Genomic DNA, 558,419 nt, shown 5'->3' on the forward strand with positions numbered 1-558,419 from the left:
TGTTTGGTCAAGCGGTCAGGCAGATATAGGGGTGGACGGTAGACAATATAACTGCAGGCACAGCAACTGATGTTGACTCCAGTCCTTTAATTCTCTCTACAGGAATCTCACTAGCACAAGGTAAAGTGAGTCTTCACCAAGTTGCTCTTATACATGCATGCAATAACATTTAATGATAAAACTACTTAAAATGCATTGCTATTTTAAAGAGAATTTAAATGCATTCTCTCTCTCTTTTTCTTTCTCTCTCTCTCTCTTTTTCCAAATGCAAAACACCATATTAAAAATGCACTAAATATGTTTCATGACTGTTTTGCAGTCAAATCCTTGGTTTGTGCATATTTAAAATGACTTTAAATATTGAGAATCTGTGATGTTTACATTCACTGACATGTTTGGCAAACATATCATGTCTAAATTTCTGTGTCCTCTCCTAGATGAAGCTGGCATTTGCTCTCATTCTTGCACTCCAAGGTAAAAACTAGTTCTTGAAATGTTGTCTCTCTTTGTTAACTGGTGCACAACTGCAAAATGAATAAGACATATTAGCATATTAGAACAGCAGGCCCGAGGCCTGTTCATCTCTTTTTACTCAGGTTATGAACTTACTGGACATTTGAGGCAGATTTTGTTGTTTTTAAGTGATTAAATGAGCAATAAAATAACAGAAGCCACCAGGCTATCTACATTTAGTTTTATAGGATGAACTGGGACACTTTTGTCAAAAAAAGACTCTTCCATTTATCCTGATTGAATTCTATAAAGCAATGACTGACATGTAAGTGGCATCTCAGCATGTATTGATGTTAAGGGCAACAGTGATTTACAAGAAACACACATAGTCATGCAGACCTTTATCTGGTCCAAACTATCTGGTCCAAACTATGTCTCCATGATAAAGCCAGACTACATACACACAGTAACCAAGAACTCTTCAATAAATGTGGGTAAACATGTGGTTTAAGATGACTCGTTCATATCATTCTCAATGTCTTTTCTTCCTCTTGTAGTGTCAGAGTGTGTCTGGGCACAGCAATGGCTCCAGCCTGACAAGGAGTTAGTTGATAAATATGAAGGGTTGAAGGCAGTTTTCTTTAAGAGGATCATCAATGCTTGGGAGAAGACCAAAGCTGCCATTGAACCAACACTAGAGGGCTCACCAACAGGAGATCAAGCCAAAGAAATATTTGAAGAACTGAGGAAAAGGCCAAGAGTGGAAAGTGCCGTCAAAATTATCGGGTAAGGGCTGCCTCAAGCTAGTCATGCCGGCCCTTACTGCATGTCATTCTAATGCAGTAAAGACCAGTTATTCTGTGTGAGTAAATCTATTATGTTTTGTGTGTTTCTTCCAGTGGTCTGGCAAGTGATCTTGAGCCTATGGTCAACCATGCTCGCATGGTTCTTCTTGGTGCTTATGGCCACTTTCTGAGGCCCTACGTTGGAGAATACCTGGACAGAGCAATCACCAACATCAAGCCAGTGCTGGATACTGTCCTGCCTCATGAGGGTTAGAGTCTGCAGCTCATCAACCCCTGATTCCTTCAACCCAGCAAACATGTATTTTCATTGCTTCAATAATGGATCCAAATCTGAAACTATCTGTGTGTCCAGCACATTGGTGCAGATTTTGCATGTATATACTGTATCTGTGTATTTGATACCATTCTGTTCAGTGCAGGAAAAATAAATAACACCCAGACCAGCATTAATAGAGAATGAATTATGTAATTTTGTTTGCCTCATAAAGAAACAACAAGACCCATTCTAAATAAAAACATCTGGAAAATGCAAACCCGAGTTTTGATTGTGATGAACTAAAATGTGTATTATAGCATTGCAAAAACATGGGTACATTTATGTCAACAATGTAAGGTATTCACTTAAACTGTTTATTCCAGACCTGAAAGGTCACTGTTTGCAAGTGCATTTCACTGTTGTTTAATGACCAATGAGCTCTACAGTTCCTCTCTTGTCTGACTTAAACACAGAGTTATGTTCCTTAATGTACATATTCACATAATCTGAACAGAAATGCAAATAGGTTTAAGAAATGGGCAATTCAACAAAACAGAAATTAAAGAATATGCTAGAAAGCCACAATGGCTACTCATTCTCTGCTTTTCAATTATAACTAGTTTCATACAGTTTTCACATTTAGTTATTTGGATCATAATACATGTAAATGTAGCTTCTGTCATATCTAATGCAATTGTATAATAGTTTTATAAAAGTAGTTTAGGAGCAATAATAATTGTGCTTTGTTTGGGAATGTGAATAAAAAGAACACTACTTATAATAATGTAAGGCAGATATTATTATTATATTTGCTCATACTTTGCAAACATCCCAAATTATGATCATTAAAACTGGGAGCATAATCTTTCCTGCGTTTATAATGCACACATAAATGATGTTTCAAATCCAGCAGCGCATTTAGGAGATGTAGAGTATATAATATTACCAATGGGATGTGATTTTCACCCTATGTTAAAAGAATAAAGAAAATTCCACAACATTTAAAATGTCAAAGAGACCTGCAAATATGCAACCACCCAGAACACCCATGAAACCATCTAGCAACATTAGCACGTCAAGTCATTAGATTGTCAAGACATTAATAAGCAGATTCACAGTAATAAAGAAGAAAATAACGTCAAGGATGCAAGCTTCATTAATTTAATGGCAAATTATTATTAGTGTTTTTATTCAGCGTGAGTTCAGTGTTGATTCAGATTAGTTCAATAACTGTAAAGTTCATCAATTATAAAATGTAAATTATAAAGTACAACTACTGAATATTAAGGATAGTTTTACCTTGTAAGCAAGCCAAAGGCAACCGTAAAGAGCACCATAACAGTCTAGAGTGTCAATGCTAAGGTGGAGAACGATCAATGTTAAGGTGGAGAACGATCTAATGACTGAAGCTCTGCCAGCGATCTTAAAAGAAATAATAACCTCAAGTGTGCAACAAGAGTGCTTTACCTACATTGATAATGTGGGAGTTAAAACCGGAAATCCTACTTAATCTTGTAGCAGTTGTTTTTAGTATGGAAACTGGTTATTAGCTGGTTGACCAAACACAGTGTTCTAAATTGACTGTGTCCCCTGGAGTGACCAACTGGTGGCTTGTTTCTTGCTGGCCCATGATATTACACAACTCTACACTCCTAAAAAATAAGAGTTTCAAAAGAAGGTTTCAAAGAAATCAGATTTTGTGTTCTCCAAAAAACATTTCAGTAAACAAACAAAAAACATATTTGAACATTTTAATAATTAAAGGATAGCTCACCATAAAGTACATTCTGACATTAATTACTCACCCTCATGTTGTTCCAAACCCGTAAAACCTTTGTTCATATTTGGAACACAACTTAAGTTATTTTGGATGAAATCTGAGAGCTTTCTGATCCTCTATATAAAGCAAGGAAACTACCACAGTCAAGGCACAGAAAACGTAGTAAGTCCATGTGACATCAGTGGCGCTCAATCTTAATTTTACGAAGCTATGAGAATATTTTTGTGTGCAAAGAAAACAAAAACAATGACTTAATAAAAAAAATTCTTCTCCTGTGCTTCAACCTCTGCCTCCATTATAAAGAGTACAAAGTAATTATTTTTGTTTTATTTTGCATTTTTCTCTTGAAGAGCCTAACAGTTGTTTGTCACTGACTTCAGTAGTAGGGAAAGAATTACAATGGAAGTCAATAGGGACCATGAACTGTCTGATTACCAGCATTCATCAAAATATCTACTTTTATGCTCAACATAAGAAAGAAACTTATAAAGGTTTGGAAGGACATGAGCATGAGTAAAATATGTTTTTTTTTTTGCATGAATCCCTTTAAACTATACCTTGTTTAAGGAACTCATCTTCGTGGTGCCATAGGTGCCTTTAAAGAAAGTGTTAGTGAAGAAATTGATTTCACAATCTCAAAAACCTCCCATCTTGTACAGACACAGAGAAAGATCTAGATACACACATTCACACTTTTGCAAAAATAACCTGAAGTAGCCTCAACAGGCTGACGTGTATTTGGTGAAACAGACTTAGGACTTTATTTGGAAACGTGTTGAAGTTCAGTTACGCAAGACAAGAGCTTCTGAGCATTTATCTGTCTGCTGGTGGATGGAGAACAGAATATAAAAGATGCTACAACAAGTGTTTTGCCATATTAAGAGCTCAGATATGAGTTTTACTTCATCTTAAATGTCAGCCTGTTGATCAAAGTCAGTGTGTTTGTTTAATGTGATCAATCAGTATGTCTATTTATGTGAAGAGCCATATCTTTTTAACACGTAATCTCATTTTAGTCCCTTATCTTACAACAATCACACACACACACACACTCACATATCATTTATCTGAGAAGCGTGCACTTTGGCACTTGAGATCATGTCAATAAAACTGTACCCATATATAAAATAGGCCAAGGAGTTTTTCCCGCTAACCTGTCTGACACACTTTCTGCAGAGGAGAAACTGTGAGTACAACCATATTTTCCCTTCTTGTATTAAAGGCATTATAAAAATGTTTGAATATTATGACAGATTCTATGATTCTTGTCTGTTTAGCACTTTTACATATACCTGATTAATTCCTAAAATGCACATGATGTTAGTCTGTAGAGATGACCGTACTCATAATATTGATGCATTTATTATGTTCTGTAAAAAGCTTCAATGTTATTGCAAAAATAATAGGTAAAATACATGCACATTTCTTAAACATTGTGGTTTTTTTCAACAAAGAAAACTAATAATCGATTAAATAAACATTATATTAAATAGTTTTTATGCCACTAAAAAGGATCTATAAAAGGATAATCTGGTGTAACAGCATATACAGTATGCTTTTAATAGCCAATCAATGACTTACTAAGTGATTGCATGCACTAAATAATAATAATAATAATAATAATAATAACAATAATGCCCTCTTTATATTCTCACACATGTGCTGCTGTCATCTGACCAGTGCTTTGCTAAACCCCTCAGCAATACTGTCATTATGAACAAGCTACTGGTTATCACAGCTGTCATTGCTTTCCTTGCTCTGGGTATGTACAGACACATTCATAAACATACTCAATATGGATTATTATTATATCTGCTTTGCTGCTAATTAAGTAACCTTAAATGACAATAAAACATGAAAATAAAGAATGATTTTTTAAAACTCATCTCACTCCCTCAAAATCTGGTTCGCCCCCTGCAGGAGCGGAGGGCTTCCGTGTGCCCAGGGAAGCTGAGGAGGAGAAAGGAACCATTGCCACTGTGGTGGACACACTTAAGTCCTACTATGACCAGAGTGTTGACACTGCCAGCGGTTATGTTGAGACCATCAAGGGCTACAAGCTGAACGAGAAAGCCAAGTAAATCTAATTTTATACATTACCCGTACTGAAAAACATTTTCTTTCTGGGCTTTTACACACTGGAACAGGCGTAGCTTTCAATTTCAATACATGTGTAATGATGAGATTTAACGGGAAATTTACTGACAATGTACTCACCCTCAGGCCATCCAAGATGAATGTAGAGTTAATTTATTCATCTAAAGAATTGAGCATCACATAACTTGCTCACCAATGGATCCTCTGCAGTGAATGGGTGCCGTCAGAGTACAAACAGCTGATAAAAACATCACAATAATCCACAAGTAACTGTCATGACTCCGGTCAGTCAATGAATGTGTGTTAGCAAGAAGTAAACATCCAGGCATTTTAAACTTCAACCCATTGCTTTGGGTTAAAATATGAATCAACCATTCATAATATCGCTTTCTTCAGTGAAAAAGCAATTTCATCTGAATCAGAAGAAAAATATTGACAGATCAAGCACTGTTTGAAGAGGAACAGGTAATGGACTTTTTCACTGGAAGAAGCGTTATTATGGATTATGGACTTTTCTGGCCAAAACAGCTTTTCCCCAGACAAGATGTTATTGATGGAATGGAGTACTTTTGATTATTTGTGTATTGTTTTGAGGTTTTTATCAGCTGTTTGGACTCTCATTCTGATGGCACCCATTCACTGCTGAGGAATCAATTGGTGAGCAAGTGATGTAATGCTAAATTTCTCCACATCTGTTCCAATGAAGAAACAAACTCATTTACATCTTTGATAGCCTGAGGGTGATCAAGTTCATGATACACTGAAAATGAAGACTCCCGATCCATTTTGTTTTGACATCTTGTCTTTCCTCCCTCATCAAGGAACCTGTATGAAGACACAGTTCGTGCTGTCAGCACCTATGCCGGCATCTCCTACGACCAGCTTTACCACATGTTTTACTCTCAGGAAAGCTCTTAAATCACATAGTTTCACACATTGACAGAACTCCATCTCTTTCTGGTCTTGAGTCTATCACCACCCTGGAACTACAACCACATGAACCCCAGAAGAAGACGGCACTGAGGTGAAAGCATGACTGTTGGCTCCAATGGCCTGTTACCAAAAATACTGCACAAGCACACAACATCCTGACAAACATCAGTGGATAAATATCATATGAAGTTTTGGGGTAAAATCAAATATTATGCTCAACCACAATCTGTTTTGGATGAAGATCAGAGACCCTTTGCTGCTGACTGTTACCCGGCACCCTCTATTGTACGTCAAGGTTAAAACAGACTCATCTACTTTTTCATTGTAGTTTATCTGTACAGATTAAATAAATCTTTGTATTATATCAACTTTTAGTGGTTCAATGTCCATGAGCATTAGCAAATTGCAATAAAACACCACATTTATATAAAATGAAGTTTTTTTTTGAGCAATTACATTAGCAATACCAAACATATCTAACATATGGAAACTAAATACCAATAATCTGGAAGCTTAAGTGCTACAAAATATGCAAGTTTGAACACTTCCATGAAGAATTACTTGTAATTGGATTCATTTCCATGGTATCTGCAAATATAAGCGGGATCAAAACCATTATTAGCAACTGTTTACGCTTGGTCTTTTGACTGAATACAAACAATCTCTCTCTCTCTGAGGAGGAGGAGACTGTTTAATCAGTTAATAAGTACAATTTGTCATTGACTTTAATTGAGGAATTTCAGTTTAATGAGCTTTTTGAATGAAATTACCTTTAATTATCATGATCTGATGTTCTTGGTTTAATAAATAGTAGATGTAAAAATCACACAAAATAAATCTATACATCAGTCACCTGGCATCAGACAATGTTGAAACCGATAAGCTATAACAAATAAATATTATGCAACATCAGATTAGATTTTCAACCATTAACTATGCCGGGAATGAAACAGCAAAATGTTCCTTATGTAATCTGTATCTGTGTACAAAAATGGATATTCAAGACTGAGGATTATTTTTATTTATATAGTTATGGGTACATTACATTACATCAAGTGACAATTTATATAAGATAATCTGTGTGTACTTTATATACAGTATTGTTCAAAAATTTCAAAATAAGAATTGGTTTTAAAGTTTAAAGTGTTATTCACGAGGGTGAATAAATTGTTTCAGTACTATTTACTTTGCTTTGCTCCATATGTGATGCTGGAGTTATGCTCTCCATACACAGATTTTTTAGGTTTAAATATTTATAATCATCAGGTTTGCACAAACAAAGAGAAAGGGGTCTGCTTTGGCACACAGTGTACTCTGCTCCAGAACAACAGCTGAATTCAGATAAAAAGAGTTTTGACTGGGTTTAAACCAACAGCCTTCCACCTCGAAACACAAACTTCCATGCCAACTGGGATTTGATTTAGTTCAGACCTCCTGTCATTGCCATTATCACAATTACCATATCAAAAATACAACTGTGTTATTAACACAATTCTTTTGATTATATTCATGATTGAAATTATATTTAAAGCAATTTAATTTACCCATACAGCTATATTTTACAAATATCACAAAAACAATTAGTTCAAGAGTTCTATAAAAATCTTTAATTTGTTTAATAATAGATTCCAAAAAGTGTTTGGACACAAGTGATTTTTAAACTTGTTGATTAAACCTGATAAGAAAAAACAAACATGAATGCACTCTTATAAAATTGTGCAACAGTGACATTTAATTATTAACTAATGTTAGTGACCCATTTGTTAGCAAAACACCACCTGCCTTTCATATAGAATAAAATGTAAAAAAATACCAGTGATGCCTAGTTTTTCTTCATTATACAAATTGCCAGTAAAAATAATTTACTATAAAAAATTAAAATATCTTATAAAAAAAGAAATAATATTCTGATATGATATTCATATTCACATTTAATTTTAAAACAGATGTCTGTGTCTCAGCATTCACAAAATTTTTTTGAGTGCAATTAGCCAATGCCTAAATCCTTTTTTTTTTTTTTTTTTTTTACAAATGAGGACATCTCCAAAATGCCCACACACTATATATACAACTATTTTTTATTTTATTGTTTATTATTTTGTATCTTTTTTGCTTGCTTCATTTTTACACCATTTTTACGAATGAGGACATTCCTAAAAGGAGGTTTTCAGATTTAGCTTAAAATTCTGGGTACAACATGGACACACACACCCTTGAAATTTGAATACAACCCATGTAACATTTATTACTCACTTAACTTCACATTCTGTCCGGATGGTTAAAACCCTTTAATGGCTGCTCTGTGTCTGATTCCAGAGCTCGGGTCACAGTGATGCATCTAGGAAAGACTGGCTTGAGTGCAGAGGACAACACACAGCCGTAACAGTGGATTATGACCCTTAGGGTTCCCCCAGTGTTCAAACAGGTGCCCTAGCACAATAAGACACAGACTAATGTTTGCCATCCACAGAATGTCCAACTATTACCTCTTAATTTTCAGCCTATACAGTAAAACAGTGTGACAGATACAGACATAAAAACAAACAAACAAACAAACAAAAAAAACACACACAAAAAACACTACATCTGTTTTAATTCAGGGAGTGTTTGCACTATATTCCTTTTAAATAAATTTGATTGTGTTGACATTTTATATTTAATGCAATAACATTCATGCATAATTAAGTGTGGCTTAAGCATCTAAATACTTCTTGGGGCCAGTAGACCTGTGGCCTACTATGGACCTATGGAACATTCTGTGCTTGGCTAACAGAAATAAAGTCTTTTATTTAGATTTACTCACAATGCTTTATATTTCCAAATTCAAGAAGACTTCAGATCGATGTTGCCTTCTGAGAATCTCACAGATCTGTTCTTACGCACATCTTTCTCCCTTTTTTCTGTCTTCATCGATCTTGCTCTTTTTCTCTGAGACATACTGCGATATATGTGAACGTATACATAAAAACGTTCTCTTCGCACCTGAAAAATCTATAAATAATAACCAGAAAAATTATGCTAATGTAGCTATCATTTCTTTAATGGGTTTTTTATCTGGAGGAGTGTCTCCAGGCTAATTTTCTGCTCTCAGGTGTTGAGCGAGTGTTTTCCATTTCTCCGTTTTTCCATTGATGCGCGGTCCACTGGGATAGCTCAGCTTTTCTATCCTTCATGCCTAATTCACTTTGATAAAAGCCATAAATACTGCATGAGGCACACACACAAGTACATGAGAACACACACGCACAGACACACACACACACGCAGCTGTTTCTCTGGTCTTGATGATCTGGACTGCATGAATCTTGGGTTTTAATAATCTCACTAAAACATTTGGCCAGTATTGAATACATGACCTAAGCATGTTTTAACAAATCTTTGCTGTTTTCTTTTTCAGCACTAGATGGCAGTGTATGTATATTCTATTATAATGTTATTATAATAGCCTAAACATAATCATTATTTTAAGATAGAGTGTTATAGTAATCATTCAAATTTTTTACCAATATATTTTTTTATCTATAACAATAAAACACTACATTCATTCATTATAAAAGTCTCAAGAATTCATATATTTACATTACTTTTCCAAGCCTCGAACTGTAATGTCAAAGGCAGCAGACAGGCAAAATATATAAATCCATTTCACATGTACATGCAAATGCAAACAAACAAACAAATACAGTTGCTGATTCTACATCTAATTTAATACAATGAAATATTTACACATATTTATATTTTGTGGCTAATTGTAAATGGCAGTCAATGAAGAAAGATGCTTTTTGCACCCAGATGGTGTAGTAGCAGCTGTGTCCATTAATACTTCTACCAAAACTGGACTCACTCCACCATCTGTCTTTCTTCCACTGTCATCTATCTCTCTTGTTTTCTTTCTCTCACTACCTCATTCTTCTCCACCCATCACCCATCCAAACAGATCCCTCTTGGCCTTCTACATCATTTCCCCTCATCTGTCTTTCAATAGGTGCATCTGTTTCAACAGTCAAATATTCAGCAAATTACTGTCTTATTTTTATTTCTTGTTTTTCTAGTGAATAAAAAGAAAGAAAGAAAAAAAAAAATATATATTACTTTTACATTTATTCTTAAAACAATAAAAAAAATCGCTATAAATAAATAAAAAAACATTCTGTAGTTTTAGTTTTTATTATCGTTGAACAAAAATGTAAAATTGAAACAAAATCATATTTAGTTCGTGTTTCAAACCAGCCAGAAACTGGCAGTGGGTTTGTTTCTGTTTTTTGTACATTCTTAGACAATTTTCTTTTTGCTTTTTTTTTCTATCACTCTGTTTGCTTTAATCTATCTACACAATGTCTGTAATTTATTGTCATTTACACAGATCAGTGCACTTGCTTTTTACCCACTCCAGTTATTGAACAATCTCTCTCACACATTTACTGAAATTCCTCTCTGTTTTTCTGAATTTTAAGCTAAAATAGAGATGGAAAGCAGACACTGTACCAGGACGCACATTCCCCTGCTAGTGATGGACATCATTTAACAGAACACACACATTGCAGTTACTTCTCTTTTTCCATTAATCTTTCTCTGTCCAACTATAACCCCCTGCTATCTGGTCTTTAACAATAAACTGAAGCACATTAACAACAGATTTCTCACAGCCAGAAAGTGATTTTCATGAACAGTAAATGCTTCTGCAAGTATAAATGGTCTTTTCTTTATATTTGTCTTTGCCATCTCAGACTAAAAGAGTGCGTAAATACTCTCCATAAAACATTCTGCTGTATCAGAGTGCTTTTTCATCTCACTTTACCTTCTCTCTCCATCTGCTCACCTTCTCTCATTTCCTCTAAATCAGCTACAAGTACAGTATTTGTATTCTCCCTCTGTCTGATTACATATATGCTTCACTTTAGATATATTACAGTATGTTAAACGTTTGCAACAGTGACTAGAGTATAATAGTGCTGTAGCACTGTTTTGCTTTGCATCTAGACTGCCCACCTCATTGTTCATCGTGTGGTTGTGTAAACTCTCTGTGGTCATTTGCTTCATGCCACCCCTTCCTCCTCCATTGTTTCCCCAGGCAGGCCGCTAAGTGAGTGCTGATTCTCTCTTCTAATGGTTTCATTGAAGGGCTTTTAATACTGACTGAGTGATCCAGAGTCTTCAACAGCCGCCATATTGATCTCAAGTGTGTTGAGATAAAAGTACACCTGTGTTTCATAATAACAGCATTCATTCAAGCTTTACCAAAATAATTTGGTGATAAGTTGATAATGCATAAAAATGACAAGAGCACAAAACTAATTGACTAAAGCTTAGCAGAATTAAAATGCAAACTGTAAATATAATGAATAAATGCTCATTACAAATAAATACATAGCTAATATAGTAATTAGTAATCAAAACAGAATTGTTTTGGATAATTTTATATTTTCCTAGGGCCTCATTATTATTATTATTATTAGTAGTAGTATTTACAGGTTTTTTCAGACTTTATCATCATCCAAAAAAATTCAGTATCACAAAAATGCTTGAGCAATCTAATGGAAATGAAGGCTCACCTCTGGATTGAGTGGAATTTTAAGCTACTCAGTCGTGTTGTTTTACATTCAGTTGGATTTTTGCTGGTAGAGGGTTGACAGGCCCTGAGAGACAGAACAGTTTTACTACAAATGTAGCTGAAGCGGACCTTTAATGAAAACAGCATCCTCTCATCTCAAATCGACCACTGTGATAACAGCACAGCTGCAACAGACACATATTTATCCATCACCAATTTAACCAACACCATTTAACAGCATACCAAAAGCAGTAGACAATGTTGGTGTCACAGTGTCTGGGTTGTGTTCCCTGGGTTTCCACTAGGTGTCCTCAGTTCCCACAGTGTTTATCATTTATCACTTCCTGTCTCCTTATTTGGTCACCTTCCTCCTTGTTTAGTTAATTGATTGTTCCCCACCTGTCTCCTGTTTCCCCATCATCCTTTTGTGTATTTATACCTGGTCTGTCTGAGTCTTAGTCACAGAGTCCTTGTTTAATGTTAAACGTTAATTCATGTCCGTCAATGCCTTGCCTTGCCTCGCCTTGCCTTGCCTCGCCTCGCCTTGCCTTGCCTCGCCTTGCCTTGCCTCGCCTCGCCTCGCCTCGCCTCGCCTCGTTTATGTTATGTTTGGATTTACCAGTTTTGACCCTGCCTGGACTGTTTAACCCTTTGGATTTGCCCTGTAATAAAGTCACATACCTGCACTTGGTTCTCTCTCCTGTGTTCTCTGTAACACCGATCGGGACAGAAGGACTCCGTCACTGCAAGAGCCAGCGGTATGTCGGCTTATGTCTCCTCCCCAGCCACAGTGCGGGAGAGGAGTGGATTTGAAGGAACTCGCCTGGTGGTTTTCCGGGGAACCAGAGGAGGTCGCCGAGGAGGGAGTGGTCGAGAGGATACTCAGCACCGCTCTCAACCAGGGCCGCCCTTCGACCCGGGGCTCGTGTGGGATGGATTAGAGCCACCGTCTCACCATGGCGGACGGAGAGGAGAGAGGAAGCGCACGTCCGCCACAGTGGCGTCACTGCCCATGATGGCCGCTAGTCCAGCGCCACGAGGCAGGATGGACGCCAACACAGCACCACAACCCAAGGCGATCACGAGTCCAGCGCCACCGTGCAAGATGGCCGCCAGCTCAGCGCCAACGCCCAAGAGGGCCGCTGACTCATTCTTGGACTATTTCGCTACGCTGTCCAAGATCCTAGAGATTCCCAAGACGGTTGACGTCATGGCTGCTGAGCCAGCGCCACAGCACAAGATGGCCGCCAGCCCAGAGCCACAGCACAAGATGGCCGCCAGCCCAGCGCCACAGCACAAGATGGCCGCCAGCCCAGCGCCACAGCACAAGATGGCCGCCAGCCCAGCGCCACAGCACAAGATGGCCGCCAGCCCAGCGCCACAGCACAAGATGGCCGCCAGCCCAGCGCCACAGCACAAGATGGCCGCCAGCCCAGCGCCACAGCACAAGATGGCCGCCAGCCCAGCGCCACAGCACAAGATGGCCGCCAGCCCAGCGCCACAGCACAAGATGGCCGACTCAACGCCTGAGTCTCCAGACAAGGTGTCACCGACTCGCCAAAATAGAGGGCGGAGGAGGAGGAGACAGGCGTCTACCGTTCCTCAAAGCCCAGAGGACGTTCCCGAGGCGGTGCCCGATGCTGTTCCGGAGGCCGAGGCGGTGCCCGATGCCGAGGCGATGCCCGATGCTGTTCCGGAGGCCGAGGCGGTGCCCGATGCCGAGGCGGGACCCGATGCTGTTCCGGAGGCCGAGGCGGTGCCCGATGCCGAGGCGGTGCCCGATGCCGAGGCGGTGCCCGATGCTGTTCCGGAGGCCGAGGCGGTGCCCGATGCTGTTCCGGAGGCCGAGGCGGTGCCCGATGCTGTTCCGGAGGCCGAGGCGGTGCCCGATGCCGAGGCGGTGCCCGATGCTGTTCCGGAGGCCGAGGCGGTGCCCGATGCCGAGGTGGAGGCCGAGGCGGTGCCCGATGCCGAGGTGGAGGCCGAGGCGGTGCCCGATGCCGAGGTGGAGGCCATTCCCGATGCGGTGCCCGAGGCCGCTCCCGATGCGGTGCCCGAGGCCGCTCCCGATGCGGTGCCCGAAGCCGAGGCGTCTCAAGTCTCCACAGGCAGTCCAGAGTCGAGTCAGGTTCCAGTTGACCCTCCAGAGGCGAGGCAGGTGCCAGTGACCTCTCCAGAGTCAGGGCCAGTCACCGTTGAACTTTCAGAGTTAAGTCAAGTCACTGGGTGGTCTGCTGCTCCGCCCTGTTGGACTCCGGCATCGACCACAGGGGCGTGGTGGTCATCTGCTCCACCCTGGAGGACTCTGGCCTTGACCACAAGGGTGTGGTGGTCTTCCGCTCCGCCCTGGGGGGCTTCCGCTCTGACCACACGGACGTGGTGGTCTTCCGTTCCGCCCTGGGGGGCGTTTGCCCTGACTACACGGTTGTGGTGGTCTTCCGCTCCGCCCTGGAGGACTCTGGCCTTGACCACAAGGGTGTGGTGGTCTTCTGCTCCGCCCTGGGGGGCTTCATGTTTTTTTTTTTTTTTTCTCCTTTTGTTTTTGTGTTAATGTCGGTCCCTGTTCCTTTCTGTTAGTCTGGCCCTCCGTCCCTCCCCCTGAGCCTCCACCTGTCCGCCTCCCTCCTGGTCTCTGTTTTGTGTCTGTCTTGGAGCGTCTGGGAGCCGCTCCTTAGAAAGGGGGTACTGTCACAGTGTCTGGGTTGTGTTCCCTGGGTTTCCACTAGGTGTCCTCAGTTCCCACAGTGTTTATCATTTATCACTTCCTGTCTCCTTATTTGGTCACCTTCCTCCTTGTTTAGTTAATTGATTGTTCCCCACCTGTCTCCTGTTTCCCCATCATCCTTTTGTGTATTTATACCTGGTCTGTCTGAGTCTTAGTCACGGAGTCCTTGTTTAATGTTAAACGTTAATTCATGTCCGTCAATGCCTTGTCTTGCCTTGCCTTGCCTCGTTTATGTTATGTTTGGATTTACCGGTTTTGACCCTGCCTGGACTGTTTAACCCTTTGGATTTGCCCTGTAATAAAGTCACATACCTGCACTTGGTTCTCTCTCCTGTGTTCTCTGTAACACCGATCGGGACAGTTGGCAGCTCTTCAAATTTCGAGTACAAATAAAACTCTCCTTCTTTCTAGTTTAAAACTAATTTCTTTTTCAATTTATTTGAGCCATTGCCAGTAAATATGGGGAACCACAACACATCGATAAGTCAGTTTTGGCACTGCATTTTAAATGACATGTTTGCTTACACTTAAGCAACCTTTGAGACAAAATTACACAGTATTGTGTAGAACAAGCTGCATCTTGTGTGTGCCAATATGAAAACACATTGCTAAAAGGCACGATTGCATGAGTGCTAGTTATAGAAACATGTGCACACACATTCAGTGTGTTCAAAAGAACCAGAGTTTCCTATACAACAACTGCGTTTGTTTATCTGGTGTACACCGTGAAAGCATGCCAAAGGGAACTTGTAGCCCGAGGAAACAAACCTGTCACATGCTTTTTACAACAACTTAAAATATCCAGAATATTTTTTAGAGATCTAACATAACAAAACAAGCATTCAAGAAAAAGTCAGGAATAATAAGATTCAGGTCATTTACACGTGTGTACAGTACTTGAAAATGTGCAAAGAACAGACAAAACCTGTCATCAGCTGTTTATAACACCACTTACAGGAATCCAGATCTTAAAAACACTTTTTAAGGCATTACTATTACAGACCCCTGGGGTGGAACACAGCCCGAGAGTCAAGGAGCACACTTTACGTGACGTGAACAAAGTTATTCAAATATCTTTAACATAAGAGCATCATAAATAAATAAATAGACTGACAGACATTATCTGTCTTACTCTTACAATTCACTTACAGGAATTTAGATCTTAAGGCACTTTCCATGCACAGACAGATAGAAAAAATAATGCATGGAGGGACAGGTAGATTGATAACACTATGTTACATATTGCAGTAAAGGTTCTTGCAAAACTTAAAACTTTTCTTACTTGGGTCAGATAGCTGCAGCCTGTCTAAACATCATCTAATGCAAATATGAAATCTGATTTGCATGTTTGTTTGTTTGTTTTGCTTGGATTTTAAACATATATGAGCAAAATGTAAAAAAAAAAAAAAAAAGTAAATTTATCAGCCTGAGAGAGATGCTTTTTATAAACAGAGTGTTTTTGCAGCATTTACCAGCAGGGGATAACCATCCATACATACCTTAACCTTTGACCCTAACATACATAACCCCAGCTGATGTTGTGAGTTATGTATATGGTCCCTGGAAATGCATTTGAGAAGCATGTTAATACCAGGTGTAAACAGCGAGATTGATGTTAATAATACCAGTGCTTAGTTGACTGAGCCTGAAGAGACATCATTATCAGACTCTAAAGAAAACCACTTAACCACAGGTTATTCCAGAGGGATTGTTTTTGCAATGCACGCTGTAAACCCACGGGAAGAATGAATGTTGACTAATAGCTACTTACATCCTGTCCCTTGTTTTAGGAAAAATATTCAGAGCCACTGTTCCGAGGTTTACCATTACTCTCAGGAAACAGAAGCTAACCAGGCACTACCAGGGTCTGCAAACTAAACAAGCGGATATAGAAAATCACTCACTGATTCATTCATTCACACGCCTATTGCATAAAAATAATCACATATCCTATAAATAATCTTTAATGGAAGTAGAGATATCCTCAAACAAATCTTCTTGTAATGCACTTGTTCTTCAAGAAGAAATATGAAAGGAACGCACAAACACACACACATACATCCTCGAGAGCCAGACGGCATCGAGTGTTCGGCGGTGAACTAAAGCACAAGTAGTGCTGATAAACAGAGGGCTCAGCTATGTGAGTAATGTCAAGGCTTTTCTGCTATCTCTTCTTTAATGCATGAGAAAGTCCCTCCCAAAGGCTGACAACCATAACACAGCCACATTACGCCTGCTGGTTGTGGTGTCACTGAAATCTCTTCTCATCAGTCACAGAATCTAATTAAAACAAAATAAACTCATCAAAAAAGCGGCTAATTAAAAAAAAGTCTCACTTGAAGTAGCAAAGCGAGATAATTTAGCTAATCTTCAAGGTTGGTTTGATAACATTCTGCTCTGAACCCGAACACAGCAGGGGCTGTAATGGAGGGCCGAGGATAACGACAAACTGAGGAGGTCTCCTTCACTGCATCATTAAAGAGCAATTTGAGTGAACATGTAACATATAATATGCACGCACACACACAGACGTGCAATTAGCAGTTTCTAGGAGAAATCCCCATGAAATCAAGCCACAAAACTCCCTCTGATGACAGAAAGGGATTGTGGGTATGAGAATATGAGTCCGTGGAAAGAGCATGAAAGCTTGTGAGAACAGAAGAGTGTGGGATGCACTTTTAATCATCATCTTGCTGTTTTCATCTTGATATTTTTTGTCTAGAAGGACTGTTTTTTTTTTTTTTTACAAGAATTTGACCTTGAAAATCCAAATGTTTAGGCAATAATAAACTTTTCTCTCACTCTCTTTCATACCTGGCACGGTGTTTTGTTACACCTGTGCTGATATAACAGCAGGACTGTTGGCATGTCCAGGCAGATCTTACACCTGCCCTCAGTTTCATAGTAACTCCTGCATATTTTTAGCACTTAAAATGCCTTGCAGCTTCTTGTCTGTCCACAGAGGCCCCAGTGGCACAGAAATGACACACCTCAACTTTAAATGTGCCCTTTTAAACTGACATTTCAGTTACAGCAACATACAGTTTCAACATTCACGCTTATGAGTTCCCAATAACAGGGCTGGTAATGAGATTAAGTCAGTATTCAGTTAGTCTTGCGATTTTAACATGGCAGCAGTTCCACGTAAAATAAGACGGCTTATTTATTTGTTAAAAAATATATATTGTAAGTACTAGAGAAGTACTCTTTTAATTATGTAAAAAATAACTGAGAGTACCTTTTTAAGTGTTATAATTCAGTTTCAGGCAGTGTTGATATTGTTAACTACAATTAAAACTTTTAAAATGTTTACAGTAATTAATGCTTAAATAAAATTATTAAATTACTTAAACCTATTTTTTGGACCACTAAAGCAAAGGCTCTATCTTAATCACTCACTCACATACTAACAATAAGTACTTGGTGGATCAGTATTGGGGAAAGATTGAGAGCCACTTGCTTTGATGAGAGAAAATCCTCATTAATCAGTGGAATAGATCCAGACATCAGTGTCTCCATTCACTAAATACAAATGCATAATAATGTGCTTGAGAGCATCTGATGGCTCACTTTCATCCCCTCTTTCTCTCTCTTATTATTCACATCATTCTCCAAGCATCCTTCCTAATTTTCTCCATCTACAGATCTTGTCCAGCTGCAGCCTTTTGTGACACATCTTTTCTCTTCCTACAGTAAATGTCTTTTTTTTATCTTTAACAATTAGGATTTCAATTCTTTTTCAATTTCCCATCCTTATTGTCATCTCAATATCCAAGTGCATTAACATGTATTTGTTCCTGTGCTGCTGGTCTGGCAGGTGAATGAGCTCCTTTAGTGATTGAACTGTCAGAAACAATTATTTAAAAGGGATCCACAGATGCTTATTTCTCATTCCTCGAATTCACATGGACAGTGCAAGCAAATAATGTTGATCACACCTGAGGATTTGGCTTAGTATGTATTTTTCAAATGATCGCCTTACATGCAAATTTCAGCACAGGAGGAATTTCACCACCTTGACTGACACCTGGCAGGCCGGGGCAAGGATGAACCAGCCTGTGGGTGTTTTGATGACATTCTGGCTGTGTCATCTTTCCAAACATAATGTGTAGGTAGGCAGCTTCCTACATTTTAAGACACAATCTTGAGAATGTGTAGGAAGTGTCCAGCGTTCACAATTCATCAAATACTGTACATCATCAAGCTACGGTGCACCGCCTGTGTTTGTCCGTGAGATTTGACCTCGCTGAGATTTGAGACTTTCACGTTTTGTTCTAGCACATAAATTACACATGTTCACAAACCACACAGTTCGAAGAAAATAAAACAAATCCTGGTTTAAAGATTAAACCAGTTAAGAACGGGCATTCCAGGTCGCATTGTGTTGTTCCACGCTCACCGACTACAGTGTGAACACAATCATCAGGCAATTGGTTCCTATAGCAAAATATCACTAAATACGATGGTTCATTCTCACAAATATAAAATAACCAAAACTCACACCTATCGAATTACATAATGTAATGAGCGTACTTAAATGTCATTCAATTTGGAAGCTTGTATCTGTCCTTAAAGATAATAGCCTACTGTCTTTGCATGTTGAAATCCCTTACAGGGGTTTCACATTATCATTTAACGATTAACAAGATCATACATGATATAGTCACTTACCTGACGCTTCCAACAGATTAATGTCTATTAAATCTGAACTGTCATTAGAAGTAGAGAACAAAGACTGAAACCCCAAACGGGAACTCAAGATGAATGTTAAGAAGGTAAGTAAAAATGTTTAACATACACAACTGGTTTATCTATTTAAATTATAAAGTTACCTGAGGGTTACAGTAATTTTAGACACACACACACACACACACACACACACACACACACACACACACACACACACACACACACACACACACACACACACACACACACACACACACACACAAAAGAGACAGCTTGGGATTTGTTGTAGTTGTTGTTGTTGCTTGACAGTATAAACTTTACACAGTTCCAATCAGAAGACAAGCTACAAAGTTCACAAATGCGTACCACAAATATACAGAATACCTGGAGGGCACAAACAATTGCAGACATCCATAAAGTATGACATCTTATTCAAAACAGCACTCTTATTTCTTGCAAAACTAGCAAAACTGCAAAATCATTCAGTAGTTAAGATGCGTATCCTTAAGAAAACTTTTTTTTTTGTTACTCATTGTCTTAGAAAATGGGCGTTCAAATAACTTGTATGCAAATATTGACCATAACTATAAATCACACATTACATTGACAGAACATATGACTACATTTTGCAAAATGAAATCAGTAAATGTAAAAAAGAGCATCAAGATAAAAGTAAAAAATATTCTATGAGGAGTCTAAGACAAGAGGCCTTCATAAACGGGCCACCATACATTTTCCAGTGTTTGAGATTTTCAGCGATATTTTAGCTCATGCTCCATGTGTCTACTGGACAATTAATACATACTGATTCATTAAGATACTCTCAACTACACACAAAGACTCAGTAGATAAAAAAAATTATAATGTTATATTCAAACCAAGCCCTCTCCCACTCTCTATGCATCTCTTTTCTCCTCTTCTTACCCTCATCCAACCAAACCTGCTGCATAGAGACTCTAGAATCACTGTTTTGTTGGTACAGAGAAGCACTTTACTGTATAAGTGTGTGTGACCATATTCAGAAATTGTGTAAAAACTGTCCATGGGTGTTGCTCTGACATGCAGAGGACCCGACTCAAAGAACAGCAGATTGTGAATCTGTTATTTGAAGCAAATAACAAGGCTCAGAGCTTTGTTTAACAGTAGGGCTTGGGCTGGAAATGACAGGGTTTTCCAACAACATACTGATTCTAGAATGTTCCAGCTGTGCTACCTGAACAACAGTGTGCTTTTACTGAGAAAGATACAAACTACATAGATATGCAAAACACAGAAACCTGTAACGTCATATACAAGTTTAAAGAAATCATTTTTACACCCCATGTTCACTCATATTTTTGGTTTAAAAAACAAAGTGAAATTGGCAACAGTATTGATAAATAACAAAAAAGATGACCACCGTGTGACAACAGTGTCATAGTTCTGCCCCTCGACTTTTACCAAGTTTTTCATCTCCTTGCTCTCAGAATGTAAAGTGATAGTTCTCCCAAAAAGGAAAATTACCGGTATGTCACAATTTACTCACCCTTCTCACTGTCATTCTCAGTGTTTTTATTTTAGAATGAAAATCAATGGGATCTCGTTTTGTTTTGTACTCCATTGACTTTCATTGTGTACAAAAGCAGTTCAAAATATCTTAATTTGTGTTCAACAGGAGAAAGTAAGCTATCTAGGTTTGGAACGATGATGAGGATGAGTAAATGATGATAGAATTCGTTGGTGTATGAATTATGAATGTATAAAGCCTTGGGGTTTCACATAACTAAACAGAGCAAAAACTTTTAAGCTTTAAGAAAAGGCTGAAAGTGTTTAACTTGATACGTTTCTCTAAATATAAATAATGAAAAACTTAGGGATATCAATAGTGTTGGAAAAACTTCAAACAGAATAGCATATTGGGACAGAATGTTCATTATGTTTTCTGCTCAGTGAGTAGATAATTTCCAATAATGCTCAGTATTTTAATAATCCAAAAAGAATAGTGAAGTTTAGACTATATATATAAAAAAGTGAATGATTAATCCCATTAGGATGCATTTTAAAATACTATAGACCTGTTCTCTTACTAACCTATGTGTGATAATTACAGAGTTAGGTTAAAGTCTTTGAACATGTTTGGGCTGTCGAATGGAATTCAGTGCAGTACAGAGGAATGAGATGATCGAGTTAGTTCTGTAACTCCCCCACAACTCTCAGACTTGAGCTGAATGGGTCCATGCAGTCAGATATATGGTTTGAATGGGATTCTCACACACGCTATTTCTTTCCCATCACCTCTGGCTTTTGGTTATAGCTCAAAACATACAGGTCTGGGACATGCAGGCATGGTCTAAAATATCTAAGGCGTTGAAAGGAACAGCTGGACAGTGTGTTTAATGGCACATCCATATGCTCCATGCAGATCATGGCCAAAGCATAAAGTGGTCAGTAGGGTTCACTAATCAGGGTAATGGCACGTGTGCAGTTCACAATCAAAAATGTACACAGTGCAGTTTGTAATGCAAAAAGAGGCTGTACTGCACTATTTCAACAACATGAACTAATCAACATAACCAGGGTGCAGCACAGCATGAAGAGCAACATCCAGTGTCCACAGTGAATTTTCTGCTTTGTTTTGGGTAGAAAAACTCTGCATTAAGCTGTGCTCTATTTAATAGAGTTGTACTACAAAGATTGGCTTGATTACACAATCAGGACACAGTATGTAACCTTATCAAAATAATGCCAAATTTACATTTATTGCCCCTCCCACTTCTAAACTGAAACCCACCCTCTGTTCAACAGCATAGCTCCTCCCACAATCTTTCAAAAAAGAAAACTGTACAGCTAAAATGAATTCATCTTCTCTTTCCTCCATCTCCTCTCTTCTCCTCCATCAGAGCACTCTTAATTCACTAACATCCCCTACGTCTCTGGAGATCTTGTTCTTACTTGTATCTCTTCTTCTTCGTTTTTTTTTATCACTGTAAAAGTGGAAAGATTGTTAATGAACACATACTGTTTTTACTGGCTATCATTTAGTTGCATAAAGTAATAAAATGTTCAAGATTAAAGACTATATGTCCATTTAAAGGCATAATTTACCCAAAAATGAAAATTACCCCATTATTTATTCACCATCAAGCCATCATAGGTGTATATGAATTTTATCATTCAGATGAATACAATTCTGAGTTATATAAAAAAAATGTGTTGGCTCTTCCCAGCTTTATAATGGCAGTGAATGGGGTCGAGATATTGAAGCCCAAACAAGTGCGTCCATCCATCAGAAAAAGTGCTCCAGTTGGCTCCGGGGGATTAATAAAGGCCTTCTGAAGTGAAGCAATGTTTTGTGTAATAAAAATATCATGGGGTAATTTTAATTTTTGGGCAAACTATCCCTTTAGGGATCACAGTGGAGGCCCACGTCTCAAGAACTAATTAAATGTGATTTTAAATCTTTACAATTTCTTTCCCATTTTGTCCATTTGTCAGCAAAATGTTTTCTATCATTTAGAGAATTTTTATCTTTTAAAATACAATAAAATGTTGTATGATCACATATTCCTTTATGTATTTGAATAAGTACAGGTCAGATTAAGTCTATTTTTACATGCATGTATCTGTTATGTTGAATGATGATAGAAAATTATCCCACCGTTTTTACATTTTTGTTGTACAATAAACATTTTACAAAAACAAAATTGGTACTGTGGTACAGCTGAGAACCACCTTTGGCCCCTCACCTGTTCTGCATTTGGTTTCTTAAGCAGACCAGCCTCTTCATTGCCTTTCTCATTGGACTTCATCTCCACCACAATACCACCTTTCACCTCCCCAGATGCCCTGGAAGGAGACAAAGTGACAAAAGGTATGAAGTGAATAAATGGAAATGTGAACACATGACCTGTAAATGTTTGTTATCATGGTTCAGGCTACTCACACATCCTTCTTTTCCTTTTTCCCACAGCTCAGCTTGCCCTTCTTACTAAGGAAGAAGAGCAGAGCCACCAGGAGGAGAAGCAGTAGAACGCACACTACCACGGCAATCACGACCGCGCTTGGACCTCCCTGCTGTTTGTCCGCTGAGAAGATCGAATGAGAAGAGAGTTGGTAAGAAGTTGAAGGTTAATGGCGAGTGTAAAGAAGTGATGAGTTTGGGTGGGAGAGAAAGACAAAGGGGAATACAGAGGTGGAATGGGCGTGTTGAGGAGGCTGGGGAGGAAGTAAACCAGAACAATAAGCAATTGTTATTTCGTCTAAATTAAAATGAGACCCAAGTAATCAGTGATAAATAATGTCACAGTTTGACAAATGATAACACAAACACACAATCTCACAGCTGTGTGCAAACAGACAATTGCATACATGCATATGCACTATTTTATTCTCATGCAAAGACGGAAAAGCAACAGGGGTTATACAGACCTGTTTTAAATACTGGGTTTCCTTTTAGCAGCATTATGGGAAAGAGAAAGTTGAGTCCAATTGAACAGTGCAGAGGGAAAAAAACACTGTACCATTAACCCACACACACACAACGAGGCCCATCCCCAAGATGAAGACAAACACATACACACGCTGAAGTGACCGCACGAGCTAAACACTTGACAGCACACTCGAGGATGAACGGACGGCAGTATTAAGAGACAAACACCCAGACACAGAGAAGAAGGAAAGAGAGGAAAGTAAAATAGAACAGAATCCTTTATTGTCTCAAATGAGGGAAAAGTTAAAGGTGTAGCATCAACAAAATAGAGGACGGACATCATACAAAGATCACACACGTAATACAATATACAATATACACAGTGATTGGTACCAGTACATAATATACAGTGTAAAGGGCTGGAAAGCTAGATCACGGAGTATGTACAAGAAAGAGTCCTGAGAGGGAGAGGAGGAGCAGAGAGAGCTGGGACAAGTGTCTACCTCGGTTAGCAGTATTGGGATTTGATGATTTGTCTGGATCTGTACAGAGGAAATAAAAGAACAAGATTTAGAGAATAAGTAACATTTGAGAGTAAATGAGAGTCTGTGATGATATGTTGAGTAAATCTGAGGAAATACACTATGTTCAAAAGTTTGGGTCAGTTTTTTTTAAGACATTGATATTTTTATTAGGCAGATTCATTAAATTGGCTGCAGAAAATTGATTTTTCAAATAAATGCTGGTCTTTTTAACTTGTTATTTATAAAAAATCCTGAAAAAAGGGTCTCCACAAAAAATCTTAATAACCATTTTCAACACTGTAGACTGGAGAAATGGCTGCCGAAAATCCAGCTTTACCATCATAGGAATAAATTACATTTTAAAGAACATTTAAATAGAATTAACTTATTTTAAATTGAAATATTTTACAGTTTTACTGTTTATGCTGTATTTTTGCTCAAATATATGTAGCCTTGGTGAAAATAAAACTTCTTTCAAAAACATAAATGGCTATGCAACTCAAGCACTAATAGTTTTATAAATATTATCAATGTGAATAGTTTGGCTCATGAATATCAATTAGGTAACATTACTACAGATTTGAATGAGCACAGTTCATACACATGAGCACAGTGTTTCTAGATGTCACAACCCTTAGCCCATAATCCCACCCTCCAAAAAATTGTGTATCAGATCAGGATGACCAATTAGATTTTCTAAAATGTGCAGCATACAGCCATAGCACACTGCATAAGATATGGTATCCCACAATCCACTGTGCACTTAACCTTCAGTTTTCAGTTTATTAAATGAACTGGAAGCACTATCCTTGATTTTTGAAATCTTCTCAACTTACTTTTTAACCAGACTTCCAAAATTCAGACACTTTTATACAAAATGGACTAAAAATTTTCATAATAACAGCATTCCTATATAATTGAGATATCTGGTTGCTACTGCCTGAATAAACCATGCAACATAATGAGGTCTTGTGACAATGTACAAAAGCATCTGACATCTATATCCCTGCATTCTGCATACTAATTTCTGAAAACCCAGAAAGCAGTATAAAGCATCTATGCTGGGCTGCTTTTGTGCAAACCCTGTTGCTAGTTTACATGTATAAACTAGACAAAACTGCAAGTTAACCCAGTGTTTTCTGTCTGATATTTACCCAGCACTGGGTTGCCAGTGGGGTTATTTTAACCCAGTCATTTTTAGAGTGTAGTATTCCAGTCCCAACATAGTCTGTAAGAGTAGGATGCACTAACCTGATTTGATGGACACCTTGAAGCTCTTGCTGTCTCTTCCATGCTTGTTGTATGCTTCACAAATCACACCATCCTTCAGAACTGCCGCCGAGGCCTCAAGAGTGACTGTGCTAATAACCTTATTCCCCACTACGTTCACTGACTACACACAAACACACAGATGAAAAATACAACGAATACAGTTTTCTGATTTAAGATCAAACATAATCTACTTGAAGCACATTCACGCACCTCTTTGCCAGAAGGTTTCCAGGTGAACTGTGGAGGAGGATAACCAAGAGCAGAGCAGTTGAGAGTGACCAGCCCTCCTTCCTTCTCAACAAGACCATTCAGTGGAGCAGCAATCTCAGGTGCACCTTCAAAACAAAAACACATGAATAGTATCAGTGGCCAGTATTTGGGTTGAGTCTCTGAGGTGTAAATTCCTCTGTCAAATGATGACAAGGATTCTAAATTAAACCTAAGGCTAGAGTTAACAAGTTTAACAAGCTTAACAAGTTTGACATCTGCCTTTTGACATCTTACTGAGGATTCAGTAAAACATCATGTTCATGTGATATCATATTCATGTGTTCAGAACAAAGGGAGAATTTATGGACCATGTTATGAATGCCTCGCCATCCTTTCTTGGAAACCAGGAAAAGGTGTGAACTACACCCATGAATACATTGAATGCCATGATGGCTTGTAGAACAAAACCAGGAAATCAAGAATGAACGTTTTTCCGATGGTACACATAAGATACATGAGACCTGCCCTGGTGTTACAGTATACAGTCTCATACTGCAAGGTGAAAAAGTGTTTAAAAGCTTGTTTTTTATTATAGGAATTAGTTCAACATTGTTAGTGGCCTCTGAGATGAATCGCAACGTTTGATTTGAAGCAAAATGTCGAAGATAATAAAAAAAAGATGTGCTTTTGATGTCGTTTCTTATTATAAAACATCTCTTTCATCCTTTAATGCGACAACATCCCATATTAGTTAGCTAATCTACTGTAGTCTAAGTTTACTACCACTCTTTACAAATTTAGAAATTCTTATCAGAATTAATGTATTTACAAGTTGAACGTACATGAGCAGCTTAGTTAAAGTCCGGGACCTTATTTGTTATTTTGTTTACACCCTGAGTTGGGGGTGTATAAATTACATTTGTATGGTAAAAGCAAATTGTTATGGATCATAATAAGCTGTAAATGTGAATGTTGACAGTGCCATTTAGTTTGTAAGCATTTTGTTACTGCCAGACAACCCAACTAATTTAGTTGGTTTATGAGAAGACTAACATTTCCCATAATCCACTACGGCAGCAAGAGAATGATAAAACACCAGATCAGCATCAATTACAGACCTAATGTGCATTCCTTACTCTTCATTACGGCGCATTAGTGCTAAAACGATTCCTGACTTTGTTGGGAATTAAAAAAAAGTGTGATGAATATGAAACTGACAAAAATTACTCGAAACAACATCTGTTCTCATTTTCGTAGTAATAGATGACTTATGTCCTGACTTATCGAACAGTAATGTACCATTGTTTAACAACCTAAGAGATATGTCTTTAAAAGTTTATAATCTTGTTTCACTTCATGTTACTCTATATGTAGATTTGGAATTGTGTTTTTACTTACATTTGACCTTGACTGGTTACTCTGAGCAGAAAACACACACATTACTGTTTTCTTATGGCACTGAACTCCTACATGTATCCAAACATAATATCCGCACTATGGAGAGCAGCTGGTATAACAACAAGAGTCGACAATTTGTTGACAGCCCATAGTTTAGTTCTATCTCTTGAAAGCAAGCTGCTTTGATACTGATGACAGCTTGTATTGACACTTTGCACTGATAAACCACTATAAAGCTGTGTGTGTCTGTGTTTGCACTTAGTACCTGTGACGGTAAGGGTGACATTAGCTTGTTTTCGGAGACCTGGCACTGAAGGTACAGCTCCGACACATAAATACACGCCAGCGTCAGCCAGAGTCACTGACTGGAGAGTCAACACACCCGTCTGCGACAGCTCCTTTGAGTCCTATGACGTACAGTGAGATCAAAAGAGATGTCGAGTCAAATGAGATCACTATTTCCACTGTTTTACTCACACTTGTGTCATTCCAAACCCATTAGGCTTCAGAATACAAATTAAGATATTTTATTTAAAATCTCAGAATTCACTCATTGAATTCACATCTCATCACAAGCTTTGTATTAAACCACTTGATAAATTTGGATTCATTACAAAGACTTTATGGCCTTATTGGCTGTTGGTTTCCTGGATTTTCACCGTAGGAAGATTAAAGTCCTATGGGTTTGGATTGACAAGAGAGTGAGACAATGATGGCAGACCTTTTAGTTTTTGGAGAACTATCTGCCAAAATGACAATAAATAAATAAAAACAAAGAAAACTGAAACCTCCAATGGTGGATACAGCGTAGAACCATAAGAGCTAATAGAACATTATTCAGAGAAAAACAAATACATGAGTGAAAGAAAGATAACAGTAAAGAAAAATAAGTGAGGAAAAATTGGCACACGGATGGAGGCTTGTTGAAATTCGATACATGCCTTTTTCCACTGCAGGGTGTATTCATCAGAGGACTTGGTCTTACACTGAAGCTCCACAGCATCTCCTTTAGCAGCAAGCAATGGGCCTTCTGGAGTCACTGCCACAGGGTCAAGATCTGACAGAGTGACAAAAGAATGAATGTAGCTCAGAGGTCTTTTAAGTTGACGATGAGAAGCAGTGGTGTTATTGTTTACTAAAACTGATGCTATAAAAAAAACAATTATATATAAATTTTAAATAAAACTAAAAACTAAAATAAAATAAAATAAAATAAAAATCTTAGATTTAAAATGACAAATGTGACCTTTGCAACTGAGAAAAGTTTATGCTAAAATTACCCAAATGTAAACTGAAACAAAAAATAAATTAAAGCTAAATAGAAAAAAAGTCTAAAGCACATCAAATTAAATAAACAAAAATTTAAATTAGATCTAAAACTTTCAAAATAAAATCTAATTTAAAATATTAACAAATATAATAGTATCTTAACAATACATAAAGAAGATGAAAGAGGTATACATTTGTTATATATAATATATTTTAAATATTTGCCTTCGCCACAGTATTTAATCACATAATTCATTGAAGTCTATTTTTAATTCCAGTGAGATGGTCTGTAAAGCCTGTCTAAATTAGCACTGGTGATGAAGGAGGGCAGAGGTTAAGAAAGGATGATTTCTGTTTTATTTAGCAACTCGTCCAGTTTATTGTATTTATTATAGTGACTAGAACTGATACTTACAGTGAACATTTAAGCTAAGAGTTTTGGTAAGCTCAACACTATCTTCGGCATCAAAATCCAGAGCTTCACACTTATAGATTCCAGCATCCATTCGAGTGACATTCTTCACTGTTAGCGTTCCTTTCAATCCTCCCAGTTGTTTGTCCTTATGAGTGAGTATGTACATACATGAGTGAGAATAATAGCGTCAGCTAGATCATTTGGTTGTGATTTGGCATGAATGGTCTCTCACCCCTTTATAAAAATCAAACTCTGGCTGAGGGTTTCCGTCAGTCTCACACTCCATCAGCACATCATCCCCTTCTTTGACTGGCCCCTGATTCTTCAGTTTGAAGAACACAGTTTCTGTTGAATCTGATTGGAGGAGAGCACAGGATGAGGGGTTTGAGGTAAATGAGTGTACAGTTGACACATTGTGAGTGTGTGCACGTCGGACTCACAGAGCAGCGAGAGGCTGAACTTATCGGAGCTCTCCTGTTTGATCTGGTTGTTTGGCATGCTGTACTCCACCGTGCAGTGGAAGACAGATTTAGCATCAGCTTTAACCGGCTGCATGAACAGCGTGCTGGTCATGGTGTACAGGTTTGAGGCTTCCTTCACCACACTAGGTATCATAAATGTTTCTGAGAAAGAGAGAGGGACAAGATTAACTTCCCTGTAAGATGTCTGCAGGTATGTGAAGAGTAATGAAATGCTACCGTGCTAATTAATACTAAATGCTAAACATAAATAAAAAATGCATATATATGTATATATTCTTAAATGTACTGAATACATTTCAGTATTTTAGGGGACTTTTGGGTATTGTATTGGGAAGTATTAAATATCTTTTAGATTATTTAAACACACAAAAAATAATATTGTGAAATATTACAAAGATTTTTCTATTTTAATATATTTTAAAATATAATTTGTTCCTGTGATTGCAAAAATAAATTACTCCATTTGTCGGTGTCACATGATCCTTCAGAGGTCGTTATAATACGCTGATTTTGTGCTTAGGAAATATTTCTTATTATTCTCAGTTAGGAAAACAATTGTGCTGTTTAATATTTTTGTGGAATCTGTAATGCATTTTTTCAGGATTCCTTGATTAACATAAAGATTCATATAAATAACAGTGTTTATTTGAAGCATATTTTTTGTTACCGGTATATGTAAATATTTGTCCATTTTAAACAAATTTAATGCAATTAAATTCAGTCAAATTCAGCAAAGTTGATTGGACAGAGCTTTATAGTACAAATGGTCAATGACCCAAAACAAACAGCAAAAGCAACCCAGGAGTTTTTGAAAGTAAAAAATATGATTAATCTGCAATGGCCAAGTCAACCTCCTGATCTCAACTCAATTGAGCATGCATTTCACTTGCTGAAAACAAAACTAAAGGCAGAAAGACAAACAAACAAACCCTGTCTTAATTGATGTCCGTAAGGTCCAAACGAATATTAAAAATGAACATTTTATTAATGATTATATTTATTTGTCCAATTTCATTTGAGCCCCTGAAAATGGGGGGACTGTGTGTTAAAATGTTTGTAATTCCTAAGCTTTTTATGTTATATTTTTGCTTTGTTTTTGTTTTAGGAATCGCAGTAAACATGCAGTGCTGTAAAAGTAAGTTGGTGAATAAACAAAAGGATAATGCAATAAAAAAGAATAAATAATTAAGACATTAAGTTAAATGTATTTATATGTTATTTATATGTTATTATTGATAATAAATGTTTAAATTAATTTAATAATTGATACCTTTCACTTGAGTTAATTTTATTTAAAAAACATTTTTGTGAAAACCTGTATCTTAACAGTAAATCACGCTTTTTACAGTCAGTTTTATAGTTTAATATGTTACCATTGCCCTATCCTGCTCAAATGGGATTCATTTTATTTGTTCAGGTCTTAAAAATCTTAAATTTGAGATAAAAAATCCTGCAGATACCCTGATATATATATACACTAAATCCCAAATTGTTGGTCTTCTCAATGGGCAGAAAAGAGTGCACTTTTCTGATTCTGCACTTACTTTCCTTCAGGTCCTTTACTTCAGGCAGAGGAGTGGCATCTTTAAACCAGATAATACGAGGCTGAGGGTAAGCATTCCTACTGATGCACTTGCCCACCTAAACAAACATACCACACATCCTGGATATTGTTACACAATTTCAGATTCTTTTACTAAATTAAGTCACTGTAACTTTGCACGAAATGAATTTACATTTAAAGGCTTACAGCTATCATGTACAGCTATGAATATATGCGAGACTCACCTCCGAGGAGGTGCCAGTTTCAGTAGTGACAGTAATAGCCTGATTATTTCCTGTGATCGTTGGCTTTTCTGGAGCAACTGTGATAGGAAAATAAAAGTGCATTAATAACTAAGAAATATGGCTTCCTAAACAATTGGCCATATAAATACAAACACACTTAAAGTCACTCAAGGAATCATGACAGCCAATAACATGATCTTTTAAATAATTTGCCTAAACTACACTGAATGTAAGCCCAGGATGCCTAGGTAAATAACTGTAAATAACTGCTGCCATGATCAAGAGAAAGACTAAGAAAGTTATTTGAAATCAAATCCAGTTTACCACCTGCTGTCTGTGGGCGGTAATAGCATAACATTAAATGTGCCAGGCAAATTGTGCTGAATTTCGTGAATAAGGCACAATATAATGAGCCTAATTTGCATGCAAAGGTGTGTTTGTGCTGAAAAGCTGTTCTCCAGCTAAAACCGGATTGCAGCTAGTTAGTGAATAAACATCAGGTTTTTGCACTGAAATTGTCAGGGATTTGGATTTTTGGCCAGCAGTGTTTTTCCTTTTTGCGTGTCTGTGCTTGCGTGTCTGGGAGTTGGTGTATCTGGGGGCGTGGCTATCCATTCCTCTCTGTGCGTGACTACTGAATGTGAATCACTTGCTGTCAATCAACTTAAAACCTGGGTCTTCCGTCATTCGGCCAGATCATTCAATCTGTCTGTGTGGTATACTGTGCTAAGGCCTCCCAGTGTTTAGACTAGTTTTTGTGTCATGTGTTTTGTTAGAGTTTTAATTCTGTTTCTCCTGTGTTTTAGACCTCACTCCACTTGTGTTCATCCTGAATTCTGCCTGCCACGTCTGATCAACGGGCTACTCTCTCTGCTCTACCAACATATATTTGACCTGTTTGGTTTCCAGCTCACCTTAGCCAACAATCTTTAACAGCAAATGAGAGATGGATCGTGTTGCTTGACTTTTATTTGCATCGTTTTTTAATCTGTGTTCTGCTTTTGGGTCCAAAGCTATGTTTGGTTACAACAGAAATAGTCTGTGCAAAAATTTGTTTAGGGAATTTGCCCCAAAATTTTCCAAATGGATGCATGAAAAAATTGTTAAATAAATAAAAAAGCCATGCATTAACCTTATGGCACTTCTAATTCCTTTTTCAAATTGAGCCGCAAGGTCTCCCCCACCCAACAAATCACACACAAGGTCACCATATCACTGCTCCCAGCTGTCATCTGGTATAAAAATAAACTGAATCATTTTTAATAAAATTAGCAGTCATGCCATTCTTACAAGAGCGCTTAGTTTCTCAGTCTCTCTTCTTGCCGCATGATCTTTCTGAACCAAAGCATTTCTCTCATGTCTTAATCTTTCTCAAAATGTGTTTGAAAGACACTTTAAAAGAAGGAGAGAACATGTGTGAGTTTGCACAACGATGGATGTCTCTTTCTCTCTCTACATAAGGACATGTCCCTCTGGTGCAGCCATTAGCCATGAAGCAGGCAGCGGCATTCATCTCCTGGGAGGAGATGTCATTGTTTTCCAGTCCCCCTGCTCTCATTCACAATTATTACAGCCATTACTGCCTCTCTCGCTCCGTGCAGTCTGGGGTGGGAAATGAACAAAGAGTCTGTTCTGCTGTTTTCTCTGGTCTGTGCGCACACATACACACACTATCCCACGCAGCCTACGCCCTCCTACACACAAACAGTTGTCTAGTTTTTCATAAAGTGTCCCCATCAGTGACCCCATCACACACAGCTGGGGGAGGGTCTCTAAAGAAATAATGAATTGCAGAGCAGGGGGCTGAAAGTTCAATACAACATAATGCAGGCCAATTAGAGACACGCAGAGTAATTTAAAATAAATCTATAAACTGTGATAAATTAAATATTCTACAAATCATGATATAAATACACCAAGTACCCTGACTAAGGTCTATAATATATAATATGCATAGTATTGCACCACCTTTCTATCTCACCTTCTATTAAATAAATTTTATTTCTAGAAAGGTGATTTCTCATTATTATCTTTCATTATTTTCAGAACAGTCATGATGCTAATTTTTTTTGTGGAAACCTTCATAATATGATTCTTTGTTCATAGAAATAAAATAGAAAGCTCAAATAAAGAGCAATTTTTTTGAAACAGAACAAATCGTTTGAAACATTATACGTCTTTGTCACTTTTAAGCATCCTTGCTGAATAAAAGTATTAATGTCTTTAAAAAACACGTGCTGACAAATGTTTTAATATTTTACTGGAAAACAAAATACTGGTTGGGAAATAGTTTTTACGGTGAATTTTACAGTTTTCTTGCAAATGTCCAGTTATAGTTCTGAAGAAAGAAAAAAAAATTCAGTTTACATCAGACATCTATTTTAGGAACATGTTTAGAATATCCAGCTTGACGGTTTACATCTTACTTCTGTGCTGGTACTTAATTTCAGTGCAAGTACCTCTTTAGAAAACACACCTCACCCCATCACTGATTAAATGTTCCTCCCTTAAATGTCTTCTCAGTGTAAGATCAGACTCCCAAGGCTTTGCCTCTGATTTGGGGTCAGTTAGGCAAGGACAGGGAGCTCTGCTCTCAGGTCATTGGTCATTAGTGTAATGCTTAATGCACATGGAGCTCTATGGCTCTCATAACCTTATAAAATGACATCCATCAAACATGACAAGTGCAATCACTCTATTAATCAATAATGTCAAATGCAATCTGTACAGCCATAATTGACCCAGGGCAAACTCATAAACAACACCCAAGACTAATGAATAGGGGTAAAAGTGGCTGGCCACATGTCTCATTTAGTTTATGGAAATCGTAGAGGAGTGGTCAAAAGCTTTGCTAATATAGAGGGAATAAATATCTTATGCAATCATTTTCAGTCAGACTTACAGAAAACCTTGACCTGGGTCTTATCTTCAGAGAACCCTACAGCTCCAGCAGACACTTGGCAGATGTAGATTCTCTCATCTTCCACCATGACTGGAGAGATGGTGATGGACAGGTCGTTTTCCATGGTTAGACGATCTGTCATTGTTGTGCCTGGATCAACACCAATACCTTGTGGAGACTTGAAAGCAATTTGTTTTCTTGCACCTGCAACCTCCTGGGGATGATGGAAACACATATTACATCAGTGTAGTACAGCATTTTACGTGAAGAAATGCTAAACAAAAATAGATAAAAAGTGGTATATTCTTATAATATAAAGTCACCTGTGTACTTACAATCAACCATTGGACCACAACAGCAGAGGCCGGTGCAGAGGTGGTGTAGCTGCAAGGCAGTGTGGCAGTCTCTCCTTTGATCACTTCCACCTCTGGAGTCACCTTGACCGTGACTGAAGCCAGACATGCTGTAAAGAAAAGGGAAAAGAGACAAAAAAATTACATCTGTAATAGCAATGATGGTTATTTTACTTGACAATTGGACTTGGATTTGGCGGGAAGGATCGAGGGCTGGAAGGTGGCAGTGAACAACACTCATAATAATTTGCCAGACGGCTTTTTACTGCAGCAGCCTCGGAGTCACACGCAGTGAGAAATGATCCACATGCTGTGAGTCTGAAACAGCCATTGTGTTCCCGCTGCCTCCAAACATGAAGCCCAGCTGCACAGAACCAGGTGCAAGAGAAAAAGAAAAAAGACTGTTGATAACCCTTTGCTCTCGTGAAACTGAGTAGTAGGAGCATGTTAGGGAGTCCACGTGGGGCTGGGTGATATATCTTATATTTCAATATATTTTCAATGATTTTGAAAGCAACACATTTAGAGACATCATGAATATTTAACAGAATTGAATGCATCTTTTATATCTTCATTAAGATTGTGTGTGTGTGTGTGTGTGTGTGTGTGTAAAATGCAATATATGTCACGTAAAGATATTCAAAAGAAGTTCAAAAGAAGAAAAATCTGCTGTTAAAACACTTTTGAAACATAAATGTTTTTACTGCCAATAAATAATAAAATATTAAAGCTACCCACCAAACTAAGTTATACTGGTAGTTATTTATGTTTTTCAAAAAACTTTCAATCTCAGACTACTTTTTGTTGTGTAATGAAACCCAGAGTCCCTTTGTGCATATGTGTAATATGAGCATTGAGCTGACTTGTTTAGAAAGATCACAGGAGTAGACAGACAATAATCTCTTCTAGGATCCTCCTTTATCTCTAGATACCTCTGGCTGATAGACAACACACATAAACACACCCGCTAAAAGATTCTTATGACTCCCACAGAAACCAAAAAAAATCCTGCTTTAGAAACCTGTGTTAAAACAATCTTTATTTTAGTTTTCTTTGGTGCCTCTAAATATACAGAATTTACATATTGAGATGTCGGTTATTTTCTGGCGAGGCACTATGAATGTCCACATGACAGGGAAAACAGCCAGATGACATCACCTCAGAGCAAGTCTCAGAATATTTTAAATTAGTTTTTTTTTTTTATGTTTTAATTTGACAGTTTTAGTACTTTTTTATTAGTTTTCTTTTAAATGCCAATATAGATTTATTCATTTTTATTTAAATTTTACTTATTTTAGCACATCAATGAAAGAGAATGCTGCCTTGGCACCTAGCTATATAAAATAAGTTTAGTTTTTTATTATTATTATTTTAAGCATTTTAACATTTATTTATTTTATTATAAATAGCAAAAATATTTGTTATGGCTTTAGTATAATAACCCTGAATATCACACGACTGTGACTGTTATCCAAACAAAACTGAAACCCACTGAATGTTTTTGATGTCTTTTGTTTTTTAATATCTTTTTTGTTTTATGAAGGCAAGCGATTGATGGGAAAAAATAATAATATCTGTTTAAAACTCCCACCTGTCTTTTTTATTCTCACTACTTAGATCTGAACAATACTACTTGTCCACTCGTCTTTTCTGCTAGGGGAGCAGCTGGACAGACAGAGGGGCAATTAAAGGGCAATTAGTGCCTCCTCTGTTCAATCTCCACCTCAGCAGGGGCTGGATGGGTGCGGTCAAGGGCACGTGCGGGTGGGTGCGAGTGATAGCGAGTGGTTAAGATAATCGGATTTAAAGAAAGAAAGAGAGCACGCGTGATGAAACAGATGGACAGGAGACGTTCTCACTGTGAGCAGCAGACACATCGACAGACACTCACACTGAGAGGAGACCATACACATACACACACACACACACACACACACACACACACGCATTCAGTATTTATGAAGCGCATCAGGTCGCCACACTGCATTCTGAAAACTCAAGGCAGTTTTCAAACGGATGAATCATTTTAGTACCACCAATTTCTGGCAAGAGAGTTACAGACAGAACTGGGCCAGTCAACTTCAGAAAGACGGAGAGCTACCACAGTCAAAGGCTGCAGATGTATCATCCGCCTGAAGTTCTGCCCCAAACTGAATATTGTCCCTCACACACATGGACACACAGTTGGAGAACAGACGCCGCTGTAAAAAAGAGCCAGCAGCCGCTCCACTTCAACTTTTAATGCCTTTTCTATTTTTTTTATCTTCTTACTTTTATGTTTTTGCCATATATCATAAAAAAAAGAATAGAAAAAAATCACCATGTCTCTTGTGATACTATACTATTATAAGTAATAGTGAGTGAGTCAGTGCAATTTTTAATCTAACAATGTACGCTCCCCTCAACTTAATGACCTGCTTTCATTAATGTTTTGGCTGGTGCCACACAAGCACATACAGATGAATGGTGTGTTTACAGTAGCTTTCCACTGAGCGGACATACTGTACACTGACATACAAACACACACACACACACAGATCTGACAGGCGGAAAGGTGATCGCTCCCTCATGGCCAACAGCTTCAAATGTAAACTCAATTTTCCATTAACACCCTGTCATCATCATTCATTTGAGTGCTCAAACAACAGAAGCAGTGGTTATCGCATGCGCTCCGAATGCTGCTCAAATGGGCAAAGCATGTTTGAGTCCGGCTCGTAACAGCTGCTTTGCAAAATCCTAGTCCCTCATCATTTCAAAATAGCCAATAGAAGAAGAAAACTCTCACACTCCTTAAAGCTATGCTGTGAAAAAAAAAACTAACTATGAATTAACAATGGATGAGTTTATAGTACTGGGTGTTTGGATGCTCCACACAGAGGTTATGAACTATAAGACAGAAAAGTGTGTCTCTAGAGAGCACATTTGACATGCAGTGTTTGTGTGCAAGTGTGGTTGGAAACGAAACCAAAGTCTGTCAACTGAGCCTTGTGGCTGATCTTAATGATAGTAGAAAAAAGTCACATAAACAGAAACACTCCTGCTCACAACAGTATAAATAAAATATAAGCTAATAATCTGTCCTCCTATCACTGCTCTCAAAGCATCTTCACCCTGCTACAGTTTTTCTATGTCTGCTTGGATACTTTCAGTTTGCTTCCATTTTTTTTAACAAATCTGGACCTTTTACGCATTTCATTTTTTATTGACAACCTTTATTATTGTCAGTCCTCAAAATAACCTCCCTGTTCAGAGGAGACTGAATGGATGAACTTGTCTGTCTAACTGCTTGTGACAGTAGGTCAGCACAGCTGAGCAGTTTCATTAAATCCAAAGTTTCTGTATAAAAACTGCCTCTATTTGTCATTTACACAACCGGAGAACATGCACAGACAACACCAGGCTGAAATCAACCCTTGAGAGAAGTTCTGATTTTATGCACAGCCAAACTGAAATAAAAACTCTAATCAAAATACAACTTTCTAAATCAGTACATTTACTTTTTCTGGTGAACACATGTTAAAAAAAGGAAAAAAAAATCACTTGAGAAGCAAAACTGCATAAGATACTACCTTTAACTTTTCAGAGAAAAAATTCGGAGAATTAAACTTTCATTTTTTTCATACCCCACTGGTATGCTTTTTTTCTTAAGAATAAATCTATCTAAATGTACTCAGAATTCTGCATTTAAATTCTCTAATAAGCTCTGGTTTAATGTTAAACTTCATTAATAATTGCTTATTAAAGCAGATATACTTTTACCCACAGAATTTTAATGACTGTTAGTAATAACTTTATGTAAAAAATAAATAAATAAAAAATACCTTGAGTATGGCTTCTGGTTACTAACTCAAGCATACAAATGCTTATATTTAAATTAAATACAGAAGTACATTCAGACACAAACCGTGCATGAATATTCATGAGAAAACACACATCCACCCACACACATGTACACAAACAGGAAAAGTGTTAACCTTGCTGATTTTTATGGAGGGCTGTAATTTGTGGTGATGATGTTGTGCTGAACATTATTGCTATGGCAACAGGGAAGCAGGACCTCCAGGGGAATACAAGTGAGTGGGAAGGAATTGGGAATATCAGTGGTAACAGCTGGATGACATTCACTACTGCAGATGCTGATAGCAGACTTCAAGACTTCCACTGCAGTCCTTTTGGGTTATTGTATGTATGAGACTTAGAAAAACTTAAGATTTAGACTACCTTTCTGCAATATTGTTACTTTTGTTAACTAAAATAAAAACAAAACCGATTTATATAATCAAATTCAGCATGCAGACTCACAGGACTTCAAGAAAAATATACAGTGTAAAGTAACTTCAGGACAGGAACAGGAGGCAAATTTAGTACTTCCTTCCTGACATCTTCAAATAAGCTCAGAAAAAATACAAAACGAGCAAACAGTAGATAAAGAAGGCCGGCTGTGAGCATGTGTGTGTGTTTAATGGATGTGGAGGGTGGAGAGGAGGATGATGGGCCCATGTACGGCCTGACATCAATCATCAGTGCCGTGATGAGACAAGAACAGGTGCAAGAGCACCAACAGCATCTGCTGGCTCTCTCACACCCTCAGCCACAGAAACAGACAGACAGACAGACACATAAAGAATAAGAAGTGAAAATGGAGTTGAGTAATAATATGACCTAAAGGTTGCAGGAAATTGCTAAAAGCAAAAAGACTCAAAGGAAAATTGAAAAGGTCAGCTTTGTTTAGCCTATACCAATTGGTTGATCCATCATTGCTTAGCAATACGTAGAAAAACAATAAAGTGTTTCCATTTCCCCTATAGTCATTTATGTGAAGCTGTGAAACTGTGAAAATGTGTGAACTTCAGTTACCCTAGTCAGGCCTTCAGAGCATTGTTTGCTACATACACTTCTTGAAGGGAATGAACCAGTGACGAACCACAAACGCAGACATTATACTACATAGAAATAGAGGTGTTCTAATTTTCAAGCTTCCGTTCTAAGATCAATATATTTTACTCAGCTTATGATAATTCTTGTTTGAGTCAAGTGCATGTCTTCAATCAAGCAGAAAATGGTTACACCACACTTTTCACTGGCATAAAACTGAGGTTTGAATATTTAACTTAAGTATTTAGGTTTAACTGACTGAGGTTTACATTCTCTGTGTGTGTGGTCAGAGTCTTCTGCTAAAACAGGACATCAAAAGAGCGTGGGAATTTATCTTTTGGCTACCACCAAGTGCCACATTCCTCAGCCTCGTGCATCTCTCCCTGCCGTTCTGTTTTCATTTTGGGACCGCGGACCTGTGACAAATGACACTAGAGTATATAATAACAGTCATGCTGTTATGATTTAGGAATGTTATTGGTTGTTAAACATTCAGCAATGCTTCATATCATTCACTAGCCTTACACACTTCTCTGCACTTCACTCTGGTAAACAAATATCCTCCCATTCCTCTTTCTCACCTTTGCTTGGTTAAAACGGCTGTGAATTGCGGTTTAGCAACACATTTACCTCTGTTAACCAATGTGTTTCTGAATCTAGGGTGCATTCAGTATTTTGGTGCTAATTTAAAAATAAGTTTAGTTTTTGTGAAGTCATCTGGATGCTGTACACCCACGAATATTCATAACAGTAACAGTTAAGGGGGGCAAAACTAAAATTTTAAAACAGCATGACCCGCAGTGCTACTGGCTGCCGTTTCTGTAGAAATGCTGATAAAACTGATAGAAGAACAAAAATTAGACAACAGAACACATTATTGTGCTTTACCAGAAGAGACAATGGGAGAATTAGGAACTCAACTGCTGAAGAAGCAGAAAAGTCCTAAAGCCAGAAGACAGAAAGTCACACAAAAACAAAAACCGAGCATAACATCAGTATGGCATACACAAGGTGGAGAGATTTGATGACCGGAAAATTCAGAGTAGTTATGCCTAAGTTGCTCAACCATGGTATCCTTGCATAAAGTACACACAGAACACTGATGCTAATGCTAGATAAAGAACTACTTATTTTACCTTTAAACAGAATATTCATTGATGAAATAAATATGTCTTCCATGACTTCCATCTTGTCCCATATCCACCTGGAACTTAATGATGGAATAAAATGGATCCAGATCAAATGAGAGTTTGCTAAAACAACATCTGAGTAATTATTTTGCTATTTGTTTACATAATTTCTAGTTTCAGACTATGATTCCAACCAATGATAATTAAAAGAGAAACTTCTGGAATACCTGATAAATTGTACATAAAAATAGCAAGAATGCAATCTAATAAGGTACAAACATGATTTAATATTGATTTGAGTCAATATTTTGCATGCCCTTTCACGCTCTCTAGATGACATGTTTTATGATAAACACTAGTTTTCCTATAAATAGGTAAAGAGTCTCTGTGTCTTGATCTCTGAGGATAAACAGTGTGAAGTAGGCTACAAGGTCAGTTCATGCTCACTCTTTTGTTCTACTGGCAATCCACCCCGCTGCTGCAGTCGTCCTGACAACAGCGTCACGAGTCAAACAAATTCAATCTGAGGGCCGGCGCCAACAACTACACGACATGAAAGAAACTACGTTTACACAAATAACACGGTGCAGTGTGCAGATCGCATTAGGATGATCTGTACAATGAATAAATAAAAGATGAGAGTTTATTAAGCATGCACTTCATCATCCTACATAAAATCTATGTACAAGATATATTAAAAGCTATCTGATACTGTTCTGCATCTATAATTTATAGTCTAGTTAGTTAGGCTGGTGCATTTAGCCTCTGCAGCCAACACAGCTGATGTTTTATTCTTTTTTTACTTAGTTTATAAGTAGGTTCAAATGCCTAAGAGATTAAAATATCCCACTCTATCTTAGAAATGTGAGCTTGCACTACAAAACTAAATATAGAAGCGTATCTGTTTGCCGAAATGACAAATTCGATCAATATATATGACGTGTGTCATATAAATCCGATTGTAGTTTGTTATGTGGTCAACAAGAAAGGATGGAGCGCAATCTTAAGGCCCGTCTCAAAAGTTTCAAATTACTCGTTTCGGGAAACTCGATTTGAAATCGCCTCTAAGGGACCGGAATGAAACTCACATGACATTGACAAAAATGAAGAGATGGGATTCTTATTAGGGCATGTCAGCAAAGAGGCAGGGATGAAAAAAAGAGTTAATATTTAATGCTGAGGGACAACTCTCGCTCTCCTGATCACCTCACCGGCCCCCAGGCGGTGCAATTACAGCCCCGTATTCATAACTCCAGTTCCCAGAGTGAAGCTGAATGTGAGAATGAAATTTGGGGATGGAAATGGGGTACACGTTGGGGGATGGGCGGTTACATTAAAGTGCAAAAACCCAATGAAAAATGGATGCAAATGGGGGAATACAGAAAGAAACAGAGATGTCTAAGTGGAAAGAGTCTAAACGCTCCAACTGAGTGCTTGTCTGCACTCCCCCCATTTATTTTAGCAAAAATTGAGCGTCTAAAGCAGGAGCCAGATATATGCATTGTTTGGCAGCGCAATCAGTCGGGATAGATGGCAGTTAATGGTGGAACAGCCAGTAATGGACATCTAAAATGAAGTGAATTAAATAGGAGAGCTCTGAGAGAGAAAGAAATGGAATAAAAACTGAAAATGGGAGCAGGCTGCAATAAAACAAATAAGTTGATTGACAGCATCGGGGTGGGAGTGGATGAAGGGGTTGTATTAGCACTGACAGTTACTGTACGAGAGCCGCCACACTGCTGCTGTGTTTTAATGCTACAGCTGCTGCATCCACAATGCAGGCTCTTCCGTACCACCCAACCTCATTATTGAGATAGAAGGATAAGGGAAAAACGGAGAGAGAGAGAGCTGAGTCAGAAGATAAATAGTAGGGCCATGTGAGAGAGACATTACGGCTCGAGTTAATCTCGCTAAAAGGGTTAGGACAGCCAGCGCTGCCCCCTCGCTCTCTTTCTCTCCATCCAGAGCCACTTCTCCACTCCATCTCTCTCTCTCTCTGTCCCAGCCTTCCCTCTGTGAAGCTTACATTTCTCTGAGGGATGACAGTAAGTTGCATTTATAAATATTGAGCAGACATAGTGGTGTGTTTAGGGTGAAGATAACCAGAAGGAAAAGGGGTTATCCTGGCTTAAATGAGACCATATCAACAGAGCTTTGTTCTAGCAGGAAATACATTTCTGAAGAATGAAAATAACGATGATATCATAACACCTGAACGTCCCTTTGAAGTTCCAGACATTATTGTCAATTATCTATTATTGAAGAACCAACTATGTCTTTGTCTCTTGCTGTCTCTCCAGAAATACATTTATAAAGAAAATATAATTAAAGAAGAATTATTTTTTCTTTATTATCAACAATCCTTGACCTTCTTTTAATCCCAATGCTTTAGTGAAACATTAGAGATATTAAAAGATGTCCTTTTCTACTAGTTCTTTAGTACTTTTCTCAGTTTTCTTACAGCTTGTTATGAACTTATCAAGTTCAATCGAAGGTCTTTCAAGCAGGCCACACACAAAAACTTTCTTCTTTTTAAATTTTTTTTTTTTTTTTTTTTTTGCCTATGTCAGCCTTAATTCTAGTCTCCTGACTTCAGTTAACACTTCTCCTTTTGTCTGCTCTTTTGCGCTTTCTTTCACCCTCCTTCCCTCCGTAAGCTCCACATTTCTCACACTCAGGTGCTTTATTAACTGGACAATGGAGCGGGTGACTTCTGGAGGGGCTATTGGGGGGACTAGTGGGGTGGCTGGCTCACAAACCCCATTTATACACACCAGTCCAAGTCAATTTTACTAGCTTTACTGTAAATTGAGGAGGATTCTTCAAACAAAGAGAACTGCATCCCTTCAGCCCATGAAACTCATTTCATTTAACAGAGAACAGAGAACTGAAAATCTAAATTAGACCGGGAAATGTTTTTCAGTAAAACTAAAGATATGGAGATAATTATTACCACATTTTGTTTTAGTAGCATTTTACACAATACATATAACCTTGTGTTAAAGGCCAGTTTTAACACTGGGTTCAGAAATTTTTCACATTTGTCTTTTTGAAAGGGGGTTGGCAGCATTTCTTACCCTGGGGTATGAAGCTCTGCTGAATTGCGCTGCCAAAACTGTACAGTGTGAAAGAATGCGGCACAAGAGTGTTAGACAGCCAATCATAAATGATACAATGCCTCATTAAAAATTCATGAGGTCTGTACAGCCACAGAAACTTCCGTGCGCTGTGTTTAGTTTCAATGTCTGAGGAAACCTGTACAAAATGTCAAACATATTAACTGGGAGGATGACATTTCACAAATGGAGAATACAGGTTATATGCTTGTTGCATGCAGTATTTGTCCAATCAATGTTATTAAAACATTGTTATTAAAATGTATATAAATAACATGAATACATTAACCATGGATTACAGTATTTTCAGTATATATATATATATATATATTATTATGATTATTATTTTATTTTTTGGGATAACCCTGCCCCTAACCTCCCACCACAAAAAAATATCCTAATTTAATAAAAGTGCCGATCATTTTAATTAACAATTTTGTCCTCAACCCAACACACTTTTACTCTCTCTTTTTCTCTCCCTCATCTTTCACCCAGTCTGGCAGGAGCCCTTTTCTATTTAGCCAGGAATCCCTTTTCCTCTAATGAGCTTCGGTTTGGCAGCAGAGAAGAGCAGAGGGAGGGAGATGCGAGTGCGAGTGACTCCAATCCCTGAGGCTGCTGATGTTTGACTGTACATCCCCAGGCCTGCTTCCCTGTCAACCAGCATATAGTTAAGATGGTGTAGTTTTCCTTTCCCGTTTCCAGGTTGGTTAGAATGGGAAGAGAAGGAAATGAGGGAAGCATATAAAAAATGAGCATCTGTTGTGGCCCGAAAGATAAACGTCGAATGACTATGCATAATTACATCTGCAATGCGTATATTAACAGCTTCAGCCATGAGCGAAAATTTAATCAAATGATATGGTGTTAATCCAATAGGATTAAGGGAGAGTGTTATCGTAACATTGCACGTCTCCATGGTAAAGCAGAATAAGAGTTGTCTTGTCGAACCAGGCCCGTGAAAACACCAGGGTGATCTCATGAGGTCCACTTACCGGAGGCCCGCTGCTGCAGTGACCGGAGTCTTTGTGTGTGTGTGTGAAGAACAGATAGCAAAACGCACTGAGCTGTGTAAATCTCAGCTCTGATGAAGTAAAGCAGAATCGGAGGGCGAGTTTAAAGTTTAGGAGTGGAAGAAGGGAGGATGAAGGGCTGATAAGGGGGACAGAGGGTGAAGGACAGAGCGAGAGGAGTAGGAGAGCAGGTCAGGGAATGCTTGTGTCCTGCTGGTTCCAGCACAATGCTATTACAGTTAGTCCTGCACCTGCCTTGCTTGCTCTCCCCCTTCCCTTCAATCTCTCTCTCTTCACTTTTCCTCTGCCTCACATCTCTCCCTCCAGATTTTCTTTTCTTCCTGCTGCTTCTGCCTCTCCTTCTTATTTGATTTTTTTCCCCTCTAAGCCTGTCTCCGGTATAAAGTGAGTTTGTTTACAATGTCGACAGTGCTAACAGCAGACAGAGGGCTAAAGGTCAGAATCACACACATTACACACACACTTTCTACCTTCCCTTTCATGTTTCCTCTCCACTGTTTTCTCTCACTCTTCTGCAAAAAGAAAAGCATACTGTGGTGGTATCGTGGTACAAAGATACTATTAGATGGTGAGACTAAGAGACTTCAGTAGGAACGCATAATATATTGGGGACCACATCAGAATCATAATAGTTTTTTTTGTATTATTTTTATCGCCACTTTTCTGATATGGACAATATTTGAAGGTGAAAATGTAGGATTTTTGGAATATAGATTACAAATAGTATCAAACATTTTTGTTTTACATTACAATGTATTGATGCCTGGTTTTAGATCTGAAAACAGGTAGCAAGAAACAAATATATGCAAAGAATACACAATAAACCATTTAATAATGCATTAAGGAGAGTTAAATGAATACTGACTTTAAAAATGTAACATGTCTATACATGTAAATTACATAAAATATGAGAAACAGGTTTGGTACTGCATTGGGTCACTTAAAACTCCAACATAAACATAAAAGATTTTTTTTTTATTGTAAACACCATATGTAAAAAAATAAATAAAAATAAATATGCTAGAGTAAATATTTATAATTCACTTAACTTTTCAGTAACATAACATGATTGTCGTATCAGCCGATATAATAGGCTTATACTAAAAAGAATATAATGTATAACGTACTTAAAGAGTACTATGGAATTAGTATTGGTATGGTGCCACTAATTAAAATAAAACAAAAAAACATGGTAATACAGTACCATTGCACTTTATTACTAGTGTCCTTGCCATTCTCCTTTCCCGAGTGATTTTTTTTATCAGTGTATTTCAGTGTTTGGAGGGGATTTATGTATGATTATGGCTGGGTTTAGACTGGCGGGACAAAACATGACATGCCATCATCACTCGGGACTGTCTGTACAGGTTATCAGTGTCTTAAAGCAAAAACACAGCACTAAGCCTCTAGTTTGAAACCACTCTTCCATTTTATCCCTCTATTTTGCTTGCTCTCCTTCACTACTACACCCTCTGTTTCACTCTCTCTCTCTCTCTCTCTCTCTTTTCCCTATTAGGGTGGATTAGCTTTATAATGCTTGAATGACCATGAGTAAGTGGAGGGTAACAAGTCACAGTCTTACAGGCACGTCTCTAGCTCTGTAACTCAAGGTATCGAGTGTGTAAACAAGTCAGAGAGTATGACAGAAGGATCGATGCAGCTCATGGACGGCTAATCCATCTTATCCCCCTTATCGCAGCGCATTTTAACTTTAATGATTCCACTTCTTCTCTCCTGTGCAATTACTGCATAGATTCACATCTTTCCTCATCTTTCTACTGTACTTTCTGTCTTCCTGTCTGCGCCGAGCTTTGATTGGTTAAAACAAAGGGTCACCTAGTGCAGAGGACGCTAAAACAGAAGGGTCCTTACAGGTAAAAAAAAAAACATTCATTTTGGCAGGAAATAAAATTTGTTGTGAACTGAACTTAATTATGCTAAATATTAACAAGAGGGCATGTGAACGGTGTGGAGTGGAAACAGAATTCTGAGATTTTGCCTGGAGTGTTTCTTTTGAAGATCAGAGAATTAATGACTGTCTGACAGTTCATAATGTTGTAAATTAGATAACACCTTACTAAATTAATATATAAACTGACACAAAATATGAGTATGAGTTAACATTTTAATTTGAATACAAGAAAAATAGACCACAGCGTGCTGCAAGAAACACACTGTAGAAATACAACAGGTATTTAGTGTATACTTAGAAATATAAGTATAAATATAAATATATCATGCCCTTTCTTTCGAAACATGCTGCACAACTCCTTGTTCAAGCTCTTGTTCTGTCCAGGCTGGACTATTGCAATGCTCTCTTTGCAGGTCTTCCAGTCAGTTCTATCAAACCTTTACAATGAATCCAGAACGCGGCAGCAAGATTAACTTTTAATGAGCTGAAAAGAATACACGTCACACCTCTGTTTATCAATTTGCACTGGCTTCCAATAGCTGCTCGCATAAAGTTCAAGACATTGATGTTTGCTACAAAACCACCACTGGCTCGGCACCCATTTACCTAAATTCATAACTTCAGAATTATGTGCCCTCTAGAAGCTTGCATTCTGCAAGTGAACGTCGCTTAATTGTGCCATCCCAATGCTGCAATTGACTAATCAGAATAAAAAATTCCAGACTGCCATGTAATAAATGGAAATATCTGTCTCTCACTCTAAAATTGTTTCGAAACCTCTCCATCACATGCTTACCACTTTAACAGCCTATAATGGAATTGCACATAAGCAAAAACTCACTTCAGGTTAAACAGTGTTAATGGAGCAGTTTCATCACTATAATAATGCATCTCTCTCGCAAATGCACGGAAATTGCACAAACATGATTTTAGATAATATGTCTGGTGCCCATGATATTTGATAAAACCAAAAAAAAATGGACTGAAAAAATTGCAGAGGAACAAATGCAAAGCAAGAGGTAAAGAGGAAATGGGAAACCTGGAGCAGTGTTAAAGTGAACTGACTACAGAATGCTTTTAGTGTGATTGAGTGAAATTGACGAATTATTCTACTCGTGTACTCTTATAAATTACATAACACAAAAATGACTTTGTGTTTATGTCAGTGTTGAGCACCAGAAAGGCCTTTCGTTTTAACATCTTGCCAAATCTGCAACACACACACACAAGATAACGAACTCACATGTTAACTAGAAACATGTGATAATGTTACTGTACATGTTACTAGGACATGTGTTTGTATCATGCTTTCATTACCTGTGTCAGTTCTGTGTTCTGCTTCATGTGAGCAGAAGCATTCCACAAACAACATACATAAATGTATAGATTGATGTTAACGGATAGGACTGTAGCACTGAGACACAGATAAACCAATAGGACAGACGGGTGCAGACACATGAGTAGCCTCCCAAACCATTTCCCCAGTGTATCTGTGTGGAACATTCAAAGCTAATCTGTCTAATTATGAGACACCTGGCATCTATCAGTCTGTTAACACGCACACACATTTAACCAACACATTCACTTGCCCTTTCCATCCCTGTCACGAACAGAGTTCAGCTATATCTATACATAAGAAATCTAAACAAATAAATGCTTCCCGTATTTAATCCGGTGGGAAAACCCCTAAAATTTGAAGGGCGGAGAGGACAACAATGGAATGTCAACAAGGTTACAAGCAGGGGGTAATTGTCTTCGTAACGATGGTCACTAAGGGGACAGAGATAGATGGGGGGGGGGGGGGTCCCCTTAGAGGCGGGATGGAGGACTAAGGGTCTAGGGTGGGGTCAGGTCACAGGCAGGTCTGTCCTCATTGATTGCTTTAGATTCAATCTGACACTGCTGGAGGTTATAAATCTGAGATCAGAGTTAAGTTATCACAGGAAGGACAAATAATGTGACACCCCACAAGACTGGTCTATACGATATTACAAAAAATGAAAAATGTTTGATTTCGTCTCATGAAACTAGTTAAAATTAGTATCATATAAACCATAAAGAGGAGCAATATACGATGGGACATAGTAATAAGTGATCAAAAAAATCTGTGAGTAATAAAACCGTTAATAAATAGTTAAACACTGTTATGAGTAGATCCACATGGAAGCTTTTGCTGCAGGATTCCACACGAAGCCACACATTACCACAGCCTTTGCACACCCATCATGAGCTCGAAGCATAACACTTGTGTATTTATTTCTTATTTATTTTGGCTAAATATGATTTCCGCTAGTAGTCCTCTCAGCTTCAGGGTTTAAAGCCAATCCATGAAATTCCAAAGATTGTCCTTCCAAAATCATCAGTAAAACACCTACGTCTTAGTGAATAGTAAAAGCATTGTAAAGTTTAACAACAAAGCACAGCCCAACCTGGGCGAGCAGCATACAGATTGGGATCTGCAGTGTGAACTGTAGAATCACCCTTATCTGCATTTCAGACATAACACGTCTCAACCTGCAGGAGCCAGGAACTAGAGAAATGAGAGATAGAATGGGGAGTGGAGAGTGGAACGAGTCAGGGATAAAGCGCTATAATTAATGAGCAGAGCCAGAAAAGTCTGTAAACACAAAAAATGGAGATGAAAATGGAGTGTCAGTAAACACACACACACACTCACACACAAAAGTAAGGGGAGGTGGAATAAAATATCCTGCTGAGGACCACACATGGAATCTATGACACCATCCCAGACTGAGACAATCACACACACACACACACACGCACACACACACACACACACACACACACACACACACACACACACACACACACACTCATAGCGGTTTAAAATCCGTCACTCAATGTCGGATGTCGGATGTGGAGACAGGGCTTCCTTAAGGCTGTGGATTCAATATGAGGATCGGATGTACATATTATTGCATCTTTCTCTCTTTTTATGGTCATATAAAGAGGTTTATTGTTTCTGTGATGTTCTTGTAGCTCACGCCACCTTCTAGTGCTACTGACTTCAGTAAACACAACTTTTTTCTTCGTTTTTGACTTTCAGATCTGACTCAGACATTCCACTACCTGCTGAAAACATAGTGAACTCCTGGATTTTTACCTTCTTTCCCTTTGACTTAATATTGAGATTACATATAAAAGCACAGCCTGGCAAATTGGTTGTCATGTACAATTTTCAAATGTACAAATGTTTAACACCAAAATATATAAATATTTGATGTTAGCATGCTGCGATTGATCAATAAGTTTAGACTCATACTGAATTTTACATGGATGAAAACAAGGCTTACGGTCTTTACAAAGTCATGCACTATAAAGGTCCTAGCTCATGTAACTTCACAACTTTCAAAACTGTTATATATTGAGTTTTGTCTTTTGAAGTTTATTTTCAGAAAGACATTTCAAACTGTATGTTGTGAAACGCACTAAAAATTTAATATGGCACTAGCCTAAGGTCTATTCCATGTAATAAGTGTGGCATGTAATAATGAAATGTGCATGTCTTGTCTGCTCATACCAAAGACAAAGACAGACAAGGGCAGAACAATAATTAGATGTCTGACTTTCAAGGTTAGCTAGAATACTAATCCATCACTGCCTCAAAGACACCAACATGAAAACAGATACAATACAGCACTGATAGAACTGCCGATAAGGCATACGCCCACAAAATAGACTTATAAACATGGACATGAATAGGACTGGGGCGGAGGGAGAGAGACAGGCCGGGAGTTCATGGTCTGCTGAGAAGCAGATAAGTATAAAGACAAAAAGTGCAGAGAGAACAAAGACATGAAGGAAGAACCAGCATTGCATGATTAAAAAAAATATGATGTTTATCATTAGGGCAGCAGGTGACAAATTATCACTTTAATCAGAATTACAGCTGGACAGGGAGGGAGGAAGTAAAAGAGAGCACGAGACAGAGAGGGAGGATTTTCACATTGTGGTGGTCTGACTTCAGTTAAGCTTAAATCTCCTCAGAGGCTATCAAAAATCAAAAGTTGGGGTGGTCTTAAAATAATGCAGCATAAAAATCCTGTCTGGACTAAAATTAGTTCTTGTAAGCTAAATTGAATTGCATGTCATGAATACATTTACCATATAACTGACTCATGAAGTCCACCTTGAAAGTTATTGAATTGAATTTTTAAGAAAAATTTAAGATCACAAACCACACTTTAAGTGAATATAAATATGCAAACCATTAAGAAGTAAAAGCTTAAACAGACAAAACAAGTCGTTTTTATGTTTGGGGGCAGCCATCCAAAACATCAGCCCTCCAACCCCCATCACAAAAACCCTTAAAAGTCATTGTGTAATGAGCTCATTTTAAAACTATGGCTTCTAGCGACTTTGGGAGAGAGATCTAATTGTAAAAGGAAAACAATGAGGAGAAAAGCTATGAAAAATGGATGAAACTAAACACAGACTGCTGTGCTTCAATTGTTCTGGCAGGATGGACAGAACCTCGGGCATGTGGAGATAAGAGGAGGGATAGTTGGAGAGAGCCGTAGTGAAGAGCAGTGAGCTGGAACCTTGAGTGAAAGAAAGTGATAAGAACAGAGGTTACTGCTGCCTCCTCTGTGTCCTATTATATCTTTTGTAATTCAAACACACAAAATCAGATTGGTGAAGTCGCTAAACAGTTGCGCCACATTCGCTTGCAGTATTTCAATTCTTGTGCCATGTTACCTGATTTGCATAATTCCGAACAGTGGTACTATAAAGCAGGCAGAGCATGCAAATAAACAACACTATCAGTGGGCACAAATCCTTCTTAGCGAAATTAATTTCTAAGAATGGAGAACCTTCCACAAACGCAAACACAATAACATTTCAGAAGCAAAATATGAGAAGTATTTAAAAAACATGATAAAAACAAATATTAAAGGAGCTTGATGTAATATCTTTCTTTCTTCGGCGCTGTGACTCATTGTCTGACTGGTGAGGTAGGCGATACGCACACATCTGACGTGAAAAGACATTTCAGAGTTTATCTGCTAAACATCACAAAAACACACTGGCTGTCAAGGTGACTGAAACTGGATCAGTGTGTGGCAGAAGGAGAGGGAAGTTTCAGATATGGAAACTAGTCCTTCTTTGCTCTATTAGACCTGTACATAAATCCCTAAAGAGCTACTGTATCATGAAGAATCTGCCGAGGACCCCCGGGGGTAGCTGTTTGTAATACCCAAAAAGTAACACAAAAAAATATGTAAAACTTTTTAAAATGTGTGAAAGATAGAACTAAACATTTGTGTATGGTACAAGTTAGGCTATCAGACTAATAGGCTAAAGGTATGCGGCAATGAATGATTTAGCTTCCAAAAAGCACAATATATACTTCGATCTTATACTATTATGTGCAACAACAACAAAAACTTGAACACTATATATGATTCTAAAGGTCACTTTCATATGCGTTTTTTTGTATTCGTCATCCTAAAAATTTGTCACGCACAGAAACTTTGCACCTTGGGTCTGATGCGTATTAATTACAAATTCTCAAAACAATACAAGATGGATTCTTCAAGCAGTGAGGATGATTTTGTTGTCCTCTCTCTTCTTACAAAGATAAAAAGAAAGAGGAACTATTGGGTCCATCTAATGCATGGATATTGCATGGAGAAGAAGGAGAGTTCCACCTCAAGGAGCTTAAAGTTTACTAAGATTTTGAAGCTTTAGTAGCAATACTAGAGCCACATATTTAAAAGAAGACCACCCATTTCTGTGAACCAATTTTTCCTGAACAGAGACTGGCAGTATGTCTAAGGTATGGACACACATGCACCAAACCGTTGCATTGAAAATGCTTGCTATGGTAATGAAAAATTAACCTTATCTGTTTGTTTTATTTGTGTTCAAACGTGACTGACAACATGATGTCATGACCTTAAAGGTCTTTGAACACAAAGTCGACATTTTTGCACATAAAAAAAGAAAATACGACTTCATGTTGTGTCAGTCATGTTTACACACTGCCTGCGAAACTTTTGCTTGTCATAAAAAACAATTCAGATCAGGTTTGATTTTCTACATTTTCACATCCGTGGCAAACATTATGATAGGAAAGGATAACAAATACATTTTCTTTTTTTAAAGTATACAGAAAATTCAGACTTCAGCTGCATCTGAAATCGCATAATGTTTAGTCGGTACTTAGTTTGGTTTGAAACTTACTTTGCAACCATTAAAAAGTTTACATAGTTCTATATTGTATGAATATGGGTGGTATGAATGAAATTTGGTCATAACTACATCCAACATGTTTCCATGTGACCTACCAGCATCAGTTCTACACAACTACACAACTTAGCTTACATTTTAGTAATTTTGTCATCTGCTTTTATATTATTATTTTTAAATATCTTTAAACATATGTTTTTGTTTGTTTGTTTGTTTGTTTTTACATTGTAGTAATTTTTGTACTTTAATTTTTTAATAATGACAACACTGCTAAGCATTACTAGCTGGTGTAAGCTGGTATACCATCTCGGGCACACAACAAACTTTCTTCTGGCTGGCCAACATCTTAAGCTGGTCAACAAATAACTAGCTTAAATCAGCTTGGACCTAAGAGCTAGAAGAGCTAGAAATCAGCTACTGTATACTATGTTCCAAAACAAAGTTGAAGAAGTTCCCTTCTTAGAGAACACACCTGAAGAAGATTGCACGGCCCCAGGCTGTGTCCGAACTCTTGGGTAAAGCATGGATTTTAGTAAGTTTGCTGAAGGTGGGGGTTTTTACGAGGCTGGAGAGGGGTGAAGACAGGGTCCATGTCCAGGCAGGTATGAAGAAAATAGACCGGAGTAACAGAAGAAAAGAAAGAGAGTAAAAAACACAGCCATCTGTCACCTCAAAAACGGGGTGCAAAAGGAGAGAAGGGGGCAGGGTGTGTTGGGGCAGTTTCTGCCTGCCTGTCACTCAGTCTGCACCCTCTAGATTTTTCCATGTGCAAATCACTCCATTCTTTATCAATGAATGACACGGCAAGGGCTTGAGGAGTCATGTCTTTAAAATGTGTTTCCATTTGAATGTGTGTGTGCTTGTAGACGGGCTCATGGTTACTGCCCCAGAGCAGTTTCATCCTGTTTTCATGACTTCATTGTTTAGTTGTGTGTTTGATTTTAGGCTTGAGCTCCACTCCAGATAAACCAACACAAGATGACAACTCTACCGTAACACATAGTACCATGTGTGTGCAGGGAGTTTGTTTGACAGAAACAGAGCTAGCAAATAAGAGAAGTGGAACGAAAGAGACGAGGGACAGAAAGAGAGGGAGACTGCAACCAGACATGCCAGTGAGTTTGTGTAAGCTGATCTTTGGAGCCATGAGTGTCCAGCTGTCTCTCTCCCTCTCTGTCACTCCATCCAGAGCTCAACACAACACTTTAAACTATGATTCATAAAGATGGAAAGATCAAGAGAGAGTCAGAGGAATGCAATAAAAAAAGAGTAAGAGTAAACAATCTTGCTTGTTCATTAACTAGTTCTTCCAATCAAAGAACTTTTCTGATGCCACATGTAATCTGAAGAAGCGTCAGTATTTTCCAGAATTGTAATGATATTCAGTATATACAGATATTTATGCATTTGCTCTGAAATGACTTAAAACGTAGTGATTTTTGATCAGCGGAATCACCATTTCAACCGAACAGCCACTGATTGTTAACTTAAATTACAGCAAATATCTATTCCAAATAATCAAAGAAGATTTCACCAAATAAATAAGTATGAACTATATTTTTTATTAAAAAATAAAATAAAATGAATTATCTGTTTGTCAACCAATGGCAGGTGAGACAAAACAAATGCAAAGTAAAAAATTGCAAAGAAAGTACATATTTCAGCTTTACATTAACCATTAACATTTAGTTTTGATGTTAAATGTGTCATATATTTTTATTAAGAGCTATGGTAAGGAAAAATTTCTGAACAGCAAGCTTCTGGAATTGGTACATTTTTTATATGGGACACCCTCAAATGTTAGATGGAACCTCAACCCATTTGCCCAGCACATACAGGAAGCAGATGGAGAGATGGGTGGGGATTCGAGGAGGGGTGAGGGCAGATCATGGGTAGAGGAGGTTGACTTTGACATTGATTACACCACCTTGTGTGTTGGAAGGGGTGTGTAGTAGCTAATGCCAGGACATGTTGCTGGTTGAAGCCACCTGGCCATATAGCAGAGATGGCACGGCTGACATTGGTTGGCAATGCAGCCCTCACCATGGAAGCACCAACAGGCAACCCCCGCCTTCCCCGCCTGCTCTCATCCTCCCTTTCTCACACACAGATCCATGGCAGATCCGATCACCAGCTGGTACTGCTATCATTACGCTGGGACCTCCCAGTCATTCCACTTCCTATTTTTAAATGCAGTTATATCCAAATTCCTCTCTGGAATGAAAAGGGCATTTTCTCAAGCTCCTGTTTGATAGAAATGCACCCCCCACACACATTTCCACCTCCAATGTCAATATCAGTTCTGTCAGTAAAAAAAAAAACACATTCCTGACAATCAACACATGAACTTAAAAGGATAGTTCCATCTAAAATGAATCGTCTGTTATCATGTATTCACCCACGTATCATTCCAAACCTGTGACTTTTTTCTTTTGAGGACATAAAATAAGACTTTAAGACTTTCCATACAATTACAGTCTATGGGGAATGCAGCTTTCAAAAAGGATTGTGAACCCATCATAAGAGTTGTCCATGCAATTTATGCACTACATTACAAACCTTCTGAAGTCATATTTTGGCTTTATATGATAAACAGACCAAAACTGATGTTAACTCAACTGGATCACTGTGTCTGTGATTTGAACCATTCAGATTCATGAACAAATCATTGAGGCAGGTTTTGTGCTTATCATGCACTCTCACACAAAGCTACTGTATGGCTTCAGAAGATTTGAACTATCAGTAACATGGGCCACTTGTATGAAACTTTATATTGTGTGTGTTTCCTTTTTTAAGCTTGAAAACTTTAGTTTTCATTACAGTAAGTGCAGCAAAAGTACAGCCTCATCCTTCACAGTTAGTCATACAGTTTTGGAACAATATGACAGTCATTAAATGATGACAAAATGTTCTTTTTTTATGTGAACTATCCCTTTAAGTATAGAAAATCAATGTGGCCATTGAATCCTCTCCTCAGTTCTGCTTCAAAACAATTTCTCCTTCTGCAGTATGTTCCCTTTCTGTACCTCAATCTGTCCCACTCCATCACTCCATTCTTCCCTATTTTTTCTCCAATCCAGCCCCTCTGTCTTTCTTTTTTTCATTTCTGTTACTCTCCTTCCTCTCTGCGCTTGTTCTCTCGCTGTGTCTAATCACTTCGCATTAATACCTGCATTCCAGCAGCCCCAGGAATGTCTTAACAATGTAGCCTTGTCCTTTAACTGCTGCACAGGTACAAGAGCATGTGTGTGTGCTTGTGTGACCACATGCAGATAGAAAGTGAGAAGATATGGATTTAGATGCCCTGGACCCAACATAACCAAACTAAAATGTATAAATAACAATTCACTGGCATCCAAAATGTAGATTCAGTACAATTGTTTGTGTTTTTGAAAGAAGTCTATTGTGCTCATAAAGGCTACATTTATTTGATCAAAAAAAAAAAAACCTATACTACAACTTAAAATAACCTGTAAAATTTCCTGTGATGGCAAAGCTGAATTTTTAGCAGTCATTACTTCAGTCTTCAGTGTCACACGATTCTAATATGCTGATTTGGTGCTCAAGTATAACTTCTGATTAATACTGATGTTGAGAACAGCTGTACTGCTTAATAAAACTGTGGAAACTCAGTAATTTTAAATCTCATTTATTTAAATGAGAAATCTTGAAGAAATGTAACATTATAAACATATTAACTGTCACTTTTGATCGATTTATAGGTCCTTGCTGAATAAAAATATTATTTCTTTAAATTAAAAAAAACAATACTGACCCCAAACTTGAACTAAAAAGTAATTAATTATAATTTTTTTATCAGAGCACAATACATTTTGCTCTGTATTTGACAACCACTTCTATTGAATTTTATTCTCTGTATTATAATAAAATTGGATTGTATGTATGACTTCCACTTATTTTACAGTATGACGTCACTGTCTAAAGAGTAGAGTGACTGAGCAGCTAAAGAAAACAGAGACAAGGGGCTTCCCCAAAAGAAAAAGAGAGACGCTAACAAAGCGAGTGAGAATGAATGAAGGACAAAGGAAAGGGCAGAGCAGTGTGAGAAAGTTGCCTTCAGCCCACTGAGGTACAGTATCACACTCCCAAACCAGCAACACAAGCATTTCAAAGAGACTGGGAGAGAGAAAGGGAGGGAGGGAGGGAAAAATCTCCAGATCCACCATCTGATCCAGGATGGATGATTTTAATGAACATGTGTCCTCTGTTCTCGCTGTGTCAGCCCTCCCCACCGCACCAGTCAATATGCGTCCACACACCCACTCCTACTCCCACTCCCACTGTTAATTGACTAGGGAATTCCACGTTCCTGTTGTCATGGTAACTCGGTGAGGAACACAGGGGTTAGCCTGACCGTTGTCCCAAAAAATTTCAGCCGAGGTGGGGAGTGACAGCCGCCGATGTTAGCGGGCGTCCCACACCCCATACGGGTCACCAGGAGGACCAAACACACCAACACCACAAACAAAGTCCCTCAAACATATGCCCAACAGATTCTATCTTCCACAACGTGACGACCTCATCCCAAAATAACAGACTAATTAAGTCTGTCTTAAAGAGTTAAAGCCCTGTGTGTCTTAGCGCAGAACCATTTCATTAGCTTCTGTGTTTTTAACGAACTAAACTAATCCATCATAAGCCAAATGCCACCGTTGTCTGCATATTAGTCTTTTAAGAGATTCTGGACTCTGTGAGGAATAGAGAGCAAACAAAAAATGACTGGCCCACATGAAAGCTTAATTTGATCGCACAAAGCCCATTTCCTTTGATAATACATAACAAGATTTTCATTTTTGCTACATATTAGTTCTTCAAACTCGATAAACCAGTATATTATAATCTTCTGAGATCCTAGAGCTGGTAAAAATATCCTTCCCATCGGAGATAAAGCATAATGTGAATGTAACAAACTTCATCTGTGTTCTCTGCAAAATGAAAATTACATCCAAGACTGATTACTGGCCATTAATAAGATTTAATTTCAGAACAAACGGATGGCTACAACCTTTAACAAATGACAAGGTACGAAACCTGAAACTCAGTAGAAAGTGTAGCCATGCTAGTTGTCAGTCAGGCTCGTGCTGTACAGGGAAATCACTGATTGGTTGAGATTATGCAGGGGGAACCAATGCCGGGGCCCCGCAGGCCTGAATATGATTATCAAGCTGAGTGTCAATCAGCAAGGCAGCAGAATTAGAGTTGGCGCTGCCCTCCTTGGGGTCCATCAGACCACCTTGCTGATTAGCTATCAGCCAGGGACACTCATTAACCACGAACGAAAGCAGAGCGCTCGCTAATCTACAGGGATGAAGGGTTTCGATACAAAGGAAGGAGAGAGAAAAAGAGCAAACCCAAAATAATTTTTTTGTCATGTTTTCCAGTGAAGATATATAAACATTTTTAAAATCTGATAAATTAAACAAGCAAAGTTGCATTAGATTGCATAAGACTTGTCAAATTCCCTATTTGCAAATTCTCCATGACAATTTTTTCTTCTTGTTTTAAATACATATATTACAAGCAACGACATTAATCATGTTTAATGTTTTTTTTTTTTTTTTTTAATAAATTATGTTTTTTGAACACTGGTATTAATAATAAGAAATGTTATTTGGCCACCAAATCAGCAAATTAAAATGATATCTGAAGGCTCATGTAACACTGAAGACTGGAGTAGTGGCTGATAAAAATTCATCTTTACCATCAAAGGAATAAATTACATTTTTATATATATAAATATACATATATATATACAGTACAGACCAAAAGTTTGGACACACCTTCTCATTCAAAGAGTATTCTTTATTTTCATGACTATGAAAATTGTAGATTCACACTGAAGGCATCAAAACTATGAATTAACACAGGTGGAATTATATACATAACAAAAAAGTGTGTACACATCTGAAAATATGTCATATTCTAGGTTCTTCAAAGTAGCCACCTTTTGCTTTGATTACTGCTTTGCACACTCTTGGCATTCTCTTGATGAGCTTCAAGAGGTAGTCACCTGAAATGGTCTTCCAACAGTCTTGAAGGAGTTCCCCAAGAGATGCTTAGCACTTGTTGGCCCTTTTGCCTTCTGTCTGTGGTCCAGCTCACCCCTAAACCATCTGGATTGGGTTCAGGTCCGGTGACTGTGGAGGCCAGGTCATCTGGCGCAGCACCCCATCACTCTCCTTCTTGGTCAAATAGCCTTTGATGCCTTCAGTGTGACTCTACAATTTTCATAGTCATGAAAATAAAGAAAACTCTTTGAATGAGAAGGTGTGTCCAAACTTTTGGTCTGTGCTGTATATATATATATATATATATATATATATATAAATCATTTTAATAATATTTCACAGTATTACTGTTTTCACTGTATTTTTTTTATCACACATAAAATTATAAACGCAACACTTTTTTTTTTTGCCCCCATAAACTGAACTGAGCTGAACTCAAAGATCTAAGACTTTTTCTATGTACACAAAAAAACAATTTCTCTCAAATATTGTTCACAAATCTGTCTAAATCTGTGTTAGTGAGCACTTCTCCTTTGCCGAGATAATCCATCCACCTCACAGGTGTGGCATATCAAGATGCTGATTAGATAACATGATTATTGCAAAGGTGATTTGTGTGATTACTGCAGGTGTGCCTTAGGCTGGCCACAATAAAAGGCCACTCTAAAATGTGCAGTTTTATCACACAGCACAATGCCACAGATGTCACAAGTTTTGAGGGAGCATGCAATTGGCATGCTGACTGCAGGAATGTCCACCAGAGCTGTTGCCCTTGATTTGAATGTTCATTTCTCTACCATAAGCCATCTCCAAACGTGTTTCAGAGAATTTGGCAGTACATCCAACCGGCCTCACAACCACAGACCATGTGTAACCACACCAGCCCAGGACCTCCACATCCAGCATCTTCACCTCCAAGATCATCTGAGACCAGCCACCCGGACAGCTGCTGCAACAATCGGTTTGCATAACCAAAGAATTTCTGCACAAACTGTCAGAAAACGTCTCAGTGAAGCTCATCTGCATGCTCGTTGTCCTCATTGGGGTCTCAACCTGACTGCAGTTCATCGTTGTAACTGACTTGAGTGGGCAAATGCTCACATTCGATGGCATCTGGCTCTTTGAAGAGGTGTTCTCTTCAAAGATAAATCCCGGTTTTCACTGTACAGGGCAGGTGGCAGACAGCATGTGTGGGTGAGTGGTTTCCTGATGTCAGCGTTGATCGAGTGGCCCATGGTGGTGGTGGGGTTATGGTATGGGCAGGAGCATGTTAAGGACAATGAACACAGGTGCATTTTACTGATGGCATTTTGAATGCACAGAGATACCGTGAAGAGATCCTGAGTCCCATTGTTGTGCCATTAATCCATGACCATCTCCTCATGTTGCAGCATGATAATGCACGGCCCCATGTTGCAAGGATCTGTACACAATTCCTGGAAGCTGGAAACAACCAGTACTTGCATGGCCAGCATACTCACCGGACATGTCACCCATTGAACATGTTTGGGGATGCTCTGGATCGGCGTATACGACAGCGTGTTCCAGTTCCTGGCAATATATAGCAACTTCGCACAGCCATTGAAGAGGAGTGGACCAACTTTCTACAGGCCACAATCAACAACCTGATCAACTCTATGCAATGGAGATGTGCTGCAATGCATGAGGCAAATGGTGGTCACACCAGATACTGACTGGTTTCCGGGCCCCCTCGGACACCCCAATACAGTAAAACACATTTTAGAGTGGCCTTTTACTATGGCCAGCCTAAAGCACACCCGTAGCTATAATCATGTTATCTAATCAGCATCTTGATATGCCACACCTGTGAGGTGGATGGATTATCTCGGCAAAGGAGAAGTGCTCACTAAGACAGATTTAGACAGATTTGTGAACAATATTTGAGAGAAATAGGCCTTTTGTGCACATAGAAAAAGTCTTAGATCTTTGAGTTCAGCTCATGAAAAAATGGGGGCAAAAACATATGTGTTGTGTTTATAATTTTGTTCAGTGTGTGTATGTGTGTGTGTGTGTGTGTATATATATATATATATATATAGATATAGATATAGATATAGATATAGATATAGATATAGATATAGATAGAAATACATACACTGTGGAAATTAAAAAGAAAAATCTTACGTAATCGTATATCTTGTTTTAATTATGATGGTCACTAGAAAATAAGAAATATACTGCTTAAGTAAGGGATTTTTTTGAAGAACGAGAGCAAAAAGTTAGTAATTGGAATCTTCCGCTCTATAACAACTTCCAGTGCTGGTCATATTCAAAGTCATGTTCACACAGGTTTTACAACATACGTGGCCAGAGGGATTGTGTGTTTATGAGAGTCAGACAGACATTTAAGGAAGGTTTGAGTATTTGAGATTGGGGCTTCCCTGTTCACACGCTGAGATTGGGTGTCAGATCACATTTCATTTAGGAGACACATGTTCAGGTGATTACCTGCGGGAGAAGAGTGTCTCTCGCTTTACTCAACCTCAGCCCCCACAACCTGCTCTGTCTCTGTAACACACTCTGCTGTCCCGTATGTTGTAAAAACCTGTGTGAATAAGACTTTGAATATGAACAGCACTAGGAGATAGACACCACCTTGTTCCTCTACAGCATCTTTCATTCAAGCAATTCAATGCACCTAAAACACAGACATAGTCCAGATGCATTCATTTCATCCATCTATGTGAGGACATTTTAAATTCAGCAGAGGGTCTTGCGGTGCTTCACAGGTCAAGCATCGTTAAAGCAACAATGCAGCTCGTCAAACAATGACCATTTTCGTCGAAGAGGTTAACAATGCTCGGCTAACCATTAACCAGATTAAAAAACTACAAATTACCATCTCAAGGGAAAAAAGGGTCCTTCATGTTCAAGGCACACGCTGTGCAAATGGATAGTAAAGGAGATTGCTGATTTGATCGGAAACAAACACACACACACACACACACACATACACACACAACCTAGGCAGACATTTAGTTTCACCCACTGATCTATGATTCACCCCAACAATATTTAAACAGTGATACAAAAGTGACCATCAAAAAAGAACCAAACTTGTTTAATAAAAGCACTTTTTCATATTTCTCGCACTAAACTATTTGTGTGTATATTTTTCAGGTAGATTGAGTACAAACAAAGGGTCAGGATTATATATAGTGTGTGTGTGTGTGTGTGTGTGTGTGTGTGTGTGTGTGTGTGTGTGTGTGTGTCTTTAATCTCCAGTGAGACCACATCTTGAAGGGTCTCTCGAGTGCGGGACAGTGAATAGCTCAGCCCAGGGGTGCGCTCGACTAACCAAACAGCCGTAAGCTGAAGGCTATAAAGGCTTTTCTCTCCCTTGCGTCAGTAGACTGTTCTCCAGGGAATGTTTGCCAGCTGATAGTAAGAGGACAATGGGCATAGTCTGTGTGGAGAAAAGGATGTTTGAAGAGCTCTTAAACAAGCACTGTTTCAACATGACTGTGTTTTCAGGCACATCAGGTAAAGCTGGCACAGTTTAAACCAGCTGCAGTGGAGGTCCAACTGAGATATGACGCAAATGACTGAGACTAAAAGCAAGAAAGCCGCCTGTGATGAATGTTCATTAAATATCTGTGATGATTTTACCAGTGTTAAAAATCATCAAAAATTTTTGCTTTACTTGGCTACTGTTTCCTAAAGTTTTTAAGTTTTTCCTTGTCTCACAACTCAAGACGCTTATTCAAACTTCAGAAGACATCAGAATTAAGTGTGAACTAATATCTGTGAATCAGCTCTGATTCAACAATTTGTTTGTTTCCTATAGTAGGCCCGTTTAATAAAATAATATGTGCAAAGCTTGAGTTGATTATTTATGATTTGTCCATTTAAATAAATAAATACATTTGAAAACATTTTAAAACATTTAAAATCTACCGAAGGGTGGTTTAGTTTATTTAGTTTAGTTTATTTAAATTAACAAATTTTTTTAAAATGAATTATTTTACATTTTGTATTACATTTGGATATTTTTTATATATACATATTTTAAGGCAAATATGTGACAATATAGGAAAATATATTGTAAAAAAAATGCATTTACATGTGGATTTTTTAGTTATTTTTTATTGCCCAGCCCTAATAACACCACAAAACAGATTACCTATGACAAAAAAACAAGCTGTAGAAGTGCGTCAAGATGAAGCATTTCTTGTAAGCCAAATCCCCAAACACTGCTAGGATAAACAAATCAATTCAGAACAACTAATGTCCAAATCGATACGTGTATAATAGAGCTAAGGGAGATGCGGCAATGTACTACAAGATGGACGATAGTGTAGCATGACCTCGTAGTTCCTCGCTAAAAAGCAAAAATTTTCCCCAAAAGGAAACCCATCAGCCCTGAATCCATTAGGAATGCCTGAGAGAGGCATCAGGATTTGCGTCAGCCGATCACCCTGCCGATCTCCACAGCTAAATGGATCAGCCGCTCTTAACCTCGTCTCCCCAAAGAGCCTCCGAAGGGCCTATTCTTCAAAGTACTATAGCCCAACACACAGAAGCAGCTTTTCACTGTGCCTCATATCCTTCTGCTCCCACTTTAGTATCAGACCACTTCAACATCCTTTTTCAGAAAACAGTCATAACGCACACACAAAATATCTTCCACATACTCTGTTTCCTGTATGCCACTAATAAAAGCCTTGAAGCTGCAGCCTTGGTGAAATCAAAGGGCAGCAGGCTACTGGGCTTCCTCTATCTCTGTTTCTGCCTTGCATGGATACTTTGTAGTGTGGGAAGAGTGTTTGAATGCTGAAGGATTTCATGAAATTCGTGAGGACTGGTGGGGGTCTTGAGTGCAGAGGGAAGGGACGAGTGATGGAGGGATACTGCATTCTTTTTTGAAGAAATGACTTTATCAGTAGTGCAGGTTATAAATTCTGAGTGAAAGAACTCAGTGGGTCTGCATGAATAAATTATTTCCTGCCAGCACAGAATCTATAGACACACTGTCTGTCTTCCCAGTCAACTTCTCAGTTTTCTATGCTGGAGCACGTACAATACCAACCGTAAATCACCCAAAACATCAATGGTCACCCACTGATCACAAACAGCACTGCCATTACTAAAAACAAAGAGAGAGACTAACAAACACAGAAGCAATCCAGACAAAGCTAATCCACAGCATTAAACGCTGTGTGTGTGTTTTGTCTGAGTGTGCAACATCTGCAGCAGCATCTGAACTGCTGTGGCTCAGATCAGTCGATACGTTTAAGTCTACTTCAAAAGTTCAATTTCAGTTGTACCAAAACAATCATTTGTTTTTCGGAAAACTTAAGCCTGCACGAAATCTTTGAAACCACATAGTTCACTCAAAATTGACAAATGTACATTTTAATGTAAGCCAGTGGGGTCCAAAACAACTTTAAACCTCACTGACTATCATTGCATGGGGGAAAAAACTAAAAACAAATATGTTATGAAGAAAGTGAGGTGAGGGAATGCTGACATTATTTAATTTAATTTAATTTTTTATTTTAATACTTACAACAGCAGATAGACCTCTATTTATTCTAAAAAAAGAAAAAAAACTTTATGTAAAAATCTATAGAATTGATATATAAAGCTTCTCCATGACTGCCATCAGAACTTTTAAAACTTGTCAAACACAACAGAGCTCAGGTGTCTCCTTAAAGAGGAAGCTACCTGATTGTTTACAGTTTAAAAGTGACTTTCTGAAATCTTTCGTGACCTTATTTTATCGTCATAACATTTAACATTTTTAAATGATACTCAACTTACACATTATAAAAGTTACACATTTATGATTTGGTGTCAATGAGAGGGTGCTTGTGCCTAGATTGGGTTGTGGAGATACATAACACACACACACAAAAAAAAAAACTAAGATCAGGAGAAACAGGCTTAGATGATATTAAAATGAAAAGACAGACTGCTAAGTATCTTTCTTTCTGAGTAAGCATGTGGTTGCTGCTGCTTTGTGCCAGAGCAGTGATCAGTGAGCTTTCCTCAAACCAGCTGCCAAAAGAACTGCTGCCAATCCAAAAACAAGCTTTCATGATGGGTCTCCAAACAATTAAAACAAGCCCAAATGCTCTTGATTATTATTTAAGACGTTTAACGAATCATTCAACTGTAATTCTATCAGTGTCTTATATATAATATGTTTTATACAGTATATTAATAGTAGAATGTACAAATTAAAAGTATACCTAAAACAGTAGGGAAAATGTATCCAAATGACCTATTACTTTCAGCGAGATTGTAAAGTGCACATCCAGTGGACACGTTAGCATCCCATGAGGCCATGCGAGAGGACTTGTGAAGAGCAATGAATTGACGCAACTGAACAATCTAATTGCGTTTTCTCCCATAAAAAGTGCAAATGCAATTTAAAAAGAACTGCCACATGCTACAGTATCAGGGGTCTGTGAAACCAATGTGATGTGAAATGTGATCGCTGTGTAGAAACTGCTTTATGGTCTAGCAGCAAAGTGCCATATTGTGATCTTGGATTAAAACCAGTGTGTTGTGGTTGCATGACTTGCTTTCACTGGCAGCCTGCATGTCCATCTGTGCCGAACGAAAGAGAGACGGGATTGAAGGAGAGAGAATCTGGGGGGTTGAAGAGTCAGGGGGCGAGATGTAACCTGTCCCCTGCTGAATGCTTCTCATTCCAAGTAGTGACTCCCCCCTCCTCACGGGCATGAATCACAAAGCTGATACAAGAGACTGGGGCCCACAGCAAGTGAGCCTACTCATACACTTTACGGGCTCTTTCCACCACTACCATCATCGCCGGCCAAATTAGCACCTTGGGTTTACACAGTTACACATTGGGCTTACGCTGCACACACACAGGTGTGCATGACTAGATGGATATCTATAGGAGCTTTGAGCTTGCAGAAGCCATCTCAGATTGGCTTTTATCTGCTGGCCCAGCACAAAGACCGGGTTTTAATTTGAAGCCTCCTAATTCCATAATAATTACTGCCGGCTGCAGGGGGTGACGTGTGTGTGCGCGCTTGTGTTTGATTCCGCTGCGGTTGGGGAGGTTCTGCTGAAGAGAAAATTTAAGCAAGGAAATGAACAGGGGAAATAGACAAAGAAGGGAAGAGCGTTGTTTCTGCAAGGCTTCTTAAACTCAGCTGACAAGCTGTCTCGATGATTCTTTCCGCCACCTTCTGACATCCCACCACGATCAAACACGCACAGTCGCAGAGGTGCTCCACTGATACCTCCTATGAATATGCCACTGTGGCTTGAAAATGCAAATAATATTTTGTAAATGTCATCTGGGAGGGTACAGCTTTTGCTATCAGTTCTTGTGGTTACAGTAACAAGGTCAGATGGCTCCAATATGAGGCTGAACGGGAACCATTTTAAATGCTAATCACTGAGACTTCCATTATAAGGCAAATTATATGAAAGCTCTAACAGAGGCTGGCGTACCTCTGGGAGAGGTAGGCAACAAATGGAAATGAACGGGCAGAGTTCCAGCAGCTGTCATTTGGCAGTTAAACGCTAGGGATCAATTGAAATGTATGCCCAGAAAGAGGATAAAGTCATTAAAAGAGGTTTTCCTGTTGACACGCTCAAAGAAAAGAAGCTGGGGGGCTTGTGGAAGTGTAGCTGTTTTCAACCTTGCAACCAGTTTAAGAAGTCACAGATCATGTGGTTTGATACCAGAAACTGCCAGAGCAGTCTGGCCATTAGACAGTTTGGCATCAAAGTGAGGATCCCCTGATCGGCCCAATTAAAACACATGCAAAAATGAGTAAATTCTTAATGACGTTCGAGTTAAAGAGAGAGGGGAAAAACAGCTACAGAAGAGAAGATCTCAGGGGACCTGCTTTCAGAGCAACAGCAGCATCACAGATCAGTGTATTAAACCCAAACGCAGCACCCTGGAGCCCTGAGTGAGCTCATCAGAAAAAACGCTTCATCTGTCTGTTGCACCACATGAATTTTCACACTGGACATGAGAAGAGCCTCAAACAACGGAAGAAAGGCAGGGCACTGAGGGATAAGATAGGTATAGGTAAAAAAAGACTGCAGATAGCCGCAGCATTGAAAGAAGGTGAGAATGCTGGAAGAGCCAGATACAGGGGAGGGGAGCAAGAGAGCCTTAAGAGCAGATCGAAAGATAAAACGCAAGTACCTCTGGGATGGTGAAGAATGTCTGCCTGGGAGGGTTATTTTTTGGGAGAGAGCTTCTTTATTTGAGTGTTCTCACTCAAAGTCAGTCATGTTTAAGTGGAAAACATGCAGACTTTTAATGTTGGCTTATAAGTCAAAATGCCAGACATAAAATGTAAATGTGGTGTTAAAATTAAATAAACTTATCTGCAATTCAAACGTGGTAATTTGCGTTTAGGCTTCATTTTTAAAGAGATAATAAGTGAGAAAGGTGGTAAAGACAGTCAATCGGAGAATGGGCGGGGCCACAGTTCCTCCGTGCAGAAAAATCATTGGTCATAGGAAGCCAAACACTTCAAAGCAGAACAAAACTGCAACCAACTGAATCGCAGACTGTTACTGCGCAATGGACTTGATAGCTCAGATATTATTTTCCATCCATGAATAAAACAGGATACAGAAAAAACAACAACAACAACGAAAAAAAAAACATTTTGAACATTTAACAAATTGATGTAGGCCTATATTACGGAGGTACAACTTGATTCGAATATGTTTGTTTTAAAGTCTAGCATATAGGCTACTCATATTTTAACAGTGCTATTTGTATTGTAGGCTATAGATAATTGTACCCAAACTGTAGGCTATTCTACAGGGTAGTTTTATATCTACACAAAAAATTATGTTTTTTAATGAATTGTAATAAGTTGGAGGATGGAATTATATTGTGAACCCAATTGTAAACCTCAGATAAGTAACTAGAATTTTGACATTTATTTTACGCTAAAATAAAATAAAACTATTTTTAATACGTAAATTTAGCCTGCGTTTCAATAATACAGAATTATACTGACGTCACATGAATTTAGATTCTCCACAGCCTCAAGCCTGAACTCAGATGAAAGTGCGCGCGTCTGTCCGGAGCAGGAGCGTCCCTCCCCTCCTCAAAGACCAAGACCAGCCCGGCTTGTTAACCCTTGAACCATTCCCTGACTTAAACATGAGAGCCTCAAAGTGTCCAACAGCCACACACACACACACACGAATTTTTATTTTAGCTAATTGTTTTAAAATGTCTTCTGCGCAATGTCTCGTAAGTCCCCAAAGTTGTTTTCGACACTTGCGCTCTTTTATCCTCCGAATAGGTTTCAAGGTAACAGGTTGTTCCAAGTACCAACAGAAAAGTAACCTATTCTTTAATTCAGGCTACTCCACGTTCAAACATGCAATGTACATTTATATTTTCAAAATAGGAAGAAAACCTTGTGATTAACAGAAAGAAAAAAAACGTAGGCTTTTAGTAAAATCTGTACTTTTTTAAAGCATTATAATTCCTACTTACCTTGCAGCGCTACAACAAGCAAGGTGCCGCAAATCCCGAACCGTCCCAACATCGCTCTCTCCATAGTTGCGTCTCAACTTGGCGGCTTTGTTTCGCGTCGCGTCGTTGTGTTTCTTTGCAGCTTGTCGTCTCGGTACAGCTCCTTCACTCTGTGCTCTGCTGTCGCGCTCACTCGCAGTAGTGTAGTCTGCAGTGCGCTCCCCCGTCCTTCTTGGCGCAAGAAATCTGATGCGGATGGCAGTGGCTTGGCTGATATATTTGCACAAAAGGTGACCGTGCGCCCCTCCCCTCTCCTCCCCTCTCCTCTCCTCTCCTCTCCTCTCCCTTCCCAAACGAGTAAAGTGCTGCTGGAGTGAACGCGCACGACCAAGAGACGAGACTAATTATTAAAAAGGGTGATACACTAAATAACAGTGTTTCGATTTCATTTTGAAGGCACTAAATTAATCCATTAAGGCTTTTTGGTATGACCTCTAAATCTGAATCAACTTACTCTTGTACAAAATATATTGGTAAACAAATAAAACATACTATTAATGTTGAAAATACAGTTGTTTTATGATTGACAAGGATGTAGTGCAGTTTCCACTCTTCCACTGATTTAGATCATTCATTTGTGTCCCTTTGGTAATAATAGTCTCTCAGTTCACACTGGGTTTCAAACAGGCGTTCCTGGGATAGCCTGAGCAGAACAGCTGCTTCACATTTCTCAGGGCAAGAGTGGGGGGCACGAGAGAGAGAGAGAGAGAGAGAGAGAGAGAGAGAGTGTGTTATCGAACCCGATAAGAGGAGAGAGGCTTTGGAAATGGAATAGGGCAAAGTGATGAAAGAAGAGGAGAGAGAAGGGTGGAGCTTTTGTGTGGATAGAGAGCATGGTGTGATATATTCAGCTGTCATTACTGTAACTTTGTGCTATTCTTGGGTCATGACAGCACAGCAATGTATTAAACTGCTCATCTCATAACACCATAAGTGATTCTTTACACTTCAAAGTCTACACAGACATTGCTTATGCACAAGCGTTGCTTTATTCTAATGCTCAAAATCCAGCACAAAGCAGGGAAAGTTAGGGAATAGTCATAGTAGAAAGGGGTCAGATACCGTCAGTTAAAGCCTGTTTTCAAGAAACGACTGAACTGATAAGGGCTTGCTCTGGGAAACTGCATGAAAATGAATAAAAAAATAAACATTTTCCAGTAACATCTACATCAGAGATAAGGCAGGTTGATATAAACAGACTGGCTGCTAAAGGGATAGTTCAACCAGAAATGAAAATTGTATTATCATTTACTTACCCACAAGTTTTCATGTTGTTTCTGTTTCGGTGGAATACAGAAGAAAAAATATGAATTTTCACATAGCTCTATACAAAGTAGTTTGAAAGTAGAGATAAAAAAAAAATTAAGCTCCAAAAAGACAAAATCAGTAGAATGTGGATGTTTTCTGACATTAGGCAAAATCCTCACTGGTTGTCCTTCTACTTTCCAGATCCCATTCCCAAATATAAAATAAAAATCATCATATAAAATATTTAAAATAAATATAATAATATAATAAATTACATTTAATGTATAGAAAATAAATATATATTTTTAAGTTTAGTTTTTAAACTATTTTACTTCAGAAAAGTAAATTCTACATGTTGTCTTGATGATTACAGAGAGATTGTGCAACTTAATTTTTTTATTTCCTGATTACCCCCAAACTCGCAGCACTCCAAATGAATCAGGGAGGTAAGTGAGACTGCTGTTATTTTTAGACTATTTAGTTTTTATTCTTAGGTGGTTTTCTCATACTTTTTTTCTACCTCCTTCGCCTCTGAGAAAACTCCACTGCACAAAATTCACAATAAAAAAGCACCAAAAAGTAGTGTACACAAGCCTATACAATAACAAACAGACTGAAATGACCAATCACAACTTGCCAACTATATATGTGTATATATAAAATAAGATTGAAAGAAATAGATCACTCAGTAATATTCTTTTAAAGATTCTTCAAAATGGCTCCTTTTGTGTTCCACTGGAAAGAAAAACAAATTGTACAGGTTTGTAAAAACCAGGTAAATCTATATTTCTTTATAGTAATTTTAATAGCCGTTATTGCTGTCAAAGCTGCTGTATGGCACAGGGTTGTGAGGTGTCCTCGACAGGGGAACAAACTAGTAACTGAAACACACTCTGTGACCTTTCCACGGCCCAGTCTTTGCTCTTTGAAAACATCAGAGCCTTATGTTGACCCAGAATGCTTTGGTGATTTAAAGTGTGTGTGATTTTCACCAAAAGTGTCATTTTCCTCGGGAACAATGCTATCAGAAGTACACGGAGATGTCGGGTTGATGGAGGGATGTAATGATAAAATGATGAAAAGGGAGAGAAGAGGTTAGAAGAACTCTTTGATACTTGTGTCATGGTGTGACTAGCATGGGGCCTGGGGGAACAACGGAGATACAGAACAGAGGAGCGGAGAAGAGAGAAACAGAATGATAAATTGGGGCTTAAGGGAGAGGAAAGAGGACTGCACACCAGGCAAGTAAATCAGCAGAGAATGAGCAAAGACAGACCAAAGGGAGCACGGACAGAGTAGATGTACTGAATTTAATGTGCTTTTTAATATTATTCTCGCAATTATAGGTTGTTACTTAAACTGCTGTCACACGCTTTCTCTAGTTTGTATTTGTCTACATCTTTTCAGGCAACTTTCTGTTTACCCTCCAAATCAATTTGATCTTAAATAGAATTCCTGCAATTTTGTTGTCTGGTAGAACCGCTGAATACAGAGAACATGCTGGGATGAAAAAATCTTGTTATCAGAGATGGCTTTTTAAAACGTTTTATTTTTTATTTTTTATACACAAACTTGGTATGGAAGCAGGGAAAATAAACCTATTCATAATCTAAATGAACCAGTCCTAAAACGCTTTGGGGAAAAAAAACCCTCTTGGTCACTGTAAGGTGCACAACATTGTTAACATCAGAAATACACACTGAGGTCCCGATCACACTGTTGGAGTTTGTTTTCAAATAAGGTCCATTTAAATAATGAAAAAATGTCCCTTAAAATATAAAAAACAATCAGACTCACAACAGGATGAACACAGCAACAATATTGCAGAGATATTACCGGTGAAGTCCACTGAGGTCATTTTAAATTCAATCAAAATCATAAGATGATGTCAGGTGTGTTTGTATGAAATATGTGAGCAGTTATGAGGTGTGAGATACAGTAAGAGAGGAAGTTTAAGTTAGCTGGATGAGCAACCTGACAGAAATATTAGGAATTATGGCAATTAGACCATGCAACAATGTAAAAAAAAAAAAAAAAAACACTGGTTACTGGAACCACATGTATTCAATACAAGTGTCATAAGCATGAATGAGTAACCCACACATAACACTGAAATAATATATTGAAACATTTACATTTCCTGATTTACTGTTTGTATTGTGTAGGGTGATACTGTACAAGGTTCCTCCAGCTGAGGGTTTAGTCAAGGACAGATCCTCACTCTGCACTACTTTCCAGGAATGACTGCCACCATACTAAACCCACAGGCTATATCCAGCCCTTTAGATCTATAACACTCTGTCATCATGGCGGCACAGTGTCCAACCCAATCCAACCCAAAAATTGAGCATATTTGTGCTAGTCATCACGGTTTGGCACGTGGGTGGACGTCCTGACATTTCGGCTGCAGGGTTCATCCTCATGCGGGCTTTCAGTAGAACAATACAGCCTATCATTCCTTCTGCCCACAGCCTGACTGAACATCTTTCTCTGCACATCTGATCTGATTATCATAAACTACAGACCACACAGATCAGAGCTGCATGTGTGTGAACTGACCTCAACTCATGCTGGAGGTCAAAGAGCAACTGGGGAAGACATGGAAGGCGTTGATGCTCTCAATAAACACAGCAGTTCATGATGGAAACTCAAGAACAGCCTCATTAAACAAAGTCAGTGTACAACCGGATTCTTACGGCTCTGTGCTCAAAGACATTTACGTTTACTGTAAACTGAGATGACTCACTCAAAAGAACTGTGGGTTGCCTGTTCAGATTGCCTGTGAAACAATGCACCTAATAAAGTCTTTGTAATATAAATATAAATATATATATATATTGGATATATATTTTTTAATATATGATGTGTGTATTTATATAGAGTATATAAATATACACAGTACACACACGTATATTATGCAAAAATAAACTTTTATTATAGATTCGATTAATTCCGATTAATCAATTTGACAATAATATAAATGCTTTTTTCTTTTTTTGCAGAAGAAAATCATAAAATATATAACATTAAACATAGCAGCCAACTTAACCTCTTAAAAATTCTACTGCAAACTTTAAAAACTTACCACACATTAAATTCCATAAATGAAATCATTTCTTTCTGAGAAAAATATTGAAATATTCATATGCTGAAACAACATGCCTGGAGAATTTAAACCTTTATCCATTTTTAGCACTGTCTGTTTCCCCACACATACGCCTGCAACACGCCTGAGGTCCGTTTCAACACAGAGTCAGGAAAAAGTGTGTGTGCTTTGGAGTACAGATGGGGGTGTTGGAGCTTAAGGCAAATTCTGTGAAAAATTCCTCAACTTACTTTATAGAGAAATAATAAAAGTTCCATGGAATGAATTAAGAGGTAATTATGGATGAACCAAAGCATGACTGTTTACTTATGAAGCATATTAATGAGGCAGCCAGCGCAGGCATCAATAAGTCACAAAGACTGAACTGCGGGTACATCAAAACATATTTACACCTACAGTACAGCTCAAGTTCCCACAATTGCACACAACGAACAAACCACTGCACAGCAGAAACAAGAGAGCGTTTTTACGACTCTGAGCTCAGATTTCTTGTCTCTAGAGTCAGATCATGGCAGTGTTTGTCCACCTGTGCATCCATTAGCCTGTGCTTCTGTCTCTGTGTGTTAGCTGGTTCATATTGGGGCCCCATCTGTGTGCAGTGAGGCCTGTTTCAGTGCCAAACCCCACTGATGTCACCTCCCCTGAGTGGCCTCCTCCTTTGAGGAGACCCCCAAACCAGCACACACACAAACTTCTGCTCTTTATCGACCCAACCAGCGTGCTAATCCTTGCCCATCGTTCTCTTTAGCCTAGTTTTCTTCTCACAATCTTATTTGCGTCCCCATTTCCTTAACTTAATCTCCTTCTATGTTCCGCCTCATCGTTCTGTTTATCCTCATTTCTGCTTTCTCCGTCACCCAAAAGCCCTTTCTTTCTCATTCCAGGCTCTCACCCTCTACTACTCGAGATGATGGCCGTTATCTTATAAGCCACTGATGACGGTGCATTCAGGGAAGAGGACCTATGACACACGCTGGTGTAAATGAAAGTTTGAGACTGAGAACGAAGAGAGAGTGCTGGAAATCCCAGCCTGCAGCAGTCAGAGCAACCGACCCCCCCCCCCCCTCACCGCCATGATTTAGCACTGGGATCTCTGCTGCCAAGCTCCCAGCATGCCCGCTCATCAGGACCAGTGTGGCAGTGCAGCGGAATGCCCACGTGCTCCTTTAATCACCTTACCAGCTGATTCACTCGTGTCCGCTGGCAGAAATAGATTGACTGGATTGCCGAAATCTGCAAAAACATGACATTATTCAGGTTAAAAGGAAACTCTGTTCTGTTTTCGAGAGCCAAGGACAGTGTAATGTACGCTCACTGCAGTAATTTTTTTAAAAAGGGTTGAGACTTCATTTAGTGCTTAGGCACGGGAGCATAAATCAATAGGAATCATAATCAATATTCAGCATATGGTGAGGCGCAGCGTCCCAGGAGAGTGTGTGTGTGTGTGATTGTGAGTGTGTTCATCAGGCTCAGTTGGCTTGAGCTGCTTCTGTCCCTTTGATCAAGCAAGCGGGTCTGTCAGCCCCCCTACAAGAGCTCAGTCTCTGTCTCTCTCTCTCTCTCTCTCACACACACTCACACACGCACACGCATTTCAAATGCTTTAGTTGGATTTACAGTTAAGTAAGCATTAAAGGATGATGTTAGATGACAAATTATTAAAAGTTCATGCACACTGTGATAATACAGCCACAATGTGAAGCTAAGTCACAGCTTGGCTGTGCATTAATGATCAATAATTCAACAGTCTGTTTTTCTGCAGTAAGCACATAAACACATCTTTCTTACACCATTGTGTATTTAGAATAAAAACACAAACTGAGAGAACTAGAGAGAGAAAGAGGGGTGTCTTCCATTTAAATTGTAATTTATATACTAATTTCCGTATCTATTATATTTATTAGTGTGAAAATAACTGAAATTGATATGAAACTGCAAAATGGTCAGGATGGGGAACTGGTACTTTGTTCTTCTCCAGAACACAAATTAAGATATTTTTGACTAAATCTTTGAGCTTTCTGACCCTGCATAGAAAGCAACGTAACTACCACGTTCAATGCCCAGAAAGCTAGTAAGGACATCATTAAAATAGTCCATGTGACATCAGTGGTATTTTTTGTGCACAAAGAAAACAAAAATAACGACTTTATTCAACAATTCTTCTCTTCTGTGACAATCTCTGCTGTGCATTCATGAGAGCATCACGCCACGGTGCTGCTGACGCAGGATACGGCATACTGACATACTCTGTACCTTATCTGCAAAGAGAGAAAGGTACACGCATGTGTTGTGGTACTGTCATGAACCGCATGAGGTCTGACACAGAAGAGACGAAATTGTTGAATAAATATTCTCGTAGCTTCATAAAACTGCAGTTGAACAACTGAAGTCACATGGACTATTTTAACGATGTCCGTTGCAGGGTCAGAAAGCTCCCAGATTTCATCAAAAATATGGAACGACATGAGGGTGAACTATCCCTTTTAGCATTCAACAGGAACATGTGGCAGTAGATAATCTTAACAGGTTTGATATGATATTTTAATTAAAAATGTGATAAAACTATATAAATGGTTAAACACAAACAAGATAAATAACATACATTTAATAAGGTAAATGTGATGATGTGCAAGCATTTGTGCACTATTTGGAGCACATACACATTTCAACACATTTCAACACGTCATTTCTTTACAACTACCAAACAATATGACTCACATACTTTCTCACATCCTCACCATCTCTGTGATGTCATCAACAATAGATCAACTATTCTGTCACAGTGAACACTGCTCACCACTTCCTGCTAGAATAATGCTGTTTGATGCTCTAATGTTATGAGGAATCTGACTCAGCATCTCTCACAGTTCCCGATAGAGATGACTTCACACTGCAGTCCACAAAAGGAGCACTACCACTGGCAAGAATAAAAGAGAAAGGGGAAAATACAAGAACAATCGATCTGGTTATAAGTGGAAATAATAGATTTTCTCAGAGTGCTTTTTAAAAGCATACAAACAAATACAATCTTTCTTTCCTCCGTTCTGTTACCTTTTCTTCTCTTTTACTCCTACCATAATCCCTCGTTCCCTCCTCCTGTCTGTTTGTGCTTTTTTCCCCACATCGGGCTGATCCATTCTTTATCAGCATGCAAAGCAGTTGAGTTCCAGCTGTGAACAAGGGATTGAAATGGAAATAAAGGAGAGCAAAAAAGCAGATTACTGTCCTCCAGGACACGTTTTGCCTCTTGGTTGGAGAAATTGGGGAGAAGGGTCAGAAGAAAAGGGGAAAGTAAAGACAGGGTACTGGACTACTAAGGCTGGTACAATGAAGGGTACAATGCAAATAGAATTAAGGGTGCTAATGAGGGCACTATTTGTATACTTAAGCTGATAAGAGCACCTTGGAAGAGGTTAAAGAATAGGAGGCATTAAAGAATGTTCAGAATGGTCATTTAAAGGTAATTGGTTTTGAAGCGGTATTAAAGCTAATAAAAGTAAGGAACTAGTGTACATATTTTGTGGCTATAGGAAACTGAATTATCTGTAACTCATTTATCACAGAACTGAGAGCAATTGCTATATGTGAAATAAGTTACTTTATATGAAATAAAGACTTCATACAAGCATACATGAACTAAGGACAAGATGGCTGAACAATGCACCAAAATAATAAGCTTACCTAAATTATATTAATTGAATTTTATTTTTTATAAAAACATTAAATGACTATGAGATTACTATATTTCTTGCAATAATGATAAAATAATGTCAAATTAATAAATAATACAATTAATTAATTGTTATTAAACATTCTTTTTTTACATTTATTATGAAACTAAATAAATTTACACATTTAATCAGTTCAGGGTTATCAGACTTAACTTAAACATAAAAAAAAATTGTTACTTAAACACAAATAAATGTTCACTGTATTAAAAATAAAACATATATAAATAAATATATTGTTTAACTTGATGTAGTTGAGTAACTAAAATATTTATAGTTACAGATAAAATACAGTACAGACCAAAAGTTTGGACACACCTTCTCATTCAAAGAGTTTTCTTTATTTTCATGACTATGAAATGAGACTTTGAATGAGAAGGTGTGTCCAAACTTTTGGTCTGTACTGTAATATATAAACAAAAACTACTAAAAACAAAAATAACTAACAAAAAATTTAACTTAAAATAAAAACGAAAATATAAATATAAATATAAAAATACAAAACTAAATTAAAGTGAAAAAATGGCTTTAGAGTGCAGTCAGTCAATGCACACTAAACTTATGTTTTAAGTTAATCTGATTTTAGCTTGATGCTTTGTTTTATATGGCACTCATGATGAAAAATACATGTAAAAAATATTATCACAATAGCAAAAATGACTGCTACAGAAATGCATAGACTACTCGACTGATTTACTGCAACAATAATGAAATCTTCACTTAGGGCTTTCCTCAAAATAAATTATTAATAAATGATTAATTAGACTAATAGTCAATTATATAACATTTTAAATTGAGTGACAGCCCTAACAAACTAATTCATTAGACTGTTTAAACCTAATAATGATATTTAGTAAGTACAGATCAATAAGTGCAGATTATACCTATACCAAACTCTCAAAGAAACTCATCCTGTTCCAAAAGCGAGGCTGGAAATGACGCAACGGGTCAACAAACAGAATAAAACATGCTACTGCATTAAAAAAGGGAACATTCAGACAGCGAGAGCTGAGTGGCAGTTATGCTTGCAGGTTGCAGGACACTTTAATGGGCAGAGTCTTTGTACCCACCCAACCATTACTCCCATAGGGCAAGGAATAGTAGCAGTGCATTGTTATTCATGAAATGCTGTGTGTGCTGTGCTACAGATTTAAAACACGGCCAGACACGAGACACAGCTGTATCAGAAGCACCGCGGTTGTGATGAAAAATGAAAAAGAGGGTCATTCATATATCAAAAGACAGAGAAGCATGACTCCCCATTACTGTAGAAGAGAAGAGCCACAGGCAAATGCATAATGTAACACTAAATGTCTGTCTGTTACATTTGCGCAGCCCTAAAGCAGGTTCAGTTCTTTCATCTGCCTAGTATGCAGATGACAATCTGAATGGGACAAAGTGAGAAACACACTTCACATCTCTAACCCAGTTTGCACTGGAGAGCACAAAAATGATTCAGGCACTTTAAACCCACATATTACAATTCCTGTTCTGTAAGTCATGTTTCCTGATTAACTTGTGAAATGAAAGGGAGGTGTCTGCTATATTACAAGTTTAAAAAGTCTCCTCTGTCCCTTTGAAAAGACAACAATATGCGACACAGCCAGGCATGCTAATGGATCTCAGAGCAATGACACAATGTCTCCTTTCTGGATCACCGTCCCAAAATTTCACTGTCCTGACTTTGACTGTAACATTAGCATTCCATGTGAGCTCTCTCCTGCGCTTTCTTCTTCAAAAGCAAGGGGACAGTCGGTGTTCTGTATCCAGACAGTGGTCTCAGTGTCCCTCTGTGGCTATGCACTACCTGATAGACAAGCTCTAAGACTAAAAGATAAAAGATTTCAGACCCGGTCCCTCTCTCTCTCTTTCTCTCTGGATCCACTCTTCTAGTACTGATGCAGCTCAACTGCAGGAACATGCTAACCACAGATTGTAAGAAATAACAGGAAATAGATTGAGAAAAGGAATCAAGAAGATCATTTATTTGAAAAGACAATCAATGATGGCCACCGGCTTTTGAGGATGCTGGTGTTCCTTCCAGGCCTCTTTTGGTTTCTACGTTTTGTAATTTATTCTTTTAATGGCAAAGATGAATTTTCAGCAGCCATTACTCCAGTCAGTGTCACATGATCCTTCAGAAATCATAATAATATGCTGATTTGGATTTTAATTATCAATTTTGAAAACAGTTGTGCTATTTTTTTCACAAACATTTCACACATAGAAAGTTCAACAGAACACTGGTGTGAAATCAAGTCTGTTATTTCTGATTATTTTAATGCATCACTGATGAATAAAAGTATTAATTTCTATGTACATTTAAATATGTATTTAAATCTTACTGACTACAAACTATCCAATGTTAGTGTAACTACCCTAATTAAACTGAATTTCCAAAGCACATGATGGTAGACTAATGAGTAAATGAATGATGTAAAAAAGACAAGTACACATTTTATTAAATGTGAAATTTTGAGGTAAAAGATTGCAATAGTATTGTTTTATTTTACTTACAACTTTGAAACCATCCCCACCACCTGCCCCCCTCATACACACCCTCTTTTTTTTTTCTTTTTTTTTTTTACAGTGGATAAGGAAGATTATTCATATTCATGATGAAAACTATACCTGATTAATCAGTGAGACAGCAAGCATATCGGCGGGTCTATTATGATTAAAATGGGAGGTATCACACTAAACAAAAATGCACTAAAAGTAGTTCATTGCCTTGTAATCATTGGGGAACAAAATGGTGCTATGTTGAACCATAAGAGGAACCCCATTGTCCTCCTTAGATTTAAGATATGTTACTCCACTCTCATACTTTAGTTATGGGGAATTTACTGGGGGAGCCTTGTGGGCATAGTGTTGAGATTCACATTATCTTCAGGAAATACACTTTATTTTAATTCCATTTTTAACCCTTTCCCCAACTAAGAGACTAAGAGAGAGTTAGGGAACCTTTAAAGAACAGTGAGGGGGTTAAACAGGTTCTTTGTATGGCAGTGGTGCTATATAGCACCTCAGCCACCCAAAATAACTGCTGAAGAACCAAAATGTTATTGTGTGTAGATGTAGGAATGAGTTTTAGCTAAGGGACCCCCTTCCATCATTTTGGAAATTCATGACCAAGGGCTTTACCAAGATGGCCACCAAATTCACCAACTGAATTGCATTAAAGGAGTTGTAGTCCCAATTTTCAAATATTTTGTGTTTTAAATTTATTCAAAACATTTGTATTTGTAAGCTGATAAACTGCCCCTTTAAGGGCCAAATAAGGGCCATTTAAAAACCTGCATGACTCAACCATTACAGTAAAACTGTTTTCTCAAGTTTGAAAGAGAAAATGGCAATTTTACAGTGAAATCCACCCTGTCCAACACACATATCTAAAGTTCAAGTCCTCAGCACTGCATCCACCCAATTATCAGGCACTCCTACTTCACAAACAGCATGCCTGAGCTCCGAGGGGACACGAGGGGAGAGACAAATGCGAGAACTTTGCCCCAAGTCAAAAAAATGAACTATTCAATTCAACGCATTGCTAAAGCCGGAGAAGAACTATCACACTATCACACCATCAGCACTGACCATTACAGCAGCCATTAATAATCCATTCATGTCTTTCTAGAGAGTTCACCCACTCTAATAATCCTAACTCATGCGTGTCTGCTCTGACTCCTCTTACCAACTGCAGGGATCTGGACTGTCATACGAGACTTAATAAATAACCGCAGGTATGCGCATGGCTTATGTTCACATTCCTCCGGACACTGTTCAAGTAAATATTTAATACCAGGATGTTGCAAAATTCATATTCCTGCACGGAGGAGTGGGATGGTGGATGTGCATTGCCTGCATAAGTGAATGGGAGAGGACTGGGCTGATATGAGTAAACGAGAGCGGGGCTGTGGGTCAGACGCTGTTAAGATAAGACCACACATACTCGGGAGAGATCAGAGTAGCTGAGAGCTTACAGTGAACAGTGGTTTGAGTTGAAAGGGAGGTGAAGTGATGGTAGACACTGAGGAGGGCGGCACAGGTGAGACAAATACGACGGAAATAGGAGAACTGTTTGGTTATCGGTTTGTGTGATTAGATCAGGAGGACCTGTTTAAGAGCAAAGACAGAGACGGATACTTACTAACCCTAAACAAGCTTGTGTGTGACCGATGGGTATTTGGATGGGTGGGAACGGATTATCCCTCAGAATGTAGATGTTTCTGATAACATGTTGCAAGAACACATACTGGGTGTCATTTCACACCTTACTATAAATAATTCACTTTGCATAGGACTTATCTAGTTGTTTATATAGTTATCTCAGTCAGCCTCCCCTTTAGAGATATGTTTTCTATCTCAGGAGTTTTCAAACTTGATGCCAAGGATCTGCTAATACAACAATCTCTGGCAAGGGATCCACATGCTGAAACAAAGAAAGTTCTATATTTATATGTATTGTGACCCACAAACAGTGTGATATCATAATGGCAACACTTACGCAATATTCATTACATTTGTTTTTTATTGTCTGCATCTTCGATTTGCCAAAGCAAAATAATAAAGAAAAAAAATTAAATATTACAGGCATAATCCTTTATTTTAAATTCAATTCAGATTTATTTGTTTAGCGCTGTTCAAAATAAAAAATAAAATAAAACAGGGTACGGTAGTACCTTATAACACTAAGTAAGCATAAAGGACGAAGAAGAAACTACAAAGATACAAAACAAATGCAACCTATTCTTGAAAACAGGAAAAAGGTAGGATAGATAAACTTAATAAATTACAAAATTTTACTGTTATAAAACTAGGGCGGTCAATAGAACAATCAATAATTATTTCTGGTTACCAGTATTTATAAAGCCTGCAAAATTACATAATACTTTTTTTATTATTTAATAAAAAATTAAATAAAATTGTAATTTAATATCTACTTATTTTTAATATTGCTAAATTATTCCAAATAAATTTTTATTTTGGTTTACTTTTCTTTTTTATTATATCCATTTTTTTACTTCTAAATTCTTCCTAATCATACCAAAGTGCAATCCCTACTTTGGTTCCTCATAATAGTTCTTCTTTAAACTTGACTCTGGTCTATTCTTTGACAGGTGTTTGAATATGTCCGGCAAACGTATGAACCCAGATCAAGTGCCAAACAGACAGTCAAACACAGTGTTTCTGGCCTGCATATGTTCACTGCTCGCCTTTTGCCCTCAAAACAGGTGTTCTGTCCAAGGGAGAAGGCCATGCCATGCGCCTGTTGAGTAAAGACAACACAGGCTTGTCTGCCCTGAGGCTGTGCCACACACACTGGGAGAAATCAGAGCCCCATTTGTGTGCGTGCACACACACAGAGTAGATTAATACACAAAAGCACCAGGACTTACAACACCACCTGCCCCAAACACAAACAGAGCATGATGGGTAGATTAACAAAGACGCCAAGCAGAAGCTGCATGTGTCAGTGACAGTCCGACAGAGAGAGAAAGACACACAGAACACACTCTTGCATTTAAAAAAGCAAGCTGAGGATTGGTAAAGTCACTTCTTTTATTGGTGCAGCATATTTGCGGCAAATTTTTGTGAGTGGAAACCAGTCATTTTAATAGGAATCTACATGATCGGGTGAAAATTTTCCAATGCAGATTTTGCAATGGGTTCAGATTGGTCACACAGATATTCTTCGTTACACAGCAGAAAGCTGATTGGTTTGAAAGTCACTTCTATGAGAACTGTACTTCATATATCACAACAGTTTTGACTGTATTCAACAGAATTTTTTTTTATTTTTTTTGTCTGTGAAACTACGTTATAAGGTAACCACACCTTTTCATATATTAAATACAATTATACACCTAATTCATTACAGACAATTCTAACCACATACAGATAGAACGACTAAATTAGACACGATTAAATAAGACTCAATATAAAAATCTTAGTCAGTGTGAGTCACTTACAGGGTATATATTACTTTGCTTTCCTAGCACTTTTCCTTTTAGTTGTCAACTTTTGAGGATATCTTTATTTTAATTTTTGCTATGTAAACTCTTCATAACAATCTTTTAAAACAGGGAAGTGAATTGCACCGACTCTTACTAGAAGTGAACTGCAGTTTTACTATATTTCATGCACGTGATCTATGTGATGTCACACTATCATGTGCATGCACTTCACAGTCATTCATAAACTCCAGATTTAGGACTCAGCTGACAGATGAAGTTGATGATCAGCGTCAAGATACCAACAAAGCCTGTATGGATTGGTTTGGTTGTCAACTTGAAGCCAACCCTTTCAACCCCAAGTTTGTTCAGCTAACCTCACGGTTCAGGCCCCAGAGGAAATGCTACCCACTGAAAGTGTTTACACAATGAGTTTTGTGAGTGTTTCTACTCAATTCGTTTGCTTTCTTTCTACAATAAGTCATTCAACACCACCAAAAACGGCTGTTGACTGCAGCTAACGGATGGCAAGATTAGATTAGGAAAGAGGAAAAAAAATATTTACCCACACTTCAGCGGTAGAAGAGCTCTGTGTGAGTGAATGGATTTAGGACAGCTCATACATACAACCAAACAAAAGCTTTATTTGACATGAATATTCAATTATATCTTTATCTTATTACGCATTATTCTGTCCTTGCATTTACCCACCTGTCAGCCTGCCCTGCTCTCACAGATCTCTCTATCCAGTACTAAAATATTAATAATAATAATAATAGAAAAAAGGTGTTGAGTGGCACTATCACTTTACTGATAATACGGATCTTTCTGAAGAAGCAGCGCACGGTCCAGAAATCCTTAGAACCACACATCTGCGGTGGAAAATGCAGCCAGCTACCATTTAAACATCTCCCCACTGTTAAACAAGCTTGACATATTACCTAAGAGCACAATAACTTAATTATCTAACGTCATAATTGCAGTCATTATAGTTTTTAATATGCACACACAGGCTCCATTATGGAAACAATGGCCTGCACAAGTTAATAAACGTAACGTAAGGGCCGCAGGGGCTCAGTGTCGAAGTCTGCGGCGTCGTTGCAGGCCTAGTCGCGTTCAGACAGTAGCAAGTGAACAAACAGCAACACCTTCTCAGCCAGCATTCTTGACATTCCCCTCTATCACTCAAAGACATGTTTATCTTTCTCTCTTGCTTCCAAATTACAGGGAAGATGGAGAGAGGGAGGGCTTCAGGTGCTCCAGAACAGCTGGCGAGTTGAAGGAAAGGGAAAGAGGTGGATAGGAAAATGTTACAAATGAGAATCTCTTGAGAGATGAAGGGTAAACGCAGAACCGCTGGTTACGTGATGACTGATTCTGTAGGAGATTCTGTGTACACACGGTCATAGATGACCTTGCGTGGAGCTGGCACTGTGGACTCAGAGAATAGCACGGCTTTGTTTCCCAGAGAACATCTGAACACACAGTGTGTCAAGCAAACACAGTACAGTAAACAACACAAACCAGCACTCAAACACAAATCAACTGTGGGACATCCCCAGTGCAGTCACACCGGAGCGCGAACAAACGTTTGATATCATTTTCAGGTTTGAAGGCGTGTCATTTATAATGTAACAAAAATACTGTTTTACTTGCACCACAGTTTAAAAAACAAAACAAAAACATTAGGAGTACGTTCAGCTCAACCGCGCAATCAATGTGCCTACAAATCTTGATCTTTGCTGCCCTCTGGTGTTTATTAACCGCAGTAGCTACAACTAGGACAAAAACCAACTTTTGGCCAAAGTACTGGGGCCTCATTTATAAAGCGTGCGTACGCACAAAACGGGGCTGGAAACGTACGTACGCCAGTTCCCACGCAAAGGTTGTGATCTATAAAAAACAAACTTGACGGGAGAATGTGCGCACCTTTAAGCAAACTTTGAGCCGTGCGTACGCACATTCTGGAGACAAAGGGAATTGGCGACACCGATGGTGAGGTCGTGAACTGAAGTTAGATTGTAGAAAATAAATGTGAGAAGAACGATTATAAGAATGAATGACATTTAATTTTCACTCCATTTCATACGTTATATCCACATTATCATGAAGATTAAATCCAACAGTGTTATTTGTGCCGATTGTTTTAGGCTATATACATCTAGTAAAATCCAAACGTAATTCAAAATGTATTAAAAGTAAAATAAAATAATAATCAGCGCTGCCTTACAGTCACATTGTCCACAACGGGAGCACAGGAGGACATGGCGCGATACATGTGATAGCCTACAGAATAGCATGAAATACCCTTTTATTAGAGAACTGCAGAACACAGTGTAAAAAGGAAATATTTTCCTTAATGTACATAGCCTATATCATAAAATGTCAAAGTCTGCAAATACAGTCATGAAGCACAATCGCTACTCATCATCGGTCCTAACTATTACGGTGTTCATTACAAAACCGTCAAGAAGCATGTGTTCACTATAACATTTTCGTCTTAAATTTTCGCCCACAAATTAATTAAGTGATTTTGTCAAGGTGTTAACGATCAGTCTATTTGCTAGAAACATATAAATTCTCCGGTGACCCGGGTATGTAATGCTTCATGATGGCACTCCTGGCACTGTTGGAGGATTACGCTAATGGCAGAATAAGGAGAGAACGAGTTTTCAGGGACCATGATGATTTCCTGGCCCATGATGATGACTGGCTAATAAGCCGATTTAGATTCCCTAGAGCTGTGCTCTTGGATCTATGTGCTGAATTGGGTCCAGTATTAGAGAGGGCAACACGCCGGAACCATGCCATCCCAGTCCAAATACAAGTCCTCACCACTCTGGGGTTCTTGGCAACCGGCTGTTTCCAGCGGGAATTGGCAGACAGGTAAATTAATAATATAAAAAAACTATAAGTAATCCTCAAATTTGTCTCTAAGACCTTTTTGTATATGAAATAATTCTATTGGAATCTATCATCTCACCCTATAGGTCTGGTATATCACAGCCGTCCCTGAGTGCCATAATATCTGTCGTTTTAAATGGTATACTTAATATGGTTAGTCGATACATCAGGTTCCCCTACACTGTGCGAGAACAGGCCGAAATTAAAACGCAATTTGCAGCAATGTCTGGTTTCCCAAATGTAATCGGCGCAATTGACTGCACTCATGTTGCTATAAGGGCACCATCTGAAAATGAATTTGCTTATGTTAATAGAAAGCATGTGCATTCTATTAATGTGCAAATCATATGTGACTCCAACATGACCCTCACAAACATTGTGGCACGCTGGCCTGGTTCAACACATGATTCCTTTATCTTGACACATAGCAGTGTAGGGAACAGACTAAATGCAGGCGCAGTACGTGATGGCTGGCTTCTTGGTGAGTTTAACAATATTAAAAAGTAGAAACCGTAACAATTTTGTTTTTAATATAATTATAACCTGCAGGCGACAGTGGCTACCCCCTGAGACGCTGGCTCCTCACCCCATTTTTAAACCCGCAGAGCGCAGAGGAAACTCATTATAACGAGGTCCACTCTCGTGCCCGCGCAGTTGTGGAGCGTGCCATCGGCATCCTGAAATGCAGATGGCGTGCTCTGGATGCCTCGGGTGGCAGACTTTTATACCATCCAGCAAAAGTGTGCAAGATTGTCAGGGCGTGTGGTGTTTTGCACAATATAGCACTGAGAAACGGTATTCCTCTCCCTCCTGATCTCCCTCTACCCCAGCATTACGACCCCGAGCCACAGCCCCCTGGCCGACAAGAGGGATATCAACGAGGTGCAAGAATCCGTGAGGATGTCATGCGGCGTTTGTAAAGAGAGACAAAACTCAAGGTTCATGTTTTAACTGCATCTTTTAATGATTGTGCAATTTCTTGCATCACTTCTCTCATCTGCCGTAGCTCATCTGCAACCCTGTTGACAGCGTTTATTGTCTCTCGCTGTAACTGCAGGACTGCGTCAGTGAGTACCCGACCACTTTTGGACGTGCCAGACGCAGAAGGGGCACTGCTTTGAGCCGGACGCTGTGCATCTGCATCTGAGAACCCCTCACCCTGAACCTCCTGTTCATTTACAGCTTCAGACTCCGGAAGGACTGGAGGACAAACAATTGGCAACATTTATCCATTTATCACCCCACACACTCAAATGTACAGCGTTAATGATTAAAAATCGGTTTAACCTTGCTCCTCTGTGGTTTCAGTCACGTCAGTGTCTCCCTCCTTTTCCGACACAATACCACACACGCTGACCTCCCCAATTATAGCCGCGATTTTGCTGTCCACTGATGTGAGATCAGCTGTACATGGGCCCCCACCAGTTGCAGCCACGCTCTGGCGGTGGGAGGACAGTTTTCTCTTTGCCTCCACCTTGAATGAATGAGAATCTTTATTTCACATATTTTGCATACTGTAAGCACATGTAAATAAAACTTTTTGAAAATCAATATTGCTATTTATATAGGTATATAGCCTAATAAAACACAAATGTAATATGTTGGTAAAAAAAAAATTTGTATACCTTCAGGTCGGACCATTTTTTCTTTAATTCTGCAACTGTCCGTTCTGTCCCACTGACACAACTGACGGCAGAAGCAATACTTTGCCACTCGCACTGCTTCTTTTTATTAGTGACCCCACTGCTGTGGCCACCAAATAACACAGTTTTCCGAGCCTCCACCTCCCCTACAAGTGTTTCAATCTCAGTATCTGAGAAATTACGTTTTTTTCCTCTTTTCTCACCTGTCGCCATTATTAAAATTAGGCTAACAGAAATGCACGTTTTCACTTTCTTGGATTAATTAATTGGCGGGTCGCATGCCAGTTTTCCAGGTATATATGGGATTCCACTCTCATTTACATGCTGATCAGCAATCATGAGGTGATTTGCATTGACTATTTATGGTTAAAAATGGGCGTGTACAGGGCGGGATATGAGGCTGGTTCACGTACGCACATCTGCGGGTGATCTGTGATTTATAAAGGGAACATTGCTTACAGGTGTGCGTACGCACGGTTTTATAAATCGGAATATTTTTTGGCGTACGCCATTTTTGGCTTTTGGGCGCACGTAAACTTTTAGTAAAGATCCTACGCATAGTTTTATAAATGAGACCCCTGGTGAATTAACAGAATTTACCAGGCATATAAACATTTCCAACCTTCAGCTGTATTAAAATGTATTAACATGTTATTTCTCCGATGCAGGTCATTTCAAAATAGCATTATTACTTCATATTTACGGAATAAGGGAGAAAAGAAAAAGCGAACTCTTCTTATCAAGCGACTGAGTTCTATATAAAGAATCCAGAACGCGAAATTAAAACTAATATATAAAGATAGCTACATACTCGGAGATGAAATGTCTAGAGGAAATTTTCAAGTCAGATCGAATAAATCAAGAGACACAATTGCTATACAGCAATAACACACATTTTGTTAAAGAATCGGACCAAAGTTATTTTGGCAAATGTAATCAGGACATGGTTTAATACAAAGTTGGTAAGGTTATTTCATACAGTGACTTGTGTACAAGGTAAAACCTTTCTGCCTTACCGTAGAAAGAGCCAAAATTTTACTCCTTGGGTGTGTCACTGTAATACTTAAAATATATTTTGTCAAAAAAATACTAGACCATGTTTAGTTTTTCCAAGATCAATATCACCAAAAAGAGCATTTTTCCATCAAAATGTTAGGTGAGATTTACATATAAATGTAATATTTCTATTACTTTTGAGAAACTTGAGAGCAAAGTGAAGGACATGATTCTCTTTCTGAATTCAAAACAAATCAGTAATCTGCCACAGAAAAACACTTCAAAAGCTGTAATTGAATTATTTTATCATGAAGTTATATCGCAAAGATGCTATAGCACAAAGTCAGAGAGACTGAGAGAAGCAACATCTTTTATTTCCCTGCAACTTTGAGATTTAAATATATTAGCTTGACATTTTCTGGATGGGAAATTTTTTAAAGTTTAAAATAACTTCTGTATAACTTCTCACAACCGGTTCCAACATCAGAAAATTTTAAACCAACTTAACACACCAACAGCCAAAACCAGATCAAAAACATTATTCTGCAGGGAGCACGCACACATACCTGTAATGTGATTATGGGATGATTTTGGAGCAAGAAGTGCAGTCTGGATATCATGCTGTCCTAATCAAACCATATCTTAAAAGCCCACATGATGGCACTGTTACTGTGCTGCTATAGCAGTTCAGCTCAAAACAGCATGCATTTGTCCATTAACTGCTCCAAATTCCTCTGCCAAAACTAGCAGCAGGGAAATAAAGACACTTGTCTTAATGAGTAAATCAATCAGCATTCTTGCCAAGAACTGATACAAATCCAGCCTTACAGTTCATCAGACTCTTTGATGATGATGCAAGCGATTTGCCATGAAATATGACTCAAAGACCCAGAACTGAAAAAATAAAAGCACATTAAGATAAAATATGGAAAGGGGGAAAAAATACAGAACATTAAGCCAATGGCTTTAGGAACATTAAAGCATTACATTTTTAGCTTTAGTCCCGTGAAGGAAAGTCATACAACAACACAAAAACATTAAGACAAATACAGGTTTGTTTCTCACAAAAGTTTATTTTACACTTCAAGATTTCTTGCTTGCAGCTGCAACCTGCAACAGAGCATAAAGAAAAAGATCAGGATTAACAGGAGCCAAATCAATCACATCAGTCTGGTTATTCCCTGCACTGCCGGCCCAAAATCCTTGAGAAATTAATTAACTGTGGAGGAACATTCAGGAGCCTTTCAGGTTCTGGACGTGATCTTAGCCAGGAGATTAGGAGCAACATTCGCTTCTACACTGACACTGTTTTTCCTCCTGCCACCAATGAGAAGCCAAGCACATCAACAGTGCTCTGGAAAGAGTCAGAGTGCAGACGACACAGCCAAGGCTAGCACAACACAAGAAAATCACGTTAACTCATCTGAATTCAGCTCATTAAGGGGATCAGGCAGAATAAAACGCCACCATACGGCAGCCCAGCGAGCATGAAATTCAATCGGCTTGTTTACTTCCTCCAACATCGGATTGGTGCACAGCAGTGTCTCACAGGGAAAGCGGAGGACCAACAGAGGAGGAAAGCAAGCGAAGACTTTGGAGGAGATGTGCATGCATTTCCTTTTTGAAGACAGTACTGTGTCCACACTAAATCAAAGCTACTGCAGTGAAAAATAACCATGAGGCCTTTAAAATGAAAATAGGTTCTTTACATTCAGTACCTAGATCTGCTCGTTCTCATGAGGAATTGTGCAGCAATATCATTTTAATTCCTTTGAAATTAGAGTACACAACAGAGGTGGACAGAATTTGGTGAACTCTGAGAACCACCATCTGTTGTACGGTATCTGACTAACTTCAGAAGCCTGAATTAGACTAAATCAATAGCGACTTAAATTTGATTTTACAAAAATCGATGTTACAAATGCTCAAGTTCACAAATACAGTAACCTGATAACACTTCTTACCTGCCCAGCAATTCTGTCCAGGTCTCTGGTGCCCTGAGGGGTCAGCTTACGCCCACTGGAAAACAGCAACAATTGAGAGTTAGTCGAACTCAACACCAACCTGCAATAATACAGATCACACATAGTCAAAGCAGCCTACAGGCTACTCACCCATTGGGGTCTTTCTCCACCATCTTGAGTCCCTCGAGGGCCTGGAGCACTTTACGGGCTACGTTCTTGGAGCCCACACTGAAGTGAGAGGGGCACACGCCGTTCCTCTTACGACCACCATAGATCTTGGTCATGGAGCCTACGCCAACACCTCCACGCAGGTACAGGTGACGCACTGTAGAGGCTGAGAGAGGACAGAAAGGGTCAGGAGAAGAGATTTCTTCGGTGCAGTGGAGGACAACATGCGGCAAAATGCCAAGAAACACTTCACTTTTACTTCTAAAAGAAAGAACCAATGCAGGTCTGTTCAATCTCACAGCACACATGGCATAAAATCTGTAATAAACTTAATTTTACACAGTGCATCAAGTGGGAACTTCAGAGGAAGAAAGTTTTATCAGTTTCTCAGCACACAGCAGAAAATGCTGTTACAGGACAAGGTCATCAACAACAGAGCCCAATCCTGACAGTCGCTTACACTAACCATCCATTGTTTTCCACCAGATTCTCAGAGTAAACATTAAAGGTGCTCTAAGCAATGCCGGGAGTCGTAACTTCTTGTTGACGTTCGAATTGTTGTCAAACAAAACGGAGACTAGCTAGACCCTCGCTCCTCCTCATCCGTGCACTAACCCCCCAAACCCCACCCCCAAATCTTTCTTGTCGGTTATTGGCTGGAACAGTTTGTTATGTTTTGTGGTGCGGGTGAGCCCAGTTTGTTTTTCTTGTTGTTTGTGGAGCCTGTGGTGTCTAGAGAGACCCCGTTTTTTTACAGTGTGTTCAGGGGACAAGCAGCTAGCGGATAGTGAGGAGATGTTTGCTGGATGTGACAAAAAATGTTTTGGCCTAAAAAATGTGTGACATCACTTAGAGCACCTTTAAGAGCCACTAAACTGTTATCATTTGGATAACACTACATTTATGCTTAAAGCACTAAAGCATTCAAATAGATATGAACTAGAAAACAAGCTAGATGTTTTTACTCCATTTTACTACATACAAAAAAAAAATCATGCATTTGAGTGGTTAAATGCATTTAATGGCCAAAATGCACACTATAGCAATATATGAATGCAAACTTTGTTAGTCAACCACCATACATGAACGGAAACCGGGGGACTGAAGCGGTTTTGTAATCAACATTCTTCCTGATAAAATAAATAAGTGTAATGCAGGTTTGGAACTACATGATAAAAAAATTATTTTCATTTTGGGGTTAAGTATCGCTTTCATTTTAAATACAAGGCCTATTTCAATGCATATTTCACCAATAAATTGTTTTCTTGAATACTTGATACTGCTGTTACATACTCAAACTTACAGCATTGTTTACAAAAGTCTGTTGCTATACTTAATTTTTTTTTATATACACCATTGCTTTCCATTTCTGACCTGTTTACATCACTACTTACTGAAAACAACAATGTAAAACTTGAGAAACACTTCGAAATGTTCAAGAGCATATTAGTGTTTACAATGATTTTAAAATAATCAAGAACCACAAAACCATGTCTTGGAATCAAGACAACATACATATTACAAGTTCATTGTGGACAAAACTGACATGTTAACCTCAAATATTTACAAGATATTTAAATTTTAATTTAACAAAACTGGGACCAAAATGGGGATCTTTTTCCATAAAGACCTGGCACAGAAATACTGACTTTAAGACCCAATTACTGGCTTCTGACAGATGCAGATAATAACATGATTTCCCGATATAAATATATTGCACATGCCCAGCAGAAAGCATAGTGTGGTGTATGGAGATGCAAGCTAAGAGATGCATAGCCATTATGAGCCATGAGATGCATGAGAGGTTCTGCACATAGTGCAATGCATTAGTCTAACATGCATGTCCATGAGCTTTTATAAAACACACATCACACTCACCGGCTCTGATGTAGAACCAGTTCTCGTCGCAGGGAGCCAGCTCTTTATGTTTGGCCAGCTTTACAATGTCAACCCAGTCTGGCACCTTCAGCTTCCCCGACCTGTCAAAACACCAGGGTTCAAAATTAGCTTCAGTACTCGCAGCCAAAACTGTTTTATCATGGTGTCACAAGCTTATAAAAATAAGAACATAATCACTGAAGACAATGACAGTTAAACTGACTTCTTGAGGAAGGCTGCCAGCGCGCGGACAAACTCCTGCTGGTTGACGTCTTTCACCGTTACACCACCGCCTGGCATCTGAAAACCAACTTCGAATTAAAATCACATAACTTACAGAATTTAACAGCTCTTTAAAACGAGCAAGTCACATGCAAAACGTTTAGCTAACTAACATGAGCTATATTTGAGGAAGACCAGAGATCGCATATATTGCAGAAAACAATACTATTAACTTGTTAAACTTACTACTAATTGTTAAAAGTATAACTATAACAAAGCAAGCGTAACAACTCAGTTTTGAGTGTTATTTGATGTTCAGATACATCGTGCTAGGGAAGCAGCCAACGACCACGTTTATTCTGATGTTGAAAATTCAGCATAACGTTACCTCTTAACTCTAGTGACTAACAAGCAACAAGTTATAAGACTAGCGCTTTAGATAATGTAACGATTAACTGTAATTACTAGTAATAACGCCTCTTAAGTCTTAATGCAGCATCTAGGTTAAGTGATACAGGTTTGAGTAGACTGGGCCTCAATGCGCTTCATGGGCGCAGCCATTAAACACCGGGAATTCATAGCATGCGATCCAATTATAATTTCTGTTAAACTACGCATTTAAGGATCATTTTATTGATAGTCCATTGTTACAATGAGTACTACTACATAATAAGTTGGATGTAGGACAAAAAATAGTGGCAAACAATGCTTATAAATCACTTTATAACCTAGAAAGATACAGAGCACGATTTACCTCGCTTGTGGACAGCAAAAGGAAAAGGGACGTGCAGGGTTTCCTATGCGTGTTAACAGGGGCGAGTCGCGTTTGCTATCGCGAGATTTGAATAAGATGCAGACTGTGATGACTGAATTCTGCTCAGCTTAAGTATGCCAAATGAAGTATGCCAGATGTTGCCAGAATGTTTTGTAATCAATCATTAACAACCAAAATAATAACTATTATGTATATATAAGGTATTGAAGTTTAGTATAATATGTGTTCATTTAAGCACACATTAAAACTTTGGTTTTCATTTAAGGAAGTTCAGACAAATTACGTTTTCAAATTTGAGACAAATGACTCTAAATGGTCTATAACAGAGAGAGTAAATGGCAAGTATGCTATCAGCCAGCAAAAAAAGTATTAGCAGCAACTGTTTAAAGCAGGAGGACCCAAAGAAGAATTCTTTTTCTGGGCACATAATTTCAGATTTGTATAATTACATCCTTTTGCAAAATATTTAATGATATAAAACCGCATGCAATCAGGCAATTCAGCTCAACTTTGCCTGGTGAGGAAAAAAAACACCCTGGCAACACGCACAATGCTTTGGAAGTGGCTATAGCAACAATAAACATATGGGGGGAAAATTACCTAATTATATATACTTTTCTGCCATTTTGAACAAGCTAAAATCAGTAGAATTAGAGTGGTTTGCAATACCAAAATGCAAGTGAGTGCATCAATGCCAATAAAGAACCTTTATTAGGAAATTAACCACTTGGGTTCCATAAAGAACCTTCCAGTGAATGTTTAATGTATATTCTAATTGTGAAAACCATTTGAATAATCTTAAGAACCTTCTGTGCACTGAAGAATTTCCATAGATGTTAAAAATTCTTCATGGCACGAATGCCACAAATAACCATTTGAACCATACCATTATTTTAACAAAAATAACCACACATGCCTGTATGACTTCCACAGGTATTTTGCCATGTGCATCAGCTGCAGGCTGCACGCAGATGGGACTTTGATCAATTCACATGCCCATCACTGCATCCATCACTTTAGACCAAGGGGGTCTAATCCTGCTCCTGCAGGTTGATGTCCTGCAGAGTTCAACTTCAACACACCTGCCTGGTGTCACGATTCACTCAGAGGAAGGAAAGAGGAGAATGATACAAAACTTGACTTTAATCCAAAAACCACAGATACAAAACACCAGAACTTCAGGGTAACATTTAACAGCAGACAAGAAACACTGGGAAACCCAGGGTTTAAATGCAGATAAACTAATGGGACAAACTTGGGAACAATAGAACTGAATGGGGAACACCTGGACTTAAATTAGAAACAATTAGGACAGGAACAGGAAGGACCAAATAAGGGCATGGAAACACATGGGGAACAAAACACACACAAAACAAGTCTGACACCTGGAGGTTTCTAGTCTGAAGGCCTTTATTAGTTGGTTCTGGTGTGCTTGGTTTGAGCTAAATTTTGCAGGACAGCAGCCCCCCAGAAACAGGGTTGGACACCCCTGATTTAGCCCTCCTTTTTGGACACTTTTTTGTTTCATGGTTCCACAGGAACAGAAGTCGTCATAGTAGGGTAAACTTTTTAACATAATTTTTGAGTTTCCAATTGCTTTAATGGCAAAAGACCAAATCCACAATAACTTTTCTATGACTTTATAGAGAGTATGGGGGGTGGGGGGATTGGGATATAGAGATTGATGAGATTGATGAGATCGTCAGAAAAGAGAAAGATGTCAAATTTATCACTTGTCACTTCCTCAGCATTATTTTAAAAATACACAGCAGCATTAACCGGTTTTCTTCAATTTAATGTCAAGGAAAACACAAGAATAGTGCTATAAAATATAAAAGTAATAAAAAAATTTTTTTAAAGGATAATATAAAAAGCTAGATACTATGTTAATAACCATGAAACGTCTATAAAGAAGGTCTAGAAGAAGGTCTATTGTGCTGTGGTCAATATGACACACAAATACTGGTGAAATCAGATGTCTTCAGCCCAGCTTTTGTCATGTTTATTTTCAACCCGCCTCAGCTCACCAGCCTGTGTATTTTGAAGAAGAGCTTGATTAGTTTCTTTAGGTTTGTTTGATTAGAGCTGAAACTAAACTCTGCAGGACAGTGGGTTTCCAGGAGCAGGACTGAAGACTTCTGGGTTAAACTACCGTATTTATTTCTTCTTTATCTAATTTTTCTAATTTAGGGTCATGAATGTACATGTAAAGTTTTGACACATACATGTGTTTTAGAAAGGCTGAACAAATTTTGGTGACTATGACCTGCATTTAGTTTCTATGCAATTCATAAAAATCAGCTGAAAAACAGCAAAGATGCAGGTTAAAAAAATAATAATAAATAAATAAAAAATGATAAACCTTTATTGTGGCTTGTCAAAGACTAACATATAAAACACATTAGAACTTAAGAAATGTAAGACTAGAAGTTTACACAATTAAAGAAATTTCAATCGCTTCAATCTTCCTTATTCACTTCAATCAGACTCTTCATTCAATCCCCTGAAACTTCTGAAGGATAATTGGCTATTTGTTCATCTATTGACAGTCAAATCTACAGTCAAAAATCAGTAAAGTTATGTTTTTGTTAGTTTTCTGGCTCCCTACTAGTCTGTTGCAACAATGAAAGTAAATGTGAGAAACCTATTTTCTCTCACAAAAGCTTGTGAACCAGACAAAAAAAAAGAGGCAGAAAGAAATACTATTTACACTAGTACAGACTTAATTGTAGTTATTTGCACACTACGATGCAAAGTTGGTCTAAGTTTATGAGTCAGATTGTCCTCTAACACAAGGGTCTATTTTTTAATATAAGGAGTTCATATTTTCTCACATTTTATAGGCTATTCTCTGACAAGCTGCAATAGAGGTTACATGTTGTAACATTGTGTGTGTTTTGACAATTTGCATGGAAACCAAAGGGGGGTCATTTTGACCACCATCACAAATGGTATGCCCTTACTTTCAAAACAACAGGAGGTCTAGAATACTTTCCTAACCTTAAGACTTTCTTGTGATGTTCAACAGACGTTTTGTGTATTAATACAACTTGTGTTTTTTCTTAAAGAAAAGCAATGAAGCAGCTTTATTGAACCGTGGTAGAAATCTATCATTTCATACCCTGCTGAGAACTGAATTAGTTCATGTGCATCGACACTGCAACTCCCAAACAGATAAGCTCTTCCTCTCCCTTTCATTCTTCTTTCACCCCAATCAATTTTGCAATATTTGTTTACTTTAAAGATAGAGTCCTGGCGTGCGCAAATCGCTGCTGGTGTGTCTGTCTCAGACTGTGCATATCTAAAAGTGTGTATGTGAGCTGGGGCCTTTATGAGTTCCTGAATGAAATTGATGTAGGCTATATTTGTGATGACGAAGCTGCCCTTTGTACAGGCCAAATGGAATGGGCAGTTTTGCTCATACACTTGAATGGATTGATAAGCACACACTGTACTGAAAGGAGGAGTTGTGGTAAAAATGGTTTATGATGATGTGTTCGCTCTGTCCATACATTTGAGACCGACGGAATTAGCTTTGGGTGACAGAGAAAACTCTGAGCTGACAGATTCATATTTATCTTCGTGTAAAATTACGGTAGGCTGTTTGAACAACTTGATTCTCTCATTTTTATTCAGTCGTAAACATGCTGGTTTTTTAATGAACACATTTCCTGTTCTTTTTGTCAGTGGAGGGCCATGAATCTGCAAGTGTTTGTTGTATCATATAGGACTCATAGTTGATTAGCCGGAGAAAATAATTGTGCTGAGAGTGAAGCGCAGAAGCATTACAATGGGAGCGGCACAATGAGACGACTTCTAACTTTTACACCATTAATTATTTCAGCTAATCAATTTGTATGAGTGGGGAAAACAATGAAAAAAGAGCAGCCCCAGCAACCCAGCCTGTGTGTGTGAGGAGCAGTGGATTAAGAGATTGCGCAATCATTGTTCATTATTATAAGCACTTACGGGCTTTCTCCGACTGATTACTGTCAGTGGCTGTCGAAAAGGTCAAACTCATTATGATAAAGAGACAGGTGGCATATTGAAGCGTTTCGGGGTATATTTTAACAGCTTTTATATTTTATTTTATTTTTTTAATTATTTTTTTTTATCGCAAATAGGGCTTTGCATTTTTCTTTGTCTGGCCACAAAATGAAATAACCTGTCTGTCAGAGCAGCGAAGCAAGTACGTGATCTGGATGTCGTAGCGGTTGTTGCTGCGTGCGTGACTTTGCAGGCATTTCCACGCTGTAGTTTATAATCACAACAGTCTCCGCCAACCTTTTCAATGGAGTGTAAACCACAAATGTCATCAGGAATCTGGTCTTTTATTGTCTTCCTGTATAACGTTAGGCCTACAACTCTCATTGTACGCATACGTGTATCAAACTTTGCCCCCAAGGAAAACGAATTAGGCTATAATTTGAATCATACATATTAAATTATTAGTAATCCATCGTCATGAGCTATATTAGGATATCTGATATTATCATTATTAAAATTTACAATATTAATAATATATGGATGATCATTTATAACAACCTGTAGGCAGAGCCGGATTATCCATAAGGGCACTTGGGCCAGGGGCCCCAACCATTCACAACAACTAGGGGGGGCACCACATGACACAAGCTTTAAAAATATTTTTCGTAAATTGTTTTATTATTAACTTGAAATTCTTGAAAGACCATACATAACTCGTTTATGAACACTAACTTAACAACAATAATAATAATAATAATAATAAATTATAAATAAATAAAGATTACATGACCACTATCAGCCCCCGCCCCTTCCGTCCCCAATCAGAGTTGAGTTGGTCCACAACAACTACGCGCAAATGTGTAATTTTTTTAACGGCTACAGAAAATGAATCAAAATGGACAGACGTCAATTGAGTGGTTTTGCAAAAAGAAAGTTAAAGAAAGACAAGGACGCTAGACGTTTAGCTACAATTCAAAATGTTCCAGGGATCGAAAGTTTTTTTTTAAAACGAGTGAAGAATGAGCTCAGGACGACAATGACACAGAAGCGATTGACTGCACTCTCCGTGTTTACCATTGACGTTAAAGTTACATTACCGTCTACAGCCGCGAGAGGGCGCTCAATGCTGCTCAGTGCTCCTGTAGTCTACACTGAAAACATAGAGCGCCCCCTCGCGGCTGTAGACGGTAATGTTTTCTCTTGGTTCTTGGTTCTAAATAAATGCGACTTGTAGTCCACTGATGCGACTTATACTTAGGGGCACAAGAGGGGGGGGGGGTTGAGGTATAGTGCCCAGGAGCACCACACTGTCTTAATACGGCCCTGCCTGTAGGCCTAAACAAATAATATATTTATATATAAAACCACATTGGACAAATTTGGGTTATGCAGAACCCATAAAAATAAACTTGACAGTAGTGAAGCAAATTCTACAATATTCTCTCTTTATATTAAAGGGTTACTCCACCCAAAAAAGAAAATTGAGTCATTATTTACTTACCCCCATGTAGTTCCAAACCCGTAAAAGCTTTGTTCGTCTTCGGAACACAATTTAAGATATTTTGGATGAAAACCGGTAGGCTTGTGACTGTCCCATAAACTGCCAAATAACAGTGTCAAGGTCCAGGAAAGTATGAAAGAATAGTCCATCTGCCATCAGTGATTCAGCCATAACATTATGAAGTGATGAACATACTTTTTGTACTTGAAGAAAACAAAAATAACGACTTTATTCAACAATTCCTCTCCTCGGTATCCCTCCAAATTAGCGTATTGCCATTTTGGCAAATCTGAGCTGTACACAGATGGGGTAGTGTACGCCATCTGCATACAGCTCAGATTTGCCAAAATGGCGCTATACTAAATCTTCATTTTGGGATGGAGTACCCCTTTAATATTATTTAGTAAAAACATTATTTATAATTCAATCAACTATATAATTATTATTATACTACTAAAAATATATTGTTAATTTTTAATAATAATAACAATAATAAATGCCATTAATTTAAATATTTATAAGAAGAAGAATTATTACTATATAAATGTAAAAATCTTGAATATTTATATAATATTTATATGATCAAAGCATCCTAAGTGAAGATTGCCTGGACTGTAAAATGACATGACAAATAATGTGTCAATATTATATACATTTCTGATCCACAGTTTCAATTGGATCAATTGCTGTTGAGATCACCAAAATGACAGCAATTTAGCATACGCTGTATCCAAAGGAAATAATGAATTCATATTTAATTCTTATATTCATATTTCATCTCCCTCTCATTCTTCCTAGGGGTCATGTATTCCATGTGGCTATATTCCCTGATTCAGTGTGTAATAGCGGTGCTGGTAATCGGAGTGAGTGTGAGGTTGTGCTTCGCTGCTGGCTGTGCTGCAGCTGGTCCAGGAACTAGAAGCTGGAGCACATCTGCATGCCTGAAGCTCTGCCTCTGCTTGGTCGGGTCAGTGGGCAGTATTGTGGACGCTCCTGTGTCTGTGCTGTTGAACCTGAGGAGCTCCCAGTGCCTTTACACCTGTATCGCCATGATCTCCTGCCCCCTCCTGCTCAGGCAGTTCACCGTGTGCCTTCTGCTTCTACTCACCCTTAACACACACCTGCAGAGCCGCCTGGGGAACAGGTGAGTGTGAACATCCTGACCTTGCTTACAGTGCTTATGTTTGAGAAGTTCAGCCAGTTCTCAGCTATTGGGATTTTTGCATATGTGAAATAACATTAAAGACTAGATTTGTGCTGACTAGAAAATCAGAGTATTAAATTGTGCTGAATATGCTAAACAGTAAAAATTCAGGACAGAGCTTATGTTTCTTTCAGATATGCAGGATTAGTGACTCGTAGGCGGGTTTTGTGCTCAGTGCTGCTCTGCTGGGTCATTTCAGTGATCATCGCCTTCGGCCAGTTCTTAGTTTCCAACTCTTTGGATACCTCGGGAGCGTCTGAGGATGACGATACGGCTGGACTGGGGATGGATGAATGGCCTGAAGCCAATTATACCACCCCTGCCCTCCCTCCCAAACGCCCCTACCCACAGGATCGCTCTGTAATCGGACAGTTCTTGCCTTACGGAGGATTTCTTTCCAAGTTCCTGGTAGAGGACAATGAGAACTTCACATATGCTGAAATCCATGGCAGCCATTGGGGCATCTGTGCCCCTGACACCACACTCAGTCCAGTCTTCATGGTGTATGTTTATGCCGTCACCGTGTTTGTTATCCCTTTGTTGGTTCTGTCAGGTGTGTATCTGGACTTGATGTGTTTCATGCCACAGCAGGTTCCAGCGAACTCCACATTTCCTCAGAAACGAAGCTCAGTGCAGTCTCGCTCATTGGCTCTCTCTATTTCTCTACTAGTAATGCTTTGCCTGCCCCTGCACATCACCCACGCTTTGTTACTCTTCGCCCCAAGTGCCGCTAGACCCAGCTGGACCTCTCTGATGGCCTCGGTTCTCTTCCAGATGTATAGCCTAGTGCCCCCTCTTCTCTTCACCAACACCTCTCAGCAGGTAGGCTTTGAGTGCTCCTTGTTATCCGCGCCCAACCTGACCTCGAGGGTTATCTCCTCTCAAGTCAAATCTGTGGGGAGTGCTTTCCGTTCAGTGGAAGATTTCAGTCAGCCTGGACCAACACTGAAAGCCAAAGCTTCTCCAGAAATGTGATGGGATTTCATGTGAAGAGGGCACTGGCACCAAAAGTTATCTGTAGAGAAACTATTTGAGTAAAACTAATCCAATACTAGCTCATGGCAGATGCTAGGCTTTCTGCAATGTGTTTGCTTTAGAGTCGATCCATGTCATTCCAGAATGAAATTAAAGAATCGTGTTGCTGCACAATGATTTTCTTCATACTTTTTATGTTGTATGAAACTTAAAACTAAAGTAAGAATAAAAGTAATTTTTTGAGCTCCCTGTAATTATTTACACCTACATATCACATTTCTCCAAGATGTACCCATTTAAATATACTATAGCTAATGACTGCAGTCATTAGTTCTATTCATATGGGTACATTTTTATATTCACAATGAAGTCTTTCCATTTGATGATTTAAAACTCTATTGTTATTCATATCTGCTATTTGAAAGCTTTGTATCTGCTATTTGATGCTGTGATTCACATATTCTGTCTTACATACTATGACGAATGGATTTAAAGCAATGTAAACTGCACTTTGCTGCTTGGTTTTCTTCAAATGTCTCTCCTGTGATTTTCTGCGCATGTGCTGAGATCTTGTGCTGCTGCATTTAAGTATGCGATAGGTTGAGCACATTTTCATATAAGGCTGACATTTAATTGCGAATCACATAAATGACTTTTTAAAACCTGAATTATGAATCTGCAGTAAGGTGACAAGTAAATACTTCACTTATAAAATAATGGAGTGTGATAATCAAAGGTAAAAATAGATTGGTGCATCTTTTAGAAGTTGCATTCAAAATCCACTTGCCTTAAAGTCTGAACATGCGCAGAAAGTCCAACCTGCAGAAAACAATCTAATGGAATGTTTACATGTCTGGGCTGATATTATCAAAGGTTTAAACCACCCATTTCAATGTGAATGAAATTATCTTTTTTTGTCTAATTAACAAAGTTACATGAAACATTTTCATTCGCTAAACGAGTGCCTAAAAATGAGCAAAATATTGTACCGCACCAGACTAAAATTTTAACATCTCACATTCAGTTAATGGACTTGCAGATTGGATCAAATGAATCAAGATTTTGGCTTTAAGATCAAAACACATTTATTTGTATCCTTGGTGTTTTTGATTAAGGCCACAATACCACCCACGTCTAAAAAGTTTTAACTTTTTTCCAACTTTAGGGGCCAATTATGAAAATACTTGAACTCAGCAGGGACACTGAGCCATTTGGATATGAAGGAAACAAGTTTGTGTATGAATCTTCCGATTCCTGTGAGGCTAGCAATCGTAATTCTTGAGTTATCATACCCTGAACATGGCTTACTAGATAAGACCTTTTTTGGCTTGGAAATAATGAATTCTTCAGGGGGCTGAAAAATGATCCAATTGTTACAATATGCAAGAAATATTCTTCAGACCTTAGTTTTGTTACCAGCAACAAATAAGCAATCTATGGTGCAGAAATAAACCCTTCCAATTGAATATGTAATGAATCATTAGAAAGCACTTTGTAAATTCCTGTTATGCGGCACACATGGTCCAATAAATATTCCATCGCTGTTTAATCCCAGTGATGGTCTAGGATTAAATGTTTTACCAAACATCTCAGAAGACTGTTATATGACTACATCAATATATTTGCATAATTGTACATACTTAAATATAGTACATTAAAATGTGTTCCATCAATGTTGAAACCCGGCGCTAGCTTTTGGTTTGATCTGAATGTTTAATTATAACAACTATAATAGCATATCAAGTGGGAGAGACTGTCTGAATGCATCAAGATAATTAACCACTCAATAACTCCCAGGGAAAACAGGATTCCATAGCTGTTTTGATTAAATGCATACTTCTTATGTGCAGCTCGAATAAAAGCCCTGTTTCACACTAATTAGATTATTCTTTTTGCTCACTTGTGTCAGTGCTGGTGTAAGAAATGACTCCTTTTGTATCTGAATATTTGTGTTGTGATCAATGTGTCTTCCTCTCCTTCCTCGGCGTCTCACTCCCCCAATCCGCCCATTATCCATCCAAGTTTCAAGCATGAAATCCTTCATCTAATGTTACTTTCACTCACTTTGTCTTTGTAAAGCCCTGACTTTGATTTGCCTGACGCTTTTTCCTTTCTTGATCATTGTCTTCCACTCATTTTTCTTGCAAATGCCTTTCTCTCTCATTGAAGTCCGCATTAACCTCCAAAGCCGAGGTGAATTATTGAGCGAAGCTGGACTTGTCAAAAAGGAAAAACAAGTAAAAGCTCTTTCTAACCGAGAGCCCATTCGATTGTTTTCTCCGCTTGAGAGCCTTTAGCTTCCTGCCGATATGACAATCTTTCATCACTAAAGCGGCTTCAGTCAATTCATCGCACCTGCTCTAGTCCACATCCTCTTGAATGGGGTCATTACAAGGAGCTGGGAAGCTTCAAATCTATCACGCACAGAATGTAAACGTTTATAGTCCTTGGATAAACCTGAAGGAAAGTTTGACCAGCATATGCTTTATGACCCACAGATCTGGCTTTGAGATGCCAGCCGGGGTCCTGTAAACAAAAGTACAAGAGATTGATGAAGTTCTGATGAAGTCTACGGCTGTCATTTTTCATTTTAACTCGGCGTTTGGAGTTGGCCGGCTTGCTGAAAACCTTTGCAGGAACCCCAAAATTAGCAACCGATCATGCTTTGTGAAGTATTTCTACTCGTACTTAAAAGGAAATTGCTAGCATATGTCCTTTATCTAGGGAGCTGCTCAAAGCGAGCAAAACAGCAGATAAAGCAGTGTGCGCTTTGATTGCCATGTGACAGTTACTGTTTATGACAGGCTTCTGCAGAGCCTCTCTATCAATAGATGACAAACACATCGATCAGTCATCCTCCCCTCTGCTTTTAAACGTAGAGCCACCCCTCCCAGAGCGCTCAGCAAGTGACTTCTGACACAATCGTATATTGATTACAGTGGAATAATGGAGGAGTCCTGTTTTAATGCACCTGCTTTCTCTCTCTGGTGTCTCTGCTCTTTTGTCATAGGAGTCTTATGATTCATCATCTCAGTCACACAGCTTTCATCTCTGCCGGCTGCTTCTTCGAATTAAAATATCCTCCCCTTTTCCCTGCTGCTTTCCTTTATTGCCACCGTTGAAACTTGATTGTGTCAGCTTCTCGAAGTCAGAAAATCAGTCTTTGACATGAAAGTCTTTAAGTATTTTTTATTTTGTCGTGCTTGGTATCTTTCCCCTATAAAGATGTACAGTTAGCTATATCAACAGCGACGCAAAGACTACAAAATAAACAGGAAGTGAAAGATGAAGAGGAGACGGACGACTAGAAGGAAAGACACAAAGAGGATCAAGAAGGACAGAAGAGAATGAAAGAGGAGAGAGAAAAGTGGGTACACGGCTGTTTCTACTGGTAGAACTAAAGCTTGGGAAGTATACAATTTATAACATTTACAATTATAATAACAGTAAGAATAATAATAATAACAACGATCATAATAGTCCAAATAATAATTATTAAAAACACTTAAGACCTCTGATATCTTTTAAAGACAAACGAAATATCAATTTTTTAAAATTTTGACTTGTTTTTTTGTTTTTTAAAGATGACGTAACAGTAGTTTGTTCAGTTTTGCACCTCTAAGCTAATATTCTGTGTTAGTACGATAGCATCGCTGGGTAATGCGCGCAAAAGTAAATGTGTTTTTTTTTCTTTTTCTTAAAAGATTCATTTAACTTTGTAGAATTTTTCATACAAATAACGACTTTAGAGATATGTTTCATTGTGTAAGCGTTTCTGTGTAGAGTAAACGAAAAAGAAAATATATATATATATTGAAATTTCTGACATGTTCTCTACAAACAATCTCCTTCCTGTTTTTTCTCACCCAAGTTGAGATCCTCACGGTTTCACGTTTCCAATGACTCTTTGCAATAATTAAGCCTCTTTTTACAGCGTCAGAGTGAGCGGTCCGCTCCAATTCATTCTTCTCATGAAAGAGAACATGTCTAATCCCTTAATTATTAACAAACAATAGTGGAGAGATAGTGGAGGGAGAGGAAGGAGCATCGGAGAGCGGGAAACGGAGAGTCATTGAGAGAGGATCAAAACGAGAGGAACTTTTCAACAGGTTTTGGCCAACGTGAGCAGATAATGGAGTTGCCGGATGAAAAGCGCAGATGAATACTTTATGAGGATGGCTCTGAGCTCTCAGAGCTGTCATTGGTGGATTTATTGTCTACCAGCTCAGTCTCTGAGGCCTGAACGCTTTGGCAAACGCAGGGAATTTCAATTTGCTCACATTGGGACATTCAATAGCTCATAAGCCCTTTGCGGCTTCCCACAGCGACGCCGTTTCACCTGGGTTATGGATCGGCCTGTTTTGAATGGACACTTTTCTCTCCTGGTCCTACAATTATGGCTAGTTGTCTATCGTACTCACAAGTAAAAACAGAAAGAGTGTGTGTGATGGTCTCTTTCAATCATAATAATTATCCTCTCCTCTCGTCTCTCTCCACCCCGCTCCATTGTTGTCTCCGTTCTCTCCTTCCCACTCCATCTTCATATGGCACGATTGTGATTCCCTCTGGTTGTCGTAGTGGTGGTGTGTGGGTCTGTTTTGGAACAGTGTGTGTTGCGGTGTGCACTCTGCAGCGGTCCAGTGTTTCTGAAGAGCTCCACTAGGGCGGCGCTACAGTAGGTACTCCTTCTTGCCCTGGCTGGCATCGTTACCGTTGAGGAACGCCTCTTGAACCTCACCGTGTTCATCCAACCCACTGGCCTCGTGAGTCAAATATGAACCTAGAGAGAAAGAAAGACAATTTCATCAGAATTAGGTTCATACTTTGTTGCAGGAATTAAAACAACAACATATTAAACCACTCGCTGAGAGCAATTCAATATATTTTCTATTAAAACAGGACTCAATTAATGTTAATGTTTTAATTATTGTCTCTTTCTGTTTTGATTTGCATCCAGTAGGAGACTGGGGCAAGTTTATATTTAATTATTAACTTTTATAACACATGTGACAACCCTGATAAAAATGTGGTCTTGGTTTAGTCTTTTAGTTCACCCATCATTATATAATTGAGTGAATACATATTAATGGGATCTGTGTTCACTTATACAACAATATTTATTAACAGCAAAAATAAATATATTTAAATACGAATAAAATTCACTTTGAAACCACCATATAAAAGCACAATTGGATTTTTACTCCAAACCAATTAACAAAACAATGAACTATAACAACACTGCACCACATAGACATCTAGACCTGGTGCCTCCCTGTCTCTCTCTCTCTCTCTCTCTCTCTCTCTCTCTCTCTCTCTCTCTCTATATATATATATATATATATATATATATATATATATATATATATATATATATATATATATATTATCTTCTAAAGTATTCTCAGTGCATTGTAATTTGTATGCATAACAGTCAATATAACTTTTGCATGCTCCCTCTTGTGTCTTCACCTACACCCGAGCGTCCTCAATCAGTATATGAAACTGTCCCCTGGGGATTCATGCTCGCACACATCTTAACATTCATCATCACGTTTCTTTTTGCAGGGCCAGCAAAAGTCATCTTACTGTAATTGGGGGGAACTTATGCAGATCAACTTTTAATTATTCACTAAATTCATTAGGAATAATCACCTCTGACATTTTGCTGCACAGTCAGCGATTTGGTAAAGTGCGACCTTTTTATTCACATCATTATATGACACAATGGGTTTGCCTCTGTGGCTGGGAGACGAATAACTGAAATAACTCGGGCAGAAGTGACTCTGTGGCACCGGCACGACACCATTTAATTAAAAAAATCGATCTTCTGTACATGCCATTTTGCTTTGCTAAAATGCAAGTGTACAGCAGAGGCTGATGGGGCCATTAAAAACAGTGATGTGGTGGACCGCGCAGGACCAGCACAATGCATCAGAGCTGTATTGTACCTCTTCCTCTGCCCTAAGATTAATCACTTCCATTCTGCCTTTCCAGCCGCCCCAAGGTTAGACAGGATCAACCCTAATGCTCTCTGTCTCTGCACCGATGGGTGAACTAACTGCATGTGACTTAGATTGGCAGGTGAGCTTGGGTTTCTCCGCGCCCTCTGCCTCCACCCCAATTTGTGGGTGCCGTGAACTTTATTGGAAATAGTGACACACAGAGATGGCCAGAAGTTCTTAAAGAGTTCAGGGCCGAGGTAATTAAGTTTTCTTTATAGATGCGCCATGATACGGTTGATGAAAAAAGGCAATTAAACATGAGGGCCGTGCCCACATTTCCCTGGGCTACATCTCTATATAGATAAAACGTTCTTTCTTTCTTTTTCTCTCATCTGAACACATTTACACAAATATATATGCCCCTCAGGAATCAAAAAAAGAAAAGAAGAAAACACCTACACCAACTATTCTCTCCAGATTTTTTTAACTCATCCGTTATATCACCTTAGTTCGGGGGGGCGGCATGATCAAAATCTCCAACAGGATCACTAGTACGATACTGGTTTAATACAACAGTTCCATAACCAAAAAGATAATACAAGTAACCTACATTTCATACTACATTCGGCCAGTTTTGACCTCTTTATCCCCAACAAAGAGACAATTTCCAAAAGAATAAATTCTACTCAGAAACAAAGTAACAGTAAAAACAGTAAAAGTAATATTATAACTGTTCTTTTTTTCAATGCATTAAAAAACATTTATTCCTGTGAAATTCTAAACACCTGTTGAAACACAACAAAACTCTGCTTTGCATTTCTTGCTTATATACACCCTTTTTTTCATCCTCACATCTCGCTGTGATTTTCACATGGCTCAAAGCACATTACACACCCTGTTTGCTCACTGATAAGAACCCACTGCAGTATTAACAGTAAAAATCTCTACAGAGTAATATTTCTACCATCATATAGTATTTTGTAGAGCCCAACCTTATAACACCAGCTACTACTGTCCTTTATTTAATTCATTAATACTGGTTCTCACTGCACCAAACACCAACAAACTGGATGCGTGATAGAACCTGGTTGATGTTGGTGCAGTGTGAACCAGCCTTTATCTTCCCCAGACACTCTCTCTACCGCTTCCCTCTCCTCAGAAGGTGAGGTGCCACATGTCAGTATGTCACCACAGGTTAAGTGTTTGTGGAGAGAGGAGGTCACCTTTCTGTCGGACGGAGCACCAGATGGTGACGATGAGCACACAGATGACAGTGAAGACCAGCACAGCCAGGATGCCCCCGATCACTGCATACGGAACGGCACTGTGGGTTTCCACCACTGCCCCGGGGTCTGAGACACACACAAGCACACAAAAAAGTTTTAGCTTTAGCATTTTAACTACAAACAAGTCAAAGGGACTTGTGAAAACAAAGAAATCCCATCAATGCACCCTGTTATTTTACTACTTGCATTTTATTAGTAAAAAGAGACAATGACTGCAGAGGAAAGATGCCACCGGAGTCTGTGTGTGAAGTTTACAGTAAAGTTTTACCTACACTGACAGACAGGAAACAGTGAGAGGCAGATAGACACTCAGAATCATCAACACATGAGGCTGGACAGCATCCTTAAATATTTAACAACCTGTTTACACCACACAGCGGTGGGTAGGAGAGCGAAATAGGACAGATGGAGACAGAGTGAATGAAAGAAAGAAATAGAGAGACAGATAAATAGAGAGAGCAGAAGAGAGAAAGTGACATACAAAATGAGAACAATGCCAAGAAGGAGTGAGGAAGGAAAGTGCTGTATGTTTGAGTGCGGGGCAAAAGTCAACATCAATAAGAAAAGTTTTCAAGAGTGCCTGAAAAACTTAGACAACAAACTTAGTAAAAAAGTAATATATTTAAAATACATTTATTTCATACCAAGTAGTTCAAATCTTTTAACATATTTACTGCTAGAGACTTACTGATATAAAAATTATAATGAAACTGTATTTGGAGTACTACTTATGCATAATGCATTTCTTAAAATTAAGCCTAAAATGTGTTTGTGTAATGTCACTAGGGATGGGAACTGTATGATCTTTGAATATTATTGGCCTTTAAATGCAAGATATTTAAAGTGAACCTGTATATTTGCAATAATTCCACTCTAACACTATCAAATATACTTCAGTATATCTTTAGTTAAACTTCGCACAATTAAAGTGCATTAAGAACAAAATTTGTTGTTCCAATTTAGCAGACTTTTTATACCAGTTTAGTATATTAAAACTACAATTGCAGGGTATTTTTTATTAAGCACATAAATATTTAAATGACTTTGTAGTATACTTAGCATGAAATAAATGTATTTCAAATACATTTTAGTATATTTATTTTTCACTAGGTAATGACCAATTCTTATAGGGATAGTTCAGCCAAAAATGAGAAATTCTGTCACCATTCTCTCACACTCACTTGGATCCAAACCTGTATGATTTCATTTCTGTGGAACAAAACTGCAATAGCTCATGACTAAGGCAGTTAAACTCAAAAATCTACAAAAGGTACAACTTTATAATTTTTTAACCAAACATTTTCTTTTACTATTGACTTACACTGATTCCACAAAATATATTATTTAAGCTTCAAAGAAAAAAGAAGTTCATACATGTTTGGAATGACATGAGAGGGAGTAAATGAAAACAGAATTGTTGTTTTTGGGCAAATTATTTCTTTAACAGACATGTTCACTATGAATCCTCCTTGGGAAGAAAATTCTAACACAAAAAAGAGCTGTTTGAGAATTCTTCAGACTTCTGTGTTTTGCAGAACAGCATATGGATCTGGAACCACCAGAGTTAGTAAACAATGTCTTTTTAAAAATATATATAAAATTAAAGGGGTCATATTAAGTGATTTAAATTAGTACTTTCTTTTTGGAGTGTTACAAGCTCTTGTTGAATAAAGAAGATCTGTAAAGTTGCAAAGACTAGGATCCTATCATACACCCGGCGCAATGCGCAGTTCTCATTTTCCAATCCTGTGCCGCGTTGTTAAAGTAGCAAATGCATTTGCGCCCATTTGTGCGCCCATGGGCGTGCTGGTCTAAAAAAGAGGTGTGTTCAGGTGCATTGTTGGCATGTTGCTAATTTGAGGAACTGAAAATAGACTGCGCCATAGACCAACTCAAACCTGGTCTAAAGTCTGGTGCGATATTTTTTCTTTGTTATTTAAAGAGCACATTAGTAATATGTGCCAATAACCTGGTGCACAACACGGATACACTTTGCTTGTTACACACACAGGGACAAGCAGCACACAAACATTTTTAAACATGAAAAATTACATTCCGCCATTTTAATAGCGAACCCGTCATGTATGTTAACATATCTAAAGAATTTGCCACTGATGAGTCAAATGCGATTTTTGAGCAGTGTAAAGTAGTAAAGTAGTGCACTGGATAGCTGGCCAATCAGCATACACCTCGCTTTTCAGAACGATGAGCTTTGTAAAACTTTTGAACATTTCAGAAAGGCGAGGAATAGAGGAGAAACAATAATGTACAGTATTTGGAAAATAATGTTTGTGTTTTTTTATCCTTAAACCGCATAATCACATTACATTATATCAAATACACAAAATCAGGTTCTTTTTAGCAACATCATATGACCCCTTAAATTAAAGGTAAAGTGTGTAAAAATGTTTTCTTTTAAAAACAATTCCTGTCTTCTGTTGGTAAGCCAAACTGATAACCCCGCCCCCAAGCTCACACCATTGATTGAGGTAATGTTGCTGTGTGGTCGAGATTTTCAAACAAACAAATCAATGGTTTCACACCAGAGCCCCAGTGTTTACATTTTCCGAGGGAAATAAACCTACAAATGGCTATACTTACAGTTGTCTCTGCATATTAAGCTGGGATAAGAGAAAGTATTTAAACATCAAAAAAATTACACACTTCCCCTTCACCGCAAATGCTTCAGAAACAGCGGGAGAGCTGGAGAGAGGGAGGTCTCCTTTGAACAGGCTGTCGAGTAACATTTCATTAGAAATCTGTTTCAGAGACGATGAAAAATTAACACTGCTCCATGCACACTTTTCAGGAAACCAGCCACCCAGTGCTGAGGAAGTGACATTAAAGAGCATCTCTCACTTCTACTTGCAATTGTCTTTCTCTTCTAGTCTGTTCTGGAAAACACAGTCTTTATCCCTTCAATTCTTGCTGGATACTGAAGACAGCAAACATTGCCACTCAGAGAGAGGAAGGCAAGAAATGAGAAAAAGGTGTATCTGAGAAAATATGATAGAGTAATCAAAAAAAGCATCATAGATTCCATGACTGTGCACTTTGAGGTGCATGAATGGAAATGGAAGAAAATACATCTGATATCTTCTGCATTGCAGGTCAGTATGTTGGAGCTACTGTGTGAGGTTTGTGCAGTGTTGCATGATGTTGATGTCTTGCAGTACAGTGAAGTCTCTTAGTAGTTCTGTCAGACGGGAGGATCAAAGGCTCCCGCCTGACCTGACCTCATATCCCACAACATCATGAATGACAAGCGATGCTGTGTAGAGCCAGGCCTCTTTTAAGGGGTCACTGTGTCTTTTTTTGGTCTCTTTCTTGCTCTCTCTTTAAGCATGTGTTTCTTCATCTGTTCTCAGGCTCTTAAATTTTAACGAAAATCAAGGCACAGCAGCTGAGTAGATCCTCTGGAGAGCAGTCCTAGTGCTTCAGATGACAAGGGCACTTGGAAGACAACAGGACTGTGTGCACATGCATCTCAAGGAACATTAATAAACAAAAAAACATGAATGAGAAGATAAGAAGCTAGGCGATTTAGCAGGAGAAAACATATGGAGCCAAGCTGGTTTCAAAGTAAGCATTGAAGCAGAGCCGTCAGGGAAGAATTTGCATATGTTGAGGTGGAAAATGAGGTGAAAGACAATTAAAAAACTGGATTTGCAGTTCTTGAAGGAAAAAACAGTGCTTGCAAGCCAGCAAACCGTAATGTTAAAATTAAAAAAAGCTGTGAAACCAAAGACAGAAATGGACAGTAATATAGAATACAGATGAATGAGTAAGCTTAATGTCCTGTTTTTTTCTAGCTTGAAGACACTTAAAGAAGGAACAGACCAATCACAAAGTAGAACACACATATTTTTTTAAATGCATGTAAAAAACAAAACAAAAAACAAAACAAAGCTGTGTCCCAATTCGCCTACATATACTGTGCCCTCAAAGTTTGTCCTCATTTTGTGAAGAAAATGTTTTTGAGACATACTATCACGTCATCAAATTTTGTTTTAATGGCCAATCTGTTGCATAGTTATACGCATCCTGTTAGCGTAAACCGGCCTGTCAATCATCTTGTCACAGGTAACGTCCACATTTAATTGAATTTCTTACCTTATAGGAGAAAAAAGAAGTAGAAAATTGATTTACCAGTCATAGAACTTTCTTGCAGAGAACTCTCCCTCATGTTTTTGTATAATGTTTATGAATGTTTATAAAGTTTATGGCCAAACCTATATTTCTAAAAGTTCATATTGTCATTGCAGATGAAATATAACATGGATAACATTGAAAGAATGCGAATCGGGATGCAGTACAACTGGAGTTCAGTATGCACATACAATATGTGGACAAAAGTATTTGGTGTGATGAGTTTGGTGATGAGTTTTTGGCTAACGGTCTAAATTTAAAGTCACACCAGAGTAGTTCGGCTGGGATTCTGCAGACCAGTCAAGTTGTTCCACAATGACTGAATCAATCATTTCTTTTTGAACCTTGCCCATACACAGAAGCACTGTCATGTTAGAATAGGAAAGGGTCCTTTCCAAACTGTTGCTATAAAATCAGAAGCACACAATTCCCTAGAATATCAATATATCCTTAAACATTAAGATTTGTATTCATGAAAATTACTAAAGTAGCCAAACCTGTTCATTTGAAGCGTTGTCCCAATACTTTTGTCTATATAGTGTATCACAATCACATCAATCAGTTACATTAAGAAAGCTAAAACTCTTATCAACACAAAGATGTGCTCATGCCATGTTGGAATTACCATAATTATGAGATTCTGAACTGGACTGTAAAAAACATTGTTAATTCTGAAAGCTCCAGCTTGTACCTTTCATGCAGCGTCACACAGAAACATTCCAAATGGCAGTGAATTCAGCAGTCAATAGTAGTAAAATAGTAATCTTGTAATATTTATATTTATAAATTCCAACAACTGACCATTGTAAACGTCTTAATGCAAGATTAATCAGAAAATATAAGAAAGACACAATACAATTTAATGTTGAGTTGGACAACTAATATCAACTGTGCTGCTAAATAATCAAAATAAACTTTAAAAAGTATATTAATAACGGCAGTTGCATTTTTGTTTTATTTAGGTGTTGTTTATTGATTACCTAATTTGCACAGATTCATGTTGCAGTTAACTGAGTTGAAATAGAAAGCATAATTCTGAGGACATGAAATGCTCTAAATAGAATGTCTGGGTTGTCATATAGTAATTATACTGTAACTGCAACATGGCATGAATGCACCACCAATGGCAATAGCACAAATGCATTCAAATTTGTTAAACAAATATGAAGTTTACATTAACCAAAAACAGATTATATGAAGGGCTGACAGCCATTCACAACGACAAAGAAACCAGACATTATAGATTTTCAATAAACGTTTCTTGAACCATTGAATGTATTTAAGAACTGTCAACATATGGGCTTTCCAAAACTGTCGTGTTTAAGAAATGTATCATCCATTTTAAGTGTTGGGTGTTTTTGATAAAGTCTCCAATTACTGATTATTTTTCAATGGAATATTTCATTCCATTTAATATGATATTCCTTATTGTCACACACCTGGACTCATTTTGTGTGTTTTTTCCCCTGTGACCCAGTTTCTGTCTTCCGTGTGTGGTTTTGATTAGTTCCCAGGTGTGTCTAGTCATTTCCCCATGTGTTCCATGTCCCTGTTAATTTAGTCATGCCATCCACCTGTGTTTCCCCAATTATCCCTTCTATAAAAGCCTTGTCCTTTCAGTTCTGTTTGGTCGGGTTGACTCGTCTAAATGTCAACTTGCCTACTTGTCACCTGTTACTTGCCACTTGCCACTTGCCTCTTGCCACCTGTTATTTACGACTTACCTTGTTTATGTTTTATTTAATAAATCCTTGTTTCGTTTATCCCTCGGCTCCGTGTTCCTTCCAGCAGCATAAGCCGTGACAGAAGACCCGACCTGAAAAAGTTAAAAACTGCGTGTTTTCCCTCCGTTTTGTTTTCGGTTTTTTTTCACAGTCTTTTTTCTTTCCGTAGTGTTTCATGGATCCCCTCTATCGCCCCGAATACCTCCTCCTCCTGCTGGAGCAGGAGGGACTGTCTCTCGAGGACCATACCAGACGGTTTCTCTGGCTAGCTAATGCCACCAGCTACCCGGACCACGCGCTCTGCACCTTTTATCACGCCAGCCTGAACCCTAGGTGCAGAGCGTTGTCGCCCGAAGATGGTCCTCGGGAGGATTTCGCCGCATTTATAGAGTGGAATCTGGTGAGAAATGGGTCCCCTCTCACGGTCGGCCCAATGGAGGATCTCGCCAGGTCCACTCTGGACCCAGAGCCCAGCCTACAATCTCCCCACGGTACGAGGCATAAGCCCGAGCCCACCGATGACGGAGAGCCAGAGAGCATCCCGTCAGACCAGGTGCGAGAGCCGGCGACACTGCCCACCACGAGGGAGCAAAATATGGAGCGCCAAATGGGTCAAAATGAGGGGGGTTCCAATTCACCTATGCCAGATCCTCCTGTAAGCCCAGGACGGGCTCCTGATCCTCCTTTAAGCCCAGGACGGGCTCCTGAACCCCCGTTAAGCCCAGGAAGGGCTCCTGATCTTCCGTTAAGCCCAGGACGGGCTCCTGATCCTCCTGTAAGCCCAGGATGGGCTCCTGATCCTCTGTTAAGCCCAGGAAGGGCTCCTGATTCCCCGTTAAGCCCAGGACGGGCTCCTGTTCCCCCGTTAAGCCCAGGACGGGCTCCTGTTCCCCCGTTAAGCCCAGGACGGGCTCCTGATCCTCTGTTAAGCCCAGGAAGGGCTCCTGATTCCCCGTTAAGCCCAGGACGGGCTCCTGTTCCCCCGTTAAGCCCAGGACGGGCTCCTGATCCTCCTTTAAGCCCAGGACGGGCTCCTGATCCTCCGTTAAGCCCAGGACGGGCTCCTGATCCTCCGTTAAGCCCAGGACGGGCTCCTGATCCTCCGTTAAGCCCAGGACGGGCTCCTGATCCTCCGTTAAGCCCAGGACGGGCTCCTGATCCTCCGTTAAGCCCAGGACGGGCTCCTGATCTTCCGTTAAGCCCAGGACGGGCTCCTGAACCCCCGTTAAGCCCAGGACGGGCTCCTGAACCCCCGTTAAGCCCAGGACGGGCTCCTGAACCCCCGTTAAGCCCAGGACGGGCTCCTGAACCCCCGTTAAGCCCAGGACGGGCTCCTGATCTTCCGTTAAGCCCAGGACGGGCTCCTGATCCCCCGTTAAGCCGAGGACGGGCTCCTGAACCCCCGTTAAGCCCAGGAAGGGCTCCTGATCTTCCGTTAAGCCCAGGACGGGCTCCTGATCCTCCGTTAAGCCCAGGAAGGGCTCCAACCCCAGAGCTTACTCCAATGCCTGCTCCTCCAAAATTCCCACCCTCCCACCCAGGACGGGCTCCTGATCTTCCGTTAAGCCCAGGACGGGCTCCTGATCCCCCGTTAAGCCGAGGACGAGCTCCTGAACCCCCGTTAAGCCCAGGAAGGGCTTCTGATCTTCCGTTAAGCCCAGGACGGGCTCCTGATCCCCCGTTAAGCCGAGGACGAGCTCCTGAACCCCCGTTAAGCCCAGGACGGGCTCCTGAACCCCCGTTAAGCCCAGGACGGGCTCCTGATCCTCCGTTAAGCCCAGGACGGGCTCCTGATCCTCCGTTAAGCCCAGGAAGGGCTCCAACCCCAGAGCTTACTCCAATGCCTGCTCCTCCAAAATTCCCACCCTCCCACCCACTCCTGCCTCCTCCTCCGCTGTCGTCTGGCTGCCCCTCTGCTCGCCCTCAGCCCACCATCATTGTGGTGCGAGCTCAGCGGGACCGCCATCCTCCAGCGACGCCTTGGTCGGCGTCTCCCTCACCTCCGCCTCCAGCCTCTGAGGCCTGGACTCCGCCTCGGCCCGTTGACCCGTCGGCTCCACCATGGCTCCTAGCTCCTTCCTCTCCGCCGTGGCCCGGCAGTCCGCAGGCTCTGCCTGGCTCCCTCGTCCCTCCGGCTCCGCCTTGGTCTGGCGTCGTCCATCCTATGCCTCGGGACTCCACTCCTCCGGCTTCGCCTCATCCCTCCGTCCCTCCGGCTCCGTCAGGCTCCTTCATCCCCTCGGCTACACCTCAGTCCTCGGTCACTCTGGCCTCACCGCGGCCTTCCGGATCCACATCGCCGCGTCAGTCACCAGAGCCATCTGTTCCGCCTAGGACCTCCGGCTCCTCCCCGTCACCCTGGCTCTTCGGCTCTCCGCCTCGGGCTCCTCCTCCACTTGCTCCGTTGCCGTGGGTCGAGTCCCTGGAGTCAGTGACCATTCCTCCTCCATGGCTCCTTCCACCGTCGGCCCCACCTTGGGCCGTTATGGCTGTGGCCTGGGTCCTGCTGGGTACCTCCTGCTTCACATCCTTCCTGTCTCCTCCCTGGCTCCTCCCTCCGTCATCTCCTCCTTGGCTCCTTCCTCTGTAGTCCCTGTCTGCTGGCCCCCTCCTGGGAGGCTGTCCTCCACCGGAACCTCCTCCCAAGTTCCCACCCACGCCTCCCTTTGTTGTTTCTACGGTGCGAGGACGCACCTACCGGGAGGGGGGAGTACTGTCACACACCTGGACTCATTTTGTGTGTTTTTTCCCCTGTGACCCAGTTTCTGTCTTCCGTGTGTGGTTTTGATTAGTTCCCAGGTGTGTCTAGTCATTTCCCCATGTGTTCCATGTCCCTGTTAATTTAGTCATGCCATCCACCTGTGTTTCCCCAATTATCCCTTCTATAAAAGCCTTGTCCTTTCAGTTCTGTTTGGTCGGGTCGACTCGTCTAAATGTCAACTTGTCTACTTGTCACCTGTTACTTGCCACTTGCCTCTTGCCACCTGTTATTTACGACTTACCTTGTTTATGTTTTATTTAATAAATCCTTGTTTCGTTTATCCCTCGGCTCCGTGTTCCTTCCAGCAGCATAAGCCGTGACACTTATCATATGGCCAATCACATATTATCAAACAGAACTAAATATCCTGCACTAACCGAGGAGCGTAAGCTGCTGTGTGACTCTCATTTGGAAATCAATGACTTTTGGTTTTATAGTTTGTCACATCAGTGAAAAGGCAGCATAAGGCTGAAATTATGATGAACATAACTTGCAAAACAAATGAAGCAAGCAGAAATAACTGCAGAAATTTGTGTAGAAGAATGAGAAGATTAAAAATAAATATTAATACAGCGCTCATTGTGCCAGCACTGTAATGAAACTGTCACTCGTTGCACAATTGAAGAGGTTAGTCAATCACAACAGAGGTCGGTTACATAATTCTTACAGCTACAATAACAAAAACAACCTTAATTATTCTAAGGGAAAGACAGAAATTTCAATGTAGTCATGCAAAACTAAAGTATGACTATTTTTGGTGCAATAAACTAACATTAAGTGCAACCCAGCGAATAAAACAAATGTAAAAGGGAAGTGAATAGTGTAATGGAGATGAGTTAAGGTGAGGTGATGGAAGAAGGGTTACCTTGGTATTCCTTTGTAAAGCTGGAGGATGGATGGTTGGGGTGAGCGATGGCAGAATGAGATTTGGGAGGGACAGACACTACAAGGGAATGGATTTACAACAGGGTTATTAACGAGCTACTGCAGCTATATACAAGCACATGCAGGGGAAAACACATGCAACATGAGGTCTATCAGTGTATGAGTGACTGTACGAGTGTGTGAGCAAGAGATAAACCATGATGTTCATGAATTACACCCCTCGACTGGGGTCAAGGGTCACTTTGCGGGTAACATCTCCAGCCAGCAGGGTGCAGCAGCTTCCTGTTCCACCCTTTCATCTCTCACCGCTGCAAAATACTGCAGTTACCGTGCACCCCGGGCTCAGCTCGCTCTCTCTTTCACACTGTAATCTTCAATCCCTCCGTCCCAAAGATCATCAATCTTACTGCTATGCTCACCATCCTCCACACCTCTAACATAAGCACTAGCCTCATCGCTCTTTCTCGCCCCATCTCGTTCCAGATACAGCCTCGCAGCTCTCTCCTCCATCTGCATATGGGTCTACCAGCTTTTTATGCAACAAAGAGCAGCACCGAAGTCTTCGGTTGCGTATGTGTGTGGGCTTCAACACTCTGAGGAATTAACAGCTTGGTACCAGACCGATCAATATCCCAAGACCACCAGGACTCTGCAGAAAGAGGAGGGCTGCTAATCATCCCTCTCATTCCTCTTCTCTCAGTTCCTCTTATGTTTCTCTGTAGCAAAAGATCTCATATTTTGAACATAACAGTTAAGAAATTTAAAGGTATAGTTTCCTTAAAATAAATTCTTAAAGGGATGATTATTTAAAAAATTACTCTTAAATGGACGCTTGACCCAAAAATGTGAATTCTGTCATCATTTACTCACCCTTATGCCATTCCAAATCTTCCAATCCAACATAAATTGAGGCATTCTTCTGACCATAAACAAAGACTAAGCAAACTTTACATTGGGATTCACTGATATCACCATGAACCAATGTGACCGGATAACTGAGTCAAACTCGAAACTAGAATCAATTCAATTCGGAAAACAAAATCAGTCGGACAATTTTGTGAGCCACATTCACTGAAAGGATACACAGACCAAAACATATTTCATTCACAAATCAAAATAGCTGCTTCTCGCATTCTCACAACACGTAAAAATAAAGAGAGTTGTGAATAACGCAGCTGGTTTGGTCTTTTTCTCACATAATAACAGCATATTAGAAAACTTGGAGTATAGCACACAAATCATGTGGATGCTTTTATGTTATTTTATGGGGATTTGGGATTTTTTTAAGCTTGAAAGCTTTGGTCCCAATTTATTGTAATTGCATAGAAAGCGGCAGGCAAAATCTTTCCTTTTGTGCTCTACGGAAGAAAGAAAGCCATACAGGTTTGGAATGACGTGGGTGAGTAAGTAATGACTGAATTTTGTTTTTGCTTGGCCTATTCTGTAATTCAGGTCCTTTTTTCTCAATACATTTCCTGTCTCTCTTCTCTTTTCAGCGCTCCAACTTTTTCATCCATGACATTTCTCCTGCACTTTTACCAAAACCAATCATTTAAAAGGCGTTTCTTCTTTCCTGCTTCCTGCACATCACTGCGGCTCAGGCTGGAAGCTGATAAACATTTCATCACACAGATGTTTGGGTGAGTCACGTCAGCAATGTTGTTCTCTGGGTTTTTGGGACACATTATAGCACCAAAGAAAGAGAGAGTGGCAGATCTTCAAGTTGTTCTAACTCTTCGTATACGGAGTCTGTAAATCCCACAGTCTCTCACCTCTCAGCTCAAAGGCCAAGTCTCTGTCGTCAACTCCACACACTCCTCGATTCGCCACAGTTAATATTCCTGTCATGACTATCCAAAGATAAAATATGACATTTTCAATTACTTTATCCCCTCTTGCTCATGCTTTCTTCTTCTTTTCCTGAGTTCCACTTCATTAATTAAGTGCCCATGTTGTTTCTTCCAATTAGAGCCACAGCTCATTATCTTTTTCTCTCTCCTGCGAGCAACGATGGCTCTCCTTCCATCTCTTTCTCCATCCATCCTTTCACTCATTTCAATCTCAGTGGCCCTCTGAGGTCGTTCGATTGTAATTGTTTTTATCGGCAGTGAGGTCCATCATGGCTAAGTACTATACTGTTTTACATAAGCATGTCTCCAGGGGACTGTCCTTTGACCATTTGACCGCTGGACAAGCTGCATTTGTGGAGGTGAGCAGTACAAGCACACATATTCACATTTGCTTTGCTTTATACAATAGCTAATGGATATTTAAAGAGTTAATGAATCTTCTAATCTTCAATCTATTGTATTTGCAATAAATCATTATTTAGCATGTTTAAGACGTTTTCCCTGGAGACTTTAGACTGCTGCCTACAATGTAGGTGATTTCAGGTTTAGCAGTTCTTGTGTAGGCAAAACCTGAACCAACAAAGGCACATTGAAATAAATATAAATAGTAGTGGCACATTAAACTGCTTCTTAAGTAAGTTTGGTAAAAAAGTGTGCACCGAATATATATGCAAATGTAAAAGTTTCCAGACAGACAGAGATAACGCAGCACAGACAGGCATACCTGTTGAGCCATGTGGTAAATACACACTTGCATATCAGCCAGTGTAAATTGCGAAATTTCTGAAAAACAAAGTCTCCTCCTCTGTCCTTTTGCATTCTTTATTTCCCTATCTGCATCACCCTGATTCATTTTGTTTCTCCTGACTCCTTTAGACTTTCTCTCACCCTCCTCCATTTTATAATCATCATTCTATTCGTATTGGCTGGTTGCTCCTCATTTTGCACTTCATGGTCACTTTAGACATAAAATAAATCGTTGAGAATAAAGTTTGTCAGTGAGAAGCAGCGAGATATTGAGATCAGCCTTCCTGCACCCTCTCGTATCTCTGTGACTGCTGACTCATCATCTCGATGGTTCTCTCTCATCCTCTATCAGCCTTCAGCAGTCAGCCATTTCTCTCTTTTAGTTGCAGTGAGCCTGGGATTTCCAGCGGATAAAGCCTAAATACGCTGATACCTCTGAAAGTTAACACCAAATCTCGTTCATTTACTCCCACACAAACACATTAAATGGGAAGGTCTTGTTCTGTGTAGAGCAATGAAAGAAAGAAAAAGGAAGGAAGAAAGGAATGAAGGTAAGAAGGAAGACGGGATATAGGGAAGGCAGGAAGGAAGTAATGAATGATAAAAGAAAAGAAGAAACAAAGGAAGAAAGGAATATAGAAGGGGTGGAAAAGACAGGAAAGAAGAGAGGGAGGAGGGAAAGAAAGAAAAGATGAAAGGAAGGAAATAATGAAGTAGGAGGAAGAGAGAAATGAAAAACGATGTAACTGTAGGAATAAAGAAGTGTGAATATGAAGGAAAGGGATCAAAGGGGGAAAAGATGGGGTGGTACGAAGGAACTATTAAACCTAAGGAAGGAAATTAGAAATTAGTGAAGGAAGGAGAGGATAAAAACAAAGAAGTAAAGGAATGAAGGAAAAAAAGGGTCTAAGAAAGAAAGAAAGAAAGAATTAAGGAAGGTCATAATAACAGTGGAAGTTAAGGACAAGAAGGAAAGAAGAAACAAAAAAAGAAAAATGAAACAGGAAAGATGGACGAATGGACGAATGGAGGGACAAATAAAGGGGGGAAGAAAGGAGGAAGTAAGGAAAGATGGAATGCATAAAGGAAGAAAAGAAGGAAGAAGTAAAACAGGGAGGAAAGAATGCAGAGTGGAAGGATGGAAAAATAAATAGGCAGAGAAAGGGATTCCTGGGACATTTTCTGAAGTGCAGAGGTGTTTCAAAGCTAAGAGGCTCACCTACACAGAACTGTAAAAAGAACGAGCGGAAAAGAGAGAGAGAGCGAAGGATAGAAGCCGGATGAAAGATGACATTCCCACCCACCTGCGCTCTCCGAGCTGCCTCATTAAGGTGCGTATTTGATGGCTGTCCTTACCATGCAAAAAAAAAAAAAAAAATGGAGGAGGAAAAAAGAGAAAGAAAGGAGGAAGACCTCTGGGGATCTCATTTCTTGCACTCTTTCAAAATACATCATACATCCTGTAGGTCTACAGACACTGCTGGAAGATGCGGACCAGGGAAAGAGGGGGAGGACTAAAAAACACACACCATGGTGAGAGAACAAGATTCTCAGTAAACCACCTCTGTAGCTATAAAGAACCCACGCTGTTCTCAAATGGAAAAGAAAGTGTAGGTGTTCATGCATATACGTATAGAACTGTTTCGTGAAAACAGGTTTCAAATGTAAGCCTACATACTTTGACATGCAAAAATGGGGACTGTACTGAGTAGTTTAGAAGGGGTCATGTAACCAGACACGTTTGTTTTCTTACCATACACCAGCAGTGTGTAGTGGTCTGCTGCACGGCCGTAATTATTATGCGCCTGACAGAGGTAGGTGCCGTTGTGTGATTGGCTGAGGCGAGACAAATGGAGAATGTTTCCCGTTTTCTCCGCCCTCTCAGGAAGAGTGTCATTCACTCGCGACCACTGGATGTCACGTGGTCTAGAAATAAAGACATTATATTAAAGAAGCCATCAAGAATTTATCAAAGAAGGAACAAGGCATTAAAAGAAAAGCTTGAAAAACAACTTTTCCAAATAATGAGACACAAGGGATGAAAGAGAATAGAAATCAGATCATATAAAAAAGATGAAAATGACATTAAAGGATTTGGAGGAGAAATAACATTTATTAATCAGTATTTTTGTCTGGTAAAAAATTTAAACAACCTTAAAAAAATAAGTTATTTCAAACGTGCATTATTTGTGTAAGATAGGATTTGTTTTCAGAAAGCATGTTAAATTTAAATATATATATATATATATATATATATACTCCCCACTTAATTTTTTTTATCTCTTTTGAGCCTCTGAAGTAAGCATCTAATGGACACATTACTAACCCATCCTCAAAGAGAAGATTTGTGAATGGCAATGAAGAGACACAAATGAAAGGGTAATTTCTTTATTTTGTGTACCTAGTCAAAGTATGCAGTTTTGGACTGAGACATTCACTTGTTTCTTTCCTAAACAGTTGAGTGTTTTGGAATGAATCAGTTGAAAAAATGATTCAGTGACTCATTCTTTAAAGCCATTAAGCTAACTGTTTTGTTTGTGGACAAACACACAGATGCATACATTGTGTCCTGTGTTTTTTTTTTTAGCAAAAACATAGTGACTATCATACATTTTTATCATTATTTAGACACCAACTACAATGCAATTAAATGTTTAAAAGAAGTTCAGATACAAAAAATTTTGTCAGGCATATTTTGAACCAGAACCTTTATATGACATTAAAAGACTCTATTTAAGGATCACAGCGCAGACCTCAAGAACTCATTAACTCTAATTTTAGAATCTTTACCAGTCTTTTCCACTATCCTTCAAAACACTAGGTTTTATCCATTTGTTAGCAAGGAGTTTTTAATTATTTAAAATCGAATTAAATCTAGTATTATTTTTACTGAACATTACGGTCTTGGATTTATAAAAGCAGTAATCTACTCATGACTGCATTTATCGCATTTTAAGAACGTCTGACTTTATTTATTTTTTTACTGGAAAATAGATCTTTTATATACCTTTACATATCTGATATTTTTCAAAGAAGAGAGGAGTAGAGAAGAGAAGATAGTCCTAGCAGATAATACCAGCCAGACAGAGACAAAAGAGCATGAAAGGAGGAGATTACCCAACACACACACACACACACACACACAAACAGCTGCGAGGTGATCCACAGCAGCAGGAGATACATGGAAACTGTAGGGCAAAAAGCCTGAGGCTTCAGTTCTGAGCCCACCGCCTGTGAAACGCCTCATCCTTCATCCACCCTGGCTAGAAGACAAGTCTACGTCATCCCCCACCGTAATCCCACAGGACACGTTTAATTACAGCCCTCACAGGATTCGGCATACAGTACCATGCACACACACACACACACACACACGAGCACAAACGCTGAGGATGAGCCAGCCAGAGCGCTGAGGAATAATAAACACACCTCTCCAACAAATGCAGACTGTGTTTAATTGGTGATTAAAGTCGGACGAACATGATCGTAATGGCTTTATAACCAAGCAGCACGAGGCAGTGTACTGTGAGTTCAGTTACTGTAGAGCGGCATCTGGATCCATCTCTCATTCCTCCCATCGATACACTCATTTATCTCAACCTATCCAGAGAGCGGTCTCTCTGTGGGTGGGCAGTCTATTCTCATTTCTCATCACCGCATTCTGTAATCTTCAAACATGCCCCTACAATTAAACATTTACACGTTTCACACTCTCTTTCTCCCTACCGCATAAATCACGTAGCCTTTCATTTCTCTTTCGTAGCTAAAACTCCTCTGAGCCCATCTTTCTTTCTTTCCTTCCTTCACACTGTCATTTCCCCATTTCAGTGCAAAATGAGTGGCAGCTCAAGCGTCCTCTCTATTTCCCCATCTTTCATTTCTGTAGCGGTCCCTTACGAGGCTCTGGAGAGGTTTAATGGCTTTCTGCTCACAGGCTCTTAGGGAGAAGAGGCTCAGTGACCACGGTCAAGCCACAGAAAGAAAGACAGACTGAGACAAACATGCCTTCTGAAGGAAGAAAGCGGCTGTGCTCGCTGTGACATTGGAGAGGTTGACAGAGGGACACTTCTCTTTCAGTAGAAGACGTTTAGTGTGGAAAGAGAGAAATGTCCCTGAAAAACTCTGAAGCGTCATTGCAATGTATCAAAATTAGCAGAAAAACACTTGCATCTGTTGTAGCAATAATACTTTCAGTAATGTATTTTTTAATTGTTCATTTTATCCTCTTTGGTTTTATTTTATTGCATACTGTTATTATTTTTATTACAACTATGACCACATCATTTTTGTATAATTACAACTAATTTTAACAAAAATATATGTAATTTTATAAATAAATAAATAAATAATGGAATGAACTGCAATAAAACTAATAATACAATACAATATTTTGTATGATGACTTCAGTCTTTACTGCTACTTCTATTCTATTTTCTATTTCATCTTTGTCTGTATTTCTATTTCTGTTCAATTTTTATTTTATATTATTTATAAACAAATAAAGGTTGCAAGTGGAATAGAAATTATAACGTACAATAACAATTTATTGCATCTTGTTTTATTTTATTTATCTACTGTTATTACATTTTATTCCCTCCACCTTCACTGCAAAATTCATTTACATCTTAAAATAAAATATTTGTTATTTTATGAATAAATAAATAATGGCATTACTTGTAATAAAACTTCAATTTCATTTTATTGTATAGCCTACTGTATTATGACTTCAGTCTTTACTGCTACTTATATTAAAACACTTATTTTTTTTATTATTTATAAATAAAGGTGGCAGTAATTGTTGGAAAATATTAAATATACAATACATTTTCATTTTAGTTTTCCAGTCACTGCTTTTACGGTGTACTTTGAAATTGATATTGAAGGTAAAATAATGAGAGAGACACAGAGATGGGAGGAGGAACAGAGGACAGTCAAGGCTCTTCTCTCTCTTATACAGATGCAGGATCATCTTTGTTCGGAGCCGTTATACTTAATTCGAGCTGGATTGAGATGATCATCTTTTAAGCATTTTTGGAGCATTAGAAGATAAAAGGTGTTCTTGTGGGACCAGTTCAGATGATTAGCTTTTAAAGCACATGTTGAAACTGAACTTTATACGCGCTTTCACATCCATCAAAATCTCCCACACGCAACCTGACAGAAAAACACACATGCTCTTGTACACTCACAGTGGGTTGCCGGTAACAGAGCAGGTAAGACTGAGGGAGTCTCCCTCTCGGAGGATGCCCTGAGGGGGAATGATTTTCACCGTAGGAGCAACTGCAGAGATAAAGAGAAGGATAGAGAGAGGGAATAAAACAGGTAAAGAAATCTGTCACAAAGTGTAGTGAACACATACTGTCTTCAATTGCAGTATCCAGACTTAAATGGAAAGTACTGCTTCGGAACAAACACTTGAATACATAACTGAATGCTGCTCTGGACTTTTAATACAGCCAGTGCAAATGATAGTATAATAATTATAACATTATAATAATTATAAAAAATAAACACACATATGAGCACAATATTTTCTTCTTAAACACTTAAAGTATATATATATATATATATATATATATATATATATTATACATTTAATCATGATCTATTTATTATTTTAGACTATTTTTATAAACTATCATTCAAAGGCTTAGGCTACTGTAAATACATTTTTATTTCTTTGCAAGAAATTAATACACTTATTCAACAAGGATGCATTAAACTGATCAAAAATTAGAGTAAGTGACAGAAATGTAAAAAATACATTTTGAACTCAATAAAATAATCATTTAAATAGATCACTTTTGCTGCTACTCATGTGGCATATGGAGTTTAGGGAAAGATCTGGTGCTACGGTTAGGTTTCAGTGTGGGTTAAGGTTTAGGGTTAGATTAATTACAGATGTAACTACAGAAATTAATTATGATTGTTTCAAAATTAAGTAAAATGTAGTTAAAGACAGTTAATATAAAGTGAGTCCATTGTAATATAGTACAATACGTTAAAAAAGTACAATTTTAAATTGTAATAATATTTTACATTATTACTGTTTTATTGTATCTCTGACCAAATAAATAAGTGAAAGTGACATGGCATTCACCCAAGTATGGTGACCCATACTCAGAATTCGTGCTCTGCATTTAACCCATCCGAAGTGCACACACACAGAGCAGTGAACACACTCACTGTGAACACACATCCGGAGCAGTGGGCAGCCATTTATGCTGCGGCGCCCGGGGAGCAGTTGGGGGTTCGATGCCTTGCTCAAGGGCACCTTAAGTCATGGTATTGAGGCTGGAGAGAGCACTGTACATGCACTCCCCCACCCACAATTCCTGCCAGCCCGAGACTCGAACTCACAACCCTTCGATTGCGAGTCCGACTCTCTAACCATTAGGCCACGACTTCCCTTTGAAATACAGCCTGGGTGAGGCTTCTTTCAAAAACGTAAAAATAAAGCTTACCAACCACAAACTTTTCTGTTTAATGGTGAATGAACTATTTATAAAATTATAATTTTGCAAAAAAATAAAAAGCTCTTAAAATGCTGCCTACAGCTGCAGCTCAGTGGTTTTTTATAACAGAGCAAGTGCCTTAACACATTTTTAGCAGGTGTCTGATTTAAACTCACTGTGTAACAACAGCAATACACTATAAAAAGACAGTCGAGTTCAAACAAAATGTAGAGTAAAGCCCTTCGGATTTTTACAGCAACTTTATGAGAGTTAAGTCCTTGTGTAAAGTTAATATAAGATATTTTTATTGGTTGAAACCCTTGCACAGTATCACATCTCGAGTGTTTCTGTTAACACTGTGGTGCTGTGTAATGGGATACTGCTGTCTTCTCGTCCTTTATCATACCAGGCAAGATGTTACACAAACAAACCTCGTTAGAGGCTTGCCAAGTGAACATGTTTAAACAGATGGGGCTTCAGTGAGCTAATAACAACCGTTAATCAGTCTAATATGGCGGTAGTCATAGAAACGGGACAGCATTGTTGGCTCACAGTGAACGTCCAGGCTGTAGTGACGAACTCGCTTCTGCCCCACGAGTGCCGGGTGAGACGCCTCACAGCTCAGCGCAGCTCCATTATCTTTCCTCTCCACGGGGATACGGATCGTGTTGGAAACACTCACAGTCTTGCCGTTCTCCTGCTGAGAGATCACACCTGAACGAAAAGAGAGGAACAGAAGTCAGTTAGCTCGATTTTTAACAGTGTGTGTTCACATTTTCAGCCAGACATTATTTGCATACCTTTCATACAAAGGATTGTGCGCTCGCCCTGATTACTTCAAACAGTCTGAATCGGACGCGCTGAGCAATAAACCTTACACACATCGATTGCACAGCCACAGAACAGACTCTATTATCCTGCTGAGACTATTAAGTTTTAATTTGATGATGAAAAACGAAATGACAAGGGGCGAGTGAAGGGCAGTAATGGGGTGATGAAACAGACTGAGGGAAGTGTAGGTCGATAAGAGCGTGAGGTCGAACAGAGTTTTGCAGATTTATGAAGATTATGGGTTTCTAACTTGTATTTTACAGAAAGCACTTGTTCAGTTGACCATTGCGACTTCATATAAAAACAACCGAAATGGCAGCGGCTTAAAACAAATCAATACATATTTCTGTTTGATATGTAATTATATACTCACTTTGTATAAATGGTCGAGTGTTCTGCTGTGACCGACAACAAAGCCACAAACACATCCTATCTGGCATGAGCATTGCCATAGAAACAAATCATTTCTGAGTCTGGAACAGCTCTTGGACTGCTCTCACGTTTCTTCAAGACGTGAACAGCTAAGAGAAGATTCTAAAACAACAATGTACTATAAGACTCATTGGTAACACTTTATTTTAAAGACCAGTCTAATAACGAGTAGCTTATTAGCATGCATATTATTAAAATATTGCCTGTTTATTAGGTACATATTAATGCATTATTCTGCATTACCACATTCTAGAAACTTTAATCCAACACAAAACATAAACTTATTAACTATTAAGGAGCAGTAAATTAGGAGTTAATTGAATAGTTAGAATTTAATAGTTAATAATATTACATGTTTTACTGTCATTTTTTATCAAATAAATGCAGCCTTGGTGCAGTCTTTAAAAAAAAGTAAACCTAGATTAATAAATGCTGTAAATATCATATTGCTAGTAATAAACTAGTGCTTGTCATGGTTCATGAATTCGCTGTCTCTCTCTCGGCTTGTTTAGTGTGCAGGTCTGATAGTGCTGTCAAATGATTAATCGCGATTAATCGCATCCAAAATAAAAGTTTTTGTTTACAATAGTATATGTTTGCGTAATTTGTATATTTATTATAAATACTCCCCCATGCATCTATATTTAAGAAATTCTTTACATTTATATATTTAATATATTTATATATAATATAAATTACATGAATTTAAATATACCGTAATTCCTCAAATAAAAGCCAGGGCATTTATTTACCTGAACTGCAGAAGGAAACAGGCTTTTATTAATGGCTGGCCTTTATTTCTAATTCCATCTGTTTGATAAGTAATTGTTTTAAATAACCCATTTTAAATTAAAAGTGATAGCGTTCCAGTGGACAAAGATCATAACATTAGCACAGAATCAGTTCAGAATCAATCACCAAAAGAACCAGTTCGGTTCAGACGTGCTCTGTGTCAGTCATAGACAGTAAAAGAAATGGACACAGCGACCCCATTGGATTCAACAGAGACAAGTGAAGTCAGTTAGAAGCACGCACTTCCTGGGGGTCGAGCGTACTGCGCAGACTCAAACTGAGCTTGATGACATAGATGTCACATGAGCAAACTGTCTTCTAATACAGTAGCTGTGCCAAGAGAAATCTGAATCACCCACCAAATCTTGCAGACGCTGTAGAACAATTTTGTCCCATTGCTTTTATGGACTCGCTATGGGCTTCTCCCTTGACTTTATGCCTCCACTTCCCCCTGATTGCCTCATAGACAGTAAAAGATTGCCTGCGAGCTTCTCCTCCTGTCCATACGGTAATTTCTCTATTGTGCAACAGAGAGTTAACAACTTAAGTCATTTGTGGATTAATGCGTATTGGAGACGCGAACCGTTTAAAACAATTTAGTTTGATTTGGTGAACTGGTTCAAAAAGATCTGGTTACATCGAATGATTCGTTCGCGAACCGGATATCGCAAACTGCTTTGTTTTGAACTCTCTCATAACAGACACGGCAGAGAAGACAATGCTGAATAAAGTCGTAGTTTTTGCTATTTTTGGACCAAAATGTATTTTCGATGCTTCAAAAAATTCGAACTGACCCTCTGACGTCACATGGACTACTTTGATGATGTTTTTCTTACCTTTCTGGACATGGACAGTATACCGTACACACAGCTTCAATGGAAGGAACGAAAGCTCTCAAACTGTGTACCAAAGATGAACGGAGGTCTCACTGGTTTGGAACGACATGAGGGTGTGTTATTAATGACATAATTTTGATTTTTCGATGAACTAACCCTTTAACCACGACTTTTGCCTCAATAAACTCAAATGCTCATTAATAAGTTTAGGTTTTGGGTAAGATTAGGACTAGAATATGGTTGTGCATAATTTTTGATTGATAATTACTAATAAACAGCCAATATGATAATAACAGGCATGCTAATAAGCATCTAAGTTACTAGTGAGAATGGGTCCCTATACTAAAGTGTTGCCACTAATGTTAACTGAACCTTATAGACTGGGTCCAATCTCAGAGGTACGTACCATCTAGCAATACAATGACATGAATGCAGCACTGCTGTTACAGCACAGGCAGTTTTTAATGTTTGTGTCACTCTACTTGTCTGTGTTAGTGGCGTTCCAGACCAGAATATGCAAGCAGTATTTAGGAGTTGTGCCATTTTTCCAGACCAGCTGTCAGCCTGTGTGCTACTTGGTGAATTAACAGAAGATTTGGTCTGAAACACAGTACTTGACATAAACTTCCTTTATGTAACTCCTACTTAAATATCTTTGATCAGGCAGACATTTAAATTATTTTCACTGAAGCAAAACAGCGGCAGACTAAATTCAAACTGAGCCCTGTTGTACTGAATCTGTAGCAGACAGACACTTGCCATCATTGCTAGAATGCCAAGCCTACAATCTCACTCTTTTTTTCCTGTCTCTGTGTCTTTGTCATTTTCTTTCTCAATGTTTTTCCCTTCTTGCAGCCTAAAAACAAAAGCTGAAACAAAAAGATATAGAAAATACGGTGGCAGTGAGAAAAAGAAGGGAGAGAAAGCAGGAAATTGAGAGGTACAGTTAAAAGAAAAGGAATTAAAGGCACAGATTGGAGCTGCACCTGGATCCAGTTCTGTGTGTGTGGGAGTGTATGTGACAAAAAAAAACTTTCTTTTGCACACATCCAAAGGGACCCAGATGGACAGATGCATTTGAAATTCGATAGAGTGACATAAAGCAATAGAGGGAAAATGTGCCAATGTGCAAACACATGGGGGTGAGGAGCAAAGCGTATCTTCCTGGCTGTCAGAGAGATTAGTTGAAATGCATGACATTTACCGTGAACATAGAGAGTCTGACAGAGAGACAAAGCAAATATGCACACAATTGAAGGATTTAAAAAAAAAGCTGACTCTTTTGTGTTTGTATATGTGCTTATGTGTCTTTCATATTTGTAAGTGCATGTATAGTATAAAAATGTGGCTGCACTGAATGTGTAATTACAATAATTGTGACATTTAAATTACTCACCTGCGATTTCTCGGCGATCTCTGACCCAGCGCAGGGTGGCTGGTGGTTTGCTCCGCGGGGACACACATGTGAGTTCCACCTCTCCACCCTCCACTGCCTCTGTCTTCACCTCCACCGTTGGCACCTCTGGGGGCACCACCACCGACAGCGTCGCCACCTGGTGGTGTGTGTCATCCGTGTAGAGCTGGCAGAAGTAGCCACCCTCGTCAGATACGCTTACATTAGTCAACGTGATCCGCACCAGGCGCTGTGTGAAAAGAACCATCTGAAAACGGTCGTCTTTTAGTGCTGGAAGAGAGGGAGAGAGAGTAGGGATAAGTAAGGATAAAGGAACCACAGGATATGCAAGTTCAAATTAAATTAAAAATTGAACCTATTTGCTTTCTAAATGCATCCTTCTAGCCTTATTTTGAGCAATTTCTGTGGTGCATGTTATTGCAAAGAAGAAAATGTGTCTTTTTAATTTTAATCAAAATGGAATGACTTTCTCCTTCTCTGAAATGACTTCCCTTTTCCGCTGACGTCCAAATATCGTACATTGTTTTAGAAACCCTATTTCGAGTTTTGTTTCATTCTGGTTTATATCGCCTTCTTTCACAAGGATTAAAATCAAGTCAAGCCCATTACGTAAGTAAAATGGGTTGTGGTTGGAAATTCACACTAACTTAAGTAACAAAATGGCTCGGTGAAAAGAAAAAGAGCCAATCAAATGCTACTAACTTTACACTACCATTCAAAAGTTTTTTTTTAAAGAAATTGATACTGTTGTTCCAATGAGGATGCATAAATTGATCACATGTAACATTAAAGACATGATATGTTTACATTAGAATGATTTCTGAAGGATCATGAGAGACTGAAGAAATGGAAGCTGAAACTGGAACAGAATTGGAATTGGAATGGAATTTTAAAATACACTGAGACAGAAAATGGAAATTGTAACTGGTAATACTATTTCATATTATTACTGATTTCATTGTATTTTTAATTCAATAAATACAACCCTGATGAGCATAAAAGTTTTTTTTCATAAACATTTTTTTGGCCGACTCTGCCAAACTACTAATGTTTTCAATTGTTTAGTTGTCAAAAAAAAAAAAAAAAAACCTTTGTAGATTGTGATTGTGTAAGATATAGGCCTATAAATACTACTTTGTCTTTCGAGTTTTGTAAGTAACTTCATAGTAAAATAAAATAGTATTACCTTTTAGGTAACAAAGAATTTGTAGAGGCTTGTAGGCTTGTATAGTTGCTAACTACAATCAAAAGGGAATCTTGTAGCTTAACTACTTTTAATTAGTAGTAGTTTGTTATTCGCAAGTCAAAGTTTCAATTAATTCCTCCAACTCAAACAAGAAAAATCACACAATAAAGATCAAAAAATGGAGCAACATAAAAAGGAGAAGATGAAAAGGAGAAGAAAACAACAGATGAGGGTTTTTATCTCTCACAGAACAGCTGGCACAGAACAACACACAAATACTGAGGGGAAGCAGAAAACAGAAGCATCGAGAACTATTGTTGAAAACCATTTGCGCTTTGAAACCAAGGTGAGAGAATAATCAATTGTAAGAAAATAATAATAATAATAACAAATAATGATGCTGGCTACAAAGGCTGGATGGACCTTTTTGGGACAAGATTCACACAAACCGTTTAGTATTGACCGGCCCTAAATACTCCTTTTCTCCCTACTTCCCTTTAAAACTCTTTGTTTGTGGCCGACTGTGCTCTTGAGATGCGACCCTCTGCCATCAGCACACTCTCAGATAGCAGCACACCGCACTGGATCCATAAGATGATTTCTGCTCTGAGTGAACCCAGACATTTTCAACACCTGCCTGCATTTATCAGTGTGGCATGTTGGAAACTGAATGAGTAAGCATTGCAAATGAGTGACGTAATGAGCAAACAAGTGAATGAACCAATTAATGTTTGAATGAACGAACAAGTGAGTGAATGAATCAATGATTCTGAAGAAGTGAGTAAGCACTTTTTGTGACATGGATCTTCTCACTCGATCCGTGTTTCACGCGACAGGAGTAAAAGAGCCTCACTAAAGGAGATAAATGCCTCCGCTCATGCTAAATGGCAGGGAAATGTCAATGCATTGTCCAGGCCAGTGTCACCTTTAGTCACGCCTCATTTACATACCTCACAGATCTGGCCAGTCTGAAGGAATCTCATGGAAAGGGCGCATGCTGATAGGCTATTGTATACATGACCGCTGAGGGATATTTACGCCCTGCTGCCTGCTAAAAGACTGTTATCAGGATTCATTAGTTATCAAGCAGAGGTTTTCATTTGCCTTGTCTAAATGTACGTTTTTCTGTACATTTAGACAAGGGCACTCAAGCAGTAAGAGCAGCCCAGAGCTGTCATGAGAATCCACCGATATTAAAAGCCTAAAGATTGTTAGCAAAAAGTGTATGAGAATAGTGGTGTGAATGGCTCAAAAGAGGGGTGATTTAGCTCCAACAAAATGGCCCAATTATGTGCACTTATAAAAGCAGAGATCACGGATACTAATTCAGCTTTTAGCTTTTGTGGTCCTTTCTGTTTCTAGCAATTTCATTCTTTTTCTCTATTCCCTTTTTTCACTGAATTACGTATGCTTTCTGAGTCCTTTGCTGAGGCAAGGGTTACAAAGGCAAGGCTGAAAACACATTGCATATCATGTAAAACGAGGGTGACAGAGAGTCATCACTTAAAGGGATTTCAAATTTGAGCGATAGTGACGGCTGCGATGGAAAAAACAAAGGTTATTACATAAAAGGATCTTTAAAAAGAAATTGAAATAAGGTGTAATCAGTTAAAAAGGATTTCAGAAAGACTGATGGCGCCAGTATAAATATATTCCAAAGATGATAAAAGCTAACCAGCATGAAAAGAGACTGCTCCACTGCTAGCACGGACTCCAAGGTTGTGTTTAACATATTTACCACTTACCAGCGCTACAAGAGAACCATTAATGTATATGGAATGTGTCTGATGAACTCAGCATCAGAGAGGGAGTGCTCAATAAATTAATTCTAGTACTTTTGCTAAATAAAAAAACACAAAAAAAAAGAAAAAGCAGCAGCTGCAATGTAATAAAACTGGGAAAGAACTTTAATAAGATCTTTGTAAAACTTTAAATGATGCTTAGCAGACTCAGAAAAAAGGCTGTCACTGGGACGGTAGCTTTTCAAAAGGTACTAAAATGCACACTTCAGGAGTAAATAAGGTAGTAAGGTAGCCTTTGAAACTTTTTTTCTGAGAGTGTATAAAGGTTTGCCATTTGATTAATTATAATATTAAGTTTCAAATGAGAAAATTGTCGTTATGAGATATATATTGTCACATTTTGAGACAGTTTCTAAAAGAAAGTCAATACTGTGACATGCATTGCATTTTGAGAAAAAATCACTTTGTGAAATATTTAACCTTTATTTAACCAGGCAAGTTATTTGAGAACAAGTGGCAATAAAAAAGAATTCAGTTATAAAAAAGTAAATTTCACGAGACGATACAAGAAACAAGGTTGCAATTACAAGATATAAAGCCATATTGTGAGATATGCAACTTTCAGTAAGTTACAATTTTAATTATAAGAATTGAAAGCCTATATTGTGAAAGGAAGTCAGTTATGAGAAGTAGTCATAATGTGGTTTTATTAACAAAGTTCGGGAGGAGCACGATCAGATAATCATCCAATTTGGCACAGGTGCATCTTGTTTAGCTAATCATCTTAACTAGCACACAAGCGTGTATATATATCCAGTCTTCCTACCTCCTGTCTCAGGACAGTTTTTCGGCATCCCTACTCCACCCCAACTCCTAACTTCTAATCTATTTATCCCAAATTAGGGATAGGGGGAGTCATTTGGGTTCGGGCTATGCTCCGGGCCCGGACCCCTCCCCCAGGACGCCAAAATATGCCAACTATTCGCCTTCAGATTAGATGTAAGGGTGAACTGTAAAATATCTAACCAGACATTTAATGTAATTTTACAGTAAAATGCTATTAATTGTACAGAAATTTGGAAGTAAAGAGTTTTTTGAAGTAAAAAGAACAAATCAATGTATAATTTAGTCAAAAACTGTAAACTGGTATTCACAGAATTCTTGCACAATTCATTTGAAAGTATTAAAGGTACAAAACAGATTTTAATAGAAGTGTGCATTGTTGAATTTACTAGTTTACATTCAAATTGTCTTGTTTGTAAATTAGTTTTATACTGTAAATTTGAATGTTTCTTCTGTAGATTTGTTTAAAGTTTTTTCAGATTTTTTTTTATTCTGTCAAACACAGCTACCATAATTACTTTGTAAAAACTATAAGATTAAAGATCTGTATAGCATTGTATAATGCAATGAAATTTTACACTTCGTTTCATTTAAGAATATCTTACCGTGAAATATAACAACACATTTGCAAGTAGTCAAAGTTGTGATGCATAAAGTGACACAATCACAAGATATAAAGCCGCATTGTGAGATACAAAGTTGCATTTCTGAGAATTAAGCATCTTTTGTATGAAATGTATAGTCACAATTATGAGAAAAAAAGTTTTGAAACAAAGTTGCAATAAAATCTCTATTGTCAGATGTATTGTGTTTTTTATGTTGATTGTTTGCAGTATGCTCTAAGAAAATATCCCAACAACTGGTCCTGTGTAAGTAATGTGTGAGCAAGCATATTTAAATGGGGACATTTTCGTCCACTAGGGGGTAAAGTTGAGTCTTATTTTGGCCACAACTTTCTCTGTGTTTGAGCTAATGGAATGATTTTTGGTGACAAATCTTATTTAGACCCATATTTTGGGAAAATGCTTTGAAATTTTTCAAAAACTCAACGGTACACTGTGGGCAAATTCACTACCCTTTCGGGATGTTCGTGGATGAAAACATCCACTAAATTAAACTGCTGTAAAAATGTATCAAATAAATATTTTTTTTATTTTTTTTTGCATAAATCTATTAATCAACCTCAGTCCTGATCAAAACTATCAAATTTTTAAAACAATTCCAAGATTTTAACTTTTTAATTACCAAGTTCATAAATGATGTCACTGATTTGGGGAAAAAAACACACAAAATTTCATATTTTCAATATAAAAAGTGATTGTGGACTGGATTTTTTTTAACCTTTTATCACAGTCTTGGGGCATGTCAAAGATTAGTAACAAGATTGGCTTTGATGCATTGTTGGTTTTTGTGCAGCATTAGATTTAAATTTTTTTTACAATTTGTTGTTGGTGGCTGTTTTTGCCCCATTGACTCCCATTATAACGACATTTTTTTATTGCAAAGCCATGACACCATATAATCATGCACTCTTGATTGTTTGTGGTTTTCACTTTTGGGAAGAGGTAAAAAAATTTATTTTTACAGTTGATCACTAGGTGGGACCATTAACCCTTTAAATAGGCCTGTGCAAAAAAAGGCTTGGTTTCTGGCTTGTCTATGGAGTTATATGGAGTATAACAGCAAATTATAGTGTTTGTGTGTGTGTGAGATTCTTGATTGTTGGTGGTTTTCCCTGTTGGGAAGAGGTAACATTTGTTATTTTTTACAGTTGATCACTAGGTGGGACCATTAACCCTTAAGATAGGCCTGTGCAAAAAAAGGCTTCGTTTCTGGCTTGTATGGAGTTATATGGAGTATAATAGCAAATGATAGTGTGTGTGTGAGAGAGAGAGAGAGAGAAAGAGAGGGTGTGAGAGAGACCTTTGTGCACTTACCTTGATGTACAGTATCTGAAAAAACCAAAATATGCACCTCATGCTCTCAGAACTACATGGAGTAAACAATAAAAAAAGAAGTGTGTTTATGCACCTGCTTCCTTTTGATGGTGAAAAGTACAGATGGCCTATATGTGAAATGCTCCTCTTTTCTTGATGGTAAAGCCAGTTTAAAACGTTAAAATCCTGTAAAAAAATCTACTTCGCATCAAATTTATGAACATAATGTATTATGAACCAAAATGCAATACCAACTTCAAATAAGCTGCAGCTCGCTGGAGGGGTCACGCTACATAATAATTTCTAAAACTTTGGTACAAGTCAAGCCCTTTCTCGTGTTGCTTGCTGCTCTTCTCACCATTAAATATCCAGCACGATGGCATGCAAGTGTTTAAATCCACGTACTTTGCTTTTGTTTAGTCTATACGCTTGTTAAGTCTGACGTCACGTAGCAGCGCTTCCGTGTCCAAACGCTCTATCAGTTACCACGAGAAAACAACAAAAGGTGCTAATATAAACTCACAATGTGATAGAATACTAGCGAAAAAGTTATAATATTAACCTTTAACTCCATACCGAAGTACCAGATAGCCAGACAATGAAAATATAAATATAAAAAAAATATATAAAAATTATTTGTGTTTGGGACGCTGTGAGCACGGAGACTGTAGTGTATATCGTAAGTTTGAAAGCGTTCAACTTAAATTATCAATATGAATAAACAGTGCTCATAAACGGCTGCTGAGGTCATATTCTCAAGTGAAGCGAGTTGAGGCCTGGACCCAGAAACAGCGCTTCTTACGTCATCACTTAACAACCGAATACTTTCACCACCATTAAAAGGCAGCAGGTGCATAAATACACTTTTGTTTACTCCATGTAGTTCTAAGAGCTGAGGTGTACATTGTGATTTTCTGAAATACATTAAGGTAAGTGCGCAAAGGTCTCTCTCACACACACTCTCTCTCTCTTTCTCTCACACACACACATACACACTCAATATAATATGCTGTTATACTCCATATAGCTTCATATACAAGTCAGAAACTAAGCTTTTTTTGCACAGGCCTATCTAAATGGTTAATGGTCCCACCTAGTGATCAACTGTAAAAATAACAAATGTTACCTCTTCCCAACAGGGAAAACCACCAACAATCAAGAATCTCACACACACACAAACACTATAATTTGCTGTTATACTCCATATAACTCCATATACAAGCCAGAAACTAAGCCTTTTTTTGCACAGGCCTATCTAAAGGGTTAATGGTCCCACCTAGTGATCAACTGTAAAATTAACAAATTTTACCTCTTCCCAAAAGGGAAAACCACAAACAATCAAGAGTGCATGATTACATGGTGTCATGGCTTTGCAATCAAAAAATGTCGTTATAATAGAAGTCAATGGGGCAAAAACAGTCACCAACAACAAAACTGGGAGACAAAAATTAAATCTAATGTTGCACAAAAAATTAAAATGCATCAAAGCCAATGTTGCTACTAATCTTTGACATGTCCAAGACTGTTATAAAAAGTAAAAAAAAAAATCCAGCCACAATTACTTTTATATTGAAAATAAGTCATTTTGTGTGTTTTTTTCCCCCAAATCAGTGACATCATTTATGAACTTGGCAATTAAAGAGTTAAAATCTTGGATTTTTTAAAAAACATTTGGTAGTTTTGATCAGGACTGAGGTTGATTAACAGATTTATGCAAAAAAAATTGAAAAAAATTATGAATCTGATACATTTTTACAGCAGTTTAATTGAGTGGATGTTTTCATCCCGAACAACTCGAAAGGGTAGTGAATTTGAACAATCCACAAGGGTTAAGCTAAAAAAAGAGTAAAAGTTTAAAGTGATTTCCTTTTATGGGGTTTTAAAAAGATCAGCTAATGACTGCAAGTGAAGCGGTCACCTCGTGTTCCATTGAAGAATAGCGTTTGTCTGCGTGGATTCTGGATGACCACGATGGAGCCATCATAGTTCTGGAGACGACAGGAGATCTGTGCCGTCCCCCCCTCCAGCACTGTCACGTTCTCAGCCTGCACGGCCTGCCCCCGCACTGAAACACAGAAGGGTCACAGAGTCAACACACAACTTTTGCTGAAATTAATCATATATAAAGAGATTTTTGATGGACAGAAGGAGACAAGATGGCAAACGGAGCAATTTATCTTTATTTTTAAAGATAGAAATACCTCCGTGACCAATTAACACCTCACTCACGTAACTACCTTGGTGCTTAGAAGTGTGAACTATGCAGAAGAGGAGAGACAGAGCGAGTGAAAAAAGCAAAATAATGAGAACTGACAGATAGACAGAGACAGCGAGAGGGAGAAAAAGAAAGAAAGGGTCCTAATTAAGTGCTGGTAAGACCAATAGCATCGTTATCTTTATCCATTACTGTGGGCTGACACACTTCTCTCTTCCATCTGCTCGCTCTGACATCCACCTCATGAAAGTGCCGGTAATGACGGCTCTTTTTCGGGAATGAACTCAGATCAGTCATACGCAGGGAACACAGAACATCTAATGGCACTTTCACTGCTAAATCTAATTGAATGTAACATCTACTGCATGTTCTGGGTGTTGCTCATGTATTGTTGATGTTTATTTTAGCAGGATATAGAGGAGCCGAACATGAGGTCATCAACGCTGGCCCGTGCAAGCATGCTGCTGGATCCTTCAGCACATCATTAGCTGTGTTCTTCCAGGAAAGTCTGTCTCTGGTGGACTGTAATGATTCGCAACCCTGACACCAAGGCACTGCGTTCTTCAGCAGAACTGACTCGATCTGATGACATCACAACAGATCGCTGGGGTGAAACTGTCACATCAGGTGATTCGCTGAGACCTCATCTCCTCCATCGCTCCACTCACCTAGCTAGGACAAGATGTCTGACATGCTCAGACTGACATGTTACAGACGTGCTGTATGACAGGAAGTCTGTACATAGCTTGAGCTTGGAACAGTTGATGGAGTGTTGTGGAGGTGAGTTATTTCACACTATAACATAATAATAGTGAGGAGAATGTGAAGAATGTTTCTACATCTATAGGCACTTATGGTCCAAGGGCTGATTTTTATTATAACTACCATTTTTCATTTTCTTTTTTTCGTCTGATATTGTTATATAAAGATCACATTAAAACTGCCTTGAAAACTTTTCCTCACCAATTTCTAATTTGTTTCTATTTATTAAAAAAAATCCAGATCAAATCTGTCTTGAAAACATTTCCTCACCAATTTCTGATTTATTTATGCATTTATTGGATTTGATTTTGCTACTTTTCAAAGGCCTTTTATCTACAGTATAGATGTTTATCATTTTATAGACCAACAAAATTCATCTAAACTTATTTACATTTATTCTAATATCATTTTAATTATCATAACCTAAAAAGTGATCAATATTTATTGTGAGAATATTTTTACACAAATTACAACTGTTTGCCACTAGTAAAGTGAGTGCACTTGTTTAACATTTTTTTTTAATATGAAGGTCATATCAAAACTGTCTTGGAAACTTTTTCCAATGAAATCATAATTTAGAGATCATTAAAAAAATCATCATAAAATCATAATACTTTTCAAAAGCCTTCTATGTATAGATTGTATTGTTTACTTTAAACCCACACCAGAATATGAAAAACCATAATAAAATATTAATTGAACTAGTTTTACCACAGTTGCTAGTGTACAAATAACAAAACTAGTGCAACTTTTTTTCCTTTCAAAGTTAAAGGTGAAGTGAAGATGTCCTCCAAACATTTCATGAGGACATCTTGGTTATAGACCAGAGGCTAAATATCTCTTAGAGGAACAATTAGGATTATTATGGAGTTTTTGCTGAAAAGCGACAAAAGAGAAAGTTCAGGAGGGAAATAAAGGAGAGTCTATAAAGGCGCTAGCCGTCACCCGTTGGCCCGTTCGCCTGGCTTCATTTAAATTTAATCCTGTCAGGCTCTATCCATCTCAGAGTACCCTTGTCTTAAATTCAGCGTGGAGGGAGAGCGGGTTAATAAAACATTGACAGGTGAGGTATTGAGCTGAAATCTAGAGGCGAGAACAGGGAAGAAAATGATGTGACTGAGGGCGTGAAATTTTGCACAATTGCCATTGTAATTGTAGCCATTATTATTTCTGTCCTCCGCATCAATATTGTGATTCATATCACGACAATCGGCACCACAATTGTTATCCCAATTATTATTCTAATGACTGTTATTACTCAGCACTCGGGCGTCCGCAGACTTGGCCGCCATTGTTTTAATGGCTCCTAATTGTTTCAACAGCACTATACATCAAGAGAAGGTCTGTGAATGCATGGGAGGCAATTAAAAACCTAATTCAAACCTAACAGAACTCAAACAAGTGTGGCCAAATTCCCAACAAAAGTAGCTAAATGCGTTTGATTGAGAAGTCAAACAAAACACGGCTAATTGAGCATCCGATAAATGCACTCTGCCGCTCGCCAGCTGTCTCCTCTCCATGTAAATGACCGGAATAGAGGTACGGAGGGAGGGGAGCGTGCCGTGACGCCAAAACGGCATTCGAGAAACTCGCCAACTCGCTGACGGGGGTGGAAAGATACCGGGCGAGATGTAGAGGGAGGCACGGGGCAGGAGGAAAACAGCTGCCGGTTTGGGACGCATTCGTGGCTGCCAGGAAAACAGCGGAGGGGCCACCGGTCGAGTCTGCTAATACTTGCGTGGGAGATGTTTGCGGTCGTATCTGCATCGTGGGCACGGGAGTTTATGAGCACCGACAGCAGGGCTAAAACAACTAGAAACCGCAGATGGGTTCATCTTGACCCTATTACAAACAAACCATAATAAAATATACAACATGCTCACAATTGGATTAGGTGTGAAAGTGGAGAGATCGATAAGAGGCTGGCGTACTGATGCTAGGAGAAGCAAATAAATAAAGTAGACTGGCTGGGGGTGGTGGTGGTGGTGGGATGTAGAGGAGAACTTCATAATCTGGCCAGATGAGGGCGATGTATCAATACACACAAACTGTACAAATCCTAATGCTGAAGAAAGAATAAATACACAATGAGTTATTGAATAAATAATGACTTTAAAAGTAAATATAATATACATATGAAATATAAATAATAGAGAAATATAAATAATAGACACTATATAAATAGAGTAGTAAATAAATAAATAAATCATGGCAGTTAGAGTAAGATGGGAAAAGTTTACATGCTTGACCATAAACTGAATGATTAATATTGACTTTTTATCTGAGCATCAATATATCTGAGATTTATTCCATCTGAAAAGTTTTTTGGTTGTAATGTAATTGTGTTTCTCGTTGGATAATAGTGAATTTATTTCATTTTGGATATTGAAAATTTTAGGTATATTTGTTAACAGAAGATATGTGGACAGTTGCTGATTTAAATTTGTACAGAACAAACTTGTTTTTTATCATAAAACAGATAGACCCCTTCTTAAAAGAACAGTTCACCCAAAAACCAAACCTGCATGACTTATACCAGAGACAATTTTTAAGAGACATGCCACTTCCTCAATCCTCATTACAACTGTATAAGGAAAACCCGTAATGGCAAAGATGGCGGTGGTATGCACATGTCCCGCCTCTCCTGCTGGAAAGCCAATCATCTGCTTTTAACAGTCAAGCCGGGAAACATTTAAGTCTATCGTCTGGTTCCACTGACGTATGCGCACAGTTGAGGAACCCCTGCTCTTCGTAGTAAAAGTATAACCTGTGGGGAAAAAGGCATTTTAAACCTTATTTTGGGGCAAAGTCATCAAAATTTTGCAGCGTTTTTTATCATATTTTACTGCTGTTTCTATACATGCAGTTTTTATATCCCGGTGACCAATGAAAGTGCAGTTCTGACTCTATGCCCATTCATTTAGATAGGAGCCTGGTCTTTTTAGTCTGAAATAGCTGCCCGGAGGCGTTGCCAAGATGGCGGCCAAGTGGCACGACTTGCCTAAAAGGACTTTGCTTATACTTCAGTTTTGGGTGAACTGTTCCTTTAAGGCAGGGCATCTTTCCCTCTCTTTCCCTACTAAGAAAGCAGCCATGAATTATGGAGGTGAGATCAATTTAGTGACTTGGTAGAAGGCCAGATACAGAGCAGGCTTATGAGCAACCACCCTGCTTGAGATTAACCATCTGAATTACAGCATACAGTGGAACCACCAGACGCCCTCATACTGTACATAGAACGTAGTCATACACACACACAATTATAAATCTCAAATGAATGAGCAGACAACCAGGCAGACATCCTAAGAGATCCACGTCAAAATTGAACAATAATAGAGCTGTTGAGACATTAAGACATCCTTTGATTCTTTCCTTTAATCCAATCAGTGCAGTCCATCTGCTTCGCTCTGTGAGCACCTGATACCTTCGGAACTCATGAGTCACTCATCACTTTTTTGTTTTATTTTTCCAGCCAACCTGAAGATCGCAGACGTCACCTAACCTGATGTCTCAGGTAATCAGTGAGCAAGCAGCTTTGGCTGAAAAGCTGACGGAATAAGATTCCCTGCTGCTGTATTTATATCTCTTTCCTTTACTTTGTGGTCTAAAATTAAAATGATCTCTCCGAAGAATCTAGCTCTCTGCCAATCACACGTGGTTTAAAAAACATCCACACCATAAATAAATCGTAATCCCTTGCAAATCCCCTCTCTTCTTTTGTATCTCAATCTGTCACTCTCTTATTCCTGGTCTTTCCCAGTTGCATCTCCCTCAGCACATTGTCTTTTCTTCATTCCAGCATATTTCTATCCCCTACCCTTCTTTTCTTTTGTTCTTTTCTTTTCTCCGCTTTCTGCTGCTCTCTAAAACTCATAATTCCCTCTCCTACCGCATGCTTTTCCTAGCTAATCTCATTCCCTTCCGCTTTTGCACCTACACAGACTCCCCCACCTCCTCCTTAACATCAAACCCCATCTCTTTCCTTCATTTTCCCTCGTTTTTCTTGTCTTCAGCCCCTTCACCCTCACACTAAGCTCTCTTTTCCTCTGTAACCGGCTTCATCCGTCACTTGCTTCCTCTGGTTTTCTCCTTGCAACCTTCCCTAACTTTTCCTCCATGTCTCTTCTACTTTACATTTCCTTTACTTTCCTCCTCTTTATCTCTCCGCCATGGATTCCTCATCATCTCTTTCGTGTTTCTCCCGCTCTCTCTTTGCTATCTCTCCGGCAAGGGGCCTGTTTATTTCCATCTCTCTCCTTCAGAAATGTGATTTGTTCTGCAGATCAGACTTGCAGTATAATCATCCTGCTTTGTCCGGGCAAGCGAGAGAGAGCGGGAGAGAGGAGGAGCGGAGGGAAAAGGGGAAGGAGGGAGTGAAAAGGACATGCAAAAGGCAAAGAGAGGAGAAAATGGACTGAACATCCATCTCTTGTCTCTTTGTTCCACTCGTCTAATTACATCCATGTTCTTGCCTTCATATATTCTCTCTCATCTGTAACCTTACTCTAAAGCTGCACGGTACAAAATTAAGAGTTAGTTGAACTTAAAAAATAATGAAGGACATGCAAATGGCTTTCCTGAATGCATTTACTTAATTATCATAAGTAATTATTTTAAGTTAATGTCTTGACTGAACTGGAAATGTCAAACTGCCGTAACTTAAAATCTGCCATCATTATAATAACTGGCTATTTAGATTGAAAGTTCATGCAGTCGTTTTTTCCCTTCATTAAATAGTTTAACATAAAGAACTGAATAGACTTTATTAAGATAAATACTCCAGATATTTCAGTCACCTGTAAAATAAGTTTTATTTTATATGGAGCAGGTTTACCATTACACCAATTTGTGATCACATGACCAGCTGAATAATACTCAGTTTAGTCCCGCAACCTCACTGTTACTGGACCATTTTACGTTTAGAATCAAATTTGATACATCCACACCACTAGGTGTCAGTAAATCCAAAAGCAACACCATTAACGAAAAGTTATATATAAGATCACCATGAAGTGATACAAGTAACTAACACTCAAATACCAATTTTTTATACACTTTTACTATGCTTTTAAAATAAATATTAAAATAAATAATTAATTAATTAATATAAAATAAATATTATAATAAAATATTATTATTAAATGTATCACAGTGGAGAGTAAGTCATGCCGACTTGGAATAACATAAGGATCATGGTAGAATTAAAATCTTTGGTAAACTATTCCATTACAACAACAAAAAAGGAAGCCAATGAAAATCTTTGGTTATTTTCCTACAGTATTTACTGATCTAAGATCATTGTGCCCTGAAGCTTCAAAGCTTTCTTCACTCGTTCATTGTCTGTTCATGGTGTTTATTCCCTGTTCCATCGCTCCATCTGTGATTTCTTGTTCCTGTTCTCCCTTATCTCTTCCTCTCACCATAACCGCTGCACAATCTTTCTTTTGACCTTCATGTTTTACGCTGCTCTTTTCTATCACCATATTTCAGTCATATCACTCTCTCCCCACTCCATTTCATCCCTCTCTTTTCCCCTCCATCCATCCATCCATTTATTTCTCTAGACCACAGCGTTCAGGTCATCCTGTCCCTGATATACTTTCTTGTTTCTTGATGGGTGTGTGTGTGTGTTAGTGGACATTTGTTTGTTTTGGGAGCAGAGTGGAGATCCCCGTGTGTTCCTAGGGTTGCAAAAAGGTGGAAAATTTCCTGTAAATTTTGGAAACGTTTCAGGATTTTTTTTGGAATCATTCAGGGATTTTTGAAAGGTTGACAGAAATTTACTGGAAATTTTGCAACCCTATTCCTGACACACTGTTTCGAAAGCACTGCAGAGACATTAGTCAGACATAACAAAGGGAGCTTAGTGAAAATTTACAGGGCAATTACACCAGGCTAGCCTGGGAGAGTTAGCCTTCGGCCAGCACAGAAATCCAGACCGCCACAATTCCTTGCATACACACACTCATCTTGTCAACCTGGCTCCCATCCCCAACAACATCTCACATTCAACTGCTAGAGAAAAAACGCTTTATTGGCGAGAATTACATAACAGCATATTCTGCCATGGCTTAAGACCCATTCTTTATCTCTCTCACTCACACACATACACACATGCTAGTGCAGAGAATGGTTTTTTGTTGCTGAGATTATGAATATACAGCAGGGTTCAAATGTCTGAGACCACTGAAATTGCTTCTATTTAGCCTTTTTCTAATTTAATAGTTTTTCCATTACAAATTATATTATCAGCATAACAGTTTAAATGAACCACTGAATTGAAAATTTCATTAAGTGACTTTCCAAATGTCTAAGTATTTATTCTGTATGACCCCCTTTCGCTTTAATGACAGCAGCACTCAGGCTGCATGAACTCAACACGTTTGTTTAAAAATGGATGATAACTGAATAATAAAATCAATCATTTTTAAATGCTACAAGTGAATTTAGGCATCACAACCTTATAATGTACAGCATGGATTTTCATTTTTTAATTATTATTATATAAATTAATACTGTTTTTTGAAAGATGAAATGTTCAATGTTAGATGACGGCAAAGGTAATCTCAGTGTGACCACAATCACCTAAAATTACTTATCCGATATTTCCACAGATAACCAATGTATTGTGGATCCTTTAATAGTTCTTATTAATTTTACATCAGAACATATTTATTTCAGGTTTGAATTAGACCGAGGACTTCTGCACCTGCTGAAAATGTGGTCCAGCTCCCCAGATGGGATGTTATTAAAAGGCAGAGGAAAACAGCAAGAGAAGTCTGAAGTATAGACAGACTGTCATATCAACCTGAAGTAGTGAGTCACCGTGAACAGGAGCAACAATGTCCTTGCTGAATTATAAGTGCACACATTCTGGGAAAAACAGCAATTACTTCATAAAATGGCCAATCTCGGGTTTCCTTGAGGTACCTCTTGAATACATGTTCTCTTTAACTGCAGAAATCCCTGAGTGAATTTGAGGTTATCCTCCATAAAGCCACTGTCATATCCTTTCTGTGTCCCTACAGAGTCTGTATTTCTGCTCATTCGTCCCGTTCTCCTGATTGTTATACTGCCGATTCCTTCCTCCCCAGTGTTCCGCAAATTTTAATGGTTGTATTAACAATTCCCTCTCAACTTCCGGCTCTTGTTTTATAACTCTCCTCTTTTCCCTTCTTTATACAAGATGTCTGTTCTCCGAGTTTTCCACATGCCATAACTCTCCTTTGCTTCTTCATATTGCCCTTCTTATGTCAGACTTCATCTAATGAGTTATACAAGTTATTATTCATATAAATTAGTGCTTACAGCAAGTAATCATTCTACCAAGTAGTCAAATTTCCCTTTTGTAAATAAGAGGTTGCGTAACTCGTTTCTGCTAATTTCCACATTTTTAAAATAACAAATCATTAACTGAGGAATAATGCAAGAAACACATCAACACAGTGAGTAAATTTTCCTATTACTAAAATAATATTTAAATTAATTAATAGTTACTTTCCTATTAGTAACATGCAGGTTTGTATCATCACAGAACTCACTCCATGGTGAGTAAATCATCATCCAATTGCATGAGTTTTATCACTGAGGAAATATGTACATTTATTTTTATCAAACGTCCTCATCAGAAACAATTACCATCCGAATAGGGTGGCAGTCTAAATTTGGTCAATTCAAGAACATCTGGCTGTATCAACAAGTTCACCTACTCAAATTTCACAAATTGATTGATAAGTGACTTAGAAGCTGAATAATATTCAATTCAGGACACTCAAAAGATGATAATTATTAATGCTATGAACAATATATGTAAATTGTTGACATTAAAATGCTATACTAGATGGATGAATAAATAAAAGATAAATAAATGCTCAAAGTGAATTCATCCTCACAACAACATTGAGATTTTAAGATCTGCTAAAGGCAACATTTATCAGTGTTAAATTATTGGCATTAAAGTGAGCATTAGATAATATTAAAAGTAATGGGAAATTAACATACAATAAAACATTATTCAGTTCATTTATAATTAAGAGGCAAAGTGTTTTTATTTAAAACACAGCAGCAATCTAAATGTAGTCAATTCAATCGAATGGATTCCATCATCATCTACCCACTCTCACGTCGCTCCAAGCTCATCCGCCCTTTTTTTTTCTGGTGGAACACAAAAAGGATCATTATCAAAATGTCAGATCTTTTCCATTCAATGAAAATGCGGGTTGATCACTAGCTGTCAAGTTCTGCTGCAATTTTGCTTGCTTTATTTCAAAAGAGCCTATTAGGTCGGGATTTGAACCGGGGTCTCTTTGCATCATAAATGAAAACTCTATTCTATCTTTCATTTACATATCCAACTGGTAATTTGTAAAACAAAACAAAAAAGTTTTATGTATTTTCTTGCCTAAGGCACGGAGTGAGTCAAGACTTCCTCTGGTTAAAAAGAGAAGGAAAAAAGTGCATGAGACCACTATTTTCTATCTTTTTGTCTTTGCTCCACACTCATCTCTGATCCCTCAATCATAAATCTGCCAGCTGGCTCGGCCTCCATTCTCCTCTCTCCGTATCCTCTTTTCTCTTCACACACGCGCATCTCTTCGCTCCTTCTCATAAATTATCTTCCTCTGAGGCGGAGTGAGAGACAAGGACAGAGAGAAGTGTCTTAGGAGACGGGGACCGGCGAAAATAAAGAGAAAGCGAGAGGCCGAGGCCGAGATGAGAAAGATGAAGAGAAATGAAAGAACTTTTGGGTTTCATAAGGTTACAGACAGAAAGAGAAAGATTCATTTCAAGGTGTGCTGAGGAATTACCGAGAGAAACAAGACAGATGGAGAAGTAAAGCAAGAAATGTGACGACTCACGGCAGACGGAGAGCAGAACGAGGGATCGCAGCAGAAGGGACGGGGTGGAGGAGAGGAGGAGAGATCGCTGGCCTCGTCTCATTGTGTACTGAGGCTCGGTAGCTGATCAATGAGGCCTCTGTGGTTGATGACTGCACAGTTCAGCACACGCTACACAGCTGAAACCACAGCAAAATTACTACACTAAACACCAGTGCTCTTTAAGCTCAGGGTTACCTAAATCACTTTAGCGGCTGCGTTTCAATCCTCAAGCAACTAATATCACATGTGATAACAACCAACCGTAGGCAGCTAATAAAAATAATCCTCCACATTCAAGAGTAAAAAGAAACTCCTATCGTGTGGAAATTGCCATCAAACCACTTATTAGCACTCAAAGACTAAACTCGAACGTTGCGAACACTAATTGAGTAGTCGTTTTTAGATGATATCATACTTGTTATGCAGAAGGCTGTTGTATTTATATCTGAACTGGTAACCGGCTAACCACATCACAGGTTTGAATCCCACAAAAGCATTCACTTATGAAATTCTTGTTTTTCTCCTCACACCTTTGCGAGTTTGTTTTTCTCTTTCGAGATGAGGCAGAGCCTGCTGAGATTCACCTCGTCATGACGTGCACCTCGGTGCCAGAACGACACTGTGATACCGCAAACACAGTCTGGCTCGCTGAAACAACCATAAATCAATGCGCTATCTAGTCTGCCAACTGTTTTCACCAGATTTGAAATGAGTATTTAAACTTTAAGAAGTTAAACAACCACATTTGCGTGACTTTAGGAAGGGCTGCACGCAACAATGGAAGTACAGACAGGCGATCATATATCCAAATCTATAATCTGACATGGAATTTAAGTTGAGATTGCATACCACACATCTATGTATGAAATATTAAAAGGTTTTGCTCTAAAACACTGAAAAGCATGTGCAGTAGGAACTTGAAGAACTGGCTCAGAAGTCCAAAATGATCCCTAACAAAGAGCTATGTGTTACAGCACTATGAGCGCAGGTGTCTTAAAGCTCAGAACAGCCAATCATACTAGTGTTCTAAGCACACCGTGATACTGAGCACAGCCGGGATCCTCACTAACACACACACACAGTGATTGGCAGGCCTGATATTCACTGTGTGAGAGCACAACTTCAGATCTGTGCCTCAGGTACTGCCTGATTCCATTCGATTTTCCCCAAAGCGTCACACAACTTCCCCTACTTCCACCAAGGTTGAGTAAAAGTTAATCCATCTCTCCTTTCCTTTCCTCCTTCTCTCTTTTCCTTGAGCTGTCCATTGGTGGAAGATCCTCTGATTCCTTCAAGTCTTGTTTCTTTTCTTCCTCGTAGTCCAAAACTCCTTGAGTAATCTGCCTGATGTTTGTATAACCTCTTTCGAAAGTGCACAGACACAATTTGGGAGAGAACCCTGGTATATATACTTGAGTGTGTGCGTGCTGGCAGATGCATATCCCACATATCGTTATTTTGGTAAAGGGCAGGGGAGGGTGAGAGTCCACAATAGCACTCATTCAGAAAGCAAAACAGTCAGTGAGTCAATGAGCTTCACTGTCTTTCAGTCTCACTTCTACAGTTGGTTGTGTTTTGCTAAAGTTCTCTGGGTCATCAGCTTCTTTCTGATCAGTCTTTATCTGTCTGGAATACAGAGAGTGTTCACAAAGTCACGAGGGGATGTTCTAAATGAATGTGTCTTGTTTTGCGACATGCTGTACATTCTGTGCTATACTACACAGCTACGTGCGCATAAATGCATGAGTCTGTGTGTATTCATGTGTAAATAGTATCCAGTGTGTGCACAGGGGACTGAGAGAGAGGATAGCAAGATTGTGTGAATGTGGACAGACTAGTCAATTAGTCGATTAATTCAAGGAATTCAACCCAGGATCTGCATAAAAAAAAAAAAAAAAAAAAAAAACATCATCCATACATACATACATACTGTACCTATTCATCTACCTACCCATCCATTTATTATCCTATCTAGTCAACAACCCATCTATCCACCTATCTGTCCATCCACCCAAGCTATCCATTCACCTAGCACAGCTGCTATCCACAGTCCGCTTTCCTGTTTCTCTATCCTCATTTGCATCCCAATCATTTAATTTCTCACTGGCATCACACCAGGCCAAATGTTGCCAAAGCACTTAAGGGACATGAGTTAACAGTTGCATGAGGGTAATGTTAAAATCTCATGCATGCCTCATACACACTCTGACTGCTTGTGATACCGTAGACATTAAGGCTCTTAAAACTTAATCCAGCACCAAAGGTTCAGTCCAGGAAAGCCCGAGGCTGCAGGTGGGAAGGTGGGTGTCCGTGGGTGCAGGAATCCTGATGCATCAGCAGAAAAGGTGCAGGGTATTTTTTATGCACTGATCCTATGTTCTGCTTATCACAGATTAAATTTGCGTTTTGTCCTTCAGGCTATGTAATAATGCGTGTGGGTGGGGGAGTGGTGAATTTAAGTCTCTTGGAGGAGAAGGAGGGTGTAGAGTAAAAGCGAGAGAGCGAAACGAGTGTGCATGGCCTATGTGTGTGGAAAACTTACTTGGCACTCTTTCCCTCTCTCTTTCCTTCTGAGTCTTGTTGTTTGTTAGTGCCAGGCTTTTAAGCCAAACCGGCAGCCATTACTCAATCAGACAGCTTCCTGTGAGCTCTTCTCATTAAAACCTCACATGAACGCTAAACCTATGAGCACAATTATCACCTTTTATACAAACACAAAGCGGAGGCGCACACACACAGTCTACTACAAAAATACTAACAAAACGGCAAACCAAGTCCTGCCGAAGTCTCAATTTGAACTAACCCCGGTCACCCCCTACACACACGCGGATTACAGCAATGAACAGCTACAGTAAAATTCCCCTCTAAGGGCAACAACACTGTAACACCCAGTCTGAACATTATAATTAAGCTTTTTGTGAAATATTACAATTTAACATTACTTTTTTATGCTACTATTACTTTAGAATAATGCTACTGTGGTGCTCAAGTAATTTGACACACTTCTGCAAAAAGACACAAACCAGTGAACAGTTTCTGTTCGAACTGCCCAAATGAACTGATTCACCCAAATGAATCAGACTGATTATCATTTGATCATGGCCTCAGCCCAGTAGGCTGTAAAGCTGCGAGTGAGATGCAGTGTGACAAATATGATGTAGCTGTTTTGTCACGCTACATTGCTACATATTCCCAGTAGCTTGTTACTGAAAAAGTGACATTATTAATTTGATAAATTGCTTGTGATATTCCTCATTTGTAAGTTTGTTCAGGATTAAAACATCTGGTAAATGACTAAATGTACTCTAAATGCAGCATCCTTACCAATAGTAAAACTGAGAAAATTCGATTTTCGATTGATTTGATAAAGACTTGATTTTCTATATAAGTTTTCATTTTGACAGTTGCCTTTGCACTGCAGTATGGTCAAGTTAGCATTGCTACTGTCAGCTATAAGTACACTTGTAAGCTCACACACCTGCAGAGAAACAAACACACTTGAATAAAGTTGGTCAGCAGGAAGTGTGTTCTCACAGGTTCTGAGAGAGCCGTCATGTGCTGTTTCTCACCGGGATCAGAGCCTATAGAGCAGCACTGCATGTTGTTTATCAAAAGGAACAGGAGAACGGGAACATGATCATCATCACACTGTTTTCTTCATCCCTTCTCGTCTCGTCCCCATTCTGCCAGTTATCTATCAGCCCACAAAGGAACTATTTCTTTCCATATGATAACATAATCTTCCTTTTCTGCTCCTCTCTGAATAGTGCCCTTTAGTGTCTCTTTATCAAAACAGTGTTTCTCTCTCTGTCTATCTCCCTCCCTCGCTGTTTGCCTTCTTAGATTGTCGCGCTGTCTCCTTTTTTCTAAATAACTGTTTTTTTTTCTTGTGTGCCAGTGACCTTACAGCGAGGCTTTGAACCTTGCTCTTTCTTCTTCCCTCTCTGTCATTCTGTCATTCTCTGCCTCATGCGCTCTCTTTTCCTCTCTGGAGGAAAATCACACACTCATCAGTTTTCCCGCTTGGCTCTTGACGAGCAAGTTCGCAAGGAGAATATTAATGGACTTCAGCAACCAATTAACACCTAACTCACATAACAACCTTTTATACAAGCCAGCATGCTGGGAAAAGAAGGAGAGAGGGCAACGGAGAGAGAGAGACGAAGAGGAAAACGTTTAATTTGACATTTATGCTGTGAGGATGGAGATGACGGAGGTGTTTGGAAGATAAAAGTTAAAGACAGAGCACATGATCGTGTTAAAATGAGACCGAGGAGTGGGATGAGGAATCATGGGAAGTAACTGTAATCACAATTAATCAAGAGTTGTGCTTCTAGACCTAGACTGTTGAGGGTATTGGAGTGATTAAAATGAGTTAATTATTCAACTTGCATAATTAAATTCCAATTCCAATTAAATTATGAAGAAAAATAATTACTTACTGCTATTGTGAATGTGCACTATGAATCTAAAATGAGTGATCTGTTCAGGAATAGGGTCATATGATTAGAAGAGACAGTCTTAAAAACATACAGTATGTTACAGCATTTTATAATAAATAAATGAATAAGCAAATCAATCACATCAAGATAAATAAAGACTCTAGTTTTACATCTGTATCCTGGTCATCTGGTTTACTTTTCAATGTTACCCAGAGTCAAATGCATGCAGACAAAACTAGGCCAGATAGTAAATATTAATATAAGACTAACTATTTAAATGCATATCTTCCTGAATAAATATACAGGATTTGAACCTAAATATGGTGAATTGTTTTCTTTCTTGTGTGCTGAATCTAATATGTGCATCTCCTCTGACCCGATACAAATCAAAGCAAATCAAATTACAAAAACAAAATATAAATGGCCTTGGAATACTGAAAGAATAAAACCAAACCATGATACAAGTTATAATGACATTGGGCTTCAAAACAAGATTATAAAATGGCAGAATATGTCGTCACTGTCAGAGACACTGAATGCAGATTCACTTATGAATGACAGAGTATGATGCAGAACATCCCCACATTCTCAGAGATACAGAAACAGAGAGAGAGAAGTGTAAGAATACGGCATCCATAGATACACAGTATTGAATTATAGAGTTGTTAGAAGATGTGTGACAGGCACTGAGCTTTTGTAATATATTGGTTGACTCTCTTCGATTTGTTCACATCTGAGATATGGTTTAGATACTATGACTGGGTATCAATCCAGATTATCTGATTCAATTCAATAGTGATTCACAAGCTATAGATTAAATTTGATTCTGTTCGTCACGATTCTGATTCAATTGGGTATACTAGTTATATTGTCCTTTTTGTTGTACATTAAGTCCATAATGTTCTTAGTCTTTGTGACTTTTTTAAAGGTCCCATATTATGCTCATTTAGTTCATTATTATATTTGTGGGGTCTCCTAGAAATAAATAAATAATTTCTCATACTGTGCATTGCTGCAGGCCCTGAAAAGCCCAAGTCTGATCTGATGGTTACCTAGCCTAGTCTGATATGATTGCTTCACAACTTAAAGAATGTGTCAGAAATTTAACATTGCTTACCATAATCAGGTTTTCTGCCATGAACAATAGAATGTCTATTGCAACTATAGCATCAATTAAAAGTGTTTTGCCTTCACAGTGAGAACCCGCTCTCCACAGCGAAATCACTTACCCATCTGTTCTTTGAAGGCGGACCAAAGCAGCCAGAGGGTGGGCATTATGCAAATGTATAACATGGTCACATAAGCAAGTCACAGAAATAACTGCAGGACAACAAACAAAGGAGGCATTTCAGGCAAGTGTTTTCTTTCTGAGAGATTAGCTCACTTTGGTGTGGACTTTGTGCTTTGTAACTTTGTGGATCATTTGCACTCACAAACAGCTATATTAAACACTAAAGAAAAGGTAACATTAAAAATTTAAGTCATTTTTTTTTCGGGCTACACTGGTCGTGTCTTTGATGTACTACAAAGAACCAGTTCATAAGAGGAACATGTTCATCATAGGATTACTTTTTTTTTTTTCAGCTGGCAAAAACAACTTAGAGAGAGTTCACCCAAAAATTCTGCCATTATTTACTCACCCTCACATTGTTCCAAACCTGTATGAGGATCTTTATTCTGTTTATCATAAAAGGTTATTTTGAAGAATGTGTTTAACCAATAGCATTCTTCCATAGTATGAAAAATAGTACTGACTTCCATAGTATGAAAATATTTACTATGTAAGTCAATGGGGAAAAGAAACACTCATGCTCAAATCACTCACATATTTTGTGTCCAGTATTACAATTCCAGAGTGTCCAGCACATCTAAAGCCATTAAACAACAGACCAAAACAACCCCCCCCCCCAAATCTCAAAAGACCACCCATACTCGATGATTATTATCATGTCAGTGATAGGTGACACAATAATTATAACTAATATTCATACCATCATTGCTCTTTCTTTGTCAAAAATTGGGTTACATAACCATCACTTCATTGATTTGCCAACAGTGTGAGCAGTCACGGCCACAGACTGAGAACTGAATTAAACTGAATTATGGGAAACAGTCTCAGGGGAGGGTTTCAATGAAAGAGGAATATTTCCAAAAACAAATTACCTGAACAAAGGTAGGCCGAGACGCAAAATTAATTTGGGTGATGTTGGGACAGGAAGTACAGCAGCAACTGCATCATTAGCTGTAACTGAAATGACCTGAATAAGAAGTCTGCAGCTAAAGTACACATCTTTAACAGTCCAACAGGCCGTCTGTCGACTGAGGAACAAATGAGGAAATGAGAGCTGAGGGAAAATGAAATAATTAGAAGGCCTACCTGCGGCGTACATTGAAATATGCAAATCCATTTAATTTTGCTTTGATTTGCTCTGCTGCTCTCATTTCTAACTCACCCTCTCTCTCTCTTTTCTGTCGTCTTCTTTATGTCCCTGGCTCTTCTCTCATTCACACTAGCCATATTAAACTTGTATTAATACACTGTAGGTATGTCGTTTCAATTACCATGGTTTTGTACTGCCCGTGGGCACAGACAGTGTGTGTGTGTGTGTGTGTGTGTGTGTATAAGACAGAGAGAGAGAGACAGAAAGTGGATGATAAGATGTTTATGAAAATTGTAATGCCTGAATCATTGTTTTAAAAAGCTCAAACGTGAGTGTTATAATCAGTCTTTCAGTGTGCATTCAGGTGAAACATATTTGGTAATGAAAATATGAGATTGTGTGTGTTTGTGTGAACTGGATGTGTCAGAGCGAGGCGGAGGAGAAAGAGACAGATGTCTATGTAGATTACAGATCAAGAGAGCAACCGCAGAAATAGGAAGCTGTCTGTCTTAAAGGTGCAGTGTGAAATTTCCACAGCACCAATCGAAATCACAGAAATTAGTGTTTTCAAACAAGTTTGTTCTGCCTTACGCATTTGGTTGGACAACCAGTTCTCCTGAACACTATAATGCCTCTACCTCTAAAGGCGACTGGCTCTTTTAACTGTAAGGCAACACTTCATCTACTGTAATGAGTGTTAAGATTTTTTAAATTGTGTACGAGTAAGTTCATCTCTAACCATGGCATTAGTTTATCAAGTCTGACTGACATCTTATTCACCTATTTAAAGCTGCTAAAATAAACTAATGGTTTGGAAATAATGAGGAAAAAAGCATGCATACAAGTTTAAAATAAATATATATGTATCTGAGTTCAGATGCAAAAGCAAAAGAAGATATATTTTTCATAGTAGATTACCAAGGGTACAATTATTCAAAATCAAAAATACAGTACAAACAGTAATATTGAGAAACAGTATTGCCATTTAAAATAACTTTAAAATATATTTTAAAATCTAATTTATAGCTGTGATGGCAAAGCTGATTTTTTTTTTTTTTGCAGCCATTAGGGTCACATGATACATCAGAAATCATCATAATATATTATATTTTAGTGTTCCTGTAGCTCAATTGGTAGAGCACTGCGTTATCAAGCGCAAGGTTGGGGGTTCGTATCCCCGGGAACACACGATAGGTAAAAATTGATAGCCTGAATTCACTGTAAGTCGCTTTGGATAAAAGCGTCTGCTAAATGCATAAATTTAATTTAATTTAATTTAATATTTTATAATATATTCTATAATATAATAATATTATATAATAGGCTGATTTGCCACTCAAGAACCATTTCCTATCATAATAAATGCAGAAAATAGTTGTGCTGCATAATATTCTTGTGGATTTCATGATACATTTTCATGATTTTTGATGACTTGAGAGTTCAAAAGAACAGCATTTGAAATTGTGACCTTTTTAGAATATTATAAATGGACTTCCTGTTTTGATCAATTTAATGCATCCTTGCTCAATAAGTTAAGTTCTTTAAAAAATGGACCCCAAACTTTTGAATTGTAACGTATTGTTCACTCAATCCTGTGTGAAACTGCTCTATGTAATGCAAAGATATATCTGGTCTGATGTTAAACCTGAGTACAGAAATCGCAGTTAGACGGTAGGTGAGCTATTAGAGACACATTTGTCAGGCTGACAACATCCCAAGAGATGAAAACTTACAGAGCAATGATGCACACAAAGCACAAGGTGACATTCAACTGATTTAAAAACAGAGATGCGATCTACGCCAACATCACATAACGCATAAGTCAAAAGAACACCACCAACACAAATAACACTGTAAACTGTAAAACAATTCATAATAAAGCATTAGTGCTGGCAACCGCAGCCTTACTGCAGTCATCACAACAGACCTGTATTAAAGTACATTTGTGCAGTTATTTATTTTTATTTTACAGTTAAGTGAACAAATACAGTCTCATAAAAGCTAAGGAAATCGCATTTATGGCACAGAAAATACTGAAGATTAAAGAAAAGTTTTTATCCATGTGCACACACACACAAAACTAAACTAAGCTTTTTTTAAAGTTTCATCATCCACGTTTCCTCTCCTTCTATTTTTTTCCATCTTCCCTTCATCATTAACAGGAAGTGGACAGTTTCTGGGCAAGGTGACCTCAGCATACAGGTGCTCTTTGATAAATAATGCACCCGTATTTTTTATTACAGAGATTTGTGTCAAACTCAAGCTGTTGCTATCAGATAGTCAGCAGCCAAGAACACATAACATCTTGGCTGTTCACAAGAATTATTATCTCCCACCTACATACACACACACACACACACACACACACACACACATACACTACATCTCTCCTTCTGTGTTACTATCCCTACATTTCAGCTGTGTGCATCTCTTTGCACCAAAGACTTCTATTTTTGTGTCTATGTTTGCGTGTATTAATCACAGGGCTCATTAGTTTGCTTCTACATATAGAGCTCCAAACTATTACTACACACACTAATGAACGCTTTAATTTGTTTGTCCCATTTGACAATTTTTTTTTTTCTGCACAAAGTGCCTATGTGCAAATTTCGACTCACAAACACATTATTTTTAGATGCTTTCATTATGTTTGTATTATTAGATTAGCACACATGTACATTTCCATTCATGTCCACACACTGAGAGATTCAATCAAGCTCCTAGCTGTAGGTGTGGCATCAATCTCTTTGTTTAATGCGTTAAATTGTGTTGTAATTATAGTTATTACACCTCTTCTACTAGCATGAGCCAGGCGGACAAATCCTTGCTCCCCCTCTCTCTCTCTCCTCATTTGTCTGCTCATTTCTCTCTCTTTTTTTCTCCTTTCTTCATGCACAGCTGGGCACTGGCTGCATCAATCACAAAATGTAATGTCATCCAGCATAAAGCACACAGTCGCCAAGCAACTGCCTAAAAGCAGGCTCACACGCCTCTGTTCCCCGGCCACACACCAGCACTCTCGGCCAATCAGGTGAGTCGGTCCCCTGAGTCATTCCACTGGGATCAGAAAATACAAGGGCTCTGGGCATAATCTACAACACTTTTCATCCCTAATTATTATTTTTTTCGCTTATTTCTTCAAGGAATACAGAGAGAGAAGTGTCCCTGGGGCCACCGGGTTTGGTGTCACTTTTTACTTCAGTGGATATTTCTCAGGGTAGCTTTAGTTTTGAAGGTCAGTGTCTGTTTATAGGCACATACATTAAGATCTTGGCTGCAAAATAGCTGTTCAACATTTCCAACAACGTCGTCCAGAAAAGATTCAGGTCATTGAACATGCATTGAACTTTTGTGGCAATATGCCCTAATAACAGGACAAGACATTACACTGCATTGTACAAAAAAAAGCAACTGCATATTTTCCAGTTGACAGAGACTTATAGTTGCGAATACTAATATATGTGAATTACTTAAAATTTATGTTAGACCAACAGAATTCCTCAAATGCTGTTTAATACAATCGTCTGGAAAAAGAATTTCGTACTGAACAATTCTGCTGGAATATTAAGGGTTTTTTAGTTCCCAACATGCATTGCAGCATGAATGAATAATGCTGTTAAAAGATTGTTGTTGATGTTTGCTGACTTATTTAAACCTGTGTAGCTGTTTTTTCATTATCATTAGTTATTTGTTGTGTTGTGATGTTAGGGGCTCATCTTTTTACATTTGTTACCATACTTCAGGTTTGTGTTGGTCTTTGGGATATAGTTTTAAAATGTAGTACACATATTTTTGCTTTGTACGTTTCTTTAGAAATATCATAATGTATTTCACATATTAAGTGTTCTATAAAAATATATATACACCACCAAAATACTTTACATATAGTTTATTGGGGTACTACAAAAAAAAGAGGAAGCCGGAATCAATGTTTTTTGGCTGAATGATGCCATAACAGACAAATAGATTCAAACTGACAAAACAAAGTAGTTTTACTAAGACAATCATTATGACAATGGTTAAGAAAAAAACTACATCTGAATGCATCATGTTTCTTTGAACTTTAAACTTTTACCAACAATTCCTTTTATATAGCTTGCATGGGGTAAGTCATCACAATTGTACCACCCATTAAACTAAATAAATAGAAATAAAAATAAAATAATAGAAAGATCACAAAACACGAAAATACAAACTCCTTTCCATTATTTTGCCAACAAATGTTGCCGCTAATAAATACATACAACTTAAACATCAACCTGATAATTATGAAAAACTACAAGGGATGTGGATGATAACAATACCTGATAATTATTTGTATACTATGGTCAAGTAACTAATAAACAAACAATATTCTACAAAATTTTGTCTAAATACATCTGAATTAAACCATTAAAACCTTTTAAAATTCTATTTAATGAAGTGAATGAAGAATGCATCACAACATTATTATTTACGATATAACAAATGGATAATCATTTTGCTAAACTTGACATTTAACAGTGATATATGAGACTGAAATGAATGTTATTATAATGTGGACAACAAAACGATTCTAATTTAAATGGATTTTAAGCTAGATGTTCGAAACGGTCATGCAAACCACTGCAAGAGAAAACACACACTTATGTTATAAAAACTTATGACAAATTGACTGTATGACAACTAGCCCCAGTCTCTTTCTTTATAAAGGCTTATCTACAGTAGCTTTCCTCTGCTTGCAACGCAAACGTAATTTCACGATAATGTGCTGTCTCCACCTCTCCTTCCAGTGTATTCCATCGCTCCCCCTCTATCTTTCTCTCCATCACCTCGCTGTCATTAATATGGCTGAGGTGTCATGCACTGGCGATGCTGAGCGGCCGAGTTCAGGCGGAGGACAGCGAAAGAAAAATAGAAAGACAGCAGCTGGTACAATGTGACAAGGTAGAAACACACACAACAGCACATGCTCACCCACACCAACCTTTTATCTCATGTCCCGAACAAATACATAAATATAGATTTCCAGACCAGCAGACAGTGCGCAGAGCCGCACAGAAATTTTGAATTACGCGTCAGGCTTCACATCAGCACCTTTACAGGACCTCAAATATCTACGACAAAGAGCACCAGGGGCAGAGAAATCGCCACAGGATGTGAAATACGCTCGCTCATCTCTGTGCACAATCAATACTGCTTAACACACACTCTCAAGCTCAGACTGGGGCCCTCAGGAGCCCAGAACTGTTACCAGTGTTATTGCTGAACCCAGCAACCGATTGTCAATGGAAACTTATACGGAGCTGCAGTAATGATACAGCACTCCAGAAAGAGAGGTGGATGTGAGGGGGAGACATCCATTAGGAATAGGGTAAGAGTGAGATTAGCTGAGGAGAAATGAGGCACTGTGCATGAATGCTGCTGACAAGACCAGTTTAGACCGGAATAATTTCCAAGCTGGTTAGTGTGGGTTTGGTTGTCTAGCTGGCAGATGTCAGTTGTGTTCACCTACAATGGTGAAATAACAATGCTGGTTGACCAGAAAGGTCACTGTGGTGAAGTCGGTTGACTCCAGGTTGGTTTGTGGTAAAGTTGGTTGAAGTCTTGGTGGTTATGCATTTTTTCGGATTTGTAATGGCAGAAGGTAATTTCGATAATTAGAAATAATTTGTGTCCATTTCTAAATCAAACTATATGTTATAACTTTATATACATATGCAAATACTATTTAAATGTAGTATTTTAGTTGTGTATAAGAGTATGTGTATATAAAATTAAAAATTATATTTTTTGATAGAAAATATGTTTTATACATTGGCAAGGTTGTCAGTAGATTTTGGAAATGACATTAAGCAGATGGACTACTTCTGGTAGTCTTACGAGAGCCAAAAATCAGTCTGGCTGAGTTATTGGTCTATCACTAACCAACACAACAGTATCCAACTTTGGGGTCCAGAATACACACCACAACAGATGCTTGTGACTAGACATGTTGGTCTTTTCATCAGGGAAGGCTGAGTGGAGGCCATCTTAAGCTTTACTACTCAGCTCTTTAAGTTGCTGAACTGTGTATTCATCATTTATCATGCCATCACGAGTGCTCACAGCTGGCGGAGAACAAAATAATGCAGAAAAGACAGCAACATTTCAATCGGTCTCAGATGAACGATGCCAGTCTGTTACAAGTAAGTGTAAACCAGATTACTTTGGAAAAACAGCACTATGACAATTTCACCTGGTCATTTCAGATGGTCAGTAGCTCAGCCAAGAGGATCTGTCTTTAATGAACAACAGCAGGAGCCGAAAACACGTCAACATTTGGTGTCTCACCGATGAGTAATTGTTGAGTCACCATTCAGAGTTGAAGGAGATGAATAATCAAGTATGTTTGTGTCTCTAGTTTCTCCCTCTCTCTGACTCTGTGATCAATGATATTTGCATTTGTGTTGCACTCACACTGGCTACGTTTACATGGAATTCATTCCGACTGATGAATCTGAATGTAGTGTTTACATGAACACTAAATAAAGTGATCAGGTTGATGTGCACATTTATATGTCACAAGCTTCAAATTGGAATAGATTTGTATTTATTTTTTTACATGCGCACACTGCACAAATATAGAGTTTCTCACTGTTGGAACATAATAACCACTCTCCTACACAGGTTCTTTATTTGTTTCTAACAGCAGAATTAATATTTAGATATAAACCGTTGTGCCGTGTTTTTCATGCCATAAAAATTCCCCTCCCCATGCCCAAAATGGGTTGCCTGTGGAAGAGAATCCAAAACAAGGACTGGAGGGAGGTTGTCCTGCTCCATATCACAGTTGCCGAGTAAAAGAAGAGTTTTATAATGACAGGGCATGCATTTATAGCCAGACAGCAAGCAGTTTCGGCCCAGAACCGGCCCACAACTGGCCCACGTGAAATCCATGTGAGCCATACGTGTGCCAGATCTGGGCCGAAACTGCTTGCTATCCCTTTATTCAAAAGGAAGAACCACTCGTTCCACATGTCATACGTAATCACGCTATTTCTGTGTCATTGCACATGTGCAGTTCTTTCCGTTTCGGGGTTCAGTCCGACTGAGTGTTTACATCCACTCTCAATTGTATTCGAAAAAGGAATAAACCACCCCCTTCAATACGATTGGAATTTAATTCTGATTGAGCTCAGTCAGATCGATTAAGGTGTTTACATGAAGGATTTTCAGTCCGATGGAGCCGTCAATCGGATTACAAATGGATTATTTGGTTGCATGTAAACGTAGCCAGTGAGTGTCTGTTTGTTGTCACACAGCCTTTGCATCTCGATTATTCTGACAAGCAGCATGCTGATGATTTCAGGCCCAAATTGTGTATATTGTTGTCTGTCCTGCCAGGCATTCACACATACAACAATTATACATTGCACATACTCCCACATACATAGACAAGCCGTCGCGAAGAAATAAAGCTTGAAATTTTCGACATATTTCTCCTTTATAACCGCCCTCCCACACTCTTTCCATCCATTCAAAAGCCCTCGACCGCACGGGCAAAGATGAATAAACACGCTGCCTCACACTTGGGTGAAAGTCTTTCTCAGGTCTTGAGCACACTCATGCCATTGTGTTTGTCCGCAATAGCCACACACACACAAAAAATGCTTCTCCTCTCCTCCCAGCCCTCTCCTATTCTTTCCCCCTAATTGTTGTCTCTGATGTGACCTAGAAAGAGAAAAGAGTGAGAAAGAAGCAGGAGAGAGGAAAAACAACAACTGAAAGAAGTTGGAGTTAATGAGGAGCAACCTGGCTGACCCCCGCAGGCAGGCGAATGTAATTGCAGTTAACTTCGCCCTAATGTGGTGCTAACTAACAACAACAACCCAAACTACTGGAGGGGGCTCGCAGGTGCCTGAGAGAGGGCTTCCTGATTAGCCTTCTAATCTCGGAGAGTGTGAAGAGCATTTTTCGAGAGCTAGCGGTTCCTCTGCTGGTTCGCCAAGCCCCCACGGTCAGCTCTCCAGATCCGTTCTGGTAGGGAACAAATGAAATGACAAGAGCCAAGAAGAGGAAACAGGCTCGGAGGACAAAAGCAATTGGGAAAAGCTGGTGACAAACTGAGAGAGAGATAAAAAAGGATTGCACACACACACTGTAGGCAAGTTACTGCTGGTGTGTTTTCAAGGTGTCAGAAGGGAACTGGTTGGATTCAAGTCTGGTATGTGGTTAGTGCCAGGTGATATGTGGCCTCTATGACCTGTCAGCCACCTAAATGGGGCTTGGTCCCATCTCTGGCACGCAGACACCCAGAGGGAGTGCTTGCATGCTAGGTTTACAGTGTGATTCCTCACCTCTGATGGTAGTTAAGCTGTGATTCATTCTCTCTGAGTCTGAGTTGTTTTGTTTAATGAATAGAGTTGAGCATTGCCAATACCGCTAGATGGGTTTTTCGCTTGCAGAGAGATAGCAGGGGGGCTGGAGGAACCATCAGCAAGCTGAGACTCGGCAAGCATGTGTGCGCGCGCTGGTGATAAAGTGCCGTTGCCCACGCGTGGTGTCGGGGATGGACCAGGCAGCGGGATGCCCGCCGGAGAGGCAGCTACACAACCGCGCTGCGATCTGGAGTGCAAAGAGAACATCTCTTGCTGTGAGCAATCTGTACTCTCTTCGATGCTTTCTATCTCATTCAGTTTTGTACATTTCTCAACCTTTGCCTGCTTCGTTTTTAGTGGCAATTTGTAAAACACGGACCTCCAGTCACCTCTCCCCCATCCCATAATGCCTCTCTGCGTGATTGGTTTGCATGTGCCCGTCACATCACTGCTCATTCTGTAGCTGCGAATCTTCTCTCTACGGACAACAAATGTGGTGGTAACCAAGTTACAGATGTGTAGTGACACTGTTTTTTTTTTTTTTTGCAGTATTGCTAATGCTAAAATACCAACTTTAGTCTGTCTAGCGAGGCAATAATATGAACAGTTAAATATAAAAATAAAATAAAAAGCGAAGCTGTCAAAATATCAGTTTCGCATTTTACTTAGTCTAGAAAATTAACTTTTTCTGAAAATTGATTTGGATATTTACAATTATAACAATGTTTACCGCACTGAGAAATGTTTACCGCACTGAGAAATTATAACCACATTTTAATGCCAAGCTAAAATATATTTGACAAAAATCTAAGATTTTAAGAATAAAGCCATAATATCATAACATAACAGTTGTAATATTCTAAAAATAATTAAAAAACTATGGGCTCTATGATAATAATTACACTGATAATCATATACATTTTTTTCCTCAAAAATTTGAATCATGATTATTAAGACCTTAAACTCCTATGCAGGTTTTTATTTCGCCACATGTAGTTTTCTGATTTATTATATTTATCATATAAAATTAACAATCTCTACATTCTAAAAACTGGTAAAACTTTCAGACGCTTCTATCTAAAGCCAAAACAGTAAAATTTGTAATAATAATAAATTATGTTATGTTCCTATTAAAACAACAACAAAAAAACTTTGCATTATGGTAGAGTTTGTGTAAGAACGTTCCAGATTACTCATCTGTAACCTTGTTCCCTGAGAAAGCGGAACGAGATGCTGCGCTGCTCAGCGCATTGGGAAACGTCTTATTCGTGACCAGCTGTGAATAATGTGTGTAACATGTCGATAGAATTGACCCGGTGGTGATATAGCCTCGGTTGATGACGTCATCGGAGCACGCGCCCGCAACACGGGGCTATAAATAAATACGCCACAAGTGCATCGACAGGAAATTTTGTCTGAAGAGCAGTCCTGTGATATATTCAGTACGGCAATGCAGCGCAGCATCTCGTTCCGCTTTCTCAGGGAACAAGGTTAAAGCTAAATAACCGGGAACGTTCCCTTTCGAAAGATTCAGTCGATGTTGCGCTACTCAGCGCATTGGGAATGAGAATACCCACGCCGCCATGCTTGAAAAATGTCTGGACGCCTAAGGTTGTGCAGGTGTGCTATTAAACCACAAGAAGGCCTCAGACATTAGCTTGTGATGTTGACTCAAGGACACGAGAGCCCGGAGTAGCATGGACATCCAAACTATAAAATCTTATGAATGTGTTCGGAGAGGACCTACCTGCCGCATCACAAACCTGTTGTAAGGGGGCACCCCTTATTGCCATGAGAAAAACAATTTTAGAGTCGGAACATGAAGATTCCACAGGTCGGGCCTGGGATGGAATATCTTGCCCCCTGCCTGAGACAGAAGGTCCCTCCTCTCCGGAATCACCATGGCGAGGAGAAATCACATATTTCAGAGCCAGGAATATGGCCATCAGCTCGAGGCAATTGATGTGCCAATCGAGCTGATGACCCCCCCATTCCCCTTGAGCTGGGTGGCCATCCAAGACCGCTCCCCAGCCCATCAGGGAGGCATCTGCTTGAAGACCCAAGATTGGGCGCACTCCCCCACCCCTTTTTGGGAACCAGGAAGTATCTGCTGTAATAGCCCGACTCTCTCCTTGGACGATGAACATGTTCTATGGCCTCTTTTCCCAAAAGAGTCTGTAGCTCTCGAGACAGTACCTGCATCAGCTCTGGTTTCAAGGAAGTGGAGACCAATGGCCCCTCCCCATGAGATAAATTCATGTCTCGACGAAGCTCAGCAACCTCTTCGTCGTGTGCCCAGAGCCACTAGCTCAGTGCCCTGAAGCTGCGGACCGGCAGGGAATGACTGTGCTAGCGGCTCTAGAGACCTCCGTAGAGGTAGCAAGCCTCTTAGCACCACTAGTTTCCAGGCAGTAACTGAGAGAAGCGCTCGCTGGAGATCGCTGCGCCCTGAAACACCGGAAGGGTTGGCAGAACGGTCTCCTGAGGGCACTGAGGAGAGATGGGCACGTGTAATACGGTGCCAATGGCCCCTCCCCATGAGACAAATTCATGTCTCGACGAAGCTCAGTTCAAGGACAGTCCTGATGTCTGGCCTAGGAGGTTGCTGAGCACGGTGAATCTGTCCCCAATCCCTACGAGGGGGAGCACGGTTCGCCACGCTCTGCTTCTTAACCTCCCTGGCTTTTGAAGGACCGGGGCGAGGCTGGGTGGCTGACGGCCCCTCCCTTTGAGTGCGGCGAGGAAGGAACTGAACAAACGCTTTTTCATGTTTCTTCACCTCCCTAAATCTGTTGACAACCGTATTAACCGAATTGCCAAACAGGCCCGACGGAGAAATAGGAGAGTCTAAAAGAAACAAACGTTCCCTCTCCTTAATGCCCGTCAAATTAAGCCACAGATGCCTCTCCGTGCTGACTAAAGCTGACATCGATCGGCCAATGGCACGAGCCGTCTGCTTGGTCACATGGAGGGACAAATCTGTGGCCCCACACTCAAGTCCTTCAACAGAGGTGAGTAACCACCTCGAGCAGTTCCTCGACCGATTTCCCCTCGCGAGAGGAATGCTCAGAGGCGGGCTGCTCATGGCCCGAAGACCCAAGAGATATATCATCCTCCTCGTGAACCGAAGAAGCACCACAGCGCGCTTCGAGATCACGAGAGAGGATGCGTGGATCTGGTGACACACCGTAAGCAAAAGGGACGAACCCGTCGCTCGTTCGTCACGCAAATCAGCACGAGAGCCCTCCGATGAAAAGGTGGGTGCAGTCTGAAAATAGTTCAGACGAGCACAAAGCATCTTCATTGAGAGCTGTTCACAATGCTCGCACTCGCCCGTCTCTAAAGCCAGAACTGCGTGCTCTTCCCCGAAACAAACAAAACAGTAAAGATTTGTATCCAGCTCATACATAGGACGAGAGCATGGAGGAACACAACACTTACTATTTTGTTGACTCATCCTATGAAGATCTGTAGACGACGAGAAGAATCTTCCTGATGCACACATGCACAGAATGGTCTGAAGACAAAAGACCTGTCGATGCACCTGTGGCGTATCTATTTATAGCCCCGTGTTGCGGGCGCGCGCTCCGATGACGTCATCAACCGAGGCTATAATCACCACCGGGTCAATTCTATCGACGTGTTACACACATTATTCACAGCTGGTCACGAATAAGACGTTTCCCAATGCGCTGAGCAGCGCAGCATCGACTGAAGCTTTCGAAAGGGAGCATTTGTTTAGTCACAAACAAAAAAAAAGTATAAAAGTAAATTACTAAATTGTAATTAAATTGTTTAATTTAATAATTACAATTGTAGCCAGACAGTCATCTATGGCTATGATTTTACTAATAATATTGAAGTAAAATAAAAATTTTACTTTAGTAAAACCATGAATTAGTTTTTTGTAAGGGTTGTGATGACCACGTTTTTGCTGAATACATTATGGAGGCTAGCATTTCTATCGCAAAAAGGTGACCAAAAGTTAAATATTAAGTGTATACTTTAATTAAATGTTTGGTCAATATTAAACAAGGTTTTATTAATCCTGTTACAACAGCAATTATCAGGCCTTTGGCACCCTTTGCAGGCATTTTAATAATAGCCTATGTAATAAATTGTTTATATTATATTACATTTTGTATTTTAACAGTGTTATTCAATGAAATCATACATTGTTATAAATTAGCCCTTTCACGCATAGTGGTCACTACAGTGGACAGCTATTAAAAAAGCATTTTCTTTAATTTGCAAGGGTTTTTATGGCAAATTTGCACACCAGCCTCTTCATTGGACCCTGGTGCATCATCCTATAAATTGCAACAAAGTGGCAAGCTGTTGTGTTTCGATTTTTCCCCCTCCAAACCAAGATGGCCAAGGGTCACTCAGACATGCCAAGTTGCTCTGGAATATCCACCCATTCCTTCTATCCTAGGAGACTCTTGTAGGTAAAAAAAATATTGCAGCATGAAGCAATATCTAATGAGTCATATCACAGTACATTTTTCCAAGTTTTGATTTTAGATTGAGAGGAAACTCTGATTAATCACATGTCCACTGTAGTGGACGTCATGCATCAATTGCTATATTTCAGCTACAATTCATAATTATAATGTGAATATTGTTTTTGAAACTTAAAACATAAAAACTTAATCTGCAGTGACTTTTTTACTGTAAATAAATGTATTTGTATTATTAGAATGACATCGAAAAAAGTAATGTGATTACATAATGTATCACACTTTTAATGCATTACTTGTTAGAGCAAAAAGTAATCTGATTTCGTAATGCACGTTATTGTAATGCGTTTTTTACTCATAACATCAAAAAGTAATCTGATTTCGTAATGCACGTTATTGTAATCAAAAAGTAATCTGATTATGTAATGCACGTTATTGTAATGCATTTTTTTACTCATAACATCAAAAAGTAATCTGATTACGTAATGCATGTTACTTGTAATGCGTTTCTTTACTCGTTAAATCAAAAAGTAATCTGATTAGGTAATACACATTACTTGTAGTTAATTACTTGTTAAATCAAAAAGTAATCTGATTAGGTAATGCACATAACTTGTAGTTAATTACTTGTAACACATTACTTTACTTGTAACATCAAAAAAGTAATCTGAATGCATTATACATGTTACTTGTAATGCATTACCCCCAACACTGATCATTTCAGATGAGACTGAAAAAACATATCGCTAGGTTTTCTCAGAGGAGGGCTATGATCAAAATCTGCATGTCCATATTGAACATAATCAGAATTATCAGCCAATAAGGGTAAATATCCATACTCTGGTGCACTGGAGGGAGCATCTGAGTGGTTTCCACAGTTGTACCTTGACAGGCTGTAGAAAATTCTGATGGAATCATGTCCTCATGTTCTAATATCAAAGATATGCAAAGTGCAACTTGTATGAAGTTGAATGAAGCCTTTGCAATATTTCGCATTTATATTTTTGTATATATTTTATAGTTTTCACATGATTTGATATAATTGTATTGATTAGTTTGTTAAATTCACATACTTTATCTGTTTGATTATTGTCTTATATTTAATATAGTATATCTTCAGTTTAAACCATAACCGCATGCTGTCCACTCAAGTGGACATCTGAAGATCTCTTTGAAAAATTTGTAAAAAAAATTAATAAAAAAAAAAATCTATTCTTGTTTTTCATGCCCTAAGAGCAATAAAAAAATCCTGACTGAGGTTATCATAATTCATGCATGAAAGGGTTAACCAATCATTATTGCCTCATTGTTTTTATATACTTTGCATGGCATTTTAAAGGTTGTTGTTCGCTTAGGTCTGTTTTCATTACCACAAAAATATTATCTTGCTTCGTAAATTATTATTTGAAGCGATTTGAAGTATCAAAGCCATGGTTAATTTGGAGTAATCATTGTTACAAGAGCCATGTTTGTATTTTTATTTTTTTTATATAGTAAAATTATGGTTAATTTTCAGAAGGGAACAAGAAAATTAAGGCAGATGCGGCATTAAAACACATTATTAATGTTATCAACATCCAAAAAAGTTCATCATGGGCCTTATCTTGGGCTTTTTTTCTTATCTCTGTGCCGGACTACTGTTGTCTTTTCCCAGGCATAGTTGTCCATCAGTTATAATCATTTGTCATCCGCAAACATGAGGTGAGCGCAAGCATGGGCATGGATGCGGAAATTATGTATAGCCTATATGTTCATGATTACATGTTTATTATGTTTACCATTTATACTATGGTAATATAAATATAAAAGGAAAGTTTTTTTTTCAGCAACTGGGATGGTGCCCCCCGGGAGTTGGTACCATACGCAAACTGCGTACTCTGCGTATTGGGAGCGGCTGACAAACAATATAGTCGATGTTCATGTATTATTCTCTTCAATTTGTGACCCACAAAACCAGTCTCAAGTGTCCATTTTTCGAAATTGAGATTTATTGAGATTTATAAATAAGCTTTCCGTTGATGTATGGTTTGTTAGGATAGGACAATATTTGGCTGAGATACAACTATTTGAAAATCTGGAATCTGAGGGTGCAAAACATCTAAATACTGAGAAAATTTTCTTTCAAGTTGTCCAAATTAATTCTTAACAATGCATATTACTAATCAAAAATTAAGTTTTGATATATCAAAGATACAAAATATCTTCATGGAACATGATGTTTACTTAATGATTTTTAAGCATAAAAGAAAAATCTATCATTTTGACCCATAAATTGTTTTTTGGCTATTGCTAAAAATATATACCCAGAGACTTAAGACTGGTTTTGTGGTCCAGGGTCACATTTATCCATGTAAGAGAAAAGCTCTGATTGGGGAATCTTGCTAATGAGATTAAAATGTTTAGCCCTCATTACTCTTTTGACATTATTCACATGAAAAGCTTGAAACGAAGGACCAAGGGGAATCAAATTTCATAGAAATACATTTCTATTCTCAAAAAAAATGTATACAATCTCATTTCAATGTAGTTTTTTCTAACTATTTGCTATCGCCTACTGAAATTTTGGCATCATGAAAAATTCCCTTCTCTCAGAAAGTTTCTCTCAGAGCAGAGTTTTTTTCCCTCATCTGTCGTAATCCAAACACATTCGTTTCATAACTCAATTTCTCTCAGCCAGCAAAATAAAGCCCAGTTCTCTCTCTCTTCCACCTGTCTTTCCCTCTGCCTTCCGAGTTTGTTATGTCCCCCATCAGCCACCGACCTAAACAGTGTGATAACATTGCGTAAAAGAGAGAGTGAAGCAAGGAAAAGCATTAGAAGAACAGATAAAGAAATCATTCTTTCCCAGCTCCCTTCCCCTCCAGAATCCTTAATGTTATATTCATATCCCATTACATCCCACCCTCCAATATGCCCCCTGTCCAGTGCTTTGGTCCATAATCTCTTCATCTCCGAATGATTTCTTTAAATATGACTCTGGCCGTCCCCTGCGCAGCCCTCCTGCCTGTTTGTGTTCTTCCGTTGTGCATCACTGGGGGTCGCCATGACAACATCACCCTGACAACCAACCTCCTCCCAAATGTTCCACTCATTTGCATCTCATTTGCATGTTGTCACAGCAACCAGCCACATTTGACTTTGACAATAAAGGGGTTGGTGTAACCCCTGCCATAGCTCTTTACCCTGACCCCAAGCTTTTCGGTTCTCGCCCAGCGTGACACGCTATTTATTTTTAATTCCTGTCATACACTCTTTCTCTTAAGTACTTTTCTCTTTTATTTTTCCAGCCAAGCTTATGAAAGCATTTAGCTCATTAAAAATCGATCAAAAGTTGGCTGAATCATTTATTTCCTGTCAAATCATATGTTGGTATTTTTAACCAGCTTTTGCTTAACACTTATGGTCACGTCACAACTCTTTTGACAAATTTTTCCCTTCATTTCTCATTTTGTCTCAGAGTTACACACAGAAACCCTTGCGTTTTGTCCAGAGACTGAGGTAGTCCATCCCTTTTTTCCCCCTGAAGCTCCAAACACAGCTGCTACAAAATGACTTACTTCCCTTCTACAGGAGATACAGCCAATTCTGTCATTTGCATTCCAGCTCCGCAGAGACACACAAACACACACACACATGCTGGCATATCACCCCAGAGACTACCTCAAACAGCTGTGAAATTAGTTACACATTTTGAATTTGTCATTTTGAAATATTTTGTGTGCATTAAGGTGACTAATGAAATGCTGGATGTTTTTTTAAGACAAGGATTTCAGTTAAGCCCCTTTGCCGATAAATGCAGGCAGACGCGTGAGAGGGGTGACTAATGTGTTTGGTCCTTTCGAAGTGTTTAAAAACAGGAAGCAGCTACACTGTCAAGTTGCTGACTACTTCAAGCGGGATGGCTGAAGGAGGCCAATTGTTGTGTAATGGTCATCACGATTGTTCACGTTAAGCACGTGCATTACTGAACAGCTCCACAACAAGCACTACTGAAATGAGGAGCACAAGCAGAATGCAAAGCAGTCATACAACTACTTATTTAATATGCTGAAGTGCATGCTGGGATACTGGTGCATGAATGTTTTTAGTTCTCTAGGTGCTTGTTCTGTATGTATGTAACTATATCTGCACACAATGATTATAATTCTTTCTTTATAACTCCTTCAAGCAACCAAGAAAAGAGAAGGAAAGAGAAAAGAGAGAGAAAATGATTGAGAAAGAAAGAGAGAAAGGCTATATGGAAACAGAGAAAGCTTTATGAAAACAGACAGGTGTCTGCTTGGAGAGAGTGGAGATGAGGAAAGAGACAGAGACAGTAAAGGGGTATAGAATTGACAAAGCCACGTGAAGTTAGAGATTTTTGGAAAAACATCCAATAATGATGCGGAAAAGTTAAGCAGTGTTGCAACGCAGTGAGCACCAATTGAAGTGAGGAGGATCTGTGTTGTTACTTCTTACTAAAACAATTAAAAACAGTTTTGATAATTGGAATAAAGGTTAAATAACTTTAAATGTAAATATTAAATTTAAAACTTAAAATGAAAAAAATAAAATTTCTGATCCCAACTAACTGAAAATAAGTTCAAGCATATAAAAAGTAATTACAATTATTAAAACTAAAACTGAAATAAAAATAAGTATTGAAATAACATAAGTATTTATAAAAATAATAATAAGTACAAAAGCACAAAACAAAATGACAAAGGCTTAAATTAAAATGAAAACTTTACATTTAAAAAATAATAGCTAATTCAAAATATTAAAGTCATATGATGCGATTTCATATTTTCCTTGCTCTTTGGAGTGTTACAAGCTGTTCGTGAATAAATAAGATCCCTTAAGCTGCAAAGACTAAAGTCTCAAACAGGCTTGACGTTCTTTGAGCCGGGTCGGTAGGAAATTGAAAAGTCGAAATGGGTAAAAAAACAACGCCCAATGAGCCTGACGGGCACTCATCCTCCTGGCGGAATGAATATATTCGAGATTCCTGTGATCCGTCCACACAATGAAAGGAACACAGGAACACTCCAACCACTGACGCCATTCACCCAGTGCCAGGCGAATGGCGAGTAGTTCACAATTGCCTACGTCGTAATTACGCTCAGAGGGAGATAACCGATGTGAGAAATAAGCGCAGGGATGGATCTGACCATCGGAGGCAGATCGCTGGGAGAGTATGGCCCCAACGCCTACTCTCAACGATGAACTGTCTGGAGGGGTCAGGGGTCATAAGGATGGGAACTGACGTAAAAAGGGTCTTAAGACAATCGAAAGCCCTCTGGGCGGACTCGGTCCACTCAAAACTGGACTTGACAGAAGTAAGGGCGGTTAGAGGCGCGGCGACCTGTCTGAAGTTACAAATAAAGCGTCCGTAAAAATTAGCGAACCCCAAGAAACGCTGCAAGGCGACACGAGAGTCAGGGACTGGCCAATTAATAACTGCCTTAACCTTAGCGGGGTCCATGCTAATGCCCTCCCCTGAAATAACAGAACCCAAAAAAGTGACAGAACGCGCGTGGAAAGAGCATTTCTCCGCCTTGACGGACAGTCTATTCTCGAGAAGCCTTTGAAGAACACGGCGAACATGCTGGACGTGCACCTGGAGGGAGGGTGAAAAAATGAGAATATCATCGAGGTAAACGAAAACAAAAATATTGAGCATGACTCTAAGGACATCATTAACCAACGCCTGAAAGACGGCGGGGGCATTTACAAGGCCGAACGGAAGAACGCGATACTCAAAGTGCCCAAGGGTCGTGTTAAACGCGGTCTTCCATTCATCACCCTCCCTTATGCGAATCAAATGATAGGCGTTGCGAAGGTCCAACTTCGTGAAAAATTTTGCTCCCTGCAAGACCTCAAAGGCTGATGACATGAGGGGTAATGGATAACAGTTCTTAATAGTTATGTCATTAAGGCCCCTATACTCTATGCAGGGAGGCAAAGAACCATCTTTCTTGCTCTGGCTTTTAATGGACATGCGGAGACAAAATGCGCAGGTGAAGCGCAATACATGCAGAGATGGTTGACAACTCTCCGCTTTTGCTCCGTCGTGGATATGCGGATGCCGCACAGCTGCATGGCCTCGGGTTCTGAGGAGGAGAGTGGGAGGGGATCGGAGGGTTGTGAAGCCAGTAGAGCAGACTCCAGACTTCGAGCGCAGCGGCGGAGGTCGAAACGCTTCTCGATGCGTAATGCAAGGTCAATCAGTGAATCCAGACGAGTAGGGACCTCCCAGGACAATATCTCATCCCTTACTTCGCCGTTGAGCCCCTCCAAAAAGCGAGCAAGCAGCGCCGGCTCATTCCAGCCACAGGAGGTTGCCAATGTGCGGAACTTGATAGAAAAGTCTGTGACAGAGCGCTTACCCTGACGAAGAGAAGACCTCTTCGTCAGGGTAAGCGGGGAGGCCTCCTCCCCGTAGACAGACCGATCGAAGACACGGACCATCTCCTCCTTGAAGAGGGAAAAGCGCTCGGTGCACACGGCCTTGGCCTCCCAGACTGCCATCCCCTACTGGCGAGCTCGTCCGGAGAGAAGAGAAATAATATAGGCGATCCTTGCCAGGTCCCCTGAATAGGTTGACGGCTGGAGGGAAAACACAACCTCGCATTGGGTTAAAAAGGAACGGCACTGGGTGGGCTCACCGGAATAACACAGCGGGTTATTAATTCGAGGCTCCATGGAGTGAATAGATCCGGACAAGGCTGGCGGATTGAGACAACACTGGTGGAGCTGCTTGGTGAGATCCGTCACCTGTGCGGCCAGGGTCTCCACGGCCTGTCTTGCGGCCGATAATTCCTCCTCGTGCTTGCACAGCATAGCCCCTTGGATCTCGACGGCTGTCTGGATCAGATTCTCTCTTGCTGGGTCCATAGTTGGCCAGATTATTCTGTTGTGAGGAAAGAGGACCAGAGAGAGCAATTCGCGGAGCAGATACAGTCTTTTAATAACAAAACACAGGAGCTTGACAGAGTTCTAGTAGAAACGAAAAAAACCTCCCAAAGGGAAAAAACTGGAACCAAAAACTTTCACTAGTTCAAAAATAGAAAAGCAAAAAACCACCGACCGCCCAGGCGGTATCAGTACAGTGGACAGCTCCGCAGCAACACCGTAGAGGAAAACAGGCAGATCCGTTGACGAGCAGCGGCAATACTTCCAGACTCAAACTCCTCTCTTCACCACGCCGTAGGGACACGGGCACAGACAGCTTCGAGAGGTAAGCGCACTGGACACAGGCAGACACAATGGTAAATTCAGGACAGACAACCAGCGATGCAGCAATCCCTGACCAGACAGGACTAGGACTAAGACATGACAGGGGAGAAGACATACAACGTTAGTGAGAATAGAGGAACAATCTGGCAAGGCAGGCAGGGAGGAGAGAGAAAGAAGTAGGAGTGCCAATCAAGGGAGAAGGGGGAACAGGTGCGGGAAGCCAAGCGCAAAGAGCAGCGCAATGAGGAGCAACCGAAGGAGATCAACAGAGCAGAGGAAAGGTGAGTGCGAAACAGGAGAGGAAGAGTGAATGAATCCGAGCGAAAAGGGAGGGAGAATGAAAGAGCCAGGATCATGACATTATCAGCATTTTTCTGCATTTCCTGGGAATCAAACTCATACTAACAAGCAGTACTGTTTGAGAAACATGAACACCAATTAGATGTTCTCCTCCTCCATTAGTGGATGGTCCTTGGCCAAAATAAGCTGAACCAGAAATGGTGTTGTTTATTCAACATCCTGGCAACGAGTGTGAATAGAGTGTGTGTTCCTGTGAGAGAGTTTGCCCAGACTAAGTGGATATTGAATAAAGACAGATGAAAAGAAAGATATTTAAGTAGACAGTGGGATCTGATATGAAATAAACAGATGAATATGAAACCTCCTCACTGTGGAGACTGTCCTTGTACGCACAATAATACAGAAGTTCCACTGAAACATGTCTACAATACAAATCAATAACATGCCCATTCTTACATAGGGCTGCATGTTAGTGGTAAAAATAGAGCTCTAGCTTTTTGGAAACTGAACATGATCAAGGCTGAGTGATTCAGCTGTTCATCCTGATGCTTCAATAAAACTTCTGAATGGACAGGCACACTCTACTATCCCGAATAGTAAGTATGAACATGAACTGTGAAACTAAGTCAGGAAGAAAGAAGCAAATGGAACAGGATACCCCAAAAGAAAGAACAATTATATCAATAAGCCATAAGAGGAGAAGCAATGCAGGGATTTTACTATGGGGTGCTGTTAGGCATGACACAGACCGCTTTAACTATGAAAAATAAATACTGAAATGCACTGCCTGGCTTATTGCTCTTTTATAGAACAGTAAAAATATAGCAATATGTTCAACAATTATGACATTTATTAACAGTAATAATCTTAATAAAACATTCTTCTACTGAATAATACATTTCACTAGCCTAAACAAAGGCTGTTTAAGGAAACTATGCAACTTGGCAGCTATTGTATGTAATATATTAATAAAAAAAATATATTTTTTATATTAAATAATATACATAAAAATAAAAGCATGAAAGAGCATAGACAGATTTCAGCTAATGTGTGTAAATCACAGATTAAAGCATTTCTTTCAGAGACTAAATTATTTGTTTTATAAAAAGCTCCTGAAAATAAGAGCAGATGTGATGTCTGCCTAAACGCCTAGATATTGGAAGAATATTTGAACATGAAAGAGATATTTTGAGTGATGGACAAAACGCATGAGTGTGGGATGTGAGAGAGGAGGGAAAGTTTGAGATTAATACAGTACAATGATTGACAGGAGGTAAAAACTCCCCAGCAGAGGAATAATATTCATCACCCCTTTCGCTATTCAGTTTTATTTTTCCCTGTAATTCTCCCCTATCTGTGACTGCCAAAGCACTCTATCATTCCAGTGCCATCATCCCTTGCTTGCACTTGCTCTCTCTCTAGTGTGTTTGCACATACTGAATATGAAAGTAAATGATGTAAGAATGCTGTCTGTGAAAACGCACTGTTAGCTAAACTCACAGCGAAGGTTGACATCTCTGACAAACATTTCAATCTCAACACAAGCAGCTCTGCAGAAGCAAATCACCTGAAACACACCATACCCAAAGCTGCACTGTAATGCCTCAACGTCTACACCGTTTAAAAAACTCTATTTTTCAATTTCTTTTTTTTCTCATACCCCACATTCCATTGAAATGGAGAAAGAGTATGAGAAAACCTGAGGCAGCCTTTTCACCTGTGTTTCCGTTGCTGAACTCTCTAATTTCTCTTGGATCTCTGCAGAAAATCATACTGACTTAAAGCGCACATCCATCCTGCTAAACAATCCTGGTTTTAGGCATTGCTGTGTTGTACTGTTGAGAATTACTCATCACAAGCATTAGCACATCATCTAAGTAGCTAAACTGTTGGAAAGCATTACCCAATGACAAAACATTAGCTGGCACACAAAAAACATTCCATTAGTTGTAAGAACTCTATTTGGGGCCTGGTTAGGACTAATAAAATGATTTTGCAGTTTATTTAGTCTAAATCATGAAACTTACCCTTCATGAATTCAAAACATAAACCTACCTTAAATGCCAGTTTATTGTGATTGAGGGGATAGTTCACCCAAAAATGAAAATTCTGTCATTAATTACTCATCCTCATGTTGTTTCCAACACGGAAGGCTTTGTTCATCTTCGGAACATAAATTAAATCCTACAGTTTTCTCTACCACATTCAAAGCCCAGAAAGGTAGTAAGGACATTGTTAAAAGTGACATCTGTGGTTCAACTGTAATGTTATAAAGCTACAAGAATACAGAAACAAATGTGTCACTGTTTGAGAAGAAAACAAATGCGTTGCTGTACTCTCGTGTATGGTGGTGGAGACTGACCCAGAAGAGAAGAAATCATTGAATAAAGTTATTTTTGTTTTCTTTGCGCACAAAAAGAATTCTTGTAGCACCGATTATGCCCCTTTTTACAAGATATAATATCGGTCTTGGGTGTCTCCAGAATGTGTCTATGAAGTTTCAGCTCAAAATGCCCCACAGATCATTTATTATAACAGCAGGAAAATGACATTTTGAGGCTGTGTTTAAAAATAAAAAAATAAAAAAGAGATGTTTTGGTGTGCATCACTTTAAATACAAATGATCTGCATATTCCCACCCAGTCTCCAGAAGAGGACATTGTGCATTCATCTCTCTGCTTTGCATACCTACTGCAATAAACAGCCAGTAGAACATGGCTGAGAGTGAGAGAACCCGTGTTAAGCCGTACATATGGGAAGCGAAATGCACTGAAAGAAGCTATGTTCATTTTGGAGGAAACTACCCCTTTAAGCATTGACCTTTTAACTGCATTCAGTTAGCATTCAGTTAGCAAGCTAAAGCCCAAAGTATACTTCACTTTTTTGCAATAATCCTAGGGTATTAGTACATGTGAAATTTTCTTCCACTAATCTGTTGTTCTACAAGGGGGCAACACTGGCCTGAGCCATTTGTTTTACAGTCCAAAAAAATGGAAGATACAGAACAAAAACAACACAAAAAGCAGAGACAACAACAAGACACCCATGTTGACAAGTGCTTGGATGAGGAGGTTCAAAAATACATGCAGCTCTAGTTTAAACGAGAACAACATTTTTATTGCTCAAAACTTCTGGAGAGAATTAGCACAGACACTGGACAAAGGTTAAACTTTCTAGTGTGAATGTGTCGAGCGTTTTTGTTCACGCATGCTATCAAATGGACTATACTTCAGAATGTTAAGTGGTAAGCTGTACACGTATTCTAGCAATACACGTTCATCTGTATATCTAATACACGGCAGCTTAGATAATTAGCTTAGCATAACTAGCACTGACTGGTTTAAAAAGTCCTTTGGATTTGCTAGATCAGCGATTGAATCAGGGATTATGGAAAAGGAGTAGGATATTTAGCAAAACTGGCACAGAACCAGTTTTTTCTTTGGAACTTCCTTTTGTGTGGTAGAAACGCACAGAAAGGTTTGAAAGTGGGCACCAGCCCTGGAAACTTTCACTGAGTAGAAAACAGATATTTTATTTTATTTCTTACTCCATTTTCTGTGCTCACACTTCTGGATGTGTCTCAAATACGTGCACCCCCCACCCCTTCCTCCACCATCCCTTGATCCCCCAGGACACAATTACAGTTTTTCCCTGACTACAAACTAATTAGCTTAACAAAAAACTCCCACGAATGAATAAATAAGTAAATGAGGGTAAGGGAGCTAAATAAATGCTAATCCTTGGCGCAGTGCTCAGACACATGGACAGAGGGACACTACAACAGATTCCTTCACACACACACTCACAGACTGCGGCAGGGTGAAGCTGTTGCTGAAGCGCAGCGGGATTCTGTAGTAATCACCACACCTGTGCAGTGTAACCTGTGCGCGCCGCCTCTCTCTACCCAAGGGAAAAAACGTCCCACTTAAACACATGTATAAAAGCTTTTGCAGGAAAACAAATGTGCGTTGGGAGAAAAGGCTCTTAATAAACGATGCTAGACTGAGACAGAGCAGGGAGTTAAATGCCTCTGAAGGCACATGCTAAAGCAGCCCTAAACAAACATATTTTAATAAAGACTAGCACAAGTAGCTAACATTACACTAGAAGGTCTGTGTTCGGTGTGCATTAGTGGTTAATATAATCAAGGCTAAGGAAGGATGCTAATTATGAGGAAGCTTTGGGAGCCATTAGCTCTTTCACTATGAATAAAAGAGGACAAACTAAACTGACAAGTGTACATAACTCACGACGCAAATGCTAATGCCACGGGACTCGCTAAACACCCACGGCAACCTGCCAATGAGCCCTGATCAGTTTTGCGCTTCTAACCGCTAAATACTGGAATCGATCCGAAGACCCCTGTTTCCATCAGCACCTGAGGACCACAATGACCCCATTTTGATATTCATGATTTATGTCAACGGACCAGAGCTGGAGAGATATTAATGGCATGAGACAATTTGAACTCAGCTCAGAGCGCTTCTTTAATAATGGCTAGACTAACGAAGTGCAGGGGAGCTCCAATAAATGACCCCAGTAGATCCAGCACCATTTTCCTTTAATGGGACTTTAATAAAACAGCATGATGGCCCCTTTATAAATCCTCTGTCAGAGGCAGGTGTTGAGGCACAGCAGGGGCAGCGCTTCAAAAATCGCTAAGCAAGGGATGTGGAATGAGGAAAGGCTGCTTAGCTGTGCTACTGAAGATTTGCGGCGTTGCTTAATGAATGTTAGGCTAACTCAGATGCTGTGGGAGTTAAGCAACGAGACATACAAAGTGCTTTATTACTCAACTCTTAAGCGAGGCAGGGAAGATGGAGGGAGTGGGAGAGTTGGAGAAAAGTGGAAATGGGTGAAGAAAAATGCAGCCATTTTCATTAAGCAGTGCATTTTTATGCCCCCATCATATAAATCTTAAAGGGATAGTTCACCCAAAAATGAAAACCCTGTTATCATTTAGCTACTCATCCTGTGTTATTCCGAACCTGTATGACTGACTTTCTTCTGTGAAAAAAAAAAAAAAAAATTGTAATAAATAAATAAAACGTTTTTTGTCCATGATAACAAAAACAGTTTGGTTCCCCAAATTCTTCAAAATATCTCAATTTATTGTCAACAGAATTTATATTTATATACATACCTATATATATATACCTATATTTATATTGTATATATATATATATATATATATATATATATATATATACCTTTAATATAGCCTCTCGGGTAATAATATTGAACTAGGAATTCCAATAATTTTTGACAGAAATCAGATACACACATCTACGACCTTCAAGCTGAAACCCTCATGTAAATTAACTTCAACACTTTATTTCCATCCTTTTAAAAGTCTATCGTTTGACATTTTTATTAAATATTATGAGCTAAAAAAAAAACCCTTGGTCCCAATTTTTATAAAAAAGTGGCCTTAACTATTATGTCCTTAAGTTATACTTGTATACTATAATACTTTTATTGCACTTATTGTGTACATATGTTTTTAATTTTTTCTTATTTTTCTTTAAATACCTGTATGTAATTACATTTTTAATTAATTTCAGTAATTACATTTAGAATTACACTGTTGACCCATCCCTTACACCTTAAATCTACCCAGACCACCGAACCTGTCCCTAACGTTACCCGTATCCCACCTCAATAGCAGCGAAATTTTTTTGCAATACAATATGAACACAATAAGTACATTGTACTTATTTTTTATGTAAGTACATTGTAGTAAAGGCCACCTAATAAAGAGTGAGAACAGAAACGTATGCACGGGTGAATCATTCATGGCAAGATCAATAACACTTAGAAAACAGATAGGGTAAAATTTAATTCCATGATGACTTCAATAAAACTAAAACAACAACATAGTCATATTCATCTGTTAAAAATAACATAGCTAATAACAGCGATAACGCAGCTCTGCTTTTACAGGCTATGTATATGTCATCTTTGTCATGACTGGTTCATCATTAGAGAGATGGGTGGAAAAAGACAATGTGTCACTCTCCTGTGGACCAGCCATTAGAGTCAGAGAGGGTCACCACTCTTTCCCGCTCTGTGTCTCTCATTTCACATTTACCGCCGATCTTGGTCATTACCTTTTATCTTTTCCTTGTATTTCAGTCATTTTCTCTCTCACTTGGTCTCTCTCTGTCAATCAGGTGAAGTGTGCAATATTACTAATAATATCTCATACACATTCCTATTGTTGTCCTCCATTAGCGTCCTCTCCTGCATATCAATGCGACCACTGCCATAACCTGACCTTGAAATGCTTACACCATAGCGACACGTGCACATAAACATATAAAACCCAGTCAAGAGGCCCCACTCCACCCGTCTGTTACCCTAACTCTTAACCCTATTCTATATTACATCTCCATGGTGACCGGTGCCTGGCAACAGCTGGAAGAGAGCCACTTTCGTATCGATGCAATGCGAGGCAGTGATGTCATGGCCCGGTTACCTCAGACTCAGGGGGCTATTATTGCTGCTCATATGGGAGAAGTTTGAACATTAAGTATTCGCCACCCCATTACCACAGTGATCCATTGCAATCACCATTGGACTCGGACCTTGATTTGTCTTCATTAGGGAGGATTCAATGCCGTTTTGTTCGTTACTCTATCCCCACTTCACTGTCATTCATTCTGACCGCTGGTCTCGCTCTTTCCTCCTTCGTTTCTCAGACTCTTTTCTCGCCGCTTCAATCAAGCCTAAGCAATGCAGTCACCGGCTTCACACACATAAGTACGCTCGCTTTGTGTAGCCGCACACTCAATATACGCACAAAATCAATACAGTACACTGGGTTCACCTTAGAGTAAACAAGTATACACTGACCAGCAACCCCCACCATCTCTTTCTCTCTTCCCTCTATACAAGCACACTGTACTCTCAATGCTCTCGTAGGACTGTGACCTTTTTATTCAAACGGACACAGTGAAAATGCATTAAGTAGTGAAACCCTTAGGGCTCCTATACACTGAAGTGAGCACCGAATATTACGTCTGAAGAAATGTCGGAACTTGGTACATGAATGTAGATTTAAGCTGATGACACAACTGTTAAACTCAAGTGTTAAATAATATGGAGCTTTTTTTTTAACTGATACCAAAACATTTTTATAGATATTTTGTGTAATTGTATATATGATTATATGTTATAAAATATTAGTAATGTTTCTTTATATGAAATAGTACCTTTTGTTTGCGTCAAATAACTTCTCAAAACAAAGCCCAAAACAAAAACAAAACCCAAAACAAAACTTCAAAACAAACAACAAAATCAAAACAAAACCCACAAACCAAACAAAACAGAACAGAACAAAAGCATTTAAAATACTGCAGATGCTCTCAAAGACTATAGTCATATCACATAGCTCTATTTTAGGTGCTTTCTGATTTGTGAATTTAATTTGCATTTGCAAAATTATGCTTGGTCATGTGAATTTGAGAATCACTAATCAATAGGAATTTTAGAGAGGCAGGCCAAGAAATCCCAATAATTTTATTCCCGTCTGACTTTAAATTGACCAACACAAAACAAATTTTAGACGTTCATATCATTCAAGCACTCTAAAAGTTTTTCTAGTGTATGCGGCATTATACACACAATAATCTGCGCCTGTAGCTGTACGTAACCGGAGCGCTTGCTTATTGATGTTATTATTATTATTATTATATATTTCTTGGCCTTCAAGTTCACTCCTGATTTACATAAAAACAAGAGAGAGCAAATGGAAAGAGAGAGGTGTATCTTTTCAAGTGTGGCGCTTCCTTCCCCAAATGATTTAAAATAACTGTCCTATAATAAGCTAGTTTGTGTTGACAGCAGCCTAGCTAAAAATGAATAAAGGCTTTCTAAAGCAACTCAACTTTTAAATGAAAAAGAGCATGGTACATACAGTGTGTACTAACTGTGCCAGTGTCCACATCTTCTGTTGAACGTTCATTCAGCACTTTCAAAGATTTAAAAATCGACCATAAAATGGATATTCACCCAAAAATGAAAATGTTGTCATTAATTACGCACTCTCACATCATTCCAAACCTGTAAGAGCATCTTCAGAACACAAAATGCTGTTACTTTACAAGTGATGGAAAGACATTTTCAAGAAAGTATAGATCCTGCTATACCATTTATACATGTGGTATAACTGTAGCATAATTTTTAAAAAATGTATTCACCAAAGTGTGTCATAGATGGACACTTCCAGTGAAGAATACTTTTATTATAATGGAAGGGATTCATTTTCGACACATCGTGCTGAGCTCCACACAACCAGTATAGGCTCAAATTAACTGAGGGATGTTTACTACAGTGTTGCACAAAAAGTGCAGAGAGGTACGTATTTTTATGAGACCAGGTTGGATGTTTATGCTTGCCAAGAAGTTATGTGACCTGCCATCAGTATGTGACACCATCACAGGGGTTTCTAACTCTTTTTCTTTATTTTAATGCAAATCTGTTTTTACCGATACCGTATTTATCATTTATTTATTTGAATAAAGTAGTACTGTACCATTTGATAGGCATCAAACTTTCTCAAAACAAAAACTAAACTAAATAAAACAAAAAATATAAAAAATATAAAATAATATTACATTTAAAATAAAATGATTTTGACAATGCCCACCCTTACAATAACAACACATACTGCAGAAGCTAACAAAGATATGGATGAAGCTGGCACATAACTCTAATTTTGATTCATGGGGCTTAAAGTGTCTTATTTTAAAAAATCATGGTAGACAGCATTTGACAGATGGCGAGTTTCCCTATGAACATTCACCAAGCAATTAAAAATGACAGAGAAAGTTTTCAAACAATTTGATGCAACCATGAGACAGAGCAAATGTAAAATGGCACTTATTTGTTAATTAATGAGTGCGTGATGGTCCCAGTGGCATTCTTCTGGAGTTCTCAACATGAAATCCTGCAAATCTGGCGCCCCTGAACTCAACTACACATATTTGAATGGGCTTGAGTACCAAAGAACACAAAAACCATCAGGTGTACATAAACTCACAAACACAACATTTCCTTCTCTCCTCATGACAAGCCTTTGCTCTAGCGCACACATGGTGACATTTAAAGGGGGACAGAACAAGGACACAGTAATTGCGCAGCAAGAATGTGTGTGTGAACAGGAGGGTTGTGAATTATCAAGCACATGTGTTGCAGCTCACGAAGATGAAAGCATTATTCTCTGTGGAGCAAATTGCCTCATTTCCGACCCATTTAAAAGCCAGCTCATCCCCATCAGCAACATACAGCAAAAATTACACACACGAGCACGCTCACATTCGCATAAACTGTCCATTTAATTACCACAAAGCCCCCACCCACTCACACACAACTTCAGCCCCGTGGTTTCGGTGATGTCTGTTACTCACTGCCTCAGGACAGAAAGTGCTGCTGAAGAGAGACAGTCAGCCAAGAGGACACACAGAGGGTGTGTATTAGTGTAAAAGCCCATAAAAATGTTTCATCACTTGATCATTCAGATGTTCATTAGTAAGCTGTGTACCTGCATGTTTGATTTCCATTCACACTGAATGTTTATTGCAGTGAGGCGGGCGGCCCAAGTTCAAGTCGGGATGGGGAATAAATAATGCTTTGTCACCAGACCCATAAATCCAGCGGTGTCTCACCTATGCTGAATGTGCATTCATGAGGTGTCTTTGAGGTCAACAGGAACACAAAACAGTCAGGCAGTCACTTAATCAATGACCACCTGATGCCAGGCCTTTGGACCTACCGGCCCCTCACATGGACCATTCTTTCACTCATACCAGAGCAGAGCATTCCATGTTATGTGAGTTTTTTTTGTGCCCTTATGAGTACTGTATCTCATGGAAATAACATGTTTGAATACTAATGTTATAGTAATACAGCACTTTTTTAAGTACCTTAAGAGTACCATATATTAGGTCTGATCATACAATCATACCATCATTTTTCTAACCTAATGATCGTGTTCTCCAGCATTGAGATCTTTTGCTTCAGTGGAATAACAACATCTGACCGTCTTTATAAAAGTCTCAAGATCAATGTCAGAAGTCTGTTTACTTGATCAGAAACACTGATGAAATTGTAATATTTCGTAATGATTTTATGCCATAATTTTTTTTCTGCCATCAAAATCCAACCTTGTACATTTCCAGATTTATATTAGACCTTCAATAAAAGAATATCAACAAAGAGTTTTGTACTCCACAGTATATAAATAACGTAAAGCACTTTTGACAGCATTTTTGTTTATTTATATAATTTACCTATTTTAACTAAAGAAGTCAAATAAAGGAGATGCAAAGGAACAGAAATGTAGTCAAAAACATTTTTTTTACCTTTTTAGAGGTACAGTAAATACAGCAGTGTGGTCCAAATCAAATATATGAAGTCATACACACACACACACACACACACACACACAGGGATGCACATAAGTGTCACGCAGGTGCGCATGCATGACCAAAATAAAAAATGCACTGTTAATAAATTCAGACCGCTCATTTGCACACCGACATGGTTGACAGCTGCACAATCACGGTTTTAGATTGACTTACTGTATAAGATTTCCATTCAAACCGAATGCATAAATCTAGGCTATGTGCTGCCAGTATCAGAGCAAAATGCAAAACTAGATATTTTATTAACGCGCTTCACTCGGGCAGCACTAAAATCAGCATTCACTTGCCGACAACACGCCAAAATAAAAACTTGCTGATTCTAGGTTTAAAAATGTTGAAAAATCATTTAAAAAGGATATATATATATATATATATATATATATATATATATATATATTTTTTTTTTTTTTTTTTATACAAATTTTTTATTTAAAAAATATGATAGTATTATCAAACATGTGTGTGTGGGGGGGGGGGGGGGGGTGGTGGGTCAAAGCATACCATATTGCATATAATTTAACATAAATATGCAGTGCAGGAAACGATGTATTACCATGGAACTACACCCATAAAACACAGTAACACTGTGGCACTATACTGTAAGCACTTCCTGGCACAGAAGTGCTGTCTGTGTGTGTGTGTGGCTTTCTATTCGTATGTGTGGCTGGTCAAGCTCTACTAACAGTGTTTTGAGGTTGATTTACAGCATGTCAGAGAGTGGAGGAGATTAAATGTGCAGTTTGACTTCTATCCTTCTCTCTCTCTTTCCTAGTCGTTCATCCCTTCCTTTTTATACATTATTTCATCCCTTGCAGCTCTATCTATCTCTCACTCCCTTTTTATGGCTGAATCCCTCTCTCCCTCTCTCCTCCAACATAAAACAGCTGACATAAAGTCATTTGCTCTTTTTATTGCTCTCCTTCAGTGCTCTAATGATTTTCACATCCTTCATGAGGCCTTACATGCATGATGTCATGCTCTTTCATACACACTTTCTCTCTCAGTCTCCCAGCCCATTAATGAATATTAATGCCAAATGTGACATTTGCAACATATTTTACTTGCATGGTTTGATGTATTTCTGAGAGAAACAGAATATTCAGTCGTAGATCGGGACTTGAGCTTATCCATTTAGAAGTGATTGTACTGTGAAAAGAGGCTGTTAATAAATACCAGAATAAAGTTAAACCAAATGGGAGTTTGCTAAAGTAATGTGCAAATAGCTATCATGTAAACATTATTCATTAGCCCACACAGACTAAGTGATGTCATCAGAACAGGAAATATGCATAAATATGAGAGCTTATTCACTATTTTTATGTGGAATTTGTGGTGTTGGAAATCTACTGCTGTTTTTTTCTCTTTTTTTTCGTAGTTTATATACAGACATACACACACATGTCTGGCCCTGTTCTCATGACCACTCTCATTTAAATTAGTGTCCATCATCAAAATGGCATCTAATCATATGACGAGCCCTGTTCTGCCTTGAGAGACAAAAAGAGAGAAGTTAACAAACCCCTTCAAGCTCTCATCCACCTTCAAACACAATACATCTAAAAGAAAATGTAAAACACAAACTCCACAAGAAAAAAAAAATGATTACATTTCATGTTTTTCTCTGTCAAAGCAGAATAAACCTGGTTTGCTAGTCTTACCCAGTCAGGTGTGCTCATTTTAAAGGGCTTTTGGGCACCAATCAGTGTGACAGGCTAGACCAGCAAAAAACAGCTGGAAAACCATCTTAGGCTGGTTAGCAGTTTTGATTTCACTGCACTCCTCTGACCAGGGTTTTTATTGTTACTGTAAGTAAAACTAAAATTCTAATTATTGTTATCGAATTACATTGCTGAAATAAAGCTATGAAGTTTAAATAAAAGAAATATATTTTAATGTTTTAATATCAAAATAATCTTTGAAAATGTTAATGTTTAAGTACAAGCAAACATTGACAACTACTGTAGATATTAAACTAAATTAAAGAATATTTTGTTAAATCACTTAAATGTAAAATAAACATTTTTAGTAATAAGTAAATAATCAAAAAAAATTGCCCACACTATAGGCTCCAAAGTTCCAAAACGTTTTGAATTTTTGGAGCCTATGGTTGTTGGTTTTTGTATGTTTGTTTTATTATTTTCATTTGTCAAGCACCCAATTTTGAGGATTTTTTTTTATTGCCGTTAATGTGCGTGCTTTGGTTTCGTCAATGCAGTAACTAATAAATTACCATAACACAACAAAATTACCAAAAATTAAACAAATTAAAATGAAATTATAAAAACATAATTCACAATTTATAAATAATACCAAATCAAAGAAAAATCACGAGATAAACTGAGCCTCTTTCACTTCTGCATTCATCATGTTTATTTCAAACTACTCCGTGTCTACCGTTCAGCTCCTCTAAAAAAAAGTTACTCTCACTTCTGTACTCTGGGTAAGTCTGAAGAAGAACCTAGACAAGAGCCTGTCACAGTCCAACAAACAAACACTCAGGCCCTTCAACTTACTGACTCACTCACTTGCCTTTGCTCTTTCTACCATTTTCATTCTGATATTGCTGCCAGGCCTTGTGGATGATACACACACACATGCTTCTCTCTCCAGAGGGTAACACAAAAACAAGCTTGTTCCATTTAGAGTTTGCTTCACTGCCTTTAGCCGTTACTGTTGAGGCAATGACACTGACCACACTACAGAAACACATTAATCTTTAAATCTCTCTCACTCACAAACACACACACACACACACACACACACAAACTTCGCTACAACCTCTGAACTGTGATCTGCACACACATGGACACACTTCACATAGACGAAGGGAGATAGGAAAAGATGGAGAGAGTCATCATCGCCATTCAGGATTGAACAAGAGAGCGAGGGAACGATGAGACGTCCTGGCCTCATGTAAGGTCATCACTGTTGTCACTGTCTAGAGTGGACGGTCAGAACGTACAAAAGACCTTTACGCTTGTCCAGACAGAAGAAACACTGATCGCTCCAGGCCAATGATGATGGAAAGGACTGATGTCTTAAAAATTGTAAAATGGAAACTATTGGGCCGAGCGGAGACAGATGTGTGAGGTCTGCAGCAGTGCCTGCGTAGATTAATTAAAGATTTTTATCAGAAGTGATACAGACAGACACAAAGGGCCAAACAGTGACAGAGAGAGTGATAGAGAGATTTATAGATAGATGAATAGATGGAGGCCTTTGTCAGTCTATTTATTTTTCAGCGTGCCATGAGGAAAAACTTTAAAAAATCTCAAGTCAGCACAGCTCTCTTTGAATGCATTACCAGTGAAAGCTAAGGTGAGAATATCTGTGATTGGCCATCTGTGAAATAGACCACAATGTGCTAGTAAAAATTCATACACTTTATTGTCAGAAAAGATTTAAATGAACATCTATAACCATCACAGACATAATTCTCCATTCAGCATCCTGTATAATCAATACTAAAAATTTTATTCAGTTGTGAGGTTAAATTAAAGTCATTTTGACCTTGAAAGGCTGTTATAGTGACTGTAGGGGGTACTTTTAGGCATAATGCAATGTAGCGATCCATGATTTCTGTCTATCAATTGAAAATCCATTCACCCAAAATGCTGATTCTCTAAAAAGGAAAGAAGTTAAGGAAATCCATGTCAATTGAGCATTTTATCCCAAGTCTTCTGAAAATAAACTTTTTTTTTATGGTGAACAGATTTAATTTTAGCTTATATTCACATATAAACTTTCATCAACTCACATACACCAAGCACACCAAATATGGTAAACAGGTCAATTATACATGGGAACAAATATGGGGGAGTAATTTATGACTAAGTGATAATATTATCACTTTTCAACTAACCCTTTGAAATGAATCTTTAAAAACACTAATAACATTTATCAAGTCTTCTAAATGTTTTATATAAATACATAAAATAAAACCCAATGGAAGCAGGCTCCAAGATGCAGGCCTAATTGATAAATTTAAAAAAAAATATATATATATATATATATATATATATATATAGAGAGAGAGAGAGAGAGAGAGAGAGAGAGAGAGAGAGAGAGAGATGCAAACAAGACAATAATAAACCAGCTGATCGAGAGACATGAAGTGACCAAGTATAAACCATCTAAAACCCTACTGTGTTCACAGGGATATGATAAAATACTGCAAAGATCAATAATCATAATTATCTGAATACATATTTTCACCTGGTACCCACCTCATTAGCTCATTAACTGTTCGGGCCAAATAACAAAGAAAACCCACACTAAAGTTCAATATACACTATAGAGTAAATTAATGAATGTGCAGTTAGATATTTGTTTATTGGGTTTAAATGTGGCTCATCAATAATGTTTTAAAGCCAGAACAATCTGTTATACAGGTCTGAATTTCATACAAGAAAAAATTCCATCAGTTACAGTCCAGCTCTCTACAGTTCACATAATTGTTTTCATTTGAACAAGCATGTTCAATTTATTTGCCTGTTTTGCCAACCTTAGTCTATTCTAGCAATTTTATGAGGTGATAGCTCCACATTCACTTTTTAAACAAGCATCTGGTCCAGTGTGGACTCAAATTACTCGCCAGCATGAAATGAGTTAATATTCTATGAGGCTTTAAACGTCCTAGAACATCTGCGGATACTGTCTTGGATTGAACCTAAAAACACTTTTCCATACTGCTTTTCAGCATCTTTTTCCCCTCGGATGTCACAGAAACATCCACTGGATGGATTTCAAATTCATTTTCAAAATATGGAAGCAGAAGCATAGTTAAAGATACGAAAAGGCTCATTTAAACACAATTCACAGACTGCCATCATTATAACCGCTTTGTTTACAACAACACAGGTGGCTACTTACGGAAAAATCAAACACCGATAACAACAGCGGAACAAAAGATCCGAGAGATCTCAGCACTGAAGCTGGTGCCAGGTAGTTCAGACTCGCCTGGCCTGAAATCAAAAGCCCGGGGAAGCAGATCAAAGAGGGACCTCCCCGGAAACCACTGCCATCCAAACTAGTAGTCCCATCTGTAGACAAGTTGGGTGGGCCTCAGTGCCGAGGAGACCGCCACTCTGGTGTATCGCAGCATCACAGGCATCAATCTATCTGCTAAATACACGTTTAATCCAGAGCAGCTGTAGGATTCAGCCATACCAGACGCAGCTTTCAGAAAGCGCTCCAGTGAGGTGTAGAGGACAAATCAGTACATTGATCGCATGTCTGCTTGCCTATTTAACAGACTGCAAAGAGTTTCAACAGAAACAGCACATTGATATTTAGTGTTTTTTTTTAGCAGCAGAGGGCAAATCTACTTTTGTTATTTGTGCAGTGCCAAAAAGAAATGAGTTACTGCAGGTGCAAGAGACTCATCATTCTCAATACCTTGATGGCTTTGGCTTTGTTAGATAATGTGTTTCTAATGTAAAAATTTCTGCTCCCCATTCAGGAACTCGAACTGCGTCAAAATGCTATGGGAATGCCTTCAGCGTGACCACTCTGAATCATGTGTGTAATCAGACCAATGGATGGGCGAGACTTCACGGGTGGGTGATGTAGAGACCAGGAAGCTATAAAAGCATGTGCAGTGGAACCGGTTTCTATTATACAGCAACCGCTCTGTGTGTATCTTATTTAGTGTTATTTGTCCACTTATAAGCTACAGTATGTCAAAGCTTCAGCAAAACAATAAGTATTTGGGTGAGAGCAGGCAGTGTTCAGGCTGTATGTTCCCCCCTGTCCGTGCTATATTTCGGGTGGGGACACACACTGTTTGTGTGTTGTCTGCTTGGGAGTGAAGCACGCAGAGTCAGCTGTCGTATTGCGAGCGTTTGTTAATCCTTTGCTCTCGGAAGACTCTCTTTGAGGAGGGAGCTTTCACCAGCGTTCCTTGCGCTGCTGGCCTTTCTTTCGCCAAGACGGAGCAGCGGCTGTGCCTGAGGGGTTCTCATATGGAGCACCCGCCCTCTGGGATTGGAAGCCTGTGCTGAGGTTCTGCCCCTCGGCGAGAGGGCCCCATGCTCCGCCGGTCTTCCTCCGAGGAGGTTGATGTGGAGGGCGTCGATTATCTTGCTAGTTGCACAAGCACCAGCTGCACATGCATATGTGACCCTGGACCACAAAATCTCAAGTGTGAATTTTTCGAAATTGAGATTTATACATCATCTGAAAGCTAAATTTCATCAATTTCCATTGATGTAGGGATTTGATTTGTTAGGATAGGACAATATTGGCCAAGATACAACTTTTTGAAAATCTGGAATCTGAGTGTGAAAAAAATCTAAATACTGAGAAAACACCTATAAAGTTGTTTAAATAAAGTTCTTAGCAATTTATATTACTAATCAAAAATAAAGTTTTTATATATTTTTGGTAGGAAATATATAATATCTTCATGGAACATGATCTTTACTTAATATCCTAATAATTTTTGGCATAAAATAATCATTTTGACCTAAACAATACATTTTTTGGCTATTGCTACAAATATACCCCAGTGTCTTAAGTGGTCCAGCGTTACATATTATGCCTAATATTATAATGAACACATTACTGTGGAGGGGAGCTCGCACGGTCAGATCTCGGGGGGCTGATTGTGCTTTTCCCGCTTCAAAACACTCCGCTCTTGCCAGGAACACTCCGAGGAGTGTGTTTGTGCCTGTGATCTCACAGTTCCAGTCCCGCTGCTGCTGAGGCATGGTGCTGACTGAGATTGCAGGGATCGCACGTGATCTGGCAGAAGGGTCGGAGATGGGCTTTCGTTATCTCCACCCACATTCGCTAGATCTAGTGCTTTATTTTCTCGAGGTTCGGGAGCCCACGTTGCGGTTCTTCCCCCTCTGAATAAGAGCTCACTGCTATCTTTCTTCAAGGAGATTGATATTGTTTGTGTAACTGAGCGTGAGTGTGCATTTCATAATGTTTTTTATACAAATCTTATCACACCAGACCATGTTTATTCGTCTGGTTGTTTGGTTGTATTTAATTCTGAGCAAATAAATTTTGAATTTTATCTATGAAAAGTTAGATATACAGGGGCTCTTGGGATAAAAAATTTCTTGAGTAAGAGCTTGTTTTTGCCTCTCTTCATCTGAGGTTTAGGTGGTCAGTAGTGGCTGCTGGGCAGGAGAAGTCACAACCTAGCGTGTTCCAGCTCCTCATTCTGGGATGCAATCAAGGTGGTCTTCTAAAGCCTGAAGTTGGGTTCTAGAGCCAACACTTCATTGTTCGAAAGAAGGATGGAGAGTTGCGCTGCGAGTTAGGCCTTCTCTTGCTACAGAGATTTTCTGAGGCCACCACTCGCCAAAGCTCTGCTAGGACAGTCTGTGAGTTCAGGTTTGCATGTGGTGTAAAGGCCTCCTCTCACTTTAGAGAGTCATTATGTTGAGGCCTCCACTGCTAGAGCTCAACCCATCTCCATTTTCCCCTCACAGGAAGTTCCTGAGGTTGGCTTTTGGGGGCAAAAAGCCTACCAATATTGGGTTCTTCCCTTTGGCCTTGGACTCTCGCCCCGCACTTTCACAAAGTGTGTGGATGCTGGTTGGTTCCTCTATGACTCCAGGGCTTCCGCCTACTCAACCACATCAACGATTGGTTGATATTAGCTCAATCTGAGCAGATGGCATTCTGTCATCAATATGTCATTCACGCTCAAAATGAAAGAGGGGTTAAGACTTAACGCCAAGAAAAGTGTGCAAAGTGTGCTCCCCCATATAGAGAACCACTTATCTGGGCATGGTCTGGGATTCGACAATGATGCAGGCACGTCTGTCTCCTGCTTGGATCGAGTTGATCCTCACCTTCTCCACAAGCTCAAGGTCAGGCAGCGCTGCCTTTGTGCCTTAGACATGTGGAGGAAACCTTGGTTCTTTGGAAAGAGTGCACCAGGACAGGGTCCTTTTACTGTTAGTAGCCCTGTTCTGGCCGGGCCGAGTATGGTTCTTGGACCTGATTTCTCTCCTAGATGACTCTCCATGGGAGATTTCCATCAGAAGGGGTTTCCCTCACAGGCCGAGGGTACGATCTGTTACCCCCACCTGGAGTTGTGGCAGCTGTGGGTGTGGACTCTAAGGGGGCACAACTCGTTGCTTCTGGTCTCTCAACCGAGGTTGTTGATACCATCCTCCAATACAGAACTACCTCCATGAGGATACTGTATGCTTCAAAGTGGAAGCTTTTCACTTCTTGGTGCAGAGATTACCAGCTCGACCGAGTTGACTGCCCAGTTTGTACAGTGCTGGAGTTCCTGCAGGCCCATTTCTCCACAGGGTTGACCCACTCCACCCCGAAGTTAGTAAGAAAAAGTGATGAGGACGTTGAAGATGAAGATGTTTATTGCAGCATAGCAGTGACAAAGTACATGTAATACTTTGGGTTCAGCAGAGTCAGAATGAACCCGAAACATCGTAAGTTCAAACTTTTACTACCCTTCATGTAAATTAAGTTGCTCCTGTTGTAACAGCTGTAGTCTGTATGTTAATTAAGTTCTGACACCCCTATGTTTGAGGTGGTTCTCAGTGTCCCACACCTGTCCCATTCAACAATTGGTCACCATTTGCTCAGGATGTGATCATCCCAAATCATCTACAAACATAATTGTTGACGTTCTTCTTCTCTATAATATTTAAGCCATTTTGGGAAATGAGCATGATCAAACATATTGTGGAGTGGAAGCTGGGTCGAGGCAGACTATAATTTCTTACAAGGTCTACGTGGCTGCCATTGCGGCCTACAACGTCCCTCTCGGTGGCCAGTCAGTGGAAAGACACCCCCTGGTTACACGTTTCCTCCACGGTGCACTGAGGCTTCCGGCCAGAGAAGCTTATGCTAAGTGGTGGATCGGGATGCTATTCCATAGCCTCAAGTCCTCTGATCTCCCCTCACCTCTGGGGCTCAAGGCTCACCCAACTAGAAGTCTGACGGCCTCCAAGTCCCTTTTGGCAGGTGTGTCTGGACATCTATAATGCTGTGTGCTGGTCCACGCTCCTCACGTGGCCTAGATATGCAAGCCACTCTGGGCTCTTCTGTACTCTCGCCCTAGCTGTGCTCTTCCACACTAGGCAGGGATTTGTAAGTCTGGCGGTGTGGGCATACTCATTCCCATAGCATTTCGACACAGCTCAAGTTCCTGAAGGAGAGCGTCTCCAGGTTACGCATGTAACCATGGTTCCCAGAGGGAACGAGACACTGTGTCTCAGTGCCATACTTCCAACATCTATGAGAGCACTTGCTTCAGTCCTAGAAGCTGACGCCGGTTCCACAGCACAAGCTTTTACAGCTTTTATAGCTTCCTGGTCCCTACATCACCTGCCCATGATGTATCGCCCATCCATTGGTCTGATTACACATATTATTCAGCGCTTGGTCACATTGAAGGCGCTCGCATAGCGTTTCTGAAGGATCATGTGACACTGAAGACTGGATTAATGAATTCAGCTTTGCCATCACAGAAATAAATTATAATTATTTTATATTACATATAATAAACAATGACCTATGGCTGTCATCACAAAAATGATAGAATGAAAAAATTTATGAAATGCACAGTTCTGTAAATATTTCACTTTTTCTTTTTGAAATTGTCAGAACACCTTTAGCAGTTCCCTGATCTCAGTTTGAAGATGCCTGTTTTAATATGTCTTGCAATGGCAACAAGATTTGGCACATTATTATGGGAGATGTCATACTACTGACTGAGACTGACTATTGATTACTACTGTGTATGACTTGAGCATTTTCTCCAAAGGCTTAAATGTAATCCAAGACCATAGGAAATCATTTTTGTTCTTGTGATAACACTTGCTGCGATCCCGAGACTCTAAGAGATGGCAAACAAGTATGTGTGAGAAAAAGCAGGGCGCATGTCCACATATCCAAGCCCAGCAAGCAGCTGTAATTATGATGCTTGGAGTGCTAATAGATGAGCAGTGCTGGAACGGGTTGGATTATGAAGCTTAAACTGAGCTCAAATGGACCTGGATTTATAATCCTGCATCACAAGCAGCCAGCAACAAGACCAATTACATCTTTAGTCTTTTAGTCTTTCTCACTCTCTTGGTGAGGAAATCTTTTTATAGAAACATCAGTCTTGTTTTTAGTGTTTATGTGTGTATGTGTGTATGTGTGTGAGAGAAGTATCTGTGAGGATAAAAAGGATTTAAGTCTAACTGACCGACACCATGTTTGTGTGTATGTGGTTGTGTGTTTGAATTTTAGTGTGTCAGAACCGATCCTCAAACAAAAGCCCTGAGGGGACAACATACTGACAAGGGCCATAGAAGGCTTTTCTCTCCTGTGAAGCTTCTACTTGTGTTCATCACACATGGTCATAGAAACACATTCCTTTTTGGTAACTTGGGTTACAGAACATTATTGATATTACTTACTAAAATATATGTTTGTGTGAGTGTGTACAGCTTTTGTACCTTTATTTCTGAGAGTAGATATATATATATATATATATATATATATATATATATATATATATATATATATATATAAACACACACACAAACTGTGTTCCTGCATTGCTTTTTAGCAACAATGTTCTGGAATATTCTGGGGCATGGAAAAATAAGTTTATATTTTACCATTGAATGTGAGCTGGCAGTATATATTGAATATGATGCAATAAAGCAAAGAATACCACAAACCACGAATACCACAAACTGCAGAAACAACAACTAGTGTAGCCCGATTTCCAAAAAGAATGGCACTTATGAGACAGTTCTATTTATGATTAGTTCGAAAAGATGATCACTGGCTTGAATCAATCTGAAACAAATGTCTTTTTTGTTGTCAAATGCCTTTGTCAACTCAAATGTCAAATGCCGTTCATATTTAAGTAAAATGGACATAACTACAATATATCAGAATGAAACCATAATTTAATCAAACCTTATTGAAATCAAATTAAGCAGAATCAAGTGTTTATGATTCAGAATTAAATTAAGAAATCTGTGTCAATATCCATCCCTAATTTTGGAGTTACATAAAAAACTAATTTAGCTAATTGCTTGGCTTGTGAAGTAGTTTACCAGCAATCTGACTGGTTAAAGTGATAGTTCACCCAAAACTGAAAATTTGCCATCAATTACTTACCCTGATGTCATTCCAAACCTGTATGTGTTTCTTTCCTCTGTTAAACATAAAATAATATATTTTAGTCAATATAAATTCATGCTGGTCCAAGCTTACACTCACAACCCAAAGAAGTGTCCATCTGAGTGAAATAAAAAGTAACCAGCCACATTACTGTTTTATTGTATGTAATGTATGCATTGTTTGCTTGCTAGTTAGTGTTTCTCACAAAACTGATGTCATGAACTGCACAAACTTTTGTTCTAGGCCTATATTCTCTACTATACTATATCTGTATTCTCCACATAGTGCGTTTAGCACATATCCTGTGACTACAATGTTGCACCTCATAAACAACTTAATGTTGCGAAATCTGCTGTTTCACCATCATATAATATTCCAGATTGCATGCATAACCTGCAAAAATTTGATGATCAAATGTGTTCACACGGAATAATTTATTTAAAGAGAGATCAGAATTAACACGTGTAAACATTACTTTCGTGATGGACTGACAAAAAAAAAATGCAGAAAACAATACAATCTTATTGTAACGTACCATTCCAGTTGTTTTATTTACAATGTGCATATAACGGTGCTTGAATAGTCAGTAGGCTGAGATCAGTCTAACCTGGTCATTTCAGCAGGCATATATATAAAAAAGTTAGCCGTATACTCAAGAAAATACACAGCAGTTGCTTGGCAACAAACTGCTCACCAGTGTGACACTAACGCAGCATGGTCTCACGTACCCCGGTATTACCAGCTCTCTTACTACACACACACATGCACACACTTAGGGTTGAGTGCGAGTAGTGCTCTAGAGTCAGTCTTGGGCTTCAAAGTTCTCTGAACTTCAGAACAGCTTCATGTAAATGGTTGTGTCGCCTGTTATCACTTACACACACGTCCACAAACACACACACCCTTCATTTTTATGCTACTTTCATTCACAACATACACTGAAGGAAAAGCACTGACAGCATAAAAACAGTTCAAAGGGTGGCAGGCAGAGATAGGATGGGCCAAAAGAAAAGAATTCAATTTAGAGTTGATACGACGCAAAGGCAAATAAATTCAGTGGGAGAGACAGATGGAGAAATGATCAAATATTGTGAGGACTAACTCTAGTCTTGAGGGACAGAGAGCGGATGGATGGACAGAAACTGAAAGAAACAGAGAGAGAGATGAGAGGAAGTGAGGGACAGCGACTGCTTCATTGCGGTTGTTAGCAGGTAAACGACCATCAATTGCTTTTGAGTGAAGTGAGTGTGACACCCTCTCATCTCTCTGCTCTCTGTCCGCTCCTCTCCACAGCAAAGCACTGCCTGACAAGTCTTCAAATCACTTTCTCGCACTCCCTTAAAGGAATAATTCAACTGAAAATGACATTTCTGTCATCATTTGCACACCCTAATGTCGTTCGTTTCATCTATGGAAAACAACGAGAAACATTTTGCCGCCTTTTCCATGCAATTACAATGAATGACTACTAAAACTTTGGGGTTTCGAAAGGACAGGAAAGCACCGTAAAAAGTCCCATAAGCAGTCAGTACGATTTGAAAGCGGTATATTACAAGTGAACCCATCTGACCGATTTGTTTGACAAACAGACCAAACTTTAAAAGTAAGTTTGCACTGATTAGTTTTCTGTGAGTTTTTTCTATTCGACAGATTTCACAGAAAAACAGTGTACTAAAAGGTACAAAAGCTGTCACTGGAGCGGTACCCTTTCAAACAGTACACTTTTTGTGCCTTATTTACTCCATAAAGAGTGCATATTAGTACCTTAAAAGTACATATTAGTACTAAAGTGTTCATTTTAGTACCCAAATGGTACATATTAGCACAGCCACAGCTCTTGTAGCATTTTTCTGAGAGTGTATGATGGGCACAGACTCTGACTTCCGTTCAGTCCGAGTATATCATTTATTTTTTCATGCATCTTCTAGCAACGAGACACATTTTTGTGTTTGAGTTTGATGTGTTTGGAACGACTTGAAAGTCTGATAGCATGTGATCCTCTGTTGTTTAATGTTTGATGTCCAGTTTATCTCTCTAACCATTTACAAAGTCAGCAAGTGTGTGATGCCTAGTGTTTTAAAGTCTGTTTCTTTGTATTCCAGCCTTAAGTCATCATTCACCAAAAGTCTTCACTTTCATTAGAGTTCATGAAATCTGTAGCATGTGATTTGTGAATGAATCATTTGAGCCATTATTTGAATGAATTGCTTGATACAGTTCACAAAGTCTGAAAGATTCATTCTAATCAAAGGGACTGGGTGTCAAAGGAAAGTTGAATAATGACTTAAATTAAGGTCTGTTCATCAAGCAAAGCTATAGTATGACTTGGAATATAGCGTATTAGCAATGTTGACCACATTTAAGATACTTATATGGTATGTTTACATACTTTTCAAAGCCTAATATCCAAAAAAAAAGTAATGCTTGGAAGAGGGTGACCATTATTACATTCTTCAGAATTCTGAATTCTTCAGCAGACAGACAACATGAAGAGGAATAAATGACAGCATTTTCACTTATAAGAGAACAATCCTTTGAAATCCTTACCGTGTCATTTTTTTATAAGAAATGCTACAAAACTGTCCTCCCAGCTATGCAGAATGCAAGAAATGAGGAGGGAGAGATGTCTTCCTTTTTTCTTACTTGCTTTCATTTTTACATGTTGAGGCTATCAGGGGACACAGGACTGGGATGGAGTGAGAAATGAGGAAAAATCTGAAGGCATGACTGCAGGTAGAAGATGTTAAGGCAAGAGGTATGTATGTTGTAAATGATAGAAGGAGGACGAGATCAGAGAGGAGGAAAAAACACAGATTCAGAGATCAGCGGAGGACAGATGGAAATAGAGACTTGGAATCAAAGACGAAAGAAAACACAGAGGACCGCTGAATCAGATGTTGTCTTTAAAGAGCAAGCACAGTCGCTCCAGGTGGATACACGGCACACAAATAGCTGCTTCAAAACCTTCTGAAGAGGCTAGACAGACAGGGTTACAACTACAAGCCGCTGACCACAAGAAAGCAAGTAAATCAAAAACTGAGGGACAGCAAAAACAAGACTCTAAGAGGGAAGAAAGGGAATGAAAGATCTTGGAGGAAAATGAAGAGTGTGTCAGAGAGAACAAGCTGAACAATCATGCTGAGGTGTGTCTGCACTTGCTCTCTCTGTCTCTCTGATAAAGGAAATGTAGCAGCAATGTATTTGTGTCTCTGGAGAGGAGAACTGAGAGAAAACAGACAAAGAACAAAACAACAGAAAAATGAGGACAAGCTGAAATACTGTACAATAAACTATCACTAAACTAATGCACAAACATTCGCACAACACCATGCATGTATCAAAGTTGAAATACAGTATCTGCACCTTGCAATCTTTCGCTCACTAGCTCATAAACATGCTGCTTAAGCAGACAAACAAACCCCATCTCGAGCAAATAAGAAAAACAAGAAAACATCTAACAAAATAAAATGAAATTTTAATCAATGGGCCTTTGAATTAGAGCTGTCATTAAGTAAACAGGAACAAGGCGCATGAAATATTCATGTGGCACTCACATTCATTAAGGAACTGGCCCTCGAGGGTCCCCGTCAGAACTGGGACATACTGTACCATGATGTATGGAGAGAGAGAGAGAGAGAGAGAGAGAGGTCCAGGAGATCGTGAGAGGAGTATGATGAAAGAAGGAAGAGAAATGGTGGAAACGAGGATGAGAGATCACACAGATGGAGAGGGAAACCACTGAACAGTCACTGTTGAAGAGGGTGAGATGACAGTATGGAGAAGAACATCACATGATGAGAAAACAATAGCAACGGGAAGAAGGCAGTGAGGTGTAGAGTGAGGAGGAGAAGGATTCAGAAAAACAGCTGAACCTGAAAGAGTGCCATGGTATCAAAAAACTAATGTTCAGAGAGAAAGAGCATAAAGGAAAAAAGCACATGTATATAGACTAAAATGCTCAAAATAGAAATGCAAGACACCCAATATGGTAAAGTTCAAGGCAAAACAGCATAACGCATTCCTCAGCATATGGACTCAACACATAGACATACATAGATTACACAATACATCAACACTTGACAAGCCACTGTACAACAGACCTTTCAGAACAGAAACAAAAAGTGCAGTAAAGACACACAGAGCTCATTAGGGGTGGCGGTTATTGGCAATATATGGGCACTAATTTCATTGAGATATACTCCATTAAAGTTTAAAATCCTTAATACTCCCAAAATATGTCAAATGTGTATCTAAAAATATTGATTGCTGGCATGAGAATCGTTGATGCAGTATAATGAGTTAAAATATCAGAATAATAGTTTCTTATAATTATTAGAATTTTTTTTTCTACCACTAAGAGCCATATCAGTCAAATGCCACATCAATGCTGTTATGAACACTGCAGTAAAAAATTTAAAAAAATATCATGGTATCATATATATATATATATATATATATCTTACCATACCGCAAAATTTAACCATGAATGAATCATATGATAAGCCATAGCTGTTCAAGCATGTAGCATGTTTAGTATCTCATGTTCTCCGCTAAGTGTCTAATAGTGACTCTGCCCTCGGGCAACACGCAGGGAGTTCTCTGATGAACAAAGCCTGGGGTTAAATTAACCCGTTAAATCAAACAAAGGATTAGGCGTACACTGATGGGTTAAATCAACCATTTAATGACTGAACTTTTGACCAAACACTGGTTAAATCCACAAGGAAGGTTGAGAATTCGGTCCATGTTTTAGAAACAGATAACAGTGGGGTTTATATAACACTTTGTCCTGTACTCTAATGTAGCTTCATAAACACTCCTCTTTGAAAAGAGCATATATGTGTCGAAGTGATGTATTGAAAAGAAAGATGCAAGCACACACAAAACAAGATAGAGAGAGAGGAAGATGAAAGAGGAGAAAAGAGGACAGACTGAAAGAGTAAAGTGATTGATTTTCACACAGTTCTAAAGCCCTGTCTCCAGAGAGAAAGAACGAGAGAAAGAGGGGAAGAAATGCTGCTCCTCGCTCTCCTCTAGTTACACACATTTATTTCTGCCCTTTATCTACCTTCTCTTCCTTCCATTCACTCGCACTCTCACGGTCAACCTTTATTCAAATAATGTTCCCGAAGCCACCTGAGCTCTCCGCCACACAGGAGGAGAAAATAAGGGACTGAATGGAGAGAGGAAAAAAGGATACAAAAGTTTAGAAACGTAGTGTAGAGAAATATGACAAAATAAGACTAAACAGAAAGAAGGGCGGTGGTTGCTGAAATAAAAGATCAAGCAGGTCAGGTGAAGACTTGGTTTGAGCAAACAAAGAACTGAGGCGTGTTTTAAAGTGTTCAGCTATAGTGGAGCTTCAAAGGCTGCTATACAAAGAAGGTTCAGGAATATGTAGGCCAGATTATATTATTCAGTCATAGATGAATAAAAATAAACGTTTTAAAGGTATAGTTCACCCAAAAATAATCATTAAATAATAGTCATTATTTAATCACCATTATGTCATTCCAAATCCTTTGTTTATCTTCGGAACACATTTAAGATATTTTTGATGAAACCTGAAAGCTTTCTGATCCTGCATACACAGCAACGCAACTACCACATTCAAGGACATCATTAAAATGGTCCATGTGTTCTGTTCAACCTTAATTTTATGAAGCTACGAGAACACTTTTTGTGTACAAAGAAAAAAAATCATGACTTTATTCAACAATTTATTTTATTCCGTGTCAGTCTTCGATGGCTATTCTCGTCAGTACCTTGACGCATGCATGTGCATTCCTCTGCTTGTAAAAAGCCACAGCAATGTGCTCATGATACGCTCGTGAACCTGCGTCGAACACTGTCACAGAAGAGAAGAAACTGTTGAATAAAGTTTTTTTTTTTTTTTTGCACACAAAACTCATAAAATTAAGGCTGAACCACTGATGTCACATGGACTACTTTAACAATGTCCTTATTACCTTCCTGGGTCTTAAACATGGTGGTTTCCTTCCTGTCTGTGCAGGATCAGAAAGCTCTCCAATTTCATCAAAAATATTGTCATTTTTGGGTGAACTATGCCTCTAATTAAATAAATGCATACAAATTATTAATGTACAGGTGATTACGTATTTTTTGGAGATGATGTGATTACACTGCACTGTTAACAGTAAACTCCACTGCTTTTTAAAAAAAATTCTACATAAACATGCACTAGATTAATGTTTTTGGCCATTGCGTAGCTTCACAGTTTTTTTTTTTTTTTTGCATGTCACACTCCTAAATAAAAAAATATTGGACAGATAGTGAAACTAAAGCACCACATCCAGGCAGATGAAGAAAATGGTGCATTGTAGGTCATTCTGGATGACTGACATCATGAAGTTTACTGGTATTTTGGTACTGTTGTGTGAATGTATCTTCAAGGTAATAAGACAGAATGCTGTTTGCATGTATGAACAGCATATACTGTATGGTCTATTTACTGTATGGTTTATTTTACAACTGAGAAATTAAAGAGAGTTCATTTGTGATTTATCTTTCCTAGAATGAAAGAGAACCAGACAGAGGGTGACAGAAATCAGGAGTGAGCTCTGCTGTACTGGACCAGAAGAGATACAGTGTGACACCACTAATGCTCCTCCAAGACTGCCGCTCTCTCTTAGTCAGCGTATATCCATGTGTGTGAGTGAAAGAGAATGACAGCCATAGACATATAGACCACAGACACACTTGCCATCTTTCCACCTTACTCTTGTTTGTATTTAAGCACTAACATTTCCCCTATCTGCTTCAAAATCCCAAAGAAAAGATCCAGGAACATAATCTCACCACTTTTCTCTAAAGAAAATGACTAAAAAAACGAGGAGGAGGAGTAGAGGAAATGAGGTGGAGAGAGGGCACTGTTTGTGTCAGAGGAAATTATCATTAATAAAATCTAAAAATAACACTGGCACTCAGAAAGATGACTGAGTTATAGCGCGAGTCAGAGCGGTAATTACGGTCGGCTATCAGAACGCACGCTTGCATTAAATATTAAGAGAAGAACCGGCACACACATCTCATACATTTGAACGTCCTCCAGCGGTTCTTTGTACAAAGTGCATAGACTAGGCCTACCCCTGCTGAGAGCACAGACTGAAGCGGGCTGATAATTTGCCCTCAGCTTTAGTTCTCTGTTAAGCAACGCTCTCAAAGTGAGTGCGGATTCTGTCGTTCAATGGTGAATTTGTTCAGTAAACAAGCTGTTTTTTATCTATAGAAATGCAAAATGATCTATTCAGCGCTGAGTATTTCATTATCTTTTCTTACCATGTTCAAAAGAACACAAACAAAGCCACAGGTGCACTCGCACAAGTGTGCTTCTCAATGCCACTTGAAGAAACGATGATAGAAGGCGTGACACCAAAAAAACAGTTCATAGATGGCTCATTTGCATACAGTAAGTGCTACTCACACACGTCCTCAGGACATATATATTCATTTAAACTTACTCATTGCACATATATTGTAATTGGATTGTTTGGATTGTAGTCGCCTGCTCGTGCCTGTGAGGACACTGCACAGACACATGCGCTTTTATTTTGCATCAGAAGCAAATGTGTGCCTGTGGACAGACCGTATCAAAGACAACAGGCTTACAAATGTATAAAGCCCATTTCATCATACAGTACAAACATAAACAAGCACATACACAAATGACTGCGTAAACTCCCACTAGGACGCTTCACAGTCAGCCTTTACTACACAAATACACTTCACACCCTGACGAGCTTCAGTAATACTTTCTGTTAGATCTATGAATTTCACCTGCAGGGTGGCTCAACGCGCCAATGTAAACATGCATATGCTACTCAACAGGCATTCCCATTGTGGAATATAGCCAGTCTTGACTTTCAGTAACAGGAATCACTATTTGCGCATATCCAAACATGTAATGGTTAAGGAGGGAAATTGACAATTTACATTTATAAATTAATATGAAGGGGAATTTTTGTTTTTTATTATTATTTTAATTAATTTATTTAAAGATAAATTAAATACGTAATTCAGTGACCTGAATACACCTCTTCTATGATGAACATGAAAAAGTGACCAAGGTGATATAACTATCTTCATTTTATAATGAAAAAGCCTCATTAAAAGAAATACAATTTAAAAAAAAAAAGAAAGTAGTTTGGCATAAATGGACATTTTGTTGTTTTTCAGAAACTTAAACTTATTCATTATTTATTAACACAGAGAAGACTTTTAATACAAGTCATGCTGTGCAGCCAACATGCAGAGAAGAAAACAGGAATATGCGCAACCCCTCATGATCATTAAGTATTTGAAATATCAGCTATTTTGATTATTTTGACAAAAAAAAAGTTATTCCAGGATGACAAATGTCAAAAGTCTAATGATACTTATGAATTAATTAATGTCATATGTATAAAAATATATATATATATTTCAAGGTGCACAGAATTATGCAATACTTTTTCTTGAAAGTTACATCTCATTGCCTTTTTAGAAGTCATTAGATTTAAATTTTTCATGAAAATGATTTAAAATTTTTAAGAGCTTGCTTGTTTTGTGGAGGCTTTTTTTCATTGGCGCAGAGATTGTCTTAGATCTAGGTCTTTACCTGTGGGATGACTTAAAAGTACACATGTACATGCTACTCAACAGGTCATTAACAGATACCAATTATGCAATGCCTTTTAATTACAGCAATCACTGTTTGTGCGACACATGCAATGGATTGGGAGAGGGCCTGATGGGAAATTGAGAGAAATAAAATCCCAGCGGTAGCCATTATAATCGCATGGCTTCCAAGATTATATAATGATGAAATCTCTCCCTCTTTCATTTAATTCTGTCTGCTTGAAGGGAGCATTGTGATCTCATTTTAAGCTTTTCAGATCGCATCCCTCCCTCTTTGCTTTCCTTTAATTCAAAGCGTGTCTGATTGATCCTCGTGGGGGAATAAGGGTCTCCTCATTGGGTTGTGAAGTTGAGTGCGCTCTGACCCCTAACCATTCATTTGTCATAGCTATTTCTCAACCTCGGCAGATTGCCCTGGTAATGACAGCTCAAAAACACACACCATGCCAACCGGTCCGGGCTGAATTGTTGTCTGGGGACGTGCCACATCAAAATATCTGCATTTCGGAAGTCAATGCAATTTCCACAAAGATGACGGACAGGGATGAATATAATAGCAGAGGAGCTGCGAAGCACTTGAGGTTTGTCATTACCATCAACTGTTCGGGAAACAAGAAGTCAAAACAAATGTGATGGTTCAACTGTGACAGCTGAAGTCTGGGCTGATTTAATGTTGTGCCATGGTTGTTTTTCCGTATTTTTCATTAGCTTGAGGGGTCAACATAAATCAAGCAAGGGGACTGAAAAGTGAAAGTGTGTGAGCGTGTGTGTGAGCGTGTGTGCTGAGTGGGGAGATAGGGAGACGAGCAGAGTGTTTATAAAAGATAAGCTCTGGCTGAATCACAGAATAAGAGAGAGAGAGCCTACCATTAAGCAGTACAAACATGATTATTCAAACAGCAACTTTCAGTCCACAAATGAGAAACATCGAGGGAAACGTGGAAGAAAAAGTGGGCAACTATGTATGAGAAAGCAAAAGATGGATGGAAAGGCCTAGAAGAGCCAACAAGCTAGAAAGAGGGAGGTAGAGAGGGAGATAGAAATGGACGTTTTCATCCGTCTAAATCTTTTTGTCCCAAAACAAGCAGAAAGGACAAACATGAGCTGCATCAGAAATCTGAAAGAACTTACTTCTTGACTTTTAAAAAAGTATGTTCTATAAGTATGTACTGCATGTGTGTAGTACGGCATGCAACTAGTGTTTTATATCGCCAAGACCTATGTATTCTTGACTTTTTAATTAGCTTAATTGCATTGACTGATAAGTTCTTCTGTTTGGCCAGTATTAGTGTCGAAAACCTTTATTTTGACAGCACTGAGAACGCCAGCACCTGAGCATCTTTGTTTGTGAAAAATGCTACAATAGGACTTCAGAAAAGTGCCATCTAACGTATAGTCTAAATCTGTTTATTTTATAGATTTATTTATTTTTATTGTTTTATTTGTTAGTTTTATTGTCATTAATTTTCAAAATATATATTTAGTAAATACTGTGTAAAATAAATACATAAATTCCACTGCGGCATGTGTTATTTACTATCTTGGTGTTATAGAACCTTGTTCTATAACACACCATTGAAATTATCAGTCAATAAAATCCATTTTGGTCAACCACTACCTACTACATCTGCCATGCTGGTATCATCAAATGATATCATATGCACTACAGTTCTTCACTTTCTCATCTCCCACCCACGCCCTCATGGGACAGAAAGTGTACAGTAGATTATCCAGGTATTTTCAAAGTCCACTTTAAGGCAAGTGAGTTCACTTGACAGACATTTTAAAAAATGCACTCCAGTAGCTATTTTCACAACCTAGGCTCACTGGAAGAATGCTCCTCTACATTTTTGAATAAACTCCAAAAACATACCTATACATACTGTACAATTCACTGAAGTTGCCAGCTCAACTGAACACAAGTAAAACACCCACAACTTTTATTCCCTCTATACAATTTATGATTACAGGGGCAGATTATAAAGAAAGTTTAATTAAGAGGCAAGTACATTTTTTACAGTTCCCTGCACAATACAGTGTTATGACCATAGTGCATGATATGTAACAAAAAAACAAAACAAAAAAAACATTTTGCCATTTGTATCACATAACCAGCTCCTTAACCTGGCGTTTCTGACATAGTAAACTTGCATGCTAGCTCACCTGGTAAAGCACTGCAAAACTCTTGGGTATAAATCCCATGAAACACAAGTCACATTTTGAACGTAACAGAACTAAAAGACAAAAAAAAAATAAAAAACATATATTTGCTTCGCTAAACACTATCAGCAAGGTTAAGTGTAGGGTTTAGAGATGATAGATGTATGTTAATTTCAAATGTGGTAGACCATAATAATTTTTGCCCCACTCATTGAACATTTAATTTGTAATCTTCCATAATAATAAAAAAAAAGAAAACGTAATAAAAGTTGGCAGATTCATGTTCATCTGTTTTTTTAATTCTTCAATCTTCCACTTTTAACTGTGTATTTGAAAATACTACTCACATATTGCTTTTCGCATACTACACAGCTGTAAAATGGGCATATTCAGCCACAGGAATGGCTCAGAGATACAGATTCACACACACCAAATGGATCCACAGTGCACAATAAACAATGGTACTGTAGAAGACAAAAGAACAGCACACTTTAGACAAAGAAAGCAGAGAGGGATGGAGGACAGAAGCTTTAGGTCCAACAGGCAGATTGGCTGTAAAAAATTCATGGCGGACCGTGAGAGGAAACAGTGGGGCGACAAATCGAGGAGAAAGTCTGATCCAAGCACGAGTAAAAGTATAGTTTTAATATTGACTGTATCTCATCCACCATCTGCCTTCTGTAATGCCTTTTTCTCCCAGTTTTCCCATCATGGCTCCTGTGTTACTTTCCATCTCTCTGCCACTGAATTAATTACATTATTTGTCTTTGGCCCATCCTCTGTGCAACTGGAATGTGTGTGCACATTTTTTCCTAAAAGCTATTCTTCTCCTGCAGATTTGATTGTGTCGATTTGTCTTGAAGCTACGCTACACTTCAATTTGCCATCTGTCTGTCAGGGCTGTGCTGAGGGCCATTATTGATTCGCTGTTGCTGCCGTCGCTCTTTATGACTGTCAAAGCACAATCAAGCCCATACCATTACCATAGACTGCGGCTGAATGGCATGATGGTATGAACTGCCTAGCAACAAAAATGTGTCTACCATTAAGATTTAGCTCAGTATTCTTATACCCATATTCATCTGTTACTGGACCTTTAAAATAAGTTCCATTGATAAAAATACCAAGCAACCTTGTTACACCACTGAAATGCGCATGTAAGATGATATTTATAAAATGTTGTTGTATGTGTGTGCTTAAGTCAAATCTTATAAGGAAGCTTGACATGTAGCAGCAAAAAATTGGCACTGCCACAATATTCTTAATGCATGCATTTTTATTGTTATAGTGCAATGATAATTTATCCACAAATATCATTGTCACTGTTGTAGAAATAGTTTCTGTTTAATAGACACTTACAGACAAAAATTAAATGTAAAAAATAAAATAAATAACTAAATACAATTATCTTGTGTCCATCAAATTACAAATAAATGTAAATAACTAAATAATTAATAATCGCTACACTAAAGAAATAAAAAAAGGAAATACTAAATACAAAAATTAACTAAAAAAATAGGAACAACTAAATAAAACAATTAACGAAGTTATATAACATTCAAAAATATTTTAGGTAGAATTTGCAAAAAAAAAAAAAAAAAAAAAAATATATATATATATATATATATATATATATATATATATATATATAGATTTTAAGAATTATATAAATTCACTCTTATCATGCCATGGTCCTGCCGCCCACTCCTAATGTGGACATATGTCTCCCTCTGAACCCTTCGTGTTATCTGTCTCTATGAACTCATCTTCTCACCCACATGAGTTAATAGATGCCGCAATTCATGGAGATTTAAATAAAGTGATCAGCTGCTCAGATGGAACTGCGGTGTATGTAGTGATTACCTGTCGGAGGGTAATTTACTGTAGGCCATGTGTATCATGCTCGCCGCAATACCCTGTAGCCGCACACAAACCCAACCCACACGGTATCATGCCATCCGAAATCAATTCAATCAGGCAATATTTATAGACAGATTGAGCATTACATCATCTCACTGTGCTGCTCAGTAGGACGACGTCGATGAAACTCAGCAGGCAAGAGTAGAGGATGTGGCCCGTGACTTTCATACTGAAAGATTAATAGAGTCTCCTTGTTACCATTTCAAATCTCTTGCACACATTTGTCTCATTTATCTAGCTCACACAGACCTTCGGGAAGTGAGCTTGACAACTGTATACCATGTCTAAGAGGACATGCACAATCACTTCTCTGCCACAGACCAAACTTACATATCGGATCTGCTGGCCGAATACAAAACGGTCCAATAATTATTTTCATAATTATTTTCATGTTATTGCTGATAATCAATAAATCAATGATATTCCAATTTGACACAATTCAGAGGTGTTACAGTTAACTAAAATATACAGTTAACTGTTTTTTGTTTTTTTTTGTCATGCATAACCAGGTGTACAATGCATTTTCTGCTGGTTGATATTCCAAGACGTGCTTGTGGCTAGGGTGCTGGAGCAAATTGCTCGTGTTGCCGACTTTGGTGACAATTTTAGCCCGACAGCACTTGCATAAAATGGTTGTTTGATAGACGTCAGATTTTTGGAAACCAAAAACCCTCCAAACAACAGACCCGGCTCCTCTTTTTGGCACAAGTTCTTCTGTGTCATGTTCTACTAGTTCTGCAGCATCCATCATCCGTGTAACGCCTGTTTCACACATACTCCGTCTGCAGTGCATATGCAGTCCGCAGCACGGACTCATTGTGTTTTCACACAGGACGCGTTGGCAGTCCACTACTGATCCGCGTCTGTTTTTATCCACAAACACAACATTTGTTCATTGTTTTGATTTCATATCATGTAAAAAAAAATGTTTTTTTTCAGCATTGTGAGTCTTTTATCACAGAACAGTAACAATCTTTCATAGTTTTAGACATTAGTTTAAACTCAATAAATATAAACAAAGCATTATTCATGCATGAACTTTTTTAATGAACTTTTCTGCATCCATAAAAGTGAATATATGTATTGTTTTCCTTGTTTATCTAAAACTGCTATTTTTCTTGTTTTAAACCTAGCCAAAAACCCATGTGTTGCATGTGAAACACAGCTTTAATTAGTATACATTTATTGTGAAATGACTGCATTTCCGTGTCAATCCATGTTATTTTTTCCCGCGAACAATGCGCTTTCACTTTAATTCAGCGCCTGCATCACAGCAAAAATAGACTCGGTACGTAAATGATAGCTGCACTGCTGCAGACGCACTGCTCCTTGAACGCACTGACGGACTGCAACCTCGTGCAGTATGAACGCTGGAATCCGTTAACATGGGTGCGTAAAAATATATGCAACGCATACGCACTGCAGACGAAGTATGTGTGAAACAGGCATTATAACGTAACACCAGAGCACTGCTGTGTTTACCAGGGGGGCAGGGTTTCATATTTTATTGAAGCATCCCTGGGCGCCGCCATTGGCTAGCGGACCCCCACCTGATGTTAGCATTCCATTGACTCCCATTCATTTTGGTGTCACTTTGACAGTGAATAACTTTACATCTGAGGCGTTTAAAGACTCCATTTGTCCATTAATTATTTCTAAAGAAACACGAAAATATATAAAAGGCTCCATTACATTGAATCTTACGTTGTGGCCCCATAGAAGCAGTTTTTGTACCAATAGGCTAACGATTGCATCATAATTGTCTCCGTTGAATCTAATGGGCTCGCTGTGTCCATTTCTTTTACTGTCTATGGTGTTTACCCTCACCACGCCTCGCAGGTGCTGCTTAGAAGTGCAACATTGTAAAGGGTCCGTCTGAAACAGTGACGGGCGGCCGCGGCGCAGCATAACGTTCGTTCCGAACGTTGAGTAATTAATTACATTGGTGTGGCGGTATATTAAAAATTAATATCGTAACGAAAATATACACCGGTTTTCGGTATGAACCGGTATACCGCCCAGCACTAGTTTATGTGGAAGTACTAGAATTACTAATTAAAATAACACTGACACTTTCTAAATAAATGAAAGAAAAAGGCTAAAATGCTACAAGTCAATTTAAGCATCACAACTTTATATACAGTATGAAAAAGGATATTAATTTTACAATTTGCTATAGTTTACTAGACAACAAATGCAATCTAAAAATTTAAAAAATAAGTGAAATGAGAAAAACCAATTATATATCAACCAATACTTAAAAAAAAATGTAAATCTAATATTGGCAGAAAATTTGTACCAATTAATTGTGCGATAGAATAATTTAGAAATTTATCAATTATACAACTGCATTTTTTTGGAAGATTCTTTAAGTGAGTTCGCTTCATAAAAGAGTTTTCTCTGTACATTAAAAGCTAGACATTCAAATAAAATATGTTTAACAGAAAGGGGAACCTTGCAAAACTCACTTTTTTGGAAGAAATGTCATAAAATCCACTTGGCTCAAAAATCAAAGTCTGAATGTTCATGACACTTCTGGGCAAGTTATTTCAAGCTAGTTTATTGGCACTGAATAACCACTGCAACTGTGAGCAACCAAATTAAACCATAAGATATTAACCTGTGATTTTTACCTCCAGCTGGGGCAAATTCATAGTGGGTGCACTTTGCTTCTTTATATCTGCTCAGCTCTCTTCTTTCTCCTCTCCTGTCTAAATGCCCCCCAGGGAGGAGAAGTCCAATACAGGCTTCAATTGATTGAAGGTGACTGAGTTTAAAGATTCTGCTTCTGAAGGGAAGCACACAGTACTTGACTGCTGCCGTAGGGAGCGTGACTGAACCAGGTTCAAACTTTAGTGAGGGCACACTAAATTGGCTCTCTATAAAGACCCTCCAGACTGTGCATGAACCAAAAGTGACAAAAAGTTTCAATGCTGGTTTAATCAGGAAAAGTCTATAGTCAGTTTTCAATGATAACGTGCATTTAAAAATGTGTAATGATTGAAGATATTGAACATTTCAGCTCAGGTGCTCAGAGTTGTTAGAAAAAAAAAATAGCTCAAGTGCTCACAGGTGTTATAAAATTCATAAAATTGTAGCCATGTGTGAGGCACATTAAAGTGGTATTCACAATTAATTCTGGTGAGAAGCCCACCACAAATGAAGACACACAGAATTTAGACTGAATGGTGCTAAAAATGTCAAATATAAAAGTTTGTTCAGCAGTTCTTTAATTAGTTTTTCTGCTAAAAAATTTAAGAACATCTAAGGGTTCATTTATTAAAATGTAAAAAACAAAAACAAAAAAAAATAACCAAACAAGGTAGCCTCCTTTTTTAATGGAACACATGTACATTATAAACCCACTCTCAATTCAGTGTTGCCATTAAATATAGAAACTTAATTTTTACATTTATGACCCAACATAATAGTTGGGATAAGAAATTAACATTAATATAGGATTAATCCATTAATTAGAAAACAATTAATAGACAGAAAAATAATTGTTCGTTTCAGCCTTATAGTTATTTGCCCTAATAATCAACTGATGCTCATCCTAAGCAAAATACAATGTATTTATTAAAGAAACAATCCTCCAGCAACCAGTGGTTAAACACTTCCCTTAAGACCATAATAATGATAAGCGATGATCATGGATCACTGCAAATCTCATTGAGCCAGACTTTGGCATTAAATCTGTCATCTGACCAAAAATGACTGAGGCTAGAATGCCCTGCAGGGTTTTGCACCCACAATCATGTGGCTACCAGCCCTAGTGTTTACAGAGATCTAACCACAGGATTGGTAGGAGCTTGTTCATCCAATCTTCTGTCCAACCCACACGCAACCTGTATTTCCAAACCTATCCGCTTCATGGACTGAACAGTTACAGGGCCGTTATGAACATGTTTATGTGTCCCCATGCCTGGGAGACAGTATATATGTTCAAATGTGAAGCTGAGTTTATTTCATTTCTGCTCTGTTGACCTCTCTCTCATCCCTACCCGCTGAGCCAATCACAGCGCTCCGAGAGAGCAAATGTTCCTACAGAGTAGAGTCTGCTTGATTCACTACTGAAATAAGACAACACTCTTGTTTTTCTCTCTCTGTCCCTCACACAGAAAAACATACTGTAAGAAAACAGTCAACTTAAAAATGCTGCGACTGCGCTGCATGTACAGTAGTTTCCAGTTGTTTTAAAAGTTTTGTAATAAGAGTGATTGTGGTGACAATAATATTATGTGGACTCAAATAGGAATGCATGTGTATCATGCATTATATCATGACTGAAACTTCACAAAAAACTGTAGTAGCTTGATTATAACAGTGGTTTTAAATGTGTATAATGTCACCAAACTCTGCTTTTCTAGGAGACCCATATGTTTCACTTTTTCTATGTCCCTTTCCTCTTGCAAATGCTCATTAGATGTCCACTGCTACTCAATAAATATAGATTTTTGTGCTGAATTTAAGAGGTTGACTCAACACAGAAACGATAATGGAATGAGTATAACCTTATTAGTTAAGTGGCAAAAATTGCATAATGATTGATAAAGCCCATTTCCCAATTTGGGAAACTATTTTCATGCTTTATATAGTGCAGATATTTCTCTTTCAATTTTCTGAACATTAATTTTGCAGCGCGGTGACAATTTGGATAACTGAAAAGGCAGTGGTACAGCATACATAAACAGGAACTTAAAAAATGGTTCAGTTGTTCCCAACATGATCAGCCCACCCTAGATTTATCCCCTCACCATTCAGACAAAGCAGACGAATGAAAGAACAGCTCAAGATCTCAACTCTTCCCAGTGGAGATCCAGCTCAGAGCACCAATTAATGGGCCGATCCGCCTGAACTATCAGCCCCAGTGATCTGCACTGCTAGCCATCAGGATTTATCTCCCTACAACCACACAGCAGCAATACACTTTAGAGCTACACCACAGTCAGAGAAAGAGTGTGTGACGGATGAACAACCTGAGTGAAAAATGGAATCAGAGAGAGGGAGAAGGCAATGGAGGACGATGAGAGGAAAGAAGGGGAAACATGTGTCATCTTAAGCGAGGCGGTCGCTGAGTGTGAAAAACAAGTCGTGAGACGTAGCTAGTAGATTGATCTCCTCATCAACACAGTCAGAGACAGTGGAACAGAAAAGATATGGACTACTTGGAAAAAGTTGCAAAGGAGAAAATTAAATATGGAGGATGTCAGACTGGAAATCAGAATTGAAATGTAGTTGTCAACAGATGTTTTTTAAAGGCCAAAGCTGAAATCTTATAGAGGATGGTGGCTGATGGCTGACACAAAGCCAAAAACACTACCATTTCAAAATTTGATATCAGTAAGATTTTATGTTTTTGAAATAAGTTTGAGTCATGCTCACCAAGGCTGCATTTCTTCAATTCAGTTAAATTCAAGTTTATTTGTATAGCGCTTTTTACGATACAAACCACTGCAAAGCAACTTTACAGAAAATTAAGTTTCTACAATATTTAGTAGTAGCTTATAAGTGGTGACTGTCAGTTTGTGTGCATATGAAAAAATAATACAAGATGTAGTCAAGCACACGATGAAAACTATTAACAGCAATTATTATGTGATTGCATAGTAAGTAGCAATATTTGTTAGTTCTGTATGTTGTTTCAGGGTTAGCATCATCTGAGGTCCTCTGAGGGGTTGGCACCATTTATTTGATCAGGAACACTGCATATTGTAAAATATTATTGCAATTTAAAATAACTGTTTTCTATTTTAATGCTTTTATATATTTTTATTATTTATATATATATATATATATATATATATATATATATATACACTTTACTTATTCTACTATTTTTAAATCAATTAAAATCAATTAAAAAATCATTTATATTTTACATTTTTTACAAAAAAAAACTATTTAACAGTGCACTCAATGCTATATCAGTCAAATTAAAACTATTTTTTTGACAGTGTTTTTACTGAAGAATGAAAAAAAACGACATTTATTATACTATTATTGGCTGATTTAGTGCTAATTAAAAATTATTATTTCAAGTAGATAGGATCTGATTGCCGCTCGAGGGCATTGCAAAGATGGCCGCCGAGTGAAATGACTTGCCTTCAAGCCAACACAGTGTTGTTTACTACATATTCATGAACTGGTTATGCGGGTGACACGAGTTTGAGTTCATTGTTTTCCAATCAAATTCAACTGCTTTTCCCTTATCATTTCGCCACCTTTCTCTACTTTCCTATAAAAAAAAGCAGCAAAAGCCTGAAAGTAACAGCAAGGCAGAGGCAACACACAGAGAGAAAACAGAGCACTCACGTGTGATGAGAACAGAAAGGTTGGATGACTGTCGTTTGATTGCTAATTCCACAGTGCTTTGAAGCAAAACAATCTTGTAACCCACAGTTGGTTCTAGTCATGTGGTTTAATTGTGGAACATGACGGATGGTTCTCTGTTTAAGCGAGACGCTGTTACAGTAGCCACGGCTTCTTCAGCCTGAGGGCATTTGAACACACTTCACTTACAGCGCCTCGGAGAAAAAAGAAATGCAATTTCACCTAGCCTTGATCCACTACTACTCGTGTGTGTTCTGTGATGTTGTTAAGCGATTAGCTGAGGAAAAGATGAGGCCGAGGGAAAAGCACTTTCAGTTATCTATGTGGGAGTCTATGGTTAGCCTCAGAGTCATTTGAGATCATTAAAGTGCAGACACCTTATTTAAATGCAAAGCTGCCCGAGTTAAAGTCTGCTCTCTCTCTCTCTCTCATGCCTGAAGATTCATCTACTGGGAAATGGCAGTAAGAGTAAATCCTGTCCAGACTCATTCCTCACCCTTTTCAATAATGATATTGTCAAGTGTAAAGTATGCCATGAAGGTCTTATTAAATTGGACCTACATATAAAATAGATTAAAATCTGAAACCACTATAAAAAAAATGTCTATTTTTGTTTTTTTAGATTTCGTAATAAATTGTATTATTGGGATAATAATTTAACTAAAATTTAAACTGTTAACTCAATATCAGAATTAATTCATATTTGTATGTACACTACTATTCCAATTTTTATGGATTAGCTTTGGTAAGAAATTAATACTATTATTAATTAATTACTAATACAGCAAGGACATTTAAAATTACAGAAGTATTTAAAATAAAGACTGTTCTTCATAATTTCTGTTCCATTCTATTTATTTTTTTCTATTCAATAAATTCCATTTTAAGCAACATAACCATTTTAACACTGATAAGATGTTTCCAAATCAGCATAATTTCTGAAGAATTTTTTAATAAACCTTTTTAAATATTTTACAATATTTCTATTTTAATTTGATATATATATATATATATATATATATATATATATATATATATATATTTAAAATAAACGCAGTCTTGGTATGCATAAGAGACTTTATCAAGTACATCAAAATCTTACTAACCCTGCTAACTGCTAAAAAATAGTTCATTTTATAGAAAGATTATTTATACAACCATTCAAATACTAAATATTTAATATTAAGTTAATATTTAGTACTTGTCACAAATTTTCTTAATTTGATTACTGACCTAGAAATGTGTCAAATATTAATGTGTTAAATATTAAACATTACATTTTTCTACCTAGAAAGATAGTTCACACAAAAATAATAATTCTTTCATTTAATTTTGAAAGTTTTCATTTCTACTATGTAACACAAAATATATTTTGTTTCGGTTACCATTGACTTCTATTGTATTAATATATACACACACACACACACACACACACACATGTTTTTGTGAAACGTGGGGAAGTGGGGACATCCCATAGGCGTAATGGTTTTTATACTGTACAAACTGTATTCTATCACCCTTCACCAACCCTACATCTAACCCTAACCCTCACAGGAAACATTGTGCATTTTTACTTTCTCAAAAAAACTCATTCTGTATGATTTATAAGCGTTTTGAAAAATGGGGACATGGGTTTTGTCCTCATAAGTCACCCTCTCCTTGTAATACCTGTGTCATACCCATGTCATTATACAAAGTTGTGTCCTGAAATGTCACAAAAACATGCGCACACACACACAAACACACACATACACACACACACACATACATACATACAAGACATTTCTCAAAACGTATTTTATGTTGTACAGAAGAATATAATGGTGAGTAAATTATTATACAATTTAAATTTTGGGGTGAAATATCCCTTTAAATATACAAGCAATAAAAGACAAATGAATTAGATCCCATATTCTCAAAGTGTTATTTTTATTTCAATGCCATAAAGTTTAAAATTGGTCAGTGACACATTGTTATATCTAAAAGTTTCCAATACACTTTAAAACATAGATAACTGAACTTGATACTTGATACTTTCAGAACCAGTATTTTCAAAAGGCAGGCTTGATTAATTAACAGCTTTCAAGGTTCACCATGCTGAACTGTGAGGATTTGAAAAAGGTCAAATTAGCACACACAGAGCAGCCAAGATCACTCTAGAAAGCACCTACAGGGGGAAGGATTCCACAACACAACCTTAACTGATTATTTTATGTTAAGTATTCAGACAGTTTGAAAACCATCCTGGAAGTTTAATGACTTTTGGTTAATTAGACTAACATCATTCTGATCTTCAGTTAGTCACTTGCAAAGACTGAAGGGCTGTTATAAACCACTGACAGGAAAAAAAAACAAAGAAAAAAAAAAAAACAGTGGTCCTCTCCCGTCAGACCACAGGGAGAACATGCTGTGTGGTGTCACCCGTGGACAAATCTTACATGTCTGAACAACTCTGATAAAACTCTCATAAAACACACAATCCTGCCAAACATTTCACACACTTGCATCATTAAAGAGCCCTTGACAACAGAAGGAGGGATGAAAGAATATGAAAAACGAATGTCACCATCTCTTCACTGCTAACTTTCTCATTCTATCTCTCATTCTCATCTTCGGTCAATGGAGGCGGTGGTAATGGGGAATTTTCTATGTCAAACTAAAAGCAAAAGTAGTCTCAAAATGAGGCAATCACTGGGCCGAAAATGTCCGACTTTCATTTTTGCCCAATTTCACAGGACTTTCTGCGGCCACCTACACAGGAAACACTTGTATTGCTATGAGCTATCACACTCTTTCATAACCACATCTCTCAGGTCATGGCTATTTCTCCAGCCAAGGCTTTAAAGAGATGAAGAGAATGAAAATTAATCTGAAGGAGAAAGGAGACTGGAATGATGCCATTAAGGCTAAAGAGTGGTAGAGAGAGAGAGAGAGAGAGAGAGGGAGAGAGAGAGAGAAAGCATGAATAGAATCAAAAGAGGGGGCAGAAAAGTGTTTCAAAGAGAGTGATTGATATGAAACACAGTTTTACCTTTCATACTTAGATTAGACACTGTCTAAAATATGTTTATATTGTTAATCAAATGTGCATTAGTACAATACGGAGTCATTTTAATTACTTGCTTTGACATTAAATCATACGGTGAGGCAGTATTTACATTTTTTTGTCAGAACGTCTAATAAATCAGTCACAACACAGACTATAGATTGTAACTGCAATTAAATTAAAGTTTAATTAAACACAGCCTGTTTTTTGCACATTTTCTCTTGGGAATTTCCCCTGACAATGTTCAGCGCTTGAATACAACCACTCAGCAATTCTACAGCTATTCACAATTCAAGAGCTTTTACTCAGAATGAGACTGATACTATAAAGTTGTCAATTACAGAGAGAACAAGAAAGTACAACTGAAAAAAATAAATAAATGCTGTCCTCAGGGACGAGAGGAGAAAGTAATTAAATCTGATTTATTAACAGGCACAATAATATAATATATTATTATAGTGTGTACGTGTGTGAGAGAGTTTATCCAAACTACACAGTCAGGTTTTGCTGAAAACACACCATTTCTCAAAGTTATCAAAGTCTCGCCCCATAGTGGTCCTGCTTTGAGTCCAGACTTTGGGGACATAAGGGCGCACAGACTCTAGTCCACAGAGGGAGAGCTTGTGGACCCTTAAACGATAAATAGAACATGCTAATGGCATGGATTCCAAAACTTTTGTCAACCAAATCCACCCGACTTAAAAATCTATTTGAAGTACTGAGATACTAAGGTAATATTTCAATAATTTAACATCATATTCCTGTTCATGGTTCTTAGATGTTGGTCAATGGTCATACAACATGCAGATAAATCAATATTTCATCTTTTTAGTAAGTGTTTTATAACCTCAGTTTAAGAATCCCGGTCCTACATTAAGAAAACCAAAAATGTGTTTATTTCTATTATTTTTTTATTCTATTTACTACATTATTTGTTTCTCTGTAAAATATGAAAATAAATAACACCTTTTCTGCATTTGAAAGCGTGTGAAAAATGAGCATGCAATGTAACTTCAGTCTTTCTTTTTTGCTTGTGGTTATGAAAAGGCCTGAAGGTGAAATTAATTTTTTCTCCACTGTGTGTAATAACACCACAACATTTTTTAAAAATATGCAGGAAATGTGAGAAATCATTTTACCCATTTTCTTACATATTTTTCCCTTGTTTCGTTACACACAACACAAAAAAATAACATGAGAAATTGATTCAGGGAGGCATTGTAAAAGAGAGAGAAATTAAAGGTCTCACTTTTTATTTTAAGGTCCAATTCTTGCTAAAACATTAACTATGGCTTTTGCCTCAATAAATTCCTAATTTGAGGCTTATAAATAGTTAGTAAGTTAATTGTCAAGTTTAGGTATTAGGCAGTATTAAGGATGCAGAATATGGTCACACAGAATACATGCTTTGTAATTACTAATTAACAGCTATGTTTATAATAGGCATGCTAATAATCAACTATGTAATAGTGGACATTTGTTCCTATACTAAATTGTTACAGAAAAAACAACTATCATCATCCTAATTATACCAATATCTATAACATACACACTTTGCAAAAGGATAAGCTTCCAATTCGCACACTCTTCACGTCACCAGCTTGATCGTCAGTTCACGTTTCTTCTTAAAATAGTTACCTAATTAATTCTGTATTCCAGTATTTAAAAAATCCCAAATTGCCAGTGTATTTACAACATCTCAGCAACACCTCATCAGACTTGGAAACAAACGCTGAATGTGAATCAGTATCAAATGACAAACAAGCAACATTCACACACGCTATTTCTGTTTTATAATGACATATATCTCTAGAGCATCACAACATTATTATGCCTGAGCATTTGGATGCTGAATAAACATATCCCTGGCTGCATAGTGAACGAGGAAGTGTGCCCATCAGCATTCATAGAGTGTTTGCTGTGCTGACATCCATGCATTTCACACCCTGAGACACAACAACGAAAGGTCACAGAATGTCTTGCATTTGACGTTCGGCACACAGGTTCAGATTTAGTAAACACCTGTGTGTAAGTGTGTGTGTGACAGAGAAAGAAAAAGAGAGTGTGAGAGAGAGAGAGAGAGAGAGAGAGAGAAAAAGTAAGTGAGACCTGGGAAAGATCGGCGTAGCTTCATTCCCGTGAGGAAAAGAAGTGGCCATCGACTTGCCTTTCGAATTGTAATCAGTCTTTTCTCTCTCTCTTCCTGTTTGCTGCTTCTTGCTCATCAGCGGCATCATCAACATGATCATAATAATCAGATCTCTCATCTGAGAGCTCTGTAACACCTGCTGTTCCCCTCTATAACCATTCACCTCCCACCTCCTCGCTCAGACTCTCTTACTCCTCACTATAAAATCATTAAACCCATTGTAGAATCATTAAAAGAGCAGGACATGTTTGTTTTCAGGCCTTACACACTTCACGCTGATTTTGGGGGGAAATCAAGGCCATGGATTTAAATAAATAAATATGATAATAAAATGTTGACCTCGTTAATGTAGATTAGATTTGCAAGTAATAATTAACCAAGACGCAAATTCATGTGAATTCATAAATAGGCAATAGAAGGAACCATAAAACAAAAATGAACAATAAGTATCTAACAATAAACAGAAATGAACAGAAAGTTACAGCAAAGAATTCATTGTGGTGACTACTGGGAGCAGAATCTGATGTGGTGGAATCTTACATTAAAGTGATAGTTCACCCATTGCTGGTAATCAAACGGTGGTTCCCACTGACTTAGATAGTATTTTTTTCCTACAATGGAAGTCAGTGGGAACCACCAACTGTTTGATTACCAGCTAAGACCAGAGTGTCCAGGAAGTGGCTAAACCCCTCTAAAACCAGCCTGCTAACCAGCTATTACCAGACTGCATGATTTTTGTTGTTGTTGTTTGATTGTTTGTTTTTTCAGCAGGGTTAAAGGGTTAGTTCACCCAAAAATGAAAATTATGTCATTAATGACTCACCCTCATGTCGTTCCAAACCCGTAAGACCTCCGTTCATCTTCAGAACACAGTTTAAGATATTTTAGATTAAGTCCGAGAGCTTTCTGTCCCTCCATTGAAAGTGTGTGTACGGTATACTGTCCATGTCCAGAAAGGTAATAAAAACATCATCAAAGTAGTTCATGTGACATCAGTTAGAATTTGTTGAAGCATCGAAAATACATTTTTGGTCCAAAAATAAAAGAATTACGACTTCATTCAGCATTGTCTTCTCTTCCGGGTCTGTTGTGAGCGCGTTCACAATAATCCAATTGCTAAAATATTGCCAAGAAAATTTCTCAGGTAGGCCTAATATTGCTTTTTAGGCAAGCATTTATCAGTTATGTTTTGGAACTTGTGACATGAGGACGTTTGTTCGGCACATACTGAAATTGACTTAGCAAATCGGCGCCCCACAAACAATAGCACTATAAAATGACTTCCCTGACTATGCAGCCTTTATAATAAAGAATCATTATTAGTTTGATAATCTGTTTTACCTTCAGAATTACCTGTAATGCTGATATTACCACTCGGATTACATCTCATTAATCTACTCCCCTCTCTCCCCGCCCTCTCTCTCTTTGTTCTTTCTTTTCTATATATATCTCCTGCCTGCTGTTTCCCCTCATACCTCTTCATTTTCTCACAAACCCCTGGCTTTATATCTAAATAATCTTTTTAATTTCCACTGCCACGTCATTTTTTTTTAGAAAAGTACTCCTTCGACACTTGTTCCCTCTGGGTGTCTCCTTCATTTGCTCTTTCCCACTTCTTTTTCTCTCTATCTGTAATTACTACACAGTCAGGAGACATTTTAATATGTGGCAAAGCAGCTATCCTCTGCTCACTCCTTAGTCATTTTTCATTTTTAACTTTCCCTATCTTTTCTTAGTTTCCTTGTCTAATCTTCTACTCATGTTTTTCCATCTCCTAAATCTGTTTATCCTGTCTTCTCATATACGGCATAATCTGTCTCATAGTCCTAAACATACACACAGAACTGGGATAAACTATTTCTGCTGATAATACAGACGCTCTTCATTTAAACAAACCACTTTTTGCACACAGTATTTCAGCACATCCTCCATTTATCAAGGAAACCTCAATCCCCTGATGCACTAGCTGGCAGAAAGTGGGCAAACACACACCCACACCCACCCACACACACACACACACACACATAAGGTCTTCCAGAGAGACATGCATCTGTGTCCCTCTCTCTTGTCACTTTTCCATCCCCTGCAGAGGAACATGATTGACGCCCCCTGGGCCGGAACACAGCGTGTGCATTTGTGTATGTGGGTCTCTTTAACACCACGAGGCAGTGGGACTGGAGTGCTGAGCTCTAATGGTGATAGATTCTCAGCATAACGGATGTGGCTCCACTTCAGATAAAGTGGGTCATGTCTGAGGAGCAACGATGAATTTGCACAGGGCCAAATCCAAATGCATTAGCCTCTCTCTGTTTTACTTAACGAGGACGATTGAGGAAGCGCCGGGGTGTGTGTGCTTGTGCCGCACTTCAACCATTTGAAGTGCACATGTATGAGTGCCAACGAGTACGTATTTGCGTTAGGGTAATGTGTTACTCAGATGGGAACAGGAAGTGCTGATGACTCACTCTCATAGAGGAATACAGCGAGTGTTCTGATGTATTTTGGCCTATTTTTCAGGTTGTCTCGTTAAGACATCTTCTGTCATCATTTTTTTGGGCTTTTTATGCCTTGATTAGACAGGACAGTGAAAAAAGACATATGGGATTGTAAATGATGCACTCTGGACTTAAACTTATGTCCCCGCAAGTGCCAAAAAAAAACATCTGCAGACTTAAGTCACATTTAAAAATATCTGAATGTCATTGCATTAAATTCAAAATGTCAAACTGTGTTATATGCAAACCTAAAATTTAGTTTGGCATGTTTGCAGTGACTTTAATACACCTAGTGTCAAGGTGATTTTTAATGGATGTATAAATGTCATGTATCATGTAACCTAGAAGTGTTAACACCGGTGTAGTTCAGTATGATGAAGATGTCATAACACACCAAACCACACAAAGATCTAGCAACAATGTAAGCCGACTGTGCTTTTGCCTCGGACACCTGTGGCTGGGCCAAAAGGTTGTGCTTAAACACACAGCAGTACCTGCAGGTGACAATAGTCTTATCTAGTTTTAAAGGGGTCATCGGATAACCATTTTCCAGAAAATTATCCTTTAGGGTCCTAATGAAATGTCTGTAACATAGTTCGGTTAAAATTTCTCAATTGTAATGTAAAACAACACCGTTTTTATCTTGTCAAAAACAGCTCAGTCTAAAGCAAGCCGTTTTATTGGATATAATAAATGCAAATGAGCTCTGATCACCCCGCCCTCTCTTCCGAGAAGCTCTCTGAAAAATGGTAAACTTTAGCCACATTCATTGTGAAACTTACTAACTAGCAGATTATTAGGAAAGGCGATTTGCAAAGATTCATTAAAGGTGGGGTAAGTGATTTCTGGTAGCCAATGTTGATATTTAAAATCACCAAAACAAACACGCCCCTACCCCAAAAGGGTCTCGCACCTATTTTGATAGCTCCACCCCACACATACATATGCAACCCAGGCACCGATTATGGCCGAATCTGCTGTGCCAGCCAGCCAAGGATATGATGTCATCAATAAGTGAAAGTAATGTGTATTACTATCACTGATCTATAATAGAAAACTGGATTGCTCATGACGTCATGAAGGTGAAGCCGCAGCACCGCCATATTGGTAATCCCTAGTGTGCGTAAACGTTCTGAGGGAGTTGTGGCCTAGTGTTTAGAGAGTTTGACTCCTAACCCTAGGGTTGTGGGTTTGAATCTCGGGCCGGCAATACCACGACTTAGGTGCCCTTGAGCAAGGCACCCCAACTGCTCACCGGGCGCCGCAGCATAAATGGTTGCCCACTGCTCTGGGTGTGTGTTCACAGTGTGTGTGTGTGTGTGTGTGTGTGTGTGTGTGTGTTCACTGCTCTGTGTGTGTGCACTTTGGATGGGTTATTCTGAGTATGGGTTGCCATACTTGGCTGAATGTCATGTCACTTTCACTTTCACTTTCTATTGAATTAATAGGAAATTGTATGATTTTAATGAGAAAACATCACATAAAAAGGAAGCGTTTTTAAATCTGAAGTATCCCTGTACATTCTTACAATGCAAACACCCTAGGAATGTAATCGGTTATTTATTTATTTTTTTATGTCAGGAATTTCCCCTACTTATTAAAAAGCTACGTTCATTACAGTATCGAACATCATGAACATGATAAACATCATAGGGACATGACCTCAACATATATAACAAACTACAAATTGCTCATTCTGAAAGCTGAAGAAAGATTTATGCTTTGTGTACCTTTATTTGCCTTATACAGTTATTCATTGTTTGTATAATTTTGTTATAGTGTTTTTATTCGTTATTCTGCGCTAAGTGCAAATGTTTCAACAATGATTTCATTAACAGCATTCATTTTGAAGCAGGTACGTTAATGATTTTAACGGCGGTTAAATTAATAACTAATTTAGCATACAATATTAAACATGGAAATGGTAATGCTAGTAAACTTATTTGCGCAATCTCGGAGAGTCTGAAATAGATGTTGCTCAATCAGGACATTAAAAATATACACATCATAATTCATTTAGAGAAATAACTTACTATATAGGCTACAGTATGGATTTAAAGGTTTTATTTTCAAGATAGTAAGTTAAGCTTTTCATTTCAGTATATAGCAATATTAACAGATGTTACTGTATTATTCATTGTAATATATTCAAATCCATTTCTGATTCTGATACGTTCATGTTTAATAATTCCTGTATAATTATGTTCATGAAGAAATAGGCTATATTTTGTGTTGGATCGTTACCTGTGTCGTCAGTGCACAGCAGACACACACACCTAAATGGTTTAAATATATCTTGTATACTGCCCAAAATGACCACAAACATTGCAGATAACACCTGAAGTAAAAATGAATTTACATACACATAACATAACTAATCCCGTTTGACTGATTTGCTTCAAATCGGGTGATTTTAATGTTTTCCTCTGTTTTTTTATCTGCCATCGCTATCTTTCTGTTGTCGCTCGGCTCTGCTAATGTCTGTCCTGTGCACTGAGCGCTCTCTCATCCGCAACATGAGTAGACACGCCCCTTACTGCTGATTGGCTACAAGTTGTTTGTTTTGGTACTCTGCCCATACCCCACCTTTAAAAAACCTTACACTCACTTGTTCTGGAGGTGAAGCTGGATCAAACGTAATCCACTGCGTCTTCAGCGGCTCAGATGTCAGGAGTAAATGACGACTGCTATGTTCATTATTACATCCAACAACAAAACATCTAAATCACTCCTGTAGTGAAACAAAGGCGGACTGATGACAGCTCACTCAGGGCGGATCTAAGGTAAGACTCCAGTCAGTTCAAACAACTTGTAAAAGTGCATGTAGCTGGTGACCCCTTTAATAAGAGAAACCGACATTAGGACTGCAGATATACAAACCGCAAACTAAGCAGTTCTTGCTTACTATTTTAGATTTGAATCATGTTGATCAGTTGGTCTTTATTTTCTTCATTCCAGATGTTATGACAATAATGGCATACTGGGATGTTAACATGACATAAAATTAGAAGAGCATTCAGTGTGTGCCCTGTTGACTTCATCACTTGCTTGATTTCATGACTTTTTATTCACCAGCTTCTCAGAGTGATCTCGATACAGAATACACAGCAAAAACTGAGCTTACAAATGCTCAACAATGGCCCAACATTGACCTTGCGGCTAACCGTCAGCTTGAAAAATGTCTTTTAACTACATTATTTAAATGTATGCCACTTGGTTTTATATTTTGTTATATAATGCTAAGACCTTCACATTAAGTGTGGCTTGAGTGTCCTAATGTATTTGGGGTTACTCTATAAGCTCAACCTTTTTTTTTTTCAACTTCTTTTTTTTTTTTTTTACCTGCAAGAGAAAACTCTCGAAATGGCTAACACATAGTTGTATTACAGTACTTTTCTCAGATGTGGAAAACAAACAGTGATGGTTTGGCCTCGAGTTGCTTAAACAATAGCCACTGAGATCTGACCTTCTGTTTTCTTACTAACAGAAACATTTAAATTTATGCATTTGGCAGACACTTTAAGATACAACGCATCTTAAATGGCATTCAACATTTAAATCAGTTTTTGCTTTCTCTGAGAATCAAACTCGTGACCTTGCCATTACTAGCACCAAGCTCTATTGTTTGGGCTAACTTGATAAAAAAAATTAAAAGAAATGTCTTTTTGCTCAAATCTAAGACAAAAAAAGACAAAGACATCTTGGATCAGTTGCATAAACCACTACATTAAGACTTAACTAGTTTGACCATCTTCCCGAGGGGGTAATCTACTTTTTATTATTATTTATTTTTATTATTTTTATTTTCTTTGGAATTGACTTTAAAAAGACTATGATCAGTCTTGAAGAAAAAAATCAGATGACTAACCTTTTATGACTAGTCTAAGCAGTTTATACAATCTGCGCACCAGCTGACCTAGAAAATTTCTTTCATTTAATCCCGGCAGTGATGAAATGGATGAAAAAAAACAAGCATGTGCTTGTCTGGAGAGGAAATGAGACTGTTTTGTAGATGAAATCACAAAATTTGAACCTATATTTATGTACATTTTTGCAAATAACATGCTACAGCCAACATTAATGACTTTTATATTTGTGTACATTTTGTTATTCTAATTTGTGTTAAATCAATTGCAGTTTTGATGTATTAGAGATGAGAATGCTCTATTAAATATAGAGATCAATACATATTGACATATGTAAGGATATGCCCACTTACAGTGGTTTTGAAAATTTTATCTTCTTTAATAACAATATCAGAATCCTGCTACTAATCAGTTTGTTCAACAGTCAAATGACAAACAAACGAATATTCACATGCAAAGCCTTCACTATTTCAAAATAATAACTCAAATTAGTTTGAATCTGTGTGTCCTGTACCCCAAGCACCACGCTGCAGCTCCAAGAAGCTGATCTTCCTAAACATGTTGATGATTAATAGCGATTAATTCTTATATTGATGTCTGGGGCTTCGAGAAGTGTTGGCCTTTGCATTCAGCCTCCTTCCTCTCCTCGCTTTGTTTCCAATCTATTACCAAAAACAACATTGTTGCGAATCTGAATCAGTTGCAGTGGCAGTTATGGCATAAACACAAAAGCTTGTGTTGGTGGAGGTGTTTGTGTAATCATAGTAATTTTATCAAGAGCTACTAATAACAGCTTTCAAGGCCTGTCCATAGTTGCTTTTAATTACCTTGTGAGCGTCTGCATTGATTCTTTTCCTCCATCTTTCCTGCCGCCCCCTCCCCTCCATCTCCTTTTTCATCTCACTCTTTTATTGATATCGTAAAGCAATGACAACTGTCACAACCCAGATTTTGGCAGTAAAATCAACAGGATTAATTCAAAGCCAGAAGACGTGTGTTTCCGCCTGCTTTCACAGCTTTCTTTTTGGACCCTCATTTTCACGCACATGCACACGCATCATCTTTGTTTTGTTTATCGTTTTTCGCCAATTGTCATCTGAAAGGGCTTGGTGAAGTACAAAAGGAAGCGATTTCGCCCCTAGACAAGGAGAGAGAGAGGGGTATAGGGTCTACTTGAGAAGAAACAAATGATGGCGAGCAGAGGAGGATGCTGGGACTTGGGAGTCGGGATGCTGAGTTAAAGATGGACGGATGAAAAAAGGAGTAGGAGTGAGAGTGAAGGACAAATGCCCCTCTGGCTGCTGTTAAACCTCCCAGCAGAGCCAAGACTTACCATAGCCCACAGTGTGACAGAATGAAAGTGTGTGTGTGTGTGTGTGTGTGTGTGTGTGTGTGTGTGTGTGTGTGTGTGTGTGTCTACAGCATGTGGGCCGTGGGAGTGTGTGATGTTCTTAAACTTTAGGCCTCTTGGACTTTATGAGCATAACATACCACATTAGGCAGCATGGGGGTTTCAGTGTATGTGTGTGTGTTTATATAAACGCTAGCTGATTTAAACAAGCGGAGGACTCCATAAAATGTTATAAAACATAAGGGAGTCAAATCCATCGTCTGCATTCGTTCACTAGAGCCCTGTGTGCTAGTGAAGACATGTAAAATGTAACTCAGGGTTAGCTTAGGTCGCTTCGTCCACTCCTGTCCTGAAATTCTGAGCATGTGCCAGCTAGTCTTAGCCTGCTCAGAGTGCCTAAGTAAGATTGTGCGAGCGCATTTGTATGCGTATGTGTGTCATTGTTCCCGCTGCAGCTGTATAGTTGGCAGAAAGTCTGGATGGTACTGCTCGGTTGGAATATTTCACAAGTGGATGAGGGCTCAGCTAGCCCTTTTATTTCCAGCCTGCCGCCGGTTTCACTGGAGAACTGTGGTTTATATAGCTCTTTTATCCTCTCGTTGAAAGCCTTGTGACATATGTACATATATAAAGTACAAATGAACTAAAACGTATTTTTCTTTGTTAGATGGAGCATGACTCGACTGAACCGCTGAAAAACGAATAAATAAATCTGTTAAGGTAATGCCTTCAGGAGAATTCATGTCAAACTGCAGTTTCAAATCATTCCTTGGCATGATGCAAATATTTTTAATATATTCATCCCATGGTGCTTCATGTCCAGAGCAATGGCAGTTGTGTTTCTTCAACTATGAGCACTTTTACCCCTGTGGAATTTTATAAAGTAATTTACTATTTCAATAGTTAACATAATTTTAAATAAAACTACTAACAATCTCCAACTGCAAAGTGTATATATGTATATATATATATATATATATATATATATATATATATATATATATATATATATATATATATATATATATATATATATATATATATATATATATATATATATATATATATATATATTCTGAAAATAATGAAAATGTATTGTGTTTGATAATGTTTTGTGGTGGAAATGAAGGTGCTGTAAATTCCATATTTGGAATAAAATGACTATTTACATAGCTAGCATTTTATGCATCCTAAATATACACAATTACATAATATTTCACATCTTTTCACACTTTTTGCATAAGTTGACAAAATTACAATTGTCTGGGAAAAACGCATATCAATAAATTTGCATTGCCTTTTTATTTCTGTATTTCTCAATCATATTCTTCATTGGTTAAAGTGAAAGTTTTTAGTTTTAAACATTAGTTTTGAATATGACCATCATATAACAAAAACACAACAACAACAAAAAAGTTGAAATATCTATTAGTAGTAGTAGTAATAACATAAAATGTTTCACCTTTTTACTAGTTAAATATAATTCAACCCTTGGTACATGCAAAGGAATATCCAAAGTTAAGAAACATTGTGTGTGTTTGCTTAACCATATTTTGGGAATAAATTTGTACCCAGAGTTAAATCTTTGAAAACTTGACCTCCCCTTTCATATATATATAATTTTTAATGTACAAATTCAGAAGAGTTCTCCCTGTGCTCTCAGTAAGTCTGTGTGTGTGTGTGTGTGTGTGTGTGTGTGTGTGTGTGTGTGTGTGTGTGTGTGTGTGTGTGTGTGTGTGTGTGTGTGTGTGTGTGCGGGTGCTTGTGTGTGTGCACATGCATGAGGCCAGGCCATGCAGAGAAATGCATTCTGCATGATAATGACACAAGCACAATAAAGTATGTGTGAGAGCTGCTCACTTCTGAGCCAATGACCACTAATGTCCCCAAGTGCATATTTCACACAAACACACACACATCCATACAGACCCAGTCAGTCCACTGTTATTCCCTGATATGCACATAAACCTTATGCTATATTGCTTGGCAGAGAGACATACAGAGTAATATATAATGGATAAAAAGATAAACTGGGCTTGGGGAAAAAGAAGGAAATAGAGGGAAAAGAGAAGGGAAGAGAGATGAAGTGAATGAGACATGTCCACTTTACATTCCTCGCCATGACAATAATGCAGAGAGATGAGAAAATTAAAAATTGATGTGAGTAAATAGTTTTAAACGTCCCACTGCCAGGGGCGCCTCCAAGGGGTGGCCAGGGGTGGCCACGGCCACCATTATATAAACTCTGGCCACCCCTGTGGCCACCCCTAGGATGATTTGCAGTGGGTACTATTAATTTAAATGCAGAATGTAAATTCACAATAGTTTAAGAAGTGAAAAAAGGTTTGCAAGGTATGAAAAAGATTGCAGATTGGTGCCACCAGAGTAGCTGCCCTTCAACCCTCCCCCTCCCCCGTCCAATCAAAACACAGAGTGTGCATGTACATGTGATGTTCTAGACTAGTGCTCATAATCATTTATAGTGCGTTCACTGGAAATTTAGAATTATCAAATTTGTCAATATATGGGACAGAACATTTATAGATCTATATAATTTCATATAGTTACTATCACACAAAGAGTGACGTTTTTCTCCAAAAGTCAGCATAATTACAAATGTGATATTGATTTTATACAACAGTTCAATAAAAACAAGAAGTTAATATCAAGAGACTTACCTTTTAGACAACATATTCCCTCACTCAAAAATCATTCCAAACACAGCCACTGTTTTGAGCAACATGATAGTGTTTCGTTCCTGAATGAATCAACCGTTTAAATGATTCGGTTCTACTGCAATCTATTGTAACAGTGACTCGCTACCACCTACTGGCGGTTTTAATTTCACATTTAAGGTACCTTATCATTTTTTAAATAATTTCAAACATCAGTTTTCAATGTTTTACATTTAAAATATCAAAACACGATTTATTCATCTGTAACTGCAGGTTAAGTATTCCATGTTCCACAGAGCTGTATTAAACAGTGTGTAAAAACATCTAAATGGCACTTCAGATGCAGCTTTTGTTTTCTCTGCATTGCAAATATAAATTTTGTTGATACTGATTGCATTTGATTGGTAACAGCCCAAATGCAAGTATTTGACCTAAAAGATGGTGCACACTTTTAGAAAAAAAATGGCTTAAAAAAAAAGGTTAAAAAAAGGTTTAAAAAAAATACCAGAAATCACAGATATTGTTTTATTTCAATATTACAAAACCCTAATTATTATTATTATTTTTTTTTTTTTATGTGCCACCCCAAGATTTACTGTGGCCTCATCTGGCCACCCCTATTAAAATTTTCTGAGGGCGCCACTGCCCACTGCTGTACAGAAAAGCTCGCAGTGGATTTCACCCAAACTGAGCGATAACGTGAAATTCAGAGAGAGCGACAGACAACAAGAAGATGAGCAGAGAGTGAAATGAGACTTCTGAAAGTGAAAGTAAAACTTCAGTGCTGGAAGGAGTGATTGAGGAAAAATATGAACAAAATACAGAGTGATAAACAGGCTGGGCTAGAAGAGGGGAAATGAGGGAGAACAAGGAATTTTATAGGGCTGAAATAGAAATGTGGAGCCAAAATACAGAACAGCACAGATGCAAAGTGCACACTTCAGCAGACCGAGAGAGAAATGAGGAAATTTAAAGAGAGAGACTATTAAGCAAAGAAATTAGGGCTACAATCAGAAAGGGACTCGCCATAGGGATCACTGGGTGAGAAAATCTGCAAGAGAATTCAAGTTGAATTCTAATAGTACATTAAACTGCTATTTATAATACTCAACATAAAGTATGCTGTCTTATGTATGTTTAGGAGAGAATGTTGTTTGACCCTGAGAATGTCAAAATTTCACTTGTACTGGATTTATTTTTATATGGATGTATTTTACATTTAAATAAGCAATCAGTAAAAATGAGTTTATTATCAGAGATTTGATTTTGTTTATTTTGATTCAACTTTCAATGCTGTTATTCAAGTTCAAAAGAAAAGCATTTATTTGACATTGAAATCTTTTGTAATATTGTTCATGTTTTTAGTGTCACTTTTGATCAATTAAATTTTTTTTTAATCTCACTGACACATTTGAAAAAACATTTGAAAAATGGTTATTGTAGTTAACTAAAACTGAAATTAAATTCTTTAAAAAAAAGAAGTCATTATTAGAAATAAACATTATATATTTTAAATATATTTTATATATTTTAAAGATAGATAGATAGATAGATAGATAGATAGATAGATAGATAGACAGACAGACAGACAGACAGACAGACAGACAGACAGACAGACAGACAGATAGATAGATAGATAGATAGATAGATAGATAGATAGACAGACAGACAGATAGATATTCCTAAAAATAATTTATAGAGTGTAAAGCAATGGCTCCTGCATAACATATTTTTTATGTGTATTATAAATTCAGTTGACAGTTCTACTGCTCTCAAACTGTGATCCGTCAATGTATGTTTTTTGTACAGAATACACTATATAATTGAGGAATTTGTAAAAGGAACGTAAATCGTATCTGCTTAAGCTTGTTATTTGCAGCCCACCAAAAAAAGACAACGGAGAGCAGAGACTAAAGAAGGGCGGAGGTGTAACAATGTCGGATGGCGGTGGAAATAGAACCACAACAGATTTTCTGTATGTAAATGAGCACAACACAGCCACAGGCATCAAATTTGGACACCTGGACTGAATGCCCTGCTACAGAACACCTGCCGAACACACACACAGCTTCCTCTACAAAACACAGCCCACGGCAACTACCATGAAAATTACTTTCCCCTACATCACAGATCTATAACATCATGACTTCAGTGACCACCAGGAATAGCTACTGTACGTGTGTGTGTGTGTGTGAGAGAGAGAGAGAGAGAGAGAGAGAGAGAGGAGCGAATGTTGTTGAAAAGTTTAATATGAAAAAAATCCACACGGTTGTCAGATCTGCAGTCTGAGTTTACCTCCAGGACATATAGCAAGAAAGAACAATTTTATACTGCCATTTCCAGCCATGTTAGAGAGATTCACCTCAAAATGAGACCTTCCTTAAAAGCATAGTTCACCTTAAAATGAAAAATCTGTCATCATTTACTCACCCTCACGTCATTCCAAACTTAAATTACTTTCTTTCTTTTGTGGATCATAAAAGAAGATATTTTGAAAAATGTGACCATGGACCGCAAAACCAGTCATAAGTAGCAGTATGGGTATATTTATAGCATAAGCCAACAATGCATTGTATGGGTCAAAATGATCGATTTTTCTTTCATGCCAAAAATCATTAGGATATTAGGTAAAGATTATGTTCAATGAACATATCTCCTACCATAAATATATAAAAACGTAATTGTTGATTGGTAATATGCATTGATAATGACTAAAGTTGAACATCTTTAAAGGCAATTTTATCAATATTTAGATTTTTCCAGATATATAGTTGTATATCGGCCAAATATTGTCTATATATGGAATAACATGAAGGAGAGTAAAGAATAATATAATTTCATTTTTGGGTAAACTTCTTTTACCCTGAAACAACCACCTGCCTAGATTTATTTTCTGCAACCAGTCCCTCAATTCTGTTTGCTTTAACAAAATCCATGTATGCGCATAAATGTCACTCTGAGAGTCACATGCTGCAATCCATCTTCCAAATATAAGCTATCTTTTTTTTTTCTTTTTCTTTTTTATATAAGACAATTTCCTGTAGCAGTCAGCCGCATTCCTCAGAGCTTCATTAGTTGAACACAGATAAGGTGAAGGTGAATCATGAGCAATTAAAGCGGTATATACTGACAAATTCCACTCTTCCCAGAGGTGCTAAAAGGCCAATATCCACCTCAAAAGGTGAATCAGATTTGTGTGTTTGCATCAGAAATTACTGTTAATATAACAGAATGCACAGCAATGTGATTTGCCGGCGAGGCAGAGGAAACGTGAGTCATCCCACCCGTGTGTGAGACATGATGACATTATTTCTTTTTCAGACGAGTTGCGAGATTGTTGAGTGCTCCAGGTTTGGTCTCAGGGGTACAAGAAACAAGACTTCCAAATCTCAGGCCCAGCCACAGTCATGGCTGCATTCATTCAGACTAAAAACCTTCCTGTCTTATTATGCATTTTCCTATTCTCGCTAAGAGCTCCCAAGAGCCGAGTTCCCGCAATCACCCATCGTCAAGGTCGCAAGTCCGGGATGTCTCAGCACCTCGCGCACGCCCCTCGAACCGAGACAATCTCAGAAACGTAATCCATTGTTAGAGAAGTAATCTCCTGCTGTCGGAGCCTTGGGCCAATTCTGCTCGCCAGCCCTGGAAGGACAAACTCTCCGCATCACCAAAACAACACCAAGATGACCTCACGGCCGCTTTTTTATTTTTTACCAAACAATAAGGAGTCTCACAAGCGTTGCCCTCGTCCTCGAGTCGTGCTTTGAAATTTAATTGTGGAATTACCAGCAACTTTTTGATGTTTTATGTGTGGTGGTGTAAATTCATTACGGCTAATGAAGATTTATTTACTGCTTACTAATTATCCCAGATCAAAGGTTCACTCCCAAGCCTGGATTCATTGTTTTCAGGTTGGGACGGGGGACAGAGTTGTGCTGATGCTGCGGTGTTGGATGGTGTTGTACTGTCTGGCTCTGATCCACGTTTGAAGTGCTTATCAATCCTGCATCTCACATCACCTCAATTTGTTTTCAAAGTAATCTCCAGATAATCATTATCGCTGAGAGCATTTATCATTTTGGTGTTTCCTGTGAGGGATCTCTATTGTCTGTCCACGTATTCATTCCTCTCAGTGTGGCCCTTGACCCGTCACTGTGGTGCAGATCGCTTTGTGAAAGTATAGAGGGAAGTAATTACCTTCATTTATGTGCCGTTCCTTCCAAGTTAAGTGTAGGTTTTCAATCAGGTCCTGTCTTTGTATCTAAGCAGTTATTCTCTGCCATTTGAATTCCATTTGAATTTCAAAATTTGAAATGAGGCAGCAAACAGAACAGAGAATCTAATACAGCATGCAGTTATTTGAATTTGAATGCCAGGTATAGACTTAAAAATGCATATATGACTCTTACTGTCAACTAGAAAAGCAAAGTTTTTCCAGACAACTTTGACCTTAAAACTTTGTTTTAAAAGTTTTGAAAATGTTGAAAAAGCCCTGAAGTTGATAGATTATTTTGTGGACCAGAATGAAAAAACAAAAAAAATATTCATAAAATATCTTCAAAATATTCATAAAAACTATTATAGCCAACAAATAATATTAAAATAACGCTGATTCTAGTTCAGTTTCCTATGGCGTGTGGCTAATTTAATTCAAATTCGCATTTATAAATGAAAAAGAAGGCTAATTCCTCAGTTCTGAATGTTGCACAATCCTACAGTTCTCATTTACCAGCCCACTGCTGAGCGCTTCAGTGGGCATATCAGTGAGAGCAGAAGACTGGGAGGGAAATGTGATTGTGTTTGTTGTGTGTGAGTGCTTCACCCCTGACCTGCCACTCAGCTCCAGACGGGTGGGTGGCCTGAAGTAAAATGTCCACATTGATCATCTGTTCTCACTTTGGGATGGTGCCATGTTTTTGCTGTTTGCTGCAGTCAAATACACAACTAGTTTTCACACAGCTACTTACTCACTTTGCACTCTATCTTTTTTTAATGTTCCCACTGGATGCAGGATCTTTTAGCCTCCACTCTAATGTGTTGCTCTTTCTTTCCAATGATTCTTCGGCTACCTCAGTTGTTTGTTATTCTTCCCTCCGTCTCGTGCTCTCCAGTCTCCTAAGTCAAATCTGGTGGTGTGCACACTAGCCTCTTTAACTTCCCATTCTCCTCTGTTTCACAGACCATTGAACTGTGTAGTGTAGGTGCTGAGACCTTCACGCTGTTCTCCTTTATACCTTCAGCCTTTTCTTCCCTCTTTTTTCCCACCTCACTTTCCCCCTTACAATGGTAGCAGGGTATCTGGGTGTTTCATCAAGCATGGGCATTCTGGCCCAGAGGACGCTTAGAAACTCACTAGTTTAATTTAACAATTTAACAGGGTTCAGTTGTGGACATACAAAGATTTTTTTTTTTTTTAATTTCTGAAGGTCATGAAAAGTCCTACCACAATGTCATTTCCACTCATCTCAAATGATGTAGCACTCAACTCAAGTATCTAACATTTTATGGTATCTTAAAAATTTTATAATTATTACAGCTGGAATAGAAATTATATACGATAAAAAAAAATATATTGTGCTCAAGTGATATCTAATGTATTATGATATCAAGCTCTTGACTGACACTGCTGTACCCTAAGTAAATACATCTTTGTTTAGATCATCAGGAATGTTTAATCATTCATATTTTATAAAGGAGTGTTATACTGTAACATTGAAAGAGTGGGTCTTCTTGACATAAAATCCATTTAAAAGGCTGTAAAAATAAAATGAAATGAAGGGATAGGGAAATGTTTCCAAGGCAGTTGGCCTTCATATAACAAAAAAGAAAAAAAAACCTTGATCTGTTGTTTTAACAATCAACCCTATGGACATAAAAGGGCTTGAAGTTGAAGAAACACCCATCTATGGCATTTTGGTAATTTCCCAATCATTTTTCTCCATCCTCCAAACAGGATTTCCTGCCCAACCTGTTACTGTGCTTATCGATAAAAGTGCCACACAAAAAAAGAAGAAAATATTAGGAAATCTTTTTTTTATCACTCCGGCTAGTGCAACACATTCAAAAGTATTTTTAAACCAAATATTTCCAGAGTGCAGATATCTTCTGTGTAAAACTGACTGCTTCCAGACAGGTTTCCCTGGCTGCGCACACTCTCTTGAGTAGGTACTTATTCTGAATATAGGCAACTGCTAAAAAATATGTTGTATATTGTATGAATTTGTGTAGTATGGATGTAATCTGGACATACTACATTCACCATGTTGTCATTATCATTATTTAATTATCATTATCGTTATCATACACAAAAATTCTCTCCTGTGGACTCATGGGACACTAATATTTCCCTCGTATGCATGGATGTTTTAGAATCTCGCCGGGAGTAGTAGGCCATCTGGGTACTTTTTGCCTACTCTTTTATGAGTACTGTAAATTTGGACATATATTTTTTGTCACATACTGCTTTTCGTCTGCTATATATAGTAAGAAAGCATGCTATTTCGGATGCATCCCTTATTGCCGAACAGACTCAGACCATTAACTGGCCATTGTTGCTATGGTGAGCTGGTCAAAATGCTTAAACAAACAGAGTAATATTTGGACATTTTGCCACAGAGCCATGGCATTTACATATTTTCTGCATATATGAAGTTGTCTCTGCTTAATAAACTGGGATTAGAGATGGTTTTTAAACATTTAAAATGCACTCCTTGGCTTTCAATATTTATAAGAAAATAAGTGAAAAATCCCTCTCATCCCCTCTTCTTCTTTTTCAACTTCTCTCTCCCTGCATGAGGATGTGCTGAGGTCAGATTTGACTCATGCCTCACACACACCTGTCCCGAGTAAGGGTTGCTCCCTCCAGCCCTCTGTGCTCAACCACAGCCTCATTATCACCTCCGCGCTCTCCACATAATGTAATCAGTGTAGGCGGCATTAGTCTCCCTCTCAAGAAGCTACGAAGCCTTTCACACACACTCCATCTGGAGCAGGGGCCCGTTTTAGTTCTAATGGGCCCTTCATCCAATCAAACCTAGTGAGGGCTTTAGTGCCACTCAAACTCCTGTAATTACTGCAAAAGCCTGGGACCTTTACCTCATGTGGGTAGGGAACAGAGACACGGCGGGAGCCTTGGAAACTGGTGGAAGGATGAGGCAAAGAAATGAAAGTAGGAGCGAGAGAAAAGACAGAGGTAAGGGGGCTGTTAAACAAGCACAGGGCAGAGTTTGCAAAGTCATGGCAACTCTGTCCCCTATACGGAAGAATGTTCACCTCTGTGGCAATCAACCACAACATCCACTTAAATCTGGCTCACTCTCCTCTCCACCTTTTCTTTTCATCTCACAGTCTCGTCTTTCATTTTTACTGTCTATCTCTATCTCTCTCTCTCTCTCTACATTAGCAGCTCTGTTTCTCACAAGTCTCTCTCTAAGATAAAATTCCAAAGGTGATTTTCTTGGCGTTGGATTACAAAACTGAAAGGTTTTTGGTCATCATTTTGTGAAATTGTCAAAGTGAGAGATGAATAAATGCACATATTTTCAAAATCAGCTAGTCACAGGTATTTAAAATTGTATTTGAAAAAAATGTTCAGCAACAAATCTGTAAAAATGGGGCACAATGTACTGTATTACTAGTAAGGAATTCCCTATATTGATTGCTTACAGTGTTATTTATTTATTTATTTACCGTATTTTGAATTTTGCAATGCATTGGGTTGCGTTTTAGGGTTAACAGAAATGTGGGTCAAATGAATGAATAATGTCCATACATATTTTTTCCCAACAGATAGACCCCTTTTTGCTGCCCAATGTGGAACCCTAGATCCAAAATCTGAAAACCCCTAAAGAAAGTATATATTTTAATAATGTGTTTAAGCTTTAGTACCAGTTTAGTAACAGTTATTTAAGAGTCATATAGTGTCCTTGTTTGTTTTGTTTTGTTTTGTTTTTTGTTTTGTTTTTTAGATTTGAGATTACTAAATTACTGTGACCCAAAATACCATTAAGCTACCATTAAAAACGAATTTCAAATTGCTAAATTTCTATCTGATTCTCAGGCTGTGAAATAAAGACACTGAGAAATAATGCATTGCTATTCTGCAAGCTTATCCTCTGTGCTGAAACAATGCATTGCTATTCTGAAGTCTTATTCTCCATGCTGAGAAAGACATAGTAAGGCACCAGACAGCAAATATGCCACTCAGACATCTCACAGGACAAGAGGAAGAAAAATTAGATCTGAATCAGACTGCACTTCACAACCCAAGTCTGAATTCTTGACAACTCGTGTCTGGCGAGGTTTTGCCTTCTCACAAGTGACACAGACAGAATCAGGTCCAGTACGAACAGGCACATTTCAATAATTTACATACTTTTCAGAGAGCAAGCACTTAAATTCCCACAATGAATATGCTTGGATTCAATCAAAGCGAGCCGCAGAAACAGCTTGAGAGTGATAACCCTGAAAAATAAGCCCGTTTAATTGGTGCACCTTTCTAAGTGTTTCATTAGATTATAGTCAAGACTTCTGGAAGAGATGGAAGAGTATCAGTTTCATAACAGCGGTGTGCTGGCCTTGCTCAATAACGTTTGTAGTCAACTTGACCACAAGCATCTTATTCATCATTTCTGTCATTTAAATGCCGCACGGTCTTCTAATAACCATCTCTTCAGCTCTGAAATGAGACCTAAAATATTGCATCTAATGGGAATGACCGCAGGCAGGCAGGCAATGAGCGCGAACAAGAAGATGAAAGCAGTGTCTAATCAGTCGAATCAGATTGAAGATAATTACGGTGAAATACAGTTACCGAGACACACCACCTGCGACAAACCCAGCCCTTGTAACACTATGATGAATTGAGCACTTCCTTGAAACGATTTGAAGTAGGTCTGTTCCTCTCTGTTTATCTCCTCGTGCTCAAATTAAAGGTGTTCACGAGTTTTAGCACTCTTACTCGTTTTTCTATCTTCTGTGTTGTTGAGTAACATTAGGATCCCTAAAGGAACATCTGTTTATATAGGGCTATAAAATGTGTAATCTATTACAGTGATAAGAGAAAGCCAGGTAGCTATGTAACAGTCTACCAGCAGCTCTCCCTCTATAGGTCTCCTTAATTTGTCTATTCTGAGCCTGGGTTTAGTGTTCACTGTGATATGAGAGTAAAAATAGGAAGCGAGGTCCTGAAGGCTTTACTACATGTCTGTTTTTAGCATATAGGTAGGAGGGCTTCCACTGTAATTAAATGTCAACATTTTTATTTTACTGGGGAATTACACAAACATACACTGGAATCAAAGGATAAACCTTGGATTAAGATAAAGGCTTCCTCATGGCATTACAGAACAAAGTGTCAAGTGAAAATACCACTTTCTGTCCTACATGCGCTAATCCATACCGCATACCCTACATAATGTGCCGGTTTTGCATATGAATAAGACTAGTAAATCAAACTTGCAAAACAAAAGACATATTTGATTTCCATGCCCTATATATACACAAGACTACAGACAAAAAAATGGCTTGGGAGCTCGTAAAAGATGTAATAATTAGAAGTCAAATGTCTTTTCTAGTTTACAAATTGCCTGATAAAGACTGTTTTACAGAAGCGTTGTAGTTCCCATTTTATCTTGACTGTATTAGTGTCAAATAAATATCACTCTGCTTTGTTGAAATATCTACGCCTGTTTCATAAAAGTCAAATATTGTGTTTCTTATGGTTTTAAGATGTCACCCACTTCACAGTTTCACTCCCAAACAAAGTTTCCCTTACAGTCAGTTTGACATTATAATTGGACCTCACTATGGGAAACAATGACCAATAATGTTTTTGTGAAACCTTAGAATTTTTTTGAATAACATTTATCGCAAAAAATATCTATATTAAATTACATTAGCTATGTTTCCATCCACCTATTTTTATGCACATGTTGGATTATCGCATAAAAAAACTCTGGATGAAAATGCCAAGATAAATTCTAAAAATGCGCGTAAAAACTAAAACCAGCAGACCGATCTCGTTCACAGCATCTATATGTTGTTTTGGTCATTCTGAAATGGCTGAGAAAAGTCTGTCATCAAAGTATTTCTGTATAAATACTGTCTTACATGACAGCAGGCATACAACTCTAAAACCAATGACTGCAATTATTGTGTTACATCTGCTTTCTCTGAAGCACAAAGAATGTATTACATATGAAAATTATTATATTCATTGGCTTCTCCTAGTTTTCTTAGAGATATTTAGTGCCAGTTTATCAGGAAGTGATGTTTTTGTTATCTATGACTCGTTGGATGGAAACGATGCTTTATTCGCAAATGTTTTATGCGATATTCAAGTTTTGTGCATAAGTTAAATTTGCATCTTTGGATGGAAACATAACTATTGTTACAGTACTCACTCACGATTCACTGAGTGAGTCTGATTCAAACCACCAAATTACAAGCTAGTTTTGTGAATCTTTTTGACTAGTTCATAAGAGCCAGTTGTTCACGAATCAGAAATCACAACTTAAGCTGCTTATTACTGGATGTTGGTAACACTGAGAATAATTGCCCAAACCACTTATAGATGCACAAAGTGTTCCCAAATTCTGCCAATGGCAATTAGATTTTAATTATTATCATCAATTTTTATTATTTGTTGCATTTGAAACCATTTTAGTCGCAGTATGGAGCCCTGATATATTAAAACAATGGTTGTTTTTCAACCTTTTTCCACATGACTAGTCATGTCAAACTGTACGTATAATGAGACAACTACTATAACTACAATATGTTATTGCATTTTACTCAAAGAGAAAAGAAAATCCATACAAATTCTCTTAAACTGTACAGCTATTTTTAAACTTTTTTCCAATTTAGGAGGCAATTGGGCCCTCTAGCAGAAGCAACATTGACAAGAGTCCCAAAAAATGATGATTTGAAAAACAGATTCAAACAAATGACTCTCATATTGCTTGCCATCGAATAAACAAATAGAGATGATTAACTGTGCAGGGCCAATGATGAGAGGGGACAGGCAAAGAATGCAGCATGCAGAATGCGGCTGGCGCAGTTGTGGCCATTAACTGTGTGTGTGCTCGTGTGTGTCAGTCACACAGCACTGCAAAAAAGGGCATGCAGAGGGAGACAGATGTAGAGAAAGACAATGAGAGAGGCAAAAAGAGAAAGAGGGGCTCAGATGGAGAACACAACATGAGTCTGCAGGCCTGTGCCCAAAGGACAACACAGTAACTGAGCATATTTGTTGTGCTGGGGGAAGGGGCAGTTTTACACACACCTTCACGCACACATAAACACACTATTCTATATCTTTCTTTTCCCCTGCTCTCTCAGTCTATGATAGAGTGGTTTCTTAAAGGTTCAAGTCTCTTCCTCCCATTATCCCTGTCACTCCATCTGTTTCACTGGCAGTCTTCTACCTTTCCACCCTGTTTACATCTTTACTTCTTCTCCATTGTCTATTTCTCTCTTTTTCATTATGCTTCAGTAGCTAGAAAGACCATTCCATCTCACACACTTTCCTTCTTTATCCTCCCCGTTCTCTCTTTTCTAAGAAACTAACTTTTCCCTGTGTCTTTCTGGAACAAGATATGCAGTCTGGTATAAAAATTCTCTTGAAATAAATGAAGGTAATCAGTTGTCTCCATCCTTCTCTCTCTCCCCAACCCCCCTTTTCTCTCTTCTTTTACCTCGTGTCACTGGAGAGATTAATGACAGTCATCTCCATAGTGCTCTATTGACCTCTAAGGTCCAAATGAAGAGACATCCTGCCATTTGAACAATGAGTACATACACATACCCATAATTACAGAGAATATGCCCACTAAAATACAATTCTAAAAATGCCTTCATATCCAAATGTGGCCACAACCACATACAGCAAGAATAGCAACGTGTAACTAAAAAAGCATCTTCAGTTGCTCACTGATTATTAGATGGTACAAAATAAACAACCGCACACACAAACCTGCTAGTAGCTTGACCACAAATAGCTGAATTTAACAAAGGAGGCTCTTAGAAATCTCAAACAGATAAATATGTTAATATTGTTTCCATAAAACTCAAAACATGAAGAGAGGAACTGAATTGAGGAATTATAATTTCCCTTTTTTCTTTGGCCCCATTATACAATGGCCATTGTACATATTCTGTTCATTACACGACTTATTGCAATTTCTATGAAAATATGTCAATTTTAAAAGTCAACGCGTTTTGTTTTCGCTTGAAGTGGGTTTCTCTCCTTTTTGAGCAGAGGAGAGGGAAAAGAAAACCCGGAGTGGATCTCAGGTAGAGGGAATCTATCTTGAAGCTGTTAGCAAGAATGAGAATTGGTCAATCCGATCCACTCAGCCTACTCCAGACCTTAGTGACACGCTAAACTGCCTAATTTTTTTTTTTTTTTTTTTTTTTAAATATGTACGAACTAATTGACTTTTTTGTTCTGCGATTTAAGTTATAAATTGGTTGATGATGGACTTTAAATCAGAACTGATGCATTTCGGACGTAGGCACGAGTATTTTAGCTGCACGTAGACACCTAAATAGTGTAACTGCATTTTCGCTCTTGCATAATAATTATTAATTTGAATCATTTTACAAACAGATGGCACAGCTTAAAGAAAAAAAATTAAATGGCCAGCTAATAGGCTAGCCTATCTTCAAGATGCTCTTGTAATCCAAATCCCAGGACAACGGCAGATGCACTTATCATGCGATAGCAAGCATGAAATACGCGGCTCGTGTTGGGATTTGCTCTGACAGCTTGTATCTGAGACTGGTTTGGGATAGGAACCCCTGCACGGAGGAGCTCGGAGCGGGACCTCCGAACAGCGCAATTCACACTGACATTATTTCAGGGTACCTGCACTCTTGTACTGACTGTCGCAATGGCCATATACGTACGCCTCGAGATCTCAAAGGACATCAGTGAATGAAAGAACACTGCGTATAGCTACACAAAGAAAAAGCACTGTGCACAGAACAATGATGCACGCGACAACAAAGCACGCTGTCAACGCACCTATAGAAAATGAATTGGCAAGCACATATGTGTAGCTACTGTTCAAGCAATTATTGAGCGAACTTCCCTTTATTACTAGAGCAACGGAGTCAGCAGATATGCAGGTGAGTGACGCAAACTACTAAACAAAATAAACGATAATTAGCCTGAACTACACCAAATAATAACAGAAAGCATGTAAAGAGAGAACTTTGAGGGAACCGAAATTAATTTCACTTTCGTGTACATGTTTAAAACTAAGGCTAACGTGATTTCTAGCACATTTAATGCTGGCGATGTGCTGAACCCATGAGCATGTTGTTGGCGATGCCAATGTGTTTACATGTATATGGCTATTCTATACATCTCGAGATGGCAACATCAGTGAACAGATCAAAATATAGTAATTTTTTAGTGGAACATCTGTCCGCGTTCATGGCAAGTTAACTTCCAAAGTGTTTGTGGACTGAATAAATATTGTCTTACCTGTCTGCGAATAGGACAGGAGCAGTAGGAGAGTAAGGGGAGCGCAATACTTCCAAAAAGAAGAAAATGCCATCGTTGTGTTATTCCGATTTCTCTGTTAATTCCTCTTCCTTTGATAGGAATTAGAATAACACGTGCGCGCAGGCTCTCACCTACGAGATATGTCTTTTCTCAACTCCAGTGTTAGCTGGAATTGTTGTGTATTACATACTAGTAGCCTACTCACAGACACTCAATCTGATACACTGCTCAGAATGAAAGGTGGAAATGTAGCAGGGCCGGTTTTTCTTGGGCTCAGCCACAACCAATCGGATGTGACAATGACCGGCGCACACCCAATCATGGGCGGGGTAAAGATTATAATATTATAAGACAAATAACCGTTTGTTTTTATAAAAAAGACAATGTGCTAGACATCGAATTCACAGCGCTAGAACAGCTACTGGAACGAGTCCTAGCCTCCAAATGAACCGCTCTATATATTAACGTGATGAATTACAGTGGCGATCAATAAAGTTTTGAGCGCGGAAATATAAATAATCCGAATTTACTGGAAGACTGCGCTTTTTAATGAATCACTAGCGTGTAGTGTGGAATCCGCAGAGATAAATGACAGATTCACTGACTGGACCAATTCTGAACAAGGAATTAGAATGTGATTCATTCAACTGTGTGACACAAGACGAACAGAATCAACGCGATCATTAGCAGCCAAGCTGGCATGAAACCAGCCCGAGCTCGACTTCATATCTTCCTCAAGCTCATTTCACTGGCGTAATTAAAACCTAAAACAATTCATAGTCTTTAGAGATGAGTTTATAGTTTGTGTTTAGCGACATCATGTGATGATTTGAAGAATAACAATGAGATTTTCAATAGAGCTTTGTGCATGTGTGTAAGTCAGTCAAATAGAGCAGATGGAGGCTAGTTCTCACTGTTTTAGTAAACATTTGTAATTTCTTAATATTACTGTAAAATCTTGAATACGTAAAGCGTTTGAACACACTCCATAGTCCATAGAACACATGTCAACCTTTTTGAGAACTCAAGTAGCCTATAGTATAGGCTATATATTTATTTAATGCCATGTCAGCATCAAAGTCTATTTTCATGGCAAAAACAATAAAAATAATAATAATAATAAATACAAGAGGCCTATAACATTTTGGTAACTAAAAAAGCAGGGTAAGTTGTCACACTGAATATTATTTGCTAAAAAACAATTATTAAGCACAAAACAATTTAATATAACATTGTCATGTTGTAAAACATGTCCTAACTTATATATGAAAAAAAATTGTCTTAACTTAATTCAGCCAGCATTGAGGGTTGATTTTACATTCATTGGTTAAACTGGGCTCTTAGAATAATATATAGAATTTTATAATTAATTAAATTAAATTAAATTAAATAGAATTTTAATTTTGAGACATAATTCACAAAAATCATTTAAGAGGTCCTTGAGCTAGATGTTTGAAATCAACATGCTAACCAACGGGCTAGACTAATCATAATATCTGAAATACAAGCTTTGAGAGACAGATACAGATTACATTAATTTTAACATGACCACACGTTTCTGGTAGAAGAAATCTCAGTTGTTAAATTATGCATAGCAGCAAAAAAAAAAAAAAAGAAGAACAACAGGCCTACTGGCTGCTCTAAATTATGCTTTGTTTTTGCTTTTGCCTATTATAGATTTTGTTCCTTAGTCCAATTATAGTCAATCATAAGAAACACTTCTAGAAGATTATGGGCACTGACAAGCTAGAAATCAACAGCCAGAAAGTCCCTGTGCAGGATCCAAAACATTTGTTTGCTTTCATTCTCTCCACGTGTAGAGCCGCATGGTTGCCAGAGTAGTTTATAATTGGCCAGCATACATCAAACCTTTTGGACTTCTTTGGTCACAGCATAAATCATTTAAAAACGGAAACATGTATACAAAGGAAGCTGCAAGCCATTTCAATGAGAAAGTAATCATGACTGCTGACAAACACCTTAGTAGGTGAAAATACTTTAAACACATCAGTATTTCTTAATTGCAACTCATGGCATCTTGAAATAAAATATTTATGCAGCAAATTAGCAGTTTTTGATGTTTGGGATTCTTTCCTAGTTAACAATAGTAGGGGGAATCGGTATTCTCTGAATTATAGGTGTGTAGGGTTTGTCCTACAGCTCTGAAAAACTTCAAGAGATCAGTGGACATTTTCGAGCTTTTATTATTCAGACCTCTCTTTTATGAAAGTCCATTATCTAGATGATGTAAATGTGAAATGCGTGACCCTTTGGAGCCTTTCCTGCTGCAGGCCATTTACTTTGAAGAGCCCCAAGAGAAAGCGAAATTAAAAAATTAGATTTTTCTTTTAGGTCCGTAGCCATTTCAGATGTTTATACTCCAAAGAACTCGCCATGCTAATATATCCTCTTGTTCAAGGACTTTATGAATAAGCACTGAAGAGGAAGAGAGATATTGAATAATTTGTGTAATAATGTTGTATTCCATGGCATGTACCTTCATTAATGAACTGTCATTGTTAAGGCACGCAAAACACAGTTATTAATGGTGGCCTCTGGTCAGCCGCACACTAGTAATAAAACCACACAAAATGAAACACTAATATAGCAAGACAGAAGAAATGAAATGAGTAGCTATATGATAATGTTTACAGTGATTAACTGCTAAGGTTAAAGCGTTGGAGGGTAAAATTAAGAAACAGTTGTGGTTATGTGGTAACTGAGTATAGTGCAGGCAATTCCTGCTCATGTTGTTTGTGAAAATGTCAAACCAAGTTAAGCTTGTGGCAGCATGTAAAAATAAGATATGTCACATTCTGAAAAAATGCCTCTGGACTGCCTCAAGGCCTTTTTAGGTATGGATTTGTTCTCCTTTTCTTTTGTATTCAAAGAGTTTTCTGACACATTTCTAGTTCTTACCTACATTATTAGATTGGACAGAAGCATAATTACCACCCATTTAGAGACCAAGGTGAAATACAGGTCTAGAATAAAAATGTAGTATTATTTCAAACCGTATGCAGTGCTATGGTTGTATTGATGATCCCTGTCCTTGAATTTGATTGGTCAAGTGACATTACAATCACTGAATCATTTACTGAGACTAGACATAGCATCAGTCACTGCTTCCTACATTGCACATGAATAAGTGTACTTGATGTCTACCAAGGTTTCTGACACCTTCAAATAGTGCACCATATATGAGTATAAGTGAATCATTAAATCATTAATTAGACCGATTCGCTCATCAGTGGTTCATTATGGAATTGATTTTGCTTTAGAATTGGTTCATTGGATAATAGTCAAAGTAGCTGGCAATAAGTTACTCAAATTTTTTTATTTATTTTTTATTTAACCCATATTTTACCAGGAATAATCCCTTGAGATAAAAATCTCTTCTACCAGGGAGTCCTGGCCAAAATGGCAGCATACAAAATTTTACACATAAAATATTACAAGACAAGCATTAAAGGAAAACAAAACAAAAACAAAAAATCCTGTCACAAAAATGTCCAGCACTCAAGATTAATGTAATATATAAATGTTAAGTAAAACAGGAACATGATTCTTTCAAATGTGACGTCAAAAGGTTTCTAAAAATATTTAACGATGGCAGCATGTTTAGCTTCAAAGTACTCTGCATTTCATTCCATAGTCTGGGCGCATAACAGGAAAAGGCAGTTTTACCAAACTCGGTGTATGATCGAGGCACAGTTAAAAGTAATTTAAAAGACGATCTAGTTTTATAGCTACCAGAACAATAAGATAGGAGACTACAGATATACAGAGGCAGTTTACCTATTAGAGCTTTGGCAATAAACATCAACATATGCATTTTTCTCCTCTGATACAAGGAGGGCCAGCCAACCAAATCAAACAAAGTGCAATGATGGGTACATGTAGGAGCATTTGTCACAAATCGTATTGCAGCATGGTATATGCAATCTAATTTTTTTAATGAAGATACATTAGCATGCATATAAATCACATCGCCATAGTCCAGCACAGAGAGAAAACAACTTTGAATAATTCTCTTTTTGGCTTCAGATGGAAAACATTTCTTTAAACGAAAAAGAAACCCCAATTTGGGTCTGAGTTTTTTTGAAAGATTGTCAATATGAATATTAAAACCTAACCTTTCATCAAGCCATATGCCCAGGTATTTATAGGTATTTACTCTTTCTACACAGTCCCCTTCCAAAGTTAAAATGGGTGGAATCACGAGTGTGTTACGAGAGCGAGTAAACAGCATATATTTAGTTTTCTTAATATTTAAAACCAATTTTAAATTTAACAATGAAGATTGCAATAGCTGGAAAGAATCTTGTAATAGCTCAACAGCTTTTTTTATGGACTGTGCAGACGTATAAATAATTGTATCATCGGCATATAAATGCAGTTTAGCTGGCGTTAAACCGAGGTCCTGACTCTCTGTGGTCATTAAAAATCCCAGGAAGTCTTTCGAAAAGAGTAGAGGTGTGACCTTGGCATCCTGGCTAAATTCGCCCATTGGCCTCTGACCATCATGGCCTCCTAACAATCCCCATATCTGCTGATTGGCTTCATCACTCTGTCTCCTCTCCACCAGTAAGCTGGTGTGTGGTGGGCGTTCTGGCGCACTATGGCTGCCGTCGCATCATCCAGGTGGATGCTGCACACTGGTGGTGGATGAGGAGATACCCCCAGACTATGTAAAGCGCTTTGAGTGCCTAGAAAAGCGCTATACAAATGTAATGAATTATTATTATTATTATAATTATTATATTATTATTATCATCGGCATATAAATGCAGTTTAGCTGAAGTTATATCTTGACCCAAACCATTTATATAAATTGAAAATAAAATTGGTGCTAAAATGGATCCCTGAGGAACACCTTTCTTGATTTCTAGTTTTTTTGAAAAGTAATTTTCAACTGCGATCTTTCGGATAAATAATTTTTAAACCAATTTATACTCTTTTTACTAAAACCTAAGGACCTGAGTCTTTTTAAAAGAATTTTGTGATCTACAGAATCAAAAGCTTTAGAGAGATCTACAAATAAAGCAGCACAGTAATTTTTATTATCTAAAGAAGTAATAATATCATTTGTGACAAGAGTTGCCGCTGTTACAGTACTATGGGCTGACCTAAACCCCGATTGAAACTCATTTAAAATATTATTTTATGTTAAAAACTGTTTAACCTGATCATTTACAAAAGACTCAAAAACTTTTGCCATAACTGATAACCTTGAAATAGGACGATAGTTATCCAGTTCATGAGGGTCACCCCCTTTTAACAAAGGAATACTAACGTATTGTTCTTTTACAACAGAGTAACAAACAATAATAATAATAATAATTCATTACATTTGTATAGCGCTTTTCTAGGCACTCAAAGCGCTTTACATAGTCTGGGGGTATCTCCTCATCCACCACCAGTGTGCAGCATCCACCACTATGATGCGACGGCAGCCATAGTGCGCCAGAACGCCCACCACACACCAGCTTACTGGTGGAGAGGAGACAGAGTGATGAAGCCAATCAGCAGATATGGGGATTGTTAGGAGGCCATGATGGTCAGAGGCCAATGGGCGAATTTAGCCAGGATGCCGAGGTCACACCTCTACTCTTTTCGAAAGACTTCCTGGGATTTTTAATGACCACAGAGAGTCAGGACCTCGGTTTAACGCCTCATCCGAAGGACGGTGCTTGTTGACAGTATAGTGTCCCCATCACTACACTGGGGCACTAGGACCCACACAGAACACAGGGTGAGCACCCCCTACTGGTCTCACTAGCACCTCTTCCAGCAGCAACCTAGTTTTCTCAGGAGGTCTCCCATCCAGGTACTGACCAGGCTCAGCCCTGCTTAGCTTCAGTGGGAAACCAGTCTTGGGCTCCAGGGTGATATGGCTGCCGGCAAGATGCAAATGACATGATAGTCATGCTCATGTGATATTGTTTAATTGTATTTTGTAATGGTCAGTTAGGGGATGTGTGTTATGTATCAGAACTCTTAACTGAAAAATGACCTGTATTTTTTGGAATACCTCGCAAATCTGAAATGGAAAGAGCTTTTTATAAACAGCAGAAATGCCATTTACATAGAAATGAACTCTCTTGAGATTTCTTCAAAGTTGGGCATACATGGATGTCTATCTTAATTAGATCAGTAACAACACTGGAGGCAGATTATGTCGTAAAATTATTTTAATAGCTTTAAATTCAAAGATATGGAAAAATCAAACTTAAGTAAAAAAAGTGCTACAGTTTCAAAGTGCTTCTAGAGTAATTGGTTCAGTTTTAGTTTGGATCTTATCTACTGTTCTTTCAAATGAAGCAGAAGATTATATACTTATGTAAAGCAATACCCCAAAAAATGTCTACATCTGACTAAATGATCGTACAGCTTGCAGATGGTAGTCTTCCTAAAAAGAAATGTTAATCAGTTTGAAGAAATAAGCCAACCCAAGGCTGGTGGGAAGAAAGAAGCATTCAATGTCACCTCACAAAAACATATTTTCGCCTTTACTCAATTTTGCAGGGTTGTTGAATCAATACAGAGAAAATTGCACACCTTTTGTTGAAGAGCACTGCTGCCATCAACACTGGAAAGGACACACAGTAAAACCATCACTTGTCCCCACTTTGTATACATTTTCGATTCCCCGCATAGACAGTCTCCTAATTATATATCTGAACGAAGACCCAAGAGCATAACAAAATCCATGAGCAAAACTCTCATTAACTCTTTTCTGCTGTGAATACCCAATACTCCCTAATCTTTTTTCTCGTCTTCTTTTCTCTCCTCTCCTTTCCAGTCCTTCATCAATCTGGCTCTTTACACCAGCGGCTGCTTGTCAGAGGCGGAGGAGGGCAGGGACTCCACGCTGGCTCTGTAGATGGGTTTCTTCTGGGAGCGGTCATCACTGAAAGGACAAGAGAAGGAAATACGACAGAGTGAGTGTTTTATCGGGCAGAATAAGAAAAGATTTGGACCTGAGGGAGAATGTGGTTAGTGAGATTTATTTGCACATAGACTAGCCTGTCTGGACAGCTTTTGAGGGAGTGAGAAGATGCGTCTGCTGATGCTCACAATAATACACAGACTCTACACCACATGATGGAGGAGGGGTGGAGGTCAAACACCCACGTAAATCATTTCTAGACAACATGACTAGGATGGTTCAAAGTACTTACATGGGTCCCTTGTTCTTCCTCTGTCTGGCTCGGCGGCAGAGGTAAGTGGTCATTGCTATCACAACCACCAGAAGAATCAATCCTGCTCCAGCTACCGTGAGAAAAATGTGACCGCTGGTTGTCTTATACCATGCTGCATCCTCTATAAGACAGAGACAATTACATATTATACACCATAAAAACACCTTTACTCGATCAACACTTTGGTAGTATTTTCTCAATCTTGGGCAGGTGAGGTAAGTATCAGCATTAAATCAAATTCAACCTTATGTACATCAAGTTCTTATTGTGATTTATCAGTTCACGTTAGTGCAAATAAAATAATTTATATTCTTCAAATCAAATCAAAGTGCAATAACTTGCTCTTTCTCTGAAATGACTCTCATTTTCAGCTGACATCAATTTGGTTCCATGGCTTAAATTTTTACACTTTGAATGTACTTAACAGAGGCTGGTATACTTTTTTTTTCAGAACAAATTAATAAATATCTTTACTGTCAAAATGCAGAAAGGTATTGAGTTATCAAAAGACATTAGGGCACAGTTAGGCACAATTATCTGTCAAGCTGCTTTAAAACAACATGGATTGTGAAAAGTACTCTACCGATAAAATTAACTTTATGTAATTGTTAAAGCTATAATGCTCAGTTCTTACAGAATGGCAGTCAGATATTATTTTCCTGTCTCATTATGGAATATGTCATATTATGGAAGTTAAATGGAGTCAGTGGGGTCACAAGGTCAATCTTGTCTTCCACAGGCTTACATTTGGCCAAAGCACCACTGTTTGAGATAATCAATTGGCGCCAAATGTCTTCCTGTTGTATTCAGATCATTTAAACTGAATATTGAATAAACAGTGCTATTCATATCAAATGAAAGGCTTAAATCATATACACATTCTGTATATAAACAATTCAACTCGAGTTGTTTACTATAAGCGGCACACTGTCGACCCCTTTTTGCTGTTCTGACCTTTTAGAACAGTGATGCTGATTGTACGTTTCTTCATGAGAGAACGCACAGTAGGAGACTGAGCCGAACAGGTGAATCTTCCCCCATCCTGTTCCCTCACCTTCTCCAACTTCAGCTTATTGGAGGCCAAAAGCCAGTCTTCTCCCTTGATAGAAAAAAGACAGGGAGGAAGTTATTGAGAAGTGAAAGCAAAGCAGGAACTCCATGAGAGATCTGATGTAAGAAAGATAAGCCAGAATTTTTAATTCCTAAAAAGGGAAGCATGCAAGACGGTGAATTCCCACTTCTGTATACTTTTTAAATAATAACGCAATAGTTCAAGGTTACATAACATACACAGTTTCACCTAATCTCACGTTAATCTTGAGTGCCTATAGAGTAGTACTGCATCATTCATATCTCCAAAAAGTCTTTGGTTTTATCATATTTATAAAAGAAAAATACAGCTTTACGATTCTCTCCGGAAAAAGCCGAGCTCCTGGAGGCCTGTCGTCACTGAAATGACCAGAACACACAAATGCACTTGCTACACTGCCCCGGAAAAACAACCTGCATCCACTGTTCATGTAACGCTGGGTTCTTGGGGAAGCTGAACACAGTAAACTTTCCCTCACATCCAAAAACACACTTATTTGGAGACATTCTCGAACAAATCCTATGCAGCGCTGCCAACGATTTCCAGATGAAGCACGTTGATGTGGGCCTCGCTCTCCTCTGGTCAAAGGTGTGTGTGGGCACGCTTTTCCAAGAGAAATGCTCATATAAGGTTCCACCATCGTCTACGTTACTATTAGATCCACGATCGAAAAAAAAATAGCCAAAACTTGTACCAACCAAGAAGTAAGAGTTTAAGCACAGAAATTCTCTGTCTTTCTTCCAAATAATTTTTTAAAAACTTTGGCCATGTTTAGCATGAGAATCCATCTCTTTAAAGCCTGGTTCTCACGGGACGATTTTAAAATTGTCGGCCGATTTTCCAAACCTGAGAGACCCCACACACGGCGATAAAAAATCACGGGTCTAACAGTGTTGGTCGTACAGTGTGTGGTGTGCAGCCACACGGCAAAATCAACACATCACACACGAACCGATTTGACTCCCGAGCATTCCCAGGTCAGACGGGAAATCTCGCAAAATCCCTCGAGATCAAACGTGACTTCAGAGTTAACAATCATGGCAGACGAAGAGGATGCAGTGGCCATAGTTTGTCCTTTGTTTGTAACCGGAAAAAAAAAACATAAGAAAAAAAAGAAAAGGCGATGGTCAAAGAAGTGGAGACAAAGTCCTCCATCTCCGACGTCCACCGAACTTTCTGGTGCGCCATGCCACAGGATGTTTTGATTTTGTTTCCCGGTACTTCCTCGCTGCCTCGTCACCTCGCTTTCTGATTGGCTACACGCCACAGTCCACAGGCTGCGTGATCGTTTGTCCTCGGGGGACACCACACACGAGAAGAAATCGGGCCAAATAAATCCAACATGTTGGATATCCCCGATTTGAGATCGGAGCGGTCCCAACGTCCTACCGAGCAGAGGAGAGCAGTCTTAACACACCACACACGGCAGGAATATCTGATCAGATTATTTTACGATAATCGGAGCATCCTTAAGATTGTCGGAAGGTGTCAATCGGGGCTAAAATCGGCCTAATTATCCTGCCGTGTGAACCAGCCTTAACACTGTGAACAACTCTGAAAACACAAAACACCACTGTAGCCCCCCTTTAAAGTAAAAACAAGTAAAACAAAAGTAAAACAAAATCTGCTAAAAGTTTCCTAGGAATCCCTGCACCAGTTACAATATATAATAATAATGATAGTGAGCATAAGAGAGTAATGAAGCAAAAATAAAACATAACACTGTACAATTCAAGGAAACAAATGCCTGTGCAAAATCCATTCAGAGCACATCATAACCATACAAATGCTTTTGGCACTAAAAGAACTTCTGCAGCCTGCCAACAAAGTCAATTTCAATTTAAATGAAAGTGAATTAAGAGGATTCCCAGTCAAGCCAAAGTACCATTGTTTAAGCTAATCTGTTGGCTCTAATGTCTTCCTATTACCATGCTCTGACATTTAAGGGAAGCTGGCTTTTCTGGTTTAGTCTTCATAAGAAATTGTTCATAAAAATCCAAAGTGCATATTCAAAACCAAACTGAGTACCGGTAAGTGAAAATATGTACTGTCAGAGAATGACACTGCACAATTGTGACGTGTGGTGGTGGAGGACAGACTAATAGACATCCTAATAACAGGAATGAGTAATTCTGCCCTTCCATCTCATGAGATTCTATGGTCATCAGTCACCCACACCATGACATTTGGAGGGAATTTTTTCGGTCTGAGAAACAGAGTATGCACATGCTTTTTACAGCATGTTACATATATGATGCACCATTACTCACAGGTTCACAATGGACAATTTGTCTCACCAGCCCGTAGTGAGTAAATGGAGTTTAACTAGCCTTAACAGAAAACATTTGGTACTGTCCCTAAAACACTGTCCCTATAGCAGTGGCTAAAAAGATATTGCAAAATATAGAAATATACTTCAGTCCCCTTGAAACAGCACGTCAAGATTTTGTTCCTTAAAATATATACATTTTTGGTTGCTCAGTATGATTAATATTTCACATGTGTTGCCACATGGTGAAATACATTACTAGACTTCCTAGATGTAAAAAAAATGTTGGAACATTTACCACTGAGGTGGAAGCTGCTTGAGTCCTGACAGATGTTTTCTTTAACAAACATCTGTTAAGACTCACGTGGCTTATTCCTTTGATTTGAATCACATGTGCGAGTTATATCAGTGATTGTGTGATTATCATTCTCACATTCTGCTTAAACTTAAACTTCTACTTTAACCATTTTGTTAAATAACTAGCCACTAAGATGTAACTGGCCCCTGATGAGTTTTATTTCCTCACTAAAGCCAACTTTTGCTCACATTTGGCTGCATTTTTGGACCATAGTTGCACACGGCTCAAATAAAAAAATAAAAACAAATTCAGAATTTATTTGTAGAGTGTAGTCTAGACTAGACCACTAGCTAGAGACTCTTCAGTGTAGATCTAGCATGCACTGTTCCAGGCTTAGCACATTACCTGTTCTGACTAAATGAGTTGACAACTTTCACAGCCTTTTCCTCAGACATGTGTGAATAAGCTTATTTTCACTTCAACAGCAAACTGGCCTTCCAGGTCTTTCTCTCAAATGTATGAAAGACTTACATGAAAACAGGCAACTGCAACCCCAATACAGCATTTTTGCAGTAGACAGAGTAATGCATCATGTTTAAAAATAACTGTAAGGAAACAGAGAAGCAGAGCATTAGATATTAAATCTGTCACCTCTTTAGCCCAGAAGTACTCAGGTGCCTCAGAAGCTGAAGTAGAACATTCCAGCTCCACATCATCTCCTAAGCGTACTTTGAGGTCCTGCACCGAGTTGAAATAACGTGTTAAGTATCCCAAACCAGCCCTGTGCACAGCCACCTCCCGCATATCTGGGAGAGGAAAAAGAGAGAACATTTGAGGATGAAACGGATTAGTCTAAACAGCTCTGCTCCAGGGTACATTTGCATAGCATAAAAACAAGGAAGTAGGGCATGGAAATTCTGAATTTTCATAGCTCAAAAAATAACAAATGTACAGTATATATTTAATATTATATAAGATATGCTATGTAAACATAATTGTTTAGATATTCATAAAATATACATGTATAAACATCATGTCACAGTGTCTGGGTTGTGTTCCCTGGGTTTCTACTAGGTGTCCTCCTTTCTCACGGTGTCTGTCTCCTTATCACTTCCTGTTCCCTTATTTGGTCACCTTCCTCCTGTTGAGTAATTGATTGTTCCCCACCTGTCTCCTGTTCCCTCATTATCCTTCTGTGTATTTATACCCGGTCTGTCTGAGTCTGTGTTACGGAGTCCTTGTTTAATGTTTAGAGTTATTCATGTCCGTCGTGCCTTGCCTTGCCTTGCCTTGCCTTGCCTTGCCTTGCCTTGCCTTGCCTTGCCTTGCCTTGCCTTGCCTTGCCTTGCCTTGCCTTGCCTTGCCTTGCCTTCGTGTTTTGTTTATGTTTATATTTGGATTTGTTGGATATCGACCCCTGCCTGGACTGTTTACCTCTTTTGGATTGCCCCTTTAAAGGGAATGTAAGTAGGAATTACTCCCATCTAGTGGTGAAATTGTATTTTGCATTCAAACTAATTTTGCTCTCCAGCGCCTTCTAATAGCACTTGTCTTCTAATAGCTTCTAATTGTCTTCTAATAGAATGTCTTCTAATAGCACTTCGTTTTGGCGACGATGTTTTCTTCTCCTGTGGCGCGGCATATGTATGGTCCATAATAAGAATGCAATCCAGCCTTTTAAACTTGCCGGTGCAGTTTCAAGCGCCTCTCACTGCTCTGCACCTGCGTTTCTGGCTCTGACCGAAAACGCGTTGTGGAAATGCGTTGGCTTAGTACTTTTTGTCCCTCTCTGCTATTATAGTTTTGCAAGATGGCGGAACTACATGGAAGCCTCCGTCGACCTACCCGTCCCATGTATATAAAGATAATAAATTCTTCATTTACGAGGATTAGTTTAAACATTGGCATAGGTATTTGTACACCATTGAGGGCATATTTATGAATAAAAATATTGATTTTAGATAATAAAATACCTAAAAAGTTACTTATTGTCCCTTTAATAAATACATACCCGCAATTGGTTCTCTCTCCTGTGTTATCTGTAACACCGTACGTGACACATCATCAGTAAGATTTTTCGAAAGAAATCAATAATTTTATTCAGACATGATAGATTACATTCATCCAGAGTGGTAGTAAAGTCTTTTTAAATAGATTTAGATTAAATAAATGTTCTTATGAACTTTCTATTCATATTACATTGATATATCCATTTAAGCAGAATAACCTTTTTATATATATAGAAAAATCTTTCCAAATCAGTAAACTAGAATGATTTCTGAAGGATTATATGACATTAGAGGCTGGTGCAATGACTAAATAAATAAATATAAAAATATCTATTACTCTTTTTGCTTAAATTTTGCTAATAAAATAAATAAACAGATCAATAACTAAATGCAGCATTTTGTAACTTGCTGGTGACTCTGATGGATTATCAAAAATGATTATAGTATATTAAGTCCAGGTTCACTGTAATAATACAATGTGAGCAGGGATCATCTTGTTTCAATCTGATAATTCATACTGAACATTTCTGTATCGATCCATCTGTTTTTCACCACTGTCAAATCATCTCTGCCCAGTGTAAAGCACCAAATCAATACCAATATTGATTTTGTTATCTTGGGAGATAGAGCTTTATTTGTCCTCAAATCTTTGAATTCCAAATATAAAACTTCCTTGCAACAAAATGTCAGATGCAACTTGCCTCACATACAACGATGGAAGGATTGAAGTTTCTGGACAATCTAGACCGATCAATTTATGTATGTAGCAGTAGGTATCAGTGGGGATTTGCTTCGAAGATCGTTAGCACTTTTCATGCTGCCCTTGATGTCTCTTACTCACAGTGTATGGGGATGGTGAAGAGTTGGGAGGAGTTGTCTGCTGCAGAACTGTCCTCACTGACGCAGCGGTATGGACCCTCGGACCAGGACTGGATGCCGGGGATGAAGAGGAGCAGTCTGCCATCCTCCCTTCTCACATCCACGTCATACAGAAAACACCGGCGGTAGAAATACACTTGATCTGACTCGAGCCGGTACCACACCCCCCGGTACTGCAGCAAAAAAAAAAAAATTTCACTCCTGTAGCTTGAATATGATCAACTTAATATATTATCAGCAAATTATTTACTTTGACTATATTAGTGATGCCTTTTTTGTCCTGTTTGGGGCACACACAAATTCTTAATTCTTCAAAACATCTATTTTTATGAAAGATTTTGTAATAACATTCATTTCATTTTGGGGGAACTTGTTTATTTTGATTGCTTGTTCAACCTTCCTTGAACAAATCTTCCTTAACCCTATAAAGCCTTACATGTAAAAATAATAGTTTGAAATCTATTTGTTTTTTGAGTATCAAATTTGATTTGGCCAAAAGGTAGATGAAATACTGATAGCTTGTAAATCAATATGATCTTATAACAGGGTAACAGACTACTAGATAAAATGCATATAAATATCAGTTGTTACTCTGTATTTACCATATACTTTAGTAAGATGATATTCAAGTGCTTAGTTTTATGAACAATACTCTGTATTTTTATTGTGGTTATTGCAAAACTTTTAATAAAATGCCAATTTTAAAGATACACACACAAACATTCCTCAAAAGCCATTTATTACATTATAATACATTTTCAAAAAAATCTATGTATGGATGAATATATAAAGCAAAGCGGTTAAAATCCAGTAAGTGGTAATCAAGAAAAAACACATATTTTCTTACATTTCACAGCAAAAAAAAAATACTTGCACCATGACCAAATGATACCAAAATGCTTTTACTTGTTTGAAAGGTAAAGTATTATTGACATGGCAGAAGGAATGTAGTAGAATGTGTAGAATGTAGTAGAATGTGTAGAATGTAGTAGAATGTGTCAACCTGATCAGGTTGATAATCCAAAGGCTTTAGAAATCTGGTTAGCAAAAATAATGGCTTAGGATTTATGGGTTAAAATGTCTTGCTGATGGAAGGAACACTAGCCAAATTTGATAAAGTTTGTTACACTTGGAGGAAGTAGACTATTCAGGGCACTGGCACTAGGATCTCACTAACACAGGTTAATGAGAGATTGCAAAACAAAGCATCTGTCTTTGTGATTGCTGGTATGGAAAACCTGTTTTGCTCGAATGCATTTAGCTGGAAAAGGTGACAGACAGACTCTGCACTGACAGAAGCAGCAGATGCTTTGAATCCTCCAAAGGCCCCTCACTGCCAGGTACTAATTAAACCCAGAATAACAGCTCTCAGAAGCTCACTAAAACGCACACTGCCTCCTGCTGTTTAAATACTAGTTGCAATCTTGATCTCCAAGCAAATAAATTCAAAATAATGTTATTGTTCTTTATTTGCTATTTCCCTATAAGTTTGTTTATGAAATCATGAGAGCAGTTGTGCGGATATTTGAGAGTAGGCATCCCTTACAGATAGGCTTGTAATTTTATACAGTAATCAGACCAGCATCGCTGCAGAGGACGTGCACAGACAGCAACATTAAATAAACCCTTCTCATTTCCCATGAGAAACAAGGTGTCATTCAGTTCAAATCTGCTGTTTTCTTGACATTTACAGGCAAATGCACATCAAAGCGGAAAAGTTTACCAGATATTTCCTTTCCATTGTGTTTTAGTGACCTCACCTTGGAGAGCCTCTCAAAGTGAACTCTGCTCATGTTCAACTCGGATTCTGTATCCACACACTCCAATGTCACATCTTGTCCTTCCAGAATCGGCTCAGTTGGACCTTTTAACTCTAAAGAAGCTGAAGAACAGTAAAACAATACAGAAGAATAGTAAGAATAGTAAAACAAAAATGCATACAAAAAAATTGCATCCATAATGGGTTACTCATAAGAATTTGTTTAGTATCTCATATGGAAACAGTTTCTTTTGTCACTCTGGTCTGACAAATCAGCTTATGTATTTATGTAACTGTATGTAACATTCCAGAATACTCTTCTTTCTAAACTTCCTGGTCTGTATAATTTGTTTGCACACCAACCTTTACAACAACAGGCACATGAGAGGGCAATTTACATGCTATCTGATGTGTTGTAAAACTAAGGTGAAGCATTGTACAAATACAGAAATACATGTATATTTTTTTCTTGATATTCTTAAAGTATCACGTGGAATGTCATTGAAATAATTTATTGTCAAGCAAATGTGAACCTGCTTTTTGAACAAAAACAATTTCCTTAAAATGTTGTCTAACTGGATAGGTCAGGAATGTGTATGTCAGGTGTGCATTAGGTGAAATAGATGATGCTGAATGTCTATACAATCAAATGATGTTTTGGGCTGTGACGATGCAAATGCAATCTTTATGGGGATTATATCGTTATATTAGAAATCTGTAATGTTAGACAAACAGGAAGACAAAAAATCCCTGGTTTGCCCATGAAGAAGTAAATTGTTGCTATTTCAGACTTATTAAATTTTGAGATGTCCAATTCTGAACGTTTAGATACATTTTCGATTGTACAAATGTATCCAAGCTTTAGTTTAAACGCCAGTCAGCAATACAAGAAAATAATCATAATAAATAATCCCATAAAAATAATAAAAATTTGTACAATTGTAACATCTTGTAGCTCTGCTCTAGGTATTTTGTTTTTATAGATATACAAATTGCGTTTGGTTTATAACATTGATTCTAAGTTAAAACAGTGAAAAGGCAGTAACAAATAATGGTTTTGCGAAGACAAGCAAAATAGGTTACCTGTGGATCTTTGGAGAAAGGTGAACGCCAGGACTGTGATGAAAATATAGCCTCTCATTTTGAAGGATCTTGACTTCTGGGTTTGAGAGAAACTTCTGCCGAAATGAAAGTTTGTAAACACAATTTATGAGCGTGAAAGGAGGTGGAGCTTGCGAGACTCACAATGCTATTGTTTATTTTCTAGCCTATTTCTAACAAAGAGACAACGATGCACGAACATAATGCTACAAAGTGTCATATTTATTAGTGTTACATTTGTTCTTTCATATTACAAAAATACTTAGAGACAACGCTGTCTTACGCCGTGATATCAAAATATATAACGCCTCATTCAAAAAAGTGCATGCGTCACTTGTATCTAGCATAATATATGTTCCGAGGGTATGAGTTCGTTTCAATATGAAAAGGCATTCGCTTTATTCTGGCACCTATCAGAACGTTACAATTTTGTTTCATTTGTGTATGACAAACTGCTGATATGTGAATCTGCTGTAAATAATTCCATCAGGACTACTTAAATTTATGTTGCGGTTACATCCTCAGGAACTGAAATTCCTTTTCTAAAAAGTTTATTTTACGACGGATGACGCATTACAGTAGCCTACTGAAAAAAAATAAAGAAATCTTCCATACATTTAAAACTGATTATTGTAGCCTACATAATTGGCCATAACATCCTTATAGTAATTTTTAAAGTACTTTTTACCTCACCATTCTTTCATTTAAAAAAAAATTTAGTTATGGTCAATGGATTCTCTATATATTCTCTCATTATATTGAGTTGTCGATGTAAACATTTGATAGGTTTGATATAATTTATATATATATATATATATATATATATATGTGTGTGTGTGTGTGTGTGTGTGTGTGTGTGTATGCGCAACCCAGTGCAAAAGTTCTTTGGAATTATTTTAAACAGTAAAAGGTCATGTTATTTATATATATATATATATATATATATATATATATATATATATATATATATATATATATATATATATATATAAGAAACACATTACATGCATGTAAATAGATCTGGAGAGAATATTATCTTCTCTTACCAGCCAGCTAACAAAATAAATAAATAGATAAATACATTAAAAAAATATTTAAATGACCCAGGTCACTGGAGGGAAGGGAAATAATAAACATGCATGTTAGAATGTACTTAGTATAATAGGCCATTAAATAATACATAGCCATGTAAATTTGAAGAGGGCAGAATAGTAGCTAGGGTGCAATGGAAATTCCCTAGTCTTATGTTCATTGACCTTACAGTAATTTCAGACAGTCACAGGTTACTCAGCGAAGGTGAATTCTTTAGGAAGTGCAAGCAACTAGTTGTAGTTTTGAAAAATATTCGTAGGAGGCTACTTATTTGTTTGTTGTAGATAAAGTGTCATGTATCATATTGAGAATGTGTAACCCCAAAACATGGTTCAAGGATTCTGGTCTGAAATGTATCACAAATGTTACAGTTACAAAATTAAAAAATTAATTAAAAAAATAAATAAATAAACAGAATACATAATTAAACCAAACTGATATCACTACGATCACAAAGTTGAATATTTTAAACTCTTAAAATGAAAACATCAAATAATGTACATCAGCATTTATTTCTGTTGATACATGTGTACACAATAGACATGTATTGTAGACATGAGCTAAACTGACAGATGAACAACAAGCTGAATAGTTGAGCGTTGTTTAATTTAAAACTGCATTAATTCTTCAACCACACTCACATGTGGTACAAATAATCTTAATGACCATATTTGTGTTTTTGTCTTATTTTACATGTGCTTCTCAAGATTCCCATTAAGAAAGACATTGGTACTTCAGCAGAAAACTGTGATCTGTCAATTTCAGGCTTTAAACCTTTCATTTACCCTAAGAAAGCAATTACAAACATTCATCCATTCTCAAAACCACTTATCCTCTATATGGTTGTGGGGATACATTGGCCTATACCAACATCTTGGGCCACGGGCTTTGGAAGTACCCCAGACAGATGGCCAATCCACCAAGCAGACACATATTCAAAACTTCAAACAATTTAATTTCTCCAATTAACCCATTTTGCTCGCCTTTGGATTGTGTGGGAATCTCACGGCAACACAGGACATTCATTCTGCGGTGATACTGACAATGCTGCACTCTGAACCACCGTGTCGCCTTCCAATTAGCAACTTTTCTTAATAATCATCAAAACAGCATCAGAAGTTTGTTCTAATAATCTTTTAAAAAAAAAATACTTGCAAACCTGCAAAATACTTTCACATACATATGTACAAAGTGTTAAAATGTAAATAAATCACTTCTCCACTATCAGGCTGCATGGCTGGAAGCAATACCAGTTGTGGTGCGAGTCGCATTAAGTACAAAGTACAAATACAAACCATTCCAGTTTATCTACCAAACCGTCCTCAGGCCAGGAGAATCATTCAGGTAGAACGGCTTTGGTGATATGGAGACTCATGAGCTCTTCGCTTTCTGGTAACCTCTGGGCCAAGGGTGGGAAAACTAGTACAGGTTTGGTAACAAATATGCACAAATACCTTAATATTGATAAGCAAAGCTACTTATTTAAAGTTTAAGGGGCAGTTTCAAAATACAGGTTATCACAACTTTGCTTTTATAGAGGCAAAAATCACAGGCAAAAGTATCTGACATGACCGAACCAAGAATGTTCAGAATGGTCTGATGTCACACGCCACCATTTCCGGGTCCAAACGCTCTATCAGATGCCAAAGCAAACAACAAATGGTAATGCTAGTATTCAGTACACTCCCAGTGTGCTTTAATACTAACAAAAAAATCATAATCCCAACCTTTATCTCCACAAGATTTTTGAAATTTTTGATGGCTAGAGAGTGATTCAATCTTTATAAACCATTAAAATACTGGTTTCCAGGACACCATGAGACTGTAGTGTACACTGCAGGTTTAGCTGAAATGTGTAATATAAATGAGATTGCATTCTCAGTTGTAATGTATAGCATCTTGTACACAAACAATATTTCTTAAGTCATGACATAACAGTGTGATATAATATCAGCAAGCTTCAAAGGGGCTCAACATCTGCCTTAACGCATTACATTAAAGCTGCTTTTATCTTTTAAAATACATGGAGTCAGAAATGTTTGTTGTTTTTCTCTAATCTATAGTTTTGTCAGAGCTGCTCTCTTCCTTTTTTCTCTCTTCCTTAGAGTAGTGTTGCAATATCTGGTGTTTGTTTCTAGACGGAGCGTCTGGAAAACGCTGACCACAGTCCTCGCAGGCATACGGAAGGGCATCTTTGTCCCGATCCCCTCTTAACTGCTCTCTACTGGGCGGACTCCTCTCTTCCAGTTCCCGAAGCTGGTTCTGGCTGAGACCGGAAGCTTGAATTCTCTGGAAGTCTGAAGCGGACGACGCAGAGGCAGCCAGGCTAGGCCTTCCCACGGAGTTGGGCTCCGTCACGATCCCGTGAACCATGCGGTGATGAAAGCGAATACCGGAACGGTTTGAAAAGCTCTTCCCACAGAGGCTACACACGAAAGGCCTCTCGCCAGTGTGGATGCGAGTGTGGATCTTCAGAGCTCCAGACTGAGTAAAGCACTTCCCACACTGACCGCAGCGGTACGGTTTATCCCCCGTGTGAATTCGCTGATGGGCTCTCACTCCAGCTAAGTGAGGGAAACCCCTTCCACAATAAGTGCAGGTGTACGGTCTTTCTCCGGTGTGAATTCGGCGATGAATTTTAAGCGCCCCGGACTGACTAAAGCTCTTGCCACAATCGGAGCAGCTGTATGGACGGGCGCCTGTGTGTACATTGAGGTGGATGCGCAGATTGCTGTGTGAGTTGAATGCACGGCCGCACTCGCCGCAAAGGAAGCCGCCAGCTTTGGACGCATGCTGGGTTCGCTGGTGCTGCAGCAGTTGCGATGGCCGGGGGAAAGAGGCATTGCAGTGCATGCATGGCAGCTGCTGCAAGCCTTCCTGTTGCGTATGGGCCTGCTGATGGTGAAGGAGCTGGGCGCAGGTGGGGAAGTTGCGCTGGCAAGATAGGCAGGGGAAGGACGTGCAGGTGGAGAGCGGGCACTGATGGGGGTGGTGATGATAATGGCGGTGGGCAATGTGTGCCTCTGAGTTCTTTTGTTGGCGTAGAAGTTGGCTACAGGTTTGAAACCCACGGTGGCAGCATAGACACGGAAAGGTCTGAACTGGTGGGGACTCTTTAGGCAGGCAGGGATTTTCCTGAGGGATTGGGCTGTGGGTGCTAGTGCCTTTGTCCTCTTGTTGGGGGTGAGCAGATGTGCTGCTGGGCTCAGTGTTTTCCTCTTCCAGAGAGAGTCCCAAACCTACACACAAGCCTAGGCCGACAAGGGCAGCACCGGGCTCTTTAATCGGCTGCGGTGCAGTGGACTGTTGGGCCGAAGGTGGTTGGATCTGGGAGGCCAGGCTACTTCTGGGTTTTAAGGTGTGGAAAGAGGAACTAGAAGGATATGAGGAAAGAGGGCAGCCAGGACATGTGCAGGAACGATGCTGAACTACAAAAGATCAATCATTGAGGAAGTGAGTTTAAGATGGATAAACATGATATAACTTAATATTAAACTATTTCCTGATAGAAAACGATACATATTATGAGCTTTGGCACATTAAGTGGCATTTTATAAAAAAAATAGATGAAAATTATTATTCAAATAATTTTTGTATTTTTATTTATTACATGGCTCTCTGGAATACTTGATTCTATTTAGCTAGGTTCAACTATCAAATATTTCTAAATAATGTCTGTTGTTACTGTATAACTGACTGCTCATCTATTTCCTTAAAACCTATGTTTCATATAAAATACTCAGGTTCTAATCACCCTGTCTGGGTTTAATTTGTGATAATGACCTGACGACTCCTATTATTATATCTTCCTGAATATTATTATATCTTCCTGAATATATATATATATATATATTTATTTATTTATTTATATTTATTTATTATAAGACATGGCTAGATTGCATATACAGTGTCTGATCTGCACTAAAAAGCCTTAATATATTAATGTATTTTAATATGTATTAAATGTATTTTGATTTGCTGTAACTCTGTTCTGTTAAAATCTAAAATGATTTTCTCATTTAGCAACATGCTGCTAAAACCAGTTGGAGCTGTTACTCAGAATCAATCAATTCTACATGTTTCCCAATCCTTTTCAGGCGAAAGTGTATTTATAACCCAGTGGTACAGTACCCTTACAGTCTACTGTAATATTTACTCACCATGGCTTTCATGACCTCTGGGTTCCCTTTCCTGCAGACCAAACCGAACAGCACTTTTCACCTGGCTCTGTCTGGACGGGGTAGACTGGGGAGGATGAGAGACTTTGGGCCGAGCAGAACTCGGTGTCTCCCCAGTACGTTGCTCTCTCAGTGGATGACCAGTGACTGAAGCATTTGCAGCCATAAGGTCACCAATAAAATTATGCATATCCAGCCATGAGCATGGACCAGCCTGCATTAAATAATATTCATATTAAATAATATTAGTTGTAAATACTGTAATATAATTTTATACAAGATAATATAAACACATCATGTCTAAATATAGCAATGTCACATTACTGCATATTTTGCAAATATAGCCTTAAAGCAATAGGATAACGGGAGTCATAGAATAAATCGCATCATGAGAAAATGACACCTTTAGGTACGCGTAACAAGATGCGATACAAGCGTTAAGCGTACGATATCAAGCGATACATCTTACTAAATAACAAAACATTTCCATCGATCCGTATCGCTGTGCTGTTAAATACAGGTACGCCAATTAAATGCTTTCGTCTGCGCTTTTGTCGCCTTTGGTCGCTATTTTTTCAAGCCATGAAACACATTACACGCCCCTTTTAAGGCTACTTCCTCGTGTTTATTTTGGCATGTACTCACTGCGAGTCTGTCTTTGTCCATCTGGAGCGCCCTTACGTAATCGACTGTGCAACTGTATTAATGCACATTTATGTTTAATGTAAGGTTGGTCGTTTCTTTCAGTTGGTAAACCGAGAACCACGAGTTAATGACGGTTGTCTCTTGACTCTAACGTTACTGCTCCACTTCTCTCACAGTCTGGAGCTGTTCATAACGCCATTTTCCCCCATCGACAGGAGTGTATTTCCGGGATATGAATCATGTGACTAAATTCCTAAGTTCTGTATACCCAAATTCTGTACCTTATAGGGATGTGTACCAAGTAGGCTACCATGACAGCCGTCTACCATATGTGTGCGTGCGTGAGTGTAGGCTATGTCTGTGTGTGTAGAACAAAACTGGCCAAAAAAACTATACAAAATCTTTCCAGATGTGTCACACTCACAAATGGTACAGAGGTGACAGGCCGACAGTGACAGTCATCTCTCTGCCTGACTATTACTGTCACGGTTGCTAAACTTTGCCAGTAAACTTTGACGTAACAATTGTAATAGACTGAATTATGATGTAATCCATGGAGTGGCTTAGTCATTATATAATTACTATACTACTATAATTACTGTAGTAGTTTGTATAAAGGAATTAATCCTAGATCCCCCTTTATTACATTCATTTGAAGCTGAATCTGAGTTTTATACTGCTTTCTGTAAATCTATAGAGTCTAGGTTACTAGGAAATCTATAAAGCAGGTAGCCAGCCTAATGAATATTGTATTGCATTCATGTATGTGGTCATGAACAGGAATATGATGTCCATGTTTATCTGCATATTCTACAGTATCAGAGTTTATGTTTAGCATATGATAAGTTAAAACATTGAATTAGAACATCATTACTTTAAATTTACATATTTACTGAAAATACTTAAATACATAAATATCTAATAGTTAATCCATAGGGCTCATCTAAGCTTGGTTTATTTATTTATTTATTTATATAAATGTATAAGACATCATTTGTTGTAGATTTGTAGATGATGTAATGATGCAATGAACTGTTTATGCCACATGAATTTACCCCAACAGTGCATGCATACATGTATGTAATATTGTTGGCCACTAGATAGAGCCATTAAGACAGAAGTTCTGTTCACAAACCAAGAGACTGCCTCATTATAAACTATTTGAATTCCACTCCTCTTTTAGAATGTAAGTTCAACTGAGTTTTTATACCCATAATTCCTTATTTTGTTTACATTTTTAAGGACCCATAATGGAGGAACTCTTAATCTTGCTCTTGATGATCTACAGCTAGCTGGATGACACTGAAGTTAGTCAGAAGTATGTTACTACAGGAACAAACCAGTATGTAGTGGCAGACATCTCAGATCAGATTTTTAAAGTACTACTTCAGAATATACTAAAAGTGTGCACTTGTGATGCTTAACATAATATTATTTAAAGAGTGCTCTTCTCATTACACACCAAATAACTGCAAGACCACTACAAAGTGAACAGCAGTAGAGCTTGGGCATTTAAAGTTCTCCACTTTTTTTGCATCAAGGAGAGGGTGAGTGGGTGGAGGTTGAGGTGGAGGAGGAACAGGAAGAAACAGAAGACAGTTTTGGTGTCGGTGAGAATGGAGGAAATGGACATAATGGTTAACATCTCTGAAGGAAATTAGCAGATCAAAGATTTTGTCGGTGGGGGGGGGGGTGCTGGGGGTGTAGAAAATAATCTTCAACTACGCGGAAAACTAACTCTACACAGAATCACTGTTTATATTATATTAATAGAAATGATTAAATTAAAGATATTTCCAAGAATGATGTAATCCAACAACAATTATTTAAATACACTCTTTTTTCTATGAGTTTGAGAAATGTATATGAAATCAAACCTAAAACATGAAACAAAGATGACAATTACAAAAACAAAAGCGTTTAAACTAAAATTTCTCAAATGTATTTTCTTATCATCTCAGACATCCTTATAACCAGATACGCAAAGCGAAATAGAGAGAGAGAGAGAGAGAGAGAGAGAGAGAGAGAGAGAGAGAGAGAGAGAGAAACCCTTACTGTTGCTGTCAGAAGCAAATCGACCAAACTTCCTCATCACAAGTGGGTGGAGCTATAAAAAGGGCTGGCAGAATACAACGTGCTCTCTGTATTGATAGTGGAACGTGCCGGAGTCAGTTAATAACAGCCAGTGACTCGAGGAGTTGACATTTATCAGAGGCTGCTCTGCGTCTGACATCATTCATTTCACCTGGCGTGGGAGCCGAGAATTAAAGACAGACAAAGGGATTCTGACATGCACTTTCAGAAATGTAAGTAAGACCTTTTTGTTTATTAACAGGATTTGTACAGCACAGAGTGATGGGGAATATAAATGGGCTTTATGAAATGGTGGAGTAAAAAAAAGACAAAATTAGCTAAATATTTAAGGGACAATATACAAAAGCTGTCACTAGTACAGTAGGCCTGACCTTTCAGGCTACTAATATATACCACTACCAATTGGGTAGCCTACTAATGTTTAGCTGCACTTTAGGTAGGCTACAACCTTTCGGGTGGCCTACTAACATGTACGTTTTATGGGTAAATAAGGTCCAAAGGTTTTTTTATTTATTATTATTATTATTATTATTATTATTATTATTATTATTATTTTAAGATACCGACACAATGGCAGCTTTTGTGTCTTTTGTGTGTGTGAGTTTAAGACGAGACAGGTGGCAGTGCTCGGGTTATATTCGGACCCATAATAAATTGACATAAGCGTTAAATAAGTAGACTGGAAACAACCTATGGCATATACCTTTATCTTTTGCTGTTTACATGTTTTTTTATGACGTCAGTTCAGGGATGTATGACCGTTTAAAAATAGATTGAACTCATTTGAATAAAGGATCCCCTGTCACTGACTTCATTTTTTTTTACAGCTATTTGGACAAACCCCTTGATAAATCACTCCTCCCTGTTCGACTTTCATTTCCCGTTTTTATTGGGTGTGGGTCTCATTTTTACAGAGAAAAGTTAGTGAAAATGATAGCCTAAAGAAAATATGTCAGTCAACTTTAAAGCACGCATTTCTAATACTGGCAGCCTAAATGTCATGTGGAATATGCCAAGTGTCTATGAATAAAATGCAACGTAAGGTTTTTTTTTTAATGAGGTAATAGGTTTATTGCATGTGTCTATAGCCAGATAGCGGAGCGAGAGCCACGGAATCCCCGAGTCACACCCACGCGCGTGACTCACTGGCCAGGGATTTCCGTCTTTGAAATTACAAGACAGGGGTGCGAGGGTATCCCAGCCGCTAAAGCCCACTCATTCGGACATTTTAAGCATGAAAATCAGTCTTGTGTAAACTGGTGTCATATGACCTTTAAACCTGTTGCGAGTGATAAAAGAAGCATTGTTATTAGATAGTCTTGAAGATGATCAGGTGTTTCTCGACATCAATAACGTTAGCAGATTGTTGTAACACATTTACAACGTCTCTCTAACTTTGATTTAACTTTTTTTTTTTCATTTCATTTTACCTTTAATTAAAAAAAAAAGTCAAACCAGGCTAATAATTCTTAAAACATAGCAGACTGTATGTTTGTGTTAGTCACATCTCAGTTGTAGAAACTGTAGCCTACATGTATATACTGTCCTTTTATGATTTTATGGTCCAAATGAGAGGTACACTAGACAGTGTCCAGTGTGTGGAGATAAATTATAGTTTTATTTTACAACTACTGTTGTCTCAGAAGAGTAACAGTTATTTCACCCCTAAATGATTTAAATGCACATTGAGAAATTTTGGTATAACTTTCTGAATTTGCCTATCTTTAAAGACATTATAACCATTGTTTTCATTCCAGATTTTTCTTAATCTTTCAGAAATATAGAATGTTATTGGCAGTTGTACATGTCCATTGTGTGTAAACACAGTGTATAGCAGTAGCCCATCTTTTCTCTTAACCTTTTGAGTCGGCTTTAAAAAGCAAGAGCCAGAGAAGTGGAGTAATTCAAATAAACTGGAATGGAGAACAAACAAGAGAGATAAGGAAAGGAATGATCCTCTCAAGGTTATCCCCAGTGGGATTTCCATCTTCCTCTTTTGACTCCCCTTCACCATAAGAATTACTTAATGTTTTGCCGAAACCAGTCGCTTTTCCTGTAAAAGGGATACCTTGCAGAATGAAATGCAAGTAGGCCTAGCTCTTCTGTCCGAGCTATAAATAGATAAATCAACCGAAACACTATTATATACTGTATACCCAACTATTATCACACCATGAAGGTGCATAATATAATCCGGAAATACCCATAAAAGATGATAAAATAACTTCAAAGTGTTTCTCTCACAGTGCTGTGTTTGTAAGAACTATCTGTGCTTGATACAATAATTCAATAAATATATTAGATTTTTTTCCCTCCAATTTAGCTGTGATCTGTGCAGCTGATTTCAGCTCATTACTACCACTCAACGAAATGCTAGACAGGCATCAAATCTGACTCTGAATCAGTATCGAAGCATCTGTTCATACACCTCTGATGGGGCCTCTGCGAAAGACATACGTCACTGGTACAGGAAGAAGATGTGGTTTGCCACGAAGAGCGTAACGGAGAAAAGGAAATAGTTACAGAGAGTGTGCTGCGAGAGCCCTCTCCATAGACGCAGGGTTTCTGATGTAGACAGGTAGACGTAACCTCACCACCTCTTTTCCAAATGGAATACCTTCCTCACGGGTGAAAGGATGAGCATAATACTCCTTCGGTGGAAATTTGGTTCTTATCTCACGTTTGGGGTCAAGATTTTGAAGAAACTTTCCTTCCTTCTGCTCTAGAATACGTAACTGATGCCCACTGGAAACCTCCGATATTTGCATTCTTGTCTTTTTAAGTTTCTTTTGGTGACTAACGCAAAAAAAATACAGTTCAAGTCATACCAGCACCTGTTATTAAAAACGGCCCTGGGGAAATCACGTTACTGGAGAAATCAATCAGATTTACTTGAAAACAACAACAATAAATGTGTATCCGGTGAGATATACCGAATGTGGTTGTGTGATTAATGTTTTACTCGACTTGATTGTTTAAAAAATCATTGTGAATCAAAGGCTTTAAAAAGACATTGTAAAACAAAAGGGTTTTAATGGAAATGTCAGATTTGCAGATCTAAAATATCCCGCTAATAATAAATATTTAGTACCTTTTTTTTGGACAAGATTGTCATTACATCAAAATTCCACTGCGTTTCACTAATATATTATTGGAATATAAATTCACATTCATTTTTTTATTGAGATTTAAAAAATCGTCATAAATTCTATGAATATCATAAAAATTCATAATATTATTGCTAATATTTTAAATATTGATAAATCAATAATAACCATGTAGATTAGGTGATGTTTACTACTGTTTAAAAGTATGGGGTCCGTAATGATTTTAATGTTTGTAAAAGTCTCAAATGCTCAGCCAGGCCACATTTATTTGAGAAAAAAATACAGTAAAAACAGTAATATTGTGACAGTTTTCTATTCTAATATATTTTAAAATGTAATTTATTCCTGTGATACTTTAATCCAGTCTTCAGTGTCACACGATCCTTCGTTTTTTTTCAGGATGAAATAGAATGTTTTGAAAAAAAGTTCCAAATAACAACATCTGTCTTTACTTTCACATTTAATCTATTTATTATGTCATTGCTGATGTATTAAACTTTTTAATGGTGTAGGCTATTGATCATATAGCAGCATTTAAACAGCATTTATTTTACATTTTTTTGTCCTGTGTCCACAGCACCGAAGGAAAAGGCGTGTTACCCTCTGCCCACAGTGAAGAAACTCCTGGAGCAGAAGAGAAAGAGAGAGACCTCCTCAGCACCACCCTCCTGCTCTGCAGCATCTTACACTGCATCTGTCCCAGTGAGACAAACTATTATATTGTTAAGTATGAATGTCTTGAGACTGATACAAACAACATTAATCACCTTCCAAAATGTTTCCAACAGGTGTTGGCATCAGAACAATCTCCCACTGCCGGTGAGTCCAAGCATCTCTGCTGCTAAATTAGGGTTTTGCTTGATTAAATGAGACTTCAGGGATATTTCGATTGTCTTTGACATCTGACAATTATACCTTTTCTTTTGCAGGAGCCAGTGCAAGCTACACAGACATGGGAGCAGTCGGATATGACCGATGGGAAGTTCCCAGCATTCATCAGGCACATTCCTCACTACAGCAGTGCAGCCCATTTACATTCATGCCTAGTTCCTCCGCTGCACAAAACTTTACCCAAACTGGACAGACGCTTGCCACTGGCTACAGTCCTCAGCAGATACAAGACTGCCAGGATGCTCAGACAACACAGCAATATGTAAGAGCTTTATAAGTAGGACTGAAGGCTTACAAAATCCAAGGTTTGTCCATATTATGAATGAAAAGATCAATCTGTTCTTTGTTTTCACAGTCTATAACAGAGTGCCCTGTAACTGCAGCCGGGACTGATATGACTGGGACTGTCCCCATTCAGACCTCTGGCTTGTGCTGGCCATCTGAGTCCAGAGCAGAGGATCACACAAGCCCATACCTTCTCCAAGAGTTCAGGCCCCAGATGGATATGGTGAAGCTGCAGGAGGCCAGAGTCTTCCTGCAGAACATGGATTACAGTAGAACCACCTGGCAGGATGATGATGGGGACACGTGAGTCAGAAGATATTCTGAATATTGTCTAGGGTGGAGATTTACTACCCTGGATGCTGTAACCAAGTGTCATTTGGAAGAATGGTCCGTACGTAGCCCAGGACTTACTTAAAATGAGTTCAGTACTGTTCAAAAGTTTGGGGTCAATACAATTTTTTTTTTAATGTTTTTGAAAAAAATACATTTATTATGCTAACCAAGGCCTCAAAAATACAGTAAAAACTGTATTTAAAAAATAATATTAGAATTTAAAATGCATGTTTTCTATTTTAGTACATTTAAAAATGAAATTTATTCCTGTGATGAAAAGCTGATTCTTTTAGCAGACATTACTCCAGGCTTCTGTGTCACATGATCCTTCAGAAATCATTCTAATATGAGGCTCTAAAAACATATCAAAGATAAAAACATTTTTCTTTGATGAATATAAAATAAAATAAATAAAAACATTGTAAAGGTTTATCACTTTTGAACAATTGAAAAGTGATTGTTTAAATAAATAATTTGCTTTTATTTATTTAAACAATAAATTATTTGTTCCGTTATTTATCAAGAAAATGGGTCAATATGTTTATTAGTACAATTAAGTAGTTTAGAATAATTTTTTTGTTTATTATTCTTAGAAATAAGTGCTTCCTTGCTTTTTAAACAAATGTTGTCAATGGTTGTGTGATGTGACTGCCCAAAAACTATATATATATATATATATATATATGTGTGTGTGTACAATCAAATGTATTTAAATATTTTTTTTTTCTTTTACTTTTTACTTTTTGGTTACACTACTTGAAAAATCATTACATTTCAACTTTTTACTGAAAAAAGTATTTTTATTTTAAAAAAGTAAAATTTTTCAATGTGACAGTCTTATGTCGTTGACCCATATAACATTTGCAGGCTCTTTAGATACATTTACGTTAAAGTAGCCATACATCTTACTGTATTTTTGAAAATAGCACATTAGGTGTTTTACCAGAGGGGTCCCCCAAGGTCTTGTGTGTTTCTTAACTAATGAAACCATTAGTTGTATGAAAAGTGTAAGCGTAAATCCTATGGAAAAGTGGCTGAAAATAGCAAAGCTATTAGACAGCTCTGCTTGCACTGTAAATGAAAACTGAAACTCTATTCTTACTCTCTGTTAGCATTCTACATATCTACACCGCGAAAGGCCTGAGGGAATATGCTTTTGCTGCTGCGGAGAAACTTAGTGAACTGGGGAAGTTGGATTCTAAAGAACACAAGGGCAAGGTGAATATCACAACAAAATACTCTGTTACTAGAGACTTTTTTATTCATGCACTCACTGACTATCTGTTCTCTTGAATCCCAGACTGCTTTGCTTGTGGCTGTAACTGCCAATCAGCCAGATATAGTCCAGGATCTACTCTCCCTAGGAGCGGACATCAGCATCTGTGACGTCAACGGTCAAACTGCACTCCATCTGGCTGCCACCTATGGTTTCCCTCGTATCATGCAGGTGAGAGACTGCCCATTTGCAATCTATTTGATATAAAAAAAAGCATGCTTCTAAACTGCTATGATTTAATAGGTTGTTCTCTATGCTGGACTGCGAGTGGACCTGGAGGCTCGTAATTTTGAAGGTATAAACCTTTACATCTTGTTCCATAAACATCACAGTTACAGTGACATCTGAGGAGACAATAATATATCGCCGCTCTTGCTTTTGCCTGTTATCTTTAGGTCTGACTCCTCTGCATTGTGCAGTGATCTCTCACTGTGCCACAATAAAGGCTATAAATGCCTCCTCATCCTCAACATGGTTACCTGATGGCAGTCTCCAGACTCAAGCAGAAGACAAACTGCTGTGTTTGCGGCTTCTTATTAATGATGGAGCTTCAGTTCTCAGCCAGGTACTCCGTTTTATGGCGTTTTAATATATTAGACTTTCAGTACAGTTTAATCCCAATGATAATAAGGGAATGTGTTAATTATTATTAAAGGACCCCTTGGTGTATAGACAGATGGTGCAGGGACACTAATTAAATAATATTATTTTAAAACTGAGAGGCCCATAATAACATCAGTACGGTGCCATATTAAAGCCAATAAACTAATCATTATTGATGTACAAAGATATAAGGTTTAGGATATGATAGCAAATTTAATTTTCAGTATCATTACTCCAGTCTTTAGTGTCACACAAGCTTTCAAAAATCAGTCCAGTATGCTAATTTGGTGCTCAAGAAACATGCATTATTATTGTTGAAAACAATTGTGCTGTGTGATATCTTTGTGGAGAGAGTGCTAAATATTTTTCAGGATTATTAAAAGACTAGAAAAAAACTGTATTTATTTGAAATAAATATTTTTAAGGTTTTAAATATAAGTGTCAGTTTATTGGCACTATTGATCAATAATAATTCATCATTGGCAAATATAAGTATAGATTTATTTAATATCTTACTGCCCCAAAGTTAGTAACACACAAATCACGCATACTGACGTTTCCAAATTACGGTAGCGATTTCTGTCGTATAGGAAAAGAAACAATATATTTCCCAAATGTTCCTTTCTGACAGACAGACAAACAAATGATTTTGTCATTGTTCCATATAGAGCGGTTTCGTTTTCAGACTGCCGCAAAAGGAGGAAACCTCATTCATACCACACTTGCTTTGATGTTGCTTCAGCTTCACTTTGATGACAAGATTACCTTTGTCTTTTTCAGGAAATCAAAAGCAACAAGACAGTTCTTCACCTGGCAGTGAAGGAGGGGAATATCCATCTTGTGCGCTTCCTCCTCAGCCTCCAATTCTCCAGTATGCAGGCGTTCATCAACATGAAAGTGAGACACATGATGACGCTATTGTGTTGGCTTTCATATACATTTAAATCATACTCAAGTAATATCACACTTGCCTCGTGCCGCAAGTAGGCTAATTGCAACTGTGGTGAAATTTTGACTGACAGCACTATTGCGGGTGTGAACAAGAAGTTATTATTGAGTGACTTACATTTTAGATTCAATAGTATCATTTCAAATAGTTTCAAATAATGCCAAAGCGAATTTAACTGCTGCGTGTCTCCATTCCAGAAACATGCTGTAATGAAATGTTGTTACTCAGTGAATCACTATTTCTAAACAAATCTTTTAACTGAATGAGTCAATGGTTGACTCAGTTGTAAAAACACTCACCTATTTTCATACCTGAATGAATCTGAGCTTTTAACAAATCGGTTGCATGAATGACCCAGTGACTCACTTAGAAATCTGTTTCTTTCTCAACCGGTGTTTTTGAACCAATTAGTTGAGCGAATTATTCAGTGAATGATTCACTCACAAAGACAGACTCTTGTTTCATTCCAGAATGAATCAGAGTTTTTTAACGAATTGGTTGAGTGAATGACCATAATGATTCACTCATAAATAGTTATTTTTTACATTCCGGAATGTATCTGTGTTTTTTAATGTATCAGTTGAGTGAACACTTCAGTGACTCGTTCATAGGACAGACACTTATTTTATTCCTGAATGCATCAAAAAAAATTGAGTAAACGATCCAGTGACTTACTCATAAAAACAGTAAGTGAATGATTAATTGATCAGTTACCCACCATTTGAATCATTGTGTTTGAACAAAGACAAAGATGTTTGTTCATCTTCAGAACACAAATTAAGACATTTCTAGACAAATCTGAGAGACTTTGGTCAAACACCCCCAACATAAATGACATATTTTGATTCAAAATGGTGAATTTTGCAGAAAAGCAGCATAAGTCATTCATAAGACATGTGCCATCACATACTGTGCAACCTGAGCCTCAGGACATATTAATTAAAAACGAACAACGGTGTGTACACAATTATCTATAAATGTGTGTCTCCTCTCAGGCTCATGGGCACACTGCCCTACACATGGCCGCGGGGCTGCATGGAAGCCCCTTTCAGGAGGAACTGATCCGGCTGCTGCTGAGTCGAGGTGCTGATCCCAGCATCCGCAACCTGGAGAACGACCAGCCCGCTCATTTGCTGCAGAGCGGAGACAAAGGAGAGAGAGTGAGAGGTTTTCTTTATTAACAACCAGTCTGCCTGCTGTGAGAGCAAAAACATTCTTTTGTACAGTTTCTACCATTTTCTTTAACAGCATAGAAAGAAAAGAACAGATTACACAGTAGCTGACACACCATTTCCCCTCTCTCTCTCGCTCTCTCCCTCAGCTCAAGCTCATCTTGAAGAAGAAAAGTGCCTCCTCTAGGCGACGTTTTACATCCTTACAGGACCAAGAGTGACCAGGACAGATTTTTAGTCCCAGCGTATCCCACCTTCTCCATTAGAAATGCAATCATCAGGATTAAATAATAGTAAGCACACAAAACATTAATCTTGATCATTTTGCTAACCGTTCACCATCAAGTCAAGTCACCTTTATTTATGTAGCGCTTTAAACAAAATACATTGCGTCAAAGCAACTGAACAACATTCATTAGGAAAACAGTGTGTCAATAATGCAAAAATGATAGTTAAAGGCAGTTCATCATTGAATTCAGTGATGTCATCTCTGTTCAGTTAAATAGTGTCTGTGCATTTATTTGCAATCAAGTCAACGATATCGCTGTAGATTAAGATCAAGATGTGAATAATAAAAAAAAATGTTAAGATCAGAAAGAGCTTTAAAAATAAGACCAAAAATGTAATCTATGGAGAAGATTGGGTTGATCTTTAGTATCCTTTTTTGAGGATTTTCACATATTACATCATTTTTAGTATGACAGTGTATTTTTTGAAGGATCATTCACTGATTCTGTACCATAAAGCTGCTTCCCAGTTTATTTAAAGACGAATGCAAATTTAAGTATTTTCTTGAATAGTGATTTCAATGAAATCGTCATGAGGACTGTCAATACTAGTCGAGTTTCCACCTTTGATTATAAACCATATTGGTTTCCATTTTAAACTCACTGTATCAGTGGGATATTCTTTATTTGTTTTGAGATATATTTATATAGCTTTTGGCTGGTATACGTTGCATATTCTCTGCGCTCGTGTTCATGTTACTTTCACTCAGGGTGAAGGTCAGTTATTTATTTCATTGTTTGATATGAATGACATCAGTTCTCTATGTAATGCACTTTTCTCAGCAGCACACTTGATATCATAGTTGTCCTTACAAAAGATGTGTCATCCAGCCATGTATGTGAATGTGTTATTTTGATGAGTCGATTATGAGGGGGTGAAATGTCAGGGGGTTCTGATGTAAGAAGGTAGTTTTATCATCGAGACCTAACAGAATCAAGATCTCAGAATCATTCATATGATCTAACGGTTATTTCAATGGAATAGTATAAAAAAGGAAAGATTTATCTATGTGGGGATAGTGTCCATCTTGTATCAAGATTTGTTGAGGATGTTGAGGATGTTGTTGTTGTTGTTGTTGAGTCAGTGATATGCATGATTCATCATGTTGAAGTACCCAGAGTCCCTCTGGAAATTCAAATGAGGGAAAGCACACGCTAATGTCACTTTCTTGTAAAGCAAAGAGGTCTGTGGATTTATGAGAATTGGTTTGAAAGCAAAGTGCAAACTGCCTTCCAAGGAATTAATTTATGAAACTTTGCTCATGTTTTAATAAATATCACAAAAACTCAATGAATGAAAGCATCTGACTAAACCAAATCCTGGGAGTATATAAAGTAGCATTAAAATGTGCTTGATTGTTTGTACAATTTTTTTTTTTAAATACTGTTTATGAAGTGTCATCTTTAAAATGCCACATTTATAATTAAGTATTTCTGCAAATCATTAATGTTTTATTAATGTGTTTGTGTGTTTTGCATTATATGTCAACTGACCAAGCTAAATTAAATCAAGCTAAATAAGTAAAGTCCAAGAACAAACCTCTGTAACTCAGGATCTTTTATTGATGTCTTTGGTACATGACTAACATTTGGATGATTAATAAAAACACCTTTTCTTATAGTAACCGTAGTGAGCTCTTCATTATGACTGCTGTGGATGTTTAGTCATAATTACTTCAGTTCAAAAAAAAGAAAGAATAAAAACCCTTCATGAACGGAACTGTATGAATTCATAAGCATTCCTCCATGCTGATCAAACAGATGTGCAGTGGCTCATTGTTCTCTGAAATATATGGATGCGTTCTAATTAATATTTGAGGCATAAATACATTCAGTTGCAATTAAGTAATTAGCTTTTTCGGAACACTTGGTTGAGGACTAAAGTATTACTTTCTAAAGTGTTTTGTTTACAGGAATACAGTAGTCATATATTCATGCTGTTACGATGTTCATAAGATCATGTGTACCTCCAAGGAAGGATTGCATCAGCCGCCGTGAGGTTTGATGTAAAGTTGGCTTAGTAACTACTAGTTATTTTCTATTTGACTGCACCATTAATTCTTAAGGCAAGACTTTCCTATAGTTTCTAAGCCCTCTGTAAAGCAATGTCTGACTTTACAGATCCAAGTGACTAATCTGTAAAAAGAAAAGCCATGCAGTTTATCTGGTTATGATTGACATCAGAACAGTTAATGGGAATAAGTAAAATTTATGTAATGTGACAAAGTAATTGTGAAACACATTCAAAAGTATTTCAAATGCACTAAAATTCTAAACTAATTAATACATATATGATACAAAATAAAACAACTAGGAAATTATCATACATTTTCTTGAAGCATGCACAAGTTACAGGGTGATACACAGGATTGCATATAGTTCCATGCTGAGGGCTATTTCTATTTATTCAAACAGTATACTGTTTATTCGAATGTAAACGAGTGAAAATATTAACTTCATCATATCCGTCTAAAGGATTGAAACCCATTAGATGAAACATGAGCTCTTCAATGTAATTCAATCATTATTCCCGATTGCTTCTGTGAATATTTCCATAAATGCCCTTATAGGTTTAACCCTAATATAATAATAATAATAATAATAATAATAATAAGGACAACAACAACATTAAGAGCAAACTATTCATGCAGGAGTAAAATAACTGGGGCTAGGTGAGATCCATCATGAATGGTGTCATTCACACGATATGAAAACAAAAGAGACAAAATGTAGCACGTGTGCTACCGAGAGACCTAAAAATACAGCAACAGATCAGCATTTAGGCTGAGGTTACAAAAAGAGGTCAAGCAGGTTCAACTCTCCTCCACATTCCTGTAAGTAACTTTGTGCGTCTGAGCATTTCCTCTTGCTGAAATGGGCCGCCCTGTTGCACCATATACTTTACACTGTCTGAGGTGGAACTAAAAGAAAAAAGGTCAAATTTATGAAGAGTTCAATAAAAAAAATGACCATAGTTTTTAGTTTAATTAATGTTTGTGGTTGTGTACCTTCCATCTTTGGTGGCTGAGGGCCTTCCACTGGACTAGATCTGTAGGGAAAAAAACACAATTATCCCACTAAGCCAAGCTAGTCCATCTAAGTATGGTGTCAAACTCAGCTTAGCACACCAACACACAGAGCTAACCTTGTTACGCAAGTACCTATAGTTTTAAAGTTATCATGAAAACCATGACTAGCTGGTTCAGGTGTGTTTAATTAGCTGGAGCTAAACTCTGCAGAGCTGTGGCCCTCCATGAACTGAGTTTGACAACCCTGGAGTCGTACTCTGAAATATTCAGCAAGCATGCACATCTCCTTTATTCAAATGTAAGTGGTGTTTCTTTATTTAATGCAAGGACCTAACATCAATATTATCAAACGATTCAGATCATCTCAGGATGACATGCTGAGCATTTTATCAGGCCACGTCTACATTACTCTGGATACATTTGAAAACAGCATTTTCATTTTAAAACATTCTCCATCCACACTACTGAGGTTTCCAAAAGTTTCTTATGAATGCTGAAGCATAGGAAAATGCTTAATCATCTTACTGCGCATGTTTAAAATGTAATCTAAGCTCACTTAGATGATACCAAGAGACCAGGCTTGATGAAATTCTTAAAGTTCTTCTTAATAAAGTTCTCATGCTTTTCTTCTTGCCCATTTATATTGTTAGCAAAATATCTCAGAATTGTTGCATCCAGGTGATTGAGTGCGATCACCACATCTATCAGAGCAAACTGCAACACATGACTAAACATGCGTAGTCGTCCAAATTTCAATTATTTTTTTTTATTTATCCACTTGGGAGAGTTTCTTCAAAAACCAGAGCTGTAAATGGAAGGCCTAAAACCCCAAAAGGTATTTTCAAATGTAGTCAGTGTAGAGGTAGCCTAGTCACGATACACACTGCCTAGCCACTTTAGTTCTTGGTTTAGGAGGTGTGAGAACAACAAACTTTCTGCTCTCTTGTTTAAAACATATAACAAACTGCAGATTTTACAGTATGAACACCAAAGCAGGTGTCTTTGATACATCTGGTCGTGCAAGTAAAACATGCTGTTGTTTGAATGGATAGACAGTGTTGTTGAGCTTAAAAAAAAGCAGCTGGTCAGACTCAGTTCAGAAACCAATAACTTAAGAAACCAGGGGCTGCATTCAAAGAGTACAGGAGCTTTCCAGTGAACAGACATGGAGCCATCGATTCGATGTTCATCTTTTTTCTTTCAGGACTTTTCCTCACCCTTATTCGGACTCATTCCACATGCACAGTCAAGGCTGCACATATGTGTGAATAACTCTTACTTGGATTTCGAACATTTGAACTTTTTACCTGTCAGGGCAAAGAAACATTTAGAGATGGTGAAAAATATAACTAAGAGGAACTTAGATTGGGGTTAGTTGTGATCATGGAACAGCAAACCAGTCATAAGGGTCCATTTTAAGAAATTGATATTTATACATCATCTGAAAGCTGAATCAATAAGCTTTCGATTGGTGTGATTCTTTTTAGGATGGGACAATATTTGGCTAAGATACAACTATTTGAGAATCTGAGGAATCTTGAGAAAATCGCCTTTAAAATTGTCCAAGTTATGTTGTTTGCTATAAATATTACTAATCAAAAATTGTGTTTTTATATATTTACAGTAGGAAATTTACAAAATATCTTCATGGAACATGATCTTTACTTAATATCCCAATGATTTTTGAGTATAAAAGAAAAATCTATAATTTTGACCTATTGTTACATTCATTGACTTTCAGTTTCCTTATTTGGTCATCTTCCTTTTCGGTTTATTGGTTAATCCCAACCTGTCTCCATTCACCTGATCACCTCCCTCGTGCTTAAATACCGTCTTTTGAGTTCCTCCTTGTCCGTGATTGTTGTATCTTGATGTAGTGTTGTATCTTGATGTAGTATTGTATCTTATTGTAGAGTTATGTTGTATGTGGCCTTATTCTCCCACGATTATTAAAAGTACTCTTTAGTATATCTTCTCCTTCGTGCGCCTTCATTCACACACCAGCAGCCCGTAACACATATACAGTCAGCAGCGGCTCGCCCATAGAGGGCGCTGGGGCGCCGACCTCCCTGTCAGTTTTTATTTTTATTTAATTTTTTATTTAATAATAATAAGCTTTTAATAATCTCTCGTTTTGAAAAATAATATGTGTTAATGACATGCTATTAATGGTTTTACTTTAGAATGTGTTTAGAACTCTCCAGAATGATATTTGTATTCGCTTCATGTTGGTGTAGTAGTAGCCAATAGGCTGTCTTCCCTGGGCTCCAGTTCGCTCAGCCCTACAGTGCTGGAATTTAAGCCAATGGTTCCCCTGTTGCTATGCAAAAAAGTTTATATTTTGCCAATCATCGTCGTCGAATTTTATGGTTTGGGGGCTCTGAAAATACCGCCCGTGGTACAGATTAGAGCAGTGCACCTGCTGCAGCACGGGATATTTACCTCAGAGGAGTGCGAGTGCAGTATGGAGGCGCCGATGACGTCGAGTAGCATTAATTTAGTCGTGGGAGTTGAGCTAGCCCCAAATTCAGTTAAATCTCTACACCTGTATCCCTTTGAAAGAAGAACATTAGCGGAAAAACTAATTGTAAAAGAACTCGGACCAGACAAGCCAGAAGTGAAAATAACCCAACAGGTGCGAGAAAAGGAGAAAATCTACAAGAGATCCTTTTCCCGAAGTTGGTTCAATCGAAAGCTTTGGCTTACTAGCTGTGGTTACGCCAATGCAATCTTTTGCTTCCCTTGCTTACTGTTTAAACAAGTGCTTGTGATAGCTCGTGGACACAGACAGGGGTAACAGACCTGAAACATATGTCAGAACGCATTAAGAAACATGAACGGGCAAGAGTGCATATGGACAACTCTGTGAAGCTAGCCATGCTAGGCCGAATTAGCATAGCCACACAGCTAGATGAGGGACACCGCATTGCCATAAGGCACAACGAGGAGGTGGACAGGAATCGGCATATTTTGTCAAAGATCATTGATGCCGTGAAATTTTGTGGTGCCTTTGAACTTGCTTTGCGTGGTCACGATGAGAGTGACGCATCAGAAAACCCTGGCATTTTCCTGGGTCTAATTGATCTCATGGCCTCAATCGACCGTGAGTTGGAGGTGCACCTGGAGAACGCCACTGTTTTTAAAGGCACTTCGAAGACCGTGCAAAATGAACTGTTAGACTGCGTTGTCAGTTCTCAGAGACCGCATTCTGGAAGAGGTGAAACAGTCGGACTACATTGCCATTCAGGCAGACGAGACAACCGACATCTGCACTCATTGTCAGCTTGTGCTTGTGCTACGGTACATAGATGGCCACAACAACATTCAAGAACGCTTTTTTGAGTTTATCGCGCTTCCAAATGCGAACGCTGATACGATTGCCACTGCATTATTGGAAAGGCTGAGCACCATCCTTCCAGCGGGACAAGAGGGAAAATTAATTGCCCAGGCCTATGATGGTGCCGCAGTGATGAGGGGTGCTACTGGTGGAGTGCAGCGTAAAGTGCAAGACGTCTACGGGAGTGCATACTACGTTCACTGTTATGCGCATCAGTTGAACCTCATTATGCAGCAGGCAACATCCCACATCGCAAAGATCGGCCAGTTTTTTTCAGACGTAGGGGGTTTTCGACACTTTTTTCCAAGTCATTCAAACGAACGGCAGTGCTGGATGAAGTGGTGGCACACAGACTTCCAGGTGCTTCAACAACGCGATGGAACTTCCACAGTCGAGCTGTTAACACAGTTTACGAGCACAAAGACGAACTGGTTAAGTGCTTCCAAACCATTCGAGACAGAGGAGACTTTGATGCCATATCGAAGAGAGAGGCTGGGGGTTGTATGAGAATGTTGGAAGATGAGGTTTTCGGTTTCATCCTGGTGTTATTCCACAAAATCATGCCACATGTAGACATGCTGTTTAACCATCTGCAGAAGAGGAACATAGACTCTGTCTTCATCGCAGGGATCACCCAGAGGTTCACTCACAGCATACAGGCCATCAGGTAGGCCAGTGGTTCCCAAACTTTTTCTGCAGGGCCCCCCTTTCTGAAGATAAGAATATTTTCGAGCCCCCCCACACTGACACAAACATACAAATCCTTTGTTTCTAAACTCCACTGGACTTTACTTAACATTGTAAGTCATACAAAATGGCAACTTCTTCCTGAACAAAACTAAAAAAAAAAAAAAAGACAAATCACCTTCACAATTATTAAAAGTGACACTGCATCATGTATCATAAAATGTTACCATGTAATGGTGTTCATGGCTTTCAACACATCTTCTTATAAACTCCATTCCTGCATGAAAGTGGCCTTTTACACTTTACCAGCTCTCTGAAGAAAATAACAAAATCCTGAACATTTAACTCTGCAAAAACTGCACCTTAATGTCCACATCTTTTCAGTGACTGGTGTGGGCTTGCTTCATGCTGCAGATCTTCTCAAATTGGGGTTGCAGCTGTGAGACTGCTACTCTTAGTTCATTTTCAATGTCCAGCTTTGATCTGTATTTAGTCTTGATGGAGGCCACAGCAGAAAAACCTATCTCACATAGGTAAGACGTGGCAAATGGGTGGCAAATGGAAGGAGTGTGGCCAGAGCTCTTTTACCTAGCAGTGGGAAATGTTTCTCCACTCCAATCCAAAATGCAGCTAGTGTCTTAGACTTAAACTCAAGCCTCATTGTTGAATCAGAGGTGACATCAATGAACTGTTCATTCTCTGTAGTGCTGAATTCAACAGGTGGTGTTGCACTGAAGGGGTCTCGGATCCAGTCATATTGTGTAGGATCCTGCACTGGGAGGTACCTCTGGAAATGCTTTTGGAGGGCAGAGATGTGAGCTTTCATGCATGGGATCACTGTGTTCTGCAGCTTGTTGACCTCAATGAATGACTTCAGGTTCTCAAACGAGTCTATATTTCCCTCTGTAACTCGCTGCTCCCACATCTCAAGCTTTCTTGTGAATGATGTGATTTTATCTGCCAGATGTGGAAGGTGTGTGTTGCTGCCCTGCATCTGCAGATTTAGCTCATTGAGTTTTTGAAACATGTCACTGAGGTACGCAAGTTTCATGAGGAACTTGTTGTTGTTAAACTTGTGGGCAAGTTCATTTTCCTCCTCCTCCAAAAAGATGCGGATCTCATCCCGCAGTTCAAAGACCCTGGATAAAACCTTCCCACGTGACAGCCATCGGGACTCGCTGTGAAACAGAACAGCTGTGTGGTCGGAGCCCATTTCCTCACACAGTGCAGAGAAAATACGTGCTTTGACAGGTCGTGTTTTAATGTAGTTCACTGTAGTGATGACATCCGTCATAACATCGTGCAGGTCGGGACTCAGCTGTTTAGACGCCAGCGCCTCTCTGTGTATCATACAGTGTGTCCACTGCACGTTAGGGGAGATGCGCTTGATGAGCGCTTGCAGCCCCCCTCTTCTCCCAGCCATGGCCTGAGCCCCGTCTGTGCAGATCCCCACACAGTCCTCCCATTTCAGATCGGCCTCTCTCAAGTAAGTGTCAATTATTTTAAACAGTTCGTCTGCAGTGGCTCTGCTCGTCACTTGTTTGCAGAAAAGCAAATCCTCCCTCAAATCATTGGCATCAATGAATCTGACGTATGTTATCAATAAGCAGTCTTTATTACTGTCAGTCGCCTCATCCATCTGCAGAGTAAAGCGTCGGTCCCGTATCTTGTCATTTAGCTGCTCTTCTATGTCTTTTGACATATCATAAATACGCCTTGAGATAGTATTGCTTGAGAGAGGAATGGCCTTTAGCTTGCTGGCAGTGGCTTCGTTGATCATAGTTGAGACCATGTCGATCGCAGAGGGAAGTATTAATTCCTCGGCTATAGTGTGTGGCTTTTTACACTGAGCAACTCTGTAGGCAACTTTGTAGGATGCGAGTTGAGCATTTGCAGGCAGGGATGCTGCTTTAGTAAAGCGACTCTGCTGTGCGCGACACTGTGTGAGTTTTTTTCTGAAGAACTCCACCGGCTTGTCTTTGTGCTCGGGATGTGTTGTCTCCAAGTGGCGTTTTAATTTGTTCGGCTTCAGACTGTCGCAAGCTAGTATTTTTAGACACACAACACACTGTGGTCTTTCCTCCTTACCCACTGTTGTGCTGGTGAAGCCGAGTGCGAGATATGCCTCGTCATATTTTCTTGTCTTTGCTTTTGAAGTTGCTACATTTGGTGAAGATTCATCATCTGGTTTGCGTTTAGCTGGGAGCGCTGTCACAAACTTGTCCATGCTGTTATGCTAGCATTGTAACTAACCCGGGAAGCCGTAGCCGTGCCGCGTCCCCCCTGCAATACCTCGGCGCGCCCCCCAGTTTGGGAACCACTGAGGTAGGCTATGATTTTGCATATTGGCTGAAAACATGCTTATGTAGCCTAAACAATAAAAACATAAATCCACATGGCTGTACAATAGAGTACAATAGAACCTATCATAAATATCACAATTTCGCCAACATGTTAGACTAGTGAATTTATTTGTGATGAATCTAGATAACATTGACTAGGCCCAACACAACAATAGCACATATTTTAATACAGTTTTATTAAAATTATTTTTATATTTCCAGCAAGTTGGTTTCTAATACAGTAATTTCAGGGTGGACAGTGACTTGTGAAACTTATTTTGGATCAGGGACTCCGTTCCTTCTCTAGTTGAGGATGAGGAGTATAGGGGACCTGTACAGGAACCACCCCTGAAGAAACGGAGGGCAATGGGAGAAGAAACACAACAGCATCTGGCAATAGAGGTAAGCAGTAACAGAAATTCTATTTCTGTATTCTATTAGCCTATATGTATTCATGTTCGTTTGCACATTTTTGTATTTTGAATTGTCATTATTAGACATCTCTATCTACTGGAGAATGCAGAAATTATGATTTTTTTTCACATTTGTGCTTTTATTAATTATTGTGTATATGGTGTGTATGTGTGAGAGTGACACAGACAGCCAATAAAGCTTAGAGAGAGAGAGTGTGTGAGAGAGAGAGAGAGAGAGAGAGACTGAGTGGATAAGAGAATGACAGCAAGTGTGTGTATTTTATAATTAATAAAACTTACTTGTTCATAACAAAATTGTAACTGCTGTGAATATGCTGATTTTATTGTATTGTTGAACTGAGAAATGTGAAAACTTAATGTTTTGTTCTTACTTTTCTACAATTATGTATCGTTGCATAGGTATGTGATACCATTATGAGCCATGCCAAGGAGAGGTTTTCTTTCACCAATCATCTCATCAGCGCCACTCTGTTGCAAGGAGACTTGTTTCCACAACACAGCAGAAAGTTCCCGGATTCAGCACTAGGAACCACGGTGGATGCCTATCCCATGTTGGACAAAGCCAGACTTAAAACAGAACTGTCCCTGATTTATGAAAATGAGGACTTCCAGGGTTGCAGTGGTGCACTGGCTCTCTTTCAGCTTGTAATGGAAAATAACCTTCAAGACACATTCACTGAAACTGTAAGTCTTCTCAAGATCCTCATCACCACACCAATGACAACAGCAGAATCGGAGAGGTGCTTCTCTACTTTAAAGAGGATAAAAACTTTCCTTAGGAACACGATGGCACAAGATCGCCTCAACGCTCTGGCTATGCTCTCTATAGAGAAAAAACTCACACGGGACATTCCAGATTTCAACACAAGGGTCATTGAGAGATTTGCCACTCAGAAAGATAGACGAGCAAAGTTCCTGTACAAATAAGAGCGTCCAATTTCTGAGTTAGTTTAACTTTAGTAATTATAGCAGTACTGGCCTTGTACGGCATAATATTTGTAACTTTCACAATGTAATCCATTTTACGATGTTATAAAGCATGTTGCAGTGCATTCTGGGCACAGAATGCACTGCAACATGCTTTATAATTGTCACCATTGTTGAGATTCACAGGCCGATTCTTGATGTCTGTGTCTCTCTTTTTTGTATAAGAGAAACTTTTTAGAAATTATTTGGATTACATTGTAAATATAGCGTATTCATTTTTATGCTGTCATTCTCTTACTCATTCAGTCTCTCTCACTCAGAGTCACACACATCATATTTCACACACATTTGCCATTAAAATAGTGATCTCAGTAACAGTATGTTTGCTTTGCTTTTTTTGTTTTGAAGTTCTAGGCTGGATTACTGTGTTTCCATACTAGTTAAAATGTTAAAATCATCTTTCTTCTCATACTTGGTGTTCTTCAAGGATGTTGTCCCACCCTTTCTTTGAGAGCCTTTTCTCATTCTCTAGTATCAACACAGACTGTTATCCATTATCCAATTTGTTTACAGTGAACTTTTAAAGATATGTAGTCTACAGCTGGGGATTGATTAAAGAACTAGATTGTTGTATTCCCTATTATAATTTATTGTTATGCTTTGCATTTTTTCTATCTGGACACGGAGCATAATAAACTTGCAACTTCATTCATTATCATTACCTGTGAAACTGTTGATTTCTACATGGCAGTTCAATTAATATTGTCTTTTTAGACCATTGGTATTGACTGGTTTGAGTTATAAGCAAGGGACATGGGTGGCCTAAAATGCACCAGAATGCAGGAAATCACAACTATGAAATAAAAATTTTTATGGGGGAGGAGCCCCCAGACCCCCCGCTCAAACAGCCCCACCTAAAATATTTTTCACCAGCCGCCACTGTATACAGTACAAAGTAATTTTGGCTATTGCTAAAAATATACCTGTGCTACTTAAGACTGGTTTTGTGGTCCAGGGTCACCATTAGAGTTCAGCCAGTTTGTAAGAAATACATTCAGTCTCACTTAAATTGACCAAATGTTTCACACTGCAGAAGTACTTAGACAAATGGTTTGGTGGATTGAGAGAACTGAATATATTCACTGCTCTGACTGAAGTTAAACTGGACTAACTGTAATGCCAGGTAAATATCATTCATGAGGATGGCAACATTTTATAACATCACAGCTGTTACTTACTCAGAGCAATAAGAATCCCGGTTACAAACATAACCACAGCAAGGATGACACCCGTAGTCCGCAACGTCTCGTAATCTGAGCTCAGAAATCAAGAGTGTTGAAAATACTTTTTTATTGGCTTTATATTTAAAACAATGTATTTCCATGCAATATCCGAATGCCTACCGTAATTAAAGGCACTCTGATCCATATACATGTATGACTCTGTAAATACATTAACATGTTTATATTAACATGTTTATAAAAACAATGAAACAAAACGAAACCCTATAAGAGATTTAGTATGGATCTTAGTTATGTTATTCACAGTGAAGACATGGTGGAGTAAGGAAGACAATGCAGAGGACAGAGTTCAGCACCATGGACAGATGCTGGTTTATTACATGTATAAATATAGAAATATTACACTGGACAGTCAGAGTCTAATGAGCTCTCAAATAACAAGCTTATTAGCTAAAATTCAGACTGCAATCATTTGAAAGACTAATCACATAAATAGTGACCTCAATTTGATGTTGAGCATGTTCGAGGCAGAAGGGCATATTACAAACTCAAGGGTTTTAACCTGAGAGCGTCAGTAATTCAGGTTATTGATTAGCTGCATAACGAGGCTGCAGGCTCCAGTAGCCCCACACTGCACATTCACAACACAAGATCTAGGCGGTGGAGAATGGTAGATTTAGGGGTGGAGCCCTGGGAGATGGGTAGGTATAGGGGTGGAGACGGGTAGGTTTAGGTATATGTAAGGTAGGAGGAGCTGGATCTAAATCCAACCACGCCCTCTGGATCTTGTGTTCTGCAGTGAGGACCAATCTCGCAGGCTCAGCGAAAATAAGCTTTCTGAGAACTGCAGTCTCCACAAGCAAATGGCAAGTAGACTTCCCTCTAGTAATAATCAATAAAGCAGTCCAAAATGCCAATATTGAGAGCTTTTACAGACGCTTTTATCCAAAGTAGGCTATATGTAATACCTATATATGAGGGAAAAAACATGCAAGAAACAGAACATTGTGATCGAACTGGCTCTAGCGCAATGATGTGGTGTGTGTGAACTTTAGTGTTTTATAACGGCTCGATATCCAGGACCCATCTCACAGATAGATCACTCTAAAATGTAATTTACTTGCACTCATGTCTTTAACAAAGCTTTATGACTTTGTCTTTCATCTCAGAAACATAAAATGACACTTTTGGCAGAATGACAGTCACTCCCATTGTAGGCTATAAAAAAAAATAGACTGTAAATCTTGAGACTGTAATTCTTCCCAACATTTAATTTTGTGACAAAACAATGTAGTTTGAAAGGTGAACTATTTGAACCATCTATCCAGAAGTGACGGCTAAATACTGCATGCCTTATTCAAGTTTTAAATGTAGCTATTATCTGCATTAGCTATGCAAAATAAATTTAGGAAATAGGCTAAATGGGATTGGAATGGCTGGATATATAGCGTAGGACATCTACATAATATGTAACAAGTTAGCCTATTAGTAGGCTAATTCCTGTCAAATTACATTGAATTAGTGTCTAATTTCTCAAGTCATTCAACAGCATCTTTAAAATGAGCTTGATAATTCATTACCATGCAAAAAGCAAACAAATGCAATAAATAGACAGACCTGTTGAAGCTGCCATTTCTGCAGTGTTTTGACGAGACACGGTTTTCTTAATCTTGCTATATATAAGATATAATACAGCACCGTGAATGAAGAGAGTCCGCTGTGGAGCACTGCGTCGATGCTGCGCCTCGGAAGTTACACACTTTCTCCCCCTAGCGGCGCTGGTCTGTCAGTGATACCGGGAAGGGAAGCTCCCAGACATGGCGTTAGGTAGATAAAAATCATCCTGGCCAATGCGGAGGGGATCCCGAGCCAAATAACTCCCCCCAGTGAATACATGCGACAGAGAACCCCACCTATGCAGCAACAGGACTGGGGTGTGCACGAGCATTAGGACGGGAAGTGGAAGCTGCTGGACAACTTCAGAAGACTTCGAGTGTGGATGGTTTCATTGTGAGCCTATGTTAAGTATTTGTAAGCGTTAAAAAAAAAAAAAAACATTTATTGAATTCGTGACGCCGACATATTGTCTATCTTCACTTAACGTTCACGTTGCCTATTCAAATACAAAGATAAATGGCCATTATCAAAAAATAAACCTCAGTATTTTTTTTTTCACGACTAACGTTTTCGGCAGAGTCGATAAGAGTTTATTATATATGTATTAATTTTTTATCATTATTAATTTGCATTTCATTTTTATTCTCTATGTGGACTAGCAGCTTTTTAAATAGAGTAGGTCACATGCCCGTGATATAAAAGTGTTTTCTAATGTATCTCTTAAGTTTGTTGATCTTCAGACCCATATTTTAGTTTTATTTCCTTTTCCAGTGGCATTTTTTATTAGCATTTCTAGTCGTAATATCGCTTTGAATCGCAAGACGGCGCCAATGATCTACTCCAAGTTGTGGTAATAAAAAAACAGCGCGAAAGTGCCTGCCAAGACACTCAGGGGGAATGCTATGGGCAAAATATATTCTTCAGAAATAGCTGACCTCACCTAACCAATTAGAATTAAGTATTTCAGAGACACTTGATATAATATTCTACATGCACTGATAAAGTTTTTTTGGTTTGTTTGTTTAACAGAAGCTAGATAACTACTGCAACATCTGTGACAGCTGCAATATCAAACTTCTTGTACTATTACCAAAGCCACTAGAAGGCAAGCCTGCAACCTTTAGCCAAAAAAGTATAACGGCTAATGCGAACGCTTCCAGTTTGCCAGCACTTGGGCAAGGAGACCAGAGGCCGTTATTTTATTTAATGGATGTCAATGGAGGAGGCTTGACTATGCTGAATAAACAGCTTTTTTTTTCTTTTTCTTTTTTTGAGGAAACCGCTTATAATTTAATGAATGGGCAGCCTATCAGCAAATCTCCAGCATGTTTAAACTAAGCAATACTTTTGGATTGAAATATTTTTAGAGTTTAAACCGAAAAAAAGACGTTTTATAAGAAGTCACAGACAGGTGGGATACAGTTTATGACATTTCTTATTTATTCCTATGGTATCCGTAAACAGCGATTGAGTGTAGCATGACTGACTCAATGACATCAAGGCTGAAATGTGATTGGAAATTAAGGCACACGTGATCCAAGTTGACCGTTAGGCTTTCTCCAACAGTAAGTAATACAGACGCTCTCATCTCCCTATATTATGACAATCCCTGCTATTACTACTAATAGACTCATATGCACGACTAATTCCACGTTTAGTCTCAGTTGCTCCGCAAATTCCGGAGCTGCGTCGGAAGTGGTTTTACCTGTCGTTTCAGTGAGCACTGAAATTTTACACTCGCTTTTTCCAAGAACTTCCATGGATTACAGTGAACGATGCCAGTATAATTGTAAGATTAGCATCGGTCACTCCTTAAGGTAAAAAGGAGAAGGGCTTCAAATCGTATGTTTCCATATATGTTGACAACTCTGAAGGTACGAATTCTTAAGCCATTAGCTTCGTTTGTGACGGCGAATACTCTTATAGTCTGTTTTGTGTTCCGTTTAATCAACCTTTTTAAAATCTTGTTTTTATGGTTTCAGTAATGTTATGGTAATATGATTTGTGTGACCCTTTTTGTCATTTTTTTAGTTTCTGAAAAGAATCAGGTGCGCATCAGTGTTGTACTGGAGTAGTTGTTCCACTCAAACAAAGTGCACCCTTCAGTAGCCAGCGTCCTGAGGTCGATGAGTCGATGGCTCGATCAAATAATCACTCTTGAAGTGACGACTGCAGACTCTTATGTTAGGAGTGTTATTAAAATCCTCACATATGGAAACTAACCACAGAATTAAACTTTGAGGATGTGTCACATAACAGGACACAGCAATACATAGACGTTGCACCTACACACCGGGACTTAAAGGATTATTAGTTCACTTTCAAATTACAATTTCAAAAAAATTTACTCCCCCATGTCATCCAAGGTGTTTACGTCTTTCTTCAGTTGAAAAGAAATTATGTTTGTTGATGAAAACATTCCAGGATTATTCTCCTTATAGTGGACTTCAATGGCTACCAAATGGTTGAAGGTCAAAATACAGTTTCAGTGCAACTTCATAGGGATCTACATGATACCAGACAAGGAATAAGGGTCTTATCTAGCGAAACGGTCTGTCATTTTCTAAAAAATAAAAAAGGTATATGCTTTAGAAACACAAATGCTCAACGACAAGCATTTGTTTATAAAGCATATGCTTTTTTTTCGCTAGATAAGACCCTTATTCCTTGTCTGGTATCGTGTAGATCCCTTTGAGGCTGCACTGAAACTGTAATTTTGACCTTCAACCATTTGGTAGCCATTGAAGTCCACTATAAGGAGAAGAATCCTGGAATGTTTTCATCAAAAACCTTAATTTCTTTTTGACTAAAGAAAGAAACGTAAACATCTTGGATGACATGGGGGTGAGTAAATTATCAGGACATTTAAATTTGAAAGTGAATTAATCCTTTAATGCTTCTTAAACTAATAAAACGTTATATTTTAATATAAAATACTAAAATGTTATCTTACACTGTTAATAAAATATATAATAAAATAAATATTTGTAATTGCTAGTTAATCAGAAATTTTACAGGAAAACCACACTATTACCACAGCCTGCTTTTTAAAGAACGCTAAACCGGAAGCTCAAGTACAACTGAGATTTTAGTGGAAATACGTAAGCAGTGGGCAGTGCATAGAGTCCATAACAGGATCAACTATTTATAACAGACTGAATATGAGAGACAGACCAGGGCAGATGCCAAGCACACGTTACATAATGGTTACATTTTCTCAAAGACACTTAACAGACTTTCCATGGAAATCACTTTATTTTTCAACTACAGTATACAGTTTGTTTGGTTACTTCTGTGACGTGACAAAATTGTATGGACAATTTACAAAATATATAAAATGCCTACTTACTACTTTTAGCTACTGAGCACTTACACATACTAGCCAACACCATGTATTTAATAAACTTCACAGAGAGCTTGAAAAGTACATGACAAAAAGTGGAGGGAAATCTGAAAGGTATCACCTGCTTAGTTAAACATTGTCAAAGTAGTTCTAGCTGATAATCAACACTTATTTAAATCAATAATTTTCAAACTTCTCATTTTAAAAAGAAGCACTCATTCTCTCATGTACCCAGAGACAAAAGCATACAAATTTAAAAATTGTGAACACTAGAAGAACTAAATCCTCAAGTGACTTCTTCCAAATGGTCAAAGTTCTGATTAAGATTTCTCCTTAAGAGGCCATGCTTTCTGTCAAAAGGAACCAAAAAACAGAGATATACAGTCATAAAAAATGTATGCAGGATATATAACACTTTACGACGAATCCAAAAGTAGAGACAGTGTCACCTTTTTCTCTGTTCCCTCAGCTTACTTTATTTTGCACCTGGAATAAAAATACCGTAAATGTCAGTTTCTTTTTAAGTGTCATGAACTATAATATAATAATAAAAATATATATGATATAATTATTAAATGGAACATTCTCACCTCTGGCTGCCTCCGTGTCAATACCCACTGGCCTATGAAGCAGGAAAAAGACAACAAGAGACAAGTCAAAAGATGGTCATTTCCTGAAGAGCAGGAAAATAAATAGACATTATATTGTGATCTGATTATTGATCTAGTCGCATCATTGGAACAGATCCGACCACATTATAAAAAATGTGTATTAAAAATAGTATAGTTTAGCATTGTATCAAGCACAGATCACAGACATTTCTGTAATCTGTGACTCGTTTTTGTTCAACGTGGCTAATCTTTGTGACCAAATCAAACCCATTACGAAATAAGGAATGGTGAAATCTTGTGATCTAACACAAAATTCCCGATAGCTTTAATTCCTGTTAAAATGACTGGATTCCCACATCTTAGCCTAAATATTTTCATTGAACAAAATGCATTACAGTTTTCTTTGCCACCTACTTTGACTTGTTCCCTTTGCAGCGGCATTTCCGACCTGTTGGAAACAAGCCAGAAGTATGATCAAAACCACTGGTGGTTTATTATGATATACAAGAGAAAGGCATTCACACAAACATGGTGTTTTAGAGATTGCCTATGTTGTTGTAACACAAAAACCAAACTACCAGACTGTCCTTAAACAACCCTGTTGTGATCAAACTCATGGTCTATATAACATCAGGTCAGCAGGGTCTCGTTATTAATTTATGTGGGCTGTTGGGGGTTTTAGAGTAAGAGTGTCAAAGGTTAGATTGGCTGCTTGTCTCTGCACTGGTGGAAGACCATAAGTCATGGTGGGGTGTTGGGTGTCGTAGAGAGGTTTAAACTTAGAGGTTATGAAAGACATGCTGGCCTGCAACCAGTCGACCCTCAGTAACCGATATTTGTTTATCGGTGCGAGTGAATACATTCTTAGATGAACATCTACAAAAATATTTTATACATTTGATGGCAAGCACTATACAATGATATAACTCTTTCTGAGAACAGTACAAAGTTTGACACTCACTGACAATGAGGAAGATCCCCATCAAGAAGAGGATCACAGCAAATATCATACCACCGATCCTCAGAGATTCATAATCTGGAAAGAGGATTCATAAGAACATGTACAAATGCAGAAGTGATGCTTTTTTTCATTTTATTTGAATGTTAATAACACATTAAAATTGGAAACATTCCACAATAGGCTTAAAATTAGTGCTGTAAAAACGATTAATCGCATTCAAAAAAAAAAATTTGTTTACATAATATATTTGTGTGTACTGTGTATATTTATGTATATATATGCACACATAAATGTATATTTAAGAAATGTCTTTATTAAATATAAATTATAACGAATATAAATGTATACATTAAATACATGCAGGGGCGTCATGCATTCATGATTTTTGAGGGGGCACATTTTGGGGGGGAGGGGGTCGGGGGTATAAGTCATTCTACGAAAGCACTGTATAACTGATATAGGCTTTTTTATTATTATTTTTTTTCCTTTTTATTCAAAACAATTCCAAACATGCTTAATATATCAGGAAATATCTCGTTTCTCAAATATGTGTAGGTAAACGCGTTTTGCACCTTTATAGATTGCTATTTGATCAATATATGGAAATGTAGTGTAATCTATTAACTACACATAAAAACCTGACTTTTTACTTAAGTGCCATATCATGCCATAAAATATTTTTAATACGACTGAATTTACATTTAATGTAAATTTTAATAACAATATTGTAAGATACTTATTTTAACACTTTTATTTTACAGAGAGTAAAGAACATTTACATTATCAAAAAACATTTTCATTCAGTCTAGCCAGAGTTCAGGCACTCTCAAAAACTCCCATTAAAATCACTGAAGCACTTTACATTATGAAACGAATATCTTACTTACATTCGTACGCACATCTGCACTTTTTGTTGTTTCTGATGAGAGAATTCGCTAAATAATTCAGTCAGCGAGCAAGTGAACAAAACACTGCGTTTCAGTGATGACTCTTCTGGACGTCTCTGATTGGCCATTGCATCCATAAGCGCAACAGAATAGTTTCTGATTGGTTATCATGAAGCGTTGTACGAACGCGTCTGTCTCTGGCTCAGCGCCAGCCAGCGAACGCAGATTTGAATTTAGCAGCTGATGCTGTGCACTGAATGATCTAATCACACCGCTGTGATTGTATCAAATATATAAAAAATATTATTCTGCAATTTTTTTTTTCGTTTGGAAGCTGCATTTAAAATCCACTTGGCTCAGAAATCTGAGGGGGCACGTGCCCCCTCACTTCGAATGGGCACGACGCCTCTGAATACATGTATATATTTTCTAAATATTGACATGCATGTGAGTTGACGTCACATAATAAATATAAACAGCACACATATTCTGTAAAAAAAAAAAATAACTTATTTTGAATGCACAATCACAATTAATCATTTGACAGCACTACTTAAAATAGATTTAAAACAAACAAAAAAATGGTAAAATAATATACAAATTACAGATTCATACACAGAAAACAGCCCTTTTATAGCAGGTTCACATGGAATCTGTAGAATTGAAACTCGTTAACAAATTTCTACATCCCACCCATTTGTTCATCAATATTTTGGCTCCTTGGTTAGGCTTTGAACTCCAGATAAGCGCCTAGTACTACTGTAGTTTCATGTATCAAATGTTAACTAAAAATCTGGTGTAAATGACAAATTTTCCCTTAAATCAGCACAGAAAATGTGAAAGCTTCTGCAGATTCCGTTTGGTCCTGCTTAGGAGTGTTAAGGCCAACACAACATGCACAGACAATAATCTACTAAGCATAATGAACAAGGCTGGAGAATGACTTTCCTGAGACAGTCTGGAACCACTAAACTGCCATGTGTACTTAGTGGTTTCCTTTCTAATATAGGGCTTTGAGTTGTACTTTTAATTGTAAACATGACAGATTATATATATAATCCAAATAAAGACAATAAACAAATTAAAAAGTACATTTGGGAAATTCTGGGGTAGATATCAGATTCTAACTTGTGTGTTTTCTACAGAAGCTTAGTCCCGGAGTGAATATTTTCCATCTATTTTGGAAAAACAGAAGGGGAAACGCAAATCTTTCTGACTTCCCAGATGTTTCCTGAGAAAGGTGATGCACTTTGGCCCTGAAAGCCTTTCTTAACACAACAGCGCTCAGCACACTATTGGAAACAACAGAGTGCAGCTGTTACCCCATAATAAAATGACTATGCTCACAATACTTTGAAAAACACAAATTCCTCTGATTAATCACTATGTTTATGCATGTTAGCATTTCCCCCCTTTCAGCTTTATGAAGTCAACCAAGAGATTTCCTTAATCCATATAAGTATGTATACTGCCTAAGCAGCTAAAGTCCATCTGTACTCACCATAATGAAATGGCTTGTCGTATTCTGGTGGGAGAAAAAAAAAAAGAAAATATCTAGTCAAAACTCTGTAAAGCTGAGTTGAAAAAAAAAAAAAAACAAATGGTAGCAAACAAAATGTAAAATGTTAAGATTAAGATAATGACTATATTCTAGTGCCAGAACATAAAAAGATAGGTCTATTCTCTACATATCTGCAAGCCATTTCTCAAATACAGAATGCTATTGACAAATTGATACTGTATGGAATGTACCAAAAGAGGATAAGAGCTTTCTGACTGGTGACTCCATAAACATTTTTCACACCCACTGTGAACTAAAAGCTTATAGTGTAAAACCTATGCTGTTTCAATGCACACAACATTAAACTTGGTCTATCTGGGTAAAAACACTGTTAATAAGCCAATAAGACGTTCAGTTAATGTAGAATTAATTCTAGTCTAGAAGGCACTTACCATGAATTTCATCCATTTGAGAAGCTGAGGGAAAGAAAAAGTGTTACAATTTAAATCTAACCAAGCAAAAATGTTAAGTTTATGCCAGCCAAACAATTACAGACAGAGCATTATTAGATTCTAAGTATAAGTCTGTGGGGGGGGGGGGGGGGGGGCACCTAAGTATTCCAGTGTACTACAATGTTAAAATGTACACTATGGTTGCATACTACATTTCAAAAGTTAATATGTTCGGACAGAGACAAACATACAGCCATAACTCCAAAATATGGCAATATGTTCAAAAAGCATGTGCACAAGCATGGAAAACAAAAGAAATGCTCACACTGTAGCAGCCAAAAACTTTTCAATATGGTAGATCAACTTCAAATGCATTTTAAAAAGCTCAACTATGAGATTTATATTACACAGAAAGGTTATTTTAGGAACTCCTCTCAAAGAACGACGCATTCATTCTAATATTTTGACAAGTTCTTTTCAAAGACTTCTTATTAGTATTAAACAGACATTTGGCAGAAATGTTACCTTGAGTCATTTTATGCCACAAATCTATCAGTGGAATGAGAATAGACCTACATGTTTTTAAAGAGTCTTTTCAGAGGATCTGCTCTCTGTAAACAAGAATGTTGAAGGCATCGCTCCAAATCTCCCATTAAACATTATGAATGGTCTAACTGTAAGACTTTGGTTATCCATAATGATCTTTCGCTCTCTCTCCCTCCATCCCTTTCAAAAACAACGAACAAAGCATTGATGCAAACACATTAACATTCTGTGTACAAAAACCATTATTTAATGCTGCTCATGTACGCATTTATGTTGGCAGAATTTACATGAGAGCACACTGACCAGTCCAACAGTGTTGGAGCACTTAAATGGTGTATTGAAATTTTTGCGTTGGCAACAACACTCACACAGTCTGAGAAAACAGTAATTCTCCCAGAAATCGGCTAGATGCATGCTACTGCAACTTCTAAAAGTTGACAGATCTCAAAATAAAACATTAAAGCAACAAGACTCATAATTCCCAAGGTCAATAAATACTTAAAATTCTCATCCTGTCAAAACTGCCTCCATAAGGAGTAACAGAACTGCATGTACCCAAAGTTAGGTACAACATGAGCTGCACTGGCACGCTTGAAAACGTCTCAAGCCTCGTGGTGTAAGAGTAGTGTTACTTCATCGGCTTTTCAGAAAAACCCTTCAGGGAAAGGTGTAAGCGTAAGCAGAAATGAGACATGGAGGAACCGTTTGTGAAAATCTGCCAAAAACACGCAAAGCCAAAACAGCACAAACTGCTCCAGTATTTCAGAAAAGCAGTCAAGTGCAACTGTAGTCAAATTTTGTTAAACAAAAACAAACAGAAAAGGCCTTGGTACATATCAACGTGAGACAGAAGCACAGAAAACTTGAAAATCCTTTTTTTTTTATCACTCACATAGCAAAGTGTCTCTAACCCTCTACACACTTACCTGGCATTTCCCTGCCAAAAGCTGATCCTGCATGCATACACATACAGTATACTGTTAATCTCTAAAGCAAAGTCTGTGCTGGACAAATACTTTTCATTTTTGTCCTAATTACATTCTGAGATCATTTCTACTTTATATATTTATATAAAAAAATATTCTTAGAATATAGTTGAGGAGGTAGCAATAAACAAAGCACTCACCCAAAGCTGGAGCGAAGTAGGACAAAAGCACTGCAGAAACACAAAGTTCCATCTCGTCTGAAAAAACAAGTGAGTGTGAGAAACTGGGCTGTCTTCAGTCCCTGCAAAATTCCACACACATACTTCAGTTCTTGTAGGAAGGTTTAGAAACCTGACTAATGAAGTCTCAACTCCCTTCTATTACTAACTTGAGCATTTAACAAAACTCTTCGACGATGAATTGAAGAACAAGTCCTGGAAGACTTTTTGTTGGACATCAAGTGCTTAATTTTGTATTATGTTTAAACAACTAAACAGAATAAAAATATAAGGGGGATTTAATTGAGCATTTCTGCATCTATGAGCTGCACAAAAAGATCTCTCTCAGTTCCCCAGCATGTTTCTCTCTCCTGTTGCTAAGAACAGCAAAAGGGCTCTATTTTTGGAGCACCACCTCAAAACGGTGGGATAAGGAACAGAGGGTTCATGTCCATTCAAAGTGAGGGGGCACATCATGTCCATGCAAATGAGGGGGCCCCCTCAGATTTTTGAGCCAAATGGATATTGAATGCAGCTTCCAAAAGACAAAAAAAAACCATTCACCAATCACACATGATTCTGTTGAGCTTATGAATGCAGTGGCCAATCAGAGGTGTTCAGATGAGTCATCGCTGAAATGCAGATGTTTTGTTCACTCACTCACTGAAGGAATTCTGCTTTCTGACGAATTCTCTCATCAAAAACAAAGTGCAGATGTGCATACGATGTAAGTAGGATATTCATTTCACAGTGTAAATCGCTTCAGTGATAGTAATGAGAGGTTTTGAGAGTGCTTAAAATGTACTTTGATAATTTAAATGTTATTTGCTTTCTTTTTGTACAATGAAAGAGTTATAATTAGTCAATTACAATGTTTTTTTAAGTCACATTTGATACAAGATCAGTAGTATTAAAAATATTTTATGGCATGACACCCATATCTGGTACTTGAGCAAAAAGACAGGTTTTTATGCATATAGTTAATAGATTACACTATTAGGCTACTTTGCCCATTGCCCATTATAGATTAACTAACTATCTATATAAAGGTGCAAAATGCATTTACTATAGAGAGAATCAAGATATTTCCTGATATGGTTAAGATATTTGGGAATATTTTGAATAAAAGGGGAAAAAATAAAGACAAGCCTAAATCAGTTATATTCAGTGTTGGGCTAGTTACTAAAAGACTGTAATATATTACTCATTACTAGTAATATATACACTAGTAATATTCCTTATTACAAGTATATAGTATATACTCCTTTAAAAAAGTAATATTGTTACTTTACTTATTACTTCCTGGCAACAGTAATTAGTTACACTAGTAACATTACTTTTTCTTCACTCCGACTGAAGTAACTGTATCTTCCACATCAAATTCCTCTAGAATGTTACTAACTAATTTCATCCTCATCATTTGGCAAAAATCAACATTGGATTGCAGTCAGAATTTATTGCAAACATTCAATAGTGATTGACAGTGACATTCAAGTAGAAATGTTTTATTAATCTCATTAATTGTCACGTGTAGCTTGCAGCTAATGGTAATTTCTCCATTACCCATATACGATTATATTTCATTATGTATTTTATCAAATCACATAAGTTTGTAAGAAACGGTTTAATTTTCCAAAATGATTTTTAATTATAGTAATATAATGTACCACATGCTTTAGAGGGATGTGGTTGGGATGTAATGCCAGAGTAAAGTAAAGCCACAACTTACACAACAGTGTTCAGATCAAATTTTTTCCTGACAAAATCAATATAATGCAATATTTCTATCTGCTGAATGGAAGCTTTTCCATATTCCAAGCTTGCCTGCTGCACTGGGGACATTATATATATATATATATATATATATATATATATATATATATATATATATATATATATATATATATATATATATATATATGGCTCAAGACTGCTGTGTGTCATATGACAAGCCTCCCTACCCCTGATAAGGAGCCCAAGGGACATGGCTGTGGGGTATGGCATTTCATATGATATTTGGTATAAAGCTACTTATAGACATGAGTGTTTTAGTTGTAAATCTCAAACACCTACCATTTAACTACAATTTCAAAACCCATTTCAATTTAGATGCACAGCAATTGATCGCTTGGAAATCTCAGGTGGTCTCTAAATAACATCTTTGATTAAACTCATTTGTGTACAAAAAGACCACAGTAGCATACAGTTGCTGCACAGATGGGTCACTACAACATTTCTCCACAGGATAAATAATGAAGGAGGAGGAGTCTCATAGACTCCTTACAATTTTGGCAATAAAACACAGAAAACCCCCTCCCCCCGTTTACCCACTTCCGCGAGATTTCACTGAATTGCTTGGTGGCAGAAGCTTCTTTCTCCCCATTATCACATCTAATATCGTACTACAGTAAACAGTTTTATGACTGCGCGATTAAAAACGTGAAACATGATGTGCAAAAAAACTCTCAAGGAGCTGTAATGTGATATTGATGGTCACGTGCTCCAGCTGCCGATATAATCATGACTGCATTCTTGCAAATGTAAAACAAGAAAGAGCAACCAACAAATAATAATAATAAATGCATTCAAATTTGCTTGCATATAAACTGCACGTGATAACCTTTTTTTTCTTTTGTGCAAAGAACTATTGGAACAACAGAGCTCACTTGCAGAAACCATTAAAAAAATAGCAATGTGGTAATTATGCAAGAAATCTTACGTTAACATTATTCAACTTAAACAAAAAATAAAAAAGTCAAAAGTCTTACCAGCTCGATCCTGCTTAACACCAAAGAATCCGGTTTGAAAGTGGATTATCCCTGGGGCAAACCAGAAGCAGTCTCTCGACGACCCAGTACGTTATAAAACAAATCTATAGAATTACTAGTGAAATGGTGATTGGAAAGTCTTATCTTCTTATACGAGTTTAAAATGAGTTACTCTTACACTGTGAGCTGCACGTAGTCTTAGCTGTTGAAATGACACGTAACGTTACATGTAAATATTTTCTGATGTTCGAACGCGCGCCTGTGTAGCGGAGCTAGACTCCTCCTCCATCTCTGACACTGAGAAAGTGGAGGTAGGCAAGGAATCGACCTATAAAGGAATTTCGATAGGAAATCTTCTCTCGAATTTTGCCTCGCGCAACCTTAACGGACACTTATTTGATATGCGTTTCATGTGGAAGATAAGATGCTATTTATTGAGGCGTTTTCTCATCACAGAAGATTGCATGTCAGATATTAAAGAGACATTAAGAACGTTCTTAATGCGTTAATGATTTGGAATGTATGTGAAACCGCATTTTTTGCAGGTACATGTGTTTATCAGATGCTTTTGAGAGACATCTTCGAGATTTAACCCTATATGTGCAGGCTGTATTTGGCATTAAACATTAACTACCGTTAAAGACTAAACACGAAAAGATTTGTAAAATAATAATACAATGATACATATAATATGCCTATTTGTGTTTCCTTTGTTTCGTCCGACAGCGATCCTTACGCAAAGCGCTCCAGACAACTACTGTTGTTATGTTCACCAGCTACGCGATTTTATTCAGAAAACTTGCTTTCTGGCTTGTGTAATTAACTTTTGTGCTTAATTTTAATGCGCACTCCTACTGGAGGGACCTCACTTATTTCAATATTCTTGTAATTATATTCGGAAGACAAAAATACCATGTAAATCATATATTTAGAGCTGAAGATCTTGAGTGGTAGACCTATTGATTTGAAGCCTGGAGACAAATGACGAAGATAGTTGGCTATTTACCAGCATCTCTGAGATTCCACATATAGTGTTTTTGCAAAATACCCAGAAGCCCACACAAAAATTAAAGGGAGTAGCCTACTTGAAACTCATCCTTGGGAGAATGGTTGCTTGCATTGCACCACGCAAGAGTAGGCTAACAATCTTTCACGGTTCTTAAAGGGATAGTTCATCCAAAAATGAAAATGTTATATTTATCTGCTTACCTCCAGGGCATCCAAGATGTAGATGCTTTGTTTCTTCAGTAGATCACATACGGAGATTTTAAAACACAATCAATTGCAGTCTGACAGTTTTATAATGGAAGTGGATGCGAATCAAGGCTAAAACATACAATACCAAAAATAATATATATATAAAAATTTTTTTATTATATATTATTTTTTTTTTATTTTATATATATATATTTTTTTTATTATATATATATATATATATATATATATATATATATATATATATATATATGATATTTAAAAATTGATAGCCTGAATGCACTGCAAGTCGCTTTGGATAAAAGCGTCTGCTAACTTATATATATATATATATACACATATACACATATATACACATATATGCATATATATATATTGTCACGGGGTGAATAATCACACGACAGCAAGGAGTGCAAGGTAAGGCCCCGAAGGGTGGATTTATTTGAGAGAGTTCAGTGTTCAGGAGTGGGAAGTGCTGGTGCGCTGATCGTGGTGGTGTCCCAGGGGCGGCGTGTCCGTGCGTAGGGGGTGCTGATCGGTCACGAGCTTTCTGCAAGGGAACACGGAGAACAGCGTTAGCATCCAGTCTTCTGGAGTGATCACTCACTTGTGCATCAGTGGCGGCGGCTTATGTCGGCAGCCGTGACCGATCGGCCGGTGATGAGGTTTCCCGGTGCTCCTCGTGCGTTTCCAGGGCGACGCTGATGAGGCCTCGGGACACGCGTCATACCCCCCCCCCCCCCCCCTCCTAAGCGTTGACAGACTTGCGAAAGCTGACCAAATCCTTGAGAGTCCGTCGGCATTGGCGTTGGCCGTCCCGGCTCGGTGTTGTATGCTGAAGTGGAAGTCCTGTGTGGAAGATTTTTATTAGTAAGATTTTAATTAAACAAGTATATAATCAATGTGAATCTAGCCATTTTAGTTGCTAGTGATTACTCCATTATAATCTTATAGGTAATGGAAAGCTACGTGCTGGAATGTACAAAACTGAGGAGAAACATATGGTCAGACATACATACAGGGCCTTTGTTTAGAATAAATCAAGCAGGGGGCCTCTCCTCTCTAGGGAGGTATTAAAATTGTAATCCTAAGGAAAAGTTTGACTATGTGGAACCGCCCCATTTAGTGTATTTAAGGGTGATACCAAATAACATTCGGGAGATCTCCTTGCAAGGACTCTCGGCTTTATTTTCTGTAAAATAAAGTCTTTTCTTCTGAGAGAAAAATCCCTGACTGAGTGTGATTCTTCGGAGAACTGGCAGACGACACCACATATTTGGCGACCCAGATGGTACTGGAAAAGAGCAGCAGAGTGGACAACCGCTTTTGAGCTGACCGATGATCAACACAACCGGGTGGCCACCATAAAATAAGGTAAGCATTTTTGCTTATAAAATTCGTTTGTGTTGGTTGAGGTCAGTTCTGAGTGGTAAGGACACTTAAAATCTGCTCTTCCAAATTTAGAAAAATATTAGGATATCTAAATTGAAAAAGGGGTTTTACTCCAGAAGAAATAACTGCATGCACATATTTGGTTTATTAATAGGAAAGCCTTGGAAGGTAACCTTAATTTAAAACAAAGATGGTGTAGGCAGAAAGACATTGTATGCAATGGTCTGTGTTTATTGGAGAGCTGGGCCTAGGAACAGGGCTGGACTGGGACAAAAAAAGGGTCCTGGCATTTTTGCTCTGACCGGCCCACCACAATGGGTCAGACACAACCAAGAAGTACACCATCCTTGCGGTCCCTGTAGATATGCATATCTACTGTTCCATTCCCAAAAACCCCTACTAAGCTGAGAACTATGTGCGATGGACCAGTGTACTCACTCTCTCTTTACTCCCTGGTGGTGATCAAAGGTGGCAGTGGAGTAGGGCCTACACAAAGTGAGGGCATCCTGAGAGAGAGAGAAAGAGAAAGAGAGAGAGAGAGAGAAGAATGATAACTGAATGAGTAAAATGATCACCATACAAGTATCTTTAATATATATCAATGTAGAGAGATTTTTGCACATATTTTATACTTACTTAGTGGAAATGGCTCCATGGTGCTCTGAACATCCTCAAAAACAATGAACTACAAAAGTGAGGGCATCCTAAAAGAGAGAGAGAAAGGGAGAGAGAGAGAATGATAACTGATTGAGTAAAATGCTCACCATACAAGTATCTTTAATATATATCAATGTAGAGAGATTTTTGCACATATTTTATACTTACTTGGTGGAAATGGCTCCATGGTGCTCTGAACATCCTCAAAAACAATGAACTACAAAAGTGAGGGCATCCTAAAAGAGAGAGAGAAAGGGAGAGAGAGAGAATGATAACTGATTGAGTAAAATGATCACCATACAAGTATCTTTAATATATATCAATGTAGAGAGATTTTTGCACATATTTTATACTTACTTAGTGGAAATGGCTCCATGGTGCTCTGAACATCCTCAAAAACAATGAACTACAAAAGTGAGGGCATCCTAAAAGAGAGAGAGAAAGGGAGAGAGAGAGAATGATAACTGATTGAGTAAAATGATCACCATACAAGTATCTTTAATATATATCAATGTAGAGAGATTTTTGCACATATTTTATACTTACTTAGTGGAAATGGCTCCATGGTGCTCTGAACATCCTCAAAAACAATGAACTACAAAAGTGAGGGCATCCTAAAAGAGAGAGAGAGAGCGGAATAATGAGTCACATTTTCAGTCTACAATATTATGAATATTTTTTTTAATAATATCAATAATCTCATCTCACCTTACAATAACAGCAGTTTCCTCAGTAGCTTGCTCTTCTCTGCAACTCTGTCTATTACAGTGTCGGTGTCCAAAGCCACAAGGATGTCCTTTTCAGTGGCCATCAACATGAAGGCTTCCAATTTGCTGGCAGACAGGCTGCTCCTCAGTCTCCTTTTGATATATTTTAGGGTAGAAAATGATCGTTCACAGGCCACCTGGGTTATTGAAAGTGTCAACAAAAACTTGTACGCAAGTCCAAGTAGGGGATATGCATCAGTGAGCATGTTGAATCTCTGGAGAATCTGATAGCAGCACAGTGGGCAGTCTTTGCAGGAAGCACAGCTTTTGTTGATGATTTCCATGTCCTCTTCCTTTCCATCAGGTCCATCCTCCACTGTCCTGGTAACATATTCATCCAGTGGTGACTCTTTCAGCTTGTCCCACTGTCCCGCTAAGCTTTTCAGCTCATACTGCAGGTTGTCAACTGTTGCCCTATCATCAAATTTAACCAGGCACTTGCTGAGGTCTTCAAGTGCAGATTTAGGAAGAGCATGGTTTCGGATCAGGGAGAAGTTTTTGGGATCCAGAAATGACAAATCTGCATAAAGAGTGCCATGTGTCAGAAATCTTTGGTGGATGGCCTCAATAGCTGTATCAACAATTTGGTTATGAACCTTTACCTCGTAGGCTCTCTCAGCATCAATTATGGTTTCATCCTGAGACATCTCACCCGGCATGGCTTTCTTCTTCTTTCTTCTCTTCTGTGGCAGTGCATCCTCCACTTCCATGTCGGTCTCCTCATCTTGCTGCTCAAGTTTTTCATTTGCCCATTTCACAAAGTCATCAGCAGCAGCCTTGACAGCCTGGAAATCTCTCGCCATCTTTTTTAGGGAATCTTGTGTTGATATGACCATCCTATGGGCAGAGAGGATGTCCATCCCTTCTGTCTGCAGGTACTTTGACAATGGTGATGTATGCTCAAATATCCTAAGGAATAATTGAGCTGTCAGTATTGTCTCATACCTGAGTAGGCCCTCTTTGTATCCTCTGGCTTTGGTGCGTACATTTCCTTTCACAGTCTTCAGTTCCTGTATGGCTGTGAGCGTGGACAACACATCAATGTACAAACTTTCTTGAGGCTTTCCAAATGATCCAAATATTTTGTTCAGAGCATCGTGCTTAGCCCACCAACGTGTCTCTCCAATTGGAGCAATGCGTCTGTGTCTCTTGTCATGGCTCTCCTTCTCCCAAATGTTCACCCTCTGATATGACTCCCTGATGAACACTGCTGTGTCATTGAGGAGATCAAACAAAGATCCACTCTCTATCGCTATTTGAGTGGTATCAGACAGCACGAGATTGAGGACATGTGAATAGCACCATACGTGTACATGGTTGGGGGACTGTGAAGCCAGCAGTGCAGAGAAGCCTCTGTACTGCCCCTGCATGTTTGAAGCTCCATCTGTTGCATTTCCAATGCACAGACTTGAGTCCAGTTTTAGGTGCTCAAGGACTTCTGTTAGCAAGTCGACAAAGGACTGTCCAGTGGACGCGCTGCACCGGACCACTGCGACAAGCCTCTCATTGACAACATCAGTCACATACCTCAAAATGACTGAGCATTGGTCTTGCGCTGTTATGTCCTGCGTTGTATCCAGCTGGACAGAAAACATTCCAGCTTTCCGGATCTCAGTGGAGATGTTTTGCTGAATTAAGTTCCGGATGGTATCAATCACAGAGTTGACGGTTGTCTTAGACAGTAGAGAGATGAGGGAACCTCTGCCTCTTGATCCTGGTGACACATGCAACTTTTTGCTCTTCTCAATCACATTACTTAGATGCTCTTTTAAACACACATCATATTTTCCCAATAAAATGATCAGCTCCAAAAAATTTCCATGGTCGAGGCTATCATTGTCCAGGGTATACGCAGCCTCATTCTCAACCTGTCTGTAGCTTAGGCCCCTCTTTCCTATCACTTTTACGACCTCCACTACCCTTTCCAAAACCTGACGCCTCTTCTTGACCTGATTTCTGTGCTCTGTCAGCTGTCTGCCCCCCCAGTAGGTGTTTGATGTCAGCTTTTGAGCAGTTTAAAAAATAAGCTTCAGCACAATTTCTGTGTGCCATGCTTTTTTCATGCTCTTCCGCTCTCTGGTGCACATGTCTCCAGTCTGACATTCCATTTATGAAAATGTTGGAGTCAGTTGGCTTGCTGAAGGCCAGACATAAAAAACAAAATAAAGCATGACGTTCATGACAATATGTCAGCCACTTTCTGCTTTTGCCATCTTTACTGGTGAACACCTTCTTCACTACAGGGTTTTTAGCATCCTGTTTGGGGTGATGATTTAAAAACACCTGCATCATGGCAGGCTCAGGACGGGCAAAATAGTCTACAGCCTGTTCCTCCCTGTCTCTCTCCTCCACTGCTAACTCAACCTGGCTTGACTATACATAAGGACAGAGAGAGAGATGATTACAATTATTTGGAAGAGTTATTAAAGTACACTTAGTAACAATCCATTTTGGTTATATAGTCCGGTATTCTTGAAGAGCAGGATTTCTAGATGGACAAATGTGCTCCATGTTATAAAGCTAGTTAACCCTTTAGAACCCAATATAATGTTGATGTAGAATACTGCTAATTCTAAAAAGATTTTTTTTTTCAAAGAACCAGACAGCAGAAAAACTAGTTTACAATTGCCTGCCAGTATAGGCTACTTTGTTTTAAAAAGCATAAACCCCTCTTTAATATGAAACCAAACAACATTTTCATTGTTGAGATACTTCCCATAAAAAAAGAAAAAAGGTGTTCATAAACCGTGAACAATGATAGCTTATTTAATGTATAAATTAATGTATATGTCCAAAAAACGGGTAATGTCATACTTTCTAGTAGTGCTATAGTAAATGTACATCGTTACTACCCACCTCTGTGTATATGATATTCATATTATTCACTCTCCGTAAATATTGCATATTAATGATATTGGAAATTCATTAGAAACATGATAAAATATCTAAGTTACTTTGTTGAATATACAGCTAAACAAAAATTTAAAGCTTTTAAAACGCAAGGCGGGTTTTAATCCCCAAATAGCATGCGTTAGCTAGGCTACCTCTCTTCCAACGTGTAACTCCTCGTGGGCGCTTTGACGCAGCCATTATGAGTAATAATTAAAATAATCAAATGGCATCATCTAAGTTTTTCTAGAGAAGGGCCGTCAACGGCAGTTATGGGTTTTAAGGGGTTAACATTAGTATAGTCAGCCGAATTTACAATTGAATAAATTAACTCTGCTAACCTAGCTACAAAAACAATGCAAAATAGCTTATGCTGTGTTATTTGACTTTAGCTGACTGAGTGGCTAGTGCAGTGGGTGACAATCTGACAGACTTTATAATAGTGACAACGATTATGTTGTCTTGTCTTATAATATTCATTAATTTAGGTAAATCATCATCTTCGTCGTGGCCCAGCCAGGCCCACACACACTATCCTCCTGCATCCGCCCTGATTAACACTCCCTCCCTGTTAAATCATGTAGCTACCATGCTTACCGTTTCAATTACACTCTCCTGCTCACTCTGTCCCTCCGTGACTTCACTGTCAGACACCCTGCCATGGCTAGTCACCTCTCCTCCATGTGCTATGTTCACTTGTTTTACCAAAGTGTCGTCAGGTACTGTTGGCGTGGAAACTGAAGCTACAGCATTAAACATGTCAGTTATTTTTGCACATGTTGAGGCATCAACCTCTAGATTTTTTTTTTTTTGGCCCGCAACTTCTCTGCACCCCCCTTGGCCTTGCCCTTGCACTTTTGCTTCTCCTCCATCCTAAATCCACTGATTTCTGGCTCTGAGCCACTGACTGCACCTGACACAAGAAACAGAGGGGGAGGGGTGGAGCCTGTTAAGAGATGATTGGGCCAGCCCAGTGTCAGTATGGAAAATGAACCAATGGGCCGCTGTCCCTGCTATATGGGCCGGTCGTTGGCCAATTTAAAAAAAAAACAAAAAAAAAACATTATATCGACCGGCCCCCAAGTGCGTCGGCCCACCGGGCATTTGCCCGGTATGCCAGATTACCAGTCCAGCCCTGCCTAGGAAGGACAGTAATAAACGGAGAAGCAGATTAGTTAAGGAATCGCGAGGAAAAGCCCCACGGATACCGCTTTGAGAAAGTATAAAGTGAAAAATCTCAAAGGTCTGAACGGGTGGGCCCTTAAGGATGCTCTAGGAAGAGCGGTGTTTTGTTGTGTGGATGTAACTGTGTCCGGACGAATGAATGTGTGAACGATGATGAATGTATGAACAAATAAATTCCGTATTGGGTGGGTAAAAGTTGAGCACCGTTCCTGGACCGTCCCTTTAGTGGGCTCTGGCAGAATTTGACTCAACTAGTATCCACTTGAGAGGGATGAATGTATGATGAGCCTTGATAATAAAAGGACAATTAATGACTGATTATCCCTTAGATAAAGGGAGAAAGTATGCAAGAATAAGCACTCTGGCTCGATAAAGAGTGTAGAAAGTGTGAATGAGTTTAGGAAAATAGTATCAATAAAGTTTGAATCAAGATCTAGAATAGGTTTTTGTATTTTGGATGTTTGTGTGAAAGGGGAGAAAATTCTCTGAGCCCAGTGCAGTGGGAGTGGGAGCAAGGGATGAAGTGTCTACATTAAAGTTGTATTACAGGGGTGGACAAAAAAGGAAAGAGAAGTAAAAAATAAAGAATTATGGTTAGAAATTGTTATCTAAAAAGTGATAATAAAATAGAGCAAATAAAATACAGTCAAATAATATAAAAAAGTGTAAATGCATGAGACAAAATAAAAAACTAAATTCAAAGAGGTATGACACACAATAAAGAATAAAAAGTAGGGTGAAATTGGTAAAGGAAAAATAGTTAAATTAAGTGAAAGGGAAAAGAAGAGATTGTAACCAAGTTACTATATAAAACTAAAAAGTTGATTTTTGAGGGTAATAATATAAATAAAGATATGGCAGCCACACCAGTGGAAATAATTGGATTAAAATATCCACTGTGTAAAGAGCAAATAAACAAAATCTCAAAAAAATGGCAGAAGAGAACAAAAAATATGATGACAAAATGGCCAAAGGAAGGGACATTTGATGTGGCATTGTGTGAGGAAATGGAAACTCTGATAAAAAACTATAAAACTAAAAGCATCAATATGAAAAGAGAAAAAAGAGAAGCAAAGAGGGAAAAAGAGAAAGAAGTAATTGCCCTGTTTAAAAAAGAAGGTGAGGATATGTTGAAAAGTCTAAAACAGGCTAGGAAAATCCTGAAGGGGGCAGAGAAAGATAACATGAGAAAAGAAAAGTTATTTTCAGAGCCTCCCCCCTATTTGCCAGTACAAGGAGAGTTCCCAATACTCAAGGGAACAGTGGAAGTAACAGGAGAACTAGAGTTAGAAGGGCAGACAGAGATGGATGATAGAGAGGAACAAGCTGTAAAAACACAGAGGCAACCCAGAAAGGACGTTGCAGAAAGTTTGCATCTTGATTGTTACAGGCAAGCACGTACAGCATTAGAAAAAATGAAAGCTAATCAGGTAGATAAAACCTGGTTTGAGGAAGGATTAGAAAAAAAGAGGAGGAAAGATAGCGATATTGTAGCACAAGTACAAGCTATGGAAGAAGAAATGGAAGCGAAAATTAGAGAATCAGGGAAAAAGATACAAGAGGTAAATAAGTTGGAGAGAGGAAAGAGTAAGTTATTCTATGGTAGTGAGGATGAGAATCAGGCAGAGGAGTTATTTGATAACGGTAAATGGGAACAGGGCAGAGAAAAAGGGTCACTTAGACCACTGGCCGCACAGCTCCCAATTTTAATCAAGGGTGAGCAGGGACAGTATGTCCCCTGGGCTTCACAGGACCTTGAGGGGCTTGTCACTCGCCTTCCTGATATAAATGAGGGCGCGGGCAAATTTATTCGAATGTTTGAGGACGAAACAACAGGAAAGCTATTGTCAGTAGGTGATGTCAAAGCTCTACTGGCTAGAATTATTGGAGGGACAAAGATGGATGAAATTCTTCTTACAACGACTCTAAACAGAGCAGTGAACTCTCATAATATGGATGGGATTGTTTTTGATGCATTCCACCCAGCAGTATGGCAGGCATTGCGTGCGGAGTATCCGATCAGACTGAATCCTAAATCACTGAAGGGAGAAGAAATCGGGGATGCAGAGAATCCAACCACATATGTACAGAAACAGTTGAAAAGGTTGAAACAAGAAATTGAGGGGGATCCCGAGGGAGACCCATTAATGGCAACATTGTTTAGGCAAGCTGTGATTGATGCTATGCCACCAGCAGTAAAAAGCAAGCTGGAGGATGTGGTCGGTTTAACTTCTAAAACACACAAAGAGTTTTGCGACCATGTGTCTCATGCAGTGGAACAACACAGAAAAAATGAACAAAAACTCAAAAGTCAAGAGAAAGAGTTACAACGTAAACTAACTCAATTACAGCTTGAAGAATTCACAAAGAAAAATAAGAAAAATATTCAAGCTTCAGTAACCAATGCAGCAGCCGAACAAATGGCTATAATGCCTCCAGTAATTGCTCCACAACCAACTCTTCAGTCAAGCCCACTTACAGCAGTTCCTCCAAATGAACACTTGAACTCTGTGCCCATAATAAATGTTTATACTCAACAGCCAGGACAGATGGGATGGAGAAAAAACCCCATACAGCAAGGCCAAAGAGGCAGAGGCAGAAGCATGCCTCCAAGTCTGTGCTGGGGCTGTGGACAGAGAATCCAAAAGGGGAGAGTCAGCTTCCAATTTTATCAACAAAAGCTGATCAAGAGCCTATTATGCAGATTAAAATAGAGGGAAAAGATACTCCGATGATGATTGATACGGGCGCAAATCTAACTTGCATTAATTTGAAATATGCTTCACATCTCCCCATGTCTGGAAAATTTGCAAAGACGATAGGATTCTCGGGAAAAATGCAATTGATACCCATAACAGCTCCAGTGTGTCTACAAACAAAAGATCAAAGTATAACAATGCCCATTCTGGTATCAAATCAAACTCCTATTAATTTGTTAGGAAGAGATGCATTATGTAAATTAGGACTACAAATTTGGTGTTCTCCAGAAGGAATATATATTAATGCAATAGGAACAGAAACACAAATGATGGTTGCAGAGCCAAAAGCAAATGTTTATTGGATAGGACAGATAGAACAAGATGTGAGACAGACAGTCAATAAATGGGGAAAGTTTATTAAAGCACAGATACCTGAAGCACAGCTATCAAAGTCTGAATTTCATTGCACAATGATGTATGATCAAGAAAGGGATTAAAAAATAGAACAGAAATGGCAAAAAGAAACAAAAGGACAGCGGATTGAGATAGTCTCCCAGTACATCATCATAGGTAAACAGGGAGCAGCTTTAAACATACCAGAAGGTGAATTTGTCAAAAAATGGTTCAATGTAAATAACTCTGTCCCGCATATTACAGTATATGTAGGAAAAGGTTGGGAAGCAAAAGATTTAGGACCAATGATGAAAAGGGCCGAACAAAGCAAATGGGAATCAACAGGAAGTAGTTATAAGCCAAAAGAAAGAGACACAGATGACTACAGCATCTGAGTTAATAAACACAACTGAGACTGAATTATTTAAGGAAATGGAGTGTCAGGTACCAACTGAACTATGGTCTCAGCATGACACAGATATTGGATTAATAAAATCAGCAAATCCAGTAAGAGTTCAACTTAAGCCAAATGCACGTCTACCTAGAAAAGCACAATATCCTTTACGGGCAGATGCTGAAGCAGGAATAAAAGACACAATTGAAGGCTTAGTGAAGGCAGGAGTATTGATAGAAACTACTAGTTACTGTAACACTCCAATTATGCCTGTAATCAAATCAGACAAAAACAGATGGCGACTTGTTCATGATTTACGAACAATAAATGAAATAACGGAAGATATGCCAGCTGAGGTACCAAACCCGCACACTTTACTGACAAATGTCCCTCCTGATGCCAAATACTTTACTGTAATTGATCTTTGCTCTGCCTACTTCAGTGTACCGCTTGCAGAAGAGAGTAGATATCTATTTGCATTTACATTTGGAAATAAACAATACACATATTCTAGAATTCCTCAGGGATATAAACATTCACCACATATATTCAACAAGATTCTTAAGGCTGATTTAGAAGACCTCGTAATAGACGGTACACTATTACAATACATGGATGATTTAATTATCTGTTCTACCACACTAGAACAATGTCACAAAGATTCAATTAAGGTGTTGACAAAATTAGCACAAGGAGGACACAAGGTGTCTAAAAACAAATTGCAGTATTGCCAGCCTCAAGTGGAATACTTGGGAAAATTAATTGCATTTGGCACACGAGCTATAGCTCCAGCTCAGTTAGAAGGTATAAGTAAAACACCGTTACCTCAGACAGTAGGACAAATGATGACTTTTTTTAGGAATGACTGGCTTTAGTGCAGACTGGATAGAAGACTATGCAGTAAAGACAGGGTCTTTGAGAGAAATGATGAAACAAGCAGGATTACAACATTTAAGCAATCCATTAAAATGGAACACAGATGCCTTACTAGCATTTGAAGCAATGAAAAAAGAATTACAACAGGCCCCTGCCCTGGGAATGGCAGAATATGATAAAATGTTTCATCTATATGTGGCAAATAGAGTTGATGGTTATGCAATAACCTTGTATTGATGCAAGAAACCTGCAGTGGAAGGAAAAAACAGCCTATAGCGTACTACAGCACAAAGTTAGACAATGTAGCCCAGGGATACCCACCATGTTACCAACAGGGTTTAGCTGCAGTGTATTATGCTTATGAAAAAGCATCCACAATAACTATGGGGTACCCAGTGACTATATATACCCATCACAAAGTTGTGGAATTAATAGAACAAGGGAAATTTGTTCTGACACAAGCTCGAATTCTAGCCTACTCCTCATTACTCACATATCCAGATGTTACCATTAAAAGATGCCAAACAGTTAATCCAGCTGAATTAATTCCTTTGGCTTTTGAAGGAGAACCTCATGAGTGTGTGAATGAGTCCTTGGCATTTACTAGATTATGACCAGATCTTGAATCAACACCTATTTCTGAAGCAGAAGTTACTTACTTCGTAAATGGTTCTAGCTTTAGGGATCACGAAGGAAATCATACAGGATATTCAGTAGTGAAGAAAAACAAAAAAAGAATATGAATCTGTAATATCACAACATTGTGTACAGCCATGCTCTGCTCAATTAGCAGAATTAAAAGCTCTCACAACTGCATGTCAGTTAGCAAAAGGACAAACTGCTAACATTTTTACAGATTCAGCGTATGCTCATGGTGTATGTCATCTATTCGGAGCAGTGTGGAAACAAAGAGGTTTCAAAAAGAGTGATGGGACTCCCATCCAACATAGTGAACAAATAGGGCAATTGATTTCTGCTATGATGCTACCAAAACGACTAGCAATAATCAAATGTCAAGCACACAAAAAGGGAAATGACTATGTCATTAAAGGAAACAATGCAGCAGATTAAGAAGCTAAAAAAGCTTCAGGGTGTCAGGTAGCAGTATTAGCACCTGTTGTACTTATCGAACCTCATCCTCAATCGGATGACATTATTCGAATTCAACAACAAGCAGGCCCCTATGAACAATCAATGTGGCATCAAAGGGGAGCTAAAAAAGACTTACAGGACATCTGGCGTACACATGAAGGACACATTGTTGCACCTACTTCACTGTTGAATATTCTTATTACAGATGCACATGGTTTTGACCATTGTGCAAGGGGAGAAGTAGTAAGAAAAATTAAACAGCAAGGATATTGGTCTATTTATATGCAATGGTGGATGAATTTTTGTCCACATGTGAAGTATGTGCTAAATACAATGTAATAAAAGGCATAGTGACACCAATAGGTCATATTCCAACACCTGAAGGCCCCTTTAAACATCTTGTATGCGATTATGTGGATATGATAAAGCGTGTACAAGGCAAAAGATACATGCTTGTTATCATAGACAGGTTTAGCAGATGGGTGGAGGCAGTACCATCCGCAGATCTAGGAGCAGGAACGGTAATAAAATTTCTAACAAGAGAAGTAATTCCTAGATTTGGGATTCCATCAGAAATAAGTTCAGATAATGGGTCGGCATTCATACAAAAAACTGTGAAACAAGTATTGCAACAATTAAGAATAAAACAGAGACTAGGATGCGTTTATGGACCTCAATCACAAGGGTCAGTGGAGAGGGTTAATGGAGTTATCAAGGCCAAAATAAACAAAATATGTGAAAGTACTAAACTTAATTGGATTGATGCATTACCGTTCGCACTAATGAGTTATCGCATGCAAACTAACAGGAACACGCATTTAACACCGCATGAAATGCTTACGGGTCGACCCATGCCTGTGCCATATTGTAGAGGTCCCTATAAAGGACCACCTCTAGAACAATTACAAATGGAACTTCGTTCTTATATGAAGAAATTAACTGCCATACATAAAGCTATCTATTTACAGGAAAAAAGAAAAGAGCCCAGAGAGGAATCGGAGACTGCCTGTCCAGTTGTTCCAGGGGACCAAGTTTATCTGAGGGTATTCCGGAGAAAATGGAATGAGCCCAGGAGAGAAGGACCCTACACAGTGGTGAGAGCTACTCCAAACAGCAGTCCAAGTGGAAGGAAGCACAACCTGGTATCATCTAAACCACTGTACTAGAGTTCCCACAGGAAAGGCAGAAAGAAAGGAAAACAGTCAACCAGACAATGCAGGAGAGAGCAATGAGGAAAAATCAGAGACACATGATGAAGTGCAAACTGACGAGAGCTCACCAAAAGATACACAAGGAGCTTCTTTCCTCCTGTCAGACAAACTAGAGAGGACAGAGAATAATTCTGACAACATGTCTGAAGACCATCCTATGCCTAATGCATCTCATAATACAGACTCAAACTCTACCGATAGAAAGCAACCTGACTTCCCCTGACTTGCCCAGTTTGGGAGAAACTTTTGAAATTTAACAGATTTTACCAGGCCATATTGCATTGCTGAATGCCTAGGATTTTTAGGAAATCCTAAATTAACAGATTATTTCTTCAGACCACTCTGGGGATCCTGGTGTCAGTATTCAGATATCGGTCAAAATATAAAAATTGAAAAACAAAAAGTAGAGATTCCAAAATGGTATAGCATAGATTATAAACAAGAATATGAGTGTTTCCATAAACCAAAAGGAACCCAAGATGTGGGTAAATTCAAAGGAAGATGTGCTATTATTTGGTATATAGATAAGAAAAATTCTTGGAAATCAGGAGTTCCTGCTAGAGCTCCAGAACTTTTAGCATTCGGAACAACAAAAGGAAGTAAGATAGCACCTGAAAAATGTGAAAATCAAACTATAGCCTTACCCCCAATAGAGATTTATGAAGACCAATCATTAGTAATAGCAGATTTCTTTTGGATCTGTGGAAGTGAAATATTATTGCCTTCTTTACCAGTTGGATGGAAAGGTATATGTGTAAGAGTACGATTACTTCAAGAAGTTAGCATGGCACAAAGGGGAACAGAACAGAGCACGAACAAGGAAGACAATAGAACTAAAAGAGGATATGAGGCAGATCCCAATGTATATTTAGGCTCAATTGGACAGCCAAGAGGAATTCATAATAAATTTAAGGCAAGAAATGAAATAAAATGAGGTTTTGAGTCAATCCTGGTGTGGATCACACCAAACAAAAATACAGAGTGGATTAATTATATTTATTATAATCAACAAAGATTCATTAATTATACTGATGAGGCGTTAACCTTATTAGGGGACCAAGTGCATGCAAGAAGTAGAATGACATGGCAAAACAGACAGGCTCTTAATTGGCTCTTGGCAGACAAGGGAGGAGTTTGTGTTATGTTTGGAGATCAATGTTGTACATTTATCCCAAATAACACCGCCCCTGGAGGAGCTTTCAGTGAAGTTATGACAAAAATAAAAAAATAAGAAATGAAGTTACAGCAAATGCCGGAAGAGACCAACACATTTGGGATTGGATTGATGTGAAATTTGGAGCATGGGGAGCATGGTTTATTAAACTAGGAATGTTTGTAGGAGTTGCGATATTAATAGGAGGATTATTATTTTGCTGTGTATTACCTTTATTAAGATCATTAATCGTCAATGCTACTGTTAAGCAAATGGAGGTGATAAAAGTCCAGAATAATCAACAAAGGATCACTGAAAGGAGTCTGGAGGAATATTATGAAGGATGGCTAAACAAACTGAACTTAAATGGGCAAACTTTTGACGATAGTTCTATTGACTCTAACGAGAATGATGAAGATGTCTAAAGGTGAACCAAACCCTGGATATAAGTGCCAGTTTAACTTCGGCCCAGGGAGGCTCTCTACGATACATAAGGTATCGGAGCTGAAGATCAACTTTTATAATCTTGTCATATTCAATTATTGATGTAATGTATGTATTTTATGCCTTTTATACATAACTGTGATAACCACAGGCAAATGCTGAACCAATTGCACGCTCACGCTTATAACATTGTGTACTATTACAGAAGGAAATAGGGAGACTGGATCTTTTACTCCCTCCTCGTCAAAAAAGGAGAGAGATGTTTGGTCCAGTAATCCCTCAGAGTGGAATTTCATAATCTAGTCACTGGTGATAATACAATGTGACTTATTTAGTCACTAGGTAGTGTAACTAATATGACTGGATTATGAAGTAGCACTCTGGATAAGAAAAATGTGAGACTTATTAAGTCTCAAAGGGGAGAATATGTGGAAGATTTTTATTAGTAAGATTTTAATTAAACAAGTATATAATCAATGTGAATCTAGCCATTTTAGTTGCTAGTGATTACTCCATTATAATCTTATAGGTAATAGAAAGCTACGTGCTGGAATGTACAAAACTGAGGAGAAACATATGGTCAGACATACATACAGGGCCTTTGTTTAGAATAAATCAAGCAGGGGGCCTCTCCTCTCTAGGTAAAATTGTAATCATAAGGAAAAGTTTGACTATGTGGAACCGCCCCATTTAGTGTATTTAAGGGTGATACCAAATAACATTCGGGAGATCTCCTTGCAAGGACTCTCGGCTTTATTTTCTGTAAAATAAAGTCTTTTCTTCTGAGAGAAAAATCCCTGACTGAGTGTGATTCTTCGGAGAACTGGCAGACGACACCACACCTGGAGCGACAGGAACCACCACGTTACCCAAGCGTTGGTGTCTTTCGCCTGGGCCATCCACTGCAAAGGGGCATGGTCAGTAATTAAGGTAAATTTCCTTCCCAATAGATAATACCTCAGCTCCAGGACTGCCCACTTGACGGCCAACGCCTCCCTCTCTACCGTGGCATAGCGCTGTTCCGTGGGGGTCAGCTTCCGGCTGATGTAGATTACGGGATGTTCCTGGCCATCCTGGACCTGGGAGAGGACGGCTCCCAATCCTGTGTCTGAGGCATCTGTCTGCAACAGAAAGGGACAGTTAAAGTCCGGGGCCCGCAGGACTGGCTCTGACGTGAGGGCTGCCTTGATCTGACGGAACGCCTCTTCCTCCGCAGGGCCCCAGGATGGCTTCTCCGGCTGCCCCTTTCTGGTCAAGTCTGTCAGGGGGGCTGCTAAGGAGGAGAAGTTAGGTATGAAGCAACGGTAATACCTGCCAACCCCAGGAAGGCCCGTACCTGTGTCTTGGAGCTGGGACGTGGTGCGGAGAGGATGGCTGTTACCTTCTTCTGCTGGGGTTTAATCAGGCCGCGGCCCACCTGGAACCCCAGATACTTGGCCTCGGTACGGGCGAGGTGGCACTTCCGGGGATTGGCCGTAAGTCCAGCCCTCCGCAGTTCTCCTAACACCCTCCGGAGCCGCTCTAGGTGGTCCTCCCACCGCTCGGAGTGGACAACTACATCGTCCAGGTAGGCGGCAGCGTAGGCTTGATGGGGCCGCAGGAGGATGTCCATCATGCGCTGGAAGGTTGCCGGCGCCCCGTGCAGGCCGAACGGGAGGGTCCGGTATTGCCAGTGGCCACTTGGGGTGGAGAAAGCGGTCTTGGGCTTGGCGTCCTCTGTGAGTCCGACTTGCCAGTACCCTTTGGTCAGGTCAAGGGTGGAGATATACCGGGCCCTCCCGAGTCGGTCGAGGAGTTCGTCCACCCTGGGCATTGGATAGCCGTCGAACTCCGAGATCTCGTTTAGGCGGCGGTAGTCATTACAGAACCGGAGGGTGCCATCGTGCTTCGGGACCAGGATGATGGGACTGGACCAGGGGCTCTGGGATGGTTTAATCACCCCTAACTTCAACATCTCCTTAACTTCCTCCTCGATGGCGTGTCACCGAGCCTCCGGGACACGATAGGGCCGCTGCCTCACGATGAGTCCTGGTGGTGTCCGGATGTCGTGCTGTACCACGTTGGTCCGCCCAGGGATGGGGGAGAACACATCGGGGAACTGACCGACCCGGTGCTGCAGCTCCGTCTTCTGGGTGGCGGACAGTTGGGGCTCCATGTCCACAACCACGGGAGAGGAGGTGGCAAGGGCGGAGAGCTGGGTCCGAGTTCCAATCCATTTTTTTAACAGGTTGATATGGTACAACTGGCTTTCCCGTCTTCGCCCGGGCTGTCGCACCCTGTAGGTGACCGGGCCCACCTGCTCGGTCACGGTATACGGCCCTTGCCAGGTGGCCAAGAACTTGCAAGCCGCATTGGGGACCAAGACAAGGACGTGGTCTCCCGGTCGGAACTCCCGTGGCTGCGCCGCCCGATCGTAGTGGCGTTGTTGGGCCCGCTGCGCTTGACTGAGGTGTTCATCAAATCCAGAGGGTGGATTTATGTGAGAGAGTTCAGAGTTCTTCCTTTGAACGCAAATCTCAAGAACGGTCTGTGACGGGGGGCTATGTGGATGTGAAAGTAAGCAGCTTTCAAATCCACTGTCAAAAACCAATCCTCGGGGCAAATATGCGTGAGAATCTTCTTGATGTCATCATCTTGAACAACAACCGGCGCATAAGCGAGCTGTTCAGATGTCTGAGCCTGCCGTCTCCCTTTGGGACGAGGAAATAGCGGCTGAAAAAGCCTGATTCGCTGTCCGCTGGGGGCACTATTTCCACAGCGCCTTTTGCAAGCAGTGCTTGCACCTCCTGCCGAAGAACAATAGTTTCGTTGTCCGGGACAGAAGTTTGAACAACGCCTCTGAAGCAGGGCGGTCTGCGAGTGAACTGTAGTGAGTAGCCTTGTCAAATTGTTTCCAAAACTCATTTCGAGATTCCCGGAATGGCTGCCCAGGCCGTATAATTTGAGGAGAGAGGTTTTATTTTCTTGAACAAGAGTGCGCCTTGAAAAAGCAGGGAGTCTACGTTCGTATAAGTGATTGAGAGATGATGAAGAATTTTGCTCTTTAAATTATGTGGGTCCACTATCATAGCTGTAAAATATTCGGGCACACACTTAACCTGCAGGACGTGACCCACTGAAAACGAAACTCCATCTCTCAGAGGTGTTCGAAGTGGTGAGGAGTAAAGGCGAGCTGTTTTTGGGGGAGTTCCGGCCGAGGTGAGAACGGGGCCCCTCCATTTCCTCTCTAGCATCCCAGGACAGCTTCGGCGTTTCGCCGGCCTGGAATGCTGTTTCAGCTCTTTAAGCCGAGGGCAGATGGTGGACTCAGATGTGCGCCGATCGCTTCCTCTGGGGGGGAAGGGGTTGGGGGCTTGGTGTATCCCCTTTCGTCATTGCGGTCAACTGCGGTAAGAGCAGCTGCAGTGGAGAGGTTTACCCGTACCGAGTAGGGGGCTCATCACATCTTGGTGAGCTCGTCGTGGACGGCTGGCAAGAATTGGGCTGGGTGTTGGTTGGAGGATTGCTGGCGGGTCTCTGGCAGGAACTATTCGTCCAATGCTTCGGGCTCCTCCCTGGAATCACTCAATTCCTCCATTTCTGATGCCGCCAAGGACACAGAGTCGTTGGCGGTGACATCATCGATAATGATGTCCTCCTCAGAATGAGAACAGTCCGCTTGAAGCTGAAGAGGGGCGCTGGTCCTCATTTGCGAAGCACAGCGGCGTGAAAGGACACGGGGAGAGCAGGGCACACAGGTGCTGAGCCGACGTGACACTGCCTGGGCCCGCTGGAAAGTATCCGCTGCCCCACTGTTTTTTTCCTCTTAGGGGAGGAAAAAGACTAGAGGGCCTGGCGTGGGGGATCGCCTTGATGGAACAAGGTGACCTGCGAGAAGAAAGAGCACAAACCATCAGCGAGTGCCCTTCTTCATCATGCAAGAGTCCCTTGCAGGAACCACACTCGCGGCGCAACATTTGAAGCAATGCACGCTGAAATTTGCTCTTTGCTCCTGATGCCGGATGCTGCAGTTATGCTTACGTTCACTGCTTCAGCTTCTTCCACGGTGGTGAGCAGAACTGGAGCATCTTCTACAGCTCCTTCTTGCTGGCGAGTCAGCGAAGAGATGATCCTCATCGCTGAAGGAGAGTAATCTGATTAATAGCACTATGGACAGATTTATATAGCAGTTGGCCAGCCCCTTTTGGCGGGCTGAAGTGCCATTGGTTTGTGCAGCTACACAAACGTGAACAAATCAGGCTTCTGCAGAAAGGAAAAAAGGAGTTTTCCCATACATAACGAGAGTGAATGTTCGAAAGGTAACAATCTGCCTTTAACAACTTCCCCTGGAAAGTAGTTGGCAACACTGCTCACATGCCTGCTGCTGAGAATTAGTGATGCGCATATCAGGTTGGGTAAAGAAATTGTCACCTTATTTGAGGGGAGGGTCATTAAAAACTAAATAAAAACATCCATATGTTGAGTGCAATTCCCTATATCCTATATTAAATATTTGGAATATCTATTTTCATATTGTATTAGCATTAGCAGTGGCTCAGTGGTTCATGTAGGTTGTCTACAAACCGGAAGGTTGGTGGTTCAATCCCTGGCTTCACCTGACCAAGTGTCGAGGTGTCCTTGAGCAAGACACCTAACCTTAGCTGCTCCCGGCAAGCTGGATGGCGCCTTGAATGGCTGACACCGCAGTCGGTGTGTGAATGAGTGTGTGAGTGAATGAGTGTGTGAATGTGAGGTAAATTGTAAAGCGCTTTGGATGGCCATGTGGTCTGTTGAAAGCACTATATAAATGCAGTCCATTTACCATAGGTTCTTTGATAGGGTTACAATACAAAGGATTACATAGCAACGTAACTTGTGTGATGTCCCCGATGTGCGGGTCATCTCATAATCTGCGGACTCCACAGGTCGAGTTGGGGCGGGAAAAAGAAATTGTTATTTATTTGCGGGGCAGGCTGAGGCAGGCCAAATAGTTTCATAAAAGCGGGACCCGCGGGTTGGAAAAAAACCTGAGCTGCGCATGACTACTGAGAATGCCTCAGGAGAGTTCTAACAGTTTGAATATGCACAGATCGATCGTTTTGTGTCTTTACACATCAATGTATCATCACGCGCCGCAGGGTTTAATTTGGTTTTGTTTGTGTTTTTTTTTGTTTTATTGTATGTTTTAGCCATGATTCCCATCCACTTCCATTACAAGACTGACAGACTGCAACGGTTTGTGTTAAAAATCTTCATTTGTGTTTTCTACTGAAGAAACAAAGATAAACAAAATTTTCATTTTTGGGTGAACTATCCCTTCAAACCATTTCTTTCTTTTTTCTCTCTCTCTCTACAAGAGAAGAAAAAAAGGACTAATGTTCATTTTCTTACATTTGCAAAAACCAGTTTGTTGTTATACTGTGATGCTCGTGGTGGCGCCATTCAACTAGAGCAGGCCTGTGACAGAATATTGTCAGAAAGGAATGAATCAATGTACTACACATTTTCTACACGGAGGTGCAGCAAAACACTGTCCTTGTAGAAGGTCTTCCCCTGTACAGCCTTGTGGGTGAGCTTTAAAAAAGTATTTTTTTTTGTAATGCAGCTCCAGTCAAACAGTGCAGTGAACTGAAAATGAATAAATATCCAATAGGAAAAAAATAACCAAAAAGTTAATTGATACAACATTTTAATTGATTTAAACAATTAAAGCATATTTTTGTTGTATTCCAGTAAGTGTTTGGCTGGCTGAAGTGGCAATCGTCTTCAAACTTGTATCAACACCCTGTAGAAACACTTTAAAAAGTAATTTTCTTGTTAAGTTGTAAATACAAGATATACATTTTATTATATAAGTAAATAAAAGCTATAGATCAATTTCAGTTTTTCTACTGAACTTCATATTTAATTCAGTGTGAAATTAAGCCTACGTTCTTTGCAACTGTGAAATTTGCTAGCAGTTTTCTTAATACAACTGTTTTTACACCCCTTTTGATTTTTATATTGTTTTTACACCCAGTTTTATCTTTTTATTTGTATTTTTTTTTTATTAAATACATGTTTGAAAGTTCCTGTAATAGAACAAGTTTCCGACTTCAGTTATAATTTGTTTCCAGACTGCAGGAGGTCAGTGTCTCGCTCCAGAAATAGGCACTGACGTCAGAGTTTGAAACAAGCAGGTGTGCCCTTGGCAGATACTGGGTCATTGTTATAGCAGCCTTTTGGAAATGTCTTTCGTAATGTGTCACAGGTGAGACTGCTGGAAATTATTTTCCTTCTCTTCCCAATGTTAAGGTCCACTGGAGTGAGATGGAGAGCAAAACGACAGCAAACCTATTGGCATTTACAATTTACAAAACTGCTCAGCTATTGCAAAGGGAAGAACACTGCATACAAAAAAAACAACAAAATTATTACTATTCAGATTTCAATAGACACTGATGGTCAAAAAAATAAAAAAATTAATTAGCAATATAAACGGTCATACAATGATCTGCATTTACTATGATATGTGACAAAACATGTTAAACTCAACTCCAGTCACGCTCTGTCCAGAAGACTGATGGAGTGCTGACTGATGTAATGCCTCAGTTTAAGGGAAAACAGCAGAGGGACTCGGATACATATGTGCAGTGACCAGAAGTAAAAGGGGCTTATGTAACCCAACTCTGAGAGGGAGAGCAGACGCATCCCTGCTCCATGGTAGAATTCCCTAAAGACCTTTTCAATTATCCACACTACGGAACAGACGGCGATGAATCGTGATTTACATGCAAGCCAACAAATATTGTACACCCCTGGTCTTTTCCCAGAGAAAACAATCTGTTTTGCCACTAAAGGACCCATAAATATCTATATATATCTTTATATATCTATCTATATATATATATATATATATTATAATAATAATAATAAATAAATAAATGACAACTACAAGTAATAAAAAGAAGAACAGAAGAAATAATGTAAATTAGAGCACACACACAAAATAATAAATCAATATTAACTATAAATAAAACAAAAAATTAAATGTACGTACACTTATTATTTTGTGGTTAACGTGCTTGGTTTTTAGGGCTCTAGATGGTATAACACCCAAATCCTTACAGTATTCATAGAGTTTCTTCTGGGAAATTTCTGCCTGCATCCTTGCAAAACGTCTGAATTATTGAACAAATCCAGAAGACCTTAAAGCGACATGAGACTTTCAGAGGCCCTTAGGCAGCAGAGAAGCCAAAGTACAGAATGAATATTTCACTGAGGTCTGAAACCAGCACACGTCAATCCCACCACCAATACGACAAGAAACCTTGGCGGCAGATGTGTAAAATCCCCCTCATTCTGAAATCCACAAAGCAACAAAAAAAAAAATCCATACTTATGACGATTTGGTAATCACACAGGATGTTGCGGAAATCAGACTTTTGAATGGACTGCTTCGATATCACGTGCTGGGGAACAGTTTTCAGGGTTAATAGAAAATTAGATTAACATTTTCTGTGTGGGTGAGGATTTCATAATCTGAAGCCAGGGTAATTATAGGCCTGTGCAGAAATTTACAGATGTGAAAAAGAGGTGCTCAGCTATGCTCTGTTTGGCAGATGTCAGCAATCTTACATAACCCACCTTACATAAATGCTCAGTATTGTTCCTATTATGAGTCTTGAGAATAATTCATTGGGAGGGCTAGTTGATGAATGCAACTGCAATGGTGTTTCTGCATCCTGCATTAATCAAATTAGAGGTGACATCTTTCAGAACAGTTAAGATCAGCTTGGTCAAGCAGTACAAAATAGGCTGTTGGAAGCCTTTTAATGTACTGGAACTCTTTCGTATGAATATTTTGGTTATGAATATGATCATGCGGTGCATATTTTTCAAACTTTTTGCTTAAAACAAATAGAAATCTATAGTAGTTTATTAAATATGTATCTGTCGTTTTGCTGTCATTGAATTTTTATATGCTATGAATAAATTCAGATAACAAAAGCTGAATTTATATATAAAAAAACATGTAAGCCTATTTATTGTGAGAACTTCTTGAATGTTTAAAACTTACCGCTGGCTTTATATAAATCTGTGGAGCTCTGCTGTTAGGCCCATCTCAAAATCTGTGCGTTGTCTTGTGGTCCCATTTCAAAACCTTACTGACAAGTTTGATTCAGGTCTTCATGGAGAAGTGCTCTTGAACACGATATTGTGGCCTTCAAACGGAAACAGACAGTTTTTGTTTTTTTGAGGAACTGAATCCACCACCTGTGTTGCAGTGCTGTGACATTTATTAAAGCAAAGAAAGGAAAAACAGTGTAGCTCTGGTGGTTTCTTGGCATTAAACATGCTGACACTGCAGAGAAATATCTTTAACTATATGGCAGATAAATCAATACAGCACACTGCAAATTGGTGAGTTTTTCCCCTTTCTTCTTGGACTACAAGAAACAGCTTGGCATATCATTTAGGATTCTCTCTTTTAAAATTGTGAACGTCTTATGTTGCTTCTTGCTAGATATTTTAAAACCAACTTATACAGGCACACACACACACACACACCCATTCAAAGGCGGGGGGTTGGTTAGATTTTCTTTTTTAAATAACTTATTCAACAAGCATCCATTAAATTGATTAAAAGTGACAGTAAATACGTGTTACAAACAATTTATTTTTAAAATAAATGCTGTTCTTTTGAACTTTTAATTCAAAGAATAGAAAAAATATATATTATGCAGCACGGTTTCTTAAGCATAAAATATCAGCATATCAGAATGATTTCTGAAGGATCATGTGACACTGAATTGCTGCTAAAATTAAATAAGAACTAAAGTTTTAAAATACATTAAAATAAAAAAAAACTTATTTTAAATTGTAATAATATTAGGCCTAGTGCTGGTCAACTGGGGTAAAACTGGGGGTAAAGCCAGTACTGATTATCAGGGCCCCAAAGGAAGAGTAGTAGTAGTGCAAAGAGTTTCACCGTTTACTGCACATAGTTATTCTTCTCATTATTTCCTAAAGTGGCTAATGAACTGGAAGTCTTGCCCATAAGCTTGCATCTACATTGCAGAAAAAGGTAGATATTTAGCATGTTTGTTTGGATCGCAAATCCAAAAACAACCAGCACTGACATTTTAACTGTAATATGATTACTGATGCGACAGTATCACAAATTTTAGATCAAATAAATGTAGCCTTGCTGAGCATGAGACTGTCAGAAAAAACATTTACACTTTCTGAATGGCAGTGTATGCGAGTATGCATCTAGTGATTCTTTGTAGTATTATATGGCAGTCTTGTGGTTTTTGCAACCACTGTAACAGCACAGATTTCATAGTTTTGTGGACAAATAAAAAGATAAAAATAACTCACATTGTGCATCATTTTTTTCTGTGTAATAATTGGATCTTTCAACAAACTGAGGAAGTAATCCCTGATTATGGGGAACATTCACATAAACTACAATCACTATTTTACCCTAGGGTTAAAACAAATGATCAAGCCCTAAAAATAATTGAAAAATAAAAAGCATGATAAAAGCCCAAACGCTTTATTCCAAGTTAACTGAAAACATTTGGAGCATATCATATAGGGTTTATAGACCACTTTCATTATATGTTTTCACTGTACAGAAAAGAACAGCGTGAACATACTACTTAACATCTCCTTTTGTGTTCCACAGAAGAAAGTCAATCATACAGGTTTAGAACAACATGAGGGTGAGTACATGACCATTTTCACTTCCAGAAAGTCAAAGCAATTGATAAATCGCAATCAACTGCTTTTACATAAACCAGCCTGCATCATAAATGCAGAGGAAAAGAAACCTGAATTCTAGATTCGAACAACCCTACAACTCATCCCTTACCTGGTGACTAACCTTTATCTTAACCAAAACCATTTGAAATTCTAATCTGCCCTCATACCAACATATTCTCGATGCAGTCCATGAATCACAGCATCTCTGCTCACAGATCTGATGTGGCCTTGTCAAACTCAGTTATGTACTGCATGTCAAGAAGACAGAAGATGGGAGTGTGGTGTAAGAGGAAGAGGCTGCGAGGCTCTTATTGTGTAAGGCAGGGGTAGACAGAGAGTCCCAACACCTGCCCATACTGAACCGGTTTCCATGACAACTGAATTTCTAATGACTACACCCCTGGCTTTTGCTTTGAGGGAGAACAATTCTACTGGATCTCAGCGTTTCCACATTGTCACACCTTTTCTTTTTCAAAATAAATGTCATAGACTCATCATGGCTTTTTGTATCAGACGGTGCTCGAATATCTAGCAGCACAAGCCCTCTGAAATTCAGCCAGACGGTCTAAGTCATTATCTTTTGGTCCTGTCCTCCCCCATCCCCCATCCAACCTGCTCATGCTCTCCCTCTGTGGTCTACCCATGTGACCATAGCCAGATGTTCATTGGTTGGCACCACCAAGGCATCTGTCCAATCGGTACAGTTCGCTCATATAAACATAAGCAAAGCAGCATTCTTATGATTCAGTACAGTGTCTTTCTTTCAGTGAGGAGTCAATGGGAAATTCTACACTGGGTTCTACTACTTTGTTTGTCCTCATTCTCATATCCACAAGAAGAGGGGATCTTCTACTTTTGAGGGAACTATTCTGGCTGTAGGAGCATCTGCTGTTGCCTGCGTTACTTTGCTCTCACTCCATTGACACTGTGACCAGCTAACAGTGTTTGTGGTTCACTGCTTTTCTATATACGCATGCAGTTTCAGCACTGACACACTGGACATGGCTTTTACATGTAAGTACAGAAAGCCTTTCAATGACCACATTTAATCTTAACTGACTCTACACACCTGAGAATCACAGGAGTACTTGAACTGAATGACTCGGTGATGTTTTGTTACTGCCAACACTGCGTGATCATAGCAGATTAGAATGGAGTTGATTAGCAGATCTATTTAAAACAATTCATTTTAAAGTACTGTACAGTCATTTTTGTAACATCACAGGACAAGGATAGCTTTTCTATACAAAACCCTAAAATTATATCTGCTTGTGTGTGCGTGTTTTGTAATAGAAACTCAATTTCTGATCATTATTAGCATTTAAGGACTCCCTGCTTTTTAGTGAAGGGGGTCTATTTATAGCTCATGTATTCAATAGTCTTTTGCTTTGTCACTGGGAGGGTGTGAATTATTGCTCATTGCTTGATAATATTATAGGCTCCATTATCATTATATTTATACTGACTAATAGCTCTGTTACATGTAAATATTTTTACCATTTAGAGGACTCATATTTATCTGGAAAGGTTATATAATGCAACTAATCTGAAACATGAAAGTCAGAATAATTAATTGTCATATATAATAAAATGTGATATACAATTTATAATTGCCTTTGTCCTTCCAATCAAATAATTGCATTATCTTGCAATAAAAACATGAGGAAGCTGAGAAGTTTAAAGTTACTTCCTGAGGGATCCTGACATGTTAGTAGTAGTCAAAATGAATAATTAATAATATTTTTTTTTGTGTAATACCGGAAAAAACATCCTGAAATACTCCATACTGAATATTTAAAAACGTAAATTGGCTCATTTATTCACTGTATTGTTGTATTTCCAGAAAAGTATATATTAGAATTAATTATTCTACTCCGCAAATTCAGTTGATAAAAAATTTAATGTTCTTAGACCCTTTTTGTTCTACTTGGTCTTGTTTTATTATGTGCCTAAGGATATTTCCCTCCTGTAACCCTTTTTTCAGATACTGATTCAACTCATGAAAATGTATTTCCAGAGTGCCATCCAAAATGCTTAAGTACACACTTAAGTGTCAATTACATTAAAAAGAACACATTGTCTCCTACGATACAAGGAATAAAACTCACTTTTAAAAAAAATGGCAAAATGGTGAAAGCTAAAACTCGAATCAATTTTATGACCACCATAAATTTAGTAATTGATGAAGAAAATGTAAACAGAGTAGAAACAGATGCTGTAACATGGAAATATTTTGTACAGTACAATAAGACAGAATACATGGCAACCGAGCACTGATCTAACCATAACCAATGTGTCCTCTGTACAGACATTAGCTGGCCCAATGTCAACATGTTTCTCCCCAGGCTCTGACTGTGTCACAGCACTGTTGGAGATTGGACTGACAGGGCCTTAATCCCATAGAGCTCCTCAGTTCCCCCTGCCAGACCCCAGCACTGTTCTTGGCCCGTGCCCAACGGTCACACGAATGCATGCAAGGTCTGAGATAAAGACAAACTCCATAAGCCACACAGACAGTACTACAGCAGAGAAGACTAAGACTGAATAAACCACAGTGTAGCCAACAGCAAATGATGTTAAATCACAAAACACTCTTCACCGGAGTGAACTAGAATGACAGCTGGTGAGGCCTCCGGTTATTCAAGCCAATGAAAATCTAATTATGAATAAAGCAAAAAGATCTGTTGATTCGATTATTTGAAGGGCTATGTCTCCATGCTTTAGGCAGAGAAAAAACAGAAAAGCTATGCCACCCAAAGTGACACATTGCAGTTTAACACAGTGGACAGTGCCAGGCCTCACAGGCTCTTGCTGAAGTCAGAGATGTTGAGCCAGGATGACCCCAAATCACGCCCAATGCTGTAAGTACATCCTCTTACAGTCTACAAACCACAATCAGACCTCATAAAGTAATACACTGCTGGTTATGAATGTCCTGTCAGACATCAGTTTTTTGTTTAGTTCATAATTAAATTTCCTTAAGTGTATACTCCGCTAAATGCATCTTAGGTGGCCATTAAGTAATGGACCAGCCACCATATTACAAAACTGTTTTTTTTCCATTGCATTGTGGTCCTTTTTAATGGTGTTTTTCCCCAAAACACTACTGTGCTACGTGCTGCTTTTCATGTTTTGCTTTTTAAAACAACCCTGTGCCGCATTAAAAAAATAAAATAAATCAACATTTAAAGTCAGCATTAAATGGAAGCTGCAATGGTCTTGGAATAGAAATAAAACCAAAATCGAGATTATCACATCAAAGAATGCACTGTGTGTTTGAGAGTGAAGTGCAGCACTGTGTTCTCTCAAATCGTGAGCAGCTCAGGATCAGTAGGTGTTTGCAGCATCTCGTTTCATAGTAAATGCAGAAATGAAGTTTGTGTGCAGCATAAAATGTGAAAATAAAGAGATTAAGACATGCATAAATATTATTGTAGTTTTATTAGTTGTAATGCAAAAAAAATAAAAAAAATTACCAACTCAATATTTTACAATAATATTTTTACTGTTATTTAACATTTTTATAATAATAATATACTTACTATTATTCTCACAATTCTCAGAATGTAGAGTAAAAATTATAAAAAACAAAATATTACCATTATTATTTCATAGCCACTGATAAATGCACTAAATTGTGCAGCTCTTACGTTTCTCCACCAAATTGTGCAGCCCTATGTACAGAATGATCCCCAAGCATGGAATCTAAAAAAAATAAATAACTGTAAGTGTGACTTCTTTCCTCACAATTCTGAGTTTGTCCATACAATAGAATAAAAGTCAGAATTGGGAGATATAAACTTGCAATTGCAAGAAAAAAAAAGTCAAGAATGTGAGAAGTCACAATTAGCTTTTCTATTATTTTTATTATAATGGCAGGAAAAAAATGAATTAAGATAAAGTGAACTCAATTTTATTTCAAAATTATGTGCATGGATAAATCATTCCCAAACACTGCAATAGTCCATAAAATACAAACTGATATTATGGGGACTTTAAAATTGTCTCTCAAAACCTAGCTTTCTTCTTTCATTATGCTGCTTTTTATGTTTTTAAAAGAAAAGCCTGCGTTCTTCATGATGGAATAACAAGCCACTGGTTTGTTGCTGGTTCAAGGTAATGTGTCTGATCTCAATTTCTAAAGGGAACTCCGAGAGAAGCTCCAGCCAGAGGTGATCGAGCTGATTAAACAGCAGAGGCTGAACCGTCTGTGTGAGGGCACATGCTTTAGGAAGATCAGCGCTCGTCGCAGACAAGGTCAGTTACTCATTCAAAATCAGAATTCAATTACATGTGCACTTGTAAACTTATTTATGCATCACAGATGCAGTTCCAATTTCAGAAAAGCCCTCTGATGGATCGAAGCACAGCTGCACAGATCACATCGAATTCATTGATATTGGCTACACATAATTTGAAGATGGACATTGTATTTTAACTCTTCCTATGGCTTAATGTCTATTCATATTATGCACATTTTCAATAATCTGCTCATATATAGGGCATCACAAGCTTATGAGTTCCCCCGAGTACCTTATCCTAATGCTTGGTCTGTTTGATACTGCATTATATTAAAGCACAACTTAAGGATATTAATATATATAAAAGATAATCTTATTCTGTATTTGAGACACACAACATCAGCCTATATACAAACGCTGTATTGTATCTCTCGCGAGATCTCTCTCTCTCTCTCTCTCTCTCTCTCTCTCAAAAAAACAAAAAAAACAAAAAGAGACCTCTTTATTTCTAATCATGTTCATTTCAAAACCTATTGATATGAAATATTCTTCAAGTATTTAACATGAAAGGGCATCCGGTTATTTACAAGCACAGACTTAATGAGGCTTTTAATCAAAGTGATTTTCTCGGGTCACTTCTGTTTTAATTAAAATCTGATTTTCATTCAGTGCTGTTGACCTGCCAATGAAAATAAATATATATATATAAAACCTAATTGGAATGGATAATTTTGAGGACAGTAAAAAGCAAGATGCAAGAAAACAGCCAGTACATAACATGCATATTCTTATCTGTATCCATCTCCTCTAGACAAGTTCTGGTATTGCCGTCTATCACCAAACCACAAAGTGTTACACTATGGGGATATAGAGGAGTTCTCACAAGGACAAATATCAGATGACTCTCTCCAGGAGAAAGGTGAGCAACACACTTTTTGATTATAAGACAACATAAAAAAAGGTTTTTTTTAATCTATAATGGCTTGTCTAGTAATCATTTTGATTGTTGATGCCATACTGAGCTACAAGCGTGGACAAGGCCAGCACTAAACATGCTTATTTTAGATGCTAGTAGTAAAGTAGAACATAACTTGTTCTTCTAACTTTGCTAACTCTGTATATAAAAACAATTTTCTACTTATAGTGACAGTAGCAGATATCAAAGCAGTGGTCAGGGGTAAAGACTGTCCACACATGAGGGAGAAAGGAGCACTTAAGAATAAGGTAAGAATTCATTATTGCAACTAAACTCACCAGACAGGACAGGACAAGACAAGGTGTAGTGGATCCAAACTCGGAGTACGCAAGGCAGGCTGATTTTACAAAAAGAAATTTTGCAGAGACAAGCTTCAACTCAAGATGGTAACTAGTCAAAAACAACCACAACCACCTCTAGACAGAACAATGCAAGAGTACAACAGTGGCATCAACAGCTCAAAACAATTAGCAATTAATCTAGCAATTCCAATGAAGTCAAACTGACGACATCTAGTGGTTAAATGTGGATAAAGGGCTAATAGAGTGAATTTAAAGGGGTCATATGATGTTGCTAAAAAGAACATTATTTTGTGTATTTGGTGTATTAAAAAGTGTTTATGAAGTTTAAGGTTAAAAAAAACACATGATCTTCCACATAATGTAAATTATTGTTACTACTCTATGCCCCGCCTTTCTGAAATGCGTTGATTTTTACAAAGCTCATCGGTCTGAAAAGTAAGGTGTGCTCTATTTGGCCAGCTATCCAGTGTGTTGTGATCGGCTGAATTCCTCAAGCGTGTGATGGAAATGTTACGCCCCTCACCATCAGAACACCTGCCAGAGCAACCAGACAAAAACATTAAAGCCCATTATAAATGAGGCATTTGTTGCATCCAGTGGGGACATAATTACTGATTATAATGACTTAAACTGTCTTTTTACGCGTTGTATCAGACCACGTAAAGACTGAACCATGTCTGCATTTGTAAGTGATTACAAACAACAAACGCTACTGTACACTGCTTGAATTATCAGAATATAAAAAACGTACTTACAGTCTGGGAATTCAGAACAGCCGGCATTTGAGTCTTCTCTCCCAGGATCAGGAAACATTCCTCCATAAAATGCGTTGCACAGATCTGAATATTTGGGTTGAAGTGTTCTGGAACAGTGTTGTATATCAAACCTTTCTAGTCCTCTTTTGGAAGACCAAACAAAGTAGTTTTACTTTCACCGTGAAACACAGTGTCACACTGCTGGCTTGAGTGAGCGGCGTTGGGCTAGAGAGTGGCAACCCCGGGCTGGACTCCGCTTTGTCCACGGTGAAAGCCGATCTGGCAATCCACAGTGCAAAGTTGATGTATTTCCTCATCGACCAGCACGGATCAGCTCTAGGCATCACAAAGCATATATCATCCTATTTTGGAAGGCCAAACAAAGTAGTTTTGCTTTCACAATGAAACACACGGCTTCTTCACAACATGGCGACGGCAGCAACAACAATAATACAGTGAGAAAAAAAGTTACGCCTTCTTTCTTTGCGTGAACATTTGGCTGGCGTTATGCAAATCTTCCCACATCATGATGTAGGCATGTGGGGGCGTGTTAGAATGAGCCGTTTTAGGAGGGCGTGGTTATCTCTTAACTTTAATAAAGAATATCTCTTTGGATTTGAGACTTAGTCTTTGCAACTTTACAGATTTTATTTATGCACCAAGAGCTTCATAAGACCCCTTTAAAGCAAAAACGTTTTATGTATGAATGTGCCTGACCATCCATGCCAACAGGTGTCTTTATGCACTTTCAAAAAAAAAGAATGTGTTTATAGTAAAGCTGAGTTATTGTTTATAGTCAAAGCAAACAGTTGGCATTTAGGTAATGATATGAGACAGAATCTCTTGTAGGTAGCTTATTTGCACACACACACAAACACACATACAGATACACATTACGTTAAACGTAGGCCTAAAGTATGACTAAAGTGCTGTTTATGTATTCTGTTTGTATGTTTATGTATTGACGACAGATCTGCCATGTTCAGGGAATTAGAAGAGCCGACACACCTAATCAGTCATGGCCAGAGTCGTAGATACTGCCAAAGAAATCAGATTTGACCTGAATTGTTGAAGTTTTCAGGAGTACTTCGGACCACTTCAGAGTACGCTGACCGCACGCAAAAACAAACGTCAACGTTAGCTGCGTTAGTCCGATTCACGTACAATTGACTCAAATTAACAGGTTCTTTTAAGTGAGTCAAAAACCTACAACCGAACTATTGTTGAATTCTCGCATAAATCAAATTATATGAATAGGTTCAAAATGATAATTAACGGGTTTGAATCAGTCTGACAAATCTGAGCAGAGAATGAATCAACATGTGCACATGCTTTATTTTCAGGGATGTCTGCTGTCCTTTTTAAATTAAGCACGTTTTTGTCATTATCATTTATGTTAAAGATGCACTTTTGCCGGTAAATTTGTAATAAATGAACGGATATTCCTCTCTTAAGACTTAGGCTTATTTTAAAAACTTGTTCAGTCTCAGCACTTTATAGTTCTACATTGACTTTGGGAGGAGGTTGTAGCCTTGACAGAAGCCATCTGTTGTGCAAAGGCACCTGTAGTAAAGTTCAGCTGGGTTGTGGGAGAGGAAGTGAGGCCAGATACTCTTTGTCTGCTTTTCAGGAGCTACTGGAGCTGGCTTTTTCCATTCTTCATAACTCTGATGAATATCTGAACTTCATTGCTCCAGACAAGCATGGAGTGAGTACGCTCATTTCACAGCATATACAAGGCCAGGGGCCTGTTTCATAAAACAAGTTTACCAAATAAGACAGGATTATTTTGGTTAGTCAAATTTATTGTCAGTTGATTTGGTTCAAAATTAATCAGATTAGCTGAAATAAACCTGGTTTATTTGGTAATCTTGTTTTATGAAATAAAAGTACAGTCATATAGAATATTATCACTCATGCACTGCTTGAAGGCGTAATAATAGTCTCTTACAATTTTTTTTTTATATATATTCTCAATAGTACTCCATTTGGACCGATGGCTTGAATGCTCTTTTGGGAAAAGAGATGACTAGTGAGCTCACAAAATCAGATATGGACACTCTGGTTACTATGGAGCTGAAACTTCGCCTTTTGGACCTCGAAAACATTCAGATTCCTGACGTCCCTCCTCCTGTTCCCAAAGAGCCCAGCACTTACGACTTTGTTTACGACTTTAGTCAGCAGCACACTTGAGACTGGAATAAAGCCCTTACTCATGCTGATAATCAGCTGTAAGTAAGGAGTGCTCACTTTTTGTCCTTATTTTCTATTCCTGTTTAGTCTTTTTCCTCTCCTATGGACAGATTGATACATTTTCCTCTAGATTGTGACTATGATGTGATGCTTAGTTTTCTATTTCATTGAAATGCCTCTCATAACTTTACTGTTCTACAATGAAGAAAAATTCACAGGAACATTTATTTTCAGTCTAATTCTAACAAGGTACATTTTGGGCATTCTTGGTTTTATCAAATCAAAATTGTCCAGCCTTTAAAAAATAATAATAATTGATGCTTCATTTTCACTAGGAAAAACACAAACCTAAAGTACAACCCCCCTTTTTAAGTTCTTGTATCCTGTGTGAGAAAGAGACACATGAGAAAGAGCCATCCAAAACACTTCAACACATAGTTGCAACACATAACATTATTATCTGTTACTATCAATATATTAATTTGGTGGGATATTGCTAGTAAAGTTCACTCAAAAATGATCATAAATTATTAATTTTCATTGCCATCATATACTACTAAAATATTATTGTAAAATAAAATCATAAAATTAACTTCTAAACTACAAGTTTCACTCTACCTAAATGAAATGTAAACTTATGAGATGATTTGAAAACTTTTCAAATACAAGTACAGCATGTCACTCAAATGTCACTTTGGGACTAATTGCTATTTTAGAGATCAAGCCAAATATAATAAGCATGTCAAACAGTTGAGCCAATATTTATTCTTTCACGTCACACCAGGGCAAAGACAGAAATGGCTCCACAGACTTAAGAATCTCATTAGTGAAGTTACAAGTTAATTTGGAGTTACAAAAATATATTAAATAATACAGAAATAAGCACATACTTGTGCTGGAGTTCATGCTTATGATGGTCTTGATGTATTAAAGAGTATTTACATTCTCAACCAATCTGAAAATCTCCACTTGCCATTTTTCCATGAGGATGATTAACAACAAAAAAGGTATATGGCACCATCTGTAGTGAGAGAATAATTAAAACTTGATTAGACTTCTATCAAATCTTTACATATATGGTTTAAAAGTGAGGATCAAATTGTCATTGTAAAATGTCCTTTGAACACAAGGTGGCTAGCTTTGCTTAGTTTTAACAATTCACAAGAAAACTTCAAAATATTTTTGTGTCGTTACACAAAGCCGTATTACTACAAAACCCAGATTTAGATGTCATGCATTCATACGTGTCTAACATTTAAAACATCCAAGGAAACAAGAAACATAAAAAAAGTAAGTAAACTGCATGCAACCCAAAATGTATTTGTTTCACAAAAATGGCAAACCATTGTCTTCCGTGTACAGGCTGATTCTATGTGGATTAAAAGAGTCTTTTTCTAAGTCTTCCTTGACGTTCATTGCTTTGATTTTCATTTTAGAATTCAACAGATTCAGGGTGTAGATCTTTCCAGGGTCATCTGAATAGGACGGTAAGCCTGGATATTTAATGTTCCCTATAGGGATAGGTTTAGGCCTATGTTTTGTAGAGTAGGCTAATTATGATGTTGCTCCAGCAACGTGACTACGTGCATGCTTAGTCATAGTTTTATGACATACAGTGCACAGAAAAGCCAATCCATCGTCAAGTATGCTAATATCTTAAGCTCCATGCTCCTTTGAAAACACGGAAATAACATCATTGCAATTTCCTTATAAGGAAAGCTTATAAGCTAACGATAAAACTGATAACTTCCCCACGCTTTCTGAAACGCTCAACATTAACCATTATCAATGTTTTTGATTTCTAATCAAAACTAACCCAAACGCGTTTTTTCCCAAAGGTTTCCCCTCTCTCAATATCCTCTTTTGTCAAAATCACATTCCGTGGAGATCAGTTTAACCTGCTGCACCTGTGTCAAATTAGGCGAAATCCGCGGGGAAATCACGGACTTGGCAACACCGTGCCTTGTACTCGCATTATACCGAAGGGTATTCTGTAGTCTTTGGACTTTACATAGAAGTAGCAGCCTGTTTTGTGTGTGTGTGTGTGTGTGTGTGTGTGTGTGTGAGCTTAGCCAATATACAGATGACAGCATTTACGTCATGTATTCCTTTTCACATGATTAAATGTTCGCTAATCCAAACTGGATTGCATTTATTATTTCTTAGAGTAGCCTAATGAAATTAACATTTGACATACACAGCCAACAGCAAAAAGGCTCTCAAAATAAATAAAGAACAGATGAAGAGATGGCCACTATACCAAGTATTGGAAGAATATTAAAATCAAACAGGAAAAATAATAACTTGCTTTTCTAAGAAATAAAAATGACCAAATAAATTGCAAAAAATTTGTGTTTATTAAACAACTGTGGTGGTGGTTACAACATTTAGGCCTATCTCGATCTACCCTTCCTGCATCATTCTATTCCATACAGTAATCAGCTGTATGGAATCATTATCATTTTCAAGGGGTTTGTACTCAGGGAAACTACACAATTCTCAGAAAATGCACAGGAGTAAGGCACACTTTATTTACCGCTCTGCCTATAGCGGCCTTACTAATGGCCTAACTAAATTCATACAAATTAGTAACTATTGTCCATTTTCACAAAATATTTGCCAATTTCAGTGAAAGTGTTTTGGCAAATGGTTATTTGGGTTGCATGTACATTATAAATTGATGAATAATTTTATATTCTCAAGTATATACACTCAAGAAATAAATATCAAGTGTCAGACAGCTACTAACAACTTATACTAAGTCAAGTTATACTTCAAACTCACATATCTAGTAGATTGCAACCCAATCATCCAGTGTTAAGCCAAGTTTTTATAGTATGGATTGATTTTTAAAACTACCCTACAAAAGGCCTCGACTTTGTTTTGTGTTCCGCTGAAAATGACACTATTTAGACAAAATCTTTCAAACAGCTGAGCCAATATTTATTCTTTCCAGTAAGTATATACACTACTTAAGGTCACAGATCAGAGCTTTCTGATAAACTGTTCCTATGAGCTGCTTTCCTCCATATGTTGTTGCCACCGAAGAAGCAATGATCACACTGCCATCATCTGCATATACGTGGGTTACCTTGGGCTTTTCAGAGAGGATGTTCTCAATCCTGATAACCTACAAGAGAATATGTGTATGTTACAGATTTGTAACTCAGAGACAGCTGAGAGTAGACAGTAAACAGTGGGAAGAGAAAGTGGAAAGACATGGAAACATGACCGCTCATCATATTTGAGCGCTAAACACCACACAATACATATATTCACAAACCTCAGAACCAGGTGGATCATTTGGATCATGAAATACACATTTAAGACCGTTTGGGTGGCAGCCCAGCCATAGATCTCCAGATTCACGGTCCACCTCAATGTTGTCACACAGTGACCCCACATCAACGTCCTGGTAAGAAAATGTACAATGCAGTAATATTAGCAATAGGAGTAGTTCTCTTATTCAAAGTAAAAAAAACTATTAAATTGTTTTATGTTTGTTATGTCTGAAGCTAACACAACTAACAATTCTATACTTAAATAGATACCAATATTCTATTTGGGGGAAAAATAAGGTGTAAACATTTCATGTAGTTTGATGTTTACCTTTATATGAGACAATACAGTGTTTTTCTGTATTTCCAAGACAACAATTTTGTGCTTCAGAAGATCTGACACATATAAATGCCTGAAATGACATTTTAATCGTATTAACAACATATAAACAGGACATAATAATGCAATGATGCTTTGATGGTAATATTACACTATGCTTTGCTTTTATAAATGCAAAGCTTGTTTTTTTACCCTGGAACTTGCCTTTTGTCAGGGGAGATATTTATGCCGTTGGCGAGCAAGAAGCCCCCTGCCACAACCTGCACGGTCTGAGGGCTGTAGTAGACAACGTCACACCAGGGCAAAGACAGAAACGGCTCCACAAACTTGAGAATCCCATTAGTGAAGTAATGATCATTGGTGGCATAAAAGCTTTCAGTCCCCACAGCGACTATATCATTCACACTAACAAATGCAGATAAATAACTGGAATTTATACTTTAGGTCTAGGGTGTTATAAAGCATTATTGTGGTTTAATGGAGCACATACTTGTGCAGGAGTTCATGCTTGATGGTCTTGATGTACTGAAGAGCATTTTCATCCTCAACAAAACGAAAAATCTCCACTTGACTGTTGCCTTGAGGATGATTAACAACAAATAGGTATACGGCACCATCTGTAGTGAGAGAAGAATTGATACTTTTTTTTAGGTTAATTCACAATCGTCCACAATATAGTTTTAACACTACACAATAACTACTTCTTGTGTGTGTAGGTATTTTAAATTGTAATATCAATGCAAGTATATAAAACTCAATAAAGAAGAAAACTTTCCTTGTTCATGCACACATTCATTGAATAAAAAAAAAGCAAACCTTTGTCATCCGTGTACAGGCTGATTCCATGTGGATTAAAAGAGTCTTTGTCCAAGTCTCCCTTGATGTTCATTGTTTTAATTTTCATTTTAGAATCCAGTAGATTCAGGGTGTAGATCTTTCCAGGGTCATCTGAATAGGATGGTAAGCCTGGATATTTCAAGCCCTATGTTTAAGTAATTTGAACATGTTTAACAATATAGTTCTATTTAACGGTCAAAATAGTAAAAACTATTGTTGCTAACATGAGATTATTAGTCAGTAATGATTTTGTCATTATGCCATACAGTGCTCAGAAAGGCCAGTCCATTTTCAAGTACGGTGATATCTTCAGCACCATATTCTGTTTAAAACAAAAATAGCACACTACAGATCACCACTACATCTGCATTTGCAGTGTAAGAAACCTGCACATATGCTTCTTCAAATGCTCTTTACTCAATTACAAGAATAATTACAAAAGCAAAACTTACACTTCACCAGTAAAACCTTATTTTACATGCATCTCACATTTATAATTGGATAAGTAACACTGCATTAGCTCCAAGCTGGTAAATTCAGTCCAGCAAACGGACACGTGACCAGAAAAGAATGCAATCAGTTCAGTTTACTTACCTATGCCCTCTATATGGTGACAGTTTGGAAGGTAGTTCTGGGTGAGTTCTCTGTAGGAAAGTGATGCATGCCTGTGGAGAAGACAAAACTACATATATAAAAGATATTCCTATGATTATTGTCATGTTCAGTAATTATGTATAAACACTAAAAATGTCAGTAAGAAGAAACGAAGATTAGAACAGCGTGCAGTCAAAGAAAACATTTACTGCAATAGTTATAAAGTTTGGTATGTAAATAAAAGTAATCGCAAGTCATTATTATATCAATTCGATCGTACATATCAACCAACCTTAACGTAATGAGTCTTTCTCCGATCAAAACTGCGAGAGCTGCAACAGACAGCGAGAGAACCGCTAACTTACCCATACTGTCTAACTCTCGCGCTGCCTCTAGCGCACAAACATGATTAACCCTTCAGTGTTGCCATGACCGCTTTTTATGCGCGATTTTTTGTAGGCTACTACGTACAAATGCATAAATGCACAGTCGTGGTTTTTGTTTTTGTAATAAATTCCAGAATTCAGTTCTGCTTATTGGTTACATGCTGTTGCATTTATTTGGTTGTTTTCGATTTCTTTCAAACCAGCCAAGACGTGATTAACATATATATTGTTTGTAAAGTTCATTTAGAATGTGTCAAATCAACCCAGAGGAAAAATAACTATTTTACAAGGTATGATTACTTTCATATGATATGTTTCGTACAGAAACGTTTTTTTTTTCACAAAAGATGCCTTTATGTGAAGGTTGAACCTAACCTAATTGGTGGTTTGTAATAAGAATATAGTTTTTAATTGCCATGGGAATAACCCCTAACCCTGTTAGTAATGGTTCTGTGTTGCATGGACATCACAAACTGATAAAATAGGCTATATATTTTTACACAATCAACTAGTGATAGCTATTGACAACATATGCCTAGTCTAGTGAAGTTTAACTCTTGCTTTAAGCCAGGGATCATCAAATCTGGCCCAAAAGATCCAGTTTCCTGCAGAGTTAAGCTCTAACCCTAATCAAACACACCTGAGCATGCTAATCAATGTCTTCGGGATAATTAGAAAATCACAGGTAGGTGAGTTTGATCAAGGCTGGAGCTAAACTCTGCAGGACATTGGCCCTCCGGGACAAGATTTGAGACACCCTTTTTTAAGCTCATATATTTAGTAGAGAGATAGAAGGGTTTATAATCAATCCAAACAGTCTGTCAAGCCAAAATAGGCCTATTGTGTGAATTGATTTTTCTCACTTTACAGTACAAAAGGTGCAACTGAAATTTCAGGTTAATTATTACCTATATATTATTAGTTGGTCTTGTTTTTGTTTGCGCAGCAAACATGTAGTCTCTGAAATGACACTATTCAGACAAAATCTTTCAAACAGATGAGCCAATATTTATTCTTTCCAGTAAGTATATACACTACTTAAGGTCACAGATCAGAGCTTTCTGATAAACTGTTCCTATGAGCTGCTTTCCTCCATATGTTGTTGCCACCGAAGAAGCAATGATCACACTGCCATCATCTGCATATACCTGGGTTACCTTGGGCTTTTCAGAGAGGATGTTCTCAATCCTGATAACCTACAAGAGAATATGTGTATGTTACAGATTTGTAACTCAGAGACAGCTGAGAGTAGACAGGAAACAGTGGGAAGAGAAAGTGGAAAGACATGGAAACATGACAGCTCATCATATTTGAGCGCTAAACACCACACAATACATATATTCGCACACCTCAGATCCAGGTGGATTATTTGGATCTTGAAGTGACCAATTGCGACCATTTGGGTGGCAGCCCAGCCATAGATCTCCAGATTCACGGTCCACCTCAATGTTGTCACACAGTGACCCCACGTCAACCTCCTGGGTAAGAGAAATTAACAAGCCATTATATAAGCACTAGCAGGAATAATTGTTGTTATTTTTATTAAAAAAACTAACAAAAGCTAACACATTAAAGCTTAAATTCTATACTTTAGCCTATGAAAAATGATTCTGTATGGGATAAAATAATGAGTGAACATTTCATGTAGTTTGATGTTTACCTTTATATGAGACAATACAGTGTTTTTCTGTATTTCCAAGACAACAATTTTGTGCTTCAGAAGATCTGACGCATATAAATGCCTGAAATGACAGCTTAATTGTATTGATAACATATAAACAGGACATGATTGTGCATTAATGATTGATCAAATTTAATTGATATGAAAATCTTTTTTTTTTCCCTGGAACTTGCCTTTTGTCAGGGGAGATATTTATGCCGTTGGCGAGCAAGAAGCCCCCTGCCACAACCTGCACGGTCTGAGGGCTGTAGTAGACAACGTCACACCAGGGCAAAGACAGAAACGGCTCCACAAACTTGAGAATCCCATTAGTGAAGTAATGATCATTGGTGGCATAAAAGCTTTCAGTCCCCACAGCGACTATATCATTCACACTAACAAATGCAGATAAATAACTGGAATTTATACTTTAGGTCTAGGGTGTTATAAAGCATTATTGTGGTTTAATGGAGCACATACTTGTGCAGGAGTTCATGCTTGATGGTCTTGATGTACTGAAGAGCATTTTCATCCTCAACAAAACGAAAAATCTCCACTTGACTGTTGCCTTGAGGATGATTAACAACAAATAGGTATACGGCACCATCTGTAGTGAGAGAAGAATTGATACTTTTTTTTAGGTTAATTCACAATCGTCCACAATATAGTTTTAACACTACACAATAACTACTTCTTGTGTGTGTAGGTATTTTAAATTGTAATATCAATGCAAGTATATAAAACTCAATAAAGAAGAAAACTTTCCTTGTTCATGCACACATTCATTGAATAAAAAAAAAGCAAACCTTTGTCATCCGTGTACAGGCTGATTCCATGTGGATTAAAAGAGTCTTTGTCCAAGTCTCCCTTGATGTTCATTGTTTTAATTTTCATTTTAGAATCCAGTAGATTCAGGGTGTAGATCTTTCCAGGGTCATCTGAATAGGATGGTAAGCCTGGATATTTCAAGCCCTATGTTTAAGTAATTTGAACATGTTTAACAATATAGTTCTATTTAACGGTCAAAATAGTAAAAACTATTGTTGCTAACATGAGATTATTAGTCAGTAATGATTTTGTCATTATGCCATACAGTGCTCAGAAAGGCCAGTCCATTTTCAAGTACGGTGATATCTTCAGCACCATATTCTGTTTAAAACAAAAATAGCACACTACAGATCACCACTACATCTGCATTTGCAGTGTAAGAAACCTGCACATATGCTTCTTCAAATGCTCTTTACTCAATTACAAGAATAATTACAAAAGCAAAACTTACACTTCACCAGTAAAACCTTATTTTACATGCATCTCACATTTATAATTGGATAAGTAACACTGCATTAGCTCCAAGCTGGTAAATTCAGTCCAGCAAACGGACACGTGACCAGAAAAGAATGCAATCAGTTCAGTTTACTTACCTATGCCCTCTATATGGTGACAGTTTGGAAGGTAGTTCTGGGTGAGTTCTCTGTAGGAAAGTGATGCATGCCTGTGGAGAAGACAAAACTACATATATAAAAGATATTCCTATGATTATTGTCATGTTCAGTAATTATGTATAAACACTAAAAATGTCAGTAAGAAGAAACGAAGATTAGAACAGCGTGCAGTCAAAGAAAACATTTACTGCAATAGTTATAAAGTTTGGTATGTAAATAAAAGTAATCGCAAGTCATTATTATATCAATTCGATCGTACATATCAACCAACCTTAACGTAATGAGTCTTTCTCCGATCAAAACTGCGAGAGCTGCAACAGACAGCGAGAGAACCGCTAACTTACCCATACTGTCTAACTCTCGCGCTGCCTCTAGCGCACAAACATGATTAACCCTTCAGTGTTGCCATGACCGCTTTTTATGCGCGATTTTTTGTAGGCTACTACGTACAAATGCATAAATGCACAGTCGTGGTTTTTGTTTTTGTAATAAATTCCAGAATTCAGTTCTGCTTATTGGTTACATGCTGTTGCATTTATTTGGTTGTTTTCGATTTCTTTCAAACCAGCCAAGACGTGATTAACATATATATTGTTTGTAAAGTTCATTTAGAATGTGTCAAATCAACCCAGAGGAAAAATAACTATTTTACAAGGTATGATTACTTTCATATGATATGTTTCGTACAGAAACGTTTTTTTTTTCACAAAAGATGCCTTTATGTGAAGGTTGAACCTAACCTAATTGGTGGTTTGTAATAAGAATATAGTTTTTAATTGCCATGGGAATAACCCCTAACCCTGTTAGTAATGGTTCTGTGTTGCATGGACATCACAAACTGATAAAATAGGCTATATATTTTTACACAATCAACTAGTGATAGCTATTGACAACATATGCCTAGTCTAGTGAAGTTTAACTCTTGCTTTAAGCCAGGGATCATCAAATCTGGCCCAAAAGATCCAGTTTCCTGCAGAGTTAAGCTCTAACCCTAATCAAACACACCTGAGCATGCTAATCAATGTCTTCGGGATAATTAGAAAATCACAGGTAGGTGAGTTTGATCAAGGCTGGAGCTAAACTCTGCAGGACATTGGCCCTCCGGGACAAGATTTGAGACACCCTTTTTTAAGCTCATATATTTAGTAGAGAGATAGAAGGGTTTATAATCAATCCAAACAGTCTGTCAAGCCAAAATAGGCCTATTGTGTGAATTGATTTTTCTCACTTTACAGTACAAAAGGTGCAACTGAAATTTCAGGTTAATTATTACCTATATATTATTAGTTGGTCTTGTTTTTGTTTGCGCAGCAAACATGTAGTCTCTGAAATGACACTATTCAGACAAAATCTTTCAAACAGATGAGCCAATATTTATTCTTTCCAGTAAGTATATACACTACTTAAGGTCACAGATCAGAGCTTTCTGATAAACTGTTCCTATGAGCTGCTTTCCTCCATATGTTGTTGCCACCGAAGAAGCAATGATCACACTGCCATCATCTGCATATACCTGGGTTACCTTGGGCTTTTCAGAGAGGATGTTCTCAATCCTGATAACCTACAAGAGAATATGTGTATGTTACAGATTTGTAACTCAGAGACAGCTGAGAGTAGACAGGAAACAGTGGGAAGAGAAAGTGGAAAGACATGGAAACATGACAGCTCATCATATTTGAGCGCTAAACACCACACAATACATATATTCGCACACCTCAGATCCAGGTGGATTATTTGGATCTTGAAGTGACCAATTGCGACCATTTGGGTGGCAGCCCAGCCATAGATCTCCAGATTCACGGTCCACCTCAATGTTGTCACACAGTGACCCCACGTCAACCTCCTGGGTAAGAGAAATTAACAAGCCATTATATAAGCACTAGCAGGAATAATTGTTGTTATTTTTATTAAAAAAACTAACAAAAGCTAACACATTAAAGCTTAAATTCTATACTTTAGCCTATGAAAAATGATTCTGTATGGGATAAAATAATGAGTGAACATTTCATGTAGTTTGATGTTTACCTTTATATGAGACAATACAGTGTTTTTCTGTATTTCCAAGACAACAATTTTGTGCTTCAGAAGATCTGACGCATATAAATGCCTGAAATGACAGCTTAATTGTATTGATAACATATAAACAGGACATGATTGTGCATTAATGATTGATCAAATTTAATTGATATGAAAATCTTTTTTTTTTCCCTGGAACTTGCCTTTTGTCAGGGGAGATATTTATGCCGTTGGCGAGCAAGAAGCCCCCTGCCACAACCTGCACGGTCTGAGGGCTGTAGTAGACAACGTCACACCAGGGCAAAGACAGAAACGGCTCCACAAACTTGAGAATCCCATTAGTGAAGTAATGATCATTGGTGGCATAAAAGCTTTCAGTCCCCACAGCGACTATATCATTCACACTAACAAATGCAGATAAATAACTGGAATTTATACTTTAGGTCTAGGGTGTTATAAAGCATTATTGTGGTTTAATGGAGCACATACTTGTGCAGGAGTTCATGCTTGATGGTCTTGATGTACTGAAGAGCATTTTCATCCTCAACAAATCGAAAAATCTCCACTTGACTGTTGCCTTGAGGATGATTAACAACAAATAGGTATACGGCACCATCTGTAGTGAGAGAAGAATTGATACACTTAGGTTCATTCACAATAATCCGTTTAATATCGTTGTAACATTTCAGAATAACTACTTTTTGTGTGTGCAGGTAATATTATGTAATATCAATATAAGTATACACAGTTCAATAAGGAATTATTGAACTAGAGCCCCAGATACAGATCCCCTGTAAAGACCTTGTCTCAAAGGAGCACCAGGACAAGACCACAGGAAACAGATGATTCTTCTGCACAATCTGACTTTGCTGCAGCCTGGAATTGAACTACTGGTTTCGTCTGGTCAGAGGAGAACTGGCCCCCCAACTGAGCCTGGTTTCTCCCAAGGTTTTTTTCTCCATTCTGTCACCGATGGAGTTTCGGTTCCTTGCCGCTGTCGCCTCTGGCTTGCTTAGTTGGGGACACTTCATCTACAGCGATATCGTTGACTTGATTGCAAATAAATGCACAGACACTATTTAATTGAACAGAGATGACATAACTGAATTCAATAATGAACTGCCTTTAACTATCATTTTTTCATTATTGACACTGTTTTCCTAATGAATGTTGTTCAGTTGCTTTGACGCAATGTATTTTGTTTAAAGCGCTATATAAATAAAGGTGACTTTGACTTTGACTTTGAATTTAACTTTTCTTGTTTATATATACATTTATTGAATAAAAATGGCAAACCTTTGTCATCCGTGTACAGGCTGATTCCATGTGGATTAAAATAGTCTTTGTCTAAGTCTCCCTTGACGTTCATTGCTTTAATTTTCATTTTAGAATCCAACAGATTCAGGGTGTAGATCTTTCCAGGGTCATCTGAATAGGACGGTAAGTCTGGATGCTTAACGCACTAAGCATAAATATAGTTGCATTTAAAAATACAATTGTATTTTTTAATATTCAAATCTATATAATGAACTTTTAACAGCTATGTACTCTAACAACCCAGTTTTATGACATACAGTGCTCAGAAAGGCCAGTCCATTAGCAAGTATTGTGATATCTTCAGCCCCACATTCTGTTTAACAAAAAACAAGTCAGTGACAGAAACTCAATTACATAATCATTTTTAAAAGCAAAACACTACAAAACTGAGCCTACACTATTCTTTTTTTCCCTTCGGATTTAGAATTGCATAAATAAGAGTGCATTAGCTCCAGACTGGTAAATTCAGTTCATGAAATGACACGTGACCAGAAAACATGGAAATCAATACAAGGTTTACCTATGCCCTCTATGTGGTGACAGTTTGGAAGGTATTTCTGGGTGGGTTCTCTGTAGTAAAGTGATAAATGCCTGTACAGAATACAAAACATATATAGTCATATATAATATATATTGCTATGATTATTGTCATGTGCAAAAATTACATATAAACACCAATTCATATAAGTAGCAGCAAAGATCAGAATAGCGTATAGCCAAAGAAAATATAAATACGATCGTACATTTCAACCAACCTTAACGTAATGAGTCTTTCTCCGATCAAAACTGCGAGAGCTGCAACAGACAGCGAGAGAACCGCTAACTTACCCATACTGTCTAAGTCTCGCGCTGCCTCTAGCGCACAAACATTATTAACCCTACATTATTAACCCTTCAGTGTTGCCAAGTCAGCTCATTATATGACGTGCTTTTTTTAAAGTGCACCTGTTATGGGTTACGAAAGGTTAATATTTGGGTTTGCACTGGGGCGATCTCCGCAGCAGACTTCTACCCGACAGTCAAAGCTGGATTACGTCACGAAAGTGCGGACTCCGAGGAAGACCGAGAAGGTTCAGGGCAGGATACTCAAATTTGGCCCACGAAAAACACCTTCCTGCAGAGTTTAGCTCTAACATATGAAGGTAATTTAATGCCTAAAGATTTGTATATGTAGGAGCAGGGCTGGGGAGGAACGAAATACATGTAACGGCGTTACGTATTTAAGATACAAAATGTATTTCGTTATAATTACATTTGAAATAAGGGGTAATCAGTATGGAATGATATCGCGGACTTTATTCAAAAGGCATTGCAAATTGTATTTGCAATTGCGTTTTCAATTTGTGGACGCATAAAATGTGACATAATCCAAACGCAAATGCAAATCGCGCATTACCGTTTTCATTTTCGATTAAGTGAACGCACAGTGTCTGCCAAATTTAAAATGGAAATGCAAAGTCCTTTTGCAATTGTGTTTCCCATATCTTACGAGCTATGAGCCTGTCATATTTAAATAGCAATATTAATTACCACATTTGCCTTTTCACTCTCTCTGCACTGTGCATGTAAACTGCCAAACCTCAAATGGAATCGCAATACCTTTTGCATTTGAATTTCCAAAGTCTACAAGGAAACCTGTCAATCATTTTTGGGGAAGTCGTGGCCTAATGGTTAGAGAGTCGGACTCCCAATCGAAAGGTTGTGAGTTCGAGTCCCGGGCCGGCAGGAATTGTGGGTGGGGGGAGTGCATGTACAGTTCTCTCTCCACCCTCAATACCACGACTTAGGTGCCCTTGAGCAAGGCATTGAACCCCCAACTGCTCCCCGGGCGCCACAGCATAAATGGCTGCCCACTGCTCCGGGTGTGTGCTCACAGTGTGTGTGTGTGTGTGTGTGTGTGTGTGTGTTCACTGCTCTGTGTGTGTGCATTTCGGATGGGTTAAATGCAGAGCACAAATTCTGAGTATGGGTCACCATACTTGGCTGAATGTCACTTCACTTCACTTTAGCAAGTGACAGGGGTGGGGCCATTTTATTGGGCGTGTTTGCATTGGCATGTAGTCAGTGTTCTGCTATTGTTTATTTTCATAATAGGTAAACACAGGCCACAAGTTAACACGGTCACATTTCCTTGATTCAGCAGCTGCACGATGTAAAGCCGATAGTCCTGTCTTGAATCTAGAGATCTAGTGCTGATTCAGTGTAGCTTGGTAGTTCAGTGGTTAGGTGACTGTCATCTCTCACGGCATACTGTCTTTTAGCGCGTGTTCGAAACCCGGGCCAACACAGAAGTTCTTTATTTTTTTGTTTATCCTACTAACTTCAACCGCTGATTTTGGACTTGCTTCCTCAGTAGTTCAGACTTTGTGCATTCGACTCGGGAGTGTGATGTCGCCCGTTTGGCGGCTGAAGTTAGTAGGATAAACAAAAAAATAAAGAACGTCTGTGTTGGCCCGGGTTTCGAACACGCACTAAAAGATGGTATGCTTGGAGAGATGACAGTCACTAACCACTGAGCTACCAAGCTACACTGAATCAGCACCAGATCTCTAGATTCAAGTCAGGAATATCGGCTTTACATCGTGCAGCTGCTGAATCAAGGAAATGTGACCGTGTTTACTTGTGGCCTGTGTTTACCTATTATGAAAATAAACAATAGCAGAACACTGACTACATTTTATGGTTCATGATGTTAAAGAACATTTCGTCTCAGACAACTATACATTTGTGGCTACTGTGGCTTAATTATAAACACTATCGTTAACTCATATTTACCCTAGTAAAAACATGGTACATTTTAGTACGATCGTCACTTCCCAATGCAAACACGCCCAATAAAATGGCCCCACCCCTGTCACTTGATTGACAGGTTTCCGTGTAGACGTTGGAAATTCAAATGCAAAAGGTATTGCGATTCTATTTGAGGTTTGGCAGTTTACATGCACAGTGCAGAGAGAGTGAAAAGGCAAATGTGGTAATTAATATTGCTATTTAAATATGACAGGCTCATAGCTCGTAAGATATGGGAAACACAATTGCAAACGGACTTTGCATTTCCATTTTAAATTTGGCAGACACTGTGGGTTCTCTTAATCGAAAATGAAAACGGTAATGCGCGATTTGCATTTGCGTTTGGATTATGTCACATTTTATGCGTCCACAAATTGAAAACGCAATTGCAAATACAATTTGCAATTCTTTTTGAATAAAGTCTGCAATATCATTCCATAAATCAGATTACAGTTACATCTGAAAAGTATTTTAGATTACCAGTGATTACTTTTATTTTGATGTAATTTATTCATTTAAAGGGTTAGTTCATCCAAAAATCAAAATTATGTCATTAATGACTCACCCTCATGTCGTTCCAAACCCGTGAAACCTCCGTTCATCTTCGGAACACAGTTTAAGATATTTTAGATTTAGTCTGAGAGCTCTCAGTCCCTCCATTGAAGCTGTGTGTACGGTATACTGTCCATGTCCAGAAAAGTAAGAAAAACATCATCAAAGTAGTCCATGTGACATCAGATGGTCAGTTAGAATTTTCTGAAGCATCGAAAATACATTTTGGTCCAAAAATAGCAAAAACTACGACTTTAATCAGCATTGTCTTCAAGAACATTTTTTTGTTGTTCATAGAAATTCTGTGGAAAATGTATGTTTTTAAAAATAAAATGCAAAGAAAACACAAATCTTATGGCTGGTAGGTGTCAGAAAGCATAAAAACAAGAAATCAAGTTAATATGTTACTTTGTGTTACAAAGCTTAATTATTTCAAAGTACTCTAAAGTATTTAGATTAAGTTACTAAACCCGAGTAATCTAACACAATACGTTACTGATTACATTTTAAACTTGCATTTTGTAATCGGTAGTGAAATACATTTTAAAAGTAACCTTCCCAGCCCAGTGTAGGAGTTGTGGAAGTGTACATAAGACTGTAAGCGTTAATTAAATAAAAAATATTTGTAGCAATTAATTGTATCATTCCTGCTGCCAGAATGGTACTTTTAATGTACACATGGGCTACATTTAAAATAAATATATAACAATATAATTAATACATGATACTTTATAAGTTGTGTACCATTAGGTTAGACTCTGTGTTCATACTGAATTGTGAGTTGGTGTTAACATTATTGGATTGGTTTGGCTTTACATTGAAATTTCATATAATCTGCACACACCATTGAGCTGTTAAACATTACAGTCAAAATGATATTATGTGACAATACTCAGCACTAAAGTATCACAGTGCTGTACTTTGTAAAACCTTTTTACTAAACAAATAAAGCTACATAAATCAGAATTTGTCAGTTTTTCAGATCACGTCTCTGTTTAAAGTATTTAACACTCAGTTGTATATTTTGAAATTTCGATAATTCTAATTACTTTCATGTGACTGATCAAGCTATTATAGGAAGCAAGCATGAAATACAAAAAGCTTTCTTTGTGTCCAGATATGACGCAAAAACTCAAATCAAAATAAAATAATATAATACAACTTTGATAAAAAATGTCTTTAATGATAATGTTTTAGTAATATTTAGTCAAATCCCCTTAAATTACAACATGTTAAAAAATTCAGTATGAACACAGCCTAATTGTACACAATTTATAAAGTATCATGTTGTAATCAAGTTGTTTATTTTTTATGTATGTGTAACGTTAAAAGTACCATTCTGGCAGCGAGAATGATTCGGAACTAAATAAAGATTAATGTTTTGGCATACGATGTGTCTATTGAACCAATCAGATAAGAGTAAATGGAGAGTCAGCGAGAGTCTTATGTGATTGGCTACAAGAAGGTGGTGGGCCCACCCTCCCCCTCACACTTGCAAAACTCAGTTAGCCAGAGAATTGTGCCAAAATTGGAAGCGCAGAGAAAAGAAAGATGGAGCTGAACATATCGGTTTATTTTGGGAACTTTTTGCCCTACATGCACAAGTCATTTAGATATTTGCAACAGTTTTTTTTACACATACAGATTGGTTCTATGCAGTTGATCCGTTTTGCAGTTCTTTAAACTGTTGTTTTTGCTTGCAGTAATTTTGACCGTAATTTAACGAAAACATGCCAAGGTCGGAAAAATGGAAGTCAGAAGAATGCAGATCATATTTATTTTGCTTTAGCATGAAGCTGCAGTTTCAGAATATATGAATTACACTTACAAGTACCAGTAAAATACTGCAAATATTTTTTTCATACGCTTGAAACACAATTTACACCTTTACAAGTTTCTCTTGTGCATGCAAAAAAAAAAAATTACGCTTACAGTCTTAGGTACACTTCCACAATTCTTACCCTGGGTATGCAAATCTTTTAGGCATTAAATTACCTTCATACTAACCCTTACCAAACACGTCTGAGCATGATAATCAGTGTCTTCAGGATCACTAGAAAATCACAGGTAGGAGAGTTTGATCAAAGTTGAAGCTAAACTCTGATTCAGAATGATTCAGAATCGACTCTTGAGAGACAATAACTTATACACTGTGCACTTTCAGATTTAAAACTGTGGAGGATGTTTTCATTCACTAGCTGTTTTACACACTGCATGAAAGGTAATTTTCAAAAATCCATAATAGGGGCACTTTAAATTTACGTATTTATTTGTTTATTATTATTATGCATATGGACTATACATAAATGCACAGTTAGTTTTGGTGGGTCATTTCCAAAATGCTTACATGGCAGAATAATAAAGTGTGACCAAATAAAAAAAAACAGCTGTCAAAAAGCATATCCTAACCTTCTGTTTGAACCGTGCTGTAAAATAGTGCCATCATTCATTCTAGAAGTTTGTTTCTTCTTTGGTCTATGATTTTGCCTTTACAGCCGCTGCTTGATGTGCAATGTGACCTTTTGTGCTTACAAAAAAAGAGAGATTTACACTTTTTATTTATTTAGATTTTTAAATGTTTTCTACACTGATCAATAACTTTTTGTTGCTAATTTTCGCTTATTTTGCTTGTAAGTCATAATATCTGGCAACCTCCTGTTTCTATCAAAGCCCACCCTCTCTAGTGCGCAGTTGACCCAGCTGCGTTTTCTTTATTAACGTGTACTTTAGCAGTGACCCCGTTCAAGGACGTGGTTCCCGGTTGTGATTTTCCTCCCCTAATTATGCGCTTAACATGCAAACCAACTTTGAGATGTTTCATTTCATGCAGAAGGTATTTATGCAGCCTATTATTCAAAGGGCTTTCGTGAAGCAATATGCCGCTGAAGTAGCACGGATTGGTCAGTAGTCGGCACTATTACATATTATTTTCATAGTATTCGTTTAAAATAATTTCCATATTGTAAATTAGTTTTTTTGAGTTATTTATTTGAGTTGTGACCGGTGCGGACATCTATGTTAGTATAGCTCAGCAATTTGCAGCAATATTAATGGAGTGATAAGTTATGACGGAACCTCTAAAACAGATTCTGGGCCAATTTAAAAGTGACAAAATTGAATTAAATGTGACATACTAAATAATTTGAAAGCAGTTATTTTCATGTTTGCTTTCCGAGGAAAATCCACAATCAGGCTTACCAATTTACAGTGCATAAACAGTGCTTTTTATCCTAGAAATGTGTATGGTGTGGAGCAAAAATCACAGTCATATAATCATAATAAATTAGTAATTTTATCAAATTCTAAACAAGTATGTGGTGTAATATCTTGCTGTCTATTTGTTCCAGTGTTTTTTCATTATCATTATTATTTTTGTGTTGTTTTTATACACAAGTAACATTTGAATTCAAGCAATGTTGATAAACATTATCCATAGTGTAAATATATACTTTTACTATTAAGTTCTGTTGATATGAAAATCTGAGTCATGACGAATGATGAACTTCTTTGAACCAATACTCCACATTCTTTTCTATTGACATTGAAAAGTAACAGATTTCTGTAGCATGACTATATATTGTTTAATAATAAAACAAAATATGTCAGAATAAATAGGTTTAAAGACATAACGTGGTTGTTTTGCCTCAGTCTTCATAACAAAACTCGGGGACACTCAGCTGGTTGACTGCTCTATTTTTGTTATCCTCTTGTTTTTTTTCATTAACCAGATCAAACTACATGTGACAAACAACATACATGATATAAACAATTATACATTAGATAACTGTCTTCTTTATGTAATGTATTTTAATTAATATTTTGTCCATTTCTTTACACAGTTTTTTTCAAGATGTAAAGCCATTGTTGCATAAATAAGTCTAGAAATAACCTCTGCCTTTGTAATTAATACTCTCTGCCCCTTAAAGAAAGGTCTCTTATAAGCCTATGATTTAACTTTTTTATTTTTTTTATAATAGTTCGAAAGTTTAGCAAGCACCTTCTTTTCTGGTCTTTGGTTATCAATATTCCAAGATATTGAACCTCATTTTTAAAGGAAATATAGCTAGTTTTGAGACATTCCTTTATGGCCATAAGCTCACATTTAGCCAAATTTAGGTATACCCCAGATCGGATGCTCTCGTAAATTCAGCAAATAAATCAATTGCCACAGATATCTGATTGTCATTTTGAATAAAGAGAGTAGTGTCATTGGCCAATTGTGTAATTTTTATCTCTCTATCAACAATAACGATGGGCTCTATATAATATGAGAGGAAAGAAGCTGACTTACTAACAAAAAGAGGTACGGAGATAACAGGGCTCCCCATGCCTGATTCCTTTAGAAATAATCAAATCTGGGCTGACTGACTCTTTCCACAGTAAAAAAACAAAAAATACTTGCCTACTGTGAACACTTATATGCAAATCAGCATACTTAAATGTGTTGTTCGGTGGTGTCAGGAGCCTTTATATTCCTGTCAAGATATTATAAGCATAAGGTGAAATACTTTTAAGTAAAATATGTGTTTGACAATAGCAAGTTATAGAAGCATTCCTGAAAAAGGCATATACACCCTTTGCTAAGACGACTGGAATTTTGTCTGATTCACTAACTTTGTTCTCTGCATAGTTTTCTCTTGTTAGTGCATTAACATAACAACACCATAATGTCAGATGAAGCCACAGGTTACCTAAGTGTGTAACTCTCTCACGTTACTTTGTACTGTCATTCTCTGCTGTACTGGGGTGTGGCTTTAAGAAAACTGAAAAACCTGCCCTACTAGTTACAGAGCAAACTAAGAAATCACTGTTCACATTCAAATGAAACTGCTGGTTGTACAAATGCTTCAGTCTCACTGTGGACTTTACTTGCACCAATAATACAGAGTTTTGCCCGGAAATAGGTTACTGAATTTATATCTGATGGGAGGACATGTGACAATGTAGAAAATAGACTCGTTCCCCATGGAAACAAACTGGAGTAGTGCAGAAATAGCTCCTCTTCTACCAAGCAAGCTTAGTATGGCCTGTGTTCTAATTTTGCTCATGATGGTCTGTTCACAAACGCCATTCCATGATTTTCAGAAAAAGAAGAACAAGAAAAATATAAGTCATTACAATGACCTTAGATGCAAACAGAAATATTTAGGCATAGTTAAATTCAAGAAATGTAACCAACTTATTATTCTTTTTTTAATAATAAATTATTATTTTCATAAATATTTTATATTTTATATACATTTAATAACAGAATTTGAAGCACTGAATTATGTGAGGTTTCTCGTTAAGCTATGTTCTAAATATAAATATTTGCGGGGGAAAAAACAGTCATAAGGGTCAGTTTTTTATATTGAGATTAATACATCTAAAATTTGATGTATGGTTTGTTAGGATAAGACTATATTTAGCTGAGATACAACTATTTGAAAATCTGGAATATGAAGGTGCAGAAAAATCAGAATATTGAGAAAATCGCCTTTAAATTTGCCCAAATACATTTCTTAGCAATGCATATTACTAATAAAAAATTAAGTTTTGTTTATGGTAGGAAATTGACAAAATATCCTTATGGAACATGATCTTTACTTAGTATCTTAATGATACTAAAAATTTTGTCATAAAAGAAAAATTGATCATTTTGACCCATACAATGTACTGTTGGCAATTGCTGCAAATATACCCGTGCTGCTTATGACTAGTTTTGTGGTCAAGGCCAGGGTCACGTTTGTCATTCATAAGCTATCCAACCATCTTAAGCATGTGCACACTTGTAACGCATGGAACAAATGGACTCATCGCGATACTACGCAGTTAACAATACATTTTATGTTCTTTTCGGAGTTGATGAAAGTTAAACGGCACATTATAATGATGAAACATAACATAAACGGTTAGACCTTGGTGGTATAATTTATGGAAACAGGCTGAGGACATGGAAGGAAAAGTGGAGGGAAAATGGTGCACCACTGAATCACGAACTGGCTCTCGTGCAATCACAGACGACGTGAAGTCAGCCGTCGCCTTGGTTACCGTTGACGTCACGTGGCCCAGCCTTGCCTCGGCTCCTGGGGCTGGTCTGATTGGAGGGAAACCCCGTGGATCAGCTCAACCGCCGTGAGAGTCAGCTGTGAGCCGCGGCTAGCTTAGCTCCGATAGGACCGTCGTTATCCCCAGACACTCAGGTAAGAGAATCCGGCAGATTTGGATACATTCCATGCGCAATGGTCCTGTTTTTTTGCTGTTTTATCGTTTGCGATGAGAACTGAAATTCAAACGGCGATGGACGATGCAAGGCACATGACTGAAAAGCTAGTGATGCTAACGTGCTGAAAATGAACAATAAGCCTTTCCTTGGCAGATCTAGGCCGCCCCTTTTTGTGTCTTCCTCTTTATCTGATGTATGTTATCTGATGTGGTCGAGCTTTTATTTAAAGATTAATACTAAAATGACACATTGTAGGGTTTAGATTATAATCTGGTCATCAGTTGCAGTTTTCTGTGTGGGTCCTTGCGTAAAATAATGTTTCAGTGTATTTTTGATGCTAAAACAAGCCGAAGCCTTTCTCTCGTTTGAGTCTCCAATTCTGCCACTGTTAATTCAGTTAACGTTAACTCTACTTGCTCCTATAATTATGGTAACAAATTTAACGACTCTCCATCTATCTTCTATGGTTTCTGGAAATTCGGTTGATATTATCCGCGCTTCCATTATGTCTTGTAATCGACACACATCGACTCCATTTGCTATATAAATATAATCGACACACAGAACTTGAGCAAATCATTAAATACGTATTGGTCGTACAGATAGAAAGGTGTTTTTTTATTTTTTATTTTGGTCGTGAGGTCAGTCAGCCATGGAGATGGGCTGGGCAGACCTGCCTTTATCATATGGTTAGCCAATAATCTAACTCGCTTTAAACCTGAAAGCAGCGGCAAAATATGTCGCCATGACATCTTAGCCTGCCACATTTGATGTAACGTTAGTGCGGGGCAGCACTATTGCTCGTATGCTTTGTACAATGAAACATTCGTAAAAAACAAGTCCCACATCTGCAGTCTGATGTTGCTAGTTAAACTTTGTGTAGTCAAGCAAGTCACCTAGTGAGACAGCGACGGATATTAGCACATGGCAACGGGATAGTTTACCCCGAATGGCCTTTATTTACTTACCATTATGTCAAAAACCACTTTTTCGTGGGACATGTTCATCAGAATTTGACGGACTGACAGCTCCAGTCGCCATTGACGAGCATTGAGCAACGTTTTTTCCGTATATTGGAAATGAATAGTGACCGAAGCTGTCAATCTGCCAAACATCTCTGTTGGTGTTCCAAGGAAGAAAGTAAGTCAAGCGGGTTTGGATCGGCATGGGGGTGAGATCAAGATGACAGATTGTTCATTTTTTGAGGATTAACTGTCCCTTTAAGACGTACTATGTAAAGCGCGTGAATAGTTACCTATTAGAACTGGGCGTGGTTGTCGAGAACAGCACATCCGCATATTTCTGTATTATGCGCCCCTGGAGGGTAAATACTTAATGTAAAACTTTTTTTTTGTTGCTGTGTGCAAGATTGGCAGCTAGAAGTTTTTTGATCAGATCTTTTGATGTTTGCAAAGTGCTTTTTGGTTCCTTCCGTTTATCTTTTGCTTTCACTTTTTGATATTACTCTAAAGGCTTTCCATAATTTAAATGAAAGTAATGGTGCGCATAGATCTCACCGATTTGACAGTTTGTTGTAGATTTTATGTTGTATAATGACGAAAACAAAGTTATGTATATTTTCTTTATATAATATGCGTGGCATTATATAATTTGCATGGTCAGAAGAATGGAATAGCAGCACATCTTGTGATATGACAGCAAAATTTATTCACTGCTGTGGAATTACTTTCAGCACTTCCGCAAGGATGATTGTCCACTGTTCTTGCATATATTCAATAATAATTATAAATAAATACTTAAATAGATAAATAAATAAAAAAGGACAGATGAAGCAAACTGACCATATACACATTTAAAGCATAATAAAGCATTATTTGGTTTATTATTATATAAAATATTGTTTGTGCAAAGCTCTTCAATAATTTAAAAGTTGTTTTGTCTAAAGCTAAACTTTCAGGAAAGGTTTGTAGCCTGTTACATCTTAAATAAATCTGATTCGGTGTCTGACTGAACTCTGTAACTCTCTTTTTCCCCAGCACTGAGCAGCCATGGACAAGAGCGAGCTAGTGCAAAAAGCCAAGCTGGCCGAGCAGGCCGAGCGCTATGATGACATGGCAGCCGTTATGAAGTCTGTCACCGAGGGTGACATTGAACTGTCTAACGAGGAACGCAACCTGCTCTCGGTGGCTTACAAGAACGTGGTGGGTGCCCGCCGTTCTTCCTGGAGAGTGGTCTCCAGCATCGAGCAGAAGACTGAGGGCAGCGATAAGAAGCAGCAAATGGTCAAGGAATATCGGGAAAAGATCGAGAAGGAGTTGAAGGAGATCTGCAATGACGTACTGGTAAGGATCTTACAACTGAGATAATCCCAATCGTTTTTATTCTTACCCAGGGATACGCACAATATACGCACATTTGCTCTTATCCCTGTTCCTTTATTCCAAGGGTCGGTGGGTAACGTAAGTTGATAATCCTGCTTGCGTTAATTACTCATCATGAGTAAGGCCCTCTTTAAGCCAAGCCTATTAGTCCAGGCCTGATCTCATTTGTTCCAACGCATGCACAGACCTGTGTCCTTACCTTGGGACAGTTATTGTAGCCCTGATGACAGATTTAAGGGGTCAGGGTCTATTTAACTTCTGTTTCAGCCTACAGAAACGACAGTTTTATATAGATTCTGCAGAGCATGGAATTCACATTGCATAGACTTCATGTAATGAGGTTCTGAATCAGAATCAGAATGAGCTTTATTGCCAGGTATGTTTACACATACGAGGAATTTCTTTTCGTGATAGAAGCTCTGCAGTACAACAGAATGACAGCGACAAAACATAAAACACATAATAAAAGAATAAAAAAATACAAATACAAATAAGTAGGTAAGGAACGTGGTGGGTGCAACAGCATAAACAGAAACACTCAAACACTTGCCTTGCATCGTGCAGACTGTAAAATGTATCCTTGTGTCATTTGGGAAGAATTAGAGATTCAAAAAAGCTAGAGCTTTTGCTTGATACAGGCTCCATCTGGTCTAATGTCTGTAAACCAGTATAATTTAAACTGGAGGTCACACACACAAAGTGGGTTCACAAAAAAGCTGAGAGAATTGAATTTAGGGTGAAATGTGTCTATAAAGTTAAAGTCATTGTGAATCATTGTTGGCAATTCACTTTACTTCTATAATGCAATACATTTTTGAGTAAAAAAAAATAAAAAAGAATTAGTAAGTAGATTGTAAAAAGTTCTCCTTTCCATTCCAAACATTAAATAGCTTGCACGTTTTAAGAAATGGTAGTGGAATAGAAAAGTTGTTTGTAAATGTTTCAGATCTAATAATTATTATGAGAGTTGTTACATTTTTAATAATAATATTTGGTTAAATTCACCTAATATAAACTCACTTCTAAAAATTATTGTAAAAAAAAAAACAGCTTAGTATAAAATAAAATAAACGTGTCAAAAAAATAAGAGAAACTCATCTGTTTATGTTGTTGTTTTTAACTCGCCTGTTGTTTTTGCAGTTGTGCCAATAGACTGTTGAGTTCAACCAGTGAAAAAACACTTGAGTAGTGCTTGTAACGTATCACCAAGTCCTTGAACATTACAGAAGATATGAGTTTTAAGTCAACTTCAACTCAGTAAGCCATAAGTGAAGTCCCCTGGGTAACATACTCACTCTGAGGCTTCGGGCCAATGTCTGAGTAAGTGAGAGAGGCTGCTAATTAGCATTTAGCAGTTGCTTGGGTGGAAGAGAAGAGGCTGTGTATGTAATGAGGTGTGGGAAGTGAAGAGCCCTCCAGAGAGCATGACACAGTGTGGCTGTGGAGCAAACATGGGCACAGTACAACACTTAACTGCAGCTTGTGCTCGTAGCTATGTGCACATAGCATGAAAGTGGCTGAAGGCTACAGGGCTGACACCGCACAGGTTGAGTCACCTCTAATCCCATAATGACAGCAGCTGAGCTCCTGTTTTTTGGGCCACTGTCCTGTAGCTTTCCACGCTACAGCCAAAGGGACTTTTTACTTTCACCGCTTCTGCATTTAGGAGAATGAAAGGAGACTATGATGTCATTTGAATTCCTACATATTATGTAACTTAATGTTAATTTAGTACTTTAAAACCTTTACACTACATCCTACCCCTCCCAGGCATGATAGGACAAGATTTCAGTGGCAAGTGTTTTTTTTTCTCTATGCAGAAAGCAGAAATGTTGTGCAATGCAACAAAATCACAGCCAATTAGAAAAGTACATGAACATGTACCTCTCTGTTTTCACACTAATAATGCAAAAAAACATGCCAGTTTACTTCAGTCAGTTTTTCTTTAGCATCATTTCTCTAAGAATTTGTTACATAATATTATTACATTCTTATCTGTTTGGCTTCTAAAGCACCAATGTGAATGTAATTTAGACTGAGACGGTACATAACAACTAAAAAGAGGTTGAGACCCTTTAAAGTTCAGGTACAAGTCAATTCACTGCCTTTTTTCTGACTTATATTTTCTTAGCAACATGGGTTGGAGTGCTTAATTTCAAACTCTCAAAGTCTTTTAGATAGAAAATGTTAACTTTAAGATTTACAAAATGTAAATTTTTTCAAAATCTTCATTTGTCTTTTTTTATTTACATTTATAATTATCGTATTGTGTGGACTTCCTATCTTAATATTATCCTATCGTAAGATTGTGATATTTTTAAATCCCTAATATATACACATTCAGTTCTTTCTTTTCCATGTTTAATATACGTGAAGAAGAGGTTTTGGTTAAATAGAAATGAAGTGAAAGGACAAATGTAGCATCTCTTGTCACTTTGTGTCATACCTGGTTAGGACGCAGTTCCAGAAAACATCTTAACCATTTCAGAGAGGTTACTGTTGGATGGGCAAATGTAATGAGGGCTGAAATGTTTAAATTATGAAGGTTTACTTTCAGAAAATGTTGTTCTTTATAATTCTTTACATAGTATATTAAGAAACTTGTGTCTGACACAGTTATGGTGTGGTCACGTTTACTATAGCTAATTGGTTTTTGTTTTTTAAATCTTGCAAACTTCAGTCATTTCAATAGCAATCCAAGCAAATGGGAATTTTGCATGAGGATGAAAGATTTGCCCACACAGATTTCACCACGGTCACACAGATGCAGACAACTCTTGATTTGAATGTGACTTCTGTTTGACCTGAGCTTTAACACTTCACTACACTAATGACAATAGACAGTGGACTTTTGGTAATGTGAACGTAGCTTTATACTGTTATTTAATACGGATGAGACGTTGAGTGGCAGTTGGCAAGTCATACTTTATTATCACTGTATACGCATCAAGTGAAAAGATAAAACCGCTCACCTGACACAAACTGCTGTGATATTCCATCCACATGTCTCGACTTGATAAAGACGATGGGGAAGCAGATGGTTATGCAAACCCATAATTGTGTCTTTCAGCTTAGAGCTGCATTAAGGAATTGTGTTCTGATTCCATGCATTGCTCCCCACCATTTGAAAGCACAAGTAAGTCATTGGTTCATCAGTAACATGTGACTTAACTAGGGATGGCGAAAACGAAAAAATTTCTTGACCGACCACCGAGCCTCATTAGCCGGTTGAAACCGGTTAACCGATTAGTTTAAAATATGGTATGCTATTTGAAATAACAGCCATTTCGAGCCGCGCCTGCAATTTCGCAACTCTGTCACATCTCTCTGCCACTCTGCCTCCCGCACACACACACACACACTGCCACTCACGTCACTTTTTTAAAAGTCCCGCAAACGCGGCGCCGAAGAGCTTGTTGTATGTAATCGTAGGACAAATGGCTCCTTAGTTTCAAATGGTTTGGGTACAAGGTGATCGCTTTGAAAATAAAGGCGTTTGTCTAAGCTCTAGAAAGCCCTCACCGCTTACAAAGTCAAGGGGCAGCATGTCTTTTTCAACCATTCCGCATATCTTTTGGGTAATAGTCTCTGAGCGCTGTTTGTCACATTTCCTACCTGCTAGCATAGATGACACGGTAGGTTGGCTTTGGCTACCTTTCTCACCCGAAGAGGCTTGCAGGTGTCACGTTTTCAGGTGATACATCATAGATGATGTGCTGCTACTATATTTAAGCACTGTATCACACAAGTTGCAACTTACATCTGTCTCATTCTTTTTGGTGAAATGGTCCCACACACTACTTTTCTTTGCACGCTTCATCCTGTCGTCTGACCTGGCTCTAACTTCGAGTGTTTTAGCTTGTTGCCTTTACTTTTCGCAAACCTTGTGAGCGCGCGAACCCAAACGCTGTGACCTCGCGCCAAATGTTTTTATTGGTTTATTAAGTACAAACAGACGAGTTATGAAAAATTGAGTGTGAGGGATAATTTGTTCACTTAACACAAAAAGATGAGGAATGAGATGGCTAACTGTAGTAGCGTATAGGCCACTGTCTATAATAGCCTAATTTAGATATCACTTTTTTTTTTAACCGACTACCAACAACTTTGACTGGTTAACGTTGATACGGTCAACCACCGATTAAACAGTCATCGGTTAACATCCCTAGACTTAACAAGGTTAAATGACTAATTTGAATTGGAATGCCTAATTGATTCCACTGATTATGGAAATCCCTCCATCTTTTGCGCCTATAAAGTCCTGTGATTTTTGACCTTTGATGTAATCAAGCTCACAGACTTATGAGATGAGAATAGATGCTCCGTATTTATTAGAGTGTCCTTGACAGAATCCGTTTGCTCCAGTAAGACTCCCTCTATCATTAATGTGGCTTGTTAGAGCGTCATTGGAGAGTTTAAGGATGCTTGTGTTGCAACAACGAGCCTATGGTTCTATTCAGGGTGGCTACAATCAGGCCAGTCGAGTTATGAAAAACTCCAGCAAGCTCAATGACCTAGTTCCACGAGCTCCAGCTCACACAGCATAGTCAATTTTCCCATTCTCCCCTTCCTCCCTCCCTGCAACTGAAAGTCTTAGAAGCATCTGTGAAACTGCCGTCGTGCCACAAGACGTCGGGCCTCTGTCAACCCTAAAGGGCAATCCAAGGTTGTTGTTTAAAAATGGCCAGAATGCTGAAATTCTAGAAACCACTAGGTTGGGACTAAGTGAAGGGTCTTTTACTGTAAATGGCATCCTGGTGCCTGAAACATTTTGCTCGAGAGGTTTCATGGTTTCACCTGGGCCTCTTTTTGTAACATGTCGTCAAACGAGTTTTGCAGAGCTCTATATTATCTGTATCTCGATCTGTTTACTATGGGTGACTCTTGTTCTACTCTGGACTACTTCCCCCTTTCCTACTACCACACTGAAACAGGACATGAAACCATTTGACAGACCACTAATACAGATTTTCTCATTTGTCTGTGTCGCAGGTTCTTCTGGACAAGTACCTCATCCCAAAGGCGACCCCCGCTGAAAGTAAAGTCTTCTATCTGAAAATGAAAGGCGATTACTATCGCTACTTGGCGGAGGTGGCTGTGGGAGAGGAGAAAAGCAGTAAGCCATTCTTTTAAATCGATCCTTAATATTAAAGGGAAAGTTCATCCAAAAATGTACTCACCCTCAGGTTGTTCAATCAAAACCTGCATGACTTTATTCTTATTTTTGGTCCTTAAATTGAAGTTACTGTGGTCCAGAATTGTTTGTTTCGGTCAATGTTTCATTGACTTCAGGGTAAATTAATATATTCTGTATGTTCAATTAAATGTGAACAATGCTGCGTGGCTCTTAAAGCTGCGGTAGTGACTGTTCTCCACCACCTGCCTGTGAACATTCTAACTTCTGCTAAAAATGTAACGTTTCCGCAAAATGTTGACATGTAGCCAACTTTGAGAGGAAGTAAGGGGGTGGAAATGTCTAAAGAGGATCTGTTTTTGGGGGGGTGGTGATCAGCTGTGGCCCATTCATAAATTTTGCCTCCCTCAGTGAAAAACTCAATAGTAAATGGTACCATGTTTTTGGAAAGTAATGAATACTTTTATTCAGCAAAGAGTAATTAACTTGTTCGAAAGTGACAGAAAATCGTTTTTTACTTTGTTAAAACGAATAAATGCTGTTCTTTTAAACTTCACATTCTTTCAAGAATCCAGGAAAAAAAAATTCACAGTTTAATAAGCCATAATAAGCAGCACAATTGTTTTTTTCTCAATACATTTTTTTATTATGAGATATTAAGAACAATTGTGTTTATGCTTTAAATCAGCATATTAGAATGATTTCTGAAGTATCATGAGACTGAAGAATGGAGTAATTGCTTTGCCATCACAGGAATAAATTACGTTTGAATTATATTAACTCATTTTTATGATATATTAATTTGGCCCATTTAAATTGTAGCAGTATTTCACAATATAAAATTATGTATTTTTGATAAAATAAATGCACCCATGGTAAGCATATGACTTAATATATATATATATATAAACTTGCCGACCTCAATCATTTCAGTTTTATTTTTGTAGTTGTAGGTAATTACCAGACACTGTTCACAGGATGATTCTATTTAAAGCAGATACTATATAAACCTTGAAATGGTTTGCTCTCCATTGTCTGTCTTGGTAGAGTCAGAAAGGAACAGGGCTGCTGTGTGCATAACAGGAAGAATCGTGCAGCAGCCTTCCTGTGCCAGGAGGTTGACGGGCTCTCGGGGTTATGGGAAAGAGAGAGAGAGAAAATAATAAAAGGAGGGCCTTTAGGTCTACAGGGGAAACGGTTAGCAATTTGATTTCCTTCCTTCATTTGAACAGGTGCAGACATGTGAATCCACCCACCTTACTGAATAGCCGCATTTCCACTGTCGGGCCAGGGCGAGCCAGGGCTTAAAGCGGGCCGGGCGGGGCTCATAGCCTCGGGCCAGTAGCACGAAGCCAGAATAGCGCAGGGTTTCTACAGTGGAGCCTGAAGCTCCGCTGCGCGTCACTAAAACACGCCCTTTACACGCCTCTCAGAACAACATCACGCAACCTCATCATTTCACCAACAAAGAGAAGTTATCAGAAAACTAAGAAATAAGTCACCGGAACATGCGCGATCACAAAACGAACATGATAACAGCGGCCGTTTGTTTGCATGCTTTGTTATATATTCAAATTCAAAAGCATCAATGTTTTAACTATAGAATAAGTGATACATTGATCATATTGATTTAATTTATCAGGACTCAAAATTAATCACACATAACTACACTTATTTCTATTTTATTTATTTTTAACGCTTATGAAAATAGCTTGCTTATTCAGTCGAGTCTGTTTCTGTTTATTTGTAGCCACAGTATGTCACATTTAGAATGAATGATAATATCTCTATTTTTATAAAAGCTCCCGAACAAAAAACATTATTATATTTTTTTATGATAGGCAACGTGGAGCTAAACTCTTGAGACGAGGCTTGTGACAGATCATATAAGTTACTAAATAAATACACGATTGTGATAGAGAATAAGAAGCTGACGTCTGATTTCTTCAAGCGGTCATACCATGTTTACTATGGTAATGTTAATGCCTAGCGTGCACAGACTTTTGCATCGCTTATAAATATTTCTGCCTTGTATGGTGATTAGGGCTGCAACTAACGATTATTTTGATAATCGATTAATCTGTCGATTATTTTTACGATTAATCGATTAATCGGTTTATGTACTTATATTTTAGTTTTTCCCATTTTTCCCCCAAAGTAAATTATTAATAAAGGGTCTTTATAATTCAGCATAGATTTTTAAGAGATTTTAATAATTTTGCATTGTCATATCCTCATCACAAATATACCTGGAGTTGTTTTATTATGTGTTAGTAATCCTTTGTCGAACTCTTCTGCAATCAGAACACTGACCCATACTCTAGCAAATTTCACAAGGAGATTTCAAATAATGTTTTCACCATGGCAGTCCTTAGAGCTCCTAAAGTAGTTTAACATCCCGAACAAAGCTTATTAAGGAATCTTTCAGAACATATTTTCACGAAGAATAAGGATAAAACAGAATAAGATTGCAGTGCGTTGTATTTTATTATTTACTGGGAAACAGCTTTATAGCTTATGCTGTGAAATTGTAAACAATCCTTCGAATAAAGTGCCAATGGCATGAAACCTGAATGGAACTCACAATTTAAAGTAAAATCCATCAGAAGGTTGTCCAGAAAAAACGGACACACAAAAAACCTGCTGTGTGAAAAAGAGCAGTGAATACTTAGGAAAAAAAAGTGCATTTCAAATATCTTTAAACATTTACCTCTCTCATTCAGTCATAATTAGGCTGCAAGACTGAATTATGAACTGGTAAATGACAAACTGATCACAGAACATGTTTGTAAAGCTTTAAATGTTAACTGTTAAAAAGCAATGTTATCAGCTTTTACGACTAAACATTTGCAAACAACATTGTACTGGAGAATCTGCACAAATAAAAGGCTTAGGGGCCGTTCACATATCGCGCCTAAAAACGCTAGGCGCACCGCTTTCTCCTTCTTTCCAAAACGCTCGGGCAGAAGCGCCCCTGAGGCGTCTGCCTTTGCTAAGCAACCATGACGCGCTCTCTCCTAGAAGACGCGGAAATTTCAGCAAAGGATAAATGGATTTGCAGCTCAAAAAATCGATTGCAGTAGCTCTGCTACTAAATTTATTTCAAAATGGGAATCCATATACAGCTATGATCAGCTGTTCCTTCATCTTGGCTGAGCTTTTAACGTTGTTACGGGAAAGGATGAAGCTGATTATTTAGTTCTTGTCACATGACCCGCGGTGCGCTTGCTGCATTCTGAAAAGTTGAAATGTTTTTAACTCGATGCGGTGTGCACGCGCCTGGAAAAACGGGTGCGTCGCGACCGCGTCGCTTCCATTATGAGCGCGCATACTGCGCGCCTACATTGGAAATAACGAACATGAGCGCGCAAAAGACGCGATATGTGAACGGTCCCTTAAACAGTTCAGTAGTGCAGAGTTTACAGGTTAATCTTCTTTTTTGAAGGCTCAAAATAAAGTACTCCCACATCCTGCTGAATGCTGCAGACGCAGTTCGGGAAGCACGTGACATAAAACGAGGCCAGCTATTGGCTATTCGCTACTTCTCCTGTTGTACTGGCTGAGTAAATCCTCCGGTGGCTCATTACTGCCACACTTTGGTCACCGCAGATTTGAAATATGCACGAAATAAGCCGCTTACGGCAAATAAATTATTTAGCAACGAATCGCTGACTAAATTAGTTGACAACTATTTTAATAATCGATTTTAATCGATTAAATCGATTCGTTGTTTCAGCTCTAATGGTGATTATAATCCACATTGGATCAAGTTATTTCAAACACTCGCTGCTGACTGAAAGTGAGTTTTGAGCTTGACTTATTTAAAAAAGTGTTTATTGCTGGTGTTATAGCTGTTATGAAATGATCCGCGCTGACGCTCTTCAGACGCGGAGAAACTCCGCCTTTGTTCATAACCCCTCCTCTAGCCCCAGCTGGCCCGCTTTGGCCCAAGGTTTTCGTCGGGCCAAAAAACCCTGGCCGTTGGCCCCGAGGAAGCCCCGGCGAGGCACGATCAAGCCCCGGAAGTGACAGTGGAAACGCGACTGGCCCTGGCACGCACTAGCACGCCCGGTTTAAGCTCGATAGTGGAAACACGGCTAATGAATGAGAGCCTGCTTGTGGGTGGATCTCCAGAGCTGCTTCACAGCTTGTCGGATTCCTGTTCCGTCTTGTTAAGGATGAAATGGAATATAATTCCCTTTTTATATTGATTCGGTTGTCTCTCACTGAAGCCATCAGATCCTTAGTACTTGCTGTACTCTTGACTGAAAGACCCTTCATCATTCTAACAGTGTGAAATCTTATACCTAGTGCTAAGTTGTTAGCAACACATTCTGAAAATCTTGAGGTTTATTAAGAGATTTGTGTCTACTAGCAGCAGAAATGGCCTCTTGAAGAAAAGTTGTGGCTCTTGATGTCTGTCAAGTCATAGGTGACACATCTAAAGCAGAGCAGAGACTTCCTTCTACACAGGAAATGGATCTAAAAATGTGTTAAGCTAAAAATATCTTGCAGTGGGTGGTTGCAGTTATCAATCACCCATTAAAAATGGAAAAATAAAAATAATTTGTGATGATTTAAATAGGTAATGTATAGTCAATTGTAATTAGTTTCATCCTTTTAAACTGTCTTTTGTTGGTTGATCAGAATAGCTCGATTCTGACAGAATGTTTTCTTCTCTTTATTTCCTTAAGTGTAATATTAAAAATGCCTAGTGCTAAGCTTTTTAACACTTTCTAACTGAACTGTCCTAACTGGAAAGGTTGTGCTTTAACGCCCCCTAGTGAAAAAAAGTAATCTCACTGGTTTACAGCAAAAAGGGTTTGTTCACGTCAGCTGAAAACTTTCTCTTTACGTTGCTTATTCCTCATTTAATTTTGCTTTCAAAGTTGAAGGAAAAGAATAAATCAAAACCACACAAGTTGCACTCAAGTTTAAATATTCAACACATTAGACGCGAGTATGATAATTGCTTTTATAAACAATTCACTATCAAGTTTGTTGAAATCAGTGACATTTTAGACACACAAACGGTTAAACTATTTATTATTTAAGCTTATTATATACCGTAAATGTTGTTTATTTGTTATCTTGAAAATATGCAGCTACATTCACACAGTTTTCTCTTTGTATCTCTAGCTATCATTGGCAATTCACAGGAGGCCTACAAGGATGCCTTTGAAATCAGTAAGGCAGAGATGCAGCCCACGCACCCCATTCGTCTGGGCCTTGCGCTCAATTTCTCCGTATTTTATTACGAGATTCTCAATTCACCCGACCAGGCCTGTAAGCTTGCCAAAGTGGTACGATTAACACCCACCCACACGCACACAGGCTAATAAATAATATTAAGAGTGTTACCCACAGTTATACTGTTTATTCAAAATATCATCATCAAATGCCCATAACTTAACACTCATCTTGTTCTTGGTTGATCTTTTTCTCCCAGGCTTTTGATGAGGCCATTGCAGAGCTTGATTCACTGAATGAAGAATCCTACAAAGACAGCACATTGATCATGCAGCTGCTGCGGGACAATCTGACAGTGAGTTCCTCTTTAGTAGCAGGTTAAATTAAGACAATTTACCCAGTTGATTTAGTCTAGTTACTAAATGCATTTTTGTGGGCTATAGGTCACTGATAGCTTTAAGAACGCTATTAGTGTCCACACCAGCTGAGGATAACATTCAGTTTATTGTAAACATGTGCTGGAGTTAAATAATCTGCCGTTTTAAATCATCTGGCTCTCTAAAGTCAGGTGAATTCTTGTTGGTTGTCGATGTTTTATCATTCACCAGCTGGAATAAATCGTTCTGATTCCAACAACATTGTTATAGCTAATGTATAACGTTATTACTGTAGCATATAGAAAAATAGTACAGTGGGGAAAATATTTATTTGTTCCCCTGCTGATTTTGTAAGTTTGCCCACTTACAAAGAAAGGAAGGATCTGTAATTTTTTATGGTAGGTTATTTAAACAGATGTAGACCAAATATAAAAAAACAAATTATATAAAGTTTATAAGTTGATTTGCATTTCAGTGAGTGAAATAACTATTTGATCCCCAAGCAAAACATGATTTAGTACAGAGATAAGACGTTTTTTGTAGTTGGTCACCAGGATTGAACACATCTCAGGAGGGATTTTAATCTTGATCCACTTCTCTTACTTCTCTTTATCACTCACTGCTCTTGAATAGTTTTTGTAACTTAGATTCCTCTTTAATTTATACAGTAGAATATGCAATGCTATTTTACATTTGACACTTTATTCCATTTCTGTATCTAAAAACTAATGTTATATAGAGAGTTTGTGCATGAGTTACCTCAAAAGAATTGATAGACACTTTCATTTATACCAGGAGTGTAAGTTAATAAATTATACATTTTTGTAACGTTTATTTCACGTTTTACTCATCTGCCATGATAAAGTAAATGCCTGTTAACAGTTTTTTGGTTTGTTTCCAAAAAAACAACATTAAGTCATAATCTCCAATATTTTTTTTTCTTTTAAGGAGCAGTACAAAACCATTTTATGACTCATATACTCTAACATATTATGCATGTTTACAGCACATAATCATTTAATCAGTCTTATTCATTAGCAAAATTCAAATAGTTTTTCACAATTTTTAGCTCTAGTTTCAAAGTGTCTTAGCATTCATTCATTCTTTTTTTAAGTAGCTTGCTCAGTTAATGACTAACTAGGAGCAGGTGTCGGTGGTCATGACTAACTAGTGTCCTTTCCTCCGTTTCACAGCTGTGGACTTCAGATAACCAGGGTGATGGCGAGGAGACCGAGGAGGGCCGAGAAAACTGAGTCTGGATCTGTCCGTCCTTCCCCCGTTATTCACCTGCCATCGTTCCAGCTCGCCATCAACACTGAGACCACCTCATCATCAACTTCTGTCTCTTTTAGTTCTTTTACTCTCGCGCTTTCCTTGCTTTCTTCCTTCCCTGTCATTGTGGGGGTTTTTCTAAGGATTTGTGTAACGGGAGGTGGGTGGGAGGGGTTAAATGGGGGGCGGGTTGGTGTTGCGATACGTCCGGGGTGGGGGACCGGGGACTGGGAGGGGATGACGTTTGTCTGCTGTTAACCTTGTTTTCTCCGTGGGGAGCTCTAGGTTGTTGCATTAGTGTGGAAGAAATGAGGGTGAGGCAAGTTCTCAGCTCATGCAAAGTTGCAAGTTAAACCCTTTTGTTATTCATATACTGTATGTAAATCTCTGTCGAGGACTCATTTGTCATGGTCATTATGTACACCTGCAATTTAAGCGTCTGCATTACAACCAGCCCTCGTCTTTGAGTAGCGGTGAGGATAGCAGTGCTAGTCTTTAGCTAGGTAAGAAGCAATGGCAGCGTCACACATCACACAGTGAACTGCTCGCTCACACATCCTGCAAAACGATGGGCAAAAAAGAAGTTACATTCCATTGTACGTTACATTCAAGTTTCTTATTCCAGGCATTTGGTGCCCTGCAAATGGCATTTACTTATTCCCTGTTAATTACGAGGTATAGAGGACCCTAAGAACAAAGAGCACATATTGCTTGATACTGTTACTGTATGACTGTACAAGCAGAGCAGTAGGAAATACTAGTGTGATTTAGTTCTCCAGGAAATGGTTTTGTTTAGTTTTTTTGTTCTTTTTCCATTAATTTCTTTTGATACTTGCCTAATATGCATGTGGCTATGAAGTAGTTAATATGGGGAGGAAAGGGAGTACTGCGGGGCTGGCTAGCTTTGTGTCATGTCTCTGGAATTTTCATACAGAACACCCAAGCATAAATGTTATTTGGAGGGAAAATATGTAATTTCATGTAAGTGGATTAAAAAATAATTTAACACAATGATTTTAAAATGTGTTTTTTTATTATTGTTTTTATTTGTTTTAGTTCAAATGTGACGTGTCTGACCATATTAGGATATGTAAAATCATGGAATTCAGATTTAAATAGTCATCAGTCATCACAGTCATATAAATAGTCATCAGGGAAAAATGTTTTTTTTTTATTCGGCACAATAAATTAAAATAAATTGTACGTTTTATAAATTTAATTGATAAAAAGTGATATTAAAGATATGTATAATGTTACAAAAGGTTTTATTTGTAGTAAATACAAATGTTGTCCATTATATATATGAACATATATAAATGTTATTTTTCACTAGATTACTGTATTTTTAATCAAACAAATGCATTAAAGAAATAAGTCTCACTGACCCTAATTTTTTTTTTTATAGATATAGGTATATAATATATATATATAGAGAAAGAGAGATATTACTGTCTGCAAAAGTCCCAAAAAGAAGTGTAACACAAAGAAATGCTTTTAGATCATCAGATTTCATCTCCTTTGTCCATAACAATTCGGAGGCTCAAGGCAAAATGATTTGTGCAACAGAATATTATTGTATTGAAACTACATTTCATGTAGAAACCTAAATCTACACCCTCTTGAAAGGAAAATATAATCAGTAAACATCTGTATACTATTACACACCAGTCTGTCAGGAATGGTTTGTCTAGACCAAAGATATGTTAGATTAAAATTATCAGAAGAGTTAGATATTTACTGCCCATTCTTTGCAAATCTTTGATCTTTGAATATTACAAAAGAGAAGCAAAAATGGCTAAGTGAAAATTTCAGTAGGCCTATATACAAAATGGGCAACTTGACAAGTACTCAATACTCGCATCCTAGAATCAGGCATTAACAATATATATATTTAAATGATAATTTTACCGATATAACCAGCATGCAAGAATGTTGGCTGGATTTAATTATTATTATTTAAATTTCTTGTCAAATGTAAACCTCAGAGAATCATGACAATTGAAAGCTCAAAATGCGGTCTGTAGGATGTACATCAGAATCCCCAGCTGAAAGAAGCGGCTAAGACTGACTGTTGGAGCGCTGTTACACAGATGACCTTTACAGCAGCTCTGGTCCGCCGATATGCTGGACTGGCCGATCTTTGTGGACAAGTCACCATTACAAAAACTTCTGGTCGCACATCCTTTCATCGTCATCATCTGTCCATCACTAAAGACTGTTGAAAATGATGAAGAAAAGGAAAATATGTTATTACAAAACCTTTGAAACAACATGATCACAAAAGAATCTCATTTGGGTTAGTGAGACTTTGAAAAATGAGACAGTTTCATCGCCTGCAGTGCTGAGAACTCGAATCCTGTGACATGTTTGTGTCAGAAATACCCTTCGGCTCATATTATATCTCATATTTAACAAATAACATTTTTTTTTAACTAATCAAAGTTGTTTAATGCAGTTGAATGTACACCATTCAAAAGTGTGAGGTTTTTAGGATTACATATATTCTCGTCAGCATTTCTTTGATCAAAAATACAGTAAAAACGAAATATTATTACAAATCATTGCCTTGGAATTATAAGGTTCTAGCTGACATTTTTGTCAAAATGGACCCATTTTACATTTTCTTATTCTCTGGTAACATTTACATCACGTTATATTTATTTTGTAAGCACATGTGTACATTTTAGGCCCTTTTTTAAAGGAAAAAAAAGGTTCTATCTACAGAATTCTAAGGAACGCAAAAACTTTGAAGCTCAATATCTCAAAACTGCCCCGAATGCAGAGAGAACCTTATAATTCCAAGGTGGCGAATTTTAGTGCACTTGTATTTTAAGTTACATTTTCAAGCAGACTTCAGTTTCACATGCTTCTTCAGAAATCACTGTTGATTTGGTGCTCAAGAAACATTTGTTTCACACTTGAAAACAGTTGTGCTGCTTAATGTCTTGGGGTAAACCAACTTAATTTGTACAGCATGTATTTAGGATATACTGTACGTAATATAAAATACAAAACTAATTAATAATGAATATAAAAAAAATCTAACTGGATTTTTCTTTTTTAAAAAGACCATTAACCTTCATATGTTTTGTTTGTGTGTATTATAAATGTTCGAGCTCTGTTTACTCTGTGAAGACTTTTGTCTTATCTTACCTGTTGCCTTGATACAGTGATCTTCCTCGTCTACACAAGGTAAAGCTGATGCACAGTCTTCTCCACTGCAAGTGTGGCAGTGGATTCCATTCGGGATCATCTTGGGGGATTCTATGAAATATGCAAAGTTAAAGTTACAAAACTGGAAGTCACGTCTGATGTAAATACATTTTATTGTCATATGATAATATTCTTGGTCCTGTGCTAAACTTGCCGGGTTCAGTCTGGGTATTGCACAGGTTAGTGTTGCAGCACTGATTGTTAATGACTATTTTTGTAATTCCAAAGTTTGCGGATGCAGTCACGCATTGATTGGTTTGAGAGCAGTTCTTCATGATCATGTCAGCCAATGTGTTGTTTCCTACAGCAGAAACTTACATCAGCCTCATTTTTAAAACGACTGTTTCAGTTCAAATAATCAATCTGCCCAAAACTCACCCATATAAGATGTGGTTCTCATAGTCCCACACTGACCAACAGGACACTCCACTTTAGTTTCAGTGCATTTAATAGAGGTCTCCGGTATGCACTGATAGCAGGTTAGGGAATTTACTGAAATTGAACAAATCTTTAAGTGCAACACATTTAAATAAATAAATAAGTAACCTCTAACCCTTTCAGAAAAGTCTTGCAAAAGAATATACATTCTGAGAAGTATGATACAATGCAAAGTAAATCTAGGACACTAAAGAAATACAAGATTGATGTTTGCTGCATTTTGTACTACAAAGATTCAGTTCAGTTCACCTTATTTTAATCAACTGTATCTCGGTTTTAATGCATTTCTCCTAGTTACACAATGCACTATAGAAAATCCTACAAAATGATATCAAACATACTTAACATTAACAAATGCGTAAACAATTACCTTCATAGAAAAGTGTACTGATGAGAATAAAGAGCAGAGGCTGTGCCATTTTGATCTGAGTTCAGACTGAGATGAGAAGAGAGGGACACGAGAATACATCCCTCAGTCTCTGAAACATGAAACACGCTGAAACTGATACTGTCCCTCGAAAAAAGTGTTGCCAGCATGTCATCATTTTTCCAGCTGAAGTTCCTAATATGAAACTGGAAACTTGAAATTTGTGGGTTTATTGATAGATAATGTTATGATAATATACAGTATGAGAAATATAGAGAATGAATGTTTTATGACGTAGCTTATGTTTTTAATTTATATAGCAGTAGATATAAACAGGAAAGAAGTGGGAAGGGAAAAAAAGAGAGGGAATAACTGCTTATGCTCGAGCTGAACCGGAGTAGTTTTTAGTGTCTGAAGCTAATGTTAGTGTTCTGTAGTAACATGGCCTGCATCTTATCTCTATTACAGACTATAGAAATGAGGTCTTATAAATTACAAGGAACAAAATGCTGATAGTGTAGTGTAAACAAAGACACTGCTTATTGTATATGTGTTACATTTACTTTGAAACAAAAAGCAGGAAGGGTTTAATTATCACAAACACAATTCTTTCTAATTAAGGATTACTTTTTGTCTCTAGCATTTTTTTTTAAATACTTTATGAATATTTTAAATTAACTGCAACAAGGTCCCCCTTTATCTAAGCCAGTTATTGATGGCCCTTCAATGAGCTCTGTTACTTCTGTTATAGTAAATCATTTCAACAAACAAACAAACAAAATCATGTCCGTTCAATGTCGTACATCTTTTTATTTTTACAGTTTAATTCAAATAATAACACCAAAACTGTTAAAAATAAGAAATGTTTTATTTTCATGACTTTTCTCAAAACTTTTCTTTATCAAATAATGCCACAATCATAAAGAGTGAATAGGGCTGTAATCAGGGCAACAAAGATCAACTTTGGTAGGTCAAACCAATCCATGAGCTTCTTCAGTCTCTCTACTGATGTTTTTGACAGTTTGTTAGGACACAGTTTTTCTTCCTTACCTTTTTTAATGTAATATTGTCTCATGGGTTTATTTTCAGAAACCTTTTTAAATCAGTACTGTTGTTTGTTTTTCAAATATTGAGGGATTTTTTTAATTATATGTCCCATTTAAAGATAATTTTATATCATCTTATTTAAACCTAGATGTCATGAAACTGTGGTTATACAAATGGTAGTCACTATGCTGAAAGAAAAAAAGGTTACTATACACTTTTACTACAATAAAAGCATTTTTAATTTGTATATATATATATATTTAATCTTTATATAGTTGTAAAACTTTTAATGGTCGACACTATGAAACAGTTTACTTGAGGATAGTTAAATGACTATATGTACAGGTTATATGACATAGATATATAGATAAAGATACACAAATGAGAAACAAGAACCTTTTAAACAGTTTGGAGTGAAAGAAAAGCATCTTTCTAGGTGTTCCACATCCACTACAGTCCCCTCCACCACCACTAAGAGGTGCCCATCTCCTAAATGAATCCCGGGCTCAACGATTCTAGTGTTTTCCATTTGCTTAAATAGATATAACACAAAGTATAGTCTCATAACTGTACTAAAACATTTTTTTAAAAACAAGAATGTTAAAAGATGTGGAAACGCGTCTCACAGTCTGTGAAAAGAGACAATGAGATGGGTTTTTTATTTTTATTTTGATGTGGATCACCTGAGGCTTATTCAACCAACTTCCAAAAACATGTACATTGGCCCCACACTTAAAACAAATGTAAAAAATGCATAGACCTAGTTCTCATTGCTTAGCTTTAGAATTAAATGATAAAACTGTGGAAAGAGGCCTGATCTTTATACCAGAACACAAATTAGAGAGAAGTGCTTTTTAAAAGCAAAAATCTAAAATAAAAAGACAAATAGAGAGAGAAGTGGTACCAGCATCAGGAAATAAACTCTCAAGCTCTGAGCACCATTACACAGGTTTCCTTCACAACATTTCATGTAAGCACCAAAGCCGTAGGACTGTACAGGTAATCCCAGTGCCAGTGTCCCGTTCCCACAGAACAGCGTGCTTGAACAGCCTTTCGTGGTCACATTCTTTCCATTAACATCAGCTGAGAGACAAAAAAAGAAGAGCTGGTGTTACCTTTAAAGCCCTAAATAAAAACGGCTAATTACTGCCATCTTGTCTATGTACAGATTTCAATAGAAATATGGGTTCTTTAATAATAGTAATAAAAGGTTCACCTGTTGTAATAAAGCACCGAGTCTCATCACCCTCACAAGCCATTGTATTTGTGCAGTCTGCAGTGGCATTGCAGGTGAAACATTTCTTCCCATTTAGAGGCTTTACTGGCAAATCTGTACAGGTTATATGTAGACATGACATAAAATAAAATTCTAAACATATATCTATGAAATGTCAAGAGCTCAAACTGAAATGATATGATCAAAGTACCTGGTGCATTTCCAAAGTTGCAGTTATATGTATCGCAGCACTGGGAGTTGAGGGTCACTTTGCTTTTTTCAGAATTCATGCTTCCAGTAACACATGAAACAGGATCTGTGCAAGTCCTTGCAGCACTGCTTTTCACTAATTTGCCGTCTGCAAAGACCAAAATAAAAAACCTTCAGTTATAAAACCCAAACACGATTTACACATTTTTTATGATCATCTTATTTCTCACCTGAGTATACGGTTGTGGTTATGGAGCCACAACGGGATGGACATGTTATTATTACCCCATTTGATTTGCATGTTCCAGTAGAATCTGGTATACATTGATTACAGTTCAGCGTCAGTGCTGAAAAATAAGGTAAGTAATGCATTGATCAGTAATTTTGGTGTCAGCATGATTTGTTAGTAAAGGAAGCACCAATCTTTAACAGAAAACCAGTTTGTATCTTATATCTGATTTTAACATTTAGAAACAAACAGTATAAACATTTAAAATAAAAACTCTATATAGATAGCTAAAACTAAAACCATGAACATTTTGGTTCCACTTTAAACCTAAAACTATACTGCAATAAAATATTAATATATTATTTTTATCTCAGCTAGTTGCCAAGGCCTTGGTGTAATAAAATAAAACTAAAAGGGAAATAAAAGTTAATGATAATATAATATAATATAATATAATATAATATAATATAATATAATATAATATAATATAATATAATATAATATAATATAATATAATATAATATAATATAATATAATATAATATAATATAATATAATATAATATAATATAATATAAATAGCCATTTAAAATAAAAATGTCAAAAAGACACAACAAAATTTGTAAAACTATGACAAAATTTCATTTGAAAACAGGAAATATAAAAATAAAAACGAATTCAAAATATACTAAGATACTAAAATAAGCCTGTGCTGTACCTTTGGAGAACAAAGCAGTGGTGAGAAGCAGAGTAATGTGCAGCGCCATAGCTGGACTAACTGAAGGATAGCAGTTCCTCAGCAGGAGTTCTTCTTATGCATTTCCACAGGTCTGTTTTGCATTGTAGAAAGGAACATTAAGGACTGCCTGACTTTACCCAGCAACTACATTTGTTAAGCAGAATCGTCAAAAGGCAATGTCCTCTGTCTGAACTTGAGCTCAAGGAGGAAGAGTAAAACGTCTGTGTAGTACATACATACAGTACTTACAAACCTACATACTGATATTCTTTCACTGTATAGACAAAAACAATCATACTTTCTTTAAATATTTAATTGTGTTTCACAGAAACACCACTTTTTTAATTTTAAGAAAACCCCACTGTGCTTGTATCAGAAAAAAAGTTGTATGCATTTCATAAATACATTAAATGTGGCACAGTTTATCACAAATGGTTAGTAGTCCTATCCTACCTACACATTTTCATAACAATGCAAATGTCATATTTACATTGCATGTTTAGTTTTTACCTATTTTTGCATTTTTCTGTGATGCTGACCTTTTAAAAAACAAATTTGTCTTAGAATGATACTTGAGTGACTAATGCAGAGACTATCAATGTATCATATGACTACCTAAAGCTATCTATCTTCACAATAGGTTTTATTTTAGATTTACTTTTAAAAAAGATGGCAATTGAATCTTGAAAATGAAAGTTTTAATCAATAATGTGTCAAAAAGTTTTCATTATTAAAATATAGATTTTAATATAGATTTTAAATATAGATTTTAATCATGGCACTCATGGCACTGACAGAGACTTGGATCAAACCTGAAGACACTGCCACCCCTGCAGCCCTCTCCACTAATTTCACTTGTTCCCACACTCCTCGTACCACTGGGAGGGGTGGAGGGACAGGTCTCCTTATATCAAAAGAATGGAAATTTGATCTTCAGCCATCACCTACAGGTACTGGTTCATTTGAATCACATGCCATTACTGTAACCCACCCTGTTAAAATCCACTTTGTGGTCATTTATCGTCCCCCAGGTCAATTGGGAAACTTCTTGGAGGAGTTGGATGTGCTGCTATCAAACTTTCCTGAAGATGGTACTCCTCTGGCACTGCTTGGTGACTTCAACATCCACCTAGATAAACCCCAGGCTGCTGACTTCAAAACTCTGCTCACCTCATTTGATCTCAAGCTAGTGTCTACTACAGCGACTCACAAATCAGGCAACCAACTGGACCTAATCTACACGCGCTGTTGCTCCATGGACAACTCTTCAGTTGCTCCACTGCACACCTCAGACCACTTCCTCATTACTGCTAACCTAGCACTTACTCCTGAAGTGCCTCACACTCCAACGCAGGTCACCTTTCGACGGAACCTACGCTCACTCTCTCCATCTCGCTTATCTTCTGTGGTTTCATCCTCGCTTCCTGCACTCTCTCAGTTCTCTGCTCTGGACACGAACAGCGCTACGGACACTCTTTGCTCCACTTTAACATCTTGCTTGGACAACTTTTGCCCACTGTTATCTAGACCAGCACGCACTGCCCCATCTGCCCCCTGGCTGTCTGAGGTTCTCCGTGAACATCGTTCTAAACTCAGGGCTGCAGAGAGGAAATGGCATAAATCAAGAAACTCTACTGACCTCAGTGTGTATCAGTCTCTCCTCTCTTCCTTCTCTGCAAATGTCTTCACGGCTAAAACATCCTACTACCACAACAAAATTAACAGCTGTTGTGACACTCGGACACTCTTCAAGACTTTCTCTTCTCTTCTTAATCCGCCGCCACCACCTCCTCCATCGACTCTTACAGCGGACGACTTTGCAGTTTTCTTCACAAATAAGACGAGATCCATCAGCGGCCAATTCTCCACACCGCAGACTGAGGACAACTTCACAATGACCGATGCACACTCTTTCTCCTCCTTCTCCCCACTCTCAGAGATGGATGTCTCCGAACTTCTCCTGTCCAATCATCCTACTACTTGTCCACTTGATCCGATCCCCACTCACCTCCTTCAAGCGATCTCTTCTTCAGTCATACCTTCGCTTACTCACGTTATCAACTCCTCTCTTCACTCTGGAACATTTCCCTCAGCATTCAAGCAGGCTCGGGTAAGCCCACTGCTCAAGAAACCATCTCTAAATCCAGCGCTTCTTGAAAACTACAGACCGGTATCCCTTCTTCCATTCATTGCAAAGACACTTGATCGAGCGGTGTTCAACCAGTTTTCTATGTTCCTTGTACAGAACAACCTCCTGGACAGCAACCAATCTGGCTTCAAAAGTGGCCACTCAACTGAGACTGCTCTGCTCTCGGTTACTGAAGCCCTGCGACTAGCAAGAGCAGCTTCAAAATCCTCGGTACTCATCTTACTGGACCTTTCTGCTGCTTTTGACACCATTAATCACCAGATTCTCCTGTCCACGCTCAGAAAGATGGGCATCTCTGGAACAGCACTCCTGTGGGTTAAGTCCTACCTCTCTGACAGATCCTTCAGTGTGTCTTGGAGGGGTGATGTTTCAAAGTCACACCACCTTGCTACTGGGGTTCCTCAAGGCTCAGTACTTAGACCACTTCTCTTCTCAATCTACATGACATCATTAGGATCTGTCATTCAGAAGCATGGCTTTTCTTATCACTGCTACGCTGATGACACCCAACTCTACCTCTCATTCCAACCAGATGACCCGACGGTAGCTGCTCGCATTTCAGCCTGTCTGAGTGACATCTCTAGCTGGATGAATGACCATCACCTTCAGCTTAACCTTACGAAGACAGAACTCCTGGTGATTCCAGTTAACCCATTGCTTCATCACAACTTCTCTATACAGCTGGGCTCATCAACCATTACTCCTTCGAGGACAGCTAGAAACCTAGGAGTTGTGATGGATCATCAGTTAAGCTTCACAGACCACATTGCTACAACTACCCGGTCCTGCAGGTTTGCCTTATACAACATTAGGAAGATTAGACCCTTCCTGTCAGAGCAAGCAACCCAACTTCTTGTCCAAGCTCTTGTTCTCTCCAGACTGGACTATTGTAATGCTCTCCTGGCGGGCCTTCCTGCATGTACTGTCAAGCCTCTGCAATTGATCCAGAATGCAGCAGCGAGGGTTGTCTTCAATGAGCCAAAAAAAGCTCACGTTACTCCGCTCCTCATCAGGTTACACTGGCTACCAGTAGCTGCTCGCATCAAATTCAAGGTACTGATGATAGCCTACAAGACGACCACTGGCACGTCACCAACTTACCTAAACTCATTGGTTAAATCTTATGTGCCCTCCAGAAGTTTGCGCTCTGCAAGTGATCGACGCCTTGTGGTACCATCCCAAAGAAGTTCAAAATCACTCTCAAGGACCTTTTCCTGGACTGTGCCCAGCTGGTGGAATGACCTCCCTATCTCAATTCGTACAGCTGAGTCTTTACTCATTTTCAAGAAACAGCTAAAGACTCATCTTTTTCGCCTGCACTTAACCAACTAACACTAGCACTTTTCCTTTTCTTGTCTTTTTATAAAAAAAAAAAAAAAAAACCTACCTATGCGTTCTATACTAGACTAACTGAGACTTGTCATGGCACTTGTACACTGTGGTTGTTCTCTTGTTGACCTGGCTGCTTCTATTGTTCTCATTTGTAAGTCGCTTTGGATAAAAGCGTCTGCTAAATGATTAAATGTAAATGTAATAATGATTTCCAGATAAATTTAATTAATTCCTTTTTTTGTCTGATTGTTACATTTATTTATTTACATATTTATGTATTTATTTATATGTGACTCTGGACCACAAAACCAGTCATAAGAAGCATGGTATATTTGTAGCAATAGCCAAAAATACATTGTGTGGGTCAAAATTATCGATTTTTCTTTTATGGCAAAAAAATTAAGATCATGTTCCATGAAGATATTTTGTCAAATTCATACTGTAAGTATATCAAAACTTAAGTTTTTAAGATCTTAGCAATGCATATTACTAATCAAAACTTTTGATTAGTAATATGCATTGCTAAGATCTTAATTTGGACAACTTTGAAGGTGCACCCAACAAACCATTCATCAATGGAAAGCTTATTTATTCAGATTTCAGATGATGATATATATCTCAATTTATAAAACAATTGACCCTTATGAATGGTAAAAGTTAATATGATAAAATTACTGGCCAAAAGAGGCTACTTACAAAATTATTAAAATGTTTATTAAATTTAAAAAAAAATTTTTTTTTTTTTTTACAAAATAATTATACACAAGCTACCGATGAAACCAACTGAAGCAGATACAAGATATCTATGAACGACATAATGTTGGTGCTCACTGAACAAATACAATACATATAATACAATAATACAATTATATTGTTAGAAAATTATTTTATAGTTATTTAATACAGATATATTTTTATAAAGCTTAACTACCAAGCGATTTTAAGAACCAAATGATCGGAACCAAAAAGCGAAATTGCGTTTCCTCATCGGCCTCTTTTGGGGTTTGTACCGTTTCTTTCACACAACAGTCTGGTGTCTGTTTAAATACTACCACATTACAAAAAGAAGATAAATGAACTATTTTGCTACATAGTTACAGCATGTAAGTCGACATTGCTATTTAAACTAAAACTCATTCATTCATTAGTAATTTGGCTGTCGACAGGCCAATACAGTCAGCTAATAGTCATTAATATGTTTTGATAAGTAATGTTACGGCTTTAATAAACATTAGAATGGTAGGTCATCGCTGTGAACGTTAAGAAACCTCCCTAAAAGTGTTGCAAGAATAGCCATAAGAGTAAGAAGTCCAGCCCCCAGTAGAGGTATCCAGCATCGGTCATCATGTCGGAGTCGGGTCACAGTCAGCCCGGGATCTACGGACAGGGAAGGAGGCGGCGGCGACGGAGAGACCGAGACCCAGGACCAGCGGCTCAAAACCTCTCCGGACCCAGTCGAGATCGAGAGTATGTTCCCCGTGAGCGCAGGGTGAGATTCTGTGTCAAAACATGAGCTGCCTAACTTCAAGTGTAATTATAATAAGACGTGGTTCCTGAATGATGACTTAAACATTGGATGTTTTAGTGCAGAGATTTTCTAGATGCCAGATATAACACTCCTGCGAAGAACCCCATCCGACAGGGCCGACAGTGTGTGTATATACATATATATATATATACACACACACACACACGCACACACACACACACACATTACAGCAGAACTGTTTCCAACACTCATAATAAATCATCATATTAGAATGATTTCTAAAGGATCATGTGATAGACCGGATGTCACATGTGACACCAAGGGCGTAACTTTGGGTCTACCATTGGGGGGGTTAAACTCGCGGCATATTTATTTATTTATTAATTTATTGTATTATTTTCTTGTGTAAAAGGTAACATGCTAATTTGCATAATTTAATTATGCAATCCCCCCCAAAACGGGTGACTGTATTGGAGCAAACAGCAGTTACAATTCAGTGACATTGGTTCTACACAGTCCCTGGCACCCTCTGGCTTTACCTCATAGGACACTGGCAAACGAACATCTAGCCAGCCAACTCCAGTCAACAAAACAAATCATCAGCTAACTCAGTGTTTCTCAAACTTTTCTGCCATTCCCCACTTCAGAGGTAGGAAAGGGTTTCGAGCCCCACCTGTCCCCAATCACCCCAACAAAATGTTAATAAACTAGGCTTTAAGTTTAACTGTTAAAATGTATTTTATTAACATCACATTTTAAAAACTTAACATCAAATAACAGCATTAAAAATTTTCAAATAAAGAAAATGAAAGTGCAATTATATTATCACTTTGCATGAAATAATAATAATAATAATATATAATAATAATAATAATAATAATTGTGTTTGCATTTAGCCTCTGATAACATCAATACAAGTGTGGACTAACATTAACCTAGTTGTGCTTTGATTCATTTTGACACTTTGCAAAATCCATGCAAAAAGAACAACAAAAAAACAAACAAACAAACAAAAATAAAAATAATCTCAAATTGAACCAGAGGTGGAAAATTCCTAATAATGTACGTATTTTTTTAGGTATTTTAATAAGATAGATACCTAAAATACGTTGCGCATTCTCTTGGTCGGCGTTACGTCACAAATCATGTGACCTGCATAGCAACAAGCCGCCACCGTGTTTGAAGGGTAAAACAAACCAAAGGCAATCAAGGCAAAGCCCGAGGAAAATCAAAAAGGTATCTATTCACAGAAGTTTTGTTGTGGATTATGTCAGATATGGATACTAACGGACTACTTTGTATTAATAATGAATGATATCTGTTTATGCGAATGTATGTCTGTGGTGAGAAGTGAAGTGAATGTAATAATAAAACACTCATGTAAAGCTCTTTGTGACTAACGTTAGCTAACGTTACATGTATGTGAAAGGCGCTAGCAGCTATACAAATACAGATCTTCTTTCTTCTATTACAGAATGTCTTAACAATATATAGAAAGTCTACTTGCGCCTGCATTGACCAGGTACCACAGAAAGCTGTCGCTTGTAGGTTTAACGTTACAATCTTGTCCCTATCGACATCCAGCTGAGTCCTGGGAGAACAACCCAAAGGCATGGCCCAGGCTCGAGTATCCAGACATATTGCAGTCATGTTTAAATACCCATCAAGCGTCGATTACATTAACTGTTCATTTAGAAAAAAAAAATGTTTATTCAAAAGCACTGTGTTACACAATGGCTGTAATGAGCTCAGTCTGTCAGTGGCACAGCTTGTACAGTGTCAGTGAGGGACACGGTTTTTTCAAAAAAGCAAAAATAGACTAACTGCAGAAACGTATCTTATTCCCCACACAACTAGTGCATTTCATTGTTGCTTATCAGTGTAGAGCTGCCGACCATTATGCATAGCAATGTCATAACATAGCAACAGAAAATTGAGTGGCCATCTCTGCAGTGGTATTATTTTGTTATTCTTTGATTTGCCGAATCATTGCTAATTTTTTAGGCATGATTCTCGGCAGTTTCTCGACATATCTGCGCTCATTTGTCTTCCGCCTGTGTTGCTTAATGGCGAGCACTTGTTTGTTTTACCCTTCGCCGCGGTTGCTATGCGCGCGCAGTGCATTATGGGAGTAAAAGTCCCGGATGTCCGACCTCGAGAATACAGCTCAAGTAATGCGATCGTTATAAAGGTGTTTGAACAACAAAACACATCCACTTGCACATATTTGACAATCGGAATATCAGATATATCCTGCTATAGCTAACACATTTGTGAAATTTTGAATAAAAAAGGAAATAAAAGCAGATCATCAGTCATTCAGCACTATTGTGGCTACGGTGTGACAAGCAATGAATGGCGCGTCTCCATGGGAACCATAAAGCGATACTACGATCAATAACGGTAGCCTTGAAATACTTTTAAACTTACGTGTGAAGAGGTTAAGTAACGTCAAGGCTTACATTTAAATGTGTCTTTGTTTTGAGTGTATGGTCAATAAATAACAGAATTAAAAAGATGGGCACAAAACCTGTTTGTCATGTTTCTATTCCCCACACTTTGAGAAACGCTGAGCTAACTTAACAGCTAACTTAAGGGTACCTTCGTTTGGTCAGGATTTTTTTAAGGGTACCTCCGTTTTTTTCTTTTTTCTTTTTTTTTGGCTGGTGTCGACAAACAATGAAAAATCGTTGTCTGGCTGCCTTTCAGTGTCCTTTTCATCTTTCCGTCAGCTTTCTCCAACCATTCATCCCATCGACTGCGCAAAATAGTGAACAAACTTGGTACAGAAAGCGGGTTGGGTAATACCAGAGACTTTGGTAATACCAAATCGGTGCGGGGGGTACATTACAGATTATTTAAAATATGATACTATCTTTCTTGCTGGCAAATGAAATTAATAAAGAAAATGAACAAAAGTATTCATTCTGAATATTTCATATCTATTTTAATCTGAATGATGTGATGATATTGGGGGGGTTATATTAGCTGGATCTGATTTTTGGGGGGGTCATGACCCCCGTAACCCCCGTGCAAATTACGCGCATGTGTGACACTGAAGAATGGAGTAATGATGCTGAAAATTCAGCTTTGCATCACAGAAATAAATGATCATTTAAAGTATAATAACTTGAAAACAAATTATTTTAAATTGTAATAATATATCACAATATTACATTTTTTCTGTATTTTTGATCAAATAAATGCAAGCTTGATGAGCAGAAGAAACTTCTTTCAAAAACATTAAAAATAGTAATGTTTCCAAACTTTTGGCCTGTACTGTATCCCCCCAAAACTGCACAACTGTAGAGTAAAACATTAATAAAAAAGTGATAATAAAAAATGCGTCTTAAAATTGACATGATTGTACAAAATCACAGTCTGGGGACTCAGAACAACTGCTAACATTTAAGTTTAAGGTAAAAATAACTGCCATGAAATTATAGTATCTTACTCCTATGCAATAAATTATTCTTTCACTACATCTCTTTATCTCTGTCTTTATCCTCTTCTCTTCTTTTTGGCACTGTATCTATCGCAGACTATGCTCATTTATAATGTGTCATGTAAATTCGGCCTTCCGTCACAATCAGGAAACTTTCACCGTGTCTAGAACTGGCGCGAGCTGCCAGGCCCGTTTCTACGAGCTGTGTGTTAACAAAAGCAGTGCTGTCTACATTGGATGCGGCGTCGGGCACGCTACACAACAAATTACCAACAACTGATCGTGCGCGCGCTCTGTTTCTGACGCACTTCAAGCACTCGATGGTCGGGGGAAGATTGAAGAGCCGGACTTTTTTTTTGTTTTTTTTTTTTTTACTTTTTTTTTTATTTGGTAGTATTTCTAATTAATGGTTTTTAAATAGTAACCTATTATAAAAAAAAATATGTAAAAAAAAAAAATTCACTCGTTCACTCATTCTGGCGCCCCTATGGATGAGTGGCGCCCTTAGCATTTGCCTATACCGCCTATGCCGCAGGCCGGCCCTGCCATCCGAAAATTTAAAAGCTAGGGTGGATTAGGGTAATGTAGGACACTTTTAGACATTTTGACTTGTGCATCATATTTTCATATGAAGCCAAAATGATACATCAAAATGTTATATCATTATGAAATCCCAAAGATGTTCCCTATCTAAATTAGATGAAATATTTCAGAAATTTTAATTAAATGGGAAATGGCACATATATTAGTGCTCCTTGTGCCAAATTGTTTAAGAGTTTGTGGATTTTCAAAATAATTTACAAAATAAACTTCACATTAACTCTCCTGGTTAAATGTGCATACACATGTTTGCTTAATTTAGTTAATTTTGGAACATGGAATGCTTTTAAAACTGTTATTAAACTTCTATAAATTATTATATTATTATTATTATTAAAGCTTGTGTTAATCAAATTGTAATGGTTAAACACTTCATAACAGAAATAAGCAGTCCTGGACAGTCATGGACTCATCATGGTCCAGGATGCTATTGTCCTCTAGTCACTTAATTGTGAATCTGGATCTTAAACCAAATAATATTGCTGCATTATAAGCCCCAAAATTACAAAGTTACATGTATGGCATTTAACCTTCTTAATGCACATTTTATCAGTTGAGTAACATGGTATATTTGACTGTCTCACATTAGTCAAAACATGCTTTCCCACTTTTGAAACATCCTTTTCTAAAGTGGGACAACAAAGATTTCTTTAAATGGAAAATATTCTTTAAACATTTTAATAATATTATTGCAAAATTTGATGTATACATTCATCACAAATAAAATTTGATAACAATTTAGAACATTGTTTTATTTATAACAGATTTATATCCTTAACATTAATTTAGTTTAAAACCTATGTCAGTGACATTTCAGTGAACTTTACTAGAGGTACTTCCTGTTTGTTGATTTTTTTGGCCACATTTCTGACATAATTTCCAGAAAGTCAAGTGATTTCATTAGCCCTGAGGAGGACCAGAGAATTCAACACCAATCATGTGCAGTTTAATGTTGTAAAAGAAGAGATAAACACACTGAAGCTTAGGTGTCCCACATTAGTCAGTCTCCAAGTCTCAAATTTATATATTGAAAACATTAGTACTATAAATATGTCTGAAGTATAAAATTGAGTTTCTGTTATATAGAATTACTAACAGATTTGCTTCTGTGACATTTTTTCTTTACTCAAGTTTTTCTACTACACTGTTAGATATTTTTTTACTTATTTAATCTGTTTTTATTTATTTTAATTAATTTTGAATTAATAATTTAAGTTTGTAGTATTTATTCATTTATTTATATGTTATTTATTTAAATATTACATTTATTTCAGTTTTTCATACATTTTCCAGTGACCCCCTAGTCCTGCACCCCTGTGGGAGTCACTGAACCCCAGTTTGAAAACCCATGCTTTACTGACTGAATCGTTGAGTTGTGTGATATTATTGTCTTGTGTTTTCAGGATGGCAGTGAGGAACCCACAGGACCTCTTCTACAGAAGACTCCCATTATACTTGCTAAGCCTCCTGGAGAGCGAGTATGTGTAAAATTGATGTTTATTCTACACAAGCAAACAATTAATGTGAATGTTATATTCTTTCTTTGTATTGTGTTGTATATATGTGTTCCTGTAGCTCAATTGGTAAGGCACTGGGGGGTTCGTATCCCCGGGAACACATGATAGGTAAAAATTGATAGCCTGAATGCACTGTAAGTCGCTTTGGATAAAAGTGTCTGCTAAATGCATAAATTTAATTTTTACATTTAATTTAATGTACATTTTAAATTTAATATAGTATTCTATTCATACATAATATTGTCTTTATTTGGTTTTAGTCCAAAACAAGTGTGCCAGCAAGTGGAGCCCCATTGGAAAAGCCGATCATGCTGATTAAAACCAGAGATGAAGGGGGGAAGCCTGGGAACCCTCCTGATGTGGCTCCTTCAGTCTCAGGTGCAGGAACTGCCAAACTGGAGAGGGAAGGCCAGCGGCCGACCCAACCTGTGTATCAAATCCAGAACAGAGGCATGGGCTCAGCTGCATCCGGTGGAGCTGTGGATCGTCAGTTATTTTCTCACGTCTTGCTCTTTAACATATCTTTTATTTACACACTTAAGCTTTATGGGAATATTTCATCCAAAAATGTAAATTTGTTAAAGAATTTAGTCACCATTAGGCCAACCAAGATGTAGACGGAGAAGATTGGAACAGATTTGTTGAAATTTAGCATTACATTGCTTGCTTACCAATGGATCCTCTACAGTGAATGGGTGCCGTCAGAATGAGAGTTCAGACAGCTAATAAAAAGATCACAGTAATCCACAAGAAAATGTAACAACTCCAGTCCATGTCATGTGAAAAGAACGGCTGCATGTGTTTAATAAACAAATCCATCATTATGACATTTTAACTTAAAACCATAATCCAAAACAGTAAACGAATATGTCAGTGGATCTGGATGTAAGAAGTCAACAGGGGATTTTCTCTAAAATGGAAAAAATGTTTTTTTTTCTTACAAACATGCAGCTTTTCACTTTACGTGAAGTCCTTAATTAATGGATTGGAGTAAATTATTGTGATGTTTTTATCAGCTGTTTGAACTCTCATTCTGTCTGAGCCCATTTACTGCAGAAGATCAATTGATGAGCAAGTGAAATGATGATAAAGATCGCCTAAGGGTGATTATATTTTCCGCAAATTTTCAAATTTTTGTGTGAATAGTTCATTTAAACTGCTATTATTGGTGTTTTGTGTCATGATTTTTTTTCTGTGATTAATCATCATACTTTACCATGTGATTTTTCAGCTGTGATTGGCCAGACTAAGCTCCTCCCCCCTGAGAAGATGAAGCACAGCATTAAGCTAGTGGATGACCAAATGAATTGGTGTGACAGCGCTATGGAGGTGAGGGCATAGTTTTTCTTTTAATAAAGTTATGTTTTGTATCTATTGCTCTAAATATGTGCATAACAGTCAGGTGAATGTATGCTGTATGCATGTATGTACCAGTACCTGCGAGACCAGACGGATATGTTAGTAGTTGGGGTTATTGGGCTACAAGGCACAGGCAAGTCCACAATCATGTCTCTTCTCTCTGCAAACAGCCCTGAGGAGGACCAGAGGTTAGTCAATCAACAGCATCCTGATTTGTTACCACCAGCTGATTTGCCTTTCCACCTCATTGTTATTGCATTTCACCCAATGATTCTCGGTTAAACAGGGCATATGTGTTCAGAGCTCAGACGCAGGAAATCAAGGAGAGAGCTGGGAACCAGAGCAGTGGAATCGATTTCTACATCACTCAGGAGAGGGTCATCTTTCTGGACACGCAGGTCAGACTGTAGGGTCACACAGAACAGTGCTGTTTTCTGTGTGCATGTAGTTCTCTAATAGTCATTTTCATCTCCAGCCAATTCTAAGCCCCTCTATTTTGGATCATCTCATTAACAATGACCGCAAGCTTCCTCCAGAATACAATCTTCCACATACATATGTGGAGATGCAGGTGAGTATAAGGCAATGATGCACACTCTGTGCCATGTACTATTTTGCAAATACTTTTGTATTTAAATATAAGATCATATGATGTATTACTACATGCTATGTATTTATATTAATAACTGTCACATGGACTTTTACAAATCGTATTCTATAGTTTATTTGTCATGTACTCTTTTAGAATGTTCTGATAATTCTACTTGAAAAACAAAATTCTGTAGATTTAATTTAACTGAAATTCTCCTTTTTTCCAAATGTTTGGTTTAGTCTCTGCAGATCACTGCCTTCCTCTTTACCATATGCCATGTTGTGATTGTGATTCAGGACTGGTTCACTGATATCAACTTATATAGGTAATGACGGCATTGTACGTTTCAATAATAATGACATTGAAATAAATCACCATAAGATTTGAGCATTTTAATTACCCTTCTTTTTACGTTTTTCATTAATATATATATTAATGAACCAAAATGTGTATTTATACTATATACTTCAACTGTCATAGTTAATAAATAGACAATAAACAATCTCAGGCATTACAGATAGTAATGGTCAAAGGAAACTGGATGTTCTGTGTGGCATAAAACTAACAGCTGAGTCTGTAAGCAGGTTTCTGCAGACTGCTGAGATGCTGAAACCCTCGACTCCATCTGCCAGTCATGACAGCACCAGCTCCTCAGGGGCAGATGATGGCTCGGAGTATTATCCTCACATAGGTCAGAAAACTATTAATGATCTTTATTTCTGAATCATTTACTGAGCTATAAGTGGGTTGTACTTTCATGTTCATGATGAATGAATTTGCAGGCAAAGGCTTTAATGTATGTCTTTTCTTTCTGTTTTCATAGTTTTCTTGCAGAACAAAGCAAGGAGGGAGGAATTCTGCCCACGGAATCTGAAGAAGATGCATCTGGCAGTTGACAAGCTTATGGCACATTCCCACCTAAAATATAAAGGTCAGTCCTCTTGGCATGACAGTAAACATGTTCATAACACCACATGATTCGGTGTTTAAAATTTTTTCCTATTGTAGGCACCTTATCCATGCTGGATTGTAACATATTCCCAGGACTGAATCGAGATTACTTGGAGACAGAAGTCAATCTTTTCCTCTTACCTATGATGGAGAATGATGGGGAAGATGCTTTGACAAGAGCAGGTCAGAAAATAGGCCTAGTTGTTGTTAAGATACATTTGAGAACTGTGGGATTATTTGAAGGAGCTAGTTCAAAAAGTGAGCTTTAACCAAATGTTAGAAAAGCTTGTTCAGTACTGCTGTTGAATATGTTTTTAATCTTTATGAATTGTATGTTTTGTTTTATTGTTATAGCTCATATTTTCAGAGTGCTCATGCCAGATGGCTCTTTTAAAATGATGGAAATTATGATGGACTTTACTGCTAACTGTTTCCATTTAGAATGAACTTAATTTGCACTGGGTCTGTGTGTTTTGTGCACCAGGTTCAGGTCCACCTCTCTTCTCTCTGCTGCCTGGTTACAGAGGTCATCCCAGCTTTTCTTCACTGGTTTCTAAATTCCGCAGTCAGATCTTGGCTATGTCCCGCAGTCAGCTCTCACACACAATCCTCACTGAGAAAAACTGGTAAGGCACACCCTGACACTTTGTGTACCTATTTACATCAGTTTGAAAGATGTATCTATGTACATTTTAAGGTAATGGATGACTGCATTTGATTTTACAGGTTTCATTATGCGGCTAGAATTTGGGATGGTGTTAAGAAATCATCTGCGCTGTCTGAATATAGCCGACTACTGTCATAGTCATGATGGTCTCACAATACCTGTGAGTTCTTTGTTACAGAGGACTGGCCCCTGCTCAGATGATTTCAGATCCCAAAGAGAAGATTGAGGTTTAAGTTCCCATCTTCTTCTGTGAGCTCTGGATCACAGCAGCGGAGTGCTTTGTGGTTTGAGAGTTGTGCATGAGTTGGTTGTTCTATGAAAATTAGCAGGTGCCTTCCAGGGTCCATCCAGTCATGTGTTAAACTCATTGTTATTACAGAAGATAATATGCTAAGATTCAGTGATTTAAACATTGTCTTTATACAGTAAAATGTGCAGAAGCATTTGATTTCCATATTATATTTTGCTTATGTAAATAAAACAGCACATATTGCTTTTCAGATGTGTTTGAACAAAAACTTGTAACTTAGATGCAATTACAGCATGATTTTTATATGTTTTTGTTGAAATTAAAAATAATAAAATCAGTTTTATCAATATTGCATTATTTAATTTTGGTTCATACTATTTCTTTTTTAAATTGCAAAATCATGATCAATTATTGTTTATTATCAGATATAATTACAAGATAATATTCACTCTACACTGAAATGTATGCTATAGGAAAATATGTTGTTTATTAAATGTGTTTCAGCAACATACAGTAGCATCAATTAATATATAAATTTGTATTGTACACTCAAGTTTCACAAAAGGTCTTTGTAGTGAAATAAGGTTCTTCAGATTATAAATAGGTAAGAAAGACATGGTTCTTTAAAGAACCTTTGACTGAATAGTTCTTTGTGGAACCAAAATTTGTTCTTCTGTGGCATCATATGAAGAAAATTTTTAAGCACCTTTATTTTTAAGAGTGTAGACTAACAAAAGACAACTGTAAACAGAAAGCTATCCGCTTGTTAAGTCGTGACATAAGGAATGCTGTTTCCGAGTCCAAGCCTCCACTCGTTTCACTTGAGAATACCATCTAGATGGCCGTGTTTGAGCACTATTTGTTCATATTACACATTTAAGCTAAACTTAAAAAAAAATTATAATAACACAAGAGTGGACACTACAGTCTTGGCATCACAGATACGAATATTTACGAAAGATGAATCCCTGTAAGGCTATCTGGGATTTTGGTATGGAGATAAAGGTTATGATTAGAAGTTTTTATAGTATTACACCACATTCTGTGTGTAATTCAGCACTGTTTTTTATGCTTTATTAAGTAACAATTCACATACAAATTAACAATGAAAGCAAAAAGTAGGGAAGTTGTGGCCTAATGGTTAGAGAGTCGGACTCCCAATCGAAAGGTTGTGAGTTCGAGTCCCAGGCTGGCAGGAATTGTGGGTGGGGGGAGTGCATGTACAGTTCTCTCTCCACCTTCAATACCATGACTTAGGTGCCCTTGAGCAAGGCATCGAACCCCCAACTGCTCCCCGGGCGCCGCAGCATAAATGGCTGCCCACTGCTCCGGGTGTATGCTCACAGTGTGTGTGTGTTCACTGCTCTGTGTGTGTGTGCACTTCGGATGGGTTAAATGCAGAGCACAAATTCTGAGGATGGGTCACCATACTTGGCTGAATGTCACTTCACTTCACTTCACTTCAAAAATATCAATATATTCAAAAAGACTGACTGTTAAAAAAAATAAATAAATAATGCAAATTAGGAAAAGTAGGGGCATTGAGAACAAATCCATCTATAACTATAAAATAAGTGCAAAGGTCCTTAAAAATGCTGAAGATTCAAGGCTTTGCAACAATCTATAATTTTTTTTTTCTTTAGAGTTACTTACACCTTCAGTCACTTTAAGAAACTGCTCAAATTTAAATTGTAAAAAAAATAGATGTACTCTTTGACATCGACATTTATGAATGTGATATTTCTCTAAAATAATAAACAAATTAAGAAAAAAAAAATCTCTAAAGGCTTATCATGATAAAATAAATCATTCTTATATTCTAAATTTAATGTTGATTCCTGAAATCTCTTGATTCCCAATTAAGAAGAGTGGGTTTTAACTGTATACCACACAATTCAGTCACACCATCAGGTATATCTTTCAATGGAAACAGTTTGCATTTATTGATATTTACAGTAGAGCCTGAAACTGATGAAAACATATCTTATCACCTAAGTGCTCCAGCTTTTTCTCTATTACGTCTTTAAAAAACGCCCTGAAATAGTTTATTTTTAATGTTAAGACACAACACTTGCATAACTAAGTAAATTAGCATCGTTTGTTGTTTTATAAAAAAAACTGTAAAAACAGGGTAACGTTACGACCATAGACTATAAAAACAGGGTAACGTTACGACCATAGACTGTATAAAAACAGGGTAACGTTACAACCATAACGACCATAGACTGTATAAAAACAGGGTAACGTTATGACCATACAGTCGTGGCCAAAAGTTTTAAGAATTAAATAAATATTGGAAATTGGAAAAGTTGCTCCTTAAGTTTTTATAATAGCAATTTGCATATACTCCAGAATGTTATGAAGAGTGATCAGATGAATTGCATAGTCCTTCTTTGCCATGAAAATTAACTTAATCCCAAAAAAACCTTTCCACTGCATTTCATTGCTGTCATTAAAGGACCTGCTGAGATCATTTCAGTAATCGTCTTGTTAACTCAGGTGAGAATGTTGACGAGCACAAGGTTGGAGATCATTATGTCAGGCTGATTGGGTTAGAATGGCAGACTTGACATGTTAAAAGGAGGGTGAAGCTTGAAATCATTGTTCTTCCATTGTTAACCATGGTGACCTGCAAAGAAACGCGTGCAGCCATCATTGCACTGCATCAAAATGGCTTCACAGGCAAGGATATTGTGGCTACAAAGATTGCATCTAAATCAACAATTTATAGGATCATCAAGAACCTCAAGGAAAGAGGTTCAATTCTTGTAAAGAAGGCTTCAGGGCGTCCAAGAAAGTCCAGCAAGCGCCAGAATCACCTCCTAAAGAGGATTCAGCTGCGGGATCGGAGTGCCACCAGTGCAGAGCTTGCTCAGGAATGGCAGCATGCAGGTGTGAGCGCATCTGCACACACAGTGAGGCCAAGACTTTTGGAAGATGGCCTGGTGTCAAGAAGGGCAGCAAAGAAGCCACTTCTCTCCAAAAAAAACATCACGGAAAGATTGATCTTCTGCAGAAAGTATAGTGAATGGACTGCTAAGGACTGGGGCAAAGTCATATTCTCCGATGAAGCCCCTTTCCGATTGTTTGGCGCTACAATCAGTCCTGTGTCATGCCAACAGTAAAGCATCCTGACACCATTCATGTGTGGGGTTGCTTCTCATCCAAGGGAGTGGGCTCACTCACAATTCTGCCCAAAAACACAGCCATGAACAAAGAATGGTACCAAAACACCCTCCAACAGCAACTTCTTCCAACAATCCAACAACAGTTTGGTGAAGAACAATGCATTTTCCAGCACGATGGAGCACCGTGCCATAAGGCAAAAGAGATAACTAAGTGGCTCGGGGACCATTATGTTGAAATTTTGGGTCCATGGCCTGGAAACTCCCCAGATCTTAATCCCATTGAGAACTTGTGGTCAATCCTCAAGAGGCGGGTGGACAAACAAAAACCCACTAATTCTGACAAACTCCAAGAAGTGATTATGATAGAATGGGTTGCTATCAGTCAGGATTTGGCCCAGAAGTTGATTGAGAGCATGCCCAGTCGAATTGCAGAGGTCCTGAAAAAGAAGGGCCAACACTGCAAATACTTTGCATAAATGTCATGTAATTGTTGATAAAAGCCTTTGAAACGTATGAAGTGCTTATGATTATATTTCAGTACATCACAGAAACAACTGAAACAAAGATCTAAAAGCAGTTTAGCAGCAAACTTTTTGAAAACTAATATTTATGTAATTCTCAAAACTTTTGGCCACGACTGTAGACTGTTTAAAAACAGGGTAACGTTACGACCATAGACTGTATAAAAACAGGTTAACGTTACGACTATAGACTGTATAAAAAACATGGTAACGTTACGACCATAGACTGTATAAAAACAGGGTAACTTTATGACCATAGACTGTATAAAAACAGGGTAACGTTACGACCATAGACTGTATAAAAACAGGGTAATGTTACGACCATAGACTGTTTACAAACAGGGTAACGTTACGACCATAGACTGTTTAAAAACAGGGTAACGTTACGACCACAGACTGTATAAAAACAGGGTAACGTTAAGACCATAGACTGTATAAAAACAGGGTAACGTTACGACCATAACGACCATAGACTGTATAAAAATAGGGTAATGTTACGACCATATACTGTTTAAAAACAGGGTAACGTTACGACCATAGACTGTATAAAAACAGGGTAACGTTACGACCATAGACTGTTTAAAAACGGGGTAACGTTACGACCATAGACTGTTTAAAAACAGGGTAACGTTACGACCATAGACTGTATAAAAACAGGGTAACGTTACGACCATAGACTGTATAAAAACATGGTAACGTTACGACCATAGACTGTTTACAAACAGGGTAACGTTACGACCATAGACTGTTTACAAACAGGGTAACGTTACGACCATAGACTGTTTACAAACAGGGTAACGTTACGACCATAGACTGTTTAAAAACAGGGTAACATTACGACCATAGACTGTTTACAAACAGGGTAATGTTACAACCATAGACTGTATAAAAACAGGGTAATTTACAACCATAGACTGTTTAAAAACAGGGTAACGTTACGACACGACACGATACCAATGTTTTTTTTCCTTTCAAATGCTTTATTTGAACATTCCGTTTACACTATAAAACAGAGTTAGAACACAACAATAATTTTAAGAATAACAAAATATAAAGAATAGACAAAGAGAATACTTCAACAAAATCATAGCACAAAAAAGGTAGAGAGTGTCACATTAACAAAAAAGAAAAGGATACAGAAAGAGGGCATTACTTAAATGAAAGGGAATCTAATCATTTAATAAAGTAAAAAGTTTGTAGTTCATGCAAATTTTACAAGTTCGGAGCGCTTTTGGGTTAAAAAATGACGAGATTGTATTTAAATGTTTTATCTCATGCAAAAATACCAAAAGAATTGGTTTACAGTTTGAGAATTTACATTTATTAATATAAAATCTGCACAGGAAAATAATTTGATTTATTATAAAGCAGGCATTAGAATCCACTTAAAAAAATAAAAATAAAATATAAAAAAAAAACAATTCGGGGATATATTTATTTTACTTTGTATTTGAGGGGAAATCTATGTTGTATGGACCGTATATTTTTCCATTTTAAATGATAAAAAAGCCTCTTCCAATATGAGATTGCAGGAGGGGCAGAAATAATGTATTCAAGGAATAGAACTCTTACTTTATAATTTCTTCCTTTTTTTCAGTGAAACATATCTTACTAATAGGTGTGTTGACAGGCTCAGGATTACACAATGAACCCAAGGAGAGAGTTTTGTTTCTGAAAAGCATAAGTATCCCAGAAGGAACGACACTACAGTGCTTGGACTCGGAAGCGGTGATGCGTGACGTCAGAGTTACGACCCTCTTGAGCGGATATGGAAAAGGAAAAAACAAGGAATAATATGTTGCGCATGCGCAATACATATACTTGTTGCCGGACGAATTTAGGAGACGCACTCGCGCGTGCGTACATGTTTGTGGGAGTAGCCAGCAACAAAACTCGAAAATTATTAATGAAATCATCAAGTATATGCGTTTATGTGGCGGTCTCTCTCGATTTCAACTCCTTTTACATACTCTAGAAGGTGTGAGAAACATGCTACAATGAAAGGTCTGCCACTAGCTCTTATCTTGTCCTTTTACATGTCAGGTTGTTTATACATAGTATAGTTTATATTTTTATTATTATTTAATAGAGTGTGATATCTGCCTGACATAACGTCACTGTTTTACTTTGACAGAAAAAAAACCCCTGAAAACCTCTAACTGCTCAAACACAGACCACACCCTCTAAAGTTTCTGGAACAAGATTCAAACTGATTGTATATTATAGGAAAAGACATTAATGACAAGGTAATGCAGGTGTATAAAGACTGCAATACTGTTGCACCTTTTTGTGTGTTTGTGCGTTGGTTATCTATAGTTTTTTTCTTACTGTTTCAGTCTGAAGTAGCTGCTCAAGAGTTGTAATGGAAATCTTACCATTTGAGGAGGTGGAGTTTGTTGCTAAAGCCAAAGTACAGCTGCAGCAAGGTGGTGTCTCTGGTATTCAACAGCATGTAAGTGATGCATGAATTACTCCTACATGAGAGAACGTTTAAAAACTCCTCTCTATGAACTTGCAGGGAAACACACAAATTCTGGTGTGACGTTCTCATTTGTACTAAGGAGTTACTTGCTGTATTAATAGTGTTTTTCTAGCAGAAGACTTTCTGAATTGCAATTGAATGACATGCTTGACATCTGCTGACCAACTCAGTCATGCCCATGCACAAAAAGCAAAATAGGCCTGGCATTTACTCACCTTGTTCTGAAACAATTTTCAGATGGTTTTCTTGGTAGTGGTATGTCAGAAGTGTTATTTTTAGTTTAGGGATCTATTCTAATATTATTTCTGCTGCAATATCTCTGCCATTGTGCCCTTAAGCTAAGTATTTAGACCTGTTGCTCCAGAGAGATGATCATGACAACTGGGTGACTCTGAGTGACATGCATAGCATTTTCACTAGGAAATAGCTCAAAATTCGACTTTGCTATCACAGGAATTAATTACATTTTAAAATTAAATTACAATTTAATAATATTAATGTTATATTATTGTATTGTATTGTATTATATTATTGTATTTTTGATAAATGCACTCAAGGTAAGGATAAGCAACTTTCAAAAACATGAAAAACAATTAAATTGTAATAAATATAAATTTATATTAAAGTGAAAGTATTACATCATGACCCCCTTTCCTGTTTTCTTCTCTTTTATGAAATGTACACTGTGGACGACCAGTTTTCACAGGATGGTTTTCTTTGTTTTTAGGGCTATTACAACATCATCTCTGCACCTCTACAAGGTTTCTCAGAAGACTGCAGTGATGAGGATGACTACATGACACCACTGGGACCTAAAAGCGAGGAAGGCTCTGTGTGCTGTGTTTGTGGAGAAAACATCCCCTTACTGAAGAACTGATAGATCACTTCAAGACACACACAGCTGAGGTGTCTTGCCACCTGTGTCGGACAAAGTTTGGACAAGTTATTTCGCTGGCAGTACACTTAAAAAATGCCCATCCAAGGAAAAATTTTATGTGTGGAATCTGCAGAACTCTCTTTAGGTGCACGTGGCGTCTGAATGGACATATGGAAAAGCATCGGAAAGACATAATGGAGGTAAAACCTGTGGTTAAAATGGAACAGACAGAAGAAATCGGCATCAAAGAGAATATAAGATACACTGATATGAGACAAATAACCTTGATGGATCATTCATATTGTGTCTCAGATCAAGCAGCTACAAATGACACTTGCAGTGCCATCCAGAAACACATCGACAATGATACAAACTCCACAAATCAAGAGTCACGCATCGAAACACAAACCGAAAGATTGCCTCTTTTTGATAAACAAAACGATACCTTGAGCTTTTCCTTATGCCCTTCGGTTCAATCAGAGCGAGAGCATCTAAGCTTTAAACTGAAGGTAGAGTATGAGGATGGGCTCGGAGAAACTGCAGCTTGTGAGGTGGCTGCACAGGATAAAATTGGACTGATGGAGGATGACGAAAGTACCGACACTGATGAAGATGTCAACGCCATCCCTCCTAATATTAGGGATGCAAGGGTAAGACAATTTCTTATCATGATTATAGTCACCAAAATTATCACAGCTATCAGTATTATCACGGTATTGTAAAAATGTGCTGGAAATGTTCATAAAGTACTGACACATAAATCACTTCACCAAGTTATATATACTTTTTTTTTTTTAAAAACAAAACATTTAGTTTGCATAATCACTAAAACAATAACCTTACCAATGACTTTGATTTTAAATGACAATATGAGCGACAACAATTTATCTAATAACATGTTCAGATATCTAATGTAAATGTTCAAGTAAAGCTTTGCGAAAAAGGTAAACCTCACATTTCAGTCTTTAAATAAAGAAAAGGGTTAGGTCAAAATGATATTTGATTAATAAATGATTTTATTCATTTTTTTCTGGTCCATAAATAATTCTACCGTATTTTCCGGACTATAAGTTGCACTTTTTTTCATAGTTTGGCTGGTCCTGCGACTTATAGTCAGGTGCGATTTATTTAGCAAAATTGATTTGACATGAACCAAGAGAAATGAACTAAGATTACATTAACACACATTACTCTATTACATAGAGCAAAGATGAAAACAAAACACCATCAAATCTTTTCTGAAGACAGTCAGTACCTTCAGAGGTACATTCATATAATTAGTTCATACATATATTAATTTTTATAATTCCCTTAGCACTCTTTTAAAACCTTCTAGCTTTTCCGCCATGTTTTCCCATAGACTGTAAAAAAAGGTTTTCACACTAAACAAAACAACTCTGCGTGCTGTGCACACGTGAGACTGTTACTTAAATTTTTGCTTTATGCTGGACCGAATTTATTTATCTTCAGTTGTTCATATTGCGGTAATCTATTACGGTTATAATGGTAATTAAAATATGAAACAGTAATACTAACTGTGGGGAACTTTATCATGATTTTTTATTCTTTATTGTCAAACCGGTAATCGTTACATCCCTAGGTAATATATATCAATATTATATTAGAGTGAAAGCCAAATTTCACATGTTTCCCACAAGCAGTTGTATGGGCTGCCATAGACTCCAAAAGCAGAAGAAATGTAAACGAAAGAAGAATAAGAATTCCAACGGAATACAATAGGTGTCTACACACCTTCGGTGATTGGCCACAATTTAAAATATGAAATGGTAATACTAACCCTGGGGAATGCTATCATGATTTATCCTCATTACATCCTTAGGTAATATATTAATATTAAAGTGAAAGCATTACATCATGCCCCCCCCCCTCCCTGTTTTCTGCTCTTTTATGTTGGGATGTAAGGATTAACTGCGAGCCGATTGAAAAAGATTCAAATAGGTGACGATTCAAATTGGTTAAAATGCTAAACAATCTCAATTCAATTAGGGGTAGGAGTTTATATGAATGTATGTCTGAGGGGAACTTACTCTCTTTAGAAAAGTTTAGATGGTATTTTTTGTTTTCATCTTGCCTCTGTATAATGCATATTAAAGTTCATAAGTGCAGCACTGCTTTGTTTACAGTGGAAACCAAGGAAAACGCTTTAAGCACCACCTGCTGGCAGAGAGTGAAACTGCATCTCATTCAGCTTGTCTGCTGTTTCTTTCATGCAGATATTTACGCTCACCTAAAGGATTATTAGGAACACCTGTTCAATTTCTCATTAATGCAATTATCTAATCAACCAATCACATGGCAGTTGCTTCAATGCTTTAGGGGTGTGGTCCTGGTCAAGACAATCTCCTGAACTCAAAACTGAATGTCAGAATGGGAAAGAAAGGTGATTTAAGCAATTTTGAGCATGGCATGGTTGTTGGTGCCAGACGGGCCGGTCTGAGTATTTCACAATCTGCTCAGTTACTGGGATTTTCACGCACAACCATTTCTAGGGTTTACAAAGAATGGTGTGAAAAGGGAAAAACATCCAGTATGCGGCAGTCCTGTGGTCGAAAATGCCTTGTTGATGCTAGAGGTCAGAGGAGAATGGGCCGACTGATTAAAGCTGATAGAAGAGCAACTTTGACTAAAATAACCACTCGTTACAACCGAGTTATGCAGCACAGCATTTGTGAAGAACACACACAACCTTGAGGCGGATGAGCTACAACAGCAGAAGACCCCACCGGGTACCACTCATCTCCACTACAAATAGCAAAAAGAGGCTAAAATTTGCACGAGCTCACCAAAATTGGACAGTGTAAGACTGGAAAAATGTTGCCTGGTCTGATGGGTCTCAATTTCTGTTGAGACGTTCAGATGGTAGAGTCAGAATTTGGTGTAGACAGAATGAGAACATGGATCCATCATGCCTTGTTACCACTGTGCAGGCTGGTGGTGGTGGTGTAATTCTGTGGGGGATGTTTTCTTGGGACACTTTAGGCCCCTTAGTGCCAATTGGGCATCGTTTAAATGCCACGGCCTACCTGAGCATTGTTTCTGACCATGTCTATCCCTTTATGACCACCATGTACCCATCCTCTGATGTTTACTTCCAGCAGGATAATGCACCATGTCAGAAATCTCGAATAATTTCAAATTGGTTTCTTGAACAACCCAATAGAGCATCTTTGAGATGTGGTGGAACGGGAGCTTCGTGCCCTGGATGTGCATCCCACAAATCTCCATCAACTGCAAGATGCTATCCTATCAATATGGGCCAACATTTCTAAAGAATGCTTTCAGCACCTTGTTGAATCAATGCCACGTAGAATTAAGGCGAAAGTTCTGAAGGTGAAAGGGGGTCAAACACAGTATTAGTATGGTGTTCCTAATAATCCTTTAGGTGAGTGTATTTATGTATAGTTTCACAAATCTGAAGTCAAATCATTGTTTTTGCTAAATTTCTAAATTATTGAATCTAATTTAGATTAAAAACGGCTCTTGTTCCAAATATGCAGCATCTTCGTTTGGATAATGATTAAAATGCAGTGATTGCCTGCCTCTAATTTTAAATGTAAAGAGCACAGACAAAGCCTTTTGTTTATATGAAGTGATTTCTTTTGGTTTACTTATTTATTTATTTGATTTGGGCCTTCTTTTAAAATGTCAATTTAGTTTTTTACATTTACATTATATTTACATTTTGTTTTTTAGCAGACACTTTTATCGAAAGCGACTTACAAATGAGGGAAATATAAGTAATCAAAACCAACAAATGAGCAATGATATGCAAGTGCTATATAAGTTTATTATAGAGTTATATTTCAATTTCACATAGAAATGTGCAGCATTTTGTTAAAGCAATAATAAAAGGACACATTTAATTTTATAATTTGTCTTAAATCTCAATCGAATGAATCGTTACATCCCTCCTTTTATGAAATGTACACTGTGTAAACGACCAGTTTTCACAGGATGGTTTTCTTTGTTTTTAGGGCTATTACAACATCATCTCTGCACCTCTACAAGGTTTCTCAGAAGACTGCAGTGATGAGGATGACTACATGACACCACTGGGACCTAAAAGTGAGGAAGGCTCTGTGTGCTGTGTTTGTGGAGAAAACATCCCCTTACTGAATGAACTGATAGATCACTTCAAGACACACACAGCTGAGGTGTCTTGCCACCTGTGTTGGACAAAGTTTGGACAAGTTATTTCGCTGGCAGTACACTTAAAAAATGCCCATCCAAGGAAAAATTTTATGTGTGGAATCTGCAGAACTCTCTTTAGGTGCACGTGGCGTCTGAATGGACATATGGAAAAGCATCGGAAAGACATAATGGAGGTAAAACCTGTGGTTAAAATGGAACAGACAGAAGAAATCGGCATCAAAGAGAATATAAGATACACTGATATGAGACAAATAACCTTGATGGATCATTCATATTGTGTCTCAGATCAAGCAGCTACAAATGACACTTGCAGTGCCATCCAGAAACACATCGACAATGATACAAACTCCACAAATCAAGAGTCACGCATCGAAACACAAACCGAAAGATTGCCTCTTTTTGATAAACAAAACGATACCTTGAGCTTTTCCTTATGCCCTTCGGTTCAATCAGAGCGAGAGCATCTAAGCTTTAAACTGAAGGTAGAGTATGAGGATGGGCTCGGAGAAACTGCAGCTTGTGAGGTGGCTGCACAGGATAAAATTGGACTGATGGAGGATGACGAAAGTACCGACACTGATGAAGATGTCAACGCCATCCCTCCTAATATTAGGGATGCAAGGGTAAGATAATTTCTTATCATGATTATAGTCACCAAAATTATCACAGCTATCAGTATTATCACGGTATTGTAAAAATGTGCTGGAAATGTTCATAAAGTACTGACACATAAATCACTTCACCAAGTTATATATATATATATAAAAAAAAAAAAGTTTTGTTTGCGTAGTCACTAAAACAATAACCTTACCAATGCAATGACCCCCGGACTTTAAATGACAACATGAGCGACAACAATTTATCTAATAGCATGTTCAGATATCTAATGTAAATGTTCAAGTAAAGCTTTGCAGAAGTTCCATAAAAAGGTTAACCTCACTTTTCAGTCTTTAAAGCTGAAGTAGGTAACTTTTGTAAAAATGTATTTGTGAAACCTGTCATTATGTCCTGACAGTAGAATATGAGACAGATAATCTGTGAAAAAATCAAGCTCCTCTGGCTCCTCCCAGTGGTCCTATTGCCATTTGCAGAAATTCGACCGCTCCCGGTAAGAAACAACCAATCAGAGCTGCGGGGTCCGTAACTTTTTTTGTGTTCAAGATTTACAAAATGTATATAATAAGCGAGTACACCATGAATCCATTTTCCAAACCGTGTTTTTAGCCTGTCCTGAATCACTAGGGTACATCTATAATAAGTGTTTATATTCGGGCTATTTTAGATTGCTTCGGGGGTACCGCGGCGGAGTAACCCGGTAACTTTGTGATTCTTCATAGACATAAACAGAGAGAAGTAGCTCCGGCTACAATGTTCTTCTGCAAGACGCAAGCAGTTCTGTTTATTAATCGCTAGAGCGTCAATAGTTATGGACTGCAGCTTTAACCTGTTAAATGTAAAGGGCCCACCGGTTGGCCCACTTGCCATTACATGAACCTAAAGTAATCTTGACAAGCTATATATCATTGGAAAGCTTAAAGACTGTTGTTTTGATATTTGGTGACTGATTTTTGAAATATTTTACAGAACAACTGTAATTTAATAATATGCAAGAAGAGTACTCATCAGAGTCAGAGAGTGTGTTCTGACCTTTACTTTGAAATAGTGATGAATAGATAAAATCATGAAAAATCTGTAAAAATCTTTATTGATTTTCATGGAGAGTGTTCAAAAGATAACATCCATTGTATTTTTTGAGAAAAAAAGGTCTAAAAGTTTTTTGAATGTATAGGAAAAAAACTATAGATTATCATTTTTGATTCATTGTGAACTATAACACAAGTCCAGGGTTCTCGTAGAATGTCCTTAATGTTTTTTGAGGTTGAATTGAAATCAAATACTGCCATACTGACCCTTAATACTTCCGATTGGGATGTCTACTTCATAAATATTGATTAAAGTATGGAAAAACATGTTTCAGGTCACTCAAACCATTTATGGAAATGAAGGCACCCTTAAATGTTTACTAATGGTGTTTGATGTTCATCTAGTGGAAAAGCTTGGTACTACACCCAAACAAAATCTCACTGAAAATAAGAAAAGGTAATACTAACTGTGGGGAATTTTATCATGATTTATCATCAAACCAGTAATCCTTACATCCTTACGTAATATATTAATATTAAATTAAAGTGAAAGCATTACATCATGCCCCCCCCCCCTCCCTGTTTTCTGCTCTTTTATGTTGGGATGTAAGGATTAACTGCGAGCTGGTTGAAAAAGATTCAAATAGGTGACTATTCAAATCGGTTAAATTGCTAAACAATCGCGATTCAGATAGGGGTACTAGAGTTTATATGAATGGATGTCTGAGGGGAACTTACTCTCTTTAGAAAAGTTTAGATGGTATTTTTTGTTTTCATCTTGCCTCTGTATAATGCATATTAAAGTTCATAAGTGCAGCACTGCTTTGTTTACAGTGGAAACCAAGGAAAACGCTTTAAGCACCACCTGCTGGCAGAGAGTGAAACTGCATCTCATTCAGCTTGTCTGCTGTTTGTTTCATGCAGATATTCATTTATGTATAGTTTCACAAATCTGAAGTCAAATCATTGTTTTTGTTTCAAATTTCTAAATTATTGAATCTAATTTAGATTAAAAACGGCTCTTGTTCCAAATATGCAGCATCTTCGTTTGGATAATGATTAAAATGCAGCGATTGCCTGCCTCTAATTTTAAATGGAAAGAGCACAGACAAAGCCTTTTGTTTATATGAAGTGATTTCTTTTGGGTTTCTTATTTATTTGCTTTGGGCCTTGTTTTAAAATGTCAATTTAGTTTATTTAGTAATTTATCTTTTTTACATTTACATTATATTTACATTTTGTTTTTTAGCAGACACTTTTATCGAAAGCGACTTACACATGAGGGAAATATAAGTAATCAAAACCAACAAAAGCGCAATGATATGCAAGTGCTATATTAGTAGATTATTATATTGTTATATATCTGTCACAAAGAAACGTCCAGCATTTTGTACAACAATAATAAAAGGAATCATTTAATTTAATAATTTTTCTTAAATCTCAATCGAATGAATCGTTACATCCCTCCTTTTATGAAATGTACACTGTGTAAACGACCAGTTTTCACAGGATGGTTTTCTTTGTTTTTAGGGCTATTACAACATCATCTCTGCACCTCTACAAGGTTTCTCAGAAGACTGCAGTGATGAGGATGACTACATGACACCACTGGGACCTAAAAGTGAGGAAGGCTCTGTGTGCTGTGTTTGTGGAGAAAACATCCCCTTACTGAATGAACTGATAGATCACTTCAAGACACACACAGCTGAGGTGTCTTGCCACCTGTGTCGGACAAAGTTTGGACAAGTTATTTCGCTGGCAGTACACTTAAAAAATGCCCATCCAAGGAAAAATTTTATGTGTGGAATCTGCAGAACTCTCTTTAGGTGCACGTGGCGTCTGAATGGACATATGGAAAAGCATCGGAAAGACATAATGGAGGTAAAACCTGTGGTTAAAATGGAACAGACAGAAGAAATCGGCATCAAAGAGAACATAAGATACACTGATATGAGACAAATAACCTTGATGGATCATTCATATTGTGTCTCAGATCAAGCAGCTACAAATGACACTTGCAGTGCCATCGGAGGGCTCAGAGAAACTGCAGCTTGTGAGGTGGCTGCAGAGGATGAAATTGGACTGATGGAGGATGACGAAAGTACCGACACTGATGAAGATGTCAACACTTACTCACTACTCTCTGGTGACACGGCGTACAACCTGGATGACGACTTCAGCTCAGAATCTGATGACAGTGACTCAAGAAGCAGCTCATGTGGCCGTCACCAGTCAGTGAAAACAATTTCCCCAGCCCCTGATCCTCCACATTTAACCCTGCAGCAATTGCTTCAGACAACTCCTTTGGTTCCTGCTAAGGTGTCAGATTTGGTTCCACAATTTGTGGCCATGCCACAAACACTTATCAGGCCCCATTTCCCTCATAGTTCTTGTGTCGCTCGTCCGAAAATTCCTGTCCATATACCTTCAGTAGTGCAGCCCTTGATGTCGAATCTGTCCAGGATGACTCCTTGTATCCCTACCACTTCCAATCCACCTTTTCCAAGTCAAGTCGTCATATCCTTCTCACCCACAGTGAACGTCTCAGCACCCTGTCTAGTTTCAACCAACAGGCCTGTTCTGAGACAAACACCTGCAGCAATTAGGCCCCTACCAGTAAACGTCCCGCTGATGACTTCAGTCACTTGTCCCACCCTGGTCATTGCTCTTACTGAACACAACCAGCCACAGATCCCTCCTGCCCAGGTTCAGGCTCCGTTACAAGTAGTGGCCATGTTTGTGAACCAAAGCAGGGATTTGGCTCTGCAGAAGCGACTCAAGCAGAGCTGGCGCTCCAAGACCATCTTCCCCTGTCGCCACTGTGGGGCCGTCTCAAGACAGCCTTCGCTGAAGGTGCGTCACCGCTACTTACACCGTGGGTCAAGGTTGTACAGATGTCAGTGCGGAAGGTCGTTCCAAAGGCAGCTGTATTTGCTGAGACACCAGATCCAGCATGCGGAGTCTGTCCGATTTGTTTGTGCACAGTGCGGAAATACATTTGAAGGGGCACATAAATTGACCTGGCACAAACAGAAGCATAGAAATGGCAGGCGGTGTGTGAAGAAGACATGCAAAGCGGCTTTTGACTGTAGCTGTGGACAGATGTTTACAAGGCCATCTGCACTGTTGTGGCATATGCTTAAAAACTCGAAACTCTCCAAACACACTCGAAAAAACTCATATTTTTTGTGTAAATGAGACACATAAGATTGAAAACTCACCTTTCAATCAACTGCAAATTGTTTTTCTTTGGCCCTAATTGTTTTTTTTGTATTATTATGTGGTCAGCAGTGGTGTATCTGATTTTTTTCTTGATTAAGTCCAAATCCATAATAGCACAAATAGTAAATTTTTAAACCTAAAGATAAGTTTTGTATCAGAAGAAATGTGAAATGGGAGAATCTTTATTATTTATATAGATATAGATTTTTCATAAGATGGATGTGACTACTGAAAGAACGCTTAGTGAGAGTATTTTAAGCAAGCTCTCATTTATTAATGACCAAAAAAACACACTTTTTAACATTTTTATGGAGGTTTTGTGTCGTATGGTGATGATTCATTCTAACGCATTTGTAATAATTTTTTTTTTACATAAACACAGTGTTCTGTGTGTGTGTGTGTGTGTGTGTGTGTGTGTGTGTGTGTGTGTGTGTGTGTGTGTGTGTTTTAAGTGTTTTCGTCATCATGTAGTTGGGAAAACAAAATTATGTTAACATGAGATGGCTTTATTAAAATGTGCAAAAATACTGCTGTAAACGTTTTTCTATCGTTTTCTATGTATATTTCACAATACAACATGCAAAACTGAATTCCTGATCAACTTATCTCGATTCTAAAGCAATACAAATATTTTGGTCTCCTTCAGTATGTTCCTGAATAAGCAACAACCGTTAATGATTGGTGAAATAATGAGTCATGTGCCATTCATATGCTTCCCTCATACCAGCAGTTTCAAATATGCAAAGACACCAGTATAACTAAGACAAAGTTCCTGTTTGTTTATAAAAAAAGCTGTTTTCTTATTCCCACTGCCTTCGTATAATCATTATAGTGTATACACATCTAGGTAATGAGTCTATTTTAAAAAATATTCATCGCAAAAGATACAAGACAAGAACAGGAATGGTGGCCAAACAAGCAACACATACTTTTGTCCACCAGGAGGAGATACCAGAGAGGACTGACAGTCTCTGTCTTAATAAACTTAAAGATTTTTCTGTCACACCAGTATTCTGAATACCATACTAGGCAAAACCACCACATGCCATCATTCAACAGATGCCATGTCAGGTTAAAGGGCTGATGGAAATTCAAGTCATTCCCAGATTTCTTTTGGGGTGCTGTGGGTGCAGGTTCTGCCTCAATTAGGGTTCTAAAAATATCAGTGAACAAGGGCAATAAACTGCCTTGACAATTTAATAATGACAATTTATCTGACTTACCTTTGAGAAAGTTGCCAGCAAGTTACAGAGGCGTTCATCAATGTGTCATTACCAGGTTGAATGGACATAACTGAACAATAGCATATCAAATTAGAGTCATAAAGTTATTATCAAGTTGCTCAGCATGATTCATATTTCCCAATTCTGAGATGAACTTCTCAAGTTAAGGTGTTTTCTTCAGTTTGATTAAGATTAACTTCCCCAGTCTCATCTAGGAACAGGAACTATAGAAAGACTGAATTTATTTCACTTTTTTTTTTCAATTTCACATTCCTTCTGTGACTTTCACACACTGATATAAATCACATCGAGGCCTGTGCAATTGACTAACAAGTAATCTAAATTTGTTCCTTTGTGTAACACCAGAATCCCCATCTCATAGTTTCAGTATCAATCATAAACTGAAACTCAAAAGTTTAAAATAACCAAAATAACCTTTTCAAAAGTTCATGTTTGGAGCACTGAGGAAGTGTTCATAAATACACGCGACAGAACGTCTGTTCAAAATAAAACAATGTCTGCTATGGTTGTTGCTGCTCTTAATCCTTTCGAAGTTCATCATAAAGTTCCTCCATCAGTTCAAGAGGCTTGATTGGAGAACACTCAGAAGACGAAGACTATATTAGCCTTCAAGAGAGATGTCACAGGTCACCTGTATAGAAATAGATCCAGACTTGTATAAACCTACTCGATCAGGTCAAGCAAATAAAAGTTTTTGTCGGCATTACCTGTGGTCCAGTCTGCGGCAATGTAGTGCCTGTGTGAGCAGCTCAGAGGTGATTTGGAAGGAGTGTCCCAGCTCGTCCAGCTTCTGCTCCATAGAGATGATTCGCTGCTCAAGCTCATGGTAAGAGCTGTTCCAGTTTGCACTCAGATCACACATGATCATCTGCATCTGTTTGAAGAAAAGGGCATTTTCAGATAAAAGCTTGGTATTAGCTGTCTTTCATGTGTGTAAGATGACCCCCCCCCCCCCCCATATTAAGCATATCAATATCATAAAGACTTTAAAAGTTTGGTCATGTTTCTTTCTCAAAACAATTAGGAGATATAGCTTCTGAAACAGAAAGATCTTGTTTATCTTTTTATGTACACAGCTGTATCACACAAGAGCTGCTGACGTGTTTTCTGGTGCACTCAATAACAAAGATAACATGTCAGCAGCGTCACAGCAGTGTTGTGAACGCACAACAGACCCGGAAGAGAAGACAATGCTGAATAAAATTGTAGTTTTTGCTATTTTTGGACCAAAATGTATTTTCGATGCGTTAACAAATTCTAACTGACCCTCTGATGTCACATGAACTACTTTGATGATGTTTTTATTAACTTTCTCGACATGGACAGTATACCGTACACACACTTTCAGGGACAGAAAGCTCTCGGACTAAATCTAAAATATCTTAAACTGTGTTCCGAAGATGAACGGAGGTCTTACGGGTTTGGAACGACATGAGGGTGAGTTATTAATGACATAATTTTCATTTTTGGATGAACTAACCCTTTAAGGTAGTTTTTACAGAAATTTTTATGGTTTCACTGATCATTTATATGTCTGGGTTACACGAATGCCTTTTTTTCAGGCAAATTGACCTAGACATGAGTCTGATGTATGTCTGACTTACCTTTGAGAGATCCACCATCTCACTGGCATTATCCCTTAACTTCCTATGCTTCAGTCGCAGGTGACGAAATCTAGTCGAGACAGGGAAAAATGCATTACATTTTGGTACAATGGTTTTAACAGAACTCTAGTCAGCTTGGTTTCTCCCCTATGTAGGAGATGTCAGGCTTTAGATATCACAGAATGCAAAAAAAAAATATTTTTTTAAGTTTTTGTGGAATATTTTCCTCCATAATGCTTCAATTACTTAATATTCCATGTAGTCTTCCTAAATCTAATTTAAATCAGCAATGTCATGTATATGTGCTGGCCATTGGGTCATAAAAATTATATTTTTAGCAACTGCTGGGTGTCAAAACAGTGCTATTTTAGTATAATTAGATAATATTATATTAATTATTAAATTTTAGTATTATTAAATAACATGTTAGTACTCTTATTTTATTTCAGTTAGTTGCCAAGGCAACATTTCTCATTTTTATTTAAGATTAACATTTTGGGGTTATATTTATTTGATTTCAATTTATTTTAATCAACAATTAAATGTTTTGTTACAATAACAATATTTGGTCAAAATGACCTCTGTGCATTTCTCAGAATCTTGACTGGTATTTTTGACAAGTTTTGTCTAGAGTAATATTCAATTCATTGATACTCCCTGTATTTGTCAGAAATGTGATTTGTGACATGATTTTATATATTATTATTATTATTTTTGTAACTATCATTTTCAAGTGATTTTATCAATGGATAGGCCTCTTTTTTCATGTGTGCAAACATTTCTCACATAAACATACATAAGTTCTATTTATAATTAGTTCAACTGAATTTATTTATTGGTAATCAACAAATGTAATGTAAATGTAAATTTAACATTTTTGTATTCATGTAGGTTTTTGAGGTCATTTTCAGGGTTAAATTCAGAATTTTTGCTTTAATTTGCAAACTTTCATAACGAAAGTTTTAGCAGTACATTTGTGTATTTTTTGCAGTAGGCCTACTTGCAGATGTCTCTGAATAAAGTCCCAAAAAAAGCAAAACGGAAACCGGTTATTGCAGGGGAACCATCAGCAACTGCCAAAGCATGCAGAAATGACCAGTGTCCATGTGTCATGGGAGCAAAAAGGGAACAGACCGAAAATCACAAACCAGAATGACCTCCTAACTATTTGGCGGTCTGCTTGCTGGCATGCTGTTTTAGCTGTCACTGCGGCACCCACTTTCTTTCCAGAGTATTTTTGGTGGTTCTGCTAACTGTAAAACAGGAAGTCAGAATCCCTCCACCCTTACGGCCATCCACGGTTACACAGGGATCTCATACATGCACACATGGAACATTCTAAGAGCCAGATTCCTGTCATTAACAATGTTAAATGCCGCTGTGTAAATTCACACATTGCTGCTTCCTATTCACTGGTCATAAAGGAACTGGAGCCAAAGAGGGTAGCCAGCTGAGCCACTCTCCCCCAAATCAGCCCCTTATCTGCAGGAAGATGTCAGGACTTACTGTAAACAAAATAGCAGTCAACAATCAGCTGAGAGATGGGGAAACTGCCATTCTCGCAATGACCACAAGATAAACAATCACAAGACCACATTTTATTCAAGCTGCTTCGCACTGCATAAAGTGACCTCTGTGGAACTGACAAGTCATGAAAGATTTTATTAAAAAAGACCAAGTGGAAAATGATCAGTGTCCTATCACCATGGGCTCAAATAATAAAATATTCCAGGTGATGGACAAGATGTTTAATTGGTTAACTGTTGCACGAGTTTGCTCATTCTCATCTAATGTTTAATTTATATATTAAACATGTTAAAACTTTCCTCTACATATATTTATTTACAGGAAATGGCTTTGATGTGGTGCTTGAGGTACAGTTAGCATCTTAATGTGTACTTTATCATACATATCATACAATAAGTTATATAAACAATTTATATGAAAACATGTAGACTTCGGTTTTGTTAATAATTATTAAAAAGTCCACAAAATAGCATTAAAAATAATCTATTCCTCTAAAGTCCGATATATAAAATTCCATAAAATCTGCATAAAATACATATCTTACCTAAAAATATAACTTTATAAAATTATATATATATATATATATATATAAAATTTTAAATTATATGTTTACATATGTTTAAGTCACAATTAATATATATAATAAAATTATGTATAAAAAACATGTATAATATTAAAAATTACAAATATTATAATTCAATATAATAATTTATAAAATTAGTCAAATTATATGTTTGCTTAATTGTGTATTTTTAAATAAAAAATAACATGTTTAATCGCAATTAATCGCATTGTTGTGCACAAAACTAATAATGCATTCAAAAGAAGGGTATTGTGCACTTTTTTCATTTAAAAGTACTGCTATGAACAAAAGTGCAATAACATTTGGTTTGCAAACACTTTCGGTTCAGCTATATAGGTCAGTGAGTGTGAGTGCTAACCACACCGGAGAGCAGATCTTCTGATACGTGCTGCATGATTGTGTGAATATTTCTGGGTGGCAAAAGTGATAGATGTGTAATATATTGTGAGAGGGCCGTGTGTCACCGCGTCCCATACAACTCAACATAATAAACCACAAAGTTAGCAAAACGATTCACTCTACTGTGATGAGCAAGTCGCTGTCTTCACGTGCTATCGGAAAATTCCTATTTCCCATTTATGAAGTCGGGATTATGAGCTTGTTTCATTGTTTTCTGTTAAAAATAACAGTGGACAGTGGTTTGTGAATGCTGATGCTTAGCCTAAATAATTTGATCGGGAGCATCCCCTGCTGTGACCCATGATTTTTCTGTATGTGGATTTAGAGCCCAGGAGCAACGGACATTCATAATAATAAAAAAACTGAGTTAATCAATGAAGGCGTTAACATATAACGTTAACATATAACGCGATGATAACGCGTTAACTTGCCCAGCCCTAATATATAAGTATTAAATTATAGGCTCTATATTATTATATATTAATACATTTAAAGGGTTTTAAATTGATATTAGAGAAATTGTTTATATATCTATCTTTCTACATAAACATTTTAAATAATAATATATAAAAAAAAATATTGAATATATTTGTTTAAAAGAAAAATGTATATGTCAGCTATCCACAGACCTTCTGTCTTTCTCTCCTAGTGAATCTCTAAGGCTTTAATGGATCACTCACACACGGATGGCCTCCAGCAGGCATCTCTGGTGGTGACGATGCTCTCCGCTGTTGTCTTTTGTCTGGGTGGTGCGATGCAGCAGCCAACATTCTCTTAGCACGTTAGCTGCTGCGTGCCGGATCTGTGTCACAGAGAATTTGATTAGAGTAATAAGTAATCCATCCATCATAGCTCTACAATGATAGTATATTGACAGTCTGTAGGACATTCCTTAAGTAAATAGTGGCATGTTTACATTGTTCAGATGATGGCTGGTCAAACACTGTCTGAAACTATACTGTACAGACTGCTGTCTGCTTAACTACACTTGCTAACTATAATATGATGATTGTGTTAATGACAAATTATAACATGGCAGTGCATTACTAGAAAATCTGGACAGGATGTAAGGAAACTGTTGCTGTTTATTAAGGGGACGGCCTTGATGAAAATAAAAAAGGAAAGACGGGAACGGAAGGGAAAGTTATGGTTATTTTGAGGGTGATTTAAGGAGGAGAATAGCCATCATAAAGATGTGGGTTACGGACAGTCAAGGGCTTTTTTTAATCACACATTTCTCTGCTTTCTTTGAATCTATTATTGTCTGTGTGTCTTCCTGTTGAAGACCTGCTCATAATGATGTCACCAGCTCCCTGGCAATTTTGTGTGTTTGTGGTTATTAATAGAGTGTCCAACTGTGTCCAGATGTCTTCCTTTAAAGTATCATCAAGGTAAATCATCACAGGGGCTGATGAGTCGGACCCGTGGCATGCACACACACACACACACAAACACCGTGTGACAGGATATGGCTTCTGCCAAGTTAAAAACATAGGTTCAGGCCTTCATGAATAAAATTAATATTCTAGGCTCAGTTCAAGTGAAACTCAATCGACACCTTTAGTGGCATAATGTTGATTACCACAAAAACTATTTCCACTTGCCTCTCTTAAAAACAACAAATCAAAAGCTGGTCTACAGTAAGGCAAACACAATAAAAGTAAATGAGGCCAGTTTGTGAACATTAGTAGCATAGTATAGCTACAAGAAGGAAACAATGTTTATTACTTTTTTTTTTTTTTTTTACTGTACATCACCAAATTTTACAACTTGTCCATGACAACAAAACATCAGAATCCCTAAAATAACAGAAAAAATGATATGAATAGCTTAACAGCTATAAGTGCTTCCTGGGCCGCATTCACTTCTATTTGAAGTTCCTCGTCATAACAAATATTTATATTTAGCTTGTATATAAATTGTACATTTAAGAAATAACATAACATATAGTTTTATTTAATTATATTTTTATAATCAATTAAATATGAGAATGATTTAATAAAATAAATGAATAAATAAAACAATATTAATGTAAAATATGATTCTAAAAAATGTCAACTGTCCAGAAGAATATGTGACAGCTTCCCACAGATCATATACAGGGAATTTGGAAAATGATGGACAAGGAAAAGTTTTTGTCATAACAATTTACTTAAAGCGTTTATTTATAATGCATTATAAAGGGTTATAATTAAAGGGCATTATAATGAATCATAATGTGAGTTGTAATATATTATATAAGTGTTATATGTATTACCTGTAATTACAATTATTCATGAGATTATAATGCATATACATAAAGGCTTTAGGTAAAGTGTTACTGTTGTTTTTATGTCAAATATGCTGTCGATAAGCTTAAAACCTGGAATAATCCTCTGAAAGTACATTTTCAGAAACACCTGTCAGTGGTTGCTCACTCAAAGCAGTCATTTGCATTTGTGGAAACTCTAAGCATCTACCATCTTCCTCTATGCATTTATTTTGAGGTCTCTGCTCCTTCCCTCTGATAAGCAAACAGATGGATCCTGTTAGAGGAGTGCAAGTGGCACCTCAGCATCAAGATCCGGCCCTCGGCACCTTCTCTCCTTTACTCTTTTCCAGTGCATATGCTAACGGACACACATCAGTGCATCTTATTTACTGACTGAGTTAAATTTCTCATGGACTGACACAAGTTTTCCTGACATGAACCTGATTGTTTCCTCCCTTTGACGCCTTCTGTTGGCTATTATTAAGAGCTCAGCGGCCATCTCCCTGGCCATCCTAAGGATTTTCCCACACCGTGCTGCTATTTGGAATTTCCTATTTAAGGAAAGAAATTATATGCTAAAAAGCCTCCGAAATCATAACACAGGCGTGATGCGGAAAATAACGCTGCTTCCATCCATGCCTCTGCATCCTCCGGGTCACTGCTTTTTATGTTTCTCATCCGAAACGGAGGCATATTTTTAAAGATTAAGTTAAGTATTCCCAAATGGCTAACTCTGATTATCATTAACGTATCTTTCTTATGACCACCAAATCAGTCATAAGGAAATAACCAAGCACACATAGGTGTTGACAAAAAGACAATGAAGAATTGAAAGAGGGTGCCATTAATGGGGTGTTTTATGTGGTGGTCGGTCTTGCTCACCCGCTTGGAGATCTGAATGTCCATCATGAAGAAATGCACATGTTTCTCCCCTTTGTTAAGCGCCAGTTTCTTAGTCATGACGGCTACCAACATAGCAGTACATGCCACACCCTGACAACAAACACATAGACATGAGCATGGTTACCATCTGTCTCATTATCCCAAACATATACTCAGGCATAAAGTATTCAGTATTCAGAGTTAATGATATTCAGAGAGTACACAGAATTACAAAAAGATTCTTCTTAAAGTGTATAAATCATTTTTCGGAGGAATGAAATACAATGGCATTTATTTGATTCAAATCAGTTTAAAAAATTTGGAAGAAAAGTTGGAAGAATGGAAGAAAGTTTATGTCTCTATGAAGATTGTTTCCATGTAATTTCATACTAAACAGTTCATTTACCTGAACTCCTTAATTTGTTGCATTAGAGAAAGAAATGATTGAGAGATAAAGAAAGGGAGACAAAGAGAGAGCCAGTTAGTTGTTATGGAGAGAAAGTGTAGTTAGCATCGCTTTAAGGTTTCTTCATGGTATTGACTAAAAGTTCTGAAAACACAAAGGCTTACAGTTTTTCCATAGTTGATTATTCACAGCAGTCAAGGAAAATGTTGAAGTTTATTTACAGAACTCCCCTTAGTCAATCATCTTAGTAAGCAAGAATTAATCAATGCAAAGGGCAAAAGCTTTAATACTACTATCATTTTTCACAAAGGTTGCTGCCAAAATGCATTGTATCTATACAACATAATCATGAAAAAAAACAGTATACAATAGCATATCCCAACATTGCTTTTATCATCACAAAATGTAAACTATATTAAATACATGCAACAATGAGTATTATAAATAAACTTGACTTGAATTAAGCTATTAAGAAATTTTTTCAGAGAATATAGCTTGAATTAAGCTTCTTATGCAACTGGCAATTATCTAATTGTTTGTACCTTTTTTCTTTTTCCTTTTTCCAAGTTTAAGCTTAAAGCAAACAATTTCTAATTTATAACCAAGGTTATTTTAGTATGATTGGGATACTATTATAATTTATATTCATATTTTAACTGAGTTTTATCTATATATTTTCATTTTAATTATAACGTTTTCAATAAAAAATGTTATTATAAAATTGAATTATGTAATAATATAATTAGTACTTTAGTAATTATTACTTAGGTTTTTAATGATATTGTTTTTAGTCATTTTTATTTCAGTTTTATTTGTTTTAGTTCATCAGTGTATCTGAAATAAAATAAGTTTATGTTTTTGTTTTGTTTCAGTTAAACTTTATTTTAATCAACAAAAATGTTTTATGGTTTTAGTTTAAGTTAACTATAATAACCCTCTTTATAACCAGCCATTTAACAGCTTTTTCCCTCAATTACTCAATTATATTTATCTTTTTGGGCAACAAGAGAAAACGACTGATTAAGAATATATACATTTTTGCGGTGGAGGTGTTGGATGCAAGACAAACACACACACACACAGATGCTCCGTCACACTTCCACTTGATAGGTAACAGGTGATGGAAGCTGGTCCTGACACTGGAAAGTCATTAAAGTCTCATCTTTATGTGGAGAAAGTGATAGGAGGCATTGACAGGGGGCAGCCAGGCATGTTGAATGAGCTACAGGTGAGAGGGCTATCCCACACTAATGAACACCCGTATACTGTTCCAACTGGATTAGGAAACTTTTTTCTGGTTTTCCAAGTCTTGGGCACAGGTTTGCACACCCTCCTGATCTAGTGGCGCCAAATGCTATAAACCACCTAAAAATGGCAATGGTGGAAAGTTTTCCCTAAAATAAGGGGGAAAGCTTATAAAAACACTGAGCCAGGGAGAGAGAGAGAGAGGAGTGAAGGATTATTTTCCACTGTGTCAGGGAGGTGTCTGGGTTTGGCATTAGCCCCATGCTCCTGTCGTGTGAGCCCCATGCTCCTATCCTGCCGGCTTATCTGTCCTGATCGGAAATGAGGGATGGAGAGAAGAGAGGGGTGGACAGTCCAGTGCAGATGCAGTTCCCTAGTCAGAGAGAAGCTGGAAACTTAACCCCCTTAATAAACATACTGGCATGCGCTCTTACTGTCACTGTGAACATTTGTTCACTATAGCTACAATAGTTATCACCAACTAACAATGAAAAATACTAATAAAGCATTCATTAATCTCAGTTAATGTTTTATGTTCAACGTTAAATAATACATCATTAAAATCAAAAGCTGTACACTAATGTTAACAAAGATGAATAAATACCACAAACAAATGTATTTTGCTCATTGTTAGTTAATGTTAGTAAATGCGTTAACAATCGGACTTTATTATAAAGTGTTACCAAACACTTTTATTATATCATTTTAATATAAATATTTAACTTATTATCAAATAAAAACTACCATTTGACCCTAAGAACTAATATTTTTTTAATATTTATGTTAACATAATATAATATATTTTATTAAAATTTAAAATATAGGTGAGTGTGATTTTGCCAAGCACAAAATGTTCCTGGATCAACATCCTTGTTGATCCTGGAACAACATCCCAATCAACCAATCAGAATTGAGATATAACTTTTAAGGAAATATCTGTTTTAGGCTTACAATCAGGGTTAGGTTCTTCTACACCCTTGTTAATCAGCTATCATTTCCCACTGATTTTAGAAATAAATTATGGGTACGGTTAGGTTTAAGGGAAGGGATTGGGTTAAGTCTATATTTTTGGACAATAATGTTGATCCAGGATCATCAAAAGATGTGTTACTTGGCAAAATCACAGCGACCTAAAATATAATAATATGAAATATTAAATAATAACGTTTAATAAAGCTACTTGTTATGAACTTTTGCCATGAAATTAATATGTATCGACTTATCATTTTCAATCATTCGGTCTGAAATGATCTTGTACGGGTGTAACCAAAGTACTTGGTTTACAGACAAAACAATCTGTGTATCATATTGCTAAGCCATTCCCTCCCTTCTTCACTTACTGAACTCTATGCTCAGATACACCCAGACACACACACACACACACACACACACACACACACACACACACACACACACACACACACACACACACACACACACACACACACACACACACACACACACACAAGGCCTGAGGGTCCACATTTAAAGTATTTTTTAAGTGTATATGATATTCAGGGTACAATGTATGACAAACAAAAAATGATTTGATGAATATTTTATTAGTAATTCAGACAACCTTGTTTATTAATCATGTGACTGAGATGTGAAAGATGTCACACACTGTGATTCTATTGAAATTATAATCTCCATCCTTCATCAATGAGCCTGCCAACACAGCATCACTGGAATCCCTTTGGAGTCCAGTGTCGCTGTCAGGAAGGGAGGAAGAACAGCTTTAGCTGTACAAAAAGTATGTCCAGATGGACGTGGATCTCATAACTCAGTCACAATGCTTTAAATGTGATGAAGTAGAAGCTGCAGCAACTGCAGACACTGATACACCAGTGCAGCTGGGTTCCATTTATGAGACAAATGACTTAGAAGTCAAATATACACTTGCTAGGATTGTTATTAATTGATTGAACCATGTTGTGAATATGTATCTTTAATTACACGTTATCATGTGATCAGCAGGTCAGTAAAATGTTCATCTAAAGTATGCTGCACAGTTACAGTTCATTTCTAACAGGACAAAGCTGGGAAATTACTCATGAGGGAGTCAGTTGTCAGCTCAGTAACGACTCTAAATGATTCACTTACTAAGTAACTCTGATACCTGGCACCAGCTCACGAGCGAGTCTGAAATCAGTTTTGTGAATTTTTTGCTTACTTATTAAAACGAACCGTGCGTGAGAGTCATTTCTTGTGACATTACAGCTCACACTGTGTTTTTGTTGTGATGATATATTGCATACATACACTGTACAAAATTATAAACGCAACACTTTTGTTTTTGCCCTCATTTTTCATGAGCTGAATTCAAATATCTAAGACTTTTTCTATGTGCACAAAAGACCTATTTCTCTGAAATATTGTTCACAAATCTGTCTAAATCTGTGTTAGTGAGCACTTCTTCTTTGCCGAGATAATCCATCCACCTCACAGGTGTGGCATATCAAGATGCTGATTAGACAGCATGATTATTGCAAAAGTGTGCCTTAGGCTGGCCACAATAAAAGGCCACTCGATGTCGCAAGTTTTGAGGGAGCGTGCAATTGGCATGCTGACTGCAGGAATGTTCGCCAGAGCTTTTGCCCATGAATTGAATGTTAATTTCTCTACCATAAGCCGTCTCCAAAGGTGTTTCAGAGAATTTGGCAGTACATTCAACCGGCCTCACAACCGCAGACCACGTGTAACCACACCAGCCCAGGACCTCCACATCCAGCATCTTCACCTCCAAGATCATCTGAGACCAGCCACCTGGACAATCGGTTTGCATAACCAAAGAATTTCAGCACAAACTGTCAGAAACCGTCTCAGGGAAGCTCATCTGCATGCTTGTCATCCTCATCATCTGCATGCTCGTCGTACAGGGCAGATGGCAGACAGCATGTATTGCGTCGTGTGGGTGAGTGGTTTCCTGATGTCAGCGTTGATCTAGTGGCCCATGGTGGTGGTGGGGTTATGGTATGGGCAGGAGCATGTTATGGACAATGAACACAGGTGCATTTTACTGATGGCATTTTGAATGCACAGAGATACCGTGAAGAGATCCTGAGTCCCATTGTTGTGCCATTAATCCATGACCATCACCTCATGTTGCAGCATGATAATGCACGGCCCCATGTTGCAATGATCTGTACACAATTCCTGGAAGCTGGAAACATTCCAGTTCTTTCATGGCCAGCATACTCACTGGACATGTCACCCATTCAGCATGTTTGGGATGCTCTGGATCGGCGTATGACAGTATGTTCCAGTTCCTGGCAATATATAGCAACTTCGCATAGCCATTGAAGAGGAGTGGACCAACTTTCTACAGGCCACGATCAACAACCTGATCAACTCTATGCAATGAAGATGTGCTGCACTGCATGAGGCAAATGGTGGTCACACCAGATACTGACTGGTTTTCGGTGTACATATGTACATAGAAAAAGTCTTAGATCTTTGAGTTCAGCTCATGAAAATGCGGGCAAAAACAAAAGTGTTGTGTTTATAATTTTGTTCAGTGTATACTGACCACCAATATAGCTGACTAAATCACACATACACACAGACACAGAGTTTTCAGGCTAAATTCTCGTTGCTATTTCAGTCACAGTCAGGAGCTAATGATGCATATCATTCTCAGAAAAAGGGTACAAAAGCTGTAACTGGGGATGTACCTTTTCAAAAGGTACACCTTTGTACTTTATTTACCACTAAAAGGTGCATATTAGTACCTAAATGAGGTAAAACGTCATATGATAATACTAAACATATTTTATTTCTTTAATAAACCAAAGAAATAGAGTTAAGTGAAACAGTAGGAGTGTTTGTCCTAGTACATAGTACAACAAAAGCGATTTCATTATTTTGTTGAGAATTAGATCATTTATAGCATTTGTCTCAAAATGATCTTATGTGAAAGAACAGCAGGAGATCTCTAGAAACATGACTAATAATTAAGAGTTAGTTAAGAGTTTATTTACCATGACGCCTGTAAGGAGACACACCACCTTGCCACATCTGGTGTGAGGGGCCACATCTCCATATCCCACTGTGAGGAAGGTGATGGCTATGAGCCACAGTGCGGAGTCCATGCCACCTGTCTCTACCTGCTGCTGCCTGTAGGTGGAGACAGAGAGCGGCTATGTAAATAAACGAAAGACATGTATTGTGCAAAACTTCAACTGATTGAAACTTTCAAACGATTTGTTGCAGAAAAGACAACAGTGCTAATGAATGACTCATCCTTGCCATGACAACCAAACTAGAATGTATTATTCAAAATTTGACAGTCAGTAACGAGCTGGTGCTGAAGAGCAATTTGTTTGTTCCTGAAATAAATCTATTAGTAAGAAACGTATGATCACAACTCAAATTGACCATCAACATCAGAAGAAGTATGATAACACTTAATGAGCTGTTTCTAATGAGCGAATGGAAAAACAAAATAAATACAGTTGCATAAGTGTTTGTGTTTCTCCACAAATAATTGCACGTTCTGTACCTTTCGCACAGTCGCAGCATCCAAGCCGCGGAGAGCCAGAAGAACATAATGAAGACCAGCAGCGTGCGGGCCGGATACTTGTTCATTAGCACCTTGAGCACAAAGCGGAAGGTGAAGTTGATGTTATTGAGGGAGCCGATGCTCCTGTACGAGGCGCTGAGGAGCACCTTGCTGTGTAGCAGGACGGCTCTGTGCACGAGATACAGTCTGAGGAACATGAGGGCCGACAGCAGCAGCTCCACATCCAGCATGATTTCTTTGTGACTGGAGGACAAGCAGAGGGGGGTGGAGGAATTTTGCACCGGCTTCCCCCCGAGTGTGTCCTCCATATTGGGCCTCAGGTAGATAGCCACGGGATGGATAGTGCAGACAACGAGCTCCAGGGAGATGCTGAGCACCCGGTTACTGGTCATGGCAATGCGCCAGTCCACCTGATTGTGGTCAATGATGAAAAGCTTGAAGAAAGGAAAGAAAAACAGAGGCAGCATGCGTATCAACAAGAGAATCACTTGATTGATCTCATAAGGAAGCAATGATTAACAAAGAATGGCAGAGACGAGAGAGTGAGCAAGACGTTCTTGATTCACTGTAAGAACGGGGCCAAAACAAACACAGCCCTGCCCTCCCTGATAGGACGTCCAGCTGTAAACTGTTTTGCTTGTGAAGGACAAGCGTGTCAGTGAAACTACTTGAAACCATAAATCACAATTAAATGGCTCATTAATTACATGACACAAAAAACCTTAAACATAACTTAGAGCTGAAAATGAGTAACACCATATAAATCAACAGTCGTCTTGAATTACCACAGACGATTTGAAAAGTACGTGGACCAGAATTTGGTTGTAATTGTGACTGTTGCTTACATTTTCCTGCTACACTTATTGCACCATTTCCAGCTGCTGCATAATCTGAAAACTTCTATCACTCTGCACTGCAAACGTTTCCTCATCCATGAGGTCATTCGCTGCCATGTCAAGACATGGAATTCTAGGTACTTTGATCAAACATTTAAAGCATTTTAAATTAATAAAACTTTACTTTGGCAAAAAAGACATGGTTTAGAGAAGAAAATTCATAATACTTAAACCTCACAAAATACTCTAACTTATAAACTGTAATGTAATTAACCATACCTTACTGTAATCTAATCACAATAGAAATGTAGTAGTGTTGCACGTCTTGATATTGCTGAGTTAGATGTGTTCCTAGGTCAACATATTTTGTTGACCCTGGAACAACATGTTACTCAAAAAATGTAGTCTTGACCATATCCCTACACCTAAACCTAACCTTAACCATGAGTGATCCTTAAAATCAGAGGAAATGATAGATGAATGACACGGATGTACAAGCACCTAACAGTGATTATAAGCGTAAACTTCACAAAATTTATAAACTTGTTATTCAAATCTGATTGGTTAATCAAAATGTTGTTCCAGGGTCAACAAAGATGTTGTCCCAGGAACATGTCATAACTTGGTAAAATCAGGTTCTGCAGTAGTGTTAGTAAGGTTTTGATTTTGCTTTGTTAAAGTCATAAAACAACAAATATTGAAAAAAAAAAAATATTAGAGTTGTCAATATATTAATATATACAATCTTGATTAAAGAAAAAAGAAAGATATCATTGAGACTTTTCTGATATTTTTCTTGTAACTGTGAATGTACAGTTGTGGCCAAAAGTTTTGAGAATTACATAAATATTAGTTTTCAAAAAGTTTGCTGCTAAACTGCTTTTAGATCTTTGTTTCAGTTGTTTCTGTGATGTACTGAAATATAATTACAAGCACTTCATACGTTTCAAAGGCTTTTATCGACAATTACATGACATTTATGCCAAGAGACAGTATTTGCAGTGTTGGCCCTTTTTTTTTCAGGACCTCTGCAATTCGACTGGGCATGCTCTCAATTCTTTGCAACCCATTCTTTCATAATCACTTCTTGGAGTTTGTCAGAATTAGTGGGTTTTTGTTTGTCCACCCGCATCTTGAGGATTGACCACAAGTTCTCAATGGGATTAAGATCTGGGGAGTTTCCAGGCCATGGACCCAAAATTTCAACATTCTGGTCCCCGAGCCACTTAGTTATCACTTTTGCCTTATGGCACAGTGCTCCATCGTGCTGGAAAATGCATTATTCTTCACCAAACTGTTGTTGGATTGTTGGAAGAAGTTGCTGTTGGAGGGTGTTTTGGTACCATTCTTTATTCATGGCTGTGTTTTTGGGCAGAATTGTGAGTGAGACCACTTCCTTGGATGAGAAGCAACCCCACACATGAATGGTGTCAGGATGCTTTACTGTTGGCATGACACAGGACTGATTGTAGCGCTCACCTTTTCTTCTCCGGACAAGCCTTTTTCCAGATGCCCCAAACAATCGGAAAGGGGCTTCATCGGAGAATATGACTTTGCCCCAGTCCTCAGCAGTCCATTCACTATACTTTCTGCAGAAGATCAATCTGTCCCTGATGTTTTTTTTGGAGAGAAGTGGCTTCTTTGCTGCCCTTCTTGACACCAGGCCATCTTCCAAAAGTTTTGGCCTCACTGTGCGTGCAGATGCGCTCACACCTGCATGCTGCCATTCCTGAGCAAGCTCTGCACTGGTGGCACTCCGATCCCGCAGCTGAATCCTCTTTAGGAGGCGATCCTGGCGCTTGCTGGACTTTCTTGGATGCCCTGAAGCCTTCTTTACAAGAATTGAACCTCTTTCCTTAAAGTTCTTGATGATCCTATAAATTGTCGATTTAGGTGCAATCTTAGTAGCCACAATATCCTTGCCTGTGAAGCCATTTTTATGCAACGCAATGATGGCTGCACGCGTTTCTTTGCAGGTCACCATGGTTAACAATGGAAGAACAATGATTTCAAGCTTCACCCTCCTTTTAACATGTCAAGTCTGTCATTCTAACCCAATCAGCCTGACATAATGATCTCCAGCCTTGTGCTCGTCAACATTCTCACCTGAGTTAACAAGACGATTACTGAAATGATCTCAGCAGGTCCTTTAATGACAGCAATGAAATGCAGTGGAAAGGTTTTTTTGGGATTAAGTTAATTTTCATGGCAAAGAAGGACTATGCAATTCATCTGATCACTCTTCATAACATTCTGGAGTATATGCAAATTGCTATTATTAAAACTTAAGCAGCAACTTTTCCAATATTTATGTAATTCTCAAAACTTTTGGCCACGACAGTATACCTCACAATTTAGAGTTTTCTTCTTAGAAATGCACGTGCACTGGTGGAAATGTTCTTTCTAATGCATTCATTTGCTTTTTAAAGCAAATAAGTGAAACAAGCTGTCTGCATGTGTATATGCAGTGTCTATAAAGACACTGGTCAATATGTGTTTAAGTAAAAATACATTAACTTTTAGAAAGTGTTCCTGTAGCTCAAACAGTAGAACAGAGCATGGCACTATGACTAGAATAAGATCATGGCTTTGATTCCCAGGAAATCCACAAACTTACAAATTATTAATACAAATTCTCGTACAACAAATGATGTTGCTTCATATATACTTCATAAAAAAAGACCAGAAGAAAAAAAACTTTTTGTCTTGTTGTACACTACTGATAACATTACTGCAACATGATGTTGCATAAGTTCCTGCTTCGATGGGAATCACAACTTAAACAACTAATACTCAATAGTGACCTTAATCAACCCACTTGCACATGCATTGCCCTTAATCTGGAGTATAGTATAAATATTTCAGTGTACCATACTGAATATATCAGCCCATATGAAATCTTACTTTTTTTTACTTCAATAGGAGTTAATCTATTATTCCAGCTGCAGACAGTCAAAGGTTTTGTCCCATGAATGTCGGGCACAGGGAATAGGGTGGGGGATGGGCTGAACTGAGAGAGATGTGAGACCATGTAAAAGCAGGTGGACCGATGGAGACATGTGCTGAGGTACTTAAGACTGCTGGGGGATTTTGGCCAAATGTCATGCTTTCTCAAAGTACATCAGATTTTAGTAGACAAACATTAACATGGCACAAACATACATATAATAGAATACATATATATTAGGGGTGTAACGGTACGCAGAAATCATGGTTTGGTAAGTACCTCGGTTTTGGGCTCACTCTTTGATACAAGCTTGGCACAACAGGAAATGTTCTTTTATTATTATTATTTTGAAAACACAGTAGTGCTACATACATGAACAGCACGAACAGTTGTTTTTTATTTGAATTAGATTGTATAATTTCAAGATATAAAGCAAAAATAGAATGGTCTGACTTTAGATTTGTGAAATTATGCTACATAAGACACCTGCACAAAACAAAAACAGCAGGCGTACTGAATGAAAGTGCTGATTTATTCTCTGACAGCAGGTGGTGCTTATGGAACAGCAAGCGATACAGCGTTTCCTTGGTTACCGCTGTAAACAAAGCAGCTGTGCTTATAAACAAAATTTAATATGCATTATATGACAGTAAGATGATAAAAAAAAAACATTGAAACATTTCTGAAGATGGTCAGCTCCTCTCAAAGATACATTAATATAAACCCCCACATATTAGTCTTGCTATATTTGGAGCATCGCAAATCTGCCTGATACAGCATTTTCTCCTCTTTACAGACCTCATAAAAATTCTACACAAACTACATTTTGCAAAATGATTGCAATACAGTTTGTGTACAATTCTAGAATATAAATCGACCTAAATAAAACTAAAAACTGGTTCCGATTTATAGCCGGCATGCCATCTGAACTCACTGTTCTTGTTTTGGGTTTCTTCTGTTATTTCCTGTATTGCCTGTGATTGACTGTATTCGTCATCTGACGCATGAACCGAACCGTGATGTCCGTACTGTGAAGGTTTGGGACGAGTACCGTTACACCTCTGATACATATACTTTCTCAGTTCTTTTTCGTCTTTGCTTTTGTTTAACCAAATGAGTCACACTAAAGTGAAGTGTAACTGACTCTTTTGTGACTAAAGTGAAGTGTAACTGACTGACTTTTTTTTGTACTTGAGGTCCTTTTAGCCCCAAATTGCTCAATCTGGGTGAGGGGTTCAGATAAGCCCCATCTGCTCCTCACAATATACTGCACTTGTAGATCCTCTGCTATGAAATTTGTTGCTGTTAAAATTTAGTCAGGTTTCTTTCACTGGCCTCATTCAATTTTCTATTTAGTAATTATTCTTTCTTGCTTAACCAAATGCAACATACACTACAGTTTGTATTACAATTTGAAACTACAGTTAGTATTTTCCAGAACAAATGACTAAAGAAGTTGAGTTAGTAATGGTTAAGGGTAGGAATCTTCCAATGCATTGGGCTACACTATTTAACACCTTTAACTCCTCTCATAAGGACATGACATCACACATGTCAATGTGTACTTGTGTTTGTTTTCTTTTGTAGTTGTCAACACAGATGACATCAAGTGGCATTCCATTCTAATTAGTATGACATTCAAACATAAAGAACAAGAACGAAACTAACAATTGTACCAAATCATTTTAAACGCCTTCAAGAATTTCTTAAAGGGATAGTTCACAGAAAAATTTTAATTGCGAGATTAACCAGCTAAATATTTGAAACTGTTTGTGTCTATACAATGAAAGTCAACTTTCATTGTATGGGAAAATATATCTTTGTTTGTGTTACACAGAAAAAAAAGGTCATAGAAATTTGGAATGACATGAGAGTGAATAAATGATGACAGAATTGTCATTTTTGAGTGAACTGTACCTTTAAGAGTACTTTCATCAGACATTAAAAAGAGGAAATTCAGTTGTTTCAGATTGGACAAAAACACTCACTCTGATGTCTTTATAATGGAAGGCGATGATGAGAATGAGCAAACACCCTGTGGAGAAACTGATGAGACCATTTATTGAGAGGGCATATATGGATCCCTGGAGAGAACAGACAAAACAAAGAGAATGAGAGTGAATTACACAAAAAGGTTACAGTGTTGATACTAATTTTCAACACAAGAACTGAAAAATACTAGTTAATACAACTGATAAACATTTAATAGTCTAAAGTTACAGCATTTCACTGTAATTTCATCTGTATAATTATTACATTTGGTTTAAATAAAATGAGGCAGGTGCTTCCTGTTGAAAGATGTGGAACGCAATGAGCAATTTAACATTTTTAGAATCCTATTTAAGATTGCTTTGCTCACTCCAGTGACCGTGTTATGTGGGGAGGATAGCACATGAAAATCGGCATCAAGCTTATATACCATTAGAGGTCAAAACTCAAATCCATTATTCAAACGGGTACTAATTATGCACTAAATGATGTGGAAAGATGCAATATGACCGTAGGCAGTGTGAACAACGCAAAGGGGAGGTAGGGAGGGAAAATGTGGAAAAACTTGCATAAATAGCCAATTTTCCTGCATAACCTGTTTTCCAAGAGAATGGTGAGCTTAAATTATCTTGCCTGTAAGATCGTTCTGTTAGCATGTGTTCCTTCTCCATGCCAGTACAACGAAAATAATACAAATATATAAATTGCTATGCAACTGTTTTTGAGCAGAAGAAAATGGGCAAATATTATATTCTGATAAAATGATAGTATGATAGTTTTATGGATCAGGTTCCTTGTCAGTTTACATGTTAAGCAAGGTGTCCTGCATCAGTTGGAATTCTGTGAAACCCCTCTGTGGCCAAGAAATCATTCTATGCACTACAGATGATTCTGACATTTTGAAGAAGAACTGCTTGAACTGCTTGGCCATGTGTTTTCATAAAGACATCAATTACTGAATTTAATATGAGAGACCACATTTCATAGAGTGAAATCTGGCATAACGAACGTTGTTTAATAAGACCAGGTGCACTTAGGGAGGAAACTTCCATTGCATAGGTTATACATCCAATCCGTGCATGCTTTGGGATGTATACAGACTTGGCAACTTCATGTACATAGTTCTGTTCGATTTATCCTTAAGCGATAGTTCAGCCCAAAAATGAATAATCTGTCATCATTTAATCTGACATCCCTCTTGAGTTGTGCCAAACCTGTATTAGTGTCTTTTATCTGTTGAACACACACAAAAAAGATATTTTAAAGAAATTTGGCAACTAAACAGTTCCTTTTAGCCATTAACTTCCATAAAAAAATGTTTCCCCCAATACTGGAGACCACTGACTGTTTGGTTATCAACATTATTTATAATATCTTCTTTTGTGTCAGAATTTTCATTTTTGGGTGAACAATCCATTTAAACCCAAAGTCTAAAGCATTTATAGAAACAATTTATAGTGATACTAGGTATATATGGTTGCATTGTTGGTTTGAATTGCATACGCAGCATTATAAAGATTTCTAACAAATTTTGGTTCCAAAAAATTACGAATGATTTCTCTGTGTCTATGCTGATGTATGTGAATGCAACACACCAACATTAAGGAAACAGCAAGTAAAATTTACAGAGGGCAGTGCTGAAGTTTGTTTTGCCCACTTCAATCACCATTGTATGTGGACAGAACAGCACGTGAAAATCAGCATAGTGCTTATGTCCTGTTTGAGGTCAAAACTCAAATCCATTATTCAAACAGGCGCTAATTATGCACTAAATGGTGTGGAAAGATGCAATAGGCAGTCGGAGCAGCAGAAAGGGAGGGGGACAAAATGTGGAAAAACTTGCATAAATAGCTGCTTATCCTGTATAATTTGGTTTCCATGAGAATGGTAAGTTTAAATACACCGTCATAGTTGCAGAAGAAAGCTATGCTTTGGATGTGTAAATTAATTCTTTCTCTAAATTGTCTGAAGCAGTATAATCAAAAATAAGTTTTAAGCAATATGTCCAAAAATTATGGGAAGAAACTTGCTAGAGCAAATCAAGAAAACAGAGATGAAAATGCTGATTAGTTGTCAGTGAGGATGTTGAAACTCTTTAGTCACCCGTGTTGACTGTTATACATTGTGAGGCTGCAGAAACTAAGCGTAATGCATTTTATAAAGGTCTTAATGTAAGATGTAGAACGTTTTGTTAATAGGTTTTTAAAAAATAATGATTTTCTACCACACTCATCTAACCATTGTAAATATGGGTAAAGAGTTTAAAAACAGTTGATGCATTCAGATTCCTTTTATAATAATATAACATACATTTAATGAGGTCTTCCAATTAGTGTTTTCATACATTTATGAAATGGAAATCAGAGCAGGGGCCAGATAAGTGAAAAATAAAATAATAATCTAAAAAAAATAAAGTTAAGAAATTTCTAAAAGATGAATTAAGGAAGTTTGTAAGAATGTTCCTTAGTACAGTTTTTTTTAATTTAACTCTTAATTTCTCAAATATTTTCTTTAAAAAATCTGTTTTTTTTTCCTTACATTAAAAAATGTTCTAAACATTTTAGGAATTTTCTTTAGATTACATTCCAAGGTGTTGGTAAGAATGCCCCTAAGGGCAAATATTGTTTCCTTTTTTTATATAACAGACTTATTTAACAAAATATAAAAATTGTGCTTAATAAGATTTCATTCCTAAGAATTTTTCGTGAAACTGGCTCTAGGGATATATTAACGCAATCCAAAATATACGTGACTGTTTCATACTGAAAACAGAAGAGCAAGGTGCTAGCAACACCAAGGTCATGGGTTCGAACGAAATGAAAGGAACTCTACTGATGTGTAAAGGCGTTTGTGTGTATCACGACCCGCACTGACCTCAGAGAAGTGCCCGAGGTATTTTGACTGGTGAAAGTTAACGAAGAGTAGACTATCTCGTGTTTTTCCGTGTATGTTCGGCCAATCCCGTAGGTCCTCGAGCTCCCTAAATGAACGTGTTTTGCCAAAAAATATTATTTAATAGATCACTTAATCAGCCTAATGTACTCCAGTTAAAGTCATTTCAAGGGTTAGATAAAGTAGCAATTGTGCATGTATCCACTTTTTACAGTTTAACAAAACAGTTAAGATTTTGATTAATTCAGCAACGACGTTTTAGTTCCACACAACTAAATTAGAATTAGCTATGCATATTTCAACCAAGCGTAATTTCGGAACGTTTTATAAAAAAAAATTTTTTTGTCTTTTTTTCTTTTAAATGTGGGTGATATTTCTCTTTACTGAATACCATTCAACTCTCTAGAGCTCAAAACTGGTGCTCCATCCATCAAATAAACCACTCGGTTTCTCAATCGCACTACTGTTTTCTGTATCTCACTATAGCTGTAGATCTACTTACTGGATGATACACTACTGGGCACAGCTCAGCATGTAATACCATCAGCAGAATTCCTAACAGCGCGGTTCCCAGTGCCCACGCACAGAGGCGCTTCTTGTCCTCCAAAAGGAACTTTCTGTCACGCAGTCTATAAAGATTTCCCCCCTCGATCGGACTGAGTCTCTTCCCCGTGTGAGACAGCGGAACTCTTATCTCCGTCGTTTCCCCGTAGTGGTTGACAAGTCCATCACAGTTTCTGCCATCCACCTTGGTGTCCAAGTGCGCAAGACGAGCGGTCATCTCCATAGCGCGCTCTTGTCTTCAGCCCATACAGACATCAGTCGCCTTGTTCTCCATCCTTTCCTTCCCCCTTTCCAACCAAAATTTCGGAAGGCATAGCACGCTGTAGTCAAGAAGTAGCTATTTCAAAGCACAGAGTGAAGAACGAAATGCGCGCTCCAACCTGCGAACTTCCAGTTCCAGTGTACGCGCCTCAGCATTTGACCTGGTCTGTGGGTAGGCGCTCTGAAACTGTTCACTCTGAAGTAGCGCTCTTACGTATGCTGTGCTGTAGATGGACTACATCAACTTCTTTATAAGCGGTGTCGCCTCATATGATGATTGTGGCATGTATTTTTTTTCTTCGTTTGTTGTCATTAGTCTTTTTTTTTTTTTTTTTAAGAAACTATCGTTAAAATTTTTGGCAGTGTGTTCTTGAAGAGCTACAGTCCAAGATCAGTGAAAATGCTAAAGTTATATGCCATAGTGAAGCTCCAAACATTTAACGATACAAGTGTTAGAATGAAGTATTTAAAAGCTCATATTTGCGCTCTCAGCACGTTTGAGCTACAAAATACAGTCAAAATTATCCAGAGGGGTAGGCTACCTCTAGTGGGAGACCCGTTTAGTGCAAGACTAACGGTTTAGTTAATTGTTTATAGCAGGGGTTTTCAAACTGTGGGTCGCGACCCACTTGTGGGTCACAGAATGGAACAAGGTGGGTCGCACAAAGTCACTTGGCTGCAGCTAAATTTGCGTTTCAATGACACACACACACACAGTTCAGTCTAGGGCTGCACGAAAGTGACGAGTGGGAACGGTGCGAGGCCGGTGGAGTGATTGGAATTGAGCGACACCTGCTCGACTCACCAGTCTCGAGAACCACGGAGGAGATCGGAAGGATACAAAAGAGGAGCGTCCGTCTCCCCGGCAACTCACTCCAGCCCACCGCCTCGAGCATCCTCCTTCGCCCTACTCGATGGCACTGCGGATTCACCTCAGTGCCGAGGGATCTTCGGCAGCGCGTCCCTCCTTCCTCCCAGGCTTCGGCACCAGTCTAACACATTAAAAACTTCTCAATCACGGGAAGGAGGAGGCGGGAACCGGGAACCCACTCGTCACAATGATATAGCCCACCAACATTAATAAGGACTGCAATATCCTTAGTGTGATTTTCGAATTGCAATTAAGTCCGCGTGCTTTGCGTGTTTTGAAGCGCGGGCGCGCACGAGTTGTAATAACAGTGAAGGTCTCAGAGCAATGTCATTAAAAGGTTCAATCGGTCCGCATTATTAAAAGAGAAAAACTTGCTCACTTCAATACACTATATTCCGCATGAGATTGCATACACCAGAAAACAAATGTTACGAAAACGGTTTCAGGTAGGCCATGTTCATTCATTTCTATCGTCCGTTTGAGCTCTGTGCACTTTTTTCGTTCGGGAAACGGTTTGTAAAAAGCATTTCACATGTACAGGGTGAGCAGTGCACAAACGCAGGGTTAATTGTAACACTACAAGATTTAAACATTTCCACATAACAAAATGCACAAAAAAATAATGCAATACTCCTTGACGTATCATCTCTTTTTAGAGAAAAATTTGCCAAAGTTCAGAAATCTTTTGAAGATATTGCTGAACATTAATTTAACCATTGCTAAAATAAATTTCTGCCTGAACTTAATGTCATCCAGTTTTTTTTTTTTGTTTATTTAAAACGAGACACATGTTTATTATTATTTTTTACCTATTTCACAATTATTTTAATCTCCAAACAGTTTTAGATAGTTCTGCTTTGCTTCTTATGCTTTTTCTAAAAAAAGTGTTGGATTGTGCTCCGTTCTCACCGACACACACGGAAGGATCGTGAATGCATTTTCTGCAACAAAACACAGCAGCGCAGATTACAGTTCACTGGAGTGAGCCTGTTTAACGTTTTTATGGACACTACATATTCTAAAGTCTGTAAACAAAAATTAAAACTTAAATATTAATAGTGATTTTTTTCAGGTGTAGGCCTACTCTAAAATAAAAAGTTTTTTTTTCTTAAATACTTCATTTCTGTCATCAAACTTTTAAGTAAGATTAGGCTTAAAGTAATATCAACCTTTTTTTTCCTCAAATATTGTGGTGGGTCATGAAATAGATTACACTTGTCTAGGTGGGTCGTGGAATGGAAAAGTTTGGGAACCACTGGTTTATAGTACTGTAGGCAGTGTTGGGAAGGTTACTTTGGAAATGTAATAGGTTACAGATTACAAGTTACCCTGTTTAAAATGTAATAGTAGTGTAACCTTTTCAATTACTTTATTAAAGTAATGTAACTAATTACTTTTGAGTACTTTTTGATTACTTTTCTAAATTTGTGAAAATTAAAGAATAATAAATAAAAGCATATGCATCAACTTAAATACAGTTATCTAATAAGCATGTGTCGTATTCTGTGTAATAAACTCCTGAAACATTGGTGTTTTTTTTAAACTGCTGTATCTGTACATGATGATAGTTTTCTCAAAATAAGTAAAATGCACATGAAGTGACACAGAGCAGTTCTAGAAATTATGTTTATGTGCTCGTGTACTCCTATATTGAGATGGCAGAGGTTGAAAACACTGCGAGCTTCAGTAGGCCTATGTGTAGTAAATGAAACCATGTCTTTGCCATTAATTTACAGGAGGGGCGGACTGGGAAAAAAATTCAGACTGGAAAATTCAAACTCATACAAACAAATTCATGGACAAACCTATTTTTTGTATGGACCTGACATAAAAAAGGTTTAAATCTTTAATTTGGGGACATGCAAAATAATTAAAAGTTCTCTCCTGAACTGCACCTTCACTTCCATTTTTCTCTTCAGTCTCTTTATTTTGCCCTGTTATCCATCTCTCTCATGACTTTAATACTCAAAATTGAACAAAACTATACTTTACAATACATTACTCTACAATACTACAATATCTTTATAGAAAAATCCTAATACTGTACACGAGTCATGTTTTTCCCTTACAAAAAATTACCATGCTTTTATTAGCCTATATAAAAGTAAAATAACCTTGTTTTTTTTTGCAAATGGATTTGTATTTATTTTTAAATAAATACATTTGTAAAATAATTTTACATTTTTGGTTATCACAGTTTAACAATAGTAACCATTTTCTCTGGATTTATAGTTAAATATTAAAATGTTAATTTTCGTAAGGGTTGTGTTGTTGTCTGTCGTAGCTCCCCCTAAACCTATAAAAAAAAATTGATTTTTTTTTCAGCTAAATTACTGCTGTAACATTACAACAGATAATAATGATGGCCTTTATATAGTATTTTGAGTGATGACTGATGAGCAACGTGCTGCTGCTTGATTAATTAAATAAAAAAACAAATGCAAAAAAGCATCTTTACAGATGAAACTGACCTGAAACCCTGAACAGTAGTTCTGCTTCTCTGCTCCAGCAGTCCACTCTCACTCTCTCTCTCTCTCTCTCTCTCTCTCTCTCTCTCGCATTGATTACTCTGAGTCTGATCCAAACCGTTTGGCGGAGGCGCGGAGAGCGCGCGAGTCATGACTAACAATTCATGACTTATTAGAGATTTAATTATCAAATGGCGGATTCGCAAATGATCGCTTTAGTACATTCGGCAGGCAACTATACAAAAATGATATTAAATAGTGGGGCAAAATCGGCTGCCAGGCCACCGGGAATTGCCCCGGTTCTCCCGGTGTCCAGTCCGCGCCTGATTTCCACAGACACGCAGAATGTGCAAGTCATATATTGCATTTTTGGGGCTTTATATTCACAGACACTAGTCGATGTCATGTTTTGATTCAAGTGTACTGACCTACTGTTGATTTAGTCATCCAAAATGTGGCATATTCCGTCCGCGTTAGGCATTCCGGTTTTTATGACTGGATTCTACGAACCAGACTGTATTTCCGCATCCCGGAAATTATTAGGGTGGTATGTCTCAGAATAGTCAGTGCAATTTGGGAAAGAAATCAGTTAAATCTGTATGTGGATGTGTGTAAATATTCAAATGTAATCCCCTTTGTAATCGTAAAAAATTTCATAAGTAACTGTAATTTAATTACTCATTTTTTCTTAGTAACTGTAACTAATTACAGTTACAATAATTTTGTAATTAAATTACGTAACGGCGTTACATGTAACTAGTTACTCCCCAACACTGACTGTAGGTATAGGCTAGTGCTCCGATTACGGTAGACTTTATAACAATTATTTTATATACATTTTCGGAGAACAATTTGTTCCCGCGTAATGTTCCTAGACTAGTTGTCTTTGTACACAAAACATATTTCTTTTGGGTAAGTGATAAATACTGACGGCATTAGTCATATTAGTACACCGCCCAATGAATTGGAACGATAGTAGCTTATTGTGCTATGGTTACCTCTACTAGCTATGTTTAGCAACTAGTTGCATTTTGAGGTTAGCCCATTGAATCATTTCAAAACACCATTTAAACTATATACTTACATATAAAAGGAATATAGATTTTAAGACTCAAAGCCTTTCTTCTTAAGCCTTAAAAACGGGGTCAGACCTACTTTGCTGGCAGGTGGACCTCAAACTACTGCTCTGCCCACCGCAGTTGATATTGGCCTATATTTGTTTGTTAGTTTAACACTGACAGCTAATTTAAAGCATTTGATAACGAGATTCCTATAGGCTATAGACCATTCAGAAAATGAAAAATCAAACTGTCACTTCCATAATGAACTCTAGAGGGACAGGAACTCAGAAACTAAACATGAGTGGCCACGAGGTTTGCGCTCACTCCTCTTCGTTTACAGTCTGCCTTCTTCAAACCCATTGAACTGAAGCAGATTCTATTTCGACGTGCAAATCCTTGCCTGTCTTCCTCTAGAAATGACGTAATGACCTTGGGCCATGTGACGCACTAGTCCCATGTGGATCCTTCCGCCAGGGCATCCTGTAGCACAGAACCTACAATAATCACCCCAATAAGTGTTTAGTCCAATTCAGTCTAGGAGCCCATGAAGAGTATTAAATTAGAATGGTTCCATCATATATTTGGCTTAATTTCAGAGGTTAGAATGTTGTTAAAAAGCTTACAAAGATCCTATAACCCTCTTTTATATTTACCATAATCAAATAAGAAATAAAACTGTTACTGTTTTAGTAATAAAAAATATATTTGTAACATCCATTGGACATAGCTCATTACTTTTTTGCTAAAGGAGAAACAATATTTACAGTGAATGCATAACAGCAAAACAAATTTTAAAGATTACATGGAAAGAAAGGACACATATGCATTTGAAGAAAAAAAAAAGCCAAATTTGTAAATAAAGCATAGGTCATAAGTTTAACATACAAAACTACACACAATTAATTTATATAATAATAATGATATAGCAAAGGTCAAATCTAAAAAGGCAGGTTATTAAAACATTTCTGCTGGTACACATGACAGCGATTGTGAGATGACACTGTACACTTTTACATGCAGTGTTTACAAAACAAATACTACAAGAAGAAAATCCGTTATGTACAATCAAAATATCAAGATAATTAAATGTGGAAATATGGCTTGTAATGAAATTGTCTTGAGGCAATGTGTACTACCACCTAGTGGTATTGGAAAATAATACAGTACAATTATCATCATTTAATGCAGTCCTCTCTACATCTTGAGCAGATATGATTATTCTTAAAAGTGAATTCCCATTAGTCAGGAACTTCAGTAGACTATATGAGATTATTTTTTAATAGAAAAGGTATAGGATGCTTGTTGTTTTAGAGGTAACTTCATAAACTATTACACCTGAGCTGAACTGCTGGTAATATTTGGGAATGTGCACCCAATGAGTATTTCAGTGAATAACTAAATTCACTCAAAACAACTACTCCAATAAATATAACTCAAGTATTCTATGAATAAAAAGTTACTAAAACATTAAAACAATCCCCACAGAAGCTACTGGAAAAGTTTTGATTTCCATATATGACTGAAAAAATTTCAAGTATGTGGTAATCCATCTTTGGTAAAGTTGAGAAATAATTCCTGTACGGTTTGTGATCAAGTAAAAACAGAGCCAGTGTTTTGTGCAAGAGAAGTTTAAACATACTGACTGACCATTTTAAGCGCATAAAAACCTAAAGCTAAAACCCAAAGAAAAAATAAATAATGGCAGAATAGGTCAAACGAAAAGCTTAAAGTTCATTTCAATTAATAAGCCCAAAATCAGTAAAAAACAAAAAAAACAAAAAAAATAAAGTTAAATAGTTGACATGCTTGACACTATATTTCAAGTTTATAATTTCATTCTAATATGCTATAAAGTTCCCTGCAGATTGGCAGATACGTCTTACATTATAGATAGACTGGTTTAGGTTACCCTTTCACTGTCCCCCAGGTTTGGAGGGTAGCGTGAGGCACAATGAACTGAGGAGGGGCTTTGGGAATGACGTAGTAAGCAAACAGCGGAGAAGGTGCCGGTGCACATACAGTCGTGAAGAACATGCCTCTCTTCTTCTTGTAATGGGGCCACATCGGTGCAGGGTTATAAAAGTACTGCGGGCCAGGGATCTGTTAATGACAGAAAATGTTTTATAATGTTAGTTTAATTACTTTTTTAATTGCAGCAGTTGCCCTTTTTTCTACCTTTTTTTACTTGAGTGTAAATTGCTGAAGTGAACTTTAAAGGGACAGTACACCTTCAGTTACTGGTCCATTGGAATTGAAAAAATAATAATATGCATGTCAGTGGAGACCAGCAACTGAAGTTGAACTATCCCTTCAAGCAATCCATAATGGTACTTACCTGAGCTGGAGTAAACTTGCATGGCCCTTTAGATTCCCTTGCTTTAGATCTTGCTGTATGGACTGTATTCTTCACTGTTCTCTCCTCTGCTTTTTTTGTTTCGTTCTCTTTCACCTCCTCTTCTGTATCACTTGAGACTGCTGAGCCACAGTCAGATGAGGTCGCTGAGTGGTAGTCGGATGTATCCAGATTCACAGAATCCACTTGGCTAAAAGTATCACCCTGATTAAAGTCCCTTTCCTCATCCTCCACTTTAGTAAACTGAGCGACTGTAAAATATCTGCCATTCTCTCCAGAACTGCGGGAACATATCGTATGAATGTGAACCATTACTTTTAGTGAAAGGTTCTCACTTCACAGAACATGTCGAGTATAATCATTCATAAAAAGGCCAAAAAGAACAGTCTTTTTTAATTGATCTAATAGCAAGCCTTTCACAAAAGTATTGTAGAACTTACCGCACACACACCTCCGAAGGATCGATCCAGATCGTGATCTCCCGAGGAAAACCTAACTCGCTTGGCTTTAAGCCGCTCTCCATGCACGCTTGTGATACCGATTCATCACAGGGAATTTTGTCATTTATTCTGATGCATCTGAGTAGGGAATAAAAAAGGGTCATTGTGAATGACTGCTATGTACGTTTGTAGGTCTTTCATATATTACCTCATGTAGAGTATGAGTTTACACTTATACAACAAATTAACCTGTCAGATTTTTTAAAGAAATTCATGTTTTATTTAGCAAGGATGCATTAAATTGATCAAAATTAAAAACATTTACAATGTTAAAAAAGAATTTCATGAACAAAATGCTGTTATTTTGAAATTTCTAATAACCAAAGAGTCCTTGAAAAATGAATCGCACGTTCAATTAAAAAAAATATTAAGAAGTACAACTGTTTGATAATAAACAGATATGTTTCTTGATTTCCTAATCAGCTAATTAGAATGATTTCTGAAGGATCATGTGACACTGAATACTGGAGTAATGAATGCTGAAAATTCAGCTTTGCCATTACAGAAATATACTACATTTTAAAACAAGTTCAATTTGGAAACAGTTACTTTAAACTGTAATAATATTTTGTAATATTACTATTTTTAATGTATTTTTGTATTTAAAAAAATGCAACCTTGACCCTAATATTTTAAACAGTAGTGTATATTTACTGGGAAAATGTTGAGAAAAGTTATTTTGATATATTTATTTAATATTGCATTGATCAGAGCATTACACATCATAATTCAAAACAAAACCCTTTTAATATATAACTTATAACTAGAATATATAACTTTCCTATAAAAAAGTATAATAAACTATAATAAATTAGTAAATGCTCTTCATTTACCTGTATGCCTGTCCTTTGCAAGGATTGTCTGGGTACCAGTGGCCAGTGAACTTTTTAAGCAGAAGCTCTTGTAATTTAGCAGCGAAAAGTTTGGCTTTAATTTGATCCACACCTCCACGCTCCACTACCAAACCTTTCAGAAAGTTCACCGCAGCACTCACTTCCTTCTTCATTCTCACCACTATAAATAAATAAAAAAGTTTAATAGGCTTCTTTTATATTCAAATAAACAAAAAAAAGAATACCTTTTAGTTTCTAGTCACCTGCCAAAAATATATATAAAAAAAAAAAAAATCTCATGCGTAACCACAACCTGAAACACCTACAGTTTTGTAGGTCATCTCTATTGGCATCTGTGATAGAGGAACTTCCATGAGCATTGTTTTCTGTTTCCTCTGACACGTGTTGAAGCTGTGTCAGCTGTTACTGAACTCCACATGTGAAGACTTGTCATACTGATAACATGCCACAGCCATAATTTGCATTACAGGCAAATAAGATACAAATAAGAAAAAAGAGTCACTCTTTTTCCAACAGCATATTGCTAAATAAGGTTAACAGTTGCAAATTTAGACACATAAAAGTGCAAATAAACATTTATAAATAATAAACCTTTGGACTCACATTGGAGGTCATATTTAATAAGTATTTTCATAATGCTATATTGCTGAACAAGATACCTGACATAGGCCACTCTTAAACTTTTTATGAATTGAACGATTTTATATCCAAGTCATTCAAAGGTTCAATGAAAAATTCAATGATCATGACCTGAGCTTTTTTTTTTTTTTTTAGTTAATAAAACCAAAAGAAGATATGTTTATTAAATGTTTTATTCTACAATTAACAGTTACTGTTTAAATTAAACTTTGGTTTTTACCTTGTGAATAATGATAGTCTATGTATGACAATTCATTAGTCTTTGTTAATTCCAAGAAAAAAATCAGGTTAACCTATAAAATGTATATAACACTAATTAAACCAAATAAACAGGTATCTGCCACTCCAAACATGCGACTGAGATTGTTGCATTAGGCAACCTTTGAGCAGCATGCTGTGAATACACTCAAGCATTAGTCAGAGTGCTGATTTCAGTGCCACAATAATAACTCATTCAAGAGTAAGTCTCTTTAACAAAGCACAAAGGGCTCAAACAGAGCTGAGATCAAATCTGTTTTCCACCTACATGTCAAACTTTTGAGTTACTTGTGACAGAATCATGAGCTTAGGTTCAGATGGACTGCAGTTAACAGCCACTGACTCGTGTACAAAGTCAGCAGTTCAACTGATGCTGAAAGTTTTGTCTAGACTATGACTAATTGTGTAATTAATGGTAGACACAGCACACAAACATCATACTGTGTGATATGTATGACAGTTTTGAAGAGGAGAGGTTGTATTTGATGTATGATAAAAGAAGATAAATAAATAAAAGGAGAGATCATTGGCATAATGCACTCCATTCTACGTCTATATAGCGTGAATCACATGGTATAAACTCAGTTTGGACCATTTTAGACAAAAAAAGCAATTTTCAAGACAATATATCTATGTATTTTCCAAAGTGCTTGTTGTATGGGATAATGTTTACAATAATCAAATATTCTATTCTCTTATTATAGTCTAGTAAAACTGATAGGCCTATTAACAATCCTGGGCAAGATTACTGTGTAAAGGAGTAAAAAAGCGAAACGCACTCAAGAACACTACACAGTCACGTGCTACACGCGCACCACATGCAATCCTGAAGCTTTTCAAGCAAGCGGTTGGGAAAGTGCATCATCGGAAATTCCCATAAGAAACCCCCAAATCATATGTATGTAGACCTATTGTATGTATAGACCTATATTATAGATATATATTTACTAAACATTGCTAATACATACAGAGTGATAAAACTAATATGGTGTCTCCAAAAATAATAATGAATTTTTCTTTCTTTCTTTTTTCTTTTTTTTTTATCTTAATATAATTGTAATAACGGTGTTATCCAATAACGTGATACTCGGATTTTAACATTTTACATACATCACATTTATGTTTTGACACTTTAACAACTTAATTCCTATAACCTCCAGATAACAAATAAGAAAGAAAAACTTTAACTGTTATTGTCTATAATGTATAGTTCTTAAGGTAATTTCTTACCGATAGGCTATACGCTGATTCCAAAACGACTGTCTCTTTTTCGTTCTCTTCAGTTATATTTCCTCAAAACTGTTATAGCCTATTCGAACAGACTAATAACCTGAGTAAGCACGTTGCTTCCTTGTTGTAGTACACTAGTGTTCCACGTTTCTTCATTCGCGTTGTGCTCGGTCGACCAACAAACACGTCATTTTACCGTCAGCGATTCGCATATGACTCACTTCCTTGTACATAAAGTACAGTTGATATTGTTGCTACTACAAGCAGTCATGTGTGTTATTATGGCGCTGATTCACCCAAAGCCCAAATATGGGCAGCGCTAGTGTAGACTAGGAAGTAAATGTAAAATATAATAATCCAGTTGGCCAGAATATTTATTTACACCTGGAATTTAAGAAGACGTTGTAAGAACACGTGCTACATTATGTGTGCTACGTCTGTTATAGTCTAGATTAGTTTAATAATAATTAAAGGTCATTTGAAATGTAAATATATACGTTATAGTCTAATGTAATTCATAATTTCAACAATACTCAATAATGAAACCATTCATTCTATTAAAAAAGTATTTTGGAAGAATTTAAGACAAAGAGTCTGTTCACTATATAAAAAGCCGTTGATAGAGGGTGAACTTCTGATGTACAGCAGATGGCAGAATTGATCCCTTCTCTCTCTTTTTCCTCATTTATGCTGCTTTTCTGTTGCTCTCTGGGTGAGAATCTGATGTAAGAGCATGTTCATCAACCAGCGTAAGTGTTAGCTCAGCTTGCTTATATAAAAAATGGAAAATGTTCTAATGATTTGAATTCTAAAGAACAGCCTATAAAACAGCATGAGATAAACATTACACTCCGTTTTCTAGGCACTCCTTTGCTTGCACAGTCAGTCACTTTAAATTCAATCAAAAGTCACAGACAGATCACAGGCTACAGCATGTTCAAGATGCCAAATCAAAATGCAATTTTGGTTAAAAGAAATATAGATGAACACAGATTTAAACAGAGAAAGTAGATAGATCATAGGGCCATTACCAATATTCGCTAAGTTTTTATTGACAGTGCAGCCAGGGGAATAATCATTCTGCCTCTGCTTGTAACAGGAATTTAAGAACAAAATTGGTAAGCAGTGTGATTTCTCCTCATTTTCTCTTCCTTCCATTGTCTTTTCCTCTTGGCTCCAGATTCCTTGTAAGGGGTAATTCCGGTCCTCAGCTGGTAGACTGATTGGATTTTTCCTGGATGCCTTTGAACAAACAATTAATTTGGTCAAAGAGCCATGGGTGATTTGGCGGCCCTCTTAAATTAAGATTGTGATTCATTCCTTGGACCTGACACCTCAGCCCTTGAGAGGTTGGTGTTATGTGAATCATAATGAAGAAAACCTATGCACTTGGTTCATTTGCATTTGATAAATTTTTCTTCAGTGCAGAAATGTGTCTTGAATGTGACATTATGGCCATTCGTAAGCTGATTTCCTGAAGTCTAAACATTCTGGCTCTATCAAAACATTTTGTTTATTTCTGCATCCCAACCAGCCCAGCAACAGTGGCTCGACCAATGGAAGGAGTTTTGGGGCAGGGCTATCTGCATGACTGACCAATAGCAGACATAGGGAGTGTTCGGTCATATATTTTTTTGGCAAATTTAGCAAACAATACTTCAGTTTGGTCAGAATTTGTGCCAAAGTTTGGCGACATGCCGAAGTAATTACACATTTTACCTTTAATTTCTGGTACTTTTAATTTTTTTTATTCTATTGCTCTACCAGCTGCCCACAAGTCCTTGGCTTATTAGCCACAATAATAATAGTTGAAAAGTAGCTTGAGGGTTTTTTCTTTAACTCATCGCTACCAAGGCAAATGAACTCACATTACCTCACATTCGAAACCACAGGTGTTTCGTAGCCATGGGAAATGATCAAGAGGAAGTTATGGATGAGGGCTTGTACATAAGACTATTTTTGGTTGCCCAGGCTGAGCTTTGTACCAGTGTAAAATTTAAACATGCATTTTAAATTATATATTTTTTAATGTAGAATTTTAATAATATTTATATGATTATGTGTATTTTTATTTCTTAAAATCAATCAATTTATACTACTGAAACACACAAAAACAAATGCTATCTGGTAGTTGCTTCGCCTTTAAAAATGTATTGATTTCCCGGAGCTCCCAACAAGCTTAATGCAATCGATAGAGATGGCCTTTCAAGATCAGCACCAGTGTAAGCATACCATCCTCTCATGCACAGTTACCTCTTCACAGCCACACACACTCCTCCTCTGTATCCCCCTCACAACCCCAGGTTATGATTGTCCTTGGGCAAAAGAACAGTTTGTCTGCATTAGGCGTGAAGTGTTCCTATGGGATTGTTCTTTCACTCTGGTAATGATGTTATGTATGAAGGGCCATGCAGTTTGGTTCTATAATGAAGGTGAAAGAGATTGCAGCACACTTCTCTTTGACCTCTGTTATCTCTGTCATCTGTATTTTCTCCATCTTTCATCCCATCTCAGCTCTCACCATTTCTGAAGAAGATCGATAGTTGTTTATGTTTGCAGTGTGCTCAAAGATCTGCCTCGTTGGTTGTGTGGTGGGATCTGTCCTTGTAACTCTGGGTGAGGGCAATCAAAGAGGTGAGACTGTGATTCTGATTACTTCTGAACTCAGTGTCGTCAACACAATGTAAAGCTTTTGTTGGTCTTAACATTGTGTATTTACAAAAGTACTGTAATGAGCTATATGTGCTTAAATGAAAATATTTTGTGAAACTGCTTATAATAATTACACATTGTTATGTTCTGGGTACAGGTAGTTGTGAGAAAAAATGTCACGTAAGTTCCAGTGTTGAGTGGATTGCAAAAGTTCAAATGACAGAAACAGCACAATATTAAAAATAACCAATGCACCACTATTTTGTTATATGCTTGCAGTCCACTTAAATGTGTTGGGACTATATAAATATTTTTCGCTGGCATTATACAGAAAATGTTCTAGTTTCTAGTTCATAGCATGCTTTGCATGGGACCGGATTAAGAGTGAGTGTATGTTGAAATTAAGTGTTGTTTGATGCGTTTTTAAATAGGGTAAAAAAAAAGAAAAAAATATCTTTTGTGTTATGTTGCTGAGGAGTGGAGATTTCCTTTTTCATAATTTGGGGGTTAATAAGGTTCTCACTACTTGGTAAATTTATGTAAAGAAATCCTATTTATTATTTCCATATTTCCAACCACTATGAAATTGATGACGACAGAAGTCGCAAAGTCGAAGTCGACAGCTTTTTTTCTTTTTTGCGTCCGTCTGTACTGTTTAAATAGTCATTCTGTTCCGTTTCAATACTTCACTGTTTCGATGCAGCTCTTTTTTTTGGTCATAAACCCAATAAACGTAAAAGTAAAAAACAAAACAAACAAAAAAAAACGCGAAAAACCTGCACGCTCTGTTCAGTCTGTGTTGGAACATAGACTGTATAAGAACAGGTTTGAACTCAAGACCGTGTTCCGTGTGAACCACCATTATTCCAAATGTGAATGAACGGGGATTTCTCAGATCTGAAGGGCGACATTTGAACAGACCTTTCTGCACAAAACAAAGGCGAGGAAGGAATATACGAGCATATATAAATATGAAGACTGAGGCAGGTTTTCACGCTTTTTACTTCAGTAGCTAAATATTTCTAAGGATGGGCTTATTTTTAAAAGTAAGTTTTGTAATCGTAAAGCTATTGAATGTTACTGAATCCCAGAAAAGAAGACGAAGAAAAAAGAAAGGACAATTATTTTGACCTATAAGCGGGCGTGTTATGAAGTCCAGCGTTTAGTGTAAAATCTACTTTAATTATAAAGTTGTCTAAACACTCTAAAAATGTCGGCCAGTGTATTTTTCTGTATTCACTTGTTTATCCAACACTTGTTTATTTTTCACATAGCCTATAAAAGGAAATAAATATCATAAATATTTTCTCCTTGATTACTGAAAATGTTATATTTTCACATAATATTTCTATGTCTTTTTGAGGGGTCATCTGTCAGGATATTACTCCGACTGTCCTGCATCTCTGCTCTGCATATCAGTGTTCACTTTCCCTTTCTTGTTCCCCAGACTCAGTTCGATGTGTTTCTCCTGCAGGAGGTTCTCTGGCAGGGAGAGGCCAGGATGGGGTTGCAGAGCAGGGACAGAGTTTCAAGTTCAAGTGCAAGATTACATGTTCCTGACCAAGAGGAAGAGAAAAATCCACCCCTCTGCTTTCTCTTCACTGCTACTCTCCTCCTCTTTCCCTCCCACTAAGATATTCTGTCTGATGCCACCCCCTTCTCTCTCTCTCTCTCGATCTGTCCTGTATTCCGATCCTTCACTCTCTCCTACACATGCACATACTATTAAACACCACTTTTCCTCTTTTTCTTTGTCTCTCATCAGGTTGTCTTTTAGTGCACAGCTTTAAAGAGCCTCTAGTATTTCTGTTTCTCCCGACGGGTGGAGAAACCGGCTCAATGCGGCTCTCTCTCTCTCAGCTGTGTATCACACACTGGGATAGCCTGTTTCTCATTGAGAGGCCCTTTTTTTACTTGTAACACAGAAGTCTTGCTCTCTTTACGGTGCAGGTTTCCCTCCCCCTCCCCTTCTTCTCTACACTTATCCGTAAAGAAAGAAAGAAAGCGGAAGAAAGAGGTGTCTGTGAGGAGGAATGATGAAAAGGCAGAGAGAGAGAGAGAGAGAGAGAGAGAGAGAGAGAGAGAGAGAGAGAGAAGGAGGGGGTAAAAGAAGAGCGCAAGACTGAAGAGAGTGGACTGGCAGAAATGTGAAATACGAGAGGGAGAAGAGTAAAGTAGGAGAGGAACCCGTAAGAGGAGAAACGAGGGATGGCTGACCTGGAAGTGGGCAAAATCGAGGGAAAGGAAGCCGCCGGTCTATTCCAACACTTGCTGGTATTTCACTTTTCACTTTGCTCTTGTTTGGGTCATTTTTTGTCTTCATTTTTCATCATTTTTTTTTCATATCATATTTCATATAATTCCTGGGTTGTTTATTAGTGTATAAATGTGCTTTCTGCTTCTTTACTTGCAAAAGTAACCATTCGTTTGCAGACTTTAAGTACTTTTCCTTCCTCTTCCATCACATTTTCCTCCCTGCAGCAATCACGTTTTGTTTTCTTGTGTGACACGTATTAGCTTTGGTTGTGTATTTTTGTTAGACACTTTATTGTTAACAGGTTAGACTAATATTCATGACTACTCAAAAAGGCTAAAATGGGGCCCACAAGACAGGATGATCACATAAAAGCTTTAGTACTTACCATTTGCATCAGTTAAGTTACTTCTGCACTGATGCACTTGCGGAGAGTGTGATCTTTATGTAAAGTCAGTCCTGGCCTCCTCAGTTTGTGCCACTTTTGTTTCACTTGAATCGTTGAAATGTAGCGTAGTCCCTTTATTGGGGTGTCCCCTCTTCTCTCTCCGTACCACGCTCCTCCCATCACCCCTCATCCCCACCGTCTGTCTTCCTCTGTCTGCACCCTTGCAAAAAGGTTCACCGCTGCAACGCTTGTGTTCATCAAACCAATGAAAACAGATTTTAATATTTAATGAACAATTATGAACAATTTCCCCCTTTCTGTGTTTATTCTCCTTCTGTGTTTTTATTCTCCTCTTATATTTTGATAACAGCATGCTATCCCATCCTCTGTCTCTTTGCTTGCATATGTGTTTCTTTCAGGGTTTTATATCTCACATCTGACTGCATAACTGTCTCCACAGTGATTATCCTCTACTGCCTCTAACCTCATGGTTCCTGCTAACCTGCCAACATAACGGTAGTCTAGTGATCAAAAATGAAATGATGTTTGCTTTAGGGATAATCCTATGAAGACAAAGTTAAGAGCTTGTGTGTTTTGATACTATGATTTTTAATTCCCTGTCCAGTAACTTTCTTGCTTTTATGTTCTTAAAAATGGTGTTTATTTGTAAACACTTTGAGTTCTTCATGAACTTTGCACAGTGTATCATCATTTAACTGCAAAAGTGCATTCCTTTTACTGCCTAAAGGTTTTCAATTGCAGAAGACAATTCAGTTTAATGTTAAAAGAGCATGGAGGTAGTAAATAATAGGAAAGATGCTTGAACATCTTCCATCTAAACCTCAATCCATGCATGAAATGTGAAGATGTAGAACAAATGTTCAGAGCAAACAGAGTCTAATGCAGTGCTTCTCAACCAGGGGTCCAGGGCCCACAACTTCCTGAGGGGCCTCAAGATAGCTATAAATCATTTCAAATAAGATAATGCAACTAAAATTCAAGATATTTATCTTTTTAATGAATTTTTTTATTTTTTTGTCTTTGAAGAACCAGGATTGCCTTGCACTTGGAAAATCTGAAAATATGAGGAAGACTCATTTTAAAAGTGCGGTTTCTAGATCTGGGACTGGAATAATGTAAGTTTTTAAAGTCTTATAACACCATGGGCATAATGAATATACATTTTTCTAGTTACGCAAACTAAAGCAAACTCTAAAATATTTTATCGGTTAAAATGTATGAGGAAAAATATCTGTAAAAATCCTTATACTTGATCATATCCAGCAAATCATGAACAACTAGAAAACAACTTTAAAAATTAAGTCAAAAAGTTTGAGAACCTAATGTCTAATATCTGTCAGTTATATACATAAAGGGGGTTAGCTAGGCACCAGAAAGGGGAAAAATATGGTTTTGTTCGGTTTTAGTTTATATTGTCAAACAGAACGTAGGAATTCATTTTTTGACCATCCCTTTTCACTTGTGTTTTTGTAGTCTGTGTTAATCAAACCCCAAAAGAATGGATGTTCCATTTGCATTGATGTTTGTGTGCTATAATCGACCAACGCAGCATAACTTGACGAAAGACATTATATATATACTATTTACAGTGGATGAGGACAGTAAACTGATGTGCCGGTATATTTCTGACATACAGTAGTACTCAAAGCACTCATGCTTTTTCTAACACGAAGGACAAATGGATTTGCCAATCATTACAAGCGATGAAACACGTCCAACATAGTCAGTACCAAGCTGGTGCAGGGCAAATCGTCAAGCCAAATGTAAAAAATGAGGAAAAATAAAACAACCTTAATAGAATGGAGCCAAAGAGGCTGTTACAGCAAATACAGTAGAATACATCTATTAAAAAAATACAGTAAGTATACTGGGAGATATACAGTAAATAACTGTAGAAATTACAGTAGTGTCTAATGGTGTAAAAACCTCAGTTTCCTTGAATTTTGAAACTACATTCATCATTGATTCACAAGTGCATTCATACAGTAGAGTACCACATCAATCAGTATTCAGTACCACAAATAAATCACCTTGAGCCTCAAGTCTTGAATACTACCAGCAGCACAAACCAGTACAAGGGCCATTGACTCTCCATATGTTCAAGTGACTCAGATTGCTAGAGCCCACCCTCACAAGTGCTCAGGAAATCAATAGGTTTGACATAAGTGCTGTCTCCTCTCTTACAATTTTTCACCGAGGAATAGAATGTGGAAAATTCATTTTCATCCAATAGAAAAACACCCGCAGTGGAGCTCCACTGCTACTGTTTTTTTATGCAGTACTTCAATTAACTTCAGGCTTTTACTTTTTATATTGTAAATTGGTTCAACATTGTGCAGTCAAAGTAACAAAAATGTATTAATGAGCGATGCCATTTGCTATTGTAAAAAAAACAAAAACTTTATTCCTATGGGCTCTGTATAAAGATGGCATTTCTACATGTAATATAAACAACAATTATCCTCATTCTTCTGGTTTCAGAGATGTCCGTGAATGTGTCTAATTGCACTAAACTGTAGTGGTTAGTTACTGTATATTTTTAGGTAACATTACTTTCATCAAATCTCAGGCCACTTCATTATCCAAATTAGGTTGAATTAAGATATTTGTTAGGGAGCTGTTGCCATTCTCAACAACAGGTGGATATGTATTACATTCAGTAGAGCAAAAAAAAATTTTTATGATCCTGTTTTAAAGAAATTCTGGTAAGGAAACATTTCTGTCTTCTTTAAATGACTTGCATGGTAAAAAAAGAAAGAAAAATTATTCAATGTAACTGCACTCATTGAGTTCTTAATTAACCTGATTCCTGTGATTCTGCTCATAATGGCAAACCTTAATTGAATATTTTTTTCAGTTATTGTTTAAGTGAAATGTAATCCCAAATTTAAATGGATAATTCACTTTAAAAAAATATCATCATTGTCTCTCTCACCCTCATATTGTTCAGTTTTCTTTATTTTAACTAAACGTAAAAATGAAACTATTAAAAATGTTCAGTAATTAAAATAAAGCTAAAATATAACAAAATGAAGTATAGCAGAAATAAATAAACTGTAGTTGACATACTGTAATTGCTAAAACTACAACTGAAATAATAATAAAGTAATATAGAAATATGACACATAAAAGAACATAACCTTTCATAACAATTAAAATGAAAACTTCAAAACATTGCATTATAAATGACAACATTCTAAATAGTAATAATAAATTAAAATAACACTGATGTCATTCCAACCTGCATGACTTCCTTTCTTCTGTGTAATACAAAAGAAGATATTTAGAAAAATGTCTCATTGTGTTTTTAGCCACACAGTGAAAGTCAAAGGGGTCTGAATCAAAACAACAATCAATAACACTGACTTCCCTTTTGTGGCCAAAAAAATACACAAGACATTTTTCGAAAATATCCTCTTTTGTATTACACAGAAGAAAGAAAGTCATACAAGTTTGGAACGACATGAGGGTCAGTAAATAATGAGCTATCCCTTTAAGAATAATGTGTATTTATTTGAACTGAAAGGCAGTATTTCCTGTGGAGCTATAGTGGAGGTGATGTTTTTCAGGATGATATTTTGCACCTGCATAGTTAAATGTGCTGACAGTATGGGGCTAATTAACAGTTGCCTGACTACTGTAGAACTGTGTGTTTACCTGGAGTGCTGACGTACGAATTACTGGCGAACCACCAGCTATTATGTGTTCAGTATGTGTGCGCTATACACGTTTACACAGTGAAGTTGACACAGAAGTGTTAGTATGCATGACCAAGTGAGATGACATTAGGTCATGACTGTGTATCGTCGCACCTGAGGTTTGCTAGCATGTGTATAGCTCTTATGATCATGTGTGGGTGTGTGTGTGCATACAGTGGTCGCGTGTGGGTTAATATCTGCAGTCTAGAGGAATGTGTTTCGGGTCAGCAATGAGAATTCCTCAGTTTTGCATTAGTAGGTCACAGCGCTGCTGCTTGCCTCAGCAAACTCCCTCACTGGCTTTTGCTTTAGCTAGGTCTCATTTTCATGTTTCAACCTTCACTTTTTCCCACATGGAATTGTTATGCATCCTCTCATTCTTTCTTTGTTTCCTCGCTCTCCTGCTAAGACGACTGAGATGTAGGGGGTTGGGTGAAAAAGGGGGAAGGCTATATATGTGTGTTTGTGTTATATAAATGTAGCCACGTGCACTGTTTGCCTAGTGCTTATTTGCATATGATTTATGTCGAAGATCTTTCTTATAACCAAATGCTGCCCATTTCAGGCTCCTTCTATGAAGAAAAGGGAGAGGGAGTAGCAAAAAGTTGAAAAGTTTTATTCAGCAAGAATGCATAAATTGATCAAAAGTGACAGTAAATACATTCATAATGCTACAAAAGATTTATACTATATCAAATAATGACTTCCTATTCATAAAAGGATCATGAAAAAATGGTATAATGGTTTCTCTACTGTAAACAAAAAAAGTATATGATCAATAAGTCATAGTAAATATGTTTAGTATAAGCTAAAAAATAAATCAAACTATTTAAATATTTGTAATTTAAATAAAGCAAAATAAAATACATTATAAATATTAGATTTAAAAACTATCTATCCCTCCATCCATCCATCCATCCATCCATCCATCTTTACTGTGCACCGAGGTGTTAAGCTCAGTACTCATAATAGTAATAAAGGTTTCTTGCGCCCAAATCCGCATATTAGAACGATTTCTAAATGATCATGTGACACTGAAGGGCTGGGCAATTTGGCTAATTTTTTTCAAAACATTTGACTGATCCCTTGTTAAGTATCTTTGCAGAAAAGATGCATGAAGTACAACTACATATTGTACGAACTTGTCTTATATATGTTATATGTTCATAAATAAATAAGAGGAAAATGCTTCATTTTTTTTCAAAATTCAGGTACTTCAAATTCAAAATGACTTAAAGTATAACACAAGTAGACTATTATTAACTTTAGATGTTCTGTAAAAACAACAGCAGCTTTCAGCCTGTAACCATGATGCAAACATAAAATATTTGACATACAGTAGTAGTTACAGGTTTTTTATTCACTTGCGCTGCTTTTCCATAGTTTTTTCTATGCAAACATAGACGTGTTTGACCATTGCACTCTCGTGCATGAAACGGCATTCTAAAAACATGGCGCTCAAGTTAAAAAAAGTTCACTCCAATCTTCTTGCATGTTTTTCCCTGTTCCACTGCTTGCGTTGCATCTTTGTCAACTCAAATGCTAATTCTGTGTGAATGGGGACGGCGAACGATATGAGCATGTCAAACATAAGGCAGTTAATCACGTGCGCCAACATACAGTTAGATTGTTCTTTTCTTTATAATGTTATCATTGGCATCTGGTCAAAGTGTCTTGTTCTAAAAAATTCTAACGTTTGGTAATACTTTTATTCAAAATCATGATTACACGATTTCTAAAAAAATAAAATCATGGCAAATCATTAAATTCGAGTTAATCGATAAAATTGGAAAAAATCAATCAGCCCTACACTGAAGCTGGAGTAATGGCTGCTGGAAACTTTCAATTGTAATATTTCCCAATAGTACTGTATTTACTGTATTTCTGTTTAAACAAATGGCACCTTGCTTCAAAAACATTACAAAACCCGAATGTTTTATGGTAGTATACTATATGCTGCATCTGCTCATCCAGAAGTAGCTTACAGTCTCTAGCACCCAGAAATGAAAAATTTCCATCATTCATGTTATGTAAAATGCAATATAGGGCAACATATGCCACATATTCACAGGCGTACAAATATGCAAATTGGGGTATTATGTACTCATTCACCACCGAAAGCAGGGCGTTATTTGGTTTTAACTTTACAAATTCAGTTGAACATATGGCCTGCAGCTTCAGGGTGGACCCGCTTTTCAGTTGTACCTTTGTTCCAGTGTCTCAGTGCTCTTTTATTTGTGTTGTATCCCTGTCTTTCTTGTGGAGATAGCTTTCTCTGTCTTGGCTTTCTCTCTCCCATCTGTGTGTGCACTTTGTTCATGTCTGCATCCCTATCTCCTGCCTGTCTCTGCTATCTTATCCTCTGATCCTACACTCTCCAGGTTGTTATTCTGCTCCTTCTTGTGTGTGTGTGTGCTCCCAGAAAACTGTATTTGTGTCACACTCTGTCCCAAGAGCTTGTGATATGTGTCTTTAAGCCCTTTTGGGAATCAGGGAAAAGACAGGCATAGTCTCACCAGATTCAAAGGGTATTTTAGTCCATTTCCCAATTCAAAAGAAAAAAAAAATTAAACAAATGAGAAACTAGGTTTATTTTCTCATCTGAATTAATAATGAATGGTTATATTTAGATTTGACTTATCAACTACATTGTTAGTTATGCGTTTATTGTTGTGATATCAAGGCTTTGAACTTCATTACACATGAAGAAAATCTTAAAAGATGCCTTAATGATTTTAAGATTCATTAAACTGAAGGGTTTTATGCTGTTTCTTTCTTGGTTTTAAAAGATGGAGATGTCTCGGATTAGATGTCTAAGCTAAAGCTATAGTTTCTCCAGTCATTAAACAGTTATAATTTTAAATAATTATTTTAATGAAGTTTGTTCCTGTGCTGCACACCTTCAGAAGTCATTCTACCATTCGAATTATTTGTTGCTCAAGAAACATTTCTTATTATTATCATCAATGAAACAGTTGTAAAATCAGTCTTTAATTTAAAAGAAAGTGCAAAAGAACAGCATTTATTTCAAATGTTTTGTAACAATGTACTGCTTCTTTGAACGTGTCCTTGCTAGAATAGAATTTATATTAGCTAAAATGCTAAACCCAAACTTTTGAACAAAAGTGTATATATTGACATTTTTCATTAGTTTTGAAAAATGAAACTAATTATTTTGGCTGCCATATCGACATTTTGAGAATTTTTCAATTTATCATTTATCAGTACAGGCTTTGTTGAAGCTCTCAGCTCAGAACCAAACATAAAAACAGCAGACTCTTCGAAGCAGCACTGAATACCCAGCAGCCTCATAAGAAACATGTTTTTTTGGATGCTTCAGGCCTTTTAGGGACAGTCATGGGGGCCTTGGATTGCATTTGCCTTTTTATGGAGGAATGGATGAGGAAAACGAATGTACTGTTTACTGGTCCAATGGCAGTAAAAAGTGAAAAGATGACTGGTTAAAAAGCAGCTGTGGCTTTTGGGTTCATGCAGTGTAGAGGAACCAGACTGTAAGATGAAAGCTGCCGTAACCATGGTTCCCCTTCTCGGGACGTTTGCTTTGAGCAATGAAAGGTCAGGAAACAGATCAAGCGCAAACACTTGTGAATTGTTCAAGTTCAAGGTGAAGTTTAACGGCTAATGGAAAACATGGTAGAGTAAGAATAAGATCAGTAGATACAAGTACAAATTTTACTGTATAGTATGATGTGGTTAGTTCTGCTATTATGGTTTGGTCACAGTGAGAAAAGCATGTTTGACTCTTAAATGACAGTTGATAGCACTTCAGCAGTAGTATTTCCTAATTAATATGATGAAAGCTTCTCAAATGCTCTCAGTTTGTATGCATTAATGGCTTGAATACTGGAAAAAGAGTCACTCAGTGAACTCTATGTTGTTGGCTTCACACTATGCTGTGGATTTGAGCCTGACCTGATTTTCTGCCTGTGGATTTGAAGGGTTATGCAAAGCTAACTAGTTAAAGTTGACACAATACATATTTATCAGCAGAAACAGGTATAGAGAACAAGAGAAATGGCTAAACAATAAAGGAGTCATACAGTGATCATACAGCATTATCTTCTGGAGAAGGAGGTGATTTGTGCTCGGCTGTGCCCGTCTGCCCTCTCAGACGATGTACAAGGTCACAGCCAGAAGGTCAGATGTCAAAGCCGGGGAAATGTGATACTTCCCTTCCCCCCAGCTTTGTCCGATGACCTCCTGTGTTGTGTCTGCTCGGCTGATATGTGTCTGTATTTAACCCCCCATGGGATGCCCATTATCATGTGCTGTTAACACACAGTCAAACTCTTTATCCTGTCTTAAAAAACATACAGGCACTTCCAAAATATCACAAAAAAAATAAAAAAAATAATACAATTTAGGGGGGGGGGGCAATTATCTATCATTTTTATTGTAGTATAATAAAATATATTTCATAAAACAATTACATTCATCTTTGTTTTACTTAAAATATATTTATATAATTATTATATAACTATAATAAAATAATTGTTCACAAAGGATGCATGATTAAATGGTTTTACGTGACAATAATGACATTTATAATGCTATAATATATATATATATATATATATAGCATATTAAGAATATTAAGCAGCACAACTGTTTGCAACACTGAAAATAGTAATTAATAATATTGAGCAAAGCAGCATATTAGAATAATTTCTAAAGCGATCATGAGACACTGAAGACTGGAGTAATGATGCTGAAAATTTAGCTTTGCCATCAATAATAAATTAAATTGTAAAATATATTTACCACTTTAAATCTATTAAATCTATATATATATATATATATATATATATATATATATGTTGTTTAAAAATGTGTTATAGTATTTTGAACTTCAGTTTACTCTATTTTTGATCAAATAGGTGCAGCATTGGTGAGCATAAGAGATTAAATAATTCTACAAACCCTAGACTTCTAACAAGTATGTAAAATATATTTATATAACATAATTTAATGCAATTATTTAATTTATGTATGTATAATTTTCCAGCTGAAGGCTTCCTTCAGATTTAGCAAACTTCTGTGGACCAATTTATACCCAAAACAAACACACACACACACACATTCACATAAATTAGGTTGTGACTCACCCCTTTAACAGAAAGTCAATAAGAGCACAGGAATGATTAATCAGTGGCTCCATTGTCCAATTCCACCAATTCCCCCTCCTCTCTCACACACTCTGGGCCCCTCTCATGGCACAGTATTGATCTGAATGCATTTGCCTTCCATTTATCCACTGAACACAAAGAACTGTGAACTCACCTCGTACTGTGCCCAAATCCATCTAGGGAGGGATCACTTGCTAGGCATAGACATGCATAAATAGGTTTAGTGTTAGTCAATGGAAATGTACTCTGCAACAGCTTTAGCCTTTTTTTCTTTTTTTTTGCACCCCCCACCCCCCACCCCCCAATTAATTGACAACATCTCACATACTGTTGGTCATGTGTTATGAGGTCACGTTATTTGGTAGCGTGATACAAAATTACATATTGCAGCACACCAGCAGAGAAACATAAATTACATAATAAAAGTAGATATTCAGGCATAAGACATTAACATTCATGAAATGGGGAAGCTGTATATCATGCAGTGTTGAGTATAGGAGAAAAAAATGGTAATTAAATGATGGAGTTGGTTGTGAGAGTTAAAGGAGCCACATGCACAATGTTTGATGCTGGAAAACTATACTAATAATTAGACAGATTCTCTATGGAAATAAAATAAGAAGATAAATATTATTGTCAGAAATGTAATGTCAGTGTATTGTGATGAATATACTTTCTTATATGCTTTTAGTCTATATACTGTAGATACATACCATAATTTGACATTTATCATTTTCAAATATTTATTTACTCTATTTATTTAGTTTTAGTATCTTTAAAACATGCCCGTCAATCATCATGTTTAAGAGTTTGTGTGTCGCTGTTTGTCTGTGTCCCTATCTGAAAACCAACAGAGGGTTTTGAGAATAATTTGACGGACAGCCTGTTCAAAGCTCTCCCTGCATACCTTATCATTGTGGTTGCTGAGAGTCAGGTTGCCATGACACCAGACTGTTTTGTCTGCCCTTTGACCCCTTTAAGAGGTGCTTTGGTCAATCAGGCATTACCCATGAGGGGCCAACCAGGGGGGAAGATGGAGCAACATTTCCTCTCTAAAAATGAGGTACAAAAGGTTCCTCTATACATCCGTTGTATGCAGGGGTACCAGCATAGTTATGGGGAGGCACAGACGTGCACACACAAACAAAAGGCACAGATGAATGTATCCATGGTCCAGTTCTGCCTTGGAAAAAAAATGAAAGGATCTATGAAGTCCCTTGTGTAGATGGAGCTCATGCTTATGATAAGAGCAGCTACAAGCACAGGAAAAATTGTCATACAAATGCTTAGTAGAAAGATCACAATTGGGCAGTTTGATGGTCAGAAAGATTGCTGACAAATTGGCTTTTGGAGACCATTAAGGCACTTTATAGCTTTAAATGTTGTAAACTGATTAAAATGCAACTTCATAAAAAAATATGAATTTAATAAATCATTAAAAAATATGCACTACCATTTAAAAATTGTCTATCTTAATGTATTTTATTCATCTGATGTCAAAGCTGAATTTTCAGCATCATTACTGCAGTCTTTAGTGTCACATGATCCTTTAAAATCATTGTATTGATTTTGCATATCAGTACTTGTTGAGCAAAGCCTCCAAATGAGGATAATTCAAAAACATTGAATTATTGTGGCAGATAAGTAAATAATTGATGGATAGGTATTATTTCAGGTTTTAGGGGGCATTTATAGGGCAGTTATATATATTTTTTTAGATTTTAGTTTTGGTAAAGGTTTAATAATAGAAATAAAAGCAGAGTAATATTTCACCCATCAAAAGTCATCAAAAGTGATTTCAGACCATCTTATCCTGTTACGGTGCTACTGCGATCTGCCGTCTGATCTCTAAAGATCTCACTGAACCTATTAACGTAATCATATAAATATGTATATAGAAGGACCACTTTGGCAATCATGGATATTAAAAGGACTATCAAGCATAATATAAGTCCTATTTACACTTGACTCAAGTGAACTAACGCCTGCCAAGCCTTTGAAATTAATCCTCTCTAGCCAGAACTGCAGCATGCATCCTCCTCTCCTCCGAGGATTGTTGTGACTCGCTGTGAGTCCTCGTCAGGACTGATCAGATTAGTGTGGGTTCTGTTCTCACCCTAGGACACAAAGTATGTGGAACAGAATAACAGCTCATGGGAATTTATGTTGCTCTGTTTAATAGTGTTAGATATGTTATGCTTCAGACTATGAAATTGGCCTGGAACAGAGAATTTCTTTGGTTTTCTCTCCCTGATAGCCGCATAAATGCAGATAATTGGTGATGGAAATGAACTTATTTTGATTTCTGAAGGCTCCTTTCATTTCTGTTTTATTTCCGTCATGAGCACTGACCTGTATGTGACCCGTTTAATATGGTGTATGCAGATAAGATTACTGCCAGGCACAAGGGTGGATTTTTTTTTCTCATGCAGATGAACACAGTAGCCTGTCAAAACAGACATAAAATATGAATTACAAACCAGAGATCTGGGGCCGGAGTTTGTTTATATTTAAACAGTTATATGGATTCTTGACATGATGTCACAATAATCTGGGTAAGATGATGCATCATGGGACAACCCTGGGTGTCTGGATAAAAATGAAAAATGAGAGCACATGCTTGCAAGCATAAGGCAGAAATAACTTCATCAAGCTAATTTTATTATTTAAGAATTATTAGTTCAATCATTAAAATACACTGTTGTCCAAAAACTCTCTAGACTGCTCTTAAAAATGTATGAATGCCCTTGAATTATACAACAAAATATCAAATCAAGCAGGACTGTAATGGCCAAGCTGAATTTTCAGCAGCCATTGTTCAAAAGAACAGAAATTATTGGAAATCGAAATCTTTTCTGACAATATAAATGTCTTTACTGTCACTTTTGATTAATTTAATGCTTCTTTGATTCATTAAATAGCAGTGTAACTGTACACAAACATGACGATTGGGTGTGTACCTCGGTTTTGACATCATGGTTTGTATGGTTTCGATTCACGAAGTTCAATTTTTGCGGATTTTATTTAAAGGGGTCATATGATGCGATCTCAATTTTTTCTTTCCCTTTGGAGTGTTACAAGCTCTTGGTGCATAAAGATCTGTAAAGTTGCAAAGACTAAAGTCTCAAATCCTAAGAGATATTCTTTATCAAAGTTAAGACCCTGCCACACACCCCTAAAACGGCTCATTCAAACACGCCCCCACTTGTCTACGTCACGATGTGGAAATATTGGCGTAATGCCGCCCAAATGTTCGAAGAACTTTGTAGAAAAGGATGCGTTTGAGAGAGGCGGGGCATAGAGGACCTACAATAATGTGTTTTTTGTACATTAAAGCATGTCAACATATTCTGTTACACCGCATACACAAAATAATTATCTTTTAAAAAGCATCATATGACCCCTTAAATTTTTTTTATAATTAACGGTAGTGTTTTTCCGAGAAATAAATGATTAAAAATGAACTGATGCCACTTGTTTTGTTATATAATGCAACATTTATGAAATTTTTAGTTTCTCTTGTGTCAAGATGTGTCAGAAGTTTCTGTTGCCACTGTATGCACAAAGCCATTCATTAGTGTATTTGTAATATTTTTGAAAGCACCAGTCCTTTGTCTTTTTAGAAGCTGTGATGAGATCTGCTCTGGTGCTCCTCAGGGACTACAGGTGTTCACTCATACTACATAAAGCTCAAAGGAGAACAGCTGGTCAGTGATCAGGTAACCATACTCTTCTTTCCCACCATCATTCTCCACCCTTTGTCTTCTCTACTTACAATGCTCACACACCAGAGCTGAATACCACCTATGAGTCGAAGCTTGAAACTCTTAGAACCCGTTTTGTTTTGTTTTTTTGTGCCACCAAATAGTTTTGCTATTGCTCAGTATGAGTTCCTCCAAGAATGTTGTATGCTCTTCTGCATATGTTTCTAATATCCTTCCCATTTCTGCCATAGTTTGTATGTTTCCTTATGAGTCAGCTTTTATCATAGAAATATTTGTTTAACAACCTTACATTCCTGTTTTGTTTCCCACTCTTTTCTTACATTAACGGCCGAAGCTGGATGTCAAATTGCTCTCTGAATATTTCTGATTGTTCCTGAATATCCTTACAATGCCAGCTGACCTTCATATTTTGCAGCTGATCAGAGCTGTGCGTGTGTATTTCTCTTTTCTCAGCAGCAGAGCTCAGTCCCACCAACATGCCTGGCATACACGCTAACCCCTCTGACGTGATTGACAACTCTGCCCTAGCAACCGCTTGGCACGTTGCCGGGCTGCCCAGGGTTGCCAGGGAAAGTGTTCCCATAGCAACACATTTAACCACTTTATTTGCCACTTTGAAATGTAGCAAAGGTTTTGCAAAGAGGCAGAAAGGGATTACTGCTGAAATTTGCCCAAGATAAAATATGTGGAAAGCTGATATGATTTTTGTGATTCATTTTTGCTATTTATTTTTCTATTTACTTTTTATTTTTGTATGTGTTTAGGGATCTGCTGCTAGTGCCGAAGACATATATATTTTTTTCTTTATGTAAGACTATGTTGATTTAGTATGGTGTGCTGTATGGTGGACAAAAGGTCCCAATACCAGCCATTTAAAATCACAGACATCAATATTTAATTCCAGAATCAAAATTTCCTGATAATTTACCCTTGTGTCATCCAAGATGTTCATGTCTTTAAGGAAAGTGTTTATAAGGAAAACATTCCAGGATTTTTCTCCAAATTGTGGACTTCAGTGAGAGCCAACAGCTTCAAAGGGCTCTACACAATCCCAGCTGTGGAATAAGTGTCTTATCTAGCCAAATTATTGCTAATTTTCTAAAAGTAATTACAATTTCTAGACTTTGTAAACAAAGGTTCATTTTGCACTAGCTCTGCGATGTGCATATGCGACTTAACGCATTGTGTAATCACAGTGGGAAGGTCATGTGTTGTTACTTCTGGGTGTTTCGGTTAAAAAAGGTAGAGTTGTCATGTCCGCTGTCTGATCACCCTGTTCTTCGGTGTGTGCGTGTGTTTCTGTATAGGTCTGCAGCTCGTGTGCACATGGTGTTTTGTTTTGGTTTTGATCGTTCGTCTTGCACCTATCTGTGGCGTTCCTCCCTCCCCCTCATCACTACTGTTTCCGCTTCTAATTGTTTGACTCCGCTCACCTGAATTCAATGTCTGTTCATCTCTTGCTCTATTTATTCTCGTCTGTCGCGCCTATCGGTGCCAGATCGTTGTTCGTCAATAGTCCCGGTGTAGTCTTTCTGTCTGATCCTGTCAAGCCTTGTTCTGTCATGCCATTGTTTGCTGCTACTGGTTTTGTTTTGTTTTTCTATTTTTCCCCTCCCTCATTTCCTAGACCGGGCACCGGCATACTTCTGAAGAGTTTTGTTTGCTCCGTCACTGGCTCTCTCGTGGCTTCCTCCCCTCACTGCTCTCTACGCAGCCGCGCCGTTGGGCGCCCCCTGCCGGGCATTTTTGCAAGGACATTGAAGTCTCTTATTTTTGTTGGACCTTTTTCCTCATTTCCCGGCCTGTTTTTGTTCGTTGGAGGGAGCTTTTCTTTTGACTTTTTGAATAAATTGGTCTCGCACTGTAACCTGCATCTGTGTCCAGTTGTGTTCCTGACAGAACGATCTGGCCAAGATGGACACAGCAGGTGCAGATCCTGTCAGAACCGCAGTCACCCAGCAGGGTGTTCTTTTGGACCAGCACGAAGCCAGACTGACGAACACCACAAGGGAGGTGGAGTTTCTAGCCAACCAAGTGGCTGAGCTGACCAACCGCATCCAAGAACTGCAACGAGAGGCTGCTCAGGGTGGTGCCGTTCACCATCTTCCTCGCCATGAGCCTGAGCCCCGATGCAATAACCCACCACCCTATGATGGGGACCCCAATTCCTGCCGGGCCTTCTTGTCCCAGTGTTCTGTGGTGTTTGCCTTGCAGCCACGCATATACGCACTTGAGATGTCCAAAGTGGCTTTTGTATTGACTCTTCTAACCGGCAAGGCTAGAGACTGGGGAACCTCGGTCTGGGAGACTAAAGCTCCGTGTTGTGCTTCTTTTAAAGATTTCCGCCAGGAGATGGAGAGGCTATTCGACCGCTCTGCCAGAGGTCAGGAAGCGGCTGACCAGCTAGCACGGCTCCGTCAGGCGGGTCGCTCCGTAACAGACTATGCAATTCATTTCAAGACACTGGCAGCTACCTGCGATTGGAATGAGGAGGCCTGTCGAGCTATGTTTCGTGCTGGGCTAGAGGATGACATCCAGGATGAGCTGGCCACTCAGAACCTGCCACGTGATTTTGACGATCTTGTTAACATGGCGTTGCGGATCGAGGGTCGCCTTCGCCGCCGTCGTCAATGCCTGGCAGTTCGTGCACCCTGAAGGACTGAGGAGTCGTCATCTGTTTCCCCCACAGAAACCACTGAGCCTGAGCCCATGCAGGTGGGGCGCCTTCGGCTCACTCCTCAACAGAAGCAGCAACGCCTCGCCCTAGGGATATGTCTGTATTGCGGCAAATCAGGTCACTTCGCAGCAGGCTGTCCGCTAAAAGTCAAGGCTCACCAGTAAAGAGGGGGATCCTGGTGAGCGCTACCCCTTTATTGCACCCCCCTCCTCTCGCACTCTCCTTCCTGTCTCCATTCAGTTTGGTGATGTCCTTAACTCCTGTACTGCACTGGTTGACTCGGGAGCTGAGGGCAACTTTATGGACCTCTCTCTAGCCACCCGCTGGGGAATTCCTGCAATTCCTCTTTCCGAACCTATTCCTGCCTGTTCATTGAATGGCACTTTGATCACCACTGTCTCCTGTGCTACTCCTCCTGTCAATCTTATAGTCTCGGGCAATCACCGTGAGGTGACCACGCTGTACCTTCTTGAATCCCCGAGTGCTCCCATAGTTCTGGGGCACCCGTGGTTGGTGCAACATGGCCCTCACGTGGATTGGTCCAGCAACTCTGTCTTGTCTTGGAGTAAGTTTTGTCTTGCGTCTTGTTTGGGTGCTGCCTCTTTCCCTGTGTCTGTGTGTCCTGTCTTGCAGGTGGAGGCTGCTGATTTGAAGGGGGTCCCGGTGGAGTACCACGACCTGTGCCAGGTGTTTAGTAAGTCCCGGGCCACCTCCTTACCTCCACATCGCCCTTATGATTGTGCCATTGAGCTCCTCCCAGGCACTTCTCTGCCCAAGGGTCACTTGTTTTCCCTTTCAGGTCCTGAAAGAGAGGCCATGGACAAATATATTAATGAATCCCTCAAAGCCGGTCTCATCCGACCCTCTTCATCTCCTGCAGGTGCTGGGTTCTTCTTTGTCAAGAAGAAGGACGGCTCCTTGCGTTCTTGTATAGATTATCGAGGCCTGAATGACATCACTATTAAAAACAGGTACCCCTTGCCTCTTATGTCGTCTGCCTTTGAGCTATTGCAGGGAGCCAAGGTCTTCACCAAGCTAGACCTTCGGAATGCCTATCACCTAATCCGCATACGTGAGGGGGATGAGTGGAAGACAGCTTTCAACACACCCACGGGACACTTTGAGTACCGGGTCCTACCATTTGGTCTGACCAATGCCCCAGCTGTCTTCCAGGCCCCGGTTAACGATGTGTTGAGAGACATGGTGAATCGCTTTGTCTTCGTGTATCTTGATGATATCTTGATATTTTCCCCATCTCTGCAGGTACACACTCAGCATGTTCGCCAGGTGTTACAACGGCTGCTGGAGAACCAGCTCTATGTTAAGGCGGAGAAGTGCGTCTTCCATGCCCAGTCGGTTCCGTTCCTGGGGTTTGTTGTTTCCGCGGGGGAGATCAAAGCGGACCCCTGTAAGGTAAGGGCCGTGGCCGAGTGGCCAGCTCCTGACTCTCGTAAAGCTCTGCAGCGGTTCCTGGGGTTTGCCAACTTCTATCGGCGGTTCATCCGGAACTTTGGTCGGATTGCTGCACCTTTAACGGCACTCACCTCTCCCAAGGTACCGTTCAAGTGGAATACTGGGGCACAAGAGGCCTTTGATAAATTAAAGTCCCGTTTTTATCTCTGCTCCTGTCTTGTCTATTCCAGACCCTGAACGTCAATTCATTGTTGAGGTGGATGCCTCCGATGTCGGAGTGGGCGCGGTCCTATCTCAGCGGTCGCACGAGGACGGAAAGGTGCATCCCTGTGCCTTCCTCTCCCACCGCCTGAGTCCCCCAGAACGGAATTACGACATAGGTAATCGGGAGTTGTTGGCGGTCAGGCTGGCTTTGGGGGAGTGGCGTCACTGGTTGGAGGGCGCAGCTCGGCCCTTCCTGGTCTGGACGGATCACAAAAACCTCGAGTATATCCGTTCGGCCAGGAGGCTGAGCTCCCGACAGGCTCGCTGGGCCCTCTTCTTCGGCCGGTTCAATTTCACGCTGTCTTACAGGCCCGGGTCCAAAAATGTTAAGCCCGATGCTCTTTCTCGTCTCTTCGAGGCTCCTAGGAGGGAGGAGTCAGCAGACACCATCTTGCCCAAGGGGGTGGTGGTGGCATCCCTCTCTTGGGACATCGAGAGACGAGTAGAGGAGGCCCTAATTAAGGGGCCTGTGCCGAAGGGGGGTCCAGCGGGTAATCTGTTTGTTCCCACCAAGTTGCGTTCTGAAGTCATCCAGTGGGGTCACTCGTCCAGGCTGGTTTGTCATCCAGGAGTCCGGAGGTCGCTGGCTGCCATCCGCCAGCGATTCTGGTGGCCATCCATGGCCAAGGATGTCAGGCAGTTCGTGGCTGCCTGCTCGGTGTGCGCTCAGAACAAGACTTCCAATGCGCCTCCTGTTGGTCTGCTCCACCCGTTGCCCATCCCTTCTCGCCCCTGGTCACATTTGGCCCTTGATTTTGTCACTGGCCTTCCGGAATCTAAGGGTAACACCGTCATTCTTACGGTGGTGGACCGTTTCTCTAAGGCGGCCCGTTTCATTCCCCTTCCCAAGCTCCCCTCAGCCAAAGAGACTGCTCAGGTGATGGTTGATCACGTGTTCCGGATTCATGGTCTTCCGGTCAACGTGGTCTCTGATAGGGGTCCCCAGTTTGTCTCTCGGTTTTGGAGGGAGTTCTGTCGGCAGATCGGGGCCTCTACGAGTCTGTCTTCAGGATTCCATCCCCAGACCAACGGGCCGTCCGAGCGGGCAAACCAGGATTTGGAACGTACTCTTCGCTGCCTGGCATCCCAAAATCCCAGCTCCTGGTGTCAACAGCTATCCTGGGTAGAATACGCCCATAACTCCCTTCCGGCTTCTGCCACAGGTATGTCCCCATTCCAGTGTTCTGTCGGTTATCAACCTCCCTTGTTTCCCACACAGGAACCCGAAGCTGCGGTCCCGTCTGCTTTGGCCTTCGTCCGACGGTGTCGACGCACCTGGAAGAGGGCTAAGGCGGCCTTGGCCCAGGCTAGTAGGCGGACTAAAGCAGCGGCCGACCGTCACCGGACTCCTGCTCCCCGCTATGTGTGTGGTCAACGGGTATGGCTCTCCACCAAGGACCTGCCTCTCAGGGTAGCCTCACGCAAGTTGGCACCCAGGTTCATTGGCCCATACCGGATCACCAAGGTCCTGAGTCCGGCGGCGGTACAGCTCAAGCTCCCTACCACGCTTGGTCGGGTGCACCCTGTTTTCCATGTTTCCAGGGTTAAACCTGTGTTCCATTCCCCTCTTGTTCCTTCTGCCCCAACCCCCCTCCCCCCCGTCTAGTGGATGGCTCCCCGGTCTATACGGTGCGGAAGTTGCTAGATGTCCGACGTAGGGGTCGGGGCTTTCAATATCCTGTGGACTGGGAGGGCTATGGCCCAGAGGAGAGGAGCTGGGTTCCGGCCCGGGACATCTTGGATCGGACACTGGTCGAGGACTTCTACCGGCGACGAGGTGAGCCCCTTCCTGCAGCGCCTGGTGGCGTCCGTCGGAGGGGGTACTGTCATGTCCGCTGTCTGATCACCCTGTTCTTCGGTGTGTGCGTGTGTTTCTGTATAGGTCTGCAGCTCGTGTGCACATGGTGTTTTGTTTTGGTTTTGATCGTTCGTCTTGCACCTATCTGTGGCGTTCCTCCCTCCCCCTCATCACTACTGTTTCCGCTTCTAATTGTTTGACTCCGCTCACCTGAATTCAATGTCTGTTCATCTCTTGCTCTATTTATTCTCGTCTGTCGCGCCTATCGGTGCCAGATCGTTGTTCGTCAATAGTCCCGGTGTAGTCTTTCTGTCTGATCCTGTCAAGCCTTGTTCTGTCGTGCCATTGTTTGCTGCTACTGGTTTTGTTTTGTTTTTCTATTTTTCCCCTCCCTCATTTCCTAGACCGGGCACCGGCATACTTCTGAAGAGTTTTGTTTGCTCCGTCACTGGCTCTCTCGTGGCTTCCTCCCCTCACCGCTCTCTACGTGGCCGCGCCGTTGGGCGCCCCCTGCCGGGCATTTTTGCAAGGACATTGAAGTCTCTTATTTTTGTTGGACCTTTTTCTCATTTCCCGGCCTGTTTTTGTTCGTTGGAGGGAGCTTTTCTTTTGACTTTTTGAATAAATTGGTCTCGCACTGTAACCTGCATCTGTGTCCAGTTGTGTTCCTGACAAGAGTAGGGTGAAAAACTCAACTTTTTTTGTAAATGACACTTTACTTTCTTTGCACTTTCACTTTGTAAACACTGGGTCGGTACTTCTGTCTGTCACGCGTGACTTTTCCAATGTGATTACATAATGCGTGAGGTGGAGCTAGTGCAAAATGAGCATTTGTGGTTAAAAAATATATATATATGATTTGTTTTTAGATAATGACCAATTATTTCTCTAGATAAGACCCTTATTCCTCATCTGTTATTGTTTAAAGCCCTCTGAACCTAAAATAAAACTTCGATTTGGACCTTCAGCTCGAAGGCCACCATTGAAGTCTACAGAATGGAGAAACATCCTGGAATGTTTTCCTCAACAACCTTAATTTCTTTTCGACTAAAGAAAGACATGAATTTTTTATTCTGGAAGTTGACTAGTCCTTTAACATCCCTATGCACATCAAGGATGATCATTTAACTTTAAGTTCAAGGGTGCACACAAGTGCATCATGTGTTCACACATAGGCATTTCAGTCACACAGTTTCACATTAACACTCAGATTCAGGTGTTCGGTTTTGCTGTGTCCAGTATTGGCGTTTACATGGAAAGTGTGAACTGGAGAGGGTGAGTGAGAGTGCATTGGGGAACCGAAGGGAAGAAAAGTATAGAGAGATTAAAAAAAAACACCAACTGGAAGAGGGGGTGTTACAAAAGCTGTGTCTTGTGAGGATGACGCTGAGTTGAAATCAGTGCTGCATTTATGCATGATTTGATTTTAAAAGAGAACAAGGGGGTGAGAAGGTCAGCAGAGGGAGGGGAAATAAAGGGATTGTATAATCGAAGAAAGAGTGTTAGAATGAGAACCGTAGGTGGTCCAAAGGTCGACTAAGTAGTAGGGCGGAAAAAAGGGACATTGGGATGTGGGCAGAATTAGGGAGGGTCCCGGTGGAGTACCACGACCTGTGCCAGGTGTTTAGTAAGTCCCGGGCCACCTCCTTACCTCCACATCGCCCATATGATTGTGCCATTGAGCTCCTCCCAGGCACTTCTCCGCCCAAGGGTCACTTGTTTTCCCTTTCAGGTCCTGAAAGAGAGGCCATGGACAAATATATTAATGAATCCCTCAAAGCCGGTCTCATCCGACCCTCTTCATCTCCTGCAGGTGCTGGGTTCTTCTTTGTCAAGAAGAAGGACGGCTCCTTGCGTTCTTGTATAGATTATCGAGGCCTGAATGACATCACTATTAAAAACAGGTACCCCTTGCCTCTTATGTCGTCTGCCTTTGAGCTATTGCAGGGAGCCAAGGTCTTCACCAAGCTAGACCTTCGGAATGCCTATCACCTAATCCGCATACGTGAGGGGGATGAGTGGAAGACAGCTTTCAACACACCCACGGGACACTTTGAGTACCGGGTCCTACCATTTGGTCTGACCAATGCCCCAGCTGTCTTCCAGGCCCCGGTTAACGATGTGTTGAGAGACATGGTGAATCGCTTTGTCTTCGTGTATCTTGATGATATCTTGATATTTTCCCCATCTCTGCAGGTACACACTCAGCATGTTCGCCAGGTGTTACAACGGCTGCTGGAGAACCAGCTCTATGTTAAGGCGGAGAAGTGCGTCTTCCATGCCCAGTCGGTTCCGTTCCTGGGGTTTGTTGTTTCCGCGGGGGAGATCAAAGCGGACCCCTGTAAGGTAAGGGCCGTGGCCGAGTGGCCAGCTCCTGACTCTCGTAAAGCTCTGCAGCGGTTCCTGGGGTTTGCCAACTTCTATCGGCGGTTCATCCGGAACTTTGGTCGGATTGCTGCACCTTTAACGGCACTCACCTCTCCCAAGGTACCGTTCAAGTGGAATACTGGGGCACAAGAGGCCTTTGATAAATTAAAGTCCCGTTTTTATCTCTGCTCCTGTCTTGTCTATTCCAGACCCTGAACGTCAATTCATTGTTGAGGTGGATGCCTCCGATGTCGGAGTGGGCACGGTCCTATCTCAGCGGTCGCACGAGGACGGAAAGGTGCATCCCTGTGCCTTCCTCTCCCACCGCCTGAGTCCCCCAGAACGGAATTACGACATAGGTAATCGGGAGTTGTTGGCGGTCAGGCTGGCTTTGGGGGAGTGGCGTCACTGGTTGGAGGGCGCAGCTCGGCCCTTCCTGGTCTGGACGGATCACAAAAACCTCGAGTATATCCGTTCGGCCAGGAGGCTGAGCTCCCGACAGGCTCGCTGGGCCCTCTTCTTCGACCGGTTCAATTTCACGCTGTCTTACAGGCCCGGGTCCAAAAATGTTAAGCCCGATGCTCTTTCTCGTCTCTTCGAGGCTCCTGGGAGGGAGGAGTCAGCAGACACCATCTTGCCCAAGGGGGTGGTGGTGGCATCCCTCTCTTGGGACATCGAGAGACGAGTAGAGGAGGCCCTAATTAAGGGGCCTGTGCCGAAGGGGGGTCCAGCGGGTAATCTGTTTGTTCCCACCAAGTTGCGTTCTGAAGTCATCCAGTGGGGTCACTCGTCCAGGCTGGTTTGTCATCCAGGAGTCCGGAGGTCGCTGGCTGCCATCCGCCAGCGATTCTGGTGGCCATCCATGGCCAAGGATGTCAGGCAGTTCGTGGCTGCCTGCTCGGTGTGCGCTCAGAACAAGACTTCCAATGCGCCTCCTGTTGGTCTGCTCCACCCGTTGCCCATCCCTTCTCGCCCCTGGTCACATTTGGCCCTTGATTTTGTCACTGGCCTTCCGGAATCTAAGGGTAACACCGTCATTCTTACGGTGGTGGACCGTTTCTCTAAGGCGGCCCGTTTCATTCCCCTTCCCAAGCTCCCCTCAGCCAAAGAGACTGCTCAGGTGATGGTTGATCACGTGTTCCGGATTCATGGTCTTCCGGTCAACGTGGTCTCTGATAGGGGTCCCCAGTTTGTCTCTCGGTTTTGGAGGGAGTTCTGTCGGCAGATCGGGGCCTCTACGAGTCTGTCTTCAGGATTCCATCCCCAGACCAACGGGCCGTCCGAGCGGGCAAACCAGGATTTGGAACGTACTCTTCGCTGCCTGGCATCCCAAAATCCCAGCTCCTGGTGTCAACAGCTATCCTGGGTAGAATACGCCCATAACTCCCTTCCGGCTTCTGCCACAGGTATGTCCCCATTCCAGTGTTCTGTCGGTTATCAACCTCCCTTGTTTCCCACACAGGAACCCGAAGCTGCGGTCCCGTCTGCTTTGGCCTTCGTCCGACGGTGTCGACGCACCTGGAAGAGGGCTAAGGCGGCCTTGGCCCAGGCTAGTAGGCGGACTAAAGCAGCGGCCGACCGTCACCGGACTCCTGCTCCCCGCTATGTGTGTGGTCAACGGGTATGGCTCTCCACCAAGGACCTGCCTCTCAGGGTAGCCTCACGCAAGTTGGCACCCAGGTTCATTGGCCCATACCGGATCACCAAGGTCCTGAGTCCGGCGGCGGTACAGCTCAAGCTCCCTACCACGCTTGGTCGGGTGCACCCTGTTTTCCATGTTTCCAGGGTTAAACCTGTGTTCCATTCCCCTCTTGTTCCTTCTGCCCCAACCCCCCTCCCCCCCGTCTAGTGGATGGCTCCCCGGTCTATACGGTGCAGAAGTTGCTAGATGTCCGACGTAGGGGTCGGGGCTTTCAATATCCTGTGGACTGGGAGGGCTATGGCCCAGAGGAGAGGAGCTGGGTTCCGGCCCGGGACATCTTGGATCGGACACTGGTCGAGGACTTCTACCGGCGACGAGGTGAGCCCCTTCCTGCAGCGCCTGGTGGCGTCCGTCGGAGGGGGTACTGTCATGTCCGCTGTCTGATCACCCTGTTCTTCGGTGTGTGCGTGTGTTTCTGTATAGGTCTGCAGCTCGTGTGCACATGGTGTTTTGTTTTGGTTTTGATCGTTCGTCTTGCACCTATCTGTGGCGTTCCTCCCTCCCCCTCATCACTACTGTTTCCGCTTCTAATTGTTTGACTCCGCTCACCTGAATTCAATGTCTGTTCATCTCTTGCTCTATTTATTCTCGTCTGTCGCGCCTATCGGTGCCAGATCGTTGTTCGTCAATAGTCCCGGTGTAGTCTTTCTGTCTGATCCTGTCAAGCCTTGTTCTGTCGTGCCATTGTTTGCTGCTACTGGTTTTGTTTTGTTTTTCTATTTTTCCCCTCCCTCATTTCCTAGACCGGGCACCGGCATACTTCTGAAGAGTTTTGTTTGCTCCGTCACTGGCTCTCTCGTGGCTTCCTCCCCTCACCGCTCTCTACGTGGCCGCGCCGTTGGGCGCCCCCTGCCGGGCATTTTTGCAAGGACATTGAAGTCTCTTATTTTTGTTGGACCTTTTTCTCATTTCCCGGCCTGTTTTTGTTCGTTGGAGGGAGCTTTTCTTTTGACTTTTTGAATAAATTGGTCTCGCACTGTAACCTGCATCTGTGTCCAGTTGTGTTCCTGACAAGAGTAGGGTGAAAAACTCAACTTTTTTTGTAAATGACACTTTACTTTCTTTGCACTTTCACTTTGTAAACACTGGGTCGGTACTTCTGTCTGTCACGCGTGACTTTTCCAATGTGATTACATAATGCGTGAGGTGGAGCTAGTGCAAAATGAGCATTTGTGGTTAAAAAATATATATATATGATTTGTTTTTAGATAATGACCAATTATTTCTCTAGATAAGACCCTTATTCCTCATCTGTTATTGTTTAAAGCCCTCTGAACCTAAAATAAAACTTCGATTTGGACCTTCAGCCCGAAGGCCACCATTGAAGTCTACAGAATGGAGAAACATCCTGGAATGTTTTCCTCAACAACCTTAATTTCTTTTCGACTAAAGAAAGACATGAATTTTTTATTCTGGAAGTTGACTAGTCCTTTAACATCCCTATGCACATCAAGGATGATCATTTAACTTTAAGTTCAAGGGTGCACACAAGTGCATCATGTGTTCACACATAGGCATTTCAGTCACACAGTTTCACATTAACACTCAGATTCAGGTGTTCGGTTTTGCTGTGTCCAGTATTGGCGTTTACATGGAAAGTGTGAACTGGAGAGGGTGAGTGAGAGTGCATTGGGGAACCGAAGGGAAGAAAAGTATAGAGAGATTAAAAAAAAACACCAACTGGAAGAGGGGGTGTTACAAAAGCTGTGTCTTGTGAGGATGACGCTGAGTTGAAATCAGTGCTGCATTTATGCATGATTTGATTTTAAAAGAGAACAAGGGGGTGAGAAGGTCAGCAGAGGGAGGGGAAATAAAGGGATTGTATAATCGAAGAAAGAGTGTTAGAATGAGAACCGTAGGTGGTCCAAAGGTCGACTAAGTAGTAGGGCGGAAAAAAGGGACATTGGGATGTGGGCAGAATTAGGGAGGGAACCTGACAACACTCATAGTGGTGTGAGAATTAAAAAGGGGCAAGAGTGTAGAGACAAAAAGGATATGGGGCCAAATAATCTACCTGGCAACATGCTAAAGGAGGCCCTGGTATTGCCATGGTAACGTGCCACAGGATTGTCACAGGTTTTTGACGTGTCTCTTGTCTTTTTTCATTCTGTGCAAAAATACAGAATGGTACAAGCAAGGGTTTGTGCATTATTTTGGGGTGTTGTTTAAGTGGAGCTTGTGAGCTCTCTGCAGAACACCAAAATATATTTTTTAAGAATGTTGGTAACCAGGTTAAGTAATTTTTGACAGAACTGTCCCTTTAAACTGCTTTCTCATACCCTTCATTAATATGCAGAGCATGGTGTGAGTCTGATCTGTTTATTAGCCAATGGCAGACAGGAGAGTGTTCAGGGATACCCATTACAATCAGGTATTCTTTCTATTCCATTTGGTGATGCAGGTGGTGCAGAAATTACATATTTTTTCTTTCACATCAATGTATAACACACAGATAATCGCTCATTAACCACATTAGCTATAAATATGTTCCACTTACATTTCTCAACCAGACAATTTCGCTTAGAAAAACACTCCCACAAGGAGTTATTTATTAATTATCATTACCTAAAACAAAATAATTTTCATTACTTAGATAATAAAATAAACATTACAAAACATACACACAAAGAAAAACACACCTTATTTTATCGGTAGTTGCCAAGGCAAAATGTCTCATTTTTGATTAGTTTAAGCACTAAAATAACTAAACTAAACCTGATGAAAACATAGACATATAAACAAAAATGACAATGACACAAAACCAAATTACTCAAACTAATATTATAATGAAAACAGAAAATTTAATCTAATTCAAAATATGAACAAAAACTATAATAGTATGCCAGTACTATGCAGTCTATGGTCAGTACATATAAAATAAAACTGAATACCACTTAGGGGTTTAATTTGACTTTCACATTCATTCAAAGCATATTTGATGTTAAAACAAGGCAACTTGACCAGCTCAACACAGCAACACTGGCTCACGCAATAGCATGTGTTTGAAGCAGGACTATCTGTTTGTTAGTCAATAGCAGACAGGGAAAATGTTCAAGAAGGGATACCCATCTGAAAACAATTATTCTTTCTATTCTGTTTGACTCGAGTGGTGCAGAAATTACACATTACACAACTAACAAATACACAATGACATTATATAAAGCACAGAAAGACAGAAAGAAAACATACACAATTATATCTTAATATATTTGCTTCTTGGCACAAAATAACTGCACTAATCCCAGTTCCTCGGCTAGCATTCATATCTGTGACTACACAGAAGGTTATAAACTCATTAGCTGAACCTATACACTCATTAAGCTGAAACCTCTTGGATAAATTCTCACTGCAGTAAAAACAAATGTAGAGAAAAAACACAAACATAGAAGCCAGGCTGTAGACCGATCGGCTTATGCTAGTGCAGATAAACACATTTGCATTCCTTTGCATGTATGCCATCTGTGAAATGTGTAGTCGGCATGCAAAGCGTTACGGCTTGAACTAATGGCTCTCGTAGGCCTTTGGTGTCTGTGTGTGAAAATGAGAGGTCTCAGAGGAGCGATACACCACTGCTTTCCTGCTGAATAAGCACTAGCTTCTCTGTTAGCAGACAGACTCTATATTGCCAGGCCTGCAGAATCAGTCTAGACTGATGGAATACAAGCTCACTGCAGTGATTTACACAGCACTCTTCACATACTCATTTATTAAAATGATTTTGTAGCATTTCATTGTCATTAAGTAAAGATCAATAAGCAATTTTTTCTTAAACATTGAGTATGTCTGAGGGACATTAGTGTGTGAGGGGATGACGGTGATAAAAGAAAACATTATCAGGCCAGCATGAATATTTTAGTAGTTGCAGAGAGAGTTTCACCAACGAGGTCAGACTGTGTGCGTACATCTGGATCCGTATGTGTGTGTGTGTGTGTTTCATTGGTGTATTATATATGTGAAGCCACTAATGAGCAGAGACAATGCAGGAGGCAGGGCTGAGTCCGTTCAGTACACAACATCACCAGCAGAGGGCAACAATGCCACAACTATAATTGCAAAGTGCTTTCGACAAGGGTTTTGTGCTTGTATTGTTTGCTAAATATGCAAGAGAGTTTGTTTATGGTGATTTTGTGTATATTTGCATGTGTTATGTACCCAAGGACTATTATTATATAGAGTATTTTAGGTAAGGTTTGAGGCCATTATAGTGGTTTTGAATACAGAACATATACCTGTATTAGGAGAACTTTTAACTTTGTCATGAATAGAAAATGCCTTTGAAACATCAAAATTCAAGGAATGGCAGCGAAAAAAGTAGGGGAAAAAAACAATGCATCTGTTTATCTGGCAACGGAGTAATAAGGTCCTCAGCAATATCTCTAATGGGCTTTTCATGGAGAAGTATGTGGCCCTGCATGTGCGTTGCGGTGTGAGGTAGTTGGTTGTATGGTTTCGCATAATAAACAGCCTGGAGATAACTGTACAACCTTCTAGCTTTCCCTGCGGCTGCACGCTTACGGCTATCAGAACCCACTATGACTCCTAAAGCAGCATGAGACGAGCTCATGTGGACAACTTTGAGCAATGATTCAAATTACTATGGTTATGTAGTGTATATGTAAGAGATGATTTTTTTTTTCTTTTTTAAGATAATCTGAGGTATTAAATTAGATACAGTGAGGTCCAAGATTGAACATGTGGGATTCACGCTTTAAAATCTGTGAAATAATATTTAACACAAAGAAACATGATGTAAAATGAATCAGAAATATTGAAGAATCTGCATTATTTCAGATATGGAAATCTGTGAGGTGAACTCTTTTGTACAAAAGGTCAGATGTTCATCTTCCATTGCAGCACAAGATGCTCTTTGGAGAACATGATCATCTGGTTTTACTCGAACCTGTGGAATTCATGTTGCCTCATTCTGAAATTCACTTGCATACTAATTATTTTGCTGAATATATAATTTGTAATGAGGAAAATTTGCATTACAGAAGCACTTTCTCTGGTTTCTTGTTCCCCATTTTATATATAATACAACATATAATTTTCAAAACTGACTGTACTGTATCACTGCATGCTCTACCAAAGTCATAAGCATTTCATTATACAACTGGAAACATCAACAGGAGATGCTTTAAGGCAGTATGCATGTCGTGAAGTCAAAGTTATTTTTTGTTTGGTGGTGACTGAGGAATGTAACAGCACAAAAGCTGCAGTTCTTCATAGTCTGTATCGTATTTAGATTGAAAAGCAATGCGTTCATACATTTTCAAATGAATGTTCCTCACAGCAGTGGTATGAAGCATTGTTTATATATCAGCTTCATAGAAATGCTAAGAGCATTTTAGTTCTGATTTATCTCCACTGGCATCCAATTAGATGAAATTTGTCTGATACCAAAGGCTGTCAGATCTTGCCTTTAATTTTTTAAATAACATTTTTTTCAACTAATGTTCATTAAATTATAGATTAGATATAAATTGAATTTATTTTCTCTAATTAATTTTTTAGATTCATTTCTTACTGAAAAATACTGATATGAAATGACCAGCATTCACCTTTTTTTCCACTCAAAGAAAGCGGAAACAAAGCAAAAGGCTTTTGCCTGCAAACTAGCGTGTGTTTGTGCTTATTTGTTTGTGCCTCCTATTTCTGCATCCCCATCCAAGTCACCCCTCATCTTCCTCCTCCTCCTCCCCATCTCCCCCTGTGTGTCTGGCTGGTGGCTCAGACAGCCAGCATCCGCATTGCGTTGTAGCTCTCTTTTACTCCCCCTCTCTTTCTCTTTTTTCACCTCCATAGGGTGGGAAAAGGGCATGTATCAGCATATATCCTATCGGAGGTGTGATGAGAAGTTGTTCTTTGGTCAGATGTCGATAGTTTCTGTTGTATGCTGGGGATTCAGTGTTCATTTCACACACCGTAATGGTATGGACTGGTACGTAATGGAAATGGTACTCTTCAAATGATCACAAAGGATCACAAATTCAAGATAGGGCAGAAAATGTATACTTATACCACTTCAAACAAAGGGTGCCGTTTTTTTTCTCTAAGAATTACAATGATTACAAATGTGATTATTGATTTCAATAAACAAAAAGTTAAGTAAGATTCTTATGATTTAGACACCATATTTACTGTTTATGCGGTATTTTGAAAACAACAAAAAATTATTCCAAATACAGCTACTGTTTTGAGTCTCTGAGCAAATAACAGTGTTTTTTTCCTGAATGAATCAACCGTTTAAAGGATTTGGTTCAATCGCAATGACTTGCTTATTAACAGTGACTGGCTGCCACCTACTGGTGGTTTTAATTTCACAATTAAAGTATCTTTTTATTATTTAAATTCTTCAAATATCAATATTCAATGTTTTATGTTTAATAGGCCAATATCAAAACATTATTCATGCATTTGTAATTGCAGGTTAAATGCATTCATGTCCTGCATTAAACGGTGTGTAAATACCAGAGGTGGGACAAAGTCATTGTTATGCAAGTCACAAGTAAGTCTCAAGTCTTTTCCCTCGAGTCCCGAGTCAAGTCGAGTCAAAGATGAGGCAAGTCCCGAGTCGAGTCAAAAGTCAAAGCCAACAAGTCGAAAGTCGAGTCCAAAGTCCTACCATTTTAGTTTCGAGTGATTCCAAGTTCTCTTACCACAAAAATAGAATTTATACAAATCATGTATGTCTGTAAGATTTGTATTCATTTAAACCTCTTTTTATACAATGACATTAATCAAATTAAATAAAATTTTAAATTTTAAATTAAATTTTCACAAAAAATGCTTGTATTTCAACAGCATATTGCACTAGAACAATGGCCTGTTTTTTGTCTCATGTGTGTTGGAGAGACTGAGATATACATTTGTGTTTATCCGTCTAGCAGCAAGGTAGAAATGGTACTTTAAAACGGACGTTGACATGATGTGGGCGAGGTTTTCCATCTGAGTGTGCTACACTCATGTACCTCATATAATCCGGGTTCAAAAATCCCTATTTTTGTTAGCATGAACCAGCAAGGGAGACGTGCATTTACTGTCTCGTTGATACAGTATGGTACATCCGATAAGGTGCTTAGCATTCATTCAAAACTTACCTTTCTTTGTGCAACTTTAAGTGTCGAACAAAGTTGGACGTTGTGGCAGCTCCGTCTGTAATCTTCGACCCGCATGTTTTGCAAATTGCAACTTGTTTTTTGTCGACTACCTCGTAATTTTTATAGCCAAACGAAACTATCTTTGGTATCATTTTCTCAACTGGCGCATTGTTTCTTGTTGCGCTTCAGTGGTTGTCTTGCAATGTGCCTGCTTAGATGCTGTCGAATCAAACCAACGTGGGACTACAGTGATTGGATGTCGTGCAGGCAGCGCGTGTGCTCTCTGCATGCATACAGGTGGTGATACACTGATGCAGATGCAGATACACTGAGAGCGTCGCAGCCGTGTGAAAATTTTTTCCCCCCAGGTTTTCATGGGAAGTAGCAAGTCTTCTCGAGTCAAAAGGCGCAACTCCAAGTGAAGTCACGAGTCATTGATGTTAAAGTCCAAGTCGAGTTGCAAGTCTTTGTACATTTTGTCGAGTCGAGTCTGAAGTCATCAAATTCATGACTCGAGTCTGACTCAAGTCCAAGTCACATGACTCGAGTCCACACCTCTGGTAAATACATCTAAATGCCACTTCAGATGCAGATTCTGTGTTTCCTCTGCATTGCAAAGATGGATTTTGTTTATACTGATTTCAGAGTTTACTAATATGGACACTTTTAGAAAAAAAATCTTTATAAAATGTTAAAGGTAAAAATGTCCATGAAATGTAAAAATCAATTTAAACTTACTGGAAAAGATAAATATCTATCAGTATGAACCGACCACCATACAGAATATGAAGAATATAAAAAATGTTAGCAGTCAGCTGGCCAAAGCAGTCCTTAAAGGGGTCATCGGATGGCCATTTTCCACAAGTTGATATGATTCTTTAGGGTCTTAACGAATAGTCTGTGACATAGTTTGGTTAACCCTTTCACACGTGAGTTTAAAATATTCTAGCTGAGCCCCCAGAGTGAGTTTTTTTCTGAAGTGACTGTATTATGAAATATCTTATATCTTATAAGTAAATCTGTTTGGTAGTTTTAACACTTTTATATCGACCGTGTTAGTTGTGTGAACTGTAGGATTTACAACATGCAAATTCATCCTCTCCTCCTGAAACACGTTAAAGTAGCTCTCCAGTAAACTGGGAGAAGTAAACTTTATAGTTACCTAACCGTACGAAAAAGAAGTTTATTCAAGTGTGCTATTAGTATACTTCTTTTATGACTCTTAGCATACTGTGATGCCGTCTCCCAGCACAACAAGACAAAACCAATTAAACCCATTACAAACGAGGCATTTGTTGCATCCATTGGGGACATAATTACTGATTACAATGACTTATACTGTATTTTTACACATTATGTTGCATATCACGCTGCGTAAACATAAAACCATGTCTGCATTTGTGATTGGAGAAACGACAAACAACAAGTGCTACTCTTCACTGCTCAAAACTCGCGTTTAAATCAGCGTTTAAAATCATGTGGCAAATTCTTTAAATATAGAAAACGTACTTTGAGTCAGAAGCGCCAGACTGTCTTTGCAAAGTTTGAACTGCCCCACTTTATAGAACAGCCTTTGAGCACAGATGCATCGTAGGCTACTCAGTAGGTTCTGGAAACAGTCCTCCATAAAATGCACTGCACACATCTGAATATTTGTGTTGAACTGTTCTGGAAAAGTGTTGTAAATACACCGTAACCACTGATTTCTAGTTGTGCCCTTTTTTGGAAAGCAAAACAAGGTAGTTTCGCTTTCACAATGAAACCCACGTCACACACGGCAGCTTGAGAACAGCACGGCCGGTGGATTCGACGAAGGAGCAGCTGGGGGTTGCAGCAATCACAGTCCTCAGCAGTCCAATCCCTGTACCTTTTGGAGAAAAACTTCCCCTTTCCTGGGGATGTCGTGGCCAAGTGGTTAGAGAGTTTGACTCCTAATCCTAAGGTTGAGGTTTTGAGTCTTGGACTGGCAATACCATGACTGATGTGCCCTTGAGCAAGACACTGAACCCCCAACTGCTCCCTGGGCAGCTGCAGCATAAATGGCTGACCACTGCTCTGGGTGTGTGTGTTTATGCACTGTATGTCACGTCACTTTGTCACTTTTGAGAATATCAGTCGGTCCCTGATGTTTTTCCTGGAGACAAGTTGGTTCTTTGTGTGGCGAGTGGGGCGGGGCCGAGGGACGTGGGAACAAGGAGGGAGGCCGGCAATGATTGGGAAATCAGTGTCACCTGCGACCCACTGCCAGTCTCGAGGCCCACGTAGGAGATGGAAGGATATAAAACTGGAGCGACGACAGTGAAGGACGAGAGAGGACCAGGCCTGGGCTTTTAGTTGTGTTCTGTGTTTTTATTTGAGCGCACCAGTCGTCCGTGAGGGGCTGGTGCGCTGTTTTGTGTTTATTTTGTTATTATTAAAATGTCCTTTGATTGTCCGCCGGTTCCCGCCTCCTTCTTCCGGATGAATAGGAAGTTTTAATTCGTTACACTTTGCTGTCCTTTTTGACACCAGGCAATCCTCTAAAATTCTGTTCCTCACTGTGCGTGCAGATGCTCTCACACCTGCCTGCTGCCATTCCTGAGCAAGCTCTGCACTGGTGGTGCCCCCATTCTTGTGGCTAAATCAACTTGGTGCTTTCTGGACTTTCTTGGGCGCCCTGTCAGGGTTGGGGATGAAGGGATGAGGCGAGGACTCACTGATGCAGGAGAAAGGGTTTTTTATTGGCTAAAGTAAAACAAAAACAAACCAGAACTACCCTGTAGGGGAAAACAGGCTGACGACCAGGCTTGGCAAGGCAGGACAGGACAAAGCAGACTGGATACAAGCAATGTACAACAACAAACTGGCAAGGGACTGCAAACACAAGGAGAATAAATAGGGAGCAAATGAGGAGGGTAAAGAGGGAACACAAGTGGGGCGAATTAAACAATAATCAGGTAACAAGAAGATTGAGGTCAAGACAATTTACATGAGAGCACATGGTATAAAGTCAAGTCACCTTTATTTATATAGCGCTTTAAACAAAAAAGATTGTGTGAAAGCAAAGGAAACAAAGACAAAAGCCATGTGCTCACACAAAACAAAAACACAAGCAAATGGCCAGCAAAACAATCACAAGCCATGTGCTTGAAAAAAACAAGACACGAACACACGCAGACAGAAGGCACACGGCCGGAGCGAAGTCGAGACCGAATGTTCCCACAACTAGACAGAACATGGAGCGCAAGTGTCCGAGCCCGACACCAAACTGAAACTGAATCTGAACAAGACATGAGTGCTGGGATCCGAACACCAAGCTCCAACATGAAATAAGGCATGCAGACAAGAGAGCGTACTGTTCGTGCAAGCTCAAAGCTGCGCGCTCACATAAAAACACGACAAGACGGGAGTGTCAGGTCTCAGTCCCAAAACAATGAATAAACTAGACCGAAGTGACAGAATCCTATAACAGCCTTCTTCACAGCAATTGAACCTCTCTCCTTGAAGTTCTTGATGGTCCGATAAATGATTGATTTAGGTGCAATCTTACTAGCAGCATTATCCTTGCCTGTGAATCCCTTTTTGTGCAAAGCAGTGATAACTGCACCTGTTTCCTTGCAGGAAACCATAGTTAACAGAGAAAGACCAACGATTTCAAGCACCACCCTCTGTTATTCTAACTCAGTCAACATGACAGAGTAATCTCTAGCCTCGTCTTTGTCAACACTCTCACCTGTGTTAATGAGAGAATATCTGACACGATGTCAGCTGGTCCTTTTGTGGCAGGGCTGAATGCAGTGGAAATGTTTTTGAGATTAAGTTAATTTCCATGGTGAAGAAGGACTTTGCAATTAATTGCAATTCATCTGATCACTTTTCATAACATTCTGGAGTATATGCAAAGGCAGCAGAGTTGGGAAAATTATTATTTGTTTCATTCTCAAAATTTTTGGCCACGGCTGTACACTATATTTCAAAGTTTTGGGGTCAGTAATACTTAAAAAAAAATATAATAATAATAATAATATTTTTATTCAGCAAGGACACATTGAATTGATAAAAAAAGTGACAGTTAAGACATTAATAATGTTCTGAAACATTTCATTTTCAAATAAATGCTGTTATTTTAAACTTTATGTTCTATTCAAAGAATTCTGAAAAAAAATGTATCTTAGTTTCCACTAAAATATTAAGCAGCACAACTGTTTTCAACATTAATAATATTTGTTTGTTCAACTCCAACGCAGAACATGATAATGATTTTTTCAAATCAATTTAAGTTTATTTTTATAGTGCTTTTTACGATACAAATCATTACAAAGCAACTTTACGGAAAATTACGTTTCTACAATATTTAGAAATAGCTTATAAGTTGTGACTGTCAGTTTGTGTGCATATGACAGGATTTTTCAGAAAAATTTATACAAGACGTAGTCAACCAGACGATGAACATTATTTACAGTAATTATATGATGCAATCACACTTGTAGCAATATTTGTTAGTTCTGTTTGTTGGTTCAGGGTTAGCATCATCTGGGGTCCTCTGAGGGGTTGGCATCATCACTTCTCAGGTGTTCTGGATCCAGACTGGAGCTTGTGTAAATCCTAGTTAGGCAAAACAGAGAGACAAATAGAGACATTATTAGCGTAGCTGCTGTTCCAACAAAGTAAAATTAATTAGTTTAACCCAAGCTAAAGAATAAGAATGCGCATTTGATCAGATGCAACTGCAGTCACAATTTAAGAGATGCATTATTTGAATGCTTGGTGAAATAGATGTGTTTTTAATCTAGATTTAAACAGAGAGAGTGTGTCTGAACCCCGAACATTATCAGGAAGGCTATTATAACTTAAAAGGTAGCCAGTGCAGAGACTGTAAAATTGGGGTAATATGATCATATTTTCTTGACCTGGTGACTCTAGCCGCTGCATTTTGGACTACCTGTAGCTTGTTTATTGAAGATGCAGGACAACCACCTAGAAGTGCATTACAATAGTCCAGTCTAGAGGTCATGAATGCATGAACTAGCTTTTCTGCATCAGAAACAGATAACATGTTTCATAGCTTGGCAATGTTTCTAAGATGGAAGAATGCTGTTTTTGTAACATGGGAAATTTGGTTTTCAAAAACAATTTGTGTTGTCTAATATAACACCCAGATTTTTGACTGTAGAGGAAGTAACAGTACATCCGTCTAGTTGCAAATTGTAATCTACAAGATTCTGTGTAGTGTTTTTTGGTCCAATAATTAATATCTCTGTCTTATCCAAATTTAATAGGAGAAAATTATTGGTCATCCAATCTTTTACATTTTTAACACACTCTGTTAGCTTAGATAATTTAGAAGTTTAATCTGGTCTCATTGAGATATATATAGCTGAGTATCAGCTATAGTATCAGCTTCAGGTTTCAGTGTCACACGATTTCTGAAGAATCGTGTGACACTGAAACCTAAAGTTATTTACAAGAATAAATTACATTTTCAAATATTTTAAAACAAAATATTTAATTTAGAAATATTTATTCATTTTAAATTGTTTCACATTATTGTTTTTACTATACTGTTACACAGTCATTCTCCTCCTTAAACCAGAGTGGAAATTTTCCTGACATTTCTCTGGTGACTGGAGGAAGTGGATGCCTTGCCACGTGATGAGCGGTTCAATTGAGAATGACTTGTGTGGCCATCTGGGCCCTGAAATGGGGAGACCTGTACCAAACAAGGTGACGTCATTCCTTCAGTGAGAAACTCAGTGCTTTGTCTCATTGTGCTCCCTTATTGCAGGCATGCAGCACACTGGACAGCACAGGAGCATCCATGCAAACCGAGACAGAAAGCAGTCCGCATCGAAAAAAAAAAAGGAGATGCAAAAAAACACAATATCAATAAAGTACAGACATTAGAATATAAAAAGGTGGAAGAAGACAGAGGGATAGATATATAGAGAAAATAAAGAGGTTTATTTATGAGAGGATGCATAGAAATGAACAAGAGTGATCAAGCAGATCAAGCGCTAGCTAAATAACTTCCAGACTGCCTGCAGTCAGCAGCACTAATAACAGCTGTTGCCATCCCTCGGAGTTGTGGAAATGGAGGTTATTAAGCATTCCCTTTGAATAAGCTGCTGTAAAGCTAATGTATAGTTGATCCATACCAGTGCATCGTTGTTTAAGTAGGCGCTTTCATGTTCCTGCGCATCAATGTCTGAACGTCTTTATCCCAGACTGTACTAATAAAGCTGTCTGCAGCAGACATTTTGGCTCCAGAACAAGGGACTTTCATACCCGCTGGTTGCGATGGCATGAAAAAGGGGCTATTCCCTCTTAGCTCTTCCTCATTGCTACTTGCGCCTATCTTTGTCTTTGTTACTGTTCGCTCTCAAAGCAAAACGAGTAGCCTCCCCCACTCACTGTACCAGCATGTCATAAATCATATTTAAATGACTACACCTCCACTGAGGCTGTGGGACTGGAGTGTGGCTGGCTAAAGAGGCCATGCGAGGACAATGCACCATTTAGTCGAAGAAATGAGCAGTTTACGTAGCAGAAATTGTTTCAATTTTACCAGCAAACTGTTGATTTTGCCATTTTAAAAGTTTATACACTTTTTAAGCACATATAAAATAGTGTACGTGTGACACATGACCTTAATATAGTTTTATTTACCAAAGGATACTAAACATACATATTGCATGTTGCATTATATCGTTTGACGCACAATATCTTGGTTTTGTTCTTTTTGTGTTTTTAAAGGGACAGTCCACCCCAAAAATTTCAGTTCTGTCATGTCGTACCAAACCTCTTTGACTTTCTTCTACAAAACACACACAGACACACAAAAGATATTTTGACAAATGTTTTGTCTGTACTGAAAGTGAATGGGTTCCGAAACAGTGACTTTGATTAAACAGACAAAAAAAGCTGCTGTTCTTTCAAACTTTCCAAGCTTCAGAGAATCCTGAGACAAAATGGTCACAGTTTCCACATTGAAAGTCAATGAGGTCCAAAACAACACTAAACCACAGTAACTATCATTAAATCAAAAATAGGAAGTACTAAGACATCTTCTTTTGTGTTCTGCAGAAGAAAGAATGTCATACATGTTTGGAATGACATTCGGTTGAGTATATGAGAACAGAATTATCTTTATCGAATTCAAATGCACAGAGCGTGATGCTTCTGGTGCTGAAAAATGTAGTGTGGGAACACATTAGTGCACAAGTAGCTATAGGCGATTTGCTGCACTGGTGAAGCCGCGGCATGTCGTGAAGACGGAGTGTAATCTGGTGAGGCATACCCGTGGATTGATTAACAGAAGATTGCGGCAAACGCGGATAGTAATATTTTCCACCACTTTATCATTTTGCTAGCCTGATGCTCATCGGCTTTTCACCCTGTTTGAGATTCTGACCCTCCCCCTTCGTTTCCCATTCCTTCCTACCCTCGGCTCTCTTCTCCCCTTTGCCCCCTCCCTGCTCCCTCTGTCTCTCACACACATTTCCTCTCTCAGACACACACATACACAAGCGCACAGACTGCGAAAGGGGGGGGGGGGGGGGGTGCTTGGGTAGTAACAGAGACACGATGCCTGAAAAAACGTGAGCGAGGGAGAGAGAGAGAGAGAGAATAGGGATGTTGAAGGCTAGGGAGGGATTGAGAGGAAAAAAGCGAGAGAGTTTGAGATTGGGGACAAGGGATGTGAGTGCTTGAGATGCTGAAAAGACAGAGTGGTGGAAGACTCAAAGGCAAAGGCAGAAAAAATGTGTGTGTGTGTGTGTGTGTGTGTGTGTCTGACAGAGAGGACACAGTCTGAGGGGCTGGTGGTGCTGTAGACTATAGGATTGCTGTAGGGGAGGTAGGTTGTGTGCTACCTATGGGATCAGCATGATTGTCTTTGCTCTACCTGCCTGTGGGCTCATTGTCTGTGCGTCTGACTGACTGTCTGACTGTTTTTCTCTTTCCAGACACTTAGATTGGAGAGTGGACATTTTCTTATTTTCCGTTTTCTTTCACTTTGTCTTTGTGTCGTCAGGTTTAACTTTTCAGAGTATGATACGTTTCTGCATCCTTAATGCTGCACGTGAATTGGTTTTTTATCTCATATTTGTAGTTTTCCACAGACCTCGTACATCGACATGCACTTTTTGTCGCCACAAAGCTTGACATGGTCAAAGTCTGCATATTCCAGATGCCAGGATAAGGTAGTACATCTCCTTTTGGATCTTTGCCATTCACCCCTGCTATTTTGCCCCTGCATTATGCGATTTTTGGCACAGCAGAGGCTTGTATTTGCCGTATATAGTTTATTGTGGTGCTTGTGATTGACACACCTGTGCACATGCATGTATGTGAGACAGATAATAATTCTCTAATTCTGAGATAGAGAGATGCTTTGAAGTACGCTTGTTTGGCTTATTTAATGTTTTAAAAGACAACAGAAGTGTGAGTCTAACTACTGCTGCAGTCGTTTTCATAATTCATGACGGTGTGATGTTTGAGAAATATTTTATCGCCATAGTATTTTTGAGTCTTGACCAGTTTGAAGTATTGCATGTCTGCAACCGGCAAGGTGTGAAGATCTTAATCAGTTTGTCAACTTGCAATTTTTTTTATGATAACCCAGTACACTTTTAGGAAATTGTCATGGTCAAGATTTGAACAGTTTGGTGTCTCTACTCACTCAGTCACTGTGTCAGTTGTACCAGCTGTCTACCAAGAAGGGGCACTATTGCACCATTTTACCTTCTTCAGGTCCCCATTTACAGTTCATGCACTGTGTAACATAAATCTATGTGAAAATAAGTGTTAATCACTTGTTTAGCTACTTAAAATGTTTGCATTGGATTTATTCACATTTGTTTTGTTTTATCTTCACAGGTTTCGACCTAACACCTGGACATTTTGGGAAAACTGGATTACTTCCATATACTGTGCTGTAGGTATTCCATTTTGCCCTGTCCTCATGTTACCCAATGACAGGTGAAGGAGCCATTCAAGTGTTAACATGTTATTTTTGGTTGGTTGGTTGATTTTTTTAATATGTTAATTTACTAAGAATTACTTTTCACTGTAAGTTTTATTTGATTGTAGTCTTGGTTGTTATGTAATATTGCGGAGAAATCCTCTATCTTTGTCTCAGGAGTCGGTGAATGTGTCTTTGATTTTCCAAAAGAAAAAAAGAAAAGCTCCTCAAGCTGTTGAGGTTTTACTGAAGCTCCTTGTAGAATCACACAGAGGATGATGCCACGGCTTACGGTGAAACATATTGCAGTAAAAGTACCCATCAACAACACCCCATGGTTTTATTATGACTGACACAACACAGTTTGGTGCAAACATTATGTGTTTACTGCTCTCTGTGCACCTTCACTGCCTGAAGGAAGTGAGGGTGAAAATCTGTACAGCGCAATGCAGTCCCCTTTTTCCAGGTGCTTTAAATGAGGTTTCGAAGACATCAGAAAGAAAGAATGATGTAATTGTGCATTTTAAATTCCAGAAACATGGTCCTGTTTTTTTTCACAGTATGTCTCTTTGTCCCTGAGACCCTTAACCTGTGAGGTCAAACTAGGTCACAGGTGAGGTCCTCAGGAACAGGGCTGCATGCACCGTCATCCCAAAAAGTCAAACCAAGGAGAAATATTTGCATTTTTATCATGCCTTTAAATCAGTCTTAGCTTTATTTACAGTAGCTGATTAAACATATGCTGAAAAGGATCTGTTTTATGTTTAGATTTAGCGTTATTGTACTGTAAATGATTAGATTGTACTCTGGCCCTCCAGTTGTGGTAGTGACTACTGGGGACACACCCTATTGGCTGGCTTTGTGTTCTACACAAAAAAAGGGTCCAATAAGAAGACAGCCAAGGGTGGCGACCCCATAATATTATCTTCACTGATAATGTATTTCCGTTCACACAAAACAAGACGGATGTATTTTACAAACATACAAATGTGTTGATCCATATGTCATTATGTATCTCTTCTCCCCTTTATCGATACCAGTGACTTTTTAGTTTCATTTAGATACTATAATAGTTTTTATTAATATTTAGAATTTGTCTTATTTAAAAATTTTCCTTTTTAACTCTAAAGGTTTTGTATGTTTTCTTTATCAATTTCATTAGGTTTTCTTATTACAATTTTTTTAATCATTTTTTTTTCAGTTTTTTTATTTAAGTTAAATAAGTTTAACTTTATATTTTATTCCAGGTATTTTTCTTTAATATGATGATATGATTTTAGTTCACTATAATAGGCCTGATCTATACCTGATGCTCTCACTGTGCTTTATTTCAAACATATTGGCAATTTATTATTTTTTTTATATTTGCATAATTTGTTCAAACTTATCAGTAAAGCTATTTAAAATTAAACATTTCACAAAGCATTGCTGGGGACTTAGTAGTTGTTTGGTTTAATTATTGTGTGTTTTCTAATCTCAATGACAGCTTGAATGAAGTGAGCCTGAATGTTTGACTGATTCTGAGCAGCGTGAGCCCCTTTTTTCAGGTATAATTTGTTCACACTTATCAGTGGTCCTGTTTTTAATTAATGCAAATCGAAATTAAGCATCCCGCATTGCATCACCGCAACATGTTGGATACAAAGATTTCTATCACAAACCAAATATAATAACACTTAATAATATAGAAAAACTTGCCTGCATGTGACGCAAATTCAAAATCACAACTGACAAATGAACCTGGGAAAAAAGAGACACCGGCACTCCATGATATGTTCATTTTTCACTGAACCCTCTCTGCCTTTCTGGCCTTCTGTTGGAGAGCCAGCTGTAGAATTAGCATCTCAGGACAGTGCAGTGCAATGCTACCTGTCTTCTGATCATTGCTGTCTGTTCTCTGGCAGGCCTGTTGTGGGGCTCCTGCTCACTATTGATTGGCTTGTCTTTGCAGAGACAGATGAATGCATTAGTACCCAAGTCGCTCCTGCCACTGGAAATATATTAACTTCATGTATTAGGTACCCTGTCTCGTTACCATGGCGACACTTTGGCAAAGACGGGAGGGGGTGGAGGCAGGAGAGGGGGTTTTGGGGTGATGAATGGGGGGAGGGGTGTGGGATATGGGATGCAGTGAGCTTGTGGGCTTGATTGGTAGTCTCTCTGTTTCTCAGACACACATACACAAATTGACTATGTTGGGGATCCTATTATATCAGATTAGATTTTTTAAAATATGTTTATGTTTAAATCTTTCTATTAATCTTTGAAATGGCAATTATGCTTTTCCAAATGTCTCACCCATTATTTCATTATTGTAAATTTATGTTTTGTCTTTTTCCTTTCTTTTGTCTGCTGCTCAGAGATCAGTGGTCGATCACATGCAAAGAAAGCGTTTTCCTTTCCCTTTGTTCCGGTCAATTTGGATCATTTGCAATAGCACCCCACCACCATCATCAACAGGCACACAGGCATCACCCTCTCCTGCCCTTTTCCCTTCTCTCGCTCTCTCTCTCTCTCTCTCTTTCACACACACACTCCCCATCTCTTTACTTTGCAGCAAAATGGTGCATAATTGGAGCAGGAAGAGGGTTGAAAAGACAATGGAGTAAATTAGCAATATTTCTTAATGGGGGAACACTCCACAAGACCATGAACATCACAGACCTATAGTGCTTTTGTCTGGAATCACTGCAAGATCAAACTGAACTAGTCTCACCTAAAACCTAATAAAATTCTGTAACCATTTACTCACTTTCATGTCCTTCAAATCCTGTATGACTTTATATTTTTCTGTGGAACATAAAAGAAGATATTTTGAAGAATGTTGGTATCCAAACATTTAGGTTTTCACTGACATTGGTTTCTATTGTATTTTTTGTCCATATGAAATCACTGATCATTGGTCACCAATAGACCTAAGTCTGGGTATTGCCATATTTAAATTTTGACAGGAATGAAAACGAGGCTGCGGGAGATAAAAGTACTACAGCATGCGTTCAATGACTTGAACCGTTGTTTAACAAAATACCTATTGTGCAGCTGCTGAAACATAGACAAAAACCCCTTAAAACAGTTTTTAAAGTTGTTAGTTGGTGAAAATGATGTGATCTATTACATTTACAAAGTTTGTACAATTGTATTAGTCTTTCCCTCACAGCCTTGTTTTCATCTAAATTCAGCGTGTCATCTAATCTGACTATATTCTTTCAAATATATTTTATGTTCCATGTAAAAAAAGAAAGTCATGCAGGTTTGAATTAGTAAATTAGTTTTCCTTTTTTGGAGGACTATCCCTTTAAGAATCCTAGCGCCTATATAGTTTCATCGGGTTTCATCGGGCGCACGCGCCTGGACCTAAGTTAACTTCCGGTCTGTGTTGTGTATATCGGTCTGCCTAGCGGTGCCGTCTACAAACGCAGTTAAAGTCAAGGTGATGAGTAGACTGAAGTTGGGCTCAGGTGGTTGTGCTGTGGGATGTGTTTCCCATACGTTTATTTATTTTTGGAGACTCGCCACAATTTTAAAACTGATCGATTTTCAAAAAGGCTTCGTTGAATAAACATGAGTAACGTTACATACTGCACGTTTAATAATAATAATTCCGTAGGCTACATTTATATGTTTAAATATCAAAACGTGCTCCCACACGAGGTGTTTTTATATCGCTGTATTTCTGAAGGAAGACTTGCATGTTATATGTCTGATAAAGCAGCGTGTGAGGGTAGCTCTGCTTTGAGTACAGCTGTTACTGGGGAAATTTCTCACGCTTTATGTCTGTGATTTAAAACATCTCCTGCTGGCAAAGAATGAATTAGCATTTTCATTAAGTCCTCCTGATCCACGCAGCAAACATATTTTGTTTGTTATCAAAAAATATCTACTCTAGAGGGACTTGGCTGTTGTTATTTGGAAGTCTACCGGAAGTTAAGTTAGGTCCGCAAAAGCGCGCATGCGCAGTAACATTTGTTTATGTTGTTACCGTTGAAACCGTCTATAGGCCACACTTTACAATGAAACTAGAGAAAGTTTTGCTATTTGTTAATAAATGTTGAGATATATCTTCATTGTAACAAAAGAAATCACTGTAAAAGATCACTAAAATTATGTGTATTGCCAAAGTCCCATTTTCATTCGTGTCAAATTAAAATGTACATTTGCTGTGCCCATGTGATAATTATTTCGTCATGATGATGTAATCCTTGATGTAAACAGAATTTTCAAAAGTTGTTTAGTTTCAAACAGGTTGAGGAATTATATAACAGATCCTTGAATAACAGAAATGTTTACAATGATCGTTAAACTGTTGCTTTTCAGCTCTGTAATTAGCACAGTTTATAATTGCTATCAGTGCTTTATTGATGTCGATGACAGTCTTCGTTTGTGCTGGGGCCACGTTCTCACCGAATACAATATAAGGAATGTAGACTCTTGTTTCAAAACACTCGATCGCATATTCAACAATGAATCGAGAGTAATTGAAGCAGGAAAAGTAGGTAAGAATTAATAAATTAAATATTATTGGTGTTACGCTACTAAACAATAGACTACGGTACCTACGAAAAGCTATAAGTTATACAGAATGTAGTACGGTCTCGAGTATCTTTTTGCTTTTAAAAAACTACTTTATAATAACAATAACCGAAACTATATTAAAAAGATCTTTCAGTAAATATAAAAATATCCTTCAGCTAGAATATAACGTTGCTTTGTAACAAAACGCTGAAGCTGATATTTCTTTAAAAAAATTAACGTTAACTAATCATGCTTCGTTCTGAAGTTATCACATTAATTATTTTCCCTCACTAATCTACAAAGTTTTCATCATTACGCATGATCAAATATGTAATTCTGTTAAAGTTCACATTTTCTGATATTTCTGCTTGACGTCAACTATTTAGTAGCCAAATTAAATAAAGTATAAAGAAACGTGCATTAAATGTTTCACGTTGCTCCACTTTAATTTTAGCTACTGAAAAAACCAAGGCTGCAATTAAACGTAACGTTATTTATAGTGTGTTCAGAATTTGTACAGTTTCTTGCATATAATGTTTTTGTATCTCTTTCACAGGGAGAGGCTATGACTTGATGCTGAAGAATATCTTGATGGCTGAAATTATGCCTATAGTGGAGGAATTTGACCAGCAGAAAAATTATGGTAACAGATTTATCTAATTACCTGTTTCAGCAACCAAGTAATAGACTAGCTGTGTTTGTTTGGGACCAGACCTGTGACAATTTGAAAGGATTTACCCTGAGTCCACAGAGTAGTAAATATTTCCTTTCAGACATGATTCATTGGAAATAGTAAGCGTAACAATCCTTTATCAGTGTTCTCCAACAGCACTTAGATTCCAAAGGGAAGGCCTAGAGACTTTCATAAAAGTGATATGTACAAATGTGAAATGATTGTGTACACTCACCACACCCAGATACACAGAGTGTTTATGAGATTCTGGGTGTTGTAAAGCTGTAAACCTGTCCGCTCCACCGATTGCAAGTATTACATAATACATAGACAAATTGTTCAAATTGTTTATGAAATGATACATTTGATCATTTGAAGACGTTTTCCCCCCATTATTTATTTTCAACAAGAACTGCTTACTTGAGGTCATTTCTAATAATTCAGTAATTTAATTTTGGAGCCAATTTTCCCCTCAAACTAAGGAATGCAAAAAAGACAGACTGGAACTGGCAGGAAATATCAGTGAGAGATCCAGATAGAAACAGACATGTAATCTTTGACATACACACTTTGACTGAAATTGAGATAAATGGCTCTGTCCATCTCCCCTTTCCCCCTTCTTTCAGATACAGTTTATGAGTCCAGGCTACAGGCAGCAGCAAACAATTTCATTGCTGCAGCCTCAAGGCTGCCCAGAGGTGAGACTTACATTATCACTTCATTTCTTTTGCTTGGTAAACCATGAAAAACTGGACCTGAGCCTTCATCTTCAATATTGCAGCTCTCACTTTTCCCTGTAAATTTCATTACAATTTCCGCTTATCTCACTCTTAAATCATAGTAAGTTCTCCCACTCTAAAACTCAATGCACCCAGCCACCTCAGTATTACTGACTATTATACTGTACATTCCTTGCTTATGGATATTGCAGTATCTAAAATGTTTTTTATCGTTTCTTGCAGCATCTGGATGTTTCCCCCCATGTGGTGAGTTACACCTACAGTATGTGTCATGACCCCCCTGATGAAGCAAAAAAGTGCTTATGTAATTTAAGGTCCTCAGATTGCTACAGGAGCAGGTACTTCAAATGTCCTGTTGAGTACTCCAGAGACTCAGTATATAGTGACAGCAAACAACTTCCCTTATGATGGTGTTGCTGTACATACCAATGACTGTCTTTAGAGTTCTTGCAGAAATTTATGGGTTCCATCTTTTCTTTAGTTGTTTATCAGAACAATGTTTTTTTTAAACTAGTGCTTTCATGGAAAAACTCAAAGAAAAAAATAACAAATTGTTTAAATAGAGTTTAATGGTTATATTAAGCTTTCATTTTAATTATTTCAGTTTATGTCAATTGATTGAAATCATTAAACTTGTTAAATATGATTCAAGAACAATGAATAACATTTTTTACAATAAAAGGACCCTATTGTCTATTCATTCATTTATTTAAAAAAATTGAGTTAACTATTTTAATTTTTCCGGACTTATGATTTAATAAACATTTTATCATTAAAAAGTTCTTTAGAAAAAATTTATTTTGACAGATGTTAAACCAAAATTGTACTTATTGTTGTGAAGACCTTTGATTTTTTTATGGCTGTACAGTATATGATAGTTTTATCAAATAATATGGTGAAATGCTCATGGAGTTAATTTAAAAAGCTCTGGAAATTACGTTCATGAGGTGTTTCATGCATGACTGAGAATGTGGATATATTTAAAAATTTATATATATATATATATATATATATATATATATATAATCTTTTTTTTTTTTTCTCACTGTATAAATGGCTATTTGAATTTGAAAATATGAAAATGCCTTATTTTAGAAAGGAGATAATTGGGTTCCGGTCATGTAAAGTTAGGTTTTTTCAAAGACAAAAAAGAAAAAAAAAAAAAAAAAACTGTGCACTATAAATGGGATCAAATATATTGTTAAGGTTTCCAGGTTCAAGGTGCTGTTTATAACTGCGTGACCTGTCAGTACGACTCCTGTGAGTTCCCGCTGGATTGCCCCGGTGAGTTGACAGGCTCCTTTACATGTGTGCAGTGTTCTGTTCAATATATTATGATATGTTATTCTATGCTGTCCCCACTCCCCCACTCTCTCCACACTTGACATGATGGATATGTTATAACTCAACCTGACAGAACCACCTCTGTAATTATGTAACGGCATTTACGCAGCGCAAACATCTACAGCTTTTAACTCTACTTAGGAGCACAGCAAAGTTGTTAAATGAAACCTTGGGCCTTGACACACTTTTACACATAATATAATTTCGCACAGATAGCCCTGTGGGTCACATAAGATGGCAGGCCTTCTCCCACACACTGTGGTATTCATTTCCACTCAACACAGCTACAATTATTGCTCAGTGTATCGTTTCCTTGGCTGCTCTCACCAGAGGCTCTGCTTAAATATTATAATTAGGTGAATGGTGGGCAGACTGTGCTGCCTCTGTTCTTCTGTTGACAAAAGGCTTTCAATTGCGAGGTGAAGTGTTACAGATCTGAGTCTAATGTATTGCTGTGTGTGTGTGTGTGTGTGTGTGTGTTTGATGTATGTGCTTTTACAGTGAAGGAAATCAAAGTAAATGAGAACAACAGGACTCAGATGTGGTGTAATGTCCCTTTCCTGCTTCCCACAGATGCAGAGATAGTCTGGAGATATTCAATGGTGATGAGAAAATCAATTCAAACCGTGCCAACATAGTTTATGAACAAAACTAATAATACAATTATTATTATTATTGTAATATATAAAAACACTTTTTTTTATTCAGGATACTTTTTCAGTTTCACTGAATATTTTATTTATTCATTCATTAGTTTTCCAAATTTAGCCACTGAGCATTTTTACTGGCCACAATTTTGTTGTTGGACAAATTACGTTTTACATAACTTAATACTGCATACAAAATTTATTTAAATTGATTTCTAGGTCATCCTTGGCCTGATATTTTCCCTAACCATGTTAAATGCATGCATCATCTTTCATATCAAATTCTTACATTTTATTAATCATTTCACTCAATATATTAAGACAATATAGGGCTGTTACCAATCAAATTAAATCAGTCTCAACAAAACTGATCTTTCCACTGCAGAAGAAGCAGAAATGACTGGAGTGGCATTCAGATGCATTTACAAAGTCAGTTCAATTGCTGAAATATAGCAGGAATTCATTTAGACTGCAAAATTCTAACAGCATAAATAATGTTGTGAGCTTGGTGTTTTAAAATATATATTTAATATACAAATATGAAATGTTGGAAAAAATGCAAAGATAATGTACTATAAAAGCAAACTGCCAGTAGGTGTCAGCAAGTAACTGTCTTAAATAATGAGTCATTGAATCCTCAAACGATTTGTTCAGATGGCTGATTCATTCAAGAGTGAAGCAAGTGGCTGTCTTTATGAATGGGCCACTGAATCACTGACTTAAATGATTTAAAATTCACAAACAAGAATCTTTTAGTAACGAAACACTGCTGAGTGTTGCTCAGAAATACTCGACTGTTCTGCTGTTCTGCTATTTTCATTAACCAAATCGAGCAAAAACAGTCAACGTTGACAATATATCCTTAAATTACATTATCTTTATCCTTAAAAGTTACATTTTTATTTCTTCTGTGCGCAGTTGTCTTCGTTTGTTTTAATTTCTTGTGAGCCTCAACTGGCCCAACCTTGTTACTGTTGATCATTCTCGCTGAAATTTCGGTGCTTTCATAATTGGATGCTTTAATCAGATTAGTTCTCCGGTCAGACTAGTAAAATTCTCTTCTTTCACTTGCCCCTTCAAAAAATCTACTTGTCTAAGACAAGCATTAATGTTGAGCTGTGTTACTGTAGGCCTATATAAAATTCAACCTGCTAAAGTGGGTAGTGGGAGTCACTGTGTTACCCGCCACAGCTGGAATCCACCCAGATTTGGCGGGTTGGCTGGTGTTAATGTCAAGCCTTATCTAATTTATATATCAAGCCAAGTTCAAGTCAAGTTCAAGTTGAGCTTTATTGTCATTCCACTACGTGTTGACATACAATGGAACAAAATGTTGTGCCTCACAGGACCACGGTGCTACATAAATATAGACATACAACAATGAAGAAAAACCAATACACAACTAACTTACTGACAGATTTTGAATATGAATATACTATATAAATGTTTAACAATCCAGGACTAAAAAAGAAAATATACATGAATGCTTCACATAATACTGTACATGTGCAAAGAGAAACATTGTGATTCAAGCAGCTGGCTGGGGAAAAGTGCAAGATGATTTGTAGTGCATGAGCATGTAAACATACATATATGAGTCTTTTGTGGGATTATGTATGTTCAGTAGTGTGTGTGAAAAGTTTCTAGTGCACATAGAGGAGAATTGCACAAAATAATTTATATAATAATAATTAAATGACAACAGCACCTTTAGAATGAGTTCAATACTTATTTTACCCTCTGTATATTTTGTATATTTATTCATTCATTCACTGTCAGAAATAGGGGTACAGTAGGAGACCATTTCTGTCCCCCAAGGTACAATCTACACTAACGTACCCCATAGGGCTTATTATTGGACCTCAAGGTACATGTATGTACCTTTTTGAGGGCCGAAAAGGTACATATATGTTCCCAAGCCTATGCCAAGGGTACAAAAGCTGTAGCCTTGAGGGTACAGCCCCAGTGACAAGCCATTGTACCCCTAAATGTACAATTATGTACTTTATTTTCTGAGAGTGTTCCTTAATTTATCTATCTTTTTTTTTTCAAATGCAGTCAAAATTACAGTATGTCTCCTGCTGAATTTACCAAAATTAGAGGGGGCTATAGCAATATTATTTTCTTTTTATGCAGACAAAATTACAGTGTATTTCTTACAGTTCCAATTACTATTCATTCATTAAGCATGTAGCAATAATTGATGCATATTTGCATTTAGAGTTGAATATGACAGTACTTTAAAGATCAGAGTTTCTAAGCCTTTCCTCCCAACTCTTTCTGTACTTACAACCACTGAACTGACATTCAGGAGAGAACGGTGTTGATGGATCGGTTTGATGAGGTCACGGTTGGAGTGGATCCACTTTACTTCATCCCCTCTGCTCGGCCAGAGCACTCAGGCACCTACCAGTGTGAAATATTCTCCCAGGAGCACTCACTCGTCCGTATCTACTACTATCTCACTGGTGACCATTAACATCTATGAAATCTAATTACATTCCTGTGCTGTTGTAAGTACTGACCACTGTCTATATATACCAACTATCTGTGGTTTTCACTTCAGTAGTCCCTATGGCACAGATAGGCCATGCAGAATTACAGGGTGTCTTTGAACAGGCTCTCCTCCCAGGAGGCCGATTCCCTCCCCTGTCCTCTACAGATCCATTTACCTTATGGCTGCCCAGTCCTGCGCTTGTCACCACCTGTCTGACTGCAATGCTTCTGCTGGTCTTCTGTAGTCTAGGGTAAAAAAACTTTATTTCTGGTGTAATTATTCGGTGTAATTCCTATTTGATTTGGTTAGAACATGAGAATATCTTATAGCAAGGATTCCCAAACTTTTTAGTCTGCTGAACCCCTTTAACCTAAAATATTACCTCTGACCTTTTAAGTTAAAAGAAAAAATAAATAAATAAAAAATACTAAAATATAGTCTTTCTTTATTGTACAATATAATTTATTTATATTTTCTCTTGAATTTGGGTTTGAAATTTTACCTAGACATGTTTTTACAAGTTTACTGATTTATTACTGTTTTATTTAAAATATCTCTTTGTCCATAGGGCACTATATTGGTTATCTTATCAGACTGGGAACAATGAGTCTGATCCAGCCCAGGAAACAAAACTCACAGAAAAGAAGAAATATTTGATTCACTGCTAACAACAGAAATGCAATAAAATATTAAGGCACAACTTGTTTCCCCCGTAAGCATTTATTTCTATTTGATTTTGGACCAGATTATTAAAGACTAATTGAAATATTATTTTATAGATGTCAGCTTTTGAAAATGAAGAGGAGAACATGTGAGAGCCAGTGAATCTGAGTTTATGAGTGAGGCTGTGCCCACTACATCAAGTTATAAAGCCTCTTTTATAATACTAAATATAGCCAGACGTGACTCAAGGCGTTTCTCCTTTTAAAGTCTTTACTCAATGTTTTGCTGCTGTTGTCCCAACAACCCATTACAAGGGAAATATTTTATTGTACAGGGAATTGCAACTTTCCGTAATCTTTGTTGGGACGATGTGTATTTTAGAGCTGCTACATCTTTTTTTTTTTTAAGATTTAAAGAAACAATGTATTTTTCCACAAATTCCAAATACATTTAAATAAGCAGGTTTTTAGGGATGAACTTTGTTGATCACTATCATCACCACTGGTCATATTTCTGCTTCTCGTCTCATTTGGCACTTCTTTACCTCTACTTATCTACTCTGAGATAAGATGATGTCCGCCAACTCAGTGCTGAGGTCATGACTGTTAAGAGAAACCACCCAAAATAGAAGACTACACAATGTCAAAGTGAAGTGGAAAGTAGGAATTCAAAGACGCAACCTGTGCCTGTGCTTCTGGATTTTAATGTGTGAAGATTTCATGTACAGGAAAAGTCTCAATTGGACTGTAATAATTGGTACTTGTATGATGCAACAAATACATTTAGACAGAATTATATGATGTAGGTATAAATATTGTTTTACAAGACTTCTATTCTTTTATTCTTCCTTTTGATGGAATCTTTACAAAGTTCTGAATGTGAAAAAAGGCAGAGGTTCCTTGAGAAAACAAACTATCCTAACTATCAGATGTGACATGGAAACTTAGTCATGTCTTCAGAGACATTAATTAGGACTGTTCTTTCCAAAGTTATAAAAAAGAAACTGTCAAAATGTTTGATGACAATCAACATGAAATGACTGTAGAGACAGAAATGTTTTTAAAACACTGCTGGAATCCAGCAGAATGTGCCTTTAATTGGATTTCAATTGAAGTGAAAAAAAAATCATCCATGGGAACAGTCAATCCTGTGAAATCAAACAATCTGCCAAACTGCAGGCAAAAATATAATTGCATATTGATCAAAATATGCAAAAATAGAATTTAAACAAAATGATTTGGCAATAACTCTATATAATAAATACTGCATACCACCTGAGAGGTCTTGTTTTGCTATTTTTTCCATAACTACAGTTTATTACATATACTATTATATGTTTTCCCTTTGTTTAATTTACATTGTATTTATTAGCACACAGGATTAATTATTGATAACCAAGTTATTTTATTGTAATATAAAATTTTATTTATTAATTTTATTTTAAATGTTTAAATTATTGTAAGTGGGGAAAAAATTCTCAGTTTCTTGCCTTCATGAAAAAAAGAAAAAAGTAGTTATTTTGAACAATGTTTTAGATGTTTTTATTCATTCAGCGAAATCAGCTTCAAAACACTGGACCACACATATGAATGGAAAAACATTTTTCAAAATATCTTCTTTTGTGTCAAAAAGTCATTCTGGTTTGGAATGACATGAGGATAAATTATTTATGATTTTTTGCTTCTGTCTGAGTTAAGTAAAAATACACCAACAACCAGCTGTAAAAAATAAGTATCAATTATTATTCGTTGTAGTTGTTTGTCATTTACAAAAATATCAGTACAGTAAAGGTTGCGGTTACAGCGATGACATTAAGTTAATCAGTGAAGCTGAATCATTTGTGGTTGCTATCGTGGTCTAGTTTTGTTGTTGCATGATGTGTGTGAGAGGTTAAACAGAAATGACAGTTGGATGAATTCACTTTGTGAGGCAAACACAGCACGTCTTACTCACAGGAATCTGCTTCCGCTTTTAATCATTCTCAGATGGCTCGTCTGGGTCTGCAGACCCTCTGACGCAAGAAAGCGAAAGGAAACAGGGCGGGCAGGCTCTGAATAATTGCAAACATTTGTCAAGGGTAAGGCATCATTTTTGCCATTGGTTGATTACCAGTAACAGAAAGAGGTTTAGATTTTCTCAAGCATAATCACGATGAGTGTTGCATCTTTATATCCATGCCAATCTTTATCTGACCAAATAAAACATGACTAAACAAAACAGAAACCACTGGCTGGAAAATCGCTGGCTGATGTCAGTAGTGACCGTAGTATCAACCTCTCAGTGTTGAATGAGTAAGAATGATACAGGGCAGGTCCATTACTGGAATTTTGCTAATAAAAAAATATATATTTTTTGGCAACTGGAAGAGCTGTGTTAAGCTCAGGTTGGTCATCTGAGTCATTTTCCATAGAATATGCGTTTAAAGTTCTTAAAAGTGTGGTCTGTTTCTCTGAAAATTTTCAAAAATCAAGTCATTTCAATCAGATTCCATGCATTCGGGAGTTTCCCATACCATCCCCATGCAGAAGTTGGTCACTTGAATTTTCTACATTTATCAACAGAATGCTGCTTGGTGTGAAAGTGACTTGTGCTTCATATCTCTACACTATTGACATTGGACCTTTTTCGCCAACAAAATCTCATAAAATTTTTACTACTGACCGCACCTTCGTTTACTGTTCCTCATCAATCCGGTGAATTTTGCTTAAGGACGAAATTATAATAAACTTTTTTATTGGTTTCAAGCTTTTCTTGAAAATTTGTCACATTGACCAACAAAATCCTGATAAGCTTATATGTAACTTACATTATTGAAAGTATTGAACTTAAACAGTGGACCTTTCTTGTCAGCGAAATTTGCCTTTAAACCTACAGAGTTCTTGCTGTAGTTAAGGCATGATGTTTAAAACTCATTAATGACACTAGCTTCTTGCTTCTTTGTGTTTTATCTGTCTTGGAAAAAAATTAATTCTATAGGCTGTTATAGTAGTGGTGGATGAAGTGGATGAAAGCTACACTTAACTACAGATATTTTACCAGAAAATGACTTTGGTAGAAGTTAAGTTCACAGTTTAGAATATTACATGAGAAAAGTTAAGTGTATACAGTATATATATTAGGGGTGGCACGGTTCAACGTTTTCACGGTTTGGTTTGTTTCACGGTTTTAGAGTCACAGTTTTCGGTACAGTTCGGTATGTGCTATGTTTATGGAAAAACTATACTTTCTAATAAAAAAAGAAGAAGAATATTATATCCAACTACAAGCAACATCACAAATGAATAGAATAAAGATAAAAACAATAAACAGTGATTTTCAGTTTTTTTATTTTTTTTGGCAGGTCTAAGTTTTTAGGTACAGAAATTGAATAAAGTAATCAAATGTAAAACAGCATCGCATATTGGACTATATAAATTAAATATAATTATTTATTAAAGTTATAAAAGCTTTTTAATCAAGAGCAGTGAGTGATTTCTTTGTTGTTGCTGTTTCTATTAATATAAAGACTGTCACTTTAAGAGAATACACTGATACAGCAACGTGATCTCATGAGAATATGTGTGTATTTTTACGTTAAATGTGGTTCTACCACACGTACATTTACTTACGTTTTCATGCACATAAAAACGTACAACTTAGACGTATTTATAGCAGTAAAACGTACAAATACTTACGTGTTAGCAGCTAAAAAAACGTAAATAATCTAACGTAAAGTGTGAATTTATATGAATTCCCATGTATTAATATTAAAATCGTGGCTTTAATGATTTAAATCTGTTGTATTTAATTGTCATATCAATAAATGTTTTTATTGAATTTATTGAAAGCAGTTTACTCATCTACTTAATAGGAAATAACATTTCTGTGCATGCTGCAAACCAGATACACAAAAGCACAGCATAAAATTACATATCACATCCATTTTATTTGTTTGCTGTACTCCATATCTTTAGAATCCAGATGTTTGCAAGGAACATATCCATATCAATCGATCTTCATCTTCATTCTCAGCAACAGCGTCCGTCACAGTCAAAGCCCGCGCTCGTTATGATTCGAATTTGAAAATAGCGCCAGTGCGCCACAGGAACGTTACGACATGGTTTACGGCACTAATATCGAACTCTCATTGGTTCTCACATAATTCGTCACAGATTGCGACATGTCGTGTTTCAGTTGATAGACATTTGAAATTAGTACTGTCTGCTGCTGCGCCAGTGCGCCTTCACGGAGAGAAGACAGATTCATAATTTCACGGTTTAATAAATTAAATTCTGCTCTGTACCCTATAAAAACTATTACCTCCAGAGAGGACTGCGACTGGAACTCATTATCATTTGAACTACTTTTGGTACCACTTTTGATATTTTTTCGCAAAAAATAAATGATTAACATTATGTTTGTCTGTTATTTGTTTATTTATAACAGTAACGTTATGTAGTTTTAAGAAATGGTTATGGGTAGGTGTAAGATTAACGTTAGTGGCTCAATATAACGTTTTAATGTTATATTTTTACTAAAATTGTGTTTTATTATGTTTTATTCTTTTAACATTCTGTATAAAATGGGTAGGTTTAGGTTCGGGTGAGGTATAGGGATCTTACATTTATCAAAAAAAAAAATTATAAAAAGGGAAAATATACATAAATATTTAAAAAATTAATCCGATACGCATTGAAAAGCAGCTTCATGAGCAAATTTCTATGGATAACTGACTGGTCAGAGAACACGTTCTATCTGTACATATTTGAGGTTGTTTTTACGTAAATTTCGATACGTATCGAACCTGTTATTACGTCCAGATAATACGTAAATGACACTGTAAATACTTAAAGGCACATACGTATTGGACAGTTTTAATTTACGTCTAAATATGTACGTTTTGATTGTGAGATCAGGCTGGATACAGTGGCCTGCGTTCAGCCGGCTAGGTCTGCTGTAGGATACTTAACAAGAAGGTCATTTTGACATAATTTACTTCAGAGAGATCTTATATTTGCGCGCGATCTGAGACGCGGGTTTGCGCACTTCGGATGAGCGCATGCACAAATCTTCTCACTGCGCACGCGAGCTTGCGTCTTTGGCTCTTAAATGTTTAAACTGACAAAGCTTAAATGAGTTTAGTTTAAATACATATTAACGTGTGCTGTTCAGGTCTCATCTGTGCGCGCCCGCTATCAGCACCCGGATGATGACGGAATAAATGACTGTAATTCACATTGATCAAGAGTGAATGGTTAGTCCAGGTTTTTTTTTCCTAATCCAGAATGCGCATCCATCAACAGAAACATATATTAACTGCTATTTATAGCAAACTATATTACAGATGCTTTGGATTTAAGTTGAACCGCGGTCCCAGTGCGTGTCGAACCGTGTGTGGTGAACCGAACGGTACGGGTTTTTTTGAGCGAACCACCCTAATACCACCCCTAATATATATATATATATATATATATATATATATATATATATATATATATATATATATATATACGTATATACAGGGCCGTATTAAGACATGGGCACTATACCTCAAAAGACCCCCCCCCCCCTTCAGACATAATTAATGTGATTTTTCAAATGTAATTTATTAACTTGTCCAACTAATGTATTTTTCTATAAGTCGCACCTAAGTATAAGTCGCATCAGTCCGAAAAAAAAACGTCATGACAAGGAAAAAAACATATATGGGTCGCACTGGACTGTAAGTCGCATTTATTTAGAACCAAGAACCAAGAGAAAACATTACCGTCTACAGCCGCGAGAGGGCGCTCTATGTTTTCAGTGTAGACTACAGGAGCACTGAGCAGCATAGAGCGCCCTCTCGCGGCTGTAGACGGTAATGTTTTAACTTTAACGTCAATGGTAAACACGGAGAGTGGCAGTCAATCGCTTTCGTGTCATTGTCATCCTGAGCTCATTCTTCACTCGTTTTAAAAAAAACGTTCGATCCCTGGAACATTTGAATTGTAGCGTCCTTGTCTTTCTTTAACTTTATTTTTGCAAAACCACTCAATTGACGTCAGTCCATTTTGATTCATTTTCTGTAGCCGTTAAAAAAATTACACATTGGCACGTACTTGTTGTGGACCAACTCAACTCTGACAGATTGGGGACGGAAGGGGGGGGACTGATAGTGGTCATGTATTCTTTATTTATTTATAATTTATTATTATTATTATTATTATTGTTAAGTTAGTGTTCATAAACAAGTTATGTATCGTCTTTCAAGAATTTCAAGTTAATAATAAAACAATTTACGAAAAATATTTTTAAAGGTTGTGTCATGTGGACCCCCCCTAGTTGTTGTGAATGGTTGGTGCCCCTGGGCACTGGCCCAAGTGCCCTTATGGATAATCCGGCTCTGTATATATATATTAAAAGTATTAAAAGTAGTTAAATGGAAATTAGCAATAAAAAAAGGTTTATAGTTTGAGCAACAAGATTGTGTTTAGTTTTAACTTTCTTCCATTTTGTATCTTTGGGTAAGCACAAGACGCTCTTCATCTGGTACTTATTTCATTCCACCATAAGGAATCTGCATCTGAAGTGTATCACATTTAGATGTATTTAGATGTATTTACACAGTTTAACCTGGAGTTACACATGCATAAATAACTGAATACTGATATTTGATATTATTTAAAATCTGGAAAAAAAAAGTTAGAATGTGAAATTAAAACTGCCAAATGGCAGTCAGTTGATTAATTTAAACTGCTCATTCGTTCAGAAACAAAGCATTTGACTGTGTTAATTATTAAGTCACTAATTTATTAATTCAACCGATACATTTACAAAGCTGGTTCATTCAGTAAGGAAACTCTGTCCTGTGTTGGTTGCTCAGAGATGAAAAAAAGTGCTGTGATCTTTGTTTGGAACTGTTTTCATTGGCAAAATTAAGCGAAAACAGGCAATATTTTGTCTAAAATGTAAGTTACTTGATACTTGATTATTTTATTTTTTATCTTGCCAATATCATTATTTGTGCGATTATCTTTACTTTATTAAATTATATAAATAAAAGACATAAAGAGGTATTTTTGTCTGTATTGCCGCCTGCAGTTTAGAATGCATTGAATTGTGTTAATTCTAAATGTGTTGTGATAGACTTCATCACTTGGGTGCAGTCTCTGTGCCTGTTTTTTTTTTATATACTCGATAATGTCAGATCACACATGGTTAAAACAACACTTACCATATTATCACAGAAGATATGTCTCAAACCCCAGCCTCGACTTCAATGAAAAATTAAATCATTAGCAAAGGTGTTTTTGAGAAGTCTAACTTAGAAGCCCCAGGTCACTGATTTGTCAAATCCACTTTCTTGCAGTCTGTGTTCTTCTGACGTTATTTTGTAGTGAGTAACTAATATGCTTTGAATAAAAGTTACTTTTTCATTAGGAAATGCAATGGAGTAAAATGGAAAGTTGACAGAAATATAAAAACTCAAGTAAAGTATAGTTTCTCACAAAGAATACTTAAGTACTATAACACAGTATTATTAATTCATTACATTACACCACTGCTGTTTAGAAACTCATTCTAGATAACCATAAATAACACTATGGCCTCGCATGTTACAATATAATTTTATGACCTAAAACACAAATGTACTGTAGTTGACAGATGCTTCTCAATAAATTAGAATATCTAAGGAAAAGTTCTTTTCGTTCAGTAATTCAACTTAAATTGTGAAACTCATGCATTAAATAAATTCAGTGCACACAGACTGACATAGTTTAAGTCTTTGGTTCTTTTAATTGTGATGATTTTGGCTCACATTTAACAAAAACCCACTAATCTCAACAAATTAGAATTCTTCTTCTTCAAAAAAAAAAAAAAACATTTAGTGAATTGTTGGCCTTCTAGAAAGTATGTTAATTTACTGAACATGCACTCAATACTTTGTCAGGGCTCCTTTTGCTTTAATTACTGCCTCAATTCGTGTGGCATGGAGGTGATCAGTTTGTGGCACGGCTGAGGTGATGTGGAAGCCCAGGTTTCTTTGACAGTGGCCTTCAGCTCATCTGCATTTTTGGTCTTTTGTTTCTCATCTTCCTCTTGACAATACCCCAAAGATTCTCTCTGGGGTTCAGGTCTGGCGAGTTTGCTGGCCAGTCAAGCACACCAACACCATGGTCATTTAACCAACTTTTGGTGCTTTTGGCAGTGTGGGAAGGTGCCAAATCCTGCTGGAAAATTACATCAGCATCTTCAAAAAGCTGGTCAGCAGAAGGAAGCGTGAAGTACTCCAAGATTTCTTGGTAAACGGGTGCAGTGACTTTGGTTTTTCAATAAACACAATGGACCAACACCAGCAGATGACATTGAACCCCAAATCATCACAGACTGTGGAAACTTAACACTGGACTTCAAGCAACTTGGGCTATGAGCTTCTCCACCCTTCCTCCAGACTCTAGAACCTTGGTTTCCAAATGAAATACAAAACTTGCTCTCATCTGAAAAAAGGACTTTGGACCAATGGCAACAGTCCATTTCGTCTCCTTAGCCCAAGTAAGATGCCTCTGACATTGTCTGTGGTACAGGAGTGGCTTAACAAGAGGAATACGACAACTGTAGCCAAATTTCTTGACACGTCTGTGTGTGGTGGCTCTTGATGCCTTGACCCCAGCCTCATTCCATTCCTTGTGAAGTTCTCTAAAATTCTTGAATCCATTTTGCTTGACAATCCTCATAAAGCTGCGGTTCTCTCGGTTAGTTGTGCATCTTTTTCTTCCACACTTTTTCCTTACACTCAACTTTCTGTTAACATGCTTGGATACAGCACTCTGTGAACAGCCAGCTTATTGGCAATGAATTTTTGTGACTTACACTCTTTGTGAAGGGTGTCAATGATTGTCAGAGACCATTTTGAAGGCTCAGGAAACCTTTGCAGATGTTTTGAGTGGATTTGCTGATTGGCATGTCATTATATGCTAATTTGTTGAGATCGTGAACTGGTGGGTTTTTGTTTAATGTGAGCCAAAGTCATCACAATTAAAAGAACCAAAGACTTAGACTACTTCAGTCTGTGTGCATTGAATTTATTTAATACATGAGTTTCACAATTTGAGTTGATTTACTGAAATAAAGGAACTTCTCCTCGACATTCTAATTTATTGAGAAGCACCTGTATATTTGCAGGGCATGTTCCTACAATGATAAATGGTTTATTAAGTGACTGGGATAATTATTTACTAAACCTTGATAATTATGACATTAGGGGGTCATTGTCTGCGATTACATCATGCATTTTGACGTGGCTAATAAGCTCCACCCACTTTAAAGTGAAATCATTGAAGTGCAAGTCTGATATTTTTATGAAATCATGTACACAAGTGATGGAAATGTTATTGTAATCATTTTTTCGACCCAGCTATTGTGCAAACATTGTAAACCCCATATAATAGATTAGAATATAATAGAAAATAAATCAACTTTAGTTTGACTTGATGAGACTCACAGTCAACATTTTCTCAATCACTTCCTTTAATTGACCAATTATCTTTTGTTAAATTGTTAATTTTTTTGGACTTTTTGTTAACAATTTCCTTAACTACCTTTCTAGGCCTTGAATGTGGTAGTTGCATTGCTGTTTATGCAGCATCAGAAATCTTTCAGATTTCATTAAAAATGCCTTAATTCTTGTTATGAAATAAATTAAGGTCTTATGTGTTTGTGAGGACACGACTCGAGGGTGAGTAATTAATGATTGATCTCTGGATGAACTATCCCTTTAATACCTCTGAATCTTACTGTCCTTGTTCTTAATTTCTCAAACATATGATTTAATATTCAGAATGTTTTTATTTCTGTCATGATTAAACATTTTTATTACATTTCAGTGAAGGTCAACTCTAATCACATTGCACAGCAGATGTTTCATGAACATAAAAACATAAAATTCTTTTTTACATCCTAAAAGAAGTGCTGCCTTTTGAAAACAAACCAAATAGTCATAAACCTTAAACTTTTGAGGTAATACTCTTCACAACAGATTCTCTGTTTTCATGCAATAATTTTGTACATAATATACAAAAAATTATTCTTGAGTCATTCTTAAGATAATCTTCTTAGTCTACTAAACTTTAATATTTTGGGACACCATGAATATGAACTAAAAATACTGTATCTGTATTTAAAAAAAAAAAAAAGTACTATGAGTGGTATCTAAATCAATTTTTAAAATACAGAGATAGTGTGTTAAAGGCACATTTTAGGCACATTTACACGGTGTCCCAAAATTGCACAGTTTAGTACACTTAGAATATTATCTTAAGAAATACTAAAGAATAATTTTTAGTATATTAAGAACAAAATTATTGCATGAAAAAGAGCACTTTAAGTACATTATGGAAGTACACTTTTTCTCTCCTGATATTATGTAGTTATTGCTCATATAGTTTTATAGAGATCATTACTCAGCCTTTTCCTTGTTTCTGGCCGCTTGTTTTTGTTGATGGTTTTAATTCTCAACCTCCTATATAATTGGTGTCAACCTTGGTTGCCTTTGGTAACAGTCTAAACATGGTACAAAACAAACTTTCTTTATGACATTATTTGCATGAAGCAATTACCCCCAAATGACTCCCACCCTGTTTTGATTTAGTGTTCATGTGTGACAAGATGCTGTAAACCACACAAAAGGTTAAATCATTTAGTTTGGGTTGAACATGCATATATTATCCCACAGGTCAATTATGGCCAACCATAACATATTTGTGGTCTGTTATCCTACAGTGTTATTGATTTAGCTGTAAATGACACACAAACTTGTCACTGCTGGTCTGGATGTACAAATGTCAGGGAATCCTCCCTTAAACTGTATATTGTTCAAAGATTGTGAAACTGTCTTCAGTGTTGCACCCTAGTCCACGTATACACTTTGCATATAAAATGCTGTTTAAAAAATGTAGGTAAATTAATCAGTTTTGTTTTTCATTTGATATTTTTAACACATTAAACGCATAATTTAAAGTATGACAATTTTTTTTGACAAATGTCCCATTTTTTCCTCCAAACTAGATCTGCATTTTAAATGCTGCGGTCATTCCAGCAGTGCAAAATATGAAATATTTACTTTTATATACATATTACATCTAGTTATTTTAATCTGATAATAATCCATGGTAGAATTGTTTTGTCAAACAGCGATGTTTGAAATAAATTCAGCACATTTTCCTTTTAAAATAATTTATTTAATCTCTAGTATTGTTTAAACTTAAAACATTTGTAAATTCACATTTACACAATATTCCTGCCAAAATAACTGATCAATAAATATACATACTGAACATATTCTATTAAAGTGCTTAAAGACAACATAAAAATACAATTTGTCACATTACATCAGAAAAGATTAACAAGTACAAAAATAAAATAAAATAAATAAAAACATTTGGAAATACCTGCACAATTGTTTGTCATGAAATATTTGTCATATTTTTCTTAGCAGTCATTCTGAAAATAACAAATCCCAAATTATCACGAAAATCACATGATCAGTGCTGCTCACTGTGTAGTATATTTTTATCTGTGTTCTATAAATAATGTGTAACAGGATGTCTTAGTGTTTCAACAATCAAACAATATCACTTCACTAAGCTCAGTGATGTACAGCAATGTTCAAATTCCCTCAATAATAAACATTTTCTATTATTTGGGGTCAATACTATATTTTATCAATTTAACGTACAGCATCAATGTTGACTCTATGATTGCCTTTTGCACATTTCATATAGTCATTATATTTCATAAAGGCTGGTTGCTTCCACATCATTTCTGATCTCTGAATACTTATAGGCATCATAAATGGCATAAAATATGTGCAATACCAAAACAACAACAACAACAAATAAACAAACAAACAAAAAACAGTTTAAAAAGTCTATAAATAAAATTGCATGTAAACCATTTAAAAATAAAAAATATAAAATGTGCAAGTGTTCCTAAATAATTAATGTGCCCAAATATTAGTCCTATACATTCACAGTGTAACTCTGTGAACGTTTTCGGAATAATCTCCGAAACCACATCCAATAGAGGCAGAGCATTACAAGCCAGTAGCACACATAAGCTGCGGCTCCAAATATCAAAAACTTGATTTCCTCTTTCTTTCCATCTGTTGTCCAAGTCTTAATGCTTTCCTTGTAGATCGTGTACCCCAGGCCTCCCAACAAGATGGCCGCCCACACTGATAGAGGTGCCAGGGGGATATAGTTCCCCACCATCTTACGACGGCCCGATGTCCCCCAGCTGCTTTTGTTCATGGTGATAATGGCAAAGTATTTGGCAGGCAGGAGGCTGGTCATATAGAGAGCAGAGTATAAGGACATGAAGAGCATCACTGCATTTTGTCGTAGGATGCAGGCATAGGCTGCCTTTACCAGACCAATCAACTGGATGCAGCACAAGACCCACAAAATGTCCCACAGAGTGCCTGTCCAGAAGAGTTTGATAATGGTGGCAGTGACAAAAAAAGGAAAGATGCCTGAGACAATGGATTCGTAGGTCATCCACAAGTGATGCTTGTGCCACCACATAGCATTATACAGCCATTCACGAAAGTAGGATTTGGTCCAACGCGTCTGCTGGTTGAGCCAGCGCAGAAACTGAGCGGGAGTCTCCGTGTAGCACTTAGAACGGGCAGTGTACCTTAAAGAAACAGAAACTCAGTTAAAACATTCCTGTTTGAAATTAATTCATTGTCATTTGATTATTTACCATTATTTGACCGATTGGTTCCAGCTTCCATTACCATTACAGAGCACATCATTATCAGAACGATTTTGCAAAATTTTTGTCTATTATTTATGCATTTATCAGAAAGACGTCAGCTGAACAAACAGTCACAGCCTCGTTTTCCTTCCTGTTAAAAATTAAACATAGCGTAGATCATTTTACATTTCAGCTAATTTCGTACAATTTTGTATGATCTGCTTATATCCTGCTGGTTAGGTATGGGGTGGACCTTCAACAACATATGTTTCTGTATGAATCACATCATACAAATGAATAAAACTCACTTCATGAAAATTATATGATCACTTATACTGACAAAGAGATCAGGTTGATCATACAGAGAAGTAAAGTTCGCAGAATAGCTACAAAGAACCATTTTTGATGAAGCATCAGTTTGAATTAAAATTTGTATAAACTATAATATTGATATTATTTAGCACCCTCATCATATCACTACAGATGATCCTATTTTACTGAGCTGGGAATGGTTTGTAATTGTAATGTGCCAAACATTGCTCAAGTTGAACCATTCTGCCAAAAGATGGACAACTGCTCATGTATTTAGCTTGTGAATAATCAATTGTGAATCAACTACTTACTTTGTAGCATAGCCCATGCTTAGCATTCGATTGGTGAGATGCCGGTCATCCCCGAAAGTACAGTGGGTACCAAGAAACGTCTGGTTGTACCAGGATTCCAGGAACTGCTGCAGCAGGTCATTCCTATAAAGACCTGAAGAAAAGACCATGAAACTCAGTTATTCCTACAGACAAAATATGAGCCAGCTAGAGTAGATCAGAAGAGAACTGAGCAACCCCACGCTTTCAACAACATTTTAATCAGTGTTTCTCAACAACGGTGTTCTGAGTGAACCAAAGACTTAAATACTTGGGGGAAAAAAACACGTTTTTATATTTTATCCATCTTGAATTAATTAGACTGAATAAAAAGAAAAATGGTTTTGCATGCTAAAATGTAACTGAACGATTTAGTTTGCTACAACAATGCCTAAATATTGTTTGGCTGTTGATTAATATTATCCAATAGCCTGTAGTGACATCCGTTGGAAAGTAATTTTGTTTCAGAGGCAATGCAAGTTATTGGATTAAAGATTATGAAGACAAATTTTCTTTATTTGAACTAAGCTACACAGATGACTCATTCAATATAAGACTAGAAATAAGCATTTAGTACATAGGCTCAATTACGTCAAAGAGTTTCTGTGTTACCTAAGGGGCCGCTGATGCAGGAGACACAGTCAAAGAAGGACTGGCAGGACCTCTCAATGTTAAACGCCATCCAGTAGCGCAGGCTACTCATGAAGCTGATATAAGAGTCTTTAAGGTTAAGGATCATCACATCGCCTCCCACGGCGCCGTATTTCTGGTTGCTCTCCAGCACCTTGCAGAGCTCCACTGTAGCCAGAGGGTCTAATTTTGTGTCTGAGTCACACACCTGATTAAACAGCAGAATAAAAAGATTTCTTAAAGTATTTTGTACACATACACATTTAATGCTCAAACTTAAAAATCACTAACCTGTATATAATCCACAGAAGATCCTAGTGCCTTGAATGCTGTATACATCACTTCCCTCTTTCCTCCCCATTTTTGCATGATGCACACACACTTCTTAGTCCTGATGAGTTCTTCAACCTCTAAGCGCTGAGGGTCTTCAAACACTACTTCATCTTCTGCTGCATCATTTTTTTGCCCAGTGGGCTTCCAAGAATGGTAGTTGTTCTGCCATATACAACAGCCAGGATCCTGGTCTGCAAAGACTTCCCTGAACATCTCCATCATGTAGAGGTCATCTTCTGAGTTCCCGTCCACCACCATGACAATGCGTAGCAGCTCCGATGGATACTGCAGGTTCCGTACTGACTGAAGGCACTCGCGGAGATAAGCAGGGTCCTCCTGATAGGCTGATATAGTAAAGCCAATGGTTTTTGTGTAAGAGCATGGTTTGCGTCTTGCATTCATGCGCCGATGCTCCACAAAAGCAAAAAAGCTCTGAATTAGGACGTGAAAGCTGAGAAGCACCCCATAGAAACCAAAGGTGATGATGTTATATGGAGATGAGGCTATCTGGAAACCATCGATGTATGCCCATAACATCACACCAAGTACCAGGAGAGCAAAGAGAAATGTGAGAATGGCTCGGACCAAAGAACCAAATTTCTTCAATAGTGGTTTGATGTCCATTTTTTATGAAAATGCTAGAAATATTAGGGGGAAAGTAGTAAAAAAAAACAATACTTTTGTATTAAATTCTCAGTGATGCTATAGTCCAAATATCAACCAACGTATGTAACGTGTATATTATGTATTATATATATATATATATATATATATATATATATATATATATATATATATATATATATATATATATATATATATATATATATATATATGTATGTATAATATATGAAAGCAAAAAATGTCAAATAAATGTATACATTTAAATAGTATAGAGCTGATTTCAACATACCTATTCAATTGGACAAATCTTTACCCAGGTTTATTCACTCCTTCTTTGACCTGCTCTCCTCCTGAACTAACTGTTCATTCAGGACCTAAAAACTTATAGTCTGGCTCTGAGCACAGGAAACATCCTTCTGCAGATGTGTAATGAGCTGTAAATGGGGCTGAGCTCAGATCACGCCCCACTCAAAGGACCTCCATCCATGACTCATATGCTCTACGTCAAGACTCGCTACTCCTCTTTCTAAATTTCAGATGTTCTGGGTGTTAGTGTTGGGTCAGTACATATAACACAGATGATGAGTGACTGTCATCAGTTTTGGTCATTATGGATTTTATTCCTCTGTTAAAGGTCAATCTATTTTACAGAATAGTCATGTTTCAAAAGGTGTGCACATCTGATAATTAATCTAATCTGATCACACACGTTTTTGCACTTTATATTTAAAGATGAAAATTAAATCGGAAAATCATTGGTACCTTTATTTTAATGGATTTTTATGCCTTGAAAAGGCCAACTTCTTTATATTTTGTACGTATATTTGGTGAAAAATTGTGGAAGGGACTACTCCTCATGATCTTCTCATTGTATGTATACCACACACACACATACATACATATATTTATTCTATATAAATATAAATTTATATTTGAATCCCTGGAGTTATGCAAACAGAGCTTGTGTTCCTGTTTCCAGATCTCGAAGTTTCTCTATTTTTATTTTATTTATTTACACATTTATTAATTTGATAAAAGTGCATGTTTGACTTTTTAAATACACTGTGGGGTTGACAGTGACGTCATTGGTCACAGTTGCAGTTCCCTTTCATAGGTCACTTCGATGCTGCGGTGACGTCACCACGTATGGGAACACCTTCGGTGTGACGAATGTCTGAAGCCCTATACCATCCCGCCAATCCTATTGGCCAAATAGCGCGTGGCACCGCCCAGCATGCGTAGGCATATATATACCTGGTGCCGCGCGCCATTTACCTCAGATTTCATTCCTTCAGTACGAAGCGAATCTTCTGTGCCCTATTGTCTCGCGTTCTCAGCGATCGTCACGAGCAGTATACTCCTCTCCGCGGACGCGATGAGTTTCAAGAAGTGCAAGGACCCGTGTACCAGGTACATCGTTCAGGGGGACACTCATGACAGGTGCGTAGTCTGCCTAGGCTTACACCACGCACAGGAGGCGCTTAGCGGCCTTTCTTCATGCCCCCATTGCGATGGCCTGCGACTCAGGGTCCTTCGCTCGAGGGTAGATGTGTTCTCCGATGTCGCCGTGTCTAACCCCCGCCACACCACTTCTGCGACTGCCGAGGCACCGCACGAGGTGATAGCTTGGGGTGACACGTGTGACATGGAGCTCGAGGACAGTTCAGCGATGGAAAATTACTCTCCACATCGCTCGCTCTCCCCTACCCTAATACACAGGAAAACTTTTGAACCTGTCGTCTTTTCCTGTGAGGATTTACGGCCCACACCGGGGGCATGTAGTGCCATCTCCTTCGGTTGTGACCGCCATGATGACGACGTTCTTTCCACTGCGGCCTCGGGGTCCGAGGACTTCGCGGCCGACACGAGCCCTCTCCCTCCTAGTGGACAGGAGAGGCGTGTTTCCCCCTCCTACAGTGAGCTGTTGGATGTGGTTTCCCGTGCAGTGGGTACATTGGGGCTGGAATGGGAGGTTGAGAAGGCCGAGGCCCAACCTTCTTCGAAGCTGGACGACCGTTTTCTAACTAGTCGGACACCTGCGCAGCCCCGGAGGCCTTTACCCTTTTTCCCGGACCTCCACCAGGAGGTTTCGAGGTCCTGGAAACAGCCGTTTGCGGCGCGCATCACGAACGCTGCGGCCGCGGATTTCGCCACCATTTCGGGCATGGCGAGTCACGGCTATACAGCGATACCGCCGATGGAGGAGACTCTCGCCGAACATCTTGTGCCTAATTCGGCCGCGGCGTGGAAGTCCCGCCCCCTCCTCCCCTCGAAGGCGTGTCGAGTCACGTCTAGTTTAGTGGGAAATTCCTATATGGCCGCTGGTCAAGCGGCTGCTTCGCTTCATTCCATGGCGGTCCTTCAGGCCTACCAAGCGGAGCTGTTAAAAGGATTGGACGAGGGGGACGGCATTACACCTGAGGCGGTCAAGGAACTACGGCGAGCAACTGATTTGGCGCTTCGTGCTACCAAACATACTGCTCGAGCAGTGGGCCGTTCCATGGCTGGATTAATTACGGTTGAGCGCCACCTCTGGCTTAATCTCACCGATATAAAGGAAAAGGATAAATCTTTCCTCATGGATGCCCCTGTGTCTAAGGACGGTTTATTTGGAGAGGCGGTCACTTCAGTGGTGGAGAAGTTCACAGCAGCGAAACAACAATCAACCGCTTTCCGCCAGCTGTTTCCCCGCAGACCCAGAGAGGTTGAACGCCGTCAGGCGCCCGCGCGTTCTCGCTCAACCTCCTCTCACCGCCAGCGAGTGCCCTCTCGGGAAGAGCCTTCACCTATGGCGCCCCCTCGCAAGGACTGGGGCCCTAGGGTTGTTCCACCGGCTCAACAACGCCAGCGAAAAAGGTTGAACCTGAGTTCGACGGCCAAGGCCTCTCGTTCTCGGGCACATAACAGCAGCTCCTGATTTTTTCGCTGCCTGCCAGGGACTGTGCCCTCCGCTAGAGAGCGCTGTTGGACCGCTTTCGCGCATCCAACACTCTCATTGCAGTCCCCACGCTCAAACCCTGACTGTTTCGCCGCAAACAGCGCCTCGAACAGCATTGGAGCCAACTGTAACACCAATCGCTTCCTCAGACACTATGCACGATCCAGTTTTCAGAGCTCGAGGAGCGCTTCAAAGGGTCTTCATCGAACGGCCCGTCATGACGGCTCGCTCAGCCGCCGCTGTTTCGCTAGCGGCAGAGCCCGATGCTCAATCTGTTGGCCTAATTCCTGCCGTGGACACGTTTCAGGATTACGTACAACGAGATACAACGCCTGCTCTGCATATACTTCCCCTGTGCACGAACACCGTGAGTCTTTCGTGCCCGGACATTTCTATGTGTGCAACAGCGTTGCAGGAAACGAACATGTTGAAACCGCTAATATTGTTTCGGGCCGCGTGGGAACGCTTGCCCGGCATTTCTCAATGGGTGTTACGCACAATTTGTCACGGATACACCATTCAGTTTCGGAAAGGCCCGCCCCGTTTCCGCGGAATTCTCTCCACGGTGATGAAACCGATGGACATGGCGGTGCTGAGACAGGAAATGTTAGCTCTACTGAGCAAAGGGGCTATAGAAGAAGTACACCCCTCTCAGATGGAGTCAGGGTTTTACAGCCGTTATTTTGTGGTACCAAAAAAGGACGGCGGATTACGACCCATTCTGGATTTACGCCGTCTAAATCTTGCACTCAGGTCGAGCAAATTCAAGATGTTGACGGTAAAATCTATTTTGTCTCAGATTCAACCAAACGACTGGTTTGTCACGATCGATCTGAAGGATGCTTATTTTCATATTCAGATCATCGAGAGACACCGGAAGTTCCTCAGATTCGCTTTGGAGGGCAAAGCGTATCAGTACCGCGTTCTTCCCTTTGGCTTAGCGCTAGCTCCCCGTACATTCTCAAAATGCATGGACGCAGCTCTGGCCCCGTTGCGGCTCCGGGGCGTCCGTGTGTTAAACTATCTGGACGACTGGCTGGTGTTAGCGCAATCTCAGACTCAAGCACACTCTCATCGAGATATTGTGCTAAATCATTTACACAGCCTGGGTTTACGCACAAACTTCCAGAAAAGTGTATTAATCCCCTCTCAACGGATTACCTTTCTGGGAGTAGATTTGGACTCTCGCGCGATGACAGCAAAGCTTTCTGTCCCGCGCGCTCAGTCGATTACGTCATGCGTTCAGCACTTCAGGGCGGGTCACACAGTGACAGTGAGACTGTGCCTCAGACTACTAGGTCTAATGGCGGCGGCGCTTCCCGTGATTCATCTGGGTTTGCTTTACATGCGCCCGTTTCAGTGGTGGACGAAACGACAGAATATTTCACCCCGTTGTTCTCCGCATCGAACGATCTCGGTGACGCGGAGGTGTGTGATGTCGTTAAAACAATGGACATCAGCCGAATTTCTCCTCACCGGGGTTCGGCTGGGAATTTGTGCTTCCCGAGAGACTGTCACGACAGACGCGTCTTTGACCGGGTGGGGAGCTGTTTGTCAGGGGCGCCCAGCCCACGGAGTGTGGACAGCGGCACAACGCAGCTGGCACATAAACAAATTGGAATTACTGGCGGTTTTTCTGGCTCTCCAGTATTTTTCGAGTCTACTGACCGGCCGTCATGTGCTTCTCAGAACGGACAACACTGCAGTCGTGGCTTATCTGAACCATCAGGGAGGATTACGTTCTCGCCCTCTGTGCAGACTGGCGAGGCGGATTCTTCTTTGGTCTCACGACAAATTTCTGTCGATCCGGGCTGTTCACATCCCCGGACGACTGAACTTCGGAGCGGATTTATTATCCAGGCAGACTCTGGAACAAGGGGAATGGAGATTACACCCCCAAACGGTGAATCACCTATGGCATATTTTCGGGGAAGCGGAAGTGGATTTATTCGCGTCGAGCACGACTACGCATTGCCCGCTATGGTTCTCCCTAAGCCCTCCATCACCCCTGGGTCTGGATGCGCTAGCTCACAGCTGGCCCAGGACCAGCTTGTATGCGTTTCCTCCGATTCGGCTGGTCCCAGCGGTATTATGCAGAATACGGCGGGACAGAGTGGGACAGCTGTTGCTGGTGGCTCCGCGATGGCACACACAGCCGTGGTTTGCGGATCTCATCAATCTGTTAGCGGGCTCTCCGGTGGAGATTCCCCTCAGACGGGATTTATTATCGCAAGCACAGGGACGGATCTGGCATCCCAGGCCAGATCTGTGGAACCTGTGGGCGTGGCCTCTGAGCGGAGTGAGTTGATATGTCCCGGTCTTTCTGCTGAAACTACCGAGACTATACTGAACTCTAGAGCAGTTTCTACGAGACGCTTATATGCTTTCAAGTGGAAACTGTTTATGACATGGTGTGAAACTCATGATGTGGATCCAGTTTACTGCCCTGTGGCTTCAGTACTGGAGTTTCTTCAAGACCGTTTTTCGGAGGGATTGACACCAGCCACCCTGAAGGTTTATGTGGCAGCTATCTCAGCTCACCATGAGCATATAGGTGGTGTTTCAGTGGGTCGTCATCCACTGGTTTCTCGCTTTATACAGGGTGCGCGACGGTTGAGGCCTTTCCGCCCTGTGCGAGTTCCTTCATGGGATTTATCCATTGTGTTACTGGGTTTGTCAGGGCATCCGTTTGAGCCCCTGGAAACTGTATCGGATAAGCTCCTGTCTCTGAAGACACTTCTTCTCATGGCTTTATCCTCCCTTAAAAGAGTTGGGGATTTACAGGCTCTCTCTGTCTCACCCTCGTGCATGGAGTTTGCACCAGGCTCTGTGAAAGTGTTGTTGCGACCTAGGCCTAATTATGTTCCTAAGGTCGCGTCTAATCCTTTTCATTTTCAGCAGGTGGTCCTGGAGGCCTTTTCTCCTGCTGCGACAGAGTCTGGAGATCTAAGTCTTTGCCCTGTGAGGGCGTTGAAGACTTATGTGGATCGCACTGCCCCATGGCGTGAGTCTGACCAGCTGTTTGTCTGTTTTGGACATAAGAATAAGGGCCATGCAGTTACGAAACAGCGCATGTCCCATTGGCTGGTGGAGGCTATTTCCTTGGCCTATGAGGCGCGCGGGCTCGCTTCGCCCTTAGGAGTAAAAGGTCATTCCACAAGAGCAGTGGCTTCTTCTCAAGCCTTTCTCAGTGGATCTTCTATGGATGATATCTGTGCTGCGGCAGGCTGGTCCTCACCGAGCACTTTTATCAGGTCTTACAGTCTGGATGTGAGGATGGCTCCTGGCTCCCGGGTTCTCTCCGCTTGAGCAGATGCTTCCTTGGATCCAAGCTATCAGGTGCGTCAGGCGTGATGGTATAGCGTTCCCATACGTGGTGACGTCACCGCAGCATCGAAGTGACCTATGAAAGGGAACATCTTGGTTACGTATGTAACCTTGGTTCCCTGAATAGGGAACGAGATGCTGCGGTTCTGGCCGTGCCGTACCTTGATAGCTTTTCTTCTCTTCTCGTCATGAAATCTGAGGTAAATGGCGCGCGGCACCAGGTATATATATGCCTACGCATGCTGGGCGGTGCCACGCGCTATTTGGCCAATAGGATTGGCGGGATGGTATAGGGCTTCAGACATTCGTCACACCGAAGGTGTTCCCATACGTGGTGACGTCACCGCAGCATCTCGTTCCCTATTCAGGGAACCAAGGTTACATACGTAACCGAGATGTTTCTTATCAAGGAAACAGGAGGGTGTACAATAAGAATCTACCCCTTCTCCTCATTAGATAACAGGTTGTTCCATAGAAACATCAATACTGTCAATTTATCTAATAAAACTGGTGCTTTTTCTGTTTGTTTTGTTTCGCTTTCCGTAAATGAAATTGCTCTAAAGAACAATATAGCGGATCCAAGGACTCCTCTGCCTTAAAACAGAATATGTTGCCCTCTTGTGGTACAATATTATGTACTCAATAATGTTAACATCATGAATAAATTGTTTATTTTTTATTTTTATTTTTTTTTTTATTAAATTTTTTTAAGTAATTGTTCTTACTGCCTTGAAGTTTTAAGTATAGTCAGGTCCAAATACAAGCCTATCTGAGTTGACAAAACTTAAGAACAATAATAAAAATAAGAACAAAACTATTTAATTCTGATTATTGATTTTAACTTTAAATTTCAACCAGAACTGGAAATGTAAAAAAAAATCATGCCTAGAGAATTTGGAAAAAAACAATTATTTCAATCCAAACACGTTTAAGTGGCAAGACCACTTTACTTTGAACTTTAAACTCAAACATTCTCTGGCTTACACATAGATCCATGATAACTGAATGAAATACTGCAGATAACTCGCTTAACTTAACATGTTTAACCTCTGAACAAAACAGATTCCCTGTATCTGACTAATCAGACTCATCTTCAGAGACACAATTCTGGCACACCTAAATTGCCTGGACTGAAGTGCAAGCATCATGGGCCCATTTGTTGATTTTTACACATTTTACCCAGGTCTCTTTTGGAAGAATGTTTGAAAATGGCTCCACAAAGTCGAGGCAGAAGCACTCTTCATCATCTGATGATGACTCTTCTATTATTTTTCTTCTTTTAACTGCCTCGTTTTTAGTAGGTCCAGATTTTGACTCACAACAATTTTGAAACCGCTTTTAGCTAGATTCAGCCGTATTCTTTTCTACTTCTAGTAGCTTTTCTATTTCTAAGAATTGCTCTGGAGTTGGAAGTCTGCTGTCAGCAATAGCATTGCTGGGTAAGGGTGAGCTGGTGATAGCAGAAGCATAACTGGGCATGCTAGACAGAACAGATTTGCTGCTGGGGCCTGGCAGGGCAGGGTTCTGAATGGGTCGATCTGTGACATAGGATGGTGCAAAACCAGTTTCCAGAAATACATCTCAATGTTTTTTGAGCATGTTCTATGTGTTTTTTTTGTACTGGGGCAAGTTGTCATATGTGACGACTTGCCCCAAAGTCATTGAGACAACTTGCCCCAAACTGACTTGTGTGCTAAAGTTGGCTAAATCTCAAGGTTCGCTCAATAATAGCACGACAGCTAAAGTATCAAAAGACACGTTATTGTCTCCTCTATTTTGTGCAAAATAATAATTTTTAACATTCATACCTAACAAAGTTGTATTGCATAAAATGTAGAGTGCATTTTTTTTACTCTTCAAGCCAAAAAATAAGAAAATTGAGCTAAACTCAGATTAGAGAGATCTTGACCACATTTGAATAGGAAATTGACTATAGAAGAAGAAGTCACACAAAGTGGCTATTTGATTTTTGAGATAGAGCCTCAAGTTTTGGAGTTATGAACAGTGTTACAACTTACCCATGTGACAACTTACCCCGCTCTCCCCTACTTCCCCCGTTTTTATAATAAAAAAAAATTCTGTACCTATATGATTTACAAACAAAGTTTTAATTAATCAAATTAATTAATTGGCAAGTACATGTCAACTAACTGACTCTCTTTGGAGTATTAGCTAGTAAACTATTAGGTTAAGGGGATGAGTTACCTACTGTTAGTTATCATTTCTGCTGGCGGAGCATCACAATAAAGTTTTAGAAGATATTAAGCAGTCATCTATATTCCAGTGACTGACATTTATAGTTACAGCTGACTTCACAATTCAAAATGTTTTCTTCAGCATTAATACACTCTCTCTCTCACACACACACACACACACACACACACACACACACACACACATATATATAGCGTTGCTGTATCACCATATTGTACCAGCAGAGGGCAGCACCGCGTTATCTCGTGATGACTCAGTCGCGCCCAACTCATCAGCTCATTAGAAGAGACTGAAATGGGTGTGTCAGATATAGAAATATATACCTAAATGTGACGTGCTAGGGGTGCTTGCAGGACCAGTTTGAAAACCACCGTCTATACGTATCAAGTGAACACAAACTTTACATGAAAGACAATAAATGGTAAATGGAACAATAGAGTCTGGCTATTGAGCTATTATTAAAGTTAAGTTTTTAAAAGAAAACGTTTTTACCTACTACAGAATCTAAACGGCACCCAGACCAGACCAGACCCAGACCAAGAGTGTTCAGAGTGTATGCTTTTAGCTTACTTTCTTAGAAATGGGCTTTATGTAATCCTCAGAAATACTTAAAATGACATTTAAGTATACTTGACTTATACTTACAAAAATTCTAAATATATTTGAGAATCCGTGTTTTCATTATAGTAGAGGACGCAAGTGCACATCTTCTGTACAGAATTTCCAGAAAAAAAGTGAAGAAGAAAAAAAAAGAAACAACAGATAGGCTACTAACACGATCATCTGACATGAAACAGCATCAATACTGTAACGTTATGGAATAAAACGTCGACCGATGAAGGGGTGTTGGTCGACTCCATCTACATTTTGATTATCATTCTGAATCCAATTCACAGTCTATTTTCAGCTTTTGGTTTAAAATGTTATTTCTTTATTTTTTTATGAAACTTACCCATATTAAAATGTTTAAAAAATAATGCATGAAGCTAGAATAAAATGTTTTTGTTTACAAGCAGATACCCTGTTCTTTCTTTGGATGTTTTGTATGTTCAGATATTCATATAAAATATATACAAATTCAAACCTAAACAGGGACATAGTAGTATACTTAAAGTATGATGTAAAGTTTAATGAAAACTTTTATACTTGCAGTATAAAACTACTAGACTAGTAGTTTACTGAAACTATACTTCAAACTACAAACATAGAGGTAACCTAGTTGTGTACTCAAAGTTTGCTACTTTTATATATAAAGAATGCTTTTATATACTAGAAAGTGGGCCAATGAGTCCCAATGAGTATTGAAACAATACACTTACAAGTGTATACTTGAACTTTACTTAACTTTACTTAAGTATACTTATAAAATAAACTTGGAAGTATACTACATTTTGGTAAGGGTTAGGAACTTGAAATAGCAACACTGGCTGTTAAAACCATTACATAACTGTCAGAGTTTTTGTTTTGTAATGATTTATTAAGTTTTAAACAATGGTACTTTCAAGTCAATCTTGTGCCTCTTGTTATCAGTGCTATTGTTTTCACATGTGCCTCATTCTGGGTTGTGTATTTAAGCTGATCACTTCCTTTGTATCTTTGTTTGGTTATTGTTGTTTGTGAGCAAGTTACTGCTATAAGTCTGCTCTAGTTCTAAGAACTATACTTTGAAAGCCTTTTTGGATTGTTTTTCTGTAATTATTTTTTGCTGTCTTTTCCCTGAGTTTTTGTTTTGGAGATTATTTTTCGCCTTTTTGATCCTTCTTGGACTAAATATTTGTCTGTTTTGTGGCTTTCTTTAAGAAAAGGATTTTAATGTTGAAATACCTTCTGTGGCTCAGTGGTGGAAATTAAGACTCCCAGATCTGACAATAACATGCTGGTCTATAAAAACTAATTGCAATGTTTTTTTTAAATATACTATATGGTCAGTCATGTTTAGAAATGTCTGTGCATGCGTTGATAGGGGGATTTTGTGTATACTGTTTTCAGAATCTCAGCTGACCTTCAAAGACCACATTGCAAAGACAGCTCAATGCAGAGTTGCACTCCACAATATCAGGTAGATTAGGAACTTCTTAACGGAGCATGCTGTGCAACTTCTTGTCCAGTCCCTTTTCATTCTAGGCTGGATAACTGCAATGCTCTTCTAGATGGGCTTCAGTCATGTGCAGTCAAACCTCTACAAATGATTCACAATACAGCAGCACACAAGATCTTCAGTGAACCCCAAACAGAGCCCATGTCTCACCTCTCTTTATCTTTGCCTCACTTCCTATGGGTGGGATATCAAGTTTCAAGTTCTGAAAATTTTGCAATATATTGTGAAACACTTCACTGTCAAATCCACATGATAGACAGCTCAATGGCATTGACATTGTCAGTCTGAATTAGATTTCTTCTATCCTTCTTTTACATTTTCATGGGTAATTTGTGACTAATGCCTCTTTTTCTCAAAATGTGATCTCAATTTCGTCATAATAATATGTCTTTCAAAACCCTAATTTGTGGCAAATGACAATAATTGTATATCTTAGGGAATGCAGAGAGCGGTTATTAGTGTACTGTAGGACTTTTTCTATCACTGTTTCTCATATTATTTATTAAAAAAAATGCTTGGTGTTCTTTAAAAACTTCAATTTGAAGAAATGTTTAATCTCCAAAAAACCAGGTAAACTCAAGTCCAGCAGTGCAGTTTTGATTGTTTTTAGACATTTCTAAAACGATCTTCAATCTCAAATTTAATTCTCTGTATTTCCTGACAGCAGCCTCAGAAGAAACAAACCTTAATAATCACTGTCACACCTAATTTAGTCATGTATTTATTTGTTTGTTTTAAATAAAGTCTTGTATGTATCCAATTAATGATTCATGTTTTAAGTAATTGCTGCATATTGTAGGCAGCAGATTGTCAGGCACTCTACTGTATAAACACATGTACCAAGGTGTTTATCAGTGGCAGACAGAAAAATAGTCAGCTGTAAGGGTACATTTCACAAATCCAATGATTATATGTACTTAACTTTTAAATATAACGCATTCCCATCCAGTATGGGCAAGTTCACTTCTCCGTGCTCTTTATGTCATAGTTGACTTGCTTTTATTGTTGAACTTCAAAGGCCATGGTAAGAAGTTCTGGGCATTGGTATAATGAAGAAAATAAATGCTTTTTTGCTTTTTTCTTTAATGCTCTTTTTTTGGTCCTCTCTTTCCTTAGAATTGCATGCTTGTTATTTTTAAATCTAAGAATTCAGGGGAAAGACGCACAAACACATCTGCATTTTCCGAATGTTGAAAGTAGAGAGAGAAAAACTATTGCTCAAGATGACTACTGGACAACAAGAGGAAGTTATTTCATTATCACTTCATTGCGCAAACCACTGAAAATTTATTTTGATAAACTTTTGATAAACCAAAAAATGTATTTATTGTCTGAAAAAACCATCCAAAATCCAATGTCCATTTAATTTAATGTGGAATAAGTTGTGGTTACAATAATAAGATACAGTACATTCAAATTGCAGACAATTTAGTAAAGCAACTTTTAAGCAGAAAGAATGTAGGGAGACCAGGGATGATCATAACACTTTTTATTTGAGAATCAGTAACTCAAATTTTGATACATAGTAGTCACAGTTAGAACTCACTTGGATGTGTCCTTCATAATCACAGATTATGTCAAATACAAAGAGTTAGATCTAACGATTAGAAGTCATTTGCTGAAATATCCGCCACACTCACACACACAAAAAAACATTAAATTGTTTTATTAAAACTTTAAATGTAGTGCAAAACAGTCTAAGTGTACTGTATTTTTTTGTCACATAAAGGTTCAGTCACTAGCTATGTTTTCATGATCCACCTATTTTGATGGGACTTTTGCGATATAGAATAAAAACATCAAGATGTGCATAATTCTTATTATGTGCACAAAAAATTGTGTTCATTTGAGGCAGATCTATTTTTTTACCTGGTAGGAAGACATGCGCATAAACCTTGATATGCAACAAAAAAACTCATGTGACTTTGCATCAACAGGGGATGTGATCGATAACTGGAATTATTGGAATCATCACAGGAGTTATTTGTAACATTTTTAATAAACTGTTAAAACTATCCCCAACCCAAACAGTCATAACATAGCAAACTGTCTTAGCATGTGGGGTTGAAGTTAGCAAAAATACAAAGCCTTCAGTTAAACTAGAGGTCATGCAAATTAAATAAACTTGCATGAAAGGCTGCATAGAACAGGCTATTAAGTGATACTGTATTTTTTATTTTTTTCCTGTAAAACCTTTTTTGTCGTGTTATTCAGCTATAAAGTCATTAAGGCTAAAGACTGTAAATTTAATATCTTTGCATCTATTAATGAGCAACAGAACAGTGGATATATAGCATAGTACACAACAATGTTTTCTGGTTTTTAAGAATATCTTGATCTAAACACTTGCGGTTGTACATCAAAAATGAACATTGTTTGTTACATTTGAAAATTGTGCATCCTCATTTTAAATATGCTTGTAACAATGCTGAAAAATATGTTCATAAATTGTATTTTACAGTATGGTTATGAACTGTATTGTGTTAACTGACAACACAAACTAGCTTTATTGGCAAAGTTAATTTGTTGTTAATCGTTAATTTATTTATTTTACTAAAATGTGACCACAAAACCAGTTTTAAGACACATGGGTATATTTGTAGTAATTGCCAAACATACATTATTATAGATTTTTCTTTTATTCCAAAAATCATTACATTAGGTAAAGATCACGTTCCTTGAAGATATTTTTACATTTCCTACTGTAAATGTTTAATTAGTAATATGCATAGCTAAGAACTTCATTTGTACAACTTTAAAGGCAGATTTCTCAATATTTAGATTTTTTTGTATGTTTGTTTTTTTGCACCCTCAGATTCCAGATTTTCAAATAGTTATATCTCGGCCAAATATTGTCCTATCATAACAAACCATACATCAATATTCGGCTATAATCTAGCCTTGTGGCTGGTTTTGTGGTCCAGGTCTCAAATAGACTCTCTCAGTAGTCCAAGAAACAAGATAATCAGACTAAAACTCAAAACTTAACCATATCACAATTACACAAATACAGCCTACCTGACAAAAAGTTTAGACAACATATGAATGGACCATTTTTTGGTAGAAAAAAAAAAGGAAAAAATGAGTGGGAGGAAAACCGGAAATACTACAACAGGACAGATGCACATGAAAACACGCAAACCACAACAAAGTTCAACAATAGTGCAGATTTTGGCAATAGGAAGTTTCATGCATTGTCCTTTTTAAAGTTGCTGATGTTTTAAAAGTCATATGTTGTGTAAAAGACTAGCTATAGCAATAGCATTTCTCTCCAAAATGACATTGTGTTAACTTCCACACCGAGTATCACAGATGTGGAACTGAAACTGAAAAATATAGCTCAGTGCTCAGCATGTGCCTAACAGATGCTGCCTTTTTCGAACGATGAAACAGTGTTTGCTGAATGTGGTCAATGGAGGAAGTAAAAAAAAGTGGAAAGACAAAATTTCACTGTCCTCTCTTGTGTGTATACGGCAAAGTTTATTGACTTTGTCCATATGCCAGTTGCCTGGCTCTGATTTTCCCCTCCCTAAAATGCATATGTGCATTTCTCATGTGGTTTCTTATGGTTGTGTTCATGTGAAAAACAAAGAGCCTTATTCTTCATTCAGTCTGTATTATCACTAAGGGACACTGTCTCAGTACATCCCAATATGCTGCTTAACACAGAAAGTTTTTCAGGTTTTCTAAGAGTATGTTGTAACTATACATCAGTCAGCCCTGTTGTGGTCACTGTGGTGAAGTCTTATATATTTGTGTCACTGTTTACAAAGACTGTGGCTGAAAGTTGAGACAAGTAATAGGAAGTGGGTCTGGCAAAAAAAAAACTCCAGCATTTGCTCTATGTTGATTTTTGGTCAGACAGGCAAAGCAAAAGTGGGGAGAAAATCTGACTCAAAAACAAAATTCTTGACCTCTTCACAGCTGTAATGCACCACTCTACACTTCCCATCCACCCAAATCCTGAAGTTGACTTGAATTGGATATGCACAGTTAACCATGATGCCTTTCAGTGTGGTTACAGGATTAACTGCAACTGACAGTTTCGGTAATATGTTTACTGTAAAATCAGCAAAACGATTCTCTAAAAATAAAAGCCTAAAAATCAAATAATAAATAGAGTGTGCAGCTAAATGTGAGCACATGCACTAGTGTTAATTTTAGAAAGAAAGCAGGAAAAGAGGTTTCTGGTCAGTGTTACTTTCCAGAAGAAATCCAGCTGGTTGCAGCAAAACTGAAGGATTCAAAAATGTTTCTGTTCTCTTTTCAGTAGGAATGTTTGCCCTGCTAAAACAAGGGCTGGAACTAGAATAGGGTTATGAGTATTTTCCCCTAACAGCTACATAAACACTGGGTGGAAGTCTGTACAGTGCCTCATTAGATTGTTCACTGCCACAAAATGAGAGCAGAGCAAGTTCATTTTCAGCCCATTGGATCTGTTTACTTCGTGACCACACCCTGGCATCATCTGCACAAAAGAATCTACTCCAACCAAGCCCCCAGCCCAGGCACAAACTAACTCTCTGCCCCACAATCCCGCTGGTTGTTGCACCCAAATTGGTATTTATGTTGACTGACCAAATTGCAAGTTTGAAAGACCTGGGTGCCCGCAAACTATAGGATCTATTAATATCCCATCCAGACACCATCATTATGAATGACTCATAACAGCTTTATGAGAAAACTTAAGACAATCAGTTAAAAAAGCAAAACTTAATGAAAATTTGCAGTGCAAAAACAGTATTTAATCTTGATGTTCATATAGCATAAATTAAATATGAATCAGCAACATTTCTGACCTTTTGATAGGATGATATTGCAAAATGTAAGCTATTGCTTTAACGTACTGTTTAATTAAAACATACTTCTTACTGCAATATTTATGTAGGGAGGGATAGGAACGATGTGCGGTCTTTAATCTCACCTGGATATTGTAAAAGATCCAATCTCAATATCTTTCCTCTGCTTCCTAATATGCAACAATCTGCGTTTGCCAAGATAGAAATAACATGATAAGGGAAATTTAAATTCAGTTTAAAAAAATAAAAAAGTATTTGGGTAGTGCACTATTGCAAAACAAATGATGCATTTAATCACTTAAGCTTCCACACCCTCCTATTCCTCATTCCGCTCCCCCTTTCCCCTCTTCCTGTCTTCAAGTTTTTTCTTTCGTTCTAACTTTATCTTCCTCTGCACATCTGTATTGGCAGTGTGCAAGATTTTCAGATTGGTTGCTTATGCTCTTTGAGGACTAGAACGGTTCATTTGACGGGTGCAATTCATTTTGAAGTCAGAGGAATTTAAAAGCAAGAAGTGGTCAACAGTAATTTTCTCTTGGTGTCTGCAGCAAACCCCAAAGTGTGAAAGTTAAGAAAATCCTCCCACCCATCTGAACCAAGCGTGTCTGGAAATGAACGTTAACATGATCAAAGCAATGATAAGTCTTTTCTTATAATTTTTCTTGCTCTCGGAACAATCATAGAAATAGAAAATGGCAGCAGTCTACTGTAAAAAACCTCAGTGCTTATGATGGTTTTATGTGATTCTGACTTGACTGAATGCGATGACCCTTTATAAACAGGGTGTTAGTGATAATACCCTTAAAATTATAACTAAAGGTTTTCTTAACTTGTGGTTAGTTGCAGCTGAGAACTTCATTCTGCCTGTTTGTATACTAAGGCAGCTTTGAATAGAATGTTGCACAATCTCTGTCTCTGATTCATGTCATTTAGGTTGTGGGCTGAAATTGGCCATCTCTTGTGTGCACCTTATAATGAGCCATCTGACAGACAGAATGTGATTTGAAGATCTTGATGCAAGTGGGTGATGGTGATAATTGCTGGAACCTTGAGTGTTTAATTTTCAATTCTGTAGTTTTTTTTGGGGGGGTGGGGGTGGCGGGGGTTACACATCCATCATTAAATACAAAAACATTTCACAGATGATTCCAAAAGGTTTTCGACCGCTGTTAATAAAGATTTCCCAATATTGTTTCATTCTCACAGATGTCCAGGGCAAACACTTCCTGAACCCCAGAGAGCTCTAGGCCCAGAAAAAGGTTCACAAACTGGCTGCCAGTATTCACAATACACCCACACAGCAACGTGCAAGTCTCTGCTATGAGGGTGTATAATAAATTAAGGCACATAGGGGGTTCCAGAGCCTGTCCTCATCTCTGTAGGTTGGGTGTGTCTTAAAAGAAGCCGTCCGGTTTCTGTAACCTCCATGGGAAGAAGAGGTGGAAAGGGAACTATAATCTCACAGCATTCATCCACCTACACTGCAACCTTCCACATCTTGGATTGATTATGATTGTCTTATGTTTCACAGGCATTGCTGTGTTCGCAATTTTTGACAAATGAATGTGACTATATTGTCCAAGCCAGCTTGTTGTAGTTCAGATTAATATTGTGCAATAAAAGACAAATGGAACTATGAGGTTTTTTTTTTTTTTTGTGAAAGAGTTGTCTAAACTCCTTTTTATTCATTCCAGGTGGTAAAAACTGATTTAACTTAAAACCTGGCATCATAACAGGCCAACCAAGTTGTGTTTGGTGTGCATTCCCAAAAATACTGTTACATTACATTTTATTATGAATGCATATCAATTATTAGACTTTTTAATTCTATATTTTATAAATGTTTTTTGCCTTTTTGTTTGTATTTTCAGTGGTCTGATCACAAAACTTTGAATGAGACTTCATTTTCACATGTTTTTTTGCAGAGAAAACGCAGTGGAATGGGTCCATCCATACACAATATAGCATCTTATGTAGGCTACATTGAATAATTAAAAGTGACTTACAAGTGATGAGGCATGCAACAAACATAAATGATGTGAACTATATCTCTGAAACACTCATATGCATCCAAAATCTTCAAATAAAATAATTTCTTCAAAATGTTAGGAGCATAAATATGGATAAGTTTGTAATTGTACAAACACTCTTTAAAAATATATTCACATATGCATTTGATACTCTTTTTGGGATGTGACATAAGCATATTGTTTGTATTCCAAAATAAGCAGAACACAAAACTGTCTCTGTCTGCTCATCCCTGTGTTTAGTTTGGCCAGAAAGACAAAATTTTGACAGAACCCCTTTTGTAAGTTGTGTCAGCATTGAGTGTTTGCAGAGTCTCTTTAAAAACTCATAAATATTTAGCTTTGATTGTGTGGATCTGATTAAACTTTTTCTTGATTTCTATACAATGACATGATTACCATAAGTGATTATAACTTCTGTGCCATATAAATGATCTCAAGGCTCTTGGGAACCCTGCCCACTCTAAAATATATATTTACAACCTGCTGGTCATGTTTTCCTTTGAATACAAACGGACGAATCAACAGAGCCACAATGACACACAGGGCAGCTGTGGCCACCTTAAATCGTAAACAGATGCAGTGACTAGACTTGTCATATGTCCTGCTAAGAAAAACAAGACACATGCATGTTCATTTATTCACCAGTCAATGCAAGGCCTGCATTTGAACCTCAAGCAAACATTTCTTTGGACCAGTGAAGAAAACATGTTGGAAAACCAAATAAAGAGAGAGAAATATTTTGGGTGTTAGGAGATAAGCGTGTAAGTAAAATGTTATTTAGCCTTCTGTTAAGTGTCTGTTAGTTTCAGATATGAAACTAGATCATCTGAATCATTATAAAAGTAGAAGGAGTTATCAAAGTATAACAAATAATAACTTGTAAATAATAATAATAATAAAATTGATAATATAATAATATTTCATGCAATTTTTGAACTCTGAACCCCCTCTCCTCCGTTAAAGAAATGGAACATCATTTTGTGCTTCAATTTTCCCTTATGAGATCGCCTAACTCGTTTTTCCAAACATACTGTATTTTTCAGGGAATGGCAGTTTGCTGTAACGCATTCGGGAAACCGCAGTCATTCCGCGGTTCTCAAATGTTGGAAATATTCTGCAAGTTATAACCCGTAGAAGAGGCTTATCGTCTCCACAAATGATTAGTCTGACAATATCAGTGCATTATGTAGTCTACATAAACACACTGATTTGGTCAAACCTTCAAGAAAAATAGCTATTATAAAATTGTGATAGAAAAGGGAGCAGCTACAATAACCGAGTAGAACTAAGAAGGTGGTAATGTGACGTCACCCCAAACTGGGTTTGAGTTTCTCCGACAAGAAACAAGAGAGATTACTGCAGTCTTGCTCTCGGCGATCGAGTCACAGGTGTGATCGAATTATTTTGTGGAAGTCACTTATTAGGCAACTCTAGGTAAGCAGCACGCTTTAATGGTATTTTCTTATTGTGAAATGAAACTTTTAGATGTGATTTTTTAATTGTATAAACATTTCTATGATACAGCCATTTGAGCATCATAGTTTTTAACTCAGACTATTATAACTGTTATAGAAGAGATCAAATCAAAAATTGAGCTCTGCAGTTTGCATTTAACCGTTTTAATGGTTTAACAATAGCATGAATGAGTCTAACAATTGCATTTTGGGGACAGCCTAGATTTATCTGGGTTTTTTCTCTGTGAATCACATATATTTAATTTAGCCTAACATAATTTGCTATATTTTTACATAAAACACTCCCTTTAGGCTATGTCTGCTATAGCCTACTGCACACTGATGTAAAAACTGGGGAAAAAATGTTTTGCATGAGTTTAGTTTAATTTACTTAATTTACACATGTTCACCATAAAACAGGAAAATTACGTATCTGAATAGATTGAAAATTTCCAATGTGACATTTTACATGGCTGAGTAAAGAAAATGCTTTCAGATGATGTTCAGAGCTTTTCTATTGCAACGCCTCACTTTATAACTCCAAATCTGTCCTCCAGTGGACAAAAGCAGAATAACATGTTCGTTAGTTCGTTCCTTTTCTGTCTAGATCAAATTTTGGTATATCTGACTGCTTACAAATATATACTAAATACCATATTTGTTCTGTCAACCTAGGTTTGAAGGTACAATAATGGATCCATACAATTTTACAAACAGTCCTCTCAGTTACAATTCATCCGAGTATGAAGATGACTATGATGATTATGATGAGGATACAGATCTCAGGAAATCTCTTAACATCATGTCACTGATAGTCTACAGTCTGGCTTTTGTACTTGGAGTTGTGGGGAATGGCATTGTCATTTGGGTTACTGGATTCAAAATGAAAAGGACAGTAAACACGGTCTGGTTTCTGAACCTTGCTGTAGCAGACTTCCTCTTCACTGCCTTCCTCCCTCTCAGCGTGGCTTATACAGCTATGGGTTTCCACTGGCCTTTTGGTCAGTTCATGTGCAAATTCAACAGCACTCTCAGTTTCCTCAACATGTTTGCCAGTGTGTACATCCTGGTTGTGATCAGCGTTGACCGATGTGTGTCTGTGGTGCGTCCAATCTGGGCACAAAACCATCGGAATGTGAGCCGAGCTTCTGTGGTGAGCTTTGGAGTTTGGTTATTTGCCCTGGTGCTGAGCTCACCCTACTTTGTGTTCAAGGACACTGCACCCGACCACAGTAACCCAAACATCATCAACTGCTTCAACAACTTTGCATTCTCTGATGACTATGAAACACCAAAGGTGGTGGAGCTCCGTATGCTACGGCATCGTGCCATGATCATTACCCGTTTCATCATAGGCTTTGTGGTGCCTTTCGTGATCATCGTCTCCTGCTATGCGGTCATCATCCATCGTCTCCAAAGAAACCGTTCCATGTCTGGCCGAACTGGACGTCCCTTCAAAATCATTGCTACAGTGATCACCGCCTTCTTTCTGTGTTGGTCTCCTTACCATATCCTGGTGCTCATTGAGATGGTAAACCACATGGGAACAAAATACAGCTCCACCCTGCAATATGTCACCACTGTTGGAATTCCCATTGCGACCAGTTTGGCTTTCTTAAACAGCTGCCTGAACCCCCTGTTGTATGTTTTCATGGGACAAGACTTTAAAGACAAGGTGCGCAAGTCAATCCTGAAGGTTTTGGAAACCGCTTTCACAGAGGAAGTTTCACGCACAAATACCTGCACAAATTCAATGCCCACTATTCGTAACAAAGAGAACGGGAGCAAGTCCTTCTCTGATGCAGAAGTATAACTGCATAGCATAAATTAAGCACTTTTCTGAAGGAGGACTTTACAGAGTGTCTCATGTGTTTAATGCCATGATAAAGAAAAATGAAACACAGTAACCTGAAGAACTGGATCAAACGAAATTTAAATAGTTTGAAGCTTTACACTAAAACACTGCCTTGCTCTTATGTGGATATGCTTATATGATGCAGAATTATTATATACATTTGTGTGTGTGTGTGTGTGTGTGTGTGTGTGTGTGTGTGTGTGTGTGTGTGTGTCTTGTTCATGCTATATTGTGAGGACCAAAAGTCCCTACAAGGAGAGTAAAACCTGAAATGTTTGACATTGTGGGGACTGGCTTGTGGTCCTCATGAGGGGAAGAAATATTAAAAATAGTAAATGATGTTTATCTGAAAGTGTAACAATGCAAACTGGTTTTCTGTAGGGGTTAGGTTTGGGATAGGGGATAGTAAATATTGTTTGGTTGGTATAAAAAGAATAGAATCTATGGAATGTCCCCACAATTCACAGAAACTGTGTGTGTGTGTAAGAGAGAGAGATTTAATTATATACCCATAAAGTATTTGAAAAATAAAACTTGGTTTTGTAGGCCATATATGAGCAAATTAGAATGAAGTTTTTACATGTATTGTGCATGTGATGCAAATATAGCTTTTTGTTGTTTCTTTACTGTATAACTATTGTCTTGCACATAATTTTTTATGAAGTATCTTTTATTTCATATAAAATAGTATTAAGTTTGTTTAAGAATATAAAGAATTAAGCAAAAAGCTGAAGCAAAATAAACATACTGATTAAGCTCCTCACTCTGTTCTTATTGTCTGTGGAGGTCTAAGTGTCTAAAGAGGTCACTTTATTAATTTATTCAAAGAACCTATGGATCTCCTCTAAGACTATATTTTACTGACATTTTTAAACTAAAAAAGCCCTGAAATGCAATTTACAGACATTTCAATTTAATATGTGTATATTTTTGGAGTGTTAAGTCTACTCTTGTGATATAATAATGCAAAGTGCAGTCAGACCATTTTTATTTTTTAATGCAACAATGATTTTTATTCAAGAACAGGAGATATATTTTATCATAAAATGCAAGTTGGTTTTTAGCTTAAATGTTTACCTTCTCATAAGAGATTCATGAAAAATGGTGGTCCATTCGGTTTCAGTTTTTGAAACGGGTAACAGATTCTGATTGTATTGCTATGGTCAGGATCAATGAAAGAGAGCCTTGGTTCTCATAGCCTTAGTTAAGACTGTAAGAACCAATTAGATTTGCACCATGTCCAGGCTGTCACTCACAGATACAGTGTTAACACATATAAGAAGAAAGAACTTACAATACAGAGTGCAATGAGAATGTTCACACTTAGGGCAATCTATTAACTGAACGAGGGAAAATTTCATATTATATTGTATACTTTGAAATTTGATTTTATGATATATACTATTTCATAGGATATTTTATTATCACATGATTAAAATCTGAATCTTCACGGCAGCCTTTACTTTGCTGAACTATGGGCACTAAGATCTGAGCAGGGACATATAGTGTTTATCAACACTGATGGTTATATTGGGAGGAGAGTGCTATGATTCCATAATGACTTGAATTACACCATTACACACCATCATTACTGCAATGACCCTGCGAATTAAACAGAGCCTTCAGAATCATCTTGAATGCTGCATTGGTAAGGTTAGTTTATTATCTCATAGCTAAAAGCTATGTACTTTAACTATATGTCCAGTAGATGACAGTAATCCACCTACCAGTGATTTTTCTCAATTTAGCTCTAAAAGAATGGGTAGTAAACATGTTTATGTCTTTCTAGACATATGTCTTTATGTCTCTCTATATTATTTAATATTGTTCGTCTGTATTAAAAATCAATTACATACAATTTTTTTGTATATAAAGCTGCATCATTAAAATGCTTTTCTTCCAGCTGTTCTGGAATAATTTTCAATGAAGTATTATTGCCTGTCACATTCCAAGGTAAATCAGCTTCCCAAAACAGTTCATATTTAATTCTTAGTTATTTTATGACAACTACCCTCCTACACTGCACAGCACATGCAGGAATAAGTAAACTGTGGGTTTAAATAAAAAGCCTCACATTGCGAAATTGTCTTGCTGCAATGTTCCAGGACAGACAAATGTACATAGTATATAGTTCAGTGCCAAATTATCTCAAAACAACAAAGAAATAGATAGATAACATCCTTTATAGTACATGCATGCACTGAATATTAAATTAATTAACAATTATTTATACACTTTCTTCCCCATAGCCATATAGAGTGGCATCTACCCTCCATTCCTATGGGTGGCGGTAATACAGCGAAACTAATCGCACGCGAAGAAGATTGTCAAAAGGAAGCTTTCGTTTTTCTTTCCGACCCCGTTCTTTTCTTGACAATTTATAGTTGTTTTTGGATAAACAACGACTAGGTCAGTTGACCGGTCAAAAAAGAAAACCTATGTACGATAAACGTTGAATTCTCAATAGAATTCGCTCTACAGCTTCACACTAAACAGAAATGAGAGGAAAGTTGCTACACGCGCTCGATCCTCTTCAGAAGTGGCATTCATCGACGAGGTAATTCGCGGCTGTTTCATTTGTATATAGACTGTTTCATGAAAGAACGGTTTTATCTGTTGTTGAATATCCCACACACATAGTCGGTTGGGCTTTACTTCGCCTATGTAGCGTAACACGTATGTAATCTACATGTAAACCAACTTTGCTAACATAGCGTGTTGTTTAGGCTTGTGATGTGGTGTTGCGTCATTTACGCGTTGTTGTTTGGCGTGAACTGTACATTTTCTCATTTACCGCCAGTTTACCTTTATTTTGCTTGCGGTTGCTGTTTTTAAGGATACCATTATACCTTCATTTGAGATCGATGAGCAACCTGATTTGTGTGCTGGACTTATAAAGATACCACGAAGCCTTAGTCATATGTCAAGAACATTAAAACATATCTAATAAATAAATAAATAAACTTATTGCTAACGTTACTCAATACATAAGAAACTACTAGTAAACTCTTTGAAAAAAAAGGAGCTGAATTGAGAAATCTAATGATAATGTAGTTTCAGCATATGATTCTAGCCATTTATGAGATTAATTCTGTGCTATTGTTTTGTTTTTATGTCTGTGCATGAAATTCATTTCTAGCCATTATAAGAGCTCCTGTCTGTCAATTTTTTTTTTTTTATTGTAAATACAGCAAGGAAATGTACCAGACCCTTGTTCAGTGTCAATACATAGGTTACCTGCTTTAACGTCGCTTTCTTGTTTTTGTCGGCCTTTAGAAATACTGGGTGTTGATCCTTGCCTCGGTAAAGGGGGAGTAATCACTTTTAAAACATCAGGATTGTGGTGAGTAAAAGTTAAACTCCTGACTTACTGTTTTGTACACTTGCTAGATATTTTGTAATACGAGTCTTGAGAATAAATGGTGCATTCCAATGCACCTAAGGAACATTCATTACATATTCAAGTCGGAAACATAAAGAAGTAGGCTAAACAAAACAAAAATATTATATTTTGAACAACAAACCCAAATAACTACATATTAATTCAAAAAAATCTTTTATTTATGTGTATGTGGTATTAGAAACTAACTGTAACGATAAGCAAACTGTAAAAGTAGAGTTATGAACATTGCACCATTCACTGCAGACTTGCTTTCCTGTCCCTGATCACTATATAGATTATAGATTTATTGGATTATATTATTATTTCTTCAAAGTTTCAAATCAACACGCCCCTCCCAGCATCACAACTTGTGTATGATCTAGGATTCTGAGTTTCCCAATTAAATATTCCTGCATTTCCTCCATACATTTATTAATTTTTAATATTCACAGTTTGTAGTATGTTGGGAAATTTGCAGCTTATTTGTTACCCGTTTATTTGTATAGCACTATACATGATACAAATCATTTCAAAGCAACTTTACAGAAAATTAACTTTCTACATTATATTTACAATATAAATGGCTTAAGAAAAGTTTTTCATTTATGTGATGGTTTAGAACACTGCTTACTGCAAAAATCCTGAAATAAGACATTTTCTTCAAGTGCAGGGCAGCTCTGCCTTTTGACAGTACAATCTCTGATAGCTTTCTTTATGGCCCTGTCATAGCAACAGTGGTTAAAAAAGATAAATTAATTTCAAATGATATATTCACATCAATAGTAATATGATTATCACATGGGTTAAAAGACAAAGTTTTTTGATAGGCAAAGCATGTTGAACGAGATAAGCAGTGGGTCTCACATGCTAAATTGTGCATATTTATTGAATATTTTATACAAACAGCTTGTTAATCTGAACATTATTATCAAAATGTACTCAAATTACTCTTAATACTCTTAATACTCTTCTGATTCTGATTCTGATTCTAATAGAGGGCTTGTGAGTCAAATTCACAATGATTTTGAAAATCTACATCTATACCACAGATACCACAATGGTAGCACATTGGGCTCATTTAGTTGATGTAGATGTTGGTCTTATAGCTGCCCTGGGCTGAGTTACCCAAAAATTGTAAGTCTCAGTGGATTGTTTAAAAGTGATATGCATTATGAATTATGAAAAACACCACTGGCAAAAACATTTATTTGTGTCTTTTCTTTCTCTCTCTCTCTCGCTCTCTTTTTTTTATTTTTTTTTTACAGATGGCAATATCTGAATTGCGGGGCCAGAACCTGAAACAATGCAGGCCATACATAACGAGGTTTACATCATTGTATTATGCTCAAATTAAATTGACAATCAAAGACTTTTAAGGATAGACTTTTTTATTTTTTAAATCCTTTTTGGAATTTTCTATTTTATTAAAGTTGGTGAAGTTGCCATTTTAGAAACGCTGTGACCAGTTGTGGCTTTTTTATTAAATGCATATGGGAAACTTAGCCTTGTTTTATAGCAGCTGAAGTGAGATTGGATGTTTAACAGACAATATTACCTGGAAAAAAAATTCTAATAGTCAGTTATCATATTTTGGTATATATTTTCTTTTTTTTTACATTTCACATAGTATACCATGTTCTCGGTTTACTAAACGATTGAAATTTATACCTCAAAAGAGGCTACATTTTGCTTTGTCATGATGTCTTACTCAATGGACTACATGCAGGAGTTAGGTGGAGGAGATGCCTTCATCTGCACAGAGTGTGGTGAAGGGTTTAGTCAATACCCAAAACTAGTCGAACACATGGCCATTCATGGGCTTACCGACATATTTTCCTCTGATGGTTTAAGCATAAGTAATGGTAGTTGTATCAATGCATCCATTGAGGTCGCTCTCCATGAAAACGGAATGCTCACAGTGGTTGATCGATCTGTGTTGTCTAACTTTGCATTCTTGTTTGGAAAACCTTCATCCAAGTCATTATGGTGCCAACCCCCTAATCAAGAAGCCTTGACTTCATCTAAGATACCAGAGAAGGACTGTACTCAGTTTAAGTGTGAACGATGTGGACAAGTGTTCAAAACCCCAAAGAGCTTACAACAGCATCAGCAGTATCGTGCCCTCGAGCGGGGGTTCAAATGCACTCTGTGCTGCAAGGTGTTTAATGACCGGGAGAGTCTGCAGAGCCACCTTCAAAACCATGCTCATGAACGCTTTTATAGCTGTGGACACTGTGGAAAGCGATTCCTAAGACAAGAGACCGTACTGTCACATCAAAAGCAGTGGCATGGATCTGTTGGTTCCAAGACTTTGAGTAGATCTGAGGAAAATCAAAGAAATAACATGGACAAGTCTTATCCTTGCAAAATTTGTGGCTTGCGCTTCTTTTGGTTGTCTGACTTGCAAAGCCACCAAAACAGTCATTCTCGTGTCACCAGGCCATCCAGTGAGGAAACACAAAAACAGGAAATGCTTGCGGACGAAGAAAGTAAGAAAAATGGCATTCTTTCATTTAAAGAGCCATGTCGTTGTGGCATGTGTGGGGAACCTTTCAACCAAATTTCAGATTTAAGAGAGCATCATAAAGCACAGCATCCAGATGAGGTTGAAGTAAAGGACTCTTCGGGTTTACCAACTAAGATGAAACAGCAGTACCATGGTGTAATGCGACAAATGGTTACAAAACGGCAAAAGCTGAGATTTGATCCACTAAGGCCAAGCATAAAAGGAAGACCTAGAGGTGTGAACAGAGCCAATTTTAGTGGTAAAATATTTTCCTGCAAACTCTGCCATCGTGTGTTTGTACACTCAAGCAGTCTCTCTCGTCATATGCGTTACCATAAGGGAACTCTACATGCCTGTGTTTATTGTGGAAGACACTTTCCACAAAGATGTGATGTCACAAGGCATGTGGCCATGTACCACAATTCAGCACTTCAACCTAAGGCTCATGAGGATTCAAAGACAGAACATGAGGATAAAACCAGTGAACAGGAACCTGCAAAAGAATTACCACAAACAGAAAGTGATGGTAAACCAGAAGAACCTGAAGAAGAAAATCAGCCAGATGAGCTGTTACTTGTTTCTCCTTCTAAAGGAACTTACAAACCAAGGATGAAGTACAAATGTAAAGAATGTTGTAGAGTCTTTGGGCTACTTAGTGTTTATCGGCGACACATGTATTACCACAAGCGAAGTCCCTGCAAGGTTTTGCTCAGTTGCCCTCTCTGTCCAAGCCGCTTCACATTCCTGTCTGCTTTAGATCGCCATCTTGAATATCATCATAAAGGAGACTCTGAAAATGATGGCACAAAACCTCCTGAGACTAATGTAGTTGATTCAAAAAGTCAACAAGGAGATGCTGATGCTGAAAAGCCTGATAAAAATGCTGATAATGGCATGTCATCTGAGTTACTGAATGATTCCACTGAATATTTTGAGACGTAGAGATACACAAAATGGCCAAAAGTATATAGACATCCATATCTAATGAACAGGTTTGGCTATTCCAGCAATTTTAGTGAAGACAAATGTAAATGCTTAACTCTAAAGTGGAATATTATGCGCTTTCAATTTTGTTTCGACAGCGAGGACCCTTTTTCTATTTCAGCAGGGCAGTGACCCTTTAGTCAAAGCAATGCTCTACTGTTTCAGGTGTTGAAGAAGTGAATGGCATGCACAGAAATACTACTGAGTACCTTTGGGATGAATTGGGAATGCAGACAGAGAGCCAGAATATTTTGCTTGGTGTTATTGCTTGACTTTCTTGATTCTCGTGTCTCTTGTGAAGCAGTTCCCTGCAACAGTGTTCCATCCCAGAAGAGTGGAGTCTTGTTATAGCAGCAAAAGGAGTGAATCATGTCATACTTTTGAAAATAAACGGTTGACCAGCATCAGAGAATCATTTACCCTAAAGGCATTTAGGTCTTAATGCAAACCAGGTCTGTCCTTTTGGAAAAGAAAAGGGCCCTCCCCACATAGTTGCAACAAAGTTGGAAGCAGCGAATACTCAAGTAAATTATTGAATAGTATGATGTTAAGATTACAATTCTGCTTGGAATGCCTGGAAAATAACCTTCCTAATAACTTGATAATTAGAAGAGAATGTCAACAATGAAGATATAATGCAAATGAAAATTCTCAGAATGCTCATAATAATTAACTCAGTTTTTTTGTTTTTGAGTGTTGTGCTTCTGTAGCGTTTGGAATCTCAGATGTACCAAATGAATACTGTTGTCTCGTGTATGTTGCATTTGTTGTATACAAATAATATGTTTCCCCCAAAATTCTCATTTGTATTTTCCAGTTTTTGGATAAGCAATTCAAATTCTTAATCATGGAGTAAATTATGTAATTTGAACTGTCTTTGCTAAAAGTTGATTCAAGAACACACTCCTGTTGTGATTAGGAAAGTATGTATTTTAGCTATACATTTGTTTTTATATCAGTGTAGATTTTACTTCCCCCAACCACATAGGGTATACATTATTTTTTTTTGTTGTACAAATTGTATTTCTTAATTTCTATATGTGGGGATGCCAAACATATTTTCACATCAGTAACATTTTTTTGTCGAAGTCTTGTTCTGATTTGAGTTGTTTATAAATAAAGATAATTCTGTTTCCCTTTCTAAGGCCTTGTAATTGTTGAATTTTTCTTTCATGTGTCAAAGCTGTAAATTGTTTTTATGCATGAAAATATTGGTATGCATATCCTTGACTTTATTTCAGGTTATGTTAAACACATTCCCCTAGTCTTTAAAGACCCTATATTTTGTTGCAGTAATTTAGCAAACTCAGTATTCATTGGCTGCATAGACAGCAATGCAACTATCACGGTCAAGATCTAGAAACCTAGTAAGGACATCGTTAAAATGGTCCTTACTCTTGAGTATTCCCGAGAATACTCTGTGTGTGTGTATGTGCAAGGAAAACAAAAGTAATTACTTGTTCAACAATTCTTCTCCTTTACGTCAGTCTCTGCCTTCACTCATGAGAGCATGCAGGAGCTGACGTTCTGACGTATCGTACCTTGAACTTGGTAGTTGCGTTGCTATCTTTATTTGTGTTCTGAAGATGAACGAAGGTCTTGCGGGTTTGGAATGACATAAGGGCGAGTCTTTAATGACAGAATTTTCATTTTTGGTTGAACTATCCCTTTAAGTCAAAGGGTTTTCATTCAGTCGGGCCCAGTTGTAAAGGGTAACATCTTATTTGACCGCTTGTCATTGGATTGACCAAATGCAAATTTTGAACCAATATATGGTGCCACTCATTGCTTGTCACATCAAGACAGTGCAGTCTTTTTAATAATTCCTAGGTGTTTAGATTTTTGTTTAGGGTCATTTATTATTTCAATGCTCTTTAAAATGCTGGTGCCATGTACAAACTCAAGGTACCCTATGCAAGAGTCTTTAGTTCTGTGGTAATGTCAACACCTATTAGTCACAACTCACCACTTACTCAAACAATGAAGAACCTAAGCACTTCAGAAAAATCCATTAACAGTTTAAAACAATGTAAGACTGGTGTAAATATGTCACAAATTTTTCTAAATTTAAATACCAATTGAGAAATCAGATGGCAGTATTTGGAAAAAGGTACGTTTCAAACCTGAGAGAATCTTTAACAGTTGTCAAAATAAAATTAAACCAAACAACCAGTATATTGGTGTAAGAATGCCATTGATTTCAACAGTCAAACTGAATATATCCCTGAGACAAGTCATAATGACAATTACAACATTTACATTTAGTCATTTTGCAGAAGATTTTATCCAAAGCGACTTACAATTGGGGGATACATAAAGCGATTCTTCTAAAAAGGCAAACAAACACAGGAAGTGCTTGTACTACCAAGTTTTAGACATTGTTCAAATAAGTACAAGCTAGAAAAAGAAGGAATAAATGAAGTTTTTTTTTTTTTATGATGATGATGAACCCAAGTAGTTTCGAAAGAGATGAGTTTCCAGCTGTCGCTTGAAAATTGTCAGGGATTCAGCATTGCAGATAGGGGTTGGAAGATCATTCCACCAGCCAGGAATGGTGAACGAGAATGTTCTGGAAAGTGGTTTTAAGCCCCTCTGTGATGGTACCATGAGGCATCACTCACTAGCAGATCTCAGACTTCTGGAGGGGATGTAGATTCGTAATCTCTTAATCGTCACTCTTACCTACAAAATACAGCAATGGAAAACAATTACTATAAATATACAGCAATAAGCCAATATTTAAGTCATGGCGATTAATAAAGGGAGTCTGGTGGATGACAAAGAAAATTCAAACACTTGAGTATTTTCATGAGTATATGCACACCGACAGCACCCAGCTGTGACCCCAGATGCTGCTCAAATTCTTGCCAGCGTAATTCTGCTGGACTCAGTGTGAACCAAAACACCCAAACCAGCCATTATAAGCCATTAATCGCCAATGTGCACAAGACGAAGGCAAGAGATTAATTGAAGTGCACGGTGGAAATAATGAAAAAACATAAACATGAAAGGATGAAATACTGCAAGTCACCGGTGTAGTAAAGATAAAAAGCCTTTGATTAACTTGGCTAAGTTATTAAAGTAATAACATGTTTCGGCTACACAGTCTTCTAAGATCTATTATATTGACATTATCTTGCAACAAGTATTCCTATCTAATGCCAAGTCCACAAGTTTCCTTTGGATTGTCTCCATTGTTTATTCTAGCTCTTTAACCATGGAGATCTTTAGCTTGTTGCGCATGTAACGTGGTCTAACCTGCTGGATCATAGTTGTTCAAAAGCATTTGACCAGCATTTACATTTTGCTGCAATGTGATCAAATGTGTTTGATAATATCTGAATATAAAAAGTGGACAATTTTAAAACTTGTTGTCCACTTGTGTCGGTGCTTACTATATGACTGTCTTATCTTGTCCATGTAGTAGTCTGAGAGGAATTGTGCTGAACCTTTTCAATGTTTGTCATTTTTTTATTTTGTCTATTCTGAAGTTTTTATCAAAGGAGTGGTTGATTGCGAACTCACTTTTTTAACGTTAGTGTGTAATGTTGTTGTTTGAGCATAAACAATATCTGCAAATTTGCAGCTCTGGAAGTTCACTTCAAATGGAGATGTTGTCTTTTAAAATTCTGGCAGTTTAATGCCAACAAAAATGGCTGGTAAGGAACAACAACAAGCAACCAGATAAACCCCGCCCCCTGGGAACACGCAACAAAGGGGCAAGGTCATGCTGTGCTGCTTTAGAGAAGAGGAAGAGAAAACTAGAGGTGCATGTAAAAAAATAATCATATATGAATTGTGATTCTGTCTAACGATTAGATAGTTCTAACCATTTAAATGGATTCACAAGTTTCAAAACCAATGTTCTAAAGCAGCGGTTCTCAATCCTGTACCTCGTGTCCCCCTGCTCTGCATCTCTCTCTCTCTCATTCAGATCGTTGGATCAGTTCCAACAAACTGTTCCATTTATACACTTCACATAGCAATGAGAAGCGTTATACATAGACGTGCGTATGGTTGCTGTGCTGTATTAAAGCTTAAATCAGAATAAAACCGTATATTAAAAGCTAACAGAAGCAGTAGTATTTACAAACAACAGTGTATATAGAAGTATGAGACAACAACAACAAACAAACATACCATTAAGAACTGTGGGTGCACAGGTTCTGCGCGATCCTCTTAATATTCTCTGCATCTCAATCGGACTCAAATTGATAAGCAATATAGAGGACGTCATTGTTTACAATACAACCAGAGAACATTTTGCACTTGAGGGGCGGGATGTTCAGAGAAGCTCTAGAGGCGGTTTAGCGAATCACAACACACCGAGCCAGCTCACCAATCTCAGCCAATTGCATATTTCTGAGGGAGGGGCATCATAAAAACAGGAAGTAATTGAGGTGTCTGTGAGACAAGGGACAGATCGTGTGTTATAAAGGTAAATTATGTGAAAAAAGTATGCATTTTTTTTAAAAACAAAGCATGAACACTTTAGACTGCACCCGATAAACAATCAGGCCTACAAAAACCCAGTCAGCCACCATTTTAACTTTTGCAGATCCTCTCATAGTATAGTCTTGGAATATACAAAACACTAGACATTTATATGCGATACCACAGACATAGTAGTACAACTTAGGCCACCCCCGAATGTCATTTTAAGGGGGGCCCAGAAGTCAATATGCTCTTCCGGTGGCCCAGAAACCATAGCGGCGCTGCTGTTTTTAGGACTCTTAGAAATTGTAGTGTTTTAGAATGACTATGGTTTTGTGGGGGCAGGTCAGATCAGTGGATATGCAAGGAGAGCAACCTGAACCAACTGATCATTTCCTCTGCATTGCTGTTAATGTTAGGAGAATGACAACCCCTGTTCCTGTTGATTAACCCAGTCATGTCATTAGGAAATGTAATTAAAGATGTGAGTAGCTATACAGGTGCACACAATAAGGATGCATATAGGTATAGTCCGGGGCTGAAGTCGGTCAGGAAGACCAGTATCCGACTGTAGACAGAATTGCAGATGATACAATTTTTAAGGTTTCTGTAAAAGCTTATTAAAAAAACCCTAACATGATTAAGATGATTAAGACAAGTACACACAATTATTTCAAGGATTTATACTGTGGCGCAGCTTATATGCAGTAGATTTAATATTTCCGTTTTTGGCATATATTCGATATCCAGATGATAGAGACAGAACTTCCACTGGCTAATATATGATGTGACCACATCTGTTCATTAGTGGAGGAATCTGGGAATATACTCCAATCTCTTATTTCAAAACATCCAACACTCTTGGTTCCAATAGAATTGTGAGCAACATGTTGACATATAGTGTTGTTGTGCTACAGGCATCCAGAGTTTGAGTCCCAACTCGTTGAAATTGAGCTTTATGTTCCCTCTTTGATGTGTAACCATGTAATATTTGGAGAATCGGATAAACAACCTGTATCACACAGTGTGCTGCTAACACCCAGAAAGTCTTCACTAAATTCTCCTCTATACTCTGTCTGTTTCCACTTTCTCCCCTACCTTTCTGAAATGTTATGTCTTTGTCACTTTTTTCCACTGACAAGGTAGAAACCAGTTGTCTTTTCTTCTCTTCCTAGATTATACCTTCTCTCATTTTCCTCAAACCATCTCTGTTAAACTCTTAGACACAATGAACATATCTTTTTCCACTGGAATTTTTCCCACCAGATTTAAGTTCAGTAATCCCCACTATAACCCCACTCAAACCAATACTTGACACTGCAGCAGATTTCAGTTTCAATTCATGTATTCAGCAAGGGCTTTTATCCATAGCGACTACAAGTGAATTCAAGGCTCAAACCAATGATGTTTGTGTCACTTTTCCAGTTGAGCTGGAATTGGTAAGTATTATAAGTATCAGTTCTGAAATTCTGATTCCTGTCAACAACATTGACAAAAATGTTCTTCAACTTTTTGGATTCCTTCCACAGAGCAACCTGCAGAATAAAACTACTCTGGCGTCAAATGAGGACATTTCACTAAGACTATCATACTCTCCTTTACCAAAGCCTTGCAAGAACATCAAGATCAACTGCCACCGATTCCTGTCAACAACATTGACAAAAATGTTCTTCAACTTTTTGGATTCCTTCCACAGAGCAACCTGCAGAATAAAACTACTCTGGCATCAAAAGAGGACATTTCACTAAGACTATCATACTCTCCTAAAGTAAAGTGCTTACCAAAGCCTTGCAAAAACATCAAGATCAACTGCCACCAATCTGCTTGACCTGTCCTCTAGCTTTGCCATCACCAACCCTCCATGTCCTATCAACCCTATCAGCATTTTGGATAGATGGTACTGCTCTTTACTGGGAGCACTTGTCACTCCCTTCCACTGACAATTCCTGCCAGTACTGAGACTCAAACTCACAATGTTTGGGTTATAAGTCGAGGGCTTGGAACCAGAGGGGCGTAAGTGGCATTTGACAAACTTTACAGGAGAGCCAAAACAAAATTTTGACCACACTTCAATCAACTGTATTTATTAACCTTCAACCACAACATTGCAACCACTTACATACTTATACGAGTAAGTTCTTAAGAGAACATATTATGGCATATTAACACAATGAAAATATTATAAAACCTTGCAAAATCTTGAAAATATGGCAAGAACATCAAATACGCCTTTTTGGCACCAAACATTTCCAATTATTCTAAAGAAAAATAGGGCGTATCTGCTGATCAATGCAGAAATGATTGGTAAAAACATTGGTTAAAAACACTCTAACTTCATTACTTTTCATTTTATTTCAAATACTGTATACATAGTCATTTAATTTCATCATTTCAAACTGTTTAACATTTCATTTCTAACCGTTTAATTTCAGTTCTCATTTATGAGTTCACATTCAAGTCAAACAGTTTAACATTTAATTTCAAACAGTTAAATTTAAAATTTTATTCATGAGTTCACATTAATGCATTTAATTTCAAACAGTTTAACATTTAATTACAAACAGTTTAATTTCTCTTGTTTATTACACATTTCACTTTTTAGTTCAACTAAAAAGTTCACTCACTGCCCACTGTCAGAGTGTTATAGAACTCTACATAACAGTGGGGAATACTCCCATTGGTGCACAGGGTGAGTAGGTCTTTTTTCTTTAAGGCGCTGATCCCTGAAGGACTTTCATACAATGAGCTGGGGTGTGTGGTTCTGGTGCCTCTGGTGCCGCTTGTTGGCTGTTGTGCCACCGTCAGTTTTCGGAAGTTTGGGGCGGTGAAATCATACTTGAAGATTGTGTTTGGTTCATCTTTCGTGTAGCGGAACCATTTAATCTTCTGCCAATGAACTGATTGTCCCTCCTCATCTTTTGTTCTGTTTTTGAGTATGTGGTGCGAGAGGGACTTGAAGTCCAGAAAGTCCTTGTGTTCAAGTTCATGTATACTGTATGGGTCGTTCCTTCTTGCCATTCTCACAAGTGTGTAGTAGCCATCAGGGGAGTAAATAGAAACTTTTCTTCTTGCAGTTTCCACTGCAGCATGCACACTATCACACTCCATCTGGCTGTGACCAGACTCCATGTATTTATGGTCAATAGTGGAGAGGGTCGGTGAGCTGACAGCATGCAGGCACATGGTGCTAAAGCATTCCTGTTCTGTCCACCACAAGTATCTGAATAAAGAACTGCATGTTTTACATGTGGACTAAGTTCTTTAGTCCACCATATCCGTGTGATCGAGACAGAAGCCCACCAGGGCGACGCAGAAGACCACCACATCCATGCGGTCGAGACAGAAGCCCCCCAGGGCGGCGCAGAAGACCACCACATTGGGATTGATGACATAGGAGAGCAAGTCTGGTTAGGCAAGTCTGAAACAGAGAACATGAACAAGTTAAGGGTGGCCTCCGTGGCCAAGACAGGATCAGTCGAGCGCTCAAAGAGTTCGGCTGAGACGTGACGAGGCTCTGGAAGTTTCGCAGAAACGAGAAGAGGCTATGGTAGTTCAGCCGAGATGAGGAGAGGCTCTAGTAGTTCAGCAGAGACGTGGGGAGGCTCTGGTAGTTCCGCAGAGGCGTGGAGAGGCTCTGGTAGTTCCGCAGAGGCGTGGAGAGACTCTGGTAGTTCCACAGAGTTTAGACTGGATTCAGGAATTCACTTGACTCTGCTCATGAAGATCATTGGTGATTTGACTCTGCTCATGAAGATCATTGGTGATTTGACTCTGCTCATGAAGATCATTGGTGATTTGACTCTGCTCATGAAGATCATTGGTGATTTGACTCTGCTCATGAAGATCATTGGTGATTTGACTCTGCTCATGAAGATCATTGGTGATTTGACTCTGCTCATGAAGTTCAATGGTGACTTGCCTTTGTTCATGAAGATCAATGGTGTCTTGCCTTTGCCCATGAAGATAGTCTGTGACTTGAATCTGCTCATGAAGATCAATGGTGACTTGCCTTTGCCCATGAAGATAGTCTGTGACTTGAATCTGCTCATGAAGATCAATGGTGACTTGCCTTTGCCCATGAAGAACAACGGTGACTTGACTAGCCCTGACTCTGGAAGGTCAACGGTGACTAGCCCTGACTCTGGAAGGTCAACGGTGACTAGCCCTGACTCGACTCTGGAGATTCAACGGGAACCTGACTTGACTCTGGAGGGTCAACGGGAACTTGACTCAACTCTGGAAGGTCAGCAGGAACCTGACTTGACTCTGGAGGGTCAACTGTGGCTGTCATTCTGTGCAGAGGCGCTGAACAAGCAGCCATCTTGTGCCATGACTCTGGACCGGCGGCCCTCTTGGGCCGTGGTGCTGGACCGGCGGCCCTCTTGGGCCGTGGTGCTGGACTGGTGGTCATTTTGGGCAGTGGCGTTGGGCTTGCGGCCATCTTGCGTCGTGGCGCTGGGCTGGCGGCCATCTTGCGTTGTGACGCTGGGCTGGCGGCCATCTTGTGCAGTGGCGCTGGACTTGCGGCCATTATGGGCAGTGGAGCTGGGCTGGCGGCCTTCTTTGGGTAGCGACGCTGGGCTGGCGACCATTCTGCGCAGCGGCGCTGGGCCTCCTCTCCCCTCTCCGTCCGCAATGGTGAGACGGCGGCTCAGATCCGTCCCTCACGAACCCAGGGTCGAAGGGGGGCCATGGTGAAGAGCAATGCCTGACCTCCTCTCGACCACTCACTCCTCTGCGACCTCCCCTGGTCCCACGAAAACGACCAGGCGGGTTCCTTCAAAACCACTCTTTCTGTCCCGCTCGTTGGCTGGGGAGGAAACATCAAAAAACATACCGCTGGATCTTAGTAGATGGAGTCCTTCTGTGACGTTCGGGACCCAGTGAGACACAGGAAAAGAGAGATCCAATAGCAGTAGGTTTTATTAGGGTATTCCAAAGAGAAGTGAACAAGCAGGGGTCAAAACCAAAAATCCATCCAAACAAAAAAAAAAAATAAACAGGAGAGGAACAGGAACGGGAACAGGAACAGGAACTCGGACGACGAGAAAAACTGGGTACGGAAGGTAAGGAAGGAAAGGACTCCATGCAGACAACAGGAAAAGACTGGAAAATATAGGGAGGCTAATGACTAATAAGTGAAGGCACCTGGTGCAATTACTGTGATGAAGGGACAAGGCTAGTGGGAATTGTAGTGCCTACGGTGAGGTGCCTAAGGGGAAGTGAGCCCACTAGTGGACACCCAGGACAAAACATCTTTTCATCTGTCACTTCTTCACAAGATTCATCCGTTTGCTTCATTATATTCATCAAAATTTGTTCTGCCTCAGACAGTTCCATGTGTGCAGCATGGGTGTCAGCCATTTTAGCTAGTGCTGTTTAGGGGCCCAACCCACTTACGCCCTTCTGGCTCTGAAAAATACTGTAGGCTCTTGTATTGTTCAGAGCTAGAAGGGCGTAAGTGGACTTGCGCCCTTCTGGCTCCAAACAATACTCAAACTTTTGTGTTAGGTCTTTGTTGTTTTGTTGCTTTATTCAATACAAGTTGATTTCTGATGCGTCTTTTTGGCACAACTAAATAGAGCTCATCAAGACCTTTAATTTGATATATAGAACTCATTTTCGCCCAAAATGCCACTTACGCCCCTCTGGTTCCAAGCCCTCGAAGTCTGAATCTTTAACCATTAGGCCATGACTGCCTCTGTCTAAAGTATAAAAGAATGTCATGTCCAGGTCAACCTCGCAAAGGCTAAACTCATTGACGTAACTGTCCATGTTAACCTTGCTAAGGCTGAACTCATTGACATATCAGCCAGGCCATCAATTGTATACAACAGGGGTTTTCAAACTGTGGGTCGCGACCCACTCGTGGGTCACGGAATGGAACAAGGTGGGTCGCACAAAGTCACTTGGCTGCAGCTAATTTTGCGTTTCAATGACACACAGACACTAACACAGTTCAGTCTAGGGCTGCACGAATGTGACGAGTGGGGCGGGGCCTAGTGCCATGGGAACAGAGCTAGGCCGGTGGAGTGATTGGGAAATGAGCAACACTCACCGGTCTCAAGAACCACGGAGGAGATCGGAAAGATACAAAAGAGGAGCGATGACAGTGAAGGACGAGAGAGGACCAGGCCTGGGTTTTATTTTGTGTTTGTTTTTTATTTGTGCACGGCAGTCATCCGAGAGGGGCTGTCGCGCTGTTTTGTGTTTATTTGGTTATTAAAACTTTGTTTGATTGTCCGCCGGTTCCCACCTCTTTCCACGAAGGAGTCATCGAGGCGGTGGGCTGGAGTGAGTTCGCCCCCCCCCCCCCCCCCCCCCCGGCAACTCACTCCAGCCCACCACATCGAGCACCCTCGGCGGCAGACTCCTTCGCCCTGCTCGATGGCACTGCGGATTCACCCCAGCGGCGAAGGATCTTCGGCAGCGCGCCCCTCCTTCCTCCCTGGCTTCGGCACCAGTGTAAAACATTAAAATCTTCACAATCACAGGAAGAAGGAGGCGGGAACTGGGAACCCACTCATCACAACGATATAGCCCACCAACATTAATAATGAACTGCAATATCCTTAGTGTGATTTTCAAATTGCAATTAAGTCCGTGTGCGTTGCGTGTTTTGAAGGTCTCAGAGCAATGTCATTAAAAGGTTCAATCGGTCTTTTTTTACCTATTTCACAATTATTTTAATCTCCAAACTGTTTTAGATAGTTCTGCTTTGCTTCTTATGCTTTTCTAAAAAAGTGTTGGATTGTGCTCCGTTCTCGCCGACACACACGGAAGGATCATGAATGCAACAAAACACAGCAGCGCAGATCACACTTCACTGGAGTGAGCCTGCTTCACGTTTTTATGGACACTACATATTTTAACGCCAGTAAACAAAAATTAAAACTTGTAAATTTGTAGTGAAATTTTCAGTTGTACTCTAAAATAAAATGGTTATTTTTCTTAAATACTTAATTTCTGTCATAAAAATTTTAAGTAAGATTAGGTTTAAAGTAATTTCACTCGTTGTTTTTTTTTTTTTTTAATATTTTGGTGGGTCGTGAAATATATTACACTTGTCTAGGTGGGTCGTGGAATGGAAAAGTTTGGGAACCACTGGTATACAACACCACCACCAAACAGCTTAACCCAACAACAATAGGAGGCATCATTTGGAAGTGTTTAACAACCATCCAAACAAATGCCCAGTTTTTTGCTTTTTAACATAGAGAATATCAGCACACTCCCCTCTGATTATGCTGTGTAGTTCTGGGTCCAGACTCTTTTCAGCCCAAAATTAAAAATTGGAATGCTTTACTATTTGGCATTCCAGCTGTCAAGACTTGCAGATGATCCAGAATGTTTAAGAGCATCTGGTCTTCAGTCATCCAAAATTGTGCACCATGTCACATCTCAGTTGACTTACTGCCTATAGGCATCTACATCAAATTCAAGGCTCTGATGCTAATGAACCAAAACACCTCTCTGTCTGCATTCGCCCTTACCCTGGATTTAGTCAAAGAACATATGATGGTGCCATCACATTGTGGTACAAGGTCACTTCCAAAATCCTTCACACTATCCCTCTCCCTCAGACCTCATCTTAACAATGCAATCCACTGTCATCTTGTGTGAGCACATGACTTTTCATGGTTGTTTCTATGTGCCCATGTGCCCTCTTGTCTATTGTTTAACCCTGACTTCTTGTTACCTGATTATTTATCATAATTAGTAGTTGTTTACTCCACCTGTCCTCCCCCATTACCTTCTTTGTCTGCTCTCTCTATTTTCGTTCTGTTTTCAGTTCAGTGCCAGTTTATCATCAATATTACCCTCTTCTGTCCTTTTTTGCCCATTCCTTTTCTGCCTTTCCCTCGCCAAGCCATCTACTGATCCTGTTTTCCCCTACGGGATAGTTTTTGTTGTTTTATTTTCATTCTTGATTAAATAAAGGCCCATATTGAACTCTGCATCTGAGTCCTTGCCCTTTCCTTTCGCAAACCCTGACACAATGGTTCCCAACAATGTTTCTGGCCCCCACTTGAAAAGAAATGTATACCTTTTGATATTATGCTGTACCCACATTGGACAAGTGGTTTGTAAAATGGATGAGTGGATGATTCAGCTGCAGAGCCCTTGAAACAGGAGTTGATTTTCGGATGACCCTCACACTGCATTATGGGTATTTTGTAGCCATTGAGTGTACTGGTTGTAAACCTGGGCTGCATTCCAGTCCATTTTTTATGCCCTTCACTCGCAAACTTCCCTCCGTCTCCTTTACGTGGATGTACATTGATTACGTTGCATGAGTGCCCACTACTGGTGAAACCCTTGCAATGGGCTGAACTGGAGTGTCCTAAGCCCTTGATCACTTGGAATCCGCTATAGAGTTGGTTTATAGTTAACATTTTTCCCCTTATGAATTTATTTGGCGCAGCATTCTATATGTAAATAGGTATGCTTGGGCTGTTAGAAAAGTAAAAAAATAATAATAATTTATATACTATAGAGCTGTTTGGGGTGGAGATTAATTAAATGCAATCTGCGATGATGCCGAAATAGTGTTGCATTGTGATCTATGGCATCAGTTCCCAATTCCAGTCATTGCGACCCCCTGCTCTGCTCATTTTGTATGTTTCTCTTATTTCTTCAGACGTTTGTTCTATTCAAACGTAGTGCCCTACGAAGTAGACATCACATGATATTCCGCCATGATTCCAGTTCGAAGCGAACGTATATGTTCCATTCAAAGTGCATTGAAGTGTGCGCGACGTGATTTTTAAATTGTATTTATTTACAGAGGTATATGATGTCACACTTGTCCATGTGTGAAGATGTTGCGCAGTGCAACTCCATGAATGAATGTTCGGAAGTGAGGTAAACTTAAACAGATTTCCCCTGCTCAGGGAGTAGGGAGCAATGAACACTGTGTAGTGACCATGTCAATAGGAACACAGTTCCTGCACGGAGCTAATTTCTAATAAGCTGATTATCTGAATCAGGTGTGTTAACAAAGAGCGACATGCTAAATATGCAGAGCAGGGGGTCGCTAGGACCGGAATTGAGAACCACTGGTCTATAGAGTGGCCTGAAGTGTGCCTATGAAGCAGACTTGCTCCCTCTGTCAAAATCAAGGGGTCGAGGGATCTCTCCATATAAATTTCCCTCGTCCACTTCACGAAGTGGAACACACTTCAAAATGGCAGTGGGGATTCCCCCAAGGTAAAGTGCCTAAGGAAGTTTGAGAGTGCATGTCTAAAAGTGGAGTGGAACGCAGTCCTGGGGTGCTTCTCAATATCCCTCCTCATTTCCTCACTCCTCCTTCCTCCATCTTATGACCCGGAAACCGATCAAGCTCAGCCATCTTGTAGGACATCTCAATGCTCTAATTGCACCACGAGGAGGTGAAGATCAAGGAGTGAGGAGGATACAGAGGTGTATCCTATGCAGAAGTCTTTTTCGGCAAAAAAATC

At 38.3% G+C, this 558,419-nt stretch overlaps 25 protein-coding genes and 3 long non-coding RNA genes across 58 annotated transcripts; 13 read left to right on the forward strand and 15 right to left on the reverse strand.

The window, feature by feature from the left end:
* Positions 1-1,792, forward strand: apoa2 (apolipoprotein A-II). The gene is made up of 4 exons (XM_059567782.1): positions 1-120; positions 438-474; positions 1,011-1,239; positions 1,353-1,792. Exons 2-4 carry the CDS (start codon positions 438-440, stop codon positions 1,510-1,512), a joined length of 426 nt encoding a protein of 141 aa, XP_059423765.1. The 5' UTR covers positions 1-120; the 3' UTR covers positions 1,513-1,792.
* A 3,130-nt stretch (positions 1,793-4,922) lies between these two features.
* On the forward strand, positions 4,923-6,757 carry apoc2 (apolipoprotein C-II). Its single transcript, XM_059567783.1, has 3 exons — positions 4,923-5,057; positions 5,216-5,372; positions 6,214-6,757. Exons 1-3 carry the CDS (start codon positions 5,009-5,011, stop codon positions 6,308-6,310), a joined length of 303 nt encoding a protein of 100 aa, XP_059423766.1. The 5' UTR covers positions 4,923-5,008; the 3' UTR covers positions 6,311-6,757.
* Positions 6,758-19,563: 12,806 nt separating this feature from the next.
* On the reverse strand, positions 19,564-68,355 carry bcam (basal cell adhesion molecule (Lutheran blood group)). 2 transcript variants are annotated; one of them, XM_059567822.1, is made up of 16 exons: positions 68,105-68,355; positions 34,294-34,421; positions 33,959-34,172; positions 31,057-31,133; positions 30,813-30,909; positions 29,227-29,409; positions 29,019-29,140; positions 28,787-28,931; positions 28,044-28,159; positions 27,368-27,509; positions 25,705-25,829; positions 25,474-25,615; positions 24,202-24,240; positions 23,698-23,718; positions 23,213-23,354; positions 19,564-23,115 (listed from the first exon to the last, which is right to left on the reverse strand). In XM_059567822.1, exons 1-16 carry the CDS (start codon positions 68,166-68,168, stop codon positions 22,896-22,898), a joined length of 1,977 nt encoding a protein of 658 aa, XP_059423805.1. In that variant the 5' UTR covers positions 68,169-68,355; the 3' UTR covers positions 19,564-22,895. The 2 variants fall into 2 exon arrangements, with proteins under 2 accessions (XP_059423805.1, XP_059423806.1); XM_059567823.1 differs by lacking the exon at positions 23,698-23,718 and having other exon boundaries at positions 68,105-68,354.
* Positions 68,356-73,597: 5,242 nt separating this feature from the next.
* Positions 73,598-75,669, reverse strand: LOC132157759 (uncharacterized). The gene is made up of 3 exons (XR_009437613.1): positions 75,549-75,669; positions 75,295-75,414; positions 73,598-73,730 (listed from the first exon to the last, which is right to left on the reverse strand). It is a non-coding gene; the product is annotated as an uncharacterized LOC132157759 (long non-coding RNA).
* A 13,103-nt stretch (positions 75,670-88,772) lies between these two features.
* Positions 88,773-92,774, reverse strand: LOC132158405 (small ribosomal subunit protein eS19-like). The gene is made up of 6 exons (XM_059567797.1): positions 92,706-92,774; positions 91,953-92,029; positions 91,730-91,830; positions 89,834-90,017; positions 89,684-89,738; positions 88,773-88,829 (listed from the first exon to the last, which is right to left on the reverse strand). Exons 2-6 carry the CDS (start codon positions 92,027-92,029, stop codon positions 88,803-88,805), a joined length of 444 nt encoding a protein of 147 aa, XP_059423780.1. The 5' UTR covers positions 92,706-92,774; the 3' UTR covers positions 88,773-88,802.
* A 2,889-nt stretch (positions 92,775-95,663) lies between these two features.
* On the forward strand, positions 95,664-100,435 carry LOC132158409 (adenosine receptor A2a-like). Its single transcript, XM_059567821.1, has 3 exons — positions 95,664-96,321; positions 99,013-99,358; positions 99,553-100,435. Exons 2-3 carry the CDS (start codon positions 99,018-99,020, stop codon positions 100,391-100,393), a joined length of 1,182 nt encoding a protein of 393 aa, XP_059423804.1. The 5' UTR covers positions 95,664-96,321; positions 99,013-99,017; the 3' UTR covers positions 100,394-100,435.
* A 3,132-nt stretch (positions 100,436-103,567) lies between these two features.
* On the reverse strand, positions 103,568-245,130 carry LOC132158401 (cell adhesion molecule 4-like). 3 transcript variants are annotated; one of them, XM_059567791.1, is made up of 9 exons: positions 244,868-245,130; positions 138,124-138,270; positions 130,480-130,767; positions 126,745-126,906; positions 124,927-125,017; positions 121,491-121,663; positions 117,121-117,198; positions 107,559-107,687; positions 103,568-105,173 (listed from the first exon to the last, which is right to left on the reverse strand). In XM_059567791.1, the coding sequence occupies exons 1-9, from the start codon at positions 244,938-244,940 to the stop codon at positions 105,064-105,066; spliced, it is 1,251 nt and encodes a 416-aa protein (XP_059423774.1). In that variant the 5' UTR covers positions 244,941-245,130; the 3' UTR covers positions 103,568-105,063. The 3 variants fall into 3 exon arrangements, with proteins under 3 accessions (XP_059423774.1, XP_059423773.1, XP_059423775.1); XM_059567790.1 differs by lacking the exon at positions 244,868-245,130 and adding an exon at positions 148,041-149,446; XM_059567792.1 differs by lacking the exons at positions 117,121-117,198; positions 244,868-245,130 and adding an exon at positions 148,041-149,443.
* Positions 245,131-251,064: 5,934 nt separating this feature from the next.
* si:ch211-79k12.1 (uncharacterized protein LOC568891 homolog) lies at positions 251,065-261,636 on the reverse strand. Its single transcript, XM_059567784.1, has 7 exons — positions 261,481-261,636; positions 260,399-260,520; positions 258,601-258,811; positions 256,402-256,556; positions 253,048-253,192; positions 252,073-252,214; positions 251,065-251,801 (listed from the first exon to the last, which is right to left on the reverse strand). The coding sequence occupies exons 1-7, from the start codon at positions 261,536-261,538 to the stop codon at positions 251,714-251,716; spliced, it is 921 nt and encodes a 306-aa protein (XP_059423767.1). The 5' UTR covers positions 261,539-261,636; the 3' UTR covers positions 251,065-251,713.
* Positions 261,637-264,342: 2,706 nt separating this feature from the next.
* LOC132158394 (zinc finger protein 696-like) lies at positions 264,343-267,649 on the reverse strand. Its single transcript, XM_059567785.1, has 3 exons — positions 267,414-267,649; positions 266,751-266,982; positions 264,343-266,018 (listed from the first exon to the last, which is right to left on the reverse strand). Exons 1-3 carry the CDS (start codon positions 267,432-267,434, stop codon positions 264,643-264,645), a joined length of 1,629 nt encoding a protein of 542 aa, XP_059423768.1. The 5' UTR covers positions 267,435-267,649; the 3' UTR covers positions 264,343-264,642.
* Positions 267,650-269,579: 1,930 nt separating this feature from the next.
* LOC132158395 (NF-kappa-B inhibitor delta) lies at positions 269,580-280,114 on the forward strand. The gene is made up of 13 exons (XM_059567786.1): positions 269,580-269,719; positions 273,192-273,316; positions 273,403-273,433; positions 273,544-273,767; positions 273,861-274,093; positions 275,236-275,341; positions 275,424-275,570; positions 275,643-275,694; positions 275,795-275,964; positions 276,783-276,899; positions 277,947-278,111; positions 278,273-278,468; positions 278,680-280,114. Exons 1-12 carry the CDS (start codon positions 269,704-269,706, stop codon positions 278,342-278,344), a joined length of 1,458 nt encoding a protein of 485 aa, XP_059423769.1. The 5' UTR covers positions 269,580-269,703; the 3' UTR covers positions 278,345-278,468; positions 278,680-280,114.
* Positions 280,115-281,163: 1,049 nt separating this feature from the next.
* Positions 281,164-336,052, reverse strand: fxyd6l (FXYD domain containing ion transport regulator 6 like). Of its 22 annotated transcripts, XM_059567804.1 has the most exons (11): positions 335,829-336,017; positions 328,643-328,787; positions 301,452-301,508; positions 301,252-301,278; positions 299,780-299,803; positions 299,328-299,351; positions 296,940-297,014; positions 296,393-296,426; positions 295,958-295,989; positions 295,817-295,853; positions 295,261-295,717 (listed from the first exon to the last, which is right to left on the reverse strand). In XM_059567804.1, the coding sequence occupies exons 3-10, from the start codon at positions 301,501-301,503 to the stop codon at positions 295,843-295,845; spliced, it is 279 nt and encodes a 92-aa protein (XP_059423787.1). In that variant the 5' UTR covers positions 301,504-301,508; positions 328,643-328,787; positions 335,829-336,017; the 3' UTR covers positions 295,261-295,717; positions 295,817-295,842. The 22 variants fall into 22 exon arrangements, with proteins under 22 accessions (XP_059423792.1, XP_059423793.1, XP_059423788.1 ...); XM_059567800.1 differs by lacking the exon at positions 328,643-328,787; XM_059567815.1 differs by lacking the exon at positions 301,252-301,278 and having other exon boundaries at positions 335,829-336,013.
* si:dkey-56f14.7 (engulfment and cell motility protein 1) lies at positions 328,893-338,846 on the forward strand. 3 transcript variants are annotated; one of them, XM_059567794.1, is made up of 8 exons: positions 328,893-328,986; positions 330,257-330,293; positions 333,058-333,194; positions 334,478-334,590; positions 335,386-335,493; positions 335,719-335,798; positions 338,238-338,315; positions 338,588-338,846. In XM_059567794.1, exons 2-8 carry the CDS (start codon positions 330,288-330,290, stop codon positions 338,798-338,800), a joined length of 735 nt encoding a protein of 244 aa, XP_059423777.1. In that variant the 5' UTR covers positions 328,893-328,986; positions 330,257-330,287; the 3' UTR covers positions 338,801-338,846. The 3 variants fall into 3 exon arrangements, with proteins under 3 accessions (XP_059423777.1, XP_059423778.1, XP_059423779.1); XM_059567795.1 differs by lacking the exons at positions 328,893-328,986; positions 330,257-330,293 and adding an exon at positions 331,030-331,347; XM_059567796.1 differs by lacking the exons at positions 328,893-328,986; positions 330,257-330,293 and adding an exon at positions 332,571-332,956.
* A 2,873-nt stretch (positions 338,847-341,719) lies between these two features.
* On the reverse strand, positions 341,720-344,316 carry LOC132158396 (serum paraoxonase/arylesterase 2-like). The gene is made up of 9 exons (XM_059567787.1): positions 344,142-344,316; positions 343,850-343,920; positions 343,522-343,577; positions 343,235-343,400; positions 342,909-343,035; positions 342,623-342,823; positions 342,410-342,491; positions 342,084-342,212; positions 341,720-341,930 (listed from the first exon to the last, which is right to left on the reverse strand). The coding sequence occupies exons 1-9, from the start codon at positions 344,216-344,218 to the stop codon at positions 341,769-341,771; spliced, it is 1,071 nt and encodes a 356-aa protein (XP_059423770.1). The 5' UTR covers positions 344,219-344,316; the 3' UTR covers positions 341,720-341,768.
* An 849-nt stretch (positions 344,317-345,165) lies between these two features.
* LOC132158399 (uncharacterized) lies at positions 345,166-346,659 on the forward strand. The gene is made up of 2 exons (XR_009437685.1): positions 345,166-345,256; positions 345,459-346,659. It is a non-coding gene; the product is annotated as an uncharacterized LOC132158399 (long non-coding RNA).
* On the reverse strand, positions 345,221-347,797 carry LOC132158398 (serum paraoxonase/arylesterase 2-like). The gene is made up of 9 exons (XM_059567788.1): positions 347,609-347,797; positions 347,317-347,387; positions 346,989-347,044; positions 346,702-346,867; positions 346,376-346,502; positions 346,090-346,290; positions 345,896-345,977; positions 345,585-345,713; positions 345,221-345,431 (listed from the first exon to the last, which is right to left on the reverse strand). Exons 1-9 carry the CDS (start codon positions 347,683-347,685, stop codon positions 345,270-345,272), a joined length of 1,071 nt encoding a protein of 356 aa, XP_059423771.1. The 5' UTR covers positions 347,686-347,797; the 3' UTR covers positions 345,221-345,269.
* Positions 347,798-348,687: 890 nt separating this feature from the next.
* LOC132158400 (serum paraoxonase/arylesterase 2-like) lies at positions 348,688-351,622 on the reverse strand. The gene is made up of 9 exons (XM_059567789.1): positions 351,426-351,622; positions 351,191-351,261; positions 350,928-350,983; positions 350,650-350,815; positions 349,843-349,969; positions 349,557-349,757; positions 349,363-349,444; positions 349,052-349,180; positions 348,688-348,898 (listed from the first exon to the last, which is right to left on the reverse strand). Exons 1-9 carry the CDS (start codon positions 351,500-351,502, stop codon positions 348,737-348,739), a joined length of 1,071 nt encoding a protein of 356 aa, XP_059423772.1. The 5' UTR covers positions 351,503-351,622; the 3' UTR covers positions 348,688-348,736.
* Positions 351,623-360,034: 8,412 nt separating this feature from the next.
* Positions 360,035-375,546, forward strand: LOC132158402 (14-3-3 protein beta/alpha-A-like). The gene is made up of 6 exons (XM_059567793.1): positions 360,035-360,194; positions 362,215-362,520; positions 367,552-367,675; positions 372,833-372,996; positions 373,143-373,238; positions 374,454-375,546. The coding sequence occupies exons 2-6, from the start codon at positions 362,227-362,229 to the stop codon at positions 374,511-374,513; spliced, it is 738 nt and encodes a 245-aa protein (XP_059423776.1). The 5' UTR covers positions 360,035-360,194; positions 362,215-362,226; the 3' UTR covers positions 374,514-375,546.
* Positions 375,547-376,236: 690 nt separating this feature from the next.
* On the reverse strand, positions 376,237-378,650 carry negaly6 (neuromast-expressed gpi-anchored lymphocyte antigen 6). Its single transcript, XM_059567046.1, has 5 exons — positions 378,554-378,650; positions 378,124-378,237; positions 377,900-378,046; positions 377,686-377,796; positions 376,237-376,747 (listed from the first exon to the last, which is right to left on the reverse strand). The coding sequence occupies exons 1-5, from the start codon at positions 378,600-378,602 to the stop codon at positions 376,539-376,541; spliced, it is 630 nt and encodes a 209-aa protein (XP_059423029.1). The 5' UTR covers positions 378,603-378,650; the 3' UTR covers positions 376,237-376,538.
* A 1,607-nt stretch (positions 378,651-380,257) lies between these two features.
* On the reverse strand, positions 380,258-382,017 carry LOC132157919 (uncharacterized). The gene is made up of 5 exons (XM_059567176.1): positions 381,969-382,017; positions 381,254-381,337; positions 381,025-381,171; positions 380,814-380,927; positions 380,258-380,680 (listed from the first exon to the last, which is right to left on the reverse strand). Exons 1-5 carry the CDS (start codon positions 382,015-382,017, stop codon positions 380,466-380,468), a joined length of 609 nt encoding a protein of 202 aa, XP_059423159.1. The 3' UTR covers positions 380,258-380,465.
* Positions 382,018-386,458: 4,441 nt separating this feature from the next.
* On the forward strand, positions 386,459-396,668 carry smg9 (SMG9 nonsense mediated mRNA decay factor). Its single transcript, XM_059567824.1, has 13 exons — positions 386,459-386,959; positions 392,408-392,482; positions 392,782-393,007; positions 393,753-393,850; positions 393,956-394,068; positions 394,167-394,278; positions 394,356-394,451; positions 394,712-394,797; positions 395,057-395,163; positions 395,296-395,403; positions 395,481-395,606; positions 395,908-396,049; positions 396,150-396,668. The coding sequence occupies exons 1-13, from the start codon at positions 386,816-386,818 to the stop codon at positions 396,226-396,228; spliced, it is 1,512 nt and encodes a 503-aa protein (XP_059423807.1). The 5' UTR covers positions 386,459-386,815; the 3' UTR covers positions 396,229-396,668.
* Positions 396,669-401,825: 5,157 nt separating this feature from the next.
* LOC132157920 (uncharacterized) lies at positions 401,826-412,166 on the forward strand. Its single transcript, XM_059567177.1, has 7 exons — positions 401,826-401,993; positions 402,124-402,235; positions 402,326-402,441; positions 403,199-403,998; positions 407,344-408,144; positions 410,695-412,039; positions 412,150-412,166. The coding sequence occupies exons 4-7, from the start codon at positions 403,465-403,467 to the stop codon at positions 412,164-412,166; spliced, it is 2,697 nt and encodes an 898-aa protein (XP_059423160.1). The 5' UTR covers positions 401,826-401,993; positions 402,124-402,235; positions 402,326-402,441; positions 403,199-403,464.
* Positions 412,167-413,574: 1,408 nt separating this feature from the next.
* LOC132158413 (intermediate conductance calcium-activated potassium channel protein 4-like) lies at positions 413,575-436,867 on the reverse strand. 2 transcript variants are annotated; one of them, XM_059567825.1, is made up of 9 exons: positions 436,216-436,867; positions 432,821-432,916; positions 427,029-427,483; positions 426,508-426,643; positions 420,877-420,987; positions 418,424-418,545; positions 415,235-415,304; positions 414,338-414,504; positions 413,575-414,261 (listed from the first exon to the last, which is right to left on the reverse strand). In XM_059567825.1, exons 1-9 carry the CDS (start codon positions 436,498-436,500, stop codon positions 414,258-414,260), a joined length of 1,446 nt encoding a protein of 481 aa, XP_059423808.1. In that variant the 5' UTR covers positions 436,501-436,867; the 3' UTR covers positions 413,575-414,257. The 2 variants fall into 2 exon arrangements, with proteins under 2 accessions (XP_059423808.1, XP_059423809.1); XM_059567826.1 differs by lacking the exon at positions 420,877-420,987 and having other exon boundaries at positions 413,575-414,504.
* A 4,749-nt stretch (positions 436,868-441,616) lies between these two features.
* On the reverse strand, positions 441,617-445,334 carry si:dkey-79d12.5 (maternal B9.15 protein). Its single transcript, XM_059567827.1, has 5 exons — positions 444,951-445,334; positions 444,625-444,805; positions 443,732-443,869; positions 443,274-443,571; positions 441,617-443,038 (listed from the first exon to the last, which is right to left on the reverse strand). The coding sequence occupies exons 2-5, from the start codon at positions 444,795-444,797 to the stop codon at positions 442,844-442,846; spliced, it is 804 nt and encodes a 267-aa protein (XP_059423810.1). The 5' UTR covers positions 444,798-444,805; positions 444,951-445,334; the 3' UTR covers positions 441,617-442,843.
* Positions 445,335-451,493: 6,159 nt separating this feature from the next.
* On the forward strand, positions 451,494-465,555 carry LOC132157761 (uncharacterized). 2 transcript variants are annotated; one of them, XR_009437614.1, is made up of 3 exons: positions 451,494-451,698; positions 464,556-464,651; positions 465,111-465,555. It is a non-coding gene; the product is annotated as an uncharacterized LOC132157761 (long non-coding RNA). The 2 variants fall into 2 exon arrangements; XR_009437615.1 differs by having other exon boundaries at positions 465,114-465,555.
* A 29,587-nt stretch (positions 465,556-495,142) lies between these two features.
* Positions 495,143-503,996, forward strand: spaca6 (sperm acrosome associated 6). Of its 3 annotated transcripts, XM_059567829.1 has the most exons (10): positions 495,144-495,412; positions 495,988-496,074; positions 496,731-496,802; positions 497,067-497,090; positions 498,051-498,128; positions 498,690-498,790; positions 501,147-501,303; positions 501,402-501,582; positions 501,901-502,044; positions 503,981-503,996. In XM_059567829.1, the coding sequence occupies exons 1-9, from the start codon at positions 495,199-495,201 to the stop codon at positions 501,998-502,000; spliced, it is 1,014 nt and encodes a 337-aa protein (XP_059423812.1). In that variant the 5' UTR covers positions 495,144-495,198; the 3' UTR covers positions 502,001-502,044; positions 503,981-503,996. The 3 variants fall into 3 exon arrangements, with proteins under 3 accessions (XP_059423813.1, XP_059423812.1, XP_059423811.1); XM_059567830.1 differs by lacking the exon at positions 503,981-503,996 and having other exon boundaries at positions 495,143-495,412; positions 501,405-501,582; positions 501,901-502,382; XM_059567828.1 differs by lacking the exon at positions 503,981-503,996 and having other exon boundaries at positions 501,901-502,353.
* A 9,865-nt stretch (positions 503,997-513,861) lies between these two features.
* Positions 513,862-516,943, reverse strand: has1 (hyaluronan synthase 1). The gene is made up of 4 exons (XM_059567048.1): positions 516,272-516,943; positions 515,963-516,188; positions 515,333-515,465; positions 513,862-514,646 (listed from the first exon to the last, which is right to left on the reverse strand). The coding sequence occupies exons 1-4, from the start codon at positions 516,935-516,937 to the stop codon at positions 513,971-513,973; spliced, it is 1,701 nt and encodes a 566-aa protein (XP_059423031.1). The 5' UTR covers positions 516,938-516,943; the 3' UTR covers positions 513,862-513,970.
* A 19,531-nt stretch (positions 516,944-536,474) lies between these two features.
* Positions 536,475-537,891, forward strand: fpr1 (formyl peptide receptor 1). Its single transcript, XM_059567049.1, has one exon. It carries the CDS (start codon positions 536,489-536,491, stop codon positions 537,608-537,610), a length of 1,122 nt encoding a protein of 373 aa, XP_059423032.1. The 5' UTR covers positions 536,475-536,488; the 3' UTR covers positions 537,611-537,891.
* A 3,048-nt stretch (positions 537,892-540,939) lies between these two features.
* LOC132158417 (zinc finger protein 43-like) lies at positions 540,940-545,058 on the forward strand. The gene is made up of 3 exons (XM_059567831.1): positions 540,940-540,995; positions 542,300-542,358; positions 543,013-545,058. The coding sequence occupies exons 2-3, from the start codon at positions 542,338-542,340 to the stop codon at positions 544,480-544,482; spliced, it is 1,491 nt and encodes a 496-aa protein (XP_059423814.1). The 5' UTR covers positions 540,940-540,995; positions 542,300-542,337; the 3' UTR covers positions 544,483-545,058.
* The last annotated feature ends 13,361 nt before the right edge of the window (positions 545,059-558,419 follow it).

This window comes from Carassius carassius, chromosome 15 (genome assembly GCF_963082965.1).
Source record: "Carassius carassius chromosome 15, fCarCar2.1, whole genome shotgun sequence".
Lineage (NCBI taxonomy): Eukaryota > Metazoa > Chordata > Actinopteri > Cypriniformes > Cyprinidae > Carassius > Carassius carassius.

Excerpts from the sequence above, each read along its gene's own strand:
- apoa2 (XM_059567782.1), top strand. The coding sequence starts at position 438 with ATGAAGCTGGCATTTGCTCTCATTCTTGCACTCCAAG. Across the intron at positions 475-1,010 it reads TCTCATTCTTGCACTCCAAG|TGTCAGAGTGTGTCTGGGCA; the intron begins GTAAAAACTAGT and ends TTCCTCTTGTAG. Across the intron at positions 1,240-1,352 it reads AGTGCCGTCAAAATTATCGG|TGGTCTGGCAAGTGATCTTG; the intron begins GTAAGGGCTGCC and ends TGTTTCTTCCAG.
- apoc2 (XM_059567783.1), top strand. The coding sequence starts at position 5,009 with ATGAACAAGCTACTGGTTATCACAGCTGTCATTGCTTTCCTTGCTCTG. Across the intron at positions 5,058-5,215 it reads CATTGCTTTCCTTGCTCTGG|GAGCGGAGGGCTTCCGTGTG; the intron begins GTATGTACAGAC and ends CGCCCCCTGCAG. Across the intron at positions 5,373-6,213 it reads AAGCTGAACGAGAAAGCCAA|GAACCTGTATGAAGACACAG; the intron begins GTAAATCTAATT and ends TCCCTCATCAAG.
- bcam (XM_059567822.1), bottom strand. The coding sequence starts at position 68,168 with ATGGAGAGAGCGATGTTGGGACGGTTCGGGATTTGCGGCACCTTGCTT. Across the intron at positions 30,910-31,056 it reads AAACTGGCACCTCCTCGGAG|GTGGGCAAGTGCATCAGTAG; the intron begins GTGAGTCTCGCA and ends ATGTTTGTTTAG. Across the intron at positions 25,830-27,367 it reads TGTCACCCTTACCGTCACAG|GTGCACCTGAGATTGCTGCT; the intron begins GTACTAAGTGCA and ends TTTGTTTTGAAG.
- LOC132158405 (XM_059567797.1), bottom strand. The coding sequence starts at position 92,029 with ATGCCAGGCGGTGGTGTAACGGTGAAAGACGTCAACCAGCAGGAGTTT. Across the intron at positions 90,018-91,729 it reads CTGGTTCTACATCAGAGCCG|CCTCTACAGTGCGTCACCTG; the intron begins GTGAGTGTGATG and ends GTCCTCTCTCAG. Across the intron at positions 88,830-89,683 it reads TGGACAGAATTGCTGGGCAG|GTTGCAGCTGCAAGCAAGAA; the intron begins GTAAGAAGTGTT and ends GCTCTGTTGCAG.
- LOC132158409 (XM_059567821.1), top strand. The coding sequence starts at position 99,018 with ATGTATTCCATGTGGCTATATTCCCTGATTCAGTGTGTAATAGCGGTG. Across the intron at positions 99,359-99,552 it reads CAGAGCCGCCTGGGGAACAG|ATATGCAGGATTAGTGACTC; the intron begins GTGAGTGTGAAC and ends TGTTTCTTTCAG.
- LOC132158401 (XM_059567790.1), bottom strand. The coding sequence starts at position 148,122 with ATGAGACGAGGCCAGCGATCTCTCCTCCTCTCCTCCACCCCGTCCCTT. Across the intron at positions 130,768-138,123 it reads ATTCTTCAATGGAACACGAG|CACTAAAAGACGACCGTTTT; the intron begins GTGACCGCTTCA and ends CCTCTCTTCCAG. Across the intron at positions 117,199-121,490 it reads CTACACACTGCTGGTGTATG|TGTCTGTCCCTCCCAAATCT; the intron begins GTAAGAAAACAA and ends ATTCCCTTGTAG.
- si:ch211-79k12.1 (XM_059567784.1), bottom strand. The coding sequence starts at position 261,538 with ATGAGAGGCTATATTTTCATCACAGTCCTGGCGTTCACCTTTCTCCAA. Across the intron at positions 258,812-260,398 it reads ACTTTGAGAGGCTCTCCAAG|TACCGGGGGGTGTGGTACCG; the intron begins GTGAGGTCACTA and ends TTTTTGCTGCAG. Across the intron at positions 252,215-253,047 it reads CAGCATCACTGTTCTAAAAG|AGGATGCAGCATGGTATAAG; the intron begins GTCAGAACAGCA and ends TCTGTCTTATAG.
- LOC132158394 (XM_059567785.1), bottom strand. The coding sequence starts at position 267,434 with ATGGACAAAGACAGACTCGCA. Across the intron at positions 266,983-267,413 it reads TGGACAAAGACAGACTCGCA|GCTGGTCCATGCTCATGGCT; the intron begins GTGAGTACATGC and ends TATTTAATGCAG. Across the intron at positions 266,019-266,750 it reads CAGAGGTCATGAAAGCCATG|TTCAGCATCGTTCCTGCACA; the intron begins GTGAGTAAATAT and ends GATCTTTTGTAG.
- LOC132158395 (XM_059567786.1), top strand. Across the intron at positions 273,768-273,860 it reads CTCAGACAACACAGCAATAT|TCTATAACAGAGTGCCCTGT; the intron begins GTAAGAGCTTTA and ends TTGTTTTCACAG. Across the intron at positions 275,342-275,423 it reads CTAAAGAACACAAGGGCAAG|ACTGCTTTGCTTGTGGCTGT; the intron begins GTGAATATCACA and ends CTTGAATCCCAG.
- fxyd6l (XM_059567805.1), bottom strand. Across the intron at positions 290,480-290,569 it reads TCAGAGTGCCTTTAATTACG|ATTACGAGACGTTGCGGACT; the intron begins GTAGGCATTCGG and ends TTCTGAGCTCAG. Across the intron at positions 281,460-290,404 it reads CGGGATTCTTATTGCTCTGA|ATCTAGTCCAGTGGAAGGCC; the intron begins GTAAGTAACAGC and ends TTTTCCCTACAG.
- si:dkey-56f14.7 (XM_059567794.1), top strand. Across the intron at positions 333,195-334,477 it reads CCCAAATCACGCCCAATGCT|GGAACTCCGAGAGAAGCTCC; the intron begins GTAAGTACATCC and ends CAATTTCTAAAG. Across the intron at positions 334,591-335,385 it reads CAGCGCTCGTCGCAGACAAG|ACAAGTTCTGGTATTGCCGT; the intron begins GTCAGTTACTCA and ends CATCTCCTCTAG.
- LOC132158396 (XM_059567787.1), bottom strand. The coding sequence starts at position 344,218 with ATGGGTAAGTTAGCGGTTCTCTCGCTGTCTGTTGCAGCTCTCGCAGTT. Across the intron at positions 342,824-342,908 it reads AAGCATGAACTCCTGCACAA|TGTGAATGATATAGTCGCTG; the intron begins GTATGTGCTCCA and ends TGCATTTGTTAG. Across the intron at positions 342,492-342,622 it reads AATATCTCCCCTGACAAAAG|GCATTTATATGTGTCAGATC; the intron begins GCAAGTTCCAGG and ends ATGTCATTTCAG.
- LOC132158398 (XM_059567788.1), bottom strand. The coding sequence starts at position 347,685 with ATGGGTAAGTTAGCGGTTCTCTCGCTGTCTGTTGCAGCTCTCGCAGTT. Across the intron at positions 347,045-347,316 it reads TCACCATATAGAGGGCATAG|AATATGGTGCTGAAGATATC; the intron begins GTAAGTAAACTG and ends TGTTTTAAACAG. Across the intron at positions 346,868-346,988 it reads GACTGGCCTTTCTGAGCACT|GGCTTGAAATATCCAGGCTT; the intron begins GTATGGCATAAT and ends ACTTAAACATAG.
- LOC132158400 (XM_059567789.1), bottom strand. The coding sequence starts at position 351,502 with ATGGGTAAGTTAGCGGTTCTCTCGCTGTCTGTTGCAGCTCTCGCAGTT. Across the intron at positions 351,262-351,425 it reads GAAAGACTCATTACGTTAAG|GCATTTATCACTTTACTACA; the intron begins GTTGGTTGAAAT and ends TATTCTGTACAG. Across the intron at positions 348,899-349,051 it reads ATAATCCACCTGGATCTGAG|GTTATCAGGATTGAGAACAT; the intron begins GTGTGCGAATAT and ends ATTCTCTTGTAG.
- LOC132158402 (XM_059567793.1), top strand. The coding sequence starts at position 362,227 with ATGGACAAGAGCGAGCTAGTGCAAAAAGCCAAGCTGGCCGAGCAGGCC. Across the intron at positions 372,997-373,142 it reads CCTGTAAGCTTGCCAAAGTG|GCTTTTGATGAGGCCATTGC; the intron begins GTACGATTAACA and ends TTTTTCTCCCAG. Across the intron at positions 373,239-374,453 it reads TGCTGCGGGACAATCTGACA|CTGTGGACTTCAGATAACCA; the intron begins GTGAGTTCCTCT and ends TCCGTTTCACAG.
- negaly6 (XM_059567046.1), bottom strand. The coding sequence starts at position 378,602 with ATGGCACAGCCTCTGCTCTTTATTCTCATCAGTACACTTTTCTATGAA. Across the intron at positions 378,238-378,553 it reads CAGTACACTTTTCTATGAAG|TAAATTCCCTAACCTGCTAT; the intron begins GTAATTGTTTAC and ends GTTCAATTTCAG. Across the intron at positions 376,748-377,685 it reads TCACTGTATCAAGGCAACAG|TCTTTAGTGATGGACAGATG; the intron begins GTAAGATAAGAC and ends CATTTTCAACAG.
- LOC132157919 (XM_059567176.1), bottom strand. The coding sequence starts at position 382,017 with ATGGCGCTGCACATTACTCTGCTTCTCACCACTGCTTTGTTCTCCAAA. Across the intron at positions 381,338-381,968 it reads CACTGCTTTGTTCTCCAAAG|ATTCTACTGGAACATGCAAA; the intron begins GTACAGCACAGG and ends AATGTATACCAG. Across the intron at positions 381,172-381,253 it reads AACCACAACCGTATACTCAG|ACGGCAAATTAGTGAAAAGC; the intron begins GTGAGAAATAAG and ends TGGTCTTTGCAG.
- smg9 (XM_059567824.1), top strand. The coding sequence starts at position 386,816 with ATGTCGGAGTCGGGTCACAGTCAGCCCGGGATCTACGGACAGGGAAGG. Across the intron at positions 392,483-392,781 it reads CTAAGCCTCCTGGAGAGCGA|TCCAAAACAAGTGTGCCAGC; the intron begins GTATGTGTAAAA and ends ATTTGGTTTTAG. Across the intron at positions 394,452-394,711 it reads ATACATATGTGGAGATGCAG|TCTCTGCAGATCACTGCCTT; the intron begins GTGAGTATAAGG and ends TGTTTGGTTTAG.
- LOC132157920 (XM_059567177.1), top strand. The coding sequence starts at position 403,465 with ATGTGTGGAATCTGCAGAACTCTCTTTAGGTGCACGTGGCGTCTGAAT. Across the intron at positions 403,999-407,343 it reads CTAATATTAGGGATGCAAGG|GGCTATTACAACATCATCTC; the intron begins GTAAGACAATTT and ends CTTTGTTTTTAG. Across the intron at positions 408,145-410,694 it reads CTAATATTAGGGATGCAAGG|GGCTATTACAACATCATCTC; the intron begins GTAAGATAATTT and ends CTTTGTTTTTAG.
- LOC132158413 (XM_059567825.1), bottom strand. The coding sequence starts at position 436,500 with ATGGAGATGACCGCTCGTCTTGCGCACTTGGACACCAAGGTGGATGGC. Across the intron at positions 418,546-420,876 it reads ACATTCAGATCTCCAAGCGG|ATCCGGCACGCAGCAGCTAA; the intron begins GTGAGCAAGACC and ends TCTGTGACACAG. Across the intron at positions 415,305-418,423 it reads CTGCTGGAGGCCATCCGTGT|ATTTCGTCACCTGCGACTGA; the intron begins GTGAGTGATCCA and ends TGTCTCGACTAG.
- si:dkey-79d12.5 (XM_059567827.1), bottom strand. The coding sequence starts at position 444,797 with ATGAAGAAGGAAGTGAGTGCTGCGGTGAACTTTCTGAAAGGTTTGGTA. Across the intron at positions 443,870-444,624 it reads TGCAAAGGACAGGCATACAG|ATGCATCAGAATAAATGACA; the intron begins GTAAATGAAGAG and ends TTCCCTACTCAG. Across the intron at positions 443,039-443,273 it reads GCAAGTTTACTCCAGCTCAG|ATCCCTGGCCCGCAGTACTT; the intron begins GTAAGTACCATT and ends TGTCATTAACAG.
- spaca6 (XM_059567829.1), top strand. The coding sequence starts at position 495,199 with ATGTTTACAATGATCGTTAAACTGTTGCTTTTCAGCTCTGTAATTAGC. Across the intron at positions 495,413-495,987 it reads AATTGAAGCAGGAAAAGTAG|GGAGAGGCTATGACTTGATG; the intron begins GTAAGAATTAAT and ends TCTCTTTCACAG. Across the intron at positions 498,129-498,689 it reads GTTCCCGCTGGATTGCCCCG|TGAAGGAAATCAAAGTAAAT; the intron begins GTGAGTTGACAG and ends GTGCTTTTACAG.
- has1 (XM_059567048.1), bottom strand. The coding sequence starts at position 516,937 with ATGGACATCAAACCACTATTGAAGAAATTTGGTTCTTTGGTCCGAGCC. Across the intron at positions 516,189-516,271 it reads CTTCTGTGGATTATATACAG|GTGTGTGACTCAGACACAAA; the intron begins GTTAGTGATTTT and ends CTGTTTAATCAG. Across the intron at positions 515,466-515,962 it reads CTGCATCAGCGGCCCCTTAG|GTCTTTATAGGAATGACCTG; the intron begins GTAACACAGAAA and ends TCTTTTCTTCAG.
- fpr1 (XM_059567049.1), top strand. The coding sequence starts at position 536,489 with ATGGATCCATACAATTTTACAAACAGTCCTCTCAGTTACAATTCATCC.
- LOC132158417 (XM_059567831.1), top strand. The coding sequence starts at position 542,338 with ATGCAGGCCATACATAACGAG. Across the intron at positions 542,359-543,012 it reads TGCAGGCCATACATAACGAG|TCATTATGGTGCCAACCCCC; the intron begins GTTTACATCATT and ends CCTTCATCCAAG.